Genomic DNA, 576,716 nt, shown 5'->3' on the forward strand with positions numbered 1-576,716 from the left:
TATAAAGATGTATGCCATTTTAATGCAGGATATTGTTTCATTATGAATGTGCCTATATTGTTAATTTCATCTAGATAGTACATGTAGTATTGATATGAGGCTAAAAGGCATAAAGTATTCTTGTATGTTAAACGCTCCAGTTAAAAAGAGTTATGTTAGCTGTTAAGTGAGTTTTAAAAAGATGTTTATTCAATTCAAACACATAATTGATAAAATTTTCACCTTAAAACTATAAAGGACAAAAAACTGGAATATCCATCAACAGTACAATAGAATTACAGTTTATTCTGAGAGCAGATCAGCCAAGACGAACAAATGAGTCTTGTAATTGCATACCAGAGGTCAAAAAATTAGCCCTACCAAATGAGGAGGGAGAGGAAATGCTGAGACCTAGAAGAAAGGTCATAATATTTGGACTGAATAAAAGCAATTCACTAATAGCAATTTCCCTTTATCTGACAGCAATTGTAGAAAGTTTTAACAAATCCTGTTAAAATGGACAAAAACTATTTCCTGAATAGTTAAGAAAAGATTATAATAAATGCCAAGTATTCTACAGCATGTATAGAATCTCATTTCCAAGTGAGCATGCTGTTTTCTTCAGCATCCTGTTAGCCAAGTTCCAATTTTGGACAGGTCCTAGGAAACACAACATTGTTAAAGACAGAGATGATACGAGGCGATTAATTGTAAGTACATTTCTATAGATAGTATTGCACTTGGAGTGTGTAAAAATCTCTCTGAAGATTGGTAGAGATAAGGGTTGTAAACAGGTTTGAAATCCACACAGCGATAGCTCACATGCTAATCTTTGCCCAAAGTTCTATGTTGTTGAGAAAGATTCTGATATATTACTTTAAAGGAGAGAGTGTCGTATGAATTTCAGATCTTTGTCATGGACAAATAATCTAAGTGCTATTCATTTGTGGTTCCTGATTCATTTGTTCCTTGAGAGATTAGCTAAAATTAAGAGTAGGTGAAAGAACCACCAATTCCTTTCCTATGTCTATAGTGAATACTAACAGCCGTTACTACATCTGTCCCTCATGTCAGATGGAAGATGTAACATCTTCCACAAAGACTTACTTTGTTACTACAAAATGGAAAGAGACACTTCTACTGTGGTGAAATGTGTATGGCAAACCCAAATAATTTAGGCCACAAAATACCCTAGTTTAGCCAGAATTATATGAGTAATCTACTTTTTCCATTTCACTCTGAACATACTGTCCTACATACATTTTATTTATTCATTCCTTGCTACAGTGTAAAGGCAGAATATACTTAAAAAAATCATTCATCAACATTTAAGGCAAATGATCAGAGCTTGAGTTTATTGTTATACAATGTTGCTCTTTCTTCTTTATTTCTGAACAGCAAATCTCATCAAGCATGATTGAGTTTTGCTTACTTGTATCTTCTCCCTTACTTCCGCATTTACTATGTGTATAGCTCTTCAGAATAAAATTAAGATAGGAGTAAACCAATACAATTCAGCAGCATCAGTGACATAATCAAACATAAAAAAGTCTTTCCTGACTGACCCTGAATGACCATTTACCCCCTTTCAAATTTTGGCATCAAATTTCTACTTACAAAAAGTATATAGTTTCAATCAGGTGGTCAAAGCATTGATGACCGCAAGTAACAAGAAAAATGAACCCTGCGAATACGCACATAAAATAATAAAGGAAAAAAGAAAGAAAATGGTAGCAAGGAGAGGTAGAGATTTGCTTGTTCTCAGAGGAGGAAACACCTATTTTTCTACTGTGAAAGAAGGAGAAATAACTCGGTCTGAAAAAAGAGGTGCTTTCTTGAAATGGTTTCTGCTGGATTCCCCATTATTTTAGATATGATGGGAGCTGGAGTTGTGCAGAATATTTTGGGACGCTTTCCACATGGATTTATGATCCTCAAAAAGAATTGGCATCAATTAAACTATAGTTGACCCTTGAACAGTATGGGGGTCAGGGGGACGGACCCCCACACAGTAGAAAATTAATGTATAATTTCGACTCCTCATAAACTTAACTACTAATACCCTACTGTTGATTAGAAGCATTACTGATATTATAAAAACAGTTGATTAACACATATTTGGTATGTTCTACATATTACATACTGTATTCTTAAAGTAAGCTGGAGAAAAGAAAATGTTAAGAAAATCATAAGGAAGATAAATATACTTACTGTTTATTAAGTGGAAGTGGATCATCAGAAAGGCTTTCATCCTCATCGTCTTCACATTGAGTGGGCTGAAGCGGAGGAAGAGGAGGGGTTAGTCTTGCTCTGTTAGGGGTGGCAGAGGAGGAAGAAGATCCATGCAAAAGCGGATCCTCGCAGTTCAAACCCCTGTTGTTCAAGGGTCAACCGCACAGTCAGGTTTTGATGAGAAGACTGAGTTTTCAAACTTGATTTTAAGCAGGTATATATCCAGGTACTCAAATTCGGATGTAATATTACATAGAACTTAAACACTCCTAGTTAAGCAGAAATAGAAAAACCCAGTTACCTAAGTAGAAATCAACCTGTGGGAGGAAAGCTCAGGAAAGAGCCAGGGTCCTGGCATAATAAAGAGTATAGGCGTGATATATGTTTGTGTTTATACGTGTATATCTGTTGTTTGGAAATAAAGAGCAAATTGAGTATTGGATTAAGGGAAACATTTCTTGTTTCCCATGAGAGAGCCGTCCTTTGAGCATCACATTTGCAAAGGTAGATTGATTATCCGGATCCACTTCCAGTGGGTTTTGTGGCAAGCCGAGACATCTATTGACAGCATCCATAGACTCTTCAGAGCTTGGAGTGGAAAGGACCTTGAACTTAGAACACATGCACATTTATTATGTGATTAAAGTATTCTTCTCTCACTTTTGCTTTAGTAAACACTTAAACAAAGCCATGTTCTTTGTGGTAGGCAATGTTCTATATTTATTAAATATACAGTTAACTCATCCAATCCATTGCAACCACCTTATAAGGGCGTTACTCTTATTCTCTCCATTTGATGGATGGATAACTGAGGCTAGGAGATAAACTGCTCATTGCGGGGGAGGTGAAATTCCAGCCCAGGCTGTCCGGGCTCTAGATCCTGTACTTTTAACCAATAGCGCTTTGCTTCTTTTCCTCGTATTTATCCCTTTCAAAAATGATTAACTGTATGCAAAATAAGATATCAACTAACGAGAGGGCCGGCAAGGGTTAACGCGGAAACAGATCCCCGAGCTGAAAAAACAAAAACAAACTGGGGAGCCAGAGCCCCTGAAAGCTCCGGTAGGAAATTCAGTGGGCCTCCTGTTCCTTTAAACTCTCGCTTTCGCCCCCGCTGACACTTTGCAAAGCCGCGGCGGCAGCGGCGGGGACCACGCTGCGGTGCGCCACCTTCAGCCACCCTCCCGCGCTGGGCTGGGGTCCGAGGGGGCTTCGCAGAGTCGGTAACCGAACTGGCTCCGGTTTGCTTTCTCCACTCCCCAGCCACTACCAGAACCAGCCTCCGCGAAGGGGCGAGCTGTGGTTAACCCTTTCGTGCCCAGGGAGACCCCGCCAGGGTCGGAGCGGGGCGCGATCGCCCCCCGCAGTCGGGCGCGAAGGCGGCCCGGGAGCCAGGTGGGTGTGGGGCGCAGTTGGCGGAGCTGCCCAGGGCGTGCGAGCAGGCTGCGAGGATGGCGCCCCGGCGGCGCGGAGGTACCGCCCCGCGCTCCCCCGCTAGCTCCCCGGACTGTCCCCTCTCCCCGCGCTCTGGGGCAGCCGGCTGCCTGGAGCGCGCGGGGCTGGAGTGGCCCTCTCCCTCCCCTTCGCTAGGCTCCCCCAGCTTAATCTGTTGGCCGCGACTCCTCAGCCAGCCCCGAGGAAAGTGCAGCCATTGGACAGGTCTGTGCGGGCTGCCGGTTTCAGGGAGGAAGGTGGGAGAAGCCTGGAGGAGCGAAGGGGAGGGCGGAGGGAGGAGGGAGGAGGGTGCGGCGGCAGATCTGGCAAATTGCGAGCTGCCTTCCCTCCTCAAAGTGTGGAGAAGGAGCGCGGGGGAGCGTGGCTACGGCAGCGCCTCCTCCGCCACCAAACTCCTGGGGCTCCGCGGGGGCTTGGGGCCACCTCCTCCTGAGCCTGGAGGAACCCTCTCCCGATAGGTTCCAGCCTGACTCCCTCCCACTCCACCCTTTTCCTTTCTTCTTCCTCTTTTTTTTTTAAAACACATTTTTTTCCTGGCTTCGGACCTCAGACTGCTGCAGCCCAAACCTTCCCAGGGCTCAGCTCTTTGGAGCTGCCCATTCCTCGGGCTGCGAGAAAGGACGCGCGCCCTGCGTCGGGCGAAGAAAAGAAGCAAAACTTGTCGGGAGGGTTTCGTCATCAACCTCCTTCCCGCAAACCTAAACCTCCTGCCGGGGCCATCCCTAGACAGAGGAAAGTTCCTGCAGAGCCGACCAGCCCTAGTGGATCTGGGGCAGGCAGCGGCGCTGGCTGTGGAATTAGATCTGTTTTGAACCCAGTGGAGCGCATCGCTGGGGCTCGGAAGTCACCGTCTGCGGGCACCGGGTTGGCGCTGCCCGAGTGGAACCGACAGTTTGCGAGCCTCGGCTGCAAGTGGCCTCTCCTCCCCGCAGTTGTTGTTCAGTGTCGGGTGAGGGCTGCGAGTGTGGCAAGTTGCAAAGAGAGCCCCAGAGGTCCGAAGAGCGCTGCGCTCCTACTCGCGTTCGCTTCTTCCTCTTCTCGGTTCCCTACTGTGAAATCGCAGCGACATTTACAAAGGCCTCCGGGTCCTACCGAGACCGATCCGCAGCGTTTGGCCCGGTCGCGCCTATTGCATCGGGAGCCCCCGAGCACCGGCGAAGGACTGGCGGGCGGGGTAGGGAGGTGGCGGCGGCGGCATGGCGAGGTTCCCGAGGGCCGACCTGGCCGCTGCAGGAGTTGTGTTACTTTGCCACTTCTTCACGGACCAGTTTCAGTTCGCCGATGGGAAACCCGGAGACCAAATCCTTGGTAAGTAAGATGCACTTTAGCTTGCTGATTTTGTGCGCAGCTGAAGACCTCTCTGGCACTCTCGTGCTCCCTATCCTCTCCCCCCAACATCACCTATCTGCCCTTGGGAAACTAATTGCAGTTGCTTTTCGGCTAAACTTAGGCTTCCCAAATGGGGAAAAGAGGGTTATCAAGAGAAGGACGCCGGGGACTAGGGGTTTTCTTGAGGCTTTCGGGCTTACTTCACCTGGGCGGCAGGGGGTGGTACTGTCTCCCCCAAGTAGCCCAGGGAGGGCTCCAGTGTGAGAGCAAAGCTTCTTCCGTGGATACATCTCCTAGGACCTGGCATCTCCAGGCTGTGTGCTCTCCGGCTCCTCCTCTTTCCTCGCTGCTGGTTAAACTAAGCGAGTGTGTGGTATGGGGTGGGTGGGGGACGTGGTGAAAGCCAGGGATTGCAGGTCTCCCCTCTGCGCGAGAAAATTCCCTATGGCGGCACCTTCCTTCCCCTGGCGATCCCCACTAGCTCCGTCTAGTGAACTGGGCCAAGCGGCGCTGTAAGTGGGGCGGGGTAGATGCGGCCGGCGCAGAGGTGGGGAGCAGGTGGGTAAGGTGGGGGCGGGCGCGCCTCTGGAGACCTACCCCTGCTCCCATTGTCCTCCGCCTGCCAGCTTCACAGACAGGCCTGAACGCGCAGAGGGTTCCTCGGAGTGCCCTGATTTTGTCCCCGAGAGGGCCCCCAACCTCCACATCCTCTTAGTGGCTGTCCTGGCAGGTGCGCGTCCTGCGGGGAGCTGCGCCCCGGGGGCGATCGCCGAGCGGGAGGCTGCCTCCTGGAACCCTGCCCACCGCGAACTGGGTGCCTACTCCCCATTTCTGCCTTTCGGTGAAGAAAGTGAAGACACAGGCAGAAAGAGATCTTGGCAGAAGTTGGTGAACTAGGGTGGACTTCGAGAGGAGGTGAAACGAGAGAAAGAGAAAAAAGAAAAAACTTGGAGGGAAAAGAAAAGAAAACGAAAACTTTCTCCTTAAGATAATCAATTTGTCAATTCTTTTCTGGTGTGTGTGTGTGTGTGTGTGTGTGTGTGTAATTTAAATGATTGCCCGGAAAGTATGCATGCGTCCTCAACAGTCAACTAGAGAGTCACAGATGGAAGGCTGGGGGGACACCTGGGGATTCCAGGCAAGGTGAATCTTGAAGACCTTGAAGGAAACCCTTGAGTGAAATTTACCAAGCCGCGACTTAGAAGACAGTCACAACACTTCGCCTGTCCCTGGTGTAAACTGTTCTAGATAAAGCACAGATACTGACTCTGCGCTCTTATTTATGGTTGAAGGGGTGTGTGTGTTGGGGTGTATGTGCAGGGAGGCAATAGGATGACAACACTTTTAAAGCTGAGAATAAAATGCAGATTTCTTGGGTGTTGACTTGTCTTTGTCACATTTAATTGTTCTGCATTAATGGACATAGGTTGTTCTTGACTGTGTATGATTTATGACAGTAGACTATACCTTTTGTTTACTTCTCTGATACGTTTCATTGGTCGGAAAAAAATAACACTTTTAGCCTTCCAGGAAAGGACACAGTTATTTAAAAATTGCAACAGTAATTTTCATGTACTTATTCATGGTATGAATAGATGCTTAATAAAAACAATTAACTCCACCACAAACTAGGTTAAAAGGATGTGTGTGCCAATATGCATCCCAAGTTGTTTATTTAAAAACTTCTTTGGCACTAGGAATAAATAATGCATTTCCAGTAAAGAAAAAAAAATAAATGCCAGCAAATGTTTATCTTTTTATAAACCTGTTCCAGTAACGTTACTGAAAAAAGAATATATGTACACACACACACACACACACACACAATACACACACATTTGCTATGCCAAGAAGTTCAGAAATTGAGGATGAAATTCATCCCAAAGTAAGATTGGCCATATAATTAAAAGCCCTTGCTGTGGGAAATATAAAATACTTAAAATGTTCAACATCAGTGTACTGATATTTTAAGCTAGTTGAATATTTCTGATGGGAAATATACTCTAGAAACCCATATATTGATAGGATTGATTTTAAAAAGAATGGTTTTAAATTCCTTGGCAAATTTTCAAAGACTTTTATAAACAGAAGTAGCTTCTTTCCTGGACATCATTTACATGTAGTTTTATGAAAAAAATATTGTAATTAAATGGTTAGCTTACTGAATATATAAAAAAAGCAAGGTGAAACAGAAAAAAGTATACAACTTTATTTGTAAAATAGTCTATATAAAAGTTCAGTATGGGGGGAAAAGTCCAATAGTCTTGACATTTGTCATGCAACAATCAGGATTTTTATTACAGACATGTTGGCACAGGAACAATATCTGATTTCATAACAGGGACATTTTATTATGCGTTACTTTAGTAAATGCTGCAGTTGATTTTATTGCCACCAGAGGGCAGATAAACTGCTAATTTCCTCTATTATTCCCTTTTCTGTTTTAGAGGGAAGTAGTTTATGTTTATCATATAATTTACACTTATTTTAGTTGTTCTTCTCTGGTTGAATATTTTTCTGTTATTTCCTGCTTTTGTTGGAGTTAAACAATTTACTTTGAAATATTACTCATTTGTAGAGTTTGTTATGAGAGTGTTGCTGTTGAGACATAATCATTAAAGTTTCTGTTTGCATATAAACCTAGAGCACAGTGATATAATAGAGGGGTTAATTCAAGTGAATATTTATTGTAAAATGGACATCTGTCATATTATTGGACAAAAGACAGGTTAATTATTTTATCAATCAATGACTTGAGGCTACATGCAAAATTTTAAAAATATGAAATATGAGTTTCTTTTTCCTTTAGAGAAGAGATACAAGTTTTGAAGCTTGAGGTTGGGTAAGTTTGGACTGAGACATAATTGTAGTGTAGAACATTTATATCAAAGGTAATTTTTGTTGTTGTTGTTCATGGATGTCTGCCTAGAGGTTTGGAATTATTATAATCAGGAGAATTTGCACATTTCAGTGTGATCTTCAGAAATAAACTCTTGTCAGGGAGAATGTATTTGAATAAAACTTAATAATGAAAGATACTAATTTTGCTCCAGACAGGTTTCTTCACTGCAAGAATCAGATACTCACAGAGTATGTAGAAAATATGTGTCCTTATCAATTAGTTTTGTCATTTTTTCCTAAAAGCTATCTCCTATTGCAGAAACATTATGTTTTTAAAGAGGAATGAGTTGATCAACAGCCTTGATCATGGGATCTAAAGTCTTCAGCTGCAGGCTGGGCACAGCAGCTCATGCCTGTAATCCCAGCACTTTGGGAGGCCGAGGTGGGCGGATCACCTGAGGTCAGGAGTTCGAGACCAGCCTGGCCAACATGGTGAAACCTGTCTCTACTAAAAATACAAAAATTAGCCGTGTGTGGTGGTAGACCCCTGTAATCCTGGCTATACTTGGGAGGCTGAGGCAGGAGAATCACTTGAACCCAGGAGGCGGAGGTAGCAGCGAGCCGAGATTGCATCATTGCACTCCAGCCTGGACGGGCGACAAAGGGAGACCGTGCCTCAAAAAAAAAATAAATAAATAAAAATAAGTAAACAAACAAATAAATAAAGTCTTCAGCTACTTTCTCATCACATTAATACAGTCTCTTCTCCATGGTCTTCAAGGCCATTGCCATGTGGCCTCAAGCACTTTCCCACCCTCTCTCCCCTGCCTGTTCTTGAAAGCTCTCACCAGATGAGCTGCTGAAGTTCCCTGAGTGTGTACCATGCATTACCACTTCTGCCATTCCTCCTGCTCTTCCTTCTCTAAGTGCATCTCCATCCATCCATTTTCCAATTTTTCCTGCAGATTTATCTCAAGTGACACTCTCCACAAAAGGACATGTTGTCTTAGAATTCTCAGTGCACTTTATGCCTTCTTCAAAGGCACTTGCTTGATATTGTAGGGTTTCCTTTTCTTTCCATTTCTGCCTCTCTCTCATGTATTCTGTTAGACCAGACCATACGTTCCTGAGGTCAGGGTCTGTTGTCATTTATTTCTGAATCTGCTGTGGCAACAACCAATAAATAGTTGCAATAAATGGTTGTTGGACTGAACTGAACTGAATAGAACTATAGTTCAAGCTGAATTATTAATTTGAATGCCACGTTGGGAGACTTTTTAAATAATTCCCATGCTAAGACTTTGTCCCTCCCTAGGATAGAAATAAATTTAAAACGAACTTTGGAGAGTAACTGTTGAAACCAAAGCATAAGATCCAGAAGTCTGCTAAACTATCCTTCTACTATTAGGTGGGACTTTCAAAAAATTCATTCGACCATTCTTCTATCCTGCTGGTTTCTGAGTGAATGTTCACTCATGTTCTTAATCTCATATCTTTTTTCTTTTATACATTCCTTTTAAAAAATTCTTTGTTTTAATTTTTAATTTTTAATAATATGTATTTAAGCTGTGCAACATGATGCTTGTTTATTTTCTAATTCTATGTTTAAGAGAAACCAAACTGCATTTGTATTTCTGTGTCTGAATTATTTTACTTAGCACAATGTCCCCCACCTTCATCCATGCTATCACAAATAGCAAGATCTTCTTTTTTAAAGCTAAATAATATTCCATTGTGCATATATATATGCACTATATATGCAATATATAATGTATATACACTATATATGCAATATATAGTATATATGCAGTATATATAATATATATGCACTACATATGCAATATATAATATACATGCCCTATATGCAATATATATAATATATGCACTATATATGCAATATATATAATATATATGCACTATATATGGAATATATATGCACTACATATGCAATGTATATGGAATATATATCCAGTTATTCATCAATGGACACTCAGGTTGTTGTCATATCTTGGCTATTGTGAATAATGCTTCAGTTAACATGGGAGTGAAGATACCTCTTAAAGGCTCTGGTTTTATTTTCTTCAGGTATATATACAGAAGAGAGGTTGCTAGCTCATATGGTGGTTTTATTTTTGATTTTTTGAAGCAACTTCATATTGTTCTTTTTGTGGCTCTACCAATTTACATTCCCACCAACAGTGTATAAGGGTTCCCTTTTCTCCACATCCTCACCCACACTTACTATCTATCGTCTTTTTGACAATAGCCATCTTAATATTAGTAGGTGTGAGATGATACCTTATTGTGATTTTGATTTGTATTTCCCTAATGATTAGTGATGTTGAGGACCATGTCATATGCCTGTTGGCCATTTTTTTTTTGTCTTCTTTGGAGAAATGTCTTTTTTAGGCACTTTGCCTATTTTAATATCAGTTATTTACGTTAAGCCTTCTGTTGATAGATAGGACTTTCAAAAAGTTTATTCCACTATTTTCCTATACTGCTAGTTTCTTTCTGGATGTTTACTTACTTTTTTTTTTGAGACAGAGTCTCGCTCTCTCTCCCAGTCTGGAGTGCAGTGGCGCGATTTCAGCTCACTGCAAGCACCGCCTCCCAGGTTCACGCCATTCTCCTGCCTCAACCTCCCAAGTAGCTGGGACTACAGGCACCCGCCACCACACCCAGCTAATTTTTTGTATTTTTTAGTAGAGACGGGGTTTCACTGTGTTAGCCAGGATGGTCTTGATCTCCTGACCTCGTGATCAACCCACCTCAGCCTCCCAAAGTGCTGGGATGTTTATTTATGCTTTTAATTTAATATCTTAAAATATAGTATACATATATATGTACATATGCATACATATATGGTGGTGGTGGTGTTTCATTTCACTGAAGATGAAGACTATTAAATAATTTTGGTTCTTTGTGGGATTCTTTTTGAATTAAACTGTTTTAGGCCTCATGTCACTAAACTATAATGAAGGAGGCTGTAAAAATATTGTCCCGGCTGGGCGTGGTGGCTCACGCCTGTGATCCCAGCACGTTTTTGGGAGGTGGAGGTGGGTAGATCAAGAGGTCAGGAGATCAAGACCATCCTGGCCAACATGGTGAAACCCCATCTTCCCTAAAAATAAAAAAATTAGCCAGGCATGGTGGCATGTACCTGTAGTCCCAGCTACTCAGGAGGCTGAGGCAGGAGAATCGCTTGACCCGGGAGGTGGAGGTTGAGATCCCGCCACTGCACTCCAGCTGGGCAACAGAGCAAGACTCCATCTCAAAAAAAAAAAAAATTCTCATAAAACTTGTTTTGAGGTGAGGTTCAGTGGCTCACGCCTGTAATCCCAACACTTTGGGAGGCCGAGACAGGGGGATTGCTTGAGTCCACGATTTGGAGACCAGCCTGGGCAACATAGGGAAGAGACCTCATCTCTACAGTTTTTTTATTTTGTTTTGTTTTGTTTTGTTTTTAATTAGCTGGTCATGGTGGTGCACACCTGTAGTCCCAGCTACTTGGTAGGCTGAGGTGGGAGGATCACTTGAACCCAGGAGGTCAGGGCTGCAATGAGCTGTGATTACACCACTGCATTCCAGCCTGGCCAACAGAGTGTGACCCTGTCTCAAAAAATAAAATAATAAAAAATCTTGCTGTGGGAGCTGTTACAGGGAAGTAGATGAGGATATTCTGCAATACATTGCACGGTGTCTGCTTCCCAAGATATTATGCCATGAGAAAATGAGAAAGAGAAAGAGACAGAGACAGGGTGAGAGACCTTATGTTTCAATAACAGACATAGTTCTTTTGAACTTGTTTGTATCTTCTGGACATTATAAATAGTACCTAGGAGTTTTACCATTTAACTTTTGGTTTCTTGAAATCTCAGTGCACGATTTGTGGCCCACCTCCAACAAGTATATAAACCTTCTGGCCTACATTTGTGTGCTAGCTTACCTATGTCTTCATCTTACCTTTTCTACCTTTTCTCACTTAAAATCTTGTTTGGTATTTGTTTTGGAGATGGGAAAAAAGCAAATAAAATTGAATCGCCATAATACATAAGGTTGTGTATCACTAAGTTGCTTTCCACTTTCTCTTAATCTGATGAATTCCAGCCCTTTGGCTTTATTCTGAGCACATTTTCCCAACGCTTTAATTATCTCTGTAGAGTACTCCATTCTGAGAGGTCTTTCTTCACTGAGTTCACACAGGATATCTTCCCTCACTGCCTCCCACACAATGATTCTGTTAAGCTGAGGAAGTTACTAGAGAATGACAGGCTAAGTAGTGATGCTTTTATTAAGAAAGTTTCTTCCACTATTTATTGTGTTATACATTAACAGGATAATAGCTGACAAAAGATGAGAATATAAAATATTCCACATGTGTTTATAACCAGACAGTGAACTCATTTCATATTTATTGTTTGGTTTTATTTTCCTCTTTTTAATTAAAAAGGTGGTAAGCTGTGGAATGATGGTATAGATTTGTATATTTAAATAGAATTAGAGGTCTTATCAGGGGCCTGTTTGGAATTAGCCTGTTAAGGATTACAGATCTGAACATGGGGTCAGACACTAAGTGACGTTACTGGATATCCAGACTTTTAAATCTCTTCCGCCAGAGGCGATCAAACCAGATCTAAGCGCTGGTACCTTTACCCTACCCTTCAAATTAAAATAGGCTGTCCTCACTCTTTCTGCTTGAGGCCTTATCATAGGTAGTGGTCTGTGAATTTTGTCAAGAGAGGGTCACAGGCCAAGATGCACACTGACTTCCTTTTTACTTGTCTGGAATCTTATTACTCAGTTCCTCAATTGTTTTTTACTCAATAATTGGACATTTTCCTTAGAATCCATGTTGCTCGAGGTCTCGTCCTGTAGGTAAGGTGTGTAGCTCATTGAGGCTTTGAGAATATGGAGAGAATGTTAAGAGTTTGCCCTATGGAAAAACTGCATAGGAATCCGAATATTTGAAAGTCAATTCTCTATATATTCCTTGGAGTGTTCAGTGATACAAAAAGTCTAAATAAAACTGATATATTCTCTTTGAGTATGATGCTTGGTAAGTACACTCTGGTTCATTTTGATTAGGATACTGTATTCTTGGGTCCAGCTGGAATATGGAACATTGAACATTCGATAATGTTTTTTGGGTAGTAGTTACAGATATCTGCTTACAGTAGTAACTGCTTACAGTAGTAACTCCTACCATTTTCTCTCTGAAACCATTATATGAACGTCCAATAAAATATTTATTTCCCTAAAGCTTAAAAGGGAAGTAGGACAGGCAGAATTTATCATTTAGAGCATGAAATATACCAATAATGATGAGTTTTAAGATGGGAAAGTATTTAAGGTACATTTCAGGTACTGCTCATGCTGAATCTATTATATCTATTTGCTGAATTCTTTCCAACATACAAACTTAGACTGTAGCTACCGCTGACCTAATGAGCCTGGTTATTTATATGCTGTCTTTTTGTTCATTTGTCTGGTCAAAAGGGCCCACTCACCTTCCTGTGGGCATAGCTGGCGGGAGCAAGTCTGGTATTTCAGCTGACTTCTCCTTTTGGCTTTCTCTTCTCCTTCTCCTTTTGCTATCTTTTCCCTTCAATTCATTGAAAAATGTCTATATGTAAATTACATAAATGCAATCTGCATTGCAAAATATCCCAATGGAAAGTATATATGAAATAATTTTTGGCAAACTGAGTCATGTTCTTAGTGGATATGGGTTCCTGTGATTTCAAGGAATGCTGTCCTGAACTTTTAATTTAAAAACATTCAACCTCCTAATTATTTTGCCAGTCCATAGTTTTATGTTTAAGATTGCCCAAAATCTACTGCTTGTCCATAATTCTTTCAAGAATTATTGCTTCTGATATTAGCCATTTTAATTCTATTTACTATTTATATAGGTCCTGGGAATATACACCTTTGAATTTTTTGTTGTTGTCATTTAGCCCTTTAATTTGCTAATTCCAGGAAACAAAAATTGAACTAAGAGACATACCACTGTGTCTTTGCACTTTTTTTCCTTGGTGCTTGTTTGGAGCAGAAACAGGAGGGTCATTTTAGTTTTTTTGTCATACAAGAAAAATTTGAGGAATATTTTAATACTTTGAAAACTGTGGATGCCCTGTGAAAATCAAGTTGACTTGTGAGGTTAAAACAAATTTTATTTCACATTTTAGTTCGAGAGCATTCTTGCTATATTACAAAGATATTGCTCAGTGCTTTATTTTCATATGCTGGTTTTGTTAAACTAGCATAGGATATTATATATCTTGTATAATGTACAGTTGTACCTACTTTGATTCATAACTTGGCTTTAAAATTTTTATGTAGCTTTAAAAAAGGTTTTTTTTTTATTCAAACTGAATGAATTTTATGAAAACCTTTTGTTTTACGTGAAGTGTGAGTAAATATAGCTCCTGTATCAGAATCTTGTGGTCGCGTTTGTTAATATGGAAAGACTTGCAAAATACTGATGGGTATGTTGTGAAACAATTTTGGTGGAGACTGAGTTGTGTAATAAATCACATCACTTGCTGTTTTGTTTTTAGCAACTGCATCTACTTGTGTTGGTCTTAATTGTAATCTGCTGGTCCACAACTGATTTGTTCAGTTTTCCATCCATGGATAATTAGTGCTCTTGTGAATGTGAGGGTAGGAGCATCCTTGCAAACGTCTTTTCCTGTTTACATGCAGGAGTTGCTTGGCTTATATTTAGAGCTAGAATTTCTGGGTTATTGGGTTTGTGAAAGGGCTACTCCAAAAAGATAAATCCTGAAATAAGCCCTGCTGAGATAATCCACTTTGAAGATAAAGGGGGTGGGGGAACCCATAATTATCCCTGTACTGATACACAGTCTTAATTACTGTAGCTTTATAATAAGTCTTTATATCTGATGGGACAAACCGGTCCTCCTTGTTCTTGCTCTTCAGAAGCTGGCTATTTCAGGAGGTTCTTTCCTTTTCCAGAGCCATTTTAGAATAAACATTTCAGATTTTGCTACAAACTCTTGGGCTTTTGATTGCAATCTTATGAAATCTCTGGGTCATTTTGTAAATAATTCAATTTCTAAACAACTGGGAGACTACGTAATTTCTTTTCTACAACATCCAATGGCCAGAACAAGTACCACAGGGCTTCATAACAATTTTCTTTTTCTTTTTCTTTTTTTTTTTTTTTAAGACAGAGTCTCACTTTGTTGCCCAGGCTGGAGTGCAGTGGCACGATCTTGGCTCACTGCAACCTCCACCTCCCGGGTTCAAGTGATTTTCCTGCCTCAGTCTCCCAAATAGCTGCAACTACAGGCGCGCCACCACACCCGGCTAATTTGTGTATTTTTAGTAGAGATGGGGTTTCACCATGTTGGCCAAGCTGGTCTCCAACTCCTGACCTCAAGTGATCCACCCATTTTGGCCTCCCAAAGTGCTGGGATTACAGACATGAGCCACCGCGCCCAGCCATCATAACAAATTGTTAATAGTGACTATTTGACTGTGACCTTTTTTAGTTGAAATGAAATTTCCAGATGGAGAGCTGGGGAGGTTTTCTTATCACATCATCAGACTAACCATACATCTAATTGTTTCCTAGGAAACAAATGGGGAATGATAGCTTAATTAAAATGAACAACTCAGTTAAGGGAAGGAAATGTTAATACCTGGCTTCTTAGGAACTATCACGATGGAGGAGTGAGCTCAACTCAAATAACACATGGACATGATGATATTTTCGCAATCTGCCTCTTCGCATCTTATCTCTGGACCAGCAACGCTCCAATCAAGACTTTGTCTTAAGTTTGCTGCATCCTAAGAAACAGCTTTGGAAAGAAAGGTAAAATCTCCAAGCTTTAGGATCCTCCTTAACAATGGTTCACTAGCTGATTCATTTCGATCCCATTGGAGATTTACTTTGAATGAGAGTACAGTTTGCAAGTTGCTACCCCTCCATAGACAATAGAATTTATTATTTTATTTAGACTACAGGTATTTGCAAATGAGAGGGGTACAATTTTGTTGTTTGATTTGAAAATGTGAACTCCACCTCCAGCTCAGCACAGTCCATGACTGGCTACGGCTCTGAAGTCAGGCTTGGTGATCTGAGTATTTTTTAATCAGGAGTACATGGAAAAGCCAGGCAGCTTGTTTTATTTCTTGGTTGTTTAGCCTTCTTTATCTTTTTAACATCTGTTGTTCATTTCAGATATTTTTAAAAACAAGCAAGATTTAAAGTCATTCTGCACATGACAGTCTCATTGTCTGGACATTGCAAAACAGCTCCATGCAGGAAGCCAGATTGGTGCAATCTCAGTTTTGTCAAGCTGTTTTTAGAAGAGGTGTTTGAAAATAGGCATGGCCAATAAGAAGCTGATTTTTTTTTAAGCCAAGGACTTTTGTTTGACTTCAGATGGCTTTTCTCCAGCCCCCAGTTCTATTGTTCTGTCTTCAACAGGCCTGGCCTTTCTAGCCTGGCTGACTGCAAAGGCTTCCCACCTTACCTCCAAAGTTGCCCTGCTGGAACCCATTCTTCATTCCACAGCCAGAAAGATCTTTCTAAAATGCAAATCTGACTGTGTCCCTCCTCTGTTGGAACCACTCCTCTGCCTTTCCGTTGCTCTCATGCTGAAGGTATCTGGTCCTGTTTGACCTCTTCAGGTTCAAGTTCAGCACTTTCTGTTCTTCCCCAGGATCCCCGTACATTGTCTCTGTTCTGAAATTGTGCACGTGCTTTTACCTCTTTTTGGTGCACGCTTTCCTCTTTTTTTTTTTTTTTTTTTTTTTTTGGCTTTTTGTCCTTCAGATCTCCACTTAGCCTTGATGTCTTCATCGTTTCACTGATCATCAATAGTAATTACTTGTGCCTGCATTTGACTATAAACTGCCTTCTGTGACTCATTCTCCAGTGCCTCTCTAGCTCCAAGCATAGGAAGCTCTCTGAAAATTTGCTGTAGGATGCTTGTTAGTGTTCCACTTTTATAAATGGTGCTGTGTTTGTTCAGGTTTATCACTCATGCAAAGAGTTTTGTTGATACTTTCTTACTACATGTTTCTTTGAGCAAAATTTCTAAGTCACAATTTCTGTAATGTGATGTCCTGGGTTAAAGTATCAATGACAGGCCAGGCACCGGGGCTCATGCCTATAATCTCAGCACTTTGGAAGGCCTCTACTAAAAATACAAAAAATTAGCCCGACGTGGTGGCGGGCACCTGTAGTCCCAGCTACTCGGAGGCTGTGGCATGAGAATCACTGGAACCCAAAAGGTGGAGGTTGCAGTGAGCCGAGATCATGCCACTGCGCTCCAGCCTAGGCAACAGAGTGAGACTCCATATCAAAAGTAAAAATTAAAAAAAAAAGTCAAAATGTACAGAGAAGGTAGAGATGGAGTGACTGCAAAGTAAGATAATTTGTCATATATATTTGTGAAGAACTGAGAAGTCATTTACAAAGGATGATTTACAAATTGTCCAGTCATATACTAAGCTAGCAAGAACAGAGAAAGGGATACTTTAATCGGTGTTATCAAGAGTAGTTTTAAATTTCTGAGCTTTGTAAATCTGAATAACATTTCAAAGGCTGTGAAAGGACAAGATTTTAATCCTCTCTAATTTGTAACCCACAACTTGAATTGTCTGATAAAATATTAAAATCTGTTAATTTGCTTCTCTGGAGAGAATTCCATAGTTAAAAATGATATATGGATAAACAATGAGTGAAATAGAAATTAGAGATAGAGCCATGAAATTTGCATAATTAGCTTTCCACCTATCTCAAGGCAAAGGAGTCCAACTGGGAAACAGCCCCTGGGAAATAGATATTTAAGAGATTTTTCAGATACAGATCACTAGGTAGCCTTTTAAATATTTTTCAACAAAAGAATCAATACAATCTCTTAGTACCACACTCAGGGACTTGAGTTAACTCTTTTCACAGTCTTAATGTGATCCACTTGCTGACGTTTTAATCCGTTCAGGTCAGCATCTTCCATGTAATCAACAGTTTGTTTCTCTTATACTCAGAGCACATTTTTTTCTTACCTTGGCTTTTATTGTTTTTCTTGAAACATTCTCCAGAGTTCTTCCTCTCTTCCATACTCATGGTATGGTGTGAACATCTGATATTTCTATCTCCTCAGTATCTCTTTCCCCCATCCTTTGGTAACAGCACCCTCCCATTATTTAGGAATGTCCTCTCCCCACTCTATGTTGTTCTCCTGGGTTTCTTTTAATAGTGGCATATTTCCTGTGATCAGCTTGTGTCTCAAAAGTGGCCATGCAGAGTGTATCTTCACCCCTGGACCTCAGGCTAACTGGTCTTTCTCTAACTATGCTCCGGAAGAGAGAAGGTTTTTTTTTTTCCTGGGAGTTGTTGCATTGGGAAGATAAAAGTCTAGAGCCATCCATAAGCAATCTTGGACTGCCCAATGTGATAAAGCAGGAAATTCTGATTTTGAGCTGGGATTTGTTACTTGCTGCTGAAAGAGTCTTGAGAAATCCATCAAAGTGTTTAATTATATTGCTATTTGTGTAAGTATTCAATTGAGGACTATTCTTCCCACTAAATTGTAAGCTCTATGAGGGTAAGAACCAGGTTTGTTTCCTTTTTTTTGTTTGTTTTTTGCTTGTTTATTTTCTTGGCACCTTTCATAGTGCTTGGTATATAGAAGGCAATTAATAAATACTTAATGAATTTTTCTGCATAATTTTCATTTGGTAGGGCATATTATCAATGACCATTAAAATGATTCAAATCTCAGATGTCCAGTGGCATTCATCAGATAAGTCATACGCTGTGACTGTGATATATTCTTTCTTCTCTGTTGGTTTTCTTGGGTGATTTTTTAATCCCATTCTGATATTACATATTCAATTCTTGTACCTGGGTCTTATTTTTCTCATCTTTCTTGGTGTTTCACTTACTGTCTTCCTTTATTTGGCTAGCAGTTCCTGTCCTCATTTTATTTTTCCTATGGGTATAGATGAACTTTCTAGGCAGTGGGAAACCATGAAAGGGAAGGCTTTAACTCTTTTTTGTTTTTTTAACTTTTATTTTAGGCTGAGGGGTACATGTGAAGGTTTGTTATTTAGGTAAGCTTGTGCCACAGGGGTTTGCTGTACAGATTATTTTGTCACCCAGGTAGCAAGCTTAGTACCCTATAGTTATTTTTTCTGCTCCTCTCACTCCTCCCACTCTCCGCCCTCAGGTAGACCCCAGTGTCTGTTGTTCTCTTTGTGCCCATGTGTTCTCATCGTTTAGCTCCCACTTACAAGTAAGAACATGTGATATTTGGTTTTCTGTTTGTGCATTACTTTGCTAAGGATAATGTCCTCCATCCATTTTCCTGCCAAGGGTATGATCTCATTCTTTTTGGTGGCTGCATAATATTCCATAGTGTATAGGTATCATATTTTCTTCAGTCCATCACTGATGTACATTTAGGTTGATTCCACATCTTTGCTATTGTAAATAGTACTGCAATGCATGTTTGCATGCATGTGTCTTTATGGTAGAATGATTTATGTTTTTGACCCAGCAATCCCTTTACTGCGCACACACCCAGAGCTTTAACTCTTTCATGGATGACATATCATAGTTTTTGTTAGTCCAATAATCTGCACCCAGACATAAGAGGCAAAAACCCATCAAACAAATGGGTTTTTCGTTTATTCATTCATTATTTTTCATTTATTCATAAGTGCTCCATAGCCAATGCTTATTGATTTTGTTTATTTAATACTTTTGTTTATTGGGGTTCTCCAGAATTTAAAAAATTTAAAAACAAAACAAAAATAGTATAACTATGCTTCAGACATAGCACCTAGCACATAGTAGGCTCTTAATTTAAAAATTGTTGACTGACTTATTGAATAGCCCACAAAGGTCTATCTTGCATCTAATAAATGCATTGACTCATTTATCTTTCCATTCATTTACTCAATAACTAATCAGTAATTAAAAAGAAACACGGAGGAATGCATGAATGCACTTATTAGAAATAAAATAGACTGTTGTAGGTTAATTGAAAACCTAGCCATTCTATCTCATATTCTTTATACATAAGTTGGAGATGATACATGTTACACATGTATGTGTGATGTGTGCTTAAAACATATGACATTTCATGATATAATTTGAAATATCTTTGTAAAGTTCAATTTGCATAATTTTTATATTAGTTAACCTTTTCCTCCACCAGGGTAACTTCAGTTGGAAGATGTTTCTACTGTCAATCGAATTTTTTAATTCACTGTGTGAGATAGAAAAAGACATGGTTTCTATATATAAGGGGTGTGACTTACAAGAGACTATGTGCATGTGTATAACATGGATACAGTGCGAGGGACAAACCAATACTTGTGGTTGCACAAGAGAGCTGGGGAAGAGTCCCGCGGGGGTGTGTGTGGTGGGAAAGTTCTCCAGGGAAGACAACATTCGATTGTCTTGTGGTTGCTAAAAGGATGCTTTTGATGCCAGATGGGCTTGAGTCCAAATCTTGGCTCTGAAATTTCCTCGTTGCCATTTTGACCTTGGGAAAAAATATTAACCCTCGAACCTCCATTTCTTCATCTGTAACACAGCAGTAAAATTACTCGTCTCTCTAGTCATAATAACTGTTGTCAAAAATGTCTGTTCTCTGAATGTTTGGTGGGTTTCAGTAGAAAAAATAAGGAAGTTGGAAGTGGGAAGTTAAGGATGTCAGAGGCAGAGACAAAAAAGGGCAGGGCAAGGCATGGAATTTTCTCTGAAAACTTTACTTAATCTCATTAAGTATTGGTTATTGATGAATCTATATTTCAAAGTACCAGACATAAAACCATATCACCTTCGGTCTAATGATAGTCAAGTGCAGTGCTACTGTTGTAGGTCTGGGAAAAATTCAGGCCAATGAGAGCCTTTGATGGCCATGGGAACAGTAAATTGCAGCAGTGCTGCAATTAACTAGAAGTGCCGACTGCACCTCCAGCAGGCTCAGACTTGCATGGCTGCCTGCTGGAATGCAAAGCTTTTCTCTTATTCACAACCCTCCCACTCACTCATTGATAGCCTAGGGCCAGATCTGGATGTGGAAAACATTATTCCAATAAAAGGTGCATTAAAAGAACACTCAAGGAGTTTATTTTTTAACAAACTCATGTTGTGTAAAATGAGATGAGGATCTCAGAAACAGTTTTCTTTTCTTGGCATGGGCTGAGGACACTAAGCGAAATTCTGCCGCGTCATCTACTTTGAAGCAAGAAAATACTTTGACCTTATTAATGTACTTGTTTCTAGGGATAAATAAACCACCTTAGGAGATTACACAATTCCCTTGGGTGATAAGTTAACTTTTTTTGGATAATGATGCTCTGTGTATAAGGAATCCAAAATGCTACCTGTGTGTTAGTGAATTAATCGAAAAAGTAAGCAATCTATGTGTAAGAAAAAGACACCTGTTCTAAGATTGCATCAATGAATAGAAGATAAGAAATGTCAAAATAAAAAATGCATACAAATCTTTAAAAAGCATTCAGAGTTCAGAGTTTCCTGGGCATTTCATATTTTGCTTTTTTTTTTTTTTTCTCCAGAACTGTATGGAGGCCTTTAGTGTTTTGGTTGAGTCTAGCCCTAAACATATGGGCAATAGAAGTGGACGTCTTCATGGTGTTATTTGAAAGCAATGGAACCAGTCCTTGTTCCTGCATGAACTTGCAGGTTGTCATTAACTTACAGAGTCATTTATTTGGGTTTAGTTAATATATCTTGGAAAATGTGAAATATTGCAAGGAGGAGGAATGGTCATCCATATCTTCTGCATTTGAAACCTAGAACAGGTGTGCTAAAAAGACAGGTATAGTGTCCAGGTTTCAATGGACTGGGAAAGGAAGCCTTTGGCAAGGCCCCTGGTTAGATCAAGAACAGCACAAAATCACAGAGAGAGAGAGAGAGAGAGAGAGAGTGTGTGTGTGTGTGTGTGTCTGTGTGTCTGTGTGTCTGTGTGTGTCTGTGAAGAGAGAGGGGTTAACAAAGGCAGATGGACAGATATACCAAAAAGGGGCTGAGAGAAAACTGCTCAAGAAAGAGGTTAGGGGTCTCTGAGGACCGAATCAATATCCCATTTGCTACACTATCTGTATACCACCTATGCCACCATTTCAATACACATCTGGCAATAGACTGTTTGTTAATATTATCAGACATTAGTAGAACTTTTCAAGCTTCCCAAATTATCTAATTGGATTAGCCTATAAACTAAACAAAATTGGCTCAAGATATAATTGTTTCGAAAGGACTGAGATGACTGAATTAAAGTGACATTAATATGCTGTTAGGTTGGGGTTGATAGTGAGGTTTAGCTCTGAGAAGAATTGTTTATTCACTATACAAACATTTGCTAGATGTATCCTATGCGCCTAGCATTGTGATGTGAAGGGATACAAAATACAGCCTTTGCCAGGTAGAGGTTACCATGAAGTAAAAAGGACAATTGTAAGAAAATGTGATGTGTGTATATATGTGTGTGAGAGAGAGAGTGGGTGCATTCACTATGGCATTGAGAAATGGGAGCATAGATGTTAGCCTAGGGAGTCAGGGAAGGCTTCCTAGGGAGGTATGTCTGGGTCTGCATTTGAAGTGTGAGTGGCAGGAGGGCAGAGACGATGGAAAGGCATCCTGAACAGAGAGAACAATCCTGGGGCAGAGAACTGTGAAATCTTCAGGGAACTGCCCTTGCCTGTTGGGCAAGAGCAGGCACAAGATTAGGAAGGGCCTTGCACACCTAGCCGGGTGTTGAATTCTCCCATGAAGTTGACAGTTGGCCCAAAGTGCTGAAATTTCAGACTTGAGCCACCGCACCCAGACAGGTTTTTTATCAGCTGAGTGACAAACTCAGATGGGCTCTTCAAAGGGTCTCTCTAGTGTGGAGAGCAGCTAGGAAGGGCAGGTCTAGAGATAGACCAAATTCAGCACTACTGGATCAATAAAGATGGAATGTGATGCAGGCTTCAGATAAGAGGAGGATAGCTAAGATAATTCTCATGTTTTCCAGGTGCTTTAGGGAATAGAAACATGAGCTCAACCTTAGACTTGGCGAGTACTGAGGTGCTCATGGGACATACCAGTGAAGATAGCAACTCTCCCAGGACTGGGGCTCAGCAGGGAGGGCTCAGATGAGTTCAGGATGTCAAATCATCGAGGTGTATCTGGTGGTGATGGGAACCAGCCAGTGAGCAGGAATAATCAGAGAAGAGCAGAGGGTCAAGGTCAGAGTCCTAGAGAGCTGGTCTGGGAAGGGGAAACTGAGGAATGGGCCCCCAGGCGGGAGATATAGGAGGAGCAACCTAGAGTGAGAGGCAGATTAGGAAAGGCATCACTAGGACAGATCAGGGAATTCAATAAGAGTGGTTTTGGTGGAGGAATGGTGGCTAGCTGGTGGCAGATTGTGGTAGGGTAGTGATGAAGATCAGAGAAGGATGCAGTAAGGTGGATGACGTGCCAGCCTTTTAAAAAGCGTGGCTGGGATCTGGGTGTGGTGGCTCACGGCCATAATTTCAGCACTTTGGGGGGCTGACATGGGAGGATCGCTTGAGCCCAGCAGTTTGAGACCAGCCTGGGCAACAAAGTGAGACCCCATCTCTACAAAAATAAAAATAAAAAAATTAGCAGGATGTGGTGGTGCACATCGGTGGTCCCAGCTACACCGGAAGCTGAGGTGGAAGGATTTCTTGAGCCCAAGAGGTTGAGGCTGCAGTGAGCCAAGATTGGTCCACCACACTCCAGCCTGGGCAACAGAGTGAGACCCTGTCTCAAAAGAAAACAAAAAAAAAGAGTATGGTTGGGAAGTAAATGACAGAGAGGGAGTGGCCAGAGGGGAACATAAGAGAAGAGAGGGTTTTTTGCTGGCAAAGGAGATTTGAGCTCATTTATAGGCATGGGGGAAGACAATCAGTAGGTGCATAAGTGAGTTGAGAATCTATACTACCAATACAGGAAACCATGTTAGGATCACTGTCTCAACAAAAATGATCACAGCCTTCCAAAAATGCAACTTGACTTTAAAAAGGCTTTCTTTTATCACTTGCAAGAATATTGCTGTGACACCTAGTAAAAATTTAATTAAGGCTTAGATGATATCACGTTTTATGTAACCTGAAGTCCTTAAATCCATGAAATCACTCAAATAGAATCAAGTCTGTTGGAAAGAGAATCTCATCTTAAGAAGTGGCAGCAGGAAAAATGAGTAAGTTCCATTTTATTTTATCAGTGAAGTCTGGGGCTACGAAATGGTTCTAACAGCATAAAGAAATAACAGCTGCATTCGAGACCAGGATATGTAAAATAATCTGTTTAGTTTCAGCCACTTTTTAAAGTCAATTTTACACCCTGAAAGAAAGGCAATCCTGACTCCATTGTTCTTTCGCCAATAAGGAGATCGGGAATTACAATAATAAATAGAAGAAAGAATGTTGTTTTTCCTCACTGTAATTAATTTTATGGCTCTTGCAAAGATGAATTTTTGTGGTGATTAAAATAGTCCCTTGCACATATTAGGTACTCACTAAGCATTTGTGAAATAGGGACTTTCTAGCCTTTATTTGTGTTTAAGGAATCAGGGAATAAGTTCAAAATTGCCTTTCAAGAAATTTTTGGAACTCTCTTCTCACTAAGAAACTGTAAAGTCTTATAAAAGAGACATTATTTATTTTCTCCAAGTATTGCTTGCGAGGTGAATTGAAGGTTTTTTTTAAATCAACAGTTGTTTTATAAGATTGTTTGAGGACTAAAAGGGCTGATTGTAATCACCTGTAACATGCTACCCAGCAAGACATTCCTCACCAGGTTGAAGTAAAAAAAAAAATGAAAAAGTGAAATATCAAGCTTATGCAAGTTTGAAATTACAAACAAGAACAAAAGTTAAAACACATAAGCCCTTCTTATCAGTAGGTTATCTTTCAGGACAGATCATACGGTTGTTTCTCTTAGTAATTGCAACATTGCTCTGTTTTCTCATTGAGTAAGAGAGAGAGAGAGAGAGAGTGTGTGTGTGTGTGTGTGTGTGTGTGTGTGTTGGTGGGCAGGCAGAGACAAATGAGTTGGAAAGAAAGTAAAAGATGATAAATGGGTGGCTTAGGTCAGGTTCTGATAATTTTACAATATTTATGGATGAACGCTAAGGTGGTTACATAGTTTGTGCTTGCTGAAATGATCTGACCTAGTTTAACTTTGTAATGAGTTGCAAACACGAAAACACCAAAATGCAAAATTAATGGATTTTGCAATTTGTTTTATAAGACATGCAGAAATGCAAACATAGAATATAAATGTGCATCAGTCTGCAGTGATCGTTCAGTTTGTAACTGAACTTGTTAGGTCATTTGTCATTGTTTGCCTATGTAAATTGCTTTGTCACATGCTTCCACATAAATCAGCAATGGAGGCCTGTCCTTTTTGTTTTGGTTTAGTTTATTTCTTGTTCATGTAAGACTCTTAACCTGACAAGATATTAGCAAAAAGTGACTAACGTAAAACCATTTCCTCTGTCCATTACTTGCATTTTGGTGAAACAAGAAGGAAAAAATAGTTACAATTCAATAAATTTATATATTTATTGATTTATTTATTTTTGAGACAGGGTCTCATTCTATTGCCCAGACTGGAGTACAGTGGTACGATCATGACTCACTGCAGGCTCCAACTCCTGGGGCTCAAACAGTCTCTCCACCCCAGACTCCCAATATTTTTAAGTTTTTTTGTAAAGACAGGGTCTTGCTATGTTGCCCAGGCTGGTCTCAAACTTTTGGGCTCTAGCAGTCCTCTCACCTAGGCCTCCCAAAGTGCTTGGATTACAGGTGTGAACCACCATGCCCGGCTAATATATAACTTTAAAAAATTTAAACTTCCAGTTTCTAAATATTCACTTGTATTGCTAGAATAGATTATGGAATTATTCATTTACATATAAAAGACTGGAAACAACTCAAGCTTTTAGTATTTTCTATACTATTTGTTAACTTTACTCTGTGATTTCCTAGCCCATGATAATAAATACGACATTGGAAATCTGTAATCAGAGGAATTTAAGTCCAAGTAAAACAGACAAGTCACTTTGCTATAGTCTCCTTAAATTTATGGAGGTGTTGAAATGCTTTTGAAAAGTGTGAGCTCAGATGAACTTAAGTCAATTATTCAGTCTTATAGAACAAAGATAGAAATGTTTGCTATAAAAGCCTGTTTTGGAAATTGAGTGTGACAGTGTACACAACTGCAGCCTGTTCAAACAGTTCCATCTGAATTATGCTTAATTGAATTTATTTTTATGGTTATTTCATAATTGGGAATAAAGATAAATAAGTGTGATATAATTGCTGATTTTAACAATGTGCTGATTGATTAGAAAAGTGGTGACACATGCAACCTGGACTGTGGTGCTCACCAGTGAATTCTGATGACTCTAGGTGTTACAAGTTTAAGCTTCGGCTCCTTATAAGCATTGCTTAAGATTACTGCTCTGGGGCCAGGTGTGGTGGCTCATGCCTATAATTCCAGCACTTTGTGAGGCCGAGGCCAGTGGATCACCTGAGGTCAGGAGTTCAAGACCAGCCTGGCCAACATGGTGAAACCCCGTCTCTAATAAAAATACAAAAATCTTCCAGGCACGGTGGTGGGTGCCTGTAATGCCAGCTACTCAGGACACTGAGGCAGGAGAATCCCTTGAACTTGGGAAGCAGGGGCTGCAGTGAGCAGAGATCCCGCCATTGCACTCCAGCCTGAGAGACAAGAGCGAAACTTAGTCTCAAAAAAAAAAAAAAAAAAGTTGCTGCTCTGCTACCTTCAGCTTAGAAACAACAGAGAAAGGTCTAGAAAGCTTGTCCAACCCATGGCCCATGTGCCCTGGGCATGTGGCCCAGGACAGCTTTGAATGCAGCCCAACACAAATTCGTAAACATTCTTAAAACATTATGAGATTTTTTTGCAATTTCTTTTTAAGCTTATCAGCTATCTTCAGTGTTAGTGAGCTTTATGTGTGTCCCAGGACAATTCTTCCAATGTAGCCCAGGGAAGCCAAAAGATTGGACACCACTGATCTAGACTCAGCTCACAGGGGCCTTAAAGAACTGGCCTGGGTTTGATTCCAAGTTTCATGAATTATTAATTCTGTGTACTTGGGAAATTGCTTCACCCTTAATTCTTTGGTTTTGTCTTCTGTAAAATCAAATGATAATGCCCACCTCACATGTTGGTGTTTTTTTTTTTTTTTGTGATGATTAAAATATGAAACAGAAAATTCTTAGTACCTGATCTGGGGCGTTCACCAATGGTAACTGTTACTTGTTTGTTAAACAGATACTAGAGATACTCGACAGAGATTAATGTGTAATGGCAGACTCTTTAGAATGTAGATTTTGGGCATACATCCATTTACTTTCTTGCTGCCTGTTAAGGTTGCATATGTATTAACATCTTATGATAACAAAGGTTGAATGAAAATTCACTTGCTTTCATTCTAAATAGCCATTTAGATCTTCAAACAATCTAAAATTTCATCGTTTGAATAGGTTGGCAGTAGAATTTTTTAAATCACTTCTTGATAAGGAGGAATAATTGAAGACAAAAACTAAATGTTAACTAATTTCCTGTGTAATGTTACTGGAACCCAAAGGGTTTGTTCACCACTCTCCTGTCATTTTCTGATGCACTGATGTCCTGTAGATTCTTTTTCTTCACTAAAATCTATCTTGGAAATGCCAGTGGTCAGCAATGTGTTTTGGATTGACAGTTAATATCTATATATAGTTGTGAAATGCTATTTTTTTTTCAGGAAAGGAATCTCTTAGGATTAAAACTAAAATAAAAGTTTTATTCATTTGGCTACAGAGAAGGGAGAAGATTAACATTAACTAAAAACTCAAGTGTTTAAGCTTTAGATAAGTATGCAGCTTTCAAATAAGATTACAAAACTTTCCTAGATGGAGGATTTAGGGGCTATCTGGTCCAATCTCTTCATTTTACAAATATAACCCAGGAAGTTTATATTATTTTTGAAGGTCATAACCATAGTTGTGGTGGCAGGCTCAGCCTTAAAATACTCTTTCAATCTTACTGTTATTAATATTAAATTTATCATTAAAAACTAAGTAAGTTCACAGTTCCAAGACAGAGTACATTGAATAGTAAGCTTTGGTAATAAAAATGTAATAAAAACACATTTTGTTTAAAAATTACACATCCTTATGCCTTGAGCCACAATGTATACATTCTTATTTCATCAAGGAACTTCTAATTTATATGACCTCATAAAAATTATTGAAAACAAATTACTAGGAAAGGACAGTAAGGACTGGCCTATCCTCATTATTGCAGTAAATATCATATGTGTGATATTACGTGATTGAAGAGAATTTGGTAAGGAGAGTATATAATTGGTATATAATTTCAATTTTATTTTGGTGAAGCATTGAATATTACTGATTAGATATATACTATTCATGTCATTTGCTATTATCAGAGAACTGATTATGACAGTGAAACAGATGTCAGAAAGCAATTACACTAATAACAACATGATTACTGCCACCAATTTAATTCCAGAAACCTGCCTAGAATCCTTATGAAGCAAGTAATTTTCCTCAGCTGTCTAGAATAGGCATTGCTCTGTGTCCTTTACCCATCACAATCTAAAACATTTGAGCATTTTTGATTAACCGAACCATGGAACATCAGTGTTCGAATCCTTCTCTTTAAATCTTACATCGTTTTCAAAGTGATTTCATTTCTTGTTGAAGCTTATTTTCACAGATGGAGGCTTGTTTCTTAGATTTGTTTTTATTCATTTGACCATCATCACACTTTGAAATGTGCACATTATGATTAAAAAATCAGCCCATGCCCATTCTTTATTTCTCAAGTAATGTAAGTTTCTACCTTGTTCTTCAGTGTGTCTTTTGGTTTTCTACCTTTTTCACTAAATTTCAGTGTTTCCATTTTAAAACTTAATGCTTTTCCTTATTTCATATTTCTTTCAAGTTATAAAGGCAATTCTGTTCATTATAGATATTTTAGAAGATACAAAACAGTATATAGAAGAAAAATCTTGTTTATCATCTAGTGATCATAAATGACCATTATTAGAATATGGTGTGTTTCAGGGTTTTTTTTTTTTTTTTTTTTAAGTGTTGCCTATCTGTCTATCTATCATCTTTTCCCCATCTATTTTGGTCACTAGCTGTGACCTTAGACAGATAGACTTCTGTGCCTTTCTTTCTTCATTTGTAAAATGAGAATAATAAGAACCTCTACCTCTTTCATGACTTTGAGGATTAAATTAGTTAATTCAGGTAAAGTGACTAACAGAATGCCAGACACAGGAAACTTTCAGTAAGTGCTGATGATTTTTATTCAGCATTGCTCATTTATATCTAATGTGCCTGTACATCTTTTCATTTCTGTTTGTATTTTATAGCAAACATAGTAGTATATACGTACATAGCAGTATGTTTATAATGTAAGTAGTATTATGTACATTATAACATACAAAAAAATAGAAATGAAAAGAAACAAACACCCCAATGGATAGTCTGTCATGCCCCACATTAAAAACCACTTGGGGCCAGGCACAGTGGCCGGTGCCTATAATCCTAGCATTTAGGGAGGCCAAGGTGGGAGGATCATTTGAGGCCAGGAGTTCAAGACCAGGTAGAGCAACATCCCAAAATCCTCATCTCTACAAAAAATTTTAAAAATTAGCCAGGCATGGTGGTGCATGCCTGTGATCTCAGCTACTCTGGAGGCTGAGAATTGACAAGGAGAATAAATGATAATATTTACAGGTAGCTTCAGATCCCTGTATTTACATTGAGGTTTCAGATTTGGAGTAGGATACTGGAGTCATTTTGATAACCTGGTACTCTAGTGTTATCTATGTCTCTTCACTGAGTGGAGATATGATTCCAGGACCTCTTAGCATGTGTTGAGGCATATAATACTCACCGGTGTACAGTAATGGGCTTCAATGCTGGGATTACTTTTTAGGGTTCAGCTAAATGTATACATTTCCCACCCCTGTCCTTTCATAAGAAGTGTCCTGACAATTGCAGCTCCCAATGTCCTTGCTCTCTGTTGATTTCTCCCATGTATTACCCACGGAAACCTTGATCATTTAACCACCTTATTTTCCCACTTGTTTGAGTCACAGCATAATGAACATCTTTATAAGTAACACTCATGCTGACTTCAACTCATAGGCCTGAAGATTATCTGCAAAACCTAAGCCAGTAAGAAGCTTTTATCTTGCTCGGACAAGGTGAATTTGAAGGCAGCTAAACACATTGCAAATTTAGAAGAAGGATGTAGGTCTTAACTTGTGGATAGACTTTTCCTCATATATGGGTTAATGAATATCCTTCTCTCTCTTGTGAATTCTTATTAATATAGGCCATAAATGGAGCTTTCTTTTTTGCTCTATAAAGGCTTTTTATCTTTTGACGTCATGTTTATATTATCTGATATGATGTAAACAAATCTGATAGGAGTAACTAAAAAAAGCAGTGCACAGCTAAATGTATTCAGTGTTTATTGGCTGATATGTTTTCCCCACATAGCTTCAATTTAAAAATATATTTTTATCCTTTATTACATATCCTCCTTCTTAGTAATGCTTTTAACTTATGTCATATTTTTTTTTTCTATAAAATTTACCGGACCCCTAATGTCTTTGCAACGATCTGCCACTGTATCTACAGCATTTTGGTTTCCCACCAAGGTAGTTTTAAATCATATTTAGCTCAATTGACTTATTTATGAATACTGTTTGAAAACAAAGTGTTTATGTGGTAAACATGCTTTTCATTGCTGCATTTTAAAAGATAAATGCAATGGAATACTTATTTTTTTTGTTTCACAATTTAAAGCTAAGGTATTAATTTGATAATTATTCAATGTCAATTTATCCAATATCGATTTATTCTCATGTTCTTTATTTGTAAAGTTTTTCTGGGTTTCCAAAGAGTCTACCCCTGTTATCGTAGTATTCCTCCATAAGGACTCCATCCACGGGTACCACTGAGAGCTTCTGGCTGCATTAAGATATTTTCTAGTGAAGAAGAAAATCAGAGACAGAAAAATAAACATTAGAAAATAAGAGAAGTGAGAAATGTACAGGAAAAATGAGTAAATAACTAAATGTGGTGTATATACACAATAGTTATCTGAAAGAATGAAATCCTGTCATTTGCAACAACATGAATAGAACTGGAGGTCATTATATTAGGGGAAATAAGGCAGGAACAGAAAGAAAGATCCCACATGTTTCTCATTCATATGTGGGAGCTAAAAAAATCTGATCTCCTGGAGCTAAAGAATGGAATGACTGATATCAGAGCCTGGGAAGAGTGTGTGGGTGGTAAAGGGGGATAAAGAGAGGTTGGTTAGTGGGTATAAACATACAGTTTGATAGAACAAATAAGCCCCGACATTCTGTAGCAGAGGAGGGTGACTGTAGTTAGCAAAACTGTATTGTGTATTTCAAATAGCTAGAAGAGAGGACTTGAAGTGTTCCCAATACATAAAAATGATAAACAGTGAAGGTGATGGGTGCCCCAAATGCCCTGACTGATGGTTACATATTCTACACATGTGACAAAATATGGCATGTATTCTGCAAATACGTAAAATATTATGTATCTAAATAAATAAAAATGGAAAAAAAATAAAGAACAGATAAGACAGACACAGGAAAATTGTATCTGTAGTGAGCGGTGTTCTCAACGTCAATTACCTTAATTTCTCTCTTGCAGAACGTTTTTTGACGTGACTGTGAAGAGCGAAAGTATGATTTGTTGAAAAATTAGTCGGATTTTTAGTGGAGAAACTGGATTAGGATCATAGTTTATTTTGTAAATTTGTTTTTGAACGAATGGTTCCTATCCCAGCGGGTACAGAGTTTCAGTCAAAATGACTAAGTAACCAAAAAGCTGAATGAAGCTGGACATTTTACTGGATGCTCACTGAAGTCTGTGCCTGAATGGGTAGAAATGTAGTGACTTAGTCAAAAGTGATGTATTACAAACCACCGGACACTCACAAATAGAGGAGGGTCTTGCTTTTCAAAGGCTACAGGAATGAGGGATTTTCTAATGCGATGTTGAGGTCCTATAAAAGGTCACTGTCTTTTCTTTTCTTTCCTCTGTTTATTTTTATTTTTATTTTTTAATTTTTTTTTTCTTTTTTCTTTTTGAGGTAGGGCTCTGTCGTCTGGGCTGGAGTGCAGTGGTGTGACCATGTCTCACTGCAACCTCTGCCTTCTGGGCTCAAGTGATCCTCCCACCTCAGCCTCCTGAGTAGCTGGGACTACAGGCGCGCATCACTACACCTGGCCAATATTTTCATTTTTTTAACTTTTTGTAGAGGTGAGGTCTTGCTATGTTGTCCAGGCTGGTCTTGAACTCCTGAGCTCTGGCCTTGGCCTCCCAAAGTGCTGGGATTACAGGCAAGAGCCAATACACCTGTCCAAAAATGTCACTTATGATGGCCAAAATTCACAGGGTACTGGACATTGGAACCAGGAATATAGCCCCAGTTTTGGTTCAGGATCTAACTGTACAAGAAAATGTCTTGCTTTGGTTATTCACTTGTTATGTGTGGTAGGAACCCACTGGGACATGACACAGGTTCTTCCTTAGCAGGCTGTCTGCTTCCAGATGTGGTTTTCATAGGGAGTTGCCCACCCCCAACCTGTGGGGCAGGTCACTTCCCTTCTCTGCTCTCCACGTTCCCTGTCTATAGAAGAAGGCCCTTGCACCAAGTCTGAAATTCTCACCACGTGTGCCATAACATAAAGGTTCCACCAGTGTGCTCATAAATTGTAATAAACGTGTAGGATTTGTTTTTTTGCTGCAGCTTTGGAGAGACAATTATGGTGACTTCTTGCCAGATGAAATGATAAACTGAACTGTAGAGAGTAAGGGTAATTTATCGCAAGCAGGAGGTGAAGTGTCACGTTAAGCCTGTGCCATGAGGTGTTCCTTGGGATCTTTGAAAACTCTTCTTCTGAGTGTTAATGATAGAGCAAGGCCCTAGCGGGAAACCCTTCTCCCCAGTAAGTCATGCCATGTCAAGGGTGACCAAATTAGTAGTGATGCAGGGCAGGTGACCCCCAAAGTGGAGCTTACCCCATGAGAGTTCTTAGCTTTCCCCAGAAAATAAATCAAGGGCAAGCTAGAGGTAGAAGAAAACAGCTTTATGAAAGAGGCAGCGTTATAGCCCTGGTGATGTTGCAGCTCCTTGACTGCTCCTGCAGAGTAGGGTCAACCCCTCAGCAGAGAGAAGCAGCTCAGGGCAGTTTTGCAGTTCTATTTATACCACTTTTAATTGCATGCAAATCAGGAGGCAGTTCATGCAGAAATTTCCTAAGAAGGGGTAGTAGCTTTTGGGTCATTGGGTCATTGCCATGGAAAAGGGGCAGTAACTCCCAGGTGTTACCATGGTAATGGTAAATTGGCATGCCATACTAGTGGGCCTGATTTAAAGCTGTTTCCTCCTTGGTCCTGTTTTAGTTAGTCTTCAATCTGGTCCAGTGTCTGAGCCCTGGCCCTGGAGTTGAATCCCACCTCCTACCTCAGTAGGACTCTATCTATGGAGGCTATTTATTTAATTCCTTCAGGTCAATCCTCTTTATTTCCAAAATAGCCTGCCCAGGTCAAAAATTTACAAAGCTGCACTCAAAGATTGCTTGAGTCCAACCTTTCACTTCTTCCTTGGTAACTCAAGTGTAGTCATGGCAACCACCCTAAGGAATAAATATAAACCTGATGCCTGTGCCAAAGGTGAGTAATTTGGATCTGGTAGTGGCAGGAAAGCTGTTTTTAGGGGAGGAGAAGGAGGATAAAATAAAATAAAAGGAAAAGAGCATTATTTTTCTCCATTAATCCCCTGTGATTTGATATTTTTACCACAGAAGATAAGATTGGAAAGAGAAAATGGGGGCTTTATGAAGTGATTAAATCTCGAGGAGGGAAAAAGAAAGTCAAGTCTTACTGATGGGTTATGAATGAATGACCCTTTGGTTTTCAAAGGGACTGCGTTATTGATGTGATACCTTCCATTTATCTTTTTTCATATATCATACCTCTCTTTCATTATAAAGAATAACTCCTACTATAAACTTTTTTGGTCCATTACAATAAAATTGGTTTTTGGATTTGTCCATAATAAACCCTGCATGGAAGACTTACTTTACCTCACCAAACTTTTTTGGGGGGTCTGATATCAGTAACTCCTTTGGGAGCCAATGTCAAGATATGCAGTGTGGGAAGAGGGAAACATGGAAGGACAGTCTCGTGGGCCAAGACCACAAGTCACATAGTTGATCTGGCATCAAGTGGCCATCTCAGAAGTGTGACAAGCTTCCTGTATTCGTCTGTTTTCACACTGCTAATAGAGATACACCAGAGACTGGGTAATTTATAAAGAAACAGAGGTTTAATGGACTCACAGTTCCATATGGCTGAGGAGGTGTCACAATCATGGCAGAAGGGAAAAGGCACGTCTTACACGGCAGCAGGCAAGAGAGAGCGTGTGCAGGTGGAGTTCCCTTAATAAAACCAGCAGATCTTTTGAGACTTATTCACTGTCAGAGAACAGCATGGGAAAAACTCGCCCCCATGCTTCAGTTACCTCCCCCCGGGTCCCTCCCACAACACTTGGGGATTATTACAATTCAAGCTGAGATTTGGGAGGGGACACAGAGTCAAACCACAACACTTCCCCCAAAAAAGAATTTATTGGTCATTGTGTTCTATTTTACTTGAAGTTCTTCCTGAAGATAATACAGCATTTCATAGGCTTTTGTATAAAGTGTTTGAATGTGCATGCTTTCTATATTTGTTTAGAGGGTAGAGAAAAGTCCAGATGATTCCAAACAGTGGATTTTCATGTGTGGCAAAATGAATAATCTGAGAACTGCTTCTGGGAACTCAGAAGGAGTCACTTTGGTTTGTGCAGGTCTGCAGAGCACGTTTTAAGAACTACTGGCATAAGTCATTATCTCTGGTGGAAAAGGCTGCCTGGCATGTAGCTGTTAACTCAGCGGTTGCCCAAGTGTGGAGATTCAGCATTACCTAGGAATTTATAAGAAGAACTCTGGGCTTCAAATCAGATTTGCTAAGTCACAAACTCTGGGGGTGGAGCCCAGCAAACTGAACCTTAACAAGCCTCCGGGAAATTCCATACACATTTAAGTTTGAAGATCACTTTACTGCCCCCGCTCTCATTTTCTAATAATCCCAACCTCAATGTATTTCAGCCCAGTACTTGTCATAGCTAACATACATTCTGTTCTAAATGGTGTTATGGACTATTCTAGGCAATTTACGTGCATGATTATGTTCTTTTAACACCACTATCACATAGAGTCTATATTCTGGCTTTATTTTAAAGATGGGTAACTGATGGTTACAGTGATATACTGTACCGGGATTACACAATTAGTAAACAGCAAGGACTGGGATCCACAGTGTTTAACTCCTAAATCTGTGTGCCTAACCATAGAACTATTCATTGTATATACCTACCGATTGCTAGGCAGTTAGATGCCAGTGTTAGAACAAAATAGTCCCCTACCCAATGGAATCCCATTTTCATACATTAGAAATTGAAGTCGGGTGCGGTGGCTCATGCCTGTAATCCCAGTATTTTAGGAGGCTGAGGCAGGAGGATCACTTGAGCCCAGGACTTTGAGACCCCATCTCTATAAAATTATTTTTTAATTAAAAAAAAGAAACAATTGTGTTCCTGGCTTTTTCAGTGCAAGCCATTTCACCTAGAAGATGGCCGCTATGAAAGTGAGACGCAAGACGTACCTATTTCTGGAAGCGTTCTCTGCTTTTCCTTATGGAATGGATCCTTTCTTTAGACACTTTGCCTCAGTTTTTGTTGTCATCTGTTTCTGCAGTTTGGTGGTTTTCACTGTGTGTGTCTCTTACCTCTACTCCCTGCAGATGCATTGCAAATTCTTAAAAGAGAGGGACTCTATCTGTTGGTGACTTCTACCAGTTCCCCAGCAGGGTTCTTGACACAGGAGGCATCCAGTGAGGGTTCTTGAATCTTAAGGATGTTTGTAAAACCTCTTCCATGCGAATACAAATCCAGGTTAGGTGAGGCAGGGAACCACCTGAAGCATTGGAGGGAAATGGCTAAAATACATTCAAAATACTTACCAAAAGTACCAAAAGAAGAAATAACTGTTGTCATTGTTGTTAACTTGAATTTCCAAACATCTTCCATGTAGGTTAGTAGAGAATTTCAAATATTTCCACGAAGTACCCACTAGGATTTCAATCCTCCTTCCTGTGGCTGTGTTGTACCCACAGGCTGTTCTTTTTGGCTGCACTTGAATTTCATGAAGTGATGCTGTTTGCCTCTAAGGGTTTTGGAAGGGGAGGATGGCAGGTTTTTTTAATGAACTCACTCTTCATCTCATGAAAAGAAGCTTTCAGAAAAGACGATTTCACTTCATTGCTACAACATTGAGCAATGATACAAAAAAGTTTTTCACTTTAAGTGAGAAGATTTGATTATGTGACGAAGGAATCCCTATTAATGTCCTATTAATATCCTATTAATATTTTGTGTCACATATATTTGGGAAATTTTAAATTCCTTTATGACCCTTCAATGCCCTTGTTTTTTATTTAATCATAGGGATTTGTGGAATTTATACAAGTAGTTTTGCAACCCACACATGTACATAGTTTTAAAAGTGAAGAATAGTATTTTTATTACAAAAGAAACAAGTTTATTGTAGATAATGGAAATAAAAAATAAATAACAATAACATAATTCAAATGCATGTTTCTTTTCCATGTGATGAATTTATTGATGTATATTATAAACTATGATATGTATATGTAGACAAGTATTCTGTCTCGCTCTCTCTCTCACACATACACACACAAGTCACCAAATTTTTTAATGAAAACTTAATTCTACAAGATGAAATCTAATATAATATGATACATGATATAGTTTGGCTGTGGCCCCACCCGAATCTCATCTTGAATCGTAGTTCCCATAATCCCCACGTGTCTTGGGAGGGACCTTGTCAGAGGATATTAGATTATGGGGGCAGTTCTTCATGTGAACTCATTCACTATCCCATGATAGTGATCTGATGGTTTTATAGTGGGCCTTTCCCCCTTTTGCTTGGTGCTTCTCCTTGCCACTGCCATGTGAAGAAGGACATGTTTGCTTCCCCTTCCACCATGATTGTAAGTTTCCTGAGGCCTCCCTAACCCTGCACAACCATGAGTCAATTAAACCTCTTTCTTTGATAAATTACTCAGTCTCCATTATGTTCTTATAGCAGTGTGAGAACAGACTAATACAGTACATATTATATCTGTTATCCTATTTCAATGGATGGGATGGATTATTTTGAAGTTAAAGGACTATAAAAAGACATAGGCACTTAGTGGTAGGAGAAAGTGTAGGAGAAAATAAATTGCAGTAGAGATTTTCCAAAGTTCTTCCTAAAGGGAGGTCTGCTTCACCTGTGGTGTGGGCTTTGAGGATGGTCCAAGTACGGCCATCTCTAGCAGCATTAAATGTAGTTCTCTATGTTACATTTCCTTACTCTCTAAATTATATTAAGGTAATTTGATTGACCTAAGGTGGTAGTCAGTAACTGTCACTCACCTTAGCAACATTCATCAATATACTTTGCACCCTCTAAAGAGAGCAGTGGTCAGGAGGGTGGGTGATGCTATTTAATGCTAACCACACTGCCTGACTTCACTGACATAATTGCTTTACATGTCAATTTCCTTGTCCTGTGTAGTTAAATTAGAAATATCCCTTATCTAACCTAGGAAAAAACTGCACCTGCCTAACTGATAGGTTTTTTTTTTTTTTTAGATACACACACATTTTGAATAAGGAAAAATTAAATATGTATTTTCCCCAGCAGTAATTTTCAGTACCTAATAATAATACTTCCTTTAGTAAAAGTCTCCGTACTTCATAATATTCAGCGAGAAGTTAGCTGAGTTGTTTATAGACGATGTTCTTAAAACTTTTGAACCTGTACTCCTTTTATTGGGCATTATAATTAAAAGGCAAAATGCAAAGCAAATTTGCTAAAAAGATTAGTATCTCATGAACGTTTCATCACGAAAGACCCAACTAATCGTCTAATTGGTTCCTCCATGTCCACCACTTACACACCCATACTAAGAGACTCTAAAGCAAACAACCTGCATTTAAATTACTATCTGTTAAATTCTTTATAAGCGCCACCAAAATATGCATTTTAAATAAAATATCCTGTACACTGCACTTTAGGAAAGACATGAATTTTAATGCATTTCCAAGTAGCAGATAAGAAAGCAAATCAGGGCTTACTCAGTGTTCTCGAATGGCAACCCCAGACCTGGAGCTAAGTAAACAATGGATTCAGCCATAAAGCCCAGAGTCCTGTGCTGTTGGAACTCAGAGAGCTCTCTGCTTCAAAAATAGCAGACTCTGCATGTCATTCAATTTGCTTTCACAAACATTTTGTTGAATGTTTACAACATGCCAAGCATTCAGATATGTAACCCCAGAAGATTTAAGGAATCACAAGACCTGCTTCTTGCTTTTGAAGTGTTCAAAATAAAGGATTTTATGATAAATGGGCAAAACTAGATATATAAACAAAGTATTTTATGACATTGATAAGGGTAATAAATAGTGATGTCTTCACAGTGCTATGTTTTTGGACATAGATGGGGAACAATTATTCTTTCCAAGGAAGGTCAAATCTCAGGAAGATTGCCTTTCTCTTGCTCCATTGTCATCATCCAAAGGAATAAAGTAACATAGATTAGGGCCTTTCCTATAATAACCTCTCAAGACATATTTGTTCATTTGACCTGAATTGTAGCATTTCTAGTTCTTAAAATATTTAGGGTTTTTGTTGTTGTTGTTTTTTAAGCAGTAGTTACACTTAACAATTCGTAGATTTGACAAAGATTTCTTGCCTGCAACTTACCCCTCCTCACATGTTTTAGTACCTCTCTTGTCAGTAACCATTTATGACTCTGAGAAGCTGTCTTTGACGGGGCATATGACCAATCAGGAGAGCTGGGGTAACCCACACTTTCCTTCAGCTCTTTTCTCTCATTTATTTTTATTTTTATGTTTTTGAGACAGAGTCTCGCTCTGTTACCCAGGCTGGAGTGCAGTGGCACAATCTTGGCTCACTGCAACCTCCACCTCCTGGGTTCAAGTGATTCTCATGTCTCAGCCTCCCCAGTAGCTGGAATTACAGGCATGCACCACCATACCCAGCTAATTTTTTTGTATTTTTGGTAAAAACATGGTTTGACGGTGTTGGCCAGGCTGGTCACAAACTCCTGGCCTCAAGCAATCCACCCTCCTTGGCCTCCCAAAGTGCTGGGATTACAGGCATGAGCCACTGCACCTGGCATCTTTTCTCTTATTATTTGAAGAAGCCAAGGTAGTCAGACCTGAGTGAAAACCAGCAGATGGTGATAATAAGGAGCAGGGATTTTAATCAATAAAGAGCCTGACATTGACATTCAGGGATAAGAGAAAATACTGGATCAGGCCACAGAAAGGTAATCTAGGATCTTGTTCAAAGTGTGGTCCATAGCAACATCAGTTTCACTTGGGAGTTACTGAGAAAGGCAGAATCTCTGCAGACCTACTGATCGAGGATCTGCATTGTAAACCGTTTATCAAGGCTGGGCATGGTGGCTCACACATGTAATCCCAGCATTTTGGGAGCCTGAGGCAAGAGGATACTTGAGCTCAGGATTTCGAGACCAGCCTGGGCTACCCGGTGAGACCCCATCTCTACAACAAATTAAAAAGTTAGCCAGGCATGCTGGCTCATGCCTGTGGTGCCAGCTAGGAGGATCCCTTGAGCCTAGGAGGTTGTGGTAGCAGGTAGGAGGATCCCTTAAGCCCAGGAGGTTGAGGCTGCAGTGAGCCCACATTGCATCACTGCACTCCAGTCTGGGTGACAGAGCAAGACCCTGTCTCAAAAAAAAAAAAAAAAAAAGTTTTCAATAGGCTCCTTTGCATATTAAACCTTGAGGATTGTTCTAAGTTCAGTGGAAAAGATTTCAAATCACTGAAAAATGAGAAATACAAATGGATTCTAGAAAACAAAGTTTTTCAGCCATGGTGATACTGTTCCATCTCATATTCCACAAAGTTTGTTGACTATAGATAATTATATAATATGCAAATGATGGATAATCACATCAAAACACATATTCAGCCAAATGGATGATATTGTGGACTTTGTGCCATTTAGTTAATAAAAAATCTATGTTTTTATGATGGAGTTTATTATTTTGTCTAGTCTACAGAATAGTGCCCATTGCAAGACGCTTCTGAGGTGAGAACGTTACCACAAGTCAATTATTAAGTAAAGGAATCTGATTGTGTAAAAATATTTTTTGATCTCTTCAAATTGTACTGATAGTTCAAAGTCAATCATGTTCTTAGTCTGGCACAATAAAATAAGCAATATAATCATCACCAGGCTGAGTGAAAATACTTTTTACTAATTTTGCAGACACAAACTAATCAAGGTAATTTGAATCTTGGACACAATTCAAGAAAGCCATTTATTTAACTACTTTGAGATTCATTCTTTCAGTTGCTCAATAAAGGTTACAGATAAAGATAATACAGAAAATAGAGTACAGTTTTAAAAGGCTGAAGGAATGGACAAGGTATCTAATGTGGAACCATTTATTATCTGAAACCGTAGGACTTAAAGTGAGTAATGCCTTGGTTTTGTTCTTACATTAAGTATCACAGTTCATTAGAAGCAATACTGATTATTCTTATATTGCTTATTGAATAAGAACTGCAAAGAATGTGAACATTATTTTCTCTTTGCTGAAGAGTGCATGTGTTGTAATTAGATTTTACCACTTTGCTATAACAAATTTCTTCCTTCTGTTTCTCCTCCTTTATTTTTATTTTTTAATTTTAGTTTTTATTTATTTATTTATTTATTTATTTATTTTTGTATAGATGAAGTCTCGCTATGTTGCCAAGGCTGATATTGAACTCCTGGTCTCAAGGGATCTGCCTGCCTCGCCCTCTCAAAGTGTTGGGATTACAAGTGTGGGGCACCACCCCCAGCCTCTCCTTATTCCTCTTCTCTTTCCCCTTCGAGTTTCTGTCTCATTCAGGATCTCTAGAACACTGAACTTGAGTTAACTTTCCAATGCTGCTTTGGGTGGGGGGGTTGCAATTTCTCGAAAACTAGAGTGAAGACAAAGTGAAAATGAGGGGTGAAGAGACACAGTAAATGAAAGGCCACGGTTTCATAAGGAAATATAGCTGGGTGCTTGGTTCCACAGGTTGTGTCTCCTGCCAGGTTGTTGGAAATGAACAAATCTTGGAATATATCTTTATGTGGATCAATTTCTTTTCTGGCTTCTCCCATCTTTTGTGTCTCTTTGGTCCAAATTTACCCCAGAAGGCTTTGACTCCCCTTTATTTACTCTGGCCCTCTGCACAGGCTCTGCAGAAACCAGCATTTCCCTGATTCTGGTTGAGTCAGACCTGGGCACCGGAGGTGTTGTGACTCCCACTGTGGTGGGTGCCATGGAATCAGCAGAGAAGGCTGGCCCTTGACCCCCGGGGAGACTGCATTTACCGTAGTGACAGGAGACAAGGCTATCATAGCCACAACTGGGTGTCTTACATGTGCTATCAGACTGGCTGGAATTTCTGGGGGCTGCTCTCCCCTGCAGCAGGGCGAGTGGATGAGGCCTGGGAGGCAAGTGGCCTGAGCAGATCGGGACATCATATAAACTGTGTTTAGGACAGTCTCTACATAATTGCCTGAAATGATAGCATCTTAAAAGAAAACACCCATTTGTCTTTCCACAACAACCAGACTAGCCTAAACTATAGCAGACAAAAGTCCTAGATATGTTGTTTTTAATATAAATCAGTGGCTATCAACCCAAGGCAATTTTGCCTCCCAGGGGCCATATGGCAATGGCTGGAGACATTTGAGGTGGCCACAACTTGAGAGGTGCTACTGGTGTCTAGTGAGTAGAGGCCAGAGATTCTACTAGACCAGCTGCTATACACAGGACAGTGCTCTACAACAATTATCCAACCCAAAGTATCTTGGTTGAGAAATGTTCATGTAGACGCAAGACCTAGATTTTTTTTTACATTATAAGGTTAATTTAATATTTTATTTGGCAAGCGAAGTTAAAAAAACCTCAGTTCCTGTCCTTTAGTTGCAATTCCAGCCTAGCCTGGCCTTCCACAAACACCAATGTCTTTGGGTAATTGGTGCCCCTGGGAAAGAGGAGTCCCAGGAACTCCAGGGGAGGTGTTGGAGAGTGCCAGGGGCAAATTTCACATAGTCACCCCAGTCCTGATAGTTTATGGAGTAGACACACATCTGTGAGCCTGGCCACCATTTTTATAACAGTTTTCCACTGTGAGAAAAATGTGTTATATTAGAAACATGTGTACAGTGATTAGAATCAGCTCAGCGTTCATTTAAAATATTTTTATATATCTCAATTTGAAGAAATCTCCCACAGTTCTTAAAATCACTTTTGTTATTACTATGAATAGATTCAACTGTGATGGGACTAAAATGTAAATTACTTCAGGGCAGGGATCTTTGTTTTATTTATGAGTATATCCAACAAGCCTAGAATTGTGCCTGGTTCATACAACACATGTTTGTTGAATATAATTTTGGAGACTTAGTAGTAGAAATGACAGTTTTTATGAGAGAACTGTATAAATACACAAGTAATTAAAACTCAAATACGATTTTGTTGTTGTTGTTGTTGTTCTGTGTTAATATATTGGAGGTACCAGGCCCATCAAAGGCTGGTGTCATTTCAAATTATCGTCAATGGTTGGCTTTTGAAGTCCTTGAAATGGAGGTTTTTTCACTTTTCCTCCCTTAGCTATTTTTATTTATGGAATCAAACAGAACTGGATTTGAGTCCTAGGTCTACCTCTTATTTCTGTGTACCTTCAGGCAATTTATTTGAACTGTCTAAACCTTCATTTCTTCTTTTGTAAAACTTTTAGTACAGATTGAATGTTCTTTATCTGAAATTCTTGGGAGTAGAAGTGTTTCTGGTTTCATATTTTTCAGATTTTGGAATATTTGCATTATACTTAGAGGTTCAGCATCCTTAACCTAAATTTCTGAAATCTAAAATTCTCCAGTGGACATTTCCTTTGAGCATCATGTCAGCCCTCAGAAAGTTTTGGATTTTGGAGTATTTTGGATTTGGGATTTTCAAATTTGGAATACTCAATCTATATTAAATAAACTAATATAATGGGCATAGTTTAGTGCCTACAACAAAGCAAGTATTCAAAAATTGTGTGCCATTAGGCCGGGCTCGGTGGCTCACGCCTGTAATCCCAGCACTTTGGGAGGCCAAGGCAGGCAGATCATGAAGTCAGGAGATCAAGACCATCCTGGCTAACATGGTGAAATCCCATCTGTACTAAAAAAAATACATATATAAAAAATTAGCCGGGCATGGTGGCAGGTGCCTGTAATCCCAGCTACTTGGGAGGCTGAGGCAGGAGAATTGCTTGAACCCGGGAGGTGGAGGTTGCAGTGAGCCAAGATCGTGCCACTGCAATCCAGGCTGGGTGACAGAGTAAGACTCTGTCTCCAAAAATAAAAAAACAAAAACAAAAATAAATTGGGTGCTATTTAAAAACTGGGTATGTCAGATTTTATAAATCAGAGGTATTTTGTCAATTCATATATTTACTAATAGTATAGAATGTTTTGTGAACTATTTATTGTTTACGTATATATTATATGCTTTTCTTGATCTTTGTCTTTTTCTATTTTTTTGCTTTTAGGCTTTGGCATGATAACATTATACTAATAAAAGTGATTTTCATTAAAGATAACTCACAGTGGAAGCTTTATACACACACAAACACACACACACACAGACACACACACACACACACACACACACTCACACAATGTCAGCTCTCCTTATAATAAACTTGGTTTGCCAGACATCATCATCTGCCAGTTTGATGGTCTGTGATGAACTTGGACCCAGAGATGGGCATTGAGAACTTTCTCCAAAAAGTTCACGTTGAGTTTGAGAAGCATTAGTCAATCACTCTAAGCGCAGCAAGAATTCAAGCTTTGTTCAGAGTTTTGATGCTCATTTCGTCTTTTTACATCCCTGTCTTTCCTGGCCCTGACAGCTCAACGCTGGCATTTCACACATTTCATCTGCTTTCTCCATACCGAAAATAAACTGTTTCCAGACATGAATAAATAGGGGAAATCAAAACAACTCGTACTAAAAATTTGAGAGTTCTGAAGACTTTTTATTTATTTTCCATTACTTCTTATTTCACAAGCATTCTTAAATATCTTTTTTTAATTGCATCCTTGAAGATACATCATACCGTGGTTACAGGGGTAAAGAAATCAATCATTGCTGAAATCATTTCCTTACTGGAAATCATCAGGGAAGATAGATATGTACAAAATAATTAGGATCATGCAAACTGAGTTTCTGCTGTGGCTCTTTTATTTCTAAAGTGACAAATAATAATAGTCATAATTTATTAAACACTTGTATGGCAGATGTTCAGCGATGCCCTTTAAGTAGACTATTTTATTAAACTTTCATAAGAAGCAACAAATTACCTAGTTTACAACTGAGGGAGCTAAGGTGTACAAAATTAAGTTACTTGCCTAAAGTTCTACAGCTAGCAAGTTACAGAGCTAGTCAAGACCCTCACTAAATAGGAAGTCATTTTATTATTTATTTCAGCTTCCCACAATATAATTAACACTATTCACTTTTTAGATTTCAATGACAGGAGAAAACCAAAATGGCCTAGAACTAAATCCTCTCTCGCTGTCCTCTACATCTGCAACCGACACACTTCTTAAAGCTGTATTAATATTACAATTGCAAACTGAACCCAATCAACTGAGGGATACGATCATTTGTACTCCTAATTAGAACTTCAGATAGAAATGAATCATTTATATTTGTGTACTTTTTTAACCAAGAATTATTCATATACTTAAATATTCTTCTCATCAATTTAGAAGATATCTAGAAAAGGTATAGATGAACAATTTTTCTAGTTAGTGGCAATTGTCTGAAAGGTTCATTGTCAGACCTTTCTTTTTCCAATTTGTAAAGTTTGTATCCATGTATTGGTATGGGCTGCACAGTTTGAAGAAGCAAATTGCATCATGGCGCAGAGTTCAAATAGGAAACTAACAAAGACATTAGAGATGTGCTAAAATATATGCCTGTTCTCCATTCCCTTCAGTGGCTGGACACGCTTGGGTTCTGAAGTATTATTTATGGGAGTAGAATAATATCCATAGGAGTAGATGTAAGGAAATCTTATTTACCCAATTTATTATGAATCAACAAATCCATGGGCAATTGATTCATCATCAAAATATTTAAAATACTATTTATTTTCTCTAAGAATTGGTGGTTTTGGCATTTTAAATATATTTGTTGGGAGACTTTTAAAAATTGGACTTGCCTGTTGTTTGACTTACATAAATATGTTCTTGAAATTATAAATGACTTCCCGTTCATCTGTTTGCTTTTATTACTGTTGTTTGGGAGCAACATGCAGCTAGGTTGGCCAAACGCTCATCTGGCCTCTTGGAGGAACAGAACCAGCAGGGGAAAAAGGACAGAAGATATGAATAGCAAGAACAGTTTAGAGTTGCTGATTTCTGGGGACAAATTTTCAAGCAAAAATCTCCCTCGGGTGGCTCTAGTCCCCCAAATTACCCTCCTTCATCACTCATTCTTTCTATGCTCATTTATCTGCCAGGAACCTGCACCATGCAGCTAACCTGCTGTCTCCCGCTTAACTGTGGGCTCCTGAGGTGTACTGTCTACTCCTTTTTCAAACCGAAATCTGCAGTGTTTGGTGCAGTTTCAAGAACAAAGTAGTGTTCAACGAATACTTGTTGAATAAATGAAGGGAAGAATTCTTGAAATCATTCTCCCTTTTGCTTAAAGATTGCAGTGAACTTACACCAAATTAGGCATTCATTGAATTAGCTAATATTACTTTGTAAAAATATAAGTACCTTCAGTAGAGTCAGAAACTCTCAGGTTAATAGAAATGAATTAGTTTAGATTTCTGTCTTCTTCACATCTAAATGAAATTAGCTGCATTGAAGAAACATAAGTTTAATTGAGAGTGCAAGGTGCAGGGTAGAGTTTGGGAGAAGAAAAGTAAGCAGTGTTGGGGATAGTGAGTATTTGCATTGCAGAGTGGTCCAGTGGGCAGGAAGACAGGAGGTAAAAGGTTTCATAATGGCACTAGAAGTCATTAGGAAGGTAAGAGAGACTGGTAAAGAGAAGGCTGAAAATGCTGTCTTAGTCCATTTCTGTTGCTATAAAGAAATACTTAAGGCTGGGTAATTTATACAGAAAAGAGGCTTATTTGGTTCATGATTCTGCAGGCTATCAAAAAAGCATGGCGCCAACATCTACATCTGATGAAGGCCTCAGGAAGCTTCCACTCATGGTGGAAGGTGAAGGGAAGCAGGGAACCCATGATGAGAAAAGCAGCGAGAGAGAGAGAGAGCGAGGGAGAGAGGAGGAGGTGCCAGGCTTTCTTCAACAAGAAGTTCTCAGGGAATAAGAGTGATAATTCACTTACTCCCATGAGAATGGCACTAAGGCATCCACGAGGGATCTGACCTCAGGATCCAAACACCTCCCACCAGGCCCCACCTCCAACATTGGGGACCAGATTTCACCATGAGATTCCGTAGGGCAAAAAACAAACAAACAAACAAACAAACAGACAAAAATAACAAAAAACAAAAAACAAACCATATTCACACAATAACAGATGCCAAAGCAACGCTGTAAAACCACAAACTCTCTAATGCCCCAGAGACGGCATTAAATGCTTTACATTCTTTCCTTGCTACAATTTTTCTTGTTTCCAACACTCTTTTTTCAGACTGTACCTTTTGGTGCTACATATTATTTTCATATTACATATTGAAATTGCATATTGATATGTAATATGCAATTAATATGTAATATGCAAATAATATGTAATTGAAATTACATATTAATTTCAGACATACTATAGGTCAAGTAAGCTGTAGTGTGTTGACCTGGGGACCTATCCCCATTTGTTAAAGCCTTTCCATGTGGAAAATGCACAGGATAGCATTTTAGAATTTTAAGGAATCTTAGAAATCATCCAACTCAATGGATTTTTAACTTTTTAAGATTCAGAGTCCTACTTTTATTTTTACTTATTATATTTTATTTTATTTGAGACGGAGTCTCTCTGCATCGCCCAAGCTAGAGTGCAGTGGTGCGATCTCAGCTTACTGCAAACTTCCTCTCCTGGGTTCAAGCGATTCTCCTGCCTCAGTCTCCCAAGTAGCTGGGATTACAGGTGCGCTCCACCGTGCCCAGCTAATTTTTGTATTTTTAGTGGAAACGAGGTTTCACCATGTTGTGCAGGCTGCTTGAACTCCTGATCTCAAGTGATCCACCCACCTCAGCTTCCCAAAGTGCTGGGATTACAGACGTGAGCCACTGTGCCCTGCCAGAAACCTATCTGTATTCAAAGAAAATCCTACTTTAGGTGAAATGTGTCATACAGATAAAAGCAAAGCTTATCTGAGGGTGAGTATAATCACACTACTAACAGGACCCTCTTTCCCTCTTCTCTCTTTTTTCCCCAGGGGGGTCTGGCCTCTAATTAGACCTTGGCTTTGTCATGCAGGGTGCAGTTTGCAATCATTGATCTGAACAATTATGTTTGTTCACTGGTAAAGTAAATCCAGTGACTTTTGCAAGCTTGGCAAAATGAGTTAAGAGCAAACTAAGTCTGCTCCCCAGTCCAGTGTGCTTGCCATGGTACTAAGATTTTCCAGCAGCAAGAATGCCTGGCATAGGGTCCAATATTGTGCCTAGTGCACTTCATAAATACCTGTTGATGAATGAGTGAAAGAAATGAATGAAAGAACACTGAACTAGACATCACAAGAGTATCTAAGTGTGCAATGTTCTGGCTGTTTTGGAAAATAGTTTTGGGGGAAATGAACCAATGGAGAATGAATTCATTCTCTGAAGGCACCCTTTTCTCTACTCGAGATCTGCCTTTGCACTGTGAGAAATCTAAACTTCCATGAGAATAGAAGACATGTCTGTTTTGTTCATCATCAATAAATATCTACTATACCCAGGGCCCAGCACCACCTGAACAGACCAGATCCTCACTAAATATGTGTTGAATGTACTGTTTATGGATCTTTCCATCTGTACAACTCTCAACTCAGCAGGTGGAACTAAGCTCATTCTCTTCTGCGTTGCAAGCATTTGGTTAAAAGTATGTACATAGTCTTCAGTACCAGAGAAAATCTGCGAGCCAGGTTTATCTAATCTTCTTTACTCCTACTCTGTGCAACTAAAGGCTTGTCAAAGTCTGGTAATTTTACTTCCTCAACATCTCTTAAATTTGTCCCATTCTTCCTAGCCCCAAGACACTTAATTACTGCAGGACTCTTGTATTGCTTTGCTGGGTGATTTTTTTTTTTCTTTTTACTTTCTGTCTTTTCTTTTTTTGAGGTGGAGTCTTGCTCTGTCTCTCAGGCTGGAGTACAGTGGCATGATCTCGGCTCACTGCGACCTCTGCCTCCCGGGTTCAAGTGATTCTCCTGCCTCAGCCTCCCAAGTAGCTGAGGTTACGGACACCCACCACCACGCCTGGCTAATTTTTGTATTTTTTGTAGAGATGGGGTTTCACCATGTTGGCCAGGCTAGTCTAGAACTCCTGACCTCAGGTGACCCGCCCACCTCTGCCTCCCAAAGTGCTGGGATTACGGGCATGAGCCACCGAGCCCAGCCTGCTGGATACTTTTCTTTTGCAGTAACCTCTTGGCCAGACACTTCCAGTCAGTGTCTCCTTCCTTCCTCTTCTTGCCTGATTGGTCTTTCCAAAAATAAAACCTCACTTTGCCACCCTCCTTGCTTAAAAGTTTAATGTTTCCCTAGCCACCATGAGATTATCTGAACCCTTTAATTAGCACAACATTCCAGTAACCTTTTCAGCCTCAATTTATGCCTCTCCATTCTCAGCTTCCCCTAAATGAGTTGAGTTCACCTAAGGTACTGTCCTCTCTCATATATATTCCTATTCTTTTCATTCATGGTTCCCTTCTGACCCTGATTCTTTGCCTTGCAGTTTCTTTCTCATCTTTCAAACCTCAATTCAAATGTCCAATCTTTTTGACCTTTTCTGCAGCTCCTCTGACCTCTAGCTCCACCTCAGTTAGAGTTGGAGCACATCTTTTATAACCCTCTGAATGCTAAGATAATTGGCTTCATGCTAATATCTCCATTGGACTCTGAAGTTGATGGCTGGAACTCTTCCTTAGTAACCTGCAGCTACATCAAGATCCTGGTGTTTCACTCGGAGAAGGTGTTATTTGTGGGCTACTCACATTGATTAACAAGTAGGATTGATTTCAACCACCTAGGGAAAAGCCAGCTCATTTTCCTAAACTCTAAATATAGGAGATATGTTGAATGGTGATATTTAAAGATAAATAATTCTTCACAGAGGAGATAAGGAAAGATGTTCTTAACATCTACTTTTTTGGTAGAACTTATAGTGGCAAGTTATATATCAAAAGAATATAATAATTAAAAATTATGAATTATATGTATAGCCATAATTGATGCATAACCCACCAAAATTATTTAAACTAAAGTGTTACAATCCAACTAGCATCTTGAATCAGTTACATTCTCTAAAAAGCTTATGGTTCTTGTGACTAGGTTTATATCAATCACTCATGTGTCCAGTTCCTCTGATATGGTGTTTTTATGTAAAATGTGATGGAATTAGTCCCACTGAACCAAGGAGTAACAATTTTATGTAGCCAATACTTGTTTATGCATTAAAAAATTTATTAAATGCTCACTGTTTTCAAGGCACTCTTTCAGGCACTGGAATTTCAGTAGTTATCTAAAGATTTGCAGTAAAGATAGCCAAGCGTTACAATAAGATAACAGAATTGTGGAAAGGAAGAACAAAGAGGGTGAAGGTTCTCTTCTCTTAATTTGTGTTTTCTTCAAGTTTAAGAATTTGAATCAGCTCATGAATCATAAATGAGAAAGTTTACTGGGTTTTTGTATAGCTAGTAAAGGCATTTATAATACCTACACTACACAACAAGTATGCAACAGCTACTCATTTTTCTTTTCTTTTCAACATGAAACTTCCCAATCACGGAAAAATGGAAGTAAATGGTGTAGGATCTATTTACACCCTGCCAAGAGATACCCAGCCTTCTTAAACTTATTGTAGTTTTGCATATGTTTCTTTTCATTGCCGTGAGTCCCCAGAGCCCTGATCTCTTATTCTTTCAGAATATAGAAGTGTGGAGGTGAGTTCTGTGGGGCTGCAACTCTATGTAAATCTGCTCTGAGGAATAGCAGAAGCAGGTCGTGAAGAGCTTCCTATAATACACGGAAGTAGCGTGTGTCTGTCTTTTATCAACCCTGTTCTGGTTTTCTTTTTAAATGACAAGAACATATGGGGACCTTCCTTTTGTGCTATTATTTTTAGAGGGTAAGAGGAGGTGATTTTTATCTTTACCATGTAAAATGAACCACCTCACTCATCGTTGAATCTTCATGTCATCTTTCAATTTTTAATGGCATCGGAGAAACTAAGGATGTGAATATTGTGCTATTATGTTTTGGGGCCCTTTTCCCTCCGGGTTTTGTTTAGATGAATCTTGGATCTTGGGTAGATGTTTGTGCAAAAGTTGTATTGACAAAGACATCTGTGCAGATCCCAGTTCAAAACAATATTTAGTTCTGGGAATTGTTCAGAAACAGCTGCCGGCTGACATTATGTTCTAGAAGTGCTTGCAGGGCTGGTACGTTGCACAGAGCATTTTGCATTTGACTCTTATAAACTGATAGCTGGGCTGCAAAGAAATTATATTTGATGTTGTGAGATGTTGTATATTGGACAGAACATCCTAGAATACAGGGAGCATCACTGCCCCCTTCAAACAGCCCTACAGAAAGGCAAGTGTGACACGCAGCACTTCTTCATGTGTAAGCTTCGTTGTACACATAACTCCAAGGATGGAATTTTTGCTTGAATAAGTTAATGACTTAGTACCCGAAAGAAATAAGACATGCATGCCGTGGCTTAATTTCATATCATTTTAATATATTTTGTAGCTTGTATATTAAAAATTAACAAGCTTTTTTTATGTCAGTTCAAAGTAATAAATAAGCTGTATGTTGGATGAGAGAGAGTAAAAACCGTTTTTTTTTTTTCTTGGAAGTTGTAGACCAAAGATACTATTCAAAAATTTTTTTAATATCAGAGGGAAAGAGTATTAGACTTGATAAGTGTGTGATTTAGATACAATAATTAATGAAATATATGTTGGTCTCTAATTAAAGCTAATTATCTATGTATAATACAACATACTGTTTTCTTAGGTGAGGGAGCAAAATGCATAAATTGAAGCAAAACGCTATTTTTATTAAACCTGGGAAGATTATAAAAAGTTTTTTTGAGACAGGGTCTCACTCTCTTGCTCAGGCTGGAGTGCAGTGATGTGATCATGGCTTGCTGTAACCTCAAATGATTCTCCCACCTCTGCCTCCTGAGTAGCTGGGACTACAGGCAGGTGCACCACATGTAGTTAATTAACTTTTTAATTTTTTTGTAGAGATAGGGTTCTCACTATGTCATCCAGGCTGATCTGGAACTCTTGGCCTCCAGCAATCCTCCAGCCTTGGCCTCCCAAAGAGCTGGGATTATGAATGAATCACCTTGCCCTGCCAAGATTTTGAAATTTGAATATAAGAAAGAATGATTTCAGCTGATTAATCATATTTACGTTAGGCTAAAATAGGCATCTATCTGGCACACTTCTTAGATGAATTCTGAAACTATCACTTGGAAAGCCTATTTTGTCTCCTGATTTTGATTTTCGTCTCAAATTCTTTGTGAAAATATATAAAGTCTAAACAATTTGAAAATCAAAAATGGAACAATTTAAATTTTTTTAATCAAAAATATTATCTTTCTGCTAATACTAAAGCTTCAGGGGAAGTGCTGATGAGATGCTGATATTTGGCAAAATGGGAGAAGATGAACCCTAGATGAGAATTAGCTAATTCATTTTATTATATGTGCTACTGTTATTCATGAAGCAGCTATGATAAGCGTTGTGCTAGGCAGTGAAGATGCAATGATGAATAAGAGGCAGATCCTTCAAAGAGAGCACAGGTAAGTGGACTGGGCAAACAAGTAAAGAGACTTTCTCAGGGGAGTAGGAAAACAACTCAGGAAGGAATTCACGTCGGGCTGTAGTTGGAATTGAGAGACACCTACTGTAAGTTTAAAGGGTGAGTCAAACGTGGCTTCCTCCCCTGAGTTTGGGAGGGTAAGTGAGAGTTGGAAAAGCCAGAGAAAGCCAGGAAGAGAGGCATTCTTGCCTTTAAGGGTGAACTTCATCAGTGTTCACAGAAGACAGAGAGGATGATGTCTTAGGAAAAGGACCACAGTTCAATGTGGCTGGAGGAGGTTACAGGAGAGAGAAAAGACAAGTGGGCATTGTTCTTCTTTAGTTGTTTTACCAGCAAAGTTGTAGTTGTTAGGTTGTCTCTGCATAGACCCAGTGATGAAGGCAGTGGAGGAGGAAAGTAGATTTGTGTAAGACCACGGATTTTCTGAAAGCTGGGACATCTCAGTGACTCTTCACCTGTAGCCAAAGTTAAACCTGCACAAGTGGCTTCTCTCCTGGGTGATCTGCTGTTTCACTTTGGGTTAAAATCTTTTGCTTTCATATTGAGCGTAAGAGTTCAGAACACTGATGGAAAAAACTTGGCTCTTTGTTATTTTTCAGAAATGTATTTTTCTACATGACAATGGTAGAGTTGGGCTGTGCTTCATTTTGCAAACAGTGAAAAAGCTTTACTGTACTCTGGAGGTTCTGCCCTCTCATTACTGGTATGAATGGACGCAAAGATAGCCTCTTTGGCTTTGTGTTTTTATGTCTTTCCTACGTCATTATCATCTACTTTGCTACTTCTCTGCCATTTAGCCTCTCAGAGTATAATGGGTAGTAAAAAAACGTCGAAAGTACCTCCAAGCATCTGAATATTCCTGTGAAAGTTCTAATTGAAGGTTGTTACTTTCTGTTTCAGCCCTTGATCATCTTTGGAAGCTTCATAAAGAACTGAGACCTTAAAAATGGAAAATTTAGAAAGAACAAACCATTAATGTAGTAGTAAGCATAAAGTTGGTTTTCACAGTTGTGTAACAGATTTCTTTAAGCTCTCTTTCTGGAAATACACAGTCTTAACTTCCAGCTGCCTGACACATGATGAACACCTACAATATGATGCCCTTAAATCCTCCCTCAATTTCCTAACAAGCACATGGCTACCATTGCCACATTCCTGGTTATTATTTCAGCCATCTCAAAGATTCTTATATGCTTCTGCTGGCTTCACAAATTCACACTTCCCCCCCTCATTTATACTTCATTGCCAATGAAAAAAATAAATTACTGGAATGGATACATTGCAAAAAAATTATCTTGTAGGTAATTTGTAGTTTTCTTGGCTCTTTAGAATGATTGAAAACAAAGGAAATTAGACGTATTTTTTGGGGGGTGGAACTGAATAGCAATATAATTGATTTATGTAGTCTTAGGGTATTCTTTATTTGTTTAGTGGCTTAAATAATACAAATTTATTGTCCTGCATTTCTGGAGGTCACAAGTCCTCAAATCAAGTTGTTGAAATGCTGTATTCCTTCTGGAAGCTCTAGGAAAGAATTTGTTTCCTTCCCTTTTGCAGCTTCTAGAGCTCATCTACATCCCTTGGCCTGTGGCCCCATCTTCCTTATTCTAAGCCGGCAAAGTTGCATTTCTCTGATCTTTCTTCCATGGGACACCGCTCGCTAAATCTCCTGTTCTGCCTCTTTCTCACACTTAAAAGGAACCTTGTGATTACACTAGGCCCACATGGATAATTGAGGATAGTCTCCCTATCTTAAAGTCAATTGATGAGTAACTTTAATTCCATCTGCAATTTCCACCTAGAATTTCCCATTCTGTTCCCAAACTGATTTGGGGTTCATGCACCCAGTGCACAGAACAAGACAATACTGACACCAGGATTTGCAGCAAGAGAAAGTGAACTAATTATTGCATGGTCCCAAGCAAGGAGAATAGGCTGCTACTGCTTAAGACCTGAACTTCCAGATGGCCAAGAGGCAAATAATTGAAAGGCAGGGGTACATTTTAGAAAAGAAGAACTTACAGGCAAAATTGTACATCAATACATGGAGGTTATACATTGGTTTGGCCCAGCAGGGTGGGATATCTTCAAGCGGGGTCTTACAGGTCATTGGTAAGTTTAGAGATTCTTTGATTTGCAATTGGTCAAGGAAGCAAGGCTTTGTCTAAAAAGTTGGGGTCAGCAGAAAAGAATATGATAGTTTGGCCTGTGGGTGTTCCTCTGTCCAGGTCCCTCAGGAAGAAATTTAGAACAAAGAAGAATGACAATTGGAATTCGGTCCTTCTTTCCCTCTTTTTTTTTTTTTTTTTTTTGACAGAGTTTCAATCTTGTTGCCCGGGCTGGAGTGCAATGGTGCGATCTTGGCTCACTGCAATATCCACCTCCTGAGTACAAGCAATTCTCCTGCCTCAGCCTCTTGAGTATCTGGGATTATAGGTATCCACCACCACGCCCAGCTAATTTTGTATTTTTGGTGGAGATGGGGTTTTACTCTGTTGGTCAGCCTGGTTTCAAACTCCTGACCTCAGGTGATCCACCAGCCTCAGCCTCCCAAAGTGCTGGAATTATAGGCATAAGCCACCACTCCTGGCCTCTGTTCCCTCTTGTCTGAGGCCTATATGACAGGGCTCAGCATTTTCCAACTGGTGGAGATCTGTATTTCTGTAAAACATCTCAGGGACATAGGTCAAGGTGGTATGTTCAGTTTCTATAAGGAGCCAAACATCGGGTAACTTTAACTTACTTGGGGGCTATTTTTTAAGCTATTATTACCTTCCTACTTCTCAGGTTGCTCCCTGACTCCTCAAGGCTAACTAAGTACCTGCAATTTCTCTTGAAGGAACTCACAATTTTTCCTTTATTTCCATGCTTGTGGGGAGGTGTGTGGCAGGCTTCTAGAGGCCACTCACAAACTGGGGCTCATGGCCTTCTTCCATATTCAGACCAACAGCATCACATCTTCAAATTCCTCTCTCACTCACCAGTCTCGGGGTATTCTCAATGTGCGAAGAAAGGCCTGGTGGAGGTAAAGTTTCATCCTTGGAAACTGCAGAAAAAAATATAGTGTGTATGTATAAACATAACCTTGAAAAATCAGAAGGAGAGCCTCTCTGAAATTTGGTTATTTGTTGTCAACATTAATAAATACATTGTAATAAAATATCTGTAAAATATCAGCATTAAAAATATTAGAAAGTTTCAACTAGGTTTAAACAAGTCATTTGTCAATGCCAATTTAGAAATTAAAACTTATCTGGGGGCTGTAGAACCTGTTTCAATGTGATAGGTGGCTTTGTAATATTTTTATTTATTTTGTATTTTTTGAATTGAATTGAAAAACTCTTTTTTAACCTTTATTTTGGGTTCGGGGGTACATGTGGAGGTTTGTTACATAGATAGATTGTGTTTCACGGGGAATTTGTGTAGAGATTATTTTGTCACCGAGGTAATAGGCATAATACCCGATAGGTAGTTTTTTTGATCCTCTCTCTCCTCCCACCCTCCACCCTCAATAGTCTCCAGTGTCTGTCATTCCCTTCTTTGTGACCATTTGTTCTCAATATTTAGCTTAATAGGTAGTTTTATATGAGATTTGGAAGCTTAGTCTAGTCATCTTCATGTGCATTAAAATAAGGGAGTCCATGTACCCAGGAGTTCTGCCAGCGTTTAGCAAACTATTGGCACATTCTCGGAAATAGCAACCAATGTCTTGCAATGTCTGCACCTGATCAAAATGTAATGTAGTTTATTCATTTTCTGACTCTATAAAATTAGCTTGAAAAGAAAACGTTAACTCTATACCATTGAAACAAAAAATATGACCCTTATGTTTAAATTCATATTTAGTTACGTAATTACCCAGTCAGTAGGTAGAGACCACTGCTAGTGTATATTCTGTTGATTTATTTTAAAAAAAATTACCCTCTATTTAATAAAATACATTTGTTTTCCTTGAAAACTGTTTTAGTGTATTTACTCTATCAGCATATACTTTTTGACCTTGACACTTTATTCTTCTTTAAATATTATTTCAAAACATACCAAGTATATAGAAATTACCAAGATGAAGCATATTTGTGGTTAATTCAAAACTTTTAATGAGAAACTGCAAACTTTAAGTTAAAATATGTAAGATATTTTTATTTCTTGTAAGTTTTTTGTTGACATTTGATTATACCCTCGGTGATAATTTTTTAGTTAAAAATATGCTAGCACCTTCTGCCCTATCCCACAGATTATTATGGGCATATTAGAGTGACTTGTCATAGGCTTTAGAGTTAGGGAACTCAGGGTTCAAGATTTGGCTCTATACTTTTCAACCTTTAATAACTGTGAAAAGGGGCTTTGTGTGGTGGCTCATGACTGTAATCCCAGCACTTTGGGAGGCCAAGGTGGGTGGATCACTTGAGCTCAGGAGTTTGAGACCAGCTTGGGCCACATGGAGAAACCTCGTCTCACAAAAAGTATGAAAATACGCCATCTCAACAAAAAGTACAAAAATTAACCAGGTGTGGTGGCATGCACCTGTGGTCCCAGCTACTTGGGAGGCTGAGGTGGGAGGATGGCTGGAGCCTGGGAGGCAGAGGTTGCAATGAGCTGAAATGCTGCCACTGCACTCCAGCCTGGGCAACAGAGCAAGACTCTACCAGAAAGAAAGAAAGAAAGAGAGAAAGAGAGAAAGCGGGGCGGGGGGGGAGAGGGAGGGAGACCAGTACATTAAATTTCTCTAAGCCAACATTTTTTCTCATTTGTACAACATATTAATAACTATATCATAGGAATCTTGTGAGGATTAAATTAAAGAATAAGCACAATGTGGTTAGTTATTACATTACTTTTAATGTTACATTTAAACATTTAATTAATATTTAATATATTGAATAGTATTTATTTCTATTTAATTATCTGAAGTGTTTTATTTTTATCTTATTTAACGTAATAACAATGCTAGAACCATAGCTATAGCTTTGTTAGTTATTATTATCTTTTTAACTTTTTTTAACTCCCCCCCCACCCACTCCCCCGCCACTGCCAGCTAGCCTTACGTTATTGGTTAGAAAACAAGTGCAAATATAATTTAGGATTCATTATGGAGGAATATGCAATAATGCAATGGTCATTAAAGCCTTTAATAAGTCATTGTGAGCTTATCCTTTGATGTTGTTTTATAAAAGCACTCTATGGGGGTTTGGACATTCTCTTGAAGGAACAAGATAAAGGTAATTTCTGGTGAGACTCACATAGTCTTGGAGAGGAAAGCAGGATGATCCCTAAGAGAAAGTAAGGATTTCTTAGTAATGTTTTGCACAAATGCAACAAAGGGAACAAACTTGGGGTCTTATTCAAGTGACTATTATAAAATGATTGAAATGAAGAGATACTGCAGCGTAAAACTCAAATTAAGTAAAGATAGACAGGGAGGAGGAGAAATGCACATCAAAGGGAAAAGGTCAAATCAACTAGGGTAGTTCAGCAAAATTCAAAGTGGAAAATGTGACATCTGTTCTTCACCTCTGAATATAGTTAAAGGTGATGAATTAACTGAAATAATGTATGAAAAATGTATATCGTTTCCAGGCATTAGTAAGTACTAAATGAAGCTTAGCTATAATTACTATTACTTTTTTTTATTTTTTGAGACAGAGTCTTGCTCTGTTGTCCAGGTTGGAGTTCAGTGGCACAATCTCAGCTCACTGCAATCTCTGCCTCCCGGGTTCAAGTGATTTTCCTGCCTCAGCCTCCCAAGTAGCTAGGATTACAGGTGCCTGCCACCACACCTGGCTAATTTTTGTATTTTTAGTAGAGATGGGGTTTCACCATGTTGGCCAGGCTGGTCTTGAACTACTGACCTGAAGTGATCTGCCTGCCTCGGCCTCCCAAAGTGCTGGGATTACAGGTGTAAGCCAGCACACCCAGCCTACTACTACTATTTGTACTTCAACTATTACTATTATGTTACATTTGTTTCTATGTAACACCTGTTTGGTGTCAGGCTCAGATGAGGAGAGAAAATCTGTCATATGTAACTTAATTACTGCTTGCTGTGCACTGGATTCTGTGTTATGTGCTTTACATGCATGATCTCATGTAATACATACAGCAAAGCAGTTTCCATCAGGTAGATTCTGCGATTATCTCCTTTATACAGATGAATAAGCTGAGATTTAGATTGAATGAATTGCCCAAGACCAGAGCTGGGATTTGACCTCTGGGCAGTTTGGTTGCTAGGAACCATTAGGAACTGATTTAATGCTTTCTCATCACAAGGGATTGTCAGGGACAGAAGGCAGGTGGAGATCCTGTTGGAAGCTGGAACATTATAGTATTTAGTGTCCCAAGAAGAGAAGAACAGCAAAGCAAGAGGTAACACCATTTTTCTTCCTAAAGAACAGCACCATTTTTTCTTCCTAAAGAATTAGGACCTCATGAAGAGAACTGTTCACATATACGGCAAAGGAATTGATGAGGACCTTGTCATTCTTTTAACCACATTGTGTTGACTTGGGGACATTCCATCATGAACCTTTTAATAATTAGAAGATAAATAAAAGAGCTGTGAAAACATAGAAGACAGACCATAGCATCATGTTAGTGCCAAATTGTATCACAGTGAGAAATTTTATTATAAGGTTTCCTTTTTTAAATTCTTTGAGCTAAAAGTCCTTTCCAAATATAATCTTATCAGTGAGGACCATCCTGATATTTCCCATTTAATTGTGCAGATTGATCATCCAATATCCGTTTCTTGTCTATTTGGCTCCCATGAGTCTTTTCCTCTAGTGTATCATAGAAATGACTTATATTGGGCCAGACGCATGATCCCAGCACTTTGGGAGGCTGAGGCAAGTGGACCACGTGAGGTCAGGAGTACGAGACTAGCCTGGCCAGTCTCTACTGGTGAAACCCTGTCTCTACTAAAAATACAAAAAATCCGCCAGGTGTGGTGGTGGGTGCCTGTAATCCCAGCTACTCTGAAGGCTGAGGCAGGAGAATCACTTGAACCCGGGAGGCGGAGGTTGCAGTGAGCCAAGATCACGCCACCGCACTCCAGCCTGGGCAACAAGAGTGAAACTGTCAAAAAAAAGAAACACAAAAAACTTACATTGTTTACCATATGCCCATTTCCTTAAGTGTAACCCTATAAAGGCAAGCATTTCTGTCTTTTTTATTTACTTTTATATTTCCAGAGCCTGGATGGGTACCTGGCATGTTAGGCACTTAATAAGTCATTATTGAATGAATGAAAGGCACCTTTTCAGGGTGAGTAGGCTGCAATGCTGGTTTGGAGCAATGGGTGAGTTACTTTTCTTCAGAAAATCCAACAGGTTAAAGAAGAAATTTCAGGGACCATTAGCCATGAAATAGTCCAGGACATGAACGAAGACATCTGGAAAGGCAACGCAGGTCAAGTAGGAGAGAAATTGTAGAAGACAGCCCAGGCCATTTCATCCCTGAGGTGACATTCAGCCCTATAATGGCGAGCACCTCAAAGCAGGATTGAAAAGTCAAGGAAATCTCACTCACCTTGACAGTGGTGACAGCTCTATTAGAAGCCATGATAGGTCAAAATTGGCAAATGTAGCAAGAATGAAAATCGGGACCAGAAATCAGTGGCCTCATAAGGAGAATCAGCCCAGCAGAGCTGGTGTCAGTCATTAATTATTTTGTCCTAAGGTCACTGTGTACTTGAAATGTTTCTGTAGTTTTACCCTTAAGTGCTTAGTAAAGTTCCCTGAATAATTTTGACTTTGGCTTAGCTTAACTAAGGGGAAAAGCATTTCAGCCACACCTAGACAAATGTGGTTTGGAGTTTGGGATGTTCCAGAGGGAGAGGGGTGTTAGCTGTGGAGTTAAGAAACCGGGTGGGGCTCAGGGGAACTGGGCAGAGTTAGAGACAGGGTGGGGGTGATTTGGCTTGGGTCGGCATCCATGAGTTCCCTCCAGGCTGTTCTCTGGCAAAGAGGGCTATGATCATGGGACATACTTGTTCCCTGGGACAAGTGAACCCAAATGTAAAAAAAACACACCATTTGTTGAACCCTGGGACACGCTTTTAAATTTTCTCTGGGTCTCCTTGAAGGTCACCAGTGTGCGGGAAAGAGTCTGGACTGTTTGGTTCACTCCCGTTTTCCACATGTCTAATCTTTATGCTGATTCAAATGATTACAAAACTCCTAACAGAACAGTTTGACTATTGGCACCAAAGAATTGTTTTGACAGGAAATCTCCTAATACAGCAAAACGGTCGGTACAGGTTCAAAACAAGGGTGTTCATGCTGTGTTTTTATCATGTGCTCCAAAGTGCACTGAAGTTCACGACCGATGTTTGTCCATGGAGTTCCCAGAGTGCTTTGTGGCAGAGATTTCGGGTGGAGGGAGCCTAGAGATGCCTTAGAAATGATAAAGAAACAAAACAAAACAAAACAAAACTCTTCTATGGGATGCTGGCTGATTCCATGCTTATTGGATGGCACACTCAACAGAGTAGTTTGTGGGTCTGTTTGTTTTGTTTTGTGGATTATGGTTTTAGATTTAAAGGGAGTGTGTATCTAATCCAGCTTCCCACTACTGGAATATTGGGATTAACATTCTTCTTCTTCGTCTCTTTTTTTTTTTTTTTTTTTGAACTGAGACCTTGCTCCCTTACCCAGGCTGTAGTGCAGTGGCACAATCATGACTCAATGCAGCCTCAAACTCCTGGGTTCAAGCCATTCTCTCCATTCTCTCTCCTCTACCTTTGGAGTAGCTGGGACTACAGGTGTGCACCACAGTTCCCAGCTAGAGTTACCATTTCTTTAATCCAGTGTTTATCAAAGTATGATCCTTTGCGCATTGAACCAGAAATGTAGTTTTAGCAAATCTGGACTTGACAAAAACATTTGTAAAATATCTTATAAAACGTTATATGAAGTTTACTTTTTACTAGAAAATGTACATGATAAGAAATTCCATTTCATTTATTTGGTATCACAAAGCTCTATTTCCACTGCAAAGTAAGATTAGGGGTGTTTGGTGGCATGCAGTATTTGGTACTCCCTAAAATGGTCTGGCATCAAAATGAGGTTTGAGAGTAACTTCTGGGAACCAATTTTTTAGTTCTTGTGAGGACTTACCATAAATGATTTGTGAGGTTTTTTTCTTTATGTTGAGGCCAGATTTCCATACTCTTAAAACTTCAGGTGTGGATCTGGGTGGCCAAAGAAGGCAGAGAAGGACAGAGCCAGTTCAGCAAGGTTGTCAATAGATGTATGAAACTCTTCTCACTAAATTAGGCTTAACCCAATACACAGTTTTATAGCAAAGTTCAGCAACACTTACGATCACAGTGGATTGTCTCTGTTACTCCTGCCAATGAAATCAGCAGCAAGTGTAGGACTATTAATGAGCTTGTATTTATGATTTAATTTAGAGTGCAGGTCTAACTTCAGGAAAACGACATGCAGTAGACCTGCAGAGCATTTGAGATAAAGCCTTTTTTCTGTTTGGAAACAATTTCTATTAGGCAGACATGGAACAATTTTCTTTTAAACCATGGATCTCCTCTTACTGGTTAGTACTGAGGGGAGAAACTCACTTTCTAGAAATAGAGTCTTCCTAAGTTCCACAGGGCACATCAGCTGCTCTTTCCTACTTTGCTCAACCTCGGCTGGTCATTGACTCTCAATCTTGTTCGTTGTAAAAGACCTTGTAATGTGTAGGAATTGCAAAAGTAGGATCCCTGCCCTCAGAGGACTGTACATCTAAGAGAAGAATAAGTAAAACACAAAAGCACTTAGAATATAAGGTGTCATATGCTTGAGAACAGGATCATATTGCTAAAGGACTGAATGCGTTGGATGCAGACAAGCGAATTTTCTTTCTAGGAGCTGGGGTATTATTAGACAAGTCTTCTTGAAAGAAAAAACATTTGAATTGAACTTTAAAGGGTATATGTGATGTTAGTAGGTACAGTTAGAGGCAGAAAGCATTTCAGTTAAAGGAATCAGAAGGCCGGAAAAGCTGAGTGCTTGTCTAGGGGACCCGGGGGATATCTGGCCCGACTGTCAGGGAAGTTGGGGGACTTTTCAGAGACGAGGATGGGAAGGTTCATTGGCACCTGTTCTTCGAGGTTCTTGTGCAAGGCTAAGGAATGTAACCTACTTATGACCTGGGAGAAGCAACTGTCAGAATTGTTGTAGAGGAAACCTCGTCATGGGGCAGATGATTCATCGAAATGACTTCTCTGGCACCCTCTAACAGCATCAGTCCTTAAGCCAATCATATTTTTCTCAGAATGAAGGTGCAAAAATTAAATCATGCATGCAAAGCAGTTCGTAGGTGCTCCATAGTATGTGGTTAGCCTTATAATGCTTACTTAGGATCCGATGTAGGAAGTGGTGCAGAAGGCAGAATTGTATGCCATTTAGTTTTTCAGTTTATGTTCAATAATATGGCAGCAGTAGAAAATAAACAGGAAAGAAATGCTGGATGGAGTTAGTGGCTCTTTCTCAGTTTTACTCATTGACTGTGTCACAAAAAGTAGGTAACTGAAGGTTGTAATGAGCATCATGGATGTAATAGAATGCTATGGTTTTTATTCAAGAATAACAATCCAAGAGGTTAAAAAGATAAAATGGAATAAAGTTCATTTTTAGAAATATTTTTAAGTAGAATTTTTAATAACCAAGTTAGGATTATGCAGCTAACGACCTTGATAATTAACAGTCATAGAGGTAGTAAAAGGTCCAAAACTTAGCTAGAAAATAAAAGATAAGTAAGATGGAAATAAAGGTGCTGTATGGTGTGTGTGTGCACACGTGTGCACTAGTCAATGTTCAATCTCTTCCCAGAATGCTCAGCTGAGCATAAATGGGATTTAGAGTTCTTACCGTGAATTTCTGTTTTATAGCAGAAATGGAAATCCAAAATGTGATTAATTCAAATTTTCTAAGACATCAACAGCAAAATTTGTTTCCTTCAACTGTCTATTTTCCATTCAAAATAAAATAAAATACGAGCATTTGAGAATCAGAGAGATGAGAGATTTTTGTCCTCTCTCTCTAGTTCAATGTCATGTAAAATATGGGACATTTTGATTAAGAGAGAATAGCTTGACATGTTGATTTTTTTGATGTGTGCAAAAGCAGTCTATGCAAATTTATTTCTGAAATTTTTGTAACATTTTTCTTGAAAAAAATAACCTTAGCAGCATTTTTCTGGAGCATTTTCTTCAGACAGACTCCACAAAATTTGAGGACAATCAGTGGTGGGGATTATGAGTTCAAACACTGGTTCCTAGTTTATCCTTCCCCATTTCTTATTTTCAAGTCCTGTTTACACTATGGGTCTGGGAAAGTAATAAAGGAACCAGAAGGAAAAAAAATAGGTCAGGAGGAAGGATTTGGGATTGCAGAGTAAGAGATCGTTTCTATTGTGGTAAAATGAGTTTTGCTATCTTTGAAACTGATTTGAAACCAGTAAGAGAAAATTATGCTTCAACATTTCAAAACCTTTGCAGAAACTGGATCTTTTTCTCAGTTTGATTATGGTGAAATGTATACAAAGATGTGATTTTGGTTTCTCAACCCACACTATGCTGCATGTATATCTTCCTCTAAGAAAGGAAAAGATTTTAAAAGCCAATTTTTAGAGAGGAAACAAAGCAATTAGCCGGGCGTGGTGGTGCGTGCCTGTAGTCCCAGCTACTCAGGAGGCTGAGGCAGGAGAATCACTTGAACCCTGGAGGCAGAGGTTACAGTGAGCTGAGATTGTGCCACTGCATTCCAGCCTGGACAACAGAGTGAGATTCCATCTCAAAAAAAAAAAAAAAAAAAAAAAAAAGAGAGAGAGAGAAACAAAGTATCACTACATCTGAGTAGTTATGACAGAATCACTCCTGTATGTGTCTAGTGATAGGAACTCTGTATATCAGTGTTTTTGAATTTAATTTCACAGTGTTTCATAGATTTTTGAGTTATGACAATGTTGCATAGCAGATAAAAGCATTTCTGTTTCTAACAACTGTAACTGTTGTCAGGTTAAATATTATCTTTTGGCTAGCTTAAAGTTGTTAAACTCAGATGTTTCATAGGTGTTATTACAAATTACATTGCAGGTACTTAAAAAAACTCATACAAAAACGTATCTGATCTTCTGGTAATTAATATTAGCCATAGATTGCCCACATTGAAAGAAGCTTAGAAAATATGTGATTCTATCTAAAATGAAAATTCAATTAAAGATTTGAAGATGACCTCAATAAGTTGTTTGCATTTCACTGAATATAAATTGATCACTGAATTCTGTGGTGTTAAAATAACACTAGTGATATTCTGATAAAAGCTATTTATTTTTTAGATCAGTAAAATAAGGGAGGGAAAGTGAAGTGAGATAGAATGAGGAGAGAGAGGGAGGGGAGTTGAAGGGAGTTAGAATGAGAAAGAGAGAGAGGGAGGGGAGAGAGGGAGAGAGAGAATTAGATGATATAACTGTAGCAAACTGGGACTTGACAACGTTTTTCTAGGTCACCATTATTTCTATTAGTTTGTATTCAAATCCAACTCCATAGATTGTTCTTCGCCCCCATAACTCAGTCTCCCTTTCTTCCAGGGTAATGCAATTCTTAGTTGGGCACATGGCTTATTAGCTTATGAAGTATTTTCTCATACACCCATGCATCTAGATATGACTATGTGACTAAGTTTTTGCCCATTATGAGTAGAAATGATGTGTGCAAAATATCTCTTACTTTTACTTTAAAAAGTAAAAGATTGCTTCCTTTCCGTGTGGGCTGGAATGTGGACCTGATAACCCAGCTTCAAGTATGTATTCAAGGGCCATGCCCTAGTGGATCGATGAAGTAGATGGCACCAGCGTTCCCGAATGACCTAATGGAGCAAAACTACTCTCTCAGCCTGGCCGCCTGCCTGCCTCTGGAGAGAAAAATAAACTTGTAACTTCATTGGGCCACTATTCGGGGCTTTGTTATAATAGCTTAGTCTGTCCCTTAATTATTTCAGTGCTTGAAGTATATTCTTTAAAGCTTTAATGTGTTTTCCTTCCCTCTTATTTGGTCCTCAACATGGGTTTTGCATCAATGGAGTAACATGTCCTACTTAACAAAATGCCAGAAAGTAAGTGCCTTGGTGAGGCTTGAAGCAGCTTCCAGCAGCATTGCCACAATATGTGCCATAATGATCAACCCTGATGGATTTTGAGAATATGCATAGTAAAGACATTTAGACTGGGCTTGAGCAAGAAAGAATTTGTCAAGTCATTGAAAATAAGTAAGAATGACTGTTCTATAAGCTATAAATGTACTTTTTACAAATTATTGCCTGTAAGATATGTGGATATAAATATTTGGAAAATATCATATGGGCATCACATTTTTTTTTTATCAGACTCTTGATTTTTTTTTTAAAGAGATAGAGTCTCACTCTGTCACCCAGGCTGGCATGAGATTATGCCATTGTAGCTCATTGCAGCCTCAAACTCCTGGGCCCAAGTGATCCTCCTGTCTCAGCCTCCTAAGTATCTGAACTACAACCATGTACCAGTATACAAAAATAAAATAAAATAAAAGCTTATTGCCATCTCGTGGATTTAAAAAATGTATTTTCTTGGAAAAGAGCATAAACATTTAAAGAAACATTAAGGTTGCAAATTCCATTAGTAAATACGATCTTGAGTCTAGCTGAAGTAAAATAATTTTTTTCTGTGAATGATAGAATTCCCAAAGAAAATCTTTGGATAACTATAGTAGTCAATTCTAGGCAAACTCCTTTAATTTATAATGTGCTCATTGGCATTTGGATTATTTAATCCATCAATAAGCTATCCTTACCCCCGACAGTTAATTGAAGCTCAAATGGTTTAAGGTATTTCTGTTGTATTGGTTGCATTGCATAGTTTTCACAACTTAATTTGTTTTTATTGCCAAAATAAATCATTTTGTGTCTTTTTTCCACTAACACTTTTCAGCTTCAAATTGCCCTGTCATCTCCCACATATTAGAGAAGATACATAAAATGAACTCTGGCTTTTTCTGGGTGTCATAGTATTTTGAAATGGCTTTTGTTAGGCATTTTGATTTTCAACAGTAAACTTGAGTCATACCACGGGGAATTAAGAAGAAGCAGAGGGTTTCTCCTCCACAAAGGTTTAGAATATTTCCTTTTTTGCTTAGTCTAATCCCAAGCTTCCTTAGTTTGTATTGATGCCACTGCCTTACACAGGTTGGTCTTTAAGTAAGTGGTCTTGTCTCTACCTGTATCATTAGCCGGTGAATCATTGCAGAATCTAGGGATTAAAATTTCTTAAGCATGCATTTAGAGGAAAAATAACATCCCTTCATTTAGGGGACTAAAGCAATGATAGGATAGGTAATTAAGACCCTGAAAATGACAACTTCCAAAATACCCTAAAGAAGAAAATGTGAAGTGTAAGCCTGATTACATTAGAAATATTTAGGCTCTGGTTAGATTTGATGATTTATAAAATACTGTGAGAGTATCAGAGTGCTGGGCACATAGAATGTACTCAGCCAAGGTGTGCTGATTTCTTGGTAAATATTATTCATCTAGAATGATGTGGATGCTGTTTTATTTAAATTCTGGCAGTCAGTGAGCTTTATATCTCTATGTATGATGGTGCAAATCAAATTGTGCCATTATTTATTCAATTTTAAACACTCATTATGTACTAGACACTTTGCCAAGTGCTTGCATTTCGACAAATACCCTTGTTTAGTGATTTATATATTAGACATAGGTACATAATAGAAGGCCTTGCATTGCAGACTGAGACGGTTGTATTGACTTCGGCAGGTAGTGGGAATTCATTGCACACACATGATCAAGAAAATGCAGTAAAAGTATGTTTTAGAAGGATTAATTTAGGTGTGTCTTATAGGACAAATGAAAGTGTGAAGGAAGTAAAGATGGGACCCCAGTTTGGAACTCAGTGGGTAATTCAGGAGGCAAGTAGATAGTGTAAGATTGTGGCTGGTCAATCTCTGATTTTTGTGGTCAGTGAGTTGATTGGGTTCTCTTGGCCATTCTGAATGTTTGGAAACCCCTAATCTAGGGACTTTTCTTTCCTTCTGTTATGTTATTGGAGGAGAAAAAATATTATGGTGAGTTTTGAAACAGACTTTTAGTTGTTTTGACTCATGTGGATTGACGTTATTTTGAAGTAGTAAAACCATTCCATGTAAGAAACCGCAACATGAGACAACATTTTAGACCATGACTTGAGGATTTCAAAACATTGAAAACACAATGTATGATAATCAGTCCTTTAATGCTTGGGTGACTACTCTTAGACGTGTATTTACTAATAATTTTTTTGGTATATGGTGGTATCTGTTACATGGCAAAGTTGAATAGTGATACTTAAAAATCATTTTCTATTTAGAATCGGTGAGACAAAAACCCTCTCTATTATACTTTTCTTAAAAAACATACTTGCAGTAGTCCTCCCTAATCCATGGGGCATATGTACCAAGACTCCCAGGGGATCCCTGAAAGCTCAGATAGAACCAAATCCTATATGCACTATAATTTTTCTATACATACATGCCTATGATAAAGTTTAAATAAATTACGCACTGTAAGAGATTAACAACAATAACTAATAATAAAATAGAGCAATTGTAACAGGACAGTGTAGTAAAAGTTATATAAATGTGCAATCTCTCTCTTTCTCTCTCTCTCAAGATATTTTATTGTACTGACCTCATCTATTTTCAGACAGCAGTTTGAATGTGGGTAACTGAAACTTTGGAAAGCAAAACTCGAGATAAAGGGGACTACTGTATTAAAGTTAGAAATGTTGCTGAAGTGATATTTTGAAATTTTCTATGAAATAAAGTATTCAGGACTTTCCATGAGTTACCTATATTCTCCCAACATCATCTGTCTTCACTTTCATTATTCTTTTTCCATTTTCTTATTCTTTTAGGGCCTCTACCTTACATCATGCTGTTATTACCCCCAGAATGTTTAATTTCAATTTCTGCATCTTCAAGAACCATTTAACATACTATAGGAATCAGCAAAGATGATTCATAAAAATAACTTTGCATGTTTTTAATTCTTAGGAGTTTGCAAAAACTTTCTTATCAATTATCTCATTTTAATTTTCTTAACAATCTTTTGAGATCCAGAATGTTATTTTCCAATTATTACACAAGAGTAATTTAAAATTAGGTTGTGCTCAAATGAGCTCTGAGCCTGCCTACATCTTTGAACGAGTTGAGGGGTTTTTCCAATATCCCAGTTACCTCCCATTTCTCCAGTTTCTGAAATTTATGTGTAAGATGCGAATTTTTTTTCTTTTTTTTGAGACGGAATCTTGCTCTGTCACCCAGGCTGGTGTGCAGTGGCATGATCCCAACCTACTGCAACCTCTGCCTCCCAGGTTCAATAGATTCCCCTGCCTCAGCCTCCTGAGTAGCTGGGATTACAGACATGTGCCACCATGCCTGGCTAATCTGTGTATTTTTGGTAGACACAGGGTTTCACCATGTTGGTCTGGCTGGTCTTGAACTCCTGACCTCAAGTGATCCACCTGCCTTGGCTTCCCAAAGTGCTGAGATTACAGGCATGAGCCACTGCGCCTGGCCGCCAATTTCTTTTAAGAATGGAGCCTTTCACTTTCCCCCATTGACTCCTTTACACCGAGACTCTTTCAATGCTTAACGCAAGACTAGTTACAAAGACTTAATTAGTAACTGTGAGCACTTTCTAATTCAATGGAATATCTACTAGATTTACTGATGGACATCATATATATGATGCCAGATAACAGAATTTTTAATGGAAAGTTCCTACTTTTGGACAAGATGTGACAACAAAAATGTTAAAGATTTGTTACATTATTGAGAAAATGAAAAGGGTCAAAGAATTTCAATAATGACAGTACTAAATAAAATTTGCTTATGTATTTCCTAATTATTGAAACTGCCAAAAAGTTCTGATAACTTCTCCAGTTTCCTGTTGTAGAAGGCATGGTAATTTATTAGCAATTTTAAATGATTGGGTCATGACAGTTCATATATTTTATACATCTTGTTACTATGCAAAGCCCATATTGACATGTACTAATTCTCAGTGTCCTCCTCAACTAACTGAAAGAATGCCTAGCTTATCTTAATTTCTAGTTACTTCTTCATGCAGTCATCTTACGTTGTTAGATATTTTGGAAAGGTTTTGACTGCTGGTTCCAGCTCAAGTTCATGTGTTAATACTTGACATGTTTCTGGTAATGTTGACATTGAGTGCTTACTAAGTGCCTAGTTAAGTGACTAGTAGACGTTTCTCATGATGGATTCCTAAATGATGGAAATCCAGCTGATACTGAAATAATTTGACTGTTTAAAATAAGATTCAGGTTCATGCAAAGTTAAAGCTGCTTGTTTTTCCTCCTAAGATCTTAAACATTTCACTTATGTTTATTTCTGCCACTACTCCACACAATAAACATCAATGCATTATTATCCATTATTCTAGAGCAGCAACGTTAACCTGAGTATGCCAATAAAGACAAAGGGGTCAGGGAATTTCCATTCTCTAATTAAGGAAAACAAGAAGCCCAGAAGAGGGTCAACATCATCAGGAAGCCGAAGAAATGTTTAGGTTAATAATGGAAAAGCAAAGGAAGAGGTTAGTGAAGTTTGAAAAAAATCGGGCCAACAACTGGTAGACCCAGGACTTAAATCCAGTTCTGTCTAAGTCCAAAGTCAGGTACTTCTTTTTCAACCTTGCTGCCCTGCTTCCGTAAATGGATGTCACGAAGCTATGTGGTAGAGCTAAATCGATGAATCAAATATAATAGCATGAAAGGTTTCGAGGGACAAATGTTAAGTTCTAAACTTGAATTCAAAGAAACAACTCTGAACGAATAGATGAGATGTGGATAAACAGTAGCATATGTCAGAAAGATTTGTTAAATGTAAGTTCAATATTGCCCAACATTCTGACAAGGCCAGCGAACATTATGCCTTGAGCAATGTTAAAAGCAGAACAGTATCAAGAACAAATAAAATGAAACCACCATTATATAGTGGTTGCTTGTGCTTGAGTCTTGGTTTTGTTTTTGCTTTTGTTTTTCCTACACTACCAAGGAAAATTTGGCAATTAAAATTTCTTTTTTTTCCTTTCTTTCTTTTTTTTTTTTTTTGAGACAGTGTCTCACTTTGTCGCCCAGGCTGGAGTGCAGTGGCAGGATCTCGGCTCACTACAAGCTCCGCCTCCCGGGTTCACGCCATTCTCCTGCCTCAGCCTCCCGAGTAGCTGGGACTACAGGCGCCCGCCACCACGCCCGGCTAATTTTTTGTTTTTGTATTTTTAGTAGAGATGGGGTTTCACTGTGTTAGCTAGGATGGTCTCGATCTCCTGACCTCATGATCCGCCCGCCTTGGCCTCCCAAAGTGCTGGGATTACAGGCGTGAGCCACCCCGCCTGGCCACTAAAATTTCTTAGGAAACAAAATTGCAAGTTAAAAGTGCGTATTTTATATGGAATAGTGAAAAGCATGAGAGGTGTTTAGTTAGCTATAAGGTAGCCTTGGTGGCCATGATAGTTGCCATCAAAACTCCACCCTCTTCTTTTCACTATGCAGATTATTTTGTCCAGATTTAATATTCATAGCATGAAATTCAAAACTGAAAATCATCATTCTCTCTCTATTTTATGTCTGTATAGGTTGCTCTACTTCCTACATGAGTTTATAATGGTTGACCTCAAATGAGTGGTTGGTCACAAGGAACACACACAAAAAAATCCTGAGAACTTACGTCCCCTTTTCTTTTCTAGAATGTTGAAATAGTTTGAATAGTGTCTCCTAGGATCAATCTTTTGGCTGCTCTTTTCGTGCTGTTTCTTTCTGCTTTCTTCAGACTTGAAAAAAAAATTCAGAGAGAAGAATGGGTAATAAAAAGAAAAATTCAGTTTAAGCATTTTGTATTAAATTCTATGTGCCTTTCAGTCGTCCAGTGTTCCCCCACCTCCGTACTTGTTAGTGCTACGGAAGGGCTTCTCTGTTTAGATCAGTGATGTGCAAATATTACTGTCTCCAGATCCCTTTAAACTTTTTTTTTTTTTTTTTTTTTTTTTTTAGCAGACAGGATCTGACTCCTGCCCTGGCTGGAGTGTGGTGGCGTGATTGATCTCGGCTCACTGCAGCCTCAACTTCCTGGGCTCAGGTGATCCTCTCAGCCTCCATGTAGCCAGGGCTACAGGTGTGCACCACCACACCTGGCTAATTTTTGTATTTTTTTTTTTTTGTAGAGATGGGGTTTTGCCATGTTGGCCAGGCTGGTTTCAAACTCCTGAGCTCAAGTGATCCACCCAACTCAGCCTCCCAAAGTGCTGGAATTACAGGTGTGAACCACTGTGCCCGGACTAAACTTTTCAAAAGTATTGAGGACTTATTAATAATAATTTGTTTATTGTGAGTTATATCTCTTAATATTTGCTATGTCAGAAATTAAAGATGAGAGTTTAAAAAATTGCCCAAGAACTTCTTTAAAAATATAAACCTCTACATCTTTACATAAATGAGATTTTTTTTTATAATACTTTAAGTTTTAGGGTGCATGTGCACAATGTGCAGGTTAGTTACATATGTATACATATGACATGCTGGTGCGCTGCACCCACTAACTCGTCATCTAGCATTAGGTATATCTCCCAATGCTATCCCTCCCCCCTCCCCCTACCCCACAACGTTCCCCAGAGTGTGATGTTCCCCTTCCTGTGTCCATGTGTTCTCATTGTTCAATTCCCACCTATGAGTGAGAATATACGGTGTTTGGTTTTTTGTTCTTGCGATAGTTTACTGAGAATGATGATTTCCAATTTCATCCATGTCCCTACGAAGGACATGAACTCATCATTTTTATGGCTGCATAGTATTCCATGGTGTATATGTGCCACGTTTTCTTAATCCAGTCTATCATTGTTGGACATTTGGGTTGGTTCCAAGTCTTTGCTATTGTGAATAGTGCCGCAGTAAATATATGTGTGCATGTGTCTTTATAGCAGCATGATTTATAGTCCTTTGGGTATATACCCAGTAATGGGATGGCTGGGTCAAATGGTATTTCTAGTTCTAGATCCCTGAGGAGTCGCCACACTGACTTCCACAATGGTTGAACTAGTTTACAGTCCCACCAACAGTGTAAAAGTGTTCCTATTTCTCCACATCCTCTCCAGCACCTGTTGTTTCCTGACTTTTTAATGATTGCCATTCTAACTGGTGTGAGATGATATCTCATTGTGGTTTTGATTTGCATTTCTCTGATGGCCAGTGATGATGAGCATTTTTTCGTGTGTTTTTTGGCTGCATAAATGTCTTCTTTTGAGAAGTGTCTGTTCATGTCCTTTGCCCACTTTTTGATGGGGTTGTTTGTTTTTTTCTTGTACATTTGTTTGAGTTCATTGTAGATTCTGGATATTAGCCCTTTGTCACATGAGTAGGTTGAGAAAATTTTCTCCCATTTTGTGGGTTGCCTGTTCACTCTGATGGTAGTTTCTTTTGCTGTGCAGAAGCTCCTTAGTTTAATTAGATCCCATTTGTCAATTTTGGCTTTTGTTGCCTTTGCTTTTGGTGTTTTAGACATGAAGTCCTTGCCCGTGCCTATGTCCGGAATGATAATGCCTAAGTTTTCTTCTAGGGTTTTTATGGTTTTAGGTCTAATGTTTAAGTCTTTAATCCATCTTGAATTGATTTTTGTATAAGGTGTAAGGAAGGGATCCAGTTTCAGCTTTCTACATATGGCTAGCCAGTTTTCCCAGCACCATTTATTAAATAGGGAATCCTTTCCCCATTGCTTGTTTTTCTCAGGTTTGTCAAAGATCAGATAGTTGTAGATATGCGGCATTATTTCTGAGGGCTCTGTTCTGTTCCATTGATCTATATCTCTGTTTTGGTACCAGTACCATGCTGTTTTGGTTACTGTAGCCTTGTAGTACAGTTTGAAGTCAGGTAGCGTGATGCCTCCAGCTTTGTTCTTTTGGCTTAGGATTGACTTGGCGATGCAGGCTCTTTTTTGGTTCCATATGAACTTTAAAGTAGTTTTTTCCAATTCTGTGAAGAAAGTCATTGGTAGCTTGATGGGGATGGCATTGAATCTATAAATTACCTTGGGCAGTATGGCCATTTTCACGATATTGATTCTTCCTACCCATGAGCATGGAATGTTCTTCCATTTGTTTGTATCCTCTTTTATTTCATTGAGGATTGGTTTGTAGTTCTCCTTGAAGAGGTCCTTTACATCCCTTGTAAGGTGGATTCCTAGGTATTTTATTCTCTTTGAAGGAATTGTGAATGGGATTTCACTCATGATTTGGCTCTCTGTGTGTCTGTTATTGGTGTATAGGAATGCTTGTGATTTTTGTACATTGATTTTGTATCCTGAGACTTTGCTGAAGTTGCTTGTCAGCTTAAGGAGATTTTGGGCTGAGACAATGGGGTTTTCTAGATATACAATCATGTCATCTGCAAACAGGGACAATTTGACTTCCTCTTTTCCTAATCGAATACCCTTTATCCTGCATGAACATTGATGCAAAAATCCTCAATAAAATACTGGCAAACCAAATCCAGCAGCATATCAAAAAGCTTATCCACCATGATCAAGTGGGCTTCATCCCTGGGATGCAAAGCTGATTCAATATATACAAATCAATAAATGTAATCCAGCATATAAACAGAACCAAAGACAAAAACCACATGATTTTCTCAATAGATGCAGAAAAGGCCTTTGACAAAATTCAACAACCTTCATGCTAAAAACTCTCAATAAATTAGGAATTAATGGGACGTATCTCAAAATAATAGGAGCTATCTATGACAAACCCACAGCCAATATCATACTGAATGGGCAAAAACTGGAAGCATTCCCTTTGAAAACTGGCACAAGACAGGGATGCCCTCTCTCACCACTCCTATTCAACATAGTGTTGGAAGTTCTGGCCAGGGCAATAAATAAGATTTTTATGAGAAAAAATTCTGTAATTCTGAAAAGAAAAAACTTAAAAGAGTCACAATATGTATTTATGTTAGCATTCAACTCAACAGAAAGTGACTAGATTTGCATATCTCCCTCTGTATTCAGTCTCTTATGCTATCCTAAGTCATATAACCTCTGGACAATTTCACTGTATACTTGTGATAGAATGAGAATGAAAAACATAGTGTCTCAGTATTATTATGAAAAGAGTTTTTGACTTCATAGCTCCCCTGAAAGGATCTCAGGGACACCTACAGGTTCCCAGAACACCCTACTTTGAAAACCACTAGTTAGGATATTGGTATGTGTTTTTAAATCTTCTAATTATGTCCTTTGTAGTTACCAATAACATTTTCTGTACACTAGAGTATGGATCAGTTATTCATTAAAACATAATAGTATAGAAGCTAGTGACTGAAACTTGGAAAATAGGCCAGGCACAGTGGCTCATGCCTGTAATCTCAGCACTTTGGGAGGCCGAGGCAGGTGGATCACTTGAGGTTAGGAGTTCGAGACCATCCTGGCCAATATGGCAAAACCCTGTCTCTACTAAAAATACAAAAATTAGCCAGGTGTGGTGGCAGGTGCCTGTAGTCTTCAGTTACTTGGGAAGCTGAGGCAGGAGAATCACTTGAACCCAGGAGGCAGAGGTTGCAGTGAGCTGAGATCGCGCCACTGCTCTCCAGCCTGGGCGACAGAGTGAGACTTTATCTCAAAAACAAAAACAAAACAAACAAAAAACAAAAAAACCCCCGAAGACTTGGAAAATAATTTATATGAGTGAAATGTTGCCTCAAGAGTACCTGGGATAAATAAAAACTGTGAGTGCATGCATGTTCACAAGTGTATGTCACACATGTAAAATCTAAATGCATTTCCTATTGATCAACAGAGAATGAAATAATAGAAATCACTCAAAATATCGATAGTGGCATAGACAGTATTTCCTTCTGTCTTGGGTGTAAAAGTGCTAAAACTTATTCAGGTCACTTGACACATAAGTAAGAGTAAAATAGATTTTTTCTTTAAATAGTAATAGAGAGCTTTTTATAATTACATAGACAACTGTAGCAGGATGTAAGTCACTTACAAATGACATTAATGCTGAGCCAACCAAAAGAAGGAAGAAAACACAACTTTGAATTACTTCTGCACAGCCTACATTCTGTCATGTATAATTTTTTAATTGCAGTTTGCTGTGTGGTCTTGTGAAGGAACACGCCTATCACTCCACTTCTGACATGCAAGATGCTTTGGTGTTCAGCTGTGAGAAATTGTTAATGAATTTGCTATAATTAAAGCACTCCCTTTTTGAAGAGCTTTCCTTTCATACCTTTAATTTTAAAAAACAAACTAGCAGACCAGGCTATTGCTTTGCCAAAAGAATGATAAGAAATTATTGTTTAACAAATATTTATTGAACTGGGTGGATCAAAGGTGATAGGAATTTCACTCCCTGATTCTTGGAGTGTACAGAACAACTGGGAAATGATTCAAATGTATCTAGGATTTGGCATAAATTCCAGATTTTATTTTTCAGGCCAAGTACTTTTTCTTCTGGCTATTGATCTCCAACAGACTCTTTGGCAACCATTTGAACAGGAATGGATTACCAAGAGCAGGGTGCAGTGGCCTAGAGAGAGTTAGACCTACAATGAGATCACTTTCTTTTTTTTTTTTTTTTTTTTTATTATACTTTAAGTTTTAGGGTACATGTGCACATTGTGCAGGTTAGTTACATATGTATACATGTGCCATGCTGGTGCGCTGCACCCACTAACTCGTCATCTAGCATTAGGTATATCTCCCAATGCTATCCCTCCCCCCTCCCCCCTCCCCACCACAGTCCCCAGAGTATGATATTCCCCTTCCTGTGTCCATGTGATCTCATTGTTCAATTCCCACCTATGAGTGAGAATACACTTTCTAAGAGAGGTTGAGAGAGGGGTGGCCTGAGGAGTTGGGAAGAAAAGCAGGTCAGTGGACAATACTGTAACCAGAATATGGCTGTAGGGCACAGAGAAGCAGTCATTATCAGGGAAGCTCACTTGCAAGCGAGGGATACATTTTAAGTTAAGCAGATGAAACAGAGACAAGGACAACATTGGAAGAGATGGTACTTGCACAGATCTAGGTGACCAAGTGACATACATCCGAGAAGTTTGTCAAATGATGAGGTTTGAGGTGGGATTGGCCATCCCTATGAGATGTGCAGAGGGGTAGGGTGAGGCTGGTAAAATCAAGGAAAGCACGGTTACTAAAAAATGTCATTAAAAAGGGAGATGAGCTGGAAATCAGGCAAGATGTATTATCTGAGTATATAGAACAGAAATGTCACAGTTTTGACAATGCCAACCAGTATTCTTTGGTGACTACCTCCAAAGGAATTTCAACTCTTATGAACATTAATTTAATACTTTGGAGTAATTTGATAGACATTTTTTTTCAAGTTTAGCCCATGGCTTAATCTTGCAGAGGGTAGTAGAAAAAAAATACCATTATCTCTGGGAAACATTTTTTATGATAATATAATAGAGCCCAAATTTTGACCCATTGCTTTATTGGAAAGATCATCCAGGACTAGTATTCATTTCCTCCTTGTTTATGACTTAAAGTGCTTGATCATTTTGGGACACGGTACATCCCATTTTATACATATATATATATTATTATTTTTCTTCAAATTCATATGGCAAGCTCTGTCTATTCTTTTCATTGCCAGTTATTTTTATTTCTCTTAATGACCATGTCACTCCTGCTATTAATCATGCTCTTGGGACCGTGAATTAACTCATTCAAGCCACTTGGGCCCCTCCAACTACACTGGAATGCAAATCATTAAATGACTCATTAATTGTTTTCAAACCACTAGGGTCTCATTTAATAACTTGCTGGAGCCATTCAATTAAATAGTGTCCTAGTGCCCTCAAAATGTATCCCTGTTTAATGACTCAGGCACTCTTAAAGGGAAAACTTATTAAGTGACCACAACTATGCTAGGGTTATAAAATGGAGTGTTATTTTCTTATTTGCTTTCTTTTCCATTCCCTATCTGTGGCCTTTCCAACATGTCTTACTGAGGCACCAACTACAAATATGTAAAAATAGTACAAAAACCTTGGAATATTGCAACTTTAAGAGATAGTGTGTTTCTTGGCCTTAATTTTAGACATCCACAGGCAGGAAAAACATAGATCAAGAGAGGCCTTGACATTTTGTGCTCTGAGATGAACTCCAAATAGTGCCAGCAGGTAACCCATATAATTAAAATGAGGACTAATCATGTAGGCACTGGGTTAAGTCTTTCTCTGAATTTTCTCACTGAATTCTCACAAAAATACTACGGGGTTGTTGGTTTTTAGATTAGCCTGGATGTTACAGAGGAAGCCACTGAGGCGTAGAGTAGTGACAGGTAGAATAAGTAGCAGAACTGGGATCCTAACAGAGGCAGTCTCGCGTTTCAGGGCCCTTTCTCTCTCCTTCATTCATTTGTTCATGTATTTATTCCAGTTTCAATTATTAATGCCCACTCTGTGACAAATTTGATAGCCTGCTGTGAGTGAAGGACAGGGAGTCTACTGTGTCAACTTTGGGGGATAGCCCTGGGCTTCCTCTAATTCCTTTAAACTCCATAGTCATGATAGAGAACTGCTTTTTTCATTTTGTTAATTAATTTTTTAAAAATTTTAATTTTGTTTTAAATTTCTATTTTAGATTCAGTGGGTATATGTGCAGGTTTGTTACCTGGATGTACTGTGTGTGATGCTGAGGTTTCGGGTATGAATGATCCCATCACCCAGGTACTGAGCATAGTACCCACTAGTTTAGTTTTTCAGCCCTTGCCCCTCTTCTTCCCTCCCCTCCCTAGTGGTCCTCAGTGCCTATTGTTGCCATCTGTATGTCCATGAGTTCCTGATGTTTTGCTCCTATTTATAAGTGATAATATGCGGTATTTGGTTTTCTGAGAACTGCTTTTTTTTTTTTTCTGAGACGGGATTTTTTTTTTTTTTTGAGCAGAGACAGGGTTTCACCGTGTTAGCCAGGATGGTCTCAATCTCCTGACCTCGTGATCCGCCCGCCTCGGCCTCCCAAAGTGCTGGGATTACAGGCGTGAGCCACCGCGCCCCGCTGCTTTTTTTTTTTTTTTTTTTTTTAAATCAAGAACGGCTAAACCCCACATTTTAAACTGAACTATGTGTACATAGAATAATTATTTAATTATTTAATACCATTTAGACTTCTTGTACTTGTGCAATATAGTTAGATGTGCATGCATCTGTATATAACTAATGTATTTCTCTCAGTGATACTGATAATTCCCAGCATATATATGCTTCCTGCTTGTAGAAGCCTAGAATACATAAAAGCCACTTGAAACTATTCAGCTCCAGGAAATTCCTGTCCCCCTCCTTGCTGCTTTCCTTGAGATTCCATCATTTCTGACTTTCCCATGTAGGGTCTAACTTCTGACCTCATTTCTTTCTTGCTGATCTGCCATGCAGTCTTCTTCCTATGCAATTGCCTAGACATCTGTGATTGCTTCTCTTTTATGTCTTTCTCTGTCCAGCGCTCCCACCCCCGAAAAATATAAGTACCCAGTTGAGGAGTTAGAATAAAGCAAAATATGCTGCATTGTCCTTAAAAACAACAAAAAAGTATTGGGTACTTAGTATTTCTATTCTCTGGATAGTAATACCAAAATGCAATATTATAGTGGTTTGTGTGTCACTCCATGTGGGTAAAAGCACACGATTTCTTGGCTTTCCATTTTTCTGTGTCCCAATTTAAAGTACCACACACAGCTGGTTTTTTACCTTCTTTCGCCTGCACTTTCCTTTGCCTCTTTCTATTTTCTCCCTTTTTTCTTCCACAATCTTCCGTAATTACCATTCACATCTATTAGATTGTGCTATAGAGTTTTGAATGACATTATCCCAGAGTCTAACATGGGAAATATTATTTTCTGAGCTGTGGTCCTTAACTCCTCAAGCACTTACTGCAGGCGTTGGAAAAAGAAAGCCATGGGTCTCCACCTCTGCCTCCTCCTTAAAAGCTTCCTGTGTCTTCCCTACAAAGAGATTAGGCCTAATTTTAGACCAGCTGCCCTTGGGAGGTCGGTAACCTCTGGAGCGATTATAAAGCTAGGCATGATTGAGGAAACTTCTCTTTCGCTTGTAGATTAATTTCGTTTAGCTGTTATAACTTAGTTTTTGAAGTAAAACCCAAGTCTAATAAACCAAAGAATTGGTTTCACCTTCAAATTCTCAACAAAGCCAAAGCCAAATAATATTACATGTGAAATTGCTTCTTTGATTGAAAAAATTGGATTTTTGTTTTTACAGAATAGGTTAAAGGATCCTTACTGAAACAAAGAATAGCCTAGCTTTATTCTCATATTAGATCATTCCCTCTTAATTTGCTTATTTATAGAAAAAAGAACTTATGAAAAGAGACACTACTTTTCATTAAAGTAAAACAAGGGACTTTAGAATGACAGAATATTAATATCGACAGTGTGGAGAAATAGTCAAGTTACATTAATATTTACTGTAAAAATCATATATACCTGGTACTCAGTAGCTACTTAATAAATGTTTACATATAACAATAATACTTAATAAATACTTAAATATTTCTTTGACTAAGTGCCAGCCACTGTCTAAGGGCTCTTAGTGAATTCTCACAACCACTTAAGGAGGTCTGTGCTATTATTATCTCTGTGTTAGAGGTGAATGTCTGTGGCATGGTGAACTTGAAGGACCTAATTTGTCCAAAGTCATTCAGCTAGTAAGAAGTTGACTTGGGATTCAAACCCAAGCAGCCTGGCTTCCAAGATCCGCTCTTAACCACTATGCCACACTACCCGCCCAGTGCTGATAAATAAATAACTTGCTTGTGGATCACATGCCAAAAATGCTTGTTGAAATAATTCTATGCAGGAAGACTTCAGATGTAAAGTTACGACTAGGACTCCAGCTGAAATTGCTTAATGCTACGTACATAGTCATGTCTAGGCATATTGATTGCTGTAAATTCTTAACTCAGATAGTTCCTATGAGTTCATATTTGGCTATAAAAGCCCAATCCTATAGTAGAATTGTATTTGAAGGAAAGATAGCTTTTATAAATAAAGGTAGACTTCTTATAGTTTGGGATTTCTTCTGCTTTCTCCTGCAAACCATTCCCGTATTTGATGGTCACTTTCTGCAGCAATATGTTTTGATGTTCTCTGCTGGGCCGGCACAACAATAAGTCTCAATAAGGATTTTGTTTATCTATAAATAAAACCCTTAGTATACAGTACGAGCTAAGACCCAATCAGACAGCAGGAGGAGCCTGGCTTTCTTACTGTTGGCCTAGTTGAAATGGTCTTTTTTTTTTTTTTGCCACTGTTACAATTTGCCATTGTCATCACAATCAGATTCACTCAAGGCAGTTCAATTCCATAGATATTTAGAGATCTAGATTTACTTTATATTACATCCTTAGGGCGTGGCTCTGACCTTCATCAAAGAAGGGTAATAATCCTGTTTCAAGGGGATTAGCATAGGTAATCATATCAGCTTATGCACGCTATGGTTGGGGGACGCCTAGGTGTGGGGATTGCTTTCATTCAGATGTGGCTGTGACAAGCACACATTTAGCTAGGGGTCTAGTGTGGATAAAAACATAAAGCTGAATTGTAAGCCCCACTGTATACTTACTTCCAAGGCTGAATACACATTCAAAGTGTTTAATATTCTTGATGTTTGTTGTAGGAAGCATTAAATAATATTTGGAAGAAAAAAGCACCATATCCAGTTATTTCATTGGTTGAAATAGCTGACCACTTATAATAAAGTAGTCTGTGGACTGCTTAAATTTTGTAGTGAATTCCTATGTGTGAATTTTTGTAATCGTCATTCTCAGTCGTAAATGTCTTTAGAAAGTCATCTAACATAAATACATTGAGAGAAGTTTTCCTAGCATAAGGCTGGTCATAAACTCCACCTGATAACTTTGGGGCTTGATTTAAATCAGGTGGAAGCTCTGTGCAAAAGGATGGATATGTGACCAATATAATAATGGCTCCTTTTGCAAGAAGCAATACTTCTGAAATTAAGGGGAATGCATTAGATGTGTATGTAATAAATAATTGAAAATAATTTTGGAGGCAGAAGTTATTGTAAGTGAAATTCTGTCATAAGTGAAACAGTCCTTTACAGCCTTTTTACTTTCTCATCAGCATGTCATGTCAGAAATGACGACTCATGTCTCCTCAACTAGTTACACAGCTCTTCCCAGCACTGTTTCCTTTCTGGAAACCTCACAAGTGAACTTTGAAGAAGGAATCTGTATATTCATGAGTAGAGTTTAGTAAATGACTTCACCAGTTAGGGGGGTCAACCATGCTAACAGCTCAAATCCCTTGAACCCTCTTCACTGCTCTAGAGTTGGATTTGGTGTGATTCTCTTCCCACGAATGGAATAAATTCAGAGAAGCACCCAGAGGAGGAAGTCAATGCCCAATCTGTAGAAAGAGAAATTAGCCTGGACACAGCACCACAGGCTATGGTGCAGAACTGTGAGAAACCTTCTGAATCATCCAAGGAAAAAGAAAGGTACACCTTAATGAGAAAAGAAATTTCTGCAGCGTCCCTGAAGTCTTCAAGATCCCAGAAATCCCTTGGAAACGTAAAACAAAACAAAACAATCAAAAACAAAAACAAAAAACTGATGTTTTCCTTTTTTTTTATTAGCACAATCCTAGGAACTTAATTTGTTTCCCAAACTTTTCTATGACATACCGTAAAATTCTCCTATATGCCCTGGTGCCATGAATCAGAGATTCATTTGAATTTTAACCACTTTCAATTTCAATTGGAATTTATATATTCCTGAGAGGACAAAAGTAGGTTGGAGGACATTTATTTGGCCATATCTATTTGTAGATCCTTTTATTTGAACTACTTTTCTTTTTTACTTGAATTTTTAAATATTTATTTTGAAATTTTAAGTTATAAACAGTGGATACCCAAATATTTTCTAATTTAACTGGCATAAGTATTTTTATTTTTATCTACAATCTTACATCAGAACTATCAGGTTTTTTTATTATTATACTTAAAGTTCTGGCATACAAATGCGCATTATCACTGGTAATTAGAGAAATGCAAATCGAAACCACAATGAGATCCCATCTCACGCCAGTTAGAATGGTGATCATTAAAAAGTCAGGAAACAGATGATGGAGAGGATATGGAGAAATAGGAACGCTTTTACACTGTTGGTGGGAGTGTAAATTAGTTCAACCATTGTGGAAGATAGTGTGGCGATTCTTCAAAGATCTAGAACTAGAAATACCATTTGACCCAGCCATCCCATTATTGGGTGTATGCCCAAAGGATTATAAATCGTTCTACTATAAAGACACATGCACACATATGTTTATTGCGGCACTGTTCACAATAGTAAAGTCTTGGAACCAACCCAAATGCCCATCAATGATAGACTGGATAAAGAAAATGTGGCAGATACACAACATGGAATACTATGCAGCCATAAAAAAGGATGAGTTCATGTCCTTTGCAGGGACATGGATGAAACTGAACTACTTTTCTTAACAACTAGGGGAAGCCTTGAAACAGGGAAGTCATAATTGTATCTAAGAGGATGATGATGGGTCTGGAGGTGTCACAGGGGCCAGGGGACAAACCAGCCCAGCATGGTAGAGCTGGGCACCTTCAAGACAGGTAAAGGGGACAGAAGTGAACAGTATCAAAATGTTTCCACATTCTCCAGCAAAATGGTCCAATAGAAATTTGATGAAAACCACAAAAGTGAGCTTCCTGTGCAATTCTAAATTTCCCAGTAGCCGTATATTTTTTTAAAGCCAAGCAATGGATGGATTTAATTTAAATATATTTTATTTTAATATATGGCATTATACCTATCAAAAATGTTATCATTTCCTTGGGTAACAAATATAAAAATTACTTGTGTGGTATTCATTTTCCATGATTCTTCATTTGAAATCACTGAAATCTAGTGTGTATTTTGCACTTACAGCACATCTCATTTTGGACTTGCCCCATTTTACCCACTCAGTAGTCACACGTGGCTAGTGGCCACCACCTTAGACAGCTCAGTTCTGAAATTCCCTTTCGTCAGGCCCCTGAAGGAAGCTTTCCAGCCACCATGTGAGATCATCTTCTGCCCTTGAAAAATCATGCTAAGGGCTGGGCATGGTGGCTCGTGCCTGTAATCCCAGCACTGTAGGAGGCTGAGGCTGGTGGATTGATTGAGGCCAGGAGTTTGAGGCTGCAGTGAGCTATGATCATACCATTGCACTCCAGCCTGGGTGACAGAGCAAGACTCTGTCTGTAAAAAAATTTTAAAAAGGAAAAGTAGGTCTGAGAAGGAAGCCCACTTCGGAATCATGGTACCACTCCAGGAAGGTCCTGGAGCAGGTCAAGGTCGGGGGGGCCCTAGCTGACCCTGCAGTCTTTCACTTTCCTTCACTCCAGGCTTTCAGTTCAAAAGGTATCCAACTCCTCTTCTCTTGATCTGCCATAATCTTGGCTTAGTTCTTCCACAGCCATTGAGAGCTGACTCAGCCACCAATCAGGCAGAGTCCAAGAAAGCAGCCCATGAGCTGACTGTATAACCTAAGCTTGCAAACACAGCCTTGGCTTTGTACACACAACCTTAGCTTTGCACACACATGGAAGGGAAGGCACATTCTGGCAAACCATGGTGCTCAATCTGGCACCAGAGAGAGGCAGAGAATTGCAAGAATTGCAGTTCAGAGCTTGAATACTAACACAGAGCTAGGTTGCATTTTGGCTGGATGCTTTGCTAGCTGTATAACCTTACACCAGTTTGTTAACTAGGTTTTCTGGATACCGTGGTTATTTTTGGGATTGAATGAAGGAATGAGTATAAAGTACCGGACATAAATAAGTCCTCAATAAATGCTTGTTATTAGTAAGTCCTCAATAAATGCTTGTTATTAATATCGTCATAACAAGTGACATGGAAACTCCTGTCACTCACTTTGCTAGGCAGATTTCTACCTTTGATTATTTTATATTTGAGCTTCGTGGATAGCAGTTCTGCACAATGGTGGGCTTTTGGTAAATAACACTTATGATTGAGGAAGAGAGATAATTTTGGGCAGAAATTTACAAGTGCCATTACAGTAAAATAAGATGGCATCAGGAACACTCTTCCTTAAGGTGTCTGCATGGCTCAGACTCTCAACTTATTTGGGTCTTTGGTCAAGTCTCAATTTATCAGTGAAGTCTTTCCTGAGCATTTTGTTACCTGGTAGCCTCTCTGCCTCACAAATCCCAAAATGTATCCATCTGTCTGCTTAATTTTTTGCATAGCTCTTAGTACCACCTGAGGTTCTTCATATTTACTTGATTATTGTCTTACTCCCTATTAAAACATAACTTCCCTAAAAATGGGAAATTTTACCCATTTCTTTACTGCAGTCCCCTGTCACCTAGAACAGTTTCTTGCACATAAGTTTCTGCCCTCAGGAGTTTTACACTCTTTTCTTATCAGCAAAGCTCTTTTTGTCTGTGAGTACACGACTCGTCTTGTTTAAAGAGCCTCTATATTTCAGAATGATATGAGTCTGTTTCTTTTCTCCATGTCTCCATGTCTCTTCCATGATTCCCTTCTTTTTTTCTTTGTTTTTGTTTTCTTGAGACGGAGTTTTGCTCTTGTTGCCCAGGCTGGAGTGTAATGGCACGATCTTGGCTCACTGCAACCTCCGCCTCCCGGGTTCAAGCAATTCTTCTGCCTCAGCCTCCCCAGTAGCTGGGATTACAGGCATATGCCACCATGCCTGGCTAGTTTTGTATAGTTTTTTTTAGTAGAGAGGGGGTTTCTCCATGTTAGTCAGGCTGGTCTCGAACTCCCAACCTCAGGTGATCCACCTGCCTCGGCCTCCCAAAGTGCTGGGATTACAGGCATGAGCCACCACGCCAGGCCAATTCCCTTCTTTAGTCAAGAGGGAATTAGGAAAGCAGTTTAGGGAACAGAAAACATAAGTACATGCTTCTGTGTTGTGTTTAAATTTTTAAGCTTTTTTAAGACTATATATAAAATATGGTTTTTTTAAATGAACACTTTTACATGTGAAATAAACACTTTTACATGTGAAAAGCTGACACCATGAGAAATTAAATGATTTGTCCAAGACCTTGGAGCCAGTTAGTTACAGGGCTAGCAATAGATGTTGGATCTCCCTAATTTGAGAATATGTGGGATTATATATGATAATTTTCAGATGTAATAACATTCATTATTAGTAATATAATTAAAAAATTTTTAAGTAGAAGGACTAGCTGCAAGATTTGTTTTTGCGAAAATGAAAGTTCTATCATGTTTATCTTCTTCTGTAATCAATGAAACTGAAAAAAATACCTGTTTCCCCTGTAACATCAAACTCATTAAGAAATTGTTTCATCTTGAGTACCACATACTTGAAAGTTTATTTATTATTGATTTTTTGAAAAGAAAAATAAATAATATTATTTCCAAGTAGACAGACAATTTAAAGCTTAACCTTGAATCATTCGCTCAATAAATACAAAGAAGAGGGAAGCTAGTTTATTTTTTATTTGTATTTTTTGGTTTGTTCTGTTTCAACTTTTATTTTAGATTCAGGTGGCACATGTGCAGGCTTGTTACTAGAGTATATTGTGTGATGTTAAGGTTTAGAGTGCAAATGATCCCAGGCAAGACAGTTTAAACTTGACATCAAGGAATTTAGATATAATAATCATCAGGTTTGTTTTGGTTATATATAGGTAAATTCTCTTTCTCGCGCTGCACTTACGAATTTTACACTATATAGTGTCTGGAAACGTTAAAATAGGTCTTATTGTACACATATGTCTTGCAAGCACAACTGGTGGAAAATGAACAGTGACAACAAAAATTAACTTTACAACAATGAAAACTAATTTTCATCTAGTCTGGCGAGCCTAGCTGGTAGAAAATTAACAGCAACAGCAAACTTTAACAACGATGAAAAAACTGACATTAATTTAGAGATTAATGCCTATGGCTTATATATCTATTTGTCGGGGAAGCAGAAAATGAGGAAGTTTCTGGATCAGTGGAAGTTGAGACCTGTCCCACTGTCAAATAATTGGAATTGTCAAAATCCAGCGTACTTAGTTACTCCTTGCCCATAGACGTGTTTGACCTAGAACAATTTCTTATACGCAACAGATATTCATGAAATATATATTAAAATAAAGCTTGAAGGGTGAATTAAATAAATATTTACTTGGAAGCTACAGTGGGTGAATTAAACAAATATTTACTTGGAAGCTACTTTATAGCCACTGGGCTGGATTTCGTATACAGAGTTCTTGCCCTTGGGAGTTTTACAACTTCTTAACACTTTGTCTATGCTAGAATACAAAAAGAGAAATAGAAATGAATACATTATAAAATAAAAACAACCCAGAAACTCAAAAGATGACCCATTAACCACATGTAGAATTCACTCAGGATTTGCGAAGGGGAAGGTAACCATTTTCTTTGCGTGTCTCCTGCTCCTCCTCTTCCACCCTGGCTCATGTGGTTTTCGTTTTCATCTGAGAGAATCACCTCCAGTCCCATTGAGGCCTCTCAGACCAGTTGTTTATCTGACTTTTGCCCTTAAAGCTGCTTCTCATAATTTTGCATTACACTTATGTAAAATGTGCACACTTCATTGATATGCTAGCCACTTAAGGAATAAGAATAAGTTATCATAAGGTCCAATTTCTTTTCCAACCAGGTAGTTTATGAAGATCAAACAACCTGCTTGCCCTTCATCTGCTACTAGAGCTGGTGATGTTCTGATGATTAAACATTTTGGCATTTAAATTACCAACTGTTGCCTAATTAAGACACCATTTCTACAAAATTAATGCAGGATTTTTTGATTGCACGTATTATATGAGAATAAATACTCATGAATCTTATCACGCCTCAGAAAGGACCTTTGAAGCTTGAGTCACCACCAAGTATAAAAAGGAGCAATAGTTTGCTAGTAATTGTAAATTTTAAGTATATATTTGGTCTGAAAGTATCACTAAATTCTTATGGGGAAAAAGTGAAGTTGTAAAAATCTATAAATCATTCAACTTCATATAGTAGCCAAATATGAAAAGATGATAGGATACTAAATTAGCAGTATATATTAATACAATAAATACTAGTTAAATATTTTAGATTTCTTTAACACCTTTATGTGTTCATGATATGAAATGGGTTAATTTGAGTATTTTTTATTAATCTGGCTCACCTGTTCTAATTTTATGTTAAGTTCAAATCTTGATATTTCTTGGGTCAAGAGCATCTGGTTATTTAACTTTTTGCCACATTTTCCTAGATGGTTAGAGAATTATTATGTTTAAAGTCTTCAAGATACATCACAAATGAGAAAAGATATAGACATAAAAATAGGAAATTTATCACACTTCTTGGAATTTCAATTTGGCCACATTATTTTTCTATGTCCCACTTAAAGGAACTTTAATGATTATTTCCAAAGGCACATAGCCAGTGAGATTTCATGTGCCTACTTAATTATCTGATTATTTTCATCAATCCACAAAGGATTTTGAAAAGCACACAATAAGATTGAAGTACAAATAGATGCAATATGAGAATTAGAGAAAATATAGAGAACAGAAGATCAAGGAGGGCCTGGGAGATGAATGGTGGGAAGTGGCATTTGGAATGACAACTTATGAGCCACCTCTTTTAAACAATCAGTTAGTCAAGTTGAGATTTTGGTTCTGAACTTCTTGAAGACTAAAGCAAAAGAGAAACCAACAGTTACAGGATTCTCAATGTCCTTTATGAAAATGTATGCCATTTCTTTAAAAGGAACAAAATTTTTCCTCAACTTTAGGTGAGGAAAAAAAGCAAACACTGTGCAGTATTTCTTCAGGATGAAGTGTAGTGGTCAAAGTTTTTATCAACATCCACATAGTTTTGGAAATAATGGGTGCCTTATGGTTTTCTGTGTTCAGGTTTCTTTTTTATTTATTTATTTATTATTCGATAGGTTTTGGGGGAGTAGGTGGTATTTGGTTACATGCATAAGTTCTTTAGTGGTGATTTCTGAGATTTTGGTGTACCCATCACCCAAGCAGTGTACATTGTACCCAATGTGTAGGTTTTTATCTCTCACCCCCGCCTACCCTTTGCCCAGAGCCCCCAAAGTCCGTTGTATCCTTTTTATGCGTTTGTTTCCTCGTAGCTTAGCTCCCACTTATGAGTGGGAGCCTACGGTGTTTGGTTTTCCATTCCTGAGTTACTTCATTTAGAATAATAGTCTCCAATCCCATCCAGGTTGCTGCAAATGCCATTATTTCATTCCTTTTTATGGCTGAGTAGTATCCCATGGTATATATGTGTGATGTGTGTGTGTGTGTGTGTGTGTATACATACATATATATACACACACATATATATAAAACAATTTATTTATATACTCATTAATTGATGGACATTTGGGCTGGTTCTATATTTTTGCAATTGCAAATTGTGCTGCTATAAACATGTGTGTGCCAGTATCTTTTTCATATAAAGACTTCTTTTCCTCTGGGTAGACACCTAGTAATGGGATTGCTGGATCAAATGGTAGATCTACTTTTATTTCTTCAAGGAATCTCTACACTGTTTTCCATAGTGGTTATACTAGTTTACATTCCCACCAGCAGTGTAAAAGTGTTCCCTTTTTACCACCTCCCTGCCAACATCTTTTATTTTTTGGTTTTTTGATTATGGCCATTCTTGCAGGAGTGAGGTGGTATTGCCTTGTGGTTTTGATTTGCATTTCCCTGATAATTGGTGATGTTGAGCATTTTTCCATAAGCTTGTTTGCCATTTGTATATCTTCTTTTGAGAATTGTCTATTCGTGTCCTTAGCCTACTTTTTGATGGGATCATTTGTTTTTTTCTTGCTGATTTGTTTGAGTTCTTTGTAGATTCTGGGTATTAATCCTTTGTCGGATGTATAGATTGTGAAGATTTTCTCTCACTCTGTGGGTTGTCGGTTAACTCTGCTGATTATTTCTTTTGCGGTGCAGAAGCTTTTTAGTTTATTTAAGTCCCACCTATTTATTTTGTTTTTGTTGCATTTGCTTTTGAGTTCTTGGTCGTGAAGTCTTTGCCTAAGCCAATGTCTGAAGGGTTTTTTGATGTTGTCATCTAGAATTTTTATAGTTTCACGTCTTAGATTTAAGTCTTTGATCCACGTTGAGTTGATTTTTGTATAAGGTGAGAGATGAGGATCCAGTTTCATTCTTCTACATGTGGCTTTCCAATTATCCCAGCACCATTTGTTGAATAGGTTGTCCTTTCCCCACTTTATGTTTTTGTTAGCTTTGTTGAAGTCAGTTGGCTATAAGTATTTGGCTTTATTTCTGAGTTCTCTATTCTGTTCCATTGGCCTATCCTATTTTTACATCAGTACCATGCTGTTTGGGAGACTATGGCCTTATATTATAGTTTGAAGTTCAGTAATGTGATGCCTCCAGATTTGTTCTTTTTGCTCAGTCTTGCTTTAGCTATACAGTCTCTTTTCTGGTTCTATATGAATTTTAGGATTTTTTTTTCTAGTTCTGTGAAAAATCATAGCAGTATTTTGATGGGAATTGCATTAAATTTGTAGATTGCTTTTGGCAGTATGGTCATTTTCACAATATTGTTTCTAACCATCCATGAGCATGGGATGTGTTTGCATTTGTTTGTGTCATCTATGATTTCTTTCTGCAGTATTTTGTAGTTTTCCTTGTAGAGGTCTTTGACCTCCTTGGTAAGGTACATTCCTAAGTATTTTATTTTATTTTATTTTTTTGCAGCTATTGTAAAAGGGAATGAGTTCTTGATTTGATTCTCAGCTTGGTTGCTGTTGGTTTATAGCAGAGCTACTGATTTGTATACATTAATTTTGTGTCCTGAAACTTTGCTGAATTCGTTTACCAGTTCTAGGAGCTTTTTGGAAGAGCTTTTAGGGTTTTCTAGGTATACGATCATATCATCAGCAAACAGCAACAGTTTGACTTCCCCTTTACCAATTGGGATGCCCTTGATTTCTTTCTCTTGTCTGATTGTCTGGCTAGGACTTCTAGTACTGTGTTGAAAAGAAGTGGTGAAAGTTGGCATCCTTGTCTGTTCTAGTTCTCAGGGAGAATGCTTTCAACTTTTCCCTGTTCAGTACAATGTTTGCTGTGGATTTGTCATAGATATTTTTTATTCCCTTAAGGTATGCCCCTTCTATGCTGATTTTGCTGAGGGTTTTAATCATAAAAGAATGCTGGATTTCGTCAAATGCTTTTTTCTACATGTATTGAGATGATCACATCATTTTTAATTCTGTTTATGTGCTGTATCACATTTATTGACTTACATATGTTAAACCATCCCTGCATCCCTGGTAGGAAACCCACTTGATCATATCAGATTATCTTTTTGATATGCTGTGGGATTGAGTTAGCTAATATTTTGTTGAGGATTTTTGCATCTGTGTTCATCAGGGATATTCGTCTGTAGGTTCTTTTTTTTTGTTAAGTCGTTTTCTGGTTTTGGTATTAGGGTGATACTGGCTTCATCGAATGATTTAGGGAGGATTCCCTCTTTCTTTATCCTGTGGAATAGTGTCAATAGCATTGGTACCAATTCTTCTTTGAATGTCTCATAGAATTCAGCTGTGAATCTGTGTGGTCCTGGACTTTTTTTGTTGGCTTTTTTTTTTTTTTAATTACCATTTCAATCTCACTTGTTACTGGTCTGTTCAGAGTTTCTACATCTTCCTGGTTTAATCTAGGAGGGTTGTATATTTCCAGGAATTTATCCATCTCCTCTAGGTTTTTCTAGTTTATGTGCATAAAGGTGCTCACAGTACCCTTGAATAATCTTTTGTATTTCTGTGGTATCAGTTGTAATATCCCCCATTTCGTTTCTAATTGAGCTTATTTGGATTTTTTTTCTTTTCCTAGTTAATCTTGCTAATGGTCTATCAATTTTATTCATCTTTTCAATGAACCAGTTTCTTTTGTTTCATTTATCTTTTATATTTTTGTTTGTTTGTTTCAGTTTCATTTAGTTCTGCTCTCATCTTCATTATTTTTTTTTTTTTTTCTGGTGGGTTTAGGTTTGGATTGTTCTTGTTTCTCCAGCTCCATGAAGTTTGAGCTTAAGATTGTCTATTTGTGCTCTTTCAGACTTTTTGATGTAGGCATGAATGCTATGAACTTTCCTTTTAGCACTGCTTTTTCTGTATCTCAGAGGTTTTGATAGGATGTGTCACTATTATCATTCAGTTCAAATATTTTTTTAATTTTTGTCTTAATTTCATTGTTGACCCAATGATCATTCAGGATCAGTTTATTTAATTTCCATGTATTTGTGTGGTTTTGAGGGTTCCTTTTGGAGTTGATTTCCAATTTTATTCCACTACGATCTGGGAGAGTACCTGATATAATTTTGATTTTCTTAAATTTACTGAGGCTTGTTTTGTGTCCTATCATATGGTCTGTCTTGGAGAATGTTCCATGTGCTGATGAATCTAATGCATATTCTGCAGTTGTCGGGTAGACTGTTCTGTAAATATCTGTTAAGTCCATTTGTTGTAGTGTATAGTTTAAGTCCCTTGTTTCTTTGTTGACTTTCTGTCTTGATGACCTGTCTAGTGCAGTCAGTGGAGCATTACGTCCCCCACTATTATTGTGTTGCTGTCTATCTCATTTCTTAGGTCTAGTAGTAATTACTACTAGATTATGGTTGCCTCTGCTGAGTCATACAGGTCACCAGGGAAGTGAGGGAACCCCAGCAGTCACAGGCCTCACCCCACTCCCACACAGCCCACAGTCCCAAAAGCTGGTCTCACTCCCACCATGCCCCAACCCCTGCCCACCCCCAGCAACAGCATTGAGTCTGTTTCCAGGCAACTGGTGACCAGGGCTGAGAACTTCCCCAGACCACAAGCCTCCCTGCTGAGAAAGCAAGCAGACTCATAGTTTTTCAGTGTCTCATGAAGGCTGTAGCAGTGATCTAGTTCCTTCAAAGGGTCTGAGGATTCTCTTGGATTTCTTGGTATGTTCCTGTGGTAGTTCTTAGAGCAAAAGTTCACGATATGAGTTTTGACATGCTGCTCTGTCTGTCCAAGCAGGAGCTGCAAGCTGGTCCTGCCTTCTATCCTCCATCTTCCTGTGTTAGGGTTTCTTAGCATAAGCCAAGGATGTATGTTATTAGGAAAAAGATTTTAATAAGTAAGAATCCTAAATTTGAGATGACATCTTTGAAAGCTATAAACTACTACTTCTTGGGAAGTCAGACCCTCTTTAATCTCCACTTCACCTAGTGTCATGTAGAATAGGAACACCCTCCCTCCGCAATGTGTGCTAGCCTTTTATGTCATTGGACATCATTCCTGCAGAGTGCTCTTTGACCCACCTCATATGCACAGAAATACTCTGTGCTGCTCACCACTTTCAGGTTGATTTTAAGGTGTAGGCATAGGTAACACCCTAAATCTTAATGGGAAACAGAACCTCGTGTGCTCTGATTGGTTCACTGTAATTTTTTCCTTGTTGATAGATGAGCACAGTTTACTTTTCCCTTTGTTTATTTTAATTGGTGTATGAATGGGTTCTTGGATGATTTTGGCATAGCCATAGCCATGAATCCAAAAGGATAGTCAGTGGACATAATTTAACTAGAGGCCAAAAGAAACATGGTCCAAACATCCAGCTCTCTGATGGTCTGGGTTTACTGCGATGTAAAACTTTTGGCAAAACTGATATTTTTAAGCCATTCTTTGTAAATATTATTTCTCCTAACTGGGTTTTCGATAGACTCTGGGAAATAAGCAATTAAAGGTTGTTTTGGGGTTCTCTTGTAAGAGACCCAAAGGAGGCATTCTGAGTAAGTGATCTTGGGAAGACTCACACACTTAAAAATCAACGGAGTGTGGGGAAAGGAGGCAGGACTGGTGATATTTTGCAAACATTGAGGGTCCCTATACTGAGCGCTTTTTGGATTTGCTTTTCTAATTCAACCAGTCAGCCATAGAAAATTCTCAGTTGCACTCCCAATTATATTATGATTTAGAATAATTAGCTCCTTTTGAATACCCCAGAATGAATTCTTTAATTGCAAAAGGTACCCTGAAGTTACAAAATATTAGACTTTTTTCCTGGTGTCGTTGGATATAAGCCAAATTAATTTAGGGCATCTCTGCAAAATACCATGATTTTAGTTTTTGAGTAGAAGATTTTAAGACAGTCTTTCTGACAATAGTTGGTAAGTTGGAATAACCATTTATTGAGGCTATTTCTAGTTCATTCATTTTTACAACAAAGATTTACTGTGAATCTGTTATATATCTGGGCCCTGTTCTAGTGTTGAAGAGATACAATAGTGGCAAAAAAAAAAAAAAAAAAACAACTCAAATCTCTGCCTTGATGGGCCTTACATGCTAGTGATGTGAAACAGACACAAACTAAAGTGAATGATAGGGCATGTTAGACAGTAATGAGTGGTATGGAGCAAAATAAAGAAGAGAGAGGGACTAAAGTGTGAGTGCGTGTGTATATGTGTTCACGTGTGTGTGTGCATATGTATGTGCACATGCGTGTGTGTTGTAAGATGTGTGTTATTATTATTCAGGCACAGGGTGGCCAGTGGATTAGGAAACAATTGGCACTGAGTGATAGTTTGTTACTCACAGATCCCAGGAGAAGGAGACACATCATGCCACAGCACGCAGGGCCACATGGGGAAGCACCAGGGTCAGTCAGGAGGAAGATGAGCAAAAGGAAAATGTGGACAAGAGCTTGTATTATGGTTTATGCAGAAATAAACAGGTGAGGCAGGGGAAACAGATTCTGGATTGGCTAGTGTGAATACTTTTAGTGGATTCTGTGGCATAGGGACTGTCCTTAGTTGCCTGTTACATGACTCTGGGGAGATTAGGGCAGGTGGACAGTGATTGTGTGAGAGCCCCATAGGGGAGGTGGTTAGGGGTGTGGGTCATGGATTGGTTGGTTTGCATATCACAGGTGTGCTCATAGGCCAGGGGTTTTTACTATCTCTAGGAAGGGACTAATCCAGGAAGGGGCAGTTTCCCCTGAGTCAGAAGGCCCCAGCACCAAAAATACAGATAATAAAGACATACTTAATGCTGTGTATGTGTGTGTGTTGCTGCCCTTTTAAATGAGGTGGTCAGAGAAGATTTTCACATATAAAATGACATTTGGGCATTATTGTTCCCCTAAAATCCTAAGCGTTACTCTTCTGTCTGCCTGGAGCCCGAATGTCTATGCCTCTCATTCTTCACCCTGTGTTTGACAGTGAACAGACTGCACAGTCATGTGTGATAGCCTGCCTGTCACCTGTTAGAGGGTTCTGATATTTTCTTTTCTTTTTTTTTTCCCAAGCAAGGAAGCATGCATGCAACTGATCAATAATTAAAGTTGGTCAGCTTCAAAGAGATGGCAGTGTAACTCCTAGGAAGATTTATTGTGGCATGGTAATCATTTTTTTCCATGGAAATGTGTTCATTAAATTTCCCTTTGATTTTCAGGAAGTAGAATTTTATTTTCTTGAGCGCTAAGAGCCTGAAATTCTAGCTTTAAGATGATAGTGGTGACTCTCCATGATCATTTCCTTTAAGGATCTTGCTGTTTCTAGTTCCAATAAACACTTTTAAAAAAGCTTAAGGTTTAACCACTCATGTCTTATTACCCAGATGTAACATTGACTGTTCTGTTGTTTGTCCCAAGATGTTTCCATCCTTGTTTATGATGTCCTCACCCTCTCCCCACCTTCACAGTATGTAGGAAAATCAACAAGTTAGCACACGAACACAGCGAAGGATGGTGTTCTGGGATCAACATTATGAAAAGGCAAACTGAAGACGGACTCAGTCCACGATCTGCAAAACAAAGCAGAACAGCAAGATAACCACACCTAAGCAATAGCATTAAATATGATTAAGGAGGTCATGGAACATGAAAGCAATGGCAACATAGCACACCTTATTATATTAGCTTTCCTAAATCTGTGGCTAAATCAGCAACATTGACATTTTTAGTAGAAAATGCTTCAACAGAAAACAGGAAATCAACTTACTCCAGTGCTCTTCAAATGCTTTTCTTGTACATCACTTAAAAGAATGTGGAAACCTGTCTATTTCCTCGGTTATTTTACAGTTGACATAAAAGGGGTGTTGGACTGGCTAATAACAGACTGTTCCCTCGTTGGCTCTAACTTAATTGCCATGAACCTCACGCACACACCTCTCATCTTCAGAAAGTCTGTCAGCAAAACAGACCCAGAATCTGACCAGTTTTCAGACCCTCACTGGTACCACATGGGCCCCAGCTACCGAATCTCATGCTTCAAAATTTTTCATTATAAGATTTAATCGCTGTGTTACAAAAGAGTAATTTCTGACTATAAAAGCGGGATGTCACTCTTTAAAATGAAACAATTAAAAAATAGCAGCTTATAATTCACAACTATTTACTAAATATATATAAGTAAAAAAGATCTTAAGAATTTTTAGATGGATGTTTTTATCCTTAAAATTATGTTTTCATTGTTATTATACCACAAAATTTCTGTCAACATAATTTATTTTAAGATTAAAAATCTTTTACTAATCAATTTCTTATCATTCTTTGAAATAAAACACATGTTTATAAATTGAAATAGGACATTTTAAGAAGTTTTCTATGGCGGTAATCTGCAATATTTTGATCTATTTCTCTACATAGAGTGAGTTGGGATTACAATTGTTAGAAGTACCTAATTGATCAAAATATCACAAGTATTTTCTGTTTTCTGATAAGCAGTTATTAAACATAAAAGATAATGTACTGCTGAAAATTTATATCTAAAAGAGAGGGATGGGGGTGGAAGTTAGGGTCACTGATTAAGAACATTCTTCTAACATAGGAGTTGAATTGTCCTTTGCTTGGAGCCCAGGAGATGTTAACACTCCTAAAAAAATGCACATATTAAGATTCTGACGAGTCAAAGGTATTCTCAGGGATCAGTTAGAAGACATAGTGAATGTAAGTTTAGGATCAAGATTGTGTTTGTATTTCTCAGTGGTACTATGACTTACCTGACAATATACCCTATATACATTACCTCATTTATTCCACACAGCAGTTCTTGAGACTACATCACACAGCAGTTCCTGAGACTACATCAGGACACTGTCCATGGGTCTTTGTGTATTTCCAGGGAAGGGAGTTTCTAAAGAGAGGCCCCAGAAAGCTCTGTCCCTACAACGAGAAGACGACCTTGCTTTTCTTTGCTGAGCATTGCTATATTAAGACCACCTAATTATCCTTAGTTTTGAGTTTTTGATCACCAAACAACTTTGATTATAATTTGACCACCAAAATAAAGTTCCCTCCAAGGAACTTATACACTAGCAAAGTGGTCCCTATGACTGTTTCCTATGATGTGTGTTCATGAAAATGTCAGCATTCTGGTGTGTATATCAACCTCTCATGAATTTAGATAGTGTGAGTTACTACTCAGAAACCAAGTTTCTATGGGTAAGAACTGCAACTGAGGACCTGTAAAGAAGGTGACTAGTCTCATAAAAGCTGAGAATCCCTGAATCAAAACCTCAGAGATGTTGGTAAATATTGTGTGACAATTTTACACCACACACTCACACGCAGATGAGATCGTGAAGCTAATCTCATTTCTTTGTTTAGATTCACATTTATCTAGCCCAAACTAGACTTTATTTTCATTTTGTAGAAAAACCAGAATTTATCCCGGAGACATACCACCTCAGCATTGCATTATCCAAATGCAAGTTAGCAAGAAGAAAGAGATTAATAAGGCTTTTAAAAGCCAGCATATATTTCACCAAAGTCACAAATCAAACTTGACAACAGCTTGGCAAGAGATTAAGGAAATGATCAGATGACCACAGCAGAAGAGAAAAGGACCAACAAATCTATTTGCTCTTATTTACTCTCTCAATTATTTTACTATTCATTCTTGCATTCATTTGAGTATTGAATGATTCATTTATTAGCGAATGCTTTTGAGGTTAAGCAGTATTCAGTGTAGTAGGGATATCAAGAAGAATAAACCATGATCCCTACTTTGGAGAAGCTTGTTGTCTAATGCCTAGACAGAATAGACACAGGTACATAGGTCATTACACAAATGATCATGATGATCATGACAACAGCAACAGATGCTTTCGTAGCACTTACCATAAGCCAGTCACTGTTCTAAGAGCCCCTAGATGTCAAATGCTGTAAGTGCTATAAAATGAGTGTATGTTCAATGTATTTCTAGAGGACTCATTAGGATGTCATCTTTAGTGCTGTTCATACTTGGGACCCCAAAATTCTACTTTCACGTATTTTGGGAAATATTTAGTACAGAACATAAAATAAAAAATCCGTGTTTGCCTGTGTTAATCTTTCACATACATTTTACAAAGCCTGAGCGGTCCAGAGTGATGTTATAATTTTTGAAGTCACCATTGTGTAACAGCAATATCATTGACATCCACGAACCCCAGGGACAGGACGTAACAGTGACTAGTAAATTGTACACTTTTATATATATATATATATATATATGCCTGCAAGTTCAGTGGATTTGTACTTGTAAACCTCTTTCATCTTTGGAAATTAAATGTTCATTGTCCAGGGAGTCAGGATGCTGCTGCTGTACGATAATAATGATAATCAGAAGAACAACAACATTTTTATGACATGTAGTATGTGTTTCCACATTTTTCTAAGGAGTTTAAGTGGATTATCTCATTTAATCTTCACAACTCAATAAAGTTGATACTACTATTATAACCACTATCCGGGCGGGGAAAATGAGTCACTGAGAGACTGTGGGATTACGGATCTGGTGCCTTCTATGAAATAATAAAGGACTGGGTCCTTCCACTAGAGCTCTGATAACTACCCTTTCCCTTTTGGTCACCTGAGACTTGGAGAGACATCACTTTTTAAGTGGTTGCTTTTTTTTTTTTTTTTTTGAAGGAGTTCTTATTAGAAGAGGCACAGGAATGTTGAAGAGCTGCTTCAAAGGTGGAAGATAGAACATTCCATGCCTATCCTCACCAGCTGCCACTATCTAAGAATAGCCTAGTTCAGGCCGGGTGCAGTGGCTCACACCTGTAATCCCAGCACTTTGGGAGGCCGAGGCAGGTGAATCACGAGGTCAGGCATCCGGGACCAGCCTAGTGAACATAGTGAAACCCTGTCTTCACTAAAAATACAAAAAATTAGCCTGGTGTGGTGGCAGGTGCCTGTAATCCCAGTTACTTGCGAGGCTGAGGCAGAGAATCGCTTGAACCTGGGAGGCAAAGGTTGCAGTGAGCTGAGATCATGCCACTGCACTCCAGCTGGGGGGACAGTGTGAGACTGAGTCTCAGAAAACAAAAAACAAAACAAAACAAAAAAGAATAGCTTAGTTTATGCCTCATCTCGCTCTCAAAAGTTTGGACCTTCTCGGGGGTGTGACTTGCTCACCAGGAAATGGGCTGCAGGTATTACCTGGTGTTAACCTTCCTAGATCCAAGACCATACAATATTTGAAAGTGTGAGTACAGATTATCTAGTGTGCATGCTCAAAAACTAGGCCAGAAACATGAAAGGAATCATTGAGCATGTTGATCATTTTGAGATAGTGCTAAAAACTGAAATGTATCTGTGGAAGGGGATAAAAATCTAAAGTTTACCCTTATAGGTATATTTCACCTACACATAACTTTAAATACTGAATGCCTCCTGTAAACATGTTCCAATTTGCTCTAGCATAATTTTAAATAAAACCTCCTTAGTCGTCTCATTCAAGTTCTCTAAGGTTACTGTTTTGCCATATTAAATTTCCCATATACCTTACGTTATATTTGCTTGTGATGGTAAAAAAGTAGGTATCAGCTTCAGTAGAGCCTTTGTCAAACATCCAAGCCATGAGAGGTGCTAGGCTTATGGATTCACAGACAGAACTTAAGGGATCTTTGAAGTCATCTCGTTTCACCTTATAGTTGTGAAAACTGAAGACCCAGAGAAATGAAATAACCTCCCCATTGAAGCCAGAGCCTTTGGTGAGTGAGCCAGGTAGAACCCAGTTCTCTTGTCTCTAGTTGAGAGCTTTTTCTACCATGCCAAGACACATACAGTCTTTTCTATTTTTAGTTCATTAAAAAAGAAAATTATTTTATCAATGAAATATATTACAATTTTTCTGTGTTACAGATCAGTATTTAATTCTGTGCAAATATGGATAGTGAATAGATAGATACTTATTTAAGAGTGTATGTTCTATGTAAGCAAATTGTTTCTCTTTCTCTGAAATGTCTGTCTGCTGTGTCTCAAAATATTTCCCTGAAGCTATTTCTTTTCTCTATATAGGCTCCACTCTATCTTGGCTTATTACTTGTGCCATTTTCTTTCGACTTAGTTTATTTTTCTCAAACTGATTCCACATGTTACTTTCAATCACAGCATCTCAAGACTTTGGACGAACAGCCCTGAAGCATTTTGCTTCTTTGGTATTCTAAAGGGAATTTAGTCTGAGTGTACAGAGCTATTAGAGCTGAGCTGCTGAATGCTTTATATTAGTGGGGTTTTTTTGCCTGTTTTTCTATAAGCCAGTTGATATTTTAAAAAGAAATACAAAAACTTGTTTTATTCTTTGTCTATGAATGCAGACTTTTATAAGCTTATCTTGAAATAAAATTCATCAAATGAAGAGGAATCAATCTGAACTTTCCCCTTTGAACATTCTGGTAAACTGTTTAACAAAATGGACTAGAGCTTAGCTATAACATGAAGAGAATGGGACTTTGGGAGGTGAATATACAAGTTAGTTATCAAACATCTCTTATGTAGGCTAGCAAATCCTGCCTTAATTACCTGATGATACATATGACTTTGATATCACTTTTTTCAGAATCAAATTTATTGGTCCTGGACAACAGGAGTAATGATATTGGTAACATCTGTTGATAAGAGATATTGGTGCCATCTATTTTCTTTACTCCTCCTTAAAGATCCTTATTTTACTTACTTTAAAAACAGTAATAATTAACATTAGGAATAACTTTGAAAACTGCCACAAATCCTTTTAGAAGTTAGTAGTATATAAAGTCTATGAGCATAAAAATTGGTAAATGACAACAATTAAATATGATAAAATAAATTTATGACCTCACTAGCTCTTTCTCTAGCTAGACAGTGGATTTTTCTTCTGATTATCATCCAATGATCTCATTATATTTTTTAAATTACTAGCTATCCTAACTGTATAGTGCAGAAAACCAGGAGCTACTGGAGGTGTGTTAATCTGCACCTCTTTCCTAAGGCAGTTTAATTATGAAAAATACAGCTGAAAGACTGTGTTTTCTTAAGCTTTGACTCGAGAGCATGACTTTAGTAGGTTCTAGTGTCCTAGATCTCACAAGTTGTCAAAGCATCTGAATGTTTTTGAATGCGGCTATACACAATGAATTGAATCCCCAAAAGAAATCTAGGAACATCAGTGACGTGGTTTGGATTTGTGTTCCTGCCCAAATCTCAAGTCGATTTGTAATCCTCAGTGTTGGAAGTGGGGCCTGGTGGGAGGTGATTGGATCATGGGGGTGGATTTCTCCCTTTGCTGCTGTTCTTGTGATAGAGGTGTCAAGAGATCCGGTTGTTTAAAGGTGTGTAGCACCTCCCCTTTCTCTCTTTTCCTCCTGCTCTGTCCGCGTAAGATGTGCTTATTTTCTCTTTGCCTTCCACCATGATTGTAAGTTTCCTGAGACCTCCCCAGCTATGCTTCCTGTACAGCCTGTGGAACCATGACCCAATTAAACCGCTTTTCTTTATAAATTACCCAGTATTAGGTATTTTTTTATAGCAGTGTAATACCGGACTAATACCCTCAGTTTTATTCCTATTAGTGCATTGCTGATTTCAAACTTAGATGTTTCAAATTTCAACTCTTTTATTTACAATTATTCGTTTAGTAACTCATTTGGTAACTTAAGTCATTTCTTAAAATTAAGTCAAAATGTATGGTGAATGTGTAAATCTCTCGCTTCACTGTAGTGTTTTGATCAATTATGATGGATGAAAATAATAGTGCCTGCCAGCTTTAGGAGGCTGTGTCATCAGCTGTCAATAGCAGGTGATAGAAGAGTATGCTGGGAGTGGGGAATTACTTTCATTATTATTTTCTGTTTCTTTTTCTTAGAAAGTGTTTATTGTATGTTTTGTAATATTACATTTTGACCTAGACCATTTACTGTGGAAATAGAAAGTTAATTTCAACTACAGCTTTTTATTTTAGTTCTACCCAAATCATCAGAGTAGTTAAAACACAGACACACACACCCAGACAAACACACAGACACAAGCACATACAATGGTAAGTATTATGCTTGAAAGGAAAAGATAAGATCCTCCATTTTCTACTGAAAATGACAATAAAGAAGGGAAGGAAGGAAGCAGGCAGAGGGAGAGCAGGAGGGAGGGAGAGAAGGGAAGGAGGAAAGAAGGGAGGGAAGAAGGGAGGGAGGTAGGGAGGTAGGGAGAAAGGAAAGAAGGAAGGAAGGAAGGAAAGAAGGAATACATCAAGTGAAATTACTTTGAGAATCATTTTTCTTTTTTTCATTTCTTCTTTTATGTAGAATATTAAATTATAATTGCATGGTCTTATTAATCTCTGTCATTCCTTACTTTTCCTTTCAATTTTATTTCTGAAAAGAAGAGCTAGGTAAAATATGTAATCATTGGGATTCCACTTCATTACCATATACAATCACTATATTCTGTCTCAGTAGATATTCCATTGATTTACTTGCATTACGGAGTGGGTTTTAAAGTTACTTAGAATCTGCATTTCTAATATCTTTATTAATTCACCAAATTGCAATCTTCCATAATGCTCATGACCATTCATGAGAAATAAATGATAAGTAAAGAGTTGAAACGTTAAAGTTACTTCAAGGATTTCTTAGGTTCTTTTTCAGGCCAAAGCATTTATAGCATAGTAAAGAGAAAAGCAAACATAAAACAAGATCTTGGTACTTTCATGTAATGACCTAATTTATACCTTTGAACAATTCTATAGCATAGACTCCATCAGTTCCATTATTTTAGGATGGGAAGACAGAATCTGAGAGAAACTTTTAGAAAACTGAAGCCCAGGGTCACACAAGTACAATAGTCAAAGTCTAGTCCCACACCTTTATGACCTGAAACCATGAATTAAAATTGTATGTCTTCTTGATGGATTGACAGTTTTATCAAGACAATCCCTTTCTGTCTCTGGTAATTTTCACTGGTCTGAAGTCTACTTTATGTGATATGAATGTAGCCACTCTGGCTACTAATGCAGCCTCTCTAGATTTCTTTTGATTGGTGTTTGTATGACACATCTTTACTTTCATACTACCTCTATCAATAAAATTAAAGTTAGTTTCTCATAGACACTGTATTGATGAGTCATATTTTTTTAAATTTACTCTACCAATCTCTGTCCTTTAACTGGTATATTTAGAACATTTACACTTAATAAAATTATTGGTAATTTGTTAAGGCTCAACTCTGCCATTTTAGTATTTGTTTTCTGTTTGTTTTCCTTTATTGTTGTTTATCTGCTTCCCCTTTCTGCTTTCCTGTGAGTGATTTGAACATTTTTAGTGTTCCATTTTGCTCTACCTATAGTGTTTTCTGAGAATATCTTTTTGTATATTTTTAGTGGTTACTCTAGAGATGATGCAATACATCTGAAACTTATCAAAGTCTACTAATATCAATATTTTGGCACTTCAAATGAAATGTATGACTCTTACTATCATTTAAGACGTTTTAGCCATCTCACATTGTCCTAAATGTCTTCTTTACATACATTGAGAACTACATTACAATATATAATTTTGCTTTCAATCATCAGATTTAATTTTAAAAAATCATGAGAAAATGAGTAGTGTATTTTACCAGTAGATTTTCCTGCTCTATTGTTCTTCCTTTGCGCTAATGTTCCAAGTTCCTTTTGTTGTAATTTTCTCTCTCTAAAGAACTTCCTTTAACAGTTCTTTTAATCAGGTCACTAAGTTGTTTCTTCCATCTTGAGGTCCCTAGAAACTCTGTCTTCTCCGTCTCTACCTTTTGGAATCTTCTGCTGCTTGGTTCATTTGATTTATCCAAGGTTTTAGGTATGATAAGAGGGTGGACTAAGGCAAAATATGCTTGCCCCATCCTTCTGGAACTGGAAGTCCTCCGTATACTTTTTAAAATTTATTCATGTTAAACCAAAAGAAGAAGAAGAAGAAAAAAAACAGCTGCTGTAGCCTCTGCAACTTGCTGAGAGCTTGTTTAGGAGTAGAGAGCTTATTTTTCCCTTCCCTCTGTCTCAGCTCGAGCCTAACAGCCAGGTGGTGCTTTCATGTGTACCTCTCTTGCATCCTAGAAAGTTCAAAGTACATCTGACTTGGAAATGCTCTGTGGGTAAGAATGTGAGCCGCATCAACGTCGATAAAATATTTACGGGGAAATTATGTGGAGGGAGTTGTGTTTTTCTTTTTTTTTTTTTTTTAAATGGAGTCTCACTCTGTCACCCAGGCTGGAGTGCAGTGATAGGATCATGGCTCACTGCAACTTCTGCCTCCAGATTCAAGCAATTCTCCTGCCTCAGCCTCCTGAGTAGCTGGGATTACAGGGGCACCTCACCATGCCTGGCTTATTTTTGTATTTTTTTTAGTAGAGATGGGGTTTCGCCACGTTGGCCAAACTGGTCTTGAACTCCTGACCTCAGGTGATCCGCCCACCTTAGCCTCCAAAAGTGCTGGAATTACAGGTGTGAGCCACCGTGCCCAACCTGGAAGGGGACTTTTTTTTCTTTTTTCAAAATACATATGGATACATAAGCAATCAAAGTCTCAAAAATACTCAAATAAAAATTACAACGGTAATGGTAGCCAACAATTATTTATAGGCACTATGCTAAGCTATGTACTATATAAAACAATTGTCACACTTTAGGAAATGATTATTTATTATTATTATTATCACCATTTAACATACCAAGAAACTTAAGTCCAGAGACAAATCTCACTGAGCTACACAGTGGTAGAGCTGCAGTGAACTCAAACTTTCCCCCAAAGATCAGTGGATTAGAAATAAATATGTACAATACCTGGCACCTATTCAGTGCTTGAAAACTGGAGTAATTGTCATAGTTATAATTTTCTGTAATTTAAATAATCATGTCATCCAGGTATACTCATGATTTCCCAACATTGAGTCTGTAGAGCAAAATTCCATGTATATGCAGAGCAGAGATTTTTGTAGCAACAGTGGTTAAATATAGCTTTTTAGTCATTCAAAAAGGGGGATGATTAAAAATAATAAAAGTATTATGAAAAGAGTTTGAAGACCATTCTTTATAAAAGGCTCACTGGTAAGTGTGGCTTTTGACTGATTTTCATCGTCTAAGTTGGAAAGTCACTATTGACAATATCTCAACTCTTCTAGAAAATTGTGAAGTTTATTTAGTCAGGGCTTTTCTTGAGTCTGACTCTTGCTTTATGTTGCTAAGAGTGGCATAAGCATTGAGTCTAGCAGTGCGGTGTGAGAAAGAACATTTTCATGGTGACTTCAGCATTGCTCCAAGGCTGGGCACAGAGGCAGGATAGAACTGTGTTCAATTTTTTGGTACTGCTATAACAACATTAAGGATATTTTATGTTCTTGGTGGGCTACAGTTTGCTTTAAGCTCAGCCAGGCTACCTTATAAACAAAAATATATTTTCCATGATACTTCAAATCCATCCTGAGATTGAGCATCAAAAGTATCACAAAAACTTAAACATGCTTCATACTCTTCAAATTCTATGACTTTCCTTTGAATTGTGGACATAAATTCTCATAAATGGTTTTGAAATTCTTGAAAATATCTGATTCAGTTCAGCCTCAATCCTTTTTAGCAATGAAAGGGAATGCAGTTTCTGGATTTTAAGCACATATGTTCAGTGTGAATTTCAATAACTGTCCTTTTAAGTTTAGGCTGTTTGTATTTTCTCACATTAGTAAGAAAGGGATTCAGACAATATGGGTCTCTTAGAGACCTTTAATTCTCCAAAAGTCCATGATATGTGTCAACAGCTGAGTAAACTTTTTAGTGTGTGTTTAAAACCTACTCATCTGAATGCATTACGATAAAATAAATTAAATGCCTATATTCTGCTTCAGCTGCCTGTGAATAACTCATAAACTGGGGGACTGGACAACAAAGAAAACACACAATCATGATCAGTTTTTCCTCATGTTAAAGCAGTGAACCTATTTGCAAAGTTCACAGCACACACTCTCCTGGTGAGTTATGCCAAAAGAACCCACTGTATTTCTCCTCGGGTTTGAATGAACTACTGGAATATTTTTACCCTTTCTATGCTGGTGTCCCATCACTGCATTCAGCAGTTTTGGACTGAGATCTAAGTTCCCACACTCCATTTCAGCCATTGGATAATTTGTGTATGGTAGCCCTATAGATACTATCTTCTTGCCAGAAGAGCTGAGCAGGTCAGATATCCTAGTTTAGATGAGTTACCCCAGGCATGCCAATTTCATCTAGTCCTCCACTGTTTGAGAGAGACCAAGAGATCTGTGGTTTAAGATGTGTAGCTGGTTCATGAAAGAGTCAGGAAATTCCGCCCATTCTTTTCAAAAGAATGTAATTAACCTGGGTTGCAGTAGTTGAGAAAATGCTTTGCAAAGCAGGTGGAGCTTCCTATAAGCCTAAGTGACGAGAAGAACAGGGCAGGTAGAGTTCAAAGTCAGTCCATTCTCTACATTAAGGGAAGCTGTGAAAGGAAGGCCTTGGAAACATTGAAAAGCACATATGGGCATGGAGGATCGTGAGCTGACCGATCTTTTCTGACATCAAGTACATTAAACACAAGTTGAGCAAATAGATGCAACTATTTTGTAATGAAATAAAGTGTTCAACTATGATGTATTTTAAAACAACAAAAATAGAAGCTTGGTCTGGCCTCTAACTTTGGATTTGGGAGGCTTAGAAATTGTGTGAGAGAACATATTAAAGAAAAGTAAAATATTAACACAGGCAGTACTTTCCCATACTTCAATATCGAGACTCTTGACGAACATAAGTAGGTTGATTATGGAAGATTTTCTTACCTCAAACAACAAATAAACTTTCTTAAAAGGACATGGATGAGAATGGCTTCCCTTTCGGTATCAGGTAATAGATTGCTAAGCATTTCTCAATTGTTAAGAAGTTATTTCATCATGTGTGGAGTGCAAGTTGAGTTGCAGGGCATATAAGCATGACTGTATTAAGTATAAATCTGCATTCCTGCATCTGAGGGTCCTGTGAGGTCTGTCTCCCAGGAAACAATCTGGATAGTTAATGACACATGGGATGGGTCAGGGCAGATTGTGAGAAGCGCAGTGTTGATTATGTAAACTTGGATTTTGTACATTTGTAAATATAGGGTATTTCCTGTATTGCATTGTGGCTATAAACTAGGGAGAAATGTAAATACAGGGTCTAACTCTGTAAATAGCGTCTGATTATTCCTAATAGTGTGCTCTTTGAAAACTGCTTTTCAATTAATACAATATGTCAGATTCTTATCCAAAAGGGTGAAAATAAAAATCCATCTTATAAACACTTTGGTTTTAATCGATATTGGGTGTGCTTTTACAGTGTTGTTCTTATTTCGGTTTGCACAAAAACCTTATTAAAAAAGGACATTATCTTGCATGTAGGCACTTGCTAACAGGAATGCAGCTTGCTGCCGGAGAATATTCTAAACTGCCAATCTTGTTGGGAGCCTGCTGTAAAAATATCTGCAGCTTGGAAGAATTGGAGATGGCTAATAACAGTGACTATAATTAATAGTTAATTGTTTTAAGGAAATAAATTAACAAATTGAGGTGATAGTCTACCCAATTAAAAAACAAGAAGCAAAACGAATTCAGAGAAAGACAGCAATATGTATTGTCCTCACAGTTATTTCTTATGGACATGTTTGGTATTATATAATACATTTTCTTTTTGATATATACCTGCAGCTGATAGTGGTGATTCTTGGCCCATCAGACCTTTGGTTTATTCTGCCTTTTTCTTGTGCCTTTTATTATTAAACGTTGCCCTTTGGTCATGGTGTGTTCAAACTCTATCTAGACGATTCCATTCTAGACACAACACAACAAGGTGATTGTAAAAGTTACTATGTTTAGTCTGCAGAAGAAAATGCTAGGCAAACACTAGGTGTGAACTCCCTTCTAGTGTGTGAAAGGCTGTTTGAAAAGTCAGAGATTTATGATACTGCAGAGTTGTTGATTTAGGAGGAATGGAGTAAAAAAGAAAACAAATGACAACTTTACCCACCCCCAAACACACACTCAAGTAATTTTATAACAACAACATTCTCACACAGCAGTCAGTGGCTGGAGGTGGTATTTGCTACCACTTTACCACTTTTAGATGGGGCAGTATATCTTGTTGCCTCTACCCCTGCTAATTCCCAACCCTGAGGCCAAGCTCCTGTGGCTGTCATGCATGCATGTGATACGGCAGTGCTGGGAAGGGAAGAGCATGGTCCCTTTAAATGATACATAACAGGTGGTGGGGTAGGGGGAAAGGAAGTGCTGAGCAGAGGAGGGTGTGGTCCCTGGCTAGGGCTCCACCCCCACGGACCTAGGTGAGGACAGGCATTTCCTCCCTAAATGTTGCATTTCCCAAGACCACCTTGGCCTGCCACACCCCCATCCTGTGCCTATAAAAACCCCAGAGACCATAGCAGGCAGACACAAAGATGGCTGGACATCCAGAGGAGCATGTGTTCCTCCACTGAGGATGGATGGTGGCTGGATGTCAAGAAGAATGCACAGGTGTATGCGGCATGCCACCAGGCCGTGAACTGGTGGAAGGACGGGGAGTTTGGCTGGGGCAGTCAGAGGAGAGGCCAGGCCACTGAGTGGCCCTACTCCAGGGGAAAACCCTCCCACTCCATCCCCCTTTTGGCTGCCCCCATCTGCTCAGAGCTACCTCCACTCAAACAATCCTCCCACCTCAGCCTCCAAAGTAGCTGAGACCACAGGCATGCACCATCACACCTGGATAATTTTTGTATTTTTTGTAGAGACAGGGTTTCACCTTGTTGCCCGGGCTGTTTTTGAACTCCTGACCTCAAGCAACCTGCTGGCCTAATCCTCCCTAAGTGCTGAGATTATAGGCATGAGCTACCATGCCCAGCCTTTATTCTGTTTAAGTGAACATTTAAATTAACTTCAGTTTGTATGATTTTTATTATTTTTATTACTTTATTTTATTTTATTTTTTATAGAGAGAGGGTCTAGCTCTGTTTCCCAGGCTGGAGTGCAGTGGCATGATCATAGCTCACTGAAGCCTTGAACTCCTGGGCTCAAACAGTCTTCCCACCTCAGCCTCCCAAGCAGCTAGGACTATAGGTGTGCACCACCATGTCTGGCTTTCTTTTTCTTTTCTTCTTTTTTTTTTTTTTTTTGTTGCCCAGGGTGGCCTCAAACTTCTGACATCAAGTGATCCTCCCACTTTGGCCTCCCAAAACGCTGGGCATATGAATTTTAAAAGCAGGACTTTGGTTTCATAATTTTAAAAGTATCACTTAGAATGTGACCTACAAAATCATCTTGATTTTTATGTGTTAAATTTGAGAAAGTATGTTCACAGGACATCAATAAGAGACAATTAATCAAAAGCATAGAGGATATATGATTTTGTAGATGTTTCAGAGGGACAGTTTCATCCCTGTTGGCCGTCTTCCTCGTAACTAATAATGAGAACCTCCCTTCTTCTGGAAAGCTATGACATTCACTTAGGGATTTGGCAAGTATTCTAAGAAGACATGATTCTTGCTTTCACAGAGCACAGACTCTCAGATGATTAACTGACTTAGACCATGCATCATTACGTAACCAGACAAAAACAAAGCATGCTAAGTTAATTTTACTCTTAGCTGCATTTTTCTCCATCGAAAACTCTGTTATGATTACAATTTCCCTCTTCCTTAAGGTTGCAGCTTTAGCTTTCATGGAGCCGGTGAGGCTACACAGGGCTACAGGACAATTGCGTTGTGTGGTCTGTGCTCTGCACATAGGCCCTGGCCTAGTGAGGCAAGGGGCTGAAATAGAGCCTGCATTCCATGTGCCAAGCCCAGTGTATTAGGGCCAGTTGGGACAACTGTGTCTATCTTTTTTTTAATTGTTCAATTTTTTTTAATTTTTTTATTTTTTTGAGACAGTGTCTCACTCTGGCTCAGTCTGGAATGCAGTGGCATGATCTTGGCTCATTGTAACCTCCGTCTCCCGAGTTCAAGTGATTCTCCTGACTCAGCCTCCTGAGTAGGTGGGACTAACAGTCATGCACCACCATGCCCGACTAATTTTTGTATTTTTAGTAGAGACGAGGTTTCACCTTGTTGGCAAGGCTGGTCTCGAACTCCTGACCTCAAGTGATCTGCCTGCCGCAGCCTCCCAAAGTGCTGGGATTACAGGCGTGAGCCGCCGTTCTCAGCCAGGACAACTGTGTCTAAATGTTTCACCCAGAGGACACCCAATTCTGATGTCCACAGAAATGCTCTGCAGGCTGGCAGAGGCTCTGGAGCTAGACATATGCCTCTGCCTACCCATTGTGAATTGAGAGATAGTGTTCCAGTGTGGTTAAAAGCTTATCGTAACTTGTACTTTATGGGGCTGTCCCTGGAGGGTAGGGTTATGTGTGTGTGTTGGTGTAGAGAGGCAGTGAGACACACATCAGTGAGAGCTTTGTTTACTTGCTATTTTTTTAAAGCACAGGTTCTGGGATCAGGAGGAAGGAGATGGTGTTGGAGGTGAGGCTTCCTTCTATGAGTCATGATTCCACTTACTTGACTTTAGCCTTTTGGAGTGTCCCTGCGGTTGGGTTTGTTGGAGGCTTCATTTGTGACCAGTACTGTGTATGTTTTCACTCAGTACAGTTTTGAATAGATGCTACCACATTTACTTTACGGCTTAGTTGTATGGAACTCAAGAAGAAGGGATAAACGCTTGTCACGTTGGAGAGTATATATGAGACTCAGCTTAGTGATTTCAGTGGCAAAATCCAGCTCAGTGTTTCAAAAACTAAAATATGTTTTGAAAGCTCATAAAGTTGGTCTCCAGTGCCAGAAATTCCCATTTTGGACTGGCTTCAAGGCAATGAAAGCTCAGACACTGACTCATTGAACTATTTCCTTATTAATAGACATAGTACCAAGCATTTTTGAGGGTTGAAAAAATAACTGAACTGTTGTCCAAAACCTTTGAGCCTCTCAAATGCAAAGCTTTTTAAAACTCTTAATTTTGAGACTTTTGTGATTTCAAAGGAAATCTGATCTATCAATCTCTTTATATGTTGTTTATTCTTAACTCATCCAAATGCTATTTGGCCAAGATTGGCTTATGTTTAAAATAAAAATCTCTTAAGTCATTTTATAAGCTGTTCAGGGCTTTATTTCTTTAGACCAGGAAGTTGTAAATTGCCAGCATTAAGCAGAAGGTGTGTTGTTGAGTGCTAGTTTTATTTTAAAAGAATGAGGTTTTATGTATTTTTGAGATTTGCTTTATTGACAATCCACCCCAAAATATCATTTCTCTTAGATATACTGTTAGAAAAGTCTTGCCTGAAGAAAAACAAAACAAAAACAAACAACAACAACAAAAGACATAAAGTATTGCCTAGTTAGAACAATGAAAATCCAAATTATTTTGATGAAACATAAGCACATTTAGAATTAACACAGGGTTTATCAAAGAGTTATGTAAGAGTAAAAATCAAAGGATTTATATAATTTTTATTCATGCTAATAAAATGTCATTCTGAGGGCTTGGCATTATTATACATATTTATTAAACTGAATACTTTTCATTTGATATGGGCAGAAAAAATTGCTTTATCCAATTGCTACACTGAGGCAATTAAGGATAATTTAAAAAATTCATGACAGTCAATAGAAAATGAGGGAGAAAAAGGAACTAACAAGCCTTATCTTTGATTTCATGTGAAAAGATTGATTTGGTTTTTCTAGCAAAAACAGGGATATAAATCCTGCCCAAATTTTGTATAAAATAAAGTTAATAATCTATAACTGATTCCCTCCATTACTATTTATCAGTATATAATTTGGCCAGTCAGTGGCTCATGCCTGTAATCCCAGCACTTTGGGAGGCCAAGGCTGGTGGATTGCTTGAGCCCACGAGTTCAAGACCAGCTTGGGCATCATAGCGAGACCCTGTGGCTACAAAAAAATACAAAAATTAGCTTCATTTGGAGTGCATGCCTGTAGTCCCCACTCCTTGGGAGGCTGAAGGGGAAGGATTGCTTGAGCTGGGAGGTGGAGGTTGCAGTGAGCCATGATCTACACTCCAGCTTGGGCAGCAGAATGAGACTCTATGTCTGTACAGTTCCCAGAAGTCCCAACCGGCCAGCATTTACCCAACCTCTCCTCCCAAATAAAAAACTTTCTTATAAAAGCCTCAGCTTGTAAGCAATCAGGGTCTCAGTCAGACTCCTGACTGGGACCCCTCACAGGCTTATTCCTGTGAATAAACCTGTTTGGCCATTGAGTTGCCTCCCATCTCTCACTCTCTTCCTTTACGTTTTCCTAACATTTGGTGCCGAAACCTGGGACCAGGCTCTAGGCTTCTTGGCGGAGAGGTTGTCTCTCGCAGCCTCCCATTCCCAGCCCCCTCTACCACCCTTCTTTGCACCTTCACAGCCCACTCTCCTTTATATATATACCCCGTGTGTTATGTATATAATTTACCGATTTCCTTTGAATTTTATGTACGGCTAGCAATTACATTGACATTTCTGATGAGCGAAGGCCTTGATTCCTTGGCAAGGTTATATAATAGTGGCCAATAAATGTCCTTATGTATTCACAGATGAAAACATTGAAACCTAAATGGAAAACCATCTTTCCCAGCCACAACATGAGTAGTGTGGTTCCAGATAGAGTTAAAAAATAGATATAAAATCCCCAGATCTGTATTTAACTCTCAGGCAGTCTGTGTAAATCATTTGGAGGAGATCTGAAAAGATGACAGATACCTTGTGTCCATGTTTCTTCGTCTCTAGTAAGTAACAGGTTTTGGTAAAGACATTCAACTTCTTGATGGTGCAGTTTCCACATTTATAAAATAGATATTGGTGTCTGTGTGTTCACCTGCAATAAAGGTGACAGGTTAGTGCTAGAAAAATGTACTTCACTCCCCAGATGGAAAATGGAATTTCCTGGTGCCCATTTTATTACCATCTATAGAGATCATAATGGCCGGTCCCACATCTCAATGAAGTTGTGTTTCTTATCGGTTACCTCGCCATGCTTTTTGGGAGGTTGACAGTAAATGGATTCAAAATTGGGGTGAAGTTAAAGGTCTGCAAACTGTGACTGTATAGAATATAAATTTGTGAACCTGCTTGAGACAGCACAGTTAACCCACTTAAGTTCCAGCCGTGACACCAGTGAACTGTATTTAACATCAAAGTGCCAGAGAAGGTCACCTAGGTCCTGCAGGAAAGTCCGTCGAGCTTATTGCAGCTCAGCTGGAACCAGGAGGCAGCAGAAGGCATGGAGAGCCTGCATGGCCTCTGCACACCAGTGAATTTATCACCTGGCATGCACTGTAGCAGCCAAGCAATTCTGCTGTAAGTGGGCCTTGTGTGGACAGTTTTGAAAGACATATGACAGACCTGAGAATAGTCAGGAGGGAGTTGAGCAATCCCTCATTTCAGAATAGTTAATGACAGAAGGGCATGGAGAGGCTTTTGATCTGCTTTTTAAAAATTTATGTTTTTAGCAATTAACATTTGCATTCATATCTTTGAAAATAAGGCCACTATCTGATTATGTATTTAATCATTAAGTTTTATGCTGATTGAATCACTGTCTCAAGAATCTCAGATGGAAAATAAAATGGGCAAATGCAGAATTCCTTTCCATTTTTTCCTATTGTTCTCATATTGTGGGGAGACGTTGGTTGTGAGAGTAGACTCAAACATGGGCTTTGCACAGACTTTGAGTAAGGGACTGCTATGGGGTGACAGAGAGTAGTTGAAGTCACAGAGTGATGAGTTGACTTTTCTGTTTAGAATCTGCCCATGCCAAAGCGGGCTTTTATCAGCCTCTGTAGGACAATACTTAGGTGAGGAATAGCATTCACCGAGTTGAGGTTACCTGCTGTTTTCCACACAGTAATCTGAGAATGCGTGCAGTCTGATGAGCTTTTCTCAGTTGCTGTTTTGTACCGGGGTTGATCGTCTAAACTCTATGCTCATTATATTGATCCGCTGGCATTAGAGAGCTCCCACGTATGAACGCTCAACGTATCCACATGGAGGCATTAGGCAGCAACCTCGGGGAGCTGAAGTTGATATTTTTCTTTATTTTTTAAATATAGGACAAATAGGAGTAAACATAAAAAATTTGGAGAGTAAAAGAGGTGACACAAAATACAGTTCTACCTGGTCTGGTTTAACCAGAAATGAATTTAGAGAAGCAGAATTGCCAGTTACTCACACAGCAATCTCTGCCTGTTATGAATCTGTGACTTTCTATCATCCCATGGTATAAAATAAAGGCAAGAAATAATGACTTTTATTCGTGCTTGGCCAATGATCCAGGTGAGATTACGTCCCCATTGGAATGGACAGGGCCTCTGTTGCAGCTTAGTTTTATGGAAATTACAGTTCTGCCATAGGGTGGGTGGCAGGTGTTTACTGTTTGCAGTATTGCAGTATTATATTGTCCGAAAATCACCTAAAGGAGTAGAAGAGAAAGGCCTGTTTGCTTAATAGAGGCGTCAGCAGGCGGAAATTCACAGGCTTGCTGCACTGTGTTCATCTTGCCTGAGAAATGCAATAGCCAGTTATCGGAAAGGGCTGATTGAATCACTTTCTAAAGAATCTCAGATGGAAAAAAAAATGGCCAAATGCAGAATTCCTTTCCATTTTATCCCATTGTTCTCATATTGTGGGGAGACATTGGCTGTGAGAGTAGACTCAGTGTCAGTTTTGTTAAAAGCATGCACTTCCCCCAGTTTCAACGGTGCCTTGGAGAAATGTATAGAAGACTTCACAGTGAAATGAGAAAGCACGTAGTTTCAGTTACTGAAATAAGACACTCTATGTGGTGTAGCAATGAGATGGGATAATTATTTGCGTATCTGTAAAGACCAATGAGAGCCCTTGACATTTTGATCATTGCATCTTTTATTAAGATAGACTTTAGAAGTTCACAGGTAGCTCCTAACCTAGGAGTTTTCCTCAATGTGAATCATGATTGTTGTCCTAAGTCTTTCTGTCTCTTTCCTCATCTTCATTTCTAATGTTTGAGCCCCAGAGTCATCAGCCTCCCTTCTTGCTGACCTTATCCATCTGCTCTCAGATTTACTATGGTGTCGTTGTTGCTGACAAAATTGACTTATTCATTCAGTCATTTATTTATTCAGTAGTCATTCAGTTTGTTTGGAGTGGCTAAAACATTCAAGGTGCTCTGTTAGAATTCTGGGAATAAAAAGATTGGGCAGAAAAATCAACCCCACCTTGTGAAAGTAACACACAAGACACTGAACTGCAGTCAAACAGGGTAGGTTATGAGTCACGGGCATTGGGAGCACAGGAGAGGGAGTGACAACACCTAGGAGATCCCGGAGGAAGTTGACATTTCACTTGGACTCTGAAGGATAAGATTATTTTTTCTTATGAATTAGGAATGAAGGAAATCCAGGTAGAGAGACAAATTTATAAAAGCAAGGAATTGGCTGGGCGCGGTGGCTCATGCCTGTAATCCCAGCACTTTTGGAGGCCAAGTCAGGCGGATCAAGAAGTCAAGAGATGGAGACCATCCTGGCCAACATGGTGAAACCCCGTCTCTACTAAAAAAATACAAAAATTAGCTGGGCGTGGTGGCGCATGGCTATAGTCCCAGCTACTCGGGGGGCTGAGGCAGGAGAATCGCTTGAACCTGAGAGGTGGAGGGTGCAGTGAGCCGAGATTGCCCACTGCACGCCAGCCTGGGTGACAGAGTGAGACTCCATCTCAAGGAAAAAAAGCAAAAAAAAAAAAAAAAAAAAAAAAAAAAAAAAGCAAGGAATCATGGGTGGGTATAATATCCTCCTTGAAAAATGAGAAGTTCAATGTCACTAACTTCTTTTATATACATTTTTTATTTCAATAGCTTGAGGGGTACAAGTGGTTTTTGGTTTCACAGATTAATCGTACAGTGGTAAAGTGCACCTGTCAAGTGGAGTAGTGTAAATTGTACCCAATATGTAGTTTTTCATCCCTCACCTCCCCTACCTTCCTCCATTCTGAGTCTCCAGGTCCATGATATCACTCTGTATGCTTTTGTGCACCCATAGCTTAGCTCCCATTTATGAGAAGATGCAATCTTGGGTTTTCAATTTCTAAGTTAGTTCATTTAGAACAATGGCCTCCAGTTCCATCCAACTTGCTGCAAAAGACATTATTTCTAACCTTTTTATGGCTGAATAGTATTCCATGGTGTATATATATGACATATTCTTTGTCCACTCGTGGGTTGATGGGCACTTAGGTTGATTCCATATCTTTGCAATTGTGAACTGCGCTGCAATAAACATACATGTATGGGTGTCTTTATGATATAGTGACTTCTTTTCCAATGCCACCAAATCTTAAGTTTGTAGTAGGTTGTGAAAGACTTTAGGTCTGGGGGAGAAAGTTGGGACAAACTAATGATGGACACAATATACCATTTTATGAGTTTTTAGCTTTAGATACCAGGGTAAATTGAGTGCCTTCATTTAATTAAGGCTTTTACAAATATACCTTTTTGTAGTGCAAATAATCTGTGTTTATTGCAAAATTTGGAAAAATGGGTAAGTAAGCAGAAGAAATTAAGAGACCTATATCCTTTTAATAATATGGGGGCACTTGGGAGACCATCCCGTGATGAAGTGTGCCAGAGATCCAGGCCACCCCTTGGCGGGGCTTAATTCTCAGGACCTTGCTGCATTTGAGAGAAAGGAGAGTAGACTGGAGTTTCACTAGTTTTATCGTAGAGATCTCGTCTGTGCTAGATTGAGAGTCTTTGGTGATGGAAGGGAAGATAGGACTTTTTTTTTTTTTTTTTTTTTGAAACAAACTTGCTCTGTCGCTCAGGCTGGAGTACAGTGGCCCAATCTTGGCTCCCTGTAACCTCCACCTCCTGGGTTCAAGTGATTCTGTTGCCTCAGCCTCCCAAATAGCTTGGATTACAGGCGCGTGCCACCATGTCCAGCTGATTTTTGTGTTTTTAGTAGAGATGGAGTTTCACCATGTTGACCAGGCTTGTCTTGAACTCCCGACCTCAGCTGATTCACCCACATCGGCCTCCCAAAGTGCTGAGATTACAGATGTGAGCCACCACGCCCAGACGATAGGGCTTTTTATCATTCTAAAAAGAACCCATTCTTGGCTGGGCATGGTGGTTGGCTCACGCCTCTAATCCCAGCACTTTGGGAGGCTGAGGTGGGCAGATTGCTTGAGGTCAGGAGTTCAACACCAGCCTGGCCAATGTGGTGAAACCCTGCTCTACTAAAAGAAAAAAAAAAAATAAATAACAACAACAACGAAAAGAACCCACTCTCTAGAGGGTAGTAGTTTTTTACTGGGGAACTCAAATGGGACCAGACAGACCCCTTGATTCATACCCAACCCTCAGATTTCTATCTTGGAGAGTCAGCCTAAGCCCCCAGTGGTTTCAAAATTTCCTTTCTGCACGTGGAGTAATTAGGTTCTGTTTCAGCAACGTGAAAGGTTAAATAGATTGTCAAGAGAATCTCCATTTCTTTGTGGAAATTTGTCCACACCTTTTAACAACTGACTGACAAATAAATGTTTTAACAGTAAATCTTTTAAAAATCATGTTCTAAAGTGCCCTTGGATCTCTTTCCTTCTGACTTGGAAGCTATTTGTACACGTGCCAACACACACAGGATTGAGATCAATTTTTTCTCTCTTGTACAGGATCAGAGTCTAAGCAACGACTAGCACAAAGCTGTGAGTCAGGAAGAAAAAAATAAAACAAAGCTGCGTTTCCATCCAGGCACTCTGAAATATAACCACTGATACAAAAAAACTGCCTGTTGGTTGCATGTCCCAAGGTAAAGGACAAGAGAATAGTTTCTGTTGTAATTTTATGTTAATGCTCCCCACATTCATTTCACACTGTCCATATTCAGTTCCAGAAAATCACTTTGTAGGTGGAACTGTGGTAGTGACTGTTATTCTGAAAGCACTGTGGTGCTAAGTTTCCTTGGTCTGCTTGCACAATCCAGAAGGAAAATTTCTCCTCCGTCCTGGAGGATGTGTCATTTGAACATCTTTTAGTGCTCTCAGAAGAGCATAGATGCTCATTTATTCATTTTTTTTTTCCTCCCTAGAATTTCATTGCTCCAGCCCACATTTTTTCTTTTTTTCTGTTTTCAGATAAATTTTAAGTTGCCCAAATTCCCTTAATGTCATTTACACAGCAGGCATTATACTCTTCTTAGGCCCAAATTCTAAAATTCCATTCTAGGAGATTATTTCATTAAGAAACTGACCGAAATCAATTTTAAAATGAGGATGATATGTCTCAGTTGGAAACAGTAGAACTTCAGTAGCAAACATTTATTGATTTATAGAAGGATAGAAAGTTCCTTTTTTCCAGAAACAGCCGGGATGGTTTTTTCCACTTGAGCTCTCTGCAAACCGCTAATGAGGTCTTTAGCTTTGTGATCTTAGCATAATTCATGGTTGTCAAGAGAAATATTTGCTGACTTAAAGGATATGTTGACTCTTATCAATGAAATGCAATGAAGCTGATATTTGTACTCAGAATTTTTATTTCAGGCATACTGGGCCTGTTCTACATACATAGGAAGACCAGAACAATAATACTTGCTCTGTGATAAACAGAAGGGTATACTGATTTTGGAAAATATGTCAGCTCAATTTGGAAGATTGCTAAACCACCTAAAACAGAGCCTGTTTAAAAAATAAATAAATAAAAAATAAAAAAAAGGCTGGCACGGTGACTCACACCTGTAAATCCCAGCACTTTGGGAGGCCGAGGTGGGTGGGTCACCTGAGGTTGGGAGTTCAAGACCAGCCTGACCAACATGGTGAAACCCCATCTCTACTAAAACTACAAAAATTAGCCAGGCCTGGTGGCAGGCGCTTGCAATCCCAGCTACTCGGGAGGCTGGAGACATGAGAATCGCTTGAACCCAGAAGGCGGAGGTTGCAGTGAACCAAGATCACCCCACTGCACTCCAGCCTGGGCGACAGAGAGAGACTCCGCTGAAAAGAAAGAAAGAGAGAGAGAGAGAAAGAAAGTGGAGAGAAAGAGAGATGGAAAGAAAGAAAAGATGGTGTGCTTTTGTTTGCTGAATGATGGGATTCAGAGCAGCCAGTGTTGTCTTCTGGAACCGGCAAACACCCATGGGAAGGAGAGCTTGTCTGGTTAGTTAGATGACTTTGGGTAGATGAAGAGTACAAATGCATGGCAGGAAAAAGGTTTTCAAGAGCATGATCGGTTTTCCTTTGTGAGCTGAACCTGGACACTTCAGAAGTCCTGAGGATGGGCCAGCTTGGCAAGTTTTCTCCTTTTCAGCCTCCAGTGTGCACTCCTCCTTTCCACTCTCACCTCTGAATGCTGTGTGGAGGCGCTGATCTGCCTAAGACCCAGGCTGTGAGCCAAGCTGTTTTTAATGACCGTCCTTAAGCTTCAGCCCAACAGCTGTTTTACAGGTGCACATGATTCAGCAACTCGCTCACTGTGAGTGTATGATTTAAAAGGTGCATGTAAATCATTTGAAAAGGTATTTTAAATGCTCCAGTGGGCTCGCTATTTAAAGGAATCCTACAGCAAATCTTTTTTGAAAGGGAAGACTCTCCTTCTAATGCCAGTAACGATCACCGCCCCCTAGGTTTGGCCTTATGTATATTTGATAGATTTAAAGTGGGGTGAGATATATTTTCAGGCCGCTACGCTCTGCAGAGTTCCAGATTGAACTTCACCAGCTTGTTTATCAATGTTGTCACTGCCTTCCTGCCCCACAGGAGCATCAGCTGGTTTGGCAGGAGGAAAAGGCAGATCATCTGTGCCTCTATCTGACTCACCCTCCCTGCCATACAGAGCAGTTTCAGGCTTGTCTCCACATTCCCTCTTTCTGTGAATGAAGAATCACATGGTCACATAAAAAATATTATTGGAGCTTCAAGGATGAAAAATTCAGGAAATATACTTAATGAAGTTTAATTTCAAAACAGGAAATATCTTCTAATTTGGGAAGTTTGTGTGTGTGTGTGTGTGTGTGTGTGTTTAAGCTAAATAATGAAATCTTATAAAAACTTCCTGCCTGAAGAACTTGCATGACTGTATAAACAGCTTTTTGATACTGTGTATCACATGCTGTTCAAATAACCTGTCAGTCCCAGTAGGTCCTAGGTCAACATCCCTTCCTGCTTTGTTGCAGTCATGATGACATAGTGTTCGCTATTTTTGTCGAAATGTTGACAAAGTACCAGAAACCAGCTCAATTGCTGGTGTTATTCCTACTCCTAATTTATTTATCAATTCTTCCAAAGGGTCTATTTTTCACTCCTCTGTTTATTTTTTTCTCATCCTTCTCCACAATCCCTCCACTTTCTTTTCTCTTGGCACACATGTGGCTTTTCTGATCTTGAACTTATCTTCCCTTCCAGCCTTTCCTTTCTATATACCAGGACCATTCAGTCAGCCAACTGGAGTTATCAGGGTGACAAGGCTTGAAATATCTTTCAGCACGTATTAAAATAAACATGCACTTTCATAGACCTGCCTTCATCATCCTTCATTTATGTTTATTTGTTTCACACGCTATACAGCGTTTTATGATTTCTCTTTATTTTTGATTTTCTCACTTTGGGATTATGTTTTCTTCTGCAAAGCAAGACACCAACCATATGTACTGGCAATGGAAGGAGAGCAAAAGATAGCTCTCCATGCAAAATGACTTTTAAGTAAATCATAATCTTTGGATCGATTATCCTCATATCTCATATTGGAGGTTTTAGTTGCAGAACCTAAAGTCAGAATGTTATGGGAATTAAAAAAACCACATTCTTTCTGAGCATGTTTGAACACGACACTTTCCAAACCAAATGTTCTTCTGAATTTGTTGTGCTCCATTTAGGTAGTGTGTCGCCTTTGAGATATACAGAATGAAGCTCATGACTTTGGGTCAAGTAGAAAGGGATCTGGAGAACAGGGGATGGGATTTGGCATGTTACCTTTTGTATTAGTCCTTTTATCTAGGACACTCTTGCTGCCACACATAAAATTTCCCTTTGCCAAAGAGAGGTTAGGTAATATTTTGACAACAGAAGAAAATCAGTGTCAAACAAGCATGGTACCAAGCATGCAAGTGTTGTTAGTTAGGCCTGGGTTAGACTTCTGGGTAACTCACTCGGTACTTGGAGATCTTTGGGAAACTACTTAACTCCTGTCAAGCAAAGGTTCTACGTCAGCAAAATTATTCGTTATTCTTTTCTGTTTCCTCTTTTTCTTAAAGACATTTTATAGTATCTTTTGTAATATTAAATTTTGGCCTAGATCATTTACTGTGGAAATAGAAAAGTTAATTTCAACTACAGCTTTTTTATTTTAGGTCTACCCAAATCACCAATTAGAGCAGTTAAAACACATATACACATGGTGGCTCATGCCTGTAATTCCAGCACGTTGGGAGGCTGAGGTGGGTGGATCACGAGGTCAGGAGTTCGAGACCAGCCTGGCCAAGATGGTGAAACCCCATCTCTCCTAAAATTAGCCAGGCATGATGGTGGGCACCTATAATCCCAGCTACTCGGCAGGCTGAGGCAGAGAATTGCTTGAACCCTGGAGGTAGAGGTTGCAGTGAGCTGAGATTGAGCCACTGACCTCCAGTCTGGGTGACAGAGTGAGACTCAGTCTGAAAAAACAAAAACAAAAACAACAAACAAAACACACACAAACACACACACACGCGTGCACACACACACACACACAAAGGTGAGGATTATGTTTGAAAGGAAAAGATAAGTTCTTTCATTTTCCACTGAAAAGGAAGATAAAATATGGAAGGAAGGAAGCAGGGAGAGGGAGGGCAGGAGGGAGGGAAAAAAGGAAGGAGGGAAGGAAGGAAGGAAAGGGAGGGTGGGAGGGAGGGAATAAAGGAAGGAAGGAGAAAGAAAGGAAAGAGAAAGAAAGGAAGGAAGGACAGAAGGAAGGAAGATATCAAATGAAATTACTTTGAGCAATCATTTTTTCCTGTTTGTCAATTCTTCTTGTTTTGTAGAACATTAAATAATAATTGCAAAGTCCTATTAATCTCTCTCATTCCTTACTTTTCCTTCCAATTTTAAGTCTGAAAAGAAGAGCTAGATAAAATGCGTGATCATTGGGATACCACTTCATTACCTTATACAATCACTATATTCTGTCGTGGTAGATATTCCATTGATTTACTTGCATTACACAATGGGTCCTAAAGTTATTTAGAATCTGTATTTCTAATACCTTTATTAATTTAGCAAATTGCAATCTTCCATAATGCTCATGACCATTCATGAGAAAGAAATGATAAGTAAAGAGTTGAAAAGTTAAAGTTACTTTGAGGATTTCTCAGGTCCTTTTTTAGACCAAAGGAAAGGAAAAAGCTAATATAAAACAAGATCTTGGTACTTCCGTGTAATGACCACATTCATACCTTTGAACAATAGAACAACAAGAGAGATGCCACCTTCTGCATAAGGTTGATAGTTTCAGACCCAGCGTAAGTGCACCAGTGTGAGGTTTCCTATTGCGATCATTGCATTGGTCACCTTGATGGCAAGCAAAGGTAAGTCTTGTTAATAGTCTTGGCCTGACTCCATTCAATCTCCTAATCAAATTCGCCTATAATTTGCTGAGGTGTTTTGGTGGCGAAAGAAAGATTATGGGCATAGCTTCTACTTCTTTTTCCATATTGTGGTATAGTTGATTAAAATAAACACAGTGTTCTAGTTTAGCAGTGCTTCCGATCCAATGCAGTGCCTAACTAGTTTGCTTTCTAGACTGTTTCTTCAGGGGTTCCCTGAGGTTGTATAAGAGCCATCTAATCATCTATAATGATAGGGTCTTCATCGAGACCTGTTCCTTTTGTGTTTCTTTCACTAAGGTGAAACAGGCCCTTTCACTGGCTTTTTAGTAAAAAATATTCAAAGAAATATCTCTCATGTATCTCAGGAGATGTGTTGACTTGTAGGGTCCACAGTATTTCAGCATCAATGCCGGCCTTGATAATGCCCCAGGGCTGCCCCTTTTCCAGAAAAAGGACATATGCTCCCCTTGAAAATTTAGTAGAAGAGTCAGAAATCCATTGTTCTGCTCATCAAATCATTGATCATTTATCTGTGGGGGCTTTTAGCCTCTTTGCAACTACTGCACACACAACCTGGTCTGGCCCTTCCTTGGAGTTCACGGGTGGTGGAGGCTGACAGTGGGGACCTAATGCTCTTTGATAAGACCAGTAGTCTCCTCAGATGCTCCACCATCAGCCACGTGCTTCTGCGCCTGGCTTTGAGTAACAGGCTGGCCAGCTGCGAGAGAGGCACAGCCAGGCATTGCCCTGACAGCTGACAGGTGGTGTGGGCCTGGAGTGAGGGAAATAATCTGCACTCTGGAAATTTGCCATACTGCAACCTGGCCCATGGAAGAACCCAAGGATGCATGAGCTCCAGCTCCTCACCTTTCATCTTAGAGAGAAATATGGGCTGTGAGAGTTGGCCAGAGGAGGTGCATATGTCCAGGAAGCACACCTGGGAGCTCAGGCTGGATGTGCCACCACTTCCTCTTTGGCTGCAATGCACACATCTGGCTATTCCCATCAGTGGTTAGCAAGAGGCAAAGAGATGCTTGGCTCAGCATCCAAGAGAACTCAGTCACCCAAGAGAATGTTAACACTGATGCATTGACCTGCCTCCTATGTTTTAAAGTCCTGTTCACAATAATGACAATGAAGTGTCACCTCCCCAAGGAAGTGCAGCAAACCCATAAACAGAGTCATAAATGCCACTGAAAGGAATTAGTATTCAAAAGCACATTTTAGGACAGTGAAGTTATAACCATGACAACTTTGCCGGCAGACTAAAGAAGTGAACATTCTAGTACAACCATCAGAAGAAAAGTGTGGGCCAGAATCTCATCCATCCAATAGCTAGATCCTGTTACTGCTATTCCTAGTAGATATCTAAAGAATTCATCAGCATCTGTTGTAAGTCCAACAGACAAACATGTCTTAGTTCTTAGTGCTATTTTGATATTAAAACAAAAATTTGAAATGGTTGAGAAACAAAATGTATAAATTTGCTCATGGGGTGTCTTGATTTCTTTTTAACAAAATTTTTATTGAAGTCTAATTTGCATATAGAAAAATTCCAAATTCCAATTGTAAGCTTGATATATTTTCACTGGGTAACCAGAACCCAGATTTGAGAAGCAGGATTTTAATGGGACTCCAGAAGTCCTGTGTACTCTGCTCTGGAAACTCCCCACTCATCTCACCTCTCTCAGGGTCTCTATTACCGTGAATTCCAATAGGATAGATTGGTTTTGTCTGCTTTATGCTTTATGTCAGGGGTTGGCAAATGTTTTCTGTAAAGAGACAGATGGTAAATATTTTAGGCTTTAGAGGCTATAGAGACTCTGTTGCTACTAGTCAAATCTGACACTGCACTGCAAAAGTAGCACCAGACCATAGCAAAATAAATGGGCATGGCTGTGTTCCAATAAAGCTTTATTTACAAAAACAGGTGATGGCTGGATTTGGCTCATGGATCATAATTTGCCAGCCTCTGCTTTATATAATGCCTGACAATATGTTTGTGAGCTTTATCTACTGGTGCACTGGGGCGGGCTCACACCAGCTTATGAGAACTGATCTCATTGTGCACATATCGTCCCAACTATTCATGCCGTGATGTATTGTTGGTAACTTGAAATAGTCCATGATGGAGTATTTACGCCAAGGAAATTGGCAAATGTCACAAATTATGTGCCTCCCACCACGACCATTTGCCTTAGAATGTGACAGGGTTGGAACTCAATGGCAATTAACTTGATATCTCCAAGCCTCTGTTTCCTCATCTGCATTGAGGATACGGAAACATCCAGAGATACTTTATATATGAACTGCTTAGCAAGATGGCTGTTACATAGTATCCTATTCTGATACAATGATGGTCTTCTAAAATATTCCAGATATTGGCAGATATCGAGAGCTCATCTCAGCACTTTTTATCTTTTCAATTTAGATGTTTGATGTTCTTATTGACTTTGTAAATGTCTCTTGCATGTGTTCCTTGCTCTCCAATGACATTGAGACTTAGACCCGACCCTCAACATTTCTTACCTAAAACTGTCCTGATTTCCTTTGATCCTCCATTCCTTCAGTTCATCCTCCACAATGATCTCCAGGATTATGTTTTTCAAAGTGTTACATTAATCTGCATGTGGGACAAATTAATGGCTCCTGATGCCCAGAAATTAAATGTAGTCATCTTTCACATGTCATGGATGGTCTTAGTCCCACATCTTTGTGATCATTTCCAGACCTTTGCTTGGTCTGCCCTCAATCGGAATATGCCAGGGTTTTGGTCTCTGCACAGCATCTTCCTGGGTCACCTGTACTCAATTTTAAGGGCTGGTTTACAAGATACCTCTTCATTCTTCACTTCCTTCTTTCCTAACCCCTGCTGGCAACTTCATCCACAGCAGAATGAATTGTTCCCTCATCTGTGTTCCCATGGTTATAGGAACTTAATGTTACTGGAATACATATCACATTATAGTCTATATATATATATATATATATATATATATATATATATATATTTGCAACTTCTATGAGGACAGAGGCTGTATTTTTCATCAGAATATTGTCCCAACATAACTTTTCTGGCATGCCAATAGATGGCTGGAATGTAACTCAGAAAAACAAGGAAACACAAGGACAGGGATAATGGAGGTTTCTTGCCACACTCTGTGGCAGGGCCGGCCATCTCTGGGCAGGTTCATCTAAACAGAATTTCTTTCTAGATGAGGAAGGGTTCCTGGTCAGATGGACATATGAGAAAGAGGCAGAGAAGGAGGCAATGTCCAGTCCTTGGTCACTATCCTGTCTTCAGAACACCTTTAGGAGAACTTGTACCCCACTTAGTTGGCTTGGTGTTGACTTTGTCTGATATCAGTGGTAATCATGGTTTTAGGCACAGGGTAACAATAGCTAACACATTTTCCTTCAGCCCTGGATGCTTCTGCATTTGACTTCTCAGTGGTTATAAAAACTCATAACCTCTATTTGCTTGGTGGCATCGCTAGCCCTCTTGATTTGCAAGCCCTATGTCCATAGGCACAAGATTGTATACATTACATACAGGAAATGTTGGTTATCTTACCTTGGCATAATTTGCATAATCCCCTAGCACAGTGGGGAGGCTTGAGGCTCTAACTCAGGCATAAGCATTCAGTGGTTCCCATGGCAGGAGTCTGATCTCTCACAAGCAAGAGTTTCAGTGACCTGGTACCATAGGAAGATAAAATTGGAAAGGTAGTGTATTAGGCCATTCTCATATTGTTATAAATACCTGAGACTGGCTAATTTATAAAGAAAAGAGGTTTCATTGGCTCATGGTTCTCCACGCTGTACAGGAAGCATGGCAGTATTTGTTTCTGGGTAGGCCTCAGGGAGGTTTACTGATGGTGGAAGGCAAAGTGGGAGCAGACATCTTACACGGCAGGAGCAGGACTGAGAGAGAGTTTGGCAGGGGGCTATACAATTTGAACAGCCAGATCTCACTAGAACTCACTCACCATCACGAGAACAGCACCAACAGGGAAATCAGTCCCTGTGATCCAATCACCTCCCACCAGGTCCTACCTCCAATGTGGGTATTACAGTTTGACTTGAGATTTGGGCAGAGGCACAGATCCAAACCATATCAGATAGTGAGATCAAGTTGTGGATAGTCTTGAAATGTAACTTCAGAGATGGGCTTTCCTGGGTAAGCAATCAGCAGTACATGAAGGCTGATTATCAACAGTGTTGTAATTAAAGTTGGGTCAGAGGAAGATTAAACTGGCAGTTGTGTGCAAAATTAATTGGAGCAGGAAGAAACAGAAACCAAACAATCTGTAAGTAGTCTGTTGCAATAGTCCAGAAAAAAATGTAATGATGTTCCTAACTGAAGAACTGGCAGTAAGAATGAATGGGTGACAAGGATAGAGTGGGCATGAAAAAAAAAACTGAGATAGAATTTTCTGAACTTCAGAGCCAGTTGTATATAATGATGAGGGAGAAATATCCTGTAATCAAAGAGTGGAATCCAAAAATATTTCAAGGTTTTATGCACCAGTGGCTGAGAAGGCTCAAATGAAATAAAGATAAATAAGGGATAAACAGGTGCAAATTTGTTGAATAATACAAAGTAATCAATTAACACATCTGAGTGTCCCCTCTGGGATATCTGTACTGTGCTTCATAAATTAATGAAACAGCCATTTCTAGGCTAAGATGCAATAGGACTTTAACAATGTAAAGCAACATTAGCAGTGATCTTGGCTACAGATTGAGTTGGGGGAACAGATTACACCCCCTCTGGAAATGGAGAAAAATCTAAAGAAAATATTGCTTTAAAAGAAAGAATCTCAGGGAGTTATATCTGCCAATAAGGGACAACCCTGGTCAGGGTTTTCTCAATGACAGTTAAATTACATCAAATTAGGGTTTAGGGACATGATTTCTCCAAGATGCCAAAAAAAAAAAAAATGTATAGCAGCTCTAGGATTTATCTAGCTACACGTTTAAACTTCCATTTCCAAGTTATTTGCAAGATTTTTTAACTGAAAGCTCACAGAAAGTAGGATTTAAAAGGGCTGAAAATTTTTCCCTCTTCCTTTTTCTCCCTTTGGAAAAATGTCATGTGATGATGTATTTGTACCTATCCAAAGAAAGCATACATTAAAGGAAAGAACTTCCTTCATATAATGATGTGTGGAAAGGAAAATGGAACACAGTGGCTGAAAAAGACCCATTATTTGTAGGGTTCTACTCCAGACTTTTGTTGGATGACATGTGACAAATATGGCATAAATAACAGAAAATAGGGATGTTTTTGAATTATGAGCAGAAGGGAATTCTAATTTTCCACCTATATAGCTTATAAAATCTGAAAGTTGTTTATATTTGGACTTGAGATGTCAAAGAAGGGAATGAATTCCATTGGTATGGTTGGCTTTTTATATAATATGTCTATTTACATGGATGTTTAAGCTGGTTGCTTGAATAAATTCAAATTTTAGTAATTTCAATGAGTTTAAGTGATTTAATATAGTCATGCGAAAGAATCTCAAGACTAGAGGGTCTTATCATTGAGCAAATTCATATGCTGGAAATGGAAGGTAGAGAAATAACGTGATTTAATGTCATACTAATTCTACATTCTGGGAGAATTTACTTTATTTAAAATATAGTGAAGAACCTTGAACATAGTGATGTGATTTGTACGAAGATGCCTAGAACATGGAAATATATACTCTAATAAAAAAATTTTTTTAAATCTGCTAGGAAGTTTTAAATGCACATTAACATTCAGAATGATATATAGAATCAAAGAAACCATTTGCATGATTTATACCTTTAAAATAAATCTGAATTTGGCTACAATTAATTGAAGAGTAATGGAATAAGTATTTTTTTTAATTATTTGAATTTCCTAAGACAGGTCATTCCTTCATTGTATGTTTTACTTGGGTAGGTCTGAGCACATCTCATTACTTATTAAAGCTTATTTGATTGTGCAAAAAAAAAAACAATTTTTCTTGGATGTTCAACCATTTCTAAAACAACTTTCTGAAAATAAATCATCATTGTCTCCTCGAATAGTAAGAAATAAAAGAATACATGCCAACCACCTATTATTACCAAATTCTTAGTAGAAGAATTTGAGACATTTTGGTACTTTTGATATTTGAAAAGAATTTATGAGACAGAGAAGCAGTAGAATTAAATATTTCATGAGAAGGAATTCTGTCAGAGTAGTTATTAATAATTCTTCTAATTGTACCTGTAAATGTTGGATATTCCTAATTTGAGCTATCTCTGAGCTGTGGGGTGTGTTTAACATTTAAATAATTATCTTGTTTGGTTTCTGAAGCTGCCATCACACAGGAAGTAGACTGCTAGAATCATTTACTTGCAGACCTAAAGAATTTCAGGGCAAGAAGAGATTAGTTCTTTAATTTTATAGGTAAATAAACTAATAAAAGCAGAATTCAAATAGGATTTGATTAAATTTACACAGCTATGCCATGAAAGAATTCTTCATCCCTAGTGGAATTTCCCATGCCTCTGTTTCATTTTATCTCAAGGATAAATGCTTCTGATTCCTAGTCATGGAAACTTCCAAAGACACTTCCCAGAGAATAGACATTTTCAAGTAACTGGATGTGCAAAAGGCAGTACCGTGTGAGTCTGCTATGTATTTTCACTTTGTAGAGATAATGTGTTCTTATCATGATGCTACCCTCCCACACATGGATCCCTGAACCAAGGCGGGCCAATCAGAGCCCCCTCTCTTGGACCTGGGAATTGTGACAGAAAGTTAGTGTCATATGACTGTCCTTTCCCAGTGAATGCAGGTGTCCTTGGTGGCATCCTGTAGCTCTTGGAGGAGATGGAGCTGGTCGTTTCACAGCAAGACATGATGGGCAGAGCATTTTGTTGGCACGTTGCTGGCTTCCAAGGTCTGGGTCCAGTCACTTGCAGGAACCAGCAGTATTGACTATTTAGCACACCACTGAACCTTTTTTAGGAATTCATCATTTTGTTCTCTTTCTCTCTTAAGCCAGTTCAAATGGGAGTCTGTCACTTTAAATAATGCCTAATCCATGTTTATCCTTTTGAAGATCTTTACAGAAGGGAGAAGAATGCCTTTTGTGACTACTGAAAGTACAAAGAACTTTACCCTTCACTCATGGAAATGAACATGGCCATAGGTTTTCTTTTCCTTCTTTCTCTTTTTTTCCCCCCTTCACTTCATACCTTTTGACTCTGCTAACGTGTTGAGTTCTCATTATGTACTGTGGATTGTTTCACATAGCTCTTCTCATTTTCTTTCAGCGACCTATTCAGTATTTTTTAATTTTTTTCGTAAGATGAGGTACACCTATTTCCTAATCAAACCCGTTTTGTATTGTGTTTGTTTCCAGTCTTTGACATTTAGAGAAAAAAAAAAAAGAACTTTGGTTTTGGAGTGGAGCTTTTTAACATGACTGAAGAGTTGGACACAGAAGCAGAAAGCCCAAGTATTATTTATCTTGAACTAAGGGGAAGATTTATTAACTATCTACAGTGACTATTTTGTAAAGATAGTGGTAATTTTGCAGTCATTCTCTATCTTTTCCAAAGACCAGAGTAAGATTAAATGGACTTAAACTAAAATATTAGAGATGCAGTTGAAAAGAAAAGATTGTCCAGATGGTAAAAGCTGTTGACTACCATATAGTGTGCTAAATAGTGCAACATAATACCTTCTACTATACTAAAAAGACAGGATATTTATCTGTCTGGTATTTTGTGGTTATTGTTTCCCCTAATAATTTTAAGTACACTATCTTATGGAGGTTGCATTTAAAAATTTCATACATTTCTCTTATGATAGGCAAATTCTGTAGTTACTATGTACTGTCTTATATGACTCAAAACATTTCTCATTAAATCTAATTGGGCCAGGCATGGTGGCTCATTCCTATAATCCCAGCACTTTGGGAGGTCAAGGCAAGTGGATCACTTGAGGTCAGGAGTTCAAGACCAGCTTGGCCAACACGGTGAAACCCGTCTCGACCAAAAATACAAAATAATTAGCCGGGCATGGTGGCGTGTGCCTGTAATTCCAGCTATTCAGGTGGCTGAAGCAGGAGAATCCCTTGAACCTGGGAGGCGGAGATAGTTGCAGTGAGCGGAGATGGCACCACTGTACTCCAACCTGAGTGATAGAGCAAGACCCTGTCTCAAAACAAAAAAGAAAACAAAACCAAAAAACCGAAACAAATAATTGGGTTCTTCAAAAAATTCTCGAAAGAAAAGTCAAATCTACTTTCTGGTGTATATTATATCGTTTTATCCTTAGTTGACGAAATGTTCATTTAAATATTTGTAGGGGAAAATCAAGCAGTTATTTGTAATAACAAGGAGATGTATATTATGAATAATTATGCCTCCAGTTAATTCAAAAGCAGCATTTTAGCCACTAATTGTAATCTCACCACTTTAAAAAGTCTCTTTGTCTTGCACTTACTTAGAGAAGTTATAATAATTTTGTTCAGCTTCCTCTCCATCCTTATACACTTGCCATTAGAGTGGCTGAAGATCAAATGTAGGCTGAACATTTTCACAGAGGAGGATTCTGGAGCCGAAGTATGGAGTTAACCCACGATAATTGAATAATCCAGATTTAGCCAACTTTTGCTGTTTGCTGATTTGATAGAGCTTTTTTTTTTCTTATAAGTGTTCTGTAACATTAGGATATTTTTCAGTATACACATGTATCGTTACAGTAATAGATGCTAAATTTAAGCATTTCTGTAATGTTCTGTATAATCTACTTTAGGTATTGGGTGAATATTCTATGCTTCTAATGTAAGGAGTTTTATGTCTTCACTATATTTCTCCCAGAAACAAGACCACACCTTTGCAGAGTGAAAATTCTTTAATTGAGAAGCCATTATGTAAAATTCATCCCATAAAGTGCTTTAGCACATAAGCATAACCATATACTAATGGCATGGCTTTAATTTATTGGTCAAGACCTGTTGAAGCACAAAATTGCTGTGCGTTGTAAAACATTAGATCACACGAAGCTCCCTGGGCCACTGGCTTTCTTCACACACTTTGCTGAATATTTTTCCCTTTTCCCTTGCTCCCTAAAGAAATACTTCAAGTAGGAACAGTCTCTAAAGAAGTAGGAACAGCCTTCTAAAGAAATACTTCAAGTAGGAACAGTCTCATCTTGTCCTTTTAGATGTATTAAATCAAACTGACCCATCCTAAGAAAATGGGCTATTTCAGTGACTTGTCTACTTGAATGAGCAGGTAATAATAAAGGTGATTTGTGTTTCATTTTGGAGGAAATGGACTTTTGCTATGCATTGTTTGTTGGGAACATCACTTGCCGTATTTGATAGAATGTCGCCTTTGCACCATTAAAATGGCTTGGTATTAATTCTTACTACTTTCCTCTAAAAACTCGTGGGCTAATTTTTACTTTCCCGTAGCGATGATGCAGAAACGGCCACAAATTTCATAACGATTTGAAGAATTTTAGATTATAACTGCAATGTTCTCATGAACCTGAAATCACTTTGGTATGCTTTCCGGTAGGTGCAGAATTTCTCGAGTTTTCTTGCAGTCTGATGGTAGTAAATATTCTCCTGAAGAATAGAGAAATGAAAGGTATAATCCCACTGAGAAGCCATCCCATCGGCTTCTGTATTTAAAAAATGCAAATAAGGTGCAGATTAAGAATCTGCTTTTTTTCCCCTCCAACTTCTGACATGAAAATCTTCAGAGTATATATGAACACATGGATATGCCAGATATTATATACTTGGAATGTATGTTTCCTTGTCTGTTAACTCGTGTGGTTGGTAACTTTTCAAAAAAAAAAGATGTCTGCATTCATATTGTTGCAGGGTTTAGTGAAGTTCATGTTTGTTAAAAGAAAAACCTCAGGCAAATTAAATTGACAGAGTTTAATTGAACAAAGAACCATTGGTGAATTGGGCAGTCCCTGAACATGAATAGGTTTCAGAAACTCCAGGGCTACCATGTGACTGAAGAAGACTAATGGGCAGAGAAAGGAAAGTGACGTACAGAAAACGGAAGTAAGGTAAAGAAATAGAAGCATTGGTGGCCGGGTGTGGTGGCTCACGCCTGTAATCCCAGCACTTTGGGAGGCCAAGGAGGGCAGATCACCTGAGGTCAGGAGTTCGAGACGAGCCTGGCCAACATGATGAAACCCCGTTTCTACTAAAAATACAAAAAAATAGCCAGGTGTGGTGGTGGGCACCTGTAATCCCAGCCACTCGGGAGGCTGAGGCAGGAGAAGTGTTTGAACCCAGAAGGCGGAGGTTGCAGTGAGCTGAAATTGCGCCACTGCACTCCAGCCTGGGCAACAAGAGTGAAACTCCATCTCAAACAAAACAAAACAAAACAAAAAAAGAAACAGAAGCATTGGTTACTGCTTTCCGTTTGCCTTGTTTGAACCTGATTTGAACAGTTGGCCACCTTTGATTGGCCAAAACTCAGTGACCGGCCCAAGAGTAGCTTACAGTCTGTTTAAACATCCAGTTAGGTTACAGTTCATTATGTATGAAGAAACCTTTAAAATATATAAAGAGGCAGCTTTATGCCAAATTTAATTTAACATGTTCATATTTCTGCCCAGATAAATACATGAGCACTTGTAGATTTTTTGGCCCTTTAAAGGCTTCTTTTGCTGACCTAGTAACTGTAATGTGGCTCCTCATTGAGGAGTCTGTCTTTTTGTCAGTGTCTCAGGTGGTTTAACAAGGGAGTCTCTTGAGACAATTTTAAAAATCTTGACGTGCTTGTAGCAGACCAAAGTCATGCGGTCCTGCTGGTGATTAGGTATTCTTCCTGTCCTGCAAACCTTCAATTTGTTTGGAATTGGATACCATCCTGGCAACACTCACTGAGGATCTGCTTTGCCAAGGCCGGGCTGGCCTGAATTCAGTTCTCTTGGCCTTGGTTTTTTATTCTTCCTTGTACAGCCCAGATGGAATGGAGGATGGCTTTTAGCCTTGTGGTTCTAGTGAAATCCTTGGCTGAGAGTGGTTTGTTATGTGACCTGAATTGTCTGTGGGCTCATCAGATCCACAGAGGACTCCACAGTGTTTCCGTGTTATCTTGTCTGTGCTTCCCAAGTACACTCATATGCTTAGAGTCAGTTCAATTGCCTCTTGATAGCAGCGAATTAACTGAGTCTTGTGGAGTGAGAAGAGCCCGTATCTAACTCCAACAAACTACTTTCATTCAGTGTGACAAAGCCCCCAGTTCACTCCAATCAGATATGAAGGATTTATATTATGCTGTTCTCTGTTAAGTTGAAAAAGGTTTCCAGAGGACTGGAAATATATTTTCATACCCGCTTCCAAATCCCCTGTTATAATTTTGGACAAGACCATGCAAGACAACATGGATTCAAATTGGACCCAATACTGCATCCTGCTCAAATTCCCTTTGCCCGTTGATTAAGGATAGCAATAGATCAGGCAGAATGCTTCCAATATTGAAATCACTGTTAACATCATTATGAATTGGTTGTGGCATAATAGAGAATTTTCTCAAAGTAGCTCAGTTGAATCTGCTGATTCCTCATGGAATCCCCTGCGTCCAATCATCTCCTCCTCTACCTAATTCTAGATGTCACTGCCTGAGTGAGTAATCTTCGAAAATGTAGATTTAATAATAGGGGATGGGGAAGCCTCTCATTGTTTGAATTAAAAAAACATTAATATTCAATACTCTCTATAACTTTTCTTTCTGGCTTCAGCTTCCACTCTATCTCTTCACTCCAACCAAATTAAATATGTTGTTTGTAGTAGGAAGAATGATACCTTTCCCTCCCCTGACCCCCTGACCGATGATGTCCACATCCTATTTCCCAGAACCTGTGACTCTGTTACTTACATGGCTAAGGGGAAGGAAGTTTGCAGAAGGAATTAAATTTTCTTATCAGTTCCTTTAAGATGGAGAGTTTATCCTGGATTAATCTAGTGGGCCTGCTGTAATCTCCAGCAGTGGTCCCTAACCTTTATGGCACCAGAGACCGGTTTTGTGAAAGACAATTTTTCCGTGGACGGGGCGAGGGAGGGATGGTTTGGGGATGATTCAAACACATTGCATTTATTGTGCACTTTATCTCAACTAGACAGTCCCATCGGTGGGTGATGGGAGACAGAGGCAGATCATCAGGCATTAGATTCTCCTAAGGAGCATGCAGCCTAGATCCCTCCGTGTACAGTTTACAATAGGCTTTGTGCTCCTGTGAGAATCGAGTGCCATCGCTGATCCGACAGGAGGTGGAGCTCAGGCGGTAATACGAGTGACGGGGAGTAGCTGCAGATACAGATGGAGCTCACCTGCCACTCACCTCCTGCTGTGCAGCCTGGTCCCTAACAAACCACGGACCTATACTTGTCGGGTCCATGGCCCTGGGGTTGGGGGCCCCTGATCTCAAGGGTCCTTATAAGTAAAAAGTGGAACTGAGAGAGAGAATAAAGAAAGATTTGAAGATTCTAGACAGCTGGCTTTGGAGATGAAGATAGGGGAAGCCAAGGAATGCAAATGACCTATAGAAGCTAATAAAAGCAAAGACAACAACAACAAAAAATCGAATTATTCCCTAGAGCCTGTAGAAAAATGCAGCCCTATGGAAACTTTGATTTTATTTCAGTGAGACCAGTTTTGAACCTCTGACCTCCAAAACTGTATGGTAAGAGACTAGAGTTGTTTCAGCCTCTGCGTTAGTGGTAACTTGTTATAGCAGCAATGGGAAACACACCACTGTTGAGTGCAGTAGTTGTAAAAACAGACTCAGAGCCCAGGCTATCGGGTTTGAATCCTGACCCCGATGCTAGTTCTGTGTCCCTGGCAAGTTACTTGACATTTTCTAGGACTTGGATTCCTTTTCCTGCTCACTGATGTTCTGATAACAAAATATTTCCTTTCTCCAAAAACATCTTGTGCTTTACTGCTCCCATGTTTGCTAATATTATTAGATCCACATTTCTTTTTGGAAAAAATTGACCTGTCTCATTGAATTTGGCAGTAATATTACATCTTCCCTAAAAACTCTGTAATACACCTCAGGGTGATTTATGTCTCTCTCCCTCTTTCTCTCTCTCCTTTTTTCTTTTCTTTCTTTCTTTTTTTTTTTTTTTTTGCACAATTCTAGTGTTTTGCTGTTTAACAAGTTATAACTTTTACTATAGTTAATTATTATATTTGCTTTACTGTCATTACTAATATTAATAACTCCTTGAAGAGATGGATAGGTTTCGTTCATGTTTGAGTCCCTCCTTCCCTCCAGGGTCTAGAAAAGTCCCTTTCTTATTGCAGATGTCCCTCAAAGCTTCTGAAATTGAACTTAACTATTGACATGAGTCTTGTGAAATTAAGGGTCCAATAAGATATTTTATGTTTGAGACTGTGTTTCTCACTTTAATAACTAAATGGCATCATGTACAGTGCAGTAAGCACTTTAGAAAAGTTAAAGGATGAAATGGTTAAATAATCTTTTTTAAGGACTTCCTGTGAAATGGATTTTTAAGTTCACAACTGTCATTTCTACTACAATTCTTCATTAAATTAATACCCAAAGGTATCCTTGGCATGTGTTATGTAGTAGAGGCTCCAGACATTCAGCATATTATTATTAGGGCCTCAGAAGAAGGTAAAAATGAATAGAGCTGTGTTCTCCTTCCTATTGCCTAGTTCTCTACAGATGCCATTTCTCAAATTTCAATGAAGGGAAATGGGGAAAATAAACAAGACTATTAACAGCAAGCAAGTAGAGAATGGCTTTGCAGAATGATTTTCTTTCTTTCTTTCTTTCTTTTTTTTTTGGTATAATGGAAAGAGTGCAGTGCTCTCAGTTAAGAATGATTTTGATCTTCCATTCTACTCTTACTCAGAGTAGAATGACCAACAGTTTGCTAGTTCTGCATCTCTATTGATGGTGGATGGTTTTTTTCTATAAATGATGCTTTATTGTTTCAATGGAAAACTATGTCTGGGATCAGAAAAATGTGTGACTGTGTGGCATTTAATGCTCTGAGCTCTGAAGGAAGAGAGACCTTAATGTGATTCCAGTTATGTCATTTAGCGCTCCTATGCCTTTGAGCCATGGTTAACCTCTCCAACCCTCTCTTTTCTTTGTGGAAAGGTGTTGATAATAAAAGAACTTGACTTTAAAAATTGTAGTTACTTTATTTCAGACGCTCTGCTGCCCATATTATGTTTCATTAAATAATAAAGCATTGCATTACTATTTAATAAGTGCATTAGAATAGACATACATTGGCCAGGCGCGGTGGCTCACGTCTGTAATCCCAGCACTTTGGGCAAATCACGAGGTCAAGCGATCGAGATCGTCCTAGCCAACATGGTGAAACCCTGTCTTTACTAAAAATACAAAAATTATCTGGGCATGGTAGTGGGCACCTGTTGTCCCAGCTACTTGAGAGACTGAGGCAGAATTGCTTGAACCCAGGAGGCAGAGGTTGCAGTGAACCAAGATTGCACCACTGCACTCCAGCCTGGCAACAGAGCGAGACTTTGTCAAAAAAAAAAAAAAAAAAAAAGAATAGACATACGTTATATATTTACATTTTAAAGCTATTTTAATGTATAAAACATATGCTCTGATATTCATTCTGGAAGAGTCTAGGGTCTAAATTTGTGACAAAGCATTCTACACATCAAAATACTCATTCTTGGGTGTTTGAAGGCTAAGGCTAGTTGAATACTTGACCATTAGTAGTCTAGTGGGAAAAAAATTCTGATGTGCAGAAATTTATTAACAGGTGCTCTGACATGATCATTTTTCAAGGCTTGTCAGAGCAGAGGGCTCTGAATATCTTCTGAGAATACATGAGGCTGGATGCAGTGAAAAACTAAAACTACTAATAGGAATAGGAGGGGATAGATCAGAGATGCACCTTTAACCCCAAATGAAATGTGATAAACAAGATTAACATTTTAGAGTACTATTATAAAATAACAAGAATGGTGCTTGGTAAATGCAGCTTATGTTAGAATGTATAAGAAATATTCATTCCTTAATATATACTGATTTGCTGTGTGAATATGTAATACAAAATGTTAATTCATCTTGATATTAGAGACTTCTTTAAGTGGGTCTACATGTACACTGGGACTAGAAAATAGCAATGTGATAATAGAGGAATTTTCTTGCTCCAGTTATATGATACTTTTTAAGTGAAAGTGTAGTTAGTAATGTGTGTGTCCTGTTGGCCATAACACAATAGTATTGTTTAAAGAATGTTAATTGAGTCACAGAAGATGTACTGATCATTTTATCCATTCTCAATATACGATAGCCAGATACATTATTATAGCCCAACTTTTGGAGACCAAAGTGAATTATTGATGGGAAGACTGTCTTTCAAAGTGATACTTTCCCTTAATAAAGTAGACAGCAAAGGAACATGCTTTAAAATAATAAAAGCCACTTATGACAAATCCACACCTAATATCATACTGAATGGGAAAAAGCTGGAAGCATTCCCGTTGAGAACTGGAACAAGACAAGGATGCCCACTCTCTGCACTCATATTCAAGATATTACTAAATGTCCTAGTCTGAGAAATCAGGCAAGAGAAAGAAATAAAAGGCATCCAAGTAGAAAAAGAAGTCAAACTATTTTTCTTCACTGACAATATGATTCTATTCCTAGAAAACCCTAAAGACTCTACCAAAAGGTTCCAGAACTGATAAATGACTTCAGTAAAGTTTCGGGGTACAAAATCAAGGTACAAAAATCATTAGCATTTCTATACACCAATGTGTTCATGCTGAGAGCCAAATCAAGAACAAAATCTCACCTACAATAGCCACACATAGAGTATCCCTAGGAATACGTCTAACCAAGGAGGTGAAAGATCTCTACAAGGAGAACTAAAAAATATTGCAGAAAGAAATCACAGATAACACAGACAAAGGGAGAAACATTACATGCTCATAAATTTGAATAAATAGTATTTTTAAATACAGCCCAAGCAATCTACAGATTCAACTCTATTCCTATGAAACTACCAACGACATTTTTGACAGAATTAGAACAAAACTATGCAAAAATTCATATGGAACCAAAAAGTAGCCCAAATAGCCAAAGCAACCCTCGGCAAAAAGAACAAAGTTGGAAACATCACATTACTCGACTTCAAACATAGTATACGGCTACAGTAAACAAAACAGCATGGTACTGGTACAAAAACAGACACATAGACCTATACAACAGACTAGAGAATTCAGAAATAAAGCCACATACCTACAACCATCTAATTGTTGACAGAGTTGACAGAAATAAGCAAGGGGAGAAGGACTGTCTGTTCAATAAATGGTGCTGGGATAACTGGCTAGGCATATGCAGAAGAATGAAACTGGACCTCTACTTTTTGCCATATATAAAAATTAACTGAAGATGGATTAAAGATTTAAATGTGAGTCCTCAAACTGTAAGAATCCTAGAAGAAAACCTAGGAAACACCATTCTGGACATCAGCCTTGGGAAAGAATTTATGACTAAGTCCTCAGAAGCAATTGCAACAAAAAAATCAATAAGTTAGGCTTAATTAAAGAGCTTCTGCATGGCAAAGAAAAGAAGCTATCAACAGAATACCCAGACAACCTACAAAATGGGAGAAAATACTCATAAACTATGATCTGACAAATGTCTAATATCCAAAAATCTATAAGAAACTTAAAAAATTCAACAAACAAAGCAACCCCATTAAAAAGTAGGCAAAAGGCATAAGCAGACACTTCTCAAAACAAAGAAACAAACACATACACACACATAGGTAGCCAACAAACATATGAAAAAAAAATGCTCATGATCACTAATCATTAGAGAAATGCAATAAGATACTAACTATCTCACACCAGTTTTCACAATGGACATTATTTAAAAGTCAAAAAAACAACAGGTCGTGGCAAGGCTGTGGAGAAAAGGGAATGCTTATACGCTGTTGGTGGGAATATAAGTTAGTTCAGCTATTGTGGGAAGCAGTTTAGAGATTTCTTGAACTTAAAACAGAACTATCATTCTACCCAGCAATCCCATTACTGGGTATATATCCAAAAGAAAACAAATTGCTCTACCAAATAGACACTTGTACTAGTATGTTCATTGCAGCACTATTCATAGCAAAGATGTGGAATCAATTCAGGTGCCCATCAGTGGGGGATTGGATAAAGAAAATGTGAGACATAAACACCATGGACTACTACATAGCCATAAAAAAGAACAAAATTATGTCCTTTGCAGCAACATGGATGCAGCTAGAGACCCTAATCCTAAGCCAGTGAATACAGGAACAGATAACCAAATACTACATGTTTTCACTTATAAGTGGAAGCTAAACATTGGGTACTCACGGACATAAAGATGGCAACAGTAGACACAGGAGACTACACGGTGAGGGGGGAAGGAAGGGGAGCCAGAGGTGACAAACTACTGGGTACTATGCTCAGTACTTGAGTGACAAAATCAGTCATACCCCAAATGGCAGCATCATGCCATATACCCATGTAGCAATCCTGCACATGTACTCCCTGAATCTAAAATAAAAGTTGGAATTATTTTAAAAAATACATTTTTTAAAATGTAAAAAGAAAAACAAAGTGGTATTTTCTTCCCCTTCTCCCTTTCTTCCTTCCTCCCTTGAGTATCCAAGAGATATCTCTCCGTCCGCTTGGCTACTTAACAGCAGCTGTTGTTTGAACCATAAAGTGAATTATTCATTAAGTCAGCCTTTTTGCCAGCTGACTGGCCGTTGACTTTCTGAAAAATGACATTGATTTCTTAAGATCCTCAAATAAGTAATGAAAATCAACCGTCTAAATTCATTCAACCTTAATTGAATAAATACTGTATGGATTCTCCCACAGGATCTCAAAAGCAAACCAAAAATTGTTCAGCTGAAATTAAACAATCTTTGGCTGTATAAAACTAATGGGAGTTGAAATGCAGGAAATTCCATTTAGCAGTCAAAAACCCCAGAGCATGCCAGACTTATTCAGAGCATTGCCTCCATCTTTTGTTCAGAGAATATACAGAGAAATGTTGAGTATCTGAATTTCTAAAATGATTGCTTGGGTAAAGAGGACCTGCTTGGATATGTACCTATTTAAAAAGCATTTATCTTGGAAATACATTGAGCTGTAAGTGAGATCTGTAGAAGAATAGGCTAGTTGTTACTTGCTTCAGATTTTCCAGAAGGAAAATAAGACTTAGTCATGAGGGGCACATTTTAAACAGGTTAACCTGTTTTTGTCTGGCCAGAAGGGAGTCAACCTAAGGAAAAGTAATTTTAATTTTTTTCTTCTTTTTTTTTGTTTTGATGATCTCAGCTCACTGCAACTTCCACATCCCGGATTCAGGCAATTCTCCTGCCTCAGCCTCCTAAGTAGCTGGGATTACAGGCATGTGCCACCACGCCCAGCTAATTTTTGTATTTATTAGTAGAGACAGGGTTTCACCATGTTGGCCAGGCTGGTCTCGAACTCCTGACCTCAGGTGATCCACCCACCTAGGTGTGTAAACTTGGAATTCTATAGTTTCTGTACATTTTTTAAGAAACAAATTTCTGATACTATAGCCATCGTTTTCAGACCTTATTTTTACAACTAGTTAGTATAGACCGCTGTGTAGCAAATGAAGTGTGGGGAGATCGCAGTGAGAACAGAGTGACCATGCTAGGTGGTTGTGATTCGGAATAGGGACGTGGAATGAAGGGGAAGGGAAGTAGTGACATTTGATTTAAGTATTTGGGGTAGAGCCATTAGAACTTGCAGAAACACTGGATGTATATACCTGTGAGTGTGTAAGTTCACACGTGCTAGTTTGTTAAGGGTAAAAAGTGTGCCCAGAAATGGGAGGTGAAGCAGTAGGAGAAATCCGGGGTAACACCTTTTTGTTTTGAACAATAAAACAGAAACAGGTCTAGCAAAAATACCAATCCTGTTTTCAGTTTGATCAAAAGTTCAAATTTCCAGTAGGTCTAGAAGTAGTATTAGCATTAAAATCCATTCTTCTGGATTTGTCTAAGACTGGAAAGATCAGAAGTCAAAAGACATTTCAACTTTCAATTTCAGAGCTGCCAATCTTCTATCTTTCTTGAACTCTAAAATTATTTTTCTGAAAGGAGTTTATGATCATCATACTCAAAGTGATCTCTAAGAGTGATTTTAAAATTTTTATTACAAAGTTTCCTTAATGTGAAATGAAAAGAAACCAGCCTGTTTTTTTTTCTTTTAAATATGACAGCAAATGTACTGTTTTGATGAAATGATGTTCTTCCAAGCCTTGGTGATTGTTTTAATTTCAAAGAGTCTGGAAATGAAAGTGACAGCTGATAATTTTTGGAAGTGTGGGCGGGGTGATAAAATCGTGCATTTAAATCATGTTAAAAACTTGGCTTGAGTCTTTGGAAGCTTAGTAATTTACAGCAGTGATATAAATCCAGCTGAATCTGATGGAAGGAGGACTCAGGAGTTAGACACTGGAATAGGCAGAGATTATGAGAATAATAATCAAAGAACAGTAGATTCAGTTAAGCAAAATGTGTGGGCTTATCTTTTAAAGCAATTTCTTTGTAGATAGTTGATGAAAAGTATAATAAGCTTTTGGTATATTGACTGATTTTCTCTATCAGCCCATTTACCATTATCTACTGAAAACAAAATTTGGTGTATATTAATCTTTTATTATCCTTATGGACATTTTGAATAAAATTACTCTCTAAGCCAATTTTGTGTAATTGGCAGCTAACGTAATTGGTAAATGCTATTTGAGAAGAAACCCAGGAGTAAGCATCTAACATCTTACAGCTTATTCAGATATTGCAGATGATCTGCATTTTGTAAAATGGAGTAATTTATTATTTGCACATGATATCTGATTTTTGATGATCCATTTGTAGTCTATATTGTCTATATAGGACTTAGAACAAAAACATGGCATGAGCGTTAATTTTGTTTTCACAATACCACTTCATTTACATGTATCTTATTTTAAATTTAATTTAAATGAATTATTTCGGACTGACTAAAAAACTATTATATTGAGGTTCTATTTCCATTTATTGATATTTTTAACTTAGACTGATGTTTAATACAGATTGCTCACATAGAGAACAAATAGGCATGATGAAATTGTTTCAAACTGGTTAGATGGAATTGGATGTAAGTTGGAAAAACATATTTCTGTCACAATTTAAGCAGTCAGCAAATAATCAGAACACCTTTTGGTCTACTTACAGGAGAGGTCACATAAGTGATTCCTTAACTGGCACTCTTGCCCCCCCATCCCTGTCATATCTATCTGTACACTTCTTTCAGGACCCTTTTCCTAAAGCAAATGGGTGATTATATTACCTTCTTTCTCACAAATTCCTAACTCTCTGTTGTCAACTAAATGAAGTCCAGATTGGGCTCTAGTTGGGCCTTCCTTGTTGCCTGTAGTTGTTTCTCCTTCTGCCTTTCACTGATTTTTTTTTTTTTTTTTCCTGAGACAGGGTCTTGTTCTGTTGCCCAGGCTGGAGTGCTTGCTCAGTCTTCTGAGTAGCTGGGACTATCGGCATGCACCACTATGCCCAGCTCATTTTTCAATTTTTTTTTTTTTTTTTTAGAAACAAGGTCTTGCTGTGTTTCCCAAGCTGGCCTCAAACTCCTGGCCTCAAGGGATCCTCCTGCATAGCCTCCCAAACTGCTGAGATGACAGATGTGAGCCACTGCACCCAGCCTCTTTCCTGGATTTTGTACCAAACTGAACTATGTTCCTAGAAAAATGACATCCCCCAACCCATTTCCGGGAAATGCACCCTCGTCTTGATTCCTCTTTTCATCATCTTTCTACATGGCACCCATATTCTCTAACCAGTGCTATCCAAGGTCAGGGAGAGAAAGCTCATGGTCCCAGGTCCAAGGGCCGCCTTCATTCAGGTTAAGTGGCTTTATTAGCCAGAGTTTCCTTATCTGTAAATGTAATACAGCACTTTTAATATACAATGGTTTTAGGGACCAAATAAGATAAAATACGTAAAACACATACACAATACCTGGAATACATTGGGTGCTCTGTAATAAAATAAATTCCCAGCTTAAAAAAAAAAAAGTTGTTCATAACTGTTTTCTGTTCCCACACTGGAAATAAGCTTTCCTCCTTTGACCTGTCATGGCACTTCATTTAAAATTTTGAAATATTCTTGGCTGGGCGTGGTGGCTCACACCTGTAATTTCAGCACTTTGGGAGGCTGAGGTGGGTGGATCACCTGAGTGAGGAGTTTGAGACCAGCCTGGTCAACGTGGTGAAACCCGATCTCTACAAAAAATACAAAAATTAGCCAGGCATGGTGGCGGACACCTGTAATCCCAGCTACTCGGGAGGCTGAGACAGGAGAATCGCTTGAATCCAAGAGGCTGAGGTTGCAGTGAGCCAAGACTGCGGCATTGCACTCCAGCTTGGGTGACAAGAGTGAAACTCCATTAAAAAAAAAAATTCTCGTAATTTTCTATTAGAGTAGATATTGGACATATCATCTCTATTAGGCTGTACATTCTTGAAACTATAAATACTTTATTTGTTTCTGTAATCTCCACAGCTTTGAAACAATCCCTTTTACATGAAAACGAGTCTTAATTGACTGGAAATATTAGTGAAAGAATGGCAACTACTCTCAGGTGCGGGGGGGTGTCTCAGCACTTGAATAAATTTTTTAAAACAATGTAACATATCTCAGTAATCATTTTTTATATTGACTGCATGTTAAAATGAAAACATTTTGGATCTGACAGGTTTACTGGAATATATTACTAAACTTAATTTTACCTTTAAATTTACCTTTCAGAAAATGTACAATTACATGTGTGTCTCCCATTCCGTTTCTATTGTACAGCTCTGGAATCTTAGTATTAACATTCCTCAGCAAAAACATCAGCTCTCAAAGAAACCTTTGGGCTTGTGAATTTACAAATCTCTGATTGATAATAGACACTAGCTGATTTATTATGTAGATTAATAGGTAAATGAATAAATGAGCAAATGTACACATGGAAGGACAAAAGGAGAGATGGAATAAAAGATCAATGAAGGCACAGACTGTATCTGTCTCACATATTTATGTGTCCCTAGCATTTAGAACATTCTGTGTCTGTTAAGTGCTTATATGCATGTCTTACATACTAGTGTTGTCTAAAAGTTTTGATTGGCTTAGTCCAAGTGTATTGAACTATGTCAATACGGGAATGTCTATGACTCATGCCTTGCTTTACACCCATAGGTTACATGACCATTTCTATTTTATAGAGCAGATAGTAAAAACTTAAGACAACTTAGCAATTAAGAAGTGCTACTGGGAACAATTCTGTTTAATTATAAAAGGGCAGTTTTAGGTATCTACTCTGTGGGCACTGGCATAATTTGTGAAATATCAGCACAAATGTTCCTGTCTTCATATAGGGCAACTCAATTTATGAAATTCAACAATTTGGAAATTTTATAAATCATAAAAAAGATTTATATGCTTTATTTGAAAACTGGGGCTTTTAGCATTCACAAGCAAACTAGTACCAACTTACTTCCATCTCTCATTCTCGTCTTTGAACTGGTACTGTGTGGAAATTAGTTTTTGAGCAGAGAGTATACTATTGATGTGTGTCACATTTTAAGAAGGATATTGCTCTCTTTGTAGTTCTTTGTTGACTCTATAAACGATTTACTGTAAATGCTCATTGTAAGAATATGTGAAATACAGAAAGTTTAATATAAATAAAAAGATCTGAGTTTTTGATACCCGAAAGTAGCCCTTAAAGTATTTTCACACACAAAGTTCCAGACAACATTTTAGTCATGCACACATTTGGATTACATGTATACAATTTTACAAAAATTAGGTCAATTTTGTAAGGTTTTTAACTTCATAATACGCTGGAAATATCTTCTTCTCATATCAACACATGAAATTACCACGTTTATGCCAGGATAATGTTGCATTAAATTAATGCATCATAATATATGTCACCTGGCTCCTCATGATGGGCATGTCAATCTTTTCCAGTTTTTGATACAAATAACACTGCGATGAAGTGACTCATGCATTCATTTTTGTTCACTGATTTGATGGGCCCTTTAGTAAAAATTCGACCATATGTTCTTGCTGGGTCAAGGTTATGCAGTTATTAATACATGTTGCTAAACTGTCTTCAAAGAAGTTGTACCAATTTACATTCTGCTTCCACATTCCTTAGCAATACAAATCTAGTTTTTGCAATGAAAGTTACTGGGACAGTAACATTTATTCTTTAGAGTTTGAGTTTTATGCAGTCTATATATTAGGTGCTACCAGAAAGATTAACAACTATAAATACTGTTCTGATTGTGATCTCCTCAAGGTGAAATAGTTAAATTATTCTTTTGAGATTGTCTGACTTAGATCTGCATATTCTTGTTAAGTTCAGCTTTCAGCTACAAGTTTAACTTGTTCATTGCATCTAGTATCTTCTTGGATTAACACATGTTCTTCTTAAATGAAAATTGTTGTTTCTATGTATATTGCTGGTGTTTCACGTAGAGAAGAGCAGATGAGGATAATAACCCACTTCTTTATCACCTCAGGGCAAAATCAAGCTTGATTGTATAGCAGTGAGGTACCTGTTATACAGTATACTCTCTAAGAGAGACACAAATAACTAATTCCATGGCTTTGTTCACACCTGTCTCATGCTATTGTGGAAAGTGAACGTTTAGATTCCTTTCTGAACTGAGAGAAATTTCTTGAGCACTCACTATATGCTTGAGTAAATATGTAATAAAACCTACAGACATAAAATAAATTATAACCTATTTGCTCTACTGTTCTTTGGCATCTAAACATGTAAATCTAAACTGGAAAACTGACGTATCCCCTTTGGCCATGAATGAAATGTCTGATAAAGCCAAGTATCTCTGTAACCAGATCTCCTCGTGTTCTACATTTAATTGGAACTGCATGTAAAATATGATTTTCCAGGGCATTTAGAATTAATACCTCAGAGGTTGTAACGTAGTTCAGTACTTGAAGTTACTTCCAAAGCTATCTGCCTTTTTCCCCCGTCAGTTCAGAATTTGTCTGGGGAAGGGATTTTGTTTAAATTTTATCTTAAATTAGGTATAAGGAAGGTCAGATCATCATAAATAATTGTGTTTAAATCTATACAAATAAATATATCAGAAAGTGTATGTAAGTTTTTGTTTTGTTTTGTTTTTCAAATTAAGTTCTGAAACTCAACTAGACCTTGTTTCCAGAGAAGTAAGAGGAGCCGTTTGCCAATGCTGTCTAGGCACATTATTTTGTAGCTAACAGGAAATCTTGAGTGATCAGCAGCCACTAACAGATCATTAACCAGGTTTTGTGGCCTATGGCAGACAGCCTTCTGATTAGAAGTTGAAACAGAAAGCAACATAGTTGTTATTCTTCTTTGTGATTTCTGAATAGAAGGGAGAAATCAAGCTAAATTTGGACTGTCATTTCCTTAAATGTTCATTTTACAAATGAAGACATTAATCCTGAGATGTTGAGCAGTTTACCCAGGATTATCATCCCTTCCATAAAAATCCCACTGTCCATCTGATAAGCCCTTTTTTTTTAAATCTTACAAAACTGTTGAATGATTTTTAAGGAAAGGATAATAAAGATACCTGGAATGATTGTCTTGGTGTTTCTGAGAAACACATTTCTAACCAAAAAGGAAGATGAAATCAAAGAGCTTATTACTCGAAATAATGGGGTCAAAGCCTCATCCAACTTTACCTTTTGATAGAAAGCTACTAAAAAATAATTCATCACTGAAAAGAAAACAGCAAGTATTAAAATGATGTCTTTGTAGCAGTGAGTTTATTTGGTGCCTTTCTTAGCAGGGACATTGTCCAAGTTTTTATTAAATTTATGCTGACTGTGTGTTAAGAGTTCATATCTTAATTTAAGAATCCTGAAATGGCTTGTCTCCTTGATACTTACTTAAATTAAATTTAGAAATATTCGTATCTGAGATATATCACAGTGTAGAGTAAATAGCTTAGGTCTTTATTTAAATCAGCAATTTAAAACCTGGGGTCTATGTATCACTTATAAACTCCTCTCCTGGGAGTGCCAGATGTATTTAGAATGTAAAACACCCAGGAACCCAAATGAAACCCTAGGGACCCACAGATTTTGAAGATCTTCTATGAAGAGTTTGTTCAACACTTTCACCCCCAATTCTATGACCTATAGAAATACAGAGCCACAGCCAGGATTTCTGAAAATTCTAAGGACATTTTCTGTGTCTCTATTATTTCAGAGTTCTGTCACCTACCTATTTTTTCTGTGCTGTACTATGTGGCACAGATGTGAAAATCCACAGCATCTTTGAGTCCCTCCCCAATCACTCACACAAAATGTAATGACTTCATAAATACTTGTTATGGAAAGGGAAATCTGGAGAAGGGGTTTAAATTGCAGTAACAAGGCCAGGCAAGACGGCTCATGCCTGACATCTCAGTGCTTTGGGGGGCTGAGGTAGAAGGATTGCTTGAACCTCAAAGTTTGATACCAGACTGGCAACATATCTAGAGCTCGTCTCAAAAAAAAAAAAACAAAATTAGCCAGGGTGGTAGTGCACACGCGTATTCCCAGCTACTGGGGAGGCTAAGATGAGAATATTGCTTGAGTCCTGGAGTTCCAGGTCACAGTAAACTGTGATCTCACCACTGCACTCCAGCTTGGGTGACTGAGTGAGACCCTGTCTGTAAGATAAATAAATGAATAAGAAGAATAAAATAAAATAAAATAAATGACAGAACCAAAAACTGGCCAAATGAAACAGAGGTTATCTCTTTGCAGTGTCTTTTGGGCAGTCCAACCTGTTACATTTGTGAGGATGGGGCCTCTTGATTTTGCTAGCTCCTCTCTTTTTCCTTCCTATTCTGTCCTCTACCCTCTTTTATTCTTCTATCCTCTATGAAAGTAGAACACTTCTCTCCAGATACTCTAAAGTTGAATTTTTCAAATGTCCTATGACCTTGCACTCGTACCATCTATTCAAACACGTATTAAAATATCTTTCCAAGCAAAGACAGTTCCTGTTTATCCCTTGACCAAGGAATTGTGGTGCCTGATTACATATTTTTTTCCTTCCATATTACAATAAGCATTTCATATTAAAACATGAAAGCGACACAGACCTTGAGCAATATTGCTATTTGCATAATCAGTTGCTATTTGCATAATCAATTGGCATACAAATCATCAGTGTACATAGCTTGCTGTCCCTGGAAACTAAGAATATAAAATCAATGGAGGCTTAAGTGTAGCAGTTTCTTTAGCGCCTCAGGAAGCTGAGGAGCAGTAAGTTACTTTCCTTGACTTGTATTACTGTGTTGCTAGGTAGTTCTGAAAGCTACTAGTTAGACCATACGGCATGGGCTGTTTGAATTTACTTAGCTGTTGTTAGCAGGATGCTTCCTGTGTGTTTTTATAACAAAATTCTGTGGTGTTTTGGGGCAGTACTTCTGTGATTTCTTACTGAAATCACAAATGAAATGAAATAATGAAATAATTATTGCATTGTTCTCATGGAGATGGATGTAACCCCATGGCAGAGATGTACGCTGTGCAAACTCATTGTTTTCAAGATCAAAATAGAAGTCATTGATTCTCCCTGCATATATCAACATGCATCATGACAATCCAACCAAATGAGATAGTGGTACTCTGATGATCAATGTGAGGCCACAGTTGGATCACTGTGGAGCTCTAAGCACATCTGAGTATGTGTAACTTGAAAACCTTTTGTTCCTAGCATTCTACTAAGTTTCTGACACAAGTGTCACATTAAAGAAAGCTTGTAAGAAAAGAAAAATTGTTAGCAAAATCTCATACACTAGAAGTGACAAAAATTGCGTAAGGAGGGTTCAGCAGGAATCGTTGTCTTATGACATGATCGGTTCTAGAATTCATGCAGTGAGCTAGGTTAACTTTCCAGGAAGTTAGGGAAGACAAAGCTGATCCTGTTAATGTGTGTAGTTCACCTAAATGGGTCAAATGGCACTGATACCCACATCAGCCATTGATGGCTGGGTGGTACATTGCACAAAGGTCTTGGAAAAATGTTTGCTCTGGGGAAGCATCGCAGTGACCTATGAGAGGAGTCAATTTGCTCATCAGGGTTTGCCTCAACTTCTGAATCGAAGCTTGATTGCTTTGCATGGGTGATGCTTTTGCCATACTAGGAGGGCCCTCAAAATGATGACACATTTTCTACTGTGTCATGCGCTTGCTTACAAATCTGAAGGATCCATTTTCTGTTGTGGCAATTGGAGTATACCAAGTGAGCAGAGAGCTTGCTCCAATTATAACATCTCCTATGCCTTTTTTGAAAGAAAATGATACTGAATGTATTGCCTTTTATCATGTGGAAATGAGGTGTTTTTAGTGACGATACTTATTTGTGTTTCAAATGTGGAAAGAAATAAATCAGGGATTTTTCTTGCCATAAAGCTAAAATTTAGGGAAAAGTCTTATATATAAGATACTAGTTTCAGGAAATAAAGGGATGAATGTTGCAAGTTAAATCTTACTGAGTTTAGAGCACTTAGATGATTTTATGTCTTGTCATTTTTCCCAGGAGAGCTTACAGTGAAAATACATCCCAGATCCTCTGTTTGAAACTAGGATTCTATCTTACAACAGTAATATGATAAAATGTGATGAAAAGGAGGTTCTTTTTTTTTTTTTTTTCAGATGGAGTCTCATGCACCCATCTTTACTTTTTTTTTTTTTTTTTTTTTTTTTTTTGAGATGGAGTCTTGCTCTGTGAACCAGGCTGCAGTGCAGTGGCACGATCTCGGCTCACTGCACGCTCCGCCTCGCGGTTTCACGCCATTCTCCCGCCTCAGCCTCCCCAGCAGGTGGGACTACAGGCGCATGCCTCCACGCCCGGCTAATTTTTTTGTATTTTTAGTAGAGACGTGTTTCACCGTGTTAGCCAATATGGTCTCGATTTCCTGACGTCGTGATCCGCCTGCCTCGGCCTCCCGAAGTGCTGGGATTAGGGGTGTGAGCCACCGCGCCCGGCTCAGCCATCTTTACTTATAAATTGCAGTGGCTCATGCCTGTAATCCCAGCACTTTGGGAGGCCGAGGCGGGGCGGATCACGAGGTCAGGAGATCGAGACCATCCTGGTTAACACGGTGAAACCCCGTCTCTACTAAAAATACAAAAACAAAATTAGCCGAGCTTGGTGGCTGGTGCCTGTAGTCCCAGCTGCTCGGGAGGCTGAGGCAGGAGAATGGCGTGAACCTGGGAGGCAGAGCTTGCAGTGAGCCGAGATCGTGAAACTGTACTCCAGTCTGGGCGACAGAGCGAGTCTACGTCTCAAAAAAAAAAAAAAAAAAAAAAAAAAAGTGTATTTTTTACTCTTTCTTGATTGTGTAATAGGCTGTAGCTCAGAGCCCTCCCTTCCCTATCTATGGAGAGACTCCTTTGTCTGGATTCTTTCTGTTGGTAGCTCACTTTATATATCAGGTTTACAATATTTCAGAAGTAGACATTAAAGGAAGGGGAATCCCTCACACATTCATTTCCCTTGAAATCAGAAGTAACACACTCCATTGAATCCTACTAGAGTATGAACACTTTCCATTACTTTTATTTTCATCTGACATCTGATGTATTTGAACCAAGAATACAGATTTTGGGGAGGGCATGATGGAAAATGTCCAAAGAGAGAGAAAATGTCCACTGAGAGCACTGATTAGAACCAAGCTTCTGTTTCTTTTCTTAATCCAGTCTATCACTGTTGGACATTTGGGTTGGTTCCAAGTCTTTGCTATTGTGAATAGTGCCACAATAAACATATGTGTGCATGTCACATATATACCATGGGATACTATGCAGCCATAAAAAATGATGAGTTCATGTCCTTTGTAGGGGCATGGATGAAGCTGGAAACCATCATTCTCAGCAAACTATCGCAAGGCCAAAAAACCAAACACCGCATGTTCTCACTCATAGGTGGGAATTGAACAATGAAAACACATGGACACAGGGTGGGAACATCACACACCAGGGCCTGTTGTGGGGTGGGGGGAGAGGGGAGGGATAGCATTAGGAGATATACCTAATTTAAATGACGAGTGAATGGGTGGAGCACACCAACATGGCACATGTATACATATGTAACAAACCTGCACGTTGTGCACATGTACCCTAGAACTTAAAGTATAATAATAAAAAAAAAAAAAAACAAGCTTTTGTTTCTTTAGGCTTTAGGTCCTGCCTGAAGTCAGAAATTGAGCTTGCAGTCTGCTTCTTGGGGAAGGTAGCATTAGTTTTTCACCTTCTACATGCAGTGATTCTAAAATGTGTAAGGGCAATAATGGCAAATTCATTATTGGGAAAAATATAAAGAATATGGCAACTAGGAACACTTTGCCAAAACAGCATCATCGGTTATAAGCAATGGTCTGCCAGTGAACATTTAACAACAGACTCTCTGAGGAAAGAAAAAGCCCCTGATTTGTAGCCTCTGCCAATTTCTTTGGCTATTCCCACCATGGCTGAAGACTGAAGTCAAGTTACTGGCCAGACCACACTGAAATGGATTTGGTGAGAGATGCAGACCATTGATTCTGGGGAGCTGGCTCCAACTCACCCTTAGAGGCTTACAACTTTATCTTTTGTCGGTTGGTTGGTTTTCAACTGGGTGAGCACAACAATAAGAAGGAAGGGAGGTTGGGCTGATGTTCCTCAGTCCTTTATGAGAGCAAAATGGAGTTTCAGGATTGGCCCTTTTCCAATCTCCAGCTTCCCATTCCTGCATAATATACTAAATAGCTTTCCATTTTTCATCACTGCAGAAGAAATAACTCAGAAACTCAAAAGAGCAATACACTGAAAGGAGTTAAAAACAATCCCTATAGGAAATATAATAAGCATACATCATCCTAGCTATATTCATGTAGTAATGCCTCTGAGCCTTGGGTGTGGGTTGCTTATGCAGTTTCTCTGGCACAGGATCACACACTATTGTCACAGCACTTGTCCCCTTGCTGTGTTTTTATTTGTTTGCGTGTCTCTCTGCCCCAGTAGACAGAGCCTGAGCTCCTTGAGGGCAGGCACCATTTGTTTTTGTTTTTTTTTTCTTCACTATCTCCTAACCTTAGCAGAGTGCCTGGTTAATAACAGGCTCTTTTCCTGCATTCTATGCCTCCATAGGGGGCAACTCTAAGAGCCTTTCCAGCTCCAGATCTCCCTCTGGGAGCAACCCAGGCTTCTGTTGCAACCACTTTGCAATTAAATTTTCTCTTTGCTTAATCCAGCTTCCCTCACGCCTTTGTAGGTAGGAATTGTTCCTGAGAGTGCTCCATAACAGTTATCCTGCTTGTAAGTCCCCATTTCAGAGACAATATTTAATTTATGACATTTTGAATATCGCACAGAGAAATTTGGAAATTCGTTTGGCCACTTTTCTACAGTAATGCATTTCACAGCATGAAATAATTTGCATTATTCAAAATTGAGTATCACATGAAACCAATGGCCCTTTGCTTGAGGGTGCTATTAAACTAGATGATCCATGAGAATCTTTGACTTCCTAAAAATGTTTCTATCACTGGGCACTGAAATCAGCTGACTTAGCTGTGATTAATGTGATTGACAGAGTTTCAAGGCAGACTGCAAACACTTTGAGAAGGAGTTCTACCATAATCATAAAGTCTTATCCTGGATAATTTTGAATAATTGCCATGGACTATTGGCCATTTTTTGGTGGCGGTAGGTACTGCCATTGAACAGGTGGATATGTGCCTTTGGTCCCAAGGCAAATGCTATGCTTTTGCAAAATAAATCACCTTTTAATAGAACTGACTTTCACATCACCTGAATTCCTTAGTATGGCATCTGGGATTCCTGGGTACCAACAATTCCCACTTGTTCTGTGTGTCACATTGCCAATACAATCAGACATCTGCTTCTGGAATAATAAAGCTGTGTTTGTGGTGCTAGCACATACCTTGGCTTCTGTGAGTCAGGAAGCTTATTGTTGCATGTACTTGAACCATCCCGGTCTGCAGGAGCACAGCAGATTTCTCTGGAAAACAGTTTTTTTTTGGGGGGGGTTACATAATTCAATGAAAGTGTCTTAATGTATGAATCTCAGAAATCAGGATGATTAACTTCAGACTTTGGCATGGCCTCAAACAGCCATTATTAACACTGGGCTTGTATGCCCTGGTTTTAGAATGAAATTCCTAATTTAATTATATCTCAGTAGTCCTCAATGGATTGACAGTGCCCTTCTTATTAACAAGATCTCAGTCTCAATTCTAGAAGATGCTTCTTTTAGGTATCAGTAAAGTGGGACAAGTAGACCTTTAGCAATTTTCCTGAATTAGGGAAGACTAGGAAGTGCTATTATAATCGCATTGTAATCACCAGTATTACAAATTAGAGAAATATATAACTATAGAACTGCAGGTACTCAAAAACACAGAGTAAAGTCATATTTCTTTCTTTCTCTTTATATATATAGTATATATATAAACACGCACACATATACATGTGTATATATAGTATATATGTACTCATGCACATATATATACTAGATATACATATATACACACTTAAAATTATATATGTGTATATAGTATGTGTAAGTACACATATATGTGTATATATACACACATATGTATATGTATGTATGTGTATATAGTATGTGTAAGTACACACATATGTGTATGTATACACATATATGTGTATCAGCCATTTTATTTTATATATGTATACACATATATAATAAATGTATATATACACATATAAAAAATATATATGTGCACATATATATAAAATATATGTGTGTATATATACACACATAGATGAGTAGACCAATGCAGCTGTATGATATAGATATAGAAATAGATGCATATCATAATTTGGGTCACATTTTTAAATGAGGTAAAGCAGCAAGTGAAATGTCATTAAAGGAGCTTATTTTATTAAATTATTTTGTCTCATGAATTTAACACACAGTTTTGCATTTTGTGATTGAACTAGTCTTTCTCTTCCTTTTCCTTCCCTTCACCTTTCTTAATACCACTGAACATTAAGCAAGACTGTAGTCCCACCACACTAGGCCTGAGACATTCCCACTCTGCTGAGAGACCCATAATTTGAGAACAGGCCTCCTGGGAAGAGAACAGTTCGCGTTACCATTTTTTTTTTCCCCCAGCATGCTTCCCTCACATATCCTGGCCTGAAATGCGGAGGCCAGGGGGAAACACTGGGGAGAGGGCTCCCAGGACCTAGCAGTGTGATTATCACAGCTGGTGCTGGGTCGCTGTTTCCACAGCCACATTCCGGAGCTGTGAAAGGTCTGCCCAGACGTAAATCTCAGCCCCTCTCTGTCAGTGCTAACAGATGGCAACCTCATGGCGAGACTTGTTTTATGGCACAGATTTTATACTCAGTTGGAGCAGCCAACCTTGTATAAAATGTGACTATAATGACACCATCACATTCCCCACCTCTATCTAGAAAGCAAAAATGTGTAACATACATGCTTTGGTACAGTGTATTAGCTGCGTCAATCTAAATTTTTGGGTGTAGAAAATCACCGATGGACTTGTTTAGCAAAAAATAGTAATTTAGGGAACCAATGTGAGTTCATTAGCATTCTCATATTGGGCTAGATTTTTATAAGATATGCCTAGAACACAGAAAGATGGTAACAGTATCAAAGACAAGTAAAAAGAAAGGATAGGAACTGCATTGTATCTGGATGAAATGGGAATTGAAAAAGACAAATCAAAAGAAAGTAACAAAATGGCCTCAAAACACAGTATTATTTAGTTATTTGGGCTTAAACCCAGAAAAAACACTATTTCATTTCTTACTGTAATGAAACCTAATCTTCGAACTAGAAAAAATAGAATAAACATACTAAGAGAAAACAATCATAATAATAAGTATAATAATAAACATAAGGGGAGATTAAATATGTGAAAATATGTTAAAATCAGACCTTACCACTTAAAATCAGCTGAAGATTCCAGGTACAAATGAGCGATGTTACAGCATACTGAAAAAACATTGCAGATACTATGTCATGTCCACCTTAGCAGCACGACTTGCTTTCTTTCTCATTTTAAAGCAGAGAAAACAGTAAAAAATCAGATCATCCTGCATCAAAAGTGAATGTAGCATTAGGCTATATTGACAGAAGTTTGCTTTCCAGAAAAATCAAAGATGCATCCTAATTAAGACTATTATTTGGTATTGTGTTTTCAGAGAACATGGCTTACATTAATGTTGATGAAACAGATCTGATTTCTATCAACTAAAATTATGAAGAAAAGGGAACAAATATTATGTGCATTAGCTGAAAGGACTTGGAATATTTTAACCTAGAAAAGACTTGAGGAGAAAGATAAGTTAGTTCAAATATTTGAAAGGCTGTCAGATATAGGCTTCATTTATGTCATTGCATTGGACAATAGAACAATCAGTAAGTTGAAGTTACAAGTAAACAGGTCTCCACTCAGCGTTAAGATGGGTTTTGTACAATTGCCAGCTGTTTAATTAAAGTGGAAATGAACTGCTCTGAGACAGTGAACCCTGTTCAAATGGAAAGTGAAGTCAATTGTTCAGGTTTATGGTGGAAGGAATTCTTGTATTAGATGAGTGATTAAATACGACGACCTCACTGATCTCCTTCATTTCTTTTTTGTTGTTTTTGAGACAGGGTCTCACTCTGTCTCCCAGGCTGGAGTGCAGTGGCATGATCTCCGCTCCCTGCAACCTCCGCCTCCCAGGTTCAACTGATTCTCCAGCCTCAGCCTCCTGAGTCGCTGTGACTACAGGCGCACACCACTATGCCTGGCTAATTTTTTTGTTTTTAGTAGAGATGGGGGTCTCACCGTGTTGGCCAGCTGGTCTCGAACTCCTGGACTCAAGTGATACACCTGCCTTGGCCGCCCAAAGTGCTGGGAATATAGGCATGAGCCACCGCACCCAGCCCATTTCTAAAATTCTGTTTGGTTTTGGGGCGGAGTGTCATTTTGAACTTATTCAGCAACTGTGCAGGGTTGTAATATTTGAGCAGTGCTATTCATTCAAGCCATTTTATTTTCATATATTGTAAATAGTAGCAGGATATAGAGGAAATACTCAAATAAAATGTCTTTCAGTGATGTAGATGGTATCCTGTAAAACTATTGATTAAGTACCAACATCATTGCAACAGATGGCATAACCCAGTGTCAGACCAGTAAGTTTCATCAGGGTAAGGCCGCCAATTCACAAATTGAAAACAGGTGGCAAAAGTTCCCTGGGGGACCTGGCATCTGTAAGTAATCAGTTACTGTAAAAGCCCTGGTCAGACACAAATTAGCTTCATTGCTGATGACATTTTTAATAGCTGAAGAACCTCACAGCTTTATTTAATTAGAATTTTAATATACAATATACATGCAGTTGATCACCTTTGACAATTGTTTGATTCTCTTCTACTTTTTTAGCCTAAGTTACAATATGCTAGCCAGACATTTTATTTCGGCGACACCAAAAGATCAGAAACATGTGATGGAAGGCAAGATGGACTTGTCTGTCTATACTGCTAGAAGGTTTCTCTGTTGCATTTTCTCTCGTTCCTCCATTCATCCATAACCGACCCTTAAGGGGAAATCAAATACATATGTACTCTGTTTCTGTTCAGTGGAAATTAAATCCCACGAAAACCGAACTGTGATTTGAACTGAAAATAGTCATTTTTAAAATATGTTACCAACCTTTCTGACATGATATTCCACCACCCTCCCCCTCCCCAATGGAGATGGAAGTAAATTAAAGTTTATTCATAGGGAAATTGACATATAAGACAATGGATAAAGACATAAATTGCTAACATTGTCCAAAATCGATATTTTCAAAGCTTTGGGTCTTCTACTTCAAAGCTTCATTGGAAAGTATGATGGAAAGTGAGAATTTAGTAGAAAAGCCAGGCTACTCCATTTGGGGAAAAACGAATAGCTTAGAGTCCTATGGACATACCATGGGAAGATCTCTGTATATTCATGAATGCTATTGGCCAGTATTTCAGTTAACATGGTAAGATAATTTTTATTCTGACTATACTCAGTAATTTGTCAGAAAAGCATTTGCTTTATGGAAGCAGTAAGTTTCTGCATCTATAACAATTGAGACAGGTCATAAAACAGAATAGAAATGTAACAGAAAACAGCAGAATGATTTAAAATGCCCTGTTTTTGGAAAATAAATGCTATGTGAAGTCAAATAAAACATACTGCATACAATCCGGAAGTTCACTCACGTCCACGTTTTCCGTTTTCTCCATAGTGACATAGAGAACTCTAAGGCAGAAGTCAGCCACATAAAGTGGCTACATTTTTAGTCTAAATGAAGAAGCAATAGAGGGCATTGGAAGAAGTTTAATCTCATGCCTATGTTCTTGAACTTGCCTCTGTCCCCCAGCCTCTTCCCTATACCAAGAGAAATTTTATCTTTATCTGCTGCATTGTTTTCTACTAGGCATTATTCTCTCCTCTAAAATGAAGAAAGCATTTTGCATTATTGGCTTTGGTCAAGGCTTTGTTTGTATTTTATTAGTTTATTCCGGTCATGAATGACTGATTTATTGTTTGACAAAAACTTTCTGTTTTTGGTCATCATGGCCTTCGTACTTTGTATGCATCAACTGCCTCATCATCATCATAATCAGGAGGCTGAATGTTTTTAAAGTTTAAAAACAGTAAGCCCCTTGACAGATTACAATGACATTTCCAAGACAGTTCATATGAGGGAAATGGAATCAAGCAATAGACAGTGAATGCCTTCCTGTGTATAACTGTCATGTGAACTTAAGCCTTCTATATATGATGAAAGCCCTGTTGGATTACACACATCACCCTTCAGATTTCATAGCTGTTGCTAACTGCAAAGCACAAGTAGTAGCGTCCTCTACAGCCAATGAAGACATTATCTTGGCTTCCGATTTTTTTCATTGAGAAGATAGATGTGGCATTTTCCTATTGATGTCATTGTGTAAACATAAAGACATATTTTAGATGCTTTTGACTATGAAATTCTCAAATCCTCAATTGTGGTTTTGTAGCTCCCAGGTATACTGCCATGGTTCAGGAAGGGATTTCTGGGGAGTGGGATGCAACATCCGGGCAGCACCTCCATTGGTTCAAGAACTAGGGCAGTGAAAAAGCAATAGAGAACAAGCCTGGTGTTGCACTGATGCCCCTGAGTAGTCCTAAAACAGTCCCAAGAAATCTAGACTAAACATGTTCTTCCGTGGGAGTCTCTCTCTGAGCTTCGTTCCAATCTCACAGAAGGATTTGCTGAAGTTGGCTTGGATCTAAAAAGCATAAAATCCCATGGGTAGGTAAAGATGAAACCACGCAGCTGTTCCTAGAAACTTCAAGTTCTGCTCCTGATTCTCTTTGTCTTAGTAAGACTTTTGATTTTAGATATGATTTAATATAATATATGGTTAATTGATAATACAGCCCGTTGGTGATTATTGTTTAGATTTTAAAGAAGCTGACTTACTGACTCATTGTTCCTCTTCACATTTTGTTGCTTACCTTTTAGTTATTTCTGTTTTTCAAGAAGCTCTTGAGAATGAGAGGAGTGAATGTGCCTGTGTTTTTTATACTAATCATAACATGATGAGTGAGTTATTTCAAGAGGTGAAAATCATTGGCCAAAACTAAACTTCCCAGTTCACTGTATATTTGGGTTTATCACATAGCTCAGTTCCTTATTAACATGGGTAAGCAAAAAATTACTACAGGCTAGTTATTATTTCCCCTTAACAATCAAAGTTGTTATACCGGAAATCAGAGGTAAGAATTCAATAAGAGTGCTGAAATGAGAGGGCTGAGATGTACATTGTGTACCCTGGTGAGTAAGAAGGCTGGATAGGGGCCGGATGTAAAGGTTGGGGTTTGAAATTCTTGGATAAAGAAAAATGAGCAGCTTCTGGGCAAAAGAAATACTTTTGGGCTTTTCTACATTCTAATATTTATTAGGAAACTGTGTTGTTCTAGACTTTTCTGCTTATCATGTGTTTTTTCCATTTATTCATCTCTCGACAAACATTTATTAAACTCCTTTTTTATGAAGCAATGTGTCTGATCATAACTTGTTATGATCATAACAAGCTGGGATTATAACAAGTCGACTCAGCCCATCCAAGAAGGAATGGAAGATGTGTTTACATGTGATATAAGTCAGCATATGTTCATTGCCATGCCGAGAGGAAAAAAGTTTTTGTGAATGTGTAATCTCGCTGGGGATCTGATTGGGCAGGGGCGGCTAAAGCACAGGGCAGATGGAGGGAGAGATCCTAGGAACAGGGATTGGCATGCGTTGTGCATAAAGGGAGGAAGGTCCAGTAATTACTTGGGGAATGGGGGAGCAGTTCATTATAGCTACAAGCTTTGAAGGGTGAGTTGAGATATCATTTGAAATGGACTTGAAGATCAGACTAAGATGCCCAGCCTTTATCCTGTGGACAATTTAGAGCCAGTATACATTTTTGAGCAGGACTTCTGATACTATCAAGACATATCTGGCTGCTCATCAGTGTTGGACTGGATAAAGGAAATGTGGTACATCTATACTGTGGAATTCCGTGTAGCCATAAAAAGAATGAAATCATGTCCTTTGCAGCAACATGGATGCAGCTGGAGACTGTTATCCTAAGCAAATTAATGCAGAAACAGAAAACCAAATACCCCACGTTATCACTCAAAAGTGGGAGCTAAACACTGAGGACTTGTGGACATTGAGAGAGAAACAATAGACACCAGAGTCTACTTGAGGGTGAAGGGTGGGAGGAGAATGAAGATTGAAACCTATGTATCGAGTACTGTGTTCAGTACCTGAGTGAAGAAATAATTTGTACAGCAAATCCAAGCAACATGCAATTTGCCCATGTAACAAACCTGCACACACATCTCCCACGATAAAAGATGGAAGAAAAAAAATGATGTATCTGGCAATCATGACCAAGGGAGACTTGATTAAGGAGAGAATGGATACAGGGGCACAGCTGAGCTGTTAAAATAGGGAAGAGTTATTTTTAAAAAGCCTAAACTTTTATGTAATGTTGAAATAAGAAGGAAGTGGTACTTAATTGACCAGTTGGAGAAAATTGAGCTAATTAGTGTCCTTAGGGTGCTTTTTACTGCACTGATGAAACAAATATATTTAAAACCTCACTACTTCCTATCTACATGTAGTGAATAATCAGAATTAAGAAAAATATCTAAAATTGTATGTTAACTTGTATTTTTGCTAAAGGAAAAACCTATTAAGATTTTAATAACTTTTCTATGGTGGAAGCAATACAATAATTCTTTCAATCCACAGATTAAAATTCAGATTTTTAACTTAGAGTCTTTAATGAGATTTAAAAAGAGTTTTTGGCTTTGAATTTTAATTATATTTTTTCTTAATAAGCTGTGCCTATGGTTAATTTCTATATCTTTGTGAAAATTTTGTCATTTTCAATTGATGAAGGTGTTTTGATTAACTTTCTTCAAGATCTGCATATATATATGTATATACACACATATATATGTATATATATACACATATATATGTATACATATATATGTGAGTATATATATATACTCACATATATATGTATACATATATGTGAATATATATACTCATTGCTATTGTGCTTCTTGCAATGTACTAATTACTTTATTGTCTTCATTATTGTCAAGGAATTTGGTAGGAAAAGAAGGATATTTGTTCAAAGATACTTTAGGCTTTCCACTTCTAATTGGAATTTCTACTTTCTATTTAGAAGTTAAAATCTGTAAGTAGAAACACACAAAAAAAAATTGCTTTGGTAGACCCTACAGAATCAAAAGACATACGTTTTAGGTTTACCTTTAGAGAAACAGCAGTTTTGCCAGTACAGGAAAAAGTTATAATACTGGAATTTTCCCTGTGATGATGAATTGCCAGTCTGAGAGGAAGTGGTTGGGGAATGGTGGCCCACCAGCCTGAAAGCCCCAAGAACAACCATTAATAAGCACTCTTTGGTTGAACACCCATCATTATGGGGACTGAGCTCCCTGGGAGAGCGCCATTCTGCCTCCATTTGACATTCAGAATTGTCAGTAAGAGAATGAATGGAAGTGTATAAACTCTTCCTGAAACAGACTGAAAAAGTCTTCATTTGGAGTAAAGAATAAGGAGCTAAAATTAGAACATCTCATTTTTTCAAGAGAGTTTTATAGGTGAAACTAGAATCATGATAGTTACTTTGATTACGCTAAAAAGTAAGACTTGGGATATTTTATGTATACCATGTTTTAAATGCCAAACATTTTCAATACTCAACTTTTGAGAGCCTAAAAGGGTGGAAAGCAAGTTTGATAGAGATCATCAATAGTTTGCCTTTTGAAGCTCTTTTTGAAAAGCTAGAGAAAGACTCAAATTATCTAGATTATGTGGCTGTTCCTTTAAGTAGGATTACTTATGTCATGTTTGCATCAGGAAGTAGGTAAGTGGCCAATTTCTCATGTAGTTCCACAATCTTCAACAAAATCAACTTATTGCTGGATCCTCATTGGACCACGAGATGTAAATTGTTAGTTCCACAACCAGCTAGTGGTTTCTGTGGCCCAGGGAGGGCTGTCAGCCAGTCTATGGGCTGAAATGTTGGTGACAAAGCAACATTAACATGGAAATATGAAGTTGTTCAAAGGCCATACTTCACTGGCTGATGGCTGGACTGTTAGCTCAGAGGAAGAAGGGAAAAATAAATTGCTCTGGTGTTTACTGTGTCTGGAAGTGAAGTCAAGAATTATCTTGTATGTGGGGAGAAAAACTTTCATGGGGAATGAAGGAAAGAAACAGATGAGTATACAATTAGGGGACTTAATTTCCAAATCTTGTGGTCTTCTCACAGTTAGCTGTAAATGCCCTATACTGTCTCTTAGCCACTTATAAACGCTGTAAGGGCAGGGACCGGGTCTGGTTTGCTTACTACTGTACCCATGGAGAACCTAGTTGGGATTCAATAGATTTCAGTTAAATAAATAAGTGAACAAATATCTAAACTTGGACTGTAATATTGTTTAGTAACAGAATCATTCCAGTTTAAATAATGAAACAATGAAACGCTCTGGTCTTGATTCTCAAAGGCAAGTTGTTGAAGGACCTAGGAAAAGGTCATCTTCTGACCTTCATAATGAAAATGAGTGTGTTAGAAAAGTTATCATTATTCCATTTTCATAAAAATCATATGAACACATAGTTTAAAGGTTGTAAACCATCATCGCCTCTGTCATATCCCACTTCCCAGAGGCAACTGTTTTCACTTCTTTTTAGCTATTTTCTCATGATATTTTTCTACTTATATCTAAATAATATGGTAATAGTGCTAGCTCTGGTTTTTCAACTTTAATAATTATCTCTTGAAACACAGCAGAAGGCCTGGCGCAGTGGCTCACGCCTGTAATCCCAGCACTTTGGGAGGCTGAGGCGGGCGGATCACGAGGTCAGGAGATTGAGACCATCCTGGCTAACACGGTGAAACCCCGTCTCTACTAAAAAAAAATACAAAAAATTAGCCGGGCATGGTGGCAGGCGCCTGTAGTCCCAGCTACTCAGAAGGCCAAGGCAGGAGAATGATGTGAACCCAGGAGGCAGAGCTTGCAGTGAGCAGAGATCGCGCCACTGCCCTCCAGCCTGGGAGACAGAGCGAGACTCCATCTCAAATAAATAAATAATTAATTAAAAATAAATAAATAAAACACAAAGGAAGATGAGATTTTAGTTCTTTAAGTTTAATCCAGCCCCTGTCACACACCATCCCCCCAACTTTCCGATATTAACATTGTTAGCTATCTTACTAATAAGAGCACTATTTAGAGCTGAGAAGTTTCAGATATTATGAATTCCTTCACCTCTCTTTTGAGTTGGATTCCCTATTTCATAAATTTCTTGTCTTTACTTTTCCTTGATTTACTGTCTGATTTTGGTATAATATGTCCTCTAATAGTTTCCTGGAAAAGAATATTTTGGACTGAGATGCGTGGATTACTTGAGGTCAGGAGTTTGAGACCAGCCTGGCCAACATGGTAAAACCCCATCTCCACTAAAAATACAAAAATTAGCTGGGCATGGTGGCATGCGCCTGTAATCCCAGCTACTTGGGAGGTTGAGGCAGGAGAATGGCTTGAACCTGGGAGGGGGAGATTGTAATGAGCTGAGATCGTGCCACTGCACTCCAGCCTGATGACAGAGCGAGACTCCTTCTAAAAATAAAAATAAAAAAGAATACGTTGGAGGTAAGTATCTCAGCCTTTGCATCCCTAAGTGGCCTATCCCCATGCAAAGTTGGCTGTACATTGAATTTTAAGTTGAAATTCATTTCTCCACACAATTTTGAAGGCATTGCTCTTTTGTCGTCTAGTTTTCCTGTGTTATTGTTGAGAAATCCTAAGTAATTTTTTTTGTTGTTTGTTTTTTTGTTTTGTTTTGTTTTTTTGAGACAGAGTCTCACTCTGTCACCCAGGCTGGAGTACAGTGGTGCGATCTTGGCTCACTGCAACCTCTGCCTCCCAGGTTCAAGTGATTCTCATGCCTCAGCCTCCCGAGTAGCTGGAATTACAGGTGCCTGCCACCACACCCGGCTAATTTTTTGTAGTTTTAGTAGAGACAGGGTTTCACTCTGTTGGCCAGGCTGGTCTTGAACTCCTGATCTCGTGATCCACCCTCCTTGGCCTCCCAAAGTGCTGGGATTACAGGCGTGAGCCACTGTGCCTGGCCCTAAGTCATTTTAATCTTTGGTGTGAGATCTCTTCTTTCTCTCTTTCTCAGTCTCTTAACTATTTTTAGCTGCCATCAGCATACAAAAATTTCATGATGATGTGCCCAGATGTGGGTATAATTCTTTCATTGCAGAGCACTCATTGTGTTCTATCAGTCTGGAAACTCATCATTGCTGGGAAACTTACTTGGATTATTTCTTTAATTTTCTCCCCCTCTATATTTTACTTGTTCTCTCCCTTTTGTGTGTGTCGGGGTGGTCTATTATTGAATTCTGAGGCCTTCTGGAATAATATTTTCTGACTCTCTTTTATTTTTTTTTTTCATTTTCTTGTCCTTATTTTTTCCATTTCTTCCCCTTATTTTTTCCTTTCAATGTCCTCTTTTAATTCTTCTTTTATTCCTAATATTGAAATTTCAATTTCTAGGAGTTATTTCCTCCTATTTTTTATTTAAATAAAATCCTGTTCTTAATTCATGAATGAAAGGTATTCTCTGATCTTTCTGAGGATATTAATGATAGTGTCCATCTCATGGCATAATATCTGTTCCCTTCAAATTGCCTGTGTCTGTTGAGTCTCACTTGTTTATACTAGAGGCATTCCTCAGACGTTGTGAAGTCCTTGGCTGTTTGCTCGTATTGTGAAATGGGATGCTAGAAAGCCGATTGGCATTCACTCTAGATGGATCCAACCAGGTCTTTTTATCGGTCTTTTGTGCTGGGGAGATTCTGGGACCTCCCACTAAATGTATGGACTCTGACCAACAGTATCCACATCACCCAGAAGATTGTTAGATGCAGAATCTCTGGCCTAACCTCAAACTTACTGATAAAATCTTTCACAAGATCCCCAGGATAGGAACATTGCCCTGGAGAACAATCTTCTATCCATCTGCTTGGAGGGCCTAAGCCTGGATATTAGCATTCTAGGAGGCCACTGGGGGAGGGGGCAGAGGGCAAATGTTTCCACATTCTGATGATAATCTTTCAGCTAATCTCCTGATTATAAGGGCAGTGTGGCCGCTTTCACCATTGCACAGTATGTTAGTCCAGGAAGCTGTGACGATGTATCATATGATTGGTGGCTTAAACAATATACATTTATTTCTCATAGTTCTGTAGGCTGGGAAATTCAAGATCCAGGTGCCAGCAGATTTGATGTATGGTGAGGACTCTTTCCGGGGTTTGCAGATGGCTGCCTTCTTGCTGTATCCTCACATGGCAGAGGGGGTGGGGTGGGGAAATCTCATGTGTCTTTCTTTTTTTTTATAAGGGCACTAATTCCATCATGGGAGACCCACCCTTACGACCTAATCTGAGCCTAATCACCTCCCAAAGGCCACACCTCCAAATATCACCCAGTTGGGGATTAGGCTTCAATATATAAATCTTGAAAAATGTAAACATTTAGTTAATAGCACCTGGTGTCTCTCTGTTTTACCCTTTCCAGATAATATGCCTCCAGTTTTCTGCTAAATTGAGCAGATCATCTGGTAGTCTAGCTGCTTCTTAATCCTCCTAAATTTCCTACCCTACCTTCCCTATGTTTCTGGTATATCCAACCTATGAGCAAATCAGCATTCTATTTTTCTGGAGGCTAAACTTTGTATCTCTTCTGTTCTTTTCCATTTTATTTGTTTTATGGGTTTATGGTTTTTAAAGGTCCCTATACCTGGATTTTAGTGAGTTTTATAGTAATAGCAGAAACAAATGCATAGATTCAGCTTACAGTCTTTAACCTGAAGTAGATTAATTAATCTTTAAGATTCTTCTGACTCTCAAATTGTACATGTCAATTTCTCTATTATCTCTATAGACTAAATATATCTTGTTACTTGGATTTTTTTCTTACTTTTTTCTTTATAGTTTATTTTTATTCCACTGTTTATAAAACCCTGAGCTCTTTCATTCATACTTGATTCATATGTGCAGTAAAGAGTGTTGTGTTAAAAAGGATTTACTTGTATAGAAATATTCTATACAATCTTTTTTGAAAAAGAAGATCTTCAGGTGTAGAGAAGAAAGTTTTCATGTTCAGATTTAATTTCACCCCAGTTCTGATGTCAAAGTAACTTATGGCCAGCAGAATTCAGTGTTACTAATGGTTGTTAGAGTTTCAGAAATATAGCAATAGCAGGTGTGTTTTATTTCTAGATTCATCTCTCAGTAATTAGTTGGCATTTGAATTGGATTTTAAATAGTGTGCTAACAATCATTCATAATTCCATGTAAAACTCAGCACTTTAGTTTTGATTACAATTGGACCTGCTATTTGATGATTACTAAATTGGAGGCATGAGAGGCAAATAACTCATTATTACAATGATAGTTTATTGATTACTCTGCAAAGTATTGATTACAAGATAAGAGTAAGTTCTCATAATTATTATTTCTTACATCTGTGGAAATGATGGAACAAGAACAAAGTAATCTTGACTATTATTACCTACAAGTATTTTCTTATATGTATGCATGTATATATAAAGTGTGTATGTTGTGGAGCAGGAAACAAAATAAACGTTTCTTGATAAAAGATCTCCAGGTTGAAGATTCTCAGTCCATGTTGACACAGTAGTTCTTTAGCCTTAAAATATATTTAACTTGTTTTAACCAAACATTCATAAACTTCATTTGCTATGGGACCTTTCTCTCCCACTTCTGCATAAGACTTTAAATGCTCCCATAGAAAAAAGGAAGGGGGATATTAAAGCCAATTTTGTGATACCTCTGCGTGATACTAACTTTGTGCCTCCTGAGCCTAGTTCAGTACTTGGCACAATATTCAATAAATAGTTTCAAAATAATCTGAGCCAATTTAGATAAGCTTTACTTCTTCCTTTCATCTGTCTATCAATAGATAGATAGATAGATTTTTTTTTTTTTTTTAGACTGAGTCTTGCTTTGTGGCCCAAGCTGGAGTGCAGTGGTGCAATTTCTGCTCACTGCAAGCTCCACCTCCCAGGTTCAAGTGATTCTCCCGCCTCACCCTCTCGAGTGATTGCAGGCACCCACGACCATGCCGGGCTAATTTTGTATTTTTAGCCAAGGTGGGGTTTTGCCATTTTGGCCAGGCTGGTCTTGAACTCCTGAACTCAAGTGATCCACCTGCCTCAGCCTCTCAAAGCGCTGGGATTACAGGCGTGAGCTCCCGCACCTTTTTAAAGCAACTTTTTCAAATTATCACCTGAGTTGTTTGGGGTTTTGTTTTCCTTCCTGCTTTAGACTCTCTAAAGGTACCACTTGACCAGTTTGCCTTACTATGAGGGGTTAGTTACATGACTAAACGTGGCAATGTGAGCTTCATCTTCCCACTTCCTGAAATAAACTTGCCCCTCGGCATTTCCACAGTGGAGAAATGACTAAGCCTAGATAATTCAGACTGATCTGGGAGCCTGGCATTCTGTTCATTTTTCTAATTGAATGTGTATCATTGAAAAGGTCTCCTTAAAAAACAATTTCCTTTTCTTAGTGTCGTATATCCTGGGTACCATTTGAAGTAATATAAAAGCATCTTAAGAGATACTCAAATTCTCTTTGATTTTCATAGAGCCTCTGACTTCGTGTTTCAATTACATTTTACTAAACTGTTGACATACAAGACATAGAAAAGATGAGAGCGAATGTCAATTTGATGGTGTGACTGCATTTTTTAATAGCAAGATGTTCTTGTTTGTTTGACGTCTCTTTTATGCTTAAATGAATGGATCTTTGTAGTGGGTCTATCTAGTTGAAGGGTTCAGTATACTGACAGATTTTTGCCAGTTGTACTTAGGAAGGAAGCTTATACTCTTCAGTATCCCTCCCAGAAACTAATTAACTGCTAAACACATAGTCAAGGATCAGTGATGTTTGTGATGTCTTGTGTCAGCCTGTTAGGGCTGCTCTAACAAAATACCATAGACTGGGTGGCGTAAACAACAGACGTGTAGTTCAGTACAGTTCTGAAGGCAACAAGTCCATTATCAAGGTGGCAGCAGATCTGGATTCTGGTGAGGGACCTCTTGCTGGTTTGTAGCTGGCCTTCTGTTTGCTATGTTCTCACATGGCATTTCCTTGGTTTGGGCCAGACATCTATGGAAATGATATAGCAAGAACATAGTCAAGTCATCTATGTGTATACACACATACGTATAAGAAAATACTTGTAAATAATGTTAGTCAAGATTATAAGCAGGGAGAGAGAACACGTGCGATCTGGTATTTCTTCTCCTAAAGGCACTAACCTTATAGGATCAGAGATCAGGGTGTCAAATTTCTAACCTCATTTAACTTTACTTAATTCCATAGATGCCCCATCCCCAAATATAGCCAAACTGGGTGTCAGTGCTTCAAAATGCAAATGTTAGGGAGACGCAAACATTCAGTCCATAACATCTGGTTTTATAACTTTTGTTGTATTTTTCACTTTGAGTTGGTCTTGATTAGTTCATTAAGGTTTACATTTAAAGTTGTCAAGAAAAATGCCAAATCAGTTTTACCTCTTTATTTCAATAGGGAGAATTGGTGCTTAATGATTTTTGTGACAAGTATAAGATTTTTTAAAAATCTTGTGTTATTTTTGTTTCTCAGCTGTTTGACATTTGCTGAACCATTATTAAGAGTAGTTACTGACAATTACTGACAGCCATTGAATCTTCAATAGTTGAATCTTTGATAGTTGAATCTTCAAGAATTTCAATAGTTGCTCTCTGTTTCTGTGTTTTAAATTTACTTTGAAATTCTTTGAGTTTATTGAAGAGACAAAGCAATTTGAACAATTTAGTGTTTGCCTCTCTCAATCTCTGTTTCACATCCTAGACCTTGAAAATGAAATCGTTTTCATAGACTTTTACAGATGAAGAAACTGAGGCCCAGAGGGAAGTGATACTAAAGTCTTGATACATGGGTTTGTAGTACATGCTTTTGTCTTTTGTCAGTTTACGTAGTTTGAAGTGCAACTGAGACTTGAACCTCATTCCGTTGGAGATGATGGGCGAATTTGTTCTATACCTGATGCAGCAGAATCTTAGCAGAAGGAGATCTCTGGGACTCACCCAGACATCTGACCTGTCTTTTCTTAGTAAGCTTACTCAGAACATGGAAGCATCTCTGCACAAAATGATGGGTCAAGATGGAGTTTCACGGAATGATTGAAAGTCAGGCTGGTGGGTGACAATCTTATTTTTTAGTGGTGGCTAATTCAGCATGAGCCTTTTTGTTAGGTTGCAGCCAACTCTTTGTAAGTGGTATCGATCAATATAAACGCAAAAAGTTGAAATTATGTACTTCATACAATAATGGATTATTTCAAATTAGTATGGCACTGATTGTAAGGACCCACTGTGGAGTTCGAGCAAAATTGCCCTTCAGGCCTTTCTGAAGATGAAGTGCTAGTCCCGATTCATTGTAAAGCTTTCTTGTGAACCCTAACCATCCAGAAACTCCTGACCTCCCTTTTCTTTGAGCTGGTCAGTCCAGTGAGGCAATGCATGTGAAAACACCCACAGCCCTTTGACAGAGTAAAACGAGAATCTCCAGTGCTGTTATCATTAGTCCAGAATATATAGTATTCATGATGCCTGCCTCTGCAGATTGCTGGAATTCCACATTTTGGTACAAATGACAAGAAACTTTCCCCAAAGAGTAAATGCATTCATTTTTCTAAAACTGAATTTTTGTAAAATCTTATGACAATGAAGGAGTCATTTGAAATAATATTTCAAAATCTTTTTCCTTGAGGAAGAAACGACAACATGTCACATGACTAATTTTAATCCTAGAGTCCCTGAATGGTCCCGTGTGACTGATTGGTGGTAGATACATTCAGAACCATCCGTCCGTTCTGTGAGTCTTTGTCTATTTGCAAGTCTAGTATTGCAGTATCCTCCGTCAAACACCTTCACAGTCTTTCTTCTAGGATATCATAGACTCCTAGGTTAATTTCAGTTGTGGTACAGGCTGCTCTTTGCAGCCTAATCCAGAAATACCAGCAATAATATTAACAATCTTATTTGTTTTCTTCAATTCAATGTTAGGACAGTAAAATTAATTAACATATATGTTTTTATACAGGATCGGTAGGTGATATGATTGTTACATCGTTTAAAAATAGAAAACATGCTCACTAGCTAAATTTTTGATGCCCAACAGCAACGACAGTAAGTTTTTTTGTTGTTCTTTTTTGAGATGTCTACCCAGCATCTAGTAAACATGCCTTTATATCTTTAAAAATAAATGATCTGTAAAAATCAGCTTATTTATTAGTTTTGGTGGATACACAATATAGGATTATAAGGAAATAAACTAAATAACCTTCATTCTTCACAGGTGGTCATTCATATTACTGAGGGGACATTGAATCATTATGCAATTGCCTCTTTATTGAACAAAGAACAGTAGATCTGAAAGTCCATTTATTTCTATAAACAGTACATCTGCTAAAATTTAGGTATATTATTTTTAAAATTTCATTTTAGTACTTCGTCATAGTCTCCAAAGAATCATCTATTATCAATGTTGACATACTTTTTACACCATTTATATGTTCTTTAGACTGTTTTTAATCTAAAATTACTTATATCACATTTGATGATATAAATCCTCTTCTAAGCAGCATATCTCTGTAGGTAACCTCCACTTAATCACTAAAGAGAAAATTCTAAATCTTTAGTATTTACTGAACGAATCACTTGATACTTCTAATTATCGGTAGTAGATTTGATAGCAATCAGGTCTGCAGTGAGTAATTGGTGAATTCTATTTTATAATTAATTCTTTTTTCTGAATTAACCCAGCCAAACTGGGAAAGAGGACATACTGTTTATCTCGCGAAAAAGAAAAAGAAAGGAAAGAAACACTTTTCTTTACTAAGCATTTTTCTAAGCGTTCTTACATTGATATATGTGGCTTCCTAAGGTTTTGTATTGTTTGTTTTGTTCTTAGAGGATAAATGCCTACTTAACTTTTTTGGAAGTCAAGTCAGGTGGAGGAATTATCTGCTGGACTAGAACAATGTACTGCTGAGGGGGTGAAGACATTAAGTCTTCTGGTGTAATAGCTGCTCTTACTTAGTAATTTTAGGTAACTCCAAAGAAACTAACGCCCCAGTGAGATAAGAATATGTATGTAGCTTTATTTCCTTCTGCCTCCCTCCTCTATCTGGGTTCTTCTTTTGTTCCTATTATTTTCTGGAATCCCAGGTTTAATAGGTTCCTCCTATAACCTTGCTGCTCAAAGTATGGTCCATGGACCAGGGGTGGCAGCAGCAACACCAGGAGGCTCGTCCGAAATGCGGGACTGCAGGCCCACCTTAGACCTCCCGAGTCAGATCTGCATTTTAACTCTTAATAGTCCCTCACCTTCCCTCAGGTGAATCCTGGGCATGTGGGAGCTTTTCCTAGATTTTCCTTAGTACCTGGCCTGCCCAGCTCATCACTCCAATAATTAATCCTGATATTTACAATATAAAAGGCAGGCCCAAACTATAGGGTGATACGTCAGTTTAAATGTGTTACTGAGACTTGGTCCAGCGGTTTTCCATATGATGACATATTCCCATGGGTCGTCGAAGTGTCAGGCAAGAAAAAGCAGAAGCTACCACTTTGAGTTTCACATATGTATTTCCTATATGGGTATAATTCAAGTTCCAGAAAGAATTCAGGTCCCCTGTATCCCTCACTTCCATCGTGTACCCCTATCTCAGGGTTCCCCATTTCTGGATGGCCACTCCAGTAAGAGGTCTGGTGTTGGGGCAGGTGTGTCCTAGTGAAAGCAGGGGGGGAGGAGGCAGGATAATGACACTGAACATCCCAGGTGGACTTTGTGTGGGAGCTGAAACTGAACCTGAGGTCTGAAGACCCAGGCTCAGGTGTCAGCCTGAGATGTGAGACATTGTGTAAAGTCAAAGTGAGGACATGGTGATGTGTTTTCCTTTCTTTATTCACATGCCATTCTCTGTAAACAGTACACTTGAAAATTTGTCTCAGAGCATTTTGCTTTTCCTCTGGGGAAATGTAAGAGAAAATTATATGTGTAGGGTAGAAACATGTTAATTGTGCATTAATTTATTCTAGAAGGGATGCAGGATTATTACTTTTGAGTGGGACTAGAGTTCAAGGCAAATAGTGATTTCTGCGCATGACTGATGGTGGGACCTCAGACAGTATAAATTTATGACCCTGAACTTCAGAGACACAGGAGAAATAGAATTATTCAGTGTTTTACTGACAACAGTGTTTCTTCAAGTGTAGTTCTCTGATCTAGCTGCCTCAGTATCCCCAGGGTTCTTTGTGAAGCGTGTAGGTTTGAGGAATCTTCAGGAACACCATGTGATTTTAGTGCATTCTAAAGTTTGAGAAACTAGTTTATGTGTACTTTTATTATCAATGATAGGAAGAATGTAGAGATTTTATTGATGTTCAACGTGTAGGAATTTCGGTTGTATAACAACTGTCCCTAATTTTTGCTTTAATTCTTACTCTTGTAAAAGGAAATTGCATTTCTGTTTTCTTTCTTCTGAAATGTTATTTGTTCATTCATTCAACAAAGATTTCTTGAGCATCTTCTACAGCTGCAAAGGCTTATTTTCTGTTTAGGAAACCAATTTCATTACTCTTTGCATTCCTACATTATCAGGGCGATACATGCATTGCAAACTGAGATGCTTTGGCCAGATTTCTGGTAAGATATGGACCTCAGACACAGTCTCTGTTTATGGCCAATAAGCCACCATAAATTTTAGGGTGACTCCTCCCCTTCTCCTGTCTTTGATTTTATTTGTTAAAATTAATTGCTGTCCTTTCTACCTGTTGGAATATTAAACAGAGAAAAATGGGGATAGAACAAATCAGGTTATTTTTGCTCTTCCATGCCACACCTTGATGCAGGAAGTTTAAATCCACTTTTTCTATAGTAGAGATTATTGTAGTGGATTTTAGTAGTGTTCAGTTGTTTTCTTATTTCCACTTAGAGAAGTTGTTGATGATGTGGAAAACTCAGGTATTTCATATGTCTTATTAAATACATGAAATGGGGAATTAACAATCCTAGACATTAAAATTTTTACTCACCGGTCAGCCTAATTAAGTACTTACTTTTCTTCTCTGAGTCCACTCTTTATGCTAACAAGTAACTCATCAAATTAGTCAATCCTTTACTGACTTTATGTGTGATAGCCGGATATCTTCAGAATAAAAGCATTGTTTGCTTTTATCAAGTGAGCCTGACGTGGTGAAAACATATACTCAAGCAATCTATTTTGAAGTCAATAATAGCGGAGGTGATCATGTTAAGTCATGTGTTGGATCAAGCCTTTTCTTGCTAAAACCTTTCCAGTGACTTTCCACCTCCTTAGAGTAAAATCCAAATTCCTTGCTTTCTGCAAGGCCCTGGGGGATACAGTTTCTTCTCACCTTCCCTCCTTGTGTCAGACCACTTTGCCTATGCTTCCTCCACTCCAGTCACACTGGTCCTCCTTCCAGTCCTCCAGTAGAAGGCTAATTCTTGCTGGCACCATGTTTTGGCTGGGGCTTCTGCAAACCACTGGGAAGCCTTTGGAAAGCTTGAAGCTGGCATGATTTGATTAAGAAGAAATGAATGAATGAATGAATGGATGAATTTACATCGAATTGAGGAGAAACCACTTCTTTTTTTTCACAAACAGGAACTTAGGCATTTTGCAGAGCACTCTGAAATGTTTTAAATGTCAGTGATTGATAAACGTATTATGAACTAGTGAGAGGTCTTTCTAAGTGTATTTACAATGAGTTTAAATACAGTCGAGTTAGGATTAGCATTCTCAGAACAGACCTGAATCCAAGCTTAGAAACTGGAATTTACATATAAATAGAAAATTAAATCAGTTTTCTAAACAGGTATTTTTGAAAATCCAATAACAGGTTAACAAATTTAAGGTTTATACAAATACAGAGAATATTTTTGACTTAATTTTAATTAAACTTCATGAAGTATTCGATTGATAAATGGGAATGGAACAAAGCATTCTCTCAGCATTCCAAATAGGACTGAAAGATGTTGATGGCTTAAAAAAAAAAAAGAAAAAGAAAAAGAAAAAGAAATGATCCCAGGCTACCTGTCTGTTACCCAGCCAAGTAATTCATAACAAAAGGCAGGTTAAAACACTTCACTCCAGAGCAGTGTGTTGGGAGTTGTGAGACATTATGTAAAGTTAAAGTGAGAACACGGTGATGTCTTTTCCTCTCTTTATCCACATGCCATTCCTTATAAGCAGTATACTTGAAAGTTTGTCTCAGAGCATTTTGCTTTTCCTCTGGGGAAATGCAAAAGAAAATTATCTGTGTAGAATGGGAACATGTTAATGTGCATTAATTTATTCTAGAAGAGATGCAGGATTATTACTTTTGAGTGGGACTGGAGTTCAAGGCAAATAGTGATTTCTGTGCATGAACACTGGAAGTGCTCAAGGCTGGTTATCACAGATGTTTGAAGTGGGAAGTGGTTGTGGGATATATATTTAATTGGGAAAGGAAGATATGTATTTCACTGATATCTCCCTTTCTCAATTTTCTCAAGTACTACCACTGTTTGTATTAATTGAAACATAAATGGAGCAAAGCCATTACCCACGTTTCAGTGTTTAGTGAAAAGACAAGTGAGGTTAATTCCATTTGGCTGGAGAGCCTAGAGAGATGACCCCTGACCCAGGCGAGGAGCAGTTGATGCCTTCATAGAATAACCACATGTTCGATCAGCCTTTTCCAGAGAGGTTCCCTCTGCTTTAACCAACTATCAAAATTATTATTATGTGACTTTGCCACCATTCTAAATACCTAAACAATGTCACTTTCTTTTTTCCTTTTCCTAGTTTGTTAAAAGTTTGTCTAGATTTTCATGGTCACGTGCATCCCACCGTCCCAGAACATAATTTTTTTACCGATTTAATACTCTTTCTTTAGTCCAGAGTGTCATGCATGCAAATCTGGATGTAAATGGATTGAAATCTAAATATTAAGGTACACTTGCCATCCTTTTTTTACTCTAGGTTGATTCTTTGAGTGTTGATGTTATTTGGTTTTTTTTTTTTGTTTTTTTTTTTTTTCTTTTTTTGAGGCGGAATCTTGTTCTGTCACCCAGGCTGGAGTGCAGTGGCGCGATCTCGGCTCACTGCAAGCTCAGCCTCCAGGGTTCACGCCATTCTCCTGCCTCAGCCTCCCCGGTAGCTGGGACTATAGGCGCCCGCCACCACCCCCGGCTAATTTTTTTTTGTATTTTTAGTAGAGACGGGGTTTCACCTTGTTGGCCAGGATGGTATCGATCGATCTCCCGACCTTGTGATCCTCCCGCCTCGACCTCCCAAAGTGCTGGGATTACAGGCGTGAGCTACCGCGCCCAGCCGATGTTATTTGTTTTTATTTTACATTTTTGTTAACAGAAAAGAGGAGGAAAAGTTCATAATCTAACTTACATTTTATATATAACTTACATTTCATACCCTATTCCCTTTCCCCTACCCATCTTGTTTAAAATTTAGACTCTTACCACCAAATAATTACACTTTTTCTTCTCCCAGCCTTTGTTAGTCATGAATAAATGTAATGCTTTTGTCCTTGGTTTGGCTGGAGGTTCATCATTTACATAATCACCCTTGTTGGGGTAATGTCACATGAGCTTACTATCCTTTTGTTAGAATTTTAGAAGCTCAATGATTTTGAAAGCCTTTGCAAGCCTAACTGATAACTAAGGAAATACAGAATTGGAAAATACCTGATATGTGTAGCTTCCAGGAAAGATTAAGATATTCTAATAATATTTCAAAATTGGGAACCTCTTTTGGGTTAACTGACAACTTCCTACTATTTTTTTGTGCTATAGTTCATACTTTTTTTTCCTTAACCATTTGTAGGTTAGAGAAATTATATCTTACCTTCACTCTCAAAATTAAGTAATCCTCTTAATATCACTATCTATAATTTGTGAGAAGTGACTGAAAATAGATAATATTTAAGATTAGGTCTCAAGTTTCAAAAATATATATTTACTTAATAGTGGATTCAAGGACTAGCATACTTCAACCTATACCACAGACATATTAAAAATGAAGTATTTAGTTATGATATTATCTCCAAAATTGTATGGTTTAGCAAAGATAAAACATATCAATATTCTCACTGTACAGGGATAAAATCAAATGTTGTAGTGCTTTCAGTATTGTTATTTTCTGGTCAAGATTTTTCCATCATTTGATAAGGTCTAAAATATTTATATTGGCAAAATTTCAAGTTAGGGTTAAGTTAATAATGCCACTTTTTTTTTTTTTTTTTTTTTTTTTTGAGATGGAGTCTCACTCGGTTGCTCAGGCTGGAGTGCAATGACGCCATCTCTGCTCACTGCAACCTCCGCCTCCCCCATTCAGGAGATTCTCTTGCCTTAGCCTCCCAAGTAGCTGGGATTACAGGTGTCTGCCACCACACCTGGCTAAATTTTGTACTTTTAGTAGAGATGGAATTTCACCATATTGCCCAGTGTGGCTGGCCTCAAACTCCTGACCTCAGGTGATCCACCAGGCTTGGCCTCCCCAAGTGCTGGGATTACGGGCATGAGCCACCGCACCTGGCCTAATACCACATTTAGGTGACTAACAATACAAATCCAGTTTTCTATGGTTTAGCCTGAGTAAGAAGAAAATATCTGGGAGATGCTTAACAAAATGTAAATGGTTTTTTACAAGCAAAAGTTTGTAAAGTATGTTTTGGAGCTTACCTTATAAAATGTGGTATGCTATCATGTCCTGCTGGTGAGTGTGTAAACTGATACAGGCTGAGTGCATTAGCATACAGATTCTACTCAGAAATTTTTTCTGAGCAAATGATTGCGGTTGTTCACAAAAATATAGCCTCTAGTATCAAATTAAAATGTTAACAATTCAGTAATAGTTTATGGTAGACACAAATGTCCATTAAATATAATATATAGCCAATAACATGGAAAGATATTTATTATGTGGTGCTGAAATCAAGTTATATGCATATGTGGACACATATGTATGTACACACATGCATACCTGTATATTTGAAGACATGTGCAGGCTTTCAGAGAAATATTCTGGAAGCATATTCATTAAGGTGATAACTCTGAGCCCTGCACCCAGGATAGAATAATATTTTAATTGTTTTCTTATTTCCTTTTTAATGATTTATTTTTTATATTTTTAGAAAAGTATTTTAATTTAATAATTTTATAGAGTCCTTCAATTTTTTTACTTATGTGAATTTTTTTTTTTTTTTTGAGTTGGAGTCTTGCTCTGTCACCCAGGTTGGAGTGCAGTGGTGTGATCTTGACTCACTGCAACCTCCATCCCCTGGGTTTAAGCAATTCTCCTGCCTCAGCCTCGCGAGTAGCTGTGATTGCAAGCATTCGCCACCATGCCCGGCTAATTTTTGTATCTTTAGTAGTGACGAGGTTTTGCCATGTTGGACAGGCTGTTCTCAAACTCCTGACCTCCTGATCCACCCGACTCAGTCTCCCAAAGTGCTGGGATTACAGGTGTGAGCCACCGCACCTGGCCAATGTTTTTAATTAGAATGAGGTCATGCTTACTTTACCACCAGGATTTTTTTTTTATTTATACAATGAAATTCATCACTTAATGACTTTTTGAACTGGACCACGTTAAGTCCATATTCTTCAGGTGTTGCTTATTTATAAAATAAAGAACATGATTTCTGTCTTAGTACTTTGTCCTGAGCATTAGTGACTATATATCAAACATAATTTTTAGCAAAATCCGGGCAAGAATTTGTTGTCCTATATGAAAGACATTGTTTTTCAATTATTTTATGAAGTTCAGGTATTTTTCTTAGTCTTACACTAAAGTAGGCCACACCCTTAGAAGGAATTTATTCTAAATATATATTTTAACAACTATTTAGAGAGTCTTCTAGTTTATCTAGAATTTGCTTTTGTGAGTTATGAAAACCCTTTATAAAAATGTAATTCAAAAATAAAGAAAAAGAGAAGCCGCTGGATTCTAAAAGTGTCAGAGCTCAACTAATCTACAGGTGTTGATAGATTACTTCTGAAATGTGAGTTTCTATCTCATTTTAGTGCTTAATTCTTAACTGGTTGTTTGTATATTTAAGGAATATATCACAAAAATGGAAATCTAATTTTAGTATAGTTTTTACTGTCTTGATTTCTTTTTTTAATGTAATTTTGTTGATTGTGGATTATTTACAATGTTAGTTAAATTATGTAATCAGTGTAAATATATGCAATCATGCAATTTAATTAGGGAAAGTCATTTAGGAAAGCAATGTCAGAATTCAGACATTCATAGCATTTTAGAAATTCTTGGGAACTTTATTTTAAAACTGCTACTTGGATGAACAGTAGTTCATATCTAGATTTAAATGTTTTATTCCCAAAAAAGTGAAAAAAATCTTACTAAATTCAGTGGAGTGAAATAGTATTGAAAGTATGATTCAGGCCGGGCATGATGGCTCATGCCTGTAATCCCAGCACTTTGGGAGACCGAGGCGGCTGGATCACCTGAGGTCAGGAGTTCGAGACCAGCCTGACCAACATGGAGAAACCCCATCTCCACTAAAAATACAAAATTAGTGGGGTGTGGTAGCACGTGCCTGTAATCCCAGCTACTTGGGAGGTTCAGGTAGGAGAACTGCTTGAACCTGGGAGGGAGAGGTTGCGGTGAGCCGAGATCATGCCATTGCACTCTAGCCTGGGCAACAAGACCGAAACTCTGTCTCAAAAAAAAAAAAAACAACAACTGTGATTCAGTTTGTGAATACCCAATATTTCTTTGTTAAATTTATAGTGATGTTGAAATTTCTATTTCTCATCATTTTCCCTTTTTTTTTTTTTTTTGGCTTAATGTTCTACCATTTTGAGGAAAGAAGCTAAATGAAAAGTGATTTTTTAAATTCAAAATCATATGTTTACCTAGAGAAACATGTTTTTCAAATCAAAATATTTCACCCCTAATACTACCTTGAATTAATCAGAATGGGAACTGGGTAAGTTGATGATAATGGGGTTATGATTTATCTGATTTAAATCATATACAATTTATAAAACATAATCAGATAGAAGTACATCTATTGGCTGTCGTCTCTGGTCCTTGGGTAAGTCAGCCTGGGCTCAATGTTGCACCATTATGGATTCCAACCCCACAAACTGAATATAATGTTATGACAATGTGGAATGAGATTGAGTCTATCAGAGTCTATCAGACATCTGGCAGCCTAGATTTAACAGAAGGCCCTCGGTGATTTGGGTCCGAGACATTTGCAGATCATCTCTCACACTGGGTACCATTAAAAGAATTGATTACATCTGGCCTCTTCTGCCTCAGCCATTTCATATTTTCCATAGTGAGGTATTGGCCATGATTGGTCCTTGTTTACAGAATTTTCCATCTCCCCTGGTTGGCGGACTCAAACTTTTCATGCAGTGGGACTTATCTGTTAGTTCAGAGCCCTCATTATAAAATTAGCCCAATAAAGGAAACAAGAGCAGTTTGAGATGACTAAAGATGAATAGCAGTGTGAAAGTGTTTTACCAAGTGGTTTTAGTTGATTGTTGTGCTCTGGAACCACTAAACTATCATAGCACATGAATTTTCACAAATGAAATAGAAAACTTGAAAATCAATGTAGAATATTTAATATATGACCCCAGATAGCCTAAAGTACAAAAACTAGACACTTAGCTAAACTGGAGGGTAGTAGACTTTTCTAGGTGGGAAGAACCATATGGCTATAAAGCTGCACCCTATCATTTCACCAATGGTGGGAAGTTACATACCTAAACATTTTATGTGGTTTCTGGGTTTATGATGCAATGTTCTTTGTGAAAAATCACAAGAATCTTATTAAAAAATAGATTTTCAGATTTCATTAAATGCTCTTTTCCTATTCATAGGTTATCTGTGGATTATGGCTCCTGTGGAAAGAAGCCTATTCCTTAAATAAATCACACAGATTTTATATGAAAATTCAGTGGATGCTCTGAGTTCTTTGATCATTTTCCTTTTATTATAAGATAAGAGGTTATCATTATCACAGTATAACAAGTGCTAAAATTGTCTTGAATTTCATTTTTCTTTTAAATTCCTACTAGACAGTTAGTAGAAAACCCTCAATTAATGCAAAGATTAATTGTTTTAAAGTACTTCCCAAATATTTCAAGATGTAATAGAAAACAACAACCAATATTACTGTAGTATTACTTTCTGCTCCGTTTTTACCTTAACAGCATTTCATTTCCTTCTATTAACAGAGTCACCGTGATGGGATATCCTATTTCTTATTTGCTTTTCCTTGCTGAATTGTTTACAGATTTTTGCTGTTTTAAATAGCCCACTTTGCTTAGATTATTTTTTCTCCTTTGATTGTTTTCTTGTGTTATATCACTAGGCTTTGTCACAGATTGCTAAACTGATCCTCTGAACGATTAATCAGAGGCAGATTAGACAGGAATTAAGACCTAGCCTCACGACTCGGCTCTGGCTGCCTCCCCGAACCATCACTGGACTTCTCACATACGTCAATTCCCTCATCCGTAAAATGGGATAATAATTCACGCCAAGCCCAAGCCCATTACTAACCCTAAATGAGGGTTATTGTTATTATTATTAACCTTTCATTAGAAGCAATGTGTAAAACAACTTTGTTTTATAATCATTAATACAGTTTTATTCTATTTATTTTTAATACTTTAGTAAAGATGTAGCAATACCTTAAAGTTGTCTTAATTTTATTAATTATGGCTCATTAGGCTTGGCATACTTTATATTTTCCATAGGATAATATATCATAATTACACATAAAGTTATAATGTCTCTTTACTCTTTTATTTAATAGTAAAATTATAAACCATTACATTTTAAAAGTGTAAATTAGTTAAGTGTGTATTTTTGTTTTATTTATTTATTCATTTATTTTTGAAATGGAATCTCACTCTGTATCCATGGCTGGAGTGCAGTGGTGCAATCTCGGTTCACTGCAACCTCTGCCTCCCGGGTTCAAGCAATTCTCCTGCTTCAGCCTCCTGAGTAGCTGGGATTACAGGCACACGCCACCTCACCTGGCTGAGTTTTGTATTTTTAGTAGAGACTGGCTTTCACCATGTTGGTTAGGCTGGTCTCAAACTCCTGACCTCAGGTGATCCACACACCTTGGCCTCCGAAAGTGCTGGGATTACAGGCGTCAGCAACAGTACCTGGCCAAGTGTGTATTTTGGATTGAGTGCCTGTTTAATTGGATTTTCCCGTTCTGTTTCGTTTTATATATGTATATTTTAAATTGCCAAATGTTTTTCACCAAAACATTACCCTACAATGGCCCAAATTCCTGCAATGACTTCAAAGGCAGAGAAGGGTAAGGACAGAGAGTAGGGAATGTGCAGGGCACTTGCATCTTGGCCATAGGCCTGCATGGTTCTAATTCTCTGCTGCCTCAGAGATTCAACCCTTATGCCTCGAACTTCCAGAGTCATTCTCTGCTCATCTTCTAGTTTTAACTTAAAATTGTTCTTTTTTTCATCTAGTTTCATAGCCTTTCAATCCCACATAGCCATGCCCACATTCTCCAAAAAGACATGTGTTATACTTCTTACTGATTTCATTAACCACAAAGAACAGAGATGATGAACTGCAATCATAAGTGTAGCTAAACATTACCCAACTGTCCAGTGAGCTATTTTGGGGTTAAGATCATCTTGGATAAAGAGAAGCTTTCATAGGTTCCCATTGTATTCTCCTTTTTTTTTTTTTTTTTTTTTTTTACCATTTTCTCTGACTACTTGGAAACATGATTAAAATTTTTTTTTTTTTTTTTTTTTTTTTTTTTTTTTTTTTTTTTTGAGACAGCTTCTTGCTGTCACCCAGGCTGGAAGGCTAGAATGCATTAGTATCATCATGGCTCACTGCAGCCTTGTCTTCCTAGGCTCAAGCGATCCTCCAACCTCAGCCTCCCACATAGCTGGGACTGCAGGCACACACCACCATACCCAAATGTTTCTCACCAAAATTTACTAAATTTTGCAGTTATAGTAGAGATGGGGTTTTGCTGTGTTACCCAGGCAGGTCTCCATCTCCTGGTCTCAAGCAATCTGCTTGCCTCAGCCTCCCAAAGTGCTGGGATTAAAGGCATGAGCCACTGCACTCAGTTTAAAATCTTAATAAGTTAGACAAGAGGTTTCATACATAAACTTTTAAGACACTGTCTCAGATGAGCAGTTAACCTGGTTAATCATTCATTTATTGAATTTTTTTTTTTTTTTTTGTGGCAGAGTCTCGCTCTGTTACCCAGGCTGGGGTCCAGAGGTGCAATCTCGGCTCACTGCAACCTCCACTTCCCGTGTTCGAGTAATTCTCCTGCCTCAGCCTCCCAAGTAGCTGGGATTACAGGTGTGCACCACCACGCCGGGCTAATTTTTTGTATTTTTAGTAGAGACGGGGTTTCACCACATTGGCCAGCCTGGTCTCGAATTCCTGACCTCAGGAGATCCACCCACCTCGGCTCCCAAAGTGCTGGGATTACAGGCGTGAGCCACAGCGCCAGGCCTCATTGAATTTTTATTAAAAAACTTTAGATACATATTATATGCCAATGTCCATGCTTGTATTGATGGGACAAAAAATATAAATAAGCTAGAGTCTCTATTTTGTGACATCTCTGTATCAGTGGTCCCCAAGACTACCCCAGCTTTGGTGATTTTGCTGGTGAGATTCACAAGACTCATCATATAGTCATGCTCATGGTTATGATTTATTACAGCAAAAGGAGACAAAGCAAAATTGGTACAGGGGAAAAGCACATGGGACAATGTCCAGGGAAACCAGGGCCAAAATTCCAAGAGTCCTTTCCACACACGGTATGCATTTTATGTTTTCAGCAATGAATTGTTATAACACGTTCACAGTGTGAAATATTGTCTATCCCAGAAGTTCATTAAAAACTCAGTCCCCAAGGTCCTACTGTGGGCTAGTCATGTAAACTACCTTTTGTCTAGCATGTACCAAAATTCCAGACTCCCAGAAGGAAGGAAGGTGTTCAGCATAAATCCCATTGTTTGCCCAGTTTAGGCACTGTGAGCCACTTTTATCAGTTAGGGAATGATGGGAACCCTCCCTAAATCTAAATTTCCAGATGCCAGATATGGGCCAGACTTGCAAATAGCACTTTCTAAGGATAGCAGTCTCATGCCTTCTGTGTTAACTCTCCTCTGCACAGTCTCACATTCCAGTGGTGGTAGACATAAGAATGTTGAAGGAGTCAGGCAAAGGAGTTACTGGATTATAGAAGAAAACTCAATTAACTCTACATGGGGGAGTCAAGAGAAGTTCATTTAAACAGACAATATTGAGCTGAATCTTGAAGGAGTTATCAGATTTCCCAAAGTCTTGGGGTAGGGTAAAGGCTTTCATCCATGCAATAGTAACTATATTCATTGTAGGTAAAGAAACTATTAAATTCTGTGTGATGGGAACATAGGCATGATGGGGACAAGGAAGAGATAGGAAAGTAGCTGGAACAAGAGGATGGAGTGTCTTATAGTTGAGTGGATATAAGGAGTCATTCGAGGCTTGTCAGAAAAGTGAAGTGAAAAATTTGAAAGGTATCTCTGGTAGCAAGTGGAGAAAAGGTTGTAAAAGGAAGAATTTGACAACATAAGACTAGATAGGGCTGGGCACCGTGGCTCACTTCTATAATCCCAGCACTTTGGGAGGCCAAGGTGGGAGGATTGCTTGGGGCCGGGAGTTTAAGACCAGCCTGGGCAACAAAATGAGACCTCCATCTCTACAAGAAATAAAATTAAAAATTAGCCAGGCATGGAGGCCCATGCCTGTAATCACAGCATTTTTGGAAGGCTGAGGCTGAAGGATCACTTGAGGCCAGGGGTTTGAGGCCAGCCTGTGCTACAAAGTGAGACCCCATCTCTACAAAAAATAAAATTAAAAATTAGCTGGGCATGGTGGTGTGCACCTGTAATTCTAGCTACTCAGGAGGCTGAGGTGGGAGGATCACTTGAGCCCAGGGATTTGAGGCTGTAGTGAGCTATGATCGTGCCATTGCACTTAAAGCCCAGGTGACAGAGCAAGACCCTGTCTCTAAAACAAACAAATAAACAAACAGGCTAGGAAGCCAGGAGACAAAAGATGATGGAAATGTGACCTGAGGCACCTGTATTAGTCCATTTTCACCATGCTAATAAAGACATACGTGAAACTGGGTAATTTATACACGAAAAGGGGGTTTAATGGACTTACAGTTCCATGTGGCTGGGGAGGCCTCACAATCATGGGGGAAGGCGAGGAGGAGCAAGTCACATCTTACATGGAGGGCAACAGGCAAAGAGAGAGAGGTTGTGCAGGGAAACTTCCCCTTATAGAACCATCAGATCTCATGGGACTTATTCACTATCACTAGAACAGCATGGGAAAGACCTGCCTCCATGATTCAATTATCTCCCACTGTTTCCCTCCCACAACACGTGGGAATTCAGGATGAGATTCGGGTGGGGACACAGCCAAACCATATCAGCACCTATGGTGGGAATAGAATATGAGGCAAAGTTCAACCTAGGAGACACAAAAGTCTTCCTCAGAGCTTTAATAAAATCGAGTGTCTAGGTCCCATTCAACTCCTTAGTATCTCTGAACCAAACATTCTGTAAGCTTTATCTTCTGTAGCTACCTTAGTCTGTAATGCTGCCAGTTAAAACCTCAAAGCTGGAGTAGTCTAGTTTATCGACATACCTAAAGATATAACTATTTTCTATAGAATTTTATCTTTGGTTCTGCAATGAATTGAGATGCAAAGACATATGGCATTCTATCTTAGCCAAATATTTTCATCTAGTCTCAAATGTATCTATCCAGCCAATCTGCTTTCAGTGAACAATCTGAATGTTTCAGAGGATTTACAGTAGTGATTTGGTTCACTTGAAATGTGCAGGTCAAAGTGTTTGTCATAAGGTGCAGTAGAGATGGATCCTAATTACATAAGATGCATGTCAATTTATGCAGTTACTTTTTGGTGGTTTCACCTGTCTTATGTGTGTGCTTTGTATGTAAAACTCAAAAAATGTTCAAATGTTTTCAGCAAATAACTATTAATTAAATGCAAGATATTTTAATAAAATCATTAGAATAATACATAAACATATCCTTCCAAGCAAAGCTTTCTTCTCTTTTGCTTTTATATTATATTATAGTATGTGATGACAAAAAAGAGACCTGCAAGGTTTGCAAAGAATAATATGAGAATATATATGAGGATACACATGAATTTCCTGTTCTACTCTCAGATTAACTGAACGTTGTGGGGTTTCTTACTCATGTTTATTGGAAAAACAATGAAGAACTTTCTACAATAGTTTATCTGCTATTATGATAAACAATCTCAAGAATGTGTTAAGATCAATGTATATATTGTATTTACGGAAATGTGTTTTCAAAGCTTCATCTTCTTATATTCCAATGGGAATCAAGAGATGCATTTAGTGTTTCCATGAGCTATGTGATTAATGACTATAGCCAAATATGTTGGGGAAAATGATCCTTGAAGGTTTTTCCATCAGTGGTTTAATTAACATACAGTAGACCGAAAGCAAACAATCTGTTCAGCCAGACTCTTCAAAGATCCCTGCTGTTGTTTTTGTTTTTACTGCAGCTGGAAAGGGAAAAATTATATCACACATATTCCTTCATCTTGCTTCTGAGTAATTTGTTTTGGTGCTGATTTAAAGAGTAATTTAAAACATTTGTATGAGTTTGAAAGTCTGTGAAATGCCTAGGAGTAATTTACAATATAGATAACGAAGCTGTGATTTTTCTGATTATCCTGTCTTTATTCTGTAAAACATATATTTTGACTTGTTTTATCTTCTCTAAAAATCATTTAGAAGTGGGATCAAAATCTAACTCAGTTTCATACTTTTCAGTCTTGATGAGCCATGTACTACTGAATTATGAACATATAATAGGATTTCCTCTATGCACGACCAGGTAGCCTTGTTTATTCATGACATAACCAGAGAGAAAGAATTAGGTTTAAAATGCCAACCAAAAGAAGCAACCAAAAGGATATTCATGGATGCCAGGCCCTAAAGCTCACAAATGTTCTCATTAGAAAACACCTCAGGTTTTTCCTGAGATCCTGTTTACTCTTTGCAAACACAATTAGAGCAAGCAAGAGATCTGTTTTCCAAGTTTGAGGTAGCAAATTCTAGGAGGCACAGAGATGGAGGTTTGTCAACATTTGACTGTAACAGCTGTCAATGGTAACAGCAAGCGAGAGATACAAAATCATAAAACGCTGCTAAACAGTGGGGGAAAAAAAAAAATCAAACCTCAGCTGTCTAGAGACCAAACCATGTAAGTGCTAGAGTAAGGATATATGCTTGTCTCATACCTGTCTGCTAAATTTACTGTTTCCTAATAATCTTACTAAAGGATGAGCTTGAATGTTCAGTACAAAAACAAGAGTTTGACACATTCATCAGACTTCTCAAACTTCAACTTAAGTGGGAAATAGAGACTTCATCGTTTCTAAGTTTTGGAGCTCCTTTTCATTTGTTCTCTAGAGAAGGAAGGCAGGAAGAAAAATAGGAAAGCGAATTTGAGAAAGTTTAGAAGTAGAATCCCATGCAGAAGGCTCCTCCAGTATTAGGCATTCCGTTTACTTTCTGTTCTGTGCCAGGATCCCAGAAACTAATTTAAAAGGGGAGGGAAGGTGCTAATGGGTATTCCAGAAAGTTCTGTTTTGTCCTATGTTATAAATATCTAAAAAATGGTAAAAATTAATATCGAGGAGGAATAAGTAACACTTATTTAAAAGAAACCAAGAGCTGCTTTGAAATTCTGTTTTGAAGATTTTAATGAAGACAAATCCTTTGAAGTTGTAGGTGTTTTTTTTTTTTCTGATTTACATTTTGAAAGACTGATAGGCCTCTGGTTGACACCATTGCCTTAGTGTGTATGTTTTTTAAATACCATTTTTTTAAATCTGGAATCATTTAATCTATTCTCTGAATGATGTTTGCTACCATTTCTTATCTAGGTTGACATTCTAACAAGGATCCTGCATGGGTTTTCAGTGGTTCCTACATGACTCTTTGTGTTTGCATAGCTATGTCAGGGGTGTAACTTGCTAAGAGCTACTATAGCAAGTGCAAGGAAAATGCAGGTATCTGACATTGACCTAAGTGTTGCGCTAGGAGGTCTTATCTGGTTGTCATAAAGTTTTATTGCTGGGTTATAAGGTGCCTCATATATGTTTGGTAATGAAGCAGGATATATAAATAAAGCAAGTAAAATTGCTTTATGTAGCTTTGCCTAAAACCGTAGGTCTCAGAGCCTGACACATTCTCAGGAAAAGCTGTCTGCTTTTGCAGGCAGGATATTTTCATTCTCATTTAAAATATAGAATAACAAAAGCACGGAGACTTTTTAGAATTATGCCGTATCATACAACCAGCAAACCTACTAGACAGAATTCCAGCCCAAGAGTCCTGGATTCTTCCTTGCACAGTAGTTTTTTCATTACTTAATTTTGCCTGGTCCGATGATGCTTGCTCCAGAAAGACTGTCAACAATTCATTCGTCCATTCATTCATTCAGTCAATAAACACATTTTGAGTACTATCCAATGGCCAGTAGGGACAACAGTGTTATAAAAAGAGATATTTTCTACAGTGATGATGACAATACTGCTTAGATGTGCTTATTAAACACTTACTGTATGGAGGGCAGGAGGGTGTCCACACTCAGCCCTTTATGTACGTGAGTTTTTTTTTTTTTTTTTAGCCTCTAACAATTCAATAAAAAGAACACAATGCTACATTTCTCTTGCTCTTGGGTTTCTCCCTGTGGAGTTTTGGCTACTTTGGTCTCTGTGGTCCTTTTGAGCTCTAACATTCTATGAGCTCAAGGAAAGGTCTAGATGGCAGACATCATGGTAGTGTTTCCCTCTGGTATGAGACAGGCATATATCCTTACTCTATGCATCATAATATCAGACAATAAGAGATCTTTTACTGTATGCATCATGACATCAGACAATCAGAGATCTTTGGTTTACTGTGAAACCAAATAATATCCTCTCTGTCTAGAAGAATTACTAGCACCTTTCTGAGTTGAAAAGGAGGTAGTTTAGGTAATTATGCCTGTGATTGGTAGTGGTAACCTTAAGTTAGTTATTAGAGTTCTAAGTAGCTGAATCATTGTATTATAAGCTGCATTAAATACATTTTGGTTTCTTAGAATGTTCTTGTACCAAGGGGAACATAATGGCTGTAATTAAATCACTGCTCCTTATGCCTTTTTGAACCCATATCTTGCCAGTTCTAAAACCCGTCCATTCATATCTTTTAGTAATAGTTGGGTAGAAGAAGGCTGTTCTTGTTCAGAAACTGAATTTCCAATACTTGTGGCATGCTTTCCCCTGCTGACCTACTGAAATGAGAGACGAGAAGCAATGATTAAATCTCATTTTTTCCTCCTGGAGTAGCAGGATGAGCTGGGTCAGCAAGGCCAGTCCCTGCAGATGACTTTAAAATGCCTTTGTGATTTGATCTCCTTGCCTTCCCATCCATTTCTATAAGTGCCCATCACTGTCATCCTTTAGACCCTGACGAGATTTCAAGGTGAGAACGGCACAGATGAACAAAAGTACAGTGATGACTCCTGAGGGTCTTACTTATTAAATGGGTCAGGCAATGAATGAAGACTGGTTTGTAAGCTACAAGGTAGTTTCGCCCATTTACACGAAGACAATTTCATGTATTATTTAACCCGTTCCTATACACTGGTGTCTCTTTGCTCTCCAGCATGAAATAAATATGAAATAAATATAAGCTTACAAATTAATGAGGTCTGACTTTTATTTTCAAAATAATCTGACAATTACTTGGTTTCATCCTTTTGTTTGGATTCTAGCTTGCTTTCTCGGAACAGCTAGAGAATGTGTATGAAGTGTGCGTGTGGAGGGGGCAAGGGAAGGGAATAAAAATGCATTGCTTCAGGGCTGCACATCTGTTTTTAAAAACTCTGCAAGATCTGCCCGTTAACCACTGTCACAACTCCTGGTGTTTCCTGCAATTGCATTCCAATCAGAGATGTTCGTACCAGCTCAAGATATTGCAAGTAAACAGATTTAACTGTTATAAGTTAGTTTCCTATTCTCGTGCCTCACAGAATTCTTTTTTCTTCTCGAGCCGATAGCACTTGCATGTATGGTACACATAATGAGTAGTAACCCATTTTCTTTCTTTTTCAAACAGATTGGCAGTATGGAGTTACTCAGGCCTTCCCTCACACAGAGGAGGAGGTGGAAGTTGATTCACACGCGTACAGCCACAGGTGGAAAAGAAACTTGGACTTTCTCAAGGCTGTAGACACGAACCGAGCAAGCGTCGGCCAAGACTCTCCTGAGCCCAGAAGCTTCACAGACCTGCTGCTGGATGATGGGCAGGACAATAACACTCAGATCGAGGTAGATAAATAGTCTGGGTAATTGAAATGGATTAATGAATATATTTCATGTAGGTGCCCAACTTTTATATAGACATAAGTTGTCTCTTCATCTCAATCTAGAACTTTTGGACTTCTTTTAAAGAACAATTTAATTCATTAATAAATATAATAACTAAGCCACTTTACCATCCATTAATTCATTTACAGACAAACACAGGCTTGGTGTGGTGATAACAGTGAGCAGTGAGGCATCAATACTGTGCTTGCTCTCAAGGAATTCATTGTGTAAGAGCTTTTTTTTTTTTTTTTGAGATGGAGTATCACTCTTGTCACACAGGCTGGAGTGCAGTGGCACAATCTCAGCTCACTGCAACCTCTGCTTCCTGGGTTCAAGCAATTATTCTGCCTCAGCCTCCTGAGTAGCTGGGACTACAGGCGCATGCCACCACTTTTGGCTATTTTTTGTATTTTTAGTAGAGATGGCATTTCACCATGTTGGCCAGGCTGGTCTGGACTCCTGACCTTAAGTGATCCACCCACAAAGGCCTCCCAAAGTGCTGGGATTACAGGCATGAGCCACCTCACCTGGCCCTGTGTAACAGCATCTAAGTGCCATAAGCAAATCATCCCAGGGCCATGTGATATGTACAATAAAAGTATGCAGGCTGTAGTGTGGCATCAAGGAGAGTGTGATGAAACTGCTTGGGATTGAGAGTTGGGGTGTTGTCAAAGAGGCTTAGTCTAGAACTCGGCATTTAGGTGGGGGCTTGACAGATTGAGAGGAGTTCACCTAACTGATGACCTGTTTATGGGAAGAGGGAGGGGCATGCTAGGCAGAGTAAATTTCCTCTGCAGTGGCTGAGGTGTAGAATGACATCTCCAGGACTGTCTCATAGGGTGACCACTGGTTCCAGTGGCTTGGGGCCGAGAAGTTTTCTGGAACGTAGGATGGCTTCCAGTGTTAAATATGGAACAGTTCTGGACAAACTGGGTTGATTGGTCTCTCTGACTGTGAGTTATTCTTTATTATGGTTGGAGCTATGAAGCGGAGGGAGGAGAATGGTCAGAGAACAGTTTGCTAAGTACAGACATTTGCAGAGGGTGCATTTTAGGCAGATTTCAGGGTTGCTCGAAGGTCTCAAAGGTGGTGTTATTTCTTAAGTTTCTGTAGTCCTTAGCGCTGCAAATCACAAAATACGATCTTGCTTGTAAACTAGGTACAACAGAAACAAGCAAGTAAACTTGGGCAAAAAAGCGAAGACCGCCCAAATGAGAACAAACAGAGGTGATTTATCCAGTTTGCTCGGGCACGGCTTCGGCTGCCATCACTTGTTTTCAGCAGAGATATAAAGGCAGGTCAGGGAGTGGGAAGGTTTTTGGTGAAAAATAGAAGGTTCAGATGCACTCTGATCAGAGGTTGTTGGCATGGCAAACCTGGAGGTGGGATAATTAGAAACAGCATGTTTGTTTGTTTGTTTGTTTTGAGACTGAGTTTTGCTCTATCATCCAGGCTGGAGTGCAGTGGCATGATCTCGGCTCACTGCAACCTCTGTCTCCTGGATTTAAGCCATTCTCCTGCCTCAGCCTCCTGAGTAGCTGGGATTACAGGTGTGCACCACCACGCCGGCTAATTTTTGTATTTTTAGTGGAGACGGGGTTTCACCATGTTGGCCAGGCTGGTCTTGAACTCCTGACCTCAAGTGATCAACCTGCCTCGGCCTCCTAAAGTGCTTGTATTAAAGTCATGAGCCACTGCACCCAGCAAGAAACAGCATCTTTTATTATTAGTTTGAGGAACATCTTTGGCTTTTGATGGTTGGTCCTGAGAGTGGTATGAAGACAAAGAAATAGAGAAGCTCTCAGTTACTAAGGAAGTCCTGACCTTTCCGGGCTGACTACTGCCAAGGCTGTGGTGTGGCTTCCTGAACTGGCTGCTGGAGAGGTTGCATCAGAGTTCTGTCGTCACGTACGGTCTGCTCATTGCGTGCTGGTACATTCTTTCTCAACCTGAAGTTTCAGTTCCTACTTTCTCTGAGCTGACAGGCTTATGATTTTTAAGAACCAGGCAGCATTCTTTTTACTGCACCACAATCCCTGAAATACTCATTATTTAAGAAAAAAAAACTCAGTTTCCTGAAGCAGATATTACCTAGTCCTGCAAATAGTATCAAGGCATCATTTTGTTCCCTCACAGTGAGAGAAATCTTCAAAAGATCTGAAGTATAGGCTGTGGGAATTCAGTATATTTGAAAAATACAGCAATTTCTCAAACCCCACTCCATGGCATTAGCTATTATGTGGCCATGGTGTTGGCAGGCTGCCCCAGCCAGGTCCCTTACCAGGCAACGGTTGATGTGTCAGGAGCAGAAGTCTTATGATATCTATAAGAGGCTATTCTGACTCCTGCAGAGTGGCCTGCTATTTTGGCAATGATGATGTTATAGCAACTTGGGGTAGGCAACATAATTCTTCCCTGAGCCACTCTTTAGCTGGGGTGCAGCATCAAGAAAGGAGAACTGAATAGAAGCAGAGACGTTTACTCTCTGCCCAGAAGTAGGACTCGATGGATATTGAAAGGGAACAACACATCCCTATTCGGCTAAAAGCCCAGACTTTGCCACGACGAAATGCAAAAAATCTGCATTCGTACCCCCTAAGTATGTAAAGACTTTTAAATTTCTTCGAAAAAGGAAAGAGGAGAACACAGATTCCAAGAACCCTGTAATCTCTCCTGTGGGGTGCTGAATTTTCTTAATCATTTATAAAATAAGAAATCTCTTTGATTGGGGGTATATTAACACTCCTGAAAATACAATCCCGGTGGTTACTGTAGCTGTAGTTTTGTGATTCAGCCAATTTTTCTACTTTCTACCTTAACAGAGGGAGACCACAAAGTGTCAGTTTTGAATCAGTAAAAAGAGGGCAGAAGGATGGCCCAGGGGACTGTTTGGTGGGTACTCACCCAGGGCTAAGAGCTGCCAGGTACTGTGTGGATGCTCTTTTGTTTGGTCCACAGCAGCCTTGAAAGATTTGTGTCCCTGTGTTTTCTGGGCAATTTCAATGATTTTTTTACACGAGGGCAATTTCAGATTTAGGTTTTAGTATTTTCCTAAGGTCTCCCATTAATGAGCATTCAAACCCTGCTGGTATTCAAATGCAAGCTTTGCCAGGCTTACAAGGTTGATCCTTTAGGCTTGACGTTGCTCTTTCTAGCAAAAGGAAAGACAAATGACACTTGAATTATGTAGTGATTTTGAACAGCAGCAGCCCCTGAGTATCCATATGAGGGTAATTGTGGGGTTTCAGTCTGGCTCATAAAAGACTTGTCTTGAAGCCAGGGTTGCATACTAAGAACACTGCTTTTATTTCAAGATTCATTTATTTTGTTGGGGTTCTGGGGATTGATGGAGATTATTGGGATCTAAAGTCCTCAAGTAGCTCCTTGGCACTGCCACTAGTTGCGGAAACAAAAATCTACCTCTGAAAGTTTGGAAAGTGTACTAGGCCATTTTTGCCTTCCTATAAAGAAATACCGAGACTGGGTAATTCATAAAGAGAAGAGGTTGATTTAGCTCACGGTTCTGTAGGCCCTACAGGAAGCATGGCTCCAGCATCTGCTTGGCTTCTGGTGTGGCCTCAGGAAGGTTTCAACCATGGCAGGAGATGAAGTGGGAGCAGGCGTGTCACATGATGAGAGCAGGAACAAGAGAGTGAGGGGCATGGTGCTGCACATTTTCAAACAACCAGATCTCTCCTCAACTCACTCATCACCAAGGGAATGGCACTAAGCCATTCATGAGGGATCTGCCCCTGTGATTCAGACACCTCCCACCAGGCCCCACCTCCAACACTGGGATTACATTTCCAAATGAGATTCAGAAGGGACAAATATACAAACCATATCAGAAAGTTTTACGTATCCTGGCTCTTGAAATGGTATTTGTGGGCCAGGCGCAGTGGCTCACACCTGTAATCCCAGCACTTTGGTAGGCTGAAGTGGGCAGATCACCTGAAGTCAGTAGTTTGAGATCAGCGTGGCCAACAAGGTGAAACGTCATCTCTACTAAAAATACAAAAATTAGCCAGGCGTGCTGGCGAGTGTCTGTAATCCCAGCTACTCAGGAGGGTGAGGATGAGAATTGCATGAGCCCGGGAGTGTAGGTTGCAGCCAGCTGAGATTCCGCCACTGTACTCCAACCTGGGCAACAGAGCGAGACTCAGTCTAAGAAAAAAAAAGGTAAAAAAGGCATTTGTGAACACGATTGCATCTCTTTTGGGGAAAATAGTTTTGCCCCATTGTTAAACAGAAATAAGAAAGAAACCAAATGGTTATAAAGTGAATACTCTGTGCCTGGCATTGTTACAAGGTCTTGCTTATCTTTTTGGTTTATATTGCTAAATACAAACAATGAGCTAGAAAGACTCTGTGTGCTTTTTTCCTTTAGATGCTTTCAAACTCAGTTTCAGGGATCAGAATTATTTTGTCTCGTAGCCCTGGCTGCAGTAGTGGCTGTTAAAATTATGTGTATCACAGTGAGACAAAAACCACCCAGAATGGTATTCCTCAGATGTTCTCCTCATTTTTTTTCATTGTCTCGACTTTATGTTCTACTTTCACTTAAATAAAACAACAACAACAACAACAAAAATCCCAAACCAACACAAGACAATAGCATGTTTACTGTTTTGACACAAAGGCTGTTATTCTCTTCACTTGGTACTTGGTGACAGTATTTTTTCTGGCTCTTCACAAGAACAGATAATGGAAGGATTGTAAAACTTGGTAGCCCAGTTAAAGAATTCTTCCAGTTAAGGTTTTGTTGTTGTTATTGTTTTCTTTGTCTAATATTCTTCCCACGAGCATATAAAATCTCTAGAAGCCAACTGTATATCCTGTTGAATAAGCAGGGGCCCAACAGATGGCAAATGCCGCTATTGATCTGAATGTTGATTTCTGTGAGACCTTTCTTCTTGTATTTCCTCTGTTCATTCATACGGACGTATAACCACTTAGCCAGGTGAGAAGTAAAGTACCTTCTGCTGAAGTGTAGGTATTAAAAATGAGGTCTCGGGAAACAGTCACTGCATGCGCTACTTTGTGTAATTATTTTGGGAATGTAAAGGCTTACAGGGCTTTCAGGCAGGATTGGATTCCATTCATGATTTGGCCTTGTTGGAGCAGCCTTCACTGAATTCCACAACCTCAGGGATACATGTGTAAATGAGCAGGGCAAGCATCTTCCCCTGGAAGCTGGCACCTTCCCATTATCTGGCATGAAGCTCTCGTAGCAATGATAGCACCTCATAGGATGGAGAGTGCTTCAGCAGTGTTGGCTGAAATTACTGATGCTTAATAAAGCTCAGTTTCACCAGCCTATTGCTGTAGAATAGTGTTGGTCACTTATAGTGTTCTTCACTTTATAGAAATCAGTCTCAAAGTCCTTTGTGACATGCTAGACCAAATATGTGGTTTTGAACACTTATTCACATGCAATATTTGGAAGTGTCCTATTTCCACTCTTGGGACAGTGAAAGTGTTTATTAAAAGGACTGTACTGTGTGATTTTTTGCCTTGACTCAAAAGCCACTGGATAACTGAAGAAGGGAGGTTTTAAAAATGGGGATTATGGATCATATTAGTATAGTTTCATGATCAAAAGTGACTCAGAGATTGGGAGCTAGGCCAATGCCTCTGAAACTTTAACAAGCTTACAAATCACCTGGGAATCTGGTTAAAATGCATATTCTGATTTCTTAGTTCTAGGCTTGAGCCGGTCTGATATTCTGTTTCTAATAAGGTCTCAGGTGATATAGTTGTGGGTAGGCCATAGGCCACACTTTGGGTTGCAAGGATTTAGCTATTAGTTTTGAGAGCAGAAATCTTAGCTTAAATTTAGGTGCCTGCCAACAGTATGTTTCATGGAATTCTCATTCTGGTACCTAATTAAAAATTTCAGTTGTATCCAGCAACTGTTGCATTATTCATGTGCATGAAAGTTCGTATCTGAGGAAAGTACAGTCAAGAATGATCAACAAATATGTGTGATAGATTTAGCTAAAAAGTAGAGAGAAACAGTCTTTCTCTTAAATGCATTCCTAAAAACTCTCTTTGATCTTCGGCTATCACACATACACTGCCAGTTGTGTTGGCATCTTATTTTTACAAATTGTGCGATATGTTTCTTTAAAAATTTTACCAGTTGCTAATTGCTGTACGCAAGGTCATTGTGTGGGCTCTAATAGCTGATTGCAGCCTTTAACTAGAAAATCTGTTTAAGAGGAAATAAGTCACCAGAAAATATTTAATCTAAAAAAAGAATGTAGGCCGGGCGTGGTGGCTTACGCCTGTAATCCCAGCAGTTTGGGAGGCCGAGGCAGGTGGACCACTTGAGGTCAGGAGTTCAAGACCAGCCAGGCCAACATAGTGAAACCCTGCCTCTACTAAAAATACAAAATTAGCCAGGCATGGTGGTGCGTGTTGTAGTCCCAGATACTCGAGAGGCTGAGGCAGGAGAATTGCTTGAACCTGGGAGGTGGAGGTTGCAGTGAGCTGAGATCGTGTCATGACACTCCAGCCTGGGTGATGAAAGTGAAACTCTGTCTCAAAAAAATAAAAATAAAAAATGTGATTGTGTTGATGATGATTTTATGAAGAAAAAGCAAATTTTGTAATGTTGATGTGGACAGAATCTCCATGTTATGTTTGCAGTATAGAGATGATGTGGTTTGGCCATGTCCCCACCCAAATCTCTTCTTGAGTTGTATAGCTTCCATAATTCCCATGTGTTGTGGGAGAGACCCAGTGGGAAATCACTGAATCATAGGGGCAGGCTCTTCCCATACTGTTCTCATGATGGTAAACAAGTCTTTTGAGATCGGATGGTTTCATAAAACAGAGTTTCCCTGCCTGTCGCCATGCAAGACATGACTTTGCTCCTCCTTCACCTTCTGCCGTGATTGTCAGGCCTCTCCAGCCGTGTGGAACTGTGAGTCCATTGAATCTCTTTTTCTTTATAAATTACCCAGCCTCGGGTTTGTCTTTATTCGCAGCTTGAAAACGGACTAATACAAAAGAGTACATTGGATTATCCATAGATGTGGAAAATCTTACTCCTCTTCTATATTTTAAGCCTAAGGAAGCTCACTCAATTTCAGAGGTCTGACAGTTACAATAATGAATATAACTATAAAGGAGTAGTAAGACATCATCCCATTTCACAGAAATAGAGTGATAAAATTTTGCAGAATGCTGCTTTGCTGGTTCTGTCTTTACATTACTACTGTGCTCAGTGAATTCTTAGAATAAAACACGTACAAGGAGAATGTGATAGTGTAGATTTTTGACATTTTTCAAAAGAAAGTATCCTTTGATATTGAACAGTCCTTTTACTATATTTATTACGAATGTGAAAATCTGATGGAGTTTTTGTGTGTGAAATATTTCCTTTTGGGGGGATCTTAAACTGGTAGATGTTTAACATGTGGCTGCAAAATCAGAAAATTGTGCAAAGGGAAGGCAAAGATTAATCCTGAAGAAGTGCACATCTTGGACCTCCAAGTGTATTGAAATCTTCCAAATGCTTGTAGGTGTCAGGTTGGCTTCCACAGAAGATGAGAATGAAAGCATGTGAAAGCACGTAATTGAAAAGGAGAAATACTGCATTGGTTCATGAACAGGCAGAAGGAGACCTTTGTTCTGTGGAGAGGCAGGATTAATGCAGTGATGAGGTGTCATCTGAACCAAGTCACAAAGAAAGTGTCAGAAGATAGCCAGGTGTCAAGGTCATACTAGATAGCGTGTTTTACACAGATAACCAGGAGCAAGATTTTAAACTTCATTGTGTACGACACTAAGGTGTTTAGAATTTATCAGGAAGGTACTTGGAAACTGCTATACAATATTAAATACAGAAAGGCAAGTTTGCAATGATGCTCCTACCTGATTGCTATGGGAACTGAATCAGAAATCCCAAATCTAGGAGTGAAAAGATGAGTTAAATTTAGATTAGAATTGTTGTGGTGTGACATGAGATAGTGGTTAGGGGAAAGGCTGTGGATGAGCATATGAATTTCAGAAATATTTAGATTTCTACTCATTGATTTAAATTAATCAATATTGCTGAAATTTTGCCCGAACTTCTGTTCCTTGCTTGATTCTGAAGGTTAATTGCAGGTCTCTGTCATTGCCTTTCCTGGCAGAGTGGCCTGATGCTACCTTGACAGCCCCTATCTAATGTGGGTTGAGAATCGGCCTTGTTTCTTCCACTCTGTGTTGCCAAAGGTTGTGTTAACTGACAGCAAAATCTATTTCAGTCTTTTCTGTTTGGGTAATTTGCAAAAACACATGGATTTTAAACTTCTGATTTTCTCCCATTCATTTTCTTTTAGCATATTGATGAGGGCTTTACTTTGCAAAGAAGAAAGTGTACCGAAAATAGTAAATCAGACAGAAGTGATATCTGCAATTATTGCTCACCCTCAAAAAAGATAATGAGGATTAAAATAGAGTATCATATATCTTGCTCAATTATAGATTATTCTTAGCTTGACATGTCAGCTCTTTATTGAAACAAAAATGGAAAAAATCCATAGCTGTCCTTCAAAGAGTTCCATGAAGAATAACTGAATTTTCTCTTTGATGCTTCACTGTTAGCTAATTGAGTTTACTTATAGTTATGGCATGAAAATAGACTTTAGAATGATACATGCAGGTTGTAAAATTATTAAGTGCATTAGTCATATAATTTATTTTCAGAACAAGAATTATATTTCAGGGTGAATAATATTCTTGCATTCTTCATGTTCAAAGAGAAATCTCATATTTAATCTCCCCATTCCCCAAGGGATCCTAAGATTAATTATATGATCATCACATCCAGTTCTTTCTACTTTAATTCCATAGCCATTCATGAGGACTTTAATATATCCTTACTCTGCATTAAATAGTGACAGTGATAGGTGAATTCGAATATAGAGAATGCCAAGTAACAGTCAATCAGCTGACTTGCTGTTTTATCATTTTGCAAACATATTTCTCTTCTTTGCCTATACTAATTTCCAAGAGGACATATCAAACATACTCAGATGAAAATTATTATTTTCAATATGAAAATTATAGTTCAGCCCCAATGTCATAGGTCTAAATATTTGTCTAGTTGATTTTTTAAAATCATGTTAAAATTAATTGTTTTGGTAGTTCAGAATATGTCCATTCTTTATATGTTGAACGAAGGGCTCAGGATGAAGGAATAAGTGGCCATTGAGTATGGGCTGGAACTCAGGAGCAGGGAGGTCAAAAGATGCTGGAGGCCTCCGTTCTCCTGGTGGCTCATGGAGAGGTGTGCTGGGGCCAGAGTGCAGCTGGATGCACCCACAGAGGGACGGTACTCCTGGGAGGGAATTCTTTGCTCTCCCAACCTTGGGGGGGGATTGTACAGGGAAATTCACATTTGAGGATCCCACACCATATGGTCCAGGCTTAACTGCCAGCAGTTTAGCAAAGTGTGAAAAACGTCATCCACCAGCGCCTAGATTGGAGTTACCAGGTCTCAAGGAATATTGAATTCAGCTCAGCTCATGTCCCTGTGGGGGCCATAACTCATCTTCTCAGCTATCTGTTTTCCTGGCAATAAGGAGAGAGCTTCTGGGATCATTCACTGGGCAATCCCATTCCATATCAATGGATTAGGCCTTAAAGACTAGGTTTTCTTCCTGTGATTTTCAGAATCACAAATGGAATAATGAATTGATTGTAGCTCAAAGGCTAAATAAATCTGAGTTGGCACAGACATGCTGATAGCGTTATTTTTATTACTGCATATGGGGGAACATCAGAGCTACTACTTATTTCCATGAAGATCTGTAGTATGATGAATCTACTCTGTCCGTGAACTTATGTACAAAGACTAATGCCACTTGGGTACACGAATCACAGTGAGTCTTTGCCATTTATTTTATCATACAAATTAATGTGTACTCAACAATTTAGCACCAATTCACTGAAAACATGAAGGATGATAGTGTCTGATAAACAGTGACGTTCTGTAATTGTATGGTGGCAACCAGAATTTTCTATGAACCTTCCCCAAAAATGTCTCTTGTGTCTTTGTCAAATATTGTGACTTAGATGGAAACACTATTAGGTAGACACATCGATAGGCCATTACAAATAGAGAAGGCATTTAATTTTTTCTCTGATTATCTAAACATATGTATGAAAAGTTGTGTTTCTATTTTTAAGCAATGATTAATATTTACACTCTGCTAAATATTCAGGGAGTTATACTTCACCTTGTATTTCTGAAGCAGATCTAAGATAGATAAGGGGATAAGAGTCTCTCTCTCTCTCTCTTTTTTTTTTTTTTTTTTTTTTTTTTAGATGGAGTCTTGCTGTGCTTCCCAGGCTGGAGTGCAGTGGCGCGATCTCAGCTAACTGCAACCTCCACCTTCCAGGTTCAAGTGATTCTCCTGACTCAGCCTCCTGAGGAGCTGGGATTACAGTGCCACCACCACGCCCAGCTTTTTTTTTTTCTTTTTGTGTTTTCAGTAGAGATGGGGTTTTGCCATGTTGTCCAGGCTGGTCTCACACTCCTGACCTCAGGTGATCCATCCACCTTGGCCTCCCAAAGTGCTGGGATTATAAGCGTCAACCACCGCATCTGGCTTGATAAGGGTCTCCTTATAAAAATATTTGCATGTCTTATCCATGCATTGCTTTTGTGTTTGTGATAGAAATATTTGCTAACATGTCACTCTATGAACTATTAAAGAAGGCATCAAATACTCAAATGTTCAAGAAAAGATGGTAATGTTTAGAATGAAAAGAGACTGCCTTAGTTTTCTTTTTGTGTTTCCCTGAAAGAAAACACTTCTGTTCATGCCCGAGCAATGCATAGATGTCTGAATCTGTCTAGAAACAAAAGTACTGAACTTGGCAGCCCTTGGGAACGGTTGTTTTGAGTTATTTTCTATATGTTATTTCAAGCTTTAGCTATGAAATTGAAGTAATAGTTTGGAATCCATTGCACTGAATTGAATGAATGTTGATAAACTATTACGGCTGGAACTATTTGGCTTTTATAAGTAATTTCTAACTCTTTTGTAAACTTTATATATTTATGCAGTCTCTAGCTTAAAGAACAAAGCTATATAAATCACTAATATTCACCTTTTAGATAATATCTAGAGATTTGTCCCTATCAATCTGTTTATCTATCTACCTACATACCTACCTATCTACCTACCTGCCTACGTAGTGTCTATCTCTTTTATTTTGAATTCACAGTGCGGTTCCCATTTGTGCCCAAAACAATTTGAAAGAAAAACTTACAAAGAAAACTTTAATTAATATTGTTTAAATTTTTAAAATTCACATGTTATATCACCTCTTATTAAGGAACTCTTTTAGGTACTTCCAAAACTGAAGATGTTTTATTTCATGACAGGATTTTTTACCTAAAAATAATGCTCCCTGATCTTTTGTGGTTTAATGAAAATTTTTATAATTTTCAAAGATGAATGCATTGATTTTGATTCTCAGATTTTTTCCTAAGAACATTTAGGTTATAATATTCTTCCTTTTTCTAAGATTACAGTGCTTTGCACAGTGTTTATTATTTGAATGGAAATCTTTACTAGTTCTGTCACTTAAAACTAGTACAGAGTAAAAGCTAATTTAAAATTCTATGCTCTGAAAATGTTTACAAGGTATCTCACCAAACCTTCCCAAAGAACTGAAAACAATTCATTTGTCCATTGTAAACAGGATTATAGAATTATCTGTTACCTTAAAAACCAGGTATAAATGATCATCTTCTTTTTCTTTAACATATTTTAATAAAAATGACTTATCTTCCTCTGTCCACTGAGTAATCAGATACTGCTTTATTTCTTTTACGAGTAAATGAGGTTAATCTTCATCAGAATAGAAGAGTGTCACATTCAAATGGGAGAAATGTAGTTAAATAAGGCTTTGTAAGGAAACAACTCTGAATAAATACAGAAATGTGCTAGAACAAAATTATAAGTATTCATTAGAAATTTTTCTCATGTTACCAATTGTACCAGATGATAGTAAAATTATCTCCTAAAGGCAAACACACTTTTTAGAGAAATCTTTTACATTCACTATTCCTCAAAACTCTATGGAAAGTAATGTTTTCTATCATGTGCATAAGGAAATAACATGATTTAGTACATTCGGAAGTCTTCCTTCCTTCCCTCCCTCCCTCCCTTGTTTCCTTCCTTCCTTTCTTCCTTCCTTCCCTCCTTCCTTCCCTCCTTCCTTCCTCTCTCCCTCTCTCTTTCTCTCCTTCCTTCCTTTTTTCCTTCCTTCCTTCCTTCCCCCCACTTTCCTTCCTTCCTTCTCCCCACCTCCCTCCCTCCTTCCCTTCCCTTCCTTCCTTCCTTCCTTCCTTCCTTCCTTCCTTCCTTCCTTCCTTCCTTCCTTCCTTCCCTCCTTCCCTCCTTCCTTCCTCTCTCCCGCTCTCTTTCTCTCCTTCCTTCCTTCCCCCCACTTTTCTTCCTTCCTTCTCCCCACCTCCCTCCCTCCCTCCTTCCCTTTCCTTCCTTCCTTCCTTCCTTCTTTCCTTTCTTCCTCTCTCTTTCTTTCTTTCTTTCTTTCTTTCTTTCTTTCTTTCTTTCTTTCTTTCTTTCTTTCTTTCTTTCTCTCTTTCTCTCTTTCTGTCATCAACCCATCCAAGGTAAATCTGTTTATTTCAGGACACCTTCTTGAAGCAGCTATAGCTCAGTTACTTATTGGTCCATAAGTAACTAAAATGGAAATTAAAATTACTTTTGCCGTGAGAGTCAAAATGTTATTTTGCTCCCTTGAATAAGTTTGCTATGGTTTGAGCAGATTTAGAATGTATTTAATAGGCTTTGTTCAGATAGTTTTGTTGCTGAACAATAATTATAACAGCCATTTCAAGGATTTTAAAAAATTTTGCTTTGTCCATGTATATCTCTTACCTTGTTACTAAAGAGAGAATGTGATATATTCTGCACACAATCAAAGTCGTTTGCGTAAAAGGACAAAAGAAAAAAACTCTATTTTTATCATTTCCTTAAGGACAATGTTGAAACATTTCAAAGAGAACATTTTTTTTTTTTTCCAGTTAGTGATCACTGGTGAATGCAAATTGCAGTAAATGGTAAATGGCTGTGGCACTGTTCCTCCTGATTTTCTATTGACTTTTTAAATGTTGGTCAGAAAGAATCGAGGAGGAGAAAATGATTGTCAGCTTTGAAGCAGTCCGTGAGATAAAGCCAGGAGTGAGTTGACAGCAGGGAGTCAGAATCTGGGACAAATATTAATTTTCTCACTTTACTCCATTTTATTCCAACAGAGCTTTCCCCCAATCCTCCTCTCTCTGCTCAATGGCCACCTTATCAATGTATCATTGTCTTCCTTTGGGCTGCAGTTGCAAAATTAGGAACTCAAGAACTTGGCATTGTCAGCAGTGCTTTTAAAAATCCTTCTGTCTTGGCAAGGTTGGAATATACTAAAGTGTTTTTTTTTCCAATGTCTCTAAAGAGAAATTTGGTAATTTGTATGTGTGTGCATGTGTCTGTGTGTTTGTGTGTGAGTTTGTGTATGTTTGTATGTATACGTATGTGCATACTCAACATGTGTGCATTATTTCAAAGGATTTTAATTAAAAATGACTTTTGTGGGAGAAATTAATGGTGGCTTGGATAGCCCTTGTACATGATACTTATTGTCCTCTTCAATTAGATGTTATTTCACTGAGCATTACAATCAACATAAACTAAACAGGTACATGGAAGACTGGCCAAGACTCCATTTGCTCCACTGAATTCCTTAAACTTTATATGCTCTCTAGTTTGTGGCTCTGGAAGACAAGGAAGAGAGACAATGAAAAGAGACCAAGTATAATCGATTAAAAAAAAACAGAGATCAGAAATTATGAAAAGATAGAGAGAGGATACGATGGTGAACCCAACATTCTGGGCACCATAAATGGCAATCTCCAATTCTCTCATCCTCATTGGCCTCCTTCCAATACTAGCACATAAATCCCCATGAGCCTTGTCCACTTTGGTTTGTTCCAACCATCGTGTTCACTCTCCTTTATTATTGGCAACTTTGCCCTCTCAACCAAGTATTTCTTTTTACTAAGAACTCATATACTAGTAACGACTTCTGTAGTCTGAAACCATTCCCCATGTCACCATTATGGCAAAGCCATCACGAGTATAAAGTACATTCTCTTCTGGAATAAGTGAAAGGGCCTCTCTATTTAAATCAAGGTTTGGAAAATTAAACTCTCTGGATATCACTCCAAACCAAGAAGCCATGAAATGACTGGACTGTTTCAAAAGACCAAGTCTGGGGAAAATCTAACTGAGATTGGAATCTCCTTGAGAAAAGAAACAATGCTGGGTACTTTGCTCATGTTCATAAAGCATCCATTGATTTGAAGCAACTTGTATGGATGTAGGGAAAGTAGTGTTTAACTGAGGGTTAGACATAAAACCAAAAAGGATAGAGAGACTACTTCCTTTCTGACCAAGAAAACCAAGACTCATTTGTGGTTTGGACTGGAAGTAAAATGGATTCCATGTGACAAGAAGTCGAACTAGGTTGCTAACAAAAGCCTGACATTTTTACTTGACCATTTCCACACTAAAATGAATAGTGAAGTAGAATATGTGATTATAGCTTTGCCACTGGGATTCTTTGTCTAGCAGTAGATTTGTTTTCACACTCAAATTATCTGAGTACCATTTTCTTCTGCAAAAGAATACACTGATGAAAAACAGAGGAAAGTAAGTTAGTTACAGAGGAAATGAGAAAGTGTTTACCTGGTGGCCATGGTGTCAAAATCTGTCTACTCTCAGGCACAGGACAGTGCTTAGTACCTTCTGGAAACCACCCTTGTCTACTGTAGTCCTCAATAACCTATGCTGATCAAAGCTCAAGCTACCTGCACATATTTTCTTCTTCCTTCTTCTCCTGTGTCTTGGATGAGTTACAGACTTGAGGCCATCCACATACAAAATAAGAGTCAGATGAAGCAGTGCTTATATTAGCAGCCTCACTCCTTGCGGAATTCTGGAACAGAGCAAAGTGAAACCACCAGCAGTTTCCAAAGACAATGAGGGGGCTTACAGGGAAAGCATCTTCCTGGCTTTAGCATGCTGCAGCTTCTGTTCCACATTGGTCATTTTGCTTCCGAGGTGGCTGTTTTTAACCTACTTAGCTAATTTCCTCTCTGCTTTCTCTCCTAGGCAATCACAAATTGAAATGCTGCAAAGCACACATGCCTGGAGAAAGAGAGAGGCAGAGAGAGATAAATAGAGAGAGAGAACCGAGAAGCACCTTACTGATTCCCGTTGGTGTCAGTGATGACAGACAACCTGAAGCCACTGCTGTGAATCTTAAACTGCCCTCCCTGAGTGCTGATTGGGCTTTGTCAGTAGGGAGCAGGCATCACAGTGCTTCTAGCGGGGCAGGGGCCACTGGGCAGCTAAGTAGAATAAAGGGAACAAGGCTGATCAAAACATGGGACCCTTCCAGGGTTGTGCACCCATTTGCTCCTTGTAGACTCATTCATGCCCCTCCTCAGGTTCTTTTCATGCAGTAATCCATCTCTCAACCTCCTCAGGGTATCAAGAAATACCTGTTTCCAAGTTCCCCTGCAATGCGATCAATCTGAAATTTCTCTTTCCATCTTCCTGAAGTATTATGTATCTGCCTAGTTCTCACATGAAGAAACCGAATTCCAGTTTTAAAGAGGGCTCTATTAACCACTATTTTGGATCGATTACTCCCTTTGCCCTCACACAGTCTTCCTCCGAACAGAATTCATCTGAACAAATAGTAGAGGAGATTTCCACTTCCTCAATTACTAGCACATACCAAATTTGTTTTCCTGAGTTCATGAAAGTTAACTTGACTAGAGTTCTAAGGATTTCAAACTTTTCAATTCCATATTTCTTTTTCATTCTCGTGTTTAAAGATGATCACTGCACTTACATTTGATGAGCAAATTCAAGTGGGCTTGGAGTCATGCAGGTAAATAGTTCCGGTGTTAAAAGAAGGAGAAAGACAGAAGACCACATAGCATGAGTTATCTTAAGAGATTTTCTTTCTGGATGCAGGAAAATAGTGGGGCATGGGTACCATGGGGACCATAAGGAGAATGCCCAGCCTGACAGGACAGCCATTACCCAGCTGTGGAGGATTAGGGGCATGTAGGAACCTGGGCCCAGGATGCCAGATCTCCTAGTTTCTCCAGAGACATCCGAACGCTTACATATTGGCTATTCATTCATTATTTCTTAGTCATATGTAGCCCAACACAGTGATGGCAAAACAAAATATTTCTACAGGGCCATCTCTCCAATGGGCCCCCAGTTGCTATTGCTAGTGTACACCATGCAAATGACTCATCACCTTCCTGATGTAATCTTACTAGGCCTTCTCTCCAGAAAACATTTTATTCCAGATTCCAGGAGACACTTCACTGCTGTCTACCTGTTTTCCCCATACTATGTTGAGTTGAAATCAGTAAGATATATGATTCTTGGATATATATTCCAGACTTCTTCTCTACTATTCTCCTATACTTATTTTATTTAAGCACTATCCAGATGAAATACTTCCTTTTGCTTCTATTAAGAACAAATCATTAAAAATAAGAAATGGAAGATAGTTTTAGAGCTCTCATCTCCTCTAGTGATTTTGAAGAGAGTTTCCAAGATCATGTTCATATTTCTCTGAAATATTAGTTTTTGAAATTGCAGTCACAGGAAATTTACTGCCTGCTTATAAGCGGTTTACTACTCCAAGTTTTCAGAAGTGTTTAAACATATGGAGAAAAAAAGCTCACATCTACTATTAATTGCATGTAAATATTGTCATTTAAACAATGACATTTCTTCATGTAATCATTTTTTCTTCTTTTTTTTAATACTGAAACATTTTACACTTGCCAGCAAGACTTTAGAAAGTCAACTTGATTTGAAACATTGGCAAAAGATTCAATTTTTAATAAGACAGGAGCTGTTCTATGGTGATTACTAGTTTACTAAAAATAAACAAATGGGGTTAAGTTGTAGGATCATATGAACACCACATATGTGGATCGAGTATATATAAAATAGCTATAACTATTTCTAAATTGTCTGTGGATTTGAAGGGGAAAAAAAAGAATCATGCTCAGCTAAATAAAAAGGAATGAAACTTGGCTGGACATGGCGGCTTATGCCTGTGATCCCAGCACTTTGGGAGGCCAAGGCGAGAGGATGGATCCCTTTAGCCCAGGAGTTCAAGACCAGCCAGGATAACATAGAGAGACAGCATATCAATTTAATAAAAAATTTTTAAATAATGAAGCTCAACCAAATAAAAAAGAATGAAAACCAAATAGCTGACTGTTTTAGGGGCAAACTTTAACTCCAATAACTGGTAGAATTTCTTCTCATGATTGTAATAATTTCTACAGATATAGCTAGCTGATATCTTATGCAAGACACTGGTTTTAGAGGTGTGTGTGATGAAGTAACTGGGTCCAGTGTAGATTGAGAAATTACAGGCAAGGGCAGGGTCAGGACCCACATCTTCTATTTGTAGCTACTGATTTTGGCAGACCCTTTCCCCGCACCCCAACATTGCACCTTTTCTGCTGGTTCCTGGTAATTGATGCCTGGTGCTATGAACTGAATTTTATCCACTTAAATTCATATGTTGAAGCCCTAGCCCCCAATGTGACTGTATATAGAGATAGGGTTTTTAGGAGGCAATTAAGGTTAATGAGGTCATAAGGACGGAGTCCTAATCTGATAGGATTCGTGGGCTTATAAAAAGAGAGAGAAAAAGACATCCCTCTCCATTCACACACATTGAGGAAAGGCCATGTGAGGACACAGTGGGAAAGTGGCCATCTGAAGACCAGGAAGAGAGTCCTCACAAGAACCTGATTATGTTGGCACCTTGACACTGAACTTCCAGCCTCTAAAAATTGTGAGACAATGAATTTATGTTGGTTAAGTCATCTAGTCTATGGTATTTTGCTGTGGCCACTAAGCTGCCATGGCAGCACAGGCATATTAAGACTATATATGTGGAAAAATGTTCTATTACACATTTTTCCAAAAGGGATCCTCATGAAACTTCCATCCGTTGAACACCTAACCTGCCAATCTGATCTCAGCTATGAGTGTAGGGTACTTTTTAAAAAAGAAAACAAAAATCTCTTTTCTTTTCTTTCCTTTTTTTTTATTTTTTGTTTTTTCTTTTGAGGCAGGGCTTGCTCTGTCTGCTCAGTACAGTCAGAGCTCACTAGAGCCTTGAATTCCTGGGCTCAGATGATCCTCCTGCCTTAGCCTCCTGAAAAGGTGGGACTACAAACACATGCCACCACACCCAGCAAATTTTTTTTTTTTTTTTTTTTTTTTTTTTTTTTTTTTTTTGTAGAGAGGTTGTCTTATTATGTTACCCAGGCTGGTCTTGAACTCCCAGCATCAAGCAATCCCCTTGCCTCAGCCACCCAAAGCACCTTTTTATTAAAAGAGAATACAACTCCTCTTGAATCCTGTGACTGGCTGCATGGATAGCCGACAATACCAGACTCCTAGTACATCTTCACTCCCAGTTCCTCATGGTCCATTTCCCAGTGAACTTGTGATCATTTATCTCCTAGACAAAAGAAGCCACTTTAATTTTCCAGACTATACAGTTTCTCTTTCTTCATTCATATGGACTCCTTCTGGTTATGGTGCTGGAGATTTCGTAACCACCTGTATATATGTATCTCTGTTCATGAGATATATATATATGTATATAAGTGTATTCATATATATATGTGTGTATCTCCGTTCATGATCTATTATTTGTAAACACTATTCCTTAATGTTCTTAAAGCTTTAGGCTATTTTTGAAACTGATTGGGGTAGCTAAATCCTTTATATCTGTAACACATTTTGCATATGTCAACAGAACTACTCACAGTTGCATATATTATTCAGTAAACATTAATGCCTGATGAGAAAACTGAACATCACTTAGCAGTCCTTTTTTTCCTTATACCCAAGATAATCCTATTTAGAATGAGGTATTGCATAAGATAAATAGTGTCCTAAGAGCTCTGACCCAAGTAAAAGAGGACACGCCAGAAATGAAACCTGGAAAGGAAAGGTAGAGGAGAAGACAAAAAGTAATCTGGAGCTTTTTGGAAAATTCAGAATAATTTCCTATTATTTCCTGTCTGAATAGCAAACAACTGGTCACAGTTTACTTCCAGAACTATTTTTAAACGTCACTAAACAAAATATAGTATACAGTTAAGCATAGTTAAAAAGATGTCAGATATTATAAAACACATTTTATATCCACACATAGGAAACATTTGCACATTCTCAAAAGCCTTTGCTCAAAATCTTCTTATGGTAACTTTATCCTGTTTTTTTTGTTTGTTTGTTTGTTTTTGTTTTGTTTTAGCACATAGTTACTTCCATTTTATTTTTAAATTTTATTTTAAGTTGTGGGATACATGCGCAGAATGTGCAGGTTTATTACTTAGGTATATACATGCCATGGTGGTTTGCTGCACCTATCAACTCATCATCTAGGTTTTCAGCCCCGCATGCATTAGGATTTGTCCTAATGCTTTCCCTCCCCTTGACAGGCCCTGGTGTAATTTTATCCTGTTTTAAGTGAGAAAATTCTGTTTTAGACATTTTAATTGATTAAATTGTTTTACAATTCTTAGCCAAATTTTTCATCCACAGATTATTCACATATTAATCCTCATCCTGACCTCTGTACGCAATAAGGCCACCCCCTCTTGTCTTGCTGTGGTTTCTTCCCCATTCATTTCTCAAATGACACAAACCTCACTCATTCTGATCTTTCTCCTCCAGTCACATTTTATTTTTTTATTATTTATTTATTTATTATTTTTATTTTTTTGAGATGGAGTCTCACTCTGTTGCCCAGGCTGGAGTGCAGTGGCGTGATCTTGGCTCCTGCAACCTCCGCCTCCCTGGTTCAAGCAATTCTCCTGTCTCAGCCTCCCAAGTAGCTGGGATTACAGGCATGCGCCACCAGGCCCAGCTAATTTTTGTTTTTAGTAGAGACAGGGTTTCACCATGTTGGTCAGGCTGGTCTCGAACTCCTGACCTCGTGATCCGCCCGCCTTGGCCTCCCAAAATGCTGGGATTACAGGCGTGAGTCACCACGCCCAGCTCACATTTTATTTTGTAGACATCTGCTTAAAATGTTGAACTTTCAATTGTACTCAGCAAGAATGCATCACAGAACTGTATTGTAGCAGCAGACTAGCAATGATACCTCATTTACTCTCGGATTCTCCTCTATATATCTGTTTATCAACTGTCATCTAGAAATTCAGAGTGCACTTTTTTACACGTTAAAGCAATAAGGTTCCTAGATTGTGTTCATCTATTTATTCATTCAACAGCTCTTTCATGAGTGCTAGTTGCCAGTATTTTTTAGTAAATGAAGCAGATACAAATGGAGTCTTCTTGGAGCTTACAGTCTAGTTGGGTTAGATAGAAATAAAGTAAACAAATAAATCCATGATTTTAAATATGAAGAAAGAAAATGGGTGCAGAGACATGGGGTATTAGCGGAGGGTGACAAAGGCCTTCTAAGATAGGATGATTGGGAAGACTTGTTAGAAAGGCTGAGGTCAGAACCCAGAGGTCCTTGAAAGCCACATGAGGGACTGCATTTCTTTGGAACCTGATGTATTCTGTGGCCATTATTTGTATCATGGGTAGCTTGATCCTCAGAGCACCTTGCAGGCTGCTTTCTAGAATAAGGATTAGAAGATTAGAAATATGTGAACAAACTCCCTCCTCTACACGCTTTGACACATTCAGTATGGGTCCTTTTGCTTGCACGATAGCCTCCTCGCCTCCTGTGGGTAACCAGAATGAGCTTAGGAGTTCTTGAAGGCCCTGTACCAAGGCGAAGAGTGATGTACATGCAAATAATCATTTACTACATTCATTGTTATTGTTATTGGGATGAGGGAGTTGTGAATTTGAAGATGAAAATCTTGCAACTTTCCTAGAGTTTTTGCGAATAAAATATGTTAATACTTGGCAGAGTATGAGAAATACTCTGGACCTTAGCTCTGCAATTTAATGACCAATACCTTGGATTATTTAAATATGTTCTATTCTATCTCCAAAGGGGGAGACAAACACTGTGGCAGTGGCCACTGGAGCCTGGATATTATTATAACCCTCCCCCCGCAAAAAAAGGCTCTTAATTTTTTTGGAAAAGTAATGGCATTTAAATATATATATGTATATATATAATATTTTAAATATATATGTTTATATATATTATCCACAATACAATGTTTATATATATATTATCTACAATCCATATTGTTTCAGAAAAAGAAAGCATTAAAAAGAAATAAAACATGATAGAATAAATGATCGATAAATAACTACATGTGTCTTACCAAGTTATCCTCATTTATTCACATTTTACTCTTTGGGAACTACCGCTTTACAAATTCTTTATTGTAGATCTAAAACATTTCTCGATGTCATAAATACCTTATAAGTATGTGCTACAGTTTGAATGTGTCCTCCAAAAAGCATGTTTTTGAAACTTGACCCCTAAGGCAGCCATGTTGGGAGGTGGGGCCTAATAAGAGGTAATTAGGCCATGAAGGTTCTGCCTTATGAATGGATTAATGCTGTTATTGATGGAGGGGTTTCTGATAAAAGGATGAGTTTAGCTCCTTTCTCTTGCTCTCTCTTGCCCTCTCTTTGCCCTTCTTCCACAGCAAGAGTGCCCTAATCAAATGCTGCCCCTTCCATCTTGGACTTCCCAGTATCTAGAATCATGAGCCAATACATTTCTGTTCATTATAAATTACCCAGTCTGTGGTATTCTGTTATAGCAGCACAAAACAGACTAAGACAGTCTGCAATCCACAAAAGTTATTTATAGGCAGCCACTTTCAAAAAAATGTTTTATTAAAAAAACCCCTGCAAATTATTTGATTACTTAATATATTTCTCAATTTGTATCTGCTGCATTTAAGATGGCATATGATCACAGAGACAGGGTAGAAAAGAGGATTTATTTATTCATTCTGGATCTCTGGAGCCAGACTTCATTACCCTAGAAATAACAACAATTAAGAACTCTTATATCAACTGCCAGGACATTGATTTTCCTTGTTCCTATTCTGCAGAATCAATATATTGATTGATCTCATATATAAGATGTATTGGTCAATGTATTGGTCTGCAGAATAGGAACATATATGATATTCTGGAGGAAATTTCCACCTACAGTTTCCAAGGCAATCTGCTTATTTTGCCTCCTTGACTTTCAAAAACATTCCTTTTATTCCTCTATATGGTTTAAAAACTATTGTTGGTGTTTTTTCTTGTAATAAAAAACTCTAAGCCATCACAAGTTTTGTAAAATCTCAGTTACATAAGGGAACCAAATATGTGTTGAATTTGGTAAATGATGTCCTTCATATTGGACTAACTGGTAAGAGATCATTAAGTCAAAATAATCTAGTGCATAGACCTATATTGAACTTTGGATTTTATGCTAGTTGTAACAGAACACTGATGTGCTATTTGTTCATGCCTGTTCTTGCTCATCTGATTCCAAGGAATATTTATTAACAATCTTTGGTCTCCAATTGAACATACTAATTCTTCTCATTGCTGTCTTTCCCCATTGTCTCCATTCTTGCTCTCTGGAGTAATAAACTTTTTTTTCCAGAGGAAAATCCAAGGATAACTTTTGTTCTTGTTTTTGTTTTTCTTTTTTAAAAAATAATTTCTAATTTTATTTTAGATACAAGGGGTATGTGTGCAGGTTTGTTACCTGGATATATTGTGTCTGATACTCAGGTCCTGAGCACAGTACCCAAGAGTTAGTTTTTCAACCCTTGATCCCCACCTTTCCCCATCTAGTGGTCCCCAGTATCTATTTTTGCCTTCTTTAGGTCTATGAATACCCGTCGTTCAGGTCCTACTTATAAGTGAGAACATGCAGTATTTGTTTTTCTGTTCCTGCACTAATTCTTATAGGATAATGGCCTCTAGCTGCATCCATGTTGCTTAAAGGACATGATTTCATTCTTTTTCATGGTTTTATAGTATTCCATGGTGTATATGTAGCACATTTTCTTTATCCAATCCACCATCGATGGGCACCTAAGTTGATTCTGTGTCTTTGCTATTGTGACTAGTGCTGCAATGAACATACAAGTGCAGGTGTCTTTTTGGTAGACACCAAAATGATGTATTTTCTTTTGAATATATACCCAGCAATTCCATTGCTAGTTGGTAATTCTGTTGCAAGTTGTATGGTAGCTCTGTTTTAATTTCTTTGAGAAATTGCCAAATTGTTTTCCACAGTAGCTAAACTAATTTACATTACCACCAACAGAGTATAAGCGCTCCCTTTGCTTTGCAACCTAGCCAGCATCTATTGTTTTTTCGACTTTTTTTTTTTTTTTTTTTGACAGAGTTTTGCTATTTTTGCCCAGGCTAGAGTGCAGTGGTGCAATCTCAACTCACCGCAACCTCCACCTCCCAGGTTCAATGATTCTCCTGCCTCAACCTCCCAAGTAGCTGGGATTACAGGCATGCACCACCATGCCTGGCTAATTTTTTATCTTTAGTAAAGACAGGGTTTCTCCTTGTTGGTCAGGCTGGTCTTGAACTCCCGACCTCAGGTGATCTGCCTGCCTTGACCTCCCAAAGTGCTGGGATTACAGGCGTGAGCCACAGCACCCAGCCTCGACTTTTTAATTCTAGCCATTCTGACTGGCATAAGATGGTATCACATTGTAGTTTTGATGTGCATTTCTCTGACGATTAGTGGTGATAATCTTTTTTTTATATGTTTGTTGGCTGCTGGTATGTCTTCATTTTAGAAGTTTCTATTCAAGTCTTTTGCCCATTTTTAATGTAGTTGTTTGTTTTTTACTTATTCAACAGTAAGTTCCTTATACATTTTGGATATGAGACCCAAGGATAACTTTGACATAAGCTTTTTTTCACTTGTTTTCCCCTCCAGATTATTATTCATATTTTCACCATTGAGTAATAATTTTAATTTTATATATTAATTAACTAAATTTATTATATTGCTGACAATTCTAAGCAATTTGTATTCACATTACAGATTAGTGAAAAGAACTACGTAGATAAACTCAGGCAGAGGAAAGCTATGAGCAAATGAAACTTGTTTACTTTTACAAGCATTGAACTTTACAAGTATATGGAGCTGTAATGTAGAGTATTCGATTATTCAATTGAGTTCCTTTTCTGATTTCTTTTGGACTTTTCATCTGAGATGCATAGGTAAATCAAGTGGTTCTAGATTATGTTATTAAGGTTTAATTAAACTTAATGCCTATGTTCTCCACTAAACTATAAGCAGCATAAATGCAGAGACTATGGTTTTTTTTTTATATTGCTGGCTATATATTTCTTAAAATGAAATTCTCCTGAATAAATGTTTTTAATATCCTAATAGTGAATGACATTTAATCTAAAAAGGCAGCTGGTTGGCATTTCAACTGCAAAGACTTGGAAAGAGAATATTCTCCTTCTGTGAGTCTCCCCCTAAGGGTATCAAATACCAATAAGAAGTCCAAACTGGTCAATTTAATCATGTGATTTATCTCCTTGAAGGAAAGAAAAAATAAGTGAAGTGGTATCTTTTCAGGAAAGTGGTTCAACTTTTAGCTTTTTAAGGATAAAGTATGATGGATAAAATTACCTGAAAATCTTCTACAGATTCCAAAGCCCATGCCATATTCTAGACCAATTAAATCTGAATCCGGGCTGCAGTGCAGGATGTGATTCCAACATGCAGACAAGTCTGGGAACCACCAAACAAGAGCAGATACCACAAATTAGCCAAAATTTCTAAACTGATGGATGCACAAATTTAATCTTCCCCAAACTAAATATAATCTCTTTCTACTAAGTCTTATGTATAATTAGCATTATATTCTAATCTATTGAATATAATATACTTTCATAATATATTCTAATATATAGAATATACTTTTATAATATATTCTAATATATAGAATATACTTTTATAATATATTCTAATATATAGAATATACTTTTATAATATATTCTAATATATAGAATATACTTTTATAATATATTCTAATATATAGAATATACTTTTATAATATATTCTAATATATAGAATATACTTTTATAATATATTCTAATATACATAATATATTCTAATACATGTAGACACACCCAATTTAATGCTTTGCATGGCATAGTTATGCAAAGCCTAGTTCTTAAGTGCGGTGGTCTCAATGTGTCCCCCAGAATTCATATGATTGAAGCTTAATCCCCAGTGCAACAGTGTTGAGAGCTGGGGCCTAATGGGAAGTGTTTAGTTTATAAGGCCTCTGCCCTCATAAATAGATTAATGTTGTTATGAAAAGGGCATGAATCGCTGGATTCATCCCCTTCTCTCCTTCTCATTGTGAGGGTACAGTGTTTGTTCTCTCTTGCCCTCCTGCCTTCTACTATGTGGGGATGCAACGAGAAGGCCCACACAGGTGCCAGTACCTTGATCTTGGACTTTGTAGCCTCCGGAACGGTGAGAAAATGAATTTCTTCTTTTTATAAATTGCCAAGTCTGTTATAGCAGCACAAATGGACGAAGGCATTGTGCTTGCAGTCTGATTAATGATCTTTAAAATTGTGTAGATATCTCAACATGATGCAGCTTGTCCATTGCACTTTTGAAGATACTTTCTCTCAACACTTGTTTTGAAGCTGGGATAACCTGAAAAAAAAAAACCCATAAAATCAATGCAGCAGAAACCACGACATGAAGATTCCATATTTATATTTGGAACACGTATAGGTGCAACCTGTGAAACATTTAAAAAATCTCAGAAATTGTCTAGATCTGATATCCATTAAGGAAGAGAAATCTGGACACAGCCTACTTTACTGAGATTGATTTCAACACAGGTAGAACTTTAGGAGTCACCATTTCAAAAACAGACTTAGGACTATTTGTTTCCCTACACTTTTCTGGAACATAAACCTTGCTGTACATGATGTGCAAAGTGGTAAGCTCTAAATTGACAGAAGTGAAATTCTTACATTTTGATCACTCTTTAAGGATAAATTGAAATACTTTATAGATTTCTAAAGTCTTGGCTTGGGCATGGTCATGTAGAGTACAGTGTGTTGCAATTTGGACATTTCAGCTAATTGGTGTTACTTGCTTTTAATTCAGCGGTTGTCAGACTGTTCTGCACATTGGGATCGCACTCTGCATTCCATCTCAAAATCTGATTTAATTGGTCTAGAACGTGGCCTGGGGTTTGTAATTTTTCAAGGTCTCCAGGTGATTCTAATACGCAGACAAATTTGAGAAACACTGCTCTAGTTCAAAGGGATTTGTTAGGTCGTGGTGTGTCCCACTTTAAGCATGTATCAAATACTCAGTGAAAGAAAAATAGAAATGCAGGTGTTATTTGAATATGAGAGGGAGGCCTCTCAATTACAACTGATTACTCCTAAGACCTTGCTTCTGTGAGTTGCGAATGTACTACATTTGGGAATCAATGGTATCATTTTCCCATATTTGTTTTTTAGTATTTAAAATGATATATAGATATACCAGGTTCTGTTTCAAAATGTTAACTGGCATAAGTTACTCTAAACCTTCTGGACTGTCTCAGTTATTCTAAGTCCTTCAGGGTCATTTCTGAGTGCTCCTCTCCCTCTCAAATACTGGCAAGTCTTTTAGATTTTTACAGCCTTTCTCATAACAGCCTCTTTCTCTTTTGCTCTTGTTGGTAACCCAGTATGAGCTATTATGAGTTTTATTCTTTGCCTATTGAAATAGCTTCCAAACCAATGTCTGATTATAATTTGTACCTTCTCTGTTCCACCCTATTTTCTAGATTGTTCCTTCTAAGTCCACATTTAATCCATTGCTTCCAAGGCTCTCATCTTTTACAGAATCAAGTTCAGACTTTCGGGACAGACATTCGAGGCTTTGTGCATTCTAATTTTGGCTATCAAACTGTCCTCAATTCACATTACTCCTGTGTATGAGCTTTTGTTCTGGAGAGTTTCTGTATTACCTCTAGTTGATTTCTGCCCTTTGTCCTATGATCAGACCAGTGCCTCTGACTAGAGTGACCTTCTCAAATTCTAAGTCATTTTTCCAGGGCCAGGTTTAATGCTCTTACTTCTATGAACCTTATTTTTCTTACCTTTAAAACTGAATGAAATTTCCTTTCTTAGAAGGCTTATAGACTGAGTCTTGTCTTTAGTTCAGCAGTTATCTTCTACTGGTTTGGAAAAGAGATATTTGAATATCTGTATCATCTTACTAGGCTGCAGACTTCTAGAGAGCAAAGGCTAGATCATAAATACCTAGTTGCCCTTCATATCTCTCACATACATAATCCATGCATCATGAATACTTGTTAACTTAAATGCATGACATGTAAAAGAAATGCTTGTAAAAAAAATAGACGATTTGACAGCATCTTCTTATATTGGACTATAGTCTCTTGAATGTTTTCCCGTATATTTCTTTTTCTTGGGGTCTTTCCAGCTAGTTCTTAGGAAAGTGAAAAGCTAATAATATTGATTCCCCTCCTTACCCCTGGGACTTTGCAAGACAGAACCAAAAAAATAAAAAGTAAATAAATAAAAAAAGAACAAATACTTCTTGGGCTGCACTGAAATAAAATCTCTTTTAGCTATCTTGTAATTTTTTTACAAAGTATAAATGCCACGTTTATAGATCGGAAAGAGAATATTTCTGCAAAATCAGCAAAGCATATTATGAAAATATTTGTCTGAAAGTATCATTGGTAATGTTAAAACAAAACTGCTCAACAGATTGTGCTTTTTCTTCTTGCTTCTTTATTTTTAATAACTCACGAAAGGATTGCAAGCTCTCTTCTTTTGTTCTGCCCTTATTTACCCTCCACATCAGCCACCTGACATTAAGTGAGTTGGCAACAAGGTTTTCCCTCTTCTAAGATGTGATCCTAGAAGAATTTACCATTTGAATTTGGCTTTTAAATTCTTATTTAGAAAGCAGTAGGAAGATTTACACTGCTAAAAGTTCCTCTATGCCAAATGAAGGCACTCTTGGAGATTATTTGAAAAAAAATGGATGCTACTTAAGAGTATTATGAAATGATGTCTCAACAAAGTGAAAATGGGTACAGCATCTCTATGGGGCAGAGTGGCCATACAGTTACACGTACCCAGACAGCTCAACGGCTCAGGAACAAAACAAACAAACAAACAAGAAACAACAACAACAACAAAAAACTGGATGGCATTGTATTATACAAATGGCCATGAATTCCTGTAGTTCCTTTTATAAGGAGATAGGATCTCTCTTCTCACCTCTTCAACCCAGGCCATGCCTTGTGACTTGTTCTGATGAAAACAGTGTGAAGTGACATTGTGTACCTTGTAGGCAATGCCTCAAGAGGCTGCACAGCTTCTGCTCTTACCCCTTTTAGATTCTGTCACTTTATGATGTGAACAAAATCCTCTTAAAAGGAATTTGGAGGAAAGAGACTTTATTCCAGTGAACAATTTGCAAACCAAGGAGATGCAGCAGCCTCTGGTGTAAAACAAAGGTACGTTCCAGAGAGCAAAGGGTAGGCTCAGGTTTTGTAGCAAAGATTCCTGCCACAGTTCCCAATCAGGTCTGTTTATGTAAATAAAGGGTCAAAACTTGCTTAGCTCTGATTGGTAGATACAGCTGAGCCCTGACTGGTTTATACAGCTGAGCCCTGACTGGCTGAGAGAGGTGAGCGCTGATTAGTTGATTCAGGTGAGCTCTGAAAGTCCCCAAAATAAAAAGGTGTGGGTTTCTGGGGAACTCAGAGTATGTGTTTGACCCCTTATCAGCCAATGGCCACTTGGCTCTATTTTAGATTTAGGCCCAGTTACCAACTTGAGATCTGCCTTGAAGAAATGGCTCTTTCAGATTCATATTTGTCCATTGTGAATAAACCCAATCTAGCCCACTTAGAAATGAGACAGCAAATGGAGATAGAGACCCTAAACATGTGACCAAGGCTGACTGGGACCAACCAGGCCCAGCTGACATACCAACTGATTGCAGGCCAGCAGTGAACTCAGCTGACACTGTGTGGAATAGAAAGAATTGGGCTTAGTGGTTTATGCCTGTAATCCCAGCACTTTGGGGGGCTGAGGCAGAAGGACTGCTTGAGGCCAGGAGTTCAAGACCAGCCTGGGCAACATAGTGAGGCCCTGTTTCTACAAAAAACTTTAAAAAGATAGCCGACCATGGTGTCATGTGCCTGTAGTCCCAGCTACTCAGGAGGCTAAAGTAGGCGAGCCTCCTGAGCCCATGAGGGCCAGGCTGCAGTGAGACACAATTGTGCCACTGCTCTCCAGCCTGGGCGACAGAGCAAGATCCTATTAAAGAAAAAAAGTCACAGTGCTGGATTCTTCATGACAGCAAGGAAGATGTAGCAGCACATTACAAACCAGTCCAATTTACTTATAAATTTGATTCACTGTTCAGTTTTTGATTCTTGAAATGTCCATGCTCTATTACAAAAAGTCCCAAGCCACCTCTGTTGGTAGTCTACTGCTAAGTAACAAACAACTCCAAAACTTGATGGCTTAAAACAACTATCTCTTCATTCAGGATTCTTTGGATTGGTGAGGTGCCCTGGGCTCCATGCCCAGGCCATTGTGACCTTTTTTCTAGGAGGTGACAAAGCCAAATAAATTAGCCTTGTAAAATATAAAGAAGCGCTAACATCAACAACCGTGTGTGGAATATCTATTAGGTATTAGGCAAAGTTCTAATCACTATAATACAGAATTGGACACAATACAGGAAGTTGTTTTTATTATTTATTTATTTATTTATTATTTTGAGATGGAGTCTCACTCTGTCACTCATGCTGGAGTGCAGTGGCGTAATCTCGGCCTACTGCAACCTCCCAGGTTCAAGAGATTCTCCTGCCTCAGCCTCCCGAGTAGCTGGGATTACAGGTGTGTGCTACTACCACGTCCAGCTAATTTTTTGTATTTTTTGTAGAGACAAGGTTTCACCATGTTGGCCAGGCTGGTCTTGAACTTCTGACCTCAAGTAATCTGCCCACCTTGGCCTTCCAAAGTGCTGGGATTACCGGCTTAAGCCACCATGCCTGGCCCAGAGAGAGAGATTTTAAAGAAGTTCAGTGGAGGTGAAAGAAGAAAAAAGATCCGATGATAAACAATGTTTTAAAGGAACTTAGAACAATTAAAACAGACTAAAGGAGGATTATTTCAGAGGCATGAAACAGCAGGTGCAATGTATGATGTTGGAGAATATGGACATATTCATGGGACAACAAGAAAACCATTGTGGTTGGAGTGGCATGTGAGATGAGGAAAATGAAGTTGGAGAGATGGTTGTGTCAAGCACAGTGTGTGGTAAGGGTATTGGATTTTATTCTAAGTGTGATGAGAAGCCTCATTTGAACAGGGGCATGATATGATTAGATTTCTGGTTTAATAGGTTTACTTTTCAAAAGGATTACTCTACTATGTAGAGAATAGAGTGAGGGGAACTTATACGAGAAACGGGGAGACCAGTGAGAGAGCTCTTACAGAAGGTCTGATAAGTAGCCTAATAGAAACAATCTGAGCAAGTGTGATTGTTTTTTGAGATCCTAAAAATTTTGATAACTACAAGGTACTGTGGAAGTGGAGAGAACATTGACTCTGGAGTTTGTATGTGTTATATAGAACTGGTTTTATATCCCTGGGATTTATGTAGTGCTAGTGAAGCTACTCCATATGTCTCAGCTTCAGTTTCTTTATTTTTAAAGTGGCATCTAATTCACTGGTTTGTTGGAAGGATTAAATATATAATATATATTATGTGCCAAGCAGAGGACTTCGGAATTTCATAGGTACATACATGTTAGTTACACTTATTACCCAGTTTTTGTAAATATGTGATTAATCATTTTCTTAGTTTTAAAAGAAAGGATCCACACTGCATGTTCTCACTCTTGGTGAGAAGTAAACAACGAGAACACTTGGACACAGGAAGGGGAACATCACACACCGGGGCCTGTTGTGGGGTGGGGGGAGGGGGAAGGGATAGCATTAGGAGATATACCTAAAGTAAATGATGAGTTAATGGGTGCAGCACACCAACATGGCACATGTATACATATGTAACAAACCTGCACGTTGTGCACATGTACCCTAGAACTTAAAGTATAATACAAAATATATAAAAAAATAAAATAAAAGGATCCAAAAGAAGAAACAAGCACCAAAATCCCACTATGGTAGATGGCAGGGATTGAGGCAATGGATTAAAGATGGAGAGAATGTAGAACCCTAATTCAATATTCTTGATACTTCTTGAAGCTTGCTGGAAATATTTTTACATAAGGGGATGCTGAAACACAGAAAGTAAGTGACCCATTTCTTCTTCATTTTGGCATTCCAAGTATTATAGCATACCCAATTATGCATTGTATTAGTCTGCTCTCATGCTACTAAATAAAGACATACCCAAAACTGGGTAATTCATAAAGGAAAGAGTTCCACATGGCTGAGGAAGCCTCACAATCACGGCACAATCACGGCAGAAGGCGAAGGAAGAGCAAAGAGATATCTTACATGGTGGCAGGCAAGAGAGAGAGCTTGTGTGGGGTAACTTCCCTTTATAAAACCATCAGATCTCATGATACTTATTCACTATCACAAGAACAGCATGGGAAAGATTCACCCCCATGATTCAATTACCTCCCTCGAGTTCCCTCCCATGACACTTGGGAATTATGGGAGCTACAACTGGAGATTTGGGTAGGGACACAGCCAAACCATATCATGCATATATTTGTAGGTGGTTTTAAAAAATTAATTTGCTTTAAAGCTATGTTTTCTCTTTATTACTGTTCTTTTTCTCTTCACATGTTCATCGTTCCTCAAAACAATGCCATAAACTTTGAAGGTGAGACAAACTAAGATAATATGAAATCTATTGTAATTTTGTTTTTGACTCAGTACCATGCATCCTGTTTTTTAAAAAAGGTTTTATTGTGCAAGATGTGAAAAAGTTGATTATGAGAATTTTTTATCCAAAAATTAATACATAAAGAGAGACTCCTTCAAGGTTTAGCTATACATTGTTTTACCATTTTGAAATATTATAAGTTTGAAAACAATCACCCAACATAGCATGTCCTCTTTACCTGTCCTTCCTGTCAGGTTTTTAAAATGCAATCCCAGAATTTCAATTACATATATATGATTTCATTTTAGAGGTAGCTGTTAATCCCATTAGACAGAAATATATTTGGATACTAGGTTTACTATTAAAAGTAACAGTATTTTCATAAAATTAGGTTGATTAAATATTCTCTTTATTCTCTTTAGGGTAATAATTCTCTATGCTGGCATAATATATGCTATTAATGTTGAAATTAATTTATTTGATTGCTACTCTTTCTATGCTTGTTCTGTTTGAGACATATTTTCGTAATTAAAGTGATATGCTTAGAGGCACATATAAAATTCAGTAAAAAGGGAGTTTTCAGAATATCATTTATTTGTAAAATTATTTTCCGATATCAAAGGCTACAGAACATTGCTCACTCTTTAAAGTCTGGTTTGAGATCTCTAATGTTTGAGGAGAATTCATGCTTCTATTAATGTTAATAGCATAAGAATGTAGAATGCCTGTTTTGTTTTTGTTGCCATGGTTTATAATCATGTGATACATACAACATTTCTGTCAAGGACAGATTACATATATGACAGTGATTCCGTATTTTTACTGTAACTTTTCTGTTAAGATACACAAATGCTTACCATTGTGTTACAGCTGCTTACAGATTTCAGTACAGTACCCAGCTGTACAGGTGTGTAGCCTAGAACAGTTGACCATCCCACATAGCCTAGGTGTGAAGTAGATTATACCATCTAGGTTTGTGTAGGTACACTCCATAATGTTTGTACAATGATGAAATTCCCTAATGACACATTTCTCAGAAACTTGTCATTAAGCAACCCATGACTGTTTGTGTTAACAAAGGTGATGTCTAATAGCATTTTATAGTTTCCAACATATATTCACATGTTTATCTCAAGTAGACATAACTCAAGTGTGATTACACTGGTTTTATTCTAACTTCCGTTTTGTAATCTTGAAAATAGAGGCTCGGAAAGTTATCTTTATTTGCAAAATGATGTGCAGAGGGGTAATGTAGTATTAGATTCTAACTCTATGGCAAACGACATCAAACCTCCTAGAAAAATTCCATTTACAGCTGATTAATTGTTTGTTAATCACTTCCTGAATCTGGGAGGCTAAGATTTTAAAGACATGGAGAAGTTAGAAACAAAGAGAAAGGGCTAAAGAAAAGTTTCATTCTCTGACATTAAATGAGTAATAGTATTTTTAAAAATCTGACTGATTAAAAGTATATTAGGCAAGATGTGGTGGCTCATGCCTGTAATCCCAGCATTTTGGGAGGTCGAGGAGGGTGGATCACTTGAGGTTGGGAGTTCGAGACCAGCCTGGCTAACATGGTAAAACCCCATCTCTACTAAAACACAAAAATTAGCTGGGCATGGTGGTGCGTGCCTGTAATCCCAGCTACTCCCGAGGCTAAAGCAGGAGAATCGTTTGAACCCGGGAGGTGGAAGTTGCAGCGAGCCAAGATTGCACCACAGCACTCCAGCCTTGGTGACAGAGTGAGACTCTGTCTAAAAAAAATAAATAAAAAATTTTTAAAAAGTATATGTTTACCTTTCACTGGAAATACCAGACTAAACAGTAACAGTTACTTTAGAAATGAGATTATTGGCCAAGTAGTCACAAGTTGGTAGAAAGAAACCACCCAGCCTTTCCACAGAAGTTGATTGTGTGAAATTCTTAACTGAGTTATAATTTTTAGAAGTTGATTCTGAGTAAATTTTTGCATAATTCTTTTAAAATTATACATAGAAGTCAGTTATCCATTTTTTGGTAAGAAATAGATCAAGACAGATAACTGTGGATTTTTCCAAAAGCCTCCTTATATTAGAAAGCTTGAATGGCAATTCTGATTAGTACTAGAAAATGACATGAGTTTTTGAAAGTAATGTATCTGGCATCTGGGGCTTTTTTATAAATCCAAACTTAATAAAGGAGCTGTATGTGTGTGCTGTGGACTAACGTTGTACCCCCCGCCCGCTCCAAATGCATAGGTTGAAGCCCTAGGCCCCATTGTGACTGTATTTGGAATCAAGGCCTTTAGGAAGTAATTAAGGTTAAATGAGGCCATAAGGGTGGAGCCCTAATCCCATTAGATTTGTGTTCCTATAAGAGGAGGAGAAGACTCCAGGGAACTCTCTGTCCATCTTCTGAGGACACAGGGAGAAAGCAGCCCTTTACAAGCCAGGAGAGCCCTCAATGAAAACAGAATCAGCTGGAATCTCGATCTTGGACTTCCAGCCTCCAAAACTGTGAGACATAAATTTCTGTTGTTTAAGTCATCCAGTCTATCATACATTGTTATGGTAGCCTGAACTAAGGCAGTATGTAAACAGTACACAATTTCCAGCCCTGTTAAATCTAGAACAGAAATTTCCATCTTTTACAAATGGTGATTTTTTTTTAATTATTAGAAAATTTTAAGGCCCTCCATGCCATAGTTGTTTACTTCCAGTGGATTGGAAAATCACAGTATCAAGAATTACAGAAATAATCAGTGGCTCTGAAAAATGAACATGCATTTTACCCACCACAATTATATTGTGCATTTGAAGGATAGTTGTGCACACATACGCAAGACCCATAATTTATTCCATTTATACAGAAAATGCATAGGGTCTCCAAGATTCTTATATTCCCTGCAACACATTCGTGAATTTTGCCTCCAACTTTGGGGCCAATCTACAATTTATCAACAAGGATGATTATGTAACAATGCAATTGATACCAGTGCTAATTGTAACTAGCTACCTGCACTAGGTATTCAAACACATGCTTTTATCTCTTTTAGTGAGGACCGCTTAAATCAGGCATATGGTCTTCTGAGCTATACCTAGCAATCACTTTCTGTTTGCCTTTTGGCCAAAAGATCTTAGAAGCTTTGTTAAAAGGCATTCCATGAGAGATCTAGTTCAACTCCTTCCTATACAGACTAAAGCCTGGAACTTACAGTGCCTATTTAGAGTCAGAAACTGTACTTCAACTCAAATCTCCTCTGAGCTACATTATTGTACTGTTAATTTTATGTATTTTAGTAGAAATCTCATACATATTCTAAACATTTTTTTTATCACATTTTTTGTTGAGTTTGTGAAGCCCTCAGAAATCCCTTGTAAGTTGGCAGTTCACCTAACTCTGCCTCAGATTCTCTTTCTGGCATCTTCTTCTTTTTTTTTTTTTAATTTTTATTTTTTATGGTACTTTAAGTTCTAGGGTACATGTGCACAACGTGCAGGTTTGTTACATATATATGCATGTGCCATGTTGGTGTGCTGCACTCATTAACTCGTGATTTACATTAGGTATATCTCCTAATGCTCTATCTCATCACTCCATGCCTGGGAATAGTCTTTGGGGCTCATTCTTGAAAAGGTTCAAGGTTTGTACCAGGGAGTAGATAAATAAACGTGTAGCGTACCCAAGTAAAAAATACACTCTATTTCATTTAATAAATGAACCAACGTAAACACATACTAATATACCTCAAAATGCCTGTAGATCTAGGCAAGCACTTAACTGAGCTGTGTTAATTTTGTTATGAATTTGAAAGATCACAAGGGTATTGTGCTTTCATGGCCATATAGCTCACCCAACTAGGCATAGCAGAGAGGACAATCTCATCTATGAGAGAGATGGTTACTGGGAAAATGGAAACTGTTTTATAATGGAAATACCACTGGAATCCTGTCTTTAATGTGTTGTACAGTATTCTGACCTTACAGTAAATTTACACACATACACACACCCCACTCTACTAATCTAACGTTTTTAGGAGGGTCACTTCACTAAACTCTTCTGAAGCACACGCCTGTAATCCCAGCACGTTGGGAGGCTGAGGCGGGCGGATGACGAGGTCAGGAGATTGAGGCTAACATGGTGAAACCCCATCTCTATTAAAAATACAAAAAAATTAGCCGGAAGTGGTGGCACATGCCTGTAGTCCCAGCTATTCGGGAGGCTGAGGCAGGAGAATCGCTTGAACCTGGGAGGTGGAGGTTGCAGTGAGCTGAGATCACGCCACCGCATTCCAGCCTGGGCAACAGAGCAAGACTCTGTCTCAAAAAAATAAAAAAAATTTTAAAAAAGAATCAAATAAATCATACCTAGAAAAGTCATAGATAAGATATCGCTAGAGGGATAGACCATGCTGCAAATAGATCAAGTAGGTGAAAATTCTTGGGGAAATGATGAAGATATGGGTAAACAACTGTAACAACATGGAAAAGATGTGCATAATGAGAGCTGGTGCAATAATCTGATATAACCAACAGGAGACAGATGGATTGATTTTAATTCTTCTGACACTCTAACAGTAAATTGAATTGTATACCATGTAATTGTTCTTAGTATCTGAAGAAGGTATTAATGTAGTATTTGATGATGGGTACTGAAGTCTATTCAAAGCTAATATGTGATTGTTCTTATCATGCTGAAATTGTCTGGGCTTGATTTAAGGATGCTGAATACTTTATATTCTGTTCTTAGGCTTTTCAAATGTGTTTAAATAATGTTCGTTTAATATAATTCTTTAGCAACCCAGTGAAAGAAAGCTAAATACTATCAATCATTCACTTTTTTTGATTAAAAAAATTGATGTGACTTAATTATCTGTCCACACCTCACTCCCTATAGGTCACCTTCTAAGGTAATTGAAAAAGGTGGAGATTCAGGGGTGGGAACTTTATCTCACATTGCTTTCAATGAGGTCTGTTTCCAACCCAGCCAGGAGTCGTTACTCATTCCACTGGTCAGCTCTTTAAGTCCAAGACCCCTACCTTTTTCTGTACGATTTTACTTCTGGCAAAAGAGGGAATCTATGTGCAGGAAAGGCCACACTGAAATGAACTGACTGGATAATTGACCTCACTAAAGTGACAGCTTGTTAGGGACCAAGCCAGTGAGAACTAGAGATCAGTTCGCCTGTCTGCAAGTTTAATGTCTTCAACCACACTATATCTTCCTCTGCCCCTTGGTTCCTTCCTGATCTACCCACAACTATGTGAGAATGTAGCTGTGTGTCCAGTTTACTGTCAATATAAACGAGAGAAAAAAGGAGATGATTTTGTGATGTTTCTATAAAACACTTACAACAAAAAATCACTTTATAAAGATTTGAACTCCAATCTCTCATTCAAAATTTAGTGGAGATGTATATTTTACTGCATTTCTCCTAATGCTGATTTTATTTATGGCAATTAGTAAAAAAAATTGCACTCTACAGCAGTTAAGTTATCGAAGCTGGTATTCGAAAGAAAAGGTAATGGAAATTTATATATCAGCTGTTTCGCAGAGCAATTTTAGGTTATTGACCTTGAATCTCCATATTGAATATCTGATCTATAGTATGTTAAAGGATTCTTTTTTGAGAACTTTTCAAAGTACTTATGATAGAAATTCTATAGAACTATTTACTGTGTATAGCATATGGCCTTGTGTCTCTTGATATATGTTGGCGGTTTGATTCAAAAAATCAACAATTAATACCCTTGAGCATCTTCACATATTTTCTAAAGCTTTATATAGAGAAAAAGAAATAAGTGGTTTGCATATAATGTGTTTATCATAAAAAATTCAAATAATACAGATGAGAGGGAGGAGAATCCTAAATTCCATCATCCAGAATTAACCAGTCAATATAAGGTAAATATCTTCCACCCATATCTTTAGACAAATTATCAGAGGAGAAAGAAATAGGTGAGTAGAAATATAAACATTCATATTTGAATAGATGTAACTTTGTAAAACTGAGATTATAGCGTAAGTGCTGAGAAATAAAAATAAAATTCTAAGCATCCAACCAGCTGAATCGACCTTTCTTGGCCAAGAGGACCTCAGAGAAACCTTAAGAGCTGAGTTCCCGGCCATGGTGGGGTGGGAGGTCAGTCATGCCTCAGTGCGCCCCTTCCTCATTAACCTTTAACCAGAATTCTTTCTAAGGAATAAGCAGAAATCAGCTCTGGAAAACAAGAAACAGATGACTCATTCCTTTATCACCCTTAGCCAATCATCTGAGGCAGCGACTGGATTCCCCCTCCCACTTTGCTGTTTCCACATTACCACTCGCCAGTTTCCCAATGCACCCCTTCCTGAAACTAGACTGCCACGTCTGGACAGATTTTCGCTGACTCAAGGAGGATGCCCAGTGAGATTTTTGGTGTCCTTGGCTTTACCTTTTGATGTTGGAGGGCCCAAAACTCCACCCTTGGATCATGCTAATACCATTTTTTGTACATGTGACCCTTGAAGGAGCACAAAGCTTGATTGCACTTGTACGTGTTTCTCCTTTCATGAATACTCATGACTCCTCCTGTAGCTTATTGAATATGTATACTCAGCTACCCTAATTAACATAAATCCCCGTCTTGCTCTCGACTTTTGCTGGAGGATACCCTTTCCATTGCAGGGTGGCCAGACTGTAGCTTGCAGGAGCTGCCTTGCCAAATGACTGGTAGCTCTCAGCTGGTTTGTGAGTGGACTACATGAAATGCAATGTGAGATAAAGATCCTATCCCCTCCCTCACCTTTCCCAAGTTTATTAGAATTTGGAAGGGAGAAATAAAGCTTTCTTTCCAAATTTATGAACCTCATGATTCTTCAGTTGACAATACTATGTTTGAGGAAAATAATGGGCTTTCAGTGCCAGGTATACAACCTGAAGGCCACTAGTTGTAGACTTTTACCTTAAAAGGTTACCTAAAACATTAAAATTTCGAGTTTACTATTTTTAAAACTTTATTTTTGTGCTTTCCGATTTATCTGTCGGTTGCCTGCTATGAAACATTAGATAGTCATTTTTATATTTTCATGGTTGATAGTAATAGCATTCTGATTTATAACCATAATAATGAAATGGTCATTTTTCCCTTTACATAATTTTCATGGAGACAGTGCTCACCATCAGAAGATTTGCTATAGTTTCTCTCTTCCCATAGATAACCACATGCTGAATACAGCTAATAGTTATGGAATTTTTATTAGAGGTACATTGATCACCCATTGGTTGATTTAGTGTATAGTTAGGCATTACATTTTTAAGAAGTTCTTGTTGGTGGCATATTCTCTGTATATTTGTATGTGTTAGAAATATGTGTGTTGCCTATATAGTTAAATTACAACTTGGCTGAACAAAAAAATTCTTGAGTCACGACTTTATTCTCTGAGATTGCATAAACATTGTTATTATCAGATGTTATGGAGAGGTACCAGGTACCAGCTTATTGAATTTTTTTCCTCCATATAGATAACTCAATTTATCTTTCTAGATGCCTATAAGATTTCCTTGTTTAATCTATTGGAAACCTCATTAGGAAATTTTGTAGTACTCAAAATTCTATGGCAAATTTTCTTGAGACATGATGTGCAAATTCAAGTCTTAATCTCAGAAAAATATTTTTCTAATATATCTTTAATTGTTTTCTACAACAACTACGTATGCACCTGATCTCCTTTTTTTTCCCCCTGCAATTTATGTGATGACTTTTGTCTTGTCAGCTTGAGATGCCTTAACAAAAGATGATAGGCTAGGTGGCTTAAAGAACAGAAATATTTTTTCTCCCAGTTCTGGCAGGTAAAGGTCTCAAATCAAGGTGCCAGCTGTTTGGGTTCCTAGTGAGGGCTCCCTTTCTGGCTTATAGACAGCCTCCTTCTGTATCCTCACATAAGAGAAAAAGAGAATTAAAAAGAGAGGGAAGGAGAGAAAATGAATCTCATATCTCTTCTTACAAGGACACTAATCCTATTGAATAAGGACCCCACTCTTATGATATTATTTAACCTTAATTACCTTCCTAAAGACTCTGTCTCCAAATACAGGCACACTGGGCATTGGGGCTTCCACTTACGAATTTTAGCAACACCAACATTCAATCCATAACATTCATCCCAGACATTTATTTCATTGTTCTTTTCCATTTCATGTTGTGTGTACCTCGGGGCTATTTCCTGTGTCCTGACTGGTAATTTAGTCATGCTTATTCTGGCTAGTAGTGGGTTCATCTCTGTAATTCTTTACCTGACTACTGCCAGTTCACTCTTTCTCTCCTGTTGTTATTTCATCATGTCCTTTTGGTTTCTTATACCAGCATGTTTTTTTCTTAGAACACAGGGGACTCTTTTATTAACTCTATTTCTGAGGAGTATAATATTCACAAGTAGTATTTTAAAATAGATTTACCTTTAAATGAACTGTGTAGCCCTTGTGAAATCACTCTTATAAGGATGCAATATATTTGTTAAGACTTGGCAAGAACCATTCAAATTATAATCTTCCTTTATTGATTAAGGAATGATCTTCAAGTGGTGGCCAATTGATTCAATATTAAATAATCTTACTAAGAATTTTCATTATGTTTTAAGTATCCATGTATATCAAATGACTACTACACTGATAGTCATACAATATGTATTTGATCTTTTTTGTTTGTTTGTTTGTTTTAAGTTCTAAATGAAATGAAGCTGGAGTTCAAATATCATTACTGCATGAGGCAATGTGAGGCATTCATAAACATTACCCCTCATAAAGTCAACACATCCATGCTAGAAAAGAAGGTAGCATTTGGGTTAGGAATGATGTAGATTGATTGCTGCAGAATGGCTAAGCTGTAGTTACGATAACTTTTCCTCCGTATTTTTGGTGTAGGTCCTCTGTCCACAGCTGCACATTTCCATGCATTTTCGAGGAACATGGATTTATATGATTTAATACCACACATGGTGCCACCTACTTTCTCTAACAGTTGGTTTCCTAAATGAATTGGCAACTAGGCATATCACAGTAGTGTTTTGTTTTATTTTCTATGGTGTTAGAAATGCTTTACTTTTGAAAAGAAAATGAAAATCTTTGTACTCAAAGTGGCTTTTGACAACTCTTTAAGTGCCATTACTCCTAAAAAAGGATAAGACGTGTTTTGAATAATTTACTAGTGCTAAAATGTCACATTTTTGAGAAATCTATTTTATGGTTTTTCTGAATATCTGAACCAAACACCTCTCTGGAATTTAATAATGTGTGTCTCTGCATTCCTAAGTAAACAATAAATTGTCTTCCTTTTTGAATAAAAGTTGCCATGACAACTTGGCAAGCGTGGGCTATAGAAGTCAAATACCAAGTTCTAGTATTTCGAAGATGTGATATTGTTTTTGGCAGGTCTGATTTAAGAAAAACTGAAGGTGTATTTTCACATAGTATGTCAGTGGTAGACTTCGTAATTAGACTAAATCGTGTATATTTTTGCAGGTAATTCATTATTTAAGTGCAATGATGTTCTTTATGATAACTTCAAGACTCTTTCTTAACTAATCACAGAAATCCAGAGATTAAGGAAAATGCCAAGGTTATTTTATAAATGCTGATTTCAAAAATTATACTGAACTCAATTGTGAAATTTTGACACCTTAAAGAAAATATCTATTTTGTAATATTCCGTATTTATAGGGAAATTTTGCAGCATCATAGAATCTGTTATGTAATTCACCTAAAGATTACATCTTTAACCTCAATGTTCCTGAAATCTTTGTAATAATACTGTCAATAGGGAAAAAATTTAAATTTTGATTTAAACACCTTGAATATTTTCTTCCAAACCACCTTTTATACCATTCCCTGAAAAATTAAATGAATTATTATTTTACATAATTTAATTTTTAATTTTTAAAAATTTTCAGTGAATGATATAAAGGGGTGGCTTTGAAGAAAATAGTCAATGAAATGAATTCTAGGTGGCCTTGTTCAAAGTTGCTTAAGTTTGGTTGCAAGTAAAAAGACCTGTTTTTTCAGTTATGATTCTTTTCGTTGACCATAACCTAATTCAAGGTGATTTAACAATAGAAAAAGACTCAAGGTTTCATGGAAGTGAACAAGTCCAGTAGTAGGTCATGTCTAGATAGACTTGCTCAGGGATCTGGCTTTTTCCCCTTCCTTCCTCCCTCCCTCCCTCCCTCCCTCTCTCTCTTTTTCCTTCCTTTCTTCCTTCCTTCCTTTTTCTTTCTTTCTTTCTTTCTCTTTCTTTCTTTCTTTCTTTCTTCTTTCTCTCTCTCTCTTTCTTTCCTTCTTTCTTTCTTTCTTTCTTCTCTCTCTCTTTCTTTCCTTCTTTCTTTCTTTCCTTGCTTCTTTCTTTCTTTCTTTCTTTCTGTCTTTCTTTCTTTCTTTCTTTCTTTCTTTCTTTCTTTCTTTCTTTCTTTCTTTCTTTCTTTCTTTCTTCTTTCTCTCTCTCTCTTTCTTTCTTTCCTTCTTTTTCTTGAGTCTTTCTCTGTTGCCCAGGCTGGAGTGTAACAGCACAATCTAGGCTCACTGCAAACTCCGCCTCCCAAGTGCAAGCAGTTCTCCTGCCTCAGCCTCTGACTAGCTGGGATTACAGGCATCTGCCATCATGCCTGGCTATTTTTTGTATTTATAGCAGAGACGGGGTTTCACCATTTTGGCTAAGCTGTTCTGGAACTCCTGACCTCAGGTGATCCACCCGCCTCGGCTTCCCAAAGTGTTGTGATTACAGGCATGAGCCACCGCGTCCAGCCTGCAGTTCTTTCTTTAGCTATGTGTTTGCCTTATCTTCAGACAGAAATTCCTCATAGTAGCAAAATGGAGCCAGTGATTCCAGGTCTCACACCCACACATCTCTGCAATCAGAGCAAGGGAAATGATCACTTCTCTACCTAAATTCCTGAATGTCTCAGTAATTGCTCCTTCTTAGGTTATCTGCTCATGCATGCCACCAACCACTGTGACCAGTGTAATAACATGAGCAAAATGGCTTGTGCCCAATGTCAAGGAAGGTTCCCACCTCCAAATCTTCTGATGGTGAAGCCCAATATACACAGATGAGTAGAATACATACCGCAGACACATTCACAGTATGTTTTACCCTCAGACAACCCAAACTATCCGTGTCATTATGAGGTTCTGAAACAGAGGGAGGGCTGGAAACCCATTGAAGTTTCAGAGCTTTTGGGGGCTGCGTGATCTTCCTTCTTCTTTCTTTACATCTACTTTGTTCTTCTTTCTCTGCAGACCCTTCTTTTCTTTCACCAAGGTATACATATAATTTGTGTTCCATACCCAGAGTTTAATTGCAGATATACCTAGGGTTTTTTGTTTGTTTTGTTTTTTTTTTCTGTCTCCCAGGCTGGAGTGCAGTGGTACGATCTTGGCTCACTGCAACCTCTGCCTCCAGAGTTAAGCAGTTCTCCTACCTCAGCCTGTCAAGTAGCTGGGATTACAAGCACCCATCACTACACCCGGCTAATTTTTGTATTTTTAGTAGAGACTGTGTTTTGCCATGTTAGCCAGGCTGATCTCAAATTCCTAACCTCAGGTGATCCGCCCGCCTTGGCTTCCCAAAGTGCTGGGATTACAGGCATGAGCCACTGTGCTAGGGTCTTTATTACATAAAAAAAACTTACTGTTAACATTTAATCACTATTCTCAACATTTACACTTGGATCATAGTCTCTCTTTTAGTCATGAGGCAAAATCTATTTAGAATACTGCATAGAATATTCTTTTCCTTTTTGAAATCAGTTACATATATATCTTGATTGATGATTTGTTAAAAAAATACATGGGATTCATGTTTTGACTGGATTTTGAGAATAATTTTATTATATTTAATTATCACTTAGATGATAAATGAATTACACAAAATTCACATCCCAAACCTTATTATTCAAATCATAGACCTATTTATTCAACATTTTTTCTTACATTTACCTGAATGTTTTAAAATATTTTTTGTCTACTAACTCCTCAAATTGATTTCATTGTTATAAAACATTGCAATCAGAATTAGCCAATAATGATATAATTTTTCTGGATATTTCTCATCAAAATTGCCTCTTAAAACATTTACATCTCCTCACTGAGTGGGAACCATGAAGAATAAAGGCTTTGTGACAGGCACTATGGTAACACCAACAATGAGAATTCAAATAAAAGTAGAATGTAGTAACTCAAATTAAAGGAAAAAATATATTGTCTCCATTTCTAGGACAATTAGCTGAAAGCAGGCCCTGATATAACCTTATTTTTAAGGAAAAGAAGTTTGAATTTGTTATTACTAATTGTAATTATACTTTAGGTTTTTAGTAAAAAGTTCAAAAGAGACATTTTTGTTCAAAAGGACCTTTTTGTTCTGGTGACAAATTAGATCTTTGTACCCAGTATATATTTCCTTCCAAGTCTTGTATATTTAACAATTTCCTCTAAAGAAGGCTACTAATTTTATACACACACAAACACACACACACATAAAATACAAAACTTAGAAGGAAATATATATTGAAATTTTTAAATATGCAAAACATTTAATCACTATTCTCCACGTTTACATTTGGATCATAGTATTTCTTTTAGTCACAAGGCAAAATCAATTTAGAATACTGCATAGAATATTCTTTTCCTTTTTGTAATCAATTACATATATATCTCGATTGATGATTTGTGAAAAAATACATGGGATTTATGGTTTGCCTGGATTTCAGTAATCATTTTATTTTATCTGATTAGCACTTAGATAATAAATGAACTAGACAAAATTCACGTTCTAAATTTTATTGTTCAAATCATAGAGCTATTTATTAACATTTTTTTCTTACAGTTCGTGTGTGTGTGTGTGTGTGTGTGTGCACATTTACTTATTTAATCCATATTCACTTCTCTTAGAGTATAGTTAAATCATTTTGCTCTTTTAAAAACTATTAATACTCTTGAGTTCAATAGGATTTTTTTTAAAGAATTGTAGGTAAAACATCTCGGTTCTTGATATACATTATTATCTATTATTGCAGGAGGATACAGACCACAATTACTATATATCTCGAATATATGGTCCATCTGATTCTGCCAGCCGGGATTTATGGGTGAACATAGACCAAATGGAAAAAGATAAAGTGAAGATTCATGGAATATTGTCCAATACTCATCGGCAAGCTGCAGTAAGTGTTTGGACATTCAGGGTTCATTTTACCTACTGTGAAAAAAATAATTGCTTTAATTGGCCTATAACCATTTCTTTTATGAGTTTGATAATTAAATATTAGAATGGCCTTATCTGTGGTAATCACTTTTCAAGTGTATTCCATTCTGTAATTGTAATTTAGATTGATTACTGCATATAAGATATTAAAGAAAATGAAATAGAATTATTTTGATAAACTGCCATTAATTGAACCAATTTTCTCAGTATATCTGATGAACATATATTGTATTCAAAATTGAGCTTTATCTTGGATTATTTTTAGTTTTCTTATAATCCATGAGTGTGTATAGAACATTTTAAAAAATTACTTGAATTTGGTATCTTCCCATTTACATGGGTTTATTGCTGTTGGTCTTGGATTTAACCAAAGATTTAACCGAAGTCATTTATGACTTAGATAACATATATGACCAAATTATGGTCTTAAATGAAGACTTTTAATATAAAGAAAAATAATAAAATATAGAAAGCATCAGGCTGATATTTTAAAACTGGGCTCATTATTTCCTAAGTGTGTCTCCTGAAATCAATAATTTAACTATTCTGAGGTGCTTTCTGCATGTGTAAACTGGAGATGAGAAGGAATATTAATACCAGCCTCCCTTGCCTTACGTGGTCATGAATAGCCTATTCAAGGGCCAGCCTGAATGCTCAAATGCATTAGCTTTTTCAATCTTCACAACAATCCTATGATTTAAATATTATTACATCACACATTGCAGATAAGAGAACGGAGGAGTCTTGGAAAATTCAGATAACCTGCCCAAGGTCTCCACTACAAAGTGGTAAACTGAGGTGTTAACCTAGGTAGCAAAGCTGATGCTCAAATTGTGTGTGTAAAATTTATCACACTTGGTTCTCAGAATGTTCTTTGATCATCATTTTATGATAAATGTCAGATTTCACATTTTAAAGGGTATTTGGTTTTGCTGGCCTGGGTAACAGTGGTGATAGTGTCATCGATGAAGCCATGAGATGTTCAGTTTAGTATGACCTGAAGTGAAAAGAAAATAACTTTAACGTTTCAAGTGCTTTTGTCATTATTGATATAAAGACAGGACTAATAGAGTCAATGGCTGAAGTTATTTAGAGAGGCATTGATTAAATAAATGTTAAATATCAAAATTTTTGGCAGTGGTCTTCCTTGTTTATATGTAGATGTTCTTGTTATCAGATCAATTGCTAAAAGCTAAATGGAAATTAAGAATAGTATACCATGATGATTCACTGAATTTTCAGTGTAGAGCACATGCTTTCTGAGTCTGAGAAGCAAATGAAGTAGCTGCCTTTCCTTGCTAAATTCCATCATCCACCCCCACCCCAGTTTTTTCTATATTCAGGCAACCCCAGGTAGGCAAGATGACACATTTAGAAATAATTCACGGTGGAATTTCCAACAGATTGTCAAAAGAAGAGAAAATGATAAAGATTAGATTTTAACAATGTCTTTCTGGGATGTATTGCATTTGACAACCTTCCTACTATTGCACTTATAGTGTTTAATAGCATAAAATATACTTCGTGTAATTTTGAATGTTGGTGTATGCACATGGAGATTCTGTGATGTGGCCTAGTCCTAGTGTCAGCCACTATGGGTGACACCTATAGGCAGAGAAAGGAGTTCCTCAGTTAAAGTATTAGCTGATTTCTTCTTCTGTACAAATATGGCTACCATCTGTCTCCTCTGTGCCACCCCCCAAGGTAAGACAGTTTGTGTCCTGCCTCTCCTTAAAGAAGCCTGTTCTCTTTGCAATAGGTTTTACTTGGTTGCCTTGTGACAGCTCTCTGATTGTGTCATGAAAAATGATAATACTGTAGACAGTTCATTTTTTTCTTAGTGTGGCAGTGACATTGTTGCTTTTAACACTTGAGGTCCCTCAAACATAAATGGAAGGACTTGAACTTCTGGTTGTAACTTACCTGGTGCTCTTTATGTTGATTGTTAAATATATACAATTGTTAGAGGCTTTTATTTTAGATACCCTGCCATTGTCATAGCTTGGGTTCTTGGTTACCCATGAGTTTTTAAGCCATTAACAAACATTTCTTCAGAGTTAGAAATTGGTGGAAAAACCTATCAACAAAATTCAACACCCTTCATGTTAAAAACACTCAAGAAACTAGGCATGGAAGGGACATACCTCAAAGTAATAAGAGCCATCTATGACAAACCCACAGCTAACATTATACTGAATGGGCAAAAGCTGAAACATTCCCCTTGAAAACTGGCACAACACAAGGATGCCCTCTGTCGTCATTCTTATTCAACATAGTATTGGAAGTCCTAGCCAGAGCAATCAAGCAAGACAAAGAAATAAAGAGCATCCAAATAGGTAGAGAGGAAGTAAAACTATCCCTGTTTTCAGATGACATGATTCTGTATCTAGAGAACCCCCTAGTCTAGGCCCAAAAATTCCTTTAGCTGATAAACAACTTCAGCAAGTTTCAGGATACAAAATCAATGTTCAGAAATCACAAGCATTCCTATACACCACCAACAGTCACACCAAGAGTCAAATCGGGAAGGCAGTCTCATTCACAATTGCCACAAAAACAATAAAATACTTAGTAATACAGCTAACCAGGGAAGTGAAAAATCTCTACAATGAGAATTACAAAACACTGCTCAAAGAAATCAGAGGAGACACAAACAAATGGAAAAAAACATCCCATGCTCATGGATAGGAAGAATCAATATCATTAAAATGGTCATACTGCCCAAAGCAATTTACAGATTCAATGCTATTCCTATCAAACTACCAATGACATTCTTCATAGAAGTAGAAAAATTTATTTAAAATTCGTATGGAACCAAAAAAGAGCCCAAATAGCCAAGGCAATTCTAAACAAAAAGAACAAAGCTGGAAGCATCACACTGCCCAACTTCAAATTATACTGCAGGGCTGAAGTAACCAAAACAGCATGTTACTGGTACAAAAACAGTCACACAGACCAATGGAACAGAACAGAGAGCCCAGAAATAAGGCCACACCTATGACCATCTGACCTTCAACAAACCTGACAAAAACAAGCAATGGAGAAAAGACTCCCTGTTCAATAAATGGTGCTGGGATAACTGGCTAGCCATATACAGCAGATTGAAGCTGGATCCCTTCCTTACACCATATACAAAAAATCAATTCGAGATGGATTAAAGACTTAGATGTAAAACTCAAAACTATACAAACCCTGGAAGACAACCTAGGCAATACCATTCTGGACATAGTAACAGGCAAAGATTTTATGACAAAGACACCAAATGCAATCACAATGAAAGCAAAAATTAACAAATGGGATCTAATTAAACTAAAGAGCTTCTGCACAGCAAAAGAAACTATCAACAGGGTAAAGAGACAACCTACAGAATGGGAGAAAATATTTGCAAGCTATGCATCTGACAAAGGTCTAATATCCAACATCTATAGGGAACTTAAACAAATTTACAAGAAAAAAACTCATTAAAAAGTGGGCAAAGACATGAACAGACACTTTTCAAAAGAAGACATACATGCAGCCAACAAGCATATGAAAAAAAGCTCAATATCACTGATGGTTACAGAAAGGCAAAACAAAACCCCAATGAGATATCATTTCACACCTATTAGAATGGCTGTTATTAAAAAGTAAAAACAAAACAAAACAAAACAAAACAAAAAAACAGATGCTGGTGAGGTTGCAGATTAAAGGGAACACTTATACACTGTTGGTGATGGTGTAAATTAGTTCAACCATTGTGGAAAGAAGTATGGCGATTCCTCAAAGACCTAAAGACAGAAATACCATTCAACCCAGCAATCCTATTACTGGGTATATAGCCAGAAGAATATAAATCATTCTACCATAAAGATACACACATGTGAATGTTTATTGCAGCACTATTCACAAAAGCAAAGACATGGAATCAACCTAAATGCCCATCAATGACAGATTGGATAAAGAAAATGTGGTACATATACACTATGGAATACTATGCAGCCATATAAAAAGAACAAGATCATGTCTTTTGTGGGAACATGGATGGAACTGGAGGCCATTATCCTTAGCAAACTAACACAGGAACAGGAACCAAATACACCATGTTCTCACTTATAAGTGGAGCTAAAAGATGAGAAGTTATGAACACAAAGTAGGGAAAAACAGACACTGGAGTCTACTTAAGGGTGGACGGTGGGAGGAGGGAGAGGAGCAGAAAAGGTAACAATTGGTTGCTAGGCTTAATATTTGGGTGATGAAAGAATCCATACAACAAATTCCTATAACATCAGTTCTCCTGTGTAACAAACTTTCACACTTACTGCTGACCCTAAAATACAGGTTAAATATATATATATATATATATATATATATGTGCTATTATGGTTATGTTGTATCTCAAGATGCAATATACACTTAGGGTTGGATTCACTGTTAATGACAGTGGAGGTATAAACCCTATTTTTAATACTCTTTCTCTTAATTTTGAATATGTTTGGCCTCTGTCTTGTCAGATCTGATTCCATCATTATAGTTTTTACTTCATGATGTGTTTCATGCAAGGCTGACTCAGCACAGAGCTTTGCTAGCCACAGTCTTGTGCTCTCCTGTGCTTTTATTTATTAGTATAAAAAACAAATCTCTTATTTGGTAGGTCTAGGATGGGCCAGAAAATTTGCATTTCTGACAAATTCCAAGGTCATGCTCATGCCACTAATCCAGGGACCATGCTTGGACTCTATAGCAGGGGTTGGCAACCTGTTTCTCAAGAGGGCCAGATAATATTTTAGTTGTTACAGGCCTTATGGTCTCTGTCACAACTACTTGACTCTACTGTTATGGCTCAATAGCCATAGACAATATGTAAATGAACAGACATGGTTGTGTTCCAGTAAAACTTTATTTATGGAAATAAAGAAGACATTGGTCCTGTATCTACTTTGTTATCACTCTCAACAGAAAACACACACACACCACACACATGACCACACACACAGTTAAAACACACTGACACACACTTCCATTTATAACAACAAGATTGGTAATATTAACTAGTTTCCATTTGAAAAAAAATGCTATGTGAACTCCTTCATTTAAATAAGCTTTACTGCTTAGATCTTATAAATTTATTTGCTAGAATATTTTTTAAATTCCCTACATTCTTTTTTCATAAATGCAATTACTAAATATTAGCCTGAGCTTTCCAAATTGTATAGAGTAATCCATATTTTAGTATTTCCTCAACTGGCCTTTCTACCTTTCCAATCCTGCCTGGTTCTCTGTTTCATTTCCATTGTGACTTTCTGAGAATAAAATCAAGTAGTTACAAAAGATTACAAAATTTTAATATTAAGGTAATGTTGTGACCAGGGGGCTGAGTAATGTCCACATACACGTCCACATGCAACAAACACACACATACTTCATATTACTGAGGTGGTTAAGCACATAGGAAAATGGAAAATGGCAAACACGAATCCAACCTTATTAATTAGCTTTGCTCTTGTTCTCGTTGACATGAAAAGCTCTCTGGTAATTTGGCGGGAAACAGGATTTAAATTTAAGCTCCAAGGGGAAGAAGGGAGTTTCTCGAATCTTATCAGCAGTTCATGTAATTTGCATGCCCAAGAATATATATTCCGTCAACAAATTATGCAAAAAAAAAAAAAGAAAGAAAGAAAGAAAGAAAAAAAGGAAAGAAAGATTTAGCTAGGGATAGTCCCAGGGCCAGGGGGCTAACGATTTAGCCTTGAGTAAGCAAGAGGTGGAGTGAGAAGGCAGGAATGTTGACCCAGAAGAGGCAACTTCCCACACACTTCCCTCCTTCTTGAAATGGAAGACAGGAGGCTACAAGAGATGTTTTACCTAGGAACATTTTTTTAAAGAAATATTTCCCTCTTTACCATCACTGCATATAAATGTGGTCCAAACACTATTTTGGAATCTTAGATAATATTCTTGAAAGAGGAGGAGGGTGGAAATAAAGTAAGTTTTCCCTTTTCTTCCATCCACAATAATATCTTCTAATTTCAGAGCAGAATAAAACTTAGAAATCATTTAATTCACATATTTGAGATGTCCAAATATATTGGTATCTCTTTCCTTTTATCATCTCAGCCATAATCATTAGTATTTACATGACATCTGTATATACTGGAATTTGATTACATGTGCTTTCAAATCTCTCCATTGTCATTTTTGTTTAAATAACATTTCTTAAATCATTGCAAAATAAGCAGCTGCTAAAACCTAAGTTTTGCAGTTGACAAATTAAGGCAAAGACCATGTCTTTCTAGATAAAGCAAAGTGAAGAATTGGTATGAGTTCCTACCATATGGTAAGCAACGAGGCAGGCACTTTATATTAAAATTCTCACAGTTATCTGGGTATTTTGTCCTTCATTCAGAGCCACACAGTTTTCAGGTTGCAAATCTAAAAGTTTCTGACTATAAACCTAGAAACCAGCCTGGACTTGTTCTTTTCCCTCTTGGTAGACATTTCAAATTCCACATTTTTGTGATTTTCCTCTATATTTCTACATTCATGTTATTTAATTTATTTCTGGACACAGAGTTTGATTCAACTGCCAGACATATTAGAATTATTTTGTCTTCTGAAATGACAGTTGATGACATTCTGATTCACAACTCCTACAGATATATCTCTGTCCTGGTGGAAGGAGTCCAGTGTTTGAAGTTAGGAGACCTTATCTCCAACACTTATTTTGGTGGATTCTGGCCTCTTTGCACCTCAATTTTGTAACCTTGAAGAAAGGGGGTAAAAATGCCTGCCTTTACTGCCTCACAGTGTGGTGTGGAGAATAAAAATGAAATAGTTATAAAAGAACACTGAAAACTTCAACAAAACCATACAGTTCCTGAGTATTATTGTTTGAGAGTTCTAATTCTTTACAACAAAAAAGTAATAACCCCTGTCAAAGAAAGTAGTTAAAGCATTAAAGCCAGATTGTATTTAGGGCTATTGCAATGAGGGAAAGAACCTTGATGTAGAACTGGGCTCAGTTCTGAATGTAGCGTGAGCAAGACGGAAAATTTGGCCAAGAGCAGAGTGGGCGTCAGTGGAGGGCGTCAGATGTGAGAAGTTAGTGGTGATTGTGCCTAAACTGAGTTGTTAGTATTTTTACTGAAGGAGGGTCAGGGTGATTAGACAGCAAGGGTGGGGGATGAGGGTTTGATCGGTATTGAGGATGGTCAGATATCAAGGGTGGGGAGTCTTGCTAAACTAACTTAGCATCTTGTCATTCCCGGGTAAGTTAATACCTGAGTCTCTCTAAGAGTCTCTCTCAGAGAGAGAAATTTGTAGATGCGTAAATATGGATGGATGGATGGATGGATGGATGGATGGATGGATGGACAGATGGATGGATGGATGACGGATGGAAGAATGAATAGAGATATAGGTATAGGATAGATGGATGGGTAGATGGAAAGATAGCTAGGTAGACAGATATATTAATAGATGGATGTGAGTTCATGTCCTTTGTAGGGACATGGATGAAGCTGGAAACCATCATTCTCAGCAAACTATCGCAAGGACAAAAAACCAAACACCACATGTTCTCACTCATAGGTGGGAATTGAACAATGAGGACACATGGACACAGGAAGGGGAACATCACACACCGGGGCCTGTTGTGGGGTGGAGGGAGGGGGGAGGGGGGAGGGATAGCATTAGGAGATATACCTAATGTTAAATGACGAGTTGATGGGTGCAGCACACCAGCATGGCACATGTATACATATGTAACTAACCTGCACGTTGTGCACATGTACCTAAAACTTAAAGTATAATAATAAAAAAAAAACAGATAGATGGATGGATAGGTAAAGATGACTGATAGATCTATATATTTCTATTTATATCTTTCTACGTATATATTTTTGCCAAACAATTGCCAATATATTGTTTGCCAGACATAAACATACTCTGGCTTAAATATTTTTTTATCTTTCTATATGTTGGTAGGAAGATTGATTCTTTAAATATGAAACACCAGCAAAATGAAATGGTTGAAGTGCTGTTCTCTGTCTATCTCACTCTATATCTGTCATAATGCAGGTAAGGTTTTTGATGAAACTTGTATGACTTTTTATGTGTTGATTGTTTAAAATTTTTATATTGAACTGTCCTTGATGACATTTCTGACTACTTGAATATACATGGAAAATTTCATTTAAAAAATTAAGTTTTCTGGAGGGTTCTTTTGTTCCCTTCAGGAAAAAACTCATTGCTTCAGCTAGCACTACCATGGGTCTCATATTTGCATAATGTTTATGTTGGGATAACTAAATTTAGCTGTTTATGGCGACTTTAGTAAGTTGGTTTTTCATATTGGATATATTTATTTTTTTCTTTGCATCCAAAAATCTGTTGATAAGTGCTCATTTTTCAAAATGATTAAATTGAAAGGCAGTTTAATTTACTTTCTCTATTAGGCTATTATCTAGACTGCACATTTTTGCCTGAGTTCTGTTCATAATGTCAAACAGTAGGTTGCTTTTTATTTACTCTTACGTTTGACTGGTTGAATAAACTTGCTGCATTCTGTCTTTTGAGTTGCTTCAATTCAAGTGGGACACAAGTTTATCAACCTGGTCTTACTTGTCTTTGCTTGTAGGATTTTCCTCAAGTTTGATAACAGATTGGGATAAGTTGTATCTGCCTATGTCTCTTTAGCTTAATTTCAGCTTAATAAAGTATTTTACATACATAAAGGAAGAAATATACTGGACATAATGTAATATTTTATTCAATACTATTCATACTTTTGCTCTAATCAAATTCTAAATACTCAGAACATTCGTATAGTTATAAAATATTAAAGGAATTCTCTTTGGATATTTAAAAGGTGTGTTCTAGTCTTCAACTTCCTAAGAAACAGATGTACATTCCAAAGTAATCATAGATTAATTTGTTTAAAAAATAGTAGGGATTCAAAAGCATAGGATTTGGCATCATCGGATCCAAATTCAAGTTTATTACAACTATGAGACCTTGGGCAAATCCCTAAATTCCCTGTCAATTTCATCCTGTACTATGTAGTTGTGATAGTGATGTCTGTCCTGCCTACCACATACAATATATTCAAATGAGATTTTATGGCACTTTATAGTTACTTATGTAGTTTAACACATTCTACCATTAATTCATTTTACTTGAATTATACTTAGGTCACTTACCAAACTTGAGGTTAATCCCCTTTGTCCCAAGTATTATTCCAGGGCCTGACTCTTTTTCATTGCACAAAATTAACATGATTAGAGTGGCTGAATTGTATTTCTCTGCATGCCTGGGAAATGGGCTGGTCTACCAGCCTGGAAGCCAGTAAGTACATGGAACCATCTACCCCTGTCCTGCCGATGGCACTCACAACAGATTAAAAATTCCTTAAGCCCACCTAATATGCTGAAGTTAACCAACTCCTTTTACTGACATAATTACATAAATACATGCATATTACTAATAATTTAATCTACCCTTACTGTTCTTCCTGAATCTAGGAACCACATTTTAGACATGGAAAGGGCTTTGGAGAGCCTTGAGGACAGCTGCCTTAAGAAATTCACATTGATCCATTTCTTTTGCATATAACAAACCTTAGCTTCCCAAAGCAAGAAGTTGCCTTCTTATTTGACAGATCATATTTGAGTTCCTATTTCATTACAATTTAATCTTATTTCTTCATCTTGGGTCTTTAGTGGAGGATGAGCACCATTCTTTTACATAAAATTAGCCATGAAAGGTAATATAATACATTCTCTATTACCAGTGAAGGCTATCAAATAATTCTAGGTAGATAAACATCTATTCACCTTTTAAAGGCATGAGTGAGGCAAACATTTTAGGTTTCTGATAAACTTTGTTAGAAGGTTTCATATTAAACTTTTATAATCATAAAGGCTGCTAAAAGGGAGACCCCTCAACCATGTCTCAGGTGCAATAAACAAGGCAGGTATTTACTCTGCCTTTCAGCTGAGATTCCCTTTTCTAACTTAACTCTTATCATCTTTTCTGCCATGTCTTCAGGAGCCTATGAAGACTTACGATGGTTTAATTTTACATAACATGAGTGTAAAACATATTCTCATCCTAAAGTTATTAAATGATAAAGATTTTACATGGCTCCTTTGAAAGACAATGTTTCATAACAGAAAACTTAGCAAACTGTAAATGGAATATAATTTTTTTAGAGTAAACACATCTGAAAGCAAATAATCTTAATTCTTGTGAAAAATCTTAAATTATAAAAGATTGTGTTTGAGGCTTGAGTTTTCCTGGGTAGGTTAGTATTTCAGTATATTTTAAAAATATTTTTTATACCTGGTCCCAATATCTTTATTTTTGTGTGTTCCTTTCTACCTGATTTTAGCTTATCACTTAGGTGATGGATGGATAATACCCTACGCAAAATGGCCAGGTTTCTATGTGGATTGTTTATAAACTGCATTCCCATCAGAATGTCTAGTGTTCTAGACATAGTATTCCCATCAGAATTCCCAGCCCCAGAGAATAGGCATCTTTTTTTCTGATTTTGCTAGAGGTGCTCTGTTAAAATGCCAACGGGACTGGAAGTGAAACCCTATTAGACACTCTCTATTAATGATAAATTGCCGGAAATTTCCTACCCTGCAGCATCTGTCTGAAAAGAAATGCCAAGTAAGGTTCAAGTTTAATAACTGGGCCAAGGTGAAGCACATTGGTCCTGATTCCATGTGGGCTAAACTGTAGGATGCAAAAAGGATGTCAGAAGGGAGCAACTCTCGGACACTGTGTTGAGAGGCATCAATGTACTTACTTTTTGAAAAAAATCAGAAAGTTGATAAATGTGGCAAAATGGAAAACACGAATCTGCATTTAAAAAAAAGATGTGGGGGGCTCTTTGTATTATTTTTTGTAACTATTCTTTCATTTGAGATTGTTTCCAATAATTTTTTTTTAAAAAAAGAGAAGTTAGCAAAGGAGGATGAAGAATTAAAATTGAACTTGGTCTAACTTTCAATTTCAAACAGCAATTGAATTTTGAATTATTTAGTCACTTTGCTCATGAACTTTACCCACTGAATTCCAAATATTTTCTAATTGGCACATAATATTTTACATATTTATGGTGTACAGGTGATATTTTGTTACATGCATAGAATGCGTAATGATCAAGTTGGAGCATTTAGGGTACCCATCACATAGAGGATTCATCATTTCTGTGTGTTAGGAACGTTTCATCCTAACATGCTAGTGGAGTGGCAGCTTGAAGTAGTGTCAACACACATGGACTTGGAACCAGACTGCCTGGATTTGAGTCCTCACTTTGCCAACTGTGAGGTTTAACATTGAGTATATTATTTACTCTTTCTTAATTACTTCCTCATCTATTAAATGGAAGTAATAACAGCACTTACCTCCTAAGGTTGTCATTAGGACTAAATAATTTAGCATTTATACAATGCTTAAAGCAATACCTGGCATAGTGTCCAAGATATCTGTTACATCGATAATAATAATTATTATGCAAACACTTACCTTTAAAACAGTCCACTGAATGGAAATTAGGGAGTTTGTTCTCTGAAAGGCAGATTGTTAGCAACTGAGAAAAGGAAGGACCCTTCCATTATCTGAACGATAAACACAACAAAATATTTTTTTGTCTTGCCCTGTTTGAGGATCGTTGGTCAAGGATGTCACAAAAACATCACAACCTTCAGGTTTTGCAAATCATAGTTTTAAAGACACTTGTCTAGCAGGAACCTCTAGATTTCAGTTCTGTCAATGGAAAATTTTAGGGCATACAAGTGCTACCAGGTAAAGTGAGATTATGTTTTCCAGAAACAAGTCTATTCATCCTTTTAACCTATTTCACTCTTTCCAAAGTTTCCTTACAGCAATGGTTTTGGAGTTTCAAAGGCCACTTTTATAACAGAGCTTTGTTACTCAAAGTGGGGTTCAGGAGGCAGTATCAGAAGTACCAGGAGCTTGCTAGAAATGCAGGATTTCAGCCCCCTGAATCTGGATCTGAATTGTAACAAGAACCCTAGGTGATTCATTTGCACCTCGAGGTTTGAGAAGCTTGGAGAACTCTCTTGACTTGCTTCTAGGGTAGCATGAAAAATCTAGAAGCAATTTCTTCTGGCTCTCTCCCAAACCCCATGTTTCCTTGAAGTGTTCTTTATAAAATCCTGTCACACTCTCTCTGTATCCCTGAACAGCTGGACTCTGAATTCTGCCTGAGTTGTAAATATCACATAACTAATATGAATAATTCTCAGCGTTTGCAAGTACAGGCAAGCTACTGTAGCCACGTGTTTGCTGGGAACCATGCAGTGAGAGAGGTCAAAAGATATGGTGATTGTTCACTTATTCGCAAGTTCATGTGCACCAGCATCAGCTAATTGAAAATGTTTGCATTTTGTTTTCCAGTTTATGAATATTCCCTTGAAGAGCACCATTCAATAGCCAGGATTAATTAAGTTCTAAGTTCTGCTATGAAAAAAGTGCTGAAGAGGTTAGAATTCCTAACTCAGAAAATCAATTCAATTGATGGACTTTATTCTGAAAGAGGTAGCCAGTTCTCTGTTTGTGTATTTGTGCATTGATCAGCCCCTTTCCATGGACATTTTGATCTTTTAATTAGGTTTCCAGAGTTTTCAGGGACTGGATTAATGACCTATGTCTGTCAACTCCTCCCAGAGTATGAGAATGGTTAAAAATCCCATTAAAAAAAATTCTACATGGTAAAAGCATTATTAGTTATCCTGCCCACTATGCTATTTTATTTTGGGATACACTAGGCCCACTTGTGGTCTAGAAGCAGGATCTTACTTTAGGGTATAACAAGGAAGTTCGCAATGCTCTTATTCACATATATGCCTTTCCATATCTTATTTTCCGTCTTTGATATTTGCTTGTTGTGAAAGCCTATCAATTTTAACATTTTTCTGTCAACCACTTTTTAGTTTATATTACTTTTATTTTTTATGTTTTTAGAGACATGGTCTTGCTCTGTCACCCAGGCTGGATTGCAGTGGTGTGATCACAGCTCATTGCAGCCTGGATCTCCTAGGCTCAAGCAATCCTCCTGCCTCAGCCTCCCCAGTAGCTGGGATTGCAGGCCAATATGCCTGGCTAATTCTTTCTTATTTTTGTAGAGACAGGGTCTTACTATTTTGCCTAGGCTGGTGTCAAACTCCTGGCCTCAAGTGATCCTCCTGCCTCCCAAGGCACTGGGACTACAAGTGTGAGCCACCGCACCTGGCCTATATTACTTTTATAAGCAAAGTTATTTCAGTTTAATAGGGGAATAAAGCACGAAATGACGATTGAGAATTTTAAAAAAGAAAGTAAATGTTTCATACATTTAGAAGACAGGCTCCTGGAACTATACTTAGAGGGTAAGAAATGAAAACATCTGATCCTGGAATGTTAAAAAAAAAAAAAAAAGTCATTGAGGCTGGGCTGGTCGCTGGGCGAGCAGGGGCCCTCTGTTGTGCCTAGGCCCAGGTGTTGCTGATGGTGCAAAGGCTCAGCCCAGCTTGGTGCTCTGTTAGCCCAGTTCCTGTTATTTGGTGCATTTGATCTGATTAGACTGCTCTGTGCCTTTCTCAAATTTTCTCTCTTTTGTGTCTCTGGCCTCATGTGTCTAGGTGGTTTCAAATGATGTTTTACTACTACTAAATTTTAGAGAAAATTATGTTGTTATGTCTACCAAGAGCAAAAGACTGACAGTATTAAAGATTCCAGGTAGAAAACAGAGTCACTAAAAGCTTATAACAGGTAGGAAATGAATCACGTAGTATAAAAGAAGAAATATAGAAATTATACAGTTGTCAAGATGCAGGATTTTGGAGCCCAACACGTTTGGATTGGAGTCTTAGCTCTAATGCCTACTGGTGATTTGAATTTATCACTCATCCTTTATTTTTGTAAAATTTTGTTTTGAAATAATTTCAGGCTTATAAAAAACTTGCAAAAATTTTTTAAAGAGTTTCCATGTAGATTTCACCTAGTGCCATAAATTTTAACACCTTATATACTCATGGTACCATTGACAATATCAACAAATTCGCGTTGGTACTATACTCTTAGCTAATCCATGGGCTTTATTCCAATTTTGCTAATTGTCAGCAAATTATTTTTTCTTATTCAAGATCCAACCTAGGACCCATATAGCATTGATTTGTCAAATATTCTAGCCTCCTTCAATCTGTAAGAATTCCTCAGTCTTTGCCTTTCATGAACATGACACACTTAAAGAGTATTGGCCAGTTATTCTGTACAATGTCCCTGATTTTGAGTGTCTACTCTTGCTTTATGATTAAATGTAGGTCTCTGTTTTTGGCAATACTACAATGGGGATGATATTTTGTCCTTCCTTGTGCATCATATCATGAGGTACATGATGACAATATGTCTCAGTAGTGGTGAGGTTAATTTTGATCACCTTAAGGTGATACCTACCAGGTTTTGTCTTTTCACTGTAAAGCTACCATTTTTTCCTTTTGTAATTAAAAAAGTCTTGTTGAAAGATGCTTTGAGACTATACAAATGTCCTGCTTCTCATTATACTTCTACCTACTGATTTTAGCGTTCACTCTTGCTAACTACAGGCAAAATACTTAGCATAATGTCTGATCTATTAAATGTTAATTTCATTCTTTTAACACCTGCATATACAATACTTATGATTATTTTAATATAACAAAAATGAAGACATCGTAACATTGCCTAGAAACATGTCTAATTGTGATACCGATTCTATTAGAAAAACAATTTACCAGAATTGGTTTAAGTCTTTAAGAGCTGTGATAATGCACTGGTGTATTTGAAATAACATAAATAATGTTCAGCTATTTATTAGGAATCAAATAAGGAGCTATGCTTGTTTAGGAAACTAGTTTTAAAGAACTATTGCTAGACACCTTCATGTACACAGCATATTGTTATACTTCATTGACTCAGTGCTTATGATGGCCAGGTATTATTTGGTCATTCGATCCTTATGATAATCTTTCGAAGAAGTGTCTTGACTTTACAGATGAGCAAACTTTAAAAGGCTTTAAAAGATTAAATAGGCTGGGCACGGTGGCTCACGCCTGTAATCCCAGCACTTTGGGAGGCCGAGGTGGGCGGATCACGAGGTCAAAAGATCAAGGCCATCCTGGCCAGCATGGTGAAATCCCGTCTCTACTAAAAACACAAAAATCAGCTGGGTATGGTGGCGCATGCCTGTAGTCCCAGCTACCAGGGAGGCTGAGGCGGGAGAATCACTTGAACTTGGGAGGCAGATGTTGCAGTGAGCCAAGATCGCACCATTGCATTCCAGCCTGGTGGCAGAGCGAGACTCCATCTCAATAAATAAATAAATAATAAAAAATAAATTTAAAAAATTAAAAAGGTTAAATAATGTATGAAATCGCACAGTTACTAAGTACCAAAGCTGAAATGTAATTTCAGGTCTCTGCAACTCCAAAACCATGCTAAAGCATTGAATAATTTGGAAAGAGTGATTAAATATTTAAAAATACAGTTCCATATACTTCCATTAAAAGAAGATGATAAAATGTGTGTTTTATGATGAGTAAAGGAGCAAGACAACAATAATCTATTCTAAGCATTTATAGATGAATAAATTTCATGTGGACCTTATACAGTTTCAATAAAGTTAGTAAATTGTTACATGTATCTTGGAAGAAAATATCACATCCCAGTTAAATTTATTATAGGTATATGGTGTTTATCGAATCATTTTTATGTATTGGAGATGTAAATCTTACCAGAAATAAGCCAATATACTAGAAATATTTACATAAATAAAACAAATATAATTTTTCTTTTATTTTACAACTCTTCGCAAAGTTAATACTTGACGTAAATAAATGAACTGAAAATAATGTGACTCAATATTTATTTGATCTTATATTTGAAATTGTTTTTTGAAAAAAAATCATAAATACCACTTTACTAATAAGAATAACATCTCACCTATTTGAGAGTTTCAGGAGACAAATATGTGCCCCTCAAACATAATTATTTGAATGATTAAAAATAGAATATTAAAATATGCCTGTAAAAATTAATGATTAATTTATCAATTCATTCTTGAATAAGTGGATGCTCATTGTATTCTTTTGATCCTTTGCTATGGTAAACTCATGAGATCAGCAATTATTAAAATCACAGTGACTACTAATTTTCTTCCTACAAGCCACTTTCAGCAGGATTATTTCTTATAAAGCTGAAATAAAAAGACTTGGGGAGTCAGAAAAGTATGGCTTTATGACGGTAAATAAGAAACTGTCCTAAAACAAAAAGAAGTTTTTATTAGTGACATTTTAAAACATGGCTTTGAGGACTGTAAATGTGCCCACTCCAGATTCTTAGCTCTTTATTAGAAGGCTTCTGTATTCAAGGTTTTGGGGCATTGACTAATTAATTCATCCTTGCAATACCACTGAGAAATAGGCAAACAAGTCAAATGGGAATTGGGTATATTTAGGATTATAATTCCTGTGTTATTAAAAAAGAATTAGCAGAGATTGTAATAATTAGTGTGAAAATGGATAGCAATTAACATAGGAAAAATATGTAAAGAAGGCAAGAAGAGGTGTAGGCACACTCAGAAATCTAGGAGTATGACCTGAATGAGTCTGATAGTCTGTTGTCCCGAGAAATTGTAATGGGGTATGTTTTGGGAAAGCATGATGTGGCCTTAAGGCACAGTCATATATGGATGTAGGTGCCATAAATTTACTGCAAACCACCTGGACTCTGTACGCTTTTACCAAGTCTTCAAAAAATGTTTCATAAATTTATTTTCTACCATATTAAGACGTAATACTTTTTTTGTTTGGCTCAAAGTTACCATTCCCCCTTCTTTTGAATAGTTAACTGTTTTCCATAGATTTTAAGAAATTAGTTAGCAAATTCAGTCGATTTTGTTTATGCCTTTTATGTTCTTTAATATTTTACTTCTGAGCTTTTGTTTTCTATTTTGTCAAGCCTCTTAATCCATTTATTGGGTCTTCCCACCACCATTTTCTTGAATCTTTTTTTTTCTTTCATGTTAAATATTTCTTAAAGGATGAAATCCAAGAGCACATAATGTTTACACTGTAGTAATTACACCATTGTTTCAGTATTACATTTCTTTTCTTTTTTTTTTTTTTTTGAGACAGAGTCTTGCTCTGTCTCCCAGGCTGGAGTGCAGTGGTGTGATCTTGGCTCACTGAAAGCTCCACCTCCCGGGTTCATGCCATTGTCCTGCCTCAGCCTCCCGAATAGCTAGGACTACAGGCGCCCACCACCACGCCCATCTAATTTTTTGTATTTTTAGTAGAGATGGGGTTTCACCGTGTTAGCCAGGATGGTCTCGATCTCCTGACCTTGCGATCCGCCCACCTTGGCCTCCCAAAGTGCTGTGATTTTTTCTTTGACATTGCTTTTTATGACAATGCCCAGGGTTCTGTTAGCCTTTTTGGTTGCAGAAGAGTCCTTTGTTTTATATACTATTTGGGGTCATTTATTATTTAATAAAGGATGCATAACTAATTAGTGACACAGCAAAGTTTCTCACTCACAGCTAACCAAAATAGCTCTTCTTCCTGCATTCATAATCTCAATTGGTGACCTGTGATTCACCAGTCAACCAGCTAGAAATCTTAGAAACCTGTGCTTGACTCCAGATGTCTCTCACTCACTCCCAACTTTTAAGTCCAATTAATCACAAAGTCCTTCCTGTAGGATTGGAAAGATGAATGTCCCAGCCTCCTGACCTCCAGTGAAATAATTCCGGGCATGTTTTTGCTTTGTTTTGTTTTTGTTTTTTGTTTTGTTTGTTTGGTTTTTTTTCTCTACTTTTGCTCAGTCCATGGGGACTGAGGCCCAACCGGCTATAATGATAACATGTCCAACACTGTACCTGCTATTGTTTTTTTCTCTTTTCCTTGTCTCACTTTTCCTAGTTCCTTGAGCAAGTGCCATCTGGGATCACCTTCCAAATAAACTGTCTGCCCCTAAGTCCTTATATCAAGATTGGCTTTAGGGGTAATCCAAACTAAGCCAAGGCTTAAAGAATATGGAAGCCATGACTGACCAAGGTTGAGAGAATATTGTCAGAAGGGATGTCATGTGTATGTACCACAGACAAGAGCTAAGGGTAGCAAGTGCAAGGAACTAAAAGATGTTGCCTATGGCTGGCTGGAGCAGAGAGTATGAGGGCAAAAGTTGTCGAGTAGCAGGGACTAGTTCATGGTGTGCTCTAGAACTCATGTTCACCATGTTGGTGTGACTCTCAGTGAAAATGGAATTCTAGATTAAATGATTTCAAGTGGGGGAGTGATATGTGCTAGGTAATATAGAGTAGCAAGCCCCAACCATTTTGGCACCAGGAACCAGTTTCATGAAAGATGGTTTTTCCACAGAGGGTAGGAGGGGATGGTTTTGGGATGATTCAAGCACATTGCATTTATTGTGCACTTTATTTCTATTATTATTACATTATAATATATAATGAAATGATTATACAACTCACCATAATATAAAATCAGTGGGAGTCCTGAGCTTGTTTTCCTGTAACTAGAAGGTCCCATCTGAGGGTAATGGATGACAGTGATGGATCATCAGGAATTAGATCTCATAAGGAGCATGCAACCTAGATCCCTCGCATGTGCAGTTCACAATAGGGCTCACGCTCCTATGAGAATCTAATGCTGCCAGTGCTGATCTGACAGGAGGCAGAGCTCAGGTGGTATAACGCAAGCCATGGGGAGCGGCTGTAAATACCGACGAAGCTTCCCTGGGTTGCCTGCTGCTCACCTCCTGCTGTGTAGCCCAGTTCCTAACAGGCCATGGCCTGTGGCCTGGGAGTTGAGGCTCTGGCTTAGAGAATGAATTTAAAGAGAAGTAGAGCCATGACACTTCTGAGGAAGTTATTGCAATGATAGTGACCGATGTTTGGAGAAGAGTATCAGTAGCGACTGGCAAGAAATGAATGGATTACACAACTGTTTAGCAGACAGTATCTTCCTAGATTGCCGTCATGATTCCATATCAGAGTGAAGCAGACAATAGTGGTAACTAAGGAAAACTGGTCATTTCAATAGGGGAGCATTTCAGTCACTGGTGTTGCTCTTCAGAATTCTTGAAGCATTTGCAAATTTCCTTTGAAGATCTATTTGTCCTCAAGAAAAGGTCTTTAACTTATATCTTAATCTAATTCCAAACATATTTGAATACTTGCAGTGGCTGAGAAACTCATGTCATAGCGTTTTGGTTGATATTTGGTGGTAATTGATAGGGTTCATTAGAGATACATGTTTAAATCAAACTCTGACTCTGAAAGTGAGAATGCATAAGGTAAATTTTACCAATTTACTGATAAGCACGGAAATAAATTAGAATGATGGAAAACAATATAATAAGCAAGTGCTTTTATAAAATTATTCCTGACATCTTTGAGATAAATGATCCTGCCATTGAACTCTTCCTTCATTTTAGGGTTCTTAGTGACCACTTATTTCAGTTAGCTCTGTGAAAATGAGTTTTGTTGTTCCTGTTAGTCAGCACAAAATAAAAGTGATCATAAACCTTTTATAAAGATGAGGCTTGCATTAAAAAGAAAACCTAATTGAAAGTCGCTTTAAATTTTGAGTGATTAATTTCATGCCAAATAAGTAACTAGAAATCGTGATGGCTATAAAAAAGCAATTATTTGCAAAATTGGAAAAAGCTAAATTCAATCTAGATATACTTTTCTACGTTTAAAATTTGTGTATTGGGAGAGATATAATATAGCAATTGTGGAATTTTAATGTAATAGCCTGTTATTATAGGTAGTTTGTACATGTGTGCTGTTGGGCTCTCAACCAGCTAATTACTTTCCCTCTGGATACTTTTATTTCAGTTGATCATCTGTATTATATTAGGTTGGTGCAAAAGTAATTGCGGTTTTTGCCATTACTTTTAGTGTTTCTCTTGTTTCTTGCCTGATAATAATGTATCTACTTAATATCATTTCAAACATATAAAAAAGATTAGGATTTTTAATATGTTTTGGGTTTTAACATTTTAATATATATTATTTAAAAAAATAGGCACTATATACCTGTTGAGTTAAATATTAAGAGCTAAAGTTCGTGGCCCCATTTTAGGAAAACAAAGGTTGCAATCCAGGAACTTTCTCCCTGAGTCTCTGTAATTTACTCCAAACCAAGTAAAAGTAGCTCTCCAGTAACCAATATTATTTATCCTACAACTCTTGTGTTTCTAAGAGTGGACACAATATGCTAAATTTGAAGAGCTGATTGTATTTGAAAGATGAAAATGTCTGCAGGTCAGCCGGGCATGGTGGCTCACGCCTGTAATCCAAGCACTTTGGGAGGCTGAGGCAGGTGGATCACCTAAGGTCAGGAATTCGAGACCAGCCTGGCCAACATGGTGAAACCCCATCTCTACTAAAAATACAATAAATTAGTCTGGCATGGTGGCTGGCACCTGTAATCCCAGCTACTTGGGAGGTTGAGGCAGGAGAATTGTTTGAACCCAGGTGGGTAGAGGTTTCAGTGAGCCGAGATTGCGTCACTTCACTCCAGCCTGGGCAAAACAGAGAAACTCCGACTCAAAAAAAAAAAAAAAAAAAAAAAAAATTCTGCAGGTCTAGATCCACCAGTGCAAGACATCTTCTTCCGTGAAACTGCTTTTCATTATGGGATGTATAGAAAACAAATTAAAAATGTAATAATGTAACATAAAATCTATTTTGATTTTTAATCCAATGAATCTTGACCTAACATGCTCTACTATTTTGGAGGAAATAGTCAAACTAAAAAGAACCTCAGAATAAGTTGCTCATCATCAAGACTGAACTGATTATTCAGTGGACAACCAAAATGCAGTGGTGATGTTAACTTTATTCTTTTCACATACTTCAAAACTTTAATTACCAGAAAAAATATTCTTTAGTACGACCAAGGACTCAGGTTTTAAAAGAGAACTACAATAATTATGGGGTAAAGTAGAAGCATCATTTTTGTTTTAAGTGAAAGGCTCTTCATTTCACATTTACTATGCTACACATTATTGATTTTTTTCTCTGGTGTTGTTCTTTGCAGAGAGTGAATCTGTCCTTCGATTTTCCATTTTATGGCCACTTCCTACGTGAAATCACTGTGGCAACCGGGGGTAAGTGGTTTTCTACCCATTCACCTTAAGTAATCTATGGTTTGACTGCAGTTATTATTTTTAATTTACTCTGTATTTCAAGATGGATATTTATTGAGAAAACCATTGTGTTTTATCACAAAGTCATAGGTATAAATAAAACCAAAGAAAGGGTATGGTTATTGGAAAAACTTCTCAGCAGATAAAAAAAGTATTTATAATAATTTTCAACCTAGATCACCTCTGCTTTTCTTCTAAATTTTAATTCATTTTTGGTAGTGTGGTAAGACTGTCCAAATGGCAGAAATTGGAATAGAGATAGAAGGAAAGGCTGCTTAATGAAGCTGCTGGTGATCTTAAATTTTCTTTTAATGTATATAGTTGCTATATATATATTATATATATTATATATATATAATATATATTTACATATATATGCACTTACACACATATATATATACACAAAAACACACAACCATATGTGCATTAGCTTTGATCATTTTTTTTCCTTGAGTGTTACCTATTTTGATTGACAACTCATTTGAGAGTCTTCAAATAAAGCTGAAATCCAGCTCAAATTTTTAAAATTTTATTTTTCTCCACAAGCTTGGAGGTTAGTTTAGAGATTAGCAATATCCTAACAAAGTAATTATCATTCTTTATTGTACATCTCAGAAGTCAGAAATATTTTAATCTTCAAGCGCTACTAGAAGTGATAAGCAAAATGCCAGGGAATATCCCTGTAGGCTTTATGAAGCAGGGGTAGGGAAGAAGGAGAAAAACACATAAAAATGGAACAGTAAGTAAAGAAGTAATTGAAAGAAATTCCATAGGTGTACAAAGAGGCTGTGAGCATCTATGCCCAAAGCACCATAGACAGAGTCTCTTTCCTTCACTGAATCTTACCAGGGGTCTTCTGGATGGTGTGGAGACCATGTTAAGTATTGCCATTTTTTTGCCATACTTTAATATAAGACCTAGAAGATATTTAGGATTCAGAAGAAGATTTGTAATCAGAAATATCAACAAGTAAATGGAAGTTTTTTGAGCACCAACTCTGAGTGATGATAAATAAGTCTACCACTGCCTTAGAGGTGTGTAGCTTAGTGGAATATTAGGCAAAGTGAAGGAGAATGTGGGGAATTGCTTAGGAAATACAAATGATGAAATATGCCCAGGTGCAGTGGCTCATACCTGTAGCTACTTTGGAAGCTCAGGTGGGAGGATCGCTTGAGCCCAGGAGTTGAAGACAAGCCTGGGCAACACTGTGAGACCCTATATCTACAAAAACATTTAAAAAATTAACCATGGTGGGGTGCTCCTGTAGTCCCAGCTACTCAGGAGGCTGAGGCAGAAGGACCACTTGAGGCCAGGAGTTTGAGGCTGCACCGAGCTGTGGTCATGCCATTGCACTATAGCCTGGCTGACAGAGCAAGACTCTATCTCTGAAAATGAAATAAATAAAATGAAATAATTAGCTGGTATGATGGCATGCATCTGTAGTCTCAGCTACTTGAGGGGTTGAGGCAGGAGGATCACTTGAGGCCAGGAGTTTGAGGCTGCAGTGAGCTATGACCACACCACTGCACTACAGCTTGGGCAACAGAGCAAGACCCTGTCTCTAAAGAAAAAACAAATGAAAACCAGAAAAAGAAAATACAAATGATAAGCTATGGGTTTCCAGGGATGATATAACTGAGACATCTATGAGTTTCAAGTGAGAGTTGTTTAAGACTATAGAAAAATTGTTGTTCACAGTTTTTCTTGAGGATGTCAGAATTTCTATGGTTGTGTAGAGAAGGAAGAGAGGATCACAGAGAGGAAGATCCTGAGTAAATATACAGACGAGGAGAATGGTAGGGTATATTTGGGATAGTAAATAATTGAGTTTGAGTTATGTCAATGGTATCTTTACCAAAAAATGTGGCATGTTAAGATTGGAAAAGTAGGTTGGGACAATTTTACAAAATGCCATAAGGGATAGTTCGAGTCATTAGTCCTTAAGTAATAAACTTTAAGAAGATGAATATAGATGTGTGTGTAATACATTAAAGTGTAGAAAGACTGAAGTTAGTACATTTAACTGGAAGAATACTGCAACTATTTGTGTGAAAAATATTGAAGCCCTTGGTGATTTTGTTGCTTCAACCCAAGGAAAAGGAATCATACTATTGGTACCAAATACAGAGTCAAGAAACACTGGCTTTAGGGAGAACCAGTGACTTCAATAGTGAAACTTAAATTTTGTGTGAAAATAAAAAGGAATATATCTAAATGAAATTGCTCACAAGAAGTATGTCTTTTGACCTCATCAGATATATCCAGTATAGTGCCAGGCATTTAATTAATTTTGTTGAAGGGTTAAATGAAAAGGGAAGAGGAAAATTGAAAGGTGGCCCCAATAAGCCATGAATCATATCCTGTTCACTCATGTCATAAAATATAATAGAAATATGGTGATTCTAAAATACCGACATTAGGCATGTTTTCTGAAATTTAGGTGAACAGTGTTCTATTGAATTTTTCAAAAAGTGAACTATGAACCACATGTGCTTAAAATGTGTACACACAGTGTAAAAATAATGACAGCTTTGCATTTTCAATTTCTCAAATTGTTTTATCTTTAAAACTCATGTCAGCAATTCAGCCAATATGAAGTAAGATTTCTCCTAGCGGAACTGGCAGGATCAAACCCAACCAGATAGCTACATCATCCTTGCGATTTCAAAGAGCCATTTTCCTTTGTAAAGATCCTCAAAATAAGTGAAAAAAAAAAAACCTAGCATCCTGAGTGATCTCTATCTTCTTTGAAGAAAACACTAATGTAAAGACACTCCTTTTTGTTTCTCTACTTAAAACACACTAGCACGCAACTTGCATATAACAATCTGTGCTCTATTTAAAGAGGCGGAGTCAAGATAATCTACACATTGACCTGGGTGTCTTCAAAATGAAACCTGAGTCTCATGTAAAAGGTTCCAGTGAAATACATAGCTTGCTTGCTCTTTCTTTGTTCATTTCATTCAATCAGTGTTTCTTGAGCCCCTACAAAACACAAAGCACAAGATGCGTCATTATATACAGAGAAGGATAAGCTAAGTTCAGGAGCTTAGAGTCAAAAAAGAGGAAGGGGTGTTGATATGGTTTGGCTGTGTCCCCAATCAAATCTCATCTTAAACTGTGGCTCCCGTAATTCCCATATGTTGTGGGAGGGACCATGTGGGAGGTAATTGAATCATGGGGGCAGGTCTTTCCTGTGCTGTTCTCATGATTAGTGAATAAGTCTCAGGAGATCTGATGATTTTATAAAGGGGAGTTCCCCTGCACACACCCTCTCTTGCTTGCCACCATGTAAGACATGCCTTTACTCCTCCTTTGCTTTCTGCCATGATTGTGAGGCCTCCCCAGCCATGTACAACTGTGAGTCCATTAAACCTGTTTCCTTTATAAATTACCCAGTCTTGGGTATGCCATGAGAAAAGACTAATACAGGCATGCTGCGAATAAGCAATAGAGAAGGCTGACTGCAGGTGCTGAAAGAGCAGGAGCTTGCTGAAAAAGGAGATCATGCTTGTTGGGCCAGTCAATTAAGAAGAGTCTTGGACAGTGATAATCTTTGGCATTGGCCTTAGAGGAAGGTAGAATTTTAGTAGGCAAAGAGGCAGTTGAGAAGAAGTGGAGAAGGAAGAGGCATTCCAGACAAGGGGATGCTGAGTTAAATGACAGTGCTGAAACCATATTGGGTATATTTGGAGGGCTGTCAACTAAAATTAGTTTATCCTGAAGAGAGGGTTGGAATGAGTCTAGTGAAGGGGAGTTGGGAAGAGTGTTGTGGAGTACTTTGAACATTAGAAATCTTGCTGGTCATGGTGGCTCATGCCTGTAATCTCAGCACTTTAGGAGGCCGAGGCGGGCGGATCACCTGAGGTCCAGAGTTTGGATCATCTGAGGTCCAGAGTTTGAGACTAGACTGCCCAACATGGAGAAACCCCATCTCTACTGAAAAAACAAAATTAGCCGGGCATGGTGGCACATGCCTGTAATCCCACCTACTCAGGAGGCGGTGACAGGAGAATCGCTTGAACGCTGGAGGAGGAGGTTGTGGGCAGCCAAGATAGCACCATCGCACTTCAGCCTGGGCAACAAGAGCAAAACTCTATCAAAAAAAATAAAGAGAGAAAGAGGAAAGAAAGAAGAAAGAAAGAGGAAAGAAAGAGAGAAAGAAAGAAAGAAAGAAAGAAGAAAGAAGGAAAGAAAGAAAAAGAAAGAAGAAAGAAGGAAAGAAAGAAAAAGAAAGAAGAAAGAAAGAAGGAACAAAGAAAGAAAGAGAAAGAAAGAAAGAAAGAAAGAAAGAAAGAAAGAAAGAAAGAAAGAAAGAAAGAAAGAAAGAAATCTAGATGACATCCAGCAAGCATTGGGTTTCTTAGAGAAGTAGATCTGGCCTGATCTGTCAGTGGAAGGCAGGTTAGGGTGACGGGGGTGAAGGCAGAAAAAATAGTTACCAGTTGTTTGAATACTTGCTTGTGGGATACAGTGTCTGAACTAGGATGGGTGCAGTGGGAAAACACACATGGAGCCAGTGCAAGACACATCATTTGAGTTGTTAAATCACTGTGGTTGGAAAGACTTCCAGACAAAAGGATCCACTAGGATGCAGTGAATCAAGCTAAGAACAGCTTCAAGGACTTCTGAACCACAGACTTTTGATGGATCTCTTCCGTGATTGACTAGACAGATATTATAATCAGATAGACCTATTTGACAGATGCTTGCCAGCCTTACAAATCTTAAAAATGTTCTTAACCATGGAAGGCTTGGAAGGAAAATGGGAACCACAAGTCAGGTTAAATAAAGTTGACTACAGGCCATTCTAAATAGACCTGGGCTGGGAGTTTTAAGTAGAAACACAAAAGATGCCTCTTTTGTTGACTGTGAGTTCTTATTGTGTTTACAAATTCCTCTTGAACCTGTTTCTACATTGGGTGTGGGAAAAATTAAAGTGATATGTTTTCATGGTGAATCCATGCTGTGCAAATAAATAAAGGGAATGCTTTAAACCACAATCCTCTTCATCTTACTTCATTGTTTTGCCATTTCCCTTATTTCCTTGAAATCTATCTATCTCCACACAGACACAAATTTAACATTGAAATTAAGTCAAGATAATGTCTCATGTTATTGCTAAGGTCAGCACAATTTAAAAATGGAAAGTTGTTTAACAATATAGACATATACATCGTTCCACAGCCCCTCTTTGTATGTTATATGTATTTTACTACGAATAAGCTTAAGTTTCTAGTTTAAAATGTGAATTATAGCTAAACATCTGGTCATTTATAAACTATAAAAATAAAATCTTTGCCTATTAAGCATTTTAATATTCAAAAGCTTCAATCATCCTTATGTACAAAGTGAATTGGAAATATCTTTATTTTCTGGTTCACTGATAGTGGAATCTGAAAGCATTCATTTATCTTTCTATGTCAAAAATACTTCAGAATACAAATATTTCAGGCACTAGAAACCTAGTTCTCTGTGAATTTCATCAAAACAGTTTCATTAGTGATACCACCAAGATGTGTTTTTTGCATATCACACTACATTATTTTCTTTCTATTTCAATATTTTAATTGGTTCTTTTTTATTATTAGCCTGCTAGTGTGATCTTTTAAATGTTCAAAAATGTAGATTTAAGTTTGAGGATTTGATTTGTAATCAAATAGCTATCACTAGGAATGATATTTTTACCTGAGTCCATCATGGGTACCATTACAGTGATGAGATGGGAGCATGTGAGATGGGTTAATTACAACTTTATGTAAAGGGGAAGAGAAGAGGTAACATTATACAGATAATTTTGGCCCCAGAATGTAAGTATGTAGACAGATGGTGGTTCTTAATTAAGATAATATGTGGAATTGCGGGAAGTTGAATATGAGATTGAAAAGCAAAGGTGATATGAATTTAAAAGCTAATAATGAATGTGTATTACTTACCTTGATCATAGGAAGAATTTGCCTTCCCTTTCTACACAGGTTTCTACTTACAGATTTCATAAGAAAGCTGTTTAAAGTTTAGCTCTATTTTATTTCATTTGCTACGTAAAAGATTAAAATGTTTATTAAGTAATACCTGTACATATCTGAAAAACTAATAACGTGGACATTTAACAAGTCAAACAGGCAAAAGTAAAATGTAAATCTCCCTTCTTCCTTTGTCTCTTAGTTCACCAGTTTCCCTCCCCCCCCAAAAAACCTTACTTTTTGAGGTATGGTATATTAAAATTCAAACTTAGAGTAGTTTCCTATATGTGGCCAATAATCATTAGCTTTTTTTCTGTTTAAATTCCCACTAAGAGAGATTTTTAAAAAATATTAATGCATTTTATCTTCATTAGCTTTTCAGGAAATATATTACCAAATCTCCCTGCTCCTTTTTTGTTCTGGCTTTCAAATGGTAATATTTTAATTGCAGTCCCAAATAATATTTCATACTCTTTATAGGGACTTGATTAATAACAGGAATAAAAGGCTTTTTAGGAGAGGAAGATAGTTATTACTCATGATGATTGATTTGTAAATACCAACAACATCTTCTTTCAAGTGTATAACCCCATAAAACAAAGCATGGTGTATCCATTAACTTTCTGCATCTAGGGAGAAGGTGAATGGAGTTGTTTTGTATTATTATTATTATTATTATTAACAGAGATCACAGGTTATGGTAATCTGGAGATCTATGTGTTATGGAAGATACTAAAGAGATAGATGCTGGATGAAAGTAAATTCATTCCAACTTGCTTCAATGATTTAAAGTTACAAACTCAAGTCTCAAGGATTCCTAGAGAGAAAGATAAATTGTGTGATGTCTGATCTGCTGAATCTGAATTATTCTCTGAGATAGACCTCCAAAAACCTGAGAGTTCATCTGAGCTGTCTTCTTTGATAACTTACTCCTCCCTCAAACTGTCTAGTGTCAGCAGTAGATTCAGTAGCTTGACCATTATTATATATTTATTTATTTATTTTGTAGACAGGATCTCACTCTGTCACCCAAGCTGGAGTGCAGTGGCACAATCACAGCTCACTGCAGCCTTGACCGCCTAGGCTCAAGTGATCCTCCCACTTCAGCTCCCCAAATAGCTGGGACTACAGGCATGCACCACCATGCCTGGCCAATTTTTAGATTTTTTTGTAGAGATGGAGTCTCATTATGTTGTCCAGGCTGATCTCAAACTCCTAGCCTCTAGCAATCCTCCCATCTCAGCCTCCAAAAGTGGTGGGATTACAGGTGTGAGACACTGCGCCAAGCTATGTTGTTTTGTCTTTCACGAATTGCATATTCACAACCACTTGCTTCTCCTGCATGTCTGTCCATACATGCTTTATTTCATTAGCACTGGCTCCTTGTGGCAGGGGTGGGAAGCATAATTGGAAATTAAGCCAGTAGGAGACCCAGAGAGAAAGCACCCAGGAGCAAGAGTTGACTCAATAGGAATCAGCAAGAAAAATACAAGAGACAGAAATATGGGTAGAATGAAGGAGAACAATTAGATGTAAACAAAACTGAGCAGAGCATTGGCACATGATGGATAAGTCATGATTTTAGGACAGGAATGGGGGAAGGTGGATCAGCTGAGACAAGGGTGTGGGTAAAAAACATGGTCTCCAGGCTCATCCCCTTCCATTGCCATAACAGCCACAGAAGTGTCCACTGATTGCTAGTGCTAGAATACTCCCTTAGGGATGTTTATACCAGGAAAGCATCATTCATCTTCTTCCAGCACATCCAGGCTTTATTGGAAACACTGGCAATGATATTTTTGCTTGTAGCCTTTCCTAGTCACTGCAGCAGTAATTCAGATAAATAGCAATTTTACACAGATCCTTAAATACATCACCCAATTGAAAATAAAGGGTGTCTAAGTGACTCTGTGCAATTAATAAAGTAACAATATATGCCAGATGCTCTAACATTGTCGAATCCTGGAAAATAAAGGAAAGAAATAGTAAATAGTGCAGGACTGACATTAGACCCTGGCCATTTCAGAAATGAGTTCAAAAGAGTTCCCTCAATTCCTACTTAAGCCAGAAATTGAGTTGCATTTTCTTAGAGAAGAAGTTAGGCTTCCAGGTTAAGATAAATAGACTTTTGAATCTGAATACTTCAGTTCATAAGCCAAGGCAATCGTAACTGTATGATCTTCAGCAAATGACTTAATCTCTCTGATGTCAGTTTCCTTGCCTATAAAATAGCACAATAAAAATACCTGGTGCATAAATTTGTTGTGATGACTAAATTAATTAACATATGTTAATGATACCTGTTTCATAGAAAATGCTGCATAGATAGCATATGCTAATACTGCATTTTTCCCCCACTTACATTTCCTCCTTTATTTCTTTTCAAAGTGCGTTCTCTTTAAGTCCTGTGCTGCCTTTTTAGTTTGTCTGTTGTTTTCTTTGATGACCTCATTCATTAGATTTCTCTCCATAAAGCATAGAAGGGGTCTCAAGGAGTGTTTAGGAACCTAATCCATTGTCATCTCTAACTGCTCCTATTAAAGGCTGGCTCAACCACTGATGTCTGGGAAGTAGAATAGCATGTAAATAACTTGGGATGTCCGCTTGATCACCATGGCTATACCTATCATTTTTTGGTGCTGTTCAGAATCTCTCTAAAGACTGTCCCATGATGACATTTTGGGACTCTGGGACACTGTCTGGAAACCTTACAAAATTTAGCAATTTTGTAACACACGATAGAATCTCGAAATATTTCTCTAATTGCGACAGCATGGTTTATAACTGGGTAACAAGCATTATAATTAGTATGACATATATATTATTATACCCACGTATTCATTCTATCCTTTTTATAGCAAGAATTGTAGGGACAAGTCATCAAAGCATAAAGATAATCAAGGGTAAGATGATTGGGATGAGAATGGACATCCCCCTTGGTAGCAGCCAGGTAGCCTTTTAGCCTTGAGTTTTATTTAATTGCTAACAACCCAATTAAAAAATGTATTAAAGATCCAACCCCAAATGCAAAGTTAAATGTTAGTCCAATTTCTATGTGACATTTTGCCTTTGAACTGGGAAACAGTTTTCTTTATGTGTAGTCATTATTTCATTACTACCTTTATTTTCAAGATATTTTTCTATTTTTTAATACATTACAGAAAACCAGTTGGTATAATGTGAAAGTAGGTAAAAAATATGCTCTTATTTAGAGCTATATAGCTCTGGAACTGAGACATAGTCATAAAAAAGTAATAGATCTAAATATTTTGTTGGCTAATTCTAATGGGGTTACGATGGGGTTAGACTACTTTGTTGATCTGACTAGCCTGAGGGCTACAGAGAGATTTTCATTTAATCTGCTAGAATTATTGTTCAAATGAGAAGCTTCTCCTGAAGGCAAAGAAAATGGAAGAAAATGTCTTTTAATTGGCTTATTGTCAATTTCCACAGCTAATTTTAAAAATAAGCACAATTTCATTAATAGCTTATAGAGAAAATCCAAAGCACTTTTAGATGACTCCAGAAAAATATAAATTAAGATAATTTAGAGCAATTAGGTTTTGTAAAAAAAGTGTAAATTATAGAGTGAAAACATTAAAAATATTTTAATTGTGACAAAATACGCAAAGCATAAAATTTGCCATTTATGAATTTACTGTTTATGAAGCTTTAGTCATTAAGCTCTGAAAAAACATTTTTTTCTCTCTTGTTCTTCTTCTCCTCCTCCTTCTCCCCTTCTTTTTCTTCTTCTTTGAAGCATGGTAATCTCTTCAGGTAACTTACTAGTTTCTTCCAAAATGCCTTGAAAACACAACTATTTTTCAAATCTTTACTCCAACATATTTTCATAAGCCGGGTTTACTGTTCTCACACTCTCTTTTTAACCTTTCTACCTCTTAATAATTAAAGATTATCTTGCAGAAATTTTTAAAGCTATTTATTTTATATTAGATAGAATCTAATAAAACTTGAGACCAGCCTGGAAAACACGGTGAGACTTTATCTCTTCAGAAAAAAAAAATTAAAAATTAGCAGGGCATGGTGGTATGCTTCTGTAGTCCCAGCTTCGCAGGAGGCTGAGGCAGGAGGATTGCTTGAGGCCAGATGTTCAAGGCTGTAGTTAGCTACGATTATGCCACTGCACTCCAGTCAGAGTGACAGAGTAAGATCTTGTCTCTAAAAAAATAGAATAAAATCTAATAACTGATAATATAATTTGGAGATAATTGAGTGCTCCCAATTTCTATACAGTTTGAAAAATAAGAGTCATGGAACATTAGATATGTAAAAATGAGTGTTATAAGATTATGTGTTAGCAGGGAAAGAATGTTATATCGTAATAATCAAGATATAATATTGTAAGTGTATTGTGATGGTAATTTTTTAGAAATACACAGCAATGGAAGGAAGAGCTAATACTGATTGCTTTGAAATGATGACATTGTGTTTATGTTTCTATTCCCTAGTTTCCAAGTATTCAGTTGAAAAATGTTGCTTATATTTCAGTCCTCTTGTAATAATAATTATAAGGAGTGAGTAGAAATCTGGTTTCTACCCATTTATTTTAACAGAGATGGGTACCCATTTGTTTTAACACTATTTGTCAGAGTTTATTTCTCCCACTGGTATTTAATGCTTCTTATATTCTGAATTCCCGTATTTTCCACAAGGTTTGAAATATATTATTTAAATTAACCTGATTTATCTTATCATGAAAATAAAATATAACAATGCATTAGAAGAAAACTAGAGAAGAATTATTTTATAATCCTGAGATTGGGAGCATTTTTCTAAGACTGATACAAAGCCCAGAAACCATAAATAAAAATATTGAAAAAAATGCATATAATAAAATTTTCATATATTAAAAATTCATGGCATTTAAACACCCTCACTTAAGAAAAGAGAAGTAAAACCTGGGAAATATCACAAGGAACTTAAACAAATTTACAAGAATAAAGCAAACAACTCCATCAAAATTGGGCAAAGGATATGAACAGATATTTCTCAAAAGAAGACATTTATGTGGCAAACAAACATATGAAAAAAAGCTCATCATCACTGGTCATTAGAGAAATGCAAATCAAAACTGCAATGAGATACCAGCTCATGCTGGTTAGAATGGTGATTATTAAAAAGTGAGAAAACAACAAATGCTGGCAAGGCTGTGGAGAAATAGGAATGCTTCTACACTGTTGGTGGGAATGTAAATTAGTTCAACCATTGTGGAAGACAGTGTGGCGATTCCAAAGGATTATAAATCATTCTACATAAGCATGAATGTTTATTGCTGCACTATTTACAATAGCAAAGACTTGGAACCAACCCAAATGCCCATCAATGATTGACTGGATAAAGAAAATGGGGCACATATACACCATGGAATACTATGCAGCCATAAAAAAGAGTGAGTTCATGTACTTTGCAGGGACATGCATGAAGCTGGAAGCCATCATTCTCAGCAAACTAACACAGGAACAGAAAACCAAGCACCACATGTTGTCACTCCTAAGTGGGAGTTGAACAATAAGAACACATGGACACAGGGAGGGGAACATCACACAATGGGGCCCGTCAGGGGGTAGGGGACAAGGGGAGGGAGAACATTAGGACAAATACCTAATGCATACAGGGCTTAAAACCTAGATGATGGGTTGATAGGTGCAGCAAACCACCATGGCACATGTATACCTGTGTAACAAACCTGCACATTCTGCACATGTATTCCAGAACTTAAATTTAAAAAAGAAACTAAAAACAAGAAACCAAAAACTGGCAAAGGAAATATTTAAAACACATATGACAGTGAAAGGACTGTTCTCCTTAACATATAAAGAGCTCATTTAAGAAAAAGAGAACTGTAGCAACTAAACAATGAGCAAATGACAAAGACAGTTTATTAAAAAGAAATTGCAGGAACTTCTGGTTTCTGGTATTTATTATAAAGCATTTGGGGGTTGTCACTCTCATTCTATCGAGAAAAAGCTAAACAAACTGAAAATCAACAATTTCTATTAGACCCATGAGAGAGCTGAGATTGCAGGTTGTATTAAGGTTCTGTAGAGGGAAAGAACTAATAGGATAGATGGATATATGAAGGGGAGTTTATCAAGGAGTATTGACTCACATGATCAAAAGGCGAAGTCTCCCAATAAGCCATCAGCAAACTGAGGATCAAGGAAGCCAGTATGAACCCCCAAACCTCAAAAGTAGGGAAGCCAACAGTGTAGTCTTCATTCTGTCCCTGAAGGTCTAAGAGCCCCTGGCAAACCACTGGTGTAAGTCCAAGAGTCCAAAAGCTGAAGAGGGCTTAGAGTCTGATGTTCGAGGGCAGGAAACATCCAGCATAGGAGAGAGATGAAGGCCAGAAGAGTCAGCAAGTCAGCTTCTCCCACCTTCTCCTGCCTGCTTTATTCTAGCCTCTCTGGCAGCTGATTCGACGGTGCCCACCCCCATTGAGGGTGGGTCTGCCTCTCCCAGTCCACTGACTCAAATGTTAATCTTCTTTGGCAACATCCTCACAGACACACCCAGGAACAATACTTTGTATCCTTCAATCCAATCAAGTTGACCCCATCACACAAGGCAAACCACTGTCCCCAAAATGTAGAGACACAGGCACATCCAAAGACACACAGAGGAGATCCGCCCATCTGGGGCAGAAGCCACTGCAACCACAGATTGCTAATAACACTTAAAAGGTAACTTCCACAAAGCTAGAATTTCAGTGTGGATTGGCCTAAGGGTCAGAAACTCCTGAGGATTCTAGTCTTAGGGGGACCTTTAAACTTCTGTGGGCTTGAGCCCCAGGAACCCCAGAAGGTTCTCCCAGTGAAGATGTGTGAAACTCCTGGATGGCTCTGCTGGAGCAAGGGAAGAGTAATCATTGTGAAATACACCTAGAGCCTTCTCCAGAACAAAGACCTTCCTAGGACCTTATCCTAGCTGGGGGAAAGTCATTTCTCCCACTGGAGAAAGCCCCTTGAGTCTTCTAGGCTCACATGAGGGAGAAATAAAAATTCATAGTCAACAAGAATCAAGACTTTAGGGAAATATATCTGGAATGCTATATCCAGGGAGGGGAATAGGAGGCAGGGAGGGGGGAAAACTATTCCACTAGAGACACCCTTAAGAGAGTCACAGCCTAAAGATACAGACCTACTAAATACTAAAGACTAAGAAACTTCTAATATTGAAATGCAAAGAAAAAAAATGAAAAAAAAAACAAAAACAAAAGCAGAACAGAACATCAGAGACCAGTAGGATAATAATAAAAGTTGTAACCTCCATGTACTTAATTGGAATATCAGAAGAGAAGAAAAAGAGAAAGAATAAATGTTTGAAATAATAGCTGAGTGCTTTCCAAAATTGACAGATGTCAAACTAGGAAGCTCGGAGAAAAACAACTGGAAAATCACCAAAAAACCACATGTAGGCATATTATTTGCCAACAAACAAACAAACTTTAAATAAACCAGATAAAACTACACCTCCCTGCAAAATACTCAACCAGTATTCCTCAACTGTCCAGGTCATTAAATAAAAACAGGAGAAGTCTGGCCAGGCACAGTGGCTCATGCCTGTAATCCCAGCACTTTGGGAGGTGAAGGTGGGCGGATCACAAGGTCAAGAGATTGAGACCATCTTGGCCAACATGGTGAAACCCCATCTCTACTAGAAAAAAATTTTAAAAAATTAGCTGGGCATGGTGGCGCATGCCTGTAGTGCCAGGTACTTGGGAGGCTGAGGCAGGAGGATTGCCTGAACCCAGGAGGCAGAGGTTGCAGTGAGCCAAGATTGCGCCGTTGCACTCCAGCCTAAGTGACAAGAGTGAAACTCCATCTGAAAAAAAAAAACAAAAAACAAAAAACAAAAAAACAGGAGAAGTCTGAGAAACTATCACAGCTAAGAGGAACATAAGGAAACATAACAGCTAAATATAATGTCATATTGTGGATATAATTCAGGAAGATAAAAAGGACATTATGTAAACATAGAAAAATCTGAATACATTTAGTTAATAATTCAGCTAATAATTATATATCAATATTCAATATCAATAATTCAGCTAATAATTATATATCAATATTGTTTCAAAAATTTTGACAAAGGTATCATACCTTTGTCAAGGTATGTATGATGTCGGTAGTATGGGAAATCAGGTGTGGAGTATATGGGAGGCCTATACTGTCTTTGCAACTTTCTGTACATGTAAACTTATTCTAAAATTAAAAGTTTATTTTTAAAAAAGGAAATACAAGTAGCTGTTACACATATTAAATAATACATAATATCACTCCTAATAAGTGAAATGCAAGTTAAAACTATAGAGATGCTGTTTTTACTTGAGTGATTTTCAAAGGATTTTTAAAAAACAAGTTTTGTAGCTCGATATTTTCTATAAGGTATGGAGTAAAGAAACTCTCAAGCTTTGCTGATGACAATGTATCATTATCCACTAAAATATAAAATGTATAACTAACACTGTGATTTCTACTCGTAAAGATGTATCTTGTAGGTGTATTTGTGTGTGAACAATGTGTATAAGGATATCCACTGCTAAAGACTGAAAACCACCTAACGCCCATCATTGAGGATGTTCAGGTTTTGGACAGGTTAAATAAACTACTGGGAACCCATAGAGTAGAATACTATGTGGCCTTTAAACAGAATGAGATATTTAATGTATTCCTATTTAAAAAAATAGAACACCACAGGATGCAGATAAATGTTACTTACATATATATGTACATATATATATGTATGTATGTATGTGTACAGACAGATGTATTTATACATGTATAAGCTATCTCTAAAATAATTTGGAAGAAAAGTAGATATGCTTCCAAGTGAGCAGAAAAATCTCTAGACAGATATACAAGAAACTATTAATAGTGGTAACCCCCTAAGAGACTTGACAGATGGCTGGAGATTAGGAGTAGGAAAGAGATGTAATTTTCACAATCATCTGTGCTTTTCAAGTTATTACTATGTGCGGCCGGGCGGGGTGGCTCACAGCTGTAATCCCAGCACTTTGGGAGGCCGAGGCGGGTGGATCACCAGGTCAGGAGATTGACACCATCCTGGCTAACATGGTGAAACCCCGTCTCTACAAAAAATTAGCCGGGCGAGGTGGCATGCGCCTGTAGTCCCAGCTACTTGGGAAGCTGAGGCAGGAGAATGGTGTGAACCCGGGAGGCAGAGCTTGCAGTGAGCCGAGATCGCGCCACTGCACTCCAGCCTGGGCAACAGAGCGAGACTCTGTCTCAAAAAAAAAAAAAAAAAAAAAATTACTATGTGCATGTATTACTTTTCAAACAGCATTAATATTTAAAATTCTTTTTGGTAAGACTGGATAGGAATAATTTCTCCAGTGCATGTATTTGTTTTTATTTAATAGCATCTTGTAATATGTATTTGTCAAACAAAATTAACAATATTTAAAAGAGTATGCAGTATAAAGCTTTCTTCATAACTATTTTATTTCCAAATTTTTTAGAGCTTGAGGCAGTATAAATTGCTGATAAAATTGCCTATTTTGTTAAGAAAAATTATTTAAATTGTGTATTAAACGGCTTATGAGTACCATTCTAAAACAAGGGACCCACAACACTAGTTTATTACATTCAGGATTCCTCTGGATAAAACTGAATTAATATCAAATTGCTGAATGTTGCAGTGAAAGAAGGACAGAAAAAAGATTTTCATGATTCTTGGTTGAAATGTAACAGTCCCACTAGGAATAGTAAGTATCCCCATTTAACTAACCAATACATATTTTTATGTTATTGGCAACTATTGAATTAACAATGTTATAATTACAAACTAAAAACAGATTCCCCAGACTAAGGAGAAACAGGAAAATCTAAGTGGTTTGTAGGTGTTATCATAAGTCTTACAGATCGGGCAGCAAGAAGCACTGGGACTTCAAGAGTAGACCAATGCGGAAAAGGAGGTGGGTTAGAAATGGGTAAGGCCAAGACTGGTGGAGCTCCTCTTGCAGGATGGCCAGACATTTTTAAATTAGGTTGTCCAAAGGGCTTAGTGACTTTGGGCTTTAAGCTGAGCAGGAGTCAAATTTTGGAAATAGAGCTCTTTTGGACCAAAGCGATACTTAAATTCACTTAAGTCACAATGTCCTGATTGGAGGCACCCTGTCTTTGAGTAAGGCTCCAAAAAGCAGGAGCAAGCCTTATAGCAGGAAGGTGGTGTGAGAACACCCAGTAACACCTCCATGAAGCCACAGTGGGGAGTCATTCTGGGCTGACCTTATAGCAGGCCTTGTAACAGGGTAGTGGGATGAGAAGACTCAGTAATACCTTCATGAAGCTACAGTGGAGAATCATTCTGAATATCTGAGATTCCTTGTGGAAGGCAGGTAGAAGGCAGCTGCCCAGGTAAGGCATAAGGCCAGAGGCTAGTTTAGGCAAGAAGGAATAAACTAGCCTCTGGCCTTATACCTTAACTTCCAGACAATGAGATTCCTCTAAAAAGACAGTTGTGTTTAACAACACAGAGCTGCTGGCTGCCCTTAGTAGATACACCGTTGGACAGAAGGAAAGGCTGGCCTGATAGGACAGTCACAAATTTCCTCTATCTTATATTTGGTCAAGAATGTGTACAATGAAGGCTTTCAGGACCAGATGCTGAAGGTGCTCACGAAGGCCGTGGCAGAGGAAAAAAAAAAAAATCACATGAGTTCTGGTTCTGGAAAAGTATCCCTATCGAGAAAGCTGTACCTTTTTAATATGGTCTCAGTGGCATCTTTCTTTCAGTGTCTTTCCTATGCAATAAATATCTTGCCTTTTTCATATGTAAATGGCACAACCCTCGGGTCAAGGACAAAAGTGTGCATTTCTTTTTTCTTCCAGAGTTGCTGGGTTGTTTTGTCCAACGGTACCTTCTACAGCATATCTCCAAGCAGCTTGGCACTGTTAGTACCAAGCTCTCATCTGTGTGCTTAAAAAAAAGGTAGGGGGGGTGGCCTATGTGATTTAGGTTTTTTGTTAAAAAAAAAAAATCTTAGTTTCATAGACTAAACTGCAGCTGTGTTTCTCAACAGTTTGTGCGCAGCAGGTGGCTAGCACAGAACTGATAAAATGTTAGAATGCATCGCAGACGCTGCCTCAGAGAATTGCCTGGAGTGTTTCTCTAAAATGTCCTTAGCTGTTTCCTGCTTACAGGGCCTGCTCTGGAATTTCCGTGCGGGAGGTGCTGAGGGTCAGTAACCTGGTTAGAGGTGAGGGAAAGGGAAGGATGATCTGCTACATGATATTTAAGCTGAATTTGCATAGCATCCACATTTTTGTTGCTAAGATTGTTTCATTTTAGTAAAAATAGCAACATTTTCTAATGTTTCAAATTTCAAACTGTATACAAGATTAGTACTTAGAATTAATTATTATGATTTGATTTGGGGAGACATGGGAAAGTGATATGGATATGCGGACCCAAAGCCCATGTAAGTACCTCTAGGTACCACCACTCCTACACAGTTAAGACCTTCTGACACTTGGACCCAGGCATGTCATTTTTTCAACACCTCCCTCAAGATGATTCTCTTGTTTAATGTGCACTCCTACAGAAACAAAATGCACTTTAAGAAACAGACTGCCTTTATATAACATCTGGTCAGTGAGAACTATGTAGTAAAAACTGTAGTTATAAAAATCATTCTATTTGCACCATCAAGAAAGCAATTAGAGGTTTTAGGCATAAATTCCTACAGCTGCCTATAAATGGTAAAAGGAAAAACTAAGCCACTACTCATCCCTTAATAGAATCTAATTACTTTCTTGTAATGGTTTGCTTGACAAATTCAGATTTAGACTGCAAAGCAGGATATTGTTCTTACAAGGCTCAATGTCACCTCTGTTTTATTTCCGTCATCCTGAGTTTTTCATTGGGGACACATACTTGTTATTTTCACTGGTTTGTGGTCTGATGGTATTTAAAGAGAGCTAGTGCTTGTTGACGAGACAGGGTTTCACCCTGTCTCCCAGGCTGGAGTGCAGTGGGGTGGTCACAGCTCACTGCAGCCTCGACCTCCTGGACTGAAGGAATCCTCCCATCTCAGCCACCCAAATAGCTGGGACTTTAGGCACCAGCCAGCACACCTGACTACTTTATTTTATTTTATTTTATTTTATTTTATTTTATTTATTTATTTTTTTTTTGTAGAGACTGGGTCTCCCTATGCTGTCCAGGTTGGTCTCAAACTCCTTGCTTCAAGCAATCCTCCCACCTCAGCCTCCCAAAGTGCTGGGATTACAGGCATGCACCATTATGCTCAGCCTTGTTATGCTGTATTTTTAGGAAATAAGGGCATTTTGCATGTTCTTTTTGACATTTTCCTAAATGCAAAGCATGGGTTTATGGGAGCCTCTCAGCTTCTTCCAAATGCAGAATTTGGGGCGGCCTCTTCAAATTCACATTATTGTTGCCATTTGGATAAGATCTCAAAATGGTACGTAGAAGAGAAGGTTTTCTTTTTCCTCCCCTTCGAGAACAGGATTCAAAGAGACAGCATCTGTCATAATCACCTCATTAAAATCACCCATTCTTGAAGTGAACATTTGTAGCAGCTCCTTGAAAAATCAAGCCTGTAGCACGCCTAAGCAGTTAACTTCAAAAAAGCAATGTAAGTGCCAATCTGAATAACCGTTGTGCCACTTATACATGGCTTGTATTATCAATGTCTCTCCAAAGATTAAAGCCTACCATATAGAGCCTGTTGGATCCCAAATCTAAGGCAAAAGAACATAGAAGATATTTCTTCCAAATTTTAAAGGATAAAGAATACCTTCATAATTGGTAAGGACTTCCTGTGAGCCCCTAATTCTGAAGACGCAACAAAAATAAAAAACAATGTCAAAAAGATCATTTCAAAGGGTTTGAATTTTATGACATACAAATCTATTTCAGGTTGTAGTTCAAATGCATGGCCTGTCTTTCCTACAGGAGTCAAACCTGCTTTGCTTTGTAGCAAGGCTAGGCAGGTCTACACAGGCCCCAGAATTGTATCTGAGAACCACATATTAAATTTGCAGATACCACCCTCACCTCCATACTCTGGCTTGCAGAGGAGATGTTCATGTGAGCTGTTTAGCTCAAAGATATTGAGGATCTACCTGTAACTCAGAGAATATTTAAGATAATTTATTACTACTAAAAATGGTTGGCTTGCTGAGTAATTAAAAAAATTTGCCAAGTTGTCCATTTCCATGTAGTAAAGCACAATTCATCATTCTTATTCCATTTGCCTTCCACGGAGAGTAACTTCCAGCCAATAAATACTGATGTTGTCCAGGGAGATATTACTTGAGCTACATGTGGAAAACCCTGAGTGGTTACAGATCCAACAGGAGCTTCCAACCATATGGAATTTTTCTTCCTCCAATAGATGCAGTTTAAACAGTTAAGCCTTGACTTGTTGGCAGTTGGATATACTATCTCTGATGAAGAGCCACTTGCTAGCAATGAAAAAGCAATTTCTTCACCTAATGAAGTAGATAATTTAAAACCAAGGGCGATATATTTGCAGTTTGTTTTAAAAGAAAAATAAATAGGCTACATTTAGTAGTAGCATTTCTGTTACGGGACTGTGGTTTTCATGGCCCATTTGTATTTCATCCGAATTTTTGTATTAATAATTTCCCTACCACTTCCAACATATTCATGAACCTCCCCAGTGTTTTAATCAAGGGCATAAAGGACACATTGGTTATGACATTCGGTCACACTACCATCTTCATGCCTTAACTTGAACGCTAATGAAGTGCATTTTAGCCCATGTAGAATGAAAGAAACGGAAGGGATAAGTTCCTCTGGAACAGGCTCTATAATCATTCTTCTTTTTTTTTCCTAAAATCAAAATGATCTAAACAGCCGTGGGTCAAAGAGTGAACATTCAAATACTTCAGAGCACTAGAGACCTAAGCAGCCTGGAGATGTTTCAAATCTACTTTAACTCTGCTTCTGACAAGTGGTCCCTAATGTGTAGAGTAACGATATCTCCTAATGCTGCAATTTCTGTGCCAATGCTTATTTTACATAGCTACAGTGAAGGAGCTAAATGTTTCCTGTATGTATTAAATATTTTAGTGAAGATCCCCAAGGCAAATGAGAATTTGTAGCCTTGCAATTAAGAGGAAAGCAGAATTACGAGTGAATAAGGTATTTTTCTTGGTTGAGAAGAATTACTGGAGTTCAACATTTTAGTGAACAGCTGTTACTCTGGGATAACTATGATTTCATAACAGTTGTAAAGCCTATTGTTAGTACTAGAGTCTACTATTTACATGGGACACTGCTGGGTACTGTTGAGGAAACCAAAAGGCATGATCTTTGTCCCCAAGAAAGGTAGAGATAGATTGTAAACACCACCCACAGGAAACTATTCATAATTTCCACCTCATAGGTAGGCAACAGAGTATGTTGGTTAAAGGGCAATCTATGAAATAATATGGCCTTGGTTCACATCTTGTCTCTGCTATTTACAGCTTTGTGTTTTCTTTTCCTTAGCTGTCTTATCTGAAAATTGGGTATATCAATCACACCTATCTTAAAAAATATTATGAGGATTAATATTATACTTAAAGTGCCTAGAGCAGTCCTTAGCAAATGCTAAACACTCAATGAAAATTTGCTACTTTTATATTTGCTAAGGAATGCTCTATGATTTAGGAGTATTAATACTGCATATCATTTTTCCTCCAAATTTTGCATTTGACCTTGTCTGGAGCACATCGCTTTTGGAATACTCAGGCATAAGCTGGGCTCACAACTCATTGTGAAACTCATTCCAGCATCTGTCTTCTTTCAACAGTGGATGATTGAATCTGTGCTTTGTCAGAACCATAACTAATACATGTCATGGATCTTCAGAACAACTTAGAGTCAAAATAAGGAACGTTAACATAAGTAAAATTTAAACGTCTGCTGTTAAATTAAAAAAATACCTGTATATACGTGTGTGTGTGTGTGTGTGTGTGTGTGTGTTTAAATACAATGTAGAGATGTTAGCAAAGGCTTTGTAAGCTCAAACATAAAATCAATTTCCAGTGTATGAGTCATGAATGTATTTATGGAAGAAGTAACATTTGGCTTGAATCTTGAAGCAAGAGTGGGCTTGTGGTAGGCTGAGAAGCTGGGGAAGGGAATTGCAGGCAGCAGAAGTAGAAGTACAGGTAAACCGCACACATGTGTTTGGAGACTGTTGAGTAGTTCAGTGACTTGTCCCTAAGATTCATGGTGAGAGTTACTAAGAGAGAAGGCCAGGAAGACAGATGAGGAACATTATGTACAAGTCCTTGATATTAGGAGAAGGTTAAACTAACTTTATTTACTAACCAGTAAGCTGGGGTCATTGAAAGTTTTATGGAGAAAATTACTATGGTTTTCTTTTGTCTGTATCATGGAAGGTAGATGGAAAACAGGGTCCTGGCCATAATTTTCCTAGTTTGATTAAAAAACAGTGGTGCGTAAATTGGGCCAAGGTGAAAGACTACAAAGGAAGCATTTGTGAGAGAATAGTGCATTGACAAAACTTTTACTATATGCTAGGTCACTGCAGGTAAAAGAGAGCCCAAGAGAGAATAATAATTAACTGATATAAGAAACACGGAACAAATAAAATTCATACATTTTGTGATGGTCCCATCTTTTTTATTTTAACACAGACTCCATCTTGACTTTGTAAGGATGACATGACCGTTAGGTTCAAGTCCTTTTTTTCAGATTAGAGGGAAGGCTCATCGTTGCCTTGACTTGGGCACCCTGGTAAACCATGGCCTTGGTTAGTTATCATTGCCAGTGGCACCGCTGAGTGTCAAGGAAGCTGGCTCACCACAAATGAAGCTGAATCTTCCCAGTTGGTAAACCAGCTGTCCTAAGTGCTGGGTGCACAGAGCCCACAGATGTTCATGGTGGTTCAGCAGTGGTTCATATGTCTATCTTATGCCATGGAAGATGACAGGAGAATGAAATATAAAACAGAAAAATGCCCATGTGTATTCTCAGATACCAGGTTATTTTTTCAAGTTCAAGTACAATTCCCACCAAAATCAAGTAACAGCGACTCTTTCTCACAGAATATAAAGCAACACCCTTATGTTCACCAGCAACATCTGAAATGGTAATAGAGGATTAGGAAGCCACAAAATCCAAGCAAGAGGTAGCTCTGGTGGTGAGAACAGTCAATGAATGAGATGGAGGGGAATATATGCAGGGAGATGAGTTGTGGAGTTCTTTTACCCCCATGCCCTGGAAACAATATTGTCCATATATTTAAACTTATTTTTCCAACTATATGCATTCTTCTCACTAGCTCACCTTCCTTCATGTTGTGCCACATAAATATAATATTTAAGGTACATTTAATGCCTCCAGTAGAGTGATTCCTTAGCAAGGTAGAAAAAAATTACAGAAAAGTCCTGAAATTCTGAAGTTGAATATTTTCTCTGTGCATAATACTTGTGAATATTCCATTAACGTTGTACACGACTTGCACAATATTTTTGACAGAAACTGACATTACTTAGTTAGCTTATTAACAGCTCCAGAAAATAATTACCCCACAAAATATATCCTAAAAGGTAAAGATTTATCAGATGTTAATATTAATTTTAAAAGCATACTTTTAAACAATATCATTAGTATCATTAATGCACTATCCCATTGGCACAATTCTTATATTAAGGTATTTTCCTTAGAAAATGCAATCAAGTGTCTAATGAATACAATTTCAGCCACAGTATTCTGACGTAATAGGTAACAAATCATTTTGCTATCTATGTTGCACACAGGATGAATGTAGCTTTGTGAATTTAATTACTGCCAGCCCCCCCACACCCCGGTTTTAAAACATCAATATGTGATATGTTCAGCCTAGAACTCTATAGGAATTCAGTTGTATCTGTCCACCAGCATGTTTGGGCATCTCTGTGCTGAGGCCCTACATGGGCAGTAGGTTCAAGGGGCCTTGAAGGCCACACTGAATTTAACATCACACTCCCCACTTCTCACCACCAGCATACCTTTCCCCCTGTGAACTGTATTTTTATCCACCCCTTTGTCCAAACCTTAAATCTTGCTGTCATGCTTGACTCTTCTTCTCACTGGCTCTCATCGTATCCAACAATGACCAAGTCTTGAACAGTTATACATCTAAATCTTCCTCTAAGGCAAAATGTTTTCTACATACTTTCGGTCTTCACCTTCCCCTCTCCACTACATAGCTCATATAGTTTTCTGACTCATTGTTATTCTCCTAATCTTGCCTTTCCAAACTTTTCTTCACATAAGAGAGTAAGAACCTTTTTAAGATGAGGCATGACCTTTCTGTTCAGTAGGAATTTCATGAAATGAAGGCTGTTCATTTCCCCTCCTCCCGCACTGAGTTTCAGACATTTTTAAGTACTTCCAGGTTCCAATAACCCTCTTCTTAGCTCAGCCCTTTTTAAATGCTTGAAGTTTTAAAATCTTTAAGTCTGCGAGGGCTCCTCCTCAGATTCCTTACCTGGATTATCCCTGCAGGTCCTAGGGCCTCAGCTTGATGCACTTCTGCACAGAAACCACCCCCGGCCCCCAAGACTGAGTTCCATATTACCGGACTACTCTCTCTAGTACCTGCTCTTCACACCTGTTGTAAAACATCTGTTCCTCTGTGCTGCAATTCCCTTCATTTACCTCCACACCCTTTGATGGCGTCATTGTCAGCCAAGCACCTAGGCAAATGCCTATCATAGTAAAGACAGTTAATACGTATTCACTGGATAAATACATGAGTGAATTTTATACATCTAATCCCAACCTTAGACAAATATTTACTAAACGAAACTTCATTTTACTACCTATTATATCCTAGGGAACTGAACATGTGGACAATTTAACAAATGCTTTCTGTGGAGAAAAGAAGGAAAGGATCACAGTCCTTTCACATTGCAGTTCTGTAATGTATTTATGAAATACCGCATAAGTAATTGAGGGGCAGTGCTTTTAGCTTTAAATTAAAGCTTAAACTGATCATATGATTTTTAAAACTTAAAATATGTTTACTTTAAGCCTTATCCGGTGATCCATTTTTCAAAGTCTGTAGCACTGATGGAACAGTTAACGTGAAGAAATGTATGCTATTGACTTTTCAAACTAAGATTCCTCTTTGCTTGAATAAATATTTTTATAAACTCTATACTGTTAGCATTGCTTGACCTATAGTAAGTGCTCAGTTAATATTGGTTGAATGGCCATGACTAGAAAGGTTTTCGAAATTTAAAAAGATGTTAAAAATGCTTACAAGGTGTTTAAATTTTGGAAATATATTTTGGACAAATCTCACAGAAGTTGATTGTTGACAAGGAAGTTGGGAAGTGAATTAAACTATTTATGATCTGTAGAAGGTTGAATAATAGCCACACAAAGATATTGGGTCTCAATTCCTTAGAACCTGTAAATGTTACCTCATAAAGAAAGAAAGGTCATTGGAGACAGGATCAAATTAAATATCTTGAGGGGAGATTGTGCTGGATTATCAAGGTCAGCCCTAAATGCAGTCACAAGTACTTTATAAGAGGAAGGGAAAGGGAGATTTTATGAGCACAACAAGAGGAAGCAATGCAACCACGGGGAAAGAGATCAGAGTGATGTGGCCACAAGTCAAGGGATGCCAGCCCCCAACAGAAGGCAGAAGAGATAAAGAACACATTCTCTCCTAGAACTTCCAGAGAGAGTCCATCCTTGTTGGCACCTTGATTTCAACCCAGTGATACAGATCTTGGACTTCTGGTCTCCAGAACAGTGAAAGAATAAATGCATGTTGTTTTAAGCCACCATGTTTGTAGAAATTTGTTACAGCAGCTACGGGAAACTAATATAATGTCCATGTTATCATTTCTTCTGTCCTTATAATTGATTAATCTGAGTTTATAACTATATTATTGATACAAGTCTAGGGAAAAAATGAGTAGATTTTTGGATTCCATCATCCCTTTATGGAATGACTTCGTGTATAAAATAAATCACCATAATATTTATTTTTGTTTTCTTTCTCTCTCCCCATTCTTCATATTAGACCATAATAATTTAGGAGAATGTATGAGAAATATTAGGAGAATATTAATCCTAATATAGGATGTTAGGATTATCAATATCTATCTATCAATATCTATATTAATATTTTGACTATATAGCTCTTGTTTCTAATGGGCCAGCCATTGGCAAATTTGGATTCCACCCTTGCTGAGCTCCATAGGAACTTTGGTTTCCACAGCCATGATGCTTGTAGTCATGACAGCAGCAGTCTTTGGTGGCCACTCACTTATGCTCTACCAAGTTCAGGAAAGTTTATTGTTCAGTTAAGGAAATAAAGGACAATTTTTTTTTTCCAGAAAAAGTTAGTTTATACGTAAGTTACCACAAAAACTGCATGAGAGAAAATAGCTAAAAACAAAAACCAGTTTATCTTGTATTTATTTATTTACTTGAGACAGGGTCTCACTTCATTGCCCAGGCTGTAGTGTAGTGGCGCGGTCTCAGCTCAATGCAACCTCTGCCTCCTGGGCTCAAGGGATCTTCCCACCATAGCCTCCCAAGTAGCTGGGACCAAAGGTTAGCACCACCATGCCTGGCTAATTTTTTGTATTTTTGATGGAAGTGGAGTTTCACCCTGTTGCTCAGGCTGGTCTCGAACTACTGAATTCAAGCGATCTGCCGGACTTGGCTTCCCAGTGTTAGGATTACAGGCATGAGCCACCATGCCTGGCCAACTATCTTTTAAATTCAAGTGAAATTATTTGTAAATAGCAGCTTACTCTTCTTACTTCCCACATTAATTGGAAACAGTACAAATGGCTTTAACAAAAATTTAAAATACATGGAGAAAACTTAGGAATAGAGGAAATAATTTACAAAATATTTTGCCATATATTAAATCTTTTGTAGATAAAGCCTTCATCTGTAGATGAAGTCACCACTTGGATTTTTAGCTGAAGTAAAGGAACATCCTACCATGTACATTGGTTGAAAGTAATTTGGGTATGGCTTAAAATATCTGAGAACGTCATCATCAGCATTAGATTGTTTCAATTGCTTTATAGTTTTCAGAATTATTGCTTTAACTCTGGCATATCCTGAGACACAGACAGTAGGCAACTCGCCTAAGGTCACACAGAGAGTTTTCACTAATACACAACCTCATATGGGTTTGATTTTCTGTCCAGGCTTAGACAAGAGTTTCTATAGCATTTCTCTCTGGAATTGTGCTCTCGAAGTGATTCATAAAAGACAATTTATGACTGGAAGTGATAGAGGACTTGAGCTGCCTTACAACTGAGTTTGTTTTTCATTATTTTTTTTTCTGATCTCATCAAAGTCTGGTAGCATGCATTTCATAGAAAGTTATAGAGGCTGTGATGTCATTTTATGTGCATCCTAACCTAGAATAGTTCATGGTATAAGGTTTATTTAAAAGGTCAATATGATCTTGGACCTTTTCTTTCTTTTCCTTTCCTTCTCTTTTCTAAGAAAGGGGTATTGTTGCTGTCGCTACTGACATCATTTAGAGTCATCAAATATTGAGATCATTCATGTGGAAGACTTTTTCCTCTGGGACCCATGTCATGCTAACGAACTGCAAGAATTTTATTTTATAAGACAATGTAAAAACACTGCTGCTAATTTATTTCTTCATTGATTCAAGAAACATTTGCTGAGTATTGATTTCAAGTGATAGCTGGATCCTGTAATTATAAAAGAAGGCTCAAGCCTTCTAGAACTGCACAATTAGAAAAGTCTAATAGAAATGTAATGTGGTCCACAAATGTGACCACACATGTAATTTTAAATATATCTGATAGTTGCATAAAATGTAAAAAGAAACAGGCACAATTAATTTAAGAATATATTTTATTTAACTAAATATTTCCAAAATATAATTTTGACATAAAATCAATATTTTAAATTATTAACGGTATAAGTTTATTGTTTCTTTTCTTGTGAAATCAGTGCGTATTTTATGCTAAAAGCATGTCAGTTTAAACTAGTTACATTTCATGTGCTCAAAAGTCACATGGTAGCTAATCCTACAGTATTAGACAGTACAGGTCTACAGGCTTGCAATTTCCTAGGTGCAATAAATTCAGAGGGATTCATGTTTCTAGAGATATTTACAAAGTGGTGAGGAAACACAAGGCAAAGAACAACTAACTTACTTGGACATAAAAGAAGGTGATCGAGAAAATGTGTTTAAAAGGAGCATACATAAGAACTATGGAAAAAATATGGAATAGCCTGTCAGGGGAGAGAAGGGAAAGGATCAGGTGTAAGTGGACATTTTTAAGATTTTAGGTAATTTGGTGATACTACAGTGTTAGGTACCCTGAGGGAGAGTGGATTAAGGACTAGTTCGTGGCAAAAAAAGTGAAGGCAAGGAAGCTGAAGATAGAATTACTAAAAATTCTGTGCTCTACTGAGGAGTACAGATGTTATCTTGTATATAGCCTGGTGCCACTGGATTATTTTAGGCAGACGAGTTGTGAGGTGTGATTAATGTTTTAGATGGATGATCCTGGTGGTAGTTTGGAGTGGATTGGAGAAGGATGATGCTTAAAGAAGAAAATAGTTAAAAGGTTACTGCAATGGCCAAAGGAATGTTTCTGAAGATGAGATGACTTATTAAAAATCTTGCAGAGTCAAATGAGTTTGTGTAATGTTGGGTTAAATGCAAATAAATATTTCTCTTCTAAGATGTTTCAGTTTTTACAATGTTAATGTTCATTGAAATTCATGAGGGAGACATAGTATGCAGTTTTTCCCAAATTAATTTGGCCATAGAACTCCTTCTTTCTTCTTCTTCTTCTTTTCAAGAGCCATTTTGCAGAACGAGTGTTCCCTGGAATACTTCCGGAATGCTGATTTAGGAAAAGCCTTAGCTGGAATAAAAGGAGGGCACGGTGTAACCTTTCAAAGGTCTTTCCACTCTGTTTCTTGTCCTAATTAGTATCTTGTGCATAACGAATCTCTCTGTGCACGTTTCAGTTTTGATTAAATGATTTGGGCATGACTCCTCATCCCCCACTTTTTAAATCAGGGCTAGAGAAACTAATTGTGGAATTATTACCTTATAGATAATAAAATCACCCTGAAAGAAAATAAGATTGTAGGAGAAAATTGGGATAAAAATAGAAGCCTAAAAATGGGATGAACAGAAAAGAGAAGGGAAGGAAAGATGAGGGAAGGGAGAGGAGTGTAAGATGGTGATAAAAAGTAAGGGAAGAAAATTATGAGTATTTAAACAGCCAGCAGCAGCAGAAGAGAAAATGAAGCAAATGAAGAGGCAAGGGGCAAGTGGAAGAGAAGAAAGAGGACAAGTACTCAGATTTTAAGGCAGGAAATAGTCTCAAAACAAAGAGACACACCGACCATGCCACATGCAGAAACGAATCAAGTAGGAGAAATAATTTAGCCCTAAGGACCTCAAGCTTATATTGTATATGAATTATTAATTTGTAAAGCTAAGTAATTGTTTTGTATGTCTGATTACTGAGATATATTTTGTTTTAATCTTGAAACTTGAAAATCCAAGCAGATTTATAGATGCATGTGTTTAGGACAGAAGCTAGGCAAGAAAGTGTTAATTGGTGCTATGAAATTATTATAAGTATTGAGCAAACAACCTACTCTTCTAAATGTAGGGTCTGTTTCTTTCCTACATTAAAAAAAGCGAAATTAATTCCCTTCTTAAGTTACTCTGAATAAAAATTTCAGAAAAACAGTTTTGCAGTTTTCCATGTGGCTGGTTTTGAGATCTATCTAGTCATTTCTGTCGGATACTCGGCAGATTGTTTTCTTATTGTGCCTTGGGATTCGAGTTCTGATGGGCCCACTGAGCGAGATCAGTGCTTTGAATTGATCTAGGGGCATTTGTCTCCTGTGAATAAGTAATTTAGAGTTGAGAGTATATGTAACGCAGTTGAAGTTAAGAGATGTCTTATTTCACCAAGAAATAGGTCATTTGAATCCGGAGACACTGAGTGTGCTTACGGTAATTACTGGAAGCAGGTGGTCTTCACAGCTAGTGCTGACTTTGATGAAAGAGACCTCATAGTCTGAAAATAGCCCATGTCGTGTTGCGTTCTGCAGGGAAAAATGAAAAAAAATTTAATAACCGACTTTGAAGTGAAAACCAATATTCGGTCAGCCCTCATTTATTTTCCATGGCTGGTTAGAGATACTATTACTATTTTAACTTGTTTCTGTAGGGAAATTGAAAGCAGGATCTTTTTCCCATTTCCTGAATGTAATCCTTAAAAATTTCCTCCTATTATACCTTTTGCGCTTTGCATGAATTGTTTTGATTTTACTTGTAACTTTTTTTTTCTAATTTTAAAGTTGTGATTGAATAGAAAAACACTGATGAATCAAAACCCAGTAAGATATCAACAACTTATACTGTACAGCCAAATCTACTTTTGAAAACACTCAGGTAGTCTCTGCAAAAGTCAGTGGAAATTTGTTATAGGTGCCTGTGGACCACGGGAAGATATGTTCAAATGTGAGGCAACATCTTGCTGAAAACATATTCTCTTGAAATGGAAATATAGGAAGAGTTATTGCTTTGCTTTACAATTATTTAATTTTAAAAATTAGTCATCTAAAAGTGATTATTGCTTTCAAGTTATGTTTATATAGTATTAAGTTATATATATTTATATAGCATTATATTATTTATAGTATTATATATTTATATAGTATTATATATTTATATAGCATTATTTATATTACTTATAAAGTTGTGTGTTGTGTGTGGTGGAGAGAGACTAACTATATGGCGGATATAAAATATTAGTCTCCTATCAGTTTTATTGTTTTTTTTGTGGGGGGCGGTACGGCTGCTATAACAAGTTACAAACTGGGTGGCCTAAAACAACAGAAATTTATTCTCTCACAGTTCTGGAGGCCAGAAGTCCAAAACCAGTGTCCTTTAGCTGAAATCAGAATTGGCAGTGCTGCCTTCCCTCTGTAGGCTCTACAGGAAAATGTGTTCCTTGCCTCTTCTAGCCAGAAGACCTTCACTTGTGACCACATCACTCCAATCCTCAAGACCTGTATCTTCTCTCTGCTCTGTCTTCCCGTCATTTTCGTGCATGTGTGTGTGTGTGTGTGTGTGTATATGTATGTAATCTCCCATCTCCCAGTACCTCCCTCTTTTAAGGATATATGGATTGCATTTAGGGGCCACCTAGAGAATCCAGGATGCTCTCCCCATCTCAAAATCCTAAACCTAATCACATCTTCAAAAACACATTTTCCCATATAAAGTAACATTTGTGATTCCAGAGATTAAGACATGAAGATGTTTATGATGGGAGAGCATGGTTAGGGCATTTTTCAGCCTAACATCCTATTCGGTACACATTCTCACTTTCTTTCCTGCCAATAGCATCCTGATATTGTTCAAGATGGCATTGCTCCCATCATATGTAGGTAGTGGCTTATAATAAATCTAAACCAATTATGGGAGTCTATCTCTACACTCCGTGCAGCCCTGGATGGCTCTGTAATCCAATTCTGACAAATGAGACACAAGAAAAGAATCAGATTGGGAGTTAGTCCTCTGAAGGGAGCATTGGTAGAAGCACTGAATGCAATAGGAATGGCTAACATTATCGTGGGCCCTATTCTCCACCTTGAAATTAGACATCATCCTTGTTACCAAGGCAAGTATTTTTTAAATCATGAAGCCAAAAGCTGATAAGCAACAAAGTGACACAGCTAAGAATGGGAAAATTGAAATAAGAAGATCATTATTAAGCAGCTTAAACAATACTAACAACTGTCATTTTCAGACTTTTTGATATGAAAAAATATAGAAAATAATAATAATAAATAATAAAGTAACATAAACCCATGTTTGTTTAACGCACTGCTGAGTTCTCTATTACTGCAGACAAAAGCATTACTAACAAGCACATTCTGAAATATTTGGAAAATACTGAAGAGCATGAAGGAAAACAGTATCACCATTAATACCAACAACCAGAAATTATCACTGTTAACATTTTGTAGTATATTCTTCCAGCCATACAAAAGAGATCTTCTCGTTCGTTCTATTTTGGAAATTTCTCTTTTAAGGTCTGATTGTGTTATGACCATATAAATATTAATTTGCAAAACTAATATCTGCCTGATGGCCCATCATTTTGATAAATCATAGTTTTAAAAATCTTCCACCTACCGTTTATTTAGAAATGAAAATTTGAATATTTCACGTACTTTCATTTCCCATCCACTTCTCACAGATCCTGAAAAGAATGTTGTTTCAAAGTTAGTTTTTCTTTATGTTGATTGTGTGGGGTTTCTTTGCTCAGCAAGAAAATAGAAAATAACAGTCCATGAAGAGCAAAATAAGAAAAACAAGTGCTAAATTGTGTGAGTGAGGGCTTCTGAGTCATCAGAAAATGTTTTCGCAGAACTTTTCTCACTTGAAAAGATCTGCTAGAAAGGTTCTGGGAGGACAATGCCTAGTTAGAGTTGGCTGAGGGAGTGATTATGTTGCTAGGGAGATTCTTTTAATTATGTTTAATTGGTATCATATCATCTGTTTTACGGTATTTTTGTTTTTAGTAATTCATTTTAAAGTAGACATTTAAAAAAATCAAAATACCTTTTGTGCAATAGTAATACTGCACGGTTACGATTTATGGGGCCTAAAAACACAAACCAGTATGTATTATTGATACAAAAGAAAAATAAAATATTATTTCATATGTTACCTATTCAAAAATTGAATTAATTGAAAGTATGAGTCTAACAACTTATTCCCTGTCACAAAATTTATAGGAGGAATTTAGACCAGTACCTTAAAGAAAGCAAAATATGCCCTTCTTGTCACTACACAATAAGAGCACAAGCTTTAAAAGAATCTTAGTCTAGCAAATGCTGATTATATCCACGGAAATAATCCTGATCATGGAAAACAGTATGTTGCACTGGGGAAAAGTGAGGAATGATTTCTGATTAAACCAGTGACTGACATAGCAAGAATCGAGTCCTGTTCTTTCTCACTGGACCTAGTTACCAGAGGAGTTTGTAATGAAGTGTTTATAAATGTGTAATTCCATTTTCGTTTTGTGTGTTTGTGCGGGAAAGAGAGATAATGAAAGGAAATGGTGTTTCCATGGTAACATAACAGAAAATCCATAACATGGAAGTGATGTGATGTCAGTGATTTTTTTTTCCTCCAAGGGAAAGGGTGGAAGTACAATGAACATTGTGTTGTCATCAGCCAAGTGCAAGCATTTTGTGTAATTCAGAAGACACTTAATTTAATTGATAGTTGACTATAATACGGTTGCTCTGGACATGTCATTCCTGTTGCCCTTCTCTTCTCTCCCTGATATGTAATTTCAGGTGAAATTGCCTTGGCCTGCAGAGTAATTGATAACAGCTTAGCAACACAGGTGACAGAAAGGAAGGGGAAGAGAGTCTTTTGGTTACTTCAATATTTTTTGCCAAAAATTTGGTGCACTGTACCTTTTGATTCTCTGTTCAATCAGGTGATGTTGAAAATGTCCATTACCAGAACACAGTGTTTGCTGAGTACTCACCTCAATTGAGATGAAAATTGCATACTATGTATTAGCAGCCCTAATTATATCTACCCATGCTAAAATTAAAAAAAAAAATTAACAGCATGTTGTGAATTGTGTTGGCAATTAAATGACAATCACCATATTATATTGTATGTTGTTCTCACTTACTAGTTTGGTAATTTAATTTGAACTTGTTACTAAGATTTCAAGCCATTTATTGGCCGACAGTTATGATTCTTTTTTTCTTTTTAAAATTTTTCTGCCAAATGATGAAAATATGTCAAAAGGAAAAATTGTGATAGAGATAAGTATTGATGGCATCTGGTTTAGGGGTACGGTGGCTTCTAAAAATGATGTGTGAGGATAAAGATTTGAGAGGATGGGGATAGTGTTGATCTACTCATCCACATTCTTCCAAAGTAGGCGGATGGCTCTCATTTCAGTTCAGCTCAGCCAGTATCAGAAAGTTTGTGTTAATTCTGAGTGAAGAAAGGAGAAATTGAATTATGCACCCAAATAAAGCAAACTCCTGTCAACCGTCATCAATCATTTTATTCTTTAGACTGAGACTCCTAAGGAATCTACTCTCTAGATCAATCCTTTCTGCTTCTTGAAGTTTCCTGTTTTCTCTCTTCAGCTATTGTGCACTTCATATCTCAAATCTTTGTATTTCAAATCTTGAAAGCTGATTTCACCTAATTTCTGTCTTCAGTCATTGTGCTACTTCTTCTACTAAAAAAAGTCTTTGATTAATACTTATCATTGAAAAATCCTTAATGTTTTTACTTTGCTTCCTGGGTTCATCATCAAAAAACTTCAGCTGCTCAAGTCAGTAGTGCCCCCACACCTTAACAAATCTAAAGGCCATTGAGTGACCTGCATTCTTGACCTCTTTGTGGGATTAGGTTCTACTGATCATCTCCTCCTCAGGAAACATTCTCTTCTTCTAGAGTCTATTAAGTGACAATATCTTGTTTTTTTACCAACCTTTTTTTTTTTTTAATTATTTTTGAGATAGAATCTCACTCTGTTGCCCAGGCTGGAGTGCAGTGGCATGATCTCGGCTCACTGCAACCTCCACCTCCCGGGTTCAAGCAATTCTCCCGCCTCAGCTTCCCGAGTAGCTGGGATTACAGCCCCCCCACCCCCACCATGCCCGGCTAATTTTTGTATTTCTAGTAGAGATGGGGTTTCACCATGTTGGCCAAGCTGGTCACAAACTCCTGACCTCAATTGATCCGCCCGCCTCGCCTATCAAAGTGCTTAGATTACAGGCATGAGCCACTGTGCCCAGTCAGTTTTTTACCAGCCTTTCTAAGAGATCCTTGTCTATTTCAGCTCGGTGACTGCTACCATTGTGGTCTAACCTTCTCATTGTTTAATTCTGTATTTCAGAAGTTTTCTGTCTGCTGTAATATCAAATCCACAATCTACATTCCATGTTGTTATTCCGCCTAGACAATATCTTACATATATTGATTAAATTATTTTGATTTAGATAACTGGGTGTTTCCTAAATTGCAGTACATTTGCATAATTATCGTTATCTGTCTCAGGGTAAAAAGAACACTTTCATGTTTCTCTTTGCACCACAGCCTTTATCCCAAGATATAGTCATTGTTTTTATTCCTACTATCCCTTAGTCCATAAATCTAATCACTCCTTTATTTCTATTAAATGGACTATATGTCTGTCCTATTCCATCACCAGCAGCAGAAGGATTCTGGATATATTTTGAAGGGATTGGTAATAATATTTGCTATAAATTATGTAAGGGGTACGAGAAAAATAGAAAAGTCAAGGGTGGTTTTAAGGATTTTGGCTTGAGCAACTGAGCAAATGGGCAGGGCCTATTATTGTGGTACAGAACACTGCAGAAGGACAAGATGGGGGAATCCTGTTTCAGGCATGGTAAATTTAAGATTCCCATAAAATATTCCAATGAACATGTCAGATAAGCAGTTAAGATCTTTGAGTATAATGTCTAGAGGAAAAATGGCGGCTGGAGGTATAATTTTAGGAGTTTTTCAGTTTTTAAAGCCACGGGATAGGACAAGAACACCAAATTATTGAGTGTAGGCAGCTAGAGAAGGTATCCTAGGCCCAGCCCTGGAGTACATCCATGTTTACAAAGCAGGAAGAGGCAGAACATGCTTCCAAAAGAGACTGAGAAACAGCAGCCAATGAGGTGGGAAGAAAACCAAGAGTGCAGTGTCTTTGAAGACATTTGCTAACAGGTGTCAAGAAGGCGATAACTATGTGGAGTACCTCTGAGAGTCTAAGAAGGTGAGGACAGAAATCTCGCCATCAGGGTTAATGCAGCCATCAGGGACCACAGTGCTAAGGACCCACAATACTTTTAGGGGCCCACAAAATATTTTAATTTTTATTTATTTTCAAATCGATAGAAAAATATAAATATAATGACAATGCATATATAAAAATGAAACCTGCTTGGGTTGTATTTGTGTTGATAACAATGCAGTCATATAATTTTTAATACTGTTTTATGGAAGATCAGGCCCACAAAGGACGTCAAGTGCTCTGATGAGCATTAGACAGGCCATGTAGATGTCACTACTCATATTGATAAGAACAGCTTTGAAAAAGTCCTGGGCACAGACACCCGAGACTTGTGGGTTCAAGGAAGAGGTGGAGAGGAAATTGAATGTGGATCCAGAGATAGCAGTTTTAACAAACCATTAAAAGAATGTTGTAAAGGGGTGCAGAGGAAAGGAATAGCATCATAGCTGGAAGAGATGTGGGGTTAAAGGCGGTTTGTGTGTGTGTGAGAGAGAGAGAGAAAACTGGGAAGACATATCTTTTCTTTTTTTCTTTCTTTCTTTTTTTTTTGAGACGGAGTATCGTTGTCTCCCATGCTGGAGTGCAGTGGCACAATCTCGGCTCACTGTAACCTCCACCTCCTGGGTTCAAGCAATTCTCCTGCCTCAGCTTCCTGAGTAGCTTGGGTTTACAGGCATGCGCCACCACGCCCAGCTAATTTTTGTATTTTTAGTAGAGACAGGGTTTTGCCATGTTGGCCAGTTTGGTCTCGAACTCCTGACCTCAGGTGATCCGCCTGCCTTGGCCGCCCAAAGTGCTAGGATTGCAAGCGTGAGCCACCGTGCCCGGCTGACACATCTTTTATAAGATATAATTGAAGGAGCAGAGACTTTCAGAGCAGAAGGACATGGGGTCCAGTACCTGAAGAAAGGAGTTGGCCTAAGATTGGAGCAGGTTTTTCCTAATTATTTCTGCTTTCACAGTGAGATAAGAAGTAAAGTCATTAGCTGAGACTTAGGAAGTCTGAACATAGGTGGTAGATTTGAGGAGAGAGGACACAATATGAATTAGTCACATTTATCTTGAAAGAATGGATTGTCAAGGGAAACGCAATGAGATTGCTGACAGAATGTAAGAAAATTGAAAATGTTAGCAGCAGTAGTTACTTCTGGGCAATAGGATCAAATATTATTTTTATTTTTATGGTTTTTGTTGTCAAATGTTTTACACTGAAGTTTTCTCACTTCAAAAGCTATTGAAAATTTTAAGCCTCCTATCTTTAATATCTTGCAGTGGTTTCTACATTCTTTAGGAATTTTCTGTAGACCAACTCCAGCCCCTGTAAGAATTCCCTGAAGACTTAGTCTTCAGTGTATGACAGCATTCTGTAATACATATTTTTATAGGTTATTTCAACTGCTCACTGTTTGAATATGTTGTTTTTCTAATGAAAGTAGCAACTCTTTACTGCAGCAGCTAGGTTCCATGTAGGCATCCATTGCTGTTAATGTATTAGTTTACATAAATGTCCTACATATAAATATTGTTGGCACGTGGGTTTTCTCTCACTATTTCACTATTAACATTGTTAAATGGGGGGGGGGACACATTTTCAGCAGTAATCTCTCTTACTTCTTGCAATGTTGCCAACTCTAACATAAGAGCTTTCAGATCAGGCCGGGTGTGGTGGCTCACGCTTGTAATCCCAGCACTGCGGAAAGCGGAGGCGAATGGATCACGAAGTCAGGAGATCGAGACCATCCTGGCCAATATGGTGAAACTCTGTCTCTACTAAAAATACAAAAATTAGTGGGGGTGGTGGCGTGTGCCTGTAATCCCAGCTACTCAGGAGGCTGAGGCAGGAGAATCACTTGAATCAGGGGGTCAGAGGTTGCAGTGAGCCGAGATCGCACCACAGCACTCCAGCCTGGCGACAGAGCTAGACTCCATCCAAAAAAAAAAAAAAAAAAAAAAAGCTTCCAGATCTTCTTGGTCCTGGACTCTGGGGAGCACCACCGGCTCTCTGAGTGCTTGACCTTAAGGAACAAGGTGATGCTTATGTTTCCTTGAGACTCTCCACCCGCCTTTTATTGGCATATGGTGAAATAGTATTCATTTTCATATTACTGCTGCTTCATTCTGTTCCAGAAACGTTTTACATGTACCACAAATATTTGTGCCACATAAAGCAACATCCTGTTTTTGGACTGGCTTGAAGATATAACCACAATGTACAATGTCATTTCCATGGAAAATATCTTCTGACTCTCAGGTAAAATGATTTACAACTAGTGGTAACACTGCCAACCTCGAATGACTATTTTGATAAACATGGCATCCATATTAATGGCAAAAAGCAATGACCTATGCATTAAAAAGCAAATATTTGTTCTTATTTGGCTCCAGCAAGCATTGTGCAATTCAGTTCTTGTGTTCTCCAAGCAGCTGGGAGTGGGGAATGAGTGATGAGGAAAAGCCAGTCTGCTGATAATTCACAAAGTGGATTGTCAAGAGTAAACCCAAGGCTGTAGTCTCTCCTCCTGCCCCCTACCCCCACCTCACCTTTCTCTCTGCAGCAACCCGGAGCAAGTTTCTCAAAGGAAGCTGAAATGGGTATCGCCTTGGTTGTCAGGCTCTCAACATCCTCATTAAGAACCTTCTAGTGACGGGCCTGGTGCCTTGTGAGATCATCATATTCAGAGCCACAGTCGGTGCAAATCCTCGAGCTGCTCTCTAGTGATGTGGACGAGAGCATTATTTAATCTCCACAGATTAATTTGCTCATTTCAAAATTGGAGATTAAATTAGACCATCAATAAAGCCTTGAAAAGTATGATTATTTAAATTAGTGTTGGCCTTGAATAGTTTAAAATTTCCATTAATTCCACATGTATAATTCCAGTGGTTATTTTGTATCAGACATTAAACTAAACATCAGGGATTCAAAGATAAAGCAGAATTCTTGCCTCTAAGTAGTCACACAGCTATGTAAGGAATTGGATGATAATGGCTTTGTTAACCACATTCATTTCCATGGCAGGAGGAACTTCCTTCTGTTTTATGTTTTGCAAAATTCATTGGTAGGTTGAAGAATCTCCACTTAGACATAAGTTTAAAATCAGGCCACATAGATCATATGACTCATGGGTTGAATTATAAGAAAATACCAGGTCTCCAAGTAGGCAGAGCCACTGCTGCCCTGAAACTCCTTGATTTTACCATGAGGTTGGTCTGGGCTGTGTTAGGGTCTTTGTCTCTGTCATAAGAGCCACAGGAGGCTGGAAGGTTCCTAAGCAGGGGAATCCCTCATTTTTGGATTGACTTTTGAAAGATAACTCTGACTGACACATTGGCCAGTGCTGGAATCTGGCCTGTGATATCCCTTGAGATGGTCCTTAGAGATAGCTTGCTCCCCTCTAACCCCCTTCACCAAGCCTCTCATTGGCAATGTGCATATGGGATTGTGCATGTGGGAAGAACAGGAGGGGGTAGCTGTCATAGGACCTTTCAGTCTCTCAAAGGAGCCATATTCTTTATCATCTCAGAGCTGTTCATAGTCTGTTTTCTTTGGCCAGAACTCTCCTTCACCTCTCTATTTTTTTCCAAATTAACTCTTAAGCATCCTTCAACTCTCGGCCTTTCAGAACACTCACCTAGCTGTCCTATGCTATATCCTATATACTGTAGCTTATTTGCTGTATGCTATATACTATATACCACATATGTTATATGCTTTTTACTATATACCATATACCATAATATACAATATACTATTTGCTATATACTGGATGTATATTACATGTAGTATAAAGGATAAAGTAACAGTAAAAGCTAAAATGATTAAATGCTAACACTCAAAAAACTCTAAAGTCCTTTATCCTTTATATTTTATGTAGGGGACATGTAGTGTATATATATATATATATATATACCATATACTGTATATATAGTGTATATATACACTCTATATATACTATAGTATATATCTGTGCTGTATACTATAGACTATGTATTCTACATTATGTACTGCACACTATACTCTTTACACTGTATCCTGCATACTGTATATTTTCTCCATAGGATAGCATCTATTACTATTCCTTGGTATATGTCATTGTGTCTGATTATTTGATTAAATGTCTTTCATCTCCAGTAAAAGCCTTCATGAGGTTAGAAACTGTGTCTGTGTTGTTTCCTGTTATCCATCTAGTCCTTCCACAAATATTCCTCAAAGGCTGAATAAAGGATGATAATCTTCTAGAAGAGACTTTGATATTTCTGAAAGAAGGCATATGCATTGATGGAAAATTGGAGAATTGAAATAGCTTGGATTAAAAATTAAAGGCAGAAAAAAAGCACCTATCAGGAAACACCTAAAGTTCTTTTTTTGTTTTTAATTGTAATCAATTGTAAGATTAAATCTGTCTTTATGAGACATTGTCCTAAGAGTAGTGATTTTTACTGGCCTTCATAGACTGTCAGAATCTATGTCCTAAAATTGTTCTGGGAGAGTTATTATGCAAAGGTGACTTTCACCAGTCTTCCTGACATACGAATGTCAATGTAGAAAAGAGGTATTCAATTTAGAGGTTTTTGAGTATTAGAGTTTATTCAGTTTATAGTATTTTAGCTTTTGCTGTTTCTTTTTCCTCAGAATGAAAATTATTTCAAAACATTTAACTCCTAGGCATAAGGGTGTATATATTTATCTGAAACAAAACAATTTTACCAATAAATACAAGCAAAAGAAGGAAAAATTAACAAACCTAGAAGATTATGCCTAAGGAAATTATTTTTAATAATTATTTTAGATTAATCTTTGCACCAGGTTTTGTAAATGATTCAGATACAAATTAAATATTGTGCAATTCTTTTTATTAGACTTTTTGGACTCCTTTAAATAGATATCATCATCCAACTTTGAAAGATTTTAAGTAAATCTTCAATACAGTCTTAAAAATTCACAGAAGAAAAACTTCATCTTCCAATAAGCATTGAATGAAAAATCCGTCGGCACAGCAAGGCAACATTAACAGTGACTGTTTCTTGATCCTTTGGCTCAACTCCTTTCTCTCTAATGTAATGTTTCCCAAGTTGTGTTCTGTAAGGCTTAGAGATTGTCAGCAATTTAAAAAAAGATTGGATCCCTTCTCAAATAAGCCTGGGGATTACCACATACCAATTTTCCTTCTTGGAAATTTACATTAGATTAAAAACTCTAAGGCATCCTACAATTCTTAGGAAATGTACTAAGGTGAAGTATTACAGCATTAAAGGGAAAAATCAAGGCACAGAAAACAGAAATAATAGCATTTTTTGTTTATTTGTTTCTCTACCCTTTTCCCAATATCATCTGTACAGTAGACAGTGGATACGTATTATGTGGAGGAGATGAGAAAATTGTTAGTGGCAATTAAGAAAATCAGTGCGTGGTGGATAAGGTAAAATCATATAATGGCAGAAAAGGACTCATACCACTTCGCCAGTACTTGAAAAGGGGTGGATATACGTTATTATCAGTATTAAATTTGGGAGAAATCTCATCATCCTCTTTTTTAAATTGAGGTTATGTCACTTGATAGTTTTCCAAATTACCATTCATCCCCAATCTTCTAATCTCTTTGACTTTAAAACCTTCCACGTATCTGCCTTATCCTGATTTTTTACAAGAAATATCCAATGAATATCAAGTTTGTAATAGATACAAAGTAAGATTGCAGGTGAATAAGAATGTAGGGTTTTGCTAAGTGTCTTTAAATGTTTTGTGATGCAATCAAGGGAAAGTTATATGGACATTTGTTTATGTATAAAATAAAGACTGTAAAGATCAAATAAGAACTGAAATCAACAAATGTCTTGAACATTTCTCCAAGGAGAAAAAGAAGAACTTTGGATCTTGCCTAATACTGGGACAATAAATTGCTTAGTAAAATAAGTAGGAGGAATCCCATTCATTGTTATTTGAAATGCTAACCTGGCGCTCAGGGAGGCGGATACGATATTTATTTATTTGTCTTTGTGAAATAGAATATTACATTTTCCCAAAATTTTGCTTATGCCAGTTAATCTTAATATCAAGATGAGTTTTCACCCTCTTGTTGCCAGGAGGCATTTAGCAATAGCTGTTGAGTTGCACATTGTCTCAATGACACACTGTGTCATCCTTTTGTATAGGGCATTATTTTTATAAAGCAGCATCTTGCTGCCTGCCATGGGAATTGTGGCCATGCATTGGCTTTAAATGTTTCCATACAAATTGGTAACTTGAGCATATTGATATTTTTGTTACTCCGTGAGAGATAAAGCAGCTTCTCTCTTAAATTGATACATTACATTATATTTCCAGTGATACACTGAAAACATTAAGAACTCATTATACCAGAGTCTTTCTTCATCTAGGACATTCTGCTCCAGTGTTTGTAAGCTTAGCTCCATAAATATCAGTTTGATATTCTTAATGATTGTAAGCATTAATTTTCTATTTGAAAGCCATCTTTCAGATATCTTCTCTCACATGGAAGAAAATTATAAGGCCATCTCAGTGAAGAAGGTTTAAATGTTTTTTTAACTACTATAATTAGAAAACGATCCCCATTGCAATAAATCTTTAGAACTCGAATGACTTAACTATTCAATTAACTTCCAAACATGGAAAGTAACCTTCCAGAGGGCAAGATCCTCCCTATCATTTTACTCCTGAATCCAACTCCCAAAACAACATCTGGCATCAAGTCAGCCCTCAGCTTGCTAAACGGAGGAATAAATGAAATGTGTGAAGCACAGTTCTCATTCCCAAGCATTCACGGAGAGGTAATAAAAGCTGAATCTGCTGCTTTTTCTCTCAGAAGGCATATGTCTAGCAAAGGAAACAAGTCAACACACAAAAAATATATATGTAGGCATCCAAAATATTCCACATGCCAGAAAAAAAAGATGAAAAGTGACAGGAAAGTTCAAGGGAACACAAGACATCTGCCTGACAGGAATGGAGACTGCTCAGGAAGAAGACAAAGCTGGAGAGAAGGTGAGATTTTTGGCAGGTGGTGTTATGCAAGGAGGGGTGCTCTCCAGAAAAGGGAAGCAGAGATGAGAGCATGCAGGAAGGAATTGGAGGAAAAGAATCAAGAATAGAAGGCCTGCCCTTGCCTATCCTGGAGAGAAGACAGGATAGATTAATTAGTGCTGGGTCAAGGAGGGCAGTGAATGACAGACAGTACCACTTAACACTTATCCTCCCCTTTCACCATAAATTTGTTGTCTCTCCCGTAATCTTTCTCACAAGTAATAACAGGGAATGGCTTGATCAGAAACTGTCTCCTTATTTATTGGCCTCAATGGTAGTATTTATACTGTGGAATCCCCTTTTTTTTGGAAATCACCTTCATTGATTTCTGTAATGCCATCTTTCCTGGCATATTCCTGCCTTCTCTGGCTCCCTCCCACTCTCAGGCATCACCAAGACTGGTCTCAGCAGCCTGCCCCCTGGCTCGGCTCTGAACGCTGGTCACTGTCACAGTCAGCCCCTCCTTGTGCCCCCACACTGTTCCTCCCAGCAGCTGACCTTGGAGGACTTCAGGATTGGGGAATCGGCATCTCCTCTCCTAACCCTTGCTCTCTAGTTCATCAGTCTTTCTATTTTTCTCCCAGTTTTTCAGGATCTCTGCATGTTACAATTATCTTTGTTTCGTTTTGTTTTTGATCGGCCTTGCTCTTTTATTCCCCACACAGACTCTGTTTGAGCCATCCCTCCCTTTCCATTCTCTCTGCCAACAGCCAAGTTCCATGTCACCTCACACTTGTACTACTCCAGTCACCTCTGACACCTATTGGGCTCCCTTGTCTATGCTCACCCCCTGACCAGGGTACCCATATAATTCTACCAAACAAAAATAGTGTCTTTACTTTCTCTCCTGCCTAGTTATACAACAGAAATCAGCCAGCATTTATGGAGAACCATGGTGGGCTGCACAGAACACTAGGCAGATGGAGTTATGATGACAAATACGTCCCCTGCTCTAGAGGAATGTTCAGTTTTGTGTGGGTGATAGACTTGCAAACCATTGTACTCACAATGGAATACCTTCTAAAGTGCCTTAACATGTCTCGTATCATTTTCTAGTACTTTCACATCAGCTTATTAATTTTAACCTTGATGGTAAATCCCTCATGCCATTTGTTAATGATTCAATGACTCTATTTACTTTAAAAACAGAAGTATTTTACACACACCAGCAACTAATATTACAATATTTTATCATTTTACAGATAAGGACACTTTTTAAATTTGGATTTCTGAAAATAATTATCTTGTGATTCAGAAAAAAATACATTTTCCTTGGACCATAGGTGTTCTCTAAGTAAATTATACACATACATATACTAACATTTGGTTTAGTTTAGTTCAAAAGATAAAACAAAAATGTCAAACTGAAATGTTTGTTTTCTCAATAAACAGTGTAAAAAGAATCACACTGTAATCATTGCAGGAAAGACATGTTTACTTCATTTTAAAACTAGTTAAGGATGACCAAATATATTTTGTAAACTTTGCATGAAATCCCAAGATGCCAATCTCACGGTTACTCCTTCTCGTAAGAAAGTTCATTCTCTCAGAGGACAAGTATTTTGAGATTCTTCTAACATCCAGAAAGTTCACAGATCCTAACGTATACTTCAAGTAATTTCTAACACTCTGGCAATATTTTGATTAACAGTTTTTTAACTAAATGTCTGCATTCTTCCCAAATTCATATGCTGAAACCCCTTTCCCAATGTGACAATATTTGAAGATGAGACTTTGGAGAGGTAATTAGGGTTATACGAATTTATTGAGGGGGAGACTCATGGTGGGATTAATGCTCTCTTATGAAGAGTCATTAATGCCCTCTTATGAAGAGTCATTGTCTCTCCATCTGCCTATACCATGTGAGGACACAGCAAGAAGGTGACCGTCTGCAAGTCAGGAAGAGAGCCCTCCCCAGAACCTGACCATGCTGGCTCCCTGATTTCTGACTTCCAGCCTCCGGAATTGTAAGAGAATAAATTTCTGTTGTTTAAGCCATCCAGTCTATGATATTTAGTTATGGCAGTCTGAAAAGACCAAGATAGCAATTGAATTATATTTGAAAGTCACTCACAAAGTTTTTCAGTTTCTGAACTTAAATTGTTCACATAGAAAAATGAAAAAAAAAAAAGGTTCTACTTTCCAATTAGTATTCACTCTGACATTAGCCTCATTTTGGATTTCAAATTTCTCCTCTTCCTGAATGTACAGACTTGATCACTGTTTTCCTGAAAAAAAGAATTCTCCCTTGAGCTCTGACTCGATGTTCTCCTCTCCATCATCCCCTGCTTCAGTGAGACAGTATCCCATGGGCATATTTAGTGACCTTTTTAATTTGTTAAGCTGTCATATTTGTTCATCTGTATTAAGTGGGGAACCCTCAGAACACACTTCTATCACGGTGGATTTATAACACTTGGAGAGTTCTGCTTTCTAGATTTTTAAGTATAGAAATTTTCTCATTTTGCCTTAATTTAACATTATGTTAATACTTAGGCTACCTTAGTTTATTCGAAAGATAAGACCACATGAAAGTTGGAAAGAAAATTTTTACCGTGGAATATATGTGCTGTAGCTCTTTATACAATACTTGTGAAGTACTAATATTATAGACAAACACATTGCCAACAGGAAAATTAATGCTTTTATCAAATAAGCTCATTGCTTAAGGTTTTCTTTAGACTATGGAAAAATAAGTCAAAATGAAATAAAATGACCCTTGAAGTGATATCTTTTTATTTCATGGAAGAGTAGTTTGCCAGTGTGTGTTCATGCATCTTCATCTTATCAGGTACAGAGATGCAAATTCAGTTTCATGGTTAGTTTAGCAGGTAATCCCTCCCATCTGTAGGCTTTGCAATGGAGAATACTGATCAGAGAATCGGATTCTTTTCCCAGATCTCCAGACTTTTCACTTCAAAGTGCAACGGCTTAATGCAAAGAAAACTGCCTCAACAAGTAGATGTTCAGTGATGGAAAACCACCAAATGACCCTTTTTATTGTAATACCTTACACTGTATGGGTTACAGAAATTGGGTTAGCTTTCTTAGCTTGCTAGCTAGCTTGCTTGCCAAGACTGGGTTAACTTTTACTCTAAACCAGCCTTCAAACCCAAATTTAGCTTTTTTCTTCCAATTTCCTTGCTGTAGTAACGGGTACCATCATCTTCCATTGAACGCCTTCCTCAGCCCTTTCGCCCTTTATCCAATAAGCCATCAGGACGTTGGTTCTACTTTTGAAAAACTCTCTGATGTGTCTACTTCTGCCCACTCCACTCCTAATTAAAGCCAATTCCATCGTTCCGTAGGTTCCTGAGATAGACAGCGAATTATTCTCTCGTTTCAACAGTGAACCCCTCCTTACTCATTTTCTACACATTCTGGCTGAATGAACTTACTATTTAAAAAAATTTTTTTTGAACCACTTCAGCTGCATAAACAATAGATAATGTGGAAAACACTAGTGTACCCATTCCCTAGTTTGAAGGGGAAAAATAAAAAAACATAGACACAGTTGATTTTGCCATGTACCCTTCTCAATTTTTTCCTCCATTCTTCTTTGGAAGAAAACATTCTCCTTAATGTGGTGCTTATCAGAATGCTCTTCCAATTAAGCAAATCTGGCTGGGCGTGGTGTCTCATGCATGTAACCCCAGCACTTTGGGAGGCTGAGGTGGGTGGATCACTGAAGGTCAGGAGTTAGAGATCAACCTGACCAACATGGTGAAACCCTGTCTACTAAAAATATAAAAATTAGTTAGGCATGATGGCAGGTGCCTATAATCTCAGCTACTCAGGAGGCTGAGGCAGGGGGATTGCTAGAACCTGGGAGGCGGAGGTTGCAGTGAGCTGAGGTTGTGCCACTGCACTACAGCCTGAGTGACAGAGTGAGACCCCATGTCAAAACAAAATAAAATAAAATAGAAAACAATTAGGCAAATCTGGTCAAGTCTTTGTTGAACTCTTCAGTGTTTGGCCATTGCCTTTGAAAAACATCCCCAAACTTTTGCTGTGGGCTGGCATAGCCTTCCACCATCTGACCTCAGCCTGTTGCTCTCTGGCCACATCATGCACCATTCTCTGTGAAGTCCGGAGAAGGCTTTTCTCTCTACTTTAGCCCTAATGCCCAGCACAATACTTTAAACATACTAAGCAGTCAATGATTACTTGTAAATCCAGTGAGTACACGGATCAATGTCAGACGCTGTGTTGAAATACAAACATGAAAATGTTATGGTCCCTGTCCTCTGGGGTCTGTAAGAGGTGGTGAGAGAGGGGAATAGACCTAGGAATGGATGTGAAAACAAACAATTTTAACTCAGTGTGAGAAGACCTGTAACAGACGTCTGAATGAGCACAGGTGTGGACCACAAAGGGTGTAATCAGGCCTTCTGGGTTTGTGGATAATGAAAGAAGTCTTCACAGACGAGGAGAAGCTTAAAAGATGAATAGGATTTTTCAGGGCACAGAAGCAGGAAAGTATATTTCAGGCAGAAACAGCAGCCTGTGAAAATGCATAAACCCATGGTACCTGGAGAGAACTGTGAGTATCTGGAGCACAGGATACATCTGGAGGGGTGGTGAGAGGTAAAGTTGAAGAGCCAGGCAGTGACCAGACCAGGGAGGGCTTTATATGGCAAGCTGCTGTGTTTGAAAATTCAGCAATTCACACTTGAAGCCCAATGTATGACTTATGTATCGTGCCAAGTAAAGCACTGAATACAAAGATGAGTAAACTGACCCGTCTATCCTTAAAAGCTAGCTCATCCAACCAATGAGGAGATAAATAAATCCGCAATGCAATTTTTTTTACCACTTTCTCTTCAAATACAGTTGTTTCCTGAATGGCTAGATTCTGATGACATTGGGGATTTGTCATTTTTATAGACATTGGATAGTAGTCATGTTGCCATAAACCAGAGGGCCAGCACGTTACTCTTTCACCTGTCACCGGCACATCCAGGAGGAGTGTTCATGTCAAGTCTTTAGAAACCTTCAGCATTGCAAAGCTTATAAAGGATAGCAAAGGCCACTTGAGAGGCATTAGCAACCTTGACTCATGTCAGCTTGTCCTCTTCCGTTTGCGAGATGGTCTGGGCTGAGTGTGGGGCACCTAAGCTGACCCCTTATCTAAGGCCAGAAATAAGTAGCCACACACTGGAGCTGTTTCAGCCCCTTTTTGGTAACAACAGTAGAGAATCACTTTTTTAGCTTAACGAGGGTCATCTTTCTCAATAATGTGTAAATAGTCCTAAGGGTGATTATGTAATAAATATATACCCTTCACATGTTAGTACATAAAAACCCATTATATCTTTCCTGAGAGAGGATTTAAATAGGCAGGAGAGAATTAATGTCATACTTACCTGGGTAGAGTTTTTGACAATGGCAATGTAAGAAATGCACAGTGTTGAAGATTAGACAATGAACTCTAGAACATTTTGTCTACGCCTCCCCCATACTTCCCATATCTAAAATTTGTGAAAAGGTTAAAATACTATTACATTTTATTTAAATAATTTTAAAAAGTATTATTTTAGTATGATTGAGTGTCTTCTCTAATATAGGCTTGCCCCAGTTTCATGAAGCTTTGAGCACTTAGACAAGGTGCACCGTCATGGTCAGGTCAGGTTATCCGGGATAAATCCTACCTTCAGCCATCTTGACTGGTGCACTCACACATTAAACGGGAGCTGCAGATAAATGTCCATGGAAAGAATTCCTCGCAGCACGATGACCCTTTTTATTCTCTTCTTTAGCAGATAGAAAGTGGAATTTTTAAAAAGTCATCCTTCAGTTCTGATTGGTCTGAACCAGTTACACAAAAGTGTGTTTGAGATGTGGATTCACGCTGCTCCTCTACAAAAGCTGCATGTTAGGAAACCAGGTTATCAATCACAAAAGACCTTGCATGCCTTCCTGCAGTCCCCTTTCAGAAGTGCCTCTTTTCAACCTAAGGAGATCATAGCTTTGCCCCCAAGCCTTTTTGTAGACGTAAATGTAAAGGTGCTATGGGAAAAATAACCCTAAGATTCTTTTTCCCCCCCGGAAAACAGTAAAATATTGAAGCTGCACTTGGAAGGTCTTTTTCTCTTGGTTGCACCAGTTAAACTAAGAGGAGATGTAGTGTTGTTATTACTTATCTGCTCTCGGGTTGTCCCACAGTTCTGGTTCTATTGCCTGCCTTTTTTTTCTATATACCCATTTCTCCCTGTTATCAGTAATCTGCTCTGGGCAAAGTCACAGTAAATCGAGAAGTTAATAAGCCATTTTTTTTGAGAGCACTTCTTAATGCTTTACTTTGGTTGGATAATCAGATGTTAAGGTTTAATAGAAGTAAAAAGGTTGTTAAGGGAATGGAAAAATAAGTTATTTAATGAAGTAACATTAGAAATAAGGTATTTGGATACCTACAGATTGGTGGCTTGAAAGAAATGTACCTGTTTCTCTCCAAAGTGTGTATGATGTCACTAGAAGTAAGAAGACATAGAAAGGAGAAATTTGAAGTCAGAATTGTTGTTTGTAAGCAATGACATCCCTTCTAAATGTTCTACAAAATATTTTATTCAGTCTTAACAAAAATTTTTTTGATAGTTGTTTTAGGTCTCTGACTTGTATTTTGCTTATTACCTAATTGCAAGTAAATTCTACAGATTGTTATTTATCATTTAGGTATCTATTTTAAAGGAAGAGTTTATTGTTTCTGTGTTAAAATAATGCACAATGAATAAAAATGAAAAAATAAATAAAATATATAAAGACTGGAAGAAAAAATACGTTCTCATTTTCAGACAATATAATTATCACATACTAAATCCCTTAAAAATGAAAAAAAATATAGTTCAGCAGTTGAGCGAGATTGTAGAATATAAAATCAATATATAAAGTCAGTTGTGTTTCTGAATACACAGTCAGAAAATATAATCGAGCATAAAGTTTTCAATAACAGTAGCTTCAAAATAGCTAAATAAATCAAAAGACATATAAAGATTATGTGAAGGATGTTGTGAAAAATGTCATAAAAAATTAAAAGATTTCCAAGAGTACATAAATAAATAATGATAAATACCATGTTCATGGATTGGGAGATTCAAAATTAAAAGAAATGAATTCCTCTCAAACCGACTTATAACTCCAATGCAATTTCAGTCAAAATATAATATGATTATTTTATGTGTTTGTGTGTGCATGCGTGTGTGTGAGTGCACATGTATACTGACAAAATTTATATGAGAGAACAAAGGAACAGTGATTTTCACACATTCAAGGCAGACAGTTGATGGACTCTTGATTCGCCAGGTCTAAAGACATAACAAGGAAACATGGAGCCATCCACACAGGGATAAACAAGTTGACCGATGAATCAGAGTTGACTCCTGAAAAAAATCCCATATATTTATGAAAATTCAACTATGTATTGCCCAGCAGTAAGAATAGGATGGAATTTTCAAAAAAAAAATGAGTCTGCTATCTCTACTGAAAAAAAAGCATCAAATTGATCTGTATCTAATAACCTATAATTTCAGGTGAAAGAAAAACTTAAATGTGATAGGAAAATTTACAAATCATTTAGAGAACAACTTAGAAAAAATATATTTATTGCATCAGAGTAGGGAAAAATATTTTTCTGACTTCAGGGTAGGGAAGCATTTTAAGAATGCATGAAAAGCACAAACCAGGTAAGTGTTTTCCATGTACCTGGGAAATTATCTGGGATATTATCTATCTATCTATCTATCTATCTATCTATCTATCTATCTATCTATCTGTCTATCTATCATCTATCTATATCTATCGATATCTATCGATAGCTATCTCTATCTATTGATAGCTATATCTATCTATCTATCTATCTATCTATCTATCTATCTATCTATATTTTAAAGCTAAAATATAGAAAGCTATCTATCGATCTATATTTTAAAGCTAAAAGTCATACCTAGAAATCAATAATAAAAGGTTAAGGTGTTTTAGTTACTTCAGACAAAATGAAATGTCTATGGCAAATTAGCTTCTGGAAAATATTCAATTTTATGTTAATTCAACCTCAAGGAAATGTAAATAAATAACACATGAGATATAATTTCACAACTACCAGTGATATGGTTTGGATCTGTGTCTTAACAGATCCAAATCTTATGTTGAATTGTAATCCCCAGTGTTGGAGGTGGGGTTTGGTGGGAGGTGATTGGATCTTGGGTGTGGATCCCTCATGAATTTTTCAGCACCATCTTCTCGTGAGTGAGTTATCTTGGGATCTGGTTGTTTAAAAGTGTGTCGCACCTCCAGCCTCCATCTTTCTTCATCCTGCTCTGGCCAAGTGAGATGTCTTGCTCCCCCTTTGCCTTCTGCTATGATTGTAAGTTTCCTGAGGCCTCCCCAGAAGCAGGAGTTGCTGTGCTTTCTGTACAGGCTGCAGAACTGTGAACCAATCAAACTTCTTTTCTTTATAAATTACCCATTCTCAGGCTTTTTTTTTTTTTTTTGAGACAGAGCCTTGCTCTATCACCCAGGCTAGAGTGCGGTGGTGAAATCTTGGCTCACTGCAACCTCCACCTCCATGAACAAGCAATTCTCATGCCACAGCCTCCTGACTAGCTGGGATTACAAGTGTGCACTACCATGCCCTGCTAATTTTTGCATTTTTAATAGAGACGACGTCTCACCATGTTGGCCAAGCTGGTCTCGAACTTCTGGCCTCAAGTGATCCACCTGCCTCAGCCTCCCAAAATGCTGATATTATAGGCTCAGGCATTTCTTTATAGCAATATGAGAATGCACAAATATAGAAAATGCCCAGTACCACAAGAATATGTACTTAGTGGTGATAGATGTCTCAATTGGTATATTTATGAAAACAATTCGGCATTATCTGGCGAAGTTTAATATGCACATGACCTGTGACCTAAACATATAACTTCTAGGTTTATACTTTAGGGAAGTCTTGTACATATGCAACAGGGCATGTGCAAAAAAAAATTATGGAAGTACTGTGAAATAGCAAAAAAAAAAAAAAAAAAAAAGAACGAGAAAGAAAAAAAAAAAGAAAAAAACCCAAGACAATAAAAATGTAATCAAGAGTCTAATGAATAAATAAATTATGGCATGTTTATATAAAGGAATATGATACAGCAGTGAAAAATGAATGGAATCAACTACATGCAGAACAGGGATGACTCTCTTAGCAGTGCAGATTGAACAAAAATAAAAAATTTTAAGAAGAATGCTTACAGTGTCCATCAATCATTTTGTAATCTAAACATAGGCTACACTATAGGGACACAAATGTATAATGTAAAACTATAAAGAAAACAAAGAAAATGGTAAACAAAAGTGAGTAAGAGTCATTAGCTCTCAGTAGGAGGGAAACACTGCATCATAAAGATCTTATTGTTTTTTGTTAGATAAGCCTTTTAGTCTGGATGGTAGGTAAACTGACATACAGGTGCCCATTGCCTACTTAGTCATATGTGCATGAACAGAAATTCTATGCAAATATTGTGACTTTTATCTTTTTAAGATTTATTTCTAAAAATTATTAAAACAGTCGTACATGTAAATAAATAGAAATTCGATGAACATCACAAGATATTTTGACACGTATGAATATGTATTTAAGAATTTTAAAATATCAATTGTCCTTGCCGTGGCTCCCAAGGTCAAAGGAAAATGCCTTATCAGTATTTTGATCCAAATCAGTCTTGTCAGTTGATTTTTTGTTGTTGTGGTGAAATTATAGGAAATAGAATCTCTAACATTTGAAAATGGATATAATTAGGGAGAAAAATAGTAATGCTAACCAAATTCTACTCTTATTTTTATTTTTTAAAAATTGATACACAACAGATATATGTATTTTCAGGGTGCATATGATAATTTAATACATTCATCAAATTCTACTCTTTTTGGTCTCTGTGAACATATTTCAAATAAATACAAGTAACCATGCTGGAAGAATGTACATTCTAATAAACCTTCCCTGGAGTCTTCACCAGGAGGAGATGACTCTGAGTAAAGTTGATTTTTGTTTATTTTTTATTTAGAGTGGAGGATGGAGTAGGGAGAGAAATACAAGGCATGGATATGGCTAGAAGGACTTAGGGCTTCTTTCAGTCTCTCCCTGTTCTCAGTAATTGCAGTGCTTCCTAAAACAGAGTTGATGAATTTTATGAGGAACACATTATGTCTGTGAAAATAAATGCATTTTTGAAAATCTCAGTCAAGATGAAATTAACCAAGATATTGAAAGGTATGTGTATCTGGGTCAACAAAATGAAAAAGACCACGGCTGAAATGCTTTTAGACTAAGTAAGCTGGATGCTTCCTGGATTTTACTGCGGTTCAGATTTAAAGATACTTGATATGTGTTTTGTATTGATGTGTAAAATCAATGTACTTTAACATGCCATCTCTTTCTGTCTCCGTCTCTATATATGTAGCTACATGTATACATATGTGTCTATATAATATGTCTGTATATACATGCATCCATATATGCCTACACACACACACACACACACAGACACACACACACCCTTTTATAAAAACTAAGCCAAATGTGGTATAAATTCCTTTCTTTTCTCAAATAGGGTGAGTTTTTCTTTCAGTTTGCAGTGTCTTATGTGTTCAAATCATAGGGCATATTGGAAGTACAAAGAGTGAATTGCAATATGAATATGCAACCAGGTCAATGCTCTTTTGTTATGGTTATTTTGGCCCTCTCACTGACTACAGTATCTGATGGCTCCTGGGCTGGGGGAGAGGAGGAGGAGTATATGGCAAACACAACTGCAATCGGGGACAGATTATGAACTAGTAAAGTACCCAAAGTTTTCATGTCAAGGCATAGACCTAATTCTTAAATGCCACATTCTGGCCAGAACCAAGGGACCAATAGGACATGTCAGGAGTACTGATAGGAGCGGCACTGCACAAAAGTGAATTGTTTTTCTAAATCCATAGTGTAGCTCTTCTTTAATCCAAAGCCGGTCCCAGGAAACTTTTTTCAAGAAATGGGGTCATGATCAGCAACTATGTAGAATGTTGGGTAATTTTAAGGAAATTACAGAAACTTCAGACAGGGAAGAAAGGCAAAGAAGAGAAACTAAACATTTAATGATAAACCACCATATTCCAGGGACAGGATTATACTAGGTTTCTTTCATTATTTATCTCATATAATTCTCACAGAGGCTATTAGTATTTCCATTTTGAAGCCAGGGAACTGAATATCAGAGCATTTAAATAATTTATTTGTAACAATGCAATTATTAAATGGCAGGGCCAGAATTTACATTGAAGCCTTTTTTTTTTTTTTAATTCCAAAAGCAATTTCTGACCCTGTATATCTTTTCCAGTAGAAACTCTTTGGGAATTAAATATTGCTTGAAGGTAAATTAATCTCCTGGGAGAGGTGATTTAGGAGTATGTGTCAAAAATAAATATACTCGTGAGAAAACCATGAACCTGAGGGTAGAGGCATCCAGAAGAGTATATGAGGATGGGGAAAACAATCAAGTAATGAACATGTAAGAGACATGTGCTGAGTTGAAGGGAAAGGGTGATGCATTCTGAAGTAGTAATTTTCATGCATGTCCGTGTGAAGAGACCACCAAACAGGCTTTGTGTGAGCAACATGGCTGTTTATTTCACCTGGGTGCAGGCGGGCTGAGTCCGAAAAGAGTCAGCGAAGGGAGATAGGGGTGGGGCCGTTTTATAAGATTTGGGTAGGTAAAGGAAAAAGGGGGTTGTTCTCTGGCGGGCAGGAGTGGGGGGTCACAAGGTACTCAGTGGGGGAGCTTTTGAGCCAGGAGAAGGAATTTCACAAGACATTGTCATCAGTTAAGGCAGGAACAGGCCATTTTCACTTCTTTTGTGGTGGAATGTCATCAGTTAAGGCAGGAACCAGCGATCTGGATGTGTACGTGCAGGTCACAGGGGATATGATGGCTTAGCTTGGGCTCAGAGGCCTGACATTCCTGTCTTCTTATATTAATAAGAAAAATAAAACAAAATAGTGGTAAAGTGTTGGGACAGCGAAAATTTTGGGGGATGGTATGGAGAGATAATGGGCGATGTTTCTCAGGGCTGCTTTGAGCGGGATTAGGGGCAGCGTGGGAACTTAGAGTGGGAGAGATTCAGCTGAAGGAAGATTTTGTGGTAAGGGGTGATATTGTGGGGTTGTTAGAAGGAACATTTGTAACTTAGAATTATTGGTGATGGCCTGGATACAGTTTTGTATGAATTGAAAAACTAAATGGAATAAGAGAAGGAGAAAAACAGGTATTAAAGGTCTAAGAATTGGGATGACTCAGGACATCTGATTAGAGAGTGCCTAAGGAGATTCAGCCTAGTCCTGCCAGCAAAGATTATTTATTTACTTCAAGAGTTAAGAGTGGCAGTTTGGGGATAGCACCAGGAGATATCAGCTGTGATGGCTTGGAGAAACAGTGTAAACCGGCAGTGTAAACAAGAGCAGGGCATGTATGAGTAGTTGAGAACGGTGAATAGGAGTCTGACTAGACAGAAGATAGTAGGGATGACAAGTTTTTTGGGGGCACAGTCTAAGTTGGTCTGGTGTCTGGAATGAGACTGGGGCCTAATAAAAAGGAGTGTCTCTACAGGAGCTCAAATGGGCTGTACCTTGTAGCATTCTGAGGACAGGTCTGACTTCTGAGAAGGGAAAGTGGTAAAAGTATTGTCCAGTCCTTTTTAAATTGGTGGCTGAGCTTGGTGAGGTGTATTTTTAAAAGACCTTTAGTCCATTCTACTTTTCCTGAAGACGGAGGACCGTAAGGGATATAAAGGTTTCACTGAATACTAAGAGCCTGAAAAACTGCTTGGCTGATTTGACTAATAAAGGCTGGTCTGTTATCAGACTGTATAGAGTTGGGAAGGCTAAACTGAGGAATTATGTCTGACAGAAGGGAAGAAATGACTGCAGTGGCCTTCTCAGACCCTGTAGGAAAGGACTCTACCTATCCAGTGAAAGTGTCTACCTAGACTAAGAGGTATTTTAGTTATCTGACTCGGGGCATGTTGAGTAAAGCTAATTTGCCAGTCCTGGGTGGGGGCAAATCCTCGAGCTTGCTGTGTAGGGAATGGAGGGGGCCTGAATAATCCCTGAGGAGTAGTAGAATAGCAGATGGAACACTGAGAAGTTATTTCCTTGAGGATAGATTTCCACCATGGAAAGGAAATGAAAGGTTCTAAGAGGCAGGCTAGTGGCTTGTGCTATAGCATAGCCTGCCTTTGCTGGTGTGTGGCAATTAGGCCTGATGGAACCGCCATCAATAAATCAAGCGTGATCAGGATGAGGAACAGGAAAGAAGGAAATATGGGGAAATGGGGTGAATGTCAGGTGGATCAGAGAGATACAGTCATGGGGGTCAGGTGTGGTATCAGGAATAATGTGGGAGGCCGGATTGAAGGCCGGGCCAGGAACAATGGTAATTGTGGAACTTAACAAAGAGTGAGTACAGCTGAAGGAGCCAGGGAGCAGAAAGTATATTTCAGGTATGAGGAAGAAAATAGATTTTGGAAGTTATGAGACATGTAGAGAGTAAGTTGAGCATAGTTTGTGACTTTGAGGGCCTCTAAAAGTATTAGGGCGGCAGCAGCCACTGCACGGAGACATGATGGCTAGGCTAAAACAGTAAGGTCAAGTTGTTTGCACAGAAAGGCTACAGGGTGTGGTCCTGGCTCTTGTGTAAGAATTCTGACCGCACTAACCATGCCTAGGAAGGAAAGGAGTTGTTGTTTTATAAGGGATTGAGGTTTGGGAGATTAATCAGACACGATCAGCAGGGAAAGCACGTGTGTTTTTATGAGAATTATTCCGAGATAGGTAACAGATGAGGATGAAATTTGGGCTTGACTGAAGTAATGGGGGCTGTCTGTGAAGCCTTGCGGCAGTACAGCCCAGGTAATTTGCTGAGCATGATGGGTGTCAGGGTCAGTCTAAGTGAAAGCGATGAGAGGCTGGGATGACAGGTGCAAAGGAGTAGTAAAGAAAGCATGTTTGAGATCCAGAACAGAATAATGGATTGTGGAGGGAGGTATTGAGGATAGGAGAGTGTGTGGGTTTGGCACCATGGGGTGGATAGGCAAAACAATTTGGTTGATAAGGCATAGATCCTGAAATAACTTGAAAGGCTTGTCTGTTTTTAGGACAGGTAAAATGGGGGAATTGTAAGGAGAGTTTGTAGGCTTTAAAAGGCCACGCTGTAGCAGGCGAGTGATAACAGGCTTTAATCCTTTCAAAGCATGCTGTGGGATGGGATATTGGCATCGATCGGGGTAAGGGTGATTAGGTTTTAATGAGATGGTAAGGGGTGCATGATCGGTTGCCAAGGAGGGAGTAGAGGTATCTTATACTTGTGGGTTAAGGTGAGGGAATACAAGAGGAGGACGCAAAGGAGGCTTTGGACTGGGAAGAAGGGCAGCAATGAGATGTAACTGTAATCCAGGAATAGTCAGGGAAGCAGATAATTTAGTTAAAGTGTCTCGGCCTAATAAGGGAACTGAGCAGGTGGGGATAACTAAAAGGAGTGCTTAAAAGAGTATTGTCTAATTGGCACCAGATTTGGGGAGTTTTAAGAGGTTTAGAAGCCTGGCTGTCAATACGCACAACAGTTATGGAAGCAAGGGAAACAGGCCCTTGAAAATAAGGTAATGTGGAGTGAGTAGCCTCCGTATTGATTAAGAAGGGGACGGACTTACCCTCCACCGTGTGAGTTACCTGAAGCTCAGCGTCCGTGATGGTCTAGGGGGCTTCCAAGGCGATTGGGCAGCATCAGTCTTCAGCCACTAAGCCAAGAAGATCTGGGAAGGAGTCAGAGAGCCTTGGGCCAGAGTTCCAGGGGCTCTGGGAGTGGCTGCCAGGTGAGTTGGACAGTCCGATTTCCAGTGGAGTCCCGCACAGATGGGACGCGGCTTAGGAGGAATCCTGGGCTGCAGGCATTCCTTAGCCTGGTGGCCAGATTTCTGGCACTTGTAGCAAGCTCCTGGGGGAGGAGGTTCTGGAGAAATGTCTGGCCGCTGCGGTTCAGGCATTTGGAAGTTCTTGTGTGCTGGAGATGTGGCTGGGGTTTGTCTCACAGTGGAGGCAAGGAATTGCAAGTTTTTTTCTATTATTGTACACCTTGAAGGCGAGGTTAATTAAATCCTGTTGTGGGGTTCAAGGGCTGGAATTTAATTTTTGGAGTTTTATTTAATGTTGGGAGCAGATTGGGTAATAAAATGTATATTGAGAATAAGACGGCCTTTTGACCTTTTAGGGTGTAGGGCTGTAAAGTGTCTCAGGGTTGCTGCCAAACGAGTCATGAACTGGGCTGGATTTTTATATTTGATGAAAAAGAGCCTAAATGCTGTCTGATTTGGGATAAAGAAAAAGGAGCATTAATCTTGACTATGCCGTTAGCTCCAGCCACCTTTTTAAGAGTAAATTCCTGGGCAGGTGGGGGAGGGCTAGTCATGGAATGAAACTGTAAGCCGGACCAGGTGTGAGGAGGGGAGGTGTGATAAAAGGATAATAGGGTGGAGGAGTGGAGGCTGAGGAAGAATTGGGACCTAGCTTGGCCTGGCGAGGAGCAGCCTGGGGAGGAGGGGTCTGTAGAAAAGGAAGATTAGAAAGACTCAGCGATGCTTGGGGTTGGGACTGAGGGGACAGGCAGGAGGGAAAGAAGGAAGATTTGGGATGAGTTGCATTGGGAACAGAGACTAGAGAGGGACCGATGTGTAAAAGAATGCCTGGACGTCAGGCATCTCAGACCATTTGCCCATTTTATGACAAGAATTATTTAGATCTTGTAAGATGGAAAAATTGAAAGTGCCATTTTCCGGCTATTTGGAACTACTGTCGAGTTTGTATTGGGGTCAAACGGCATTGCAGGAGAAAATAAGATGCTTAGATTTTAGGTCAGGTGAGAGTTGAAGAGGTTTTAAGTTCTTAAGAACACAGGCTAAGGGAGAAGAAGGAGGAATGGAAGGTGGGAGGTTGCCCATAGTGAAGGAGGCAAGCCCAAAGAAAAGAGAGAGTAGAGACACGGAGGGAAGGGGTTCGGGGGTTCTTACCCTCCAGAAAAGTGGGAAAGAGGTCAGAGCACAGAGATACGAGGTCGGGGCATGGAAATAAGGGATTGGGGCGCAGAGATATAAGCGGTTGGGCGAGGAAATAAGGGATCAGGGTGCAGAGATGTAAGAGGTTGGGGCATGGAAATAAGGGATTGGGGTGCAGAGATATAAGAGGTTGGGGTACTTACCCCTCCCCTAGAAAAGCGGGACTTGCTGCTAAGGGTGAAGGAGAAGGGGTTGGGGGTTTTGCCCCCCAGAAAGGCAGAGAAGGTGTAGAGACATGGAGAGAAGGGGTTGGGGTACTTGCCCCTCCCACAGAAAAGCAGTACTTGCCGCTAAGGATGAAGGACCAAGGCAGGTGTCCCTGCGTGGTCTGACACCTCTGAAACATGGGTAAATAATCAGAGAGGCATCCCTGCAATGATTAAACACCAGGGGAAGGCTGCCTTCCCTAGTCCTTGACCGGCGCTGGAGTTTTGGGTCCACGGATAAAACGTGTCTCCTTTGTCTCTACCAGAAAATGAAAGGAATTGAAATTAAGAGAAAGGAGAGATTGAAGAGTGGAAAGGAGAAAGTGGTTGAGGGACAGTGAGAGAGGTTGGAGAAGAGAGTAAGAAGAGGCCGCTCACCCGATTTAAAATTGGTGAAATGTTCCTTGGGCTGGTAGGTCTGAGGACCTGAGGTCATAGGTGGATCTTTCTCATGGAGCAAAGAACAGGAGGACAGGGGGTTGATCTCCCAAGGGATGTCCCCCAATCTGAGTCACGGCACCAAATTTTGTGCGCGTCCGAGTGGAGAAACCACCAAACAGGCTTTGTGTGAGCAACATGGCTGTTTATTTCACCTGGGTGCAGGCGGGCTGAGTCTGAAAAGAGAGTCAGCGAAGGGAGATGGGGGTGGGGCCGTTTTATAGGATTTGGATAGGTAAAGGAAAAAGGGGGTTGTTCTCTGGCGGGCAGGAGTGGGGGTCACAAGGTACTCAGTGGGAGAGCTTTTGAGCCAGGATGAGCCAGGAGAAGGAATTTCACAAGACATTGTCATCAGTTAAGGCAGGAACAGGCCATTTTCACTTCTTTTGTGGTGGAATGTCATCAGTTAAGGCAGGAACCAGCGATCTGGATGTGTACGTGCAGGTCACAGGGGATATGATGGCTCAGCTTGGGCTCAGAGGCCTGACAGTAATGACCTTTGATTTAGAAAGCTATGAGAGGGTAATATAGTGGCAGACTACCGTGGAAACCAGCAACAACTTGTAGTTTCTTAATTGTTTATAAATATTGCAGTTGGCATTTGGATAGGACAACTCTTCATTGAGCAGAAATCCAAAACATTTAACAGCTACCTCCCCCAGCTTGATCCCAGTAATGTCCCCCAGACATTGTGACAATCAACCCCCTACCCATACACCTATTTCCTAATATCCACTGGCACTTGAGAAGCAGAGTATTAGGGAAGTGGTACTACCACCTTGCAGTGGGACTCTAAGAGAATGTTGTAGAGATCTTGACTTAACTTACTAACAACTCCGTATCCAAAAAGTGAAATGAAGCACCTAAGGAAGATTGAAATGAATCCTATGAGCCTGGTCCTAGCCGAGCAAACACAATTGGATGGTGTATTTGAAGTGGTGTAGAACTGATTGAAAGCTTGAACAAAATCCAACCAGTTTGTAGTCTTGGATGAAGGGCTGGATAGAGAGATTGTATACCATCACCTTGGGGGACCAGACTACTAAAACATCTGAGAAAATGTAGGCATGATCACAACTCTGAGATTGCAAAAGGGCACATGTCTCAATAAAGGTGGAAATATCACAGAGGTTTGAGCCTGACCATAGGACTGCAAAGATCAAGAGCAAAGAGAGGAATCAATGCAGCTATATAGAGAGCCTCTATAGAGCTCTGATTTTAAAAGGATGTCAGAGTTCAGTGCAATGCTCCTTATATTTGTGTTGCTTCGAGCAATTGCAGCTGCATTTATGTTGTCTTTTTTTTAAACTGATTAATGTACACAGCAGTGTTATTTAAAGGGATTAGTTTTAGCCTCATTTTATAGAGGAGATTGCAACTCAACGAGAATAAGTGATGACATGAGGTCATACAACTTGTAAGACAGAAAGGAGAACTCAAATGTGAGCCTTTCCACTACATTTTTACTCCTTACAGAGAGAAATGAACATATATATATATAATATTTATAATATATATTTTATATGTGCTATACTTACACACAACCTATTATACAAACACTACATATATACACACATACATTTGTACATTTGCATATACATATATACACATATATTTAATAGTATATACACAGGCTATATAAAACATCAATATATATGTTATATATATAATATATATAATATATGTTATATATATAATATATATAATATATGTTATATATATAATATATATAATATATGTTATATATATAATATATATAATATATGTTATATATATAATATATATAATATATGTTATATATATAATATATATAATATATGTTATATATATAATATATATAATATATGTTATATATATAATATATATAATATATGTTATATATATAATATATATAATATATGTTATATATATAATATATATAATATATGTTATATATATAATATATATAATATATGTTATATATATAATATATATAATATATGTTATATATAATATATATAATATATGTTATATATAATATATATAATATATGTTATATATAATATATATAATATATGTTATATATAATATATATAATATATGTTATATATAATATATATAATATATGTTATATATATAATATATATAATATATGTTATATATATAATATATATAATATATGTTATATATATAATATATATATGTTATATATATAATATATATAATATATGTTATATATATAATATATATAATATATGTTATATATAACATACATATGTATATATAACATATTATATATGTATTATATATAATGTAACACATATGTATACATATATATTATATATAATACATATATATTATGTATGTATCTATACATATATGTTATATATAACACATATATGTATATATAACATATGTATAATACATATATGTATATACAACACATATGTTATATAATACATATCTGTATATATAACACATGTTACATATGTATATATAACACGTGTTACATATGTATATATAACACACACGTGTTACATATGTATATATAACACACACGTGTTACATATGTATATATAACACACACGTGTTACATATGTATATATAACACATAATATATGTGTATGTATAACATGATATATATGTATATATATCATATGTTATATATGTGTATGTAATAATATGTTATATACTATATTATATATGTAAATATGTATATATTATGTATACATTGTATATGTGTTATATATACATATATATAAAACACTAGGTTGGATATATAAGGATATGACATTAGCTTGAATCTATAAGTGCTAAGGCAATTAAAACCCAAAGCATCTAAAGAAATTATTGGGATACATTAGGTATTTGGGTGGAAAAAAAAGAAAGAAGGAATAGACTGTTGATTTGGGAATGTTGGTACAATGCAGATGGCTGTCTTTGAGAAAGCAAAGCTCTTCTACTCCTTTTGAGCTTTTTTCCTTCCTAAATGAATGGGATTTATCTTGCCATGAAAAGGGAAAGACAGTGAAGAGATTGTCAGCACATTCAGGACATTGCGTGTTCTGATTTGGATGGATTCTGGTAAAATTCGAGATGAGATCTCTGTCTTTCCTAGAAATGTGTAAACAATCATGGAAAACAAAAACATTTCTGGAAGAATGAGAGTTGGGAAAGTGTAATTATTTCAAAATTGTACAATAAAATTTGTTTTGTAAACCAGAGGCTGGATTTTGAGCAAGGATCTGAAAGGGATATTCTCCTGCTATGTAATATTTTTACTTTAAATAGAACTGATTTTTAAAATAAGGCTTCATTTACTATAGAATATTCAACATGTACAATAAGGTATGATGATGTAGAAAGAAGGACTCCTATCCAAAGGCAGCCCCCTCTTTATATATGGGCATCTTCCTTCCAAGGCTGTTTCTGGACATTTTAAAAATGGATTTCAAATGATAGTTTTTAAGTCCTTAGAAAAGAAAGAGACAAAATGGGGTGTAGTGGAACATGTCTGTAGTCCCAGCTACTAGGAAGGCTGAGGCAGGAGAATGGCTTGCACCCAGGAGTTCAACTCCAGCCTAGGCAACATAGCAAGACCCCATCTCTTAAACAAAAGGAAGGGAAAAAGGAAAAAGACTGTTATCTTCATTAGGTTGGGGGCATTATGGTTGAAGTGAAAGGCAGAATAATGCATGAGCTTCCCTCTCTAGAGCAGAAGAGAACCAGGATGGAAGCCCTGCTAATAATGTAGAGCTGTTCTAGACAGTATCTATCCCAAATGGGTTATGTAGGCTCTGGTCAACCTAGACAGAAATTCCAGGGGGAACCAACACTCACAAACATGGAAGTGGAATAACTGTCTTCTAGAAAGGCTGCCTGCAGGGAGCATGGTCAAAGGTATTAGGTGGATTCAAGACAGACGCTTTGCAAACACAGGGCAGTCTACCCAAAGACCAAACAGAACTCATGTCCTGGGGATGATCTCTCACCTATAATTTGGCTGCAGCATGTGACTCCAGCATTTGACAACAGGATCTCCATATCTTCAGTCTAGGAGTGTAAATAATTCAAAGCAACCCTCTCTTTGTCCCCCATGTAGGAGTAAGACTTTTTATTTTCTTGAGGTATTGACTTTTTTTCAGCTTCACTGAGATATAATTGGCAAATGCAATTTGTATATATTTAAGATGCACAATATAGTGTTTTGACATACATATACATTGTGAAACAATTACCACTATAAGCTTGATTAATATATCCATCACCTCACATAGTTACTTTTTTTTGGTAAGAACACATAAGATCTATTCTTTTAGCAAATTTCAAGTATGCAATGCAATATTATTAACAATAGTTGTCTATGCTATATGTGAGATCTGCAGAACTTTATTATTCTGAAAAACTGAAACCTTATATCCTTTAGCCAATGTCTCCGTGTTTACCCTATCCCCTCACTTCTAGCAGCCACCATTCTACTCTCTGATTCTATGAGTCTAACTTTTTTTATTCTACATATAGTGTTTGCCTTTCTGGGACCAGCTTATTGCACATAACATAATTTCTTCCAAGTTCATCCATGTTTACACAAATGACTTCCTTCTCTTTAAAGGCTGAATAGTATTCCATTTTGTACCTATACCACATTTTCTTAATTTATTCATCCACTGATGAACACTTAGGTTGATCCTATATCTTGGCCATTGTGAACAATGCTGCAATGAACATGGAAGTTCTGCTATCCCTTGCACATACTGATTTCACTTCCTCCAGATATATACTCAGAAGTGGAATTGCTTTATCATACAGTAGTTCCACTTTTAATTTTGTGGAAATCCTCTGCATTGTTTCCATAATGACTATACTAATTTACATTTCCACCAACAATGTATAAGAGTTCCCTTTCTCCACCTCCTTGTCAACACTTGTTATCTTTCATGTTGCTCATAATAGTCATCCCAAAATGTATGATATTTTATTCTGGTTTTTATTTGCATTTCCTTAATTATTAGTGATGCTGAGCATTTTTTATGTACCTATTGGGTATTTGTGTGTTTTCATTTGAGAAATGTCGGTTCAAGTCATTTGTCCATTGTTTAATTGGGTTGCTTTCTTGCTATTGAGCTGAGTTCTTTATATATTTTGAATAATGACCCCTTAGCAGATATGTAATTTGCAAATGTCTTCTCCCATTCTGTAGGTTTTCTCTTGACTCTGTTGATTGTTTTCTTTAAAGGCTTTTCAGTTTCATGAAATCTCATTTGTCCATTTGTGTTTTGTTTTAGGGGTCATCCTATATATACATACACACACACACACACACATATATATATATATATACACACACACACACATATACACACATATATGTATATATACACATACATATGTAGCCCAGATCAATGTCAGGAAACATTTTCCCTGTGTTTTTTTCTAATAGTTTTGCAGTTTCTGGTCTCACATTTAAGCCTTTAATCTACTTTGAGTTGATTTTTGCATATGGTGTGAAATAATGCTCCAATTTTATTTTTCTACTTGCGGATATCTAGTTTTCTAACATTATTTATTAAAGAGACTACCTTTTCAGCCATTGTGTTCTTGTCATAGTTGTTGAAAATCCATGACCATAAACGCTTAGGTTTAGGGCTGGGCTGTCTATTCTGTTCCTTTGGTCTGTGTGACTGTTTTCATTCCAGAACCATTCTGTTTTGATTTCTGTAGCTTTGTAGTAGATTTTGAAATCAGGTAGTGTGATGCCTCCAGCTTTGTTCTTCTTGCTCAAGATAGCTTTGGCAGTTACAGGCCTTTTGTGGTTCCATATGAATTTCTTGATTTTTTTTTTCTATTTCTTTTAAAATGCCATTGGGATTTTGATAAGAATTGCATTTAATATGTAGATTGCTTTGGGTCACATGGAAAGTTTAATATTTTTAATTTTCAATTCTTCTAATCTATGATCACAGGATATCATTCCTTTTATTTGTGATGTCTTTAATTTTCTTTCACCAATGCTTCAGTTTACAGATCTTTTATCTCTTTGGATAAAATTATTTCTAAATATTTTAAATTTTGGTGCTATTGTATGTGAGAGTGTTAATTTCTATTTTGGATAGTTTGTTGTTAGTGTATAGAAACACAACTGATTTTCACATGTTTATTGTGTATCTTGTACTTTCACTGAATTTGTTTATTAATGCTAACAGGTTTTTGGAGGAGTTTTAAGGGTTTTGTATATAGAGCATTATGTCATCTGCAAAGAAAATTTTATTTCTTCCTTTCTGGTTTGTCTTTTATTTCTTTTTTCTTGATTAATTGCTCTGGCTAGAACTTCTAATATTATATTGAATAGAAGTGCCAAGAATGAGAATCCTTATCTTGTTACTAATCCCGAGAAGCTTTTAGCTTTTTATCATTGAGTGTGATACTATATGTGGACTTGTCATACATATTCTTTATTATTTTAAGTTATATTCCATCTATACCTAATTTGTTGAGTGTTTTTATCATGAAAGGATGTTAAATTTTGTCGAATGCTTTTTTGCATATATCGAGATGATCATATAATTTTTAATCTTCATTCTATTAATGTAGTATATCACATTTATTGATTTGTGTATGTTAAAACAAGGATAAAACCTATGTGATCATGGGGAGTGATCCTTTTAATGTGCTGTTGAATTAGATTTTCTATTATTTGGTAAGGATTTCTGCATCTACATTCATCAGGGATATTGACCTGTAGTTTTCTTTTATTGTAACGTTTTCATCTGACTTTGGTATCCAGGTAATGCTGGCCATGAGAAAAGAGTTTCCAAGTGTTTCTTTCTCTTCAAATTTTTTGGAAGATTTTGAGTAGTATTGGTGTTAAATATCCTTTAAATGTTTGGTAGAATTTACCCCAGTAAAGCCATGAGGTCCTGAGCATCTCTTTGTTTGGAGGTTTTTGATTACTGATTAAGTCTCTTTACTTGTTATTTGTTTTTTCAGATTTTCTATTCTGTTTTTTGTTCTGGTTTCTTTTATCCATATTTTCTATTCTATTTATTGTTTCTATACTGTTCTGTTCAGACGTGGTAATATGTATGTTTCCAGAAATTTATACACTGCTTCTAGGTTATCGAATTTGTTGGCATATAATTTTTATAGTAGTTTCTTCTGATATTTTATATTTATATGGTATCAATTGTAATCTCTTCTTTCACTTATAATTTTTTTTTCTTTTTTGAGACAGGGTTTCACTCTTGTTGCCCAGGCTGGAGTGCAATGGTGCAATCTCAGTGCACTGCAACCTCCGCCTCCTGAGTTCGAGCAATTCTCCTGTCTCAGCCTCCCAAGTAGCTCGAATTATGCGCACATGCCACCATGCCCAGCTAATTTTTGTATTTTTAATAGAGACAGGGGTTCATCATATTGGTCAGGCTGGTCTTGAACTCCTGACCTCAGGTGATCCACCTGCCTCAGCCTCCCAAAGTGCTGGGATTACAGGCGTGAGCCACTGCACCTGGCCACTTATAATTTTATTATTCTATTTTTTCTTAGTTTAACTAAAAGTTACTGTTTTGTTTATTTTTTAAAAAAAACCCAACTTCTAGTTTCATTAATCTTTTGTATTGTTTTTTCTAGTCCCTATATCATTCATATATATTCTGATCTTTTTTATTTCCTTCCTTCTGCTAACTCTTTATTATATCCTTTCTTAAGCTTAGTTTGTTCTTGTTTCCTTGTTCCTTGAGGTGTCATATTAGGTTGCTTTTATGAAATCTTTCTTTTTTCTTCATGTAGGCATTTATTGCTATAAACTTACCCCTTAGGACTGCTGTTGCTGCATCCCATAAAATTTGGAAAATTTTATTTGCATTTTTGTTTGTCTCAAGATATCTTTTAAGATCACTATTGATTTCTTCTTTGACTCATTGGTTGTTCAGAACTATGTTATTTAATTTTCACATATTTGCAAATGCTTCCAATTTTCCTCCTCTTATTGATTTCTAATTTCATTTCATCGTGGTCTGAAAAGATACTTGGTATTACCTAAATCTTCTTAAATCTGTGAAGACTTTTATTTGACCTAACATGTGGATCTATCCTAACAAATATTCCATGTGCATTTGTAAAGAATGTATATTCTGCTGCTGTTGGATGAAACGTTCTGTATATCTCTGTTAAATTCATTTGGTCTTCAGTCTTGTTCATGTCTTCTGTATACTTATGGATTTTTTTTGTCTGGATGACCTATCCACTGCTGAAAGTGGCAATATTGAAGTCCTCTACTATTATTGTATTGGTGAACTATTTCTCCTTTTAGCTCTCTTAATATTTGCTTTATATATTTATGTTCTTAATATTGAGGGCATAACTATTTACAATTTTATGTCCTTTTGATGAATTGATATCTTCATCACTGTCTCTTGTGGCAGTTTTTGATTTAACATCTCTTTTGTCTGATATAGTTATGGCTACTCCTGCTCTCTTTTGGACTATTTTTGCAGGGACTATCTTTTTCCATCCTTTCACTTTCAGCATATGAGTGTCCCTAAAGCTAAGGTTAAGTCTTTTGTAAAGAACATATAGTTTGATCTTTAAAAAAAAAATCCATTCAACCACTATATGTCTTTTGATTGAAGAATGTAATCCATACATTTAAAGTAATTATTTACAGGTAAAGATTTACTATTGCCGTTTTGTTGTTTTCTATTTTATAGCCGTTTTCTTCTTTTCTTCCTCTCGTGTTGCCTTCTTTTTGATTTGATAATTTTTTGTCGTGATTTGCTTTAATTTCTTTATCTTTATGTCTACCATCAATTTTTCCTTTGTGGTTACCACTAAGCTTACATAAGACATCTTCAAGTCATAGCATATGTTTTAAACTGATAAAAATGTAACTTCCTCCACATACAAAACTACACTTTAACTTGTCTTCTCATATTTTTTATAGATGACTTCACAATTTTATCTTTTTTATTATGTATTCATTAATAAATTATTATAGCTATATTTCCAATACCTTTGTCTTTTAACTTTTATACTAGAGTTAAAAGTGAGTTGTGGAGCACTATTGGAATATAAGAATAGCTGAGTGTGATTGCATTCTGACCTTTACAGTGAGTTTAATTCTTTCATATATTTTCACGTTGTTAGTTTCTATCATTTCATTTCAACTTAAAGATTCTCTTTACCATTTCTTGTGAGGTAGTCCTAATGGTGATGAACTCCCTCGTCTTTTGTTTGTCTGGGAAATTCTGTCTCTCTTTTTCATTGTAAAAGTCAATTTGGCTAGTTATAGTATTCTTGGTCATTGCTGGTTTACTTTCAACACTTTGAATTTATTATTTGTCTCTCTTTTGCCCTATAAGCTTCCTGCTGAGAAACACCCTGATAGCCTTACAGACCTTCCCTTTCATGTCATGAGTAGATTTTTGTCTTGCTGCTCTCAAATTTCTCACTATGTCTTTGACTTCAGAGAATTTGTTAATAACTTGTTTTTGTGATGATCTCTTTATGTCTAAACTACTTGGGATTCTTTGGGCTTCATGGATCTGAACGTTCATTTCTCTCTCCAGATTTGGGAAGCTTTCTGTTATTGTTTATGCATAATAAGCTTTTGCCTTTTCTCTTTCTCTGCTTCTTCTGGAACTCCCATAATGAATATATTGGTTCACTTAATGATGTCTCATAATTCCTGTAGGCTTTCTTTACTCTTTTAAAAATTCTTTTGTTGTTGCTCCTCTTACCAGGTAATTTTAAATGCTCTGTCTTCAAGCTTGCTGATTCTTTCTCCTGCTTTAACAAGTCTGCTGTTGAACCTCTCTATGGAATTTTTCAGTTCAGTTAATCTTTTCTTCAGTTCCAGAATTTCTGTTTGGTTCTTTTTTTCATAGTTTCTGTCTCTTTGTTAAACTTCTTGTTTTATTCATGTATTGCTTTCCTAATATCAGTTAGTTTTGTACTTGTGTTCTCCTGTAGCTCACTCAGCTTCAAGATGATTATTTTCAATTCTTTGTCAGGCAGTTCATAGATCTCCAATTCTTTGAGGCCTGTTATGGGTGCTTTATTTGGTTATCTTGATGCTATCATGTTTCCTTGATTATTTGTGAGCCTTGTTACCTTGCATTGGTAATGTAATCTGCATTTGAAGAAGTAGGCACTTCTTTCAGTCTTTATATACTGATGTTGACAAAGAATGTCCTTCACCACTCAGTCCATCCAGAAATTCTGTGCCGGTGGCTGACAAAGTCTATGTTCAGGCTTACTTCTGGAGTTTTGGGGCAGGCTGGCTAGATAAGCATTTGGGTGGGCCTACTGCCTGGGTCCACAGGAGCTAACCTGGTGCCTGGGTCTGCAGATGCAGGCCTGGAGCCTCGATTAACTGGGCAATCCTAGTGTCTGGGTCTGCATGACAGGCATGGATCCTGGGTCAATGAGTTTGGGCCTACATCTTGGGTCTATGGGAATCATCCTGGCACAAGGGTTCACAGGCGCTTACTTGAAGCCTAGGTCTGTGAAGGCCAAACTACTTGGTACTGGGTGCCACATCATTCATCCCGGGGCCTGGAGCCATGGGGGCCAGCCTGGAACCTAGGATTGCAAGTGCTGGCCTGGTTTTGGGGTGGGCCTGGAGTCTGGAGTCACATGGGCCAGCCTGGAGCTCAGGTCTCTATGAGCCTGCCTGAAGGGGTTCACTGGGATGGGCCAGTGTTGGGGTCTATAGCGAAACTTGGTGCTGCTCACTTTACTCACCTGGAGGGTATATTTCTCTGCACTGGGTTGCATAGGCTTGGAGAAGACTTGATGTGGGTAATGTGAAATTTTCTTACCTATCTTCTTCAATTTGTCTTTTCTTATTTCTGGGCTCCACTTAGGTGCTATAATCTCTCACCTGGATCTCTTAGTTCTTGTGAAGGTATTTTTGTCCATGGATGGTTGTATAAATTGATTTTCTGAGAGTGGACAAGTACTGGAAACTCCTATTCTGCCATATTGCTGCCATTACTCTACCTGCACGATTAAGGCTTTTGAAATATTACTTGGTTCTATTTTGATAGAGGAAATAAACTTGATGGCCAGTTCAATGTCTCCATGAAAAGCCAGGTACTTTGTGTACTATAAAACTGCAAGGGTTGGCATGCATAGTCTGCAGTCTAGAAATGGTTCTGAATGAACCCATATCTAGAAATCCTAGATAATCAGAAGCATTTAGGGAGGTGGGGAGGGGAGCTGTTGACAGTGACCATTAGGAGGAATTAACATTAACTAAGAACATGTTACATGAATTTCTTTGAGGAACAAGATGGAGGAAACAAGAACTGAAATCAACAATTTCGTTGTTAGTTCAAAGTGAAAATTCAGGAAGAAGGTTTGGGCTTTTTGGTTTTTGATTTTTGGCTTTTGTTTGTTCATTTGTTTTTTGTCTATCTTCCCCTCTTCATGTACACATTTCAGCTCCTGTTCTTTCTGGAGCTGGGGAGAGCCTCTGTATATGGTCAACGCAAATTTTTATATTGGTAATTTTATGAACATAATTTGCAGCTGATAACAGAGTTGTCACTTGTTGCTTTTTTCCCCCCAAGGAATGGTTTCGTTGTGGTTTATAATCCCCAATGGTGCCAATAAAATTAAGAAGTCTATGACATGTGATATATGTTAACACATGTAAATATATTTTAATTTTGTATACAAAATCTATTTGATGTATTTTACCTTGACAGCTGGTTACAAGTATAAATATGGTAACTCTTTGGTGATTGACAATATTATAGTTTGCTTCCTGAGAACTGATGGATATATTTTAATATAAAAAACCCTTCATATATTTTAACTTTGACAGCTGGTTGGAATTGTAAAGGGAAAGTATTTGGTGATTGACAATATTATAGTTTTCTTCCTAGGAACCAGAGATTAGTAAACTCACATGAATTTCTGAATGCTTCTATCTCTTCCCTTCATTTCTTCTATTAACCGTCTAGTTTGCAAATACGAGCCAATATCCTCATAGTGAACTATGTGGTCTACTAGCACCAATTTTATTCAGAGGAAGTCTGTTATGTAAAACCTGTCATTGTGCTGTAGCAGCTGACAGACGGTTACATTACCAAATAACTTACCACAACTTTTAATTTTCAAATTATCAATTGCTGCCACACATGGTTTTGTTAAAACATCTGACAAGTATTTGTATTAAAGAAGGTAGTTTATAGTATATGAAATGTATCATGACTTACAAAATAGAACTTGTGCAAAACATAATTTGAATTGTTCTGAGACCTCATCAAGTTGTTCAAGCAACTTGTCCACCACCAACACTGAGCTATTGACAATAACTGCAAACCCGCAGTTAAATAATTCAATTCTTCATGAATAGAAGAAGTGGAATATATATAAAGTTAGTGAGAGATCACGATGAGAAGGTGGGTCTTCAAATCCTTATGGATAAAAGATCATAAATTTCAGATTTATTTGATTAATATGTAGAGATAACAGTACATACGTCATAACAAAGATGACATATACCATTATCATTTGCACTCTGAAGACAGCATTTAACTACAAATGTTCAATGCCCTACAGGCATACCCATTAACTCCAACCTTTCCTTTTGGGTCCAAAATATTAACTAAAAGATGATGAAGTAGAATATTTTATGGAGTACCTTACACATTCAAGTTTTATGGAGTGTTTCACAAGCAATTATAGCTTCTTTGTGCATCCTTTATTACTGTGACACTTCCGATTAAACAAAACAACCACTTGCAACCAATAGGAGGTTAACATTTTTACAAGGTGCTTGTTCCATCAGAATGTAAGGAGAAATATATCAAACCAAGAACTTTGGACACTCAGGTTTTTGTTATCTATTATCCTGTAGTTAGGATCAATAATGTACCTTAACTCAAACAAGAATAAGGCAGATAGACACATGTCATACATTTAGGCCTGAAGCACAATTTTAAAGTTATATAAATCTCCTAGCATAAGTCCAAGATTAACTTGTAAATACTTCATAGAAAAGGCCTCAAGGGGTAAAAATTTGAACAAATATAAGTGATTCATTGGTTTTCTGCAAACTTTTAAGCATTCGTCTTATAGTACTGACTCTTTCAGCCATCACAACAACCCAATGATATTGACTCTGTTACACTTTCATTTAGCAGGTTAGGTAACTGAGGTATACAGAGTTTAAGTAACTTAGTCACATCACTAGGAAGTCATTTTATTCTACTAGGAAATGAATTATCGCATCGTGTGTGATTCCTATGTCAATTTACATCTCATTTTATGAATTGCAATAGAGGAATATAATATAAATCTATTTATGAAATCTTCCAATTAAAATAACAGAGGCTTTGGTATTACAATAAAAGTAGCATGATTTGAGGTGGCCACCACCCTGCTCTAAGACATTGGTGCTGGAATTTTCGCACAGACAGAACAGGTCTTTTCTTCCTCAACCTCCTTGTTTAAGTATAAAATCCAATGAGGTAGAGTATATAACAGATCCTTGAATAAATCTGTTCTGTTCAACATCATTCTTCAATGTTGATGAGAAAAGAAACACAAAAAAACTGATTCGTGGCCAGGGCCACTGTCTGTGTGGAGTTTGCACGTTCTCCCCATGTCTGTGTAGGCTTTTTCTGGGTACTTCAGTTTTCTCCCACATTCCAAAGATGTGCACATCAGATTTACTGCATGTCGACATGGTCTCAATGTGATTGAGTGTGGGTGTATGTGGGAATGTGCCCTAGGATGGGATGGCATCTGGTCCAGGGTTGGTACTTGCCTCACTCCCTTAGCTGCCAGGAAAGGCTCAGTCCACCTGTGACCCAGAATCAAAATAACTGGATAAATAATTATCTTATCTGTTTTTATTAACCTTTCTTAAATATATGTAGAGCTCAATTTTATTTAAATATTTAATATCAGAAGTGTTTTTGGAACACTTTATTTAGAAGTTTGGTGAGGTTTTGTATCCAGAAATATACCACAGGAACTTAATTCTTACTGATATCAATTAGCCAGTGCTGAAATTGTTGCCTTACCTATTTTACTTTAAAGTCTTAGAAACTGACGCAGTTTCCAAGAACCTGGAGATGTTAAGTGAGGACTTACCAGATAATTGTGAAAACTGTCATCTGGTGGCAATTTTAACTTGTTTATGGGGATTGTCAGCATTGCTACAGAGTGATTGCCTTAGAAATGACCTCAAGAGAAGTAAAAATAATACTGCCTAACTTTCTGTCTTCTAATGTACCTTTTGTAAGGCTGGACACATAATGACTGCAAAAATATGTTGTAAAGAGTCTGTAACATTTGGAATCATGAGACCTATACTAGCCATGTGGCTTTAGGCAAATTGCCCAGCCTTATTAAATACTTCATTTAATAAATGGAAATAATACTAATTGCACCATTATTATTTTTAAAGTTGGTGCAAGAATACAACAAAGAAAATACATGAAGGTTGGGTGCAGTGGCTCACACCTGTAATGCCAGCACTTTGGGAGGCCAAGGCGGGTGGATCACTTGAGACCAGGAGTTCAAGACCAGCCTAGCCAACATTGTGAAACCATGTCTCTACTAAAAATACTAAAATTAGCTGGGCATGGTGGTGCACACCTGTAATCCCAGCCACTCAGGAGGCTGAGAGAGGAGGATCGCTTGAGTCTGGGAGGCGGAGTTTGCAGTGAGCCAAAATCGTGCCACTACACTCCAGCCTGGGTGACAGAGCAAGACTCTGTCTCAGAGAAACAAAAACAAAAAGGAAAATAATATAATTAGTGAAGGCCTATATAGATACTGGTTAATTTCACCATTATCAGAATAATATTTTTTCAGATTAGTAAATACATAGTTGTGGTTAATAAATCTATAGTGATTGAATGGGATTTATTCCTGACAAGATCTACAATGATAGAATCCCCTAAATGACTCGATGAGGCTTACAGATGTAAAAACAGATTATTCACATGACTAGAAACCACCTATGGAAAGCAGCCCAAGGAAAGTTTTCAAGGTACAAGAACAAAGCTGTTGATTACAACTGATTTCAGAATTTGACTCTGGTTTTACTAGTTGTTAAGGCAAAAGGGAGTGACCATGTATTCGCTATTATTTGAGATTCAAAGAACAAAATATGTTTGCTTCTCTTACTTGATTCTTTTAAATGAAGGTGTCTTTCTCAGTCCCAAATTATCTGCATAAATGACCACTTTTCTGCAAAGGCAGATGAGCAGATGAGTGCTATTTATAGTAGAATCACATAGTAAGCAAAGGAGACATTGTATGATTAGCTCTTCAAATGGCTACAAAGACATGTAAATAAAATAGTTAAAACATATACCTGAAGGATTATAAATCATTCTACTATAAAGACACGTGCACACATATGTTTATTGCAGCACTATTCACAATAGCAAAGACTTGGAACCAACCCAAATGCCCATCAATGATAGACTGGATAAAGAAAATGTAGCACATAAACCCCATGGAATACTATGCAGCCATAAAAAAGGATGAGTTAATGTTCTTTGCAGGGATGTGGATGAAGCTGGAAACCATCATTCTCAGCAAACTAATACAGGAACAGAAAACCAAACACTGCATGTTCTCATTCATAAGTGGGAGTTGAGCAATGAGAACACATGGACACAGGGAGGGGAACATCACACATGGGGGCCTGTCAGGGGGTGGGGGGCTTCGGGAGGGATGGCATTAGGAGAAGTACCTAATGTAGATGACGCATTGATGGGTGCAGCAAACCACCATGGCACGTGTATACCTATGTAACAAACCTGCACGTTCTGCACAAGTATCCCAGAACTTGAAGTATAATAATAAAAATAAAAACGGCCAGGCGTGGTGGCTCACGCCTGTAATCCCAGCACTTTGGGAGGCCGAGGCAGGCAGATCACGAGGTCAGGAGATCCAGACCATCCTGGCTAACACGGTGAAACCCCCTCTCTACTAAAAATACAAAAAATTAGCCGGGCGTGGTGGAGGGTGCCTGTAGTCTCAGCTACTCGGGAGGCTGAAGCAGGAGAATGGCTGAACCTGGGAGGCGGATCTTGCAGTGAGCAGAGATCGCGCCACTGCACTCCAGCCTGGGCGACAGAGCGAGACTCCATCTCAAAAAAATAAAAATATAAATAAATAAATAAACAAACAAACATATTGCTTAAATTACCCCAAAACATGAAGGACCAGAAAAATAACATATATATATATATAAAATATCTATCTATCTGTCTGTCTGTCTATCTATCTATCTATTTATATCTATCTATCTATCTATCTATCTATCTATCTATCTATCTATCTATCTATCCATCCATCTAATCTTTAGCTGGGAATGCCCAGAACAGCCAAAGAAAAGAAGTAAATATCTAATGGGGTGTTGGTATCTATGAGTACCTTTAAAGTTTTAGAGTTTCGTTGCATTAATTTGCATAACTCTTTCTTATTTAACACCTAATTACATTGCCCTGAAAGCTTGTAAGGTTTCTCTCCACTCAATTATTAACCACTACTGAAGTAATATTTTTAAAATCTGGAAAATTAAGGAGAACTAGGTAAAGCCTATCATTAGATGGGCTTCACCAAGAAGTCAAGAATTTTATTTCTTGGTCATTAGAAACTGACGTGAGATATTGATATAAGTAACTTTCAATATGGCCAAGAAAAACAAACAATATTCCCTGAATTAGTAAAATTAAACTCATTTTGCAGAGTAGTAGGGTTTTTTTCCTTCTTGGAGTTTTTATTTTTTTTTCATATTAAGTCTTTGTGGTGGTGGTACTAATAGTGGTAGTAGTAATAGTAGTGCCAGACATGCTAATAATTGTGGTAGCAGTTTCTTGTTCATTTTGGTTGTAGCAACCATAATACTCATAGTAACATAACTTATTTTAATATTCTAGTAATAAAATTAAAAACCATATCTATGGCTTTTACATGTTAACAAATTCTTCTGTATTTCTACTTAGTTCTTTGGAAACAATTTGAAATTTCACGTTTGACATTTGATAAATTGTAGATTTGGGAAACATTTTCCTGATCTAAAGAAATAACAGTTAATGGTTTCTGTGATTTAAAAATTGGGTTATTGAGAGTGGGAGCAGTTTCTTGGCAAATCTATGTAGAAACATTGAGGGGAAAGTATATATATCTTATTTACTTAAATACTAACAGTAAGTTTGAAGTGTCTGAAATCATCAATGCTCTTACATTTTGCAACAGTGTATTTCTAGGGATTGCTGCTGTTCTTCTTACAAAGTTGGCTTGGAGAATGGATTTTGTATTTATTTAAAATTATCTTCCTTCCTTGAATAACTGCCCTCCATCCTCCAAGTTAAGCAGTTTCTTCTATTTGTACTTGGAGAATATAAAGAAGAAAAATAACCTACTTGGAGCTATTTTCTCTGAAATAACACTTTCAGAGTCTAATTCAAACATTTCTCTTAAGAGATGGTATCTATAGAATTTTTGTATTCATTCTAATGATAAATTATAAATGCATGCTGGAGAGGATAGGAGAAAAAATAGAGACCCTGGAAAACAGTTACTCTTCATATTTATAATGTTAAGGATGTAATATTGCACTTTGAATATTAGGAGTATGACTCTGAAAATCTAGAAGGAAATATAATAAAAGCAATGACCATATCACCATAATATGTTTAATACACGAGCTATGTGAAATTACAAATGTACAAAATTCTGCTTAAAGCATCAGGTATTTATTTTGAAAGATAGTGCTTGGCAAATAAGAAGCAAGGAGTCACATAAGAAACAAAAAGTCATGATGATAAAATTACACATTGAAGATTTTTCCAGTTAAAAATTTTTTTAGATGAATAGCTAGAGTTCAATTATGCTTTTGATGAAAAGTTAAAAGGTAGTCAAAGGAAAGAAGGTATTGCCAAAAAGAGAGAAATTAATTTCTAAGTAAATAACTACAGGTTTAATTCTGCAATAACTTACCTAGACATCACAATTTTGAATTTGAAACAATGAAGACCGCAATCTGCCAATGAAATATTTATTCAGACCATAAAATGAGTGATCAAAGTTTAACATTTTTTGAGCTTTAAATATTATTATCTTATTAATTCCTGTGAAAGTAGAAAAATGATTTATATTAGTGTCGGGTATCTAATTAACTGATGACTGCCCAAACATTACAATTGCATTGTCACAGATAATTTGCCTTGCATTTTATTTGTGTGTGTGCATTTGCATATGTAATCTCAATTGTGTATTTCTTAGATTAATATTAATATTAGTTAGCAATCCCTGGGCTGACTCTCCTTTCAGGCAGCTAAAGACCTTGAAAGCAAGAAGCCAGCACAGGATTAACAATTTGTCATGGATAATCCACAAAGTAAATAAACCTAGTGTGAATAATTGAAAGTGGGTTAGACATGTAACATAGGAGCTATTGAAAGTTAATTCAAAGCCAAAGTTCTCCATAATAAATTCCCTCTCATTATCCAACTGCTAGAATAGACTGGCATTGATTAAATCTCTAAATAGAGAGGCATTTGTGCATTGTCAATGTTTTACCACCTTACCTGCAAACATATAGACTTTATCTTCTTGATAGTGTGCTGATAATATAGAGGCTTGAGCAAACCAACAATTTGAAAACGTCACCATGGGTGTTTACCCCCTTTCAACTTTCAAGAAAAAAAAAAGAATCAAAACATTTTCTGCATTTTACCAGATGTCGTTTCTAAAATTCCTATGCTGAGATGGTAACTTATATAAATATCATGAAAATGAATTCACTAATTAAAAGGACTTGTGTGGTAAGCTATTGTTAAAATAACAAGGGATTAATAATAGCAAATTGAATATTTGAATTACTTATAATACTGTATTAGCATTTTTAGCCTAATAATCTCATCCAGATAATGGTCACTTTCCCCCCAATTAAAATTGTATATGTTATAGATTTTGGATTTGCAAGGTTCTACCAAATTATACAAGAATTTGTTACTTAATCCAGACCAAGTATTGTTAATTAGATACTAAGATATTAAATATGTTCCTTTTTTTCCAGCTACCATGACATTTTATTTTCATAATATGACTGTAATTGAGTTGGAAGTATTTTAATCATAATTTTATATAGGCTTCTTTTTCTGAATATGTTTCCTATTTTTCTAATTCTAGGTTTCATATACACTGGAGAAGTCGTACATCGAATGCTAACAGCCACACAGTACATAGCACCTTTAATGGCAAATTTCGATCCCAGTGTATCCAGAAATTCAACTGTCAGATATTTTGATAATGGTATGTGTTGAGTAGCCTATTTTTTGCTGCATGTATATTTTTAAACCTCAAGCATCAGATTCATGTTAATGTTTTTGTAAACTGTTTATTTTTTGGTGTGTAAACTGCTTGATGCAAATGGTCTGAGAGGACAAATATTATACTACTAAGATTTATAAAGTACACAAATGGCATTCATTCATTCAACGCATTTATTAACATCTACTATACACAGTAAAACTGAGTTGCTGTAGACAAGACCTCAGACAAAGCAAACGCATTTATTTGATGCTATTTCAATAAGTCAGTTTTCCAATTTTCCCATCAGAAAAAAATGGAAATAAGAATAATTTTGTTAGTTCTGATCTTCCAGTTGAGGCAATTGGCATAATATATTGACATTAAATTTCCAAAACTTATGACTTGTATGTATGAATAAGATGAACACATATTTTTAAAAGTATAAAGTAGTTAGCTGTGGGTAGTTCAACTGAAGAAAATAAAGTTTTCTTGACTTTAGAAAATGAGTGAGAGCCTGTCAAGATTTATCAAATATACCAAGAGGAATGTATCCCTGCTATTACTTTTTGGGACATATAAAATAGAGAAAAAAACTATAATATATCATTAAGTGGTGCCAAAATCCAAGCGAGAAATTCGAGGTCTTGGAGACATAAATGAATTTTCATCTCAACATCTTATTGAAAGCTGTAACTTTGGTAGAGAAAATAAATTATAGGTAACAAAGAGTTTATATTGCAATGATTAAATATAGAATTTTCTGTGTATTTATCATTCAAAAATGATATTTATTTGTTTAAAAGACAATTTTATGCCTGCAAATAATACAAGCATTTGGGGTGAACAGAGTTATTTCTACTTTTATCTTATTTCTGATGATCAAGGAAGAAATTTGCTTATGGTTGGAATAGACTTGATGGTAGCTGTAGCCTTGGAGAAATATGATCACTTTGCTAAGAGCCATCTCCTGACCAGTATGACGAAAGCCATTTTACAGGTCAAAATAGCACAACGAGGAAACTAAACATAGTTAGACATTCACCTTAGGAAATACACGTTGAACATCTTGAGTAACACCAAGGTATGATCCAATATTAGGTAACTCTAAGTGTTAGCCGCAATAATGATTCATCTCTGTTATTTTAAGAACTATTATATTCTCTTCTCTTTCATTTTTTAAAAACTCATGAGGTGCTAACACCCAAGGATGTGCAAGTGGACTGTAAGTACACTATTCTTGAGGCAAAACTGCAGCCAGAAACTTATCTGAAACTTATTCTATGATTGCCATGCAAAATTGCCTTGGGAATCTATCCTACAGAAATAATAAATGATTTAGTGAACATTGACTATTTTCCAAACTCCGACATTCACTAGGTGATGTTAGGGTCATTTACTCATGGGCACATGATTCTAATGACCAAGTTTTTATACTGTTGCTATCAAAATCATAAAGCATATTAAATAAGTCTCTCTTCATATATTCTCATATACCTTGTTCCTAGGTAGCTCTTAATATTTGAATTTTACTTGTATTTGAATGATTTTTAAAAATTGATGTATACTACTCCAACTGAACTCTTAAGTTCTTTAAAAACAAGGACTGTGGCTGTAAGAAATCATTTTATCTCCAGTACCCTGCATAGACACTTTATTGTTTAGGCTGTAGGTCCTAAATAATTATTCAATGAATGAATAAAAATAATTACATATGTAAAGTGAGTTTTATGTCTGAGAATTGTAAAAGTATTAATACTCAAGAATGCATGTATTTTTTACCCACTGAAATATCTTCTGTGTAATGACTTATTCCATAGGAATCGAATATTGAGGAATATTGAGTTCAAACAATATGATAATGAAAACTTACGTTTTATTAAATGAATGAAACACTTTTAAACACTGTAAGACTCTTCACGAAGCCCTTTTAATACCACAACAACTTGCTGAAATATTTTCAAGTTTGGTTAGAATCATTGACAGGATACTTAAAGATTGGAAACTCAACAATTTAGGAAAGCAAACTTCTCTGGAGAAGACAGCAGCAGGTTAGAAAATTTAAATCAGCAAATGTTGAGAGAGCTATGCTACTACATAATATAAAACTTAGCATGTGCAAACAGTACACTTTTTTTTGTTTTTTGTGTTTTGAGACGGAGTCTCACTCTGTCGCCCAGGCTGGACTGCAATGGCATGATCTCTGCGCACTACAAGCTCCGCTTCCCGGGTTCATGCCATTCTCCTGCCTCAACCTCCCGAGTAGCTGGGACTACAGGCGCCCGCCACCACGCCCGGCTACTTTTTTAATATTTTTTTTAGTAGAGATGGGGTTTCACCATGTTAGCCAGGATGGTCTGGATCTCCTGACCTTGTGATCCGCCTGCCTTGGCCTCCCAAAGTGCTGGGATTACAGGTGTGAGCCACCGCACCCGGCCAACAGTGTGCTTTTTAACAACCTGCTACTAACAAAATATTAGGAATCCCTTCCTCAGAATTGGCATTAAAAACTTTAATTTATATAGCCCTCTTATTTTCATAAATAATCAAGGGTAACTGTATTTTCTTGTATTTAATGCAGGAATCGCTTGAAGGCAAAAACTATACTCCCCATGTTATAGGAAAGGAAACGGGTTCATGCAGATTAATTGTGTCCAAGTTCACAAGGAAAGTTTTATAGAGACAAGATGCAAGTCTAAATCTTCTGCCCTCTGGTTCATTGTTTTCACTGCATCACCAGAGAGCGATAGAAACTAGAAAATAAGGAATAGACTAGAGCTTGAGGGTTGTAGACATGTGTGAAGGAAAAAGAAGTTAGGAGGCATTTCACAATCAGAAAATTCCTATACTTATAAAATCATGGGAGGTTTCATGGCTACTGTCTTCTTTTGCTCTATTTTTTTGTTTTCTCTTCTTTTCTTTTCTCTTCCTTCTTTCTTTTCTTTTCTCCTTCCTTCCTCCCTCCCTCCTTTCTTTCTTCCTTGCTTCCTTGCTTCGTTTCTTTCTTTCTTTCTTTTCTTTTCTTTTCCCTTCCTTCCTCCCTCCCTCCCTTCCTTCCTCCCTCCCTCCCTCCCTCCCTCCCTCAGGACAATATAGACACGGAGATGCCCGTGGAAGGAAGAGACCTGAGTGGTCTTCACTCACAGCAGTGATAATGGCTAAAAGCACCAAGGTCAAGTTAAAACACTTTTTTTTTCTTTTTTACTTTTAAAGTTTTGCCTCAAAAGAAATACATTTCTTTACTTCAACACCCTTTCAGGACTTACAATTGGGTGTTCAAAATATTTGAAATAATGTGTCTATTTAAAATTGTCAACCAGCTCAAGAGATATTACTAATAGCACCAAATAGTTACTGAAAATTAATTCTTCCATGCAATTGTAATTTTTAAATATATCAGATATTTATTACTTGGAGATAAGATTTGCTCTTTTAGTTCTATGATTTTCATTTTCAGCACAACTTTTTTGGGCAACTGTTTTTCTAACCAAACAGAAAAATCTAATATTTAGAGTGAAGAAAAAGTCTTAGCAGCTCATTTCTTTTCTTTTTTTTTAAAAAAAGAGAGTACACAATGTCAGTTAAAACAAAAATTTGAATTCTCACTGGTGACTATTAAACTATGTTTCAGTTTTTATTTCATGCCCAATCATTTATGGTAAACACTGACAGAGTGATTCAGAATATAATATACAGCACTGAAGTTTCATCCCAGGGTGCTTCAAGGGGACTTCAAAAATCTTAGCCCGGGGCCCTTTGAGCTTCTTACAGCTTCCTGGAAGAAACACAACAAAGACAGAAATACAAGCATTGTGAACTCAAGGAGAAAATTCCCATTAGTGTTAAAGGAACTCCTTCAATGTGGAAAAGTATAATTCTAAGTATGGAAAAGACATTTTCAGGTCTTTTGTATGTGGTCCTAACTTTTTAGATGTGTTTCTCTCTCAGCATTTGTCAAATGTATTTGAAGTTCATTCAATCCACTTGGGCTGCATTTTGAAAGTGGCTTATGGAAATTTAAGCAGACAGTATCTATTAACATTAATAAAATTCCTAAGGCAAAATTCCCCCACACTGCATTAGCTCAATTATTGACCTTAGTATGAGGTTCTATTTTACTAAATATTTAGAGAATACTCAATCCTTTAAAAAAAATCCCAAATGCTATTTCAATAACAGAATTTGATTAACCACATAAAATTGAAATAGTACAACTACCAGATTTGAAGGCCAGATGCAAAAACATTTTTGTGAAAACTCCCACCAGAATTGATTGGTATGTTTTTCTCATTGCATTTCTTCTTTTTTCAATGGGTGTATAGGCACAGCACTTGTGGTCCAGTGGGACCATGTACATCTCCAGGATAATTATAACCTGGGAAGCTTCACATTCCAGGCAACCCTGCTCATGGATGGACGAATCATCTTCGGATACAAAGAAGTAAGTGATGCGTTGATAATTTCTTTCCCTTCCCCTTGTTCTTGACTGCTGCCTTTCCTCCAAGTGTCAAGAAAGGGACATTTTACAGCCATGATCCTAAATCATTTTCTTGCCTCTTGGTTTCCTTTGCTTAATAAAAAATGTTTTGATTAGTTTTAATTTTCTGGGTGCATTGATTGTTAGCTCTTTTGTTTTGTATTCTGATATTGTTGGCATCAGGACTCATCAATTTCATAAAATTATTGAGTAATTATATTGACTAATTATCGAGTAATTAGAGTGAAATGTCTCTAAGAAAAAAATTCAATTTGGAGGGATTTCTCATCTAAATCTAAATGTTTATATTTACGTATTTCCTTTAGTTAGTTTTTTTTTTCACCTGGTTGATTTCTTTGTTATATTTTGGTTCTAATTTCAAAAGCATTTATAGACACGAAAACTTATGTGGCTCAAGGACCCAGTACTGAGAGAGTTCTAGGACGGCTGAGCTTTGGCTAATGTTTGTTGAAACCAGATAGGAAAGATTAATTAGAGACCTAAGCGACAGAAAAAACAAGGAAATTTAAACTTAGATTTGTTTCATTTTAACAAACTGACAAAGTAAAGAATGAAAATTTACTAAATTGTAGCCTTAAATTTACAGAATACTTAGACTAGAATAACTGTGTGTTTGATTTCCAACTCTTCTGACAAAGTAAGTAAGGCCTGTTGGACTAAGAATATAAAAATAAAGTTCCAGGAACTACAAATGTAATGTTTTAGATAGTCTCTAATTATGAGAGAAACCTGAACAGTGAGAATTACTAATGAGCATTATTAACCCATAGGTTAATGGGTATTTATAATATTACAGACTCGATATCTTATGTTCAACTGAGGGATTACTTTTTCCTTGAGAATTGAATCCTAGATTATAAAAGGGATGTTGAGGATAAAGAAAGAATGCCCTTTGGTCAAATCTTCTGAAATCCATCTATTCCATAAAGTGCGGCATAATTTAATTACAATTAAATAGGCCAACTTTTAAAAATTCTGTAACCATGTCAGATATTTCTATTCCTTTAAAAACTTTTTTAATGAAATTTTTCATTTACTTGGGGGCAATTGTATAAACAGGTTATAATTATAGACTATGTCTTACTCTATGTTTCTTTGTCCAAGTGTATGGTGGTTTTTTTTTAATTTTTATTTCAGGTTCAGGAGTACATGTGTAGGTGTCTTATATAGGGAAACACATGTCCTGGAGGTTTTGTTGTACAGATTATTTTCTCGCCCAGGTACTAAGCCTTGGATTCAATAGTTATTTTTCTTTCTTTTTCTTTTCTTTTCTTTTTTTTTTTTTTTTTTTGAGTTGGAGTTTCACTCTTGTTGCCCAGTCTGGAGTGCAATGGCCAGATCTTGCCTCACCACAACCTCTGCCTCCTGGGTACAAGCGATTCTCCTGCCTCAGCCTCCCAAGTAACTGGGATTACAGGCATGCACCACCATGCCCAGCTAATTTTTGTATTTTTAGTAGAGATGGGGTTTCTCCATGTTGATCAGGCTGGTCTTGAACGCCCTACCTCAGGTGATCCTCCTGCCTCGGCCTCCCAAAGTGCTGGGATTACAGGCGTGAGCCACTGCGCCCGGCCAATAGTTATTTTTTCTGATCTTCTCCCTCCTCTCACCTTCCACTCTCAAGTAGGCCCCAGTGTCTGTTGTTCCCTTCTTTGGCCCATGCATTCTCATCATTTAGCTCCCACTTATAAGTGAGAACATTAGGTATTTGGTTTTCCATTCCTGCATCAGTTTGCTAAGGATAATGGCCTCCAGCTCCTTCCAGGTCCCTACAGAAGACGTGATCTCATTTCTTTTATGGCCTCATAGTATTCCATGGTGTATATGTACCTGATTTTCTTTATCCAGTCTATCATTGGTGGGCATTTAGGTTGATTCCATGTCCTTGCTATTATAAATAGTGCTGCAATTAACATACATATGCATGTGTCTGTGTGGCAGAATGATTTACTTATTCTTTTAATTAATAGAGTTTACTTTTTTAGAGTAGTTTTAGATTCACAGAAAATGATGCAGAAAATACACAGAGTTTGAACATACTCTTCTTGCCCTGCTGAACATCCTCCCCCATCATCGACATGCCCCACCAGAATGGTACATTTGTTGCAATAGATGAACCTACATTGACATTGACACATCAATGTCACTCAGAGTTCTTAGATTAGAGTTCCCTCTTGATGCTGTACTTTCTAAGGGTTTTAAGGATGTATAATGTCATGCATCCATCATTATGGTGTCCTACAGAATCTTCCCTGCCCTAAAAATTTTCTTTGTTCTACCCAGTTTTTTGTTTCAATAGGTTTTGGGGAAATAGGTGGTGTTTGGTTACATGGATTTACGTTCCTTTGGTTATATACCCAGTAATGGGATTGCTGGCCTGAATGTAGTTTTACTGGTGAGGTTGTGGAGAAAAGGGAATGCTTATACACTGCTGGTGGGAGTGTAAATTAATTCAGCCACTGGGGAAAGCAGTGTGGCGATTCCTCAAAGAAATAACATCAGGGCTATGTTTTTATATCAGAGCCCACTATATTTTTATGTCACACTCCCTGGAAACTGAGAGAATAGTTCTCAAAAGGACTTATTCATTTCTAGTTTTCATTGCAATCTAGTATATTGCTGTAACTGCACAGTGACGTTTTGCAATGTTCATTTTCAACGGTTTGAACCAACACTGGTCAAGTCTCTGTAAAGACTCAAGGTCAGTAAGTTTGGAGACTTAGGTCTTACCACCTGGAGGCTTTGTCAAAACAGAAATTTGTGTTCTTATTGTGGCTTCGCTTGCTAGTCTTTATTATTGAAATTGTCATCTTTCTTTACGCTGTTCTCAAAGGTGTCTCACATTGCAGAATTCTTCCTTTTCTCTGTTCTTGGTTGGTATTTTTAAAGGCCTTTTCTTTTCTTCATTTTAATCAAAGAAAAAAGTTCCACTATGGTTTTCCTGTTTTGTTATGGGGAATTTCAAGATGACAGGCAAATTTAATGTTTTCTTGATATTCCCAGGCTCTTGTCCTGAAGAATGTCTTCCCTCTGCACTTGGAGTTCAAAGAAGTCATTTTTACTTTATTATTTACTTTACTTTATTATTTGCCTTTCTGTTCTTTCTTTGTTCTCGATACAAAGCAGTTTCTACTTTTCTAGTCTACCACTTTTTTCTTCCCAATAATTGTTATGTATTTTATTTTGCTAAGGCAAATTGTTATTTGTAAAATTTGTCATAAGAGAGTCCCCTTGCATTTGAGGTGAGAGCTAGAAGCTCCTGGCACTGCTGGAAAAATATTCCTAATCACGTGATAGCATAAAATAGTAGTTTGCGTAATGTATTACCACTTACAAAGTACTTTCACATGCATTATAGCATTTAATTCCTCAATAGTTTCCTATAGCTTTAATATCCTAAGTATTTTACAATAGCGGTGGTACATAGAAGCTGTTCAATAAATGTTTATGACTTAATTTTGGAAATAGATCATACATGATTATCTTCATTTTATAGCTGAGCAAGCTAAGTCAGAGAGATTAAATGACATACTTGAGGTCACAGAGCTAGTTAAGAATAAATCCAGAATTTAATTTGATGATCCCAAGACATCTCAACCATTTTCTCTGCCTAAAGAGATTATGTAAAACAATTCACAAATCTATGTCTCATTTGTTTTTCCAATAAGCATTTCTTAATATTGGCTGTTTAACAATCTTGCTTATTAGACTTGTCATATCACACAATTACAAGTATAGATAAGAGAGGTATTCCTACTTCATTTGCAGAACTAACCAAATTCTAAGAGCATATAATTACAAGGAGTAAAATTTTCCATTGCTGTCCAAGCTAAACTTGCCAAATTATACATAGGGAAGTACGTGTAATTCTTTCTGTAATAAGTTTCTTCTAATAGGCTAACACCAGCTTTGTTTTGTTTCATTATGTTTTATGTGAATGAGAAGAAAAATTCTGATTTACACAAAACCCACCACCAATTTGGGACTTGTTTTAAAATTGTAAATTTTAATTACCATTAAATTTTACATTAAAATTAGTAATGGATTGAATAAATTTAGTTAAGTAAATTTCATTTTCAATGCCCTCATTCAATTTATCTTAGTATTTAAATGTGCCAACCATGCTAAGCACGTACATGACCTCCAATCCTTTCATGCTGCAAATATTGTCATTTCTTCAATAGCATAATTTTTTTGCAGTGCACACTAAATGATGAATGATCAATAAATAAGAAAATACATTTAGAGTTATAACAATCTTGCTTATAGTGGGATTGAAATAGGGAAGTACAACTGCTGCTTAAAATAAGAATGAATACAGATTTGCTCATAATATTCAGTGTTTCTTCACCAATACCCTGTTGTTTTCTAGAACCATATTGGAGAGAAGACTTGTGGAGGCATGGATTCCCTTAAATAATTAAGTTATTTTTCCTGAGGTTATAGCTCTGTGTTGTTCAACCAAAGATTTGAAATTCTGTTTTAAATTATAGGCCCTTACTGTTACACAGCTGCATATTTTAATTAACTTCAAAGATAGAGTTTGCTTAGAATTCAGCCAAAATACAATAAGAATAATATTTTTTTAAAGTTCTTTTTCTCAAATTACCAACTGTTCATTATAATGCATTTTTCAATTTTAGAGTATCCAGTTGTTTTTTAGACAGATTTAATTACCTGATGAAATTAACTATAACATCTATTTCCTTGACTATATTAATAACAATTATTTTAAACCTTATGACTAATAACTCCAATACCTAAATGTCTTATAGGTCTGTCTCTATCACCTGTTTTCTTTTTATTTCCTCCAGATTTTCATTCATTGGTCATATTTCTTTGCATGCTAGGTGATTTTTAAAATAAAACATTGGACATGGTTTACAAAGTACCAAAGTACTTTGAGGATGTAGATAATGTTTTCTTCCTACAAGACAGTTTATTTTTTTGGCAGTTAGTACAGAACAGATAACTTTAATACTGTACAGCTAAGCCCCTTCAAAGTTGAGCATCAGTTCTTATGAGACCAGAATATTTCTGGTAAGCCCTTACTCTTCTAGTCCTTCAGGGATCTCCACTAAAGATCTGAATTTTCACTGTGGACCTTTTCCTTAGTGCCTCTGAATGCATGTATTTTTCTTCAGCTCCATGAGACAGCCCAAAGGCTGTGGAAAGGCAAATCATTCTTACCTGTGTTCACAAGTGGCTATGATATGATTGATATAATATGAGGTGCTAAGCTATGGAATGAAAATGACTAGCCAGGAAAGACAGTCAAGGATATCAAAATGAACCATTGAACCATTCAGTCATGTATTGAAAAGAAAGTTTATAGGGTAGTTAACTTAAACTCTCTGGGCTAAGTAAGTGAGACCTTCTCACTCTCTAAAACTTGCTTATACATTGGCAAATGCTTTGATGGGAAAAGTGTTGTTGGGTTTACGTCTGTATTTTCCTTTCTTTGGGATTTTGTCTTTTCAAGACCTTGCTCTTTGATAACTACCTGAGTTTTCAATGGAAGCTTTCCATATTTTATTCACATTTCCTGCTTGATTTAAGTGGTAGAAAGGATCTTAATCTTGTGTGCCATAACCAGAAGTGAAAGTCACATTCACATTTAACGATAACCTCCAAAGTTGATAAAATCTAGCATTTCTTGAGCTCTTCATATATGTCAAGCACGGACCTAAGCATTTAAAATAAATTATGTATACTTCTCACAAAAACCATGAATAGCTACTTTTGTCATTTACAGAAAAGGAACCTGAAACACCCAGAGACCTTAAGTAACTTTTCCAAAGATATGGAACAAAGATTTATCCAAAGAAATACGACTCTAAAGCCCTAAGGCCTAGCTACTGTACCAGAATGCCCTCTTAAAAACTTTCTTTTCAATAAGTGACTGAATCAATTCATTCATTTTGATATCCTTGACAGTCTTCCTTGGCCAGTCATTATCATACCATAGCCTAACATATCATATCATAGCATATCAAGGCCATTTGGGAACAAAGGTAAGGTTTGCCTATCCACAGCATTTATCTTATTAATCTATACTTTTTTAAATGAAAGAACCTGTACATAGGCCAAAAAAAACCGGATCCTTTCTTAAATACATGGAATTTGGAAATCAAACTCTCATTTTCCTATTCTATTAGTAATTAGCTATAACCCTAAATCTCAGCTTCTTCATATTAAGTTGCCATTAAATAGTGATGATTTTTGCTTGATTACAATAGATATGGTTCTAAAATTTGTGGTCTATTGATAATGTAACAAGGAAACTAACAATTCTCAAAAAAACATTTTATTCCAATGGCCGGGTACGGTGGCTCACGCCTGTGATCCCAGCACTTTGGGAGGCCAAGGTGGGCTGATCACTTGAGATCAGGAGTTGGAGACCAGCCTGGCCAACATGGTGAAACCGTGTCTCTACTAAAAATACAAAAATTAGCTGGGCATGGTGGTGCACGCCTGTAATCCTAGCTACTGAGGAGGCTGAGGCAGGAGAATCTCTTGAACCCGGGAGGCAGAAGTTGCAGTGAGCAGAGATCATGCCACTGCCTTCCAGCCTGGGCGACAGAAGGAGACTCTGTCTCAAAAAAAAAAAAAAAATGTATTTAAAAAATCCTGGAGATTTGAAATAAGGATCTTTACAGGCCTTGATGCTGTCTATCCTAGGATACTCTTACTTTGTAGAAGTTGCAGTTTCTTTGACTTGTCTTATCTCTATTCTCTTGATATACTTGGCATTTGTAATCACTCTGGACACAAACTATAGATGGATGTGACTTTTTTTGTGTCAACTGCAAACTCGGGTTCTTTTTTTTCACTAGCTTATGTGAGGAATAAGGATAGTCATTAGGTTAGGAAACTGTAATTTAAATAAAAATGTCATATAATCCTACTAGATGGCAACAGGAGAAAAATCACAGAAGAGACAAGACAGGCTTAGCCCAGGAGTCAGCCTGTTCTATTCATTTTCTTGGTTGAATGCTTTACCATTTCCTTCAGCAGCAAATTTTAGAGGAGGTCAATATAGAGGAACTTTACTGTTTATTAAGTAAAATCACTTTTTAATCTATTCTATTTAAGTATTTAAACCTAATGTTCCTTGGTGTCACATTTGCTGCTTCTATGGAAAAATACATAGTTAATAAATCACCATTGCCAATTAGTTGTAAGTTTCAATGGTGCTCTTAATGCATTTTTTTTTAAATTTCTTTGAAGATTATTTCTCTTATTTAAACTGTAATGACCCTTCACTCATGGTTAGCCGCCTGAAAGTATTGAAAGATGAACATTGGCTGAACTTGTAGAATTTATAGAAAAAAGGTAATTCAAGAAAGTCAGAGAAGGCCAAAAAGAACAGAACAGTGAGACCACCACCATTTAGATATAAGGTAATTTCCTTCTATAACTATTGCTACATCTGTGAGAATACTTGATGTGTGAATATAGCGTATCCAGCCAAGACATTTGATAAATGTGTGAGCAGAAAAGAATAATATATATGTACATATATATCTAATACAAGGGTAAGAAAACCAGATTGAATAAAATGCTGATTAAAAGCTCTCAAGAAATAATTCTAAGGAAAATGTAGAGACAGATATTTTATATCATAGGACTTCCCTATATTTTAAACAAGTAAAATATTAAAATTTTATCTACACAGCTTCGTGTGGGATCTAATTCATTTGTATTTGTAGAGATATTTTATTTTTTAGCTATCTCACATACAGAAGTGCCTGACATTTTAATTTTTTGTTTACTTTTCCTAGTGTAAGAAAATAAGTTGAATTATTCTCCCTTGATCATGTTCTGATGGCAAATGCTGTGTGTAAAAATAAATAAATAAAGTAGCCAGGTAGAAAGATCAATGTCCCAGAGGAAATTATTTTATTTTATTTTATGTATTATTATTACTTTTTAAGACAGAGTCTCATTCTGTTGCCTCGACTGGAGTGCAGTGGCGCGATCTCAGCTCGCTGCAACCTCTGCCTCCCGAGTTCAAATGACTATCCTGCCTCAGCCTCCCAAGGAGCTGGGATTACAGGTGCATGCCACCATGCCTAGCTAATTTTTTGTGTCTCCCCCAAACCCAGGGTGTAGACTTTCCTTAATCTCCTTTCTTTTCCCTTGATGTTTAAGTCCCAAGCCATTTTTAGATAAGTTTCCTTATCTAGCTATTGTCCCAGGTAAAATCCACACCAGAGCCTTGACTATCTTGAGTCCAATGGCACAGGCTTCTTCAAGTGGGCACCCTGCATCACTGTCTTTTGTGTGAAGCTCAGACTCTTCATGTTCCAATTCAATGTGAGCAGTCTTAACTCAGAGGGCACACTTTTTACTCTGTGTATGTTTTTATGTTTTAAGTGTACACGTTTGTAAAACAGATATGTTGCCAACATCTAAATATTAAAATATTTCAAGTAAAAATATAGATGTGCGTTTTTTCCTTGAGGACTCGGAAAGCCCTGGAAGCCCTTGGCTTGCAAATATTGCCTGGAAAATTCACTCAAAGTGTGCACCCTCCAATTTCTCCCTCATGAATTTTTTCTCTTACCCAAGGCACACAGTAGCTTATGTAGAAAGGAAGTTTGAAACCTCTTTTTTAAAGTGGAGGTGGATTTTACTTATCATCTTCATGCTGTTAGTTGACTGCTTCCAGATTTTCTACAGATTATGATTGTGGAGATGGGGGCAGGAGGCATGTTAGGAATTGATCGTTTGATGATAGCTCACCTTGACTTTCACGCTGTTAGATGCATTGCTCAATACCTGGCAGATGAGAGTTCAGGAGCTGTACAATAAAAAAAGATGGAAATAATTGTGCAAATTGTTACTGATACCCTGGAAAGCAAATGGATTTTTACATTGTCAAGTTTAACTGAAAGCCCTTCTATTCAAGTGTAGTTTACAGACAACTCACCATTAATATTTTGGACTTTATGTGTTTGTTTGTTTTGTAGAGACAGTTTCTTGCTCTGTCATCCAGGCTGGAGTGCAATGGCACTATCATAGCTCACTGCAGCCTCCAACTCCTGGGCTCGAGTGATTCTCCTGCCTCAGCCTCCAAGGTAGCTTGTGCTACAGGTTGTTGTTTTGATAATAATAAAAGAGATCATGACTCTTAAAAATTAGATTCACTGCTGGTAACACTGAAGCCAGGTCAGATACTTAAGTAAAACAAAGGAGAAAGTTAAGGGTTACAGGCAGATAAGAATGGGTAAAACAGAAAGCTTTGAGTTTATTGTGGGATTTTGTTGTTGCTGTTGTTTTTAATATTAAGCTACTGAACACCATATTGCAGATTAGCAAGGAAACAAAAATGAGTTTGGAGTAATTCTTTTCCAGTTAAGGTTAGATAGGCATATGATTCACACCTTGGAACACATACTATACAATCAAACCCTTGCTGAGATACTGTGCTGCCTACTGGATAGATAGCTGGGCCTGTAATGGAAACAAATGAATGTTTTGGTGATGTTTTCAGGGCAGAACAAAGAGGAAAATAAAATTACATTAACTATTACTTAAGCGGCATGCTGTTATCTCCCTGGTTTAGAGACAGATGTAAAAAGCTCATGGTTAAGGAATTGTTTGGGGTTCCTGTGTGCTGGAGAAAGATACCACAGAGTGGAGAAGAGAGGAGCTTCTGTCTTTGACTCTCCTTCCAAAGGCCAGTGTGCTCTGCTCTACTATTTTTACCCCTGACATCTTTTCCTGCCTTGATTTTGTGTAGCAATTGCAACCACTTTCTGCTTCTATGCTTACTTTGCTTTGCTTTAATATCTGTTATAGAAAAATGTATACCAAGTAATAAACCTATCTCTATCTTGTTATATAGAGCAAAAATTATACTGTTATTTAAAAGAAGTATTCATGAATGCTTTTAGGGGTCAAAATGGAAGCATATTTTAACCAGTGTGAAAGCTCCTTTTATTTCTATCCTGTGGAGAGAATGTAATTGTAAAACCAATTCCTCAGAAATGTGCGATTCAATACAGATCATACAGAGGCCCAGTTAAAATTTAGCTTTGCTTTAATCTTAAGGCAACTATTATAGACACTTAAAAATAATAAAGCTACATTGTTTAAAAAAAAAAAAACTTCTGTAGTTTAGAGTTTTTATTATTTCAGTTTGGCTTCCTGACATCCCCAGGATCTCGTGATGACTCACGAGACATTTTGAGGATGAATATAAATTTGTAGAAAGGATAAGAAAATTGCTTCCTGTAATCAAAGTTTTTAAAGTTTTGGTGCTTTAACATGTTTTTGGTCCATATGTTCATTGACTTTGGCACTTCATATCCTTCTAAATACAGAGTCTTCTATAAAATACGTGATCATGACAATAACATGTTCATTCTTGTGCTAATTTGCCCAATACTTCTAAATAGCTATACTTCTAAATAGCTTGTTTATACATACACATATGCACACACATAATGTCTTTGTTATTAGTCAAAAAGAAGTTCATTTTACAGCCTGGGTAACATAATGAGACTCTGTCTCTGCAAAAAAAAAAAAAAAAATTAAAAAGAACTAGCAAGCTACTCGGGAGGCTAAGGCAGGAAGATCACTTGAGCCCTGGAGGTTGAGACTGCAGTGAACTCTGATTGCACCACTGCACTCCAGCCTGGGCAACAGAATGAGACTCTGTCTCAAATAAATAAGTAAATAAATAAATAAATAAATAAATAAATAAATAAATAAATATTTTTAAAAGTAGTTTATTTTAAATGTACCTTTTAATAATATAGTCTCTAATTTTATGCTGACAGAGGACCCTGCAGACTGGTCTCACGATAGGAAAATATCAGGTGTGGAGAGGCAGACATGTTCCATAGGAAATTTTAGAGAAAGCCTGGAATTGTTCACCTTTTCCTCATTAATCTTTGATGACATTAGGCATTTAATTCACTTGGCAAAATCAGTTTTTTCAAAATCTGGCATGTAATGGTTTCATAAAAGCCTTGGGTGGCTTCTAGGAAAATATAAGGAGTTGAAAGTTTCTTGTACATTTTCATTTTAATATTTAATCAGGACGAAAGAGTACAGTTTTAGAAATCCTGGGCTCTTACTCATGAGCTCTACAAAATTTTAATGGAGAACATTTGAAGCCAGTGGTTTTGCCATAAAGTGGTCATCCCTCTCCAGCGCTTCCTCTCCTGGTCTTTGAATGTTTCAGGACTGGTCTTGAGAGCTGCATATGTTGTTCCCTGCATATCGAAAGGACACTTCTCATAGACCGTGAAGTGAGTGAGTCCTCTGGAGTTGTACAACCTATAACATTCCTGATGAAAACACCATTTCATTGCTCTTGCTACTGAAACCAAAAGCCTTTGTGGTATCCTTTACTCTGCTTTTGTCCCTCGCTGTCTTTATTAAATCTATGGGGAGTCTCAATAGCAGTGCATACATAATTCTTCCAGAATCTGGCCTCTGTCACTTCCACCACTGTTACCACTTTGGGGTGGAGCATGGCACCTTCTCTTACCTGGAAAACTGTGATACCCTCCTAACTAGTTTCTCTGGCTCCCGTTGTCCTTCTACAGTCTTGATTTCCCAGCAGCCAGCGTGATATTTTTCCAAAATAAAGGAATGTCCTTTCCTCAGCTCAAAACCTCCCAAATCTTTCTGTATCTTTTGGACTAAAATCCAGTGTCACTGTCATGGCTTGCAAGGAATACACGCTCCCTATGATCTGCCCCTACCACCTCCCATCACCTTTGACACACTTGTTTACTACTTCTGCTCCAGCTGTAGAGACAACCTTTTAACTCCTAAAATTCAGTCAAGCCCTTTACATGTGCCGGTACATCTACCCACAGTTGTTTCCCAAATATCCACATGACAGATTTTCTTACTTCCTTCGAATTTCTGCTGAAAAATCACCTTCTCAGAGAGAGCTTCTGCGACTCTCTTCTCTCCTAGAGACCCCTGTTCCTCTCTATCTTCTTACTCTGTTTTAGTTTTCTCCTTGGTACTAACCACCTTCTAGTATGCTATAGGTTTTATGTTCACTTGTTTTAATGCCTGTCCCTGTTCTCTAGAATGTAGGCTCTGTGAGAGAAGGGTCTTTGTTTTCCTATCTGCTGTAATTCCAGTGCCTACAATAATACAGAAAATATATTCAATTAATATCTGATGAATGAATGAATGGATTCTATCTTATCAAATGGACAGTGTGTATGCCTTTTGGGGAAAATAATTTATATCTAGTAGACATCATTCTTAGGAATCTATTTTCTACTGTCTAATCCCCAATTATATTAAGACTCATAGTAGAGTTATATGGTAGTGGTGGTTTGACAGATGCAGTAATCAGAAATCATTAACCCATGAATATGTACATTTAAAAAACTGGCAACAAGTTAAAGCATAACTCTTGACTACAAATGATGATTTCTACCTAACTTCTACTCTCCTTACATAAAGGTAGAGTATTTCACCCTTATCATTTTAGTTTGTATCGTTGTTAACAATTTACTTGTTGAAGCTTGGAAAAGTCAAAATCATTTGAAAAAAATTTAATTTGATAACTGAAAGAATCAAAGATCATTTATAGTGATCTTCCTAGAGGGTTGGTCAGTTATATATCAGATAATTTTCAGTGATAGAAAACTCAGTACACCGTGAGGCTACCCATTTTGGTTTCGGGTAAATTTTTCTCCTGTTAAATGAATCTAAGTCTAGGTAATTTATGTATATTGGGCTTAGTTTCTGAAATGCACAGACAAAAGAATAAACTAAAGAGACAGAAGAATGAAAAAAAAATGTTGCACAAAGTGAAACTTTTCTACTGGAACATTCCAATCTTTCAAGTTTAATTATACCTAGAATTAGATATTTATCTGAAATCTGGGCATGATGGTGTGCACCTGTAGTCCCAGCTACTAGGGAGGCTGAGGCAGGAGTATTGCTTAAGCCCAGGTGTTTGAGGCTGCAGTGAGCTATGATCATGCCACTGCACTCCAGCCTGGGCAACACAGTGAGACCCAATGTCTTAAAAATAGATATTTATCTGATTCCCAGAAAATTAGGATGAGCAATACTACCTCATTTTATGGAGAAACACCCATATTCTATTCTATTGGCTATTTGACTTTTAACAGAGAATGTATTGATTGATATTGCTGTGTAATAAACCACCCCAAAATATAGTGGCTTAAAACAACTCCATTTCTTATTTCTCACAAGTTGCCTATAAATCAGCTTGCTGGTTCTACTGATAAGGGCTGGACCCTGCTGATCTCAGCTGAGCTTCTGAATGTGTAAGCTGTTATCTGGTGGACTGGCTGGGAGCTGGCTAGGCAAGGATAACTTTTGGTGCAAAAAAATAAAAATTAAAAAAAAAATCCTTCATGTGTCTTGTATACATCTGCAGAAGACCAGTAGTGTACATTTTCTTGGCTGTAGCAAGGGTCCAAGAAAGGAAGTAGTAAGCAGTTTTTCAAGTCTCTCTCTTTTTTTTTTTTTTTTTTTTTTTTTTTTTGCTTCAAGCTTCCTGCTGTCCTCTTTTGCCATATTATTGAGCCTGGAATCTGAGTGGGAGAGGACGACAGAGGATCTGGGCACAAGGAAGCCATTGATTGAGGCCATTACTGCAATCAACCCACCACCAATAAAAAGCACTGGAGGAGAGGGCTTGACATAGACACAAAACATAAAGGAAGGGGGTGAAAGGAAGGAAAGAGATTGAGGAAAAAAATAAAAATAAAAGATGGCTGGGTAAGGGAAGAAGAGATAGGGAAGAGAGACAGAAAAGGTAGAATGCGGCTGGGTGCAGTGGCTCACACCTTTAATCCCAGCAATTTGGGAGGCCGAGGTGGGCGGATCACCTGAGGTCAGGAGTTCAAGACCATCCTGACCAACATGGGGAAACCTCCTCTCTACTAAAAATACAAAGTTAGCTGGGCGTAGTGTCACATGCCTTTAATCCCAGCTACTCAGGAGGCTGAGGTAGGAGAATTGCTTGAACCCGGGAGGTGGTGAGACAAATTTGTGCCATTGCACTCCAGCCTGGACAACAAGAGTGAAACTCTGTCAGAAAAAGAAAGAAGGAAGGAAGGAAGGAAGGAAGGAAGGAAGGAAGGAAGGAAAGAAAGAGAAGGAAGGAAGGAAGGAAGGAAAGAAGGAAAGAAGAAGGAAGGAAGGAAGAGGAAAGAAGGAAAGAAAGAAAAGGTGGAATGCATAATCTGGAGAGTGGAGAATGCATCTGGGAGGGCTGCAGGAACCAAGACATGTGACTTAAAAAACAAGCTCTGACATAAACATGTACTATACATAATGACATAATAGGATTTTCCAGTTGATAGCAGTATAAGCTCAAGTACTGCTGTGGGTATGGGAAAAGAAGACAAGCAATAAATTACCACAGAATTATCTGGTAAAGCCTTTTTCAACTTGCAGAGGAAAACTGAACTCATAGATGTTGGAGAAGGGGGTCAAGTGACAAATGACAGGAACAGTGGCATTTATATGATGGCATTAATAGAGGCTTGCTTCTATTAATAGATTCTGCTTAAAAATGAGATGATCATGTCTTATTAGGATACAAAAATATAAGTGAATTGGAATTTTTCCCTATGCTTTTCCATCTTCTTGTATGTTTTAACTGTAAGTCTCTCTTAAATACAAATTACTTTCATATTAGAGTACTCAACATGGGGTATAAGACTGGGAAACAGTATAATGCTCACTAAGAAAGAGGATTTCACATATTGATACTGAATTTAGGTTAGTAAATCAGTAAATAAAATATATCAGCCAGGCACAGTAGCTCACGCCTGCAATCCCAGCACTTTGGGAGGCTGAGGTGGGTGGATCACTTGAGGCCAGGAGTTCCAGACCAGCCTGGCCAACATGGTGAAACTCCATCTCTACTAAAAATACAAAAAAAAAAAAAAATCCAGCTGGGTGTGGTGACACACGCCTGTAATCTCAGCTATTTGGGAGGCTGAGGCATGAGAATAGCTTCAACCCGGGAGGCGGAGGTTGCACTCCAGCCTGGGAGATGGACTGAGACTGTCCCAAAAATAAAAAATAAAGTATATCAGACTGGGATATAAATTTTGATTTTGTTTTGCTTGTTTTATGTGTTTCTGTTATCCAAATACCAGAAGACTAATTTATATTGGTTAAGAATTGAGCATACTGACACAAAATTTGCAAACACTTTAACGTTGTTTAAGAGAGACCTGAAATAATACATTAAGGGAAAATGTCATCTTCTATTTACTTGTTTCAAGGTAATTCCACAAATTCCAAAAGCAATGAACTTTTTTCTTAATTTGTCCATTTTAACAAAATAGCCCTTTCACAGTTTCATGATGTCGTGGTCAAAAATAAGTCAGAGAGTTTTTATTATAGATTGTATTGTATTGTATTATATTATATATTCTCTCCAACTTATTATATATTCTCTCCAACTTATTCCCCTTCTTATTGTTATGCTGTTTATTATGGCTTACACAGCAATATCTGATCTAATATATTATTTAATGAATTGCCCACAGATCACCCAAAATCTGCTTATTCTGCCTAAAGACGTTTTTGGTGCATTTATTCTTTTCTTTTACTTTCCTGTTTCTTTGTTTATTGAAGATGGTTTCATTCCCATTTTTGTTTCTGTAAAACTGATAATAGAGTAATCATATCTCCAATGGATCTTTTCTGAATCTGGAAACATGGACTCCCAAGAGTTCATGTCATTTATAACTCTCATATCATTTTTCATATATTCTCAATGTATCATAATTTTTTAACTGTAAATATTAGAAATGTCTATCATATTCAGATCTTGGTTTCATTGAGATTCAAATACAAGAACTGTGACATTGAGATGACCCATAAGAACTTAGAAGTCTTTCATAGTAGTTTCAACCAGAATGGTGAAATGATTGCCAAATTTAATTAGATATTAATCAACAATGATATTGTCAAATGTATATTTAACAGTGCATTTATTTGTTTTTCTCTAAATTTTATATCTATAAGACTGCTTATAAACAAAGATTTTCTAAAACTGTATAAAAACAAATATACAGTAAAGTTTTTTTCAGAAAACAAATAGTAAGAGGAAAATCTGTTTCCAAAATTATAGCCAGCACTAAATGAATTCATGGTGTGCCTATATGTGTGATAGGTTTGCAGCATCTAACATCAATTATATTATCTGAGAATCTATTACTTTCAACATCAAGTAGCCTTCTTTAGAACCAGGAACTCTTTGTCTCTTCTATTCATTCAATAGCACTAAACTGATGTTATTTTTTGGTTTTGTATGTCTCTCTTTTCTAATACCTTTGACTCCCTTTCTAGTCTTTTATCTCCTTCCCATGGTTTTGTCCATGAAACAAGAGGATCCTACTACCTTTCCTCCCTGTATGAAATTCAGATCTAACATATAGTTAACTGCTTTGTTTTTTTCCAGATTCCTGTCTTGGTCACACAGATAAGTTCAACCAATCATCCAGTGAAAGTCGGACTGTCCGATGCATTTGTCGTTGTCCACAGGATCCAACAAATTCCCAGTACGTAGAAGAAGGGCAGTCGCAATGAGTGAGCCTCTGTGGGGGTAAATTTAAAGGAGATTGGTCTATGGCAGCTGTACCTGAATTAAAAAAAAATAGCTAATCGATTAGCTGATTAATGCTTGTTAATTCTGTTGTTTGCTTTATAACTCCGATTGGGCTATCTCTGTCACCCTTGAGCTAACTCAGGTAAAGACAAATTAAATAGTGAAGCCAAGAATGTGTAATTTTGGACTCTTTTTCTTGGTTCTTTTTTCTTTCTTTTGATTTGGGGTCTTACTCTGTCACCCAGGCTGGAGTGCAGTGGTGCACTCACAGCTCACTGCAACCTTGACCTCCCAGGCTCAAATGATCCTCCTACCTCAGTATCCTGAGTAGCTGGGACCACGGGCATGCGCTATCATGCTCATGCTTAGCTAATTTTTTCTATTATTTGAAGAAGTGAGGTCTTGCTTTGTTGCCCAGGCTGGTCTTGAACTCCTGAGCTTAAGTGGTCTTCCTGCCTCAGCCTCCCAAAGTGCTAGGATTACAGGTGTGAGCCACCATGCCCAGCCAGATTCTTTGGGATAGTTGGCAGATACAGTTCTTTAATTAATGAGAATGACATAAAACAGTGACAGATTATTGGATTGATAGGCATATGACTTTTCATATATGTTTGGCTTAAGTGTTTGAGCAAAACGGCAGCTTTGTGCTATCTTTTTTTTTTTCTTTCTTTTATTATTGTACTTTAAGTTTTAGGGTACATGTGCACATTGCGCAGGTTAGTTACATATGTATACGTGGTGCCACGCTGGTGCGCTGCACCCACTAACTCGTCATCTAGCATTAGGTATATCTCCCAATGCTATCCCTCCCCCTTCCCCCCACCCCACAACAGTCCCCAGAGTATGATGTTCCCTTTCCTGTGTGCATGTTATCTCATTGTTCAATTCCCACCTATGAGTGAGAATATGCGGTGTTTGGTTTTTTGTTCTTGCGATAGTTTACTGAGAATGATGATTTCCAATTTCATCCATGTCCCTGTGCTATCTTATATTTAATGTATTTGTGTAAAACTGTTTGGGAGTCTAAAGGAAGATGAAAGAAAAGGTACAAATTTAGGTAAATAAAAATCCGGGGGCAGCTCTACCTACCACCAGAGAAGATAAGTATTTTCTTTAAATTACGTTTGCCCATCTAGTCTAGTTTACATTTTATAGAATAAAAAGGGACGTGTTGCTTTGGACAACTGTTTGTTATATTAGAAACCAAAATGCTAACTGCATTAGCCATTCTGACCCTATAAATAGGCATCTGTTGAAAGCTTCTGGTTTTTGAATCTCCTTCACTCCAAGAACAGTCCCGAGAGATGCTTTGGTGTCGTAGTACGCGAAGTTGGGGTGGGGGGTGTTTGTGTCCTATGTGTTCTTATTTAAAGAAAGGGGAGATAATAAAATATATCTCAAGATGAGATCATTTTTTCTCTTTTGTTCAAAGTTCTTTTTCTTCTTCTATTTGGTTACAGTGGTAGATAATTTATCACATGCTCATGTTCTTCCGTTGTGACTTGAGGTGATTGTACTTAATTATGTCAACTCTCAACTGTAGACAGCAACTGGAGTGGAAGCTTTACTTTTTAAAGCAACGGATTAGCAGAAATATTATAAGGGTTATCTTACAACCGTAAGATATCTTAGAACTGAATGGTTATGTTACAACTGAATGGCATTGATACGTGGTGGTTCTGCTTGATGAAGAACATGGGGTTTCTCCTTGTTAGCTGAGAATTTGTGGGAGGCAATATTCAAGGGAATTGTTAAATCAAAGCAGGTTTTCCAGAAACTAAATTGTACTGTGAACAAAGCAAGGATACATGAGTATGTGTAGGCAACATAAAGGCATCCTGACAGAGCTCTTAAATAAGAGGCCGAGCCCTAGGACAGCTGAAGTTGGCTTGTGTTTGAGGATGGCCGTTCTCACATTCTTTCTTTCAGAGTTGTTAAATCAAGCATGGTTTGAGTCAATTATTGCACAAGTAAAAAGAAACACTAGTTTTAATTTATTAGTTGCTTTTTTTAATTGCTGAAAAAAATTATTTGCAGCTTACTCAGCAGGGCTTTTAGTCCATATTGTTGTTCTGATATATTATTGCTTAAAGAAAAAAACACCAACCAAAATACAATTTTTTTTACAAATGTAGTTTAATATGCAAGTATTATGTTGGTATATTCCCAATGATAAAATTGTACTTAGATATCAGGGCCCTAAAGTGTAATTTTGCATCCTTTGTTATGCTGTAAAAGGATAACTGTTATGTGTTGGGGGAAAAATATTTTCAAATACGTATCTCATTTAATAAATTGGCAACATTTATATGAATTTTCAGACCAGATTATGTCTAAAGTTTGGGACTCAGCAGTTATCTAAAAGAACTTAATTCAAACGTAGAGTTCAGAGAAAAATGTCCCTCACACAATTTGCATACTGGAAAAGCAGTCACATTTTCTGTTAACCTTACTGTTCCATCCTGAGAAAATTAGCCAAGAAGGAATGAAAGATTTGGGTCTCAAGTTCTGCCATTGTTGCTGTTAGATGCGAGTATATTTATGCAAGAAAATTAGAATCAATATGTTCTACTTAAAAATCATTTTGGGAACACAAAATTTTATCTCCTTAAAAGTCTCTCCCACATTTATAAAGTATAACTGTGTCTGTTGCATGAGCTTCTGTATAACAAGAGATACATGGTTGCATTGTATTCTCAGCTAACAGAAAGTGCATCTTTATGCCAGAGATTAGGATAACCCAAGATTAGCACAATGCAAGTTATACAAGTACAGTTCTTTTGTGAGAAATGAGTTGATTCCTACAGACCTATGTTACATATTCAACAATCAGAATTTAGACCGATATTAAGTCCTTTTCAAAATTCAGTTCCCTTATTTAGCAACACTCACTATTAGGAATTGTCTTTGTAGGGAATTTAAATACTTTGCCTCTGTTAACTTTTTTACCCCCACCAAGTGGATGTAGGGAACAACTGATTATTATTCTAAGTAGTGAGTAGTTTCATTTCTTCTGTATTCCAAGGTGTGTTACATAGAACCCTGTTCTCATAAGATCAGTTTTCTATTCTATTAATCATTTTAGTTACGTAGGTTATATTACCTAAACCTTTGGCTTCATGTAGCCATGGGAACATGGGAATGTGAGCTCAAGCCTGGAAAATAGTATTTCCCAGTAGATCACCATTACTATATCATTCTTATCAGATTTGGTGAAGATTTGGTAAAGCATTCAAAATGCTGTAAAGCAATTTTAATTTATTTATTATTAAAATTTCTCCCTATTCATTCTTCCTCACATCAACAACAAAACACTTGTTTTTCAGTTTTTGAAGACCCCCAAATAGTAAATGATTTCAATGTAAATTTCAAGCATGATTAATTAAAGTAGCTTTATTTTCTTTCATAAAAGATCAGGTGATCTGATAGTTTCAATATCAAAGGGAATTCAGGCAGTGTTAGTAAACTGATAAATCCTTCTGAGTTTACAAGAGAAATACCTTTGCTCCCTCAAAAAGAGAGGGAAAAGTATGGTAAAACTAAGACTTATGTTAAAAAAGGTGGAAATTAAAAGTAAAGCAAGTATAAGGAATATTGTCATTTGATTATTGGTCATGAAACATTCAACTTTTAATTGATTTCTGTAACTTTCTTTCTATATAAAATGAGCATCTTAGTACCTAAAAATGCAATGTGTACACAGCATGCATTACCTAGCAGAGAGTAAGTAGTATACTTGTACTTAAAGTTACTGTTTTTTCCATCATCGTTATCACTTTAAAAAACAGCGATACTAACTTAGATGTCACTGCCAAACCCGAGTGCCCTTCAGAGTGGAACCACAGGAGATTCCCACTAAGAAACACAGTGACAGTGTCTCTCTGGAACTTCAGTGCTTTCTGACTGTGTTGATGTGTGTTGTTTTATGTCTCTTCATAAGACTTATGTCTGCCTGTCTGTCCATCTGTATGTCTCGAAATCACTGTTTTTCATAAAATGTATTTGTAAAACTTTAGAAACAGAAAGAACCATAGAGATCAGCTAATTCAATATCCACAGGTACAGCTATGAAAAACAGGTCTAAGTACAGGACTGACTTTGGTTGTTCATTTCAGAAATATGAATGTAAAAATATACTTATTATGATTAGAAGCATAGCACATTATAATTCTGAGTAATTTATAAATTAACAGGAAACCCAAGGAGGAAAATTTAAATTACTTAGAAATCTACTACAGAGAAATAGTAATAAATGTTTTCACGTATCTGTATCCAACTATTTATTTGTAATATACACATATATGAAGATACCCACATTAAGAAAATTGGCATTATGCTGTAAATTATTCTGCCCCCTGTTTTCACCTTCATATATAAAACATATTTTTTACACTGTTAAATATCTGTCTAAAATGTGGTCATTAATAGTTATAAGAAATTTATCTGTTTCATAATTTATGTAACCTGTCACTAAAGAGGTTGGTTACATAGTTTGCATCGCATATTATCAGTAAAATGGTGCTAAACATCCTTGTTTCTAAATTTTTGCATGTATCTGATTCTCAAAAAGTGAATTTGTGGATGCTGAATGTTAATATTGTTTTGAATGTATTTTGACAAATTGCTTTCCATCAAGGTTGTACCAGTTTACTACCCATTGTTAGATTAGAAATATCCCATTTCCCAAAGAGCTTTCTAATATTCATTTTTAACTCTGCAAATTTGGTAAGCACGAAATGGTATTTCATTGTTGTCTTTCGATTACCAGAAAGTTTTAACACCGTCATATATTCATGTGTTGTTTGTAATTTCCATAATTTCTTGGTAAATAGCTCTATTAAGTAATTCTTTCTCAGCCTCAGCTTATGTCCTTCCAAATCCTTACACAACATGCAGAGGTCTTCCTGGATACACGCACGATTCTCACTAGTGCCACTTGCACTAATTTGTTTCTCTCTCCTCCAATGTAACATTTTGAATTTCAACCATCATCTGTGGAGTGCTGACTTATCCCATCTGGCCTCACTGTTTCTCTACTTTCCAAGCTTAATGAGCTTAATCCTTCTAGCAAGAAACTCGGAAAATCCACTCATGCCATGTGGTTCTTTAATTTGGAACAGATAAGGCCATGCCACTTAAGTAAAGAGAAAGTTACGTTAACACTCCCATGCAGGGCCTTGCACTAGAAACCAGTCTGGAAAGCAGCTGACCTCACTTAAAATGGTTCTACTCCAAGTTATGACAGTGACTATATCTGAGTCCCTTAGAATATTTCTTTATTTTTCTCACTCACAGTACATTATTTGGTACTTTCTTAACATCAGGCCTCTTTGTATCAGTATCTACTGTTTTAAATTTATTGACATTGTTTGTGTTACAATGCACCTTTGCTTGGCTGGTTATTATTCATAGCTCCATAAGAAACATTAAGCATTTTCACAAATAAAACTGACAACTAGCAGAGCAAATATATTTTAAAAATACTACAAAGAGGGTCTTTGAACTCTTTGAGGAACAATTATAGGTATATATTTTGCTGTATGTGGTCTCTTTATAAGATTACAGACTAGGCACCACTTTTTTTCTTTTTTTAGTTGGAGTCTAACTCTGTCACCCAGGCTGGAGTGCAGTGGGATGATCTTGGCTCACTGCAACCTCCGCCTCCGGGGTTCAAGTGCTTCTCCTGCCTCAGTCTCCCAAGTAGCTGGGATTACAGGTGCATCCACCACGCCCAGCTAATTTTTGTATTTTTAGTAGAGACGGGGTTTCACTATGTTGGCCAGGATGATCTCGAACTCCTGACCTCAAGTGACCCTCCTGCTTCAGCCTCCCATAGTGTTAGGATTACTGGTGTGAGCCACCATGCCCGGCACAGGCAGTAATTTTTTAAAATTACTTTTAGACAGTGAATAAGATAACCTTAACAAACAAAAACACAGCTTTGCCCCTGAAATATGCACACTATCTTAAGCTTAAATTTAAAATAATAATAATAGCATAGACCAGTATGCTATTCAGAGCTTCCTGTGCTGGTGGGAATGTTGTGAATCTGAATCGTATAGTGTGATTTCAGTAGCCACATGTGGCTACTATGAACTTGCAATGTGACTAGTGAGCCTGAGCAATTGAATTTTTAATTGAATTTAATTCATTAACTTCATCTTAAATAGCCAGATGTGCCTAGTGGCTATCATGTTGGATAGGGTAACAATAGACCATATCCATTAATTAATTTATTTAATTAATATTTAATTAAATAAAATATTAAATGCCAAGTGTAATATTTATGTAAACATTATTCTTATTTCTTCTTTGCTTTTTAAAAGGCACCAGAATATTAGACGTGATTAAATAATAAATTTTCAAATATAAGTGTATTTATTAAATAACAAATTTTCGAACATAACCATTATAACTAATTTTTCCCATAGAAAACAATTTGCAATTTTGATTTAGTGGTAGGACACATTCACTATAATTATGTAGCAGCTATAATGAAAATATGTGGTCAAAACTTATGAAAAATACAAACAATCTTGGAAAAACTTGAACTTTTTTTTATTCTATAATATTTTCTAGAACCCAGTTCAAGCCCTTTCAGAGGAACTAGGCCTCGTTTGTTATTTTCAAAGTTGTAGTCTTCTCATTCACTTAGATCAATCGACAGATCTCCAGTAAATTATGTCATCTTACTTTTGCTCGCCTCAAAATGGAAAACCCTTCAAAAGTATTCATTTTTCAGAAGATAAAATTGCTTCTCTTAACAGCACAATTTCATTAGGTGCTTACATTCTCAAGTATACACTAGCTCACCAAAGGCTCAACAAAAGCAGAAATAAATAGAAATCATGATGTTTTCTCATAAAGTAACTACTCATAAAACACTTCCAAGAAAGAGAGCATTGTACAAAATGATATTTTATTAGTTTAATGCATCCATTTCTAATGTAAGCTAGTTGACTGACTCTGACTTGATTTTTAAAGATAAGTAAAAAAATCTAAAATTTTCTGGACATGGAAATCACTGATTAATCAATTTTTACATATTTGAGAATTTTTCTAAAATTTTTATGAACAGGAAAGGCTTTCTTCATGGACTTGTGGTTAAATTCTTTTTTTATTTCATTTTCTTGATTTATTAACATTTAATCCTATACAATACTTTTAGAGAAAGTAAATTTTTAACAATTTAGAACTGTGTCTAGCTGGGAGCAGTGGCTCGTGCCTGTAATCCCAGCATTTTCGGAGGCCAAGGTGGGAGGATCACTTGAGCCCGCCAGTTCCAGACCAGCCTGGAAGAAAGACACTGGAGACTGGGAAGGGTGGGAGCAGGGAGAGGGTTTGGGGATGAGAAATTACTTATTGGGTACAATGTACACTATTTGGGTGACAGAAACGCCAAAAGCACAGACTTCACTACTACACAATATATCCATGTAACAAAATTGCACTGCTACCCCTTACATTTATACGAATTTAAAAGAAAGAAAAGGAAAAACATTTGCTTCAGTGGCTGCCTCTGAGGCCTTCATTTTGGGATATTGTTTTCTGAGACCCAACACACCTGATTCAATTTAATGAAGTCACAGTCTCCTTTGTGAAAAGGAAAAAAAAAAAAAAGAGAGAGAGAGAGATGTAATGACTTGGCAAATATATATCATGCCTTCTTCCCATAAGTCTCAGGAGCAGGGAGGCATGTCCCCCTGCAAAAACACCAGGTTCAGGACAAGCAGCCCTCAGCAATGGAACCATGATATTGTCACAGGCCCGCAGCCCACCTGCCTCACCGGCCCACTGTGACACTGCGTGGACAATTTACTGTCCCTCTGCTGGTTACAATTCTCTCTTTTTTCCTTAATTGTTTTTTCTTTTATTGATGCATAATACTTTACATATGGGGACATGTGAGTATTTTTACCTGCATAGACTGTGTAATGATCGGGTCAGGGTATTTGGGGTGTCCATCACCTTGAGTGTTTATCAGTTAATGTCTTGGGAACATTTCAAGTCCAGGGCAAAGTAATTATCAAAGGAAGGCAGGAAATGCAGCTGGTTTAAGCCATTAGGAAAGTATACGTGAGAGAAAAATAAATTTGAAGGTTGTTTTAGGTCCTATTTTTTATTTCCTTCATGCTTACTCAAGTAACTTAGGAACTCTGGCCATTTAAGTTTTACCAGTGTCCTGAAACTTTGCAAGCAATGAGGGAATGTTGACAGGAAAATCTAAAAGGCTTAAATTAGCATTTCATGCTCAACCAAGGTTTATGTTTTATTGAATGCCTAATGACATTATTATTTCAGAGAATTAGAACTACAGAGAGAGATTTTTAAAATGATTCTGGCAAATGCATTTTTTATTTGTAGCTACTTTATTTAACAACTCCAACTAGCTAATTCTGCTAATGCATTGCACTTTTCTGTGGGAAGCTTGTAGCCACTATAATAGTGTCAATTGTATCTCAAGAGTCTCTCTTCTCCTGAGTCTTCATGCTGGAAATGAATCTTGTGGTTATACGATACAGGCTTTTTCCATTAAAGAGTACTCAGTAAACGGTGCTTGTGCTGGACTCGATTTTAACCAGAAAAGAAATAAGATACAACCATATGGAGCCAGTCATTAAGCATTGGCAACACATAAATAGGGAAATGTTAGTGAATCATTCATTTGACAATTCAGACAAAATATAATACTTACACAATATGAGTAAGCCAAGTTAGGAGATTTCTCATATAGTCTCTGTGTGAATGTTATGCTTTCAAGACAGAAAAATAAACTAGATCATGGCTAATCATGCCTCAAGGTACTCATTAGTCTGTGTTCAGTTCAGCTAGAGTGGATATTGATCAAAGAAGATCCTTGGTGTTTCCATATGATCACATTGTCCCTCCTGCTGATGCTGATCAGGCTTTCTAAAACATGCAGTATTTGCACTTTGCAACACATCGCCTTAAGCTTTCGATCACATTTTCTCTCTCTGTGTTAATCTGCTCAGATTTAATTTTTCTTAATTTTTAAAAGGCACTAATGGGTGAGTATTGATCTGTTGGAGTTGAATCACCATCGCTAAGACTGAACATTTAATTCAACTTTATTTTGGCTTATTCTTGAAGAAGACCCATGAGCGAAATATATTTTTGGAATCACATGAAAGCTTCTAGTATTGGCAGGGGTAACCACAATTCTAATTACTTGTTTCTGACAGAGGTATCTCTGAAATACTACATAAATGACCATTTGGAAGTTGTCGTTAATTGGCAGGTCATCAAACAACAATAATTCTCATTAATTTGGGTTTTGTTAAATTCATCTCCTCTCAATAGTTAGAGGTTTCTGAGCAGGTAATAGAACTAGCATAGCAAAAAATGGTCACACTTTCTCTTTACTCCATACGCACGATCAATAACTCTCAGAAGCTTCTCAATCATTGTTAGTAGTTGAGAATTTCAAAGTGTAACATGAAATGAAAGGAATACTAGTATTTTAAGCACCAAGTAATATGACAGGTACTGTGCAAAGACTCAAGAACCCCCCTCCTAGTGATCTTATGGAAAGGCCACATTATTTATTTATTGATAAGAACTTAATTGTTTAGCAAAATACATGGGAAAGCAATGTGTAGGAATGAATACTGTTTAGACACAGAAGATGAGCCATCTTTTTATTTGTCTTAAAAACTAAAAAAAAAAGATATGATTTATATACTTCATGAAACCTTACTATGTACCATGAAACCAGCATTTCCTCTGATTTTTATGAAGTTTACTTTTTGAAAAATGTATATGCATCTTTCAGTTATACCAAAATTTCACTGGATTAGAGTTCTTAAACAGTGTTTTCCAATGTGATACCCCTGAGATATTTTCAGCCTGTGACCCAGAGCCACTCCTAGCCCCAAAAGGGTTTGCTTCGACCCTTTCTCCACCCCTTCTGCAGTATAATGTCATGATGAGTAATTAGAAGTGGAAAAAAAGACACAGGAAGGGGAACATCACACACTGGGGCCTGTTGTGGGGTGGGGGAAGGGGGGAGGGATAGCATTAGGAGATATACCTAATGTAAATGACGAGTTAATGGGTGCAGCACACCAACATGGCACATGTATACATATGTAACAAACCTGCACATTGTGCACATGTACCCTAGATCTTAAAGTATAATTAAAAAAAAAGATATGAGTAGAGGGAAGGAGAGATACTTATAGGTTGTTAGTAAACATTTGACAGCCTCTGCAAGTTCTCGGATGAGTAGGTATCTTCCTTTTCTGAACACTTCTACTAAAAGGTAACTCACTATCATCTGGGCCACCACACTCCCTGCTCTATATTTTAGAGGAGGTCATTGTTGGGTCTAATGATTTCAATATAAATTTAACTTTCTCTAAGTGAGGAATGGAGAAAAATTACTACAAGTTTGATTCCAGGATTGTAGTGTGATTTCAGTGAGTTTGGATCTATAGAGATTATATTAATAAATGCAGCAAAAAACTTGTATGATCTAAGGTTGTCATATTAAAGTTAGGCAAAAATTGTATCTAATATGTATTGAGCATTTACAATGTGAAAGGGACTGTCTAGCAATATTCCTATATTATCTCATTTTAATCCTCAAAGCAATGCAGTAATATAGGTGCTATTATCCCTGTTTTATAGATAAGGAAACTGAGGCACAGAAAAGCTAGCAAAGGAGCCTGAGGCAACACAGATTCCTCACAGCAAAACTGTGGTTTGAGCCCAGACAGAATGTTCCAGAGCACATATTATTAACCACTATGACATTACTTCCCCAAATTGGATACTGTGATATTTTAAAAATAACTTATGGACAGGCTCAGTGGCTCACACCTGTAATCTCAACACTTTGGGAGACCAAAGTAGGAGGATTGCTTGAGCCCAGGAGCTCAAGATCAGCCTGGGCAACATAGCAAGACCCTGTTTCTACCAAAAAAGTTTTAACAAATTAACTAGGCATGGGGGTGCATGCCTGTAATCCCATCACTTTGGGAGGCCAAAGCAGGGGGATCACTTGAGTCCAGGAGTTGAAGACCAGCCTGGGCAACATAACCAGACCCCATTTTTACAAAAAATAAGGACAAAATTAAGTGGGTATGGTGGCAAATGCCTGTAGTCCTAGCTACTTGGGAGACTAAGGTGGGAGGATCGCTTGAGCCCAGGATGTCCAGGCTGCATTGAGCCGTGATTGCACCACTGACTGGGCAACAGTGGGAGACCCTGTCTCAAAAATAAAAATAAAAATAGTTTATAGCCCCACTAATTACTGATAGATGTGGTGTTATTCCGGAAATGCATTCTTATCACTACAGGCATTTCAAGAGAGGAATAAAATGCTGACAACATTATTTTTCCACTTACATTGACCAAACCCAGGCGAGCACATTAGTATAAGGCTTAAAAGGGGATTTTAAGTATATTTAAATGTTTTGTTGTGGTTTGATGTTAAAATATGTTTGCTTATATTTTCAATGATTAGAGTTCTTGTCAAAGTCTCCATCTATCTTCTTCCTCAGGGACATTGATGGATTTGCTAATGATTTCTAAACTACATCGTGTAATATAAATGCTAATTAACCTTCCTTAGATATGATACTGTATATTTAATACATAGCAATCCTTATTCTTAAAGTGATTTAACTTCCTTTTTTCCCTCCAGCTTTATGGAGATATAATTGACAAATAAAAATCATATGTATTTAAGATATACAGGGTGATGATTTGATATATTTATACATGCTGAAATGTTCCCCACAATCAAGCTAATTAACACATTCATCATCTCGCATAGTTATGTGTGTGTGTGTGTGTGTGTCTGTCGTGAGAACACTTAAAAATCTATTCTTTTATTGAATTTCAAGCACAATGCAATATTATTAACTATGATCACCAGGAAATGGAAGAATGATTTAACTTCTGTTTTACTTTTATTGAAGAAGTTTATTCTAAACTTTTAAAGCAATCACATTGTTATTCTCCATTAACTTTATTTAGAGTGTGAAACATTTCTAATTACCCATTTCTAAACACTTTAGCTTTAGTATGGAAGAAATGGTATCATCTTACCTTCTTGTTTTCATGAGTCAAAATCTTTGAAAATATGTAAATTTATCCAAAAAAATCTTTAGTATAGTCTGAGTAAGAATGAGTTGAAGCCTTAATAGGTAAGTGAGATATCTGAGACCCTAATCAACACTTTCAACTTCGCTGATAAAAAGACTTCTGGTTACTTGACATGTGATTTTTACATATTTTGTAATCAGTCTTCTCACAGGATGAGGCTTAATTTTAAAACCACATTGGGCTATATGTATATAATTCTATATCCACTATTAAAATGCTGTTGTTTTGTAAGCGGAGAAATGTTAAAAATTGATTTTTTTTCCTTTTTTTTCTAGATGTTCGAAGAAGAACAATTTATGAATACCACCGAGTAGAGCTACAAATGTCAAAAATTACCAACATTTCGGCTGTGGAGATGACCCCATTACCCAGTAAGCAAATATGTAAACCTAGGTGGAAAACATGATTTCCAAATTTGATGATCTGATCTGTTCAATAGTTATAATAATCATATTAAATAATTACCATTATAATTGTGTTTGGCATGCATGGGCATTTTGCTCCTGAGGATTAGGGGACAGTGATTTTTATTCTGGTTGAGTAATCTCTTTCCCCTCCAAGTTGCCTGTTAGTCTTGGTGAATCTGTTCTTTCCTCTTCCCTAGCATGTCTCCAGTTTAACAGATGTGGCCCCTGTGTATCTTCTCAGATTGGCTTCAACTGCAGTTGGTGTAGTAAACTTCAAAGGTAAAAATATAATAATAAGAATAATAATAAAATTTAAAAAGATATTTTAAAAGATTAGAAATTAAAAATAACTTATGGACAGGTGCAGTGGCTCACACTTGTAATCCCAGCACTTTGAGAGAAAGTAGGAGGAATGCTTGAACCCAGGAGTTCAAGATCAGCCTGGGCAACATAGCAAGACCCTGTTTCTACCAAAAAAGTTTTAACAAATTAACTGGGCATGGGGGATGCATGCCTGTAGTCTCAGCACTTTGGGAGGCCAAGGCAGGAGGATCACTTGAGCCCAGGAGTTGAAGACCAGCCTGGGCAACATAGCCAGACCCCATTTTTACAAAAAATAAGAAAAAAAAGTCCCACTGAATTTGAAGTGGATGTCAAAAGTGTAGCATATGTATGCATTAGCAATATTGTATGTATAAAATATATAGATATCATGATCAAAATGCAAAACAAAACTCGTAAGTGGATATTTTACTATTTTCCTTTGAGAGCTCAAAATTACTAACAGCATTTATAGTCAGTAAGGCCATTATCTGACATATATTTATAATTCTCTGTGGGACTTAAAATACAGGATGATTATAGAGCAGTTGATGAGCCTATAAACCAAAGATTTTGGTTCATATTCTACAGAAAGCATGTTATGAGATATATTTTCATAGCAAGGGTGGTTTATAATAATCACATGAACATTCTTAGTAAATTTCTATGCAATATCTCAAAGGTTATTAGTCAAGATTGGAGATATAATCTAATACAAAAATAGAACATGTGGTTTTGATGTCATGTTGTAATTAGCTAACCCTGAAACTTAAGCTGCATAATTTACTGGTGTCAAAGAGGTTTACTGATTTTGACAAGTGGCAAAGATGGTTTTTCAGTTGCTAGAGCTTTTCAGAGACTGAATAATCATTTGTTGGAAATACAGGATGAAGACTTGTAAATTTGTTTTGTTATTTACTCAACCATTTTGTGCCTCAGTTATGTTCCGGGTACTGGGAACACAGCAGTAAACAATATTGACATGGTACCTGCCCCCCATGAAGTTTACAGTCTGCCCGAGAATAAGTCCCTTTCTCACCTTCAGAGTCTATGAAAAATGTTTCTTTCCCCAGGAGGGAAACCGAATATTCATGCTGTTAATCCGTGTATGTTACACCCGAGCTTTCGGTTGTATGAGCAGTCTGTCTTATCATCTTCTTGCCATAGCATTTGCTGTAATGATAAAGACATGCTCCAGGAATACTTTAAAACTTATTGAAGAATGCAAAAATAAAATGCCGATATTTTGATCACAAGCTTTGGGAAACATTTTTAACTCACTAACCTTAGAGCAACTACTGCAGTATTATGGCTAGAACAATATTATTTATGATAACGTCTGTTTTGTTTTCGATTTAACAGGGTGTTCTAGTTATTTCCTTTGTGAAATGAATTCCAAATAATAAAAAAGCAAGCAGGTAGTTTGCAATTTTAAAAGATTTTTAAGTTAGTTATATATCCAAAGTAGGAGGAACTGCTATAAAAGCAAAGGTTTCTGGTTATTTATATTGATATTTTACTAAGTTTTCCATAAAGATTATATGCATATCAGAAGTTATTCAAAATCTGTTTAGATAACAACATAAGGGAATCTAAAGAGACGGCATTTTAATATGTATATTTAAGGAATTCTGAGCTCAGAAATGGAAAATGTCCAAAGGAATTAAATAGGAGGCACTGGTTTGAGCTGCATACCTACTTCAGATCCATTTCAGTGATCACCTCGTCCAAGTCTGCATGAGGTGCCTATCAGCTATGTTTCTTTGCATCCTGGGCAAGCCGCCATCATTAGTATTTTGTGTAGGGCTTGCTGACGCTTGTTCATTTGTCGTCTTCTTTGCTAGGCTCTAAGTTTATTAAAGGCAGAGACCATATCCAATTTGCCCTTATATCTCCAGAGCCTAAGAACATACCTGGGACTACAGAAAAAAATGGATGAACAAATGAATAATGATTAGCTTCCAAACGAAGGAATCATGCTAAAATTTGTCTAGCACAAAGGGTTTCCCAAGATGAGGGACTTTCAATGCTAAAACCAGGAAAGTCCAGAAAAAAAACAAGGACCATTTGATCCCCCTAACCAGAAGACAATTAGAAGAATTTTTGACTTAAATCATGTTATGGTAAATGAAGATTTTGAAGATTCATCTAGAAACCTGCTTACCACTGACCATTTCATTTTTTAATATAATTTTTGATGAAATATATGTTTAAACTTCCAAACAAGCAATTTTGACATTCGAAACATATCTGCAAGTTGGAATCTGCTTCTACTGTTAATACTTTCAGTTTATTGAGAGATGTCTCTGCCAGACATTAAGCCAAGGAATTTTCAAATATCACACTTAACATTTTCACAGTGGAGGAAACTGAAATTTTTAGGAGCTAAGCTACATGTGCAGGGTCTCATAGCTCATAAGTGATAAGTTTGGAATCAAACCTCCGTCTTTGTGACACCCAGCTTTTGGTGTTGTGTTTTCAATACCTGTTCTGTGTCACACCTGCCAGGTTGCAGGTGCATTAAGCAAGATAATTTTCATTGCTTTCTGAAAAATTGTAGACATATTACTGAAAAATAAATCTTTCCTAGTTGATACCACAAGAAAATATCATCGTTTTAAAACTGGCGTAAGAAGAATGTGGAGGAAAATCGAGCAAAGTCTAAGACTTTTGCATATTATTGAAAGCATAGTTTCTTTAAGATTACTGGGGAAAAGAGAGTTGGTGAGGCATATGAATGAGAAAGAAATTCATCAAAGAACGCTACTAAAAAAAACTACAAGTTTTCTGAATGTTACCTTTTGGTGTTTTATTGAATACCGAACACTTATTTAAAATCTTGCATTTATTTTTAATTCTTCAGCAACCCAGTTATATACATATCAAAACCTGTTTAATTAATCGGTTTAACTATGCCTCATTGCACTTTTGTTCAACTTAATTTCCCCACTGCATTTTATTAATTTCTCCTTAGACCTGTAAGCTTCGAAACTTTGCTTTGCTGCCCAGAAGCATTTCCCCAGACTTTAGAGCTTTTATGAACAAATTCAACAAAACAGGAGAAGTCTTATCCTAAGCAGCACAAAAATTGCCCCTCTGATTTTTTTCTCCCATAGCTCTTACTTTCTTCTTTGTGCTTACTTATCCCTGAATGATAATCGGTTGGTGGTAATTACTGAACTCTCAAGTAGGGCTTGCTCTAAAAAGATAAGATAATTTTAATTGGTTTGTTTATTGCATTTAATTTCCATTTTTCAAGGAGCAAAAACTAAGGCAAAATGTTTGCTTTGGCTTTCCCAAGCTCTAAGAGAATTTGAGTTAGAGGAACATAAGGAGATCCATGATCTCAAGTGCTTACTTAAATTACTTGGTCCATTTCTTTGAACTAAGAGTGCTTATGTTTCCTCATTGCAGACTGAGAATACCTAATCAATCACTTTCAACTGTACCTTATAGCTTCACTCATTCCACAAAAATCTGTGAGTGTCTCTGTTCAAGTCACTTACCAAGATTGTGCATTCAGTAGTGAAAAAAGACAGACAAAATCACTTCCCAAGGAGAGCTTTCATTTTGGTATACGGAGACAGAGTTTAAGCAAATAGATATATAGAAAATAGAGTTAATAGTGATGAGTGTTATGGTAAGAGAAATAAACAGGAAAATGTAAGGGGATAATATAGCAAAATTGGTAACAATAGCAGGAGTTTACTTTTTGATATCATCTTTAAGTAACCTTGCTCTTTTGAAGAGAGCGTGGTTTGATTAGTTTTTAAATGAAAATATATTCTTTGCACTTATTCATTCACTCATGTATTTACTTAACAATGTGTAGAATGCATAACACATGTCAGGCATTGATCTAAACACTGAGGTAGTTAGAGCAATAATCAAGTATTAATCAAAACCATAGCTCTCATGGAGTTTGGAGTTTAGCTTAGTAAGGCAGAAAATTAATGAATTAATAATTAGGCAAACAAAGTCAGATAGTGATGGATTGTCTGCTGGATTTGAAAGAGCCAGTAGTTGTTCTTGACTCGGCGGCCAGGAAAGGCTTTTTGGAGGGGGTAATAAATAAACAAAGATCTGAATGATGGGTAGGCAGCTACAGCGAAGTGAAAGCAAAGAGCCTTGCAATGCCATTTGAATGGCCCACGCAGTGGCCCTATGGTGGGTCCAAGCTTGACCTGATGAGGAAAGGAAATAAGCCTAGTGCATTGGGAGAATTTCGAGCTGGTTTGGAGTGAGAGTGACATCAGATAAGCTCAGAAAGCTACCCAAGTGCTGGGACACAGATGACTCTGTAAGCTAGGGAGAGTTTTATCCTCAGAATAATGGAAAGCATTTAGACTTTATAACTTATGCGAAGAAGGGATGTGATTTTACCATATTAAAAAAATGGAACTTTGGCTGCTTCATGGAGAACAGAGTTTTTGTTGGTTTGTTTATTTGTTTGTTTGGGGAGTGGTTTAGAATGAAAAGGAAGAGGCTGGTAGTGAGCTTGTGCAATAGTGCACTGGAGGTGTGATAGTAACTTGGACGAGGATGATGATTCTGAGGATCAGGAGAGATGAATGAATGCAAGGTGTTTGGGAAGAAAACTGGTTATTTGTGTGTGTGTGTGTGTGTGTGTGTGTGTGTATGAAGTTTATTGAAGTATAATTTACATATAATAAAATACACACATTTTAAATGTATGAGGCAGCTTTAAAAAGCGTAAATTCCCATGTAACCATCACCGCATCAAAATACAGATTTCCTTCATGTTCCTTTACAGCGAATTCCTCCTCACCTGGTACCACCACCTTATGTAGCAACCATTGATCTTCTTCCTATCATCATACATTTATTCTGCCCCATCTACACCTATATATAAAAGGAATCACACAGTATTTACAATTCTGAATTTAGCTTTCTTTCACTCAAAGTAACATTTTTTCAATTAATCCATACTATACTAGTTCAAATATCAGAAATTTGGTCCTTTTAATAGCTGAGTGAGTGAATACACAACAATTTATTTACTATTTGCCTGTAGATGAAGACTTGGGTTGTTTTTAGAGGCTTTCATGAGTGATGAATAAACCCACTATGAATGTTCATGTACAACTATTTCTACAGACAGATGTTTTCATTTCTCTGGGTTGGGTGGTAAATATGTAACTTTAAAAGGGACTATCAAATTGGTTTTCTATAGTGGTTGGCTATTTTACATTTCTTTTTTTTTTTATTTTACTTTAAGTTCTGGGATACATGTGCTGAATGTGCAAGTTTGTTGCATAGGTATACATGTGCCATGGTGGTCTGCTGCACCTATCAACCCACCATCTAGGGTTTAAGCCCTGCATGCATTACATATTTGTCCTACTGCTGTCCCTCCCCTTGTCCCCTACTCCCTGACAGGCCGTGGTGTGTGATGTTCCCCTCCCTGTGTCTGTGTGTTCTCATTGTTCAACTCCCCCTTATGAGTGAGAACATGAGGTGTTCGGTTTTCTGAAACAGATTATTTACTAATGAATTAGAAGTGAAGTAGATGGGAAAAAGAAGAATCAAGGATATTTCTTAGATTTCTGTTTCAGCAACTTGGTGGATTTTGGCACTCTTTTGAGATGGGTAAGACAGCACAAGAAATAAAGACTAGGATGAAAAGAAATAAAGAGTTTGCTTTGGGACAAGATAAGTCTGAGATGCCTATCAGACTTCAAGTGGAAATGTTGAGTAGATAGGGGATATGTAAGCCAGGAATTCCAAGAAAGGCTGGAGGTTCAGATTGTAGAATCATTATCATATAGATAGTGTTTAAATTCATGGGACTGAATGAAATCAGCTATGGAGAGAGTATAAATTGAAAGCAGCTTAAGAGGTTTCAGAAACTGACCTTGTGGCATGGCATCATAAGGTATGATGCTGATTTTTCATTACATAGAATTGTTTTAAATACATTTACATACAGGTATGTTTGGATAGACATAGAAAACCTCTGAAAAGATATGTGAGAAACAACAATATTTGTCACTCAGGAAACAAGTGAAGAGGGAGAGACATGAGACTGTTACTGTTTATTATGGACTTTTTGTATGATTTGAATTTTTGCCACCTGAATTGGGAGACAGAAGGAGGAACCAGCAAAGGAGAAATAAGGAAACATAAGCTCTTCTAAGGAGTAGAAACGCACTTTTACTCATTTTAGCATCTTCCACAATACCCAACACAGTGTCTGGACAAATGCAGATATTTTACACATATGGTTGGACTGAATTATGCAGATAATTGAGGCCAGGAATATCTACTTTCCTGAGAATTCTAATTGCCCATTTTGGCTGTTACTATCCACTGGGTTTTGTCAGTGTTAACCAAATTGCTATAGAGAGAAGTAAATTGGAGCATGGCATAAGATATTCGCAGTGAGGCATGTTGAACACTTAACCTCTTGGTGTTAGTCTTTTGGTGCCTCACTTTAAAACAAAATTTTCCACCTTATGTTTTCTTTGATCCAATCAAAGTTATAAGCTTGCTCCTGGTAAAAACATATAAATAAAAGTATTCCATGATTCCATCCATTAAAAGAATAAACAGAATAAGCCCCTCCTTATAAATGGTAAAGATATGTATTTACAGAATAGTAGTATCACATAATTATTTGGGAAAAAATATGAGATGATGGAAAAAAGATATTTCCTAACAACTTTCTACATTTTTCAACTTTGTTATTTCTACTGCATTTCCCTGAGTGTACGCTGGAACTGCTGTTATTTTCCATTGAATGAACTTAATTCCTTTGCAGTAATGAAAAGAGAAACAAAAAGAATCACCTATATTTCATAAATTAATTGATTTAAAAGTAGGCGCCAGTGTTATACCTGTTTTATGTATATATAAAACATAATATATAAAAATTATATGTAATATATAAATTATATATAAAATTATATACAAACGATATATAGTTTTACATAGTGAAATCTAAATAAATCATGTGTATTATATTTCAAAAAATCTGAAAATTTATCAAGTCAGAAATGTTGGCTAATTGGTTAATAATATGAAAATGTATTATTGATTAAAATTAATTAAGGGTAAAATAATTCCTTCTTACATAGGGGCAGCTAATTTTTGCAAATAAACTGCACTCATATCATATGCTCATTTAGCTTACAGAAATTAAACTAAGTTTGGAAACAGACAGAGACAGAAAACAAATTTAAGTAGTTCAACCAATCCAACCTTTCCCGAATCACTAATCTTTTGCTTCTGAATGAAAGTAACAGAGAAACATGAATATGCCTTTTTCCTTTGGTTTTGTCTCTATGTGCCCCTTTAAGTGGGTATATTTGCAGCATTAAGTGTGATTTTAATAAAACTGTGGGTATGTCCTTTGCAGGGATATGGATGAAGATGGAAACAATAATTCTCAGCAAACTAACACAGGAACAGAAAACCAAACATCGCATGTTCCCACTCATATGTGGGAGTTGAACAATGAGAACACACAGACACAGGGAGGGGAACATCACACACTGGGACCTGTCAGGGGATGGGAGGCAAGGGGAAGGAGAGCATTAGGACAAATACCTAATGCATGCGAGGCTTAAAACCTAGATGGCAGGTTGATAGGTGCAGCAAACCACCATAGCACATGTATACCTAGGCAACAAACCTGCACGTTCTGCACATACATCCCAGAACTGAAAGGAAAAAAAAAAAAAAAAAAAAAAAAAACTATGGGTATTTTCCATACAGTGAGGTTTTCAAAGTAAGCCAACAACTTTATGTAGGGTCAACCCAAGGCCTCACAGTCCATTCTGACATTGCAGGAAAAACTGGGTGTATTAAGACACAATGTGTCAGGCTCCTGAAGAATGTCATACCAAGGGAATTCCTAGCATATTTTGATTTTATCTGAGTTTTGCCTACTTGTTCACCACAGAGCCTAGCCTTCCAACAAGGGGCAGCTTCCATGCTTGTCCTTCAGGGGCATATAAAGCATTCTCTTGGACTAATTTAGCTATAAGAATTTTAAGATTGAAAGGAGAGAATCAGGACACCACAATTGTTGAATGACAAGCCAGATATTCTTGGAATATATGACCAAGAGTAAAATCTGTAAATTAAAATAAATCAGTAGTTAGAGTCAGTATAATTGTTCCTGTTCAAAGGTACCTTTTATATCCTAGAGACAAAGCATTGCTTATAACCCTTTTGCCATTATGGTCTAAGTTCATATTTGAAACTACTTTTAGACTATACATTTACATGATTGTTTCATATAAGGAAATTAACTCGCTTTAGTGATTAGTTGTGAAATTCATACCTAATAATCAAAATGAAAGCTATATAGGAAATCCAAGAGCCCGGTTCTAAAATTAATTACAACTTTAGGCTTATTTTAATGGTTTGGGATAGGATAAAGTTTTGCTTGCCAAAGCACCTAATTTCAGATAGACATTTAGAACTAACCAAGCATTAAGAGTTTTACAAACTTTTGTTGATCCAGGTTCCAATATGCTGACTTCCTTGTAAGTTGACACTCCTTCTTTTTGCTTATCAGAATTACTGATTAGTAATATTCTGATAGCTAAAAGTGTTATAATTTTCACTATATAAGTTGAATGCCAAGTTTAAAATTAAAAATACGAATCTACTTATAATTTGGACAAAATCCATTTTTGTCTTTGCTAAAAAAAAGTCCTTGCTGAAATATCAGTTTCAACAAAATTATTTAATTGAAAAATATTAATTGGAATACTTTATTGTCATGCTACCTAGTCATCATAGACAGAAAGAGAGAACTGCTGTCATTTCTAATTGAAGGCATCTAAGAGAGATTAAATTGTTTGCAGTAAACAACAGTGCATAAATTGCTCATAAGTCTGAAATTGATGACCACACTAGTGTAGGTCTGCACTACATAAGATTCTTTCTCTATAGTGTATTCTTTTTCTCTTTAACTTTTATTTTAGGTTAAGAAGTACACATGCAGGCTTGTTATATAGGTAAACTCACGTCATGGGGGTTTGATATGTGGATTATTTTGTCATCCAGGTACTAAGCCTACTAACCAATAGTTACTTTTTCTGATCCTCTCCGTCCTCCCACCCTCCACCCTCTGGTAGGCCTCAGTATGTGTTGTTCCCCAATTTGTGTTCACGTTTTCTCATATTTAGCTCCCATTTATAAATGAAAACATGCAGTATTTGGTTTTCAGTTCCTCAGTTAGTTTGCTAAGGATAATGGCCTCCAGCTTCATCCATGCTCCTGCAAAGGACATGATCTTGGTCTATTTTTATGGCTGCATAGTATTCCATCATGTATATGTACCATGTTTTCTTTATCCAGTCTACCATTGATGGGCATTTAGGTTGATTTCACGTCTTTGCTATTGTGAATAGTGCTGCAATGAATATATGTGTGCATGTATCTTTATTCTAGTAGGATTTATATTCCTTTGGGTATATACCCAGTAATGGGATTGCAGGGTCAAATGGTGTATTCTACAGTAAGTGTATTTGGGCTTTCTGTGTCAGGAGGTACTCAGCTGCCGGGTACCTGAGGTTCAGGAGCATTCAAAAGTTGAGGAAGCATTCCTGAGTTATTCAAAAGATTCAAAAAAAAAATCCCAAGAATACTACGGGAAAGGAGGCCATGTTTTATGACCTTAGGTGAATTACGTGGAAATGTCTGGTTGGATACCTAGTGGCACAGCCAGCAATAAACAATCTCACCTTGAACAAAGCAATAAAGCCTGCTTACTCTGTATCCCAGAATGGAAAATACATCTGGCCTCTAGATACATCCGATTCTGATATTCCTTAAAGCTGAATGGACCCAATTTCAGTAGTTCTTAAAGTTTCTTTTTTGTAGATCTTTTTGCTTTTATTATCTTTAATTGACACATAACAATTATACACATTTATAGGGTACAGTGTGATATTTTAATACAGGTATACAATGTGTAATGATCAAATCTATATAATTAACATATCAATCACCTTAAACATTTAGTATGTCTTGGTGTTAGGAACCTGTATAATCTGCTCTTCTATTGTATATTTGAAAATATACAATAAATTGTTAATTATAGTTATTGACATAACTGTAATTCCTAGCACATAATTTACTTCAAAGCTCTTTGCATGTCTTCTTAATGGGTAAGGCTGCATGTCTGACTCAGAAATGGATAGAAAATAAATGCTTTAGCATTTAGAAAACATCATCAAAATCTTAATTAGGATGTTCCTATTAAGAAATGTAAAATAGTCATCTTTTCACTTTTCTGGGGGATAGCTTTTAATGAAAGTGAAAAATCAGAATCGATCTCAATGACACTTTCATAATTTTCTTACATAAATATTAAAAGAGCTGGTTGAGTATAAACATGTATTTTAAATGTCTTTCTATATTTTAACATTACGTTCCCCACAAAACAAATAACTAAACTGTAAACTATTTTTGAAAAGTGTTCTCGTTTACCATCATATCAGCCATTTCAATAGAAAACTGTTAATCTAAGGTTCTTTATATATTCAATACTCAATTAAATATATATTAAATATATATTTCATAGAGAAGTACATAATAGATGCTGTTCATCCAGTGATAATAAAAGGATATTTGACTCATTGCCCCCCAATTCATATAAGTGTAAATAAATGTGAATGTTATTAAATATATACTAAATATATGTTATTAAATATATATTAAAATAGTTAAAAGTTAATTGCCCAAAAATAGAACACTAGAACTTATTCCTTCTATCGGGCTGTACTTTGTATTCATTAACAAACTTTTCAGTATCTCCCCCTTTCCCCATCCTTTCTTACCTCTAGTAGCCATTATCCTCTACTTCTATGAGATCAACATTTTTAGCTTCCGTGTGTGAGAACATGCAGTACTCATCTTTCTGTGCCTGGCTTATTGCACAGCATAATATTAATATTAATACAGTTAAGAATTGGCACAGAATTTTGTCAAGATGCAGATTGCTCTACAGCTCACTAAAGATTCATATTCAGTAGGTCCAAAGTGGATCCCAGGGATTTGGCTTTTTAATAAGCCTTTTTGGGGAATGCTGAGGTAGTCTAGGACTAGGGCAGTAGAAATGCTGATCTTGTATGTCTGAGCTAAGGGGCCTGGAAGCTGCAGTGATTTTGCCTAAGTTGTATGGAAGCACTTATTCATCCTTAATATGGAATTGAGAAATATTATAGAAAAAATCTGTAGATATATTTATTATTAAAACATATTAAGAGCTAATGAAGTTGAGCGTGATAAAAGAAAGTAAGAAGATTTTGAATAAGTGTAGTGTATATGATACATAAATCAGAAGATTTTAGAATGTTGTGAACTAGTTAAAAAGATTGGAACTTTCTTTACTTCTGAGTTGATATTAAATTATTGCTATCCAAGTGGTAATCAGTGTTTTAAAGAAATTTAAGGAGGTTCTAAAAATGCCATACAACTAAGATGGTTGTTTTTAGCTTACAATGCTGTAAGAGATAAATTGAACTTTGAATTTATTTTAGTACAAGACCTTTTATAATCCGTTTTTTTTTCAAATTTTAATGAAGAATCTTCGCTTTTCTGTTAAATTGCTTGTCCTGAAATATAGCATAAACAAGATTGTCTTTTAAGAATGCAAAGTAAAAGTTTATTTTTACCTCCTTTTAAGCCTTCCAAACCTAAGTTTAACAAAAGTGTACTAATTATTTTTGTATGGATTAAATATAACAATACAGTGAGGTATGATGTTATTTTATCCATAACATAAAAGCATTTTGAAATATATTTTGATGTAAATAATACTTTTGAAAAAAATACATAAGGTACTAATAACAGGGCTTCCCTTTGGAGAACCTGTCATGAATTGGAAACTGGCATAAAGAGAAATATGTATTATCATTTCATCATAATCAGATCTTTGAAAGATTTGAATTTTTACCACACACACATATTGTCTATAATAAAACCATCGATAAACAAAGGAATACACTTTTTAAAAGAAAGGCTATATATATATATATACACATATATATGTATATATATATACACACACACACATATATATACACACACACATATATATACACACACACATATACATATACACATATATATAAAAGTTTATTAGGGCAATTTGGGCACTCAGAAAAATTCAAAACTTTTCAGAAGCAGAAAATTATCAGTGCCGAATCTATATGCTACATAACCTTCCTCTGGAAAGATAGTACTTGACTTACTAGATGTGGGATATAAAATGCATGTAATTCTTGTCTTTTTCCAAATATGAATAGTATTGAACTCTGTATATTTATAGCTACCTATATTATCTATCTACTTATTAATAATCTATTTTGCATTTTGGTCTCTGTCTTCTTTTGGCCACTGAGTCATCTACCAGTCTTTAATGAGGGACATGGATAAAGAAAAGAAACTGGTTTTCTTTTTTTCCAAACTCTGAAGAAATAGGTGCTTAAGCCAAGTTCTCCTAATAACTAAGTCCCACCTGAAATATCAAGACATTCTTTTAAGTTATCTTTTATTTTCCAGTCAGCAAATACAGTGTTTGCTTCCCATCTGAGTACCATTTGGCAAACTGGAGATAAAGTCTGCAGAATTATTTAGCATTACATATGTTTATAATTGCTTTTTCAAGATGATCCAAGTAATTTTAAAGTTTTGTTTATATGTTAACCAACTGTGGTGGCTGCACTTTATGTGGTTATAATGTAGAAAGGCTAGACTTCAACAAATTCAATCTAACAAACATATATGGAGTATCTAAATGGAGCATTTTAGTGAAAATTATATATTTCATTCCTTTAGCTTGCTTGCACTAATAAAATGAATTCCCCTGGAAATAATTAAAAGTTAATTGTCCAAAAGTGAAGTTGGAATCACTTTAAGAACAGTAGGTGCTAAATTGGTATGGAAAAAAATATCCTTAGAGGACAAGGAAATAAAAATTTAAAAACAAAAGGCAAAGCTCACAGTTGGCAGGAGGGGGGAGGGATAGCATTAGGAGATATACCTAATGTAAATGACAAGTTAATGGGTGTAGCACACCAACATGGCACATGTATACATATGTAACAAACCTGCACGTTGTGCACATGTACCCTAGAACTTAAAGTGTAATAAATATATATGTATATATATATATAAACTGAGTATTGAGTATAAAAGGAACATTACATTAACAGTTTTCTATTGTAAAAGCTGATACGATGGTAAATGAGAACATTTTTAAAAAGTAATTTATGGTTTGATTATTTGTTTTGTGGGAAATCTAATGTTAAAATATAGAAAGACATTTAAAATACACGTTCATACTCAAGCCAGCTCTTTTAATATTTATGTAAGAAAATTATTAAAATGTAATCAGGAAAGTTTTTGATGTTTCGCTTCCATTAAAAGCTACACCCCAGAAAATCGAAATATGACTATTTTATATTTCTTAATAGGAACATCCTACTTAAGATTTTGATTGTGTTTTCTGAATCCCAAAGCATTTATTTTCTGTCCAGTTCTGAGTCGGAGATGCAATCTTACCCGTTAAGAAGACCTGCAAAGAGTTTTGAAGTAAATTATGTGTTAGGAATTCTGTCATTCATGGAAAAGTGCAAGAAATCCAGATGAATCATTCTATATTATTTTAAGCCAATGTGATCAAGTTAATATATATTATTAGGCAAAACAAAGGTAAAGATAATTTAGCATAAAAATAAGATTTATTGGTTGAACAAAGGTCAACATTTTAATTTTCTTTTTCTGGGATATTATAGAAAGCAATTGGCAGATTCTGGATTAATGAGACTAATTTTTTTCTCCTTCCTAGAAAGCCACTTTTACTTTTACCCTCAGTTCTTGAATTTTTTCTTCAATGACACTTCACAGTCAAGGAAGAACTATTCTTATTCTCTGCATGAACTATGGCCTTGGCTGCAACAATTTCTAATGATAGGTTTTCTTAAAAATACACAGATTTTACATTTCTAAAATAATGTCTCCTGATCACCGAGAAGACCTTTGTATTGACCCATGCCCTCATCAGAATTATTCTCTCCTTTCCCTGCACTCCACTAACACAGAGGTTTCTTTTGTCACTGCCCAGATTTCCTGCTGCTTTTGCTGATTTTAAATCACAGGGGCCCTGGTGTGTGTTGTTCCCCTTCCTGTGTCCATGTGTTCTCATTGTTGTAGGGTGGAGGGAGCGGGGAGGGATAGCATTAGGAGATACACCTAATGTTAAATGACGAGTTAATGGGTGCAGCACACCAACATGGCACATGTATACATATGTAACAAACCTGCACATTGTGCACATGTACCCTAAAACTTAAAGTATAATAATAAAAAATAAACAAGTAAGTAAATAAAAAATCACAGGGGCTTTGTAAGAAAGGACAGGAGGGCTGTTTTAAGGGTAAGCCTGCCTTATACCTAGAGATGCTTAAAATATTTATAATAGCTACCTTTTATTTTGTATTTACTATGTGCCACACATTCCATGAAAGGCTTTACTGTCACTGAAGTCTATTAATTATTTGATCTAATTCAAACCTTACAATTGCATGAAGAGTTAAGAGTTAGAATCCTTGTTTTATAAATTAGGTAAATGAGAATTAGGAAGGTGGTAAAGCTTACCCGAGGTTATGAAACTAGGAATTGGTGGAGGCAGGACTTAAAATAAATTTTTTGTAGGCTGCATGGATTGTAGAAGAGATGAAAAAGCAAATGCTAAGGTTGAAATTTTTGCTACACGTAGCCTTACCAAGTATGTGCACAGACTGGCTAATGAATCCTAAGCAGTTGTGTCCATCAGGAAAGGGGAAGAAGCCCTTCCTGGCCTACTCTAAACGTTTTACTAGCTTATGTATACTAACCTCCGATCAAAAATTATTCCAATGGCATGTTATGAAAGATAAATATAAAATTGCCTTTGAAAATAATTGAGGTTATTGCAAAGTGCATAATTGACAAGGTAGGGTCCTCATAAAAAAATTAAAACCACAGACTGGACAAAGTAATAAAAATAGCACACAGAGAATTATGACAAAACAATTTCTGAATAATTAATTAAAATGGCATGTAGCAAAAATGGTGTTTGAAGAATTTGTTATTTTTCATGGGAAAATTATTTCTGTATCACTTTTTATGCAACATTGTCTACTCATAGATCAGAAAGTGGAGCATATATTTATATTTCTACAGCACCCACATAGAGCCAGACACATGACCTATGAAAAGACAGAGTAATCTTTGATGTTAACATTTTAGAAAAAATGGGCTGAAAATACTTCAGACATTTAAGATTTTAGTATGCAAACATACACCTAAGTTATCTAAAATAACAAAGTGGACAAGAATGCATTTGTAATAGGAGACAAGTATACAAGAAAACTTGACGAAAAAGACTGTCTGAAATTGAACACAGAGTCTATAAAGAGACCAATGTTGTCTGTGAATGATGAGAATCAGATTAGTCCCCTCTACACCACATGTCTTAGGTTTGTTGTCCCAATGTCCCATTTAGTCAGTGAGTGCCTCCTTCTCTTACAAAAATATAATGGTTTGCCCCATAAATTATATGGCCCCCCTCCCTAGAATTATTCTGGTATTCCTGGACATCCTCCAGTCATCCCTGCTCTTGTCTAAGTTTTTACTTCATTTGGTACATTCAGAACCTAAGACAGAGCTAGAAATTCTATGTTAGTGCAATTATTCTCCATAATGGAATTCTTGTGACACAGACCATATGGCCTGTAATCCCAGAATATTCACCGTATCTGGCCTACTACAGTACAAGTTTGCCAGATAAATGGAGGATACATAACAAATGTATTGATTAATGGGAAAAAAAGTCAAACATGTAATCACAATAATCTAGTTTGAAAAAAATATTGACTATCTGGTTTTAAGCAGTTTAATGGTGTAAACAGTGATAGTGTGCTATATGAACACTTTTAATGAGTATTATTAAAGGAAACAGCAGACAGCAAGTGAGGGACCAAGTCAGACTGATACAATAGTGTTTGCAGATGAATAATGGAGATGATTTTGAAGGTGTTGAGTTGATGGGTGTTATAAATGGAAGGAGAGAGAACATGAAGATTCAACACTATATATGCATTTTACATATGCTTACATAGCTTTTGCTATAAATATTTTTCTGTCTGGATAAAAGGGGTGTGCTCTGAAATTCTAAGTCAGTTTCAGGAAAAGCAAATTTTAAGAAAAAACTACAAGTCTAAGAGTGCTTCTGTTAACATAAGATGACATTAAGTGTATTTTATGAAGCAGAAAATTGCTTCACACCCAAATTCTTAAAATTCGTTTTTTTGTGCTGTCTTTAATAAGACATAGAACATTGGTACACATGAGCTGCATAACAGTCTAATGGAATTAGCATTTAGTAATTTGATATTTTGTATGCCTGACAAATCTGATGTAGAAAAAGCAAGGAAATAGGGAAGAACACTGTTTTATGACCAGAACCATGCTTTAAAGTGGAATGAATTTACTAATTCTTTGTTGGCAATCTACTTAAGGACCTGAGCTTGGTGCAATCTTAGAAACTGACCCAGGCAAGCTCACAAATTTATAATAAAGAGGGTATAACAAGAATTTTAAAAGAAAACAAAGCTTTCTTTATATTAAAGGCACTACTAAATATATATATGTAATTTTTAAGCATTGTTATTAACTTAGACTTTGAGAGACGAATTGAACTCAGCTGTGTGTGTGTGTGTGTGTGTGTGTGTGTGTGTAGTTAAAATTCTCAAGCATGAAGTTTTTAAAATATTAAGGGTATCATCTTGGTAACCTTGTAGCAAACTCTATAAGCCTTGATAAAGTTTTTCTACTGAAATCAATTTACTTCGACTGGGAATAATCATCCTTAAGGGTTCAGATGACAAAGCTGAATTTACCATGAACTCTAAATATGAAGGGAAAAACATAATGTTTTTTGGTCAAAATAAATTAATGAAATTGAACAATGGCTATTTTCAAGTTTGAACGATTAGTAGAAACTAATATAGATTACCACATATTTATTAAAAGATATTCTAATTTAATCTGGTGCTTAGAAAAGGTACCTCACAAATATGATATCTTTTGAAAGATGTAAAAGTCAATTTCATTAAAGAAATATCTTTTTTGAGGTAAATTTCTTTTATATATATATATTATACTTTAAGTTCTAGGGTACATGTGCACAACGTGCAGGTTTGTTACATATGTATACATGTGCCATGTTGGTGTGCTGCACCCATTTAACTCGTCATTTACATTAGGTATATCTCCTAATGCTATCCCTCCCCCCTCCCCCCACCCCACGACAGGCCCCACTTGGACACAGGAAGAAATACCTTTTAAGAGACAATGTTCTGCTGATTTTTGTGAGCTTTGCTCAATTACTATTATGTGGCATTATACTCCCTTGCATTGCACCTTCTATGGAAAAAGGTGCTTCTCTTCTTGTAGTCCCCTATCAATATCACATTATCATATTTTAAGTGGGCTCATAGTGCTTACCTGAAAGATTGTATTACATTATAAAAGATAATCATAACAAGCCTAGATGAATTAATGGGGTGAAGTGAGCAAATGATTTCATAAAATGGTTCTCAAATTGTTATTTTCCTTAAGCAGGAGGAACATTTTTGAAAAATAAAACTCCAAATATAAAACAGATAAGATGAGATCACCTTGGGTGCAGCCTGTGGTCCGGGCTTCACAGCCAAGTCTATCTCTCCTCCATTGAAAGGGCTACCGCAGCCACTGAGAGACTGCAAAACTGATCCTTGAACTCTGGACAGAGCTCGAAGATCAGTGATTCATGCATGTTTTCCTGGTTAGAAAATGCTAACCTTCCTAATCCACCCAGCCATTCTTTCTGCAGATCATTTCCAAGGACCCAAATCAACGGCGATTAGAAATACTTTGTCTCTTAAGCAACAAGCGGGTGGAGTGGGTGCAAATCAAAGCCGTTTATTTCTCTGGGGCAGATGTTGGTTGCCCTTCTTTGAGAGGTGGGGGCAATGATAATGGTCTTCTCTATTCATTTATTGTTCTTTTCTAAATGTTTATGGTTCAAAAACAGAGTAAAGTTTATGCAAGTTCTCTGATAAACAAGAAATACTGTCTTTATCCATCTCTCTGTAATTCTCAACACTCCAAATTAAATTCTGGAGCTTATTTGTAGTAAACTAATAAATTAGGAAAAACATGTTTCTTTGATGAGGCAATTGTCTCATCTAAAATAATTTCTAGTTCTGCTCCACAGTCCAACTTTGCTATCTTGGCAGAACAGAGATGAGTTGATTCATTCATGGTTGATGTTCCTGAGGAAGATAGACAACCTTAAAACACCAGAAGCCATTAAACTGAACAGCACTGAACAAAATCTATTGGTGACAGGATAGCATTTTACAGAGGCACAGCACACCTCAACCCCCAAGATGTTACATTCCTTTTTCCAAGGCACCAACAAAGTAAAAGTTACAGCTCTCTCTTTTCCCCCTTTATGCATGTAAAGGTGCTATTCAAGTATAACGTTTAGTATGAAGTCAAGAATTCTTAAGAAAGGGTGTCCAAAACGGATTCCTGACACTTCCACTAGTTTTATTTGTTATGGGCTGTTTGCTTTGGCAGCTCACAGCCATGGGGAGAGATCTTTTTCTCCTCCTTTCCTGGAAAACTCAACTCTCACTTCCATCCTACCAAGATAGCAAAGTTGGATGCTGGAAAGGACCTTTTAGATTTTGATAGAATTCATCTACCAAAAAGAGAAGATTTTCCCTCCCTGTTTTATAACTGATTTCTGTGGCTAAAGAGGCTGAAGTCCTGACTTGGAGGATTTCATGTAGATTTTCTCTATATGTCAAATAATAACATCTTATTTTCAATTAGCACTTCCCATAAGCACTTCTCGACCTGTGCTAGGTGCCATGGAGGGTATAGAATAAAATAACTGACATTTGTTGAGCACCTTCTATGTCAAACACCAAAAGAGTGCCTTGTTTACATTATCTCATTTAATACACACCCAAACCTAGCAAAGTTAGATTTCAAAATCTCTATCTTACTGAAAAAGAATCTCAAATAATAGCTTACTGTAGATACCACCCAGTAATCTCCAGTAGATAGCAGAGAGAGATACCAGCCCCAGTTTTATGCATGCAATTCTAAAGTTCATGTTCCTTCCACTAAATAATACAGCTTCATGTTTTGCAGTTGTTAAATGGGAAAAAATTTTGAGAAATAGTGTCAAGTTGATGTGAAAATTGTATAACAGACAATTGTTGAACACAGTTCATGTCAACTATTTCAAGTTCAAACAGTGTTAGTAACTTGCACTTTTTCCCTCTCTTCTTCCCATTATAGCCATATTAAATGTGGCTTTTTTTTCTGGAAGTAAAAATGTTGGAAATCACTAATCGGCTTGTTAATTGTTAATTCACGGCTACAGGCTCCATTGTTCTTAGTGCCTGCACTTGAAAAGAAAGTCAGATGTGGCAAAGTTGGATGTTTTTTTTCTAATACGATGCTATGTGCTCCCAAATTCTTCAGGATGTGCTAATTTTCTGCCTAGAACAAGCCTCAGAAGTTGTACTTTTAGTTAACTGGAAATATAGCAGTGTTGTTTAATGAAATAGTCACTTTTAATTATAGATGCCAAAAGCTATGAAAATAACTAATTTTACTCTTAGGAATTATATAACAATAAATATAAGCATCTTTTTCTAAAGTAAAAAATATGCGACATTTCATTCATGTATACATAATCAGAAAAAAACAAAACCATTTACCTAATGGCAATCATAGTCTTCCTTCAAAAAAACCATACATCAGCTTCAGATTATTATTTATCTTTGAAGATCTATGGTGTTTGTTTTTTGTTTGTTTGTTTGTTTGAAGCAGTCTTGCTCTGTCAGCAGGCTGGAGTGCAGTGACGTGATCTTGGCTCTCACTGCAACCTCTGCCTCCTGGGTTCAACTGATTCTCCTGCCTCAGCCTCCTGAGTAGCTGGGACTACAGGCATGTGCTACCATGCCCAGCTAATTTTCGTATTTTTAATAGAAATGGGGTTTCACCATGTTGGCCAGGACGGTCTTGATCTCTTGACCTCGTGATCCACCCACCTTGGCCTCCCAAAGTGCTGGGATTAGAGGCATAAGCCTCCGCACCCAGCCTTTATTTTTATTTTTTTTCTTGAGATGGAGTCTTGCTCTGTCGCCCAAGCTGAAGTGCAGTGGTGTGATCTCGGCTCACTGCAACCTCCACCTCCTGGGTTCCAGCGACTCTCCCCGCTCAGCCTCCCAAGTAGCTGGGATTCTATGGTGTTTCTAAAGAGGTTGAAGATCTTTCATAAATAAAAAGCCAAATTGTTAAAACATGCATTCAGCCATACTCTGGTTAGTGGCCCAAGTCATAGTTAAGAACAATCAATGAAGAAATATTTTCCTAATAGTATTGGAAAAACTAGCTTGATCTTAAATGTTAATAGCTCTTGATAAACAGAAGTTTTGTATTCATATTTGTAATTATTAAACTTCTGTTAGATAATAAATTTTCTGTCCTAAAGGTGGGTGCTGTAACCTTGATTGGAGTTCCAGTTAAGAGAAGAATACTCCTTGATCAGAGAATATTCCCTAGGGAAGGCAGCTTGGGTTGAATATTTCTGAGGGTGTGAGTAGGATGGGAGGGTAAAAGGGAATATGGTAAAACAGAAGACAAGCAGCTGAAATATGTTAGAAATCAGAGGGAAGTGATTTGGAAAGTAGTTTGCAGAAAGGCAATGCAAAATGTCAGTGAAAATGTTGTGTTTATTAATTGTTCTTTGCGTTTCACTCTCATCTAAACCCCAGCAAATACCTTCCTCTGGAAATTCTAAAGCCCATCATTTCTTGAGCTCAATATTGATGACTCTTCTATGACTATAGATATAAATTTCGTATATACTAATCCCAATGTTTTATTTTTAATTTATTTTTAATTTTTGTGGGTACATGGTAGGTGTACATATTTATGGGGTACTAATCTCAAAAAGAGAAATGTCTGCAACCTTTAACTCTTAATTATCTACAATTTCCACCTTACTACAAAAATTTACCCAACTCTGGTCATTTAACCCTAAGATATCCTTTGGGTTATAGCTGACTTTGTATTAATGAAATCATTAGCTTTTCAACTTTCCAACATCATAAAAAAATTATATCTCCGATGAGGGTTATTATGAGTGTCAACACTTCAATAATTCTGCTATAATCTGATGTGTTTACCTTGTTTTTGTCGCATAATCCAGCTGTAAGTTGATTTATCATTTTACTTTGCATTCATATGAAGAAGACACAAGGCAGAAAGCAATTAATGATTTATTCTCCCAAGGCTTCACTTTCTTGGGTTCTTAACTTGCTTTTTCATACTGATAAAGTACAATGTTGATTGGAAGCGGTGACTGGCCATTTTGTTATGTTTCTAACTCAAAGGGAAAACATTCAGTCTTTCACCATAATGTATGAGGTTAGCTGTAGATTATTCATGGATAGCCTGTATTATTTATTCTGTATAGAATTTTAAAACCCCAACAGTTAAAAATCCAGTCAATAGTTAAAATAACTAAAACATAGTCAAATAATAAATCTATTTTATGAATATAAATATGGTTTAATTTAAAGAAATATATTAATGCAATTAGTAGCACTGGTACTGAAGATCACTTGGTCATCTTGACAGATGGAAAAAATATTTGATAAAATTTAACCATTTTTTTAAGTTAACATTAGCAAACTGAGACAGAGGATACTTACTACATGCAATAATAAATATTATTTTACAACATAAAAATATGCTAAACACTGAAGCCCAGGAAACATTAAAGTAACAAAGAAGGCAAGGATGTGATCAGCATTTTTATGTAGCATAATTCTGTAATTCTAGTTACAGAAAAAAGAAACATAAGTAAGAGATAAGACTATTGGAAAGGAGAAACAAAAGTTATTATTTGTAGATAAAAGAATCAGTTACTACACAGCAGTCAATAGCGTTCTATATCAGAAATGACTATTTAAGAAATGCAGTGATTTAAGCTTCTTAACATTAGCAAAAATGGTTACTAACAAAATTAGTAACATATGGAAATTATATAAGAAGAATGAATATTTAATGAGGCACTTGACTAACACCTGAATAAACATTTAATGGATGTAAAGTTGCATTTAGTAAGATGTCAACTATTTCCACATCTATTCGATCAGATTCACAATAGCACTATTATTTGGAACATTAGAATGTGATTATAAAAATTTCAGAGAAGAATTAAATGTGTGTGACTACTCAAGGAAAAAATAAAAATGAAAACAAGGATGGAGGATTTAAACTCCTAGGTATTATTCAACAGAGGATTCTGAGAATGTTAGTCATCTATTTGGGGAAAAAAATATGTATTTTTAAATTTGGTTCTTACTTTTCACCCTATTCCAAAATAAATTTAAAAGAGTTTAGAGAAATAAACTAAGAAATGAAATAATGGGGTAGCTAGGAGAGAATCTGGCAGTTATTTCTTTAATGCTAAGGTAGGAGAGGCTTTTCTGAGCAGAAAAGCAATAAAAGAAATTTTAAAAGAAAAGGTTGGAAAACTTCACTATGTAAATATACAAACTGCTGTATGCCAAAAACAAAACAAAAAAAAATAGAATTAAAGGGAAAATTACAGACACGTGGTATATTTGACAGGGATTTAATGCTCTTACTGTATAGAAATGTTTGCTTTAACAAAAAGAACAGCCCAATCAAAAGAAATGGGGAAAATAAGTGATTGTACATTTTAAAAATGTAGAAATACAAAGAGTCAATGAACATTTAACCTCACGAGTAATATAAGAAATGTTAATTAAAACATGAAATATCATTTTAATATAAATCCAAAAAAAGGTGAGGTTGTGTATTTTATAAGGGTTAAAATGACATAAGTAATCTCATATATAGCTTGAATAAATCTCCATAAAACCGTGTAATGGTGTGTATGCTGTCATTAAAAATTACCCCTTACCAACAAAAACAAACATAAACAAATGGCATTGCAACAAACGAAAAAGCTTCTCCACAGCAGGGGAAACAGCAAAGTGAGAAAACCTACAAAATAGAAGACATTGATAAACTATTCATCTTACAGAAGATTAATATCCAGATACAAGAAACTCAAACATCCGAAGAGCAAATAACCGAAAACGTAATTAAAAACTAGGTAAATGACCTGAACAGATATTTCTCAAAAGATGATATACAAATGGCCAACAAATATAATTTTAAAAATACTCAACATCATTAATCATCAAGGAAATGCAAATCAAAACCACAATGAGGTATCATCTCACCCCAGTTAGAGTAGCTATCATCAAAAAGATAAAAAGTAACAAATGCTGCTGACAAGGACATGGAGAAAAAGGGAACTTTTATGCACCGTTGGTGGGCATGTAAACTGGTACAGCCGCTGTGGAGAACAGTATGGAAGTTCCTCAAAAAACAATAGAACTACCAGATGATCTAGCAATCCCACTTCTTGACACTGATGCAAAGGAAGGGAAATCAGTATATTAAAGAGACATCTCCACTCCCATGTTTACTGCAGCACTATTCACAATAGCCAAGATATGGAATTAACCCAGCTGTCCAACAACTGATCAATGGATAAAGAAAATGTAGTGTATATATATATACAATAGAATACTGTTCAGCCTTATAAAGAAGGAAATCCTGTGATTTAAAGTAACATGGATGGAACTGGAGGACATTACGTTAAGTGTTTCACTGATTTGAAGTCCAGAACAGAAAGTTTAATGCTACACATTCTCATTCATATGCAGAAGCTTTAAAAGATAAAAGGTGATTTCATGGAAATAAAATGCAGAACAGTGGATATTCGAGGCTGGGAAGAGTAGGTGAAAGAGGGAGAAAGGGAGAGATTTGTTAAAGGATATAAATTATAGCTAGATGGGAGTAAGTTCTAATGTTCTATTTTATATACAATATAATAGATTATAACGATATAAAACTATATAACAATATAACATATATAATAACAGTATAACTATTTAACAATAACTCTATCTTGTAATATAGTTAACAATAATATATATTTTCAAATAGTTAGAAGGAGAATATTGAATGTTCCTAACACAAAGAAATGACAAATGTTTGAGACGATGGATATGCTAATTAACCTAATCTGATCACTATACATTGTATGTATTAAAACATAACTACATACCCCATTAAATATGTAAAATTGTCATATATCAATTAAAACATTTCCTCTCAAAGGATATTTATGGACATGGGAAAATGCCTAGACTATCAACTTGGAAAAGCAAGCTATTACATGTTGTGATTCCGATTAATTGAGTAATTCATTGGTACAAGTAAATATGCATTAAATAAAGACGAGGTTGAACGGAAAACTAACACCATCTTAGCATTGGGATACACCTACTTTAGTTTGTTTGTGAATTTTTTGTAAATTTCTTGCAAAATGGTTATTTTTAAAACCAGCCAATGCTGTTTAACATATACATATTATTTAGAGTTTGAATTATTTATTGGACAATATTTTTCAAATTGTGTGCTGCAGTTCAGCATTTTCACCCAGTGGGTTGCAACCAGCATTTTTTAAATGAAATATAATGACATAGAAAATATATCTGTGCTTTAAGTGGGTCTTTATAAAAAAGGAACAAGAAAAAAAGGAATCATTGCAACAAATATTTAGCTTCAATATGTACACACAGATATACACGTAAATACCCAAACACAATGTTAAATATGCTTGCTATTATGGTTTATTCTAAAGAGGTTCAAAGACTCTATATTGGAGAAATTTTAATTGAAGATTTCAGAAATCTCATACTTTATGTTGCCAATACATTTCCATCCACCTGATGCAGGTGAAACTGAAAGTCAGTGAGGAATTCGGGTTTCACTATTTCCACATCTGTTGGTTTTTAAAAATGTAACAAGGGCAATAACCCAGCAGGGCTTAAACTTGTGAAATTATTGAAGCTACAGTGCTCTGTAAAGGATTGTGTAAGTCAATACACACCCAAACTTGCACCATTTAAAACTCCCTTAGCCAGCATATTTCAATATGTTCTAGCATCACTTAAGAAGTTACACAGGTAGCAAAGATAGAAATTGGATTTCACTGTGAGAATAGTATTGCAAGCAAATCAGTCAAGTCTTTAGAGTCGAACACTGTAACTTTTAGCTATTTTCAAATGAATGAATACTTCATTCTCTTTCCCATTCTAAGTAGTATTTTAAGAAATTTTTAAAATTTAGACATAAAATAAATACCAAAGTATCTAATAATCTAGCTAGAGTTGCTGTTTCCTAAACTGGGCTTAGTGGATTGTCCCATTGTATAAGTGGCTTTGTTTTAATGCATTGCAATTTCAACTTGTATTTCTGTCTATCTTTTTATATATTTGTCATGCCTGTAAAGCCCTGAAAATGCACAAATGAGGACATTTTGCCAACATCATCAGTGGCTTTTAATCAGAACGATTTCTGAGAAGATTCACCTATTTCCAGATAAGACTCAATATTGTAGCTTCACCCAGTGTCAACTCTTTCCTATCCTACAGGCTCCCAAACTGAAAACAGACTAGTTATAAAGAGGTGACATTCACAGGAAGAAGAACTCCAGCATGCAAAGCCAATTGCAAAAATCATTTTCCTTGTTGGAAATTTTATCAATGAAAGATAGGATAACAACTAAAAAGTAATGGAAATACCTTTTTTGCCTATTATTTGGAGGAGAGAGAAATAAGATGAATTTTTTTTTTTTTTTTTTGAGACAGAGTCTTACTCTGTTGGCCAGGCTGGGGTGCAGTGGTATGATAACAGCTCACTGCAGCCTCAGTCTCCTACACTCAACCTCCTGCACTCAAGCAATCTTTCCACTTCAGCCTCCCAAGTAGCTGGGACTACAGGCATGCACCACCATGCCTGACTAATTTTTCTTTTTCTTTTTTTTGTAGAGACAGGGTTTTGCCAGGCTACTCAGGCTGGTCTTGAACTCCTGGGCTCAGGAGATCCTCCTGCCTTGACCTCCCAAAGTGCTGGGATTACAGGCATGAGCCACCGTGCCCAGCCCAATACGAATTTTTTTCTTTAAGTGAGATGACAGAATTGGAAGAATAAAAGTCCCTGATGTTGTTATGCTTTGTAAATACATACGTATTAGGGCTACTCTAGATTCTAGAAAACTGCAGGAAAGATTGAGCCTTTACTTTGGAAAACCTGCACCTCTGCAAGATGCCACATGTACGGATGACTACATTCTGGTGATTAGGTAAAGTGATCCCAGTTTTCCATATGAAATTCATCTCTAAAGCAAAGTTCTTGTATTCTGCAGATAACTATTCTTATGAACATTGGATTATGATTTCAGCTACAAGTAGCATCAAGATCTTTTATCAGAAGAAAACACACTCCACCTTCTTGCATATTCTAATGATGTAAAACTTCATAAGTGATCCTACAATTTTGTCTCTGTAATAGGTTATGAATAGAGTCATCTGTCATTCCCAGAGCAGTAAATAATAAATGGTTCAGGTATGAAAATTCTGAAAATTTTCAGCTCAAGATTGTTGATTTTAGGGGAAATGTGTTTAGAAATGTACTTGTCCATTTCATGCCTGAGGCCAACTAGGAGCAAGCATGCCTGTATGGGAAATGAGATACGATTTTTTACTAATTTATAATTTGAAATAAGGATAATTATAATTAACATTTTAAATTTTATGACGATTTTTCAGTTAAACTTTTTCAGTATTTCTAAAGAAAATTATTTTCCCATATCTTACAGCTCCATACTACCAGTTACCTATTTTATGTCATAATAAAACATGTTATTGGCTGTAATCACTGCTGTTTATCATCTCATTTAAAATACTGATGCTTCTTTTTAAAGCATCTTTCCATTTCTTTGATGCTGGAGGATCATTTTTCATACTTTTGCATACTGTGGCAAGAAAATTTACTAAATGCACAGTGGATGTTTCCATTAAGATAACACATCGTGATAAATACCCTAAGGCTAAAAGGATCATATAAATCACCAGATAATTTGATGTAATATTTGTCCAAAAATCTTAATAATTTTACAGAGCTTTATTTTTACATATAGAACATAGTTAAGCAAACTACAGTAAATGAATTAAAAATATGACCCACTTTCTGGTTTTATAAAGTTTGATTGGCACACAGCCACATCCAATCTGTTTACACATTTATCTGTGTCTGTTTTCAAGCTGTGACTAGTTGGGACAGAAACAACGTAGCCCTCAAATCCTACAATATTTACTATCTGGTCCTTTATAAAAAAAATTTGCTGGCCCCTGATCTATAAACTGATTTCTAATGGGGTCTTAAGATTCTATGTAGTTTCTTTGCTAAATTCTTCATAGATGTTTCATTTCGCTGGCAGAATGAAACATGTTCAATTGCTCAGTAAGACAAGCACTTCATTTTTGATCCTTATGTATTGCTTATGTATCTTTTAACATTTACTCTATTTCCTACATAGGAATATATTACCCTTGCAAAATAATTCCTATTTCTGAAATTCTTTCTGCAGAACTGACATAAGTTAGAGATTTGATGAGATTTATACTTTTATCTCTTGAATTGATACATGCCACAAGCTGGGAGAATATTGCTTGTTTTCTAGGCTGCCTTATTTAATGGAATTCTCTTAGTATGTTCCCTGGGGGCTTTGAAATCAACACACCATTGAAATTGAGTGGAAATTAGTATAATTAATTTGAAGTACTGTATAGCTCTCTATTAATTTGTTTTGGAATTAGATAATGGTGAGAAGAGAATAATTTGGACATAAAAACATTAAAACCCTACTGTAGTTAGGAGTTCACATTTTGTTGAAATCAATTATGTGAGAAATATTTACAAACCATGTAATTTCTGTCCATTTTGAATAAAGATTTGGCCCATATGTGAGAGCAAATTAGAGTTTCTCTCATAATATTCTATGATATTAGTTCCCAAAAATGATAAGGGACTTTATGTTATAAAACACATTTCACATTAATATGGTACATATAATTAACTCCTAAACATTTTCTAAATCCTGTCTATGAAGTAAAAACCTCATTTACTCATTTTTCTATGATAGTCAGATTTGGTACATGCATACCATGTACCAGAGGTATTATTAGGTACAAAGGTATAATTAGATATTAAACAAGCTAACACTTACTTAATCTTTACTAGACAAATACCGAACTTTTAATCCTTATATAACCTCCCCCACCTCATCTTACAGATGAGGAAACAGGCTTAGAAAGGAAAAATAACTTAAGAGTACAACATTTCAGTTAGGAGGCATAAGTTTCTTGAGATATATTGCACAACACAGTGAGTATAGCGTATTGTATCTTTTGTATTTTTGTGTATTTTTGCTGTACCTATCTATTATATATTGTATATAATGACTATATTGTATATATAGTGTAGTTTATGTTTCAAAATTGCTTAGATGGTAAATTTCAAATGTTCTTATCACAAAAAAGATCAGTATCTGAGATGACGGCTATATTAATTAGCTTTATGTAATCTTTTCACATTACATACATATATCATAATATCACACTGTACCTCATAAATGTATGCAATTATAATTTGTCAACATGCAATACAATCATTCAAAAAAACAGAAAAGAAAAATAACTTGTCTAAGATCACACACCTTTTTTGTGACCAAGCAAAAATACTAACTCAAACAATTGGATTCCAAAGCCTCACTTTTAATCATGTTCTCCTGAAAGCTTTGTAAGATAAACTCAAAAGCTGCCAATTGTAGTGTAATAGTGGACATTTGCGCTTGGTGTTGGGGGGTCTCTGAGCAAGGGTTGCTGAATCTGCTGGGTGGAAGGAGAAGGAGCTATTTCTTGGAGGAGATTGGGGTTGATTTGGATTGGGTTTGCCAGTTGGGTAGGCCAGCCGTATGTAATAGTGTGTTCAAAGGTAGAGTCATGAAAGAGCACAGCACCTTCGGGGAAGGGAAAAAAATTTGCTGTGCTTAGAGCAAAAGGAGGGTATGAATGGGTTGTAGAGCATGGGCTACAGGAGTGAGCAAGAGGCCTGAATATATTGTAGAGGAGGTCAGTGTGGTAAGAATCCCCTGAAGGTGTTTATTTACAATAAAAATTGCTGAGTTCCAATTGCCGGAGAATCTTACTCAGTTAGACCTATGATTTTGCATTTGGACAGGCATCTCAGGTAATTCCAGTGTGGGAGAGCCTCTTTGTGAATCACCGTTAAAAATGTTGGAAAACAATGTGCTGGATAGTGATATGGTTAATGTCATTGTGCTTTGAAACACACACACACACACACACAGACACACACACACACAGCACCTCAGTGGGGACAGGAAGCTGTTCTCAAAAGTGATTTTGGTTTATTTAGAATTCAGAAATAATATCAAGGTGTCTTTTCCTAGTGGTTTATACAACTGTCTCTCACACACACATTCTTGTGCTTATAATTGCTTTTCAATGCCATTTAGATTACTGGCCTCTAAAAAATGCTAAAATGGCTGGATCCAGTTTTATTCATTTTTAAGGCACTATATGCCACAAAAAGTATGAGCTTTTCAAACCAAATCTCACTTGTTTTGCCATTCTCAGTCCTTTCCATTCTAGCCCTTAGTAAATTTCAATTAATAAGAAATTATTGTCTTAAATAAATGATGAATTACTTAATTGATTTATATTTTCAGTAGAACTTAATTTCACACAACATAATTGGGGGATTAATTAATAAATCAAGCAAACTGCATTTCTGCACTTTTCCCTGGGATTAATTTAATAATTTAAAGGACTAATTATTCCAAGGTAAAATTTCAGTTGATATGCAAATTTAAGATTTGGCACCGTCTTATTAAAATATAAGGTAAAATTTTGTACATCCCATTGGCTTTGGATACATTTGAAACAGAATAACTGAAAACAAACCGTGCTTTAAGAACGATCTGTTCCATTGAATTACTTATGGTTATGGTCAGGTGGCTCCCAAGAAAATGTTTTTTTCTTCTGTAGAAAATTGATACATCCCCATCTTCCAAAACAGAATGTCTTCTTCAATGTTTAAACAAACTCGAAAGGAAAATATAGGAGGGAGCACTCATCTGACTCATCTGGAATTAAATAGACTCCACACATCAAAATTTCATTGGGTAACCAGAGATGGCCTTGACCAACTGGGGATTCTCAAATTTAGGATGCCAAATCCCACACTGATGTTTACTCCACACTTAAGCTTGTTCAACACAGATGGTAGGCATAAAATAGCTTAACTTCAATGGATCATGCCCTGAGAGAATGAGAGAGATGGTCTTCTGTGTTGACAGGAGGGTTGTTTTCACATTCCACTTGAATTAAATTATGCTTGTTCATCCCATGGTGCATAATCTCTGGCAAGGGTTCTTAGAAAGAGCTATCATGTGGACTCATTGCAAAACAAGTTAAAAATAATAAAAAAAAGAAAGATTGCAAAGTAATGCTTTGAGCACTCTAAGAAAATATAAGGCAAAAGTTGAACAGCTTCCATTTATTTTGAAAAATATATAGATATCTATTTAGAGTAATATAATTAACATGGATTTTTATATATTATATATAGATATATTGTATTAGTCCATTTTTCACACTTCTGATAAAGACATATCTTAGACTGGGTAATTTATAAAGAAAAAGACATTTAATGGACTCACAATTTCCCATGGCTAGGGAGGCCTCATAATCATGGTGGAAGGCAAAAGACACATCTTACATGGTGCAGACAAGAGAGAATGAGAGCCAGGCAAAAGGGGAAACCCCATATAAAACCATCAGAACTTGTGAGACTTATTCACTACCATGAGAACAGTATGGGGGAAACTGCCCCTATGATTAGATTATCTCCCACTGGGTCCCTCCCACAACACAGGGAAATTATGGAAGCTAAAATTCAAGATGAGATTTGTGTGGGGACACAGCCAAAGTGTATCGTATATGTTTATATGTTAACATTCAGGGGCAATGTATATCTTTAATTTCAATGGACTGGCAAAAGTAGTTTGAATTTCTCATATGAAAAAGATATTATGTATCAGATATAGTGGATATTATGATCAATATAAGACCCTAGCTTTCAAACGTTCTCAACTAAGTTTGGTAATTAAGACATAAGTATCGGGGGAAATTCAGCCAGATATTGGGTGAAATTCACCCCCAATATTTCATGTAGGTACTTTTATATTTTCCCTAAGTGTTGGCCGGTCTGAGAAATAAAGGGACAGAGTACAAAAGGAGAAATTTTAAAGCTGGGTGTCCGGGGGAGACATCACATGTCGGCAGGTTCCGTGATGCTCCCCAAGCCATAAAACCAGCAAGTTTTTATTAGTGATTTTCAAAAGGGGAGGGAGTGTACGAATAGGGTGTGGGCCACAGAGATCACATGCTTCACAAGATAATAGAATATCACAAGGCACATGGAGGCAGGGTGAGATCACAGGACCACAGGACCACAGGACGGGGGTGAAATTAAAATTGCTAATGAAGTTTCGGGCACGCATTGTCATTGAAAACATCTTATCAGGAAACAGGGTTTGAGAGCAGACAACTAGTCTAACCAAAATTTATTAGGTGGGAATTTCCTCATCCTAATAAGCCTGGGAGTGCTACGGGAGACTGGAGCTTATTTCATCCCTGCAGCTGCAACCTTAGAAGACGGCTGCCCCTGAAGCGGCCATTTCAGAGGCCTACCTTCAGGGACGCATTCTCTTTCAGGGATGTTCCTTGCTGAGGAAAACAATGAGAACCTGTGGACACAGGAAGGGGAACATCACACACCGGGGCCTGTTGTGGGGTGGGGGAAGAGGGGAGGGATAGCATTAGGAGATATACCTAATGTTAAATGATGAGTTAATGGGTGCAGCACACCAACATGGCACATGTAACAAACCTGCACATTGTGCACATGTACCCTAAAACTTAAAGTATAATAATAAAAAAAAAAGAATTCAGTGATATTTCTTTTTGCTTTTGAAAGATATTTGCTTTTGAAAGAAGAGAAATATGGCTGTGTTCCTCCCGGCTCACCAGCAGTCAGAGTTTAAGGTTATCTCTCTTGTTCCCTGAACATTGCTGTTATCCTGTTCTTTTTTCAAGGTGCCCAGATGTCATATTGTTCAAACACACATGCTCTACAATTTGTGCAGTTAATGCAGTCATCACAGGGTCCTGAGGCGACATACATCCTCCTCAGCTTACGAAGATGACAGGATTAAGAGATTAAAGACAGGCATAGGAAATCACAAGGGTATTGATTGGGGAGGTGATAAGTGTCCATGAAATCTTCACAATTTATGTTCAGAGATGGCAGTAAAGACAGGTGTAAGAAATTATAAAAGTATTAATTTGGGGAACTAATAAATGTCCATGAAATCTTCACAATTCACATTCTTCTGCCATGGCTTCAGCCGGTCCCTCTGTTCGGGGTCCCTGACTTCCTGAAACACATAAGTACATGAGATTTTACATAAAAGAGACAAAAATTAAAGTAAGATGTATTCACAGCAATACAGTAGCCCCCCTTCTCCAAGACCTTTAGTGGATGCCTGAAATCAAGGATAATACCAAACCCTATATATACTATGTTTTCTCCTGTATATACATACCTATGATAAAGTTTAAGTTACAAATTAGACACCATGGAAATTAACAAGTAGTAATGAAATACAACAATTATAAGAATATAGTATAATAAAAGTTATATTAATGTGATCTTTTCCTCTCTTTCTTAAAATATCTTATTGTACTGTACTCACCTATTTTCAGACCATAGTTAACCATGGATAACTGAAACCTCCTAAAAGGAGCGACTATGGTAGCAATGCTTTATCAGAATGTGCTCTGGATAGTAATTTCTGGGTCTTAGAAAATTATTGGGCCGTGTAAGAGTACGTAGGGAAGACAGAAAATTATTCCAGTCAAGGAAGACAGTATGAGTGAACAAAGTCTAATTAACACAATGCTTGCTAAATTAGATATTTTAGACATGACCTATTTATAGTGCAACTGGGTGTCCCCAAGAAGATACTCGGGTTCCATGATTCACTAGAAAGACTCGCAGAACTCAGAAAAGCTGTTATACTCAAGGTTGCCACAGGAAAAAGAGATGAGTTAAAATCAGCAAAGGTGAAATGCACGTAGAGTGGAATCCAGGAGAGACTAGTACAAGTTGCCAGTTGTCTTCTCCCAGTGGAATTGCACAGATGATACTTAATTTCCCCAACAACAATGTGCAATAATACACAACAAGTACTGCTAATCAAGGAAGCTCACCCAAGCTTGGTCTCCAGGGTTTTTATTAAGGGTTCATTCATCAGGATAGAATGCCCTTGTGACTAATCTTATCTTCCAGTCGTCAGCTCTCCCCAGGGTCAAACTGTTACAGCATGGCCCAGGGTCCCAAGTAAATGAAGTCAGATATTCACAATAAATCAAATTGTCAGCATAAACTATCTGCATGGCTCAAGACCCGAGGTAGACACTCTTAATAGGCAGGATAGTCCAGGAGTTTAGAGGTTACTTCTCAAGAGCAAGTCAAGGGCCAGTCTTTTTTTTGGAACATGCAGGGTCTGAAAACCCCACAACTGCCAAGTTAACATTTTACTGCACAAAAGGGAAAGAGTTTGTGTGATGGTGGGTCTTGAATGAATGAGTAAAATGAATGAATGAATGAACCTGAAATCATGAAATACAATATTTGCAAAAAAAGTGTGTATTTATTTGTTTTAATGATGAGAAAAAAATACAAGGTAAAAGAAAATCCACTTCATAGAAGAGCAATTGGTCTTATCTTTGTGCAGGGATCTAGGTATTCCGTACAGTGCAGTTTGCTTTAACAGTGATTTGGTTGCCATGTGCGATCCTAACAGTGACATCCTAAGCAATGAGTGATTATTTAGCAACCCTCTAAATATTTCCCTGCTTCTCCAGTTGCGAGTTCTATAGAAGAGTTAATGTTATGCTAAACTGAACATGTGAGAATGAACTACCTACTAATCTTTTACTTTTAATTTCTGTCCACCACCCTGCACCCTATCCTTCCTTTTCTGAACTGCATTGTGGTCTTCTTTGAAGATGTTCCAGTGGATTTGATCGTCATCGGCAGGACTGGGTGGACAGTGGATGCCCTGAAGAGGTACACATGCTTTATTGTGACAGAATCCTGGGACCAAGCTGTCATATATATGTGTTTTAACTGTTAATAATTTTTATTCAAAATTTATGCCCTAAAACTTAATGAAAGGAGAAGAATCCTTCTATAAGCCCAATGTCTGCAAATATTAGGGGTTCAATAACAGCTGGCTATTTTTGTTAAATTAGATAACATTTTCATTACATTGTAGCAACTTGCTACAACCCCTAATAGATGCAGACATGGGGCTTAACTATTTATATGTATTATCTCATTTCATTATCATATTCATTCTATGAAGAACAGTGCCTGCACTGTCACTACCCCCATATTACCAAGGAGAGAAAGGGGAGGAGTGAGGGGAGCTTGTGGGGAGGGGTGAAGTGTGGGTTCTTGGAGAGTCAGGTAAATGGCTAGGGAATAGTAGGGCCAGGATTGGAATCTGTATGAGCAAAGAGGAGTTCTCTTAAATGCTTGCTATTTTTCTAGGATGTACGAAACCATTGTTCCTCTTTGTAATTCAAACAGCAAGACCAGTGGTATTGTGGAGGGTGGAAGACTGCAGCAAACTGATGTGCTGTAATAAATGAGAAATTGTATAACATTAGTTGGCATAGAGAGATGGTATAATGTTAACTCTGAGGGAAACATGATAGAGACAAGGATGCAGTGAAGTCATGTAAGCAATTGGACACCAGAAACAATTTTAACCCGTTTAAAAGCTTTGCAGTGAATCGCATTTATACTATCATTTCAAGATCATATAAAGATATCTTATAAAGTTTATGAAGAAAAGCATTTACTTCTTCTCCCTTCATTAAGTTTTGGGGTATCAATTTTGAATTAAAACTGCTAACAATTACAAAAGTTTAGCAAAGCAAGCCATGCCGAAATGCTGTTTTAAAAACTATTTGTTCAATGGTTACTTAGAGACTTTTTTAAAATTCATTTTTGGGGGGCATGTTTCATAAAGATCTTGAGCAATACATTTTTAAAAACATTCTTGAACTTTAAATGCAGTATTGCCAGTGTAGCTATAACCAACCTTTTGGCATTTCATTTAGGGAATGACAGCAGTGTGGGCTCATCCATCTCACCTCACTTATCTAATAACGTAATTCCAAAGAGTATCTATTGACAAAGCCATAGTTGTGTTTTGAGACAATCATTTCTTTCATATAATCAGTTACCTCAGTATAAAATGTTGAAAATGAATATCTCCATATGTGTAAAGATTGAGAATGTAATTCAGATGTATATTTTTTCTCCCAAATTTGGTTTATCTTTTCATTTTCTCTATGATTTTATTTCACTAACATTAATTATCAATTTAATCTGTCAAATGTATGAATCTTTTATTTTTATGATGAGTTTTATATGCCTGTGCATCTTGTTTTGGAAGAATTTTCCTACCAAATTTCATCTAGGTATTATTTTTGTGTATTTTTTTCTGAATGTTTTAAAGCTTTGTCTTACACGTCAAAATCTATTCCATTTGGAATTGGTTTTTATGTATTATATAAGATAGAGATTCAGTATCGTGGGGTTTTTTTTCTTGATGGATAGCCAAATTTCAAGCACCATTTGTTAACTAATCCTTTCTTTTGGCAATATCTTGCAAAGTCACCTGTTTTATGTATATTTTCTGGGCTCTCCTCTTCTAAAGCTCTGTCAGTACTTAGATCAGTGTCCCACTGTACTAATTACTGTTGTTTTATAAGAAATCTTACTATATACAGGACAAATCTCCTTACTTTTTCTTCTTCACAAGTGTTTGGGTATTTTAGGGCTTTTGTCCTTCATATAAATATTAAACTCACCTTGTCGAGATCTGTAATCCATCAATCAATACATCTTTCTAACATTTTATTGGAAATACATTAAATTATGAATTATATCACATTTCCTAGTTACAGAGGCTTTTAAAATTTACATTTTTTACTATTGACTTCTAGACTAATTGAGTCATCATCAGAGAACATGTTATGATCTTTAAAGTTGATTGGAAATTTTTCATGAACAAGTACATGGGCATTTCGTACAAAGGGTCTATGTGTGTTCAAGAAAAATGTGTGTTTTCCTGTTGGTTGGGTGTCAAGCTTGATAAATGTACTCTTCAGCTATACTTCTCCACTCTCTTTATTTTCACCTTCTGACTTCTTTGAAAGCTTGACATTTTCATCTTTTCCTCATATTTTTAAACCTCTATTATATGTAATCTCTTTCCTTATTACTCTGTGCTGTATTTGGAGCAATTTCTTCAGATGTATTTACCGGTTTATTAATTCTCCCTTCATCTTGTTTAATATTCTATGTAATCTACTCACTGAAGTAGAAATTCCAACAAACATATTTTTCATATCTAAAATTAAATTTGACACTTATTACATCTGCCAAGTATTTTGTAGTTTCATGTGAACCGTTCATTTCTCAATTTTATCTTTTATGATTTTAAATATTCTGTGTGTGATTTTTGTATATTCCATATTGGATGATCCCATTATCTAAAGTTTTGGTGATCTAAATAGTGTGGTCATTGTTTTTGCTGAGTCTTTCTCAGACACCTATTTTTTTTTCTTTTTTAGTGTATATTTGTCTGATCCTATTCTAAGACCTAAATAGGTGATGTTTTCCACCAAAGAAGATTTGATGATGGGATCCTCAGGATTTTCAGGCTACCATAAGTCTCTGCCCTAATGTGAGGAGGAGAAGTTCAGATTTTTCTCCCCTGTCTACTACTGCTGCAAGGCTTGTTCTCTTTAGAGCGATATTGATTTTGGATTTTTTTCCTCAGGGCAAATTCTGCTTTTTTAACTTCCCTTAGTGTATACAGCTCCTACTGTCTTTATAGCACATAGCTTTTGCTTTGTTTTATTTTTTGAGTGGGGAGGGGAATAAACAATGGAAAGGCACCATTGGGATATTCTTTACCTCCTGCAAATCCTAAGGCTTTAAAATTCAAGTTTTATTCAGAATCTATTTGTTTTGTTATAGGAGGGCTATTTAGTTCCTTAGTCTGCCGTTACTGCCAAAAGCAATCTGAGCCTAGGATTTTTACCTTAAACATAGGGTGTTTACTGAACATTAGATCCTGTTTACGGAATACTAGGTCCTGTTCATTGACAATAGAAACACAAAGAGAGAATAATATATGGCAAGTTCCATTCTATACTCCTTGAGTTTGAGATGTGTGTGACATTCACATGCAGACACCTGGTCAATAGATGACTTTTTGGGCCTGAAATCCAAAAGAGGAATGTGGACTAGAAATATAGATTTATGAATAATCAACATAAAGATGTTCATTGCAGTCATGGGTGTAGAAGAGATTGCAAAAGATAATGCATAGAATGAAGTGACAGAGCAAGAATGATCCATAAGAACCACCCCAACACTTAAGGAATTGACATAAATAAAAGGAAATCGAGATGGAGTTGTGAGGGAGGTGTCAGAACATTGAGGAGAGGGTGTGTCACAGAAACCAAGACAGGGGAGTGGACATCTGCACCATAGGCTGATGAGGTGTCAGTAGGACACCATGGAAGATGTTGGATATTTAGCTAAGGAGATATTTAGAAACATTGGTACGAGAAATTTCAACTCAGTTGGATTAGGTAAGAGCAAGATTGTCATAAAAGGGAAAGCTGGGAGTCTGAGAAGACCAAGGCAGACTGATCTCTCTGGAAATATGACTGTGTATGAATGGAGGGAAAGCAGTATAATGTCAGGATGCATTGGGGAGAAGAGGGAGGCAGTCCCTCTTCTGGGACTGCCTCCCTTTGCAAACTGGAATTTGGGTTTGCAAAATAAGATTAGGCATGCTTGTGTACCTTTAAGTGTTGTTGATAAGAAGCCAGCAGAGAATTAGAGGTGGCAAATATTGTAGAGAAAGGACTATGATCACATAAGCAAATTCACAATACCTGTGAAGGTGGGCTGAGTTGAGCTAGGACATAGGTTGAAATAGGTTGAAAGAATGGCTATAAGGAAAGGTCCCCATTCATTATCACAGAAGGAAAGAATAGGTCAGCCCAGAGTCAAGTAAGTATGCTGATTCACTAAGAAATTTAAAGAAATCTTGCTGATCATGCCTATTTATCAAGGAAATGGAAGGTGAACCCAAGGAGTAAAACTGGGAGAATCATGATGGGATTGCAGTTTTAGGTAAAGTGGAGAGAGCTTGAAATTCATACTGAGCATAATGGGAGAGGTGATTAGCAAGACACAGCAATGCTGCCAAGTGGTATGCACGGCCCTGCTAAGGATGCAGATGTTTGTGGAGCCCCCATGGCGGGTCTGTGTGATTATTCTCCAGCTGTGCCTGGCTTTGGAGCAGGCAGGGAAAAGGCAGATCTTTTCTTTAAAGATGTTGTAGAAAAAAAAACTAAAAAAAATAAAAAATAAAAAAATAGAGCAAGATGCTTGAAGCTACTGAAATGAGTGGTTGAAGTAATGGGGGAAAAAGAAACTTAAAAACAAAATCATTTTCCTAGGCTTTCTAAGTAGTCAAAGAATAAGAAGAATTGGAGTTCACAGGTACAGGGATAGATGGAAAAAGGATAACTGAGCTTATGATTTCAGATCTAAAACATTTTCCACTACAGATATAGTCCAGGGTGTGGGGATGACAACTAAAGTGGTATCTGAAAGGAAATAATTAGATTAATGGGGCTCAGAGGTGCAGGAACTGGAATTTGGGGAATTAAATGAGACCCTGGTATGTTTAGACTTAAAGTGGAGAATAAACCTGTTTCATATCCTATTAATGAAAAGGAGGCTGTCTCAGGAAGTCTGCATTAACAAGGGGAAAGGCACCTAGTGCTCCACTAATGATGAGAGAAGTTTAAGAATGATATTTATTTAACAATAATTTTAAAATGTGGGATGAGAACCACTCATGTCCAGAATAGTTATTTTCTACTGAAGGCCCACCTGAGAGAGGGAGTCCACTGAGGCACAAAAGGTGGATAGAAACACCAACTTCTAAGCTATAAAAGTTTGGATGTTGGAGGTTGTTACCAGTGAAGGTTGTAGGATTTGTTTTCAGAAATTAAAAATAAAAAATTCAGTATGTCTCATTTCCTGATGTTTTCAATATAGCTCTGCTAGGAGGAAGATAGGCTGAGTGATTACATGAGTTCTGTTCAATCCATTGCTTATGTGGTTTTGAATATTTCATAAAGGAAAACAAAATTTTAGACATTCATTCAACTTGTGACAGATGATTTTTGAAACAATGAAGTAGTATGGGGAAGTTAGCAAATATTTCGGATTTAGCATTGTCAGTTTGATATGAAAGGAATGCACTTTTTCTCCACAAACCTGAGTATGTTTTAAACCTTATCTTTATGCACCTGTTTTTCTTCTAGTATAAATTTTCCCTTTTGACAGTGTGTCTTTTATAAATATACCAATGTAAAATTTAGGGCAAGGTAAACAGTAATATGAAAGCTTAACAGCAGTAAATGATGAAACCTAAATATCTAAAAAGGGAAATGCCTTGTTCCATCCATCTTTTTCTCTTTCCTATTTTATAAACTTCATAAATTAGCAAAATCATTAATATAGTCTTGTACAAAAGTAATTTATTCCTTGTCTTGATATGAGAGGCTTTTGTGCTTTACAGCCCAGCTTCTTTGATGTAAGTTCTAAAAATAGATTTGTGATCACTCCATTTGTTTTCCTTTTCTTTTCTCTTACTAGTCAAAAGAGAAGATGTGTGAGAATACAGAACCAGTGGAAACTTCTTCTCGAACCACCACAACCGTAGGAGCGACAACCACCCAGTTCAGGGTCCTAACTACCACCAGAAGAGCAGTGACTTCTCAGTTTCCCACCAGCCTCCCTACAGAAGGTACCCAAGAGATAGTTTGCTTTTTTTTTTTTTTTTTTCCCCTGAAGGAAGGAAAAATCACTGTGTTGACATGTACTGGAATAGCTCCTACTCTCTAGGTCTCTCTAAAGTTATTCTTTGGCAAACTGGATTTCTAAGGGATTTCCAAAGGGGAAAAAGACAAAATTATTATGAACTAAAAGTAAATGCTGGGATTCTTTTAATGCACTGTGCCTTTTTTTAAGACATAGCTTTTACCATTGATTCTGGCTTCTTGTCCTCTCCTTCCTAGAAAAGAAATACAGATTTCTTCCTATGTGGCTAAATTTTGTACTAAGCAAATCCAACTTCACAATCACAGGTTAGAAAGGCAAAATGCATATAAAATGTCCGTTGATTCTGGATTCTGAACAATAAATAATTCTATTAATATATAATTCTAATGTTTTCCAGAATGCAGTCAATAAAATATATTGGTCTATAACCTATACAGAAACACTGTATGTGTCATAGAAATTGTCCTTGAAAACAACTATTTCCTCTTCTAAGGAAGGCAGAAATACTAGAGAGTGTTAATGCTTGGGCACAGCTCAGGAGGAAGAAAGTGTATTACCCAACATAAGATAATTTTCTATTCTGAATGATACCACCAGGAGGGAGAGGGCAGAAACATAAGACTGGCCACGAATCAGGTTTGAGGGGGATAAATGGGTCTTACTTGTTTATTGTTATAAGCCTCACTTTCTTTGGCTTGAATAAAAAATTAAATTAAATATGGAACTTTTAATTGGAATTTAATTTGATATTATAAGGTGAACTGGAATAAAGTGGGGTGGAAAGCAGCTGCTAAGTGCATTTTACTGCTTTTAAAAGCAACATTATCTTTTAATCCATATTATTTTGGATTATTATATTAAAGTCCACGAAAATATTCCTATAATTTAAACCCTACCTTTTAGAGTGAAATATAACCAGTAAAATAAAAAAGCATATCCTACATTTTGTTCAGTCAGGATAAGATCTCTTTATATAGAATTTTGGTCATCTTTTCTAGCAATGGGTAAACATTTAACTTTTGGAGTTAAATTTGTAAATATTGACAAATCTTAACTATCACAATTAATTTGGCTTTTCCTTGATCTTGATTTTTTAAAATGAATAAATAAGGTCATAACTATAGGTTCTAATTACAATAAGTGATTTTAGAGAATTAAAAATAGCTGTATTTTAACTTTTAATTATTACTGCTTACTTTTCTTGTAGAACTTAAGGATCATTCAAGATGTTACCAAAATCTTGACATTACAATCTCTGTAGGAAATTTTAGAACTACATCATGTAAAGCAAGGACTTGCTCTCATTGCACTAGAAATTACCACAATAAATTATCAAAATCTAGTCATGTTCCGACCAAGGCAGTTAGTAGACAATTACTAGTCATAAGATTTATGCTCCTTTGAAATCAATCCTTTTCTGTTATAGTAACTTTGAATTTCTCTTCCAGATGATACCAAGATAGCACTACATCTAAAAGATAATGGAGGTAGGAATTGATACTTTTCTTTCATAAACATCTTTTAAATATGAATTCATTTCATTTATTTTAATATGAGAAAGGCAATACGGGCTTCTAGATAAAAGGCGAGGTTGTGTTTTATTCTCCGTTGGGATTTAACATGGGAAGGAGTCAGTGGGTTGGCTTGAAAGTGAAATGAAATCCTCACCCTTGTGTTTGTGTATAAAACTGTGACACCAATTCCCAATGATAAAGTGGAAAATTCAACCACACATCTTGCTATTCTTTGTTGGTCTAGTCTTTGTTGTATTATAGTGGTGTGTAGTTATCTACACAGCTACAGGTATTGGGTTTAATTGTGTTTCACTAAATTGTCTCCTTGGTCAGCACCTTCTATGCATAAAATTAGAAATACAGCAAGTATGAAAATATATTGTCCTAGGTCTTTTTATCAGCTCTATGAAGCAAAGAACAAAACTTAGATATCTGAAAGAATATCTTGTTGGTAACATACTTAAAGGTTTTCCAAGACAATTTAGAAATATCTATAATGGTACTGGAAAATTTGAGGGAAAAAAGTTTTACTGAAACAATATTGTGACGATATTGGCTATGTTTTTAGAAATAGATCTTTTTCCTTTTAAACTATGTTGGCTCATGTATGCTGGGTCTTAATAAAAGAGATTTTCATTAGTAATTGTTTATTCAGCTCAGGGAAAGGGTGTCCTCTTCTTGGCAGCATCTTTATGTAAATGTGAGCACATTGTGACTTTGATCTAGGCATGGTTTTGCCTTTAAAGCCCTAGATGATTTCTTGAGTAAGTCAAAATCCAATATATACATGTTAAGCATATTTTTCTCTATAATGGTAGAGAATAGTTTCAAAACCCCTCAGTTCAGGTTAAGTAGCTAGTACTTCCATGCCTTTTTAGGACATTGTTTATATCTATATATGTCTTTAGAATTTATATCAATCCATCTGAAAGAGAGAACAGTTAGCCTGTTCATAAATACCATTATATCAATTTCCCATTGTCTTGCATCATTTTGTCGTGTTTTATTTCATTCATTTCTTATTCATCATTGTATTAATGCAGTAAGTGAATAGTTTTAGAAATGATCATCTGCAAAATATATACTAGCTAGAAATATATTAAAATCTTAGGGCATAAAGGGACTTTAGCAATCCTTCAATTAAGAATTTCCCAGAGGAGGATGTTAGTAGCATATGGACATAAGCCCTATGTTGGGGTTACCTCATTTTGAGGGAAGAGACGGGGTATAAAGTTAATGGAATGGGGGAAGAGTCCCCAAGAGACTTCTCTTTTACTTGTTACCTTTAAATTTTAATATGGGTGGTCATTATATGTATATTTGTTAGATTTTTTTCTATGCTTTCTCTCTCCTTCCTTTCTTTCCTTCCTTCCCTTCCTTTCCTTCTTTCTTTATTTTGTTTATCTAAAATATTCTATCCTGCTAATAGGAAAAAACAAACAAAGGATTCTTGTGATCGAATAAGTGTGAGAGACTCTGGAAAAAAAAGTTAAAGAAATTTCCCTGCTGGAAAACTGATCATTCATTCATTCATTGATTTCTGCTCAATGCTTGCTAATTGCCAAGCATTGTTGCTGGCTTGGGGCTACAGAAATGAACAAGGCTTAGACAAATCTCTGCTTTGAGAGAACATGCATCCTGAGTAATCTTCAAGACGGTTATAAAGAATTCATACTGGCATGTCTCCACTGCTTGCTCTTAACACTTTTTTTTTTTTTTTTTTTTTTGAGACCGAGTTTCACTCGTTGTTGCCCAGGCTGGAGTGTAGTGGCACAATCTCAGCTCACTGCAACCTCTGTCTCCTGGGTTCAAGCGATTCTCCTGTCTCAACCTCCTGAGTAACTGGGATTACAGGCGCCCATCACTACGCCTGGCTAATTTTTGTATTTTTAATAGAGACGGGGTTTCATCGTGTTGGCCAAGGTCTTGAACTCCTGACCTCAGGTGATCCACCCGTCTCTACCTCCCAAAGTGCTGGGATTACAAGCGTGAGCCACCACGCACGGCCAACACTTTTTTTATGAGTAGTATGTCATGCACTTAATGTTTTATGGAATATACTTTGATAAAGAGTTTTCTAGAACATTACCATTTATCGCAATGAAAATACTTAGTTTTGTTTGAGCCATCAAAGAATCATAAAACTTCGAAGATTTTCTTAAAGCAGTGCCTTATGATGCTAAGAAATTGTTAAGTAAATCCTACGATTTAAGCATAGGATTTTTGGTATACTAGAGAGTCAACTGTTGGATTCTCAGATGATATTTACATAATTGATATGCAGCAGGCATTCATGAGAATTCCAAAATATCGCAATTAGACTTCAGACTCTTTTTATATCTATGGTTGTTAACAAAGCACTTTTCCTGAAAACATTCAAGCGCAGTTAGAACAGACCAGCCTGACTAGTATTAAGATAAACGGTTCTTCAAAAGGGTACTTAAGGGAAATCACACACTGCTTTTTATAGCATCCTGACTAAGTAAGTGTGCTATTGTTTTTTATTTTATGGAATGTGGAGATGCAGGAAGGATTACCAATTTAAATCTAACTTCATTATTTAATTAAGCATATTGAAAACATTTCAGAATCGTCCTTTCACTCCAATTTAATAAACATTTCTGCAAGATTGAGGTAATAATGAATAAGTGTGCCTAATTTAATATTTTCTAACATTTACTGAGGTTAATTTTTAAAAACATGCAAGCTAACAAATTTTTGTAAATTTATTTGTATTGTTGCAAAGAATTTTAACACATTTGATTTCTTGATTTAATTTATTTAATTGGACCGCTGTTTTTTAAAATAAGTTTTAATATGTATATTTGAGGTTTACAACATGAATTTATGGGACTACATATAGAAAATACCATTGTTACAATAATAAAGCAGATTGACAGGTCTGTCATCTCACATAGTTACTTTTTGGTGACTAACTGGCTGTTCTTAAAAGCATTTTTATTTAGGGGCCTGTACTTTTCTGGAAAAAGGGTGACATTTTTCAAAGTAGTCAGTAAGTAGCTAGAAACAAATGACTGCCTTTCCCTACATTGTCTTTCTTAGTTATTGCATTACTTTCTCTCTGAGTGTTTCTGGGTCATTTCCATGGGTTAAAATAGTTGATTTTCTTAATGGGATCCACTGCTGACATGATTATACATTCAGTTTCCAGGAGATTTTTCTTTCATCTTTGATATGAAAGCATTAAATACTTCTGAGCAGCTGGATACCTAAGTCACACAACAGGGTTTCTCATTGAGAGGACCCAGACTGAGTTACAATCTGCTAAGTCACTCTTGATGAATCTTCAATTGTGCAGTGAGTTTCCTGATACGTTTATATTAGGTCCAGTTAGAGCCTCTTAAAGTTTCAGGATAGTTGTTTGATTGGAGAAGTTTTATTAGTCTTCAGGGTTGAGTGGAAATTCTAATCTCTCTAAATAATTTGGAAAAAGGAACATGAAAAAATTGAAACAAAAGAGAAAGATACCTAATAAATTCAGGTCTCTTTAGTAAGATAGAGCTTTGATTGACCATTGAAATGGCTGGTTCTAAAAACGCAGATGATCCATTGCAGAGCCAGGTGTGGTGGCATGGGCCTGTAGTCCCAGCTACTCAGGAGGCTGAGGCAGGAGGATTGTATGAGCCCAGGAGCTCAAGGCCAAACTGGGCAACATAGCAAGACCCTGTCCTTAAAAAAAAAAAATTAAATAAAAAAATTAAAAAGAAGATCTTATGTAAAGACATCATTTTATCTCCAACTCAAATATTTCCAGTTACGTGTGTAATATTAAGTTTAGAGTAATACATAGGTATAATCAGATAGTTTATCTGTCTCTTGTTTATGTGAAAAACAAGAGGAGGAAGAAGAGGAGAAGGGACAGGAAAGAGAAAGGAAGAAAAAGTGGCAGAAGAAGAGGAGAGAGGAAGAATGTTTATTGAATTGAATGGTTGCTGTGTCCCAGACACCATTCTAAATGCTACACCTTAATTAACTCTTTTACTTCACACAACATCCCTGACTTGGTCTATTATTATTTATTCTTTATAGACAAGGAAACAGAGGTACAAAAATGTTAAGTTATGTAGCTAGCACATGGCAGAGCTGGGATGTGAATCTATTTAGCCGTGATGCAAATTCCAAGTCTTTAACAACATCATGGTAGTCCTTCTCTTTCACAGAATTGAATTTTTTTTTTTTTTTTTTTTTTTGAGATTGAGTCTCGCACTGTCCCCCCGGCTGGAGTGCAGTGACGCGAACTTGGCTCACTGCAGGCTCTGCCTCCTGGGTTCAAGCGATTCTCCTGTCTCAGCCTCCCGAGTAGCTGGGACTACAGGTGTGTTCCACTACACCTGGCTTATTTTGTATTTTTAGTAGAGACAGGGTTTCCACCATGTTGGTCAGGCTGGTCTCAAACTCCTGACCTCAGGTGATCCACCTGCCTTGGCCTCCCAAAGTGCTGGGATTACAGGTGTAAGCCATCCTGCCCAGCCTAGATCTCTTACAATCAACCTTCCCATGGGAAATGCCACAATAAGCTATTTTACTTATACCTACTATAGTTCACCTTTTCTATAACAACTGATTATACTTAAAATATTTGAAAGTGAAATTTCCCTTTCTCATGTAATTGTGTATTCATTTCCATTTAATCCTTTCTGTGAAAATCACAATGCATTAATTCTCTTGTGTGTTTCAGTGTTGTCAGAATCCTTGTCATGTGATCTCTAAGTTACAGCCCTATGCTCTAGTTTATGTTCAAAATCTGATTTAAGATTCTTTAAGCCTTCTTGGTTTCTCTAGAAATGTGGATTTAATTCACCTGTAAGGGGTACCTAAAATCCTAGAATGCATTTTTTTTTTTTTTTTTTGAGATAGGGTCTCACTTTGTCCCCCAGGCTGGAGTGCAGTGGTGCAATCTTGGCTCACTGCAACCTCCACCTCTGGGTTCAAGTGATTCACCTGTCTCAGCCTCCCAAGTAGCTGGGATTACAGGCACATGCCACCATGCCTGGCTAATTTTTGTATTTTTAGTAGAAATGGGGTTTCGCCATGTTGGCCAGGCTGATCTCAAACTCTTGACCTCGGGTGATCCACCCATCTCGGCCTCCCAAAGTGCTGGGATTACAGGTGTGAGCCACTGCACCCGGCTGTATTTTTTAAATGTCTGTATTTCTTTGAGTAATGGTTATATGCATTTATAACATTTTCTTTTGGAAATGCATTTATATGCATTTATAACATTTCTTTTGGATTTTGAAATCCTAGAAGTAGCTGACTAGAAGAGTTACATTTTTAAAAAAATGACCTAGCTATATATTTTAGCAGGTACAACTATTAAATGTCTTCTTTGACATTTGATTAGGTTGCTTCCAAGTGGCATTCACTTCCTAATTAGAAATGTAAATGTCTTCAAAATGCAAACTGGATAAAGTTATACCCAGGGCTGAGAAGACATTTGCAAGTTGAATCAATGGCAGGATTTTTAATTGAAAACTAAAGTCTTCAACCAGATTCAACTCAGTCTAGCAAACTGAATTGTGCCACTCTGCTACACTGCAGATGTTAAAATTATTTCAAGCTCTGAAATTCTGATTTGATTTCATTATTCAAAATTGGTTAACTGAGATTTATCAAAATACCAAAAACTGCATTATCTCTTGGTTCATTTAAAGGTTCTTCTCTTTGATCGAGTTAAGGTTTGCTTAAAAAATATTTAAATATAAGTTCTTAATTGTTGATAATATTTAAAGTATCAGCACTCCAGGTGACAGCATTTTTATCATTTCTTCTTATTGCTGGGAATTTTATGAACCTGAACTCTGAAAGGCTGCATTTTTAAGTCAGAGGATGGTGTCCCCATCAAGGAGATACCAAAGTTGATATGTTAAGCAGTTTGAAGATCATGTTTAAGTTAATACAGAGGTACAAATCTACAAAGTGATTGATTTCTAAGAATTAAAACAGATACACTTTGAATGAAGTCCTATGGAATGGCTGGTCTAAATTCTATTTCTGTTGCGTTTAGCTTTCTATTTCTGAAGATATCATAAGACTTTTCATCCCAAGATAAAATTTTAGAACATTATTCTGCCTTTTTCCTGGAATACTTCTAAGGTTATATTTTTATTACCAAGTCTGTAGTGATAGATCAAGCGTCTAGTCATTTGTCATTCAGTCAAATTATTTTTTGACTTTCATACATAAATCATCAAAGCAACATATCTTCCTTTTTTTCTACTTTTCGTTGATTTTTTTTGTACACTTCTTTTGTGTAGATCATAGTCCTATGAGCAAAGGGAAACTGTTATTTCATTTTGACAGGCTATTGAATATCTATCACTTTCTGTTTTTAAAACTGTAAAACATCTTGACATTTAGTTTTATGTTTGGTTTGTTTGACTACTTTTCATGACAGCACTAACCCTATTCTAAGTATATATGTATCATCATACTGAAAAGTTCTTCTACTTTACAATGTTAATTTGAGATTTCCCTGGAATTTAGGATTTCTCTCCCAAACTTTTATCTAGAGTTGTGGTTCTTCACTTTTTCTGTACATTTAAATCCCCTGGTTCCAGTCTGAGATGTAATTGTTATTTTATTATTCCAACTTACAAAATTTCTACACTCAAACTATTCTCCATAACAATTAAATATTAGCCTCTAGGGCTGGAACCAGAGCACCAATTTTTTTTAATTCCCAGATTATTCCAATGTTAAGTTGATAATAAATGGTCTGATTCAATGCATAAATATTAAGAACCCTCAGAATCACTGTGGGTGGAGATTCTTGTTAAAATGCATATGCTGATATGGTAGTTCTGGGGTGAAGCCCAAACCTTTGCATTACATTTTTTACAAGCACTTTGATAATGCAGTTGCCACCAAGCCACAGACTACACTTGGAGTATCAAGAGTTGAATGGATATTTGACCAAAAGAAGAATAACGTATTTTACTCTGAAATTACCTATTGGTCCATTGGTCCTCACCTATACTTCCTGGCTCTCCTGAAACAGTATTTTAATTGGTGGCAACAAGAAATTATTTCTTTCTACATGCAGAAACTACATCTTACTCTGCCAGGGAAAGGAATCCAAAAGCATTATATCCATTATACCTCCTAACTCATGTTAATATAGTAAGTGAAAATGAGTCCATTTAAGCCAAGCTTGTCCAACCCTCAGCAGCTATTGTTGGTGTTAGTGTATTTTATGTGTGGTCCAACACAATTCTTTTTCCAGTGTGGCCCAGGGAGGCCAAAATATTGGACACCCCTGATTTAAGCTGTTGACAAATGTATTTGTTTTAGTAAAGGTAGTTAGTTACATTTTCTGTATTTTGTTGAACCATATGAAATTGCTGATTTTTACAAAACATTTTTGACCCAGAAAGGTTGCAATTTCATTGTTCAGCCTAATAGTTTTACAAATTGTTGTCCAGCATAGGAAAATAAAAGAAAAAGAAAAATCACATCAGGATATACTTTTTCCCCTGTAGGTTAATTTGTAGATAGAATGTGTAGTTAGAGTTTATGCTGCTGATAGAACACAGAACGAGATGATACAGCAGAGTGCCTCTTAGGAAATGCACACAGATGGCTTCCACAAAGTGGCTCTAAATGCACTTTCCATTTGCCATCAGCAAAATAATTGACCACCTCCCTTTGGTGGATCCCTACTTTCCTTTCAGTGTCCGCCTCCTGTCTCATTTTCTACCTGCCCTGTTCCTATCAGAAACCCGGACCAGGGAACCTTCTACTGGAGGAAAGAAGCTTCCATATGCCATTAGATTTTGGAATCTGAGATATATGAGGGGCCCCAGGAACAGGTTTTGTGTTACCCAATATTTCCAATGCCCCTTCTCGGTGTGTTCTACATGTGTAAAGTGATTATTCTTTTTTAAGCATGAAATGTCTAGTGATTATAGTAGATGGCCCTATACCACTAAAATATGTATGTCACTAAAACATCAATTAACTTTGATGCTGAATTGATTTGACTTGGTTTGATTTGCTCGGGAAACATTTCTTCAACTATTGTGTACCAGGCCCATCGTTAGGTGATGAAGATGCAAAGATCTACACGGTCTAATGCCTGTCCTAAAGAAGCAAGTGGCCTAAGGGGATGACATAGAGAAGTAAATTGATATTTAAGTATAGTGTGAAGAGTGCAAAGATAGAGTCAAGAAAAACTACAGAAGAACAGAGAAGAGGTATCTAAACAAAAATGAAATTACAAGAATAGGTGATACTTGATCCAAGTTTTGAAGTATGGGCAGGATTTCTGAGGAAAGGGAGAGAAGAAAAGAATTTCAGGAAAGGGATTGACATAGAAAGAGGTTCAGAAGCATGAAACATCAAGATCTGGTTGGATAACTCCAAAGAGCTGCCAGATTTGATTTTCCTGGGGTAAAGATATATACATAGTGCTTTAAGGCTGGTGAGGCTGAGAAGGTGGGCTTATTTCTCAACCTCACCAGCCATAAAGTATCAGAATAAGTGGAGTGTCAGCATTCATAGTCTTTTATGCCAGGCAATGGAGTTTGAACTTTAACCTAGAGATCTTGGGAACCGTTTGTGTCATTTTGATAAGGGAGTGTCAGGACATATTTTACATGTTTAGTAGTTGACCCTTGAAGTATTTCAGGGAACAGGAGGGACAGGAGTAAGACTGAGAGGCCAGAAAATCTAGTTAGTAGGTTATACTAGTAATCCATAGAAGCAATGGTCAGAGGCTAAAAAAAAGTAGTAGTTGACAATGGGAATAAAAAAAGAGAATGCACAAGAGAAGTATTTACTAATGAAGTAGAAGCTACATGAGCTAATATTTGATTGGATGTATGATTTACATCATAGGAAAGTGACGAAGGTGGTTCCCAGGACATGGGCGTAAGTTATCTGGGTGGACAGTGGTGCCATTGAATAGGAAATACAGGAAGAGAAAGGGGGTAAGCAGTGAATTTAATTTGAGCATGTTGATGTTGATATCTAAATGAAAATGTCAGTAGGCATTTTTCCATATAAGCCTGAAATTAACTTGAGAAATATAACCATAAGATACAAATTTAGGCATCAGCAGCATATAAATGACAGTTGAAGTTAAGGAGATGAATTAGGTATGGGAAGATAGTATAAAGATGAAAAGAGTGACTAGGCACGGTGGCTCACGCCTGTAATCCCAGCACTTTGGGAGGCTGAGCTGGGTGGATCACCTGAGCCCAGGAGCTTGAGACCAGCCTGGGCAACACAGGGAAACCCTGTCTCTACAAAAAAATACATAAATTAGCAAGACATGGTGGCACACACCTGTAGTCCTAACTACTGTGGAGGCTGAGGTGGGAGGATTGCTTGAGACTGGGAGGTCAAGGCTGCAGTGAGCCGTGATTGCACCACTGCACTCCAGCCTAGGTGAGAGTGAGTCTCCAAAAAAAAATTGAAAAATAAGAAAAAAGCCAGGAAGGCAGCAAGGAAGGAAGGAAGGAGGAAAGAAGGAAGGAAGGGCGGAAGGGAGGGAGGAAACAAGGAAGGAAAGAAGGAAGCAGGAAGGAAGGAAGGAAGGAAGGAAGGGAGGGAGGGAGGGCCAAAGACTAGAGAGGGAATACAGGATTTAAAGTCCTGTGAATAAAATCAAGAGTGTCATAGAGACAGCAAGAAAACAGAAAAAGTTTGGTATCACAGAAACCAAAAGAGAAGAAAATTTCAAGGAGGAAGTAGTGAACAGTGTCAATGTTGCAGACAAGTCAAGTTAAAAAAAACACACAGAGAAAGGTGACCATGAGAGTTGGTGGCATAAAGACATTTGTTGATCTTGACTGGATTGCATAACAATCCACCATTGTACAATCTCCAGGCAGAATGTGAGGATTCTGTGGACAACGAGGAAATTGGAGTCCACAAGGACAGACTGCTTTTTCAAGAAAAAGGGAAGAAGGGAAGTAGAGATTCTTAATGCTGTTGTTTACCTGTCACAGGTGCTGAGGAGAAAGACCCCATAAGAAGAAAAAGAGTCAAAAGATGACTGGGAGTGAAGTGATATATCCACAAGCATGGGTGGGGCCAATCAGCATGAATGAGGGAAGGGAGACGGGAGGGAGAAATGGAGGGGGTTTCATCTGAGATTGCTGTTTTCTCCATAGAGTAAGACACAAGTAATGTGGTGAGAGTGAGTGGGAAGAGGGCAGAGGTCATGGTGTTTAGGAATTGAAAGACCCATAAAACATGAAACAGGAATGGGAAGGAAGCCAACTGCTGATGTGTAAAAGACCCATCAGGGTGTGTTTGCAGCCTCCTAAACTTGGTAGCATTCCTTGAGGTTGTATGATTTCAACACTGAATTTTGTTCAAGTGTGCTTGAATTAGCCATGCGTATTACTCACGTAATATGCCGATCCACTTTAAGCAAAAAAAAAAAAAAAAAAAAAAGGAATTGATGTTGATGGTTGATGGGGAGAAAAGATATGCTAGTCTCAAAATGGCATAATGCTTTAAAGAGAGTAGTTTAATCCATTAGGTGGTAAATTTCGTTAATCTTCTTCAAAACAGCTAGGTTTTCAATGGTTTGCTCCTCCCGTTAAGACTAATTTTTGCTTTAGTTTTATTCTTCAGAGCTCGAATTATTATTTGTGCAAGATTTTTAATGTAACTTGGGTACTAAGGACAGCAGTTAATTATCTGAAACTAATTCGTAACAGTTTTGTAAGCTACTGTGACCGAATGTTATTTCAGTTACAGTAATAAATTAACAACTTGTTGGATAAAGTGTCAGCCATAAGTGATTTTTAACACAGTTAACATACTCACCAGCCACTAAAGAAAAAAAAAATGCAAAAACATACAGCTCAAAATTCATTGGAGGAATTTAAATGGAATTATAAGAAATATTTGTTTAACCTGAAAAAGACAAGAAAGAAGGAACAAAGGACCATATAATAGATGAACACAAAGAAAACGAATAGCTAAATGGCAGACCAAATACAACCTTACTAGTAACTATTTCAAATGTAAATAAAATAAACACTTTCATTAAAAGCACAGGCTATCACACTGACTTTTAAGAAAGCCAGATCCAACTCTATGCTGTGTATAAGAAATGTATGTGAAAAATAAAGACAAAGATATAAAATACTTCAAGGTAAAATTATAGAAAAATATGTACACTGCAAATATAACCACAGAAAAGCTGGAATGCCTATATAAATATCAAATTCAGTAGGCTTAAATTAGATTTAAAGACAAGGAGAATTAACAGAGGAAAATATGAAAAGGAAAAAAAGGTGCCAGGCATACTGTCTCATGCTTGTAATCCCAGCAATCTGCGGGGCCGAGGAGGGCAGATTGTTTGGTCCCAGGAGTTTGAGACCAGCCTGGGCACCATGGTGAAACCCCATCTCTACTAAAAATACAAAAAATTTAGCCGAGCATGGTGGTGTGCACTTGTAGTCCCAGCTACATGGGAGGCTGAGGTGGGAGGATCTCCTGAGCCCAGGAGGTCCAGGCTGCAGTGAGTCATGGTCACACCAGTTCACACCATGGTGAGCCCATGGTCACACCAGCCTGGGCTACAGAGTGAGACCTTGTCTCAAAAAAAAAAAAAAAAAAAAAAAGGAAAACAGCGTCATTTCTTTAGGAACCATTATAATTTTTTTAAGTTAGACAAAAAAAAAAAAAAAATTAAGAAGGGTATATATTTGAACAATACTGACAACCACTTTGTCATAATCCAGCAGTGTCCCTGGAGGGTTTTTTTTTTCAAGTTCACATGAAACGGTCACCAAAGTAGACCATATGTTGAGCCATAAAAAATATTAAATTTCTAGATTGTGGTCTTATAGACTACACTCTTTGACTGCAAAAGAATCAAACGAGAAGCAGTAACAATATAATGTCTATTGATAAGAAAGTAGATCTTAAATGTTCTCACCACACACAAAAATGATAAGTATATGAGGTGAATAGATATGTTAATTACCTTGGTTTAATCATTCCACAATGTATATATATAACAAAAAAGTATATTGTGTGCTGTAAATATATACAATTTTTATTTGTCAATTATGCTTAATGAAGTTGGGAGAAAAATATATCTACAAAATCCTCAAATATGTGAAATGCAAATCAAACTTCTAATATATATATAAATATATGTGAATATTGACAAATATATACAAATATATGTAAATGTTTGATATATGTAAAATATATATTGAAGAAAAGTACTATAAGGAAAATTACAAAATATTTTGATGGAATGATAACTGATACAAAATACCAAAATTTGTAGAATGCTGCTAAAAAGTATTTAGAAGGAAATTTATAGTTTTAAATGTTTATACTAGAAAGGATTAGAAAGGAAAAAAGGTTTAAAATTAAAAACTCATGTGTTCAATTTAAGTAGATAAGCCAATTAAGATTATCTCAAAATAATTGTGCCTAAAATTACAATTTTATTAAAAATATTAATTTTAAAAGAAGGAAATAAGAGTAGAAAAATAAAATAAAAAACAGACAAATAACAGAGAATATTAACACAGTCATACGCTATTTTTTTGAAAATTTTAATAAATTTAATATCTCTAAGAAGGTGGATTTTTAAAAAAATTATAAACATCAAAATTCGAAGCCTGGAGCTGGGCACAGTGGCTCATGCCTGTAATCCTAGCGCTTTGGGAGACCAAGGCAGGAGGAGCACTTGAGCCCAGGAGTTGGAGACCAGACTGGCTAACATTGCGAGACTCTGTCTCTACAAACAAATTAAAAAATTAACCAGACATCATGGCAAACGCCTGTAGTCCCAGCTATGTGGGAGGCTCAAGTCAGGGGGATCACTTGAGCCTGGGAGACTGACTTGATCACCTCACTCCAGCTCCAACCTGGGTGACAGAACAGGACCCTATCTCAAAAAAAAAAAAAAAAAAATTAAATTCTGTGTTCATCAAAAACTCTGTTAGGAAAATGAAAAGGCAGGTTACAGATAAGAGAATATATTTACAGTATGCTTATATTACAAAGGACTTGTATCCAGAAAATATAAATAACTCCTATAAAGTAACAATAAACCAAAACTTGAATGGGATACCACATCATGCCCATTAGGATAGCTAAACACTACACAACACTAATATTGATGAGGATATGGTGCACTTGAACTCTATACATTTCTGATTGGAGTGTGATGTTGTGCAATCACTTCAGAAAACTCTCTGGCAGTTTCTTATAAAGTTCTGCCCTTTTAAGCCAGGAATTCCACTTCTATGTATTTATTTTAAAAAGAAAACATGTCCACACACACACACACGCACACACAGACACACAAAACTTGTAAGAGAATATTCATAGCAACTTAATTCATAATTGTCAATAACTAGAAATAGTCCAGATGTTCATCAACAGAAGAATAAACAAATTGAGTGCGTGTTACACAAGGGATTACTATTCAGCAGAAAAAAAATATGAACTACTGATACATGCAATAAAACAGATGCGTCCTAAAACATTGTTAAGCAAAAGATGCCAGACACAGTGGAGTACATGTAGTGTGATTCAATTTATGTGAATTTCAAGTAAAATCAAGCTAATCTACAATAATGGAAATCAGCACAGTGGTTGCCTATGCGGTGTTGGTCGGGGCTGTTAGGATGACTGTAGGTGGAGACAAGAGAACTTTATGGGGGAATGGAAGTGTTTCATATGATTTGGGTGATGGTTACTTGGTATATACAGTTATAAAAATTTGGCAAATTGTACATTTAAAATTCCTGTATTTCAAATATGCAAATTTGGCCTCTGTAAAAGTAAAAAAAGAAGAAAGAAAAGAAGCATTTTGATATGTTTTCATAAACTAGGCATAGTTTTTTTTTAAATTCCTGTGAATAAATTCTTCCAGGCTTCTTAAAATTCTCAAGTAAAGCCAAATGATAATAATAATAAAAAGCTTATCCTTGGTGAACCAGCATCTCTAATTACAAGGCATAAAATTTAACATTTCTGATCATGTGATTCATGTTTTTCTTCCCATGTAGTTGATACGAGTTGTATAGTTGCACGAGTTGTATAGTTGCAAGGGCTTTGGTCTTAAAGTGTTGGGGGATGGGATTCAAGAAGAAGTTAAGGTTCCCTTGGACTTTAAAACTCTGTGATTTGCTGGCCGGGCACGGTGGCTCACATCTGCAATCCCAGCACTTAGTGAAGCTGAGGCGAGAGGATCAGTTGAGGCCAGGAGTTTGAGACCAGCCTGGGCAACATAGTGAGATCCCATCTCTACAAAAATTAAAAAAAAAAAAAGTAGGTGGGCATGGGGGTGCACAACTTCCCATGTAGTTGATAATAATGATAAAATTATCTAGCAATTATTGGGCTATTCACAATATACCAGGCAGTCTTCTGAGGGCTTTGCATGTTTAACTCATTTAATCCTCACAGCACCCTAAGAAGAAAGTACTATTTGTAATCCCATTTTACACTTGAAGTCTCAGAAGCTCAGGGATTTAAGTAATTTGTTCATAGTCACATGGTTTCTAAGGAATGTAGCTGGCCTATAGCACCAAGGGCTCTGATTTCCAGGCATGCTGTGTGCTCTTTATCACCCTGCTGTCCTGCCAGGAGGGTTGCTTCTAATACGGTCCAGTAGAGTATATAGTCACTTGTTTGCTATTCTCCTATTAAAGCCATCCAGTGTCTCAAAAAAAACATAGCAGCACCAACTTTGCCTAATCATAGAGTTATTTTTATTTATTTATTTTTTAGAGGCAGGCATGGTCTAACTCTGTCACCCAGGCTAGAGTGCAGTGGTGCAATCATGGCTGACTTCAGCCTGGAACTCTTGGGCTCAAGCAATCCTCCCACTTCAGCCTCCTGAGTAGCTGGGACTACAGTTGTGCACCCCCATGCCCACCTACTTTTTTTTTTTTTTTTAATTTTTGTAGAGATGGGATCTCACTATGTTGCCCAGGCTGGTCTCAAACTCCTGGCCTCAAGTGATCCTCTCGCCTCAGCTTTACTAAGTGCTGGGATTGCAGATGTGAGCCACCGTGCCCGGCCAGCAAATCAAAGAGTTTTAAAGTCCAAGGGAACCTTAACTTCTTCTTGAATCCCATCCCCCAACACTTTAAGACCAAAGCCCTTGCAACTATACAACTTGTGGAAGTGTCATATGCCCACACAGCAGAGTCTGTTTGCAAAGGTGGTTTGGTGGAACAGGTCAGTTCAGGACCAGTGCGCACTCCCTCAACTAAACGTGTTCTGTTCCACATTCAAGACATAGAGCTTTATATTTCAGGAGACTTGGTGCTGCGGTAGCTAAGGGGCAGTCAGTGTGATAAATACAGCTTTATAATATCCATTTTCCTAAGCAGCGTGATTCTGTCCATGTTAAAGGCATTGTTTGAGCCATATTTTGCCAGTATTGGTGCAAAGCAGTGAAATATAAGTACCCTGTACAAGTGTTGCTCAGTGTTTTCATTTTGTTTTCTTTCTGTCCTATGTGGCACAGTTTATTAGTTCTCGTAACACAAACTAAAATGAAATTCAAAGCTCTACCGAGCTGTTGTTGTTAATTTTGTTTTCAGGGTTTCTTTCTTTTTTTTTTTTTTTTTTTTCCTTTTTCCTGTTTCTTATTCTGTCTCCCTGAGCTACACAGCACACACATAGAATTCTGCTCATTTACTTTCCTGGAGAGCTATAATGCGCATCAAACCACAGCAAATAGCAAAAAGATTGTATGGTTGTTGAGAACATCAGTGTCTAAGGTTCCAGTACTGAGGCACTCACACACAGGCTAAATGAATATCTCCAGCAACTAAATGAATCCCTGCTTCCTTGGGAGATCCAAAGGTTTTTATTAACGTTATGCATAAATTCAAGCACCAAAGAACTTGAGATTGATTTCGTATTCTGCAGTTTTCCAAAGAAGCTGCTTACAGATAACAGCGGAAGGGTTGATCTTATTTAGATAGGCTACTAGACCTCAGAAGCTAGACTTTCGTTTTTCAAATAGTGGCTGTGGATTCTATATCCTATGTCCAAGCTACCGTTTGGGACAACATGGTTCCCTTCAGGTGGTTGCAAGTACGTGAGAGGCTGATCTTGGCGTTTCCGCTTGAGAAACTATTCACTGAAATGTCCTTGCTTTTACTCAGCATGACCCTAAGCTTCTGTGAGGGAATGGATTCCTTCTTTCCATGAGTAATTTCAAGAAGTCCTCTCATTGCCCTCTGCAGCCATGATTGAGAAGAATGAGGGTAGTAATCAACAGAATATTAATGAGAGTTAATAACAGTATTAACAATAATACTGAAGATCAATATAACAAAGTATACTAATCAATAGAATAGCAAGTAATATGAGTGGCACTAACAACATTAGTACAACCATTCCATTGAGGATTTATTATATTTTAAGCACAATGCCAACCACTTTATAAGCATCCTCTCAGATCTTCACAACCATCAGGAGATAGCTCTTACTATTATGTCCATTTTGCAGAAAAGAAGACAGGATTGAAAAGATGCCGCTCCTTTAGGTCCAGCAATGTGAGATCTGGTGTTATTCTTTGAAGGCCCAAAGGTTCCATCTTTATGTTAGCCAGGTGGTTTAGACACAGATCTGTCTTTCTACACTGATAAGAAGAGTGAAGGGGATTTTTCTTCCATGTTCAGAAAACTTGATGGATTTGATAAGTAGTAAACATTCATCCTTATAATCTCAGGTTATGCATATAAATGATCTGTTTGAACATAAGTGACTATTCTGAAATTGATAGAATAAATGGCAGGGAGAGTCACTCTGTTCTGTACCTCCAAACCTTGAAAGTGCTTCGTCGGCCTATTTTTGATATTCCATAGTCACTATGAATATCTTTGTTAGGAAAACTCTACTAAGTTTTTTGTGTAGTTAAAAACCCTAATATCTTAACCATGCAAAGGCGTGGCATGAGATTAAAAGAGAAAATAGTTTATTAACCCCTTTGGTTTCATATTTAGCTGAAAACGTTAGGTACTAGGATTTTCTTTTCCCCTGTGGATTCTTTGGTAGAAGCCGAGACACATTTTATTTTTATTTTTCAAAAATAATTTTTGGCTGCGCTCAGCGACTCACACCTGTAATTCCAGCACTTTGGAAGGCTGAGGCAGGTGGATCACCTAAGGTCAAGAGTTCGAGACCAGCCTGGCCAACATAGTGAAAGCCCGTCTCTACTAAAAATACAAAAAAAGTTAGCCAGGAATGGTGGTGTGTGCATATAGTCCCAGCTACTTGGGAGGCTGAGGCAGGAGAATCGCTTGAACCCCGGAGGTGGAGGTTGCAGTGAGCCGAGATCACACCACTGCACTCCAGCCTGGGCAACAGAGCGAGACTCTGTCTAAAAATTAATAATAATAACAATAATTTTAAGATATATTTTAAATAGGGAAAAATGATAACTTGATATAGAAAGCTGATGTTAGGAAAAGTTTAAAAGTTAGATGTCATAAAGATCTTGACTGCTGAAAACATATGCGTAGGCAGATTGTTACAAAGAAGAGCACATATACACATAAGAAGTGAAAAATGATAATGGGTTATTCCAAATATTTATTTTTGGTCTTATTTGTACTATATATAAATACCATAAACCTTCTCTTTTTTCAATTTTTTTCTTAAAGACAGGGTCTTGCTCTGTCACCCAGGCTGGAGTGCGGTACTAGGATCAAAGCTCACTGCAGCCTGGATCTCTTAAAACTTTCCCTTTAAGATATCTGCACATACACATGCCTAAAAGCACCGATCATTGAATGAGACTAGAATCAGCCTATCATTTGGTGATTGTTATCCCAAATCCCTCATTTTGATAGAATTAAGTATTCCTTTTAATATTATTTCATAGAAATTTTATTCAGCTTTATTTTTCTAAGATAAAAGGTAAGGGATTATGAGTTTTTTTTTTTTTTAAAGGATAGTCATCCTCTAAGATCTTCCAGCCCAGAACATTTTATATATTTCCCTGAATGAATTTCACAGCTGCCCGATAGTAGGACAGACTGTAAAAGGAAAGCTGCCCTTGCCAGATATTGGTCTCACCATACATAATGTCCTTAGATGTGTTTTGTGCACCGGCTTTTATATCTTTTCACAGTGATTACCCTAATCCCTTCTACACAATGTCCTAACGTGAATTGTAAATGTATTGTCACAGTAATAGCTAATGTGAATTAGGTACACCTTGTATAATAGTTTCAATCCATTCCAATACTGGAATAATATTGACAGGCCGGTAAGCATTTTTAAAAAAATAGTATCACTGTGATTAAGAAAATGAAAGAACTAAGAGGATTATGAAAAATTACAGAAGACATAAAACACCCAAAGAAACTCTGAATGAAGTCAAGGTCATGATTATGTATATAGAAAGTTAAAGAGATAAGAGAGAAAATAAATGAGCTACAAAATGAGACTGATCAGTTGCAAGGGAAACTTACAAAGGGAAGTACAATTTCCTTAAAACTTTTTTCATTTGATTTTCTTTTGTTACATGCTTTAGCTTGTAAATGGGTTAGGTACTGTTCCATGGGGGAATTCCTGTCTGTGTGCATTTTTAATGCCAAAGTGGAACACTAACATTTTCAGCATTTATAGTTTAACTTTATTCTGAAGCTTTAAAAGAGCACATTTTGGCATCTTCTGTGTAAGATTTATGAATTTTGAGCAAATTTGTGCATGACTTTGTCCAACCCATCAGCCTCTCAGTTCCCCAAAGGATATTAATATATTATGGAATTTATGGGCTGCAGTGTTTCATTTTAAGCCCAGGAGAAGAGTTAGTTCTAAAGTGAATAAAATTTCAGACAAAGAATATTTCTATTTTAGTTTTTTCTTTATTTCTGGACTTTAATTGTTGGCAAGATTTAATAGTAGCTACAGATCATTTTGGCAATGCATTAAAATATTTTACCATATTGGAGAATTACACTTCTAAATACAGAATATCAATGCCATATGCAAGTAAATCCTAAGGGAAAATAACAGTCATAGAAACACGGAGACATAGAGTTTTAAAATTAAATGCTACGCTTTGACAAAATAAATAAATATATATATGTATATACGTATATATACATATATATATAGCATTTTCTTCCTTCTTTCCTCCTATCTTCTTTTTTTCTACCTCCTTATTTCTTTCATCTTTCCTCCTTCTTTATTTTCCATGATTCATGGACTTCTCCAAATTAAACACACTGAGGTGAGGTCTTGAATATTTTCTAGTATATACTTAATGTATTTTAAAAATATGTTCTCTTGGCCAGGCGCGGTGGCTCACACCCTTATTTCCAGCACTTTAGGAGACTGAAACACATGGATCACTTGAGGTCAGGAGTTCAAGACCAGCCTGGCCAAAAGGGTGAAACCCCATCTCTACTAAAAACACAAAAATTAGCCAGGCGTGGCAGCCCATGCCTGTAGTCCCAGCTACTCAGGAGGCTGAGGCAGGAGAATTGCCTGAATCCGGGAGGCAGAGGCTGCAGTGAGCCGAGATCGCACCACTGCACTCTAGCTTGGGTGAGAGTGAGAACAGAGAAAGACTCCGTCTCAAAAAAAAAAAAAAAATATATATATATATATATATATGTGTATATATATACATACATATATATGTGTGTATATATATATATATGATGTCTTTGCTCTTATGGTAGCTAAAACTTTCCCAAAAATAGCAGATTGCTTTGATAGAATTGACAGTTCTTACAGTCTTCTCTGTGTCTAAATATTGATCTGCATTTCATAAAGTGTTGAAAAGCAATGACACTCACTGGGTCAGATTAGAGTATATTATCTTGGATACTATTGATTTTCTCTGCTTCATTTTATATTAAAAATGTCTTAAGCACAGGGCAAAAAAAGACCTTTACTTTGGAGATTTTTAAAGTATATTCCTGTATTTCCATTTTTGGCTTGGAGAGACTCTATTTTATGGCTTCTTGTTGCCCTTTATTAATCCCTGTTATTTTAATACACAAGGTAAGGCTTAACAAAGACTAAAGATTTGAATTCTTCTGTGTGTTACGTTTTACTAAGTATGTGAGAAAGATGCTTGTTTAGTTTTTGTTTGCTTTTGGACATGAGTGAAAGCTCATAAGATGTTTGCATGAATAGAGGAAGAGTTTAGGTCTTAAGACTAGATTCCTTCTCACGTTTCTTTAATATTCCCCTAAAGCCTACTAGACTCTGATGAGCTTTGTATTAGTCCATTTTCACACTGCTATCAAGAAGTCCCTGAGATTGGGTAATTTATAAACAAAAGAGGTTTAATTGACTCACAGTTCTGCATGGCTGGGGAGGCCTCAGGAAACCTACAATCATGGCAGAAGGCGAAGGAAAAGCAAGCACCTTTCTCACAAGGCGGCAGGACAGAAAGAGAAAGAAGGGGACTTGCCACTTTCAAACCATCCGATCTCACGGGGACTCACTATCACAAGAACAGCATAGGAGAAACCACACCCATGATCCAATCACCTCCCACCAGGTCCCTCTCTCAACACGTGGGGATTACAATTCAAGAAGAGATTTGGGTGGGGACACAGAGCCAAACCATATCAAGCTTACTGAGAAGTTTGTCCCTGAAGCAAGTTCAAAATTCTCTTTGACATACTTCTATCTGCCAATATAAAAGAACAATCAGTCGAGCCACATATGGACATCTTAGTTTATTGTATTTTCTGCAGGAGGGAAATGAGCATACTCAAGCAGTCTTCCCTAGAGGTGAATGAACTAAACTTCATTTATGGGAATTAGTAAGCACTTACACTTTCTAAATTTCAGCTTTGCATTTGAGGTGCCTATGTTTTTTAACTTTTATTTTAGGTTCAGGGGTACCTGTGTAGGTTTGTTTTATAGGTAAATTATCATGGGAGATTATTGTACAGATTATTTCATTAGCCAGGTAATAAGCATAGTACCCAATAGGTAGTTTTTTAATCCGCACCCTCCTGCCTCCCTCTATCCTCAAGTAGGCTCTGGTATCTGTTGTTCCCTTCTTTGTGTCCGTATGTACTCAATGTTTAACACACACTTACAAGTGAGAACATAGGGTATTTGGCTTTCTGGTCCTGTGTTAGTTTGCTTAGGACAACGGCCTCCACCTCTTTCCATGTTGCTTCCTTCAAAGAATAGGATCTCATTCTTTTTCTATGGCTGCATAGAATTCCATGGTGTATATGGACCACATTTTCTTGATCCAATCTACCGTTGATGAGCATTTAGGTTGATTCCATGTCTTTGCTATTGTAAACAGTGCTGTAATGGACATAATGTGTCTTTTTGGTAGAATAATTTGTATCCTTTTGAGTATATACCCAGGATACTCTAAATTCTGTCTGCAAATCTCCATAAATATGCAAAATCTGTACCATTTGATCAAGCATGATATTAAACTGGAAACCAACTAGTGAAAGAATTTAAAATCAAAGCATATCAATGAAGTGCTCCCTGCACCTTCAGATTTAACAGTCTCTAATTAAGCCGTCATAACACCTGCTAATATACGCTCATCTAAAGCCCATAGAAAGAAGCTGGAATAGAGATGCTTGTACTGTGTAGGAAATTGTAGAATCATTGCAGTAGCCAAAAAAAAAAAAAAAAAAAAAAAAAAAAAAAAAAAAAAAAAAAAGGTTAAATAATATGAGAGTAGAAAAATGCTTTCTCCAAAACTATGTGTGCAATTTTGGTCCCTCCATTCAGATGGTCACTCTAAAGCATTTTGAAATAGTCATTGGTATGTGACACAAAGAAAGTCTTGTAATATTTTGGAATTGAGTATGCTACATTTTTCCTTAAATGACTTGCTGTGTTAGAACACATCAAGTCATGTCATACTCATAGATCTCTAAATATTTATTTTGTCTTCTGGTTAGTATTGAGAATCCTTGAAAGCTGTTTATTTTATTAAAATAGTCGTTATCCAAAAATGTTATTAAATGGTTATTTGGAGAGTAATAAACTAGACTCTGTACAAATTGTGTTATTAGATATGGCCATGGTGTCTTGACATCTAAAGCAGAAATGTAAAGGAACATTTTTAAAAGGAGATAATGTCACTAAATTATTATTGGAAGTATGAATAAATAATAATTGGGAGAGAAGTGTTTATGTCTAAATAAAGGTAACGAGGTTTACCACACTCAAGGTGCAAATCTGGTTCTGGTTGTTATATTCCAAACATTGGCAACTTATGCCCTGCAAGACAAAATTAATTTTATTTCTGACAAGGACTCTTATTAAGTGAAACATGACCCTTGCCCTCTTTTTCCTTCCTGGGAAAAGCTGCCTCCTTAGCAAGTTCTGGTCCTCCAGCACATTTGGGAAGTAGCAACCTGAGGTCAACTCACAAATACCTTAATCTTCCCTCTCCATTCCTGCATACGCAAAAGAAATAAGGCTAAACCAGGTGCAGTGGCACATGTCTGTAATCCCAGCACTTTGGGAGGCTGAGGCAGGAGGAATGCTTGAGCCCAGGAGTTCAAAATGAGCCTGGGCAATATAGTGAGAATCTGCCTCTACAAAAAAATTAACCAGGCATGGTGGCACATGCCTGTAGCCTCAGCTACTTGGGAGGCCAAAGCAGGAGGATCACTTGAGCCCAGGAGTTCGAAGCTGCAGTGAGTCAAGATCACACCACAGCACTCCAGCCTGAGTGACAGCAAGACCCTGTCTCAAAAATAAAAAATAAAAAGAAGAGGAAGTGAGGCGGAAATTTGTGAGGCTAAAACTTGGCATGCTGTGTGTAAAGGACTGTTTATGATGGCAGATACTGACCTAAAACCCATCCCAAAGACAAATCCCAGAGATAGAATCAGACACTGGATGGGTGGATAGATGGATGCATGGATGGGTGGATGGATGGATGGAGAAAGGGAGGATAAGACACAGCAAGAAAGAGAGGGATGGAGGGATGGAAAGACGAATGGAAGAGGGAGGGAAGGATTTGAAGAAACAGTCACGTCTTCATTTTTGACTCAAAAATATCTACTATTTTTGCTACATTTTCCCTAAAGCCACATTTTCAATTAATCCTATTTTCCCAGGAGAGCACTGTGTCATACTCTTATAAAAATAAGAAAATAGACAAGTCCACAAGATGCGATAATATAAGCATACATAAGAATGAGGGCAAAGTTTTAAAAGCAACACATGTTAAGGGCAAAAACATCGTTTATATATTGTCGTGAATCTGACTGTGTAATTTGTCTCAACCTGCCTCATATAAAAAGTACGATAATAACATAATATCTCAATATTCATTAAGTGCTTATTATGAGTCAGGTACTCTCCCAAGAACTTTATATGTATTAAATGTGGAATTCTCACATCAACCCTATGGGGTAATTTCTGTTATTGACTGCGTTTTGGAGATAAGGTTAACTGAAGACCAGACAGATGAGGTCATTTATTATAGCCTCATTTGATTTTTATTGGCGATGTGGTCATTCTAATACTGTAACCTATTTCCAAAAGCCTTTATTTTTATCTTTTTCCTTCCTCTCTTTTCCTCCTCCCTTCTCACCAAATATGGATGAAAATGTTTATGATGGCAGATACTGACCTAAGACCCAGCCCAAAGACATAGCCTCTGTCATCTTGGAGGTGCAATGTTAATCCTTTTTTATGAGGTGGAGTCTCGCTCTGTCGCCCAGGCTGGAGTGCAGTGGCAGGATCTCGGCTCACTGCAACCCCTGCCTTCGGGTTCAAGCAATTCTCCTGTCTCAGCCTCCTGAGTAGCTGGGATTATAGTCGCCCGCCACCACGCCTGGCTAATTTTTTGTATTTTTAGTAGAGACAGGGTTTCTGCCATGTTGGCCAGGCTGGTCTCAAACTCCTGACCTCAGGTGATCCACCTGCCTTGGCCTCCCAAAGTGCTGGGATTACGGGCATGAGCCACCACGCCCGGCTCCAATGTTAATTCTTTAACTGTTTTTTACATTAGTTGTTCTTTGCTTGAAATTACCAGATTCTTTTCAGAATTATTTCCTAGAAGAACTCACAACATGAAATAAGAGGAAATAGCAGGACCTACAGCCCAGTGTTCATTGAGGAGGTATTGATCAGAGGTCCAGAATTCAGACTTGGAGGCCAGACTGCTGGTGTGTGAGCTCAGTTCTACCTTAATAATTTTGCAACCCTAGCTCATTTTTTAATTATCCTGTGCCTCAATTTCCTTACCTATAAAACAGAAATAATAATAGTGCCTACCTCTTAGGGTTGTTGGTTTGGTACTTGCAAAGTAATACAACTATCCCTGACACAGTGTAAATGAACTATTATATAATGAATTACTCTAAATTTGATCTTCTTTCACTAATTAATTTCTGTTACATAAGGGAAATCTTTAGAATTTTCAGCCTTACTAGATTTGGAGAAGGATAACTGAACACCAACAATGGTTCTCAAGCAAAGAGTAAACAACAGCAATAAAAACGTAGAGGGGAGGTGGAAAGAATTAGGAGGTCATGTTTCTCCACTTTATCTGGAATTCCGTCAGTTCATGTGGACCACACATTGTGATAGACATCCATATTTGGTTTTTCTTTAAAACAAGGTAAAATAAAAGAAAGAAATCAGTGCTTATTAAATGAAGTTTAATAGACAAAAAAAGTTTATAACATAGAGGCAAAGGGTAAAAATAACGAAGAGGTAAATTGGTCATGAAATTATTGAGGCCGGGTGCAAAGGCTCATGGCTATAATCCCAGGACTTTGGGAGGCCGAGGTGGGTGAATCACTTGAGGTCAGGTATTCAAGACCAGACTGGCCAACATGGTTTAACCCCATCTCTACTAAAAATACAAAAATTAGCCAGGTGTAGTGGCAAGCGCCTGTAATCCCAGCTACTTGGGAGGCTGAGGCAGGAGAATTGCTTGAACCTGGGAGGTGGAGGTTGCAGTGAGCAGAAATCACACCACTGCACTCCAGCCTGGGCCTGGACGACAGAGCGAGATTCCCATCTCAAAGAAAAAACAAAGACAGAAAAAAAAAAAAAAAGAAAGAAAGGATTGAGAGCCACTGTTCTGAAACTTTTGTACATCTTAAAAAATTATGTCATGATTCAGAATACCAGTCATATGGTGCACTTAAGATACAACTTATTGTATCTTACAATTATGCTGCACATAATTCAGGAAGATCTCTAAATGCCTGAGTAATCATCAGTGATTACAGAATTTTAGAAAAAGAGAAGACTTTAGAGATTAGTTGTATTTGGCTGGTTGGCTTTGGTTAGGATAGTTATTACTTTATAAATTTAATTCCTCCCTTTGCTAATTCAGAAAATGTGTATTACAGTGGAAAGCATCTCAGTAAAAGTTAGAGGAAATTATATTGTTCTGGGGTGTAGTGGAAAGTTTTCCTTTGCTGTGGCGCTCCTTTTAGTGATCAAAACTATTTGAGGGTCATTGAGCATCCATCTGTTAAACTTTTAAAAAGTATTTTTGTTTAAAACAGATTTTTCACAAATTATGCTTGGAGTTCATGCACAGACTTTCTGAAAATGCCTATAGAGCTTATCAAAAGATGTCCGATACTCTTTAATTTAAAATTTCCAAAAGAAAATGAGAGGAGCTTTCAAAATTAATCACCTTTTCCATAGGTAACTTTGGTGGTTTAATGAGAAAAATCAAAGTTAAATTTAGTGTGTAGTTAATTAGAGTTTGAGGTTTCCCACAGTACTTTGAGAATAAAAGCTATTCATTTTGCTTATCAAACTAGAAATTTTAAAACACAGGCCAGGTGCGGTGGCTCACGCCTGTAATCCCAGCACTTTGGGAGGCTGAGGCAGGCGGATCACCTGAATCAGGATTTCGAGACCAGCCTGACCAACATGGTGAAATCCCATCTCTACTAAACATACAAAATTAGCCGGGTGTGGAAACTCACACCTGTAATCCCAGCTACTCAGGAGGCTGAGGCAGGAGAATCGCTTGAACCCAGGAGGCAGAGGTTGCAGTGAGCCAAGATCATGCCTTTGCACTCTAGCCTGGGCAACAAGAGCAAAACTCCATCTCAAAAAATAAAAATAAAGCACAGTGATAAATGTATTTTTACTCATGAATCCTATGGATTCTTCATTGCCCATATGAAGAGCACCTCACCTGTAAAATTGGTGTTGTGGAAAAGTTGTCCAGGAAGTAAAGATCCGGTTGTACTTTATTAAAAACACAAATATCTCCTCAGATGAAAATGCAAACTTGAGGGTAAACTCATGAAGGTCCTGACAGCTGGGATGTTCTTTCAGCTTCTACAGATGACAGTGCAGCTGAGAAGAAAGGGGGAACCCTCCACGCTGGCCTCATCATTGGAATCCTCATCCTGGTCCTCATTGTAGCCACAGCCATTCTTGTGACAGTCTATATGTATCACCACCCAACATCAGCAGCCAGCATCTTCTTTATTGAGGTAAGTGTTGAGTTTAACACATGAAAACCTTGCCAGTTGATGAACTGTATCCATTTGCTAACACCACCTGGATTTAATATTTACCACATGGCTTCTCCATTTTTCAGTTTCGAACTTTCTGATTTCACACACATGGATGTTGTCACCCATGCACTCACGTACATGTTGACAGATTGCTTTCAGATGATGGATTCAGTTACCTTATCTCAGGAGCTTTTAAAGACATAAACTATCTTGTCTTTCTGAGATTTAAAAGGAAATGGGAACCATACTTTTTGGTCCTTTTATACCAAGTATGTTAACCAGCTGTTCTCCTTGTTCTAGGAGGAAATACTACGTATCTGGGGGGCTAAAGACTTAGCTTAAGTTAATTGCTCAGTAAATGCTAATTGAGTATTGGCTGTGTGCATGATACAATATGATGGGCCTCTTCTCAAAATGCTCACAAACCGTTTGGAAAAAATATGGTTTTCACCACAAAATGACAGATATAAAAATAAAAAATGGTATGTGCTGTTGCCATTTTGCATAATGTATGTGTACTTGTACATTTATATATAAATGCAGAAACACACATATCCACACACTCAGACACACAACGAGAACACCATGCTGAATAAGTGTTATGTCTTCATGTACGGAATGTAGGTTTAGTGCCAGTGCCAAGGAGTAAACAGGTGGGAAGACAAGGGGCTGTGCATAAGGAGCCATGGCTTAGCCCTGGGGTCTAAAAGGCTGAAACCAGCAAGCCTGGAGACCAGTGGATACAGTCTGTGTGTCTGTGTGACGAAGTCACCTCTGTCCTCCAGAAGGTTGGGTTTCCTGGGCCCCATGCATATGCAGGGTTTTTTTTGTTTGTTTGTTTTTTGACAGTCTCATTCTGTCACCCAGGCTGCAATGCCGTGGTGCGATCTCGGCTCACTGCAACCTCTGCCTTCCGGGTTCAAGCAATTTTTGTGCCTCAGCCTCCTGAGCAGCTTGGACTAGAGGCAAGCACTATCACACCCAGCTAATTTTTGTATTTTTAGTAGAGACGGGGCTTTGCCATGTTGGCCAGACTGGTCTCAAACTCCTGACCACAAGTGATCCTCCCGCCTTGGCCTCCCAAAATGCTGGGATTACAGGTGTGAGCCACCGTGCCCGGCCACATGTGCACCTTTGACTCTAACATCTGAATGGAACCACTCCTCTTCCAACACCAGATAGAACTAGAAATACTAAAGCAATAAAGGAAATCTTCTCTTGCAGAATTTCAAACATGTAATTAGAATTATTCATTGTATGACACATGGAAAGGTTGCTTGGAATTATGTTCACTTGTTGAGCGAGAAATTATAATGCCTTTTTTTTTTTAATGCCTTTTAAACTATGGAGTTAAAATTACCTATGCCACTTATAATGGGGAGCGGTGAATAAATGCAAATCAAACAATTGCTTAAATGTCCTTGATAGCTCACAACTCTCTGTAGAAGAAAGTGCCGTCTCCTTTTCCTTCTGTGGGGGCTCAAGGCCTTGGCACTCTCAATCTTATGTGTCATTTCGATCTTTATTCCCTTGGCTCCCTAATCTGGAGTTGGCACTTCTGTCAAATTTCATGCTTTCTCTCTGTACACAGCCCAAATTCTCCATGTCACAAAGACATTGCTCATTCTAGTTCCTCCATCAAAAATTCCTCCTGGTGAGGTATGGTGACTCACATCTGTAATCCCAGCACTTTGGGAGGCTGAGGCAGACAGATTGCTTGAGCCCAGGAGTTTGGCACCAGCCTGGGCAACATGGTGAAACTTCATCTCTACAGAAAAAAAAGAAAAAAAAGAAAAAAATGAATGGGGCATGGTGGCACATGCCTGTAGTCCAAGCTACTTGGGAGGCTGAAATGGTAGGATTGCTTGAGCCCAGGACATCAAAGCTGCAGGGAACCGTGACTGTGCCACTGCATTCCAGCCTGGGTGATAGAGTGAGGCCTGGTCTAGAAAAAAAAAAAAAATTCCTCCCTTCCCATATTAGTTCTTGAATTTAGGAGCCAAAAGGCCTTTGATACTGTGTACCCCGTAAGCTTCTCTAGACCATCTTCCTGCCTCGGCAGCTGGGTATAATCTCTTTCTCTTCTGAAACTCTATCTGCAGGGATACACCCCTACCTTTCTCTGGCATTCATCTTTCTGTTTTGCATTAGAGTCCAGTATGCGCGTGATTTATTCCACCCTGCAAGACTTGTAAGTGCCTTAAGATTTGGATTAAATCACTTACATTTCCTTTGAAAAATAGGGATTCTGCCAATATTTCCTGGAAAAACGTTCATAATAAATATCCTAGGACATTTCAGACTTCCAGTGAAATTTCATATAAAACATATTTCAGAAATGGCATCTTCATTTGATATCAGCAATTGAGATATTATCAGGCATTGCCTTGAATTGGAAATCTGTTATTAAGTTCTGTTAATGTGCTTCATTTTCTTGAAAGAAAGTAGACAACCTTCTCAAAGTTACAAATGCATTCTTCAAAGAGCTGCTGAGTGACAGGCTAGAAAGCCTCAGGGACTAGCCAGACCTCAGGCTGCTGCTACTGCCGTAACCCCTCACACGTTTAAGCCTTTTCAAACTGTGCAGTTTATTTTCTGACATGGTGAAAAAGAAGACATTGTGAAATATCTGATGGTGATGATATTAGCAGCAAATTGCATAGTATGAAAGATCTAGTTAAAGCTGGTTCAAAGCAACCCCTGTATGACTGCAAAATAGTGGAATATTGTTTTGAGTATTCGTCTCATTGTCTTATGTCTCAGAGCCTGTATGTCCATAGGTGTGGAGTGTTTACATGTGTATACGTACACATGTATTTATAGAATATTAGAGCTAGATGGAATCTTAGAGATAATTTAGTTCTATACTCTCCTAACACAAAAGGAGAGACTGAGTGAGGCTCAGAAGAGTGAAATGACTTATCCAAGGTCAAAGAGCCATAGTTCTAAGAATAACTCTTTCTTCTTTTCCCATGTAAGTGAAGCAGATTCATTCAGCAGGTCTCCCAGCTTTTCTCTGCTTGGCTTTTTTTCCTTCCTGTGGAGTCAGTTGCCAGAGTCTGCTTAAATCACTACCTATGTGACATGCTGCTGGGGTCATGCGGCTCACAGTGGCTGGTAAGCAGCTGATTTTTGGAGGTGATAATCATAAATTTACTATTATAAAAACTGACCACTGTTTACAAAATCAAAACAGATCCACAATGACCATGGTTTGTGCTATGCAGACGCATGGATTTAAGATTTTTGAATTATTAGTTACATTAGAATTGTTGTTGCATAAATGAGGGAACTGAATATAACAACATTCTTTTCATTGCCTTTTATGTTCCATATTATATTCCTATCTACTTTTGAAGTGAAATTGATGTGCTTTCTTCTTTTATGAAAGTGATACCATTCTTTGTAGGAAATTGAGACAATGCAGAAATGTAAAAGGAAGAAGAAAAGCCATTTATAGTTCCAGCATGCAGAAATGATGACTATTAATAGTTTAATTTATTTTCTTCTGGAATTTTTATGTACATAATTTGATGTTTGCCCATTTAACACAGTGGTGATTTCACTGTAATACAAATAGGTATTCTTTTTTAAATAATATTTTTCTGTTTTATTATGATGGCTTTGTAAACATCATTTTAATGTTTGTATTCTATTCTATTCAACATTCATTCAGTAGCTTTATATTGACTGCCTCTTATGTAGTCAAGTGGTAACTCGGAATGCACTGAGAGACTAACATGTGTCTAGAAGTCAAAAAGGACCTCTTTTCATTCAGATGAAGACTGTGTGTTAGTTTTCTACTGCTGCTGTAACAAATTGCCACAAACCTAGTTACTTAAAATAACACACACTTGTCTTACAGCTCTGGAAGTCAGAAGTGCTAAAATCAGGATATGGACAGGGCTGGTTCCTTCTGGAGGTTTCAGGGGATAATCGTTTCCTTGCCATTTTCAGCTTCCACATGCCGCATGTGTTCCTTGGCTCATGGTTTCTTCTCATATCATTCCAACTTCTGTTCCCACCATCACATCTCCTACCACTAACGTTGACCCTCCAGCCTCCTTTTTGTAAGGCCCCCTTGTGACTACATTGGGCTCACCTGGGTAATCTAGGATACTCTCTGCATCTCAAGGTCCTTAACTGAACCACATCTGCAAAGTTCCTTTTTACCGTGTAAGGTAACATTGACACCTTTTGGAGATTAGGACATGGACATCTTTGGGAGGCCATTATTCTGTTGAGCACAGAGTGCATCACATGTGAGATGCATCACACGCTTCCAATTAAACTCTAACACACCCTTGACTGTAAGATATGTCCCAGTTTCAGTTATATTAAAATGTAACCCAATGGATATCTTGAATATTTCACAGTGAAATCCAGGCTTCACTAAACACTTGTATGAGTTAGTTCCTGTGCTAAACAGCATATATAATATGGTGAAATGGAATGATGCTAGGCCGGGAGCGGTGGCTCACGCCTGTAATCCCAGCACTTTGGGAGGCCAAGGCGGGCAGATCGCTTGAGGTCCGGAGTTCGAGACCAGTTTGACCAACATGGTGAAACCCCATCTCTACTAAAAATACAAAAATTAGCCAGGCATGGTGGTACGTGCCTGTAATCCCAGGTACTCGGGAGGCTGAGGCAGGAAAATCATTTGAACCTGGGAGGTGGAGGTTGTAGTGAGCCAAGATCACACCACTGCACTGGTCACAGCCTGGGCAATCGAGTGAGATCCTGTTTCAAAAAAAAAAAAAAAAAAAAAATTCATGACTCTATCCTTGAGTGTATATATCAGAGCTCATGCACCCAGTCTCCTATTGCAGAGCAATGGTGCTCTTCCTACTTTTTCTTATTTTTAATCTTCCCCATTATAAACATATTAATAGTAACAGCCAACATTTATCAAATTCACTAATAAAGCGATTGACATTTATTACCTCATTTAATCCTCATGAAGACTGTGTGTGATACAAAGATTATCTTCATCTCATAGATGAGGAGGCTGAAGCACGGGCCTTAAGTAAGTTCTCAACATCACGCATTTGGTCAGTAGTGGAGTCAGGATTTAAGCCCAGGCTCTCCAACTCCAGAGACTGTGCCCATAACCACCAGGCTGTGCTGCCTCTGTATGTGTAAAGAGTTTTTCTTCATATGCTGTATGTAGAAATGCAGGCTGATATACATACAAGGACATACATTATGTCCTTGGAACAGATTTCCAGAAGTAGAATCAAAGGAAAGAAATGAATGGTATAAAAGAACTTAGTAAATATTGCCAAAAGCATGACACCAATTCATGTAGCTGTTGCTATTGTTGTCTATTTTTAGTGATGATAATGTCAGTGGCTGTTATCTGTGTATTTTTTTCTTGCAGAAAATATACACCAGTTATTATACATTTTGTGGACACCAACACTCTTCCTTATATAAAATACTTACATGGGCTTTAGCTTTTAGATTTCTTATTGTAAAAAGGAAATGAGATAATTAAGCAAATCATCACTCCATAAACAAGTGAATTAACTATATACATCCCATGTCTTCTTATACAAGATTAGGTACAAGAGTTCCGTTCTCCTAAAACATTCCATTTCTATTCAGTCAAGCAGAATAGCCTATTTTTTTTATTAACTTATCTTCTATATTGCTCCATCATTCTCAGATCTTAGACTGGGCAGTTTCTTCAACTGACTGGCTTGCATTTCAAGTTATGTGTCTAGCTTTTCACAGTAATTTTCTAAAGGGTGTCTGATTTTGGCGAAAATCTATCACATTATGTACAAGAATGTCTACATATGCTTTAAGTATTTTTTTGAAAATGAAATTTATTATCTTGAAACAAAATAGCAGAGAATACATATTTAAGTAAGCATGAATTCCTTAATTTTTAAAAGATCTTGATGAAACTAGTATCTTTTTGGAAGGGTCAATATATCTAGGTTCTACATTAAATTTAATGATTGTTCAACATTGCTAAGCATAAATTTTGTGACTTGTAATATATTTTATTGTTTCATGAACATAGGTCATGGAGATAAATGTTTACACTCTTGAGTGGTATTCTACACATATCACTATTCAAGATTTTTAAATAAAATACATAAAATGTAATCTAACCGAAGGTCAAGAAAATAATATTACAAAGTGATAATCATACAAAATCAACATTCCTATGAACGGATTCTATTTGGACTATAACGAAATAGTTTAGACTAGCCATCTTGCTGAAAGTATTAATGTTGAACATTGTCCTTAATTTTTCTTAGTATACATAAAAAATTGCTAGTATTTGGACACTCATGTACAGTTTTGATTGCTCTGTTCACATAAAAATGAAGAGAAATTGATAAGAACCTCATGATAAAAATGATTATAGCCTTGGAAAATAGATTCTATGAGTAAAATATTGGAGGGTTAAAAAAAAAAAAAGTAAAAACTAAGAGTACCTAATCCTGCCATTTATGCTGCAAAGCTTTGAAATGTCCTCAGAGAGAAAGGAGTCAGTTCAAATGATTAATTTAAAATGAAATCAGAAGAAGCAAAAATTATAGGAACAATGGCCCTTGTATTTCAGGAGGGGACTGATATCGTGCAATGGCAATGGAGTTTGCCTGTAAATAGTGGTTATAATTCCTACCTGAAGGATTGGAGAAATACAGAGTATAGACCTGTGCTGTCAATATGTGGCTGCTGCCTATATGGACTTCTGAGCTCTTAAAATCTGACTAGTCTAGAACAAGTTATATGTAAAACATACACTGGATTTTGAAATCTGAGTACAAAAAATAATGTCAATATCTCATCAATAATTTCTGTATAATTACATGTTGAAATGATAGTATCTTGGATATGCTGGATTAAATAAATTTTATTACAATTAATTTTATTCATGTTTACTTCTTAAATGGACACTAGACACTTTTAAAATTATATATTTGGTTCACATTATATTTCTATTGGATGATGCTGGTTTGTAGAGAAAACTTTGCAGAGACAAAGAATTAGAAAGAAAAGTTGGTTCCATATTTTTTAAAAGTAGGAAATCAACTGGTTTTTAGCAAGAGGGAAAGGAGGAGCTTATGAGGAGGCAGAAGGCTGGATAAGTTGACTAGTCACTCATTCATGTATTTAATATTTGTTGAGCTTCTATTATGCACCAAGTCCCCAAGATACATTGGTAAACAAAATGAACAAGATCATCCTTTCCTTCAGGGAGCTTACATTCCAATGGGTGGAGACAGATGATAAACACATTTTAAGTTAGGTGTGGATTTCACGTTGAATGATTAGTTTTACAAAAGAGGCAGTCACCATAAAATATTTGATAAAATGTTGCCTTTTTTAATTGCTTGAGCAATGTTACCTTTTTTGATCGCTTGAGCTCAGGAGGTGGAGGGTTCAACTTGATAATAAGTGGCATCCTTATTATTATCATCATTATCCTTATTTTATCATAGAACTTTTTATGGAGCTCTAGATACAGATTAGTTAAAAAAAATTAAATAAAGTAAATAAATAAAAAAAGACTGCTCTCCAAAACAGTTTATTTTCCTAGGCCAGGTGCGGTGGCTCATGCCTGTAATCCCAGAACATTGGGAGACCGAGACGGGAGGGTCCTTTGAAATCAGGAGTTTGAGACCAGCCTGGCCAACATGGTGAAACCCCGCCTCTACTAAAAATACAAAAATTAGATGGGCATGGTAGTGTGCACCTGTAATCCCTGCTACTCAGGAGACTGAGGCAGGAGAATCACTTGAACCTGGGAGAAGGAGGTTGGAGTGAGCCAAGATCACGCCACTGCACTCCAGCCTGAGCAACAGAGTGAGATTCTGTCTCAAAATGATAATAATAATAATAATAATAATAATAATTTGTTTTCTTGATGGGGAAACACTCTCACCATTCTTAAAGTGTGCCTAAATTAGAAGTTATAAGTTATTTCCATAATAAAATCTGGACATAAATGTCTAAATACCAGTCATTGTTCATACCACACTTTTTAAATTCTTATTATTTCCAGGGCATCAAAATATCTGCCTTTACTGGGAGTACTTTGTATTTTCTATCAGCAAAATCAGGATACCAAAGCAAAAAGAAACTTCAGCCTGTGTGCAACCTAGGGATTCTGTAACTTTTCCAAAATAAGTAGATGAATTCTCCAGGTATCTAGCACAAGTAAATTTCCTTGAGGACTCATGTTTTATTTTAAAAATTTCTATGAGTTTTGTATTATTCTCTTTATTACAGACACATGTTTGATATAAAAAATGATTCCACACAATCTTCAACCAATATTAACGTTTCAAAAGGTGATTCATATCACTCTTGTAGCTATACAACCCCAGCCGTATGGTTGTAGATGTTATAAAATCCAGATAAGTTTAAACCAGCAGAGATAAGACCTCTGTTCCTGAAACCTGAGTGGGCAGTATCCTTTCTACCCCTTTGTTGGAGTCAAGTCCAAGGTAGAAATACTCAGGATGGTGAAACAATTTGTTTGGATCCTATGGCACCCGGTTACAGAGCCAAGACATCAAACTAGAATTCCTCACCCCGGCCCTATAGCCTGAGCAGCTACACAGCATCATAGCAAGAGTCTTTCAAGCTTTTTGCCACTCAAGGGGATTCCCCATCCCAAGAAATATTTCTGGATCACAAGAACCTGTGGAGAATATGATTAAAGAAACACAGGCAGCCGTAGCCCTCAACTTTTCCTGGCAACTAATAGTACCACCAGGAAACAAGCCAGAAGAAGGAGCCAGGCAAGAATTCAAAGACTGCTGGGAAGAAAAAAGCATTTGCTAAGAGTTTGGCATCTTGCTTTGCAGCTGCTGGATGGATTGCACTTGGGGAGTTAGGAAGACGCGATCTGTGGACAAACCTATGTAGTTCATAGAGAAATCACTTCATAGAACCACAAATCTTTTTTTGTCTTGAAGTCACATATTTTTAATAACTGAGTTTTGCTCTTCAGGTATTTCTTAGTCTTACTTCAGTTTTAAAGAAAACTCAAGGGGAAAAAATGATTCATTGAACTAAAATACTTTTTATTTATATTTCTTAGACGAAGAAAAAGATGGTATTCATTTTTTATGGCCTGCTGCAAGGAAAGAAAGATAAGGCAAAACACATCTGACATGGTTTGACATAGCTCTCATTAAAGAAGCTATATTAGTAGATGACAGCTTTCCAGAAATATAGTGAAATGCAGAGAAAAATAGGTGAAATTGGGTCACTTGAAAAAAAGAGACACTCTATGTATGTCAGTGGTTTTCTTTTCTCAATTTCTGTTCTAAGATGCTAGAATTTTTATTCATGAACATCACTGAATGTTTTTGAGACATCAGTTCAAGTGCATGGCAATTGCCTTGTATATGTAATCATCAAAATAACATTTCTTTTATAAATGACATCCTTAATTTACTCTTCTAAGTAACACATTTTCATTTAAATTCCTGAAACTATAATAGTGTTTCTAATTTAATGAAATAATTTCTTCCCTTCATTGGGGAGAATTACTGAAAATACTGAATAAAATATCTTATACTAATTTGCTGTAATTTCTTTTTACTAATTAATTCCCTAATTATTTCAATGCTACATAAGACCATGAAAATCCATAGATGGATAGATGGATGGATGGGTGGATAGGTGGATAGATAGATAGATAGATAGATACCACAGAAAGGTTCTTAATAGATGAAAGAATCAGATGGATAAATAAATGAAAATCTGCAAAGCTACAATTCACTTGGGCATTTGTAAGCCTGAATTATGACATTTTAAGGACATATGTCTTAAGTATTCTGATTCTTTTCTTCTGTTACCTCTTGAAGAGACTACTCTACTGACAGTACCAACTGTTGAATAATTTCTTCCTTGTGACATTGGTTAATTGTTCTGCGTTAAAATAAATACTTAAGCCTTTCTATTGTGAAAACAAATAATAAAAACTTTAATTTTAGCAATAATTAGTGCTTCACAGTAAAAATTAATTCATTCAATTACAAGATTATCTTTTCCACCAATTCCTTTTAGGGTATTCTTTTCTAGCAAACATACCAAACAACTAAACTAAATTAGTTTATTATTACGGCATATTCTGGTTTATAACTAATACTAGAGTTATTTGTGATTGTAAGAAAATTAAAATGTAAAATTTTCAGAGACCAAAAACATTAACAATCTAGAGAGTATGAATGTAAAGAATGTATTATAAATGATGGTAGTAATCGTGCTTTTTGTTATTTTATTAGAAGTGAACAATCAATGGTATTTTTAGTTTGAAAATGGATTAAGATTATTTTACTATATGATCTTGTGGTAATCCCTTTATAAAAACTTCCTTAATAGAAACAAAGTAAATTTTAATGCAAAATTCATACATCCTGTCTTACATCACATAGTAAGTGAATATAGGGTCAGAATTATTCTATGTCTATACTTTCTACTTTCAGCTAATTACTACATTGTATTCTAATTAACATAATACTTAAAATTACTATAGATGAGATAAATTTTAAATAGATGAAAAGCCATTTTTCTATTCAACTTTTTTTTGTTTTTGTTTTTATTTATTTATTTATTTATTTATTTATTTTTTGAGACAGAATCTTGCTCTGTTGCCGAGGCTGGGGTACAGTAGCACAATTTCAGCTCACTGCAACCTCTGCCTCCTGTGTTCAAGCAATACTCCTGCCTCAGCCTCCCAAGTAGCTGGGATTACAGGCGCCCACCATGACACCTGGCTAATTTTTGTATTTTTAGTAGAGACGGGATTTTACCATGTTGGCCAGGCTAGTCTCAAACTCCTGACCTCAAATGATCCACCGGCCTCTGCCTCCCAAACTGCTGAGATTACAGGAGTGAGCCACCACACCAGGCCCCTGAAACTTTTTTTTAACACTGAGACTGCACCAAATGTGATTCTTGGGACAGCCTTTGAAGGAGAAATGATATTTGCTTCATAAAAAGAAGAAAATACTTTCTTCTACAAAAGTAAAATAAATTTGTTATAATTATTAAAATTTATTGTGCACCTAGATTTGTAATAAGATTTAATCCTCCCAAAAGTGTATCAGATTTTATCTTGTTTAATGTTGGAATTTATGTTATTTCCTTTTTTTTTTCTCAGTTTTTCCCTTGGTGTTGTCCTCGAAATATCTCACTGTGATCCAGTAGCTTATAAGTGGACTTGAATCCTGAATATGTATAAGTTTAATATGGAGAAAATTTGTCGTAGCATGAGAGTAGATACTGAACATTGAATTTAGTCACAAGTAATCTCAAAATGTTTAATTTATTTGTAACTGTGATTGTCAATTCAAAAATTTATCATATTTTTCATGAAAAGCAGGATAGCACTTCTTCAAAAGAAGCAGGGTCCATTCTTGTACAGGAAAGAGTAAGTACCCCATACTTTTAGAGGATCGTAGCCTCAAATGTGTTCAGTGGAGACTGACTAAGAACAGTAAAGACAAAACTGAGACCAAGGTAGATGACTTGTGCTGGATGGATCTGAGGAAGGGACGCAAGGATCTCTGGGGAGAAGCTGTGAAGGTACAAATACCAACTCATTGTAAAGACTTTCTGACACTCACAGGTACTCAGAGATGCAACAGGCTTCCTGAGTGATGAGCTGTTCATTACCAGGGTACTTAAGTACACAAGAAGGCCCCATTATCAAGGATTTCTTAGAGGATATTTAGACAGTATATGGGGTTCAACTAGAATTAATTTTAGTTTCACCTGTCCCTATAAATCTAGGGTATTCTGATTCCGCAGTATTGTATATGTTTCATGAAGAAGCAAAAACTGCAAAGTGAACTAGAAGGCATGTGTGTGCATACTTACAGTTAATGGAGGAAACTTTTTGTTGTTATTGTTGGTAACCCAATGGCAAAAATAAGACACAAACACAAACAACAAAGAAGACTATAGTTCTCCTATTTAGAGAATAGAATGAGTTAATAATTATGGGAAATGACCACAGCCCTTTTATGAAAGTTGGTAGTATTGGGTAATGTCTCAGATTTCATGCTCAGGTTACTGCAGAGCAAGCAAGGCTCAGGTTTGCCTTTAGTGGAAAGTCTGCCTAAAAACAAAAGAACTACTCATTAACATAACATGATTTAAAATGCCTTAAGCAAATCGTTTTCAATAAGAAGTTACTAGAAACAGAAGAAAGTGACACAGAGCCAGAGATGCAAGCTGCTATTCTTTACTTTCCCTTATGTCCTTTTCACAAATTTCTTTTTTAATTTTTTTAATTTTTAATTTTTATGGCTACATAGTAGGTGTATATATTCACTAATAAATTTCTTAAAGTTTACTAAGAGAATAAATTGATGATTAAATACCCATGCTTTCTGCAAGTAGGTAGGAGTGGCATACTGGTATTTTCTACCTACAAATAAGCCTTTTTGTGATTTTCTTTTGTTTGTTTGTTTCTTTTTTTTTTTTTTTTTTTTGAGACAGAGTTTTGCACTGCCACTCAGGCTGGAGTGCAGTGGCGCTATCTCGGCTCACTGCAACCTCCGCCTCCCGAGTTCAAGCAATTCTCCTGCCTCCGCCTCCCAAGTAGCTGGGATTACAGGCCTCTGCCACCATTCCCAGATAATTCTTTATATTTTTAGTAGTGATGGGGTTTCACTATGTTGGCCAGGCTAGTCTCAAACTCCTGACCTTGTGACCCGCCCGCCTCGGCTTCCCAAAGTGCTGGAATTACAGGCGTGAGCCACCGTGCCTGCCCAATTTTCTTTCTATTTCTGTCTTTTCCTTCCTTTTGCCTAAGACTGACTACTCTGAGAGCTTTGGGTATATAGCATGTAAGCTCTGGTTACACAAAATCACTCTTGCTACTTACTCTGTTTCCTTCCCTCTTATACTCGGCCAGTTTTATAGAATTTTTAAGTATTTACCTTCACATTTTTTCCTGAAATTTAAGTTGGCATTTGTTCCATTTCTATTTTATTAGAATCTGTGATCATCAATATCTTTATAGTAAAACTATTGCTGATGGATAAAGTGTTTTTTTCTTCTCACTCGTTCTCTTCACTATAGCAACAAAGACTTTGTTTAAGTTGAATCCCCTATGTATTCATAAATGATGCAATTCAGTCACATCCAAGACATGCAAATCTGTTTTCCTAACATAGAAAGGATGGAAAACTTCTGGCCGGGCGCGGTGGCTCACGCCTGTAATCCCAGCACTTTGGGAGGCCGAGGAGTGCGAATCATGAGGTCAGGAGATCGAGACCATCCTGGCTAACATGGTGAAACCCCGTCTCTACCAAAAAATAGAAAAAATTAGCCGAGCGTGGTGGCAGGCACTTGTAGTCCCAGCTACTCGGGAGGCTGAGGCAGGAGAATGGCACGAACCTGGGAGGTGGAGCTTGCAGTGAGCAGAGATCATGCCACTGCACTCCAGCCTGGGCGACAGAGTGAGACTCCGTCTCAAAAAAAAAAAAAAAAAAAAGAAAAGAAAGGATGGAAAACTTCAATCTTAATCAGGATGAGCTAAGAGGAAGCTACAACCACTTAGATAGCTTCTTACCATGATTCTTTATCTCTTATTGATCTCCAAGTTAAAAAATATATATTAACACACACACATATTTATTAATTCATCTCAGCACATAGCAGAACAATTGCCTTTTTTTTTCTTTTTAATGAAAGGTGGGTATAATAGTAAAATATTTTAAAACGTTCAGAAACATTTCATTCAGATCAATTTGTTGAAAGATTTTATGGTAATGAGGAAAGTGATTTAACAGTAAATGGAAAAAGAGTCCTTGTCCCTTAAATGTCAAAAGGAATGCTGATGAAAGATTCTGGAATGTTGATAGCAATGAAAGCAGCATAATTTTTTTTTATTTTCCAAAATATGCACATTAAAAACAGAACCATTAGGCATCAGATTTTAGAAAATCTGTGGACAATATTTACAAAAAAATTAGCTGACAGTTTATGGCCAAACTGCAGGCATCAGCTCTAAATACTTCGTGTAATAACAAACCGCCGATAGCCACAAGACCTGAATGTTGTTGGTTTTTATGTGAGAGAAAGCAAAGGGAATCCACAAGGTGTCTAGCAGGACTGGAAACAAGAAAAACACAAAGTAAGCCAATACGCATTGCCTGGAAAACACAGCAGGCCCATGTGAGAAGAGCAGCAGAAAGTGAGAGGGGCAAGTGCCCAATCCAGTTGCAGGTGAGTACAGGGGACCTGTGTAAGAATTTCTGAAGGGGCTGGAGCAGTATAGCACAAGGAATTCTCAAAACCGACCTGCCAAGGCCATCTTCCATGACAGTGGCCCACACTAGGAGAAAATCCTGGGAGTAAAATGAATAATGAGTAGGATAGGGACAACAGAGATAAATAAAAAAAAGAAGAAGATTCCTATAAAAGCTGGAGAAGGGAAGGGAGTCGAGAAATACTAAGAAGCAAACCATCGTATTTGTCTTAATGATAGCCATCATTTACTTAGCAGATACTCTATATCAGGTACTCTTTTTTATAAATTGTATATATTTAAGGTATACAACAATGACATTTTTGATATACATGTATATCCATAGTGAAGTGAATGCTATAGTCAGGGAATTTATCCTATCCATCACCTTCTATAGATATCATTTTTGTGTGATACATGCACCTAAAATCTATGCCCTTAACATATTTTCAGTATACTGTGCAATGCAATGTTGTTAACTGTAGTCCTCATGCTGTCATTAAATCTCTAGACTTATTCATCGTACATAACTGCAAGTTTGTACCTTTGGGTCTACTTTCTCCCATTTCCCTATTTCCTGCCCTGCTCTGCCCCTGGTAACCACTCTCTGGTTTTATGTAATTGATCTTTTAAAAAATTCCACATGTGATAGACATCATGCAGTATCTTTCTTTCTATGTCTGGCTAATTTCACTTAGCACAGTGTTCTCCAGGTTCATCTACGTTGTTACAAAAGGCAGTGTCTCCTTTTTTAAGGCTGAATAGTATTTCATTGTGTACATATGCCACATGTTGTGGTATCCATTCACCTGTCGATGGACACTTCTGTTGTTTCCATATTTTGGCCACTATGAATAATGGTACTATGAACATGAGAATGAAAATACCTCTATGTGGTGTTGATTTCATTTTCTATGAATATATATCCAGCAGTGAGGTTGCTGGGTCATATGGTAATTCTATTTTTAATTTTTTGAGAAGACTTCATACTGTTTTCCATAACAGCTGTACCAGTTTACATTTCCCCCAACAATGTACAAAGGTTCCCTCTTCTCCACACCCTTCCCAACACTTGTTATCTCTTGTCTTTTCAATAATATTCATCCTTCAGGTGTGAGGTGATATCTCATTGTAATTTTGACTTCCATTTCCTGAGACAGAGTAATGTTGAGCATCTTTTCATACACCTATTGCCATTTTTGTGACTTCATTGGAGAAATGAAATTTTCAAGTTCTTTCTCCATTTTTAAATTGAGTTTTTTTTTATATTGAGTTGTGTGAGTTCCTTATATATTTTAGCTACTAACCCCTTACTCAGATAAATGGTTTGCAAATATTTTATCAGAATCCATAGGCTTCCTCTTCATGTTGTTGCTTGTTTGCTGTATAGAAGCTTTACAGTTTTATGTAATCTCACTTTTTAATTTTTGCTTTTGTTGCCTGAAGTTTCAGTGTGATATTCAAAAAATTATTTCATGGCCTATATCAAAGAACTTTTTCCCTATGTTTACTTCTAGGAATTTGATGGCTTCAGGTCTTGTATGTAGCCTTTTAATCCATTTTGAGTTGATTGTTGTGTGTGGTATAAGAGAAAGGTCCAGTTTCATCATATTTTTAAAATACAAGAGAATAACAGCAGAACAGAAACCTCTTAAAGATACAAATGTTGTTTAAACCAACCTTCCTTCTAAATGTTCAGAAAAGTTAAATTCACACAAAAATGAGCAAAAGAAAATTTTGGACATGGAATCTCATGCAAAAATACTATAATTTAAAAGATAATCTGCCGGGGGTGGTGGCTCATGCCTGTAATCCCAGCAGTTTCGGAGGCTGAGGCGGGCGGATCACCTGAGGCTGGGAGTTTGAGACCAGCCTAACCAACATGGAGAAACCCCGTCTCTACTGAAAATACAAAATTATCCGGGGGTGGTAGTGCATGCCTGTAATTCCAGCTACTTGGGAGGCTGAGGCAGGAGAATCGCTTGAACCCGGGAGGCAGAGGTTGCGGTGAGCCAAGATCGTGCCATTGTACTCCAGCCTGGGCGCCAAGAGCAAAACTCCATCTCAAATAATAATAATAATAAAGCAAAGAATAATATCCCTACAGACAATGAAATTTTATCAGGAAGACATGCTTTCAAATAATCTAGGAGTGGCCAGCACGGCCAACTAGAAGCAGCCAGTGTGCATGGCTCTGATGGAAAGGAACAGAAGGGATGAGCAAATACAGTACCTTCAACTGAAACATCCAGGTCCTCTCACTGGTTTCCTCTCAAGGAAACAACTTGACCCACAGAGAATGAAGAAAAGCAAGATAGGACAACGGCCCACCTGGGAGCAACCAGAGCCAGGGGATCCTCCCCAACCCAGGGAAAGCACGCTTCTCCCACAGATATTTGCACCCACAGGTCATGAGATCTCCTTGTGAACCCACTCCACCAAGGCCTTCAGTCTTCATTCTGACAGCCAGAGCTATAAGGAGTCTCGTTGCTTATTTGCTGTACAGAAGCTTTTCAGTTTTATGTAATCTCACTTTTTAATTTTTGCTTTTGTTATCTGAAGTTTCAGTGTGATATTAAAAAATTATGCTGCCCAGGCATGTGTGGAGACCCTGGAGCCTTAGATACTTTGACTTTCTGGAAAAAGTAGCTGTAGCCTCGGCAAAGTGGGAGGTTAGACTCCTGTATATACCTCCCTCCAGGCAGCCTCCAGGCTGCCATCTTTGACACTTTAGCCATTCCAGCCTTCAGGCTTCAGAGAGTCTGAGCCAACCTGGGATAGAAGGAATACCCCAGCAAAGCACGAAGGCCAGACTGCTGCTTTAAGCGGGTACCGAATCCCGTACCTCCCCCCGGGTGGGACCTCCCAACCACAGCCTCTTTGCTGCCATCTTTACTGTTTCATAGTTTTCACTGATGACACCTACAGGTTCTGAAAAATCTGAGGTGGCTAGGGACTGGCATGGGCCCCAAGCATACCACAGCAGCCTTACAGAAAAGTGGCCAGACTGTTAGGTGGGGCCCATTCCCATATCTCCTCACCAGGCAGGTCCTCCAGGCCTGGGCCTCCAGCCACCTCTTGCCAGATATATTGAGCCATTGCCAACTCAGCAACTCCCTGGACAGAGCCTCCAGGGACATCTGAAAGCTCTCTGCTACTGCCTTTGCAGTGGAACTGCCCTTGCCACCCTTGGACTAATGAAGGAGCAAAGACCCTAAGTACCTTATCCACACCTCCAAAAAGCAATCCTGAGCAAAAAGAACAAAGCTGGAGTAATCACATTACCTAACTTCAAACTATACTACAAGGCTACAGTGAGCAAAACAGTATGGTACTGATACAAAAATAGGCACGCAGACCAATGGAACAGAATAAAGAGCCCAGAAATAAGGCCACACATCTACGACCATCATTTCTTTGACAAAGCTGATAAAAATAAACAATGGGGAAAAGACTCCCTATTCAATAAATGGTGCTGGAAGAACTGGCTAGCCATATCCACCAGATTGAAGCTGGACCCTTTCCTTACACCATACACAAAAATCAACTCAAGATGGAGTAAAGACTTAAAGAAAAACCAAAAAACTATAAAAACACCTGAAGACAACCTAGGAAATACCATCCTGACATAGAAACGGGCAAAGGTTTTACAACAAAGACACCAAAAGCAATTGTAACAAAAGCAAAAATTGGCAAATGGGATCTAATTTAACTTAAGAGCTTCTGCACAGCAAAAGGAACTGTCAACAAAGTAAACAGTCAACCTGCAGAATGGAAGAAAATATTTGCAAACTATGCATCTGACAAATTTACAAGAGAAAAACAAACAACCTCATTAAAAAGTGGGCAAAGTGGATGAACAGACACTTCTCAAAAGAAGACATACATGCAGCCAAAAAGCATAGAAAAAAGCTGTGTATCACTGATCATTAAAGAAATGCAAATCAAAACAACGAGATACCATCTTACACCCGTCAGAATGGCTATGATTAAAAAGTCAAAAAATAACAGATGCTGGTGAGCCAGTAGAATAAAGGGAACCCTTTTTGCACTGTTTGTGGGAGTATAAGTTAGTTCAACCATTGTGAAAATTACTCAAAGAGCTAAAAGCAGAACTACCATATGACCCAGCAATCCCATTACTTGGTATATATATATACCAAGAGGAATATAAAGCATTCTCTCCTAAAGACACATGCACTCAAATGTTCATTGCAGCACTGTTCACAATAGCAAAGACATGGAATCAATCTAAATGTCCATCAATGACACACTGGATAAAGAAAATGTGGTACATGTGCACCATGGAATATTATGCAGCCATAAAAAAGAACAAGATCATGTCTTTTGTGGGAACATGAATGAAGCTGGAGGCTATCATCCTTAGCAAACTAATGCATAAACAGAAAACCAAATACTGCATGTCCTCACTTATTAGTGGGAGCTAAATGATAAGAACTTATGAACACAAAGAAGGAAACAATAGACACTGGGGTCTGCTTGAGGGGGAAGGGTGGAAGGGAGAGGAGCAGAAAAGATAACTGTCAGGTACTGGGCTTAATGCCTGGTGGATGTAATAATGCCTACAACAAGTCCTTATTACATGTGTTTATCTATGTAACAAACTTTCACATGTACCCCCAAACATCAAATAAAAATTTCAAAAAAAACTAATAAAAACTCTAAGGAACTATTTTTAAACTAGCTAAAAAGCATAAAGAAAGTGATTTAAAAGATGAAAAGAACAACCCAAATTAACATTAGAACAACCAAAAAATGAAATAGATGTCAGAATTAGAAATACAGAAAAAAATAATACTTTTGAAAATAAAAATCTAGAATAATAGAAGAGTAAATAAACACAATTTTTAATGTATTACAAGAAATAAAAGGTTTAAAAGTAGATTTTTTAATTGAAAAGAATTAAATCAGATAAAAATATTTGAGAGGTAATGACAAACATTTAAGTTTGACAAAGAAGCTTCAACATCTGGATAGTAGGAAAGAAAAAAACCAAAGCAAAAGAAAAATAAGCCACAAACTAAAAAATTTTTAGTTCTTGAAATTAAAAAAAGTAAATATTGAAAGAGCATGCTATGTACCTGAGATTATTTACCCAAAACAATGAGCATTAAGACTTATTCTAGTAAAGTCGCTGGATGATATTAAAACAAAAAAAAGTTTTGTGCACTTAGATAAAGAAAACACTTGAATTATAAGCATATCTGAATTAGACAATCATGAAGTTTTTAACAGCAACATTTTGTGCTAGAAAGTAAAATAGAGTAACCATGTGAAAGGATGGAAAATGTCAGCCAAGAATTTATATCCAGCAAAACTGACCATTGAGTAGAAAGGGCATAAATAAATTATTATCTATGTGCAGGAACTCTGCCAATGTTCTTTCCATGAGTTCTTCCTGAAAACTCTTTCCGAGATGAGCTTCAGATAAACAAAATGACCAGAAAGACATCATGCAAGCACTGGTGGAATCAGTGCAGCCTTCTGCCAGAACTCAGAATGCATGCATACATTTTTGCCTTATGACTATCCTTTGTGCATTTGAAGGTAGCTACTGCTGTAACACACATCTCATGTTTCAGCTTGCTTCATTTGGCAACAAACATTTTGGAAATGTTTGGAACATGCTTACAGCTTTTTTAATATATGTTACTCCATCTATATTTATTAAACAGCAATTGGTAACTTACATGTATACATGCACATTCTAAGCTCTCATTTATTGAATGTTAAAATAATAATAATGTTTCTGGGGATAATACTACGTATCATTTAGTATTGTATATATTGGCATATAAAGTACTAGATACCTCATAGTTATAATCTCTGAGCCTCATGTAAGTCATTAAAAAGATATAGATATTTGTAGAAGAGCAGGCTAACTACTTACTATAATTCATGTTCCCAATTCTAGAGTAGAGGGTTGTGACTGGAAAGTAGTTGCACAATTAAAGATTATCTTTTTCAAACTCTTGCACCCAAAGATGGACAGGTGACTACTTGTCACTCCAGAAAGTCACATTTAAGCCAAGGCTTTTAACAATTACGTGTGCCTTTGCCACACCTTCTTTCCTGCCCCACCAACGGGATATATGGTCCCTGGAGAATGGAAAAGTCAAGATGGAAGAACTGGGATCCACACATGGAAAGAAGTTGCCTCCCTGTAAGGAATACTGGTCTTGGACTATGATATGAGCAAGAGATAAACTTCTACTTTATTATACCATTGAGAAAATTTTAAAAGGGATTATTCACATAGAAAGTAGTCACCATCCAGTGCACATAAGGTCACATAAGACATTTATTAGAGTAATGAGAAGTCAGGGAAAATCAATGGACTGGGTGTGTTTTAGCAAACCATAATGACATTTGAATATTTCTTTGTTTAGAAAAAGTGGTTTATAGAAAGAGAACCAGGTGGATTAAAAACCATTGAAAATTTTGAGCAAAGTAAAATCAAAGGCAGATTAAGATTATAAATATATTTATAGTGACTAACCCAAATGTAAACTAATGAAATTGTTGGGGAAAAAAAAAAAAAACGTAATGACAGAAAGTGATACAAGAACAATTGTTGTTTACTGAAAATTACAGCAGTACCCAAAAAGGGAAAACAAAATGAAATACATTTTTAAAATCTAAATAATTATATTTTTGGACTTAAATTTTTACTCCCAATCAGTAAAAGCTATTTAGCAGAATATATTTAGGATAACTGAAAATTTAGTATATGTCTATTTATTAAATGAAACAATTCATGGTGTTTCAGTGAGAAAAGTAAATAACCGGAGATTAGGAGATTTAGAATTCTTTTTCATTTGTTAGAGTAGGCAGAACTCTGGTTAATAGGTAGAAATGACTGATCAGTTCTCTTCTAAGAACTGGCTTTAAAACTAAATCGAGAGACTTTCCTTGTTGAAAATATCATCTTATTCTTGGTGAATTCTAATAACAATATAGGCGCTCCAGAGAACAACATTATCTGTCTCATTTCATCGTTTTTATCCCCAAGGGCAAGCACAATGCTAAGTAAATATTTGCTGAATAAATGCGTTATCTAAAATAATCCAAGTGTAACTTCAATAAACAAACAACATCATGAAATGACGGAAAGTTAAGAGTTAGCAGAGAACTTAAGGAAACATCAAACGAAGTCATTTATAACTTTTTGCATTATACGTCTCACCTAAAGAGACATAAAACTCTGTTTTCCCAAAAGAACATTTGTATGCTTGAAAAGATAAACAACTCTTTAAATTGCAACATTGATTTGATGTGCTCAGACATTTTTATACAAATCTTATTAGAAATGTTTTAGTTGAATCATTCACAGTATGATTTAAATGCATAAAGCGAAAGTGGTGTGATTGATAAATAAATATTTGCCTTTTAAAAATTATTATGATGTAGTGTTTAGTTGTTAAGGCTGACTGAAGGCCATAGCTTCTTACTAAGTAGAGAATCAGTATCTATCCTCTTTCTTATTTTATATATAAGAACATGGAGAATATGAGATAAGAATTGACTTGCCAAAGGCCTTAGTGCTTAACAGAAGCAGAATCAGGAATCAGTAAAATGCAGCAGGAAGAAGATAGCACCAAGAAGGCAGCAGAATTTGCAAAAATTCCAGCTTTTACTAACTATGTGATTCTGGTCAATCCTGAACCGTTCTATGTAACTCAACCAGGAGCTAAAACCAAATTTGCTGACTCTCCCAAGCAGCCTTCAACTTTGTTAAAAGTGCTATTTTAAACACCAGTCGGTTTCAGGCAAAATTTGAGGGATTCCTTTATTTCCCACTCCTACACAATTTTCTTGAGCTATTGTTAAGTTATCCAAATGAAAAGAGGAAGGGAAAAAGAACAAATGACCTAAATAATTCACAAACCATATTATCAAACCCCTGAGTATTATACCATTGACTACAAAACAGAACAAAATAAAAACAAAAGAAGTTGTTTTTGTAGGTTCTAATTGTTATATCTCAGTCATCTTGCTTTTTTATCTTTTTTTTTTTTTTTGAAGTTTTGCAAACAGGATTACTTCCAGAGCTATCATCTGGCTCACATAATATCATTACCGCGGTTATCAGCGCTTCTTTATCACAGGATGAATGCAATCCACTCTCAGGAAAGCTTTTGTGGAGGTTACATGAATCTGTGTAAAGGACAGTAATGAATATCACTGGAGCCCTAAGTAAGGAATGATTAAACACTGTTATTAGTCAGTTATAACATTGTATGACAATATAATTACAAATGCATCTGTAAAGCCTCTATAATTGATCCTATAAATTACATATTAACTTTTATTTTCCTGCTACACTAATACTTTATTGTTCCTTTTCTCAGGGTCATAATTCTATTTTTATTTCAACCTCTGAATTGATTTGACATGAGACAGTATGTGCCCAAAATTGCAAAATAAGTAAATCAAGTTCCTCAGATTTAAAAACATACACCATTTTGGATACTCATTTTTCAGTGTAGGACCTTAAATAGGTAAAAAGGTTGCTATCTGCCTTTTAAAGTTTCTTTACAACTTTTAATTTTATTTCAACATATACAGATTAAAAACATATGATGAAACTGGTCATATATGTAAGTGTGGTTTTGCCCTAGTTTGACTGATAAGATCACTCTGTAGCTTCAAATGAATAGTGTCCACTCTTGGATTTGATGACATAAATCATTCTCTTGTGTTGTTTCTTAATCATGTGATTAAATATGGAGTAAAGCACACAATTACTTTAGGATAGAAAATAACTCACTATTAACCATTCCTAGGGTCACTGCTGATTAGACCTTAACTTGCCAGATTTCTTGAGCTTCACTTAGAAACACACTGGCGCTCCAGACACAAGTAACTTGACAAGAACAATTTCTTTTCTTTTTTTTTTTTTATTATACTTTAAGTTTTAGGGTACATGTGCACATTGTGCAGGTTAGTTACGTATGTATACATGTGCCATGCTGGTGTGCTGCACCCACTAACTCGTCATCTAGCATTAGGTATATCTCCCAATGCTATCCCTCCCCCCTCCCCCCACCCCACCACTGTCCCCAGAGTGTGATATTCCCCTTCCTGTGTCCATGTGATCTCATTGTTCAATTCCCACCTATGAGTGAGAATATGCGGTGTTTGGTTTTTTGTTCTTGCGATAGTTTACTGAGAATGATGATTTCCAATTTCATCCATGTCCCTACAAAGGACACGAACTCATCATTTTTTATGGCTGCGTAGTATTCCCTGGTGTATATGTGCCACATTTTCTTAATCCAGTCTATCATTGTTGGACTTTTGGGTTGGTTCCAAGTCTTTGCTATTTTGAATAATGCCGCAATAAACATACGTGTGCATGTGTCTTTATAGCAGCAAGATTTATAGTCCTTTGGGTATATACCCAGTAATGGGATGGTTGGGTCAAATGGTATTTCTAGTTCTGGATCCCTGAGAAATCGCCACACTGACTTCCACAATGGTTGAACTAGTTGACAGTCCCACCAACAGTGTAAAAGTGTTCCTATTTCTCCACATCCTCTCCAGCACCTGTTGTTTCCTGATTTTTTAATGATTGCCATTGTAACTGGTGTGAGATGGTATCTCATTGTGGTTTTGATTTGCATTTCTCTGATGGCCAGTGATGATGAGCATTTTTTCATGTGTTTTTTGGCTGCATAAATGTCTTCTTTTGAGAAGTGTCTGTTCATGTCCTTCGCCCATTTTTTGATGGGGTTGTTTGTTTTTGTCTTGTAAATGTGTTTGAGTTCATTGTAGATTCTGGATATTAGCCCTTTGTCAGATGAGTAGGTTGCGAAAATATTCTCCCATTTTGTAGGTTGCCTGTTCACTCTGATGGTAGTTTCTTTTGCTGTGCAGAAGCTCTTTAGTTTAATTAGATCCCATTTGTCAATTTTGTCTTTTGTTGCCATTGCTTTTGGTGTTTTGGACATGAAGTCCTTGCCCATGCCTATGTCCTGAATGGTGATGCCTAGGTTTTCTTCTAGGGTTTTTATGGTTTTAGGTCTAACGTTTAAGTCTTTAATCCATCTTGAATTGATTTTTGTATAAGGTGTAAGGAAGGGACCCAGTTTCAGCTTTCTACATATGGCTAGCCAGTTTTCCCAGCACCATTTATTAAATAGGGAATCCTTTCCCCATTGCTTGTTTTTCTCAGGTTTGTCAAAGATCAGATAGTTGTAGATATGCGGCGTTATTTCTGAGGGCTCTGTTCTGAAGAACAATTTCTTAAAGAACACAGCCAGTCTGTTGCAGGGAGGCAGCACTAACTCACATTCGACTTTCATTAGAATATTTATGACCAGTGCAGCACTATCTTGTCTTTTAACTCAGTCACCAGGCAGCGGTGAACTGGCTTGTTTTCACACCTCCTGCAAAGTACTTTTCTTTAGAGTAAATTGCCTTTCTAATAGCAAATTATTACATGATTTGGGTAGAAAATAACCACTTGTGGCAATGTGGCTCAAAAAATAAAGATATGCTGCTTAAAGCATTATTAACATATTATGAACTAAGGCTAATGCTGAAGAAGACTAGAATATTCTTAGCTGGTGTCACAGAAAATTAGTCAAAACCAAAGAATCCGTCTGTGCAGTACACTCTGCTAGAGTCTTTTACACTTACAGGGGGGTATAACTAAGGTAAACATACATTCCACTTTGCCAAGAACCATTCTGTATATGTCTGTTGTCTGATATAATTATTAATAGTTTCTCCATTTATTCTCAAAAATGTCCTGAGTTGGACAATAAATCATATGGTCATCCTATGTGTAATTATATTTTCCAGCTTAGTATGCATCTAAAGACAGAGGACACAAAAACTTTTAAGGCCAAACAGCCACATAAGAATTCAATAATAATGAAAGGAACATCAAAGATATGATCAATATTGAATAAAGGATTCCGTCAAATGCTATAAAATACTTAAGAGAGAGAGAATCAGGAGGAATCTCATTGAAGACATGGTATTTGTGCAGGGTTTTGAAAGGGTGCTATGTTCTGGCTAAGCAGAGAGGAAGGGGAGATACCCTTTCAGATGGAATGGGGATATATTATGATATTAAAAACATATCAAGAAAGGTCAAGATGAATCAACTTATTTAACTATGTGTTAATATCTATGGGCAAATATTGAAAATGGCTTTACTATAGATGGAAAATAGATATGGTAGGCTTTGAAGGACAAACCACAGAATCTAACTATCATTCTATAAGCAGCGAGAATCAGTGATGTAATGAAGAAATAGGCATTTGGGCCTGGCATGATGGCTCACGCCTGTGATCCCAACACTTTGGGAGGCAGAGGCAGGTGGATCACTTGAGGTCAGGAGTTCGAGACCAGCCTGGCCAACATGGTGAAACCCCGTTTCTATTAAAAATACAATAATTAGCCAGGCATGGTTGTGCATGCTTGTAGTCCCAGCTTCTTGGGAGGCTGAGGCAGGAGAATCTCTTGAACCCAGGAGGTGGACGTTGCAGTGAGCTGAGATCACACCACTGCACTACATCCTAGGCAACAGAGACAGGCTCCATCAAAAAAAAAAAAAAAAAAACCATAAAATAAAAAAGAAGTGGGAGTTTAAAATGGTTGTGGGGAAGGAGTAGAGAGTGAGCCAGAAGAAGAGTGAAATGATGGTCACAAGGGAGTTAGAAGACTATCAGTAGTCTATACGTGAAGTGGTTGCTGAGAGCTGAATTGGGGTATTTATAGAGGGACAAGAATGAGGCTAATACAGGAGCCATGTGAAGGAAGAGGATAGAATTTCGCAGTCTTTGTTTGCGTAAAGGTTTATATGTGAAAGGGTTTTCAATCAGTTATATTCGATTCCCAGTACTCCCCAATGAGCTCAGTAAATATAGAACTGTTGGATCCCTGTTTTACAGATAGGATGACTGAGATTCCAAGAAAGTAAGCAATTTCTGAACGTTTCCTATATCAAATTAGTGGTAAAGGTGAGGAGGATGCCCTGATTCATTACATTGAATATGTAGGATGAAGAAGAATCAAAGATAACTTCAAAGTCCAGAATCTGAGCAACTGAGAAATTGAATTTTCTTTTCTTTTTTTTTGAGACAGAGTTTTGCTCTTGTTGCTCAGGCTGGAGTGCAATGGCATGGTCTTGGCTCACTGCAATCTCCGCCTGCCAGGTTCAGGTGATTCTCCTGCCTCAACCTCCCAATTAGCTGGGATTACAGGCACCTGCCACCACACCCTGCTAATTTTTGTATTTTTAGTAGAGATGGGGTTTCACCATGTTGGCCTCAGGTAATCTGCCTGCCTCAGCCTCCCAAAGTGCTGGAATTACAGGTTTGAGCCATCGTGCCCTGCCAAAACTGAATTTTCTAATGACAGAATTAAAAATATCAGAAGGCTTAGTTTAGGAAGGAAAGTGACAGGATGGATTTTAGGCGGGTTTGGTTTGAGCTGATGGTCAAGAAATTGGGTATCTTAAAAAAAAAAACTGAAAAAAAAAAAGGAATGGATATGGGTAAACAATCAGGTGAGAAAATATGGAACTAGTAGTAGAAGTTAAAACCCAAGAGAATAAAGAGTTGGGTCTTGTCAACACGAAACCTTAGGACGTGTTGACAGTTAATGTTGGTGAATCAGAAAAGGGGACCCTTTAAGACAAAAACAAAACAGACACACACACACACACACACACACACACACACACACACACACACACAAACAGAGCAAGATGCAAGAAAATACACCATCCTAGAAAGCCACAAAAGGGAAAGGGTCAAGACTGAAGAGACAGGCAGCAGTGTAAAGTGCTCTAGAGGAGTCACAGAAGATGTTGACGACTAAGTCATTGGTAACCTTAGAGAATGCAGTTTTAAAGCGGGGAGCAGGCACTGAGGGTGAAAAATGGTTTTGTACCATGAAGGCAATTGATGGGGCCAGACATTTCAGAGAGATATAGTATTGAGAGTTCAAAGAAACATCAAGTAAACGCTTTTTCCTGATGTTTGGTGTATGCAAAAGGTAAAGAAACAATGGAAGGGGTGTTTTAAGGGTCTTGGAGAGGAGGGAGAAATGAAGTAACTTCATAGCAGAGACAGTATTATTAAGCAGGGAAAGCAATTAACTATGCAACTGAGGAAGACTTTTGCAGATATGAAGGAAACATGAGTAGATATAAAAGCATTGATGGGGGCAAGGGATTAGCATCTTCTAAACGCCTTCACTGGCTCAGTAAAAATAGATGGAGAAATAGACAATTGAGAGAGTGCACCCTGGGATTGGATGCTAGAGCGAATAGATGGAATTTGGGTGTATCAAAAGAATTCAACAAGAGAAGAGTAAATGAATCACTGACTTTCCAATGGAAATTAGAGTGTGATTCTTTGACACTGGGTGAACCTGAACATGTGACTTTTTTCTCCACTAGTTGGTTCTGTTTAGGATCTGGAATAGAAAAATATAGAAGATAAGGATCTGTGCTGAGGACTGGGGAAACTTACCCAGAATTGATGGTCAGATAAAGGAGAGAACAGACAGTAAGTTGACTGAAGAGGCCCTCTATGGAATGCAGGCTGGCAGGAAGCTAAGTGAAGCCTGGGTGAACTACAGAGGCTAATTAGATGTGATCTTCCACCATAGTGCAGTGCCATGTAATAGCCAGGCTCTGGAGGTAGCAGCTTCGAGGTGAGGTAGAAGGAGAAATGTAGAAGGGATGGAAGTGGATATTATGCTGACTCTCAAATCTCATTGGTTAGCTCCCGTTCAAGTTTTTATGTACAAATATATTATTTTCCCTATAAATAAGACAAATGCCTTATCTTTAGTACTGTTTTACATAAAGTTGTGCAAATACTAATTTTATCGGATGACTGAATGCATTATCACACAGTCATGCTCGGTTTGAACAACAAAGTGGCCAATAGTGGGAAGGGTGCAGGGCTGCTGGTGTCAGAGCAAGAGGGCTACAGGGGAAGGGCCCTTTCTCAGGGGATGTAGCTTTTTAAAAAGATTTGGGAACACTTGGAGGATTTGCTAAAATGAGCCTCAGAAGGAAAATTGGTTTTCTAACCTGTGACTTTTTGAAATGAATTATTCCTTTCAGTCTTTATTTTTCAAAGAAACAATGTGTATTGAAGTACCTAGATTTGTTTGATAATCAACAAATATTTCCTTTTTAAATGAACATATTCTGAATGTGGTTTCTGTCTTAGACCAGGAGGACAGAGTTTACTTTCATATTTTCCCTGTGAGTAAGAGGGCTTATTTATTTTAAATAAAAAGTAATTATTTAAAAAAATGAAGTCAAAAAAGGAAAAAAAAAAATTCAAGAAAGAGAGCTTGTCACCCATGAGTCTGAGTGCCATGCCTCTCATGGCAGCATAAACTATAATTAAGATCTGTGCAAGTGAACACACTTATTGTGAATCTCCCTGTATATAACACTTTGCCAGCTATGGTGGATCAAAGCTATCTGTTCCCAAGTACAGGTAAAAAGGGGTTGCATCGTCTTGAGAGAATGGTAAAATTATAATAAAACTGACTCAAATAAAATTGGCTTGTTATTATCACCGTGTACTAAAAATTCTAAACTCTGTTAGTGATAAAATATTCCTCCCTGAAAGAAACTTTTGCTGATCTAAGCATTAAAGAGTGGGCTCGCTTACTGTTGAGTTTTACTGACATAATAAATAAGCTTCAAGTTAGTCCAATGTTATTACTTATCCTTTAGTAAACATTGCCTTCCACATGGAAGTTAATTCAGAGAACTCCCAGTAACACACTTGGCTCCCAACAGTGAACTCAGCTACATGCATTCATTTAGAGAATAAAAGTTAATCAGGGTTTGGAATCCATTGCATTTGTTTTGGGCACACTGGTGTCTTCAACCTATATGGTACTTTACATATCTGTGTTAAAATAGTAGATTCAAAACAAAGAATGATAGCATTGTGGTTGTAAAGACAGAAAAACAGAACTTAAGGCACTTCAATTCTGCCATTGCAAGTACAAATCGTTCTCTGAACCTTGTGGAATTCTTCATTTGGCAATATGCCCCTTTTTTTTTCTTACCAAAAAGTGCATTCATTCACTCTGTTTCCCCTTTTTTATGGCAATATTTTATTTTTTATTTTTAATGATTTTTACTGGCATGATTGTATATCGACAAAGTTCAAAACAAGAAAATTTTCTCTGTCTGTGTTTCTTTATAGCCATTATTATTAATTTCCTTTCATGATTATTACTGAAAATAATGCTGTCTTCTAGAGGAGCAGATGTTATGAAAAGGATTCACTCCTGGTGTCAGATAGCTTCAATACTCCACTGCTGTGCATATTTCAGAGTTCACAGAATATGACATTCGACTTCTAGGACATATACATAGAGCACGATATAGATAGATATACATACATAGACACACATATATACATATCATATATATATATGTATGTTGACTACATCCCTTCAATCACATGTACAACCACAATATGTGAAAACAATGTGACAAGAGATACTGATAAAATACCAAGAAACATCTGAAACAGCACAGGAAAAATAGAAGTGACTTGTAATCTGTAGGTGGGTATTCAGAAAGTTTGCATGGCCAGGTGCAATGGCTCACGCGTGTAATCCCCACACTTTGGGAGGCCAAGGCAGGAGGATTGCTTGAGGCTAGAAGTTCGAGACCAGTCTGGGCAATGTGGTGAAACCTGTCTCTACTAAATAAATAAATAAATAAATAAATAAAAATTTAAAAAATATTAGCCAGGAGTGGTGGTGCACTCCTGTGGTCCCAGCTACTTAGGATGCTGAGGTGGGAAGATCACTTGAGCCCAGGAGGTTGAGGCTGCATTGAGAGTTGATCATGCCACCGTACTCCAGCCCAGGTTACAGAGTGAGATACTGTCTCGAAAGAAAGACGGGAAAGGAAGGGAAGGGAAGGGGAGAGGAGGGGAGGGGAGGGGAGGGGAGGGGAGGGGAGGAAAGGAAGGAAAGAAAGAAAGAAGGAAAGAAGGAAGGAAGGAAAACAGAGAGAGAGAAAGAAAGAAAGTGTTCTTGGAAATATGTGAAATGGATAAATGGATAGTCTTTGCACCTCCCCAGGTGATTTTTATTTTTAGTCAGCTAGACTAAACAGTGAAAGAAAATAATGCACATTAAGTGTTTGCAATGTGTGATTGAAAGATATTTATTCAGCCATTGGAGAATCATTGACTTTGTACTTTAAAGGTATTAGCTTTTGGAAAATCACACAAATTGTATGTTTTTATGTTAACCCTAGTAGAGAGCTGATCTGTATATGCTTGGGAACAGTTTTCATCTTGCACATGAACTGACTATGGTTATAACTAATCCTTGAAGATCATCCATAAGACAGTTCTGGAATGAAGGCAACATATCAATGACAGGTAGTAACGGGAGACTAGAGATGAGCTGACGCAGGAAAATAAGGCAACTTCCACACCAGGAAGAATCAAAAGAGGGCGAGCAGAAAATGTGTAAAGATCACCCAGGCTTTGCTTCCCACACGAGCAATTAGAATGCTCCTGCTTGGAATTCTCAACCACACCAGAAGACCAACAGATCAATTTGAGTTACTCTTTTTAAGGAAAAAGTGACCTACATTTCATGAAGCAAAGAGATACAGCCACACACAGGAGCCGTTTGTTTTAATTAGATTGCTGGTTTCCCTGGCCAGGACCCAAAACCATTGTGTTTCCCCATAGATACAATTGACAAATAAAATACATGACACTCATGTGAATCAGAATTTCAAAAAAAAAAAAAAAAAAGAGCCATTAATTAGTATATGTCCAACTAAATATATATGTTTAATGACTTGTTTATTTGAAATCCAAATTTTATGGGTGTGTCATTTATTTGCTAAATCTGGCAATCCAATCTTTAACTTGTTAAGATTAAAGAAATATTCAACACAAAATAAGGAAAATAGAGAAAAAATTGTATTTCAAAGAATGAAATAGAGAGAAAAAAATTCCTTCCCTTGGACAGTCAAACTGTCGAAGCTAAATATTGAAAGGTTGACCTGGGTGCAAAAACAAACCTTCAATTCCCATGAAGGTGTGCCAGAGACACAAGGAAGGCTGAGGTTCAATATTTTTTTTTCTACTGGCTCCTGGAGGAGTTTCTGTTAGAAGAGACCTTAGAAAATCATCACCCTTGCTCCTCGAAATGTGTTGTGTGGATCCACAGCCTCAACATCACCCGGGAGCCTGTGAGAAACGCAGACCCCCCACCAGGCCTCTCTGAGATCTATTGAATCAGGAGCTGCAGTTTAACAAGATCCCTTGTGATTCGTGTGGCCAGGCAAGTTTGAGAAACGCAGATTTAGTTCTATAGTTTCCAAAACACATGTTTTAGAAAGTATAGGATTCATAAACTCCATGAGGGCTCGGGGAGCGCACGCAAGCAAGGAACTGTACACCACAATTAAAGGAGACCGACCCTGTGTGCTTCACTCTGGGCTTCAAGGTAAGATTTTTATTAGAAAACAAAAAGAGTCCATGGCTTAAAAATTAAAAAGGAAGGAAGGGTCGGGCGCTTTGGCTCACGCCTGTAATCACAGCACTTTGGGAGGCTGAGGTGGGTGGATCACTTGAGGTCAGGAGTTCAAGACCAGCCTGGCCAACATGGCAAAACCCTGTTTCCACTAAAAATACAAAAATTAGCTCGGCGTGATGGCAGGCGCCTGTAATCCCAGCTACTCAGGAGGCTGAGATGTGAGAATTGCTTTAATCCAGAAGGCAGAGGTTGCAGTGAGCTGAGATCGCGCCACTGCTCTCCAGCCTGGCCAACAGAGTAAGACTCCATCTCAAAAAATAATAATAATAAAATAAAATTTAAAAACGGAAGGAAGGGTAGGTTTTTTTGAAAAACAATACTCTCGTTCATTTAGATTCGGAAACTGAGTAACAAGACGTGACTTTCCCCAAGTCCTACACTGGGAAGTGATCCCAGCCTCTTTCTATTCCCTCACTGTTCATGGAGGAAGACAGCCCCAAAATGGCAGAAATTTCTAATCGACTGCTTGACAAGTGCCATTATGTACCACAGGTGTTTTCTATCTGGGCCTTTACTTTCAAAATCAGTCCCTTTTCTTTCATACTCATGCCTGTAACTTCCTTTCAAGGGCTCATCTAACCCAACACAAAACCCTCTCTGTGTTGCTCTCTGAACTCGAAGAAAGGTCTCCAGCTGCGGTTTTGTGTACACTGCTAACTGAGGGTGCCCTCCGGGTTTGTTTGTGGATATTTTAGCTAATTATCTTGTCGCAGACCTTTGAGTCAGACCTGGATGACTGTTCAATTAGTAGTACTGAAGCAAGAATTAGGGAGAATTCCTGACTGCACAGCCAACCCCAGTGCCAACATTATTGCTGTGAGCATTTTCTTCTGAATATGATTAATCACATAAATAATTCTCAGAAATGAAATTAGAAATCACCCACGCATTGCACCCAGTAATGTTTTAAGACATTACATCCTGAAACTCTGTAATGAATTAACATTACAGTCTGGTTTGAGTTCTTCAATTTTCAGCATATATCCTGCCCTGTTAGCAAGTGACCCTGTGGCCTTGATGAGTTTCTGTAACAATTTGAATTAGCCATTCTAAAAAGAACACAGATTTGGAACTGTCTAGGCCTTGAGAAAGAACAGCATATCCCTTCTCTGAAATCCCTGGCTGTGCGCAGTCATGCTTGCAAGTTTGTGACAGGGCTGGACATGAGGCTCAGGTTTTCAGATCCTTCCATCCAAGCCCTTCCCCGTACTCTGGGTAGATGGCTCCTATTATGGCATAGATGTTAAGGACTTTTCTATGCTAACTAAATATTCAGTTATTCTGTTAAAGAATGTAAGTTCAGCACTTTGGGAGGCCGAGGTGGGTGGATCACGAGGTCAGGGGTTCAAGACCAGCCTGGCCAAGATGGTGAAACCCGTCTCTACTAAAAATACAAAAACTAGCCGTGTGCTGTGGTGGGCGGCTGTAATCCCAGCTACTCAGGAGGCTGAGGCAGGAGAATCGCTTGAACCCAGAAGGTGGAGGTTGCAGTGAGCTGAGATCTTGCCATTGCACTCCAGCCTGGGTGACACAGCGAGATTCCATCTCAAAAAAAAAAAAAAAAAAAAAAAAGTCCCATTCTTTTCATTTATAAAGAACAATCTGACCACATGCAGACTGACATGGAAAATTAATTTCAGTTAGGGCCGATTTATATAGATTTCCCTTAAATATAGGAATTCTAAAAGTTAGCAGAAGGAGGCAGAAGGGACAAGGATCAGAAAAACCTCAACACAGAAGGTTCTCTTTAAAAATTATGATCTTCTCTCCACTTTAAAGGCAATTATCTCAGGCAAGCAAATATAAAGATCCTAGGGTTTTAGAGGACAAATTAGCTATTATTTCACAGATGAAGAAACAAAGGCCCAGAGAAATCAAGTCATTTATTCACAATCAAGTAATTGCTTTGCAGTGTGAGATGACATCTCCTATCTCATTATGAAAGTGTTCTAAAAAGAAAGGAGAATTTTGGTGAAGTTGTTACTCTTTGCTTGGCGTTGTTATGGCTAAGACTGAGATGTGAAGGGATTATAAAAGAATACAAAATGAGATCAAATGTTTAAAACCCTAGCTACATGACATTTGTTAGATTTGTTCTGCTATCAAATACTAAGTCTTACTCATTTTTCTATTTTTGGGGGGACCCATTAACTATCCCCACCTCCTTCCAACCCTGTCACTACCCTTCCTAGCCTCTGGTAACTATCCTTCTACTCTATCTCCATGAGTTTAATTGTTTTGATTCTTAGATCCCACAAGTAAGTGAGAACGTGTGATGTTTGTGCCTTTCTGTGCCTAGCTTATTTCACTTAAGATAATGATCTCCAGTCCATCCATGTTGTTGTGAATGACAGGATCTCATTATTTTTAAGGCTGAAGAGTACTCCTTTGTGTTTATGTACCACGTTTTTTTCATCCATTCATCTGTTGATGGACACTTCAGTTACTTCCAAATCTTGGCTACTGTGAACAGTATAGCACAATGTCTTTATGTAACTGTAAATTCATGCTAGGTGGCAGGGTTGTTCTTGCTACCAACTGGCCTTGGAAAGGTGGCATTTCAGAGCAAAATCTCATTGGTGCTGCTTGCCCAGGGAAGCTGTAGCTTTGAAGAAGCTCAGCTGTGAAGTCACTAAAACCAGAGTTGGGGCTATAAGTAGTGAGCACTGCAACATGTCATCTTTACCCTACAAACAGGCATAACCATGAGTTATGGTACCCACCTCCCTAGAGGTACTTAGTATGTTTCCATTGTTGATGATTTCAGCCCCACCACAGACACATTGTTTTGCTGTGTGGCCCTCTCTTTAGTTTTAAATTCTTCTTTTGGAAAATAGGGATAATTCAGTTCCACTTAATGGAACTTAATCAGCAAATAAATTTAAGGCATTCTGACCACATAATGTTACAGAGATAGCACTTAATATTATTAGTAGGCAGAATGTAATTACCTTGATTTTTTTTTTACACAATATAGAGCTAATAGTCATCCCTACCTGATGTGAAAAACTTTCACAGCCATTAACAATCGACATTGGCAGGTAATTGGAAAATCTAGAAAGATACCAAATGCCAGTATATGTACACTGATATATAACCTGTTTTACATTAGAATTCTTTAGATAGAAATGAACTTCCTTCAATATTTATCATCTTATTTAGCCCAAAATTGCAGGCACTTTGAAAAATGGAGTAATAGTTTCTAGTGTCACTATGGCTGTGAAATGCATTTTAGTGTCTTTTGCTCTGATAACCCAGTAATTCATTTCAGTACATCTATTTGTAAATCACAGGTTTGTTTGATGGATGGAGTGCTGAGAAGAAATGCTCTCTTTTTGTCAATACAAATAACCTGTATTTTAGGACTAGTGTCTATTGTACAATATTTGTTTCATAAGCTCATGATTGGCCACACCCTCTGATAATAGATTCCATTTTTAGGATATAACAGCTTTAATTTTCAAGCACAAAGAAATCATAGATGGGTATGCTTAACTAAATAAATAATTTCTTAAGATATTAAGTGATATTTCTTTTAGCTTATTTGCTAGGAAGTCTGGTGCCTAATTGAAAATACCCTTCTAGGAACAGCAGAATTTTTTGACCTTAGTTTTTGAGTGAATTAATGAACAAAATGAAGTGATATCAGTATTGACTTGTAGAGAAGAGAGAGTGTCTGTGCCCATATATTAAAAAATATTTTTTATTACAGTTCCTTTTTGCCTAGTTATATTTGAGCATTTCAGACATATGCATAAGGCATTAAACCTTGCTTGGGAGAAGCTCTGAATCCTTTGAGGGCAGGTGTGACAAATGGTCTTTCCTGTGACAGGGGTAGATAGCGCCATCTTGGAAATGCAAGCTCAGGGCTTGGGGGGTTGATAAGGGGAATTCTTAATTCTGACTGTAGCTATAATAAGAGATAATTTAACGTGTTAATTAATTCAACATTTAATCTAAAATAGCTAGCAAATAGATTTTTCTGGTGCTAGAATCTTACCCTGACGCACATTTTTTATTTTTGTGTTTTCTGTTTCAGAGACGCCCAAGCAGATGGCCTGCGATGAAGTTTAGAAGAGGCTCTGGACATCCTGCCTATGCTGAAGTTGAACCAGTTGGAGAGAAAGAAGGCTTTATTGTATCAGAGCAGTGCTAAAATTTCTAGGACAGAACAACACCAGTACTGGTTTACAGGTGTTAAGACTAAAATTTTGCCTATACCTTTAAGACAAACAAACACACAGACACACAAACAAGCTCTAAGCTGCTGTAGCCTGAAGAAGACAAGATTTCTGGACAAGCTCAGCCCAGGAAACAAAGGGTAAACAAAAAACTAAGACTTATACAAGATACCATTTACACTGAACGTAGAATTCCCTAGTGGAATGTCATCTATAGTTCACTCGGAACATCTCCCGTGGACTTATCTGAAGTATGACAAGATTATAATGCTTTTGGCTTAGGTGCAGGGTTGCAAAGGGATCAGAAAAAAAAAACATAATAAAGCTTTAGTTCATGAGGGATCGACACCTTTGGTTCAAATGTTCTCTGATGTCTCAAAGATAACTGTTTTCCAAAGCCTGAACCCTTTCACTCAAAAGAGCAATGATGAATGTCTCAAGATTGCTAAGAAAAACAGCCCATGCAAGAGTGAGAACAAACACAAAATAAGAGATTTTCTACATTTTCAAAACAGATGTGTGGCAAAAGGATGTTGTTTTTCTGGTCTAGATCCATCTGTACCAACAAGTTCATCACTTTACAGAACGAATCTTTTTATCTGTACAGGAGGTTCAAACCATGTCTGCCTCTTCCTTCATAATGAATGACCTTTCTATGAGCTGTGACAAAATTTCCGAACAATTAGCTAAGGATTTGGGAAGAGGGGGTGGCAAATGGGGCTTTCTGTTTTCCTGCCTCAGCATAAAAACATCTGATTTATGCTTTATGGAAGCCTTACCTCCATTCCCCAACTGTGAAGTCCCATGAAACCACAGTTGCTCTGGGCTGATGGAAACAAAAGGAAACAGTATGAAGAGTTCCTTAATCATTTTTGAAACAAAAATGTTAAGGGATTTTAAACATATGATTATTTTTAATTTTATGCCTTTTCAGTACTAAAGACCCATTTCATTGCTGATTCCTGTCTAAGAAGCCATTCACGTCAGCATGGCGATAGAAAGAATGAAAAAACCCTGCTGAATCATACAGTAATTTTCTTTAAAGCACATAGTAGTTACATAAATATATATATATAAATATATTTTTGTTTATAACTAACACAAGGCAGGATCTTGTGACTCTAAGAGTGCGTTTTGTCATCAAGACAAAACAGATGCAAGATGCATCACTGCATTACTTCCATAGAGTTGTAAAATAATCCTTAATATTAGAATATTTTTCTGTCACTTAGCAAAAGTGGTTCAGTTCATTGCCGCGCCCATCATGTTCTTGACTATTTGATCCACTTTTTCGTTTATGTCAACCCCTTCCCTCTCTGGCTAAATAAAGTGGATGCAGAAAGCTCCTTAAATGGAGATATCGATTGCCTTGGAATCACAATCCTGATTTTGAAAATTCCTCATGAATGAAGAAAGGAATGGCATCCCTTGAGAAGGAAAGTGGTTAATATACATACTGAGCTCCTAAAGTTTAAATTCAGGTACTGAGTGTACAATTTCACCAACATTCTAACCCATGAAACTTTTACACTCTGTGCCAAGAAACTGTTGGCTTTTGTAAGGTACAGTGCTCAACATTTGCAGATTCAGGTCTCAAGAAGCAGAGATGTCTCATAAGCAGCATTTTCCCAACAGTTTAGCATCTGTACACATCTGCCTTGGACATCAGTCCACTCACAGAGTACCATACTTTATCATCACAAGTGTCTGACGTGAACGAATGCCATTTTCTATTCCATATATTTTGCTTTACAATTTTAAGTATTTGATGAAGGTGGTAACTTTTTCCTAACTTAGTTAACTATTAAAAAAAATTTTGAAAAGCAAGGTGATTGAAGGATTGTGATGACAATCTCTTTGCAGCAGCTATGTATGGTTTATGTGAAGTATCCCCGCTTATTCTTGTGGAGTAGGTTTGGTGAGACAGCAATAACCAAATGACATGCCAATATTACTGGTGCAACTGGTATTCTACAAATGCATAAGGAACACATAGACGACTTCCTTTTAGGATAAAATGATGCTTCTTTCACTACCTTTTGTGGTAGCTGTGGCTTCCAATAGCAACTGTTTGACAGTTATATAAATCTTGCATGTGTATTCTTAGTTTGTGTCCCTTAAGTACTACGTAATTCTCAAGTAGTAATGTTATTCTTATACCCTTCAGCGTTCTATTTTGATTCAAAACAATTGATTCAAAACAATTTTGAATCAATTTTCTGTTTTGATTCAAAACAATTGATAATTCTGTAAAAAAACATAAACACTGAATTCTTCAGTGAACCAAAGCACCAAATAATAGAGAAAACTTCTTGAAACTGGAGTGTGGGAAAACTTCTTAACAGAACTAAGAGTTAAAGGTAGTGAGAAGTGTGTGGTGTGTGAATTCTTTAGTGGTAAGGGGAAATGTTAGCTAAATCCTTTTCTTTCATGAAACTCTCATTCTATTTTATATTTCTGGTTTGTTCTTGTTCCCATTTGAGAAAACATACACACAGTTTCTGAAAATTCAAAATGGTCATCAATGCTTTGGACTTTACATAATTATGTATTAGAGAAGGTGCAACTGTACATTACTTAATATACTATGAACATAATAGAATAACAAAAAATTAAAGATAACAAAGAGATGCAAACTTCTGGATAAATCAGATAAATGGTGCTACAGAGGAATTTAGTTATTTCAGCTTAATTATTTGTAAAAATAATGATCAGTGATTAGGTAAAGATACTGAAACTCAAGAAAAATATCTTGACCCATTTATGTCTAGTGTTCCATTATTGGAACGCTAAGCTTATGGGAGTTATTTAGAGCCTACTGCTCAAGGTCATCACCAAGGTCTGGTTGCAAAAATTCAAAAAATTGCAACCTCAGGCATAAATGGCTTAAGCCCAAGAGATGGCACTGACCATAAATGGTGGCTTGTGTGTGAAGGGTTTGGACTTCAAGATATACTAACACCTAGAAAACTAAAAGTGCAATTGACCCCCAATTACTATTTTAGTTTGAGGTATCAAGGGCATTTGCCAATCTCTTATATGTAGCTTCTAGAGTTGTGCTGTCCAATATTATATCCACTAGCCAACGTGGCTTTTGAAATTAAAATTAATTAAAATTAAATTAAAAATGTAATTCTTCAGTCACACCAGCCACATTTCAAAGGCTCAATAGCCACGCCTGGCTCGTGGCTACCATATTGGATAACAAGAAACACTTCCGTGGTTGAAGAAAATTTTAATGGACAGTGCTGTGTTTCATTTGAATTCCTTGTCCTTGAAGAAAAGGGAAGAAGAGGAAAGAAACAAGATTTGGTAGCTCCTGGGCATATCCAAGCATTTTTGATTTTAGAGAGGCCCTATGGAGTAATGAAAAAAATACAAGCTGACACAGCTTTAAATCCCCACTGTGTTATCTTGGGAAAATCACTTCAACCTCCTTGAGTCTCAATTTGCAATTTTGGAAAAGAAAAACAATTTTTGTCCTGTCTTTCTTGCAAGATTATTATACAACCTGATTAAAGGTACAGATGTGCAGACTCTTAAAAACCTTATGTTAATGTAACCCATATAAAGTACGACTTTTGGTCGAGTACCAGCACAAATTAGCATTCAAAGGAAGAATAGTTCATCAGTGCAAAAAGCGTTCAAAGGTAATCAGTTCATCACGTATCTTGAGAAAAAGACAATGCATTCAAAACACAAGGCAAAATTGCTTCAGTTTCTTTTCTGCCCATCTGAATATTTCCTTTAGTATTTGTCCCACATGACATCCATCCCATGTATTTATCCACTCTTTGCCAACATTGCCTATGAACATCCTTCAACTGGCTCAGTTCTTTATTGCATAGAGCCACTTAGCTTCTCTAGTTTCTTATGATTTCCTATTTTACACTTAACAGCAAAAGGAGGCTTCCATTTAGAAGGCACTATCTCAAACATAAAGAATTTCATATTTATTTTATCACTGTAACACTAATGTAAGGAGCTATGGCATTAAAATATAAAACTATTTGGAACTTAATGTAAACCTTTGCACATGCAGACTATATAAAGGGAATAAAATTATTTTAAATTATGCCAACATCCAGATACATATTCTAAGGTTAGTATCATTTATCAGTTTTTGGCAACAGATTCTTATGTTACATCTTCATGAGGGAGTATAAATTTGATCACGTCCCTAGTGTCTATTGCCCACTTGAGAAAGGTTTTGCCAGGATCCACAGATCGCTTCAAGATGCTTTCATTTATGATAGGAAATTAATATTTAAATAAGACTAATTGAAAACTAGATTATCTGGTTCTAATTTCTTCCTCCTGTGAAATGTTCTTTTGGTTTGTATTTCTTTAGGTATTTTCCAAGTTACTGCTGCTTTTACTTCACGACCTCCAACCCCACTTTTGTTATCAGCGTCATATGCCAGAATCATGGCAGATCCAGCCTGGACAACATAGTGAGACCCATCTCTATCAAATATACATATATATATATATACACACACACACACACACAAATATACATATATATCAAATATATATGTATATTTGATAGAGATGATAGCAATTATATGTGTGTGTGTGTGTGTGTGTGTGTGTGTGTGTGTGTGTTTTAGCGAAGTGTGGTTTCCCATGCCTGTAGTCCCAGCTACTTTGGAGGCTGAAATGTAAGAGTTGCTTGAGCCCATGAGTTAGAGGCTGCTGTGAGCTATGATCATGCCACTGCACTCCAGCCTGGGCAACAGAGCAAAACCCCATCTCTAAATAAAAAAAAAGAATCGTGAGACATCATGTAATCCAACCTCTTAATGTTACAGATAAGTAAACTGAGGCCCAAAGAGATATAGTAATAGTCCCAGTGTCAGTAAACTGGGTCTTGAACTTAAATGTTTGTTTCAGTTCTCATTGCCTACATCTCTTAATTGTCGGCACTTAAGGCCAACCAAGCAGCTTAGACAGCGCAGTCCACTCAACGGTAACTTTATTTGCTATATTGACGATCTGCTCTGTTCTGTAATATAGAACATTGGATCAATCTTTATCTTTTTGCTGACTTAAGGAGGCTGCTATTGTTGCAATATCCAGAGATTTCAAGTTCTAGCCATTGCGGGGTCTTTGTGGTGTTTTCAGTTTCTCCTCTCTCCACCCCTGCCCCCATCTGTGGCCATCTAAGTTAGCAATACAATTTATTTTGGCCATTTAAAATTTTTCTGCCTTTGTTTTATTTCTTCCCAAATGTATTTGAAAATGAATGATCTATATAGCTGATTTTCTGACCACATATATAATTGCAATTTTTATTTGCTCTTCAAACTATTACAACATTTTTGTCCTTATAAGGTTTTTTGGGCAGATAATGCGAGGTCTGTGGTGTTACCTTTTATATACTCCTATTACCTTATGTTTGTGAAGCATTTTACATTTTACAGAGCACTTTGATTCATCTCCCTATTTGTTCATTTATTTAACTGTTCAGTTCACTGAAATATTTATTGAACACCTACTGGAACCAAGTGACTGTGCTAGTAACTTGTGATATACAGTAGTGAGAGTCCAGGCATGTAACTGATCATTATAATACAATAACATCCCTAAATCAGACTTTACAAGTAGATAGGATCAACAATACTCTATCAATTTTCAACTCCAATTTTCTATTCTACTTAAAATGGGAACTAAAAACTGTTTGCCTGAAGAATGTGTCTGAAACATAATATATCACTGCATGTCTGTGCTGTAGACCTGTTAATTTTATTTGTGAGAAAAAAAGTTACTCAAAATTCTCCCTGACCTAAGAATACTTTCTAGTTCACTGCAGTCTTACTGACCAGATGCAACAGTTGAAGTTTGATTTCTTGACCCAATATTTCTATTGGGTTTTGAATTATTAATATCACTGTTTTGAGGTATTCAGAAACACCAGTGTATCAAAAAAGCATTTGCACTTTAGGTGTGTGTGGTGGTTATGTCATTTATTAGACCATCCCAGACATAAGACAATCAGGGAAATCAGAAAACTCCAGCCTCAAATGTGTCTATAATTTCCTGTTCTACCATTGTCATATCATAACATGGTATTACTTCTTAAGGTTTTGATTAAGTTGATCTAGCCTCAACTTAAATTGTAATACATCTGCCTAATTATTGTCTGGAATAACTTTTCCACCATCCAATGCCCACTGCTCTCACAATGATTATTGTAGAGAAGTAAAATGGTAATTATTCAAGTAAAGTCACATAATTTCTGGAGTCAGTTTTTCATAACAAGTTTATGGAATACATCATCATTGGCTTCTTCATAATATATTTATTATGAGTGACCAAATTTTGCCTGGAGAAGCAAAATGCTCAAAACTTGTTATTATAGGTTAATTTCCAGCTCACTGTTGACACTGAAAGATTCTGTGTTACTTCAAATCCAGGATAAAAGGCTGGGAAAAAAATTAAATGTAAGTCATAAACTAGTACTCAGCTTTTCCTAGTTTCTAAGGCTTATTAACGTTTGCAAATTACTCAATAAATGTCTTTCATAATGGAATAACATAAAAGCTTTTGATTTGGCAGATAGTGATATTTTATTTATTTTCATTCTGGTTGAAAAAAATCTCAGTGGCTTCTCTTCATTCCATGAGAATTTTGATTTTTAACAGCAGTCTCTCTTTTTCCCAGCATTGCAAATATATATGTATATATATTCATGACCAAAGTATCGCTTACTGACCATGCAGCTGTAAACCTTCTGTGCCTATCAAACAAATACATAGCATGAAACTAATTTTAGAAGTTTCATGGGGGAATTTTAGGGGAAAGTATAAACCTAAGAGTGAGTGAATGGAGATGATTCATGAAAAAAAAAATAAAAATCTAAATGTGCTATTAGGTAGAGTTATTAACTTCTTTTAGTTGTTGTTTGAGATGGAGTTTTGCTCTTGTTACCCAGGCTGGACTGCAATGGCGTGATCTCGTCTCACTGCAACTTCCGCCTCCCAGGTTCAAGCGATTCTCCTGCCTCAGCCGCCCGAGTAGCTGGGATTACAGGCATATGCCACCACAGCCGGCTAATTTTGTATTTTTAGTAGAGACGGGGTTTCTCCATGCTGGTCAGGCTGGTCCCCAGCTCCCGACCTCAGGTGATCCGCCCACCTCCGCCTCCCAAAGTGCTGGAATTACAGGCCTGAGCCACCGTGCCTGGCCGAGTTATTAACTTCTTAAGAGCAATGTGCTAATAAATATTCATTGATGACCAGCTCAAATTTAGGTCATTCAGACATCCAGACACTGGGGCACATATTCTGCAAGCGATGCTGAGACCCCTGACATAGAGGAAGCAAAGGATATGCCTATGATTAGTCTAAAATGCAGCCATCACCCCCCATACCTCTTCTATGGCATTCATCCTAACATCATGGAGGCCTTTGTCCTAGAGAATTATGTGACTTGCCCTAGAGAATTAGTGAATGACCAAAAAGAGACTTTCCATTTATCTTCCTTTGACTTAAAAGGCATGAAAATAAGGCAAAAAAAATCAATAAAATAATTTTCCTGAGGAAAGGTTAAGAGATGGCACTTTCCTTTCTGGGCCCAGAGCTGGATTTCTCTGAGGTGTGACCATCTCAGGACTCAGACTCCAGTGCTATTTTCTGGACATTTGTGGTGAAGCCTCAGCCACCATGTTCAAAGTGGTTTGAATGAAAACATACTCAGATTGTCACATTTATAGCAGGGAAATAAAAACTCAAATTAAGCATCCTGCAGCAGGCTACTCTGAAAATAACATTAGGCAACATCAGAGCTTCACTTGCAAAGAAATGTTAAAATCATTTTAGGGAAATCAGTGAAGTCTCTTTAGAAACAGACATCTTGTGTATGGCGTAACCCAGTCTTGGGGCCCTCACGGAGAAGAGGCGGAAGTCTTTTCATTGATTGGTCAAAACAAATCTCTCATTTGCCTGATTTGAAGCATTTCAACAGTGCCTGGAGAGTACATTATTTTCAGGGGAAAAAAAGAAGAGAGTCTTTTTTATATGCCAGCTGGGATCATGGGAACTTCGAATGCCAGGAATTTACTACTGTTTCTGGTAATTCTGTTTGTAGTCATTTGAAATGTTGAAGTGTGAAAAGAGAAGAAATTGGGCACTTCTTGCGGCGGGTGGGGGGGAGGGGTGGCGGTGGCTTTCCAGATTTTATGCCAGTTGCACCAGCATGCAGAATATTTGTAATGCATTTCAAAGTGGATATAATTGCACCCTTTGTCAGAATCACAAAGCTCACTGCGGCGCTGCTACAAGAGAACACTGAGGAAAATCTGGCCCTATGAACCTAGTCAACCCCAAGCAAAAAGAATGACTATGTGTGTGAGTGCAGCACATGGCCAGTTCGTTTCTCACTGTTTTGGAAAGCCCTGTGTGCCAAACCAAGGACGTGTCTTTCAGGGAAAGGTTAATTTTTCGAAGTTTATTAAAATAGAACTTGGAAAACCAAGCATTTTGAATTTATTCCAGTCCTCTGGGCATCATTCCTATTTCTTCTGCCATGTCAAGGAGAAATTCCAAGCCTGCATTCTGTCATGCTAAAATAATCAGCCCATACTTCTCGATGACCTTCTGTTGAACGTACGTGAGCCTGCAAATGTAAAAATGATTGTATCTGAATTTGCACTAATGGTGTCTGAGAGCAAAAAGAGTGTGACCTCTATTGGAAACCTTTGTTCAGATTCAATAATTCAGAGATGCTACATACTTCTGCAAGCTTCCTGATTATGTTCACTGTAATATTAATGACCTAAGTTTGAGTGTATTTCCTTACAGTCCATTAATTTGACATCCATCTTTTACCTGGGGATTATTACGATTGCAATAAGTCATTAATGTTTTCTTCACACAGCTTCTTAAACCAAGTTTCTCTGCAGCTCTTTCGGTTCTGCTTACAGTGTGTGGGAAATCTGATTTTTTTCCCCTAGTAATAGTTTGATAAGAAATTTAGTGTATTGACTGCCTCAGTGACACAATTTATCTTTAAAGGTGTGGAAGCTGGTGGGGACCAAATGTTACCTGTGTTTTTGCTGTTGATTGCTATTTTCAGAAGCAAACCATGTTTTTCACTTACAGTAGGAGTCAACAAATTTGGGATTTTAGAAGGGGGAGGAGGGAGCTATTTGCGTAAGACTGCTGTCATATTTGACTACATATTAAAAACAATAAATGAGCATTTTGTTTTAATTTCTTAAATACCTTGTCTTTCAACATACGTTTTGTTTCCTTTCTTCCATTAGTGTTCAAAAGGTTCTACCCATTGTGGAAAAAATTCTGTGTGCAGAATTCAGAGGCGCAAGGCTGATGGCAAGATAGAAAGTTCTTTTGCTTCTAAACCCACCCCGATGTGGAAACTGATACTAGCTAGAGGGAGCTGTAGAAAACAAAGATTTCAGGATTGCACAGTGTGTGGGCAATGGGATGGAGACTTTTTCCCCTATTCCCAGCCACAGTGCCCAAGCGTTCAAGTCTCCTGGATCAGACAGATGGGATTTTAGCTGCTGCTTTAAATCCTAGTGCTGGAATAAGTCAAGGTACTTCAGTTCAGCTCTTGCCTCTGTCACTAATCTTGCTTTATGAACTCCTTTGAGTTTCTGAATAAGTTCCAGAAGGTTCTCTATTATTCTGTCCTTCTTCCAAACTGAAAATGGCTGTATCTAATTCTCAGGATATTTTGGATGTGTGCCTCAGGTAATTTATGTGGAATGTGTAAAGCGAGATGTCTCCAATTCTGAATATTCCTTCCCCTTTTCCCAATCCTCCACTCTTGGACTACCTTTATAACAACACCGAGTACGCACAGACCTGAATCCATGCCCAAGAAGCACACACAATGACTGGAGCTGTCGGGAATTCCTGTCAGTGGCATTCCCTGAGCACTGGCTCTTTACAATTCAATTATAATTTTTTAAGAATCATACCTCTGTATAGGTCTTTTGGACTGTACTGATTAAACTTTGATATTGTGGAGTAAATTCAGAAGTGCAATTTTAAATGGTGTGAATTGTCTTTATGATGCCAAAAAAATAAAAATTATTAATGTGAATCATGCAATCTTCCCTAACAATAGAAAAACATTAGGCCAATGCTCTTAAAAATGATCTAGTGTGTACCATTTCTTTAAATAATTCAATAGACATTTATTCAGATATATGTTAAAGGAAAATATGCTAATGACAATCACACAGCTTTTAAATCAGCTGTAGATCAATCTCTTATAAATAAAGAGAGCAGATCTTCTCCTCACAGGTTCTCTCTTCCAAAGCACTATTTTTAGAATCAGAGTCTTCTGATATGCAGTTTGCAGTTTTTCCCCTTCAGTTTATTTTATTAAACATATATTAAATAACTACTCTGTGCTATGTGCCCAAGTGTCCGTGTTCTTGACACCAGGGTTACAAAAAAACAAAACCAAACAAAAAACAAAAAATTTTTTGTTGATTTTTCTTTTTCTTTTCCTTCCTTCCTTCCTTTCTTTCCTTTTATTTTATATCTTTTTTTTTTTTTTTTTTTTGAGACAGGGTCTTGCACTGCTGCCCTGGCTAGGGTGCAGTGGTGGGATCCTGGCTCACTGCAGCCTCAACTTCCCAAGCTCAGGTGTTCCTCAGGCTCCTGAGTAGCTGAAACTACAGGCATGTACCTGGCTAGCTAAAAGAAATTTTTTTTTTTTGTAAAGACAGTGTTCTACCATGTTGCTCAGGCTATATCAGACTCCTGAGCTCAAGAGATCCTCCTGTCCCAGCCTCCCAGAGTACTGGGATTACAGGTATGAACCACCATGCTCAGCCAGAATCTTTGCTTCTGATTAGCCTTCAGTGCATTCGGGGAGACAAACATTTAAATAAATATGGCAAACCAAGGACTGTAGGTCCCAGGCTATAAATTTTACATAATGCAATGTAATGGCAGAGGAGGGAAGAATTAATTCTGTGTGGAAAAGGCCAGGAGCTTTCATGAAGCAAGTGGTATTTGAACTTGGTCTTGAAGGGTGAGTAGGCCTTCCCCAGCCAACAGCCCATGCTTACCGGGGAGCAGGTGGACTAGGAGCTAACGGACTGGCTGTGTCAGAGAGATCCAGAAGGCAGGCAAGGAGAGGAAGGCTGGAGAGTCACTGAGGCCAGAGCGTTAGACCCTTGATCACCTCCATGACTTTAGAGTTTACCTTCTAAGCACAGATGCACTTGATAGCTTTGAAGAACCCCAACTATTTCAGAAAGATCACCTCATAAGTGCAGGAATAGATGAATTGCATAGGAGAAAGCTGGGAGGCCGTTCTGGACATAACTGCTCAAATCTGACTACTGCTTCCTGACAACTATCCCTTCTTAGTTCTCTGATCGTCCTCTTCATGTCTTCAGTCCTCTATTAATAAAAACCCAAGCCCATCAGCACATATGCACTGCCTTTCTCCCCTCGCAGTCACCCCTTCCAGCAAAATATATATTCCCTTTACCCCAAAGTCATGGCACAACAAAATTGGACAGATTTTCATGTGAAATCAGCCAGACCTGCCCAGGTTTACTTACCTCTTTATGCAAAAACTCCCTTTTTCATTTTTTTATTATTATTATTATACTTTAAGTTTTAGGGTGCATGTGCAAAATGTGCAGGTTTGTTACATATGTATACATGTGCCATGTTGGTGTGCTGCACCCATTAACTCGTCATTTAGCATTAGGTATATCTCCTAATGCTATCCCTCCCCACTCCCCCCACCCCACAACAGTCCCCGGAGTGTGATGTTCCCCTTTCTTTGTCCATGTGTTCTCATTGTTCAGTTCCCACCTATGAGTGAGAACATGCGGTGTTTGGTTTTTTGTCATTGCGATAGTTTGCTGAGAATGATGGTTTCCAGTTTCATCCATGTCCCTACAAAGGACATGAACTCATCCTTTTTTATGGCTGCATAGTATTCCATGGTGTATATGTGCCACATTTTCTTAATCCAGTCTATCATTGTTGGAAATTTAGGTTGGTTCCAAGTCTTTGCTATTGTGAATAGTGCCGCAATAAACATACTTGTGCATGTGTCTTTATAGCAGTATGATTTATAATCCTTTGGGTATATACCCAGTAATGGAATGGCTGGGTCAAATGGTATTTCTAGTTCTAGATCCCTGAGAAATCGCCACACTGACTTCCACAATGGTTGGACTAGTTTACAGTCCCACCAACAGTGTAAAAGTGTTCCTATTTCTCCACATCCTCTCCAGCACCTGTTGTTTCCTGACTTTTTAACGATCGCCATTCTAACTGGTGTGAGATGGTATCTCATTGTGGTTTTGATTTGCATTTCTCTGATGGCCAGTGATGGTGAGCATTTTTTCATGTGTTTTTTGGCTGCATGAATGTCTTCTTTTGAGAAGTGTCTGTTCATATCCTTCGCCCACTTTGTGATGGGGTTGTTTGTTTTTTCCTTGTAAATTTGTTTGAGTTCATTGTAGATTCTGGATATTAGCCCTTTGTCAGATGAGTAGGTTGCAAAAATTGTCTCCCATTCTGTAGGTTGGCTGTTTACTCTGATGGTAGTTTATTTTGCTGTGCAGAAGCTCTTTAGTTTAATTAGATCCCATTTGTCAATTTTGGCTTTTGTTGCCATTGCTTTTGGTGTTTTAGACATGAAGTCCTTGCCCATGCCTATGTCCTGAATGGTATTGCCTAGGTTTTCTTCTAGGGTTTTTATGGTTTTAGGTCTAACATGTAAGTCTTTAATCCATCTTGAATTAATTTTTGTATAGGGTGTAAGGAAGGGATTGATTTTCAGCTTTCTACATATGGCCAGCCAGTTTTCCCAGCACCATTTATTAACTAGGGAATCCTTTCCCCGTTGCCTGTTTTTGTCGGGTTTGTCAAAGATCAGATGGTTGTAGATATGTGGCATTATTTCTGAGGGCTCTGTTCTGTTCCATTGATCTATATCTCTGTTTTGGTACCAGTACCATGCTGTTTTGGTTACTGTAGCCTTGTAGTGTAGCTTGAAGTCAGGTAGCGTGATGCCTCCAGCTTTGTTCTGTTGGCTTAAGATTGCCTTGGTGATGCAGACTCTTTTTTGGCTCCATATGAACTTTAAAGTAGTTTTTTCCAATTCTGTGAAGAAAGTCATTGGTAGCTTGATGGGGATGGCATTGAATCTATAAATTACCATGGGCAGTATGGCCATTTTCTCGATGTTGATTCTTCCTACCCATGAGCATGGAATGTTCTTCCATTTGTTTGTATCCTCTTTTATTTCATTGAGCAGTGGTTTGTAGTTCTCCTTGAAGAGGTCCTTCACATCCCTTGTAAGTTGGATTCCTAGGTATTTTATTCTCTTTGAAGCAATTGTGAATGGGAGTTCACTCATGATTTGGCTCTCTGTTTGTCTGTTATTGGCGTATAAGAATGCTTGTGATTTTTGTACATTGATTTTGTATCCTGAGACTTTGCTGAAGTTGCTTATCAGCTTAAGGAGATTTTGGGCTGAGACAATGGGGTTTTCTAGATATACAATCATGTCATCTGCAAACAGGGACAATTTGACTTCCTCTTTTCCTAATTGAATACCCTTTATTTCCTTCTCCTGCCTGATTGCCCTGGCCAGAACTTCCAACACTATGTTGAACAGGAGTGGTGAGAGAGGGCATCCCTGACTTGTGCCCATTTTCAAAGGGAATGCTTCCAGTTTTTGCCCATTCAGTATGATATTGGCTGTGGGTTTGTCATAGATAGCTCTTATTATTTTGAGATACACCCCATCAATACCTAATTTATTGAGGGTTTTTAGCATGAAGTGTTGTTGAATTTTGTCAAAAGCCTTTTCTGCATCAACTGAGATAATCATGTGGTTTTTGTCTTTGGTTCTGTTTATATGCTGGATTACATTTATTGATTTGTGTATGCTGAACCAGCCTTGCATCCCAGGGATGAAGCCCACTTGATCATGGTGGATAAGCTTTTTGATGTGCTGCTGGATTTGGTTTGCCAGTATTTTATTGAGGATTTTTGCATCAATGTTCATCAAGGATATTGGTCTAAAATTCTCTTTTTTGGTTGTGTCTCTGCCAGGCTTTAGTATCAGGATGATGCTGGTCTCATAAAATGAGTTAGGGAGGATTCCCTCTTTTCCTATTGATTGGAATAGTTTCAGAAGGAATGGTACCAGCTCCTCCTTGAACCTCTGGTAGAATTTGGCTGTGAATCCGTCTGATCCTGGACTTGTTTTGGTTGGTAAGCTATTGATTATTGCCACAATTTCAGACCCTGTTATTGGTCTATTCAGAGATTCAATTTCTTCCTGGTTTAGTCTTGGGAGGGTGTATGTGTCGAGGAATTTATCCATTTCTTCTAGATTTTCTAGTTTATTTGCATAGAGGTGTTTGTAGTATTCTCTGATGGTAGTTTGTATTTCTGTGGGATCGGTGGTGATATCCTGTTTATCATTTTTTATTGCGTCTATTAGATACTTCTCTCTTTTCTTCTTTATTAGTCTTGCTAGCGGTCTATTGATTTTGTTGATCTTTTCATAAAACCAGCTCCTGGATTCATTAATTTTTTGAAGGGTTTTTTGTGTCTCTACTTCAGTTCTGGTCTGATTTTAATTATTTCTTGCCTTCTGCTAGCTTTTGAATGTGTTTGCTCTTGCTTTTCTAGTTCTTTTAATTGTGATGTTAGGGTGTCAATTTTGGATCTTTCCTGCTTTCTCTTGTGGGCATTTAGTGCTATAAATTTCCCTCTACACACTGCTTTGAATGTGTCCCAGAGATTCTGGTATGTTTTGTCTTTGTTCTCATTGGTTTCAAAGAACATCTTTATTTCTGCCTTCATTTTGTTATGTATCCAGTAGTCATTCAGGAGCAGGTTGTTCAGTTTCCATGTAGGTGAGCGGTTTTGAGTGAGTTTCTTAGTCCTGAGTTCTAGTTTGATTGCACTGTGGTCTGAGAGACAGTTTGTTTTAATTTCTGTTCTTTTACATTTGCTGAGGAGTGCTTTACTTCCAACTATGTGGTCAATTTTGGAATAGGTGTGGTGTGGTGCTGAAAAGAATGTATATTCTGTTGATTTGGGGTGGAGAGTTGTGTAGATGTCTATTAGGTCCGCTTGGTGCAGAGCTGAGTTCAATTCCTGGGTATGCTTGTTGAGTTTCTGTCTCATTGATCTGTCTAATGTTGACAGTGGTGTGTTAAAGTCTCCCATTATTATTGTGTGGGAGTCTAAGTCTCTTTGTAGGTCACTCAGGACTTGCTTTATGAACCTGGGTGCTCCTGTATTGGGTGCATATATATTTAGGATAGTTAGCTCTTATTGTTGAATTGATCCCTTTAGCATTATGTAATGGCCTTCTTTGTCTCTTTTGATCTTTGTTGGTTTAAAGTCTCTTTTATCAGAGACTAAGATTGCAACCCTTGCCTTTTTTTGTTTTCCATTTGCTTGGTAGGTCTTCCTCCATTCCTTTATTTTGAGCCTATGTGTGCCTCTGCACGTGAGATGATTTTCCTGAATACAGCACACTGATGGGTCTTGACTCTATCCAATTTGCCAGTCTGTGTCTTTTAATTGGAGCATTTAGCCCATTTACATTTAAAGTTAATATTGTTATGTGTGTATTTTGTCCTGTCATTATGATGTTAGCTGGTTATCTTGCTCGTTAGTTGATGCAGTTTTCTCCCTAGCCTCGATGGTCTTTACATTTTGGCATGTTTTTGCAGTGGCTGGTACCAGTTGTTCCTTTCCATGTTTAGTGCTTCCTTCAGGAGCTCTTTTAGGGCAGGCCTGGTGGTGACAAAATCTCTCAGCGTTTGCTTGTCTGTAAAGTATTTTATTTCTCCTTCACTTATGAAGCTTAGTTTGGCTTGATATGAGATTCTGGGTTGAAAATTCTTTTCTTTAAGAATGTTGAGTATTGGTCCCCACTCTCTTCTGGTTTGTAGAGATTCTGCTGAGAGATCCACTGTTAGTCTGATGGGCTTCCCTTTGTGGGTAACCCGACCTTTCTCTCTGGCTGCCCTTAATGTTTTTTCCTTCATTTCAACTTTGGTGAATCTGACAATTATGTGTCTTGGAGTTACTCTTCTCGAGGAGTATCTTTGTGGTGTTCTCTGTGTTTCCTGAATCTGAATGTTTGCCTGCCTTGCTAGATTGAGGAAGTTCTCCTGGGTAATATCCTGCAGAGTGTTTTCCAACTTGGTTCCATTCTCCCCGTCACTTTCAGGTACATCAATCAGAGGTAGATTTGGACTTTTCACATAGTCCCATATTTCTTGGAGGCTTTGTTCATTTCTTTTTATTCTTTTTTCTCTAATCTTCTCTTCTCGCTTCATTTCGTTCATTTCCTCTTCCATCACTGATACCCTTTCTTCCAGTTGATCACATCAGCTCCTGAGGCTTCTGCATTCTTCACATGGTTCTTGAGCCTTGGCTTTCAGCTCCATCAGCTCCTTTAAGGACTTCTCTGCATTGGTTATTCTAGTTATCCATTTGTCTAATTTTTTTTCAAGGTTTTTAACTTCTTTGCCATTGGTTTGAATTTCCTCCTGTAGCTCAGAGTAGTTTGATCATCTGAAGCCTTCTTTTCTCAGCTCGTCGAAGTCATTCTCCATCCAGCTTTGTTCCATTGCTGGTGAGGAGGTGCGTTCCTTTGGAGGAGGCGAGGTGCTCTGCTTTTTAGAGTTTCCAGTTTTTCTGCTCTGTTTTTTCCCCATCTTTGTGGCTTTATCTATTTTTGGTCTTTGATGATGCTGATGTACAGAAGGTTTTTGGTGTGGATGTCCTTTCTGTTTGTTAGTTTTCCTTCTAACAGACAGGGTCCTCAGCTGCAGGTCTGTTGGAGTTTGCTAGAGTTCCACTCCAGACCCTGTTTACCTGGGTATCAGCAGCGGTGGCTGTAGAACAGCGGTGGGTGTAGAACAGCGGATCTTGGTGAACTGCAAATGCTGCTGCCTGATGGTTCCTCTGGAAGTTTTATCTCAGAGGAGTACCCAGCCGTGTGAGGTGTCAGTCTGCCCCTACTGGGGGGTGCCTCCCAGTTAGGCTGCTCAGGGGTCAAGGACCCACTTGAGGAGGCAGTCTGCCTGTTCTCAGATCTCCAGCTGCGTGCTGGGAGAACCACTACTCTCTTCAAAGCTGACAGACAGGGACATTTAAGTCTGCAGAGGTTACTGCTGTCTTTTTGTTTGTCTGTGCCCTGCTCCCAGAGGTGGAGCCTACAGAGGCAGGCAGACCTCCTTGAGCTGTGGTGGGCTCCACCCAGTTCAAGCTTCCTGGCTGATTTGTTTACCTAATCAAGTCTGGGCGATGGCAGGCACCCCTCCCCCAGCCTCACTGCCACCTTGCAGTTTGATCTCATAGTGCTGTCCTAGCAATCAGCGAGATTCTGTGGGCATAGGACCCTCTGAGCCATGTGCGGGATATAATCTCCTGGTGTGCCATTTTTTAAGCCCATTGGAAAAGCACAGTATTAATGTGGGAGTGACCCGATTTTCCAGGTGCCGTCTGTCACCCCTTTCTTTTACTAGGAAGGGGAATTCCCTGACCCCTTGGACTTCACGAGTGAGGCGATGCCTCACCCTGCTTTGGCTCCCACATGGTGCGCTGCACCCACTGTCCTGCACCCGCTGGCACTCCCTAGTGAGATGAACCCGGTACCTCAGATGGAAATGCAGAAATCACTCGTCTTCTGCGTCGCTCACGCTGGGAGCTGTAGACCGGAGCTGTTGCTATTTGGCCATCTTGGCTCCACCCTCCTAAACCCTTTCTTTTCTTTTTTTTTTTCTGAGATGGAGTTTTGCTCTTGTTTTCCAGGCTGGAGTGCAATGGCGCAATCTCGACTCACTGCAACCTCTACCTCTCAGGTTCAAGTGGTTCTCCTGCCCCCCTTTTTCATTTTTAAACACCCAAGGCAACCCAGACAACCAACACAGCCTGAGGTGGAGATTAACTTTCCTCCGGATGATGATAAAACAGGAAAATGACATATCTCGTCAATTTCCTTCCGGTCATTCTAGACATCTTATTAATTAAATCACTTGCAATTTGGGTGGAGGGGTTTGAATTTAAGGTGTGATTCCTGAAATAGCCTAAAAATTTATTTCCTTTTTTTTATATTAGCACTTAACCAATTAATTAGTACTCAGAATTAATGACTTAGAAAATGCTTGTTCAGGAGTGTCTAGGGTTATTACAAAGCTCGGAAAACCTGCAGTCAAGAAAGGAGTTGAAAAGATGAAATAGCTTCCCATTGAGTTGAGAACCGGATGCATGGTGAAGCCTCCACCACGGAGACACTCAAATGTCTGTTAAGGGGAGAAATAGACTTTAGAGGGGATCTGAATGTCAGGATTGACAGGAACGAAAGGCAAAATCTCCAAGATTTTAGGCAGTCCACAGTCTACAGCCAGAAGATTTCAAAGGGTGAATGCAGAACTGCCTTTGGATAACTTGAGAGTATATTGAAGTGTTTCAGAGCTCTCTGAGGAGGCAGGTAAACACCTGATTTAGTCATCAGGGAAACTATGAAGATGTCAGTCATAAAGGAAACTGATTGGCTCCCATGACCCTGGCTCTGTGTTTAAAGATCATAGCCCTGCAGGGTCCAGGTCCATTCACCCTGCAAGGGAGCTTGGTTTGTGCCTTGGAGATGTAAGGTATATGTTAGGCCTCCCATTTATGGGGAACCAGATTTCATATGTGCACTTCACTACCATAGAGCATAGAATAAACACAGGAAGGAGGAGGAGAATGCAGAAATTGAGAAAAGCTAGAGGTGCGGACAGGAAGCTACTGCTTCAGCTGGTGCCTATTTTCCTGCTCCAGGCAGTGGGTATGTTAATAACTGTCATCTACACATCTATTTCTCCAAGTCTAAAGATAGGGCAATTGTAGATTTTGGAAATTTTTAAAATGTGTCAAAGAGAGAAAATCCAATGAGAATCCCATAAGAATTTGCAACTTCAGGACAGGTAGAAACCCTAGCCTCCACTCGGTAATGCACCTGTTATTTTCTGTGAATTGCTATCACTTTCAAGACACACAGAAGTACTTGGTCTCCCAAAGTAAATACACTTTAGAAATGCCAGCATCTCTTGATAAATGTTAATTGACCCCTTTTTAACGTGTATTATTCTAATGTCTGCAGCAAACTTTACTGAAAGCCTTTGGTCGTCTACCAAATATTCCCCTGACATTTTTTTATGGTAAACTTTACAAACATTTGGGGGTTGCAGAATCATGTTCAGCCTTCTTCCCAGAATTTCTTTGTACAATTGGAATTTAGCTTTCTTTCCAAATGGTTTCATTGTGGCGTGAGACTTGATAGAATGTGAAGCAAATTCTCCTCCTGGAATTTGGCTGTAAGTCTAGAGGATGGGCTGCATAAATTATTCTAAATGCCATAGAATCTTTCATGTTGTTTCTTTCTAGACTGTTTTAAATCTGCGTCAGGATGCCTGGAAGTGAGACACTGAACAAGCAAGAGCTCATTGCACAAAAGAGAAATAGTGACTTGCAAAAAAAAAAAAATAAATGAAACATCCTTTTTGTAAAATGTTGTCACTTGGAATTTAATTAAATGTCATCTTCTTGAGGAAATGTATGTTATTTGAACTAGGCCAGATCCCAGCAGGTTAAACAGCAATAGGGTAAATAAGAGAGGAACACACTTGTTAGAGAGAAAAGTTAAAATGAGGTTGTTGAGATCACAGGAGACTTCTCAGTCACATATGAGGCAATAAACTCCAGCAGAAGGGGTGTGTTCCTGGAAAGGGGAAGGCATCCATGTGGATTTTAATTTTAATTTTAATTTTATTTTAAGTTCAGGGTGTGCAGGTTTGTTACATAGGTAAACGTGTGCCATGGTGGTTTGCTGAACCTATCAACCCATCACCTTGGTATTAAGCCCAGCACGCATTAGCTATTTTTCCTGATGCTCTCCCTCCCCCATCTTCCTTCAACAGGCCCCAGTGTGTGTCATTCCCCTCTCTGTGTCTATGTGTTGTCATTGTTCAGCTCCCACATATAAGTGAGAACATGGTGTTTGGTTTCCTGTTCCTGCATTAGTTTGCTGAGGATAATGGCTTCCATCTCCATCCATGTCCCTGCAAAGGACATGATCTCCTTTCTTTTTATGGCTGCATAGTATTCCATGATGTGTATGTACCATGCGGATTTTCTATTGTTTTGCTTTATGACCTGATGTGAAGCTTTATTAAGGCACTGAGATGAGAGTTTATTTACTTCAGATAGACTGCTGTAATCAGATTGATTTCCTTGTCATAAAACCACAACAAATACCTAACCTGGCAGTTGCCATCCAGAGACAGGAAAACACTTAGCTCCCTCTAAAACTGGAAGAAAGGTCCACTGCAAACTTCTCTCTGCCTCTCTCATAAGGATCAAACCAAGACTCCTGGATTATAAGAAGCCAGCCAAAGTGCATCTGCATTCATGGATACATATATCAGTTTCTTCAGAAAAATTCTCTCTCTGCCAATAATACATCAGATCATGTGATATCTGCCCATGTAACAATTATAGAAACAAGGCCAGGCGTCTTGGCTCACACCTATACTCCCAGTACTTTGGGAGGCCGAGGCAGGCGGATCACTTGAGATCAAGAGTTTGAGACCAGCCTAGCCAACATGATGAAACCCCATCTCTACTAAAAATACAAAAATTTGCCAGGCTTGGTGGTACACACCTGTAATCCCAGCTACTCAGGAGGCTGAAGTAGGAGAATTGCTTGAACCCAGGAAATGGAGGTTGCAGTGAGCCAAGATCACACCACCGCACTCCAGCCTGGGTAGCAGGATGAGACTCTGTCTTAAAAAAAAAAAAAAAAATACAGAAACAAGCTTTGTGACACTGTGCATGTGACTTCTCACAGCCCAGGCTACTTCATCTATAAAGTAAGGACAAAAATAATACCTGATTCCTAGAATTATTATGACAAGTAAATGGTCTAAAATATTTAGCTTAGTGTTCTGCCATTAAACTCAAGAACAGTTAGCTATGCAACAATTATTGTTACCAATGAAAGATGCGTTGATTTTGGCAGCAAGAATGCTGTCTTACTCCTTGAGGAGATAAACTGAAGGCAAAAAAGCTGAGATGAACAATTAACTGGATGAACAGATCGCAAAATAAGCAATTCAAACTAGAAATTGCATAGGAGGAAGACCATTTCCCCTACAGTCTTCTTACTCATTCTCCCTCAAGTCTCATTTCTTTCTAGCATGTATGTCAGTATTATTCATTCCCCATTCTAAAATATAAAAAAGCAAAAAGAAGGGAATTTCAAACATCAAGTGATTAAAAAATTAAAAATTAAATACCAAAACCCAAGTCTGTATTAAGAACAGCTAGTGGGTTATGGAATTTGAGGAGGTAACTGCCTTGTATGTTCTTAATTCATTTGTTAATTTATGTATGGTTTTACAGAAAAATCAAATAAGGCTGCTGAGTGTTATTTTGAAAACTATTTTTATGTTTCTGTATCTAATTTCTCTGTTAGCAAAATGAGGAAAATTTTTCTGACATCTCGAAGTAGTTTAAGAGAGAATTCATAAGTATAAAATGTTTTAAGCATATGCGAACTTTATATAGATAGCCTAAGTCACAGATGCTAGCCTCTGAACTTGTTTACCCACAGACTATTTCTGACACCAAATGTGTGGTGGATTTTTCCCACACCAGCCAATTCTCCAGTTTTCCAAACCACTGGGTTTCCTACCATCTACTCAACTCCACTAACTACCCAGGGTGAGCACAGACCCCAGGGGTGAAGAATTAAGTTTCACAGGACCACCCCACATTTCAGACGCCAAAAGCAAGTCTTGGGCCAACCACTTTTCTGGCTAACCAGGTAAAATTTGCAGAACCCCACGACACACGTTTCAGGCTCATTAATTTGCTAGAACAGCTCACAGATCTCAGCGAAACCATTGACTCACTGTCACCAGTTTATTGCAAAGGATGTAACTCAGGAAGAGCCAAATGGAAGAGAGGCATAGGGCAAGATATGGGGGAGGGCACAGGGCTTCCATGCCCTCTCTGGGTGCTCCACCCTCCCAGCACCTCCATGTTTTCCCCACCTGGAAGCAGGGGTTCTTGTGGAGTTCTCATTACAGAGGCATGATTGATGAATCATTGGTCATTGGTGATTGACTCCTTAGCTAGCCCCTCTCCCCTCCTGGAGGTTATGAGGTGGAGCTCAAAGTGCAATCCTCTAATCAGCCCCCATCCTGAAGCTACCTAGGGGCCCAACAAGAATCACTTCTTTAGAACAAAAGATGTTCCTATCGCTTGGGAAATTCCAAGGGATTTAGGAGTTCTGTGTCAGGAACCTGGACAAAGACCAAATATTTATTACTTACTGTGTCACACAACCCTGTGAATCAGGGATCTTTACCATCCCCCTCTCCTTCTGTGATATGTGCTCTTGCTTACGACAATAGGAATGCACCTGGACCAGGTGTGATGGGTCACACCTGCAACCCCAGCACTTTGGGATACTGAGGCAGGAGGATTACTTGAGGCCAGGAGTTTGAGGCCAGCCTGTGCAACACAGTGAGGCCCTATCTCTACAGAAAATTAGGAATTTATCTGACTGTGGTGGTGCTCGCCTGTAGCCCCAGCTACTCAGGAGGCTGATGCAGGAGGATCACTTGAGCCCAGACGTACCAGACTAACAGACTAAAGTGAACAGTTATTGCACCACTGCACTGCAGCCTGGGTGACAAGCAAGACACTGTCTCCAAAAAAAAAAAAAAAAGTATCTGCCCAGATACTCCCATCATTCCTGAAGCAACTCCAAGTAGATGTCTCTTTGTAATGTGATAGTAAACTCACCTGGGAAGAGCAAACAAAACAAATTCATTTATTCAATGCATGTTTGTTGATCACCTTTCAAGATCCAAGTACCATTTCACATGTTGGAAGTAGAGTGATATATTTATGTCACAGATAGTGTTGTTTTGTGCCAGGCACTGGTCTAAGCACTTTACAGATATTAGTTATTGAATTCTCTTATTATCCTTGTGAGGCAGGTGCTCTTACTGTTACCATGTTACAGAAGAGAAAAACATTTACTTAGTGGTTGAGCTACTGATCCATGGCCACACAGCAAGGAAGAAGCAGAGACCAAATAAAAACCTGGAGACTTCGCTACTACTCCAGGCCACTACTCCAGGCTGTCTTTGGAAAAAAACAGTAAACAAACAAACAAAACCAGCATAAATCCCTGCCCTCAAGAGTTTATATTCTAGTGAGGAGCTACAGACAATCAGTTATCTAAGTAATATCTATGTATACATATAGTAAGTTAGAAAATGAATGCTATGTAGAAAAACAAAAGAGGGGAAAGATCAGGAATGAGAAGTGGATTTCTCTTTTTAAGTGGGTAATCAGGAAAGGGAACATTTGAGCACTGACCTAAGAGTATTTCAGACAAAGGGAGCAGCAAGTAGAAAGATCATGCAGAGGAAACCTTCCAGCACTTTCAGGAAGCAGCTAGGATGTCCCTGTGGCCGGCGAGGAATGAGTTAAGGAGAGTTCTATACAGGTCAGAGAGAAAATGTCTGTGTGATCCTGAGAAAGATGGAAAACCAGTGGGGAGTTCAGAGCAGTCCAGGGAGAAGATCTGACTTCCTAATGAAAAGGATTACTCTGGCTTCTGAGCAGGACAAAGGAAGAAACAGGAGACTAAGTAGGAGGAGGCTGCTAATGTCATCCAATGTCCTATAACAGGGACCTACCATACCAGTCCATGGCTTAGGAACTGAGCCACACAGCAAGAGGTGAGTGGCAGGTGAGCAAACAAAGCTTTATCAGTATTTACAGCCACTCCCCATCACTCGCATTACCGTCTGAGCTCTACCTCCTGTCAGATCTGCAGTGGCATTAGATTCTCATAGGAGAGGAAACCCTATTATGAAATGGGCATGTGAGGGATCTAGGTTGCATGCTGTTTATGAGAATCTAATGCCTGATGATCTGCCACTGTCTCCCATCACTCCCAGATGGGACAATCTAGTGGCAGGAAAACACACTCAGGGCTCCCACTAATTCTACATCATGATGGGTTGTATAATTATATCATTATATATTGTGATGCAATAATAATAGAAAGAAAGTACATAATAATGAGCTTGAATAATCCTAAAACCATCCCTCCACCCTGGTCTGTGGAAAAATTATCTTCCACAAGACTGGTCCCTGGTGCCAAAAAGGTCAGGGACTGCCATAAGATGTAAAGGTTCTTGATGGTAGGAGACACAACTCAATGACAACATGACAGAAGGCAGAACTCTCTGCCACTTACAGCTCACAAGCAGAGGAGGCTGACAGGCAGGGCCACATGGGGCTGCACCCCAGAGAAAGCAACAGCAAGCTGACAATGGAGGGGATAGTTTACCTGTGCCAAGTCAGGTAAGAATAGCTAGGGTTCTGGGCTCCCTGTGGATGGGCCAGTTTGAATATGGTTGAGGGCTCTGCAACATAGAGGCTGCTCCTAGTTGTCAGGCAAGTGGCCCAGGGGTAATTAGGGTGAATGTATACTGGTTTGAGTGTGAGCCCAGGCAGGAAAGTGGTTTCAGCATAGACTTAATTGGCTACTCAAGAAGGGAACAGACAAGCCTCCAGCGAGGACCTCAAAACTTGGTTAAGATGTAAAACAAAAACATAAATAAACTTCGTGTATTACAATGAAGTAATGAAGATGGTGAGAATTGGTCCGATGGTGGTTCTATTTGAAGGAAGAGCCAACACTGTTTTCTGATAGGTTAGATATGGGGTGTGTGAGAAAGAGGAGTCCACAGGATCTCCAAGTTGAAGGCCTGAGTCTGGATGGCAGTTGCCACTAATGAAGATGAACAAGACCACAAAATGAACAAGTTTGTAAGGAAAAGTTAGAAGTTTAGTTTAGAACATTCGGTGTTTGAAATGTCTTTTTTAAAAATACAAGATATTTAAGTAAACTTGTTGAGCACAAAATAAATTTATGGCTCTGAAGTTCAAAAGAGATGTCTGGACTGGAGATATAAATTTGGGAGTGTTTGACATAAATATGGTATCTAAAGCCATGGGACCCATTGAGATCATCCAAGAAGTGAAGGTAGATAAAGAAAAGTATGTGGCCTATTGAGTGCATTTTGGGGCAGTCCAACATGAAGAAGTTGAGCCAAGGAGGAAGAAACAGTAGAAGGAAAGGAAAAGTGGTGGAGTAGAGGGTTTAGGATCTGAGTGAGCAAAATGTTTCAAGGATATAGAAATGTTCAGACTCACTGACAACGAAATAGGTATATTGAAAATGGCAATAAGATACTCTTGACCACCAAATTAGGAAGTCATTTACAAAACAGACACTTCATGTTGTCAAGGGTGCCATGCAGCAGTTGTACCAATTTACACCACAATTAGGAAAAAAACTGGGTTGAACTTTCTGGAAAGCAAGTTAACATTATATAAAAGGAATCTCTATACAAAGTCTACACACTGACATTCAGTGGTTCCTCTTCTAGGAGTCTACCCTGAAGAAATAAGCAGAAACTGGACAAAGTTTTATACAAAGATTTGTTACATAAAAGTTTAACAAAGATTTGTTACATAAAAAATCATTCCAAAGCTATTCATACTAACAAATAGCTAAGAAAAAATTTCAATTTTGAACAAGGAAAATTATTCAATAAATTATGAGCCTAATACTAAGAGGATTGTGTAGCCCAGAAAAATCATGGTTCAAAAGTATATTTAATGACCTGTGAAAGTCCTCACGATGCTACATTAATTGAGGAAAACAAGGTAATGCTTTTTCTTTCTCACAGTTACAACAAAACTAACAATTATCACTTATTAGACATGTACTATGTGCAAAGGCACTGTGCTAATCATTTATATGTGTTATTTTTAATTCTATATTATAGGTATGATGAGAAGGCAAAGGCTCAGAAGGTTGTTTTGATCATATTGTATTTGATATTAACACATTTGGGATCTGAAGGAAACACACAACACACACACAGGGAGCTCTGATGGCCTCTCCTAAAAACTCCTATGTTCCTAAAGAAGTGTTCATGACCTACTGTGGAAATATAATACAAATTGTGAGTTCATGATTTTTTTTCCTAAAGGGGGATTCTAAGAATGACAACAAAACATAGAAGTAAGCACTGATTTCTTCCTGTAGAATTCATTTTCTCTTAATTTCATAATTCTAACCACTCACCTATAAAACTAAGGATCACTATAGAGACCCCTAGCACTGCCAGATAAAGTTGATGCCTGAACAACTTGGGGATCAAGGGCACTGACGTCCTCAAAGTTGATAATCTGCTAATAACTTTTGATTTCCCAAAACTTAACTACTAATAACCTACTGTTGTTCAGAAGCCTTGCCAATAACATTAACAGCTCATTAACACATAAACTAGTATCTACATATATTTTAATCCACTCATGACATACCTAAATTTTTCCTAAATTTTTCTATATTTCTAGACTGTGTGTCTTGTCTGCCAGCCTCTTTCAAATGTAACAAATCTCTAAAGAAATGTTCCAATATATTTATTGAAAAAAATCCACGTACAAGTGGACCCACACAGTTCAAGCCCTTGTTGTTCAAGGGCCAACTGTATTTTTTTATTTCTTCAGCAGTGAAGTTAGTTTGTTGTGAGGCAAAATACTTTTGGAAAACGTATTTTGAAGATGAACAGTGCTTACCTTTTCAACACAATATTCTCCCCCTTCATTCTGTAACACATATTTTTCAAACAGGTTCTTAAGGAATGAAAATTAATGTGCTCAGCATTCTAATGTATTCATTAATGCATTTCATGATGACATACTATGTGAAGACACTCTGCTAGTTCTTTGGGATGTGGTTGGAGGACACTTGTGGAGATTGCACTGTAACCTAAGTCATACGTAGTTTCTGTTGCAGACAAGCTCACTGTCTGGAGGAGAAGACAAACACATCACACGTACATGCAATACAGTTAACAAAACGGCAATCACTGTTTCCTGATGGTTATCAGCAAAGTAAAAGAGACAATATTCTAAGCAGAAAGCAGCAGGATCAAAAAATGGAATCGCGGCAGCCCTAGAGTGGGCTGGATATAGCAAGTAGTTCAGCATGACAGGAATGGAGCTATGCATAGGGCTAACATAACAGTTAAGGTAAAGATTATTAAACTCGGCTGGGTGCGCTGGCTCACTCCTGTAATCCCAGCACTTTGGGAGGCTAAGGCGGGTGGATCACAAGGTCAGGAGTTCAAGACCAGCCTGGCCAACATGGTAAAATTCCATCTCTACTAAAGATACAAAAAATTAGCCAGGCGTGGTGGCACACACCTGTAATCCCAGGTACTTGGGAGGCCAAGGCAGCAGAATTGCTTGAACCGGGAGGCGGAGGTTGCCGTGAGCTGAGATTGTGCCACGGGACTCCAGTCTGGGTGACAGAGTGAGTCTGTCTCAAAAAATAAATAAAAAAATTAAAAAAATGAGATTATTAAACTCTTTTTATGCCTGGAAACTAGGAAAGCACTAAAAGCTTTTATATGGAAAAAATCATCAAAGTTCCATTTTAGTTGCGTGCCTATGACAGTAATGTTCAGCAGGCAGCATAGAACGCAGGAACCTTAGTTCAGTGTTCAGGAGCACAGATTGCTTGGATTCAAGTACTAAAGCTGTATGACTTCAGCAAGTTGCTTACTTCTTTGTGCCTCAGTTTCCTCATTTAGAAGATGAGGGCTGATGTTAATAACGCATACCTCATAATATCAGTATGAGGATTAAATCTGAAATAGACATACTGCTTAGAACAGAAACAGCCGTATAGAATGCACTCAATAAAAGTTAGCTATCATTACAAATATTTAGAAATCTGTAGCAGTTAGCTATTGTTTCATAACAAATCATTCCAAAACTTGATGGCTTAAAGCAATCATTTATTTGTTCATGATTCTTCAGGTCAGCAATTAAGTCTGGGCTCAGCTGGGCAGTTTTTCTTATCTAGCCAGGCTAGGTTTGTTTGCATGCCTGAAGTCAGCTGTGTACTCAGCTGTTCTACACAATCTTCCAACTTCCAGCAGGCTGGCCAAGTCTTGTTTTCATGGCAGTGGCAGAGTTTTAACGGGAAGAATTTAAGACCAAGAAGGTTTAAAGATTTAGCTTGGAAATTACACACCATCATTTCTGCCACATCCTGTGGGCCAAAGCAAGTTACAAAACCAGGCAGATTCAAAAAGAGGAAAAACAGACTTTACCATTTGATGGAAGGAGCAGCCAAGCCATGCTACAAAAAAAACAAGGAGACAGGGAAAAGTAAAGGATTGTAGCCATTTTGGCAATCTACCACAAGGTCTGAAGCTCAGGATTAAGATTGAGATTGGTGATACTGATTCAGCAGTCATCATCTATAAATAAAGAATAGTAAAATCTTGAAGCGGATAAGCTCATTAAGAGAGCTCTTCTCATCATGAGAAAGAAGAAAAGAGGATTCAAGGCAAAACTCTTATAACATCAATTGTTAAGATTGGGCAGACGAACGAGAGCACAATGGGCCCTGAGCGAGGCTGAACAAAAAAAAATGGAGAAGGTAAACAGCCAATGCGATGAGTATAATGAGGATTTAAGAAGTAATCTTTGGATTTAGCAGCAACATTAGTGGGTTTGCCCATGGTGGAAGTCAGCATTTCGCGAATTGAAGAATGCATAGGAAATGAGCAGACCTGACTGGAAACAGTTTGGTGATATCAAGGAGGTGAAAGATACCATTGTATCTGAAGGAAGATGTGGAGTCCGGGAAGGGATTTTTGTTTATGTGTTTCTTTTCGTTATTTTTTTTAGGATGAGGGTCATTTAAGCTTTTAAATTGTAATTAATATGGAGTGAGGAGAGAGTAAATGTTTAAAACTTCAGGAAAGTAGAAATAAGCGAGCCAGTGAAGGCAGAAGGAAATGTGATAGAATTAAGGAAAATATGAACAAGTATAGAAATAAGTTTGTTGGTTTTGTGGCAGTGGCAGGAGGCTCGTGGAGTCCTCATTGGATGGACCCTACTTCCTCTGAGAAGCTGAGGGTGAGAGCATGTTCTAAACCTTAGAGGGAATGTGGCTCAGTGGGAGGTTTCCAGGACAAGGTTGATGAAGCTGTGGTGAAAACAGGAGAGGATTTAGGGAATCATCAATATCTGTCAGATATCATGGCAGGGTCAGGCAACACTGGGTCCCAGGATGTGGAGAGGCCCCAGTAAGTTCTCAGGCTTGTATACTTGATAACAAAAACAATCACAAAAGACTGCAAAAACCACAATCTCATGCCAAGGCCATCACAGCCTTTCACAAAACTCACTTCTGCAAGGACATCTGCCCAGCAATTGTGCCTGTCCAACCTTGGGACTGGCGTCATCCTTGTTATTAATCTTAGTAGCCAAGGATCATTATTTCAAAACACACAGCTTATGCACATAGATTGCTACGGTATATGTATTCACATTGCAATGCTCTATTCCCAGATAAACATCATTTTCTTTTAGGGAGCCTCTCTTTGTTTATTATTTAGATTGACAATAGCAGCGAGCATGGATAGAGGGTGGTAGAACTGGCTATGTGATGCTATCAAGAAACAGGGTTGAGCTAGGTGTGGTGGTGCATGCTTGTAGTCCCAACTACTTGGAAGTCTCAGGTGGGAGGATCACTTGAGCCTAGGAATTTGAGGCCAGCCTGTGCAAAATAGAGAGACCCTGTCTTTAAAAAACAAAGAAACAGTATTTATGAGAGAATTAATCCCCTCTTTCATTAAAAAAATTATAAATGAACAAACTTAAACCTGGCAGGGGACATGCCTATCAATTTGGTAAGTAATAAAAGTCTAATGTTCATTTTGGGTGCAGGTGTGAGAAAATGGGCACACTGACTATGCTGGTGGGCATAGATCTTGTTATAATTTTTCATTCATCACATAATTATTTATTTACAAAGCACCATTAGAAACCTAGATATTTACTTACTCTGAATTAGTACAGAGAAAATTCACTTTGATGTAAAACTTCTAAATCTGGCTTTAAAAGGTTCAAACCCTAGAATTGGTCCAGTTTTGTACGGTTGCTGTATTTGTCCATTATCACACTGCTATTACAAAATGCCTGAGACTGGGTAATTTATAAAGGGAAGAGGTTTAATTGACTCACAGTTCTGCAGGCTTAACAGGAAGCATGGCTAGGAGGCCTCAGGAAACTTATACTCATGGCAGAAGTTGAAGGGGAAGCATAGCACATCTTTCATGGTGGCAGGTGAGAGAGAGGAGAGAGTGAACAAGGAAGAGCCACACTTTAAAGTCATCAGCTCTCTTGAGAACTTATTTACTATCATGAGAACAGCATGGAGGAAATCACCCCCCATGGCCCAATCACCTCCAACCAGGTCCCTCCCTCAACACCTGGGGATTATAATTCAAGATGAGATTTGGGTGGTGACACAGAGTCAAACCATTCCACCCCGGCCTCTCCCAAATCTCATCCTTTTCACATTTTAAAACCAATCATGCCTTCCCAACAGTCCCCCAAAATCTTAACTCATTAATCCAAAAGTCCAAGTCCAAAGTCTCATCTGAGACAAGACAAGTCCCTTCTTCCTATAAGCCTATAAAATCAAAAACAAGTTACTTATTTCCAGGATACAATTGGGGTACAGACATTGGATAAGTGCTCCCATTAGAAATGAGAGAAATTGGCCAAAACAAAGTGGCTACAGCCCCAATGTAAGTACAAAATCCAGTGGGGCAGTCATAAAATCTTAAAGCTCCAAAATAATCTCCTTTGATTCCATGTCTCACATCCAGGCCATGCTGATGCCAGGGGTGGGTTCCCAAGGCCTTGGGTAGCTCAGCCCCTGTGGCTTTGCGGGATTCAGCCCCCATGGCTGATCTCATGGTCTGGCATTGAGTGCCTGTGGCTTTTCCAGGTGCACAGTGCAAGCTGTTAGTGAATCTCTTCTGAGGTCTGGAGGACAGTGGCCTTCTTCTCACAACTCCACTAGGCAGTGCCCTAGTGGGGACAATGTGTGTGGGGGGGTCCAACCTCACATTTCCTTTCTGCACTTCCCTAGCAGAAGTTCTCTGTGAGGGCTCTGCCCCTATAGCAGACTTCTGCCTGGACATCCAGGCATTTCCATACATCCTCTGAAATCTAGGCAGAGGTTCCCAAAGCTCAACTCTTGTCTTCTGCACACCTGCAGGAACAATACCACGTGGAAGCCACCAAGGCTTGAGGCTTGCATCCTCTGAAGCAATGGCCCAAGCTGTATATTGGCCCCTTTTAGCCACAGCTAGAGCTGGAATGGCTGGGACACAGTGCCACTCAGCCTAGGCTTCATTGTTCACATCTCTATCTGCATTTTGGTCAAGGCCATTCAACAAGTTTCTAGGAAGTCCCAAACTTTATCACATCTTCCTGTCTTCTTCTGAGCCCTCCAAACTGTTCCAACCTCTGCCTGTTACTCAGTTCCAAAGTTGCTTCTACATTTTAAGTTTATCTTTATAGCGGTGCCCCACTACCTTGGTATTAATTCTCTGTATTAATTCATTTTTACACTTTTATAAAGAAATGCCTATGACTGGGTAATTTATAAAGGAAAAAGGTTTAATTGACTCACAGTTCCATAGGCTTAACAGGAAGCATGGCTCGGAGGCCTCAGGAAACTTACACTCATGGCAGAAGGTGAAGGGGAAGCAAAGCACGTCTTACATGACGTATGACATAAGGAGAGAGAGAGGAGAGAGAGAACAAGAAAGTGCCACACTTTAAAGTCATCAGCTCTCAAGAGAACTCACTCACTATCATGAGAACAGCATGGGGGAAAGTGTCCCTATGATCTAATCACCTCCCACTAGGTCCCTCTCTCAACACCTAGGGATTACAATTCTAGATGAGATTTGGGTGGGGACACAGAGCCACATCATATTGGTTGCCATCAGTGCCATTAATTGGAGATGATTTCTAGAGTGTTTGTTGTCAGGATTCCTGGATACACTGACCAGGACTCTCTCCACGGCTGAACTCAACTAAACATTTTCTAGCCGTAATCTCACAGTGCCATTTCACTTCCCCTGAAAACACTATTGCTAATTTGTTGAAAGTTCTGCCTGATAAAATGGCAGCACTCTTAAGGAGATGGAGGTAGAACCCTCATTAGTCCCATGATCTGCTCTATAACCAATGTCAGAAGTGCTGAAGGAGGTTCTCCTGTGTCAGCAGCAGCATCACCATACACATAAGGGTAACGTGGGATTCCTGGGATTCCTTGTCGGCCCTTTCCCTTTACTTTTAAATGCTGGTCACCTCCCTAACACATGTGTACATCCAACTGTGAAACCTGAATCCCATCACTTTCCTGCATGTATATGATGTGCTTGTTACTAAACTATATGCTGGGGGAAAAGTGACAACCAAACCTGAACCAGCCTCTGCCCCAATGGAGTCCACAGTCTAATATAAGGAGCAGCTTTTAAACACGTGATTAAACACATCACCCTATACATAAACATATGAACAAAACTGTGGTAAGAGCTATGGAGGAAAAGTACAAGTTTCTAAGGCAGCATTTAACAGAAGACTCCATCCTAGTCTGGAAGTCAGAAAGGTTTCAACAACAACAAAATGACATTTGAGGTAAGATTCCAAAGATGAGTGTGGGGAAGAATTTTCCAGACAGAAAACCCAAATGTGGGAAGACTCTGAGGCAGGTTGAAGCATTGCATATTCCAGCATCAAGAATAAGGTCATCCTTGCTGAAGTCCAGAGAGAAGCAAGGCTAGAGGTGGGGAATCTGGATGGATTAATGATAGATTCCAGGCTGTGTGGAGCATTCCAATCCTAAAATCTTTTACATCTGCTATTCACACCCACCCCCAGCTTTAACTTCCTATTTGGATTGGATAAATCCTAGTCACCTTCAGATCTCAACTTTAGCTGGGAAGACTTCCCTGATGCACACATTAAACATACTCCTTCAGCTGTTCCTATTGTTTTTCATTTCCTCCCTCAAAACAATCACCTTATGTAATTTCAATTATTCATTCACATCTGCCTTCCACCAGATTCTGAGCTCCATCAGGGCCGGGTGTGAATCTGTCTTGTTCACTGCTTTCTACAGAACTTAGCACAGTGCCAGGAACAAAAACGAATATGTTGAAAGAATAAGCGTCTTGCCACGTGCAAACTGTCCCTGATATTGCATTTCTTGTTTCAAGCTAAACTGAAAGAACAGTCAAAATGGGATGTTTGTCACAAGAAATACATTGACAAGTCTGTAAGAAAAAAAGGAAAGGTGTTTCTGCCTTAATCCCACATTATCAAACTAGGTATCATGTTACTTATTCAAATAACAGCTTCTCTGGATACAATTCTGAAGCCCATGTCAAAACAGAAGCAACAGAGCCAAGCATCTGTTCTCTCTTCTGGCTCACCAGCTTCATTGCCCGTGGAGGACTGACCTCCTCCATCAACACCTCAGGTCCTATGGTTAAAAAGCTCTGGAAAGTTTTTGACCTTGTTGCCTATTGATCAAGAGGTATCTCTGGCTGTGACATGGGATATAACATGGTCCTAGTTTGGGTTCCCTGAAAGACAAATTTGACATGGGTTTAACAGCAAGAAGTTTAATTGGGTGATAATCCTAGGAAATACCATGAGAAAGTAGGGAGATAAGGCAGGGAAAGAAAGCAAGCCAAGAAAGTATGTGATAAAATGCAGTTACTGCCGTGAGCTCAACTCCACTGAGGATCCACTGAGAAACTGTGTGGGACTCGTCTTGGAGCTGCCCCAGTGTTGGGCAAAGAAGCTGAGGTAGTTACCACCAACTCCCAGTCTCATTTGTGGGTGGTCATTCTTTGCATTTCTACACTGCCTCTGTGATGAAAAAAACAAATTGTTTTTCCTCTGCTCTCTAACCACAACAATCAACACAGAAGACTGCTGTGTCTCAGTGCGTGGGGATTTCTTCCTACCAACAGCAAGTAATCAATTCTGTAGCAGACACCAGCTGGGCATCCTCCAATTCAGTTCTGACTCTGCCTACCTGGAGATGGCAGTGGATCCCATAGTTGAGGGCTCAATCCCACAAGGCTGCCTCTACCTATACACACAAGCTCCAGGAGGTTTTTACCTGTGCTTCTGATCAACCCAGTATAAATCAGAGACCCCATGACCTCCTCAGGTTCAATTAATTTGCTAGAGCAACTAACAGCACTCAGGGAAACACACACCGGCATTCAGTTTATTATAAAGAATATTACAAGAATACAGATGAAGGGTGCATAGAATGAGGTATGGGAGAAGGAGTGCAGGGCTTCCATGCCCTCCCATGGTGGGCCACCCTTTGGGAACCTCCACATGCTCAGCTCTCTGGAAACTCCCTGAACCCTGTCCTTTTGGGTTTTTATGGAAGCTTCATTGCATAGGCATGATTGATGAAATCATTGGCCATTGGTAATCAACGGATCCTTCAGCTCCTCTCCCCTCCATGCAGGTTGCTGGGGAGGCTGAATGTCTCAACCCTCTGATCCTGCCTTGGTCTTTCCTGTGAGCAGACCCACATTGAAGCCACCTAGGGGGCTGCTAGCCATCAATCAACTCATTGGCATACTAAAAGACACTTATCACTACAGAGAGTCCTAGTATTTTAGAATATGCATACCAGGAGACTGGGATGAAGACCAAATATACATTTCACAATATCACACTTCCCTTCTACACTCCAAGTACCTCCGGGTGCTAAAAGTGCCCTCAGCCAACAAGTCTTGAGCTGAGGCACCAAGATAGTGATGCCCATAAAATACTTTAGAATTCTCCCTTTTAAGATAGAATTCTAAAACTCAGTTGGTATGTTCTCTTCAAGGTGGTTTTCCCAATACTCTGGTTATCATTACTTAGTGTCAGACTACGTTTGTATTTCTCACAAATGGATGACAGTGGGGATGAAAATGAGTTTGCTGTGTACTGATCACCAGCTTGCCTGAGTCCAGTGAGATAGTACACCCATACTAAGTTACATGAACCAGACCTGTTACTTACAGATAGTCAGCAAGGGGCAACAGAAGATGAGGTTTCATGACAAGCTGGTCTGTAAGGCTCAGGAAAGCTACCTGCAGTGGATAGAGTCTCATATGTGCATGTCCCACTTGCACTGCAGTGGAGGGACCCCAGAAATCAGTGTGCCCTGGGTTTTTATGCTTCAGGGGTTACATGATATGCTAGGTTAAGGCACTGAAGGTCTTCCTGTTTCTAGAAGAGATTGGGTGAGGGCCTGGACTTTTCTAGCCAGCTCCTCCCTATCTCAGGATATTGCATTCCCAGCATATTGGAAAGGTATTCTTGAGAATTACAAGTAAAAAGAGGGGAGAACTGGGCTGATCCAAAGCTATCCAAAAAAACTGTCCTGCAGGACGTCATGGAGATTTTTGTTTTCTTCTTCTTTTTTTTTTTTTCTTTTAAGACAGGGTCTCACTCTGTCACCCAGGCTGGAATGCAGTGGCACCGTCACAGCTCACTCCCACTTCCACCTGCCAGGTTCAAGCAATCCTCCCATCACAGTCTCCCAAGTAGCTGGGACTACAGGCACACACCACCACGCATGTCTAATTTTTGTATCTTTAGTAGAGACGGGATTTTGCCAGGTTGTCCAGGCTGGTTTCAAACTTCTGGACATAAGAAATCCACTAGCCTTGGCCTCCCAAAATGCTGGGATTACAGGCTTGAGCCACCACCCTCGGCAGGGATTTTCTGATAATCTGTCAATGAAGTCGTTCCAAACTCTCCCAACCCCCCAAAATATGTTTCAGTAACTTTCCCATTTTTATACATTTGCCCCATTTAGTTATAGCTTCATTTCCACATATACTACCTGGAGCTATTATGTATCATAATTCTTAAGTAATCAAAATGTTTTTAGTCCTTTAGGATTATTAACCAGATCTGTTGAAAATTTCTAGTAATTAATGTTACACTCTCCATTATACTTGGTACAGATTCTTCTGTACATTTTCATCCAGAGAGCCTTCTTTATTGTGGGTTAAGGAAGGAAACTAGCCCCTGAGCTCCCGTAATCCTATCAATGCTTCTCCAGTGTCAGATAAGTCACATTGCTATCATTTTCTGTGTCAGAAATTAACCAACATTCAATGGCCTTGAAAAAGAATGAGATTATTGACTTCACCATTGATTTAAGCAACAGGGGAAGTAAATGAAGAATGAAGTAATTATGTCTTTAATCTCTTCCATAGGCCTGGAAGACTTATTCCAGGGTGAAAAATCAGACTGGAAGTCCTTACTTCCAAATTTTGAGATTTCCCAGTCTAGAGACTTTAAAATGATCAGTAACAGAATTTTTCTAAACACTTTACCACATAGTCTTTGCCATAATTTGTAACATATAGTTGAAAAACATCTCACTTTGTAAAAAACAGGTACAGAGGATGCACCAAGGTGCCTTCAGGAAGCATGTCCAGGCCAGGCGCTGTGGCTCACACCTGTAATCCCAGCACTTTGAGAGGCTGAGCTGGGAGGAGCAGTTGACCTCAGGAGTTCGAGACCAGCCTGACCAACATGGCAAAACCCCCATCTCTACAAAAAATACAAAAATTAGCAGAGCATGGTGGTTGCATGCCTGTAATCCCAGCTACTCAGGAAGCTGAGGCAGGAAAATCGCTTGAACCTGGGAGATGGAGGCTGCAGTGAGCCAAGATCGTGCCACTGCACTCTAGCCTGGGCAACAGTGCAAAACTCTGTCTTTAAACAAAACACAACAACAACAACAACAACAACAACAACAACAACAAGCAGGCCCAGCTCAGCATTCCTCAATCTGAGCACTGTGGGGCCCAAGATGTCCTTCCACCTCTTTCCTGGTCTCTGCCTACAGCAATCTTGACCTGAAGACTCACAGTCCACAGTGATCTGTTAAATCTCATCTCTATCCTCTCCATTCTCCAATGGCTTCCTAAAGCACATTGAATGAAATACAAAACCCTTATTGTAACCCCTATGGATGGACCCCTTCTCCCCGGGCATACAGTCCTCCCTGCTGTTCCACTTACAGGCCCACCCATGCTCAGGCCTCAGGTTTTTACCCAGCACTTGCTGCCCCTCTGTCAGGACCACTCTTCCTCTCCTCCAGGCTCCTCTCCTCTACCAATCCTTCCCTGCAATTAAGTCACAAGTCATTTCCTCACAGCCGCCTTCCCTGAACAGCCTGTATTTAGAAGCATCCTCTTTTCCTTTCCAGTCTCCAATCCTTATTTTTCTTCATTTCACTTATGGCTTCCTGGCATGCTTCATATTATTTATGTGTTTATTGGTGGTTTCCCCAAAAGAGTAGAAGAGCTGTAAGGAGAGGTTCTATGCCCAGTGCCTACAAAAGTGCCCGACATTAGTAGGTATTCAGTAATTATTTGTTGAATTAATTAAAATGAATGAATGAAGAAACTGCTTGGCTTTCACTGGGCAAGGTGCTGTCCACTGTTAATGATATAGGAGTTAAAAAAATATATTTAGGCAGATAGTGAGGGTAAGGAAGTCCTCAATAAGGTTTCCTTGTAATAAAAAGCATCCTGAAAATCATTTCTTTTCTAACAAAAAGCAGCCTGAAAAATCAAGCTGCAAGCGTAGGTAAGCAAACTAGAAGCTTTCATAGGTAAATGCCGCAGCTGTGCCAACAGGAAAAGGCTACCTGGGGGCCAGGCATGTTCAACCTGGTGGCTCCATCTTTCCTTTTCTTTGTCAACCATGTGTACAGTGAGGAACAGACAACATGGCACTGGACAGGTAGGGAACCCATCTGCATAATAAAAGATTAGGGTGGGATGGCCAGCTTCTATGCGCGCTATGCAAACGTCACACCTGGTCCAGCCAATTTCTCAGGCCCTCTGTAAATCAGATACGGCCTCCTCAGTCTCCTCTATAAAACCCCATGCATTTCATTACGAAATCAGAAGCCCCACTTGGGAGCCCCTCTCTCTCTTCAAGAGAGAGAGCTATTCACTTTTCTCTTTCTTTTGCCTGTTAAACCTCCACTCTTACACCCACTTTTTGTATGTCCACATCCTTCATTTCCCTGGCATGAGATGACAGACCTCAGGTATTTACCCCAGACGACGACACTGCTTCACTTAAATATTTTCACTACCTTTGACAGGAAGGATATTTAGTATGTTCTCCAGAGAGAGGTCATAGTCAAGGCTGCTTATGTGATGGCTAAGAGCAGAGGAAGGGGTCATCCTGTAAACTATGACTCAGCTACCTCATAACCCTGGGCACCCAATGATGTTCCTCCCAAGGTGTTTTCCCTTGACATACTTGGGTCTAGTTAGGTGTTGCCAGGTGGCCTGTAGTCCCCAGACTGGCATGCTTGGGGAGGCCAGCTTTTTCCTGGGTGTAGCACATGGCCATTGACTCTGATCTTCCTGACTCTGGCAAGCTCTGAATCTTCCATTCTCCTACCCACCACCCAGCCAAAGGAATCTCTTTATAGACTGGAGAAAACTCTCCTAGTGTTTCTGGCCATGATTCTTTGGCTATCTACAATCAGGAGTTCTGTCCTTTTTATCTCACTGTGAAAACCATCGAAATGCTCTTAAGTGCTTAGGCTTCTGGAAGATAATAGTTGGAAAGGGAAGTATTTTACTTCCAAACTTCAGTTTTCTTCTCTGTCACATGCATGAAATGAGCTGATGAGCACAGAGCAAACTCTTTGATGAATTGAGGGGAAGGAAAGGAGGGAAGCAAAGAGCCAGTACAGTGAGAAGAAAAGAAAGATAGATTCACAACTTGGTGAAATGTTCACCTGTCTCCCAATAAGCTATAGACAGAAAAAAAATTACTTGGTGCATGGCTTGAGTTTCCAAAGAAAAGGAGGAATGAACTCACTTTTGGCTAAGTGTTTGAACACTAAGCTTAGTGTCAAATAATGAAGCTTTGTGGTTCTATATAACCATTTTCTTATAAAAACATTTTCCTATAGTTACTAAAATAGCCTCTTATTTTTGACATATGAGTTTGGAAAGTAGTACTTAAAAGAAAAGTTTTGAAAAAAGTAAACACTCTAGAATACTAAATCTTTTTGTTTTGTTTTATTGTTTTAAATCTTCAGGGTGTGCTGTTTCTGTTGTTGGTTTGTTCATTTGTGTGTTACTGTTCTCTTAGGGATACCTTAAAAGCTGCTATGGTAGTGCCAGCTGTTGTTGATAAAAATTCTACTTTAATCCAACCAGTTTAAAATATGCTAACTTAAAAAAATAAACATAGAACAAAAATCTCTTGGAATTTTTAGTTTTAAAGAGATAAATAAAGGATACATAGCAAAGTATGTGCAGTATTTACCCTATGTCTTTATGAATGTTTAGGAGACTTATTTGTTCATTATCGTTGGTAACCACACTTAAATGAAGAATAAGACTCAAAATACAAATTAGTTAAAAAAATAATTTATTTGCTTCAAGAAGGATGATGACTTTGTAGCCACTTATATTTGGGGATTCACTAAAATGAGAGGCATTGATCATTTTCCCATTTCTGTGCCTCTATGTTCAGCCTAGGTTATCTTAAATCTACCATACACTGTACTTCAGATGCCTTCGTATTTTATAGCTGCCAAGACAGCTATAAAAGAACCTTCTGTTAAATTTAAACTGTAGTTGCCTTTTTCTTTAATTTTCTGAAGAATTTAGTAACTATAATGTGCTTATTTTTGTGATTTGATTTTATTCTGTCATGCTTTGGATTAAAATTCCCCAAGCAACAGACACAAAGATCTCTCCAAAAAGATAAAGGTGGTTTCTAGAAAAATCAGCCTTGCTTTGTCAAATAGTGGGAAGGCTGAGTAGAAAGGAGACCTGTGGTGATCTGGTGGGGTCTGAGCTGGAGAGATGGATTTCATAGAAAGAATCTGCAGACCTGTATATCAGTGCAAACACCTTCAGCTCAAGAGTTGGCTTTGCTGTTTCAGAAAATGAATTGTGATCTCATTTGACATTGTTGTTTATGATCCCAATTCATTAGTCCAATTCATTTTGGCGGATAACATAAATGACTGTGTCCTGTAGACAGGAAAATCCAGCGGTTGGAATTAGATGCATAGCTATAACATATCGTTGGCTTTATTAATCAAATCCACAGACAGTCATTTTCAGGTTAAAGCTTTGCTTGTATACGTACTACCTATCACAGATAGAAGAAAAACCTAGAAAAACACCACACCTCCATGGTGAAGTTGTTCAACAAATGTAAATTTTATTCCCCCTTCAAAGTTAATAAATTAGTGAATTATGTACAATATGAGTCTAGTGAAAATAAAACCAGTTAAACAAAAAAAAATACTATAGACAAATTAAAGTTTTCAGAGTTTAACTGAGCAAAAAACAATTTGAGAATCGGCCAGCCCCCTGAACTAGAATAGGTTCAGAGTGACTCTTGGGTTATCACATGGTCAGATAATATTTATGGACAGAAAAAGGAAAGTGACGTACAGAAAACAGAAGTGAGGTACAGAAATAGCTGGATTGGTTACAGCTCAGCATTTGCCTTAATGGAACACATTTTGACCAGTTGGCCATCTGTGATTGGCCGAAACTTTGTGACTAGTACAGGAGAATGTTACTGTCTGCTTATAAATCCTATGCAGTTATATAATCAGAACCTAACTGGTTGTACTTCACTATGTATGGAAAAATCTTTAGGCTGCACTTAAAATATGAAAGGAGGCAGTTTTAAGCTGAACTTAAGTTAAATTAACAATTCCTCGCAGCTTCAGAGGTTAACCAAAACTGAAGGTATTGATGCTGCCCTGTCACCATCATAAATGGACTTGTTTTGTCTGAAGTCCCCCTGGGAAAGAGCAGAACAGTGGGTTTCGTAAGGTGAGAAAAAGGAAACGGAATAATTTTTTTAAAAACTGGTTACTTAAGATTACTTTTTTGTAAGGGTTAGAGCGGAGGGAACTTTCTTATTATGCTGGAATCTTCTGTTTTCAGGGAAAAACTACTGGTCTGTGTTGAGATCAATCTACTTCTTTATGCTCTCAGTTTGACTATGCAGCATTTAGCATGAATTACTCCATTTGGTTTGGTCTGGTCTGTTGGGGCTGAGTGCTAGAGCTCAGTCCAGAACAATGGATTCTCGTAATTTTGTCTAACAATTCCTACCTCTTCGTCAGGTTCTCACCTGGATTAGAATGTAGCCAAAACATAGTGCTTTAACATTACTTCCAGTTACCATCATTTTGCATTTTCAGTCTTAGCACATCCTACGTCAGTTACGGTGTTCTCGTGGTTCATTCATTTCTGAGTTTTTGTTGTTCCAGTCAAACAGAGGCCATTTGATAGTCTATGAATGGCTGCATAGAAACATTTAAAACTTCTGAGAAAAAACACTGCACTAGGGAGACTATTATGATTATCAGGGGGATAATACCAAGAGTTTGGAGCATGTTCCTTAGCCAGGGTACCTATGAACCAAACCAAATAAAACCAAATAGATCAAAAGATAAGTCACATGAAGAGTCTACTCATTTTAATCAAACAGCATATTTGTTAATCCCCTGCAACTCATTGTCTATAATATCCACTGCTTTCATTCATGTGCAACAAAATGTTTTAGCAGCTGCAGGTTCTTCCTTGTTCAGCCAGTAGGTAATCAAGAGCAATTCTATTATCTAGCACAACTTTAGCTAAATAACTTAATGAAGTTGTACAATAATAGCTTTTTCAGTAGAATATTTTAAAGAAGTTGAAGAACTTAAAGAAGTTGTACAATAATAGCTTTTGCAGTACAATATTTTATAGAGCCTTTTATGAAGGATTCCTAATCATTGCTTCATTGATATTTACTCTAAGTCATGGAAAAGGAGCCCTAGCAAATGATAATCATCCAGAACTGTGAAAGCCCCCGGTGATGTTATCTTTAACCTATAATGTAGGTTAAGACTGGACTAACTTTCTGTTTTTGTCTATGGAGCAACAAAAATTCCATTAAAGTTCCAAGCCCACCATGAGATCTTCATCTTCCATCTATCAAAGCATAAGTTGCTCATATATAAGGTTGGCTGCAAAGCACTCCACAGATAAAATTATACCCCATAGGTGTACACAATATTGGCTGCAAAGTCCTCCACAAATAAAATTATACCCCATAGGTGTACACAATATTGGCTGCAAAGTCCTCCACAAATAAAATTATACTCCATAGGTGTACACAATACTTTTTCCAGTTTCATTGTTCACAGAGGTATAGGAAGGGAAAAAATTAAGAGAGGTAGAAGGCTTATGATGGCAGAGAAATCTTGATCCATGATCCTGGGAAAGCTGTTCATGTCTAGGATGCCATCTGCTTCTGCAAAGAAACTTCCCTGGTTAGCTTTACCTTAAGGACTTAAATGGCTGTACAGTTCTAAGAGTCTGGAAGGCCCCTTTTGAGTTGCAAGATTATGGACCCTTGCAATGTGTGTGGCAAGGACAGTCTTTCTTTGATGTCATTTCCAGAAGGCTCAGTTTATGGGTTCTAGAACATGAAAGGTTTGATTATCCTCAGTCACTGGATCATGGAAATCTTGTTTTACTTGGTGAAAATACATTCCGACATAATGCATTAAAGCATTGCAGCATTTAGTCATATCAGAGTTTAGGAGTGGAAGATACATGAGGTTCTATTATTAGTGTCATAAGCCTTCAAGTGACTATTTCATAAGGGACCAACTTAGTTTTCCAGTGGAAGTGGATCTGATTGTATTCAGTTAGCTTTATCAAATGCTATTGTATCTATAACATCTTATTTAGATGCTTTGCAACTTGTCCAGTGAAACAAGTGCTTCTATTGCTGGAGGTCTCTCCAGGAACACCACACGAGGGACAAACACATTTTCTAAAAACCTTTTGGCTTTTAGGGGAATGTTATAGCATTCACCTTCTTGCATGGATGGGAAAGCTTCTACACAGCTAGAAAAGATACATTGAAAATATCAATTGAATGAAATCCCTTCATAAATGTTCAAATGGGCCATCAGGTAGCAGAGATATATCTGAAATTTTGATTGTCTTCCCAAGATTATGGATTTGACAAACCAAACATTGGTCATAAACCACTTTCGAAATTTAGAACAGTCATTATATATAATACACTTATATATTATATATAATAGTTAACCCTGGATGTCTATCCTCTTAAATATTCATTTTATTCCTCCAACTCAGGTGTATAGCACTGTGTATTAAATGGGTTAACTTAGGTAAACCCATTTAATGGTTAACCCATTACCTAATGGGTTACTTAGGTAACCCATTAGGTAATTAGACTTGGACCATGCAGTTTATTCAAATTACATATCTCAATTTCAGTACTGGCTGATTTAGCATGAAAATCTGGCAAAGTATTTCCTTGATATTCAATTAATTATTGTCTTGATTGGGTTAGCAGTTTTATAAACCAGTAAATCTCTTTATTAGTGTTATGGAAATACCCATTTGGAAATATTTACTCAAATTATATGATTCTAAAGTTATCTGAAACCTGTATTCAAGAGTGCTTATCTGGTTTCTTTCCATCCTTTCCATGAAAATCCATGAAGACATAACACTCTGGGATTTTATTTGCTTATAAAAATCTAATAAATACATCAGAAGTTAGAAAATGCATCAGATTTAAGCAATTAACTGTGAATGAGACTTAAAATCGTCAGGTTTAAAGACCCAATTGAAAAAAAATTTGGTTATTTTGTGGCCTACAATAATTTAATGTAAGAACCATAATTATCACTAACCACATATACCAAGATATATCAGAATTTTTGAAATCTCATACAACTTTGGAATACATATTAATAACATATCCAAAAAGATACAACTCAATGTTAAAAATAATTTCTTATTTGACAATGCTTCCCATATAATTTAACGTATCAAATAAGCCTATTTAGTGTCTCCCTTTTGGACACTTCAGGGATCCTTTGTAATATCTAAAATTTAGTTTGAGGTCAAAAAGACATAATTTTACAATTTGAAGTTTGATTTTTGGAAGCTTGTCAAATATGTCAAAGGTTTAAAGTAATCAAAACAGGAACACAGATTACTGTAAAAATAACAAGCATTTATTTAGCCAAAGTGATCATTAAAAGGGTTTAAAAAAAAAACAAAACTTTACTCTTCTAGAGGAGATTCAATTTTTCAAACAATCAAGACAGCATGAAACATAATTTGTCTCTCCTCTCCATTTTCTCTCTCTCTGCAGTCTACACAAAGGGTGAAGAATAATATTTTACTGTCTCTATTAATACTATGTAAAATTCTTCTTCAGAAGAGAAAAACATATTTTACTTTTGTATCTGTGTATTGTCAATACTAAATCCAATAAAACCTTATGAATAAATCCATCCAATCTCATCCAGCTTTTGACCATACAAGCTAAGATTTCCATAAACCTTTTATAACCTCTTACAACATTTTTTTCTATTTGTCCTTTTCTGAACTATTTTTATCTATGTAGTTTTATTTATATCATCTTCTCTTGATTTTGAAACATCTTTAAATAACCTCTCAACTAAACCAAATAACTTTTCGTATAACAAAAACCACATATTTTATATTTTTAGATGAAAATCGCTTTCGTAATTTTTAAGAAAGAAATATTTCCTCAATTTCTAAAGTAACAGATTTAGTAAATATTTGTTTATTAATAAATATTTAACATATAAATATATTTACAATAAATAGTATGTATTATAAATAATACATAATTCATGCATTTAGCAAAGTTTTTCTATACCATATAAAAACAATATGCTGAAGTATATAAACTTAAAATTACATTTATGTTTAATAATTAATATTTTGATATTTTAACTTAGAGTGTTTTATGATTATGTACTACTTAATTTAAAATAGCATGACCTTAATATTTTGAGTTATTAAAAAAAATCTGAAACTCCAATATAGGTATCCTCCCTAATGTCTTCCCAAGTTGTGGGTACCAAATACCCACGTGGCACCCAGGATGACTATGAAAAGCAGAGGTCATCTGGGTTCTGAATTTACATATAGCTCAGGATAGAAGATAGAACTGTGAAGACAGTGCCTGGAGGATCTAAACTCTCCCAGAATGGCCAAAAGGCAAAGCTGGGCCAGGACGGATAGGGCCATATTGGGCTTATCTCTGACTTGCAGCTGATGTCACAGGTGCTGTGGCCACACATGTCCCTAGGCCTCACCATAGCCATCTGCCTAGACTTCAGAATCTAAAGTCTCAAAACCAAAGACATAAGCTCATAAACAGGACAAGCATAAAAAATACTACAGAAGGAGCAGTTTTATACCCTTAAAACATCTATTAGAGACAATATAAACCTGTTGCATCACTAAATCCAGGCAAAAATGTCTGCATTATATTTACTATTAAAAATTTTGAAGACATATGCTATTTTATTTTACCAACAATTTTAAAGCTAGTTTTATTTACCAAATATCATCTTAGATCACAGAAATATCACATACATATAACACATATAAACATACAGACATACAGACAGAAGAAAATCTTACAGCTTTCATGATAATTTTTCAGTTGTCAGCTTTCAAATAGTTTTTCTTTTCCCCATTTACACTATCACTCTTGAATTTCCTGTTTCATTGCCCTAAGCAATTGTTAGCTGGGCAACCCTAAATTTGCACCTCTAATCAAATAAGTCTTAGGTAAAACAAGGTAGAAAATTTATATCTCAAAGACACAGAGCTGAAACTTCAGGCCTAAATATTGTATCATTCTTTGCTCAAATTAAGAAAGGAGGGTGTAGATAAAAGCCCAGTTAAGAAAAGATGGTCAGAAAACACATGTTAAACAAAGGTAAGACTCGTTATGTAAATTTAAAACAATACTAAGATTTTCTAGTGACTCAGTTCTCCTTCTCTTCAGGATGCACAAAGGCAAACACCCTTATGAAAGGAGATTTTCTTTATATGTAAATTTATTTTATGAAAGGATTTCAAAATAGCCAACTAAATGCCAGAAAGTGGTATTGTGGAGACTGATTGGGTTCAACAGGCAGTGTTCTTAACTCTTGTTTCTTAGTAAAACTTACTGAGTTTAGGGCAAAGCCCATTAAGCAACAGGGCAAAGAAAGCATCCTCTATGCATGGACTCAGCATGGATAGCTCTGAAAAAATAAGCAAGCCTACCTTGCCTGAGGGCCTATATTTTATAAACATTTATTTTGCATTCTTCTAGCCCCTAGAGTGGTATAGTAACTAACACAAAAACTAACAGAATTAATTTTTCTTATCAATTAGTTGTTTCAGCTTTTCATTTTCCTTTCATAAAAAGCTTTTTAAGAGTGGCAACAAAAATATTGTAATATTTTTTAGAAACTTCTGCATATCAATAGATGTATCTGAGTTAACCTAATTTGGGAGCCCTTATCCATAGAAGTACTTTTTAAAGTGCACTGTTGTTCATTTGGAATGTTTTGCTGTACTTTTAAATTATCTTTAGAAGGATTTTACCAGTTCTGTAAGCATTTGGTGTTTGAGGAGCCCAGTACAGGTAGGTGTAGCCAAAAGGTACAGTGCTCCATTATTCACAAATTAAGGATCCCATTCTTACATCGAATCTTGGCTTTGGCTGTCAAATCTCCTTGATCAACTTAGCCAATAATTTTTCCCTTCCTAAGCACACAAGAGAAAGAAACGGGATATAACACAAACATTTCTGCAAATTTTTGAAATCTAGAGTTTGTACCTTTTGCAGTATTGCCATTTACTGTCAGTTTCCATCTGACCCAGTCAGACATCTCAGTGTGCAACTGGATACATTATAGCTAATTATCAGATCCAATCTGATCCTGGGCCCTGGCTAGTTTCTGTCACAACTTCTGAACCCAGTTTAAATCAAAAGTTTTCTCAAACAAATTCAGATAGCTCAAAATACAAATTCATGGAGCTTTGGAATCCAAGAAGGAACTTAGTTGCTGTAAGAAAGCAATGGGCACAATGGGCCTGGCAGTTATCTGACTTGGTCATGAGGTGCATCAGGGGTCACTGGAAACTCTACTTCATATTCCATTTCTGAAGCCATCTGTTAAAAGAAAAATTAAAGACAAATTAAGTTTAACAGAGTTTAATTGAGCTAAGAATAATTCATGAATCAGGCAGCCCCCTCAACCAGAAAAGGTTCGGGGTGATTCTGGGATTTCCACATAGTCAGATCATATTTATGAACAGGAAATGGAAAGTGATATGCACAAAATGAAAGTGAAGTATGGAAGTGAGGTACAGAAACAGTTGGATTGGTTACAGCTCAGTGTTTGCCTTCTTTGAACACAGTTTGAATAGCTGGTCCCCTGTGATTGGCTGAGACTCAGCTACTTGTTAAAAGAGTGGGTTATAGCCTGTTTATATATCCAGTTAGGTTACAGTTCACTATGTATGCGGAAATCTTTAGGCTAAACTTAGACTATGGAAGCAAACTGTTTTAGGTTAAACTTAATTTTACAAGTCCCATGGATGTTCTGCAAAAAAAAAAAAAAATGGATTCTGTGGTCAGGTAAATAGATGGAATTGCTGAGTCAAAGGTCAGGCTTTAAGCTGTCTATTAGCATATGAGGGTTAAAAGTAGATACCAGGGGCCAGATTATCAGGGCTCTTCTTTCTTAGCTGTAAGACCTTGGGCTATGAATTTAACCTCTCCATTTTCTTACCAGTAAGATAAGGATAATAATACCTTCTATTTCATAGAATTAGTATATTAACATACAGTGCCTGGAACATAATGACTAAATAAGTACTTGTTAAACAAATAAGGTCTCTGAGAAATTCTTGAGAAAAAATTTGACGTAGAGTTTTCCTAACCTACTGCTCTCCTTTCTTCCTCCTTGCCCCCAACAATAACTTTCACTGCGATACCTATGCTTTAAAACACTCATTAGAAAATTCACTGAAGAAAGTTTCTTGAAATTACTTTTCTTTATTTTTTTACTTTATTTTATTTTATTTTAGAGACAGGGTCTCACTATGTTGGCCAGGCTGGTTTCACACTCTTGGCCTCAAGCATTCTCCCATTGTAGCCTCCTGAATGGCTGGGATTACAGGCATGAGCCACAATGCCCAGCTTGAATTCACTCTTAATAAAGGATTTTTTTTAAAAAAGTTTAAAAGGGATCTCCAGTGTACATTTCAATCATAATTCTAAAAGGCTCAGAAATTAAAAGAGAAAATTCCAAAATCTATCAAAGAAAATAGTTTCCAGTTAATGAAGTGCATGTAATGCCATTGATTTTTATCAGTGTCTCACTGAGGGGAATTATAATAATCACATTCAGCATGTGCTGAGTGTGTCTGTACACCAGACACTCACCCAGCCTGTTGAAAAGCCATTTCTGAATCCTTACAACAATTTCAAGAAGTAAATACTGTGGTTTACCCCTATTTTTTAGAGACTGAGGTTTAAAGTGTCTGTGTTTCTTGCCCAAGGTCACCTAGCTAGAAATTAGTTGCTATGTTTTGAATGTCCCCTCCAAAATTCATGCTGAAATTTAGTTACCATTGTAATAGTGTTGAGAGGTGGGATCTTTAAGAGATGACTGGACCACGAGGGCTCTGCCCCCATGAGTGGGATTACTACCATAGAAAAAGAGCAAGTTTGGTCCCTTTTTTCTCTTGCCCTTCTGCTTTCTGCCATAGGATGACACAGCAAGAAGGTCCTTGACATATGCTGATTTTTTGATCTTGAACTTCACAGTCTCCAGAACTATAAGCCAATACATTTCTGTGCATTATAAATTACCTAGTCTGTGATATTTTGCTGTAACAGCAAAAAACAAACAAAAACAAAAAATTGGGACCAGAGAAGTGGGGCATCACTATAAAAATATCTAAAACTGTGGAGGCAGCTTTGGAACTGGTAATAGGTACAGGTTGAAACAGTATTGAACTGAAGGCTGGAAAAATCATCAGTTGCCATGAATGGAACATTAAGATGATTCTGGTGCAGGTTCAGAAGAGAATATCTGCAGGGAAAGTCTGAAACTTCCTAGAGATTACTTAAGTGGCCACGATTAAAATTTGGAGGAAATAGGGATAGAAAAGGCAATTCTAATGAGGTCTCAGATAGAAGGAAGAGACAGGTATTGGGAACTGTAATAAAGGTCAACCTTGTTATAAAGTGACAAATAAATTGGCTGAATTGTGTCCTAGGACTTTATGTAAGGCAGAACGTAAGAACAATGAGCTAAGATATCAAGTGGAAGAAATATCAAAGCAGCAAAGCATCCAGGATGCTGTGTGGCTTCTTTTAACCACATATCTTAAAATGTGAGCAGAGAGAAATAATTTAAAGATGAAATTTATAATTAAAAGGGATGCATAACATAAAGATTTGGCCATGTAAGGAATAAAAAATATTTTTTTAAATTCTCAGCCTGGCTATGTAAAGAATAAAAAAGTCTGTTTAGGAGAGAATATCCAGGGTACAACCAAGTAGACCTTTGATAAGATCAGTATGGATAGAAGGAAGCCAACTGCTATGCATTAAGACAATGAAAGAATGTCCCCAACAGCATTTCAGAGATCTTTGAGGCTGCCTCTCTCATTACAGACCCAGAGAAGAGCCTGAGGGCAAGCTTTCCAGAGAGGAGCCTCATACCACTTCAAGTGTCTGTTTCTTGCATTCTGGTGCAGTGCTCCTTGGCTGCTCCAGTCATTGCTCAAGTGGGCCCAGGTGCTGCTCAGGTCACCACTTCAGAAGGCACAAGTAGTGAATCTTGGTGGCATCCATGTGGTGCTAACTCTGCAGAAGTACAGAGTGCACAAGCTGCGGGGCCATGATGGTCTTCAGCTAGATTTCAAAGGATGTATTTGCCTAGAGGCCCAGGCAGAAACCTGCCACAGGGTCAGAGCTGCCACAGAGAGTCCTCACTAGGGCTGTGCCTGGTGGAGCCACAGGAGTGGAGCCACCCCCAAGATCTCAGAACTGTAACACTGCCAGTGTGCAATGCCAGCCTGGGAAAGCTTCAGGCATGTGACTCTAATCTGCAAAATCAGATGTGTGGGCTGAGCCCAACAAAGCCATAGGGGTGGGGCTGCCTGAGGCCTTGGGAGACCCAGCCCTACTCCAGTATGCCCAAAGGTGAGACATTGAGTCCAGGAAGATTTTTCTGGAGCCTTAAGATTTAATGTTGTTCGCCTTGTCAGGTTTTGCACTTATTTGGGCCAAGTTACTTTGTTTTTTTAATTTTCTTTACTCCTTTTTTGGCAATGGGAATGTCTATCCTATGCCTGTCCCACAGTTGTATTTTGGAAGTACATTGCTTGTTTGATTTCACAGGCTTGAGGCTGGAGAGCACTTTGCCTCAGAATGGATTGTGCCATGATGTTTAGGTGAGACTTTTGACTTTTCAATTGATGCTGGAACTAGTTAAGGCTTTGGGGGCCATTGGGATGAAATTCATCTATTTTGTATGTGAGAAGGACATGAGATTTAGAGAGCTAGAGGCCCTTTGGAATGATTTGAATATTTTTATCTCCTTCAAAATTCATGTTTAAATTTAGTTGCCATTGCAACAGCATTGAGAGATGGGACTTTAAAAGGTGATTGCTGGGAAGACGAGTTAGGCCCTTCTTTCTGCTATGGGATGACTCAGCACAAAACTCCCTCACCAGATGCTGGTCCCCCGTTCCTGGACTTTTCAGCCTCCAGAACTGTGAGCCAACACATTTCTGTTCATTATAAATTACGCAGTCTGTAGTATTTTGTTATAGCAGCCCAAAATGAACTAAGACATTAGTGGAACCAGAAATGCAAACACAGGTTTGCAGGCTCCAAGTCCCATACCAAGGAGACTGTCATCTTCAACATGCAAATTACTTCTCCCACCCCTACCCTCTTCCACCTGGGGCATTCATAGATCCCAAACCCAAAGTTTTTCCTAGGATCAATTGCTTTTGTAAATGGTTTGTCATGGGTTTTAACTTGTAAGAAATAAAAATAAAACATTAGGTCACTAAACTCATTGAATGGACTTCCTCTTGGTCAAGGGGACCCCAAAGAAACCTTAAAAATGGAGTTCCTGGCCATGATGGGATGGGAGGTCAGACACATCTTAAAATGCCCATTTCTTATTAACCTTTAACCAGAATTCTTTCCTAAGGAATAAGCAGAAACCAGCTCTGGAAAACAAGAAACAGATGACTTATTCTTTTGTTGTCTTTAGCCAATCAACTGATGCCATCACCAGATGCCGCCACCCTCTTCACAGTTTTGACATGACAGCTTGCCAGTTTCACAATGCATCCCTTCCTCATAAGAGTCTGTCCAGTCTATAGAGGATACACAGCACGAGTTTTTGTATCCTCTGCTTCACCTTTTGAGGTCAGAGGGCTGAAAAGCCCACCTTTGGATTATGCCAGCACTGCCATTTTTTTTCGTACATGGGACCCACAAAGAGGCATGAAACTCAATTGCACATGTACATGTTTCTCCTTTCATAAATATTTATGCTCCTCCTACAGCATATTGAATATGTATATAGCTAGCTAACAAATTCAACTTAAATTCCTGTCTTATTCTTTCCTCCCTTGAAGTGCTTGCTCTCAACTTTTGCTGGAGGTCACGCTTCTCAGTCTTCAGGATGGCTAGCTTACAGGCTGCAACCCTCTATGAGAACTAAAGGTCTTTTCAAACTGATGAACCTTATCATTCTTCAGTTGACCCTTGCATCATAGGGATAACAATATACAGTAGCTATTGTCATCCCCAATAATAGACAAAGTTCTGAAACATTAGGTAATTAACATGAATATATAATCCTACTCACCATCTTTTCCCCTCTAAGATTTGACATTTTTACAAAAGTAATAAATAGAGGAGATAAGACCCAAACCTAAATGTTCTCCCTGCTAGTAAAGAGCTCTTTCTACTGCATCTTACTGCTATATCCAGAACTTTGCAAATCCCACTGAAATCTGTCTTTGTTGTTCTTTCTTATTGCTGACATTTAACAAATACCACTGGTGGGTTTGCTCTGTTTGTCTCCTAATGCTGAAATATGTTGTAGAGTTCTCAGACACTGATGGTGAGTGTCTGCTTTGTTTCTATTTGGTCGGCCATGCTGACAGCACATGTACCAGCATGTGGAGAGACAGAATAAGATCCAGCCCTTCGATATGCATCTTGCCTCACTTTTGCACCATCCATGCACCACCACATTCAAGAATCAGACCAAAGGGACCTTTTTGTAAGAAACAAAGTAGCCGTTTTTAGATCTGTTATTTTTCAAAACCACTCAGTACAATGATTTTAACTAGTAAAATTCTACCCAATCAAGAACATTTTCTCTTCTGTGTGGCAAATACAGCAGATGGGTCGATTAAAAAAAAAAAAAAAACAGAGTGCTCTCAGAAGCACAAAGAAAAATGTACTTTTAAAAGACAATCTATAATGTGTACATATCTAGGTACACAATCCAGTTTTTAAATTTCTCATCTATTGATATGAAACAGATCCATATTGTCCATGTTATCTTGATGTAAATATCAGTATTATTCCTACTTTTGATTCCCTTCAACCACCATTATACATGTGCTTGCATGTAGATAAATTATACATACACACAAATTATACATACACAACATATTTCTACTGTTAAATTTAGCAAGTTCCACACCAGCCTGGGAAAAGAACCATTGTCCATCAATGGTCACGAGCATGGGTAGTATCAGACAAGATATCAGGACCTCAAATCATCTTGATTTGAACTTCAGTAAGAAATGTCACTGAATGTGCCTCCTATTAGACATACAGCTGACAGTTAGAAACACCTGGTAGTAAATAAATTAACATATATACTACACATTAGTTACATAATATCAGTATCCTATTTGTCTTCCCAAATGACTTGTGATGGTTCATTTTATAAGTCAACTTGACTGTGCTAAAGGGTGCCCAGATAGCTGGTAAAACATTATCTCTGGGGGTGTATGGGAGAGTATTTTCAGAAGAGACGACCATTAGAATCAGGAGACCGAGTAAAGAAAATTGCCCTCACCAATGAGGGTGAGCATCATCCAATCCACAGTAGGCCTGAATAGAACAAAAAGGTGGAGGAAGGGAGAAGGTATTCGCAGCATTAGCTGGGACATCCATCTTCTCCTGCCTTCCAATGCTGGTACTCCTGGTTCTCAGGCTTTTGCACTTGGATTGTGATTTTTACCATTGGCTCCCCTGTTCTCAGGTGTTCAGACTAAGACTGAAACGACACCACTAATTTTTCTGAGCCTACAGTTTGCGTACAGCAGATCGTGGGAGTTCTCAGCCTCTATAATCATGTGAGCCAACCCCTCACAATAATTCTCTTTCAATCTATATATATTGTATTGGCTTTATTTTGCTGCAGAATCCTGACTAATACATTTGCTTTAGTTTGGGGGCATTGCCACTTTCACCTCTATTTTAGACTTTCTTTTCCCTAAAAGAGGAATCCAGATAAGACATTCATCATTTATTTCTTTGCTCATTTATTTATGTGACAGATGTTTATGGATCAACCACCATAGCCAGAACCTGCTGATGTTCCAGCACTGGTAAACAGGTTATATTTCATGCCCTTGCAGAAATAGAGGAGATAAACATTGGAAAAATAAACACATCGGTAAATATTTAAAAGTAAGCATTGTGATACGTGCTATGCAGAAAAGGCATGTGGTCAAAATGAAAATAGGGATATGAATGACTGGGCCGGCTGCAGGGGAGCAGGGAAATGGGTATAAGAGCAGTGTGCAACATCCCCCTAATCTAGTATGAGACGCAAGTTTTTTAACCATGTATTTCTGTTGAAAGAAGAAACAATGACAGGAAGTTGCATATTTTTCTGACAAATGCTGAGGAAGAGCCCTAACCCACAGGCCGCTTTGAATGAAGAGAACAGAAGGTCTTTCTTATATTAGTCAGCATGCCACACTGTGCAGTAGTGATCTGCCTGGGGGTTGACCCCTGACACAAAGGGAGCCTTGCATACAGGTGGAGCATGAATGGAGCCAATGGCCTATGACAGGAGGTGGCCGAATTATCCAGGCAGCTAGAGAGGAAGCTAATGCATTAATAATTATTCATACATAATACATTAATGCATTAATAATGTAGACTTTACATCCATATTTGAATACTACTCTTTTGCTTTTAGTTGTATGACCTCAGGTGAATTATTTAAATTTTATAATTGGCTTATCTATAAAATGAAGACTGTAATAGTTCTTACCTGGTGGTAACTATTTTGGTGAGAATTAAATGTGTTCATATGAATTAACATGTACAAAACAATGCACCCAGCACATAGTAGATGCTCAGTAAACAATTTTAAAAGCATATGTCTTATATATAATATAAAATATTATTTTTATATTATATTATGTCCATTGTAGTATAGTTTGAAGTCAGGTAGCGTGATGCCTCCAGCTTTGTTCTTTTGGCTTAGGATTGACTTGGCGATGCGGGCTGTTTTTTTGGTTCCATATGAACTTTAAAGTAGTTTTTTCCAATTCTATGAAGAAAGTCATTGGTAGCTTGATGGGGATGGCATTGAATCTATAAATTACCTTGGGCAGTATGGCCATTTTCACGATATTGATTCTTCCTACCCATGAGCATGGAATGTTCTTCCATTTGTTTGTATCCTCTTTTATTTCATTGAGCAGTGGTTTGTAGTTCTCCTTGAAGAGGTCCTTCACATCCCTTATAAGTTGGATTCCTAGGTATTTTTTTCTCTTCGAAGCAATTGTGAATGGGATTTCACTCATGATTTGGCTCTCTGTTTGTCTGTTGTTGGTGTATAAGAATGCTTGTGATTTTTGCACATTGATTTTGTATCCTGAGAATTTGCTGAAGTTGCTTATCACCTTGAGGAGATTTTGGGCTGAGACGATGGGGTTTTCTAGATATACAATCATGTCATCTGCAAACAGGGACAATTTGACTTCCTCTTTTCCTAATTGAATACCCTTTATTTCCTTGTCCTGCCTGATTGCCCTGGCCAGAACTTTTAACACTATGTTGAATAGGAGTGGTGAGAGAGGGCATCCCTGTCTTGTGCCAATTTTCAAAAGGAAAGCTTCCAGTTTTCGCCCCTTTGGTATGATATTGGCTGTGGGTTTGTCATAGATAGCTCTTATTACTTTGGGATACGTCCCATCAATACCTAATTTATTGAGAGTTTTTAGCATGAAGTGTTGTTGAATTTTGTCAAAGGCCTTTTCTGCATCTATTGAGATAATCATGTGGTTTTTATCTTTGGTTCTGTTTATATGCTGGATTACATTTATTGATTTGCGTATGTTGAACCAGCCTTGGATCCCAGGGATGAAGCCCACTTGATCACGGTGGATAAGGTTTTTGATGTGCAGCTGGATTCGGTTTGACAGTATTTTATTGAGGATTTTTGCATCGATGTTAATAAAGAATATTGGTCTAAAATTCTCTTTTTTTGTTGTGTCTCTGCCAGGCTTTGGTATCAGGATGATGCTGGCCTTATAAAATGAGTTAGGGAGGATTCCCTCTTTTTCTATTGATTGGAATAGTTTCAGAAGGAATGGTACCAGCTCCTCTTTGTACCTCTGGTAGAATTCGGCTGTGAATCCATCTGGTCCTGGACTTTTTTTGCTTGGTGAGCTATTGATTATTGCCTCAATTTCAGAGCCTGTTATTGGTGTATTCAGAGATTCAACTTCTTCCTGGTTTAGTCTTGGGAGGATGTATGTGTCGAGGAATTTATCCATTTCTTCTAGATTTTCTAGTTTATTTCTGTAGAGGTGTTTGTAGTATTCTCTGATGGTAGTTTGTATTTCTGTGGGATCGGTGGTGATATCCCCTTTATCATTTTTTATTGCATCTATTTGATTCTTCTCTCTTTTCTTCTTTGTTAGTCTTGCTATCAGTCTATCAATTTTGTTGATCTTTTCAAAAAACCAGCTCCTGGATTCATTAATGTTTTGAAGGGTTTTTTGTGTCTCTATTTCCTTCAGTTCTACTCTGATCTTAGTTATTTCTTGCTTTCTGCTAGATTTTGAATGAATGTGTTTGCTCTTGCTTTTCTAGTTCTTTTAATTGTGATGTTAGTGTGTCAATTTTAGATCTTTCCTGCTTTCTCTTGTGGGCATTTAGTGCTATAAATTTTCCTCTACACACTGCTTTGAATGAGTCCCAGAGATTCTGGTACATTGTGTCTTCGTTCTCATTGGTTTCAAAGAACATCTTTTTTTCTGCCTTCATTTCATTATTTACCCAGTAGTCATTCAAGAGCAGGTTGTTCAGTTTCCATGTAGTTGAGCAGTTTCGAGTGAGTTTCTTAATCCTGAGTTCTAGTTTGATTGCACTGTGGTCTGAGAGACAGTTTGTTATAATTTCTGTTCTTTTACGTTTGCTGAGGAGTGCTTTACTTCCAACGATGTGGTCAATTTTGGAGTAGGTGTGGTGTGGTACTGAAAAGAATGTATATTCTGTTGATTTGGGGTGGAGGGTTCTGTAGATGTCTATTAGGTCCACTTGGTGCAGAGCTGAGTTCAATTCCTGGGTATCCTTGTTAACTTTCTGTCTCCTTGTTCTGTCTAATGTTGACAGTGGTGTGTTAAAGTCTCCCATTATTATTGTGTGGGAGTCTAAGTCTCCTTGTAGGTCACTAAGGACTTGCTTTATGAATCTGGGTGCTCCTGTATTGGGTGCATATATATTTAGGATAGTTAGCTCTTCTTGTTGAATTGATCCCTTTACCATTATGTAATGGCCTTGTTTGTCTCTTTTGATCTTTGTTGGTTGAAAGTCTGTTTTATCAGAGACTAAGATTGCAACCTCTGCCTTTTTTTGTTTTCCATTTGCTTGGTAGATCTTCCTCCATCCCTTTATTTTGAGCCTATGTGTGTCTCTGCACGTGACATGGGTTTCCTGAATACAGCACACTGATGGGTCTTGACTCTTTGTCCAATTTTGCCAGTCTGTGTCTTTTAATTGGAGAATTTAGCCTATTTACATTTAAAGTTAATAGTGTTATGTGTGAATTTGATCCCGTCATTATGATGTTAGCTGGTTATTTTGCTCATTAGTTGATGCAGTTTCTTTGTAGCCTCGATGGTCTTTACATTTTGGCATGTTTTTGCAGTGGCTGGTACCGGTTGTTCCTTTCCATGTTTAGTACTTCCTTCAGGAGCTCTTTTAAGGCAGGCCTGGTGGTGACAAAATCTCTCAGCATTTGCTTGTCTGTAAAGTATTTTATTTCTCCTTCACTTATGAAGCTTAGTTTGGCTGGATATGAGATTCTGGGTTGAAAATTCTTTTCTTTAAGAATGTTGAATATTGGTCCCCACTCTCTTCTGGCTTGTAGAGTTTCTGCCGAGAGATCCACTGTTAGTCTGATGGGCTTCCATTTGTGGGTAACCCGACCTTCCTCTCTGGCTGCCCTTAACATTTTTTCCTTCATTTTGACTTTGGTGAATCTGACAATTATGTGTCTTGGAGTTGCTCTTCTCGAGGAGTATCTTTGTGGTGTTCTCTGTATTTCCTGAATTTGAATGTTGGCCTGCCTTGCTAGATTGGGGAAGTTCTCCTGGATAATATCCTGCAGAGTGTTTTCCAACTTGGTTCCATTCTCCCCATCACTTTCAGGTACACAAATCAGACGTAGATTTGGTCTCTCCCCATAGTCCCATATTTCTTGGAGGCTTTGTTCATTTCTTTTTATTCTTTTTTCTCTAAACTTCCCTTCTTGCTTCATTTCATTCTTTTCATCTTCCATAACTGATACCCTTTCTTCCAGTTGATCACATCGGCTACTGAGTCTTCTGCATTCGTCATGTAGCTCTTGTGCCTTGGTTTTCAGCTCCATCAGGTCCTTTAAGGACTTCTCTGCATTGGTTATTCTAGTTATCCATTCGTCTAATTTTTTTCAAAGCTTTTAACTTCTTTGCCATTTGTTTGAATTTCCTTCTGTAGCTCGGAGTAGTTTGATCTTCTGAAGCCTTCTTCTCTCAACTCGTCAAAGTCATTCTCCATCCAGTTTTGTTCCGTTGCTGGTGAGGAGCTGCGTTCCTTAGAAGGAGGAGAGGTGCTCTGATTTTTAGAGTTTCCCATTTTTCTGCTCTGTTTTTTCCACATCTTTGTGGTTTTATCTACCTTTGGTCTTTGATGATGGTGACGTACAGATGGGTTTTTGGTGTGGATGTCCTTTCTGTTTGTTAGTTTTCCTTCTAACAGACAGGACCCTCAGCTGCAGGTCTGTTGGAGTTTGCTAGAGGTCCACTGCAGACCCTGTTTGCCTGGGTATCAGCAGCGGTGGCTGCAGAACAGCAGATATTGGTGAACCGCAAATGCTGCTGTCTGATCGTTCCTCTGGAAGTTTTGTCTCAAAGGAGTACCTGGTCATGTGAGGTGTCAGTCTGCCCCTATGGGGGGGTGCCTCCCAGTTAGGCTACTCAAGGGTCAGGGAGCCACTTGAGGAGGCAGTCTGTCCGTTCTCAGATCTCAAGCTGCGTGCTGGGAGATCCAGTACTCTCTTGAAAGCTGTCAGAGAGGGACATTTAAGTCTGCAGAGGTTACTACTGTCTTTTTGTTTGTCTGTGCCCTGCCCCCAGAGGTGGAGCCTACAGAGGCAAGCAGGCCTCCTTGAGCTGTGGTGGGCTGCACCCAGTTCGAGCTTCCCGGCTTCTTTGTTTACCTAATCAAACAACAAACTCAGCGATGGCAGGCACCCCTCCCCCAGCCTCACTGCCTCCTTGCAGTTTGATCTCGGACTGCTGTGCTAGCAATGAGCGAGACTCCGTTGGCGTAGGACCCTCTGAGCCACGTGCGGGATATAATCTCCTGGTGTGTGGTTTGTTAAGGCTGTTGGAAAAGCACAGTATTAGGGTGGGAGTGACCTGATTTTCCAGGTGCCATCTGTCACCCCTTTCTTTGACTAGGAAAGGGAATTCCCTGACCCATTGTGCTTCCCAGGTGAGGCGATGCCTCTCGCTTCTTTGGCTCGTGCACGGTGCACTACAGCCACTGTCCTGCACCTACTGTCTGGCACTCCCTAGTGAAATGAACCTGGCACCTCAGTTGGAAATGCAGAAATCACCCGTCTTCTGCGTCGCTCACACTGGGAGCTGTAGACTGGAGCTGTTCCTATTTGGCCATCTTGACTCCTCCTATAATTCTCAAATTGAATGAGCTGAGATTGGTGATAGCATCGTTCTCCAAAGAAAAAGTCAGGGTAGAAGTGGATACTAGCAACAAACCATAATCTCTACCATGATTGATATCAAGAATACCTGGGCAAATTTGCTTTTCTTGATATAAACAGAGGGGATATAACATGTCATCATAATAGGTACATGGCAAAACTGGATTCCCTCTTCATAACCTCTCAGACTGTGTAATTCACATTGGAAGCTGAACACGCTGACTCTGCAGGTCACCTCTACACATTCCTGCCACCACCACCAGGAAATCTACTCTTTATCAACAATGCTGCCTTAGTTGTAAGGGTTTGCTTTAGAAGTGTCCGCCAATGTGCTTTGGCTAAAGTATTATAAAGAAAGTGACATTACACCTGGATTTTATGAAAGACAGATCTGGTGCAATATTGATTTCCATCAAATGGAGAGTTATTGTGAATATATTTAATCGGAGCGCTTATATCATCATTTCAATGAATCTTTCTTAAAGTTGAATAGTTATGTTATAAAATTCCTAGCTGCAATGGGCATGACTTTTACTGTTCAAAGGGAGAAGACATCTGAGTGTTCCAGGCTCTGAGAAGAAATATAATATAAAGGCCAGGGGTGGTGTCTTATGCCTATAATCCCATGACTTTGGGAGGCCCAGGCTGGTGGATCGCTTGAGTTCAGGAATCCAAGGCCAGCCTGGGCAACATGATGAAATCCCATCTCTACAAAAAAAAAAAAAAAAAAAAAAAATAGCCGGGCATGGTGGCACACACCTGTAGTCCCAGCTACTCGGGAGGCTGAGAAGTGGGAGGATCACTTGATTCTGGGAAGCTGGGGCTGCAGTGAGCCAAGATCACACCACTGCAGTCCAGCTTGGGTGACAGAGTGAGAACTTGTCTCAAAAAAAAAAAAAGTAAATAAGTAAATAAATACATAAATAAAATAAGCAGAAATACAAATACAATATAAGATACCCTGGAAAATATTTCCTGTTACTGTTCAGGAGGGAATGCCTGGAAAGTTGAAATATTCAGAGTCAGAAAATTAGAGTACATAATGCCAGGTGGAAACACTTTTTAAGAAGTAAAGAAGAAGTTAAATAAAAGCATGTTAGAAAATACTCTTTCACAGAACTCCAATGTACTCTCTTATTCTCCATTAGTTCCAACATTGCTTGAGAGCAAGGATCCAAATTCTATAGAGAAGCCATGACTTCAAGCTTTTGCACCATTTCTATGTTTTTGAAGGATAGAAAGCAGTGACCATCATTTATTTACCTACAACCAAATATCAAAATACTGAACTTCAAAAATTGCATCTCTGGGCTCAAAAATGTAATCGGATGTCTACTAACATTTAGTAATCTACTCTATTAACAGTACAAGTTGTCCTCTTCATTTTATCTCTATCTCCAAAGCAGGCACTATCGTAATAGAATTCCTGTGCTTGTGTCCTTTGGAGTGCACAAGCCGAGGTGCAATATAGATTGTTATCACCACAGCAAGAATACAAAGAATTCTGAGCCCTCCAAGGAATAATCGATCTTCAAATGCAATGATGGGAAAAAGATGAAAAATCCACACACCTCTAGATCTTTTCTTACATTTTCCCTCTGGGTCTATTCTTCCTATATACCTTTTGCAAGCAAGGTGCCAACTCTTTAATTTCAGCAGCTGCTATTATCTCCAAGCTTCCTTTTTTTTTTTTTTTTTCCATTTTAGAATCACATTTTATTTCCTTAGGCTAACTGAAATAACACACTTCACACTTTCCACTGTTGCAGCTGGGTCTGTCACATGTGTCTACTCACAGGGTTTATTTTATCTGTATCTCATCAACTTGCTCTTCACTTTCTGTTTTCTGATGAGGCACCACACTGGGATCTGCATTCACCTTTTCAAGGTTTTCCTGCAAGGAATTAAGAGTTGATTATCCAGTCCTATAAAGTCATCTTGGCAGCTTCTGTGTAATAAAAATCCAGTGTTGCTGATTTGATTGAAAGCTTTCTTAGGAAGAAATGAGCTTTTTCCTTTCTCTTTTTTGAATCAGGGAACTAGGACTATTTCTTTTCCCTTTAATCATGGATATTCCGTGGATGTTTTCTATTTTGTAATATGAAAAACCAAATTTCAAAACCTTTAACTTGAATGGACGATCAAATTCCAAGACTTGCTTTAGGAGTTTCATTAAAAAAAAAAAAGGAAGTACAGAAGACTGGAAATGGGGCATAAGGGGCATAAGAAAGGGGAATAAGAATGTCTGAATGGAGTAAACAGTTCACTCCATTAAAGAAATCAAAAGAGAACACACTGAAGTCTTGGGAGGATCATCTGCAGAATGGCTGAGGTAATGCTATAAAGCAAAGTTTAAATGTGCTGTACATGGTTATGAAAATAAAAAGATAAATACAAATCTGTGTCCTGGAATGCTGGAATGTGTAATGCTGCCAATGACCACCTCTCAACCAAAGGACAGCAGAGGTAAATTGCAAATGCAAAAGCAGAAATGAGATTGAAAATGGCATTCCCAGCCAGGTGCAGTGGCTTATGCCTATAATCCTAGCACTTAGGGGAAACCAAAGTGGGAGAATTGCTTGAGCCTGGGAGTTCAAGACCAGCCTGGCCAACGTAGCTCAGCTTGGTGTGGTGGCACGTGCCTGTGGTCCCAGCTACTTGGGTGGCTGAGGTGGGAGGATCAATTGATCCCAGGAGGTTAAGGCTGCAGTGAGCTGTGGATGTACCACTGCATTACAGCCTGGAAGACAGAGCAAGACCCTGTCTCAAAAAAAAAAAAAGAAAAGAAAAAGAAAAAGAAAATAAATGAAATGAAAATGTCACTCCCTGTATTCTTTGGGAAAAAATCTCAAAGAAATCTTAGGTAGGCTTCCCTACCCATTTCAAAAGGCTGCTTCCTCCTCACATCATCATCCCCTCAAAATTTCTAAATGTACATGTCCTTTCTCTGCCATGTCCTTCCCTATTCCTTCCTCACCCTCTTAGTCTGGTTTCTGCCTCAAAAATACCCAATAGGTTCATCATTCTTAACCCTGCTGACCTTTTCTTTCCCCTTACCTCATACTTTTGTCCCTAACCCTGTCTTTCTTGAAATCCCTCCTTCCAAATCTCAGTAGCATAGAGAGATGGGGTGCTGTCTCCTCTAGTCTCTCTTTTCTTCACTGCTTCTGCTTCACAGGCTCCATGCCCAGATCCCTTGCTCTCACGCAGCTCACACCAGAGTATTTCTCTCTGAAATCTTAGCCAGTCTATTGGCCTCAATCCCACAAAGCAAAAGCGCGCCCATATTTGTATCCAAGCTCACTGGTTTCCCCAAAGCTGCCGTCCACTCTTCCACCTGCATCCAAAAGATACCTTTAATTTCTTTTTCCTCCTAAGCCATTTCCCTCTCTGCACAGTCTAACTTCGGGCACTGGCACCGGCACCCAAAACTACAAAATTATTCATATTAACCTTTTATATTCTTTTTCTTCTCCCTTTTGACTTATAGTCACCAAGATCTTATTTTCTGTGTTCAACAACTCTAGTAATCTCCCGGTTCTCTTCAATGCTTACAGTCTCTCTCTATTTAAGCCAGGTATATTCAACATGGAGGTCCCCTCTTCCCTTTTCTTTGTCGCCACATGTGCAGTAAGAAAAGCAGGCAACGTGGTGCCGGCCAGGTAGAGACACATCTGCATAATAAAAGATTAAGGTAGAATGACCAGCTTCTTTGCATGCTATGCAAATGGCACACCTGGTCCTAACAATCTCACGTGCCATATGTAAATCAGACATTGCCTCCTCAAGCTTATCTATGAAACCCCATGGATTTCACCATGGAACCAGAAGATCCACTTGGGACCCCCTCTCTCTCTGCAAGAGAGAGACCTTTTCTCTTTTCTCTCACCTATTAAACCTCCACTCTTAAACTCTCTTCTTGTGTGTCCACGTCCTCAGTTTCCTTGGTGTGAGATGAGGAACCTCAAGTATTTACCCCAGACAAATGACACCACTTCATTACCAATCAGAACCTGGAGAAGAAGGAAGCCTGTGGCTCAGGCCTGTAATCCCAGCACTTTGGGAGGCCAAGGCAGGCGGATCACCTGATGTGAGGAGTTCAAGACCAGCCTGACCGACATGGAGAAACCCCATCTCTACAGAAAATACAAAAAAAATAGCCGAGCGTGGTGGTGGATGCCCGTAATCTCAGCTACTTGGGAGGCTGACGCAGGAGAATCGCTTGAACCCGGGAGGCAGAGGTTGCAGTGAACCGAGATTGCGCCATTGCTCTCCAGCCTGGGCAAGAAAAGTGAAACTTCATCTCAAAAAAAAAAAAAAAGGAAGCCTGAAGTTCAACTAGGTCAGCACCCCTGAACACGGAGTGCAGGTTGAGAAAAGGATGAGAAGAGGAGAGACGGGATATGACTTGTGGGTGAAGGAACGAGCATGGGTACTTCTGGGTAGGTAATTCTACAGCTTGTATTTCTAGCTTGTTTGGCATTATGCTTTATAATTTTCTTGTGTATTAAGGTATTTCTTTTGTTGGATCATTTTTTTCATGTTTTGCCAACCTTATCCTATTTAAGATTAATTGGTAAAACAAATCATGGACACTGCCATGAGTTTCAATTTAACATAATGCTAAGATTTCAGAATCTGTTTTAATTTATGAAGTAACTTAAAACTAATATGTATGTCCTTTAGGTCATATCAATATGTCAGCAATAGGTTCTAACTTTTCATTTAATCACTTGGCTTAAAGAAATTCTTGATGTGGGTATATTACAACAGAAATCTATGGTGAGCACTCTCTTTTCCCGGCATTCATCCCAAACCATCGACTTTTCTCTTCAGCCTGAAGTAAATGAAAGTGGGGAGGAAAATCACACAGAAGGAAGAGCTGTCTCATTTGATAAATGGAGTAAATGTGAACAGAATTCCATCTATTTGACAAATGGGTCTAATTTAACTCATGTCCTGTGTCTGGTGGATTTCTCCACTTGGTGAACACATTAGTGTTTGTGGATTTTCTTGCCTAGCTTTTCAGTTCAAATATTCTTAAGGTCTCATTGAGTGATGAGATATCACACATTGCCTAACAAACTGACAGACACTAAAATTATCATTCTGACATTTCAGGAATTTGTAGGGATAAGAAGAGGAGTAGAGGGACAGGTTTAGACCACATACCAAAGGGATCAGAATGGCATCAACTTACTCCATAACTACCCTAAAAGAAGAAAAGAATACAAAATTACCTATAAAATGTATAGGAAATGGCTTATCATCTCAAATTCTATTTCCAGTCTAATAAAAAAAAGTGTAAGTATAGGATAGACATTCTCAGACATGTAAGTTCTCAGGAGCACTGTATTCCCTATGGACCATTTTTTCAGGTTTTGGGAAGACATGTTCCACCAAAATGACAGTAAAAGTAAAGAGAGAGAGAGAATGAGAGAGAGAGAGTAGATCTTACAAACAAAGTACACAATGCAGAAAAAAGTGAAAAGAATTCCCAAGATGCTGTTGAGCAAAAGCTGTGCAGAAGGCCAAGCGTGCACCCAATCCCAATCCAGACTGGAGAAAAACAATGAGTATTCCCAGAGATCATTCTGCAGGGCTAAAAAATAATAATAATAAAGGGAGCTGACTTGTGATCTGATGTGTTTGATTATGTGAGAGGCAGCTACTCTTATAAAATCTATTTCAGAAAATTAAGATAAGGAGAAATTAACCAGTTTGCATAATCTGACTAGAATAACATTGATATCAAGAATGCACAAAGACTGGCAGAAAAAAGATAATTATAGATTATTGATGAGTATTGTAAAATTTGAGAAAACACATTAGTGAATAAATGCAACAAAGTATTAAAGTGTCACTATCAATTGACATTTATTCCAGCAATTTAAGGTAGTTCAAAATTTAGAAAATTTTTATATGATCAGCCACAATAACAGATTAAAGAAAAAACACATAATTTAAAAGGATTAAAAAGGCACTTAATAAAACTTGGCATTTATTAATTACTGTAAAAAACAAAAATATTTGCAATATATATCTCATAAAGATATTGTATCCAGATTATATCAAGTACTTTATAATTTGATAATAACCAAACAAGCTAAATAAAAAATACATAAAATATTTGAACAGATAATTAAGTGAAAAAATATGCAAATGACAAATAAGCTCATGAAAAGATGCTTGCAAATTAAAACTATGATGATATATCAATTTTTTCTTTTTTGAGACAGGGTCTCTCTCTGTTGCCTAGATTGGAGTGCAGTGGCATGATCTTGGCTCATCAACCTCCACCTCTCAGGCTCAAGAGATCCTCCCACCTCAGCCTCCTGAGCAGCTGGGACCACAGTCAATACAGTTCTTGAATGACTGAAAGAAAAAAAAAAGGCAATACCAAGTGTTAGCATGAATGAGGAGAAACTGTTATGGCTGGTGATAACACAAAATGATATAGCTACCTTGTCTTATTTTAAATTTTTATTTTATTTTATTTTATTTTGAGACAGAATCTCTCTCTGTTGCCAGACTGGAGCTCAGTGACGTGATCTCGGCTCACTGCAACCTCCACCTCCTGGGTTCAAGTGATTATCCCACCTCAGCCTCCCAAGTAGCTGGGACTACAGGCGTGCGCTACCACATCCAGCTAATTTTTTTTGTATTATTTGTATTTTTAGTAGAGACAAGATTTCACCATGTTGGCCAGGATAGTCTCGATCTCCTGACCTCGTGATCCACCCGCCTCAGCCTCCCAAAGTGCTAGGATTGCAGGCATGAGCCACCACACCCGACCTTTCTTAAAATTTTTTACTTTTATAGATTTAGGGAGTACAAGTATGTTTTTGTGACATGGACATATTGCATAGTGGTGAAATCTGGGCTTTTAGTGTAACCATCACCCAAATAATGAACATTGTACTCAAGAGGCAATTTTTCAACCTTCCCCCTCTTCCCACCTTTCATAGTCTCCGATGTCTACTTTTCCACTCTCTATGTCCACGTGTATGGTACAGCCACTTTGAAAAAGGGTGTGGCAGCTCCTTATAAGTTAAACACACACCATACGACTCCTCAGTTGCATGATATTTACTCAAGAGAAATAAAAGCATGCACCCACAAAAGAGCTATATGCAATGTTTATAGCAACTTTATTAATAATATTTACAGTAATCATGTTTTTATAATTTTCTGTATTCTATGATGCTTTGCTATCTTGGGAATTTATGGACTCAGGGAGAGACCTTCCCTTCCTGGGTTAGCTAATCCCTAGAGATGGCAAACAATTCATCCTGGGATACTACTCCACTGCCCTAAATCAACCTGAAGCCACATACCAAGAAAAGGAGAGACCACCCCTGAAGCACAGAGCCTGCTAAAATTCTTCACTCAATCCTAAACTTGCTCAGGTTCTTGGCCTGTCTTTCCCATTCCTTTCTGTGAAAAACCACAATTAAGACTGTGCCTCTGCCCTCTCCTCTCTGCTTCTGCCTCCCAACTGACCCAGGTGCTTCCCTGTGTGGTCCTGCCTACCATGGTATGACCCCTTCTCTTGGAAACTGTGAATAACAAAGTACCTTCCCAATGGCAGTTGTCTCCTGATCTGTTGGCTTCACCAAACCTGAAAAACACAATATCACTGGTACCTTTTCAGGCAGTATTCAATGCTGGAAACACTCAAATGTCTGTCATTTTTTGAATAGATAAGATACTGCGGTGCATTACTACAATGGAATCCTGCCCAGCCATGAAAAGGCAGGAGCTACTGACAACATGCAACAAAACGATGATGCCAGGTGAAAAAAGAGCCATTGAAGGTTGGGATGGTGGCTCACATCTATAATCCCAGCATTCTGGGAGGCTCAGGTAAGGAGATTGCTTAAGTCCAGGAGTTCAAGACCTGGCTGGGCAACACAGTAAGACCCTGTCCCCCTGCCCCCTCCCCCACCACACACACACACACACACACACATTAGCCAGGCACGGTGGGTAACACCTGTGGTTCCAGTTACTTAAAAGGCTGAGGCAGGAGGATTGCTTGAGCCCAGGAGTTCATGGCTGCAGTGAGCTATGATCACCTGGGCATCGGAGCAAGACTCTATCTAATTTTTTTAAAAAAGCCATTCACAAGGGGCTACATGCTCTTTGATTTCATTTATATGACATTCTGGAAAATGCAAAACTAGTAACAGAAAGTAAGTCAAGGATTGCCAGGAGCTAGTGGGGACAAGTTTAACTGCAAAGTGCCATAAAGGGATAGTTTAGAGTGATGGAAATCTTCTATATCTTGAATGTGGTAGTGATTATGTAGCTGCATGCATTTGTCAAACTCTGTAAAAACAGGCGAAGAGGCTGAATTTTACCAAATATAAATTGTATTGGTTTTCTGTTTCTGCTGTGACAAATTGCTGCCAAGTAAGTGGCTTAAAACAACACAAATTTATTATCTTACAGTTTTATAGAAGTCTGACATCCACGTCCCTGGACTAAAATCTGAGTATTAGCAGGATTGTGATTCTTTCTAGAGGCTTTAGTGGAGAATCTGCTTCCTTGTCTAACCATGACCACATGCATCTTTCCTTATATTTCTCTATATTCATATCCTTTAATCACAGCCTGGAAAGCTTCTCTGATTTAAAAATCTTATGTGATTAGATTGAGCCTAAAAAGATAAACCAGGGCCGGCTGTGGTGGCTCATGCCTGTAATCCCAGCACTTTGGGAGGCTGAGGTGGGTGGATCAAAAGGTCAGGAGTTTGAGACCAGCCTGACCAATATGGTGAAACACTGTCTCTACCAAAAATGCAAAAATTAGCTGGGCATAGTGGCAGGCACCTGTAGTCCCAGCTACTTGGGAGGCTGAGGCAGGAGAATCACTTGAACCCGGGAGGTGGAGGTTGCAGTGAGCAGAGATTGCTCCACTGCACTCCAGCCTGGGCGACAGACAAAAAAAAAAAAAAAAAGAGAGAGAGAGAAGCCAGAGAAGCCAGAGAAGCCGGGATAATCTGCACATCTCATGTTTCTTAATGTAACCACATCTGCAGTTGCTGTTTCCGTGGGCCAGGTAGAGCCTGTAATTTGCATTTCTAACAGTTTCTTGGATGATCCTGATGCCACTAATCAAGAGACCATATTTTGAGGAACAAAATAGATTCTCTTGGATGTCCTATGAGCCACTAGAAATAAGAATGTTTAGCAAGGTTGCTGAATACAAAATCTATACAGAAAGTAAATCACACACTATCCAACAGTAATGTACAATTAGAAACTACAGGCTTACACAGCATGGCTGGTGACATCAGGTAGCACTCACTCTACTCTCTCTAATGAGGATACAATGGACTATAAGAGACTGAACTATATCTGCTTCTATTTCCAACAGACTCACATTCAACTTTCATTCACACAAATGCACAGCTGGGATAATTTTGTTAGTCTTTATCTATTTTATTTGTGTGCATATATTTATATTTAGAGATGGGGTCTTGCTCAGTTGCCCAGGCTGGAGGTATGGTAGCTTGATCAGAACTCATTGCAGCCTCCAGCTACTGGGCTCAAGCGATCCTCCTGTCTCAGCCTCCTGAGAGGCTAGGACTACAGGCTTGTGCCACCATGTCTGACTAATTTTTATTTAAAAAAATGTTTTATAGAAACAGGGTCTTGCCATTTTGCCCAAGCTAGTCTTAAACTCCTGGCCTCAAGTGATCCTCCCTACTTTGCCTCCCAAAGTGTTTGGATTACAATCATGAGTCACTATAACCTGCCAGTATTTTTTTAAAGCAGTTAATATAAAATTATAGCATTAAAAGAAAAGCAACCTGTATTTAGTAACACAGCTGGAACAATCTGCAGGAGTGGTGACAGTGGTGAGAGAAAAGGTCTAATTTAAACAATTTTCTGTAGTTGTTGGTTGTTCACTTTTCTCATGGTAATGACAGTAGACATTTTTTCAAAGGGGACGAGAAGCTGCTGGAGGTTTGCTGCTCCCAAGGATCTGGGAATCTTTGCACTACTTCAAGATCTGAGTGAGTCCTATTAAAAGTAATGTAAGTTGTATTAAAAGTATGAAAAGTAGTGACAAAAACTGTAATTACTTTTGCATCAACTGAACACATTTGATAAATGTGCAATGTTCAATCCTAAGCCTGACAAAAACTGACAAATAGGAAGCTTATGTACGCAGTGAGAGTAGCATGTTTGTCTTCAAGAGATGTCTCGTTTTGCAGACATGTGGAACTACCCTCTTTCTGCAAGCACTGGTTCCCATATTGAAGCTTGCTAGACATGACAATGGGTTTGACTCAATTAAAGCTTCTTTTATTCGCATAAGAATTTCATGAAGCTTCTTCACCAAGGATACTCACGCCAGAATTTCCAGGAAGAAATAGAGATTCTTAATGCAATTTTCCCAAATGGAGCAGCATATTGTATGAGAAGTATGAATTGTGATGTTGGTAATTATATGTACTGGGTTTCCCAGAGAGTGGGCTAATCAGTCAGACAGATTAAACCCTGGAAATTCTGATGAGTGTGCTTGACCCAGCAGTTATGGACCAGTTCTGCGTGAAAGATAGTGTTACTGTAGATGACGTCACTCTCTAGAATGAAATTCATGATTTGATACCAGATCCTGTCATTAATGCCACACTGTTCAATCCTTGGGGGATCTGATGAATGGAATGAAATAAGATAGAACTTATTGGACTATTCATATCACTCCAGAACCAGAATTTTCTTACTTTAGTTTTAAAAGAAACTTAGGTCATACCTCCTATGATGACCTAATCGGGACAGTTGTGAAAGTCTTCAAGACAGGAAAATTTGTGACCACCTTGTTAGCTAATCAGAGCTCTAAATGTCACACCATGTTTTCTTCACCCCAGCAGATTGAAGGTTTTAAATGTCTTGATTGCCAGAGTGCTGTGTTCAATGATTACAATTTTGTTTTTACCGGTTTTGCAAAGCAGCAATGACAACAGAGACTTGATTAAGAAAAATGAAGGAAGAAATGCAAAAAGAGAACACATGTAGAAGGGAGTGGCTGCTTTCTAGATGTTCATGCCAGGGACCATGCTTTCTATAACCATCACCTTGTTGTTGCAGAAAGCCTTAGATATAATCATAGTGCAATCATTTTGAACTGTATGCATTATTATATGAAGGAGTTAGATATCTTGCATGAATGCTCTCTTCTGTGTTTAGACGTTCTCTATCACTCTTGCTGTGAAATTGAAGTATGTGTAGAAAAAAAAACACGTTTTATGATATAAAACTTTGCAACACTTGTGAAAACAATTCAATTTAGTTTATGTGCAGTATAATATTTCTCCAAGTATCATCCAAAATTTCCCGCACACAATTTTGTCCAAATTAGGTGTTGGTCTCCGCCTAACCATCTGAGACTGTTCTGTAAAATTGCTGCCAGAATTTTACATCCATTTGCCTCTACTTTCTAGCACACATTCTTTACTGTTACTGAAACCAATTTCTACTTTATACAGAATTTTTTGAACTATGATTAAAATTTTTCTTCCATGAGTCAAGTCCTCTTATGAAAATGATTTCAGCTACTCATTTTGTGTATGCCTCTTTTAACGTTATTGGTCCCTGTATCGGTAGTACTTTAATTCATTTATTCTTTCACCATGATGTATTCCCCAAACCCACCAAATAAAGCAATACACTTAAAAAAAATTGCACTAACAAAAAGATCACATTCATGATTTAAAAAAAAAAAAGTACCTAGAAATAGACTTAACAAGAAACATGCAAGATCTCTGTTGAGGAATGTATAAAATATTTTCGAAGGACATAAAGAATCCAAATAAGTGAAAATGTATAACTTGCTCATGGTTTGGAGGAAATATGAGAAAAGTGTTCATTTTCCTCAAATTTCACTGTAAGTTTCATGCAGTCTCAATCAAGATCTGAACAAGGTTTCTGTCAAACTTAAAATGTGCTTCTAAAATTTATACAGAAAACTTACTTACCAAGAATAGTTACTACAATTTTGAAGAATGAACAAAATTGGGGAATTTTAGCCAAAAAAAAATTAGTTTTCTGGTTACCTAAAGAATTTGTATGACCCAATCAGAATAAAACATCCCAATAGGAAAAACAAAAATAAGCAACTGATGCAAAGGAAACTAGCATAGCCAAAGCAGTTATGAAAGATTACATCAGGAAAACTCCAGTTAAAACAATAGACTATTATGTCCTATTCGTCTTTTGGGAAAAATTTAAATATCTGGCAAAACTATGTTGGTGAGAATTTGGAAAAACAGGAGCACCAATTCCTGGTGGTGGATGCATAAATGTATACAAATGCTTTGGAAACTGTATTCGTCCATTTGCATGCTGCTGATAAAGACATACCTGAGACCGCGTAATTAATAAAGAAAAAGAGGTTTAATAGGCTCACAGTTCCTCGTGGCTGGGGAGGCCTCACAATCATGGTAAAAGGTGAAAGGCATGTCTTACATGGCGGCAGGCAAAGAGGGAATGAGAACCAAGCAAAAGGGGTTTCCTCTTATAAAACCATCAGATCTTGTGAGATTTATTCACTACCATGAGAACAGTATGGGGGTAACCACCCCATGATTCAATTATATCCCACGAGGTCCCTCCCATGACACATGGGAATTATGGGAGCTACAATTCAAGATGAGATTTGGGTAAGGGCACAGCCAAATCATATCAGAAATCATCTTGAACAATCTAATTGTTGCAAATGCTCTTGCTCAATGATCCAGAAATCCCACTTATAGGTGCAAATCCTGAAGAAACTGGCATTCAATGAGATTCATCCGCATTGTTTATATTAGTGAATAAATAGAAACAACCTAAATGTCCACCCACAGGAGAACAGATAAATAAATTGTGGCATAGTTATCTAATGCAACATTACATAACAGAAAAAAATGAATACATTGAATCTGTAAGTATGGCATGAGTAAATCTAAAAAATATAATGTTGGGAAGAGGATTAAAAAGCAAGTTGCAGAATATATAAATTTATCAAATTTACATAAAATTTAAAATGTTCCACCTAATTTCTATGCACTGCTTACATATATAAAAATATGTTTATCAATATAAAACCATGGATAAGAATGATAAACATGAGGTCCTCTTACTGGTTAACTGAGGAATAAGTGAATAACATGGATTCAAAAAGGATGGTGTGGCCGGGTGTGGTGGATCACGTCTGTAATTACAGCACTTTGGGAGGCCAAGGCAGGTAGATCACCTGAGGTCAGGAGTTCAAGACCAGCCAGACCAACATGGTGAAACTCCATCTCTACTAAATACAAAAATTAGCCAGGCATGGTGGTGCATGCCTGTAATCCCAGCTACTTGTGAGGCTGAGGCAGGAGAATTGCTTGATCCTGGGAGGCAGAGGTTGCAGTGAGCCGAGGTTGCAGTGAGCCGAGGTTGCAGTGAGCCGAGATTGCAGTGAGCCGAGATTGCACACTGCACCCTAGCCTGGGAAACAAGAGTGAAACTCGGTCTCAAAAAAAAAAAAAAAAAAAAAATCAAAAACGAAAAAAGGACAGTGATGAAGGCCTCAACCATGTTTGAAACCTTCTTTCTGTGTTTAAAGTGTCTTACAAAAATGGAGCATTGAGTTTAGATTTGAAAGAATTTTTCAATATACTTTATAGGTTATTTTCTGGATGTTTGATATACTTCACAATAAAAATTGAAATAATTTTGTTTCCCACTTTTCCACTTAATCGTACATTGTAATTTTTTTGTATAACACAGTAATCTTAATACAACTCTTAAATTTTCCCTAGTGTTTCATTGGCTGAATACTAAACCTTTCTCCTTTAGTTGGACAACTTTCAACTTTCCAATTGGTTTCAATTTTTCAATATGATAAAACTTCAATCAAATCTTTTCAAAAAGGGCATTTTTCAGTTTTTAAACAACTGAATATGAAATGGAGCACTTGAAAAGAGATGAACATGGCAATTGAGAAGAAAAGTTAAGATAAAAACTTTTCTTCTTAGTTGAAAGTTTAAAATCACAAATCAACTACTGGAAATAATTTGTAGACATATCCAAAGAAAAGGTATATAAAAAACATTTAACTATCCTACAAGGAAGCATCTAATTTTACAAAGACATATTAGAGACAAACCACAGCTACATGCAAGTCACTGAATCACAACACAAGATTTCATGTTGTTCATATTCAAAGGCTATTTTTTCAATTGTTTGTCAACCACAGTACTCAGCTTTTCCATTGTACATATGCCAACAGTCTCTTCCTAAGTAAAACTGGGCATATGGAACATTTCAGCTCTAAAGTTTGGCCTTTCAAGTTATTCAAATATAAAAATAGCCAAAGAATGAAGTTAAAATGGGGGAAAAAAAGTATTTTCCATTCATGCATTGCTTTCAATTATATGTTCCAGAAAAAAAATTACCTTCAGGCTGAGAAAAAGCATGAAAAATTTCAACCTCAAATCTAAATATCAATACTTGTGAAAATAAAATGCAGAGAAATGTGGTTAGGGCTAACAATTACCTATGATCTCTTCTATTTATTTCCTAGTCGTCTTATCTGCCTTTACTCTCAGAGACACACACAGATGCTATATATTTTCCCTCTACAAAATTAATTTTAATTCTGCAAAAATCTGGGAAGGAGAATGGATTGCAGAGTCAGACTTTAGTTTGAGTTCAATTTTTGCCATTTTATGTTCTAGAAACTCAAAAAATACCTAAATATTTCAGAATTTCACTTTCTCCCATCTCTAAAGTTAGAATATGACTACTTTTTCTTGCTTTAAGTATTATTTGAAATAAAGTATGGTATAAAAATTTAAGTATTAATTAACAATCATGTCACTGTTTATCTAAGGATTTAGCAAGCTGTGTGAAAGCTGTCTAGCCTGCAAAAGGCAGTCAAAAGGTGTTTGTCCTTTTCCCCTTTCTCTTGGAAAACAAAAAGACATTAAATTATCATCTGCAAAAGTTGTAGTAGTTATGCTACTATGGTATATGCCATTGCTTTATGGAGTAACTGTTTTCTTTTAAAAATTGCAATGACAGACTGAATAAAGAAAATTTGGTACATATACACCATGGAATATTATGCAGCCATGAAAAAGGAATGAGAATATATTCTTTTCAGGGACATAGATGGAGCTAGAGGCTATTATCCTTAGCAAAATAACACAGGAACAAAAAACCAAATACCACATGTTCTCACTTATAAGTGGGAGCTAAATGATGAGAACACATGGACCATAGAGGGGAACAACACATACTGGGGCCTACTGGAGGGTGGAGGGTAGGAGGAGGGAGAGGATCAGGAAAAATAATTAATTGCTACTAGGCTTAATACCTGGGTGATGAAATAACTCTGTATAACAAACCCCCATGGCATAAGTTTACCTATGTAACAAACCTGCACTTGTACCCCTGAACTTAAAATAAAAGTTAAAAAAAATTACAGTTGATACCAGTGCTTCACATAGCTCTTTAAATTTATTTGCTCTGAGAGGAATACTGAATAGCACCTTCATCAGAATAACCTGTGGTGGTTTTTAAAAAATACTAATTAATGGCTCACCATAAGCTCCCTGGGAATGTGGCCTAGTGGTATGTATTTGAAAACAATTGCCCATTTTTGTTTTTTTTTTTCTGGCAAGCAGTGGCATTTGAAAAAATGCTCCTTCAATGTTTAGGTGAATATGGTCAACAACAACAGGGTTATTACAGATGTCTCCCTGTGCTGCTCTGGGAATATTACTACTATTCTATTGTAGACATTAAAGATTAAAGGTTCCTGGGGTAAGTCTTTTATAAAATATTGCCGTGTATTCTCTCAGGAAAAAAATGTGCCTGGCATAGGAGAACACTCAGCCGCATGAATACTTAATAAATTACCAAGAAATGCCTAAACCTTCCATATACCAGAATAAAGCTTATGCTCAGAAAGTCTTGTGTTCAGCATGTTTCTTTGTGCAGATTCATGGTTGATTACACCTCGTAGGGGTGGTTTCCATTTTCAGAGCAGGCCTAGCCAATTATCTCATCAAGAGTCCAAGTCACATGTCACAACACTGAAGGGAAATACCTTCAGAAGGGTTTATTCCAACCAGCAGAATCCATACTCACTGAACACTGCTGGGCTTCACTTCTCATAGGTGAAGGGCAGGTTTGGGAACTCTTCGTTAAGCTTTTTTAGTTTTTCTTACAGACAAGGTTGCTCTGTCACCCAGGCTATATAGTCCAGTGGTATGGTTGTAGCTCACTGCAGCCTCTGTCTCTTAGGCTCAAGCCATCCTCCCACCTCAGCTCCCCGAGTAGCTGGAACCATAGGTGTGCACCACCAGGCCTGGCTGATTTATTTTATTTTTTGTAGAGACTGGGTCTCACTATGTTGCCAGGCTGGTCTCAAACTCCTGGCCTCAAGAGGTCCTCCCCTCTCGGCCTCCTAAAGTGCTGAGATTACAGCCAGGAGCCACTGTGCCAGTCTTTTGTTAAGATTTCTATATGCTTTGTACTAAAGCAATATGTGTAACCACTTTTAAGGGCAAAGAAGGAAGTAACTGACTCCAGTAAGATTTTAACAGTGTCAGGCTGGGTGCAGTGGCTCACGCCTATAATCCCATATTTTGGGAGGCTCAGGTGGGCGGATCACTTGAGGCCAGGATTTTGAGATCAGCCTGGCCAACATGATGAAAACCTGTATCTACTAAAAATAAGATAAAATAAATAAAATAAAATAAGCCATGTGCTTGTAATCCTAGCTACTCAGGAGGCTGAGGCATGAGAATTGCTTGAAGCTGGAAGGTGGAGGTTACAACGAACCAAGATGGCACCAGTGCACTCCAGCCTGGGCAACAGAGCAAGACTCTGTCTCAAAAGACAAACAAAATACAAAGTAAAAAATGAAAACAAAAAAGGATTTTAATAGTGTTATCTGATTGTTTGGAATAGCTGAGCTGGAGCCCATGCATTTTTAGTGCACACTTATTACCCTGCCTCCCTACCTCCCCACACTAGGACCTTTTATGTGCTTCCACCTCTTTGTATGCTTACGTGTTTTTGTTTAGAAACTGGAGGAGAAATAAAGAGTTTGTATGAGTGGAGAAAGATGGAAGAACTGCTGTGGCATGTTTTTTGCTTCTTCCAGCATCAAGATATTAGACTGTGCTTCTGTCTAGAGTACAGAGATCCTGAGAGGGAGAAAAAAGGCACCTGGTCCTAGGGGAACTTCTTTGTTGTGAGGCGCAGTATTGAATTAGGCCTCACTCTAGCCCAGGAGAAATAACCATCAGTGCCTTACACCTGCCTGCACCAACGACATGATTTCCAACTCAGCTTTCTCAGTTTCATGGTCTTGGAAAACAATTGCTTTCGAGAATGGATCCACACATTTCTGTAACTGTAAAGAGATGTTGCCTTTTGACTATAAATAAACCATAGTTTGATATTTTTAAGTTCCATGGGGTTAAAAGAAGGGGCTTCAAAGGAGGTACCCTATGGCATAAAATATTGAAGATGCATTGGAGAATGTAGACAGGCACAGATGGAATGGCTCTCCAGAAAAGAGGATACCGTACAGGAAAAGGTGCTGAGCAAGATAAGCATTTTTTTTTTTTTTTTTTTTTTTTGAGATGGAGTCTTGCTCTGTCACCCAGGCTGGAGTGCAGTGGCACTATCTTGGATCACTGTAACCCCCTACTCATGGGTTCAAGCGATTCTCATGCCTCAGCCTCCCGAGTAGCTGGGATGACAGGCGCCTGCCACCTTGCCTGGCTAATTTTTGCATTTTTAGTAGAGATGTGGGTTTCACCATGTTGGCCAGACTGGTCTCAAAATCCTGACCTCAGATGATCCACCCACCTTGGCCTCCCAAAGTGCTGGGATTACAGGAGTGAGCCACCGCACCCAGCCAAGATGAGCAATTTGAAACAAGGCTGTTCTTTAAGCAGAGAGTCTGGTCGAGCTTAACTGGGGTCCATGTGAAGGAAAAGACCCAGCTGGTGAGGACTGGGGGTTACCATCCAAGCATGCACAAATTGTCAGGTTGACAAAGAAGAGTCATTCAAAACTTCATGAGTAGGGAAATCGTACAGAAGAGTGCAGTGAAAACGTACTAGTCCAGGCTATTTCAATAATCCAAGCAGAAAGAAATGAAGAGACACCAGTGAGATTGGTAAATGCAGGAAGAGAAAGGCAAATGCTGTTGCCACTTTCAGGACTACACAAATCAGGAGATGGGTTGAATTGGAGATGCCAGTGAGTCGTAAATGGGAGCAAGTCTAGAAGACATGTGAGACACAAACCTCGGAGTGAGATGAAAAGAAGGGGGAGGCAGACAAGGTTAGGGATAGCAATTTGGGAGTTATTGATCATTACATGGGAGCTTTTACTGCTTGGTGCCAGGTATTTTTCTCAGCTCGAGACTGATACTTAGCTTTGCTTTCCTCTATGAGCAGTCTCCCGAGGACTCAGCCTCTTTTTCTCCTGTTCTTTCATATACAGTGCTTTTCCTTCCCCTCTCTTACCTGCTGATATGATTTGGCTGGGTCCCCACCCAAATCTCATATTTAATTATACTCCCATAATTCCCACATGTTGTGGGAGGGACTCAGTGAGAGATAATTTGAATCATGGAGGTGGTTTCCCCCATACTGTTCTTGTGGTAGTGAATAAGTCTCACAAGATCGGATGGTTTTATCAGGGATTTCCATTTTTACTTTTTCCTCATTTTCTCTTGCTGCCACCATGTAAGAAGTGTCTTCACTTCCCACCATGATTCTGAGGCCTCCCCACCTGTATGGAACTGTAAGTCCAATTAAACCTCTTTTTCTTCCAGGTCTCGGGTCTGTCTTTATCAGCAACATGAAAATGGATTAATACACCTGCCTTCCCTACTCTGTAGCCTACTGAGGAGTAGAATCTAGTCTCTACACATTCACACATTCTCACATCCTTCTTCTTGCCTCTGTGTTTTAAGATTTTCTTAACAAATTTTTATAGGAAAGAAGACACAGCCCAAAGAGGCTCAAAGTCTTCTGAGCTCTTGCTGTGGAGATTCCTGGTGTATAATTTCTGATGGCCTCCAAGAAGGTAAACAAGAAGCTTCTAGGAGCCTTCATCCTTCATCACTTTTTTACTGAGCTTTGGTTCACAATATAATCTCTTCCTCCCAGACTTATTAAAGACTATCGTCCCCTCTCTTTAGCCTCCAGGTGCAATCCGAGCTGGAGATTTTGGCAACTGGAATTCCTCCAGACCATCAGGATCTGTGTCCTGTTCCAGAAAGATCTTTCTGTGACCCCTCCTCCCAAAAACAGCTGTCTCACCATCATGGTCTTACCTGCAGAATCAAGTGGCCTCTTCCCATAAGAGGCTGCAGATTTAACTCCTGAATTCTCCAAAATGTCCAAAGCAAACACAGAACTGCTAGATTTAAACTATCTTTCTTGGCTTTTGCCAAGTTAAATTATTGCCAAGTTAAATTATTTGGCCCTGTGGCCAAACTCAGAGAGCAGACCTGTATTTCAGTTTTTCCCCCTATAAAATTATTGTTTGACTAATATTCCTCCTGTTAAGTTAAATAAATTATGACAGTTTTGTAAAGAATTTAGATGTCATTATTTTCCATCTTTGTGGAATGAAAGCTCCGTGTGTACTGAATCTTTTTACAAATCTCTTAACTTCCTTAAACGTTGTGCTTGTTTGCGGTTCTCCCAATGATGATCACATCATTTCCTGAACATTCCCAGGGTGAACTCAATGCAGATTCTTCAGATTTTAGGGAAAACGTGGATTGGTAGAAAAAAAACAAAAATGACCATGGTTTTCAAAATTTTTTTCTGTATTCTTCCCCATTGACATACTGTACTGTTTAAAAGTGTCCTATTATACTATATACTGAGATGTTAAGCGTAAAATCTTTCCTTAGATATGTTCCTATGACATTTCATCCATTTCCAATAAAACATGTGGGTAAGTAAGATGTAGTGGATGTCAAAACTAATAGGTTTATTTTATGCAAAAGTATATAATCTAATAGCCTTCCTTATTAAAGGTGACTTATAAAACAGACATTTAGGCAGTGATGTGCAGTTTCTGTATTTAACATTTAAAATTATTACATGGGCTTGGCTTATATTTTGTATGGAAGCTTAAAAGGTTGTCAAAAGTTAGAGATGAAGGGAATTTGGGGTTTTATTGCCACACTGGTGTTTTTGACACAAGGCTAAAACACACAAAGATCAATTTAAACAGAGGACTGGCCGTGGAGTAAGTCTGACGAACTTCGGTGTGTGTGAGTGACTTGGACATGTAAGTCTTTGAGTATCAATACCCTGTCCTGTAAAACTAAAGCACCTCAGTGGTTGTTTTGAGTCTCAAATGAAATAATGAAACTGGATGTGTTTTTGTAAACTGTGCCACACTAGGTGAAAAGCTAAGGTCATTCTACTCTGTGGTTAGTAGTTCAGTTCTCTTAATGTGTAAGACTTGGTTCTCTAGCTGCTTGGTTGATAATAATGCCAACTATTCAACTATTTTCATCCAAGGACTTAAATAAGAAACACCATCTCTATTTGTCTGTTCTCATGCTGCTAATAAAGATGTACCCAAGACTGGGTAATTTATAAAGGAAAGACTTTTAATGGACTCACAGTTCCACATGGCTGGAGAGGCCTCACAATCATGGCAGAAGGCAAAGGAGAAGCAAATGCATGTCTTACGTGGTCACAGGCAGGAGAGCTTGTGCAGGGGAACTCCCATTTATAAAACCATCAGAGCTCATGAGACTTATTCACTATCACAAGAAAAACATTGGAAAGACCTGCCCCTCATGATTTAACTACCTCCCACCAGGTCCCTTCCAAGACACATAGGAATTATGGGAGCTACAATTCAAGATGAGATTTGGGTGGGGACACAGCCAAGCCATATCACTATCCCAGCTTTTTGGGAAGCTAAGATGGGAGGATCACTTGAGCCAAGGAGTTTGGGGTTACAGTGAACTATGATCGGGACACTGTACTTCAGCCTGGGAAACAAAGCAAGATCCCAACTAAAAAAAAAAGAAGTGCTAATGTTTTGGAGTGCCGTGCAGGTCAAGCCTTCAGGCTCCAGGTGCCCATTCCCCCAGCTGCTGTGAGTGTTGGCTACTGAGAGCTCATAGCTGAGTTCCTTTCCAGCAAATGCCCACATCAGAAGGAAACAGCCTTCTCTGGAGCAGTCTGCTTCTGAAGATCAGCCGATGTAAGAATACACGGGCCCAGCTCTCTGCCTCCACTGAAGATAATTTTGAAGAGTCTTCCGAGATTTCATTTTCTGCTGGGACAGTAGAGGCCCCGTTTGCAAAGGCCTCACAGTTCTCAGTCACCCTCTGTCCCATCGTGCTTCCCCCACCTCCTCACAGGGTTATTCCCAGGTGTACTGCCTAAAAAATTCTCCTTCAGGTAAATCTCCATTTCAGGAATTGGTGCCATTTAAAAGCTCTCCAGATAACTGCTGTCTGTCACACAAGGAAGATCACTAGTTTAATCTCTGCATCGGACAATATTGTTTCTAACATTGAACAGTAGTGTGCCAGAAATTAAAGTGTAACATTTCCAATCTCAGTTTTTTCATCTGTCAGATTGGAATAACTCCCTTACGGAGTATTTGTTATAAGACATACATAATGTGATAATATAATGTCTACAACATTGTGAATACTCAATAACTATTGGTTTTACTATTTTTATGGGAAATCAGAAAGTGAAGTTTAGAGTTCCATGTGATTGGGACTATATTAGATGTTCTCTAATGAAATCTTTAGACAAGTGATAGTACTAATAATGTAATAATTACTAACATATAATTCTAGAGAGATTTAAGAGTAATTTATTTGGGTGTTGATATGCTTGGCTATTTGTTCCTTGAAATCTCATGTTAAAATGTGATTCCTAATGTTAGAGGTGAGGTCCAATGGGAGCTGTTTGGGTCACAGGGGTGGATTCCTCATGAATGGCTTGGTGCCCTTCTCACAGAAGTGAGTGAATTCTCACTATTAGTTTCCAAGAGTACTGGCTGTTGGAAAGAGCCTGGCACTTCCTCTACTCCCTCTCTATTGTTGCTTCTCCCTCCATGTGATCTGCCCATAGTCACTTCCCTTTGCCTTCTGCCATGCGGAAAATCTTCCTGAGGTCCTCATCAGAAGCAGATGCCAGCACCGTGCTTCTTGTACTTGCCTGCAGAACTGTGAGCCAAATAAACCTCTTTTCCTGATAAGTTATCCAGCCTCAGGCATTCCTTTATAACAACGCAAACAGACAAAAACAGATAGGAACCAAGAAAAGGGGAAAAGTATTATATAAACTGTAGGAGGCATTTTATATTTACAGTGGAGATATTTATGTAGGAAACACACCCACACCCACATCAAATTTATTGTTAAATAACATTTGAAAAAATTCTGGCTGAAGTGTGTGACTAACACGATAGCATAAAATATTTGTTGTCAACTGGTGCAAGTCACAAGATAATTAAAAGGTCAAAAAGAGTAACTGGAAGGGTGAAGCAAAGCTTTGGGGGAGGATTGTTATCTATTATTTATGTAGAATTTTAAAAATTGCTACTGTTTTACAGAAAATGGTGACCAGCCTGTCTCATTTCAATAAGAAGAAAAGAATCTAAAGTCCTGGATTTCCATTAGAAGGTGGGAGTTATATAGGGAGGCTATTAACATTTTTCATTTTCCTGCTCAAACACCTTTTAACAAGGGTCATGGTACTCTTACTCTACATGAAACAAATAGTCACCACAAGAAGCTGTTGAATTATCTAAAGAAAAATAATAAGAAAGACATTATCCAAAGAAAAATCATTTCTTCAACTTAAGTAGGATTGATGGGGCAAGACACTGTTAGGACTAATAAAGCATCATTATCCACTGTATCAACCCATAATCCAAATCAGTTTAAAGTCTTTAGAGTGCCTAATTCAGAATTTTTCCCCCTGTAATGGTTTGAAAAATGACCATCCAACACTATAATCAGAGAAGAGCTGAAATAACAGAACTGGATTATTTGCACTAATGTTTGTCTTTAGTTTAAAAAAGAAATCAAGTAAACTAACTAATTTTCATACTGTTTCCAAATTTTCTTTACTGGTATAACTCAGTATTTCAGACCTTTGTGATACAAAATAAGATTGCAGTTAATACTTTTGTAACTTTAAAATTTTTTTTAAATATTTCAGATTGACAAGTAATGAAGGCTCTTACTCATAACACCTTATTGTATAAATCCTTGATAATTGTCACATTTATCTCTGATTATTTTAAGGCAGAAAATATGACTGGGTGTTTTGAAGCCCTCTGTGTTCCTCACTATAATTTCATTTTTCAGTCTCTCTCCCCAGAGGTAATGCCTACCCTAGATTTGTATTTATTATTCAGTAAATACGTTTACAATTTTAATAACATATATTGGTAACCATTAATAAAACATAGTTTTTAATATAAATGATATTATTTTCCAACATGCTTTGTTCTGGCTAAATATTAAACTTTTAAGATATATCTGAATTGCTATTTGTAAATTTAATTCATTCCATTAATTATGTTAATAATTACAGTATTAGCATAATTATGTTACAGTATTCCATTTTATGATAGAAAACAATGTATTCATCCATACTCTTGTCTTTGTGATCCAGCTTTTTTCTAATTTTTCTCTTTCACAAACATCCATTGTGCCTTGTATGAGGGCTTTTCTGTGGTATGTACCCAAAGTGGCATGGCTAGGTCCCAGGGTCACAAGCATTTTCAGTTTAACTCAATCTTTATAATTGCTCTTGACAATAGTTTAATCATGTTCACAGTCTCTCCAGCACTGTGTAAGAATTCCCAATTGCCTACAATCTGCTCTTCACTTAGTAATACAGGTTTTTAATCTTTCTCTATCTGATGGTTACAAAATTGTACCTTCTTGTGTAAATTCTCAATTTTCTAATTACAGTGTGTAGAAGTATATGTATTGGCTTTTAAAATCTTCTGCTACTTGTCAGCTCATAGTTTATGCAAATTTGCTATTGGGTTATTTTTATTTGTAAAGTTAATATTAGGTCTGCACATTTTTTGGATAATAAAATTGTCCAAGTATTTGTTAAAATAACATTTAAATCTATTTAAATTTAATAAAAATCCGGATCAGTCTAGTTCTGATAGTTCAGCTCTTTTCTGATTTTTGTTGGGGGGTCATTTCTAAACTCTTTAGGGAGAAAAAATCTGAGTTAAGCTTTTTAAAAAAGAAAAAGCTCAAATATCTCAGTAAGGAAGTCAGGCTGGGAGGCAGGGTAAGTACTTCATTTAGTATGTATTTTAATTTTCTACTGTGAGGTAGGAATGTGTTGTTTTTTTTTAAAATTTTCCCATAGGTTATTGGGATACAGGTGGTGTTTAGTTACATGAGTAAGTTCTTCAGTGGTGATTTGTGAGTTTTTGGTGCACCCATCACCCGAGCAGTATAAACTGCACCCGATTTGGATAGTCTTTTATCCCTCTCCTGCCTCCCAACCTTCTCCACAAGTCCCCAAGGTCCATTGTATCATTCTTTTGCCTTTGCATCCTCATGTCTTAGCTCCCACATATCAGTGAGAACATATGATGTTTGATTTTCTATTCCCGAGTTACTTCACTTATAACAATAGTCTCCAATCTCATCCAGATCACTGCAAGTGCCATTAATTCATTCATTTTCATGGCTGAGTAGTATTCCATTTTCTTTAACCACTCATTGATTGATGGGGATTTGGGTTGGTTCCATGATTTTGCAATTAACGGATTGTGTTGCTGTAAACATGTGCAAGTATCTTTTTCATATAATGACTTATTTTCCTCTGGGTAGATACTCAGTAGTGGGATTACTGGATCAAATGGTAGTTCTACTTTCGGTTCTTTAAGGAATCTCCACACTGTTTTGCATAGTGGCTGTACTATTTTACATTGCTACCAGCAGTGTAGAAGTGTTCCCTGATCACTGCATCCACATCAACATCTACTGTTTCTTGATTTTTTTATTATGGCCATTCTTGCAGGAATAAGGTGGTATCACACTGTGGTTTTGATTTGCATTTCCCTGATCATTAGTGATGATAAGCGTTTTTTCACATTTCTGTTGGCTATTATTTGTACATCTTCTTTTGATAATTGTCTATTCGTGTCCTTAGTTCACTTTTTGATGGGCTAAGGATTTAGCCCACTAAACCAAACTAAACAACCAAAAAGCCCACTTTTTGATTGTTTGTCTTTTTCTTGCTAATTTCTTTGAGTTTGTTGTAGATTCTGGATATTAGTCCTTTGTCAGATGTATAGATTGTAAAGATGTTCCCCCACTCTTTGGGTTGTCTGTTTACTCTGCTGACTTCTCTTTTTGCTGTGCAAAAGCTCTTTCATTTAGTTAAATCTTGGTTATTTATCTTTGTTTTTATTGCATTTGCTTTTGGGTTCTTGGTCATAAAATCCTTGCACAAGCCAACATCTATAAGGATTTTTCCAGTATTATCTTGTAGAATTTTTATAGTTTCAGCTCTTAGATTTTAGTCCTTAATCCATCTTCAGTTGATTTTTGTACAGTATGAGAGATGAGGATCCAGTTGCATTCTCTTTATGTGGCTAACCAATTATCCCAGAACCATTTGTTGAAAAGAGTATCCCTTCCACACTTTATGTTTTTGTTTGCTTTATTGAAGAACACTTGGCTGTATTTGGGTTTATTTCTGGATTCTCTATTCTTTTCCACTGGTCTATGTGCCTATATTTATACCAGTACCATGGTGTTTTGGTGACTATGGCCTTATGGTATAGTTTGAAATCAGGTAGTGTGATGCTTCTAGATTTGGTCTTTTGCTCAGTCTTGCTTTGGCTATGCAAGCTCTTTCTTGGTTCCATATGAATTTAGAATACTTTTTTCTAATTCTGTGAAGAATGATGGTAGTATTTTGATGGGGATTGCATTAAATTTGTAGATTGCTTTATGCAGTATGGTCATTTTCACAATATTGATTCTACCTATCCATGAGCATGGGATATGTTTCCATTTGTTTGTGTCATCTTTCATTTCTTTCAGAAGTGTTTTGTAGTTTTCCTTCCAGAGGTCTTTCACCTCATTGGTTAGACACATTACTAAGTTTTTCCAATTTTGTTTTTTGCAGCTATTGTAAAAGGGGTTGAGTAATTGATTTGATTCTCTGCTTGGTCACCATTGGTGTATAGGAGAGCTACTGATTTGTGTACATTAATCTTGTATTTGGAAACTTTGCTGAATTCTTTTATCAGTTCTAGGAGCTTTCTGGAGGAGTCTTTAGGGTTTTCAAGGTAAATGATCATATCATGAGCAAAGAGTGATGGTTTGAATTCCTCTTTACTGATTTGGATGCCTTTTATTTCTTACTCTTGTCTGATTGCTCTGGCTGGGACTTCCAGTACTATGTTGAAGAGGAGTGGTGAAAATGGGTGTCCTTATCTTGTTCCAGTTCTCAGAGGGAATGCTTTCAACTTTTCCCCATTCAGTATTACATTGGCTGTGGGTTTGTTATAGATGGCTTTTATTACATTGAGGTCTGTCCCTTGTATGCCAATTTTGCTGAGAGTTTTAATCATAAAGGGATGCGGGATTTTGTCAAATGATTTTTCTGCATCTATTAAGATGATTATGTGATTTTTGTTTTTAATTCTGTTTATGTGGTGTATCACATTTATTGACTTGCATATGTTAAACCATCCCTCCATCCCTGGTATGAAACCCACCTGATCATGGTGGATTAACTTTTTGATATGTTGTTGGATTCAGTTAGCTAGTATTTTGTTAAGATTTTAGTATCTATGTTCATCAGGGATATCGATCTGTAGTTTTCTTTTTTGGTTATGTCCTTTCCTGGTTTGGGTATTAGGGTGATGCTGTCTTCATAGAATGAATTAGGGAGGGCTCCCTCTTTCTCTATCTTGTGGAATAGTGTCCATAGGATTGGTAACAATTCTTCTTGGAATGTCTGGTAGAATTCTGCTGTGAATCCATCTGGTCCTGGATATTTTTTGGTTGGTAATTTTTACATTACCATTTCAATCTCACTGCTTGTTTAGGGTATCTAATTCTTCCTGATTTAAGCTAGGAGGGTTACATTTTTCTAGGAATTTATCTGTCTTTTCTAGGTTTTTTAGTTTCTGTGTGTAAAGGTGTTCATAGTAGCCTTGAATGATCTTTTGTATTTCTGTGGTGTCAGTTGTAATATCTCCCATTTCATTTCTTATTGAGGTCATTTGGATTTTCTCTCTTCTTTTCTTGGTTAATCTTGCTAATGATCTATCAATTTTATTTATCTTTTCAAAGAACCAGCTTTTTTATTCATTTACATTTTGTATTTTGTTGTTGTTGTTGTTTCAATTTCATTGAGTTCTGCTCTGAACTTGGTTATTTCCTTTCTTCTGCTGGGTTTAGGTTTGCTTTGTTCTTGTTTCTCTAGTTCCTTGAGGTGTGACCTCAGAATGTCAGTTTGTGCTCTTTCAGTTTTTTTGATATAGGCATTTAGGGCTATGAACTTTCCTCTTAGCACCAACTTTGATGTATCCCAGAGGTTTTGATAGGTTGTGACACTACTATTGTTCAGTTCAGAGAATTTTTAAATTTCCATCTTGATTTCATTTTTGACCCAGTGATCATTCAGCAGCAGGATATTTAATTTCCATGTGTTTGCGTGGTGTTGAAGGTTCCTTTTGGAGTTGATTTCCAGTTTTATTTCATTGTGGTCTGAGAGAGTGCTTGATAAAATTTTAATTTTCTTAAATTTATTGCAGCTCATTTTGTAACCTATGGTCATATGGTCTATCTTGGAGAAAGTTTCATGTGCTGTTGAATAGAATGTGTATTCTGTGGTTGTTGGATGGAATGTTTTATATATATATCTTATGTCCATTTGTTCCAAGGTATAGTTTTAATCCATTGTTTCTTTGTTGACTTTGTCTTGATGACCTGTTTAGTGCTGTCAGTGGAGTATTGAAGTCACCCACTATTATTGTGTTGCTCCCTATCTCATTTCTTAGGTCTATTAGTAATTGTTTTATAAATTTGGGAGCTCCAGTGTTGGATACATGTATGTATAGGATTGTGATATTTTCCTGTTGGACAAGGCCTTTAACCATTTTGTAATGTCCCTTTGTCCTCTTTAACTGCTGTTGCTTTAAAATTTGTTTTTTCTGATGTAAGAATAGCCACTCCTGCTCACTTTTGGTGCCCATTTGCATAAAATGCCTTTTTCCACCCCTTTAAGTTTATGTGAGGCCTTATGTGTCAGTTGAGTCTCTTGAAGGCAGCAGGTAGTTTGTTGGTGAATTCTTATCCATTCTGCAGTTCTGTATGTTTTAAGTGGAGCATTTAGGTCATTTATATTCAATGTTACTATTGAGATGTGAGGTACCATTCCATTCATCATGTTATTTGTTGCCTGTATACCTTGTTTTTCATTTTTGTTTTTGCTTTTTAAATTGTATTTTTGTTTTATAGGTCCTGTGAGATTTATGTTTTTAAAGGGTTCTGTTTTGATGTGTTTCCAGGATTTGTTTCAAGATTTAGAGCTCCTTTTAGCAGTTCCTGTAGCAGTGGTTTGGTAGTGGTGAATTCTCTCAGCATTTGTTTGTCTGAAAGAGACTGTATCTTTCCTTCATACATCATGCTTAGTTTCACTGGACATAAAATTCTTGGCTGATGATGGTTTTTTTTGAGGAGGCTGAAGATAGGGCCCCATCCCTTCTAGCTTGTACGGTTTCTGCTAAGAAATCTGCTGTTAATCTGATAGGTTTTCCTTTATGAGTTACCTGGTGCTTCTGTCTCATAGCTCTCAAGATTCTTTCCTTTGTCTTAACTTTAGATAACCTGATGACACACAATAATCTTTTTTTGATGAATTTCCCAGATGTTCTTTGTGTTTCTTGTATTTGAATGTCTAAGTCTCTAGCAAGGCTGGGGAAGTTTTCCCTGATTATTCCCTCAAATATGTTTTCCAAACTTTTAGATTTCTCTTCTCTTCTTCCTCAGGAACACCAATTATTCTTAGGTTTGGTCATTTAACATAATCTCAGACTTCTTGGAGGCTTTGTTCATATTTCTTATTCTTTTTTCCTTGTCTTTGTTGGATTGGGTTAATTCAAAGACCTTGCCTTAGAGATCTGAATTTCTTTCTTCTACTTGTTCAATTCTATTGCTGAGACTTTTCAGAGCATTTTGCATTTCTACAAATGTGTCTAATGTTTCCTAAAGTTTTGACTGTTTTTCTTTATGCCATCAATTTTCTTGAATATTTCTCCCTACACTTCTTGTATCATATTTTGGATTTCCTTGCATTGGGCTTCACCTTTCTCTGGTGCCTCCCTGATTAGCTTAATAACTAGCCTCCTGAATTCTTTTTTCAGGTAAATTGGGGGTTTCTTCTTGGTTTAGATCCATTGGTGGTGAGCTAGTGTGATTTTTTTGGCGGGGATGTTAAAGAGCCTTGTTTTGTCATATTACCAGAGTTGGTTTTTTGGTTTCTTCTCATTTGGGTAGGCTCTGTCAGAAGGAAGGTCTAGAGCTGAAGGTTGTTGTTCAGATTCTTTTGTACCACAGGGTGTTCCCTTGATGTAGTACTGTTCCCCTTTTCCCATGGATGTGACTTTCTGAGAGCCAAGCTGTAGAGATTGTTATCTCTCTTCTGGGTCTAGCCACCCAGCAAGTCTACCAGGCTCTGGGCTGTTACTGGGGGTTGTCTGCACAGAGTCCTGTGAGGCGAACCATTTATGCATCTCTCAGCTGTGGATACCAGCATCTTTTCCAATGGAGGGGGCAGGGGGCTGAAATGAACTCTGTGAGGATTCTTAGCTTTGGTGGTTTAATGCTCTATTTTTGTGCTGGTTGGCCTCCTGCCAGGTGGCGGCGCTTTCCGGAGAGCATCAGCTGTGGTAACATGGAGAGAAACCAGAGAGTGGGTGGGGCTTTAGAACTTCCAAGACAGAGGCTCTAGAAGCCTCTGTCTTCAGCTACCAGAGTGGGTAGGGAAGGACCATCAAGTGGGGGCAGGGCTAGGTGTGTCTGAGCTCAGACTCTCCTTGGATGAGTCTTGCTGTGGCTGCTGTGGGGGAGGGGGGATGAGGTTCCCAGGTGAATAGAGTTGTGTACCTAGGAGGATAATGGCTGCCTCTGCTGAGTCATGCAGGTTGTTAGGGAAGTGAGGGAAAGCTGGCAGTCACAGGCCTCACCCAGCTCCCATGCAATCCAAATGGCCAGTCTCATTCTCACCATGCCCCCTCTAAAGCACTGAGTCTGTTTCCAAGCAGTGGGTAAGCAGGGGTGAGAACTTGCCGCAGGCTACCCACCTCCCAGCTGTGAAAGAAAAGGGCTTTCGTTCTTCCCCCACCTGTGGAGTCTACACGCTGGATTTGTACCCTCCCTTGAGTTCTGGCCAGGAGGCTTCTCCACCTGTTCAAATTGTTATAAAGTTCAGCTGGAGACTTCCTTCTCTCCGTGGCGTTTTCCTCATGCCTCTGGCCACCCTCCTAAAGGATCCCTGTGAGGCCAGGCAGGAATGGCCTGCTTGGGGACCCAGCAAGCTTCTAGGGCCTTTGCTGCTGCTTCCTCTACCCCTGTATTTCGCTCGGCCCTCTAAATGGACTCAGCTCCAGGTAAGGTCAGGAACTTCTCCTGCAAACTAGATCTTCTGTGTCCATAGTGGGGGTGTTTGTTCAGGGGCAAATGATCTCCCTTTCCCACTTTCATGCGCGTCCGTGTGAAGAGACCACCAAACAGACTTTGTGTGAGCAACATAGCTGTTTATTTCACCTGGATGCAGGCGGGCTGAGTCCGAAAAGAGTCAGCGAAGGGAGATAAGGGTGGGACGGTTTTATAGGATTTGGGTAGATAAAGGAAAATTACAGTCAAAGGGGGTTTGTTCTCTGGCGGGCAGGAGTGGGGGTTGCAAGGTGCTCAGTGGGGGTGCTTTTTGAGCCAGGATGAGCCAGGAAAAGGACTTTCACAAGGTAATGTCATCACTTAAGGCAAGGACCGGCCATTTATGCTTCTTTTGTGGTGGAATGTCATCAGTTAAGGTGGGGCAGGGCATATTCATGTCTTTTGTGATTCTTCAGTTACTTCAGGCCATCTGGGCGTATACATGCAAGTCATAGGGGATGCCACGGCTTGGCTTGGGCTCAGAGGCCTGACACCCACTTCCCCAGTTTGGGCACTCACAGTATTTGGGGTGTCTCCTGGGTCCTGCAGGAGCAGTCTGCTTCCTTCAGAGGGTTGGTGGGTCGTCTCAGGATTCCTGATTTATTCCTGTAGTCGTTCGGGAGCTAGAATTCGTGATGCGAGCCTCCGCACACTGTTCTGTCTGTCCGAGTCAGAGCTGCAATCCATTTCTGCCTCCTGTCAGCCATGATGATCACCTTTAATTTTTTTCTAATATGAATAACCAGTTCTGCTAGAACTATTTTGTAAAAAGTCCATCATGCTGATATGTAATACTAAATCTGTTATATATCAATCTCCCATAGATTTGAGGGTCTATTTTTGAACGAATTCTGTATCTTTTATTTATCGTTAATGTCAATATCTTTTAATTATCTTGGATTACAGTAAGTCTTAACTTATTGTAGGGCATATGTTTCCACCCTATTCTTAAATATCTTGGATATTTTCCATTCTTTATTCTTCTGTATTAATTTTATAAGTTGTTTATATTCTTGGGAGAAATTTAAAAGAAAAATCAATTTGCCAGTGATTGAAATGACATGATTTTTATTTTAAGTTTGAAGGAATAGGCATTTTTGTACTATTGAGTATTTTATCATAAATATTTTTATCTCTTTTATCTACTTATTTGATGGTTTGTTCATTTATTTCTATATACTGAAAACTTTGTTGCTTTCTTTTATCTACTTAGTTTTTTGTTCATTTATTCCTATATACTGAGAACTTTTGTTGCTTTTTTGTATTTTTCTATGGTATTCATTAGAGCAATATTGGAGCTTTTAATATTTCCATATTAACTGTATGTTCTGAATTCTATTTTTAGTAAAATAAAAATTGTCTTCTGTTCTACATTCTTTGTTTTTAGATCTACTGTACTAGCTAAAACCTAGAAAGATAAATTGAATAGAAATGGTGACAACAAGTATCCTTGTCTTATTTTTGGCTTAGCTTTAAAGAACTTCCAGTATTTTACTATTAAATATTAAGTGTACTACAGATTTTTGGTAAATACCCTCTAGCAGACTAAGAAAGTTTCCTTTTATTCCCAGTTAGCTAGATGGATTTTGTATTTTGCTTTGTTTTAATTATATATTGTTATTGAATTTTCAAATGCTTTTTTTTGGAATCTATATAATCACATAAATTTTTATCTTTAAAATGTTAATGTGGTATGTTAATGTGGTATACTACTTTAATACACTTGTACTGGGAAATATGTAGAGGTATAAAAAAATAGAGAACTGCTTGGTCATATGTCTGACACATGCATATCGACAAATCTGTTCCCCCCAAAGATGGGCTTTTTCCGGGTTTTTTGTATTTTTCTATGGTATTCATTAGAGCAATATTGGAGCTTTTAATATTTCCATATTAACTGTGTGTCGTGAATTCTGTTTTTAGTAAAATAAAAATTGTCTTCTGTTCTACATTCTTTGTTTTTAGATCTACTGTACTAGCTAAAACCTAGAAAAATGAATAGAAATGGTGACAAGTATCCTTGTCTTATTTTTGGCTTAGCTTTAAAGAACTTCCAGTATTTTACTATTAAATATTGTGTGTACTACAGATTTTTGGCAAATACCCTCTAGAAGACTAAGAAAGTTTCCTTTTATTCCCAGTTAGCTAGATGGATTTTGTATTTTGCTTTGTTTTAATTATATATTGATATTGAATTTTCAAATGCTTTTTTTTTTTGGAATCTATATAATCACATAAATTTTTATCTTTAAAATGTTAATGTGGTATGTTAATGTGGTATGCTACTTTAATACACTTGTACTGGGAAATATATAGAGGTATAAAAAAAATAGAGACGTGCTTGGTCATATGTCTGACACATGCATATCGACAAATCTGTTCCCCCCAAAGATGGGCTTTTTCTGGGTTTGGTGTCACTGAAGCCTATATACAAAGCTGAAAGGGAGCATCAGCTAGTGAGGACTTGATTCCATGGCTACATAATTGAAAGGCAGGAACCTGGCTCAGAAATCAACTTTAGGACAAGTGAGGAGTGAGAGGGCAAAAATATAGGCTCTCTCTAATGAAGGGGTTGGCCATTAAAAATGAGGTGAGGAATATTCATGTCTTTTCCAGAAATGAGTGGTGAACTTGAGTGCCACCTTCCTTTTGTCCTTTAATGGCTTCTTCTGGTCATTGTCATGGTGATTGTAAACTGTCATGGTGATGGTCAACTGTCATGGCACTAGTCGGAGTGTCATTTAGCATGAGAATGAGATTATAATGAAACCTGAGCTCTTTTTGAAGTTGTTAAGTCCTTTGATTAGCTACCATGATTCTAACCAGTCTCAGGTGGTCTGGTTATAAGTAGAACTTTGTCACAGGCATCCTGTTTCTTTTCTTTTTTTTTCTTTTTGAGATGAACTTTCACTCTTGTTGCCCAGGCTGGAGTGCAATGGTGCAATCTCTTCTCACCATAACCTCCACCTCCAGGGTTCAAGCGATTCTCCTGTCTCAGTCTCCCGAGTAGTTGGGATTACAGGCATATGCCACCATGCCCGGCTAACTTTTTTTTGTATTTTTTGTATTTTTAGTAGAGACAGGGTTTCTCCATGTTGGTCAGGCTGGTCCCGAACTCCCGACCTCAGGTGATCTGCCCACCTTGACCTCCCAAAGTGCTGGGGTTACAGGTGTAAGCCACTGTGCCTAGTCCCTGTTTCTTAAAGAAGTTAGGATGGGGTAGAATTCAGCTAGGTCATATAGGCTGGTTAACATGAGGGGTGTCTTTGGGAAGTAGACATAGAAATAAAATTCCTGGACAAAAGGTATGAGTATCTATGAAGTTACTATTTAATGCAAAATTGTTCTTTCAATTAATTGTTCCATCGTCCCCTAACCCCTGCCCACTCCAGTCCCCAATCAGTATATTAGAATTGCCATGTTTCCATATTTTCTCTAATACTTCATCTTCTGAGACATTTTGATTATTGCCCATTATACTAGTGTGAACTAATATCTACTTGCTGGATACATTTACATTCTGCTGATTTTCACTTATTCATTTTCATATGCTTATTGGAATTAAAATACTTCTATTAACAAAGAATTCTTAAATTTCTAAAATAAAATCTACGTATTTTATGATAGATTTTATTTAGACTATTTGGATGCAATTGGCCAGTATTTAAGATTTTTATATCTCTATTTATGTAATATTAAACTATAAATTTTCTTTCTTATACCCTCTTTTGTCAAATTTCGGGATTAAAGGTTGCCATAGCATTAATAAACAGTTGTGAAAAATTCCTACTTTTTCTATTTTATGAAATAATTTCTTTAATATATGGATTATTTGTAAGCAAATTTTGGTAAGCTCTTCTGTAATACTATTTGGGCATGGTAACATTTTGTGGGTGTATTTTGGCTACTGATTCAAGTTTCATAAATGAATATAGACTTATTTGTGCTTTCAATTTCTTCTTAGGTAACTTCTATGAATTAATATTTTCCTAGAAACTTAATAATTTTATCCAAGTTTTCACATCTGTTGGCATAAAATTAGTCATGGTAATCTCTCGTACGTTTACATATTTTCTATTAGCTACACTGCTTGTCCCTTGCTCATTATCTTGATTGTTTTTATCAATCTGCCCATAGATTATTCATCACATCAGATTTTTCAGAACCAAGACATTGGTTGTGTTGATTATTTCTATATTCCTTGGTTTTATATCTCATTAAAATTTGCTTTTATCTATTACTTTCTTCCTTTTACTCTCTTTGGGCTTACTCTGCATGTTAGTCTGTTTTCACACTGTTGATAAAGACATACGCAAGACTGGGTAATTTTTACAGGAAAAAGGTTCCATGTGGCTAGGGAGGCCTCACGATCATGTTGGAAGGCAGACAGGAGCATGTCACATCTTACATGGATGGCAGCAGGCAAAAAGAGTGAGCTTGTGCAGGGAAACTCCCCCTTATAAAACTATCAGATCTTGTGAGACTTATTCACTATCATGAGAACAGCATAGGAAGGACATGCCCCTATGATTTGATTGCCTCCCTCTGGGTTCCTGCCACAACATATGGGAACTGAAGATGAGATTTGGGTTAGGGACACAGCCAAACCATATCACACTGTGACTTTTTTTTGAGTAAAAGTTTGTTCATTAATTTAAATTATTTTATTCTCTAACATATGCATTGGAGGATATAAGTGTAGTTCTATCTAACTTAAACTGCATTTCATAATTTTTAATAGCTTTATTAAGGTATAATTAACATACAATAAATTATAATATTAATGTGTAAATATTACACGTTAAATATTATGAAATGATCATTTCTGTCCCCAATTTCCAGCAATCAATCATCTACTTTCTGTCACTATACATAAGTTTATATTACCTGGAACTCTACAGTATATCTCCCTTTTTTGTCTGGCTTTGTTCACTCAGAATAATGTTTTAGAGTTAGTCATGTTGTTGTGTAGATCAATGGTTCATTTCTTTTTGTTCCAGAGTAACATTCCATTAGAGAGATATACAACATTTTTTAAAATCATAAACCTGTTGATGAACATTTGGACTATTTATAATTTTTGGCTATTACTAATAGTGCTGCTGTCAATATTTGTGTACAAGTTTTTCTATGGACATACAGTGTCATTTCTCTTGAGTAAATACCTAGGAGTGAAATGGATAAATCATGTCAGATTTATAATTTACAATTGTACAATTGCTTTCCAAAGTAGCTTGGTTATTACCAATTTACATTTTGACCACCAGCATATGAGAACGCCAGTTCTTCTGCATTCTTGCCAACACTTTATTTAAACTTTTTAAATGTAGCTGTTTTCATGGATGTCTTATAATATCTCATAAGGATAAAATTTGCATTTCACTAATGAATAATGAATAATGTCGAACATCTTTTTAACCATCTGTCTAGCTTCTTTGGTGAAGTGTGTGTGTTCAAATGTTTTGTCTATTTTTTAGTTGTTTTTTTCTTATTCTTGAGCTTTGGGAGTTTTCATGTATTGTAGATATAAGTCTTTTATCAGATATATATTTTGTAAATCTTTTCTCCCAATATGTGATTCATCCTGTCTTCTTTACATTGTATTTAGAAAACCAGGTTTTAAATTTTGATATCTAATTTATTGATATTTTTATTTTATGGATTATGCTCTTGGTGTTATAGCTAAGAAGTCTTTGCCTAATACAAAACCACAAAGCTTTTCTCCTACACTTCCAGAATTTTATAGATTCAGGTTTTATATTTAGTAATATATCAAAAACATATCATATATTATAAAGATATACTGCATATCATAATGCATCATACATTATGAAATGTATGGCACAATAAAAAGAAAATGTGTAATATATTTAAACAATGTAAAGAATGAACAAAAACACCTATATGCCCATAAACCAGTGTCTAAAGGAGAACATTACAACGCGTATTCCTCTCTAATCTCAGCTCTTCTGCACATATCACTAGATGACACTTTCTTTTGTTGTTTAATGCTTAGGTCCCCAGCAACATATTGCCTTTATTGTTGCCCCTCCTTATCATTTGTAAAAATATAATCAAACTGCATTCCTGAGTTGCTTTTCTTGTTTAATATTGTGTTTTGGAAATTCATCCAAGGTGGTTGGAGAATATTAATTTTTATGTCTATTATTATATATGTTTACTGTGTATTTATGCAACCTACCATTGCTGACTTTTGATATTTTAAGGCTTTTATTTTATACAATGTTGAAATAAATGTTTTTTATGTTATGTCCTCTTGGACATTATATGGTAATACCTTTTCAATATTTATGTCATTTTATATACATATACATATATAATGCATACCACAATATATATTCACCTTTATTAGATAATGCTAAATAGTTTCCAAAGTAGTTATAACAAATTACACTCACACCAGCAATGTATGAGACTTTCATTCTTAAACATACTACCATCTGTTAGTATTACAGGGCCTTTTCATTTTTAGCAACCTGGCTGGTATGTAGTCATATCTTATTGTTATATTAATTTCATTTGCCTGATGATTAATAAAATTATGTCTTCTAATATGTTTATTAGACACTTGTGTTTCCTTCTTTTTGTCAATACAAGCACCTAAGAGATATTGCAGCATTAATTCCAGACCACTACAATAAAGCAAGTATCACCATAAACCAAGTCAAACAAATTTTTGGGTTTCCCAGCAAATACAGAAGTTATATTTACACTATACTGTACTTTATTAAGTGTGCTATAGCACTGTGTCTTTTAAAAAATAAACACTTTAATTTAAAAATACTTCATCACTAAAAAATGCTAACAATCATCTGAGCCTTCGGCAAGACTCATCTTTTTCTGGTGGAGGGCCTTGCCTTGATGTTAATGACTGCACACTGGTGAGGGTGGTGGTTGTGGAAGGTTGGGGAGGCTGTGGCAATTTCTTAAAATAAGACAACAGTGGAGTTTGCAGCACTGATTCATTCTTCTTTTCATGAAAGATTTCTCTATAGCATGCGACGCTCTTTGGTAGCATTTGACCCACAGCAGAACTTCTTTTCAAAATTGGAGTTATTCAGCTGGGCGCAGTGGCTCATGTCTGTAATCCCAGCACTTTGGGAGGCCGAGGCGGGTGGATCACGAGGTCAGGAGATCGAGACCATCCTGGCTAACACGGTGAAACCCCGTCTCTACTAAGAACACAAAAAATTAGCCGGGCATGGTGGTGGGCACCTGTAGTTCCCAGCTACTTGGGAGGCTGAGGCAGGAGAATGGCATGAACCTGGGAAGCAGAGCTTGCAGTGAGCGGAGATGGCGCCACTGCACTCCAGCCTGGGTGACAGAGCGAGACTCCTTCTCAAGAAAGAAAGAAAAAAAAAAAAAAATTGGAGTTATTTTTCTCGAACCCTGCTGCTACTCTATCAACTAAATGTATGTAGTATTCCAAATCCTTGGTTGTCATTTCAATAATGTTTACAACATCTTCACCAGGAGTAGATTACATCTCCAGAAACCACTTTCTTTGCTCATCTGTAAGAAGCAACTCTTCATCCATTCAAGTTTTAGTGGGTTTTGTTTGTTTGTTTGTTTTGCACAAAGGCACTATGTGTAAATCATTTATTTGAGGGAAAAAGAAAGGAATTGCAGTCATTCCTTCAATGAGGACTGTTTGCTTTATTAAATATTTTTACCCTGCCACTGTTTCCACGTTTTATAGATATACAATTTTTTGTTTCAATATGAAATCATAGTGTAATCTTTTAAAAGACATTTTAAGTGGCAACCATATATGCATCTATGACCAACTTTACCCAAGTACAGGAAATGGCATATGGTGACGCTATCTGGCCAGCAGCTTTTGTGAAGCACTCTAGATTGTGTAAAGTACTACAACCTTTGAGATGTTAACATGCAAAAAATACGTGCATCTCGTGCATCTCAGTAGTGTGGCCAAGTGTCGTCGTTTACCCAGGATTGATGAGGTTCTCAGAACACGGGACTTTTAGCACAACTAGGAAGCCCCAGATAAACCCACTTGAGTTGGTCTCTGTAATCAGAATCAATTCAGTATGATTGGGCAAAGGTACAAACTTTTAGTTAAAAGATTAGTAAGTTCTGGGGATGTAATGTATATCATGACAACTCCAGTTAGTAACATTGCATTGTGTGTTTGAAATTTGTAACAAGAGTGTATATATATATTTTTTTGTTTGTTTGTTTGTTTGTTTGTTTGAGACGGAGTCTCACCCTGTCTCCCAGGCTGAAGTGCAATGGCGCCATATCGACTCACTGCAACCTCCACCTCCTGGGTTGAAGTGATTCTCCTGCCTCGGCCTCCCGAGTAGCTGGGATTACAGGTGCCCACCATCATGCCCAGCTAATTTCTATATTTTTAGTAGAGACAGGGTTTCGCCATGTTGGCCAGGCTGGTCTTGAACTCCTGACCTCAAGTGATCCGCCTGCCTTGGCCTCCCAAAGTGCTGGGATTACAGGTGTGAGCTACCACACCCGGCCATGTGAACCGAGTAGATCTTAAGTGTTCTCACCACAAAAACATGATAAATAAATATGTGAGGTGGTGGATATATTAATTTGATTGTAGTAATCATTTAATACAAAATTTATATTGTATATTATATGCATATATATGTATATATGTATATATAATATATAATATTTTATATTATACATATTTTCTATATATATATAATACCTCATTGAGGTATAATTGACAAAAATGTTATATTTGTGGTGGATAATGTGATTTATACATCGCCACCTTAAATATATACATTTTTGTCACTTATACTTCAATGAAGTTGAAACTGTGTTGTGGTAATTTCAATGATGATTGTTTTTCATTTCTGTAAGTTTTATTTGTTTTTTCTTTTTTTTTTTCCCCCCCAAATCAGCCTCCTCTTTTTTCATGGTGTTACTATGGGTTACTTTCTTTCTTTTTTATATTAATTTCTTGGCTTAGGGCCTCTGCACAATGTGAGTTTGTAAATCTACACCTTCACCTGCATGTGGCAAAGACCTGGAGTTTTGATTTCTCATGGGAAATTATGCTTCTCCCTCATACATGCCCCTCCAGAGCTCAGGCAGAAGACAAACAGGGTTACAGGCAGGCAGAGTTCTCTAGTCTGTTTTCACTAACCCGGGGTCCTTTTGGCAGACTAGGCTTAACTTAGGGGTCTCTGTTTCCACTCACTGCCCTATATGGATCCATGGCTACCTGGACATTTTCTCATAGCCATTAACTTCAGCATTTGCTCTAGGCCCCATATCCAGGCTGATACACCCCTACAACCACCCACCATCTGTAACAATTTAATTTCACATAGATATGCCCACCACCAACATCCTCAGTCTGTCTCTGTCTTATATCAGTTCCGTTTCACACTTCTGCCTCTGAGTTTCTTCTTTGTTTCTAGCACCTAGAGATTTCCCTTTCTTTCTGTTTGGCTTAAGTTTTAAATGTTGCTGTTACTGTATTTTATCTAGCAGTTTGGTATGCCTATTAGAGGTCATGGTCTGCATCAACTCAGGCAATCGTCAGAAACCGGTGGAAATTATCTTTGTCCTCTTTAGCTTCATAAACACAGACACACACACATGCACACACAACATGGACAGAATAATAAGTTCTCCTTCTTCTGAGAATCAGTTTTACAGCTTCTTCCTTATGTACATGAATTACAGAGTTTTGATATTTTCACAATTATGCTGTGCATCATGGAAAGAGAAATAAAAGTCAAGCCCCTTTCTTTCTGATTCTATCATGAACTCCATAATTAATGTAAATGGATGAGCTACTTGGATTCCAGTTTTACAAAGAGAGGCACTCAAGTCTGATGCACGAGCCTGAAAGGTCTTCTCTCCTCACAAATGCATGGACGTATTGAAGGGGCTTGGAGGAAGGAAAATAGTCCCTGCTCCACCTAACCTAAGTACATCTTCAGAATTCCAAAATCAGTGACAGATATCACATCCTAGGTGCATAGGATCTGCAGGAGGTGCTTGGAGTCCTGTGTAGATGAGTAATGGTTACAATATCAGGAGTCTTTCATGCAGACACATGAGCACTTTATGAGTGAGAAGCAGTAAAGCATTGTGGTTATAGTGCTATACTTAATATTAGAAAGACTGAAGTTCACATTCCAGTTTTGCAACATAGTTGTTATGTTACCAAAGCCCTTTGAGATTTAGTTTCCTTATCTGTATAATAATATATTTACTATTCAAATAATGCTTTATTTAAAATATACATTAATTATGGAGTTCATGATTGCGTCAGAATTCTATCATAAATAAATAAAGCATTATTTGCTTTATTATTTAGTAAGAATATTTACTTCATATGTCTCTCGAAAATTTTAAATAAGAGTGCTAACCCTTAGCGTAGACTCAAACATTACAGAATATTTATTATTACCTCCATTTATAGTATATTTCATTATAATTATTACTGGCACATTTCTCTTACCCACTACACAGGGAGCTCCTTAAATTCGGAGAGTTTGTCTTGTTCATTATTGTATCTTCAATGTCAAGATCAAGAAGAACTTTGAAACCTTTTGAATTAATAATCAAGGTAATACATTAGAAATATTCATCTAGTGATGTCACACATCATGGATCAGAACTTACAAGACTAAAGCTTGGAAGGTTAGTTAAGAAATCATGACAATATGAGAAAATTTGATGGGAATAAGCCTTAGAAATGGTGGTTAACGATAAACAGAGGTCAAAGACTTCTAACTTTGGTACCTGAGGGAGTCATTTTCTATAGAAAGTCCTAAGTTTAATTTTTGATATCATCTGCCATTTTTAAACTAAGTAACCTTCATTAAATCCCCATCATCTGAAGTAACCTAATGTATCTCTGATCTTTGAAGCCCAAGGGCTGCTATGTAATACAGGTGGTCTGGAGCGCATCTGTATGTGTGTGTGTGTGTGTGTGTGTGTGTGTGTGTGTACCTGAGGCAAGTAGTTAACTTGCACATAATTTTGGCAGAAACCACTCAAGCCCATTGCTTCTTCTGAAGATAATATGTTTTCACACCTTTTCCTTTGGGTATATTCACCTAATTATTCATCAAGAACTTACTCTTGTCAACATAATAGCATGGAAAGGGACAATTGCTTAATTTGTCAACTGAATAGCACTGTCTTTGTTTATTTTGCTGGCCATGTTCTATCAATTTCCTTTGCTGCTTTAAAATCTGCTGATTGAATTAATGCCATTCTGGGGTGTTTTAGTTATCAGGACTATCTCTTCTAATTTATTTTTTATATTTTGGCAACAACTCAAAATACTGTTGAAACCATGTGCATCCTAAAAAGCTCCAGTGATAGCAGTGCTACAGGATCACTGTCTTGCTCAACAAGCCCCTTGGGAGTGCAGACTTCCAAGGGCTTGTGGAGAAATGGGGCCTCATGCAGCAACATCTGATGGTTGTCATTTACAATGCCTTTGGATTTTGCTCCTGAGTCTTTTTGCAGATGACAGACTGTATTAGCTTTTTTCCATGCTGCTGATAAAGACATACCTGAGACTGGGAAGAAAAAGAGGTTTAATTGGACTTACAGTTCCACATGGCTGGGGAGGCCTCAGCATCATGGCGGGAGGTAAAAGACACTTCTTACATGGCGGCGGCAAGAGAAAATGAGGAAGAAGTAAACGTGGAAACCCATGATAAAACCATCAGCTCTCATGAGACTTATTCACAATCACAAGACTAGCACGGGAAAGACCAGCCCCCATGATTCAGTTACCTCCCCTTGGGTCCCTCCCACAACAGGTGGGAATTCTGGGAGATATAATTCAAATTGAGATTTGGGTGGGGACACAGCCAAACTGTATCACAGGGCTTTTGACTAGAGCGCAGTTGGTGGCCCAGGAGATAACCTATGTAGAGCCACATGCCTGCATAACGGCTCTCCTGGGAAGCACTGGATACAGCTTGAGCTGTTGTGCTCCTGAGAGCTTCTCTGAGCCCTCAGGAGTATAAAGGCTGAATTAATTTTCACTGCTTGTGAAGTGCAATATGAATTGCCCACACCCTGCCTTATATTAAGTTGGTGCAAAGGTAATTACTTTTATGGCTAAAACCACAAATACCTTTGCACCAACATAATATCTTATTGCTGCTGTCAGTCCCATCCTTTATTCTTGAAAATATTTTCTATTGGTACTACCAACCATTCAAAATTAACCATGAATTCTGTTTCCCAGTCCTGCTTACTACTGACATTTCAAGTTCTGAAGTAGAATCAATAAAATTTAAAGAAATGCTCTCTTTTCCAATTTATTCCTTGATATTGCCAGATATAAAGGTGTGTTGAGCTTGTCCCCTTGCCTCAGTCATACTTAACTAAGCAAGTTATTCAAAGGAAAGATAAAAATCTCTCTCTTCTGGAGCCAAGGCAGCCTTTTTCTCTTGATGTTAGAACTCAAGTTTCTCCTATCTTTGGTCTCTGAGACTTGTCCCACCAGTGGCTTCCAGGGCTCTTGGGCCTTCAGCGTTGGACTAGGGGTTACTCCATCAAATGTCTTGGCTCTAAGGCCTCGACTTGGACTGAACCATGCTACTAGCTTTCCTGTTTCTCCAGCTTGTAGATGGCCTATTGAAGGACTTCTCAGCCTCCATAATGAAGTGAGCCAATTTCCCCTAATAAATCCCTTTTCATACATATCTCTCTGTGTATATCATATTGGTTCTGTCTCTCTGGAGTACCCAAACTAAAACAGAAATTGGTACTGGAGAGTGGATTGGTTGCTATAATAAATACCTAAGAATGTGAAAGTGGCTTTGGAACAGGTTAATGGGTAGAAGCTGGAACAGTTTTGAACTAAGTGCTCTAAAAAGTCTGTATTGCAAAGAATGGAGCATTAAGGGCAATGCTAGTGAGGGCTCAGAAGAGAGCTGTAGGAAGAGCTTCATTCTTGGAGATTACTTAAGTGGTTATGAACAGAAGGTCCGCAGAAATATGGACTGGAAGGGCCATTCTGATGAGGTCTTAGAAATGAGATACAAGGTATTGGAAACTGGAGGAAAGGCAGTCCTTGTTATAAAGTGGCAAAGAACTTGGCTGAATAATGTCCATATCCTAGGACTTAGTGAGAGTGTTCAGAATGCAGCAAGGCTTCTCTTAAATGTTTATAGTAACGCATAAGGAAAGAATGGTTTAAAGATAGAATTCAGAATTAAAAGGGAAGCAGAATATAAAGGTTTGGAAAATTCTTATCCTGGCCTTGTAAAAAATAAAGAGTACGTTCAGGAGAGAAAACCAAGAACGTTGCCAAGTGACTATTTGATAAGATTAGCATGGATACAAGGAAGCCAGGGGCTAGTCATCAAGACAATGGGAAAATTACCCTAAAGGCATTTCAGAGGTCTTCAAAGGCTGCCTAGCCCATCACAGGTCCAGAAAACCATTCCAGGACACCAGAGGGACCAAGGGCACCCGTGTGGTCATGCGGCTTGCTGCCAAGGACCTCCTCAGGTCTCTGCTTCCTGCATTCTGGTGACGCTCTGACTAGCTGTGACTCAAGCAGGCCCAGGTGTAGTTCATGCTACCTGTCAGGCGCGCACAAGCAGCGATCCTTGGCTGCATCCAGTTGGTCCTAATTCTGCAGGTGTGGAGAATACAAGAGCTGTGGAAGCACGCTTGGCTTAGCGTGCTAAGTGAAATCTCTTAGATTTGAAAAATAATATTTTCAGAAAGAATGTTTTCAAGGAGTGTTTTATTCAGAAAGCCTCAGGGACCAAGGAGTGACCAGCCACGGGAGTGGAGCTTTTGCAGAGAGCCCCCGCTAGGGCAATGTGCAGAAGAACTGTGGAGTGGGGGACACCACAGAGAGTTCCTACTAGGGCAATGCCAGGTGGAGCCATGGGGACAGGGCTGCCCCTGAGACCCTAGAACTGTAGAGCCACCAGCATGCAGCACCAATCCCTGACAGCCACAGACATATGACTTCAGTACATCACAGGTAAGGCATGGGCTGTGCCCAGCAAAGTCATGGGAATGGGGCTGCCCGAGGCCTTGGGGCCACAACCTCCACTCAAGTGTATCCAGGAGGTGGGATATGGAGTCAAAGAAGATTATTATTTAGCCTTAATGTTGTATATTCCCTTTACAGTTGGGTTTAAGACTTACTTGGGACTTGTTATTCTTTTCTTTTTTCCTGTGTCTCCCTTTTGGAATGGAAAAATCTATCCTATGCCTGACCTACCAGTGTGTCTTGGAAGTAAATAACTTGTTTGATTGCACAGGCTCACAGCTGGAGGGAAATTTGCTTCAGGTTGAATCATGCCTTGAGTCTCATCAATATCTGATTTAGAAGAAACTTCAGGGTTTTAGGCTTTTGAGTTGATGTTGGACGAAGTTAGGACTTTGGGGACTATTGGGATGGTAAAGATATATTTTGCATGTAAGAAGGGCATGACCTTGCGGGGTCCAGGGGTAGAATGCTATGCTATGGTTTGAGTATCTTTGTTTCCTCCAAAATTCCTGTTGAAATGTAGTCCCCAAGGCAACAGTATTGTGAGATGGTGGCCTTTGGGAGGTGATTGAGTCATGAGGGCTCCACCCCCATGAAAGGGATTAGGTGTCCTTGGAAGAGAGCTTGATGGAGTGAGTGAGTTTGCCCCTTACTGCCCTTCTGACTTCTGCCACGTGAGGACACAACATTCCTCTGCTCCAGGCAAGTCATCTGCACCATCTGGGAAGCAGGGAGCAGCCCTCACCAGATGCCAGTGCCTTGATCTGGGACTCTCCAGCCTCCAGAAATGTGAGAAATAAATTTCTCTTCTTTAAAAATTACCCATCCTGTAGTATTCTGCTATAGCGGCACAAA

General features: G+C 37.6%; 1 protein-coding gene, 1 long non-coding RNA gene and 1 pseudogene across 2 annotated transcripts; 2 read left to right on the forward strand and 1 right to left on the reverse strand.

The window, feature by feature from the left end:
• The first annotated feature begins 3,648 nt into the window (after positions 1-3,648).
• Positions 3,649-474,010, forward strand: PLXDC2 (plexin domain containing 2). Its single transcript, XM_003806690.6, has 14 exons — positions 3,649-4,974; positions 189,268-189,479; positions 234,507-234,653; positions 255,790-255,859; positions 333,708-333,830; positions 338,150-338,268; positions 354,770-354,869; positions 367,324-367,419; positions 367,653-367,734; positions 401,985-402,045; positions 407,746-407,896; positions 409,380-409,418; positions 435,705-435,865; positions 471,763-474,010. Exons 1-14 carry the CDS (start codon positions 4,863-4,865, stop codon positions 471,877-471,879), a joined length of 1,590 nt encoding a protein of 529 aa, XP_003806738.2. The 5' UTR covers positions 3,649-4,862; the 3' UTR covers positions 471,880-474,010.
• On the reverse strand, positions 282,037-290,584 carry LOC134731126 (uncharacterized). Its single transcript, XR_010113231.1, has 3 exons — positions 287,096-290,584; positions 284,902-284,994; positions 282,037-283,790 (listed from the first exon to the last, which is right to left on the reverse strand). It is a non-coding gene; the product is annotated as an uncharacterized LOC134731126 (long non-coding RNA).
• A 67,288-nt stretch (positions 474,011-541,298) lies between the features above and the next one.
• LOC100970247 (S-adenosylmethionine decarboxylase proenzyme 1-like) lies at positions 541,299-542,111 on the forward strand (annotated as a pseudogene).
• Positions 542,112-576,716: the final 34,605 nt, after the last annotated feature.

Source organism: Pan paniscus, chromosome 8 (assembly GCF_029289425.2).
Source record: "Pan paniscus chromosome 8, NHGRI_mPanPan1-v2.0_pri, whole genome shotgun sequence".
NCBI classification, from domain to species: Eukaryota; Metazoa; Chordata; class Mammalia; order Primates; family Hominidae; genus Pan; species Pan paniscus.

Coding starts and splice junctions, on each gene's coding strand:
- PLXDC2 (XM_003806690.6), top strand. CDS start 4,863: ATGGCGAGGTTCCCGAGGGCCGACCTGGCCGCTGCAGGAGTTGTGTTA. Junction 367,735..401,984: donor TGGTGTAGTAAACTTCAAAG/GTAAAAATATAA, acceptor TCTTCTTTGAAG/ATGTTCCAGTGGATTTGATC. Junction 409,419..435,704: donor ACATCTAAAAGATAATGGAG/GTAGGAATTGAT, acceptor ATGTTCTTTCAG/CTTCTACAGATGACAGTGCA.